This window comes from Micromys minutus (assembly GCF_963924665.1).
Source record: "Micromys minutus genome assembly, chromosome: 30".
NCBI classification, from domain to species: Eukaryota; Metazoa; Chordata; class Mammalia; order Rodentia; family Muridae; genus Micromys; species Micromys minutus.
The window spans coordinates 1,061,959-1,561,052 of record NC_137965.1 but is presented as its reverse complement, the minus strand read 5'-3'; the positions used below and the strand labels follow the sequence as shown (position 1 = coordinate 1,561,052).

General features: G+C 41.0%; 3 protein-coding genes and 2 pseudogenes across 5 annotated transcripts; 4 read left to right on the top strand and 1 right to left on the bottom strand.

The window, feature by feature from the left end:
* Positions 1 to 8,058: 8,058 nt before the first annotated feature.
* Positions 8,059 to 8,466, top strand: LOC308439739 (prefoldin subunit 4-like; the record flags this gene model as incomplete). Its single annotated transcript, XM_080941683.1, has 1 exon — positions 8,059 to 8,466. One exon carries the CDS (start codon positions 8,059 to 8,061, stop codon positions 8,464 to 8,466), a length of 408 nt encoding a protein of 135 aa, XP_080797809.1.
* Positions 8,467 to 12,152: 3,686 nt separating this feature from the next.
* On the bottom strand, positions 12,153 to 306,970 carry PDE7B (phosphodiesterase 7B). Its single transcript, XM_080941986.1, has 13 exons — positions 306,807 to 306,970; positions 218,381 to 218,441; positions 90,127 to 90,210; positions 56,111 to 56,262; positions 53,377 to 53,440; positions 51,336 to 51,431; positions 49,413 to 49,513; positions 47,481 to 47,612; positions 34,286 to 34,377; positions 28,183 to 28,327; positions 25,466 to 25,562; positions 22,142 to 22,222; positions 12,153 to 15,175 (listed from the first exon to the last, which is right to left on the bottom strand). The coding sequence occupies exons 1-13, from the start codon at positions 306,825 to 306,827 to the stop codon at positions 14,964 to 14,966; spliced, it is 1,338 nt and encodes a 445-aa protein (XP_080798112.1). The 5' UTR covers positions 306,828 to 306,970; the 3' UTR covers positions 12,153 to 14,963.
* Positions 42,127 to 42,918, top strand: LOC308439887 (zinc finger CCHC domain-containing protein 9-like; annotated as a pseudogene). The gene has a single exon. The product of its transcript is annotated as a zinc finger CCHC domain-containing protein 9-like (transcript).
* On the top strand, positions 60,900 to 61,994 carry LOC308439758 (calponin-3-like). The gene has a single exon (XM_080941716.1). The coding sequence runs from the start codon at positions 60,978 to 60,980 to the stop codon at positions 61,968 to 61,970; it is 993 nt and encodes a 330-aa protein (XP_080797842.1). The 5' UTR covers positions 60,900 to 60,977; the 3' UTR covers positions 61,971 to 61,994.
* A 160,027-nt stretch (positions 306,971 to 466,997) lies between the features above and the next one.
* Positions 466,998 to 468,186, top strand: LOC308439780 (60 kDa heat shock protein, mitochondrial-like; annotated as a pseudogene). Its single transcript has one exon. The product of its transcript is annotated as a 60 kDa heat shock protein, mitochondrial-like (transcript).
* Positions 468,187 to 499,094: the final 30,908 nt, after the last annotated feature.

Below are 499,094 nucleotides of genomic sequence, written 5' to 3'. Positions count from 1 at the left end.
AGTTATAATCAAAATAATGACATTTACTGCATTTATCTGCTTCTATTGGAACAGATTTATAAAGTTAATTTAGAAATGTGCCAGTGTGGGTATACAATCTCAAATGTGCATGGAGACCAAAGAGAGACACTGGGTGTCCTTCTTTGTCATTTTCCACATTTTCCCTGGGGATAGAATCTCACTGAATTCATCAGTGAGCTCCTGGGACCTGCATCTCTGCACCTCCAGCACTGGGGTTATAGTCACACACAGCCTGGCTCTAGGATTCGAATTTGGATTCTCATGCTTATACAGCAGGTAGCATTACCTACTGAGCCATCTCCCCATCCCAAGGAGTACGCTCAGTTATAAAGAGCAAACCAGATGTCAGGAGCTCCAGACTTGTCCATCTTGCTGTTGAATTGTTTGGCAGATATCAGAGTGGACATTAATTTTGGGCAGGGTAAAATAATACTCGGGAAAACAAAAGTTAAAACTTGATGGTTTTTTCCTGAGGTCTCAAAAATCCTTCAAAACAAGGATTTTTTGCCTAGCGAGGCATCGCTCAGCTCCATGACCACACTGAGATGAACAATGAAGGGTAATTTATGACAGCAAAAACAATAGTGATGTGCTACCTAGAGTTCTGAGCTTTGCACCGTCCATGAGTCCTATAGGTACTTTCGTCTGCTCCTCAATTGCACCGTAAGTAACACTAGTTACAATCACAATAACCACATGGGCTATTTTGATCATACAGTTCAACTAAATAAGAAAGGCTGGCATTAGCTTCCCTAGTCCTGTAGTACAGCTCAGAGATCATGTGATCACAACCATTTAGAGATCCAAAACATCTTCTGGTGCCACAGCTTGTTTCCAAGGGAGAGGGAGCCACCATCTGCCACCACAGCCGGTCTGAAACAGGAGGCTCCAGGACACGGGAGTCCATTTTAAACTTGACAGACTAAAGTGAGTTGGGTGTCCCTCAAGTGTGTCTGGTGACAGGTTGCCTGTCTTCTTCCAGGGCTGGCTCCTGTTGATGTGTCTCTCTCCTGTTTTTACAGGGTTAAGTTTTAATAACCAGGTGCCGGTATGCACACCTTTAATCCCAGCACTTGAGAGTCAGAGGATCTCCATGAACTTGAGGCCAGCCTGGCTGACAGAGTGAATTCCAGGGTAGCTAGGGTATACACAGCGAAGCCCCGTCTCAAACAAAAACAAAACTAAACCAAAACAAGTAAAAGCAAAGGAAGAAAAATGCTTTAAAAGCCTAAATCTGAGGGGTCTTTTGTTCCAGGGGAAGGGGAACTGACTGAACCAGGAAGCAGAACTCTGAACCCTGCTCCATGGTTTACATCGCAGGACCTGGGCTGAGTAACTTTCTACTGTCCCAACTTACTCTTTCCTTGCCCATCAAGTGGGAGGTTGGTTCCTATCCCATCTCTTTAGATGCCAGTGCGCTGATGCTTCATTCTTTGGGCATTGCTTATCCCCCAGTGGCTCATGTGCTGGAAGCTTAGCAGTCTGGACTTTGAGGCTGGCAGTGCTGAGGTGTGTGGGGACTTTATGGCAGTGTTGTGGAGGGGCACTTTAAGAGAGACCCTAGTTGGGCTGAAGAGATGGCTCAGGGGTTAAGAATACTGATTGCTCTCCCAGAGGTCCTGAGTTCAATTTCCAGCAACCACATGGTGGCTCACAATCATCTGTAATGCGATCTCATGTGTGTCTGAGAACAGCTATAGTGCACTTATAAATAAAATAGATAAATCTTAAAAAAATAAAGGTGGGCCTAGTGAGGAGCTGCCCTCAGAAGGGATTAATTTACCTCTTATGGCTCTCCAGAGAAAAAGAGGGAGGGAGGGAGGGATGGAGGAAGGGAGAGATCGATCCTACCTTCCTGCCTCTTGTGCTGTTTCCTTTCCACTTGTCTACCATGTTGTGCTGTACCCAGAATGAGGGCCCTGGTCAGAAGCCAGGCCAGTGAGCTGCCTGATCTTGAACTTTCAGACCCACAAACTGGGAGCTAAATAAACCCTTTTCCTTTACAAAGTACCTAACTTCTGGCATTTTGTTACAGCAACAGAAAACAGAGAACACATAAAAGTATAAGGCAAAAGTCCTGAAAAACACTGAACGGTATTAAAGAAATGGGGGTTGTCAGTTATTAGTCTGAAACAAACCTTCTGTATAATTAGTTAGATAATTAGTTAGACAGCTTTTTATACTTTCTAGTCTCATTTCTGCCTCTGGATCTGTCTGTTCACTTCTTAGGTCTGTCCTGTTTTCCAGATGTCCTGGTAGCTCATATGGCCCAGCACCTCAATGTTTGCTGCTTCTTGGCAGGCAGTGAGTGGCTACCAGCTGCCTATCATAGTGTGCCTTTTTACTGTTACCCAGCAGCACCGGTATTACTAACTAGATCTGCTTCTCTTGACTGCATGATAACTATTATTTTACAAGAGAGCGAAGTCTTGCGATTTAGCCCTGGCTCTTCAGCACTTGAGAGAGCAGTCTGGGCTGGAACTTGCAGTGTTCCTCCTGCACCAACCTCCCAGGTACTGGGGTTATAGGCCTGTACCACGAGGAGACCTTTGTTTTTTTTGAGACATAGTCTCACACTGGAGCTCAGGTTGGCATGAAATTTATGTTGTAGTCATGAACTAAGGATAATCTCTTGGTCTGGGCTTCCATATTAGGATGTCAGAGGTGAGATGCCAGGTCAGGCTTGCATACCTTCCTTCCTTATCCTTCCTTCCTTATCTTTCTCTTCTTCTTGTTCTTATTCCCTGTTGTTCTTCTTGTTGTTCTTGTTGCTGTTGTTCTTCTTCTCCTCCTTTTTCTCCTTTGCCTTCTCTTTCTCCTCCATTTCCTTCCATCCTCCTCTTTTTAACTTAAATATGTTCCATAAATATAGATTGCCTTGGAGAATTTGGCTTTGTTTGCTTGGATATTTCCTCTGTGATATCCTGCCTCTGCAATGCTGGGCCCTGTCATGGACAGTCAGATCCTACTGCTACCCTGTTAACTGTTGAGAGGGCTACCAGAAGAAGCAGCATTCATTCTCCCCTTTCAGTACTCCCGTTACTATGGCAACAAACATGTTACTCATTCAGTGTGTCTGAGGACCAGTCTAGCATTATTTCCCTCATACCCCCACCACTGCAGTGAGTCCTTGCCTTCAGCTTGGCGTTCAAGGTCCCGTATAGTCTCCTTTGCTGGCCCTGTAGCTCTGATTGTTCTTAGTTTTATTCTCTGGTGGTCAACAGCCTCACCCATGGGTAAACATGAACTGTCTTACTGGTGGTAAAGCTGTATCTGACATGGGGTATCTGCTTTTCCTTTCTCATTACCAGACTATTTAGTACAAAGCCTCCATCCTTTCTGATCAGAGCAAGGAGGGAAGTCTGTTCTCTAAAGTCTCATCAGATGTCATCTTTTGTGCTTTGCTTCCCAACCAGAGTGAGCTCTAGAAGGCAGTGAGGATGATGGTATTCTTTTTACTACAATGAACATTTCTTGGTGTATATTCACCTTTTAGCTGACATAGAGTCAAAGGCAGCCAAGCAATGATTGCTTTATTTAGTCAACAGACAGTTAAACAGTTAAACAATTCTTTTCATATCAAATATATGGAGCCATTGGTTGGGATTGAACCCATAGCCTTATGCTTGCTGGGCAAGTGTTCTACTTTACCCTGAGCCTGATGTTTTAGATACTTTTAAATGAAGTTCCTTCATAATACTTTTCTCATAAGTAACACCTGCATTTTAGTGCCCTGGGAAATGTCCTAGTTTCTAAAATATTTGGAGAATGTGACCATTTCAGCTTTGAGGAATAAAGCTGATAAAGCTTATGGGAGCAGCCAGACTGATTTCGAGTGATTAAATTATGTGCCATTAGTCATTCATTCGCTTGTCAAGTTGGCTTTTATCAAGCACTGCTGTTTCGGGTATTGTATTTATAGCAGTGAGTTACTTATGTGTATATTCTCAAATTGCTCAGTGTTTACTCAGAGACAGCCCCTCCCACCCACACACCACTGGGTACCGAGTGCTAGGCTATTGAGGGAGTGATGTGGTTATCATTACTTGAATTGGAGCTAATTGTTAAGTTTCTAAAAATCCCTAATCAAGGAAGTTCAATGACTTTCCCTTTAATTTCTCACTCAACCTCAATATCTTTAGAGGTTGCTTCTGAGTTGTCTTCTCCCTCCCATATCTTTAAGAAAGACTTAGGAGTCACTGATTGAGGCCAGTCTTTGAGGACCATGAGTGTTGGCATCCGACATGCTTAGGTCAAACACAGTTGGAGCAACAAAGATTCTATTGCACTCAAACTCTGCACCTAAGAGACCCAGTACATAGTTATAAAAAGGTCAGCTAGATTAGCACTCCAGAAGGCTGCTGGCTAGGCACAGTGGGCTGTAAGTCCTCAGGTGGCAAAGGGTGTTGGCTGAAGCAGTGCTTTAGTGGTAAGTGTGGCTGAGAGAAATGACTCCCTCCGGGCAGAATCAGCATGGAGAAAGTCATGCAAGTTTGAAGGACAAGGAATTCTAGGGGCATTTTGTGATGGAGATAAGCTTACGACCATTTCAAGATTTCATGAGAAAGTGGGGGCATATAGGATTATAGAAATATGATTAATAGCATGGCTGTGGATATTTTTCAGTCTTGATTAGTCTGTGTCTGTCTTAACATATATGTACGAAGAGAACATGGTTTCCTGGGCATAAGAAAGGGTTGTTTTATTTTCTTTCCCTGCTGTTGCTATACTTTGCTTAGCTATTATGAGCCCCCAAACGAATGCCCTTTAGTTACTTGACAAGAGTAGCTCATTGTGAAGCTGTGTGTGGTCATTCACCATTTCGTGATAAATCTTGGAACACTCTGGTGGTTTTGTTTCCTGCTGTTTGGATGACTGTGATGTGGTTAGCCACAGTCCTGGGATATGAGTGTTTTTGAGATTAGAAAAGGAATTGATTGTAATTGTCTTAGAGTTTCTATTGCTGCAACAAAACACCATGACTGAAAAGCAAGTTGGGCAGAAAAGGGTTTATTCAGCTTACACTTCCACATTGCTGTTCATCACCGAAAGAAGTCAGGACTGGAACCCAAGCAGGGCAGGAAGCAGGAGCTGATGCAGAGGCCATGGAGGGATGTTACTTACTGGCTTGCTTCCCCTGGCTTGCTCAGCCTGCTTTCTTATAGTATCCAGGACCACCAGTCCTCGATGACCCCACTTACAATGGCTGGACTCTCCCCCTTGATCACTAGTTGAGAAAATGCCTTACAGATGGATCTCATGGAGGCATTTCCTCAACTGAGACATTCTTCTCTGATGACTCTAGCTTATGTCAAGTTGACACAGTAAACCACCCGTAAGTATACTAGTACTAACAATAAGGTATTGTATATACTTAAATTTTAAGCATATAGACCTAATGTAAAGCGTTGTCAGCTACTTTCTTCCTCATGGCTTAAATATCTTGGGAAATGGAGGGGAAAGCAGAGATGAGTATTAGGTGGGACTCAGAAGATGAAGGGGCTGTGGTTGGATGTTTTTGAGTGAGCCACTGGATGCTGAGGACCTCATCACAATGGAGAGGGAAGTGTTTTTCCTCTGCATTTGTTGTCTGTCTCATTCAAAGTCTTCAAACCTATTGTTTTCCTGTCTTCTTACCCAGACAGCAGGCACTGGCTTTATTTATTCTTGACCTTTGTGGATTTGGTCTGAGGCTGCTTAGTTGTTGAGATACTATATGGGGGGGAGGGGAGTCGGGGTGGGGGGGGATACATTGTAGAATGTTGGCCTACTCTGTTTTGGCATTTTTGACATTTTCCTACTCTTTGCACTATGTCTTTTTGAAATCTCTCTCTGTCTCTCTCTGTTTCTGTTTCTCTCTGTCCTTTTCTGTCTGTCTCTCTTTCTCTCTTTTAGACAAGGTCTCACTTATGTAGACCAAGCTGGCCAAGTACTAGAGTTCAGTCTGCCTTTGCCTCTTGATTGCTGGCACTAAAAACACACCACCATGCCCAACTACTTTTTGAAATCTTTTACATAAAGATTCTAAGATCATTTTGTCTAAAGTTCAGTTAATCAAACTTACAACTTTTGTTTTTGGATTTAGGGTGTCTCTCTGTAACTCAGGTTGGCCTGGAGCTCATAGAAATTCTCCTGCCTCAGTTCTGTTATCTGGCAGACATTGTGATATATTCTGAGCTTGAGGAGTTGGATAAGGCATAGCCAGAAAAGGTTAATCTTAGAAATGTCAACCTAGGACTGGAGAGATGGCTCAGTGGTTAGGGCACTGACTGCTCTTCTAGAGGTCCTGAGTTCAATTCCCAACAACTACATGGTGACTCACCACAGCCATCTGTAATTGGATCTGGTGCCCTCTTTTGGTGTGTCAGAAGACAGCAACAGTGCACTCACATACATGTATACATGAAATAAATAAATCTTTAAAAAAAAAAAAGAAATGTCAACCTCAAAACTGTAAAAGTAACACTGGGAGCTATGATGGGCAATGGTGGCACACATCTTTCATCTCAGCACCCGAGAGACAGAGGCAGGGGGACCTTGGAGTTCAAGGCCAGCCTGGTCTACAGAGCAAGTTCTAGGACAACCAGGGCTACACAGACAAACCCTACCCTGAGAAAACAAAACAAAGCAAAACCAGCAAAAATCATGTTGGACTTGGACTATGTGATTGGAGGATGCATTCGGGAACATTCGGAACATACTGAAGTCGATGCACACAGCGACCTTCTTCCCTCCTGCTTTCTCTGACCAAGCACTGAGGTCAGCAAGAGCTTGGCTTTGTTTTTTAATGTTTTCTATGCATACACGGCATTTAAAACATCGAAAACCTAGCGTTGTTCTAAGTAATTTGCTCTTCGGGTAACCCTTGGGGGACAGAGCTTACCACACTGATTCAGCAGAGGTAAAAGATTAAGCAGCCAGTGGAAGGACAAACAGCCTGTAAGAGCTGAGGCAAGGTTCACGGTCAGGTTACCCGTGTAACTGTTATATGCTGATTCTTCACTGGTTCCTGCCAGAAGCCAGGCTCACTTGTAACTGCAATCTGTTTTAGAGGCGCAGGAAATGAGCAACACTCAGAACTGCTTCTTTCGGTGAAGACTTTGAGAAGTTTTAGTGTCTGCCACCTCACTCTCCTAAACATTTCTTGGATACTCATGGACATAGTCCTTGATTAACGTTTATGTCTCAATTTGGAAATTAAACTCTAGATGAACTAGGTGGTACTGCTGGTGGCAGAATGACCCTGTCCTTTTATTCGGAAGACAAGATCGTTATCTATGATGATTCTAGGAAGAGAAAGGCTCCTGCTTATAATGTTGGCAGAAGTGTGGTTCAAGTTGAAACATTTCATGAAAACTGTCTGGAATTCTAAACAGAGATTCCAGGAAGGCTCTAAGGCTTCTGGACAACAAGGTCAGTTTCAGGGAAAAAGAAATCTATGATTTCTAACAGGTTCTCAAATTCTAAGAATGTTTTCTTTCTTAAATCAAGTGTTAGAATCGTAAAATCGCAGAGCAGTAGATATACTCTCAAAGTGGTCTCTGTTGCTTCTTTGCTGTTTGGAAGCCAGTTCTTTTCTATCAGGGGGCTCAAGTGGGCCTTTTCTCACAGTTTTCTGGGCCCCTGTTTAAAATTCTGAACATATTGCCGCTGGGAAGTGGGTGTAGGACCCTAAGCTTAGACATAAATTGTGGTTTTGCTTGATTTATCCCCCCGTATTCCCAGCACATAAAAGGAGGTATTTATAGAAAAATAACAATTTATCATCTTCCTTCACAGCTGCATGATGCTCTCTGTTAGTTTTCTATTTTTATGAGTGTGTGCCTGCACGTGTATATGTGTGCTGTGTGCATGCCTATTGCCTACGGAAGCTAGCAGGGGTCAGGTCCCTGGAACCAGAGTTATTGATGCTTGTGCTGCCCTGTGGGTGCTGGGAATCAAACCCAGTTCTGCTGACAGGGCAGCAGCTGATCTTGACCACTGACAAATCTCCACTCCCAGTGTTCTTTATTAATTAAGAATAGCCAGGAGTCCAAGATGGCGGCCACCATGAAGAAGGCGGCTGCAGAAGATGTCAACGTTACTTTTGAAGATCAACAAAAAATAAACAAATTTGCTCGGAATACGAGTCGAATCACAGAGCTAAAGGAGGAGATAGACGTGAAGAAGAAGCACCTCCAGAATTTAGAGGACCCTTGTGATGACGTCATGCTGGCAGAGGACGACTGCTCAATGATTCCGTACCAGATTGGAGATGTTTTCATTAGCCACTCTCAAGAAGAAACACAGGAAATGTTAGAAGATGCAAAGAAAACTTTGCAAGAAGAGATCGATGCCTTAGAGTCCAGAGTGGCGTCCATCCAGCGGGTGTTAGCTGACCTGAAAGTTGTACAGTTGTACGCGAAATTTGGCAGCAACATAAACCTTGAGGCAGATGAAAGCTAAACATTTTATAATACTTTTTTTTACCTTGTTTTAATAAACTTGAATATTGTCTTAAATGAAAATAATAAAAAAAAAAGAATAGCTAGAATTTCTTTCCATTTCATTCCTCTCCATTTCACTTGGAGAAGTGACAGGTCTGAGAGTGAGCTCTTCGAATCTTCCAGGTCCTGTAACACAGGTCACACCTTTTAACCATTATTTTAAAGGTGAAGAAGCCCAGAACATGGTATTTAGAAATATTCATAATCCTGGCAAAGTCAGGCCATGGACTCATTTACATTAAGTACCATGTTACTACACCCTACGTGGAAGAACACTTACACATTTGTGCTTCTGCTAAGTCTGACACACCAGAGTTACCTCAGAGTAGGATGCCTCAATTGAAGAATTTCCTAGCTCAGATTGGCCTACAGGAATGTTTATGGGGCATTGTCCTGTTATCAGTTGAGGCAGGGGGATTCTGTACACTGTGGTGGCACCGGCTCAGTGTGGTGGAAGCCAAACAAACCCTTTCATCTCACAATTGCTGTTGACCAGGGCATTTTATCATTTTATCATTTTATCACACAATGGGAAGCAAAACAACATTAACTACGATGAAATGCACACATAGGCACTTACAGAAGACATACAAGCCAGCCACTAAGCTGGTTGGGCACTTCGAGGTCCAGGCTGGAAGATCATAAATTTAAAGCTGTATAGTGAGTTCCTTGCTTGAGAGAAAGTAAGAGGACAAATGGAGTGATTGTGGTGGGGGCAGGTAACCCTGAGGCATTATTTTTCCAACTCCCTTGATAGGGAAGCCATTCTTTTTCTAGAACGACACTATCACAGGTTATTTAGCACATGCATTGCTCTGTAATTTGGAGAACGTTAGTTTAGCAACACCATCTGTTTACTGTCTACCTTTAGACTTCTCTGAAGCCTTCTGTTGCTTTAATAGCCACAGAGGACCTGCTGAAGTTACACGCGGCAGGGCCATCAGAAACCGCCAAGAATAGGATTTAGAAGGTTTGTAGGATTCGAGTGGAATTCCCAAACACTTGACAGGATATCAAGTTTTGCTTATTTCATTAAACTTTCTGTGTAGCCAGAGCTGAATTTTCCTCGACTCTAGAAAACTATTAGACTAGCCAGACTATCTGTGGCTGGTCAAGAAATATTTACACTAAAACTAGAAGAGAAAGTCTTATTTTGCCCCGGTCTTATCAGTGTACTCTTGGTACCCAAAACATGAACTTTCCTTAGTTATTTTATAGTATTTTGTTTTTTTTTAAAGATTTATTTATTTTATATATTTTATATGAGTACACTGTTGCTGTCCTCAGACATAACAGACAGAAGAGGGCATCAGATCTCATCACAGATGGCTGTGAACCACCATGTGGTTGCTGGGAATTGAACTCAGGACCTCTGGAAGAGCAGCCAGTACTCTTAACCGCTGAACCATCTCTCCAGCCCTAGTGTTTTGTTCTTAATATAAGGATTATTTTATGACCAGCCTGCCTACCTGTAGATATTATCATGGTCAGTGCCTATTAATGGGGTTCGTGCTTTGAGTTGCACAAACACTGATGCAGCTCACAGGAAGGCGCACCTCAGCATCTAGTTCATAGCTTCCCCTCGAATAATATACGGATCTACGTTTGTTAAACATCCCTATATTTTTCGGCTTTCTGTCATTATGACAAAAACATCAAAAGATCTAATTATGGAGACAGATCACACTGCTCACGTGATCTTAAGAGACTTCAGTTGGTTTTCCTGATGCTTTAGGGTCATGGCAAGGCAGTGAGTGTGTCTCGGTGGAAGAACATGACAGAAGCTGATTTCATGGTGTCCAGGAAACAGGAGAGCATGTAGGCTGGGACCCACTGTATCCTCTGGTGGTACATCTCTCGTCACCCCACATCCTGCCTTTAAAGGTTCCACTCTGTCCAGTATCCCTTTAGGCCCATTTCCAGACCCAAACAATATTGAGCCCCTTTCTGTTGGAAACCATGTTCTATCTCATGTGGATAGTAATTAGTTTTGATCTTACAACCACCCCAGAATGTAGGTGTTATTATCATTTTATGCAGGAGGAGACAGAGGCTTAGAGAGATTAAACTCTCTGCGCAGGTTTAATTCCACAAGTGATGATGAAGCATCTGAATTCTAGTGTCTGGCTTTAAGTGCCACACCTTTAATACTCTACCACGTCACTTTCCTAAATGGGAGAACACTGAAGGTTAAACCAGCACCCACAATATTAGAACCTGAAGCACTTTAGTTAATTGAGTCAATAACACATCATTTGCTTTGATAAGGAAGACAGGATAATTTTCCCTCCAACTAGTTCTCTGGGTCAGCTGATAACAAAAAGCTCCATCATGGACTGTTTTATGGCTAAGAAGCTTCTTATTTGGTCATTACTCAAGTATGTGACTGCCCATTGCATTCTCCTGGGAGCAAGAATCTCTCTGCTGAGATGTTATGAGAACAAGTAGGTCTTTGAGACCAAACTGATCTACCTAATGAGGCCCTGTCTCAAAAGAAACCAAAGAAACAAGACAAAATTAAAAAGAAGCACCCCCTGGTAACACCACCCTTTGACACAAGTCAGAACCTACTGGACAGACCTCTTGATAGGCAGCACATCAGGTATGGGGCAGCTCCTCAGTCGGTAACTGCTCACATTTCACCTACTTGACAGCTCCGGTGAGGTCTCCATGCTTGCCCAGATCATGTCTGGTCTTCACTGTTCTGACTTGACCTTGACTTTAGACTGTAGTGGATCCACATCTGAAGAGGAGCTCTGCTTCCACATGGGAGGCCTTGAGGCATCAGTGGGATGCTGAACACCAGTCTTAAAATGGGTATGGAGGGTACAGAATAAAAACCTTTACCTCACCCTCATTCGTACGTGTGCCTGAGAACCATGGATCATAAAAGTAGAGGATTCTGGCAAAATGCAGAATCAGAGGGTAGCCTGCTTCCCTCAGTTGAGGATGAGGGACAAGTGGTGTCTCATCCAGAGAGACAGTTCTGCAGCCCCCCCCGGGGGGGGGGGAAGGAGCCGCTCAGAACATGCTTACAGCTCTGCTCTGTGAGTATTTTTCCTATCAGGAACATTCCCATTTGGTTGGCTGGTGATGTGTCATGTGGGGAGAATCAGGATATTTTTATACTGTGATATTTTAAAGAAATTATCTTTATTTTTAAATGTTCATCTGGATAGACATGCCAATGAATATGTAGGCCACATTTTGAGCAAAACTCACAAGTCCCCCCCCCCTAAACTTTACACGTGTACACAAGATGACGATTTTACAGTCTTAAAAGAACACAGCATGAGGAATACAAGCTCATAACCAAGTCAGCGCCAGTGAGCATATCTGATTTAACACAGAAGGCACGGAGCTCTGTGGTTTACTGGAAGGACTGTTTGAAGGACGGGTTGCAGATGAGCTCCAAGGCCCTTTGAGGGAAGACGTAAGCAGGGCAAGGAAAAACAACTAGTTTTTACTTAACCTAACCAGGAAGTTTGGGTTGGCAGGGTTTCACATATCAGGTCTGATGGCGTATTGGATGACTGCAAAGAAAAGTAGGCTTTGATCATTAGGCCCAATAGGGATGTATTCATGTTCATATTTCTCTCCCTCTCTTTCCCCCTCCCTCCCCTCACCCCTTTGTGAGATATTGCTGTCTCTCTAAGAAAGCAGTTCTTTGAATCCTTCCTTTCTGAGTCACCAGTTGATGATCCATGAGCTAGGCAGGCTAGCAGACTAAGACTTTCAAAGCTTTGAAACCATATAGACACATGGGTCAGGGGCCATGTCTCCACTACTTATTGGATAACTTGTATAAAATTATTCCAAGAGAGCCATTAGCAAGCAAAAAAGAAGAGTTTTCACAGTTATCTTTTTTTTTTCTCAACAAATGAGGAGCACGAGAAGCTTCCAGAAGTAGAGAAACGCAGGCACATCTACCTCATGTGTCAGGCTCCACTTCTGATTATTATACTAGTGTTGTAATCACTAGATGTTTGGTAGCTTTTATTTCCTGATGTCACTTTAAGACTCAATCACAATGTAAACCTTTCCCCTACAAACCTGGAACTACCAAGAATGCCCTATCCTATTCCAATCACAACATAATTATAATGTAAGCAAAATCTGCTTCCTAAACTCCAGGTAGACTCCATTAGCTAGAAGCAACGTTTTCTTTACTGTTTCTATTTTGTAATCCTGAGCAGTTGATCTCTTTGTTTTGATCTCATAGGCATAAAAACAGACGGCTACAACCCAAAATAAGAGAGGTTTTGAAGCAGGAATCTATCTGCTGTATTCTCATTGGAGGCCTTGCTTACACTCAGAGCTTCAGAATACCATAGCAACGAAGAAATACATGTCCGTCCACAGCTGTTTGAGAAGACAGACGTTAGTGCTCAGTGTCCACAACTTCCCTTCTCACCCATATCAGTGACGTCCCACCATCTACCACATCACAAATTCCTCAGACTTTCTTTAGTCCCATCTGACAATCGTACTTACACTAGTGAAAATATAATCAACTTTCCAATTCTCTCCACACCCTTAACTCTGTAAGCCCCACATCTCTCTGTAGGAAGATTCCAGGCCAGCCAAGTTTTTAACGTCTCACTTGTATTGTTAGGAGAAACACAGCCCCACATTAGTCGTCCTAAGGAAGTAAGAGCTAACTGTTGCTATCGGCTGGAGAAGCAGTTTGTTCACGGCAGAAATGTTCCCCCTCCCACTACATGTTAAGGTGAAGAGAGAAGAGCATTGGCAGTTTCCAAATAACATGAATTACACCAGAACTCATAAAGAAAAGGCTCAATGCACAGTTCGGCTGGGTAAGAATGCCATACGCGCTGGATTTTATAGCCAAGCATCTACAGACGAACGGTAACAATTCCAAGCTGAGTCTGCTGGCTGCAGCCATAAGGAACCACATTGGCCTACTGGAAAGCTAAAGTCTCTTATGAAACTGAAATAGTTTCTTTACTTAAATAATATTAAATTCAGCTAAACAGTTGGGCAGTTGTTCACATGAAACTATAGTGGAAAAAAAGGAAATAATCCAGTTACTATCAACACCAAAGAAACGCATACCAATCAACCACGGACCAAAGAGACTTTGGTATTGTAGCCACATCAGACAGATGCATGGCATGGGGGCAGGGAGTTCCCTGATGATTAGGTGACAGGGTCATACAAGGCTTTTGAGTCCTGCTATGTCTTCCATGAGGCTGATGTCCCCTGTGTTTCGTATCAGGAGTCACACAAACACAAGCTTATCAGCCAGCTTGTTAAAACTGCAACATTGCTGCACCCAAAAGTGATTTACATCTTGCTGGAAGGGCATCATTAATCTGAGGAAACCATACGTGGTGCCCTAGATTAAAAACTGTAGTCTCAATGCATGAGAGGTTTCCAAACAAAGGTTTCCTTATTTGGCTTGTGACCTTAGCAGGAAAGCAGAGATGGCCACTGGGGGCAGGCGGTACAGAAAGACATCTGTAAGGATTTAGGTTGGGCAGCTTTGGGAAGAGGAAAAATGTTTAAAGTTAAGGCCTTTATCTGCAAACAACAGTATATTAATAAACTCTATACCATATTTACAAATGCATTCTCTTGTATTAAAACTAACAGTATTCTGTTCACAGTGCCATTGTTTATACAGGTAGCAATCCCATAATACTCATGTATTTTGGCATGGGAATCAGTAGCGTTTGGTATTTACAGAAAATGTACACTTGTGAATATAAACAGGTCACTGAACCCATAAAAGACAGATTGGCTAACGGTGCAAAGAGATGAGCTGTACAGCACCTTCCACAGATGGGAGGGACGTGCGGTTTCATAAACTGCAAAGGTGCCACTTCTCCGACCCAATGTGGCAAAGAGTCAATAGCAAAACAGTGAACCCCTCTTAAGTTTGGGTACACTGAATATTCTTAGTCCAAAGTTTTAGACCCATTCTCTGGTACATGAAATATAAAAGTTAAAAAGATTTATTATTTTATAATAATAATAATATTAACTATTAAAATAGAAGGTACTTTCTCTCACACTCTCCTTTGTGCTCTGGCATGTAAGACCAATCTTGGAGTTCCAAGTATGCTGGTGTCATGCAGGTCAGCTGTCCAATGTCGAACTCTTAAAATTCTCTGGACTTAGGAGTCACTGCCAGTCAGCGTGACTAAGGGCCAGAGGCAGACACGGCAGAAGCACCCCTTTCTTACTTCCAGTCTTTGTGGTTGGGGCAGCCGCCCCAGAATCAGCTCCAAATGACAGGATAGAGCTGCCCATTTCGGCAGCTAATGCTGAGGTGACAATGGCTTTTGTACACTTGGATCAATGAAGGGAGGGGCTAAGTGGCAGGTGGGTGGCATCGAAACCCAGCGTGGTGGACTTGTTTGAGAGGGCAGTTGGATGGATGGCCGTGCTCCTGTGGACGGACAGATGGCCGTACTCCAGCGAACCGCTACCCTAGGGTGTGGCGCCTTCCGTCTGCTCCAGGGTCTCAGGTGCGGTGCCTGGGTCCTGGACGCTGCCCCTACGTCTGTGCTGATTGGACAGCAGGCTCTTCCACTGGGCTTTGTTGTGCGCAAGATGGCTTAGCATGTTCTCGGACAGGGTGCTGTTCCCAGTGAAGCGGGCCCACTCCCGGAACAGTGGCTCCACGATGTAAGTCATGAAACCTGCAATAGGCAAGGTCACAGGCCAGGTCACCACAAGGGGGGTCAGAGCCACCTCCTTCAGAAGCAAGGCTGACACCCACAGTGCACCCAGCCAGGCATGTGTGAACAACCAAGATCTGCTCACTACCCTTAATTTTGTGGCTCCCACTTAAAATCCGTACTTCCGCCTCTGCATTTGGGGAAAGGAGCTGAGCACCATCCCGATTCTCAGAGTTCTGTGGCAAATGGCTTAACACTAGTTATATGGTTAAGGCTCCCGACTGACGTAATGGACGTTAGCCATTATCATTTGCAGAGAAAGACTAGCAAAAAAGAAAAAAAAAATGTGTGGAACTAGGGAAGGCAGGTGGAGAGGGGACGAAATTAATGAGGACGCCACGGGTTCAGATCATAAAGAGCTCATTCCTGGCTGGGTACCTTTTCAAGATGATTACTTTGTAATGCTGTCTTACCATCAGCGACATCAGACAACCACGTTTAAAACGAAGTCATTTTATTTCGTGTGCGTGTGCGCGTGTGTGGTGTTTTTATTTTGCTTTTTTCTTTTTTTAAGACAAAGCTGTGTAGCCTAGGCTAGCTTCTTGCTATAGACATTGCACCACCAAGCCCAGCTCTAAACACTCAATGTCAACACAGGGCTTTAAAAGCAGTTCGAGTTAGGGCTTGAACTTGGCACATGATACTTAAATGTTCCACAGCTGACAACTCGCCTGGCCCCTTTGATAATAGATTTTTACCTGCAAGAAGAAAGCCTGCTTTAGGGACTGTTGATGACTGTTTGATGTCAGACTTCCTAGTTTCCTCCATCCCACGTCCTGACAGGGTCTCATCACGCAGCCCTGGCTGGTCTTGAACTCGTCTTGACCCTCCCGTCTCAGCCTCTAGAGTGCTGAGGTTACAGGACTCTGTTCTCTTAACCATCAAACACTCATTTCCACAGTGAACAAAGATAACTTTTTGCTTAGTTCAGAATTATTGGAAATATCTCAGATTTTTTTTGTTACATTTTCCCCAGTAACTAACCCTTCATATTTTGTACTGGCTGGTTTTGTGTCAACTTGACACAAGCTGGAGTTATCACAGAGAAAAGAGCCCCAGTTGAGGAAATGCCTCCATGAGATGCAGCTGTAAGACATTTTCTCAGCTAGTGATCAAGGGGGGAGGGCCCAGCCCATTGTGGGTGGTGCCATCCCTGGGCTGGTAGACCTGGGTTCTATAAGAAAGCAGGGTGAGCGAGCCAGGGGAGCAAGCCAGTAAGCAACATCCCTCCATGGCTTCTGCACCAGCTCCTGCTTTCTGACCTGCTTGAGTTCCAGTCCTGACTTCCTTTGATGATGAACAGCAATGTGGAAGTGTAAGCTGAGTAAACCCTTTCCTCCCCAACTTGGTCATGGTGTTTGTGCAGGAATAGGAACCTGAGACATATTTATAAACCTGTGAATTATAAGACTTGATCCTATGCTACCCTTGGACAAACAGCAGACATTTGGCCTTTGGGGATGCTAAGAAGAGAGAAGGAGGCAGCAATGTAAAAAGGCTATTGTACATTTCTGAGTATCTTGCGTGAAGTGTGACTTAAGTCTTGAGCCGAGTCTTTGAGATAACCCAGGCTCAGGAAAGGACAGCGGTCTTATGTCTGACTGGCCGTGCTAATAGATGCTAAGACTCAGGTCTGAGTATTTCCCTTTGTACCTGCTATCCTTAAAATTTCACCCCTTTACATCAGAAGAGATTAGCTATTTGACACTAAAAAAATACTGGAAGATGATAGCCTTCTGAAGTCCAAAGTGTGAATTTTAGAAAGTGCTGTTTCCTAAGTAGACCAGTCACAGGTTCAGCACTTATTCCCGGCTCGACCTTACCCTGGGATCATCTCTGTATTTGTGCTGTTTTTATTGAAGACTTTATTTTTTGCTCTGGATAAGAAAATGATTTTAAAGTCTGAATAAGCATCAGAAGGGCTTGGGAAACCATTGACCAGTGTGCTGCCAGACATTCCAAGGATGAGCTCACTGTGGCCTGGTGCCACCCTTCCTGCATCGTGGGACAGGAGGGGAGGAATGGTGGTTTTATAGGAGATGCAGGTTGTCTTTCTATAGATTTTTACCAACCAGAGATTCATTTGATTTCCTGTCTTTTAAAAATGCTGGAGAGAGGGGAGGGAGCATGAAAGAAGAAGGGAGTGCAACTTCCTTTTGGGGAAATGTCAATTACTTCTACAGAAAGTCAAACCTAACTAAGACTCGCACTCAGGAATATCTCATTTTGGATTGGGATAAGAAACAGAGACAGGGGGCTGGAGAGATGGTTCAGTGGTTAAGAGTATTGATTGCTCTTCCAGAGGTCATGAGTTCAAATTTCAACAACTACATGGTGGCTCACAACTATCTGTAATAAGATCCGATGCCCTCTTCTGGTGTGTCTGAAGACAGTTACAGTGTACTTATATATAATAAATAAATAAATTAAAAAAAAAAAACCAAAAAAGAACAGAGAGGCAGAGCAAAGTTTAACCATTGAGCCATATGACCAGAACTAAGGGTATATGAAAAACTCTCGAGGGAACCCATTCATTAGCAATCTAATTTCACAATACAACTTGAACAAAAAAGTAGGATGGAATGGTCCTGCATAGGCGGGCATTGCCTCTCTCAGAAGACATGGATTGTTAGATGAAATTGTAGCGCACGGTCTGGAATTCTGTCCTCTGAATTCTTGGTTCAGGAAGCCCCAGGGGTCTCCAAAAACAATGTAAACTACTGCTGTTGCCCATGGTTACCCATCACAACCACACTGTGAGACCCTTTTGCTGGAGATACCACATAATTCAGACGGAAGATATGAGAAGCCAATCTCAAACTGACTGGGGCGCGTCCTCCTTGATGACTTGTTTTCATTGTGCCAGAAGGTGTCATGGATACTCTTGCAAGATCTATACAACTAAGCTAAACCAGCTAAAATTCCTTCAGGGATGGGGTAGACTATATTTAGGCCCTGTTCATATGGCGTTGCTTTTGGCAGTGAATAGTTTCTAGGACAGGAATAATACTTTTTTTTTTTTAAATTGATATCACCACCAGAAGGTTTCTCATCCTCAAGTGAATGGCTCCACATCACAAGAGGCAGTGCTAACTGGACTTTGGTCCAAAGTAATAAAAGACACGAAGTTGGTGTGCGTGTGTGTGTGTGTGTGTATGTGTGTGTGTGTGTGTGTTGGAGAGGGAGATGGGGTAGATATGATTGTATTTTATTCCATACATGGAATTATCAAAACTAAAGAAAAATAAGAGGTTACACAGGCGTCTCTGTCAGTCAATACAATAGACACAGAGGACAACAAGATGAGAGGAGATGCTTGAGTCAGGGAGATTCAGAAGAGAGAAAATAGCTACACTGTGTAGCTACTCCCAGTGGAGAAATGTGGGGGTGGGATGGGGTGGTGTGGTGGGCGTGGCTAGAGCTTGCAGGTTATTAGAATGATCTGTTCAGGGTTTTCTAATCTGGTCGGTTCTGCCTTGCTACACAGCCCAGCCTGAACCTGTAAGGGCTAGCAGCTGTGTGACAGGAACGGCGTTGTTTCACAATCATCTTTTCTTTCTAGTTGTTACTCCGATGTAGTAGCCAGGGGAGTTCCCTTTCTACCACACATCACTAAGCTGGAAACCCGGACATACAACGAGACAGGATATGTGTGTTCTCATGGCAACAGGACAGAGCTCTGAAATCAGCCCTGTGCCGGTCTAGGCTGAGTGCTTAATAGGGTAAAGGTTTTTCAATTTGAGGAACATATGATTCAAAGTGTTATAAAACAGCAACCTGGCATGATTCTCTCTATGTAGAGTTTAACAAAGGGAGACTCAGAATTAGGAACCCCACTATAACACTTCATAACTGAAAGCAGGGTGGACTCCAGGATGTTGAGGCAGCATGTCTGCCATTGCCTCTTCTCTCCCAGTAACTCTGAGGTGCCCTTTGCCTTGGCCTCTGTTCCTTTTTCTTTTCTTTCTCTCCTTTTTTTTTTTTTTTTTTTAAAGTAGTGTCATGGTTTGTATATGGTTGGTCCAGGGAGTGGCACTATTAGGAGGCATGGCCTTGGAGTAGGTGTGTCACTATGGGTGTGGGCTTTAAGATCCTCACTCTAGCTGCCTAGAAGTCAGTCTTCCACTAGCAGCTTCAGATGAAGATGCTGAACTCTCAGCTCTGCCTGCACCATGCCTGCCTGAATGCTGCCATGTTCCTGCTTTGATAATGGACCGAACTTCTGAACCTTTAATCCAGCCCCAATGAAATGTTGTCCTTTATAAGACTTGCCTTGGTCATGGTGTCTGCTCACAGCAGTAAAACCCTAACTAAGACAGGTAGGATTTCACTAGTAACTCTGGCTGTCCTGGAAGTTGCTATCTAGACCAGGCTGGTCTTAAACTTACAGAGATCTGCCTACCTCTGCCTACCTAGTGCTGAGATTAAAGCCATGTGCCATTATGCCTGCCAAGGGTTCTATTTTTTAAACCCCTTTTCTAATTTCACCCCCTAAAGATTTGGGGGTGAATCAGCTTAGTTATGAAGACAGTGTAAGAATATTGAAGGGCGATTTGGATTTGGAAAAAAGATGGATTCTTCTTAACCTACCCATTCCAACATATCTATCTGATGATTTTTGTAGCTGCAGCTGAATGATTGCTGCTTCCTGACCTTGAGGCTGTCTCTGTGGGACTGTGGATTAGACGCCGCCCTCCATGACTGTCAGCAGAACTGGTCTAACATGTTCTCACTTTCTTCATTTTCAGTCCATATTCGCAGATACCCCATTCCTCCCCAGAACCCAGGCATTAAGCTTGGAGACCTGCCACCCTCTGAATGCAATGGCCTGTGTTGGGTTTGTGCAAAGCCATGAGTTTGTTGAGGAAAAGAGGTTAAGTTGTGTTTGGTTTTAATGGAGGCACTTCCGGGAAAAGAAAGGCTAGATGTATGTATATGTAGACAGAATCAGTGTCTCCAGCAAAGGGCTGGAGAGATGGCTCAGCAGTTAAGGGCACTGACTGACCTCTTCCAGAGGTTCAGAGTTCAAATCCCAGAAAACACATGGTGGCTCACAACCATCTGTAATGGGATCTGATGCCCTCTTCTGGTGTGTCTGAAGACAGTTATAGTGTACTTATATAATAAATAAATCTTAAAAAAAAAAACCCTAAATTAAAAAAAAAATAGAGCAAAAAGATTTCCTTCACTAGAGTGGAGCAAGTAAAAGTTTACCCATTTGATTTACATAATGATCTTATATGTAATGTGATTAGATAAAGCAGGACTCATTCTGGATGCACTGAAACTGTACTTGAGCAGCTTACCACAGTGGACACTAGGAAGGGAGTGTGGTTTTATGACCTCAGGACTGAAATGCGGTTTGAAGCAGAGAGTGGAGAAACACTGTCATCCGGCCACAAGGGGGCAGCAGGGCTCTAGGATTTCAGGCCCAGGGACTAGGCCACGGATGTAACTGTTGTGGATGAAAGTTAAGGACACACACTGAAAAGGTGCTTGCTAAAGCACTTAGCTCACATGGGAAGGGTCTTAAAACCGGATTCATTTGGGTTTCCACTCTCTGAGTTCTGAAGAGACTGAGTGGCTAATTCAGTTTGACTTACGAGTTTGTGTGTGTGTGTGTGTGTGTGTGTGTGTGTGTGTGTGTGTGATGCTTCTGTGTGTGCATGTGGCTGCATATGTGTATATGGGTATGCACCTATGTATGAATGCAGCGGGAACCCAGAAGCCAATAATGGGTATCTTTTTCAATTGCTTCTCCCTTTATTACTATTATTTATTTTTTGGTGTGTGTGTATGCTTGTGCATGAATATGTGTGTGCATGCATGTGTACATGTGTTTTGCATATATGCACATGCATATGCATATATTCCTGTGTGTGTGCACATGTGTGTGCATACCTGGACGTGGAAGCCAGAGGTACATTGCATGATTTTCCAATATTACCCTCTACCTTTATTTTTAAAATTACTTTAAAAATATTTTATTTTAATTTACATATATGTATGTGTGTCTGTGTGTAGGTATGGGCATGTGAGTGCGTGTGCCCACAGAGGCAGTTGTGAGCCACTGAACATGAGTGCTAACAACCAAACTCTAGTCCTTTGCAGGAGCAGTTACATGCTCTTTACTGCTAAGTCATTTATCCAGCCACCATTGTTTTGAGACGGGGTCTCATTAATTCAGGTAGGACAGCGGGTCAGAGAGCTTCATGGATCTGCTTATCCTTGGAACCCCAGTGCTGGCTTCTGTGCCTGACTTCTTAGATACATAGATCTTCATGCTTGTGTCCCTGTGAGGCAGGCACATTGCTAACATCCCCTCACCCAGCCCTCCTTATACTTCAAGACAAGGTCTCTCACTGAACCTGCAGTTTGCCTGGCGAACACTCTACTGACCGAGTCACCGCTCCAGCGAAGAGCTGTGGTGGATCTAGGGCCTTGCACACAGCATACAAGTGCTATACTTCTAAACCACCTTCTGAGCTCCTGGCTTTTAATACTGGGTCTTACTATGCAGGTTAGTCCGGCTTTGAGTTTTCTACATAAGTGTATGCTGGCTTTGAATTTATCATCGTAACGGCTCATCACCCCAAGTGCTTGGATTATAGGGATGTTCTACCCAGTCTGTGATTCTATTCTAAAATCACAGGGTTGATACAGTAGCTTAGTATTAAGTTAGTTAAAAGTCTATAACAAACCCCACTCCTTAATTGTTCTGATTTTTCAAATGATAATTCTCTAAAAGGTTGGTCATGATTAAAGAGTTTGTTTGTCCCCAGCCATTTAGATCTCTGTGTGTTGTTGTTGTTATTGTTGTTGTTAATACCACTATTACTGTTGTCATCGTCATCATCATCATCATTTTGTGACTCCTGGCTGAGGTGCCCAGCTGTCCATTTTAAATAAACCCAGATTTCAACTCACCAATTTGTATGCTAGGGATGGAATCTTTCTGTTGATTACAAAGAGGACTGATTTCCAGCTCAAACTTCTGTTCAAGGTCACCTAAGAAGAAAGAGGAGGAAACATAGCAATTCAAGAGTTCAGAGAATGTGCATCAACTTCAATGACCCAGTTGGAGGAAACTGTTTGAGGGTCACTGTTCCTTCCCTTGGAATCATAAACGCTTTAGGACCATTGGCTCTCAGAGATGCCTGAGACATAAACCCCAGGGCATCAGTGATGGCTAGCAGTGGCTTCTTTGAGTAGGTGTCTCAACAGTAGGACATACTTAAAATTGCTTCAGTTTATTCTCCCCCCCCATGCATGTGTATGTGTGTATGTGTGTGTGCATGTGCATGTGTAGGTAGGTAGGGGACAATCAGTAGGAGGAGACTCTTACCACGTTAAATCTGGAAATAGCTTTCTGCATAGTATATTCTGGGAACTCTCTGATGCATGTCCAACACAATAGGAACTCATTTTAATTTCTTTTTACATGATAGTGAATTAAAATTTAGCTATCCACATGAGCCTCAGAGATACCACATTAGAAATTGGAGAGCAGCAAGCCTTCCATTACAGGTCTCTCCCATTACCTGTCTTCCTGTGAGGTTCTTTGTTCTTTCTTTTACTTATCAGACAAGTATGAAACACTTGTTGTCTTCAGGAATTCTACTAACTAATGTAGAACGTTCAAAGAGAAAAATCAGTCTCCCCCCACGGATGCTGCGACTAGCATTTGGGGTATTACAATGGAGTCAGCCATATTTCTTGATGGCAATTGTAACATCCCATGTGGAATTATTCATACAGAAATATGTTTTACTGAAGATTAGATAGAGTTGGATGTTTAGTAAAAAACTTCTTGAGAAACTAGGTTAATTGTGGAGATACCAACCCATATTTACAAAGAACTTAAAGTGCTGAGGGTTGGAGAGGAGGGGAACCCTAATTTCCTGATCCTGAGAATGTGGCCGTTTTCCTAATTCATAAACTGTCGTTTTCCTTCCCGAACCATGTATCTGAAACCTCTACTTAAAGGAATTTTTTGTCTGTTTAATGTAATGCATCATATTCATCATGCTTGTCCTAATGACATAGTGGCCACCGAATTCTAGAGTCTGAGGCAGGAGTGTGGGTTTGAGACTGGCCTCTCCTAAATATCAAGACCCCGTCTCACAGCAGCAGCAGGAGGAGAAAAGGAGACAATTAAGAACTGTCGATGGAAGCCTGGCTGTTGAAATGAGTTGGCATTTGAGTCTGAATCCATAACCGAAAGCCAGATGGGGCTCATCAAGATTTTAGGAGTCATTCCTACAGAGTTAAAAGACATTCAGTATGACAGAAAGATAGTTTGGATGAGCAGCCTAGTCTTCTCAAAGCAGACAGGACGTCTGGACTGCAGGACCCTTAACTGAAAAGTAACGGGTCTGTTCCTCGGTTCCTCTGTCTGCTGGGAGATCGGCAGTGTGGGAGAAAGCTCCTCCCTAGTGACTGTGGCGGCAAACATTCTAGGTTTTTCCATGTTACTATGCTGTGTACACGCGTCTTTCTAGGGCAGTGTTTTGCAAAGTCACATTATAGTAACTTTACTGCTTGATGCCATTAATTGCTCGTAGTTAACAACTTTGATTCCTGAACTCCATGTCTGCCCAAGTGGTATTACTGCTGCCCCAAGTCTCTTAGAGTCTGAATAAAGTGTCAGACGAGCAGATTAAAAGCTTTAAACCACAGTGGGCAGCAACCGTAGTCCACGGTTGACTCAAAAGCAGGTGGGACAGAGAAGAATCTTGATTTTCAATACTGTACTCCAAGTCTCCTCTCCCGTGGCTTCAATGGCTCATGTATCAACACTCACCCTAACTGTAAACCCTTCCTGCTCCGACTTTATCACGCTTACTTCTGTTCTGGTCTCCGTGGAGACGTTATGTCTTGGCCAACTAGAACCAAGATTCCAACTTCTAATGACTCATATTGGATGCACGTGACATGCCAGAGTCACATGAACACTTTTGCTCCTGGACTGTGACAGTGAGCAGAGCCTCTGCCCCTGTGTGAACCCAGCCCTACTTTGTCATCTGTCATTGGACCCACTGACATGTCATTGACACATCTTGCAGTGGGCGTTTTTCCAAAAGGCTCGCTGTGGCTGTCTGATCTCCCCACAGAGCTGGTATGTGGGACACTTCAAGCTTTATTTGTTCCCAGCCTCTTAAACCTGACCCTGTCACTAGCAGGAGGGTTCTGCTGGTGCCTGAGCAAACATCCTGAATGTTGAAACCCAGCCTAAAGAATCAAGCCTGTGTTTGAAGGCCTACTTCCCACCCTGCTTCAAGATTCTGCTCACTGATTTACTGCCTTCCTTCTGAAGGAAGGTAATCTTTGAAAAATTACGGTCTACATTAGGACCATTCAGCATTTCACAGAAAAACCCATTTGTGTTATTGTTAAAACTGCATTCATATGGTGTAAATTCTAGTTAGTTCTTGGCTAACTTTGACCTATATCATTGTAGGTTTTAGGAACCCAAGAAAAAGGCCCACAAAAGGCTCTGAATTATTCTCTCAGAATGGAAGACATTGACTTCCAAACAATGCTTAGCCTTCAGGCTGTGCTCAGCTCATTAAAATGAAGGTCAGAGCAAAAATCAAACTGTCTACCGCACTGTTATAGCCACAGGGGAGATATATATATATATAATATGTGAACATACGCATATATATGTATATATGTGTTTGTATGTGCATGTGTAAATATGTGAACGCACACACAGGCACATGGCTGTCTGTGTCAGTATGTGCATGTGCATTTTGCTTTCATCTATTGTCCTGTGTTATTATTACCTGTTTCCACAGTAAATCTATGATATTATATCTATTTAAGTCTTTTTTTGCCACGAAAGAGTTGGATGATTCACAAGAGAGTTAAAGAAGGCTAGGATAATTAGAGCTGATGTAAGAGAGATGTCATGACAGATTAGCCGCTCCCGTTTTATGAGGAGAACTGCCCAAAAGGAGAAGGGGAAAGATACCCTCGGCCTCGGGGTCTACCAACCTTGCCTGTAGAATTACACCCTCGGCCTCGGGGTCTACCAACCTTGCCTGTAGAATTACACCCTCGGCTACGGGGTCTACCAACCTTGCCTGTAGAATTACACCCTCGGCCTCGGGGTCTACCAACCTTGCCTGTAGAATTACACCCTCGGCCTCGGGGTCTACCAACCTTGCCTGTAGAATTATACCCTCAGCTACGGGGTCTACCAACCTTGCCTGTAGAATTACACCCTCGGCCTCGGGGTCTACCAACCTTGCCTGTAGAATTCTTCGCAGACCCTCTCACTCCACTGCTTGCTCATCTCCCAGATTCGACAGGGATTGCAAATGTCAGCACACTTCAGGGCGATCTGAGAATGCACAGAGCACAGAGAGGCTGTCAGAGAGGACGTTCTCAAGCCACAGGTGCTGCAAGGTCCGTCTGTCTGTCTCGGGGTACCTGGCCCATGTTTGCAGAGGGCCTCCCTGACATGCTTCTTCAGGAAACAACTTTTATTCACAACTGCACGAAGCCATTCAGAGCCCCCACATTAAAAGAGTAGAAGAGCCACCGTTCAAGGAAAGAGCTTCCTGGAAAAGACTCAGTGAAAGCCCTCAGTGGCGCCTTGTGTTGTTCCATCCCTCTGAGGCAGGTTGCTGCAGGGATCTGACCCAACACACATATGATCACTGAAAGTCACTATTTTCATTTTTTCCACTGAATTAAAAACTTATTCTATTTATTAAATTATATTAATTTTATGTAATTATAATTAAATAAAATAATAATTTATTAAATTATTCGTACATTAAATCCCAGTGGTAGTTTCTCCTCCCTCCTTTTAACACCCCCACTACCTCCATCTTTCCCACCTCTTCCCTCCCTATCCATTCCCCCTTGATTTCCTTTTAGAAGAAGGCAGGCCAGACAGAGACAGCCCCCCACTTCCTCTGTTAGGAGTTTCATAAAGACACCAAGCCACACAACTATAACGTATATCCAGAGGACCTAGGCTAAATCCACATAGCCTCCCTGGTTGTCAGTTCAGTCTCAGATGGAGGATCCTCTTATTTTGACACTCTCTGTGTATGTCTCCAATTGTGTCTGCATTTACATGTCTATGGAGGTGTAAATATGCTTAGATTGCCAGCCAAGATACTAAGTTATATTAAACCCAGGAGTCTTGTACTTGACCAGCTAAGTGAGACCGTCTTGGGTTGCTATACATGGCTCTGGATCTAGGGTGTCTATTTGTTTTGCTAGTAGTGATGACTCCAGGAGAGTTATCTTGAATTCCCAGATAAGAAGGTTCTCCTTTTTGACCAACGACTAAGAGACTGCAGCCTGGAGACCTGTTCACTAGCAATGTTTATTGCTTTGACACACTTCTTCAGATCAAAGAGTGGCCAGGAGTGTTGGGCTTCAGGATGTCTTAGGTGGCCCTAGCATATAAATCTAGTTATTTGTTCTTTGGTTAGAAGGGACACCAGCATGCATGTTGGCTAGTTAAGGGGACAGAAGTTGTTTTGGGGATTTTAAAGATTCCTTTGAGTTAGCAAGAGTTTCTTTTGAAAAGCAGGGTTAAAATTTTTTCGTTACAAGTTGCCCTGCATCATTAAAGTCAACATCTGGCTCATCTTTGAGCATTTGGGTACTAAGCTTTAAGCATTTAGAATCTTGGTTTAGAAAGAAAGGTTGAGTATAGTTCTACACCTGCAAGTAGAGTATTTCCTGCATTGATTGAGCTCTTTGGGTAGCTACAATGTATAGGCCTGGTACAAAATGACTGGCTCAGACTCTGGTTAAGGCCAGTCTGTCTAGATAAGCTCAGGGTCCATGCCTGAGCATGCAGTCATTTGTACCAAAGGGACCAGGATGATGAGAGACACATGAAGAAGGCTCTCACTTGGACACCGGACCAAACTTGTAGCTCTGAGGTTGACTACGTCCCTCTATTTGCATCATAAATGGCTTCTTGCCATGGACTAAAACAGAAAGGGCTTGACTAGGTCTGATTCAACAATTCGATTAGGAGAATCTGTAAACCTCATCTGAGCAAGAGCTCAGGCGGGGAAAGAAGGGGAAGGTGATCTGGACAGGTACTAGGCGAAGGAAAGCTATGGGCTTTTCAAGGGTTGGTGGCACTGCAATGAACAGGATCCTCTCAAGTTGCACCTGTCACACTGATTAACTTCCTATCACAGCATAAAACATGGTGCTTGTGATTCAGGTGGCTAGGGGGCAGGACCCTTGCTGTGATATTTCTGGTAAAGGCCATCCCTCCAAGGGTGTGGTTTCCAGCACTGTTTTTTGCATACAAGGGTGTTGAATGACTCTCATGTGCTCATATATCTGACTGCTTGGTTTCTAGTGGTGGAGCTGTTTGGGAAGGATTAGGAGGTGTGGCCTTGTTGGAGAAGGTATGAAAATGGGAATTGTCTTTGAGTTTCAGAAGCCCACATCATTCACAGTTCTCTATCTTTTTCTCCGTCCCTCCTCCTCCCTCTTCCTCTTCTCTCTCTCTCTCTCTCTCTCTCTCTCTCTCTCTCTCTCTCTCTGTTTCATTATTGTCTCAACATGTAAGCTCTCAGCTGCTGCTCCAGTACCATGCTTATGCATGTTGCTACAACTGTTATGACCTCACCCTCTGAAACAGTAAGCAAGCCTCCAATTAAATGTTTTCTTTGCAGTGATAGAAAAGTAAGACAAAGGGTTATATGCTTGTTGATACACACAACCTTCCATGGAGGTTACTCTGTGATGAGGTAGTTACCAAACAAGGAAAAACAAGAGAGTTTCTACTTTCTGAAATTTTGTTTTTGCTTGTTTGGAAAGCACTTAACAGCTGCATGTCTTTCTGAGCTTTTAACAAAGTAGGTCATGGCTCTTACTTTTCCATGGCTTGTAGCTCCTTCTCAAACGTGCTAAAATCATTGATTGCATCCCTAAGTGTTTTCCCTTGACCAGGCTAGGTGGCCTTTGTTGCTTACCTGAAGCATAAAGTGTCTGTCCTGTACATTCTCCAGTCTCAAATCTTTATTGTGGAGGTGAGCTTTTAAGCGGGTCAGAAATTCATTCTGTCTGTTGATGTCTGTGGCCAAGATCAGGGAGCCCAGCTGCTGTTCGATATCCTGTCTGCATCCCCAAGAACAAAAGAGAGAGTCACACTCACACAGCAAACCCCACTCAGGATGATCGATTCTCTTACCACCCCGTGGCTTGTCTCTTTAGCCTTTGTTTATCACACAGCATCCCAGGCCCTCACAGCCTGAGAGGGGGTCTTCTGTCAGGGCTACGTGGAGGGACTGAAACCTCATGTGGATGAGGATGTGTTCATTACACATTTCCACGGTTGCCATTGGGGAAATTTGAGAGAATGATAAAGAAAAGCTTGCCCTAAGGGGGACACAAAAAGACTTGGGGAAAAAAAATCATAGGAGTTTGGGTTGTACCTTCTGAGAGTTCAGAGTAACTTGAAATTAAGATGTTCATAGAGAAAGAAAAGGTGGTAGCAATTGTCTTAATGTTTACAAATATTTATATTTTATACTTTTATGTGTATGTATGTATGTGTTTGTGTGTGTCTATGTGTCATGTCACATGTAGAACAATTCCCACAGTGGCCAGAAGAGGGTATTGGATTCTCTGCAGCTGAAATTACAGGTGGTTGTGAGCTCTGGTGGGTGCTGTGCCCTGAACTCCAGTCCTCTGGAAGAGCAGTCAGTGCTGATAACCAGTAAGCTGTCTTTCCACACTAATGGTCATGATTTGGAAGATGGCACCATGGGATGGAGCGAGTCGGTAACAATAAATCGACTGGCAGAAAGAGACGCTAGAACTTAAAATCAGAACAGGTGATTAAGACACCACTGTCAACTGGCAGGAAAGAGTCATCAGTATACAAATGGCACAGGAGAAATCAGTCAGGGGCAGGAAAGAGTCATCAGTATACAAATGGCACAGGAGAAATCAGTCCGGGGGCAGGAAAGAGTCATCAGTATACAAATGGCACAGGAGAAATCAGTCAGGGGCAGGAAAGAGTCATCAGTATACAAATGGCACAGGAGAAATCAGTCAGGGGCAGGAAAGAGTCATCAGTATACAAATGGCACAGGAGAAATCAGTCCGGGGGAAGGAAGGACTGATCAGTAACCGTGTTTAAAGTTCACATTTAGAAATGGAATGAATCGAAGCCATGTGCATAAGTCACGGCTGTGCCATTTAATGAGTCAAGATACCCGTGTAGGGACATTGTCTGCAAGGGGATCCCCCGCCTCTTCCATCCCTGCGTCTCCAGCCTCCTGTGACTACACTTCATTCCTTTTCTACTTACAGTAACTGCCACTGTGCATGTTTAGCAAAATGCTTTAACTTCAGCTACCTTCAAACTTTAAGTTATATAGTATATGATATGGCATAACATAGTACACAATATGGTATATTTTAATATGTCTTGCCATCCCATTTTGTAGTTGGGCTTTGTATTATTTATTTTTAAACATAATTTTATTCTTTGAGAATTTCATACATGTGTACAAATGTATTTTCACTGGAACACCCCCCCACACACATCCCTTCCTTTCAGCTCTTCTCAACCCCCTTACCATGATCTACATTTCTCCCAATTTTATATTTCTCCCTCTTTTGGTTAACTTGAGTGTAGTTGGTGCTACCAGTATATACATACATACCACATACATACATACTACATACATACATATAGTGCACATACATGGCTAGAGCATGTTGCCTCTTTTCTTGTTTATATAGTTCAGCCTGGGCCTTTTAAGGTACTTTGTAGTGAGGCTGACCTTGACCTCTGGCTCTCCTGCCTTCACCTCCCGAATGCTGGAATTTTACTAGTATGCCACCATGCCTGGTTCATGTCTCACCTTTTTGGCTTGATACTATGCTTCCAAATTCATCTGTGCTGTTATGTAGGTTCTAATACACAATTCCCATCAGTGTCTCGTTCCCCATGTACTATAATGTGAATCCATGCTCAAGAGCCACTTCAGCCGCTCCTAGGTTCTGACTGCTACAAAAACTGCTTTTGTACTTCCAGGCACAACAGTGTATCTTGGGTGTGTAAGCAGGAGTGGGGCTGGAGAGATGGCTCAGGGTTAAGGGCACTGGTTGCTCTTCTGGAGGATCCAGGTTCAATTTCCCAGCTCCCACATGGCAGTTCACAACTGTCTGTGGTTCCAAGATCTGACACCCTCACACAGACAGACATGTAGAAAAACACCGATGCACATAAAATAAAAATTAACAAAGCTCCTCTACAAACTGATATTAATGTGTTAGCAAGATGTACCTAGAAAGATCTATGATGTAAAGACACTTATCCTACTGTTGCATATGGTAACAAAACATCAGATCCCATCACAGATGGTTGTGAGCCACCATGTGGTTGCTGGGAATTGAACTCAGGACCTCTGGAAGAGCAGTCAGTGCTCTTAACCACTGAGCTATCTCTCCAGCATCCCCATCTCTCCAGCTCCCCCCTCATCTTTACCCCTCTTTTTCTCAGAGAAGGGAGGTCTCCCATGGATATCACCCCACCTTGGCATCTTAAGTTGCTGCAGTGGGACTAGGTTGACCTTCTCCTATTGACTAGACAAGGCAGCCCAGTTAGGGGAAAGGGGTCCAAAGGCAGGAACAGAGGCAGACACAACTCCTGTTCCTGCTGTTAGGAGTCCCACCTGAAGACTGAGCTGCACATCTGCTACATATGTGCAGATTGATCATGTTTTATAAATCCTGCACCTCAAAATCAAGTCATCCATGCGACAGTTCAAGGACAAAAATCCCTTACTTCAAAATAATGCCTTATTCTGTTATGGCGTTGTGGCGGCATGAGCATATGTGAGCGAGCATTTTAAATCATGAACCAAACTATTGTAGTAAGTAATATTAATAGTCCTGGCACGGGGTTTTTACCTGCCTTTGACCATTTGTGCTCCTGCATGAAAAGTACACACAGCCTTTATATTTTTAAGTACGCATTAGGCAGCACAATAGCTGGGCAGCTGCCTACTCTCCATGTTGTTATTGGAATAAAAGCGGGACTGGAATTGTTGAGGTTTATCTTTTATTATTTATTGTAATGATAAGTGTCGGCCCCCAAAACCTAGAGTCAACATTCAGCCCCTGGGGCCCCACCTCCAAGTTAATTCTGATAGGTGAATAAAGATGCCGTCAGCCAAAAGAGAAGAGACATAGACGGGGTTGAGGTTTTCTCAGGCCTCAGGAGAATGCCATGAAGGAAAAATAGAAGTCACTATAGACTAAAAGAAGAACTTAGAGGAGAAGAGACAGGAGAGCTGCCATGTGTTAGCTGAGCCATAAAATCGTGTCTGTGTGGGCTGACCAGTTAGAACTAAGAGCAGCTCAGATGAAACATAGTAATAACTTGGGTTATAGATAGGAAGGTAGATTCTAATAACCTGGAGGGTAGGCAGCTGCCCAGCCTTTGTGCTGCCTAAGACGTGTTTAAAAATATAAACATTGTGTGTGTGTTTCATCCAAAAAACAGTCTGAGGCAACTAGAAACTCCGCACTGGGATTTCTGATATTTTTCCTACAAACTACAGATAAAATTAGAATCCAAATATCTGATGGGCACTTTGTAAACTTACTGAGAACTAGTGTAAAGTGTTCATCAGATAGATATCGATGGATTACTGTCTCAAGCACAATATAGCATTAGTTTAATTTCCTTTTATTTTACTTTTATTATAAAATAAAAAATGTTATTTATAATGAAATAATTTGGAAACCACCTAATTTCCAAACAATAGTGAATAATTATATCTATTTGTATACAATATTGAAAATTATAGTATACAATTTGTACACAACAGTCAACACAATAGCTTTCAGTAACTCATTGGATGGTGTAGAAAAAAGCTTTTTTAGTAAAGGTACTACTAGGCTAGAAAGTATAATGTAAGCCAGGTGTGGTGACCATTTCCCTTAATCTCATCACTTGAGAGACTGAGGTGAGAGAATTGTTGGGAGTTTGAGATCAGCCTGGGTTCCAACGTGAGATCCTGTCTCAAACCAATCTAAACAGAAGGGATGGAGAAGAAATGTTCAGTGGTTGAGCGCCCTTGGTGTTCTTCCCGAGAACTTGAGTTTGCTTCCCAGCACCCACATGGAGGGCTCACAAGTGGCAGTAACTAACTCTAGCTCCAGTGACAACACCCTCTTCTGGCCTCTGAGTTTACCTGAGTGCACGCAGCATTCATACATAAGCAGAGCAAAAACAAAAACCGGAAAAGAAAACCAAACAAAACCTGCACACATGTCCTGCATTGTGCCAAAACATGGCTGCACTAGACATACTGAAAGGAAATACAGCTGCTGCGCCAACGCTGCCTGTTCCTCACTGACAGGGTGGCCAGTACTTGTGTTTTCTTCTTTGGACTATGCGGACCTATCAGTTCTGTCTACTGTTTTGTGCTTTAAAAGCGACAACTCATTATTGTTCAAGTGAGTGCCTTTTTTTTTTAACTTTCTGTAGTTTCTGCATTTAATGTTTCTGGCTTTTAAAGGTCAGAAAAATAACCTTAAATGACTTCCTTGAAGGTAGAAAAGCTAATAATGATGAATATAGGTTTTGTTCTAAAGTCTGTTCAGGATCATTACTGTGTAACATCTAGTCGACAGCAATTTGTAACACAGTATCTCAGAAAGACACTGTGGCTCAGTGGTAAGTGGTATTTGAGTGCAGTCTGTGGGAGTGAGTGTGAGGGGTGTGAGTGTGAGGCTCCTGACTGGACAGCAAGGGTTAGAGGGACGGTTTGGGGAAGGTTGGTCATATTAGCTCCGTTGCTGCTGCTTTCCCAGTTATTCATTATATTCTCTTTCTGTCCACCCTCCTTTTCCTGTCTGTCTGTTTTTTTTTTTTTTTTTTTTTTTTTTTAATAAGCGCTCAGTTCTTCTCACAAGCTGAACATTCCTTTCAGAGCTGGGGATACATGTGAAATGCATACATGTCCCAGAAAACACTATGAGTGCAGAAAATACTGCCTATCCTACCGTAGAACATCACTCCGACCAGGACATTAAGTTCCCACCCGTTCGTAAGACAATGGCTGACTTTGTCACTCACCTAACTCCCTTGGGTCCTACACATTTCCATAAAGGAGATCAGAATTAGTAGTGGTATTGTAAAGCAGTTTTGGCTAAGTTGGGGCCATGAGAAAAATGCCAGACACAGAGTAGACTGTGAAAAGTCTTGTTTTCTGTTTACAAGGCAAAAGGTAGCTGGGCATGGTGGTGCACACTTAATTCCAGCACCTGGGAGACAGAGGCAGGAGGATCTCTGAGTTCAAGGCCAGCCTGGTCTACAGAGCAAGTTCCTGGAAAGTCAGGGCAGCACAGAGAAACCCTGTCTTGGAAAAAATAAACAAATAAAAAGACAAACAGTCAACAACAACAACAAAAACATTAAGCAGATCAGTAACAAAATTTGTCTGATCAAATCAGTTGACAAATCCATTTAATTTACTATGTCTTATTTATTTTTTGAAGAGAAAGTTTTTTTTTCTCTGTAGCCCAGGTTACCCTCAGTCCCACAGTGATCCTCCTGCCTCAGCTTTCACATTGCTAGAAATATAGTAACAGGCTACACACAGCTTCACAAAACATTTCTGACTCCTACTTTGCCCAGAGACAGGCAGGCATAAAGCGCACTTAACTGGACTAGTCCTTAATCTAGTTTGCAAATTTCTATGTTCTTTCCTGACAAATATTTATTCTTTGTATCTAAACGGGAGGACAGTTTTGCTAACATAAGGGACAGGAATTTGGCAGAGCGGAGCCGTGTTGCCGAGGAGTGTGAACACAGAGGGCTGCTTATTACCCTTTCCTCTGACCTCAGGCCATCGAGGCCTTTTCAAAGTGCACAGAGATTCCAGTTTCTAGGTTTCGGTACCTGACACCACATCTCCGGCTGGACAATCAAGTAAGGGCAGGAAACCCAGCAGCTGGCTCCCTGCTCCTGATGTGGGTCCCCAGCACGCCCTGGAGAACGTGACTTATCTTTACCGTGTGCACATCCATCTGCTTCTCTAGAGCACTTACGTCATTTCCTTTGGCAAGTGAGCAAGGAGCCGTGATTCCCGAAGCATGCCGATTGTAGATCGCCAGTGGTGATTCTCCAGTACAGACATATTCTAGGAGGAAAGAAAACACAGGCTATACAAGAGGACAAGAGTTAGATGACAATCTTTCACAGTTGAGCACACCTTGGGGACAGCCAATAATTTCTTTCCAGACAAAGGCCCAGAAAAGAAGACCGAGGTGAGAAGCCCTCAGCCTCGCTCTCAGGCTGCAGTGATGTTTGGGACTGCAGGGTAACTTGGAGTTTAGGTTGACCAATTCTGTTTCAAATAACATGTCCTCTGTTCCTGCTTTCTACAGCTTACCCGAGTGACCCTACATGTGGAAGACCAGAGTGAAGCAGGTTGTAATAGGTGTCAGCACGCTATAGTTCTGACTTCATCCGAGATCACGTGATCAAGCAGAGCAGAGGCAGTTGTCACAACTTCCGGTCTAATCTGCTGACTGTAGCTGATAAGGTCCTCCCATAGCCACACTCTCACGGCCCCTGGCAACACATTCAGACGTCTGAGTCCCACTCAGCGTTGTTTTGGTTATTTGTTAGGTGGTGTTTCTTTTACTAAAAGATTCTGGGAAAAAAAGGGTGGTGGGAGGCTGGAGAGACGACTCAGCAATTAAGAGCACTGACTGCTATTCCAGACGACCTGAGTTCAAATCCCAGCAACCACATGGTGGCTCACAACCATCTGTAATGGGATCTGATGCCCTCTTCTGGTGTGTCTGAAGGCAATGGCAGAGTACTCGTATACATAAAATAAAAAAATAAATCTTTCAAAAAGATTTTTATTTTGTATATATACATATCTATGTGTGTGTATACATATATACATATATACACATATACATATATACATATACACATATATACATATACACACATATACATACATACATACATACATATATACATATATATATATGCGCACATGAAACATGAATTTGGGTAACTTCGGAAGTCATAGAAGACATTAGGTCTCCTGGAGCTGGAATACTAGTAGCTGTAATACTACTCTACTGTTAGGACTCTTGTGTCCTCTGAGGAGTGGCATGAGCTCTTACCTGCTGAGCCATCTCTGCAGCCACCAGGATGAACTTTTATGTGCACTTAGGTTTAAGAACCACTATTAAGGGGATAGCTTTGTCTACTTCCATGAGAACCATGGCATTTAGCTTTCGAAGTCTGTGGAAGGAGATCTACAGTTGACGCCCTGTCCAGTTATTTTGATAAATCTCACTTCTGGGAACATCAATTATGTTTAGCTTCTACTCTAAGCTTACTGTTAGTGCTTTTTCTTTTTCTTTCTGTTTTTGGTTTTCCTAAAATAGAGTTACAGAGCTTATAGGCTGTCCTCAAAGTTAGCATTTAGCCCAGGCTAGCCTTTAGCTTTCAATCCTTCCTGCCTCGGGCTGCGGAGTTCTGGGATTATCAGTGTGTATACCACCAAGCCTGGCCTCTGTACTATTTTAGAGCAATTTTAACTTCATAAAAAATATAAAAGATGACATTATTTAAATGTGAAAGAAAACTGTTTTTCTTTTTGCATTTACAAGAGGTGCCTTATGTAGTGACAGTTGTAGAGACAGAGTGAGGGACAGAGGGCGGGAGCTCTTGCTGGATGGATATAGAATTTTATAAGATGTTCTAGAGACACAGGGCCATGGTGACTACGTATCATTATAGCTGCACTTGGTCAGTGATTGGTGTGGCAGGGCCTAGCTCACAGTGCCACTCCTGGGCACGTGTTCCTAGGTGAGCTAAGAAAGTCAGCTAAGCAAGCCGGGGACATAGCTGCACGCAATACCACTGAGTCACATTCCTCCAGAGTGGTTGAGATGGTATGTTTTACCACTGTTCAAAAGATAGGAAGGCACAGAAGCAAGGGAAACCATTGTTCTAATTTGCTTCCTCTTACTGTGGCAAAGGCCATGACCAAAAGCAACTGGGAGGGATGGGAGTGTCTTACCTTACAATTTACAGTCTTCACTGAGGGAAGGCAGAGCAACAACCTGGAGGCGGGAGCTGAACAGGGACCATAGGATGCTGCTTGCTAACTTACTTCCTGAGGCTTGCTTGGCCAACTTTCGTAGCTCACCAAGGACCACTTGTCCAGGAGTCGCACTGCCCCCAAGTGAGCTGGGTTCTACACACCAATGTTAATCAGCAAATGCCCCAAAGGCTCGCCTACAGGCCAATCTGAGGGAGGCATTTCCTCAGTTGAGATTTCATTTCCCAGATAACTAGCTTAAAAAAACCAAACCAAACCAAACCAAACCAAAAACCTAACCAGATCAAAACAAATCATACACTTCCCCAACGTGTTCTTAGCAAATGGAAAGAGAGCCCCCGTGAGTGACACAATCCAGGGTCCCCTAAAACACACACACACACACACACACACACAGTTTAGGGAAAATATAAAACACACATATTCTTGCTTCTTAAATCTCTCCAGGATTCTGCTGTGACGAACTTTGTGAGGCTCTGCTTTGAGCCCGTCTGGAGAGACTGTATTGCAACTGCCTCTCTCTTCCCAAGCGGTTGTTATTTTTATTTACCACTTGACTGTGTTTGAATCAGTGATGGAAATTTTATTACTTTCATCCACTGGTCTATTATTTCCTTCTGGGCATGAGCCAGACTCAACAAAAGGGAATGTTTGTTAGGAGTAACGTGCTAGACGAATTTGTTTGGAGTGTAAAGATTTCTGAGCAGAGAGAGCGATAGGTTAGCGTGATGTAACAGATGTTCAGTCCTGCAGTGACATTTAATTCAGTTGCTCATGAGTTCACTTGCCAGACTTAGTCAAGCAGATAGAGGCATGAGCTACCTCACATGAATTCAAGGGGCCAAGAAAAAAAAAATTGTAACAAGACCTAATGACAAATGACACCACATCTCTGTTGAATGAGATATGAGCATTAGGAGGCTGGCCTTAGGTAGTGTTCTGTACGGCAGCCTATGCCACCCTGACTTAGCATCTTCATTAACCATCTTCTGCAGATGGACTACAAGGAAACCGGAAATTTGCTGGTGAAGTGTATTTGGAGTACCAAGGGAATGAGAGTAGGGTGGAGCTGGGAGGCTGGCACCCGTGAAGAGAGAGCGTGTGATTGCAAACGGACCCATGTGGGAAGCGTCTTATACAAACAACAGCCTGGTCAGGACAATGTAGTGACCAGGGCCACTCCTCTACCTTCAAGATAGCAAGAAATGAAGATCAGTGAAGAGAAGGGGTACACCATGCAGCACCTTTGGGCCAAGAGCTTCATTTAACCACACTTAACCCTCACGGGGCACTTGGGTGTTTTTACCTCAGGTAGAATGACCTGTGAGGAGCATCTTCAACTCATGCCTGCAGTATTAAAACCTGGGATTATGCCCATGATTCTTGTTGCCTTCTAAGTGTTTTCTCTGTGCTGCAGTATCTAAGCACCCAGAAGCCAGAGCTTTATAAGCTAACAAATACCTATAATCAGATTTAATTTTGCCCTTGCTTTTCAGAATTGATATCTAAAAATGAAAGTGGTCCAGTCACGCCCACTTATTTGTAAACATTAGCATTTCATCACCATAGTTGTGCATATTAAATATATTCAGAGAATCAAAATACCATTTACTTTTAATGCCTGTTCATTTCTCCTTGGGGAAAAAAAACCCCACATGAATAATGTATTATTTAAGTCAGAAATTTTAAATCAAAATTTACTGCTGTTACTGCTGTTTTCTCTCCTTTCTTGATTATGAGACCTGATCTCAAGACCTCCCCTCCCCTGTGCCAAGCTAGGCATATGCTTTCCTTCTGAGCTAAATCACCAGCCTGGACCTTTCATTTTCAGTCTGTTCCTCAAAGAGTTTTATTATTTACTTACCTATTGTTATGTGTGTGGGTGGCATGTACCTGTGTATGTGTGTGTGTGTATATATGTGCCTATGTGCATATGCATGTGTGTGTATGCCTGTGTGTGTATTCATGTACCTGTGTATGTGTGTGCCTGTGTATGTATGTGTGTATGTGTGCCTGTGTATGTATGCATGTGTCTGTGTGTGTATATATATGTGTGTATGTGTGTATGCTTGTGCATGTTTATGTGTACCTGTGCTTATATCCATGTGGAGGCCAGAGAAGGACACTGAATATTCTTCTTTATTATTGTCTCTCTTATTTCAAAAAGCCTGTCCCTCTGAGCCTGGAGCTAGGCTGATGGTCAGCAAGCCCCAGAGAGCCTTCTGCCTCTGCCTCCTCCCTACCCCAGTGCTAGGGTTATATTGGTGTATTGCCACACCCAGCTTTTCACACAGTGCTAGGTCTTCAAACTCTCAGGTCCTTAAGCTCACATAGCAAATGCACTTACTCACTGGTCCATCTCCTCAAGTCCCGGGATCTTAGTTTAATGATACATATTTAGATCTGTGAAATCTTCTATTAGAATATCACCATAATCCTCTGCAACAAAAACAGGGCTAGAGAGCAGAAATTCCAATTTAAAAGATTTTCCTAATTTGGGCTTATAAGAATTAAATGATTTTTTTGAGATTGAGTTTATAATGTAATTGTTATTAGTAACTAACGGGCTTTTAAAAGCACAGGAGTATTGCAAATTTGGGAAGAAATTATGCTAAACAATCAAAGTTATTGGTAGCCGTTTTAGGGGACCAACGTGGGTGGGATTCTGGAACCTCAAGCAAAGGAAAGATTTTTATATTTCTAATGGTTCAGCCTCAGAATAGGTAAGAGGCATGCCCGTCTTCTGTAAGATGGAGGAGGGTGATTGGTAAACTGGCTGAGGGAGTAGAACTTTGACTTATAGCCTCTCTGGCCCATTCCAGGCAGGCTAATGGGAGGCCTAAGCATGGGTTCTGCACTGTTGAAGCCTCAGCACTGCTTAGAAAGCTTCCTGCATTCCCAAGGGCATGCATGTGACTTTGGAAATTTTTCCTAGCCATGATTACTATGGAGGACAAGGAACATTTCTTATTCATCTCTGTAGGCCTAGGCCACAGTGTCACATAAAGAAGTAAATGTTTGTTGAGTGCAGACTGAGCACCCTAATGTTGAAAGGCTTAAAGAAAAGGAACAAGATTTAAATTTTGGGTCAGTCTCTAGCAGAAGCCAGACTCTGAATGTTCTGCTGTGAAATCTCAAGACTTTTGTTCAAGGCAAAGATATTTTTAAATTATCATAGCATTTGGCTCTTCTACATTATGTGTTCACAGACAACCAATTAAGTGACTCCAGGAGTAAAACATGAGGTAGCATTTGCTAACTGCAGAGCATACGTCAGATCACTATGAACAATTTCAAAACCATCCCATCTTGCATAGTTTACCCAGCTTACACCGAGTAACATCAATGCAAACATCAGGAAAAAGGATGGAACATTCACTAACGCTGGCTGTGTGCCAGACACTGGCAACAAAGAGTGAAGACAAGCCAGAGACGTGCTGTCCATCTGAGACGTGAGCGTCTGGCCTGGCAATGGCAGTCTTGACGGTACACATGAGAACCAGGGAAGAGAACACTGAGCTCGTGCAGGAGACACAGGGAAGATGGATCTTTAGAGGCAGGAGATGTCAAGGAGAAAAAGATGTCCAAGATGAGATCAGAGGCTGAGTGAGCCAAAGTGGAACCAGAGATTACAGACACTATATTTGAGCAGACTATACCACATGATAGTGCCTTTGGTTACAAAAGTGCAGGAGGAGTAATTGTGTGGAGACCTGAAGCAAGATATACTTTGTATCTCTCTTCTTTGGTTGTATACTTTGTTTCAGAAATTGTGGTGTTTATAAAAGACTACATACTTTGCTTAGTTATTTTTTATTTTGCCTGGGAGAAAGTAGAGATTTTTGTTTGCTTCGGTCATCTTCTGCATTCGGGCACCTGGCAAATATTAAGCTTTCCATGAATATTTGTTGGATGAATAGAGGAACGAGAGAAATGAAAAAATATTTCTGATTTGTGACTTACTGGGGCAGGAAGGGGAAGTGGTGGGAAAGAAGGCTTGGTGGAAGGCAAGGCTGTGGTGAGAATCCCAAGGTTGGTGCCTATACACAAGGTTTAGCTATTTACAGAATCTTGGAGATCATCTTTAACAGAAGTCTGTGTGGCCAGAATTGGGTTTGAGGAAACCTCTTTTGGTTGTACAGTGGGGAAAGTATTGTAACCAGGCAACACCCAGTAATGTGGATACAGGAAGGCAGGAAGATGGCTATGTCCTGGGCCAGGGAAAAGCAAGGGTGAGCATCAGGCCAGTCACTGGTATCCCTAGAGAATGATCAGAGGTGACAATGGCTTGTCCCTGGAACTGGAACAGCCCTGCTGTGATAAGTGTATCTGATGTTCACAGCGGCCCAGCCCGTAGTCCCAGAAAAGCAGATGGAGAGTAAGAAGACAAAGTTCAGACATGACCAGTGGGCTGAGAATATATGATAGGATGGTCCCACCCTCATGTCCCCTGATACCCTAGCCAGTTTGGGAAAATATATCAGGCAGCAAACTGTCTGCCCTGGAGAAGGATCAGGTCAGTAATTTCACATTGTCCAGTGGTAATATGTCCTTATAGCTCAGATTCCACACATCTGCAGTTTTAGAATAAGCTTTTAAAAATCATTCATTATTTAGTGTGTGTGTGTGTGTGTGTGTGTGTGTGTGTGTAGTAGTCTTCTGCACATATGCATCTAGAGCTTACTGACTGACCTTAGGTATCTTCCTCTATTGCTCTACACCTTGTTGTTGAGACAGGACCTCTCCCTGAACCCAGAACTGGAAGTTTCTATGAGAGTGGCAGAGAGTCTCAGGGATCCTGTTTCCTGCTGTGCTGTGTTTAGAACTGACTCTCACGTGGGTGCTGGGGATTCAAACTCTGGTTCCCCTGCTTGCATGGCAACCAAATAAACAATCTCTTGAGCCCAAGAATAATCTTCATCTTAATGTTGAAGGAATAAAAACCCTGCATTTGTGGCCACAAGAACTATTAGAATTTTGATCTGGACAAAACAAAACCCTTACCACAATAAAACAACTATGGCATGTCCCAGAGACAACACAAGCTCTTTGATTGCTGGCATTGAGTAAACCACCAACACAGGCTTTCAAGAGGCTTCCAGTTTTCCTTGTCCTTAATATTTTGAGACGAAGTCTCTCTAAATTGCCCAGGCTGACCTTGAATCTGCAACCCTGCTGCCCCCATATCCTAGGGTAGCTGGGATTGCAGGCCTGTGCTGCTATGGCTGGCTGTCCCAGTCTATTTACTGGATGCTTTCTTTGATGAAAATACTTAGAGTGATGTTGATAAACTGAGAGTCTGGTATCCAAAGAAATCAGATGTTTCCCCACTTTTAAAACTAGAGGATACAGGAAGAAAAACAACAGCGTGAATGTGGTTTGTGTTTTCATTCTTAATTGCTCACAAAATGACTCTGGAAATAACAGTTTCTCTGCCTGGCTCTCGCCTAACAAACCAAATGGTCTCCTTGGAGACACCCCAAGGGCCTCATCTGGGTGTCTCTGAGGAAGAGGAACATCTTGACCTCAAAATAAGATCTTGGTGTTGACAAACCTCTAACCCTGCTTTACGGCTGCTTGATGGTCCTTCCTTCATTCATGCCCAAAGCTGACAGAGTTTAATTCTCTACCTAGAATACCTTTCATCCTGCGGAAATGATAAGGGCATGAATAATCTTTCTTTTTAATTAGAGATTTGAGGAGCTGCCATAGAGACTGTTCCTCCTGGACTGTCATTTAAAATAAAAAGGAGGGGGAGGATTCACACGGGATCGATTAAGTACCTCTGATCCAACCATGACTGGGTGGGCTAGAGTCAGTACTTCAAATAGTAAGAGACCCTTGTCTGCAACATCATGGGAGGATATGAAGAAGGGATCTGCGGAGAGAGCAACCCAAACCCTCCAAGTCATAAGCAATGTCAAATCAGTGAGAAAACGATGTACCTCAAGCAAAACGCATAAAGAACAAGAAGAAAAGAGTATCCGAATGAAGATGTGAACGGGTTCATGGAATACCTGAAGCAGAGCTCACAGGTGCTTCACAGTGGACAGCTGATAGCAGCTGACAGCCGGGAAGTAAGGGAAGAACTTGCAGTGGCCTTAAAGAAGAACAGTCGCCAGGAAGAAAGGCGGCTAAAGAGACAGGCAGCAAAGAAGAATGCAATGGTATGTTTTCACTCTCGACAACCTGGCCATGGAATTGCCGACTGCCCAGCTGTACTAGAGAGTCAGGACATGGGCGCCGGCATTTGTTACCGCTGCGGGTCCCCGGAGCACGAGATGACGAAGTGCAGAGATAACGTGGACCCTGCGCTTGGTGAATTTCCTTTTGCAAAATGTTTTGTCTGTGGAGAAATGGGACACCTATCCAGATCCTGCCCCGATAATACTAAAGGAGTCTATGCTGACGGTGGCGGCTGTAAACTCTGTGGAACATTTCAAGAAAGATTACCCTGAAAATCAGAACTCAGATCGAATCGTCACAGTTGGTCGCTGGGCCAAGGGGATGGGTGCAGACTACGAAGACCCGGATGTGCCCGAACCACAGAGACCTAAGACGAAAGTACCCAGAGTCGTTAACTTTTGATAAGACTCGGTACACATGACTCTGACCTTGACGGGGGCCAGGTCGCCAACACTCCATCAGAAAGTACAGAGTGATTAATTATACCCTTTATATCTGTGTGTGTGTGTGTGTGTGTGTGTGTGTGTGTCTGTCTGTCTGTATTGTTTGTATGTATGTATGTATGTATGTATGTATGTATGTATGTATGTATGTATGTATGTATGTATGTCTCTCTATGCCTGTGTGTTTGTCTGTATTTGAAACAAATTCTTTGTAGCCCAGGTTGGCTTCAGACTAATAACCCTGTTTCAGCGTCCAGAGTACTGAAATTACAGGTGCCTAAGAGCAGATCTTAACAGATGGAACTTAGAAATAATGAAGTGCCTTGATCCCTGATGGTGGCAGTCATCGCTACAAATGTAAATTATGAATCAAAATTGACCCCTAAACTAACCATATGCCTTTCAGCTTGTGAATAAATATTTTGTTATATGCTCTTAGTTCAGAGTATCAATTTATTGTAATAAAAATTTATTTGTATGTTGTCACAAAATCTGTAATTTTGAGTACTGAATAAAATTTTATCAGGCTTTTGTCAAAATAAATCAATAAAAAAAATAAAAAGGAGGCCAGGCAATGGAGGTACATGCCTTTAATCAGAACTCAGGCAGGAAAGGATCTCTGTGAGTTTGAGGCCAGTGTGGCCTAAGTTTCTACAAAGTGAGTTCAAGGACAGCTAGGACTGCACAGAGAAACAATGTCTCCAAAAACCAAACTAACTAAGTAACTGGAGTTTGAATTGTTAATCCACACCCCAATTGCCTGTAGGCGATGGCTTGGTAAACCACCTACACTTCTGCTAAATATCATAGAATGGGATAATCGTAAAGTTTTATGGAAGATTTAAACATTATATTATCTGTCTGTAGTTAATACACAGTTGGAACCTATCAAGAGGAAGTGCATTTTAAATTAAAATGGAGTCAACTCTCTTTGTGGTAGCCACTAACTGTGGTAACCACTCTTAAATCTGATGTGTATATTTTGCACGTCACTGAACCTGTCTGTGACTCTGTGTGTAGGATGATGATAATGTTGGCGTGTGGAGGCATAGACAACAACTTCCGGGGATTTTCTCTCACGAGCTTCTGTCCCTCTTGTCCACCTTCCTTGACATACCACTGCTTTCACACTGAGTGAGTGCCTACAGTGTCTTCACATTGACCCTGGGTGGCACTCGGGCTTGTGGGTCTGGTCCAGACTGCGGGCGATGGGGGGTGCCCTCTGCCGACCCTGCTTTCACTGCAGCTGCCCTGGCTCTCACCTTATCTCAGGGCAAAGGCATGCACCTTATGCCAAGATCTTTATCAGACCTGAAGGAGAAGCCTTTAGAGGGAGGAGAGGAGGCGGTCTCACAGTCTACTTACGGTTAGTCTGGACTGCAGTGAAGTCACACAGGGTGTTCTTACAGCCGCACAAATCATGGCTCCTCTCCTCTGTGGTTCTTTGGTTGATTAGATGTGTAAGCGACTGTATCGTTTTGAGCTTATTTGTATATGTATTTCTGAGCCCTCTTACAAATGGTCCCTTTCTAGTCTCCTTCTTTTTCCTGTCATGGCTCAGACCACACAGTCTAGACTGTTCTGTCTTCTGAAGAGAGTAGTAGCTCACTTCACTGCACCAAGTAAAATCTTAAAAAAAACAAAAACAAAAACAAAACCCTACACCTATATATGGTCTTTAGTTAACTCTTCAAACCCCCTTTAAACTACAATTAAGTTTGTTAGGATAAGTCATATTTTGAGCATTTGAATTTGAATTAAAGTTTAGGGTAGAGAGTATGTCTTATTCATTTTTGGATTCCTAGATTCCCCACTAATCTATGCAATAAAAAGTCACTAGTTAAGAATATATGTGATTATATATTGCATTGAAAATTCTGGAAATTTTGTTGTATTAGAATATCTGCTTTTAATAAAGAGATCAAAATAAAAATTATTAAACATGACCTGTATTTCTAAAACTTTGAGTAAACAATTTATTATAGTTGGGTGGTGGTGGCACATGCCCTTAATCCCAGCACTCAAGAGGCAGAGGCAGGCAGAGCTCTGAGTCTGAGGCCAGCCTGTTCTACAGAGCAAGTTCCAGGACAGCCAGGGCAACATATAGAAACCTTGTCCTGGGGGGGAAAAAAACCCAAACCAAAAGAATTGACTATTTTGAGAAAGTCTTCAGTACCTGAATCAGATTGGAATATCTGTTTTGAGATTCTGTTTTTATTACTGGTGGGAACTTAACTCTTTGTTATTAATATTTGACATTTTTTTAGTTTTATGGCTTTAGCATCTGGAATACCTCCTTCTGATTTGTCTGAATGAGAAAACAGTTTATATCTCTTGAAATATTTGTGTGTGTGTGTGTGTGTATGTGTGTGTGTGTGTGAGTGAGTGAGTGTATGGGTATATGAGTGTGTGAGTGTGTATGTGTGTTTGTGTGTGTGTGTAAGTGAGTGTATGGGTATATGAGTATATGTGTGAGTGTGTGTGTGTTTGTGTGTGTGAGTGTATGGGTATATGAGTGTATGCATGTGTGTGTGTGTGTTTGTGTGTGTAAGTGAGTGTATGGGTATATGAGTGTATGTGTGAGGGTGTGTGTGTGTGTGTGTGTGTGAGTGAGTGTATGGGTATATGAGTGTATGTGTGTGTGCGTGTGTGTGTGTGTGTGTTTGTGTGTGTAAGTGAGTGTATGGGTATGTGAGTGTGTGTGTGTGTGTGAGTGAATGAGTGTATGGGTATATGAGTGCATGTGTGAGTGTGTGTGTGTTTGTGTGTATGTGTGCAGGCATGTCTATATGTGTAGGTCAGAGGATAACTCTTCAGAATCATTTTTCTTGTGCCCCCTTGTGCTATGTGGGATTGAACTGAGGATAACTCAGAGGTGAGCAACTCTACTCACTGAACCATCTGACTGGTCCATATTGTATCTTTATTTACTACACGTTAAAAAGTACTTTTATAACCTTTTTTTTAAGGCACAGTTCAGACAGTACCAGTAGAAACTGGTTGTGTGATTTTGTAGGATAATGAGAAGTTAGAATGATGTAGGTTTGCACACTAGTTGGGATGGATCAAACAGCCATAGTTGACAGATTTCCTTTGTTGAGTGCGTGCATTTGTGTTGGCAGGAACAGAAAGTTTGTTGGGTTTTGGGGGTTGGGGTAACTCAGGACCGTCATTTATTTCTCCCCCTGTTCAAATGTCTATGTCTCCATCAGCCAACAGAGTTAGCTCCTGAGATGGTTTTGGGAAATTAGTTTCATTTTGTTTTTGTTTTGTTTTACATAGGGTCTCTCTCTCTCTATTGTCCTGGTTGTCCAGACACTTGTTTGAAACCAAGCTGGCCTTGAACTCACAGCGATCCTCCCACCTCTGCCCAGCTTTCTTGGTTTATTTTTAAGCTCACCATAAAACAAAAACAACAATTGTATCTGTATGTGCCATCGGATTGCCTAGGATATCCAACAATAAGCATGACGGAGCCTAGACCTCAGAATGGTAGTTCCTATCTGTGCACGTGGAGGGAGAAGGGCTTTTCTCCACGCCCCGTTGGTACCTTACTGGAGATAGATAAACCCCTGAGCTGAAAACTCTTGCTTAATGGAACTGCTGTTATATCACCATCTATTAAGAGTTTTTTAAAATCATACAATTAAAACAAAATCTAAAGTTGGCATAGATGACTCCTTCTATGAATTACACTAGAAACTCATATGTCAGCGTATGGATGAAAAATCCTAGCACTTGAGAAGCTGAGGCACCAGGACTGAGAATTTGAGACCAGCATGAGTCATGTAGAAAGTCTGAGAGTAGTCCGGCTCATGTGAACCCTTACCTCAAAAAACAAACAAACAAACAAACAAACAAAAAACCCCAACAATAGCAATAACAAAACAAAAACCTCCAAACAACAACAACAACAACAACAAAAAACCCAAACCAACAACAAACCAGAAAGTTAAGACTATATTGAGAGTAGTAATATAGGACTTAATATCTTAAATAATATAACTAGTAAGAATTTTTTTTAGGCCTGCCAATCATATTAGGGAGCTATTTTAGAACAACAAAATACATCTCTTTTCTTTTAACATATCTTTTGCTCCAAGGCCAACAAAGTTTAGACATAGGTCCAGAGACTCAAATCTGAATTAGAACCACACACGGGACATAAGTATTTAAGATCTGTAAGATCCAGCTTCAGCTGACCACTAGGGATATGACAGTCTCCATAGAGATACATACTTTAAGCCACCAGAGGGTAGATTCCTGGATCCCGTTGACTTAGGGAAGTTTCAAAGCTGCTTTGGAACAAACTGAGGTTTTTGGATATCTTTGTACATCAGTTTATCTTTCTTCAGGGGGATAGCCTGGCTCTAATTCAAACCATGATCCTTAGATGTGGTTCTCTTCACTGAAGTTGACCTTCAGTGAGGGCCATTGTTTAGAGCAAGAAGGTTCAAGCCGTGTACTTGAAGCGACTGACTCCTCATTCAGCATTTAAATTTTTAATTTTTTCTCCTTTACCTGATAAAGGTTGGCAAGGTGGTGGTTAGTTTTGATCAAAAATGGCTGGTTCACCCCTGGGTGGTCCACGTCATGAGCTGCTGCAGCCAGTAGTCCAAGCATGATGTCCAGAGGTGTGAGGAAGCTCGCCAACTGTTAAAAAATAAAATCCTGCTGATAGAAGGGCATTTGGTGTGTATAAAGCAAACAGAAGGAAATACTGTTCAGGTCTGTTAGCCAGACCTCTGCCCTCTGAGTCAGCCAGTGAGGCGGCAGGCACTCAGGGCTGCAGGAGTAAGAGGGGTGTGGAAGGTGACTGGGCAAATGTGAGGTGTGTTCTCTCTTGTGCTAACAAGTCTTGCTGTTGCAGTGGCATAGCTAGTGAGCAATACTGATGACTAGTGGGCAGGAGAAGCAGAGAAACCAGCCTTACTCAGAGAAAGTAAGTTGCAAGTAGAGAAACAAGTTAGAATCATACATATATGTTTCTTTGTTTAAAATATTCATGTAAAAAACATTATTATTCTCTCTCTCCAAACACCCCCACATGTGTGCATGTATATATATGTTTTTATGTGCATGTGCAGTCCATGGAACGTGTGTGGCCTTCCAGTTTGGGATCTGGGGACAGAACTTAGATTGTCAGGCTTTTGTGACAAGAGTTTTTACCTACCAAGTATCTAATCTGCCTGCCCTTAATCCTTTGATTAAAGCTTGTATTAGGGATTGGACCTAGGGCCTCTCATGTGATTGTCAAGTACACTACCACTGTTAGCCCCCAGCTCTGGTGCATTTTAACTAATATATATCTATATCTATACCTATACCTATATCTATATCTATATCTTTGCTACTTCTTTGAAAGAAGTAGATTGAATTGCAAAATTTGCATACTTCCTCAATATGGAATAAAGGATGGGGGAATTGTATGAGAATCTTTAAATTTTGGCCACCAGGAAAACGAACAGGAAAATTCCAAGTCTGGTTTAAAAGGCAGAAGTATATGATGTGATTTGTAGACTATTTGGAGAGTGAAAAGACCTTTGGCTGACAGGTGTGCAGCGTCCTTCTAGCTTCATCCCTGGATGCCTTTGTCTTTAGGAGCTTATGTTAAAACATCTCTGTATTAAATGAATCACTAAAATTGATGGAACTAAGCAGATTCTTGGAGTTGAATATTATTTAAAAAAAAAAAAAACTTCAAGAAAATTGCTACTGTGTATTATACCAAAACCCTAATTTCTTTAATAGTGAGCAGCTGCCTCTAATGTGACAACCATTGCCTCAATTGTAACAACCATTACCCCAATTGTAACAACCATTACCCCAATTGTAACAACTATTACCCCAGTTGTAACAACCATTGCCTCCATTGTAACAACCATTGTCCCCATTGTAACAACAATTACCCCAATTGTAACAACCATTGTATTACACCTTCATTATAAATTTATTCTCTGACTTTAGGTTGTCCATTGCATCAGAGCCTGCTTGCTAAGAAGTGTTGGACAGTCACAAATTTTCATGGATTCCAAAACAAAACTTCCCATTGGCCAAGTAGAAATTGGACTTGAAACTGGAGCTTTTGGTGCGATTTGTTGATCAAAAACCACAAGTTGGGAAGCCTTTTCCAGTTAAGCTCAGTGCTGGCAGTATTTGTGGTAAAAGCCGATCACAAAAGTGCTGGTCTTTGGGACCACTGAGAATAGATTTAGGATTTTCTTTCTGGCCTCATGTAACCTTGAAAAGTCAATAAACTATGGAAGGGAATCTTGGAAAATCCACATCTTTTCATGGATGTGGTGAGATTTTCAGAGCTGACACTGAAAATGTTAGTATAAATAATTTATACTCATATTGTGAAGGATTCCTAATGTTGGGTACTGTGGTGCTTAGCAATATGCTGACTTGGCATCTCCAGATGGCTGAGGAGGCCACTAGGTCTTGCTTTACCTTTGGCTCCTTCAGGTAACAGTGCATGGCCTGGGTGACGTCAGCTGCGTGGACAGCATTGTGGTATGGGTTGTGACCATGGTAATCTTCCTGAACCATAACTAGGAGGAAATAGAAAGCTTAGTTAGCTAAGATCAAAGTTAGAATGACATAGCAGGTAAGACTTATTTGAGGTCCTTTTTACTTAAAGGATCAGAGCTTCTAAAGTGTTTAGCCTGAGGAATCCTTTATAAAAGAAGGTGGTTTACAAATCTCACACTGAATTGTGGCTGTAATGGGGAGGAAGGGGCGTGAAAGGCCAGACATGTGGCTGGTTACACGTGTCTCTGCTGTGCTGCATGCACTTTTTTATTCAATAGGTTTGCTTCACGTCTCATTTGACCCCAGCTCTGACATTCGTCTGAGATGTACAAATCACTTAACCTCAGTCTTCAACTTTCTTATATCAATGCCCGGAGTCCAAGTGCCGCTGCCTTTGAATGATCCATGTATTAATACGTGCAGTCCTTGAAAGAGGATGCAGGAGATGTAAGTGCCTCATAACCCTGTTGACAGATGCTGCATCTATCTGTTTCCTGATGGCACTGAGTCAGCTTTAGAATTCATGGTACTGTCACACAAGTGTGGCTTGAACCAGACATGTGCTAAGCAGCAGAAGCAAGGAATCAAGTAACTAGAAATCTATCGTGGAGAATTTATATGGGGAGATAAATAAGAGCATTTATAGAACCAAAGAGGAACTAGACTATTTTTAGAGAAAGATCGGTGGCGGCAGCGGCAGTGATGGCAACGGTGTGTGTAAAGATGGTGGGCTTCGACCTGTATGTTACCTGAGGTCTGTCACTTACTAGCCTTGGGTAAGCAGTGAAACCTCGTGGTTGGTCTGTAACTTGTGGAACAAGTGGTGATGATAATGTCCCAACAATTAGAGGCGATTTACCTGAAGTGTTCCACCCGTAGTGGTGGAATATAAATCGTGGTTATAAATCATGTTAAAGGTTTTTAGCAAATTGTGTTGGGATCATCAGTATCTCCTTGGAATTCTATTAGTATAAAGACTTATCAGAACTGTTGTGACACTTGTATATCCTTGATGGTTTTCTTTATAGATCCTTAATGTATTATACGCACAACACATTAAGCTAACAATTCATCAATGACTTAGGACAGGTAGGTTATATTTAAAAACTAAGACAAAATCTTTTCAGACTAATTTGAGGACTTTTTCTATCATGTTGGTGGTTAACACTTCATTTATCTGGTTTTTTTTTTTTTTTTTTGAGATTATAACATATTTACATCATATTCTACTTCCCTTTCTCCCTCCAAACCTCTGTACTTTGCCTTGCTCTCTTTCAAATTCACATAAACACACACACATATACATTACACACACCACAACACACATACACATACACACATACACTACACATATACACACACACTATACACACACCACACTACACACATACACAAACACACCATATACATACCCCACACTACACACCTACATATACCACTCACATACACTTACACATACACCACACTGTACACCTACACACACCACACACACTCCTATACTCTCTCTCTCACACACACTCACACACATACACATGTATATACAACTGCATAAATGCACAAATACAGCCTGTTGTTGTATTTGTTACTTGTGTGTATCTTTTCGGGGCTATTTGATATTGAATAACCAGTTAGTGTCCTTTTCCCTGGGGAAGACTATCTCTCCCCCTCCCAGCATTCCTTGGTTGTCTGTTGCTGTCTGTGTAGGTCTGTGTAGGCCTTTCCCCCATGTCATGTCCGTTGACTCCTTTGTTCAGCTCATGTTTCTTGATACTTGCAACAAACGAGTTATGCATTGCCCTTACTCCTGGGGTTGTACAGGTATATGCAAGAAAAAAGTCGCACCCAAAAACCTGTGCAAGGTCACCATATCAAGCTTGAAATGGTGGATGAGTCCATGGGAGTTGAAGAGGTGACATAACAGAGTTACCAGACTGTTCCCTGCAGAGGAAAAGACACTTCATTTGTATTAACCAACCAACCAACCAACCAACCAACCAACTACAATAACAACAAAACACTAGCAAATAAGATTTATATTCCCCAAAATAAGGGTTCTTTGATAGAATAATTCCTCACTTCTCATTTGAAATTATATATATATATATATATATATATTACAATCTTTTTCTAGGTTTCTCATTATCTTGTATAAATAGAATTAGCTCCCATTTTCTTATACCCGAGGGGAAATATTATTAAATGAAGGAATTTCCTATTGAGTATGTATATGTAACTTTAGAAACACATGGACCTTCAAAATATGCTTTAAGTCACTCCCAATTTACTTTCCACTGTAGAGATATTTAAGTCACTAAATTATTCAACAGTAGTATTCCATTTATCCTATGACACTTATCCAGGAAAAGACTGACTGAGATACTTCAAAATTCAGGCAAGAAGAGGGGTAAAATTATAGCTGTATTAACAATATTTAAGGGATATTATTTATCTAAGAATAATTATTTTGAATTATAATCTAGCTAATTCATTATTAAAATAAAGTCTCATTATACCATAGTCCAGGCTTAACCTCAAATTCATGTCCCGCATCCTCAGCTTCCTGGGTGTCACCATGCCTCGGTGACAGGTATTTTTAATACTTTAAAAAAGTATTACAGAGATTATTTAAGACTTTGCAATGGATCAAGAGGCTGCCCAAGCATCTTCAGTGGAATCTGAGTTTTGCCAAGGAACATTGCTTTCAGGTACCCAGTTCAATGGATCTCCATAAATTTTATTGTCTTGGAGCTATTTGAGAACTCTTCAAATAAAGGTAACAGTTAGCACTGTAAATCACCTTTGTCCACAGACTTATAACTGAAGCTAGTCTGGTGGCATTTCACAGCTGTTTATAAATGAATTTTAGTGTCTTATTGTGTGTGCGTGCGTCCGTTTTGTGTGTTTCTCTGAGGTTTACTTTTGAACTGTTGTGGTAGGTTAGTGGCAGGCTAATGAACTGAGATAAACAAAACCTTTGATGGCTTCAGTTGACATTTCTGTCACCATCATGATTATATCCAAACACCACTAAAGGTTCTTTGTTTCACACTTAATTTATCAGTACCCATTTCAGGCTGATCTGAACAAGATCAATGAAACATTATGGACTCCACCCCATGTCCTATATATGTCAGTTAGCTTTCCACAGTGTAAACATCCAAGCCGCCATTTTATACCAAATATCTCTTACCGCACACTTCTCATCAACTCAAATGAGCGTTGATGGAGTGCACAAATTAGACAGATGATGGATCAGACCAACATCAACATTAAATGAGGTCTTTCATGGCCTAACGTTATCTACGTTTTTTAATAGATGGAGGAAAATGTATTTGACTATTTGGTTAGGTAAAGCTTTTCTTAGACATAAAACATGAAAGGAAGACTTAATGGGATTAGATTTCAGCTATAGCCTTAGCTTTTACATCCTCCTTCTCTCAATTGCTTCCTTCTGATGATGCCAAACTTATCCAAGCAATACCTGCAATGGGCTATCCCAAAGCATTAAGTACTTTGCCTGTAAGAGTCGGGACTGGTCATGTGCGCTTCTGTGTGCTCATTTCTCAGTGACTAACAATACGCTCCCTACATTTGGACGTGACCAGAATATTCTGCATGGTGAGTGCAATCTGTGGTTTCTCAATTCTTTTGGAATCACAGTTCAGAAGGAAACAATCCTAACACGCTAAGGTTGAGTTTAGTTCTCATTCTTCATCTGAATTAATTTTCCCCTCCCTGGCTTGTCCCAACTGACTATAGATTTATAAGAGTGGGAAAAGAAGGGCCAAAAGCAATTTGTCTAAGAATACAAATTGTTTTTCATGAAACAAATCCACTTTATCATGTGTATTTTAGTGAGAATTCTTTGGGGGAAGGAACTTACCATTTGTCAAGCGATCAAACAGGAAAATGTCGAAGTCCCACATTCCAACTTTGGAGAGCATATGCTGAGAAGGCAAATAAAAATAATACTCAAGTGAAGCACGAGGAGACTCCAACATTTACCTCTAGACACAACGATTTATTAAAATCTGGAAAACTGTAGCATTCTACTCTATGTATAACGGATTTGGGGTAAACTAGATTCTACTTCATTCACTAATGGCTCAGAGTTTAAACTACCTGGTCTAATATGAGGCACTGTTCTCCCTGTCTGTTAGACCTTGGCTGCATCTTTAACTTCTCTAACCCTCATCTGAAAACTGTGGCTGATACCATCCTCATCAGAGGGTTGTTTGTAGGGGTAGAGTGAGGTAGTGCTATGTGCCTCATATGCCTGTTGAGGTATTCTTCTCAGGGGACACAGGGATAGGTATCTGTTAAACCAGGGTGTGTACTATACGGTGAAGCTTTGCAACATTTCCTCCCCATTTGTGTTTGGAATTAATCCCAGGATCTTCATGTCAGACAAGAATTTTATCACTGAGCTATGGTTCCTGTTCCTATAATAAAACCTAAAACCAAAGTGAAAACCATTACTGAGCACACTATGTTGCTCAGTGTGGACTGCATGTAAAATTAACGGTATAGGCAACCAGACAGTAACTGACCATACCAGATGATTTGGAGACCTACTGAGTATAATGAAGCCTTTTTTTGTTTTTATTAAGAAGTAAGCTGTATTTAGAATTAAATGTGACATAAAGGTTGAGGTGGTCAATTCTTTCTGTACTGTAGTTCTCACAGTTCCGCCCATCTCTCTTTGAAGACAGTTAATAAAGCAAGGAATAACTCACGATTTTCTCAGCCCCCGAGTGGTTCTCTGTCCTGTAAAAAATCAGTGCCTTATATGGCATGCTCAGCCCTTACGATGTATTCAAGAAACAAAGGATGACTGTCTGTTTTGGGTGAACCTTTACACAAATCCTACAGTGTGAAAGGCAGAGTCGGGCCCAGTTTTCTGACAGGCAGACTTCTGGTCTACTCTTTTTTCTATATTTCAATATCACCTTTAAATTTGTAGCTGCCTACAGAAGAGAACTCACTCTGTCACTGACAATGCAGTGTTAGAAGTTATTATTTATCTCCTTTCAACAAATCAGCCAACTATCCACTATCACCTACTAACCAATCATCTACCAACCAAACACCAATCACACATGAAACACTAATCAACTAACTGACCAAGTAACCAACCACCAAGCAGCCACCAACTACCAAACAACTACCAACTACCAACTACCAATCAATAACTATAAACTAACTGATCAACCAACCACCAACTTACAACCAACTACCAACCAATCATCCAATCACCAACTACCAACAAACCAGTGATCATTTAATTTCACCCTTAGGTTGTTCTAAAGTCTAATTAACTTTTATCCTTTTATAGGACATTGGAATTTGGCTCGTCTGGCATTTTTTTATTATTCATTGTTTAGTGACGTATATGTAGTAATATATCATATGGAGATACTACATATCATATAAGCTACAAATGATTACTTTTGACCTCTGTTTAAATGGTGGCAAGTTTATCCTTGGAATTTAAATTCCTTTGGTAACTTAGGCTAGAATTAACTTGAAAATTGTTTCTAGACAATCACACATTGAGTTCTACCTTATTAAACCAATGTAGAGTGAAAGATAATTTATTATTAAAAGCTTTTTGACTGGCTTAAAAACAGTAGGCTAATGTGCTGTATCAAGAGTCTAATATAGTCACAAAAGAACAGACATAATATGCAGTCACTGATAGTGGGATGCTAACCCCAGAGGCTTGGATTGCCCCAGAAACAACTCACAGACTGTGTGAAGTTCAAGAAAAAAACAAAACAAAACAAAACAAAAAACAAAAAAAAAAAAAAAAACAAAAAAAACCCGTCATGCTCAATCCTTACACACCAAGAAAACGTTGACTAATTCTGTGTTACATCCTGTTTTACATGTACTTTTTGCTCATTGTAACTAGTAAGACCTTAATGCAGAATATCAAACCTTAAAAAAAAAAAAAAGAAAAAAAAAAGCCAAGCACTGACACAATTGTATTTGTATACATTTATGCAAAAATGTTTAAATTTTTTTCCTTTTATCTTTGTTTTTTAAAATAAAGTTTAAAAAAAAGAGTCTAATGTAGAGTTAAACATTGATAATTACTGGAGGTATTTTCTGTTGCCATTACACAAGACAATTTGGTAGATTTAAAGGTTTAGTCACACCCTAAGTAGTAGTCTTTCAGTCTAACACTTTACTTTGTTTGGCATTGTATAAATGTGCTCTACACATTTATAAAAGTGAAAATAGCTAACATGTATTTGGTGTGAGTATATTAAACATGGGGCCGTGCTTTACCTCAAGATTGGTGTGCAGCTTGGTGACATACTTATTTAGCTTGCAAAAATCCTGGGTTTAATCCCCAGCACCCTCTACCCCATAACTACAAAGACTGCAGGTTAGACTGTATGCAGAAAGTCTCTAATCACCTCTAGGAGGTACATTGTTCTATAAGCTTTGTTTTGTGCTTGAGAAAGTAAGCATAGATGTGCTAAATAACAGACCCAAAGTCACAAAAACCCCTGAGAGGCAGAGTAAAGTTCAGACTCAGGCACTGTCAGCTGGGGCGAAGGCTCTTAGCCACTGCCTGCTGCAGGGAGACCTAGAGGTTACTGGCTTACCCTTGCTTGTCCAAGGTAGTCTTCATCCAGAAGATGGAGGGGGGCCTGCGGTATAATCCCTCGGAGAAGCCTAGATGCATGGAAGTATCTTTGGAAACTTAACAGTCTTTTCACCTTTTTCTTGGTGCCAATTTCCCCTGAGTGTGTTGTATCTGTGGAAAGGAATCAGAAGCAGAGATCATGTGTTTTAAAGAGGGAGAATTTTCTCTGTGTAAAAAATAATATAGTAAAAGGGGAGAGATTTCAAAGACACTTGAAGAGCTAAATCGAGTTGAATATGGTCTATTAAGTTGATATTTGAAATTCTTCTAATAAATGAAACAAATAACGGATCTTCCTGCCCTTTCTCTCCTCTGTCCCTCCGGCTCTCTCTTCCTTCGACAGGCTAACCTCAAAATCACGATCTTTCTGCCGAGGCTCTCGAGTCCTGGGGTGACCGCACAGAGCTTAGTGTTTGTTACATATTCTGCATAGACGTTTCTTATATAATGTCGGGTGGCTTGAACTGTATGAATTACAAACTTTGTTTTTTGGTTTGTTTATTTCTTATATTTTCAGATGTTTGATGGTGGCAAGAGACGTGTTTCCTGTTTTCTGAGGGATGTCATCGACTAGCAATGACACAAATGTCAAAGAGGCTGCTCGCCTTGTGACTGTGTGCCATCTTGCAGTGGGAGTTGTAAGCGCTTCAGCTGGGTGGCATAAGCTCATTGATATTCAGGACTTGTGGACTTGATGTTGTCATGGTAACTGAACAGAAATGTGTAGGTACCGTATCTGGACATTGGTTAAGGAACATCTCATCTTACATGAAACTTTCCGGTGATGTCTTCAGCAAATGCTAGTTGTAGGAGTCTAGTAGGAAAATGTATAGCTGATGTATAGAGTAATTAGTTTTTCTCCATGTCTTCTCCCATCTCCCCATTTCCCCTATAGCACTCAAAATTACCACTAATGAGAAAAAGAAAGCCAGGGGAACTCGGAACAGTGAGTGACCATCTGTAACTTATTACTTGGCTGTATGGAGTACGAAAAAGCATAATTCAGGGCCACAAGACCAGCTCTTCTCTGAAAATACTGCCTGATTAAAATTAAAATTTTAGTTAAAAAAATTAGTATTTAAAGCCAATCTAGATTTCACCCATGGTAAGAGGCAAATGTGTGTGTGGAGACAGTGAAGAAGAGAGAGGCTGAGGCTGTGTTTGGGCTACATCAATATTAAAATTTTTATTTGTCAGCCTCATTCTGCAGATTGCTTCTCCTTTCTGTGAGTTTGTTACAGTAAAACATCAAGTGAAGGTGCTCATTCATTTACTAAACATAAAAAACAGAGCCGGGTGGTGGTGGCACATGCTTTTCATCTTAGCACTTAGAAGGCAGAGGCAGGTGAATCTTTGTAGACCACGTGGTCTACAAAGGCAGTTCCAGAACAGCCAGGGTCATTACACAGACAAGCCCTGTCTTGAAAAACCAACCAACCGACCAACCAACCAAGCAACCAGCCAGCCAACCAGCCAACCAACCCAAACCAACCAAACAAAACCAAGAAAGAAACCTGAGTACCTTGTAGGGAATTTCACTGTCCTGGACATGTCAGTGAGCAAAAACAAGATCTCTGTCCTCTGAGAAGGGACATGGCAGAGAGAGACTGACAATGTGTGACATAAAAGGAAAGGAGTAATAAAAAGTGAAGGTAGATGTAATGAGAATGGCAGGCACGTGTGCCTCTGCACGTGTGTACATATGTGTGTGTGCACGCGCAGAGAACAGGGGGTCAGAAACTCTGTCTCCGTAGCAGTCAGCACCGACTTAATGAGAAGACAGAATTTGACCTAAATTAGAGCCAATGGGGGAATTAGCTGAGTAAACACCTTGGGATGTGCCTTCCAGGTCTAGAAACTGAATCGACTGTCAGGAGTGGAAGCGTGCCTAGGACTCTGGACTGAGTACAGAAGGAAGGGCCAGTCCCTGTGAGGAGGACAGAAAGGGTGGACTGAAGGATGAACTCTTAGAGCAGAGGCTCGCCTGGAAGGCAGATGTCTCAGGAAGTTACTGAAATAGTCCAGTCGGCAGTGATGGCTGCTGAGATGCAGTGGTGACAGGGGAGGCTAGTGACAATTCTGGCTCGTTGGTGTGCGGTACCAGCTGCTTCACATTGTCCACAGTGTCTGACTATGATTTACCTCATGCAGGAGCATGATTCTGCCAGTGGCAGATAGTTTTTCGGATCCTGTGACGTTTGGAATTGAGGGGACTTTCAGAGAGTATATAAATGCTAGGGCCTCCAAGAGGCAGGGTGCATTGTTGATTGGTTGACTGTTGTTTGGTTGCTGTTGGTTGTGGTTTGTTAAGTAGTTGTGTGCAAAGAAGAAATTAGATTTCCTGATGGTGAAGTTCAAACTCTTCCCGAGGAACTTGACATCCCAGTCTGCAGAAATAACAATAACGTTGCCTCATTTTTCTCTCTCCTGTCTAGACTAGGAGGTCAGAAGGGTGGGAAAAGGGTGGAAGACAGAACCCACAAAGTAAGTAGTGGAAACCAGGCTACAGGGAAGCACAGAAGTGGTGGTGGACCTTCAAAGATATTTTAGTTCTATCCAAGTGTTTTTGCAGAGTAGGTGGGAGAACGAGAAGGCCGCAGTGGAGCAGTGTTCAGGTAGTGAATTTGGATGTCAAGTCCAGAGCTGGAGAGAAGACAGGGCTAGAGGCACCTGGTAAGACACGGATGAGACTAGCCAAGGTGAATGTGAACATCCATGAGAAATGAGCCAAGCCCGAAGTGTGGAGTGACTCCATTTCATCTTCAGAACGGTACAGAGAAGAACAGAATTATGGGAGGTGAGGAGGGAGAGGATGGCAAGCAGGATAAGGTCACTTTGTGGAAGCCTTCTGAACAAACACAACAGTGTGAGACACTAACGCCGCTAATGGTGCCGGCAGGAGCACTGACTGCACTTAGAAAGCACACATTTTATTGTGTGCGCACACGAAACAAAAACTCATTTTAGTGGTGAATACACCTCACGCTCAGGGAAAGGAACAGTTACTGGACCAGGACAGATGTCCATGTGAACTGTGACACACTGCACCAGAATACGAGAATTTTAAATACGATGGGATCGTCTAAAGGATGCCTAAGTGGAGCTTACGCCCAGTGTGATGACCTGAACAGGAGCTCCAGGACTCGCACAGTGGAAGGAGAGAACCGACTCCACAAGATGTCTCCTGACCAAGGCACATACGCATACGCACAGGCACGCATGCAGAGAACCAACTCCACAAGCTGTAGCTGTCTGCTGACCAACACATACCCCCCCCCATACACACACGCACACACACACATAAACACAATATATGTCAGGAGGCTTTAAGAGATCCCTTTAAGCAAAAGGGAAACTTCAAAATAAATGATGGAGGAATAAACTTCAAACCTCCAAACAAAATAAGAAGGAAAAAAATCAATGAATTTACAGTGTAGAAGGCGAGTGCTTGAGATAAGAGAAAGCTCTTTGCAGAGAGTGCCAACCAATCAATGCAGTAGGAATAATAGGATGGGAAAATTGTCAGTTTGCAGTTATCAAGGTAATAACGGAATTGGGTCAGAATCCTTAATGGATATTATGGTGATTAAGGAAAATTTAAAATGCATCAGGTAATTGCATAATGCCACAGCATCTTTCTGCTTATTAATTGGACAGAGAAAATGGTCAGGTTTTTTTTTTTGTGGCTGAAATACGAAAATGATACCTTCTTTATTAAATATTATTCAGGGGAGAAACTGGCACTTGCTTACATGTTGCACCGAGATACGGCAGCAGGGATGTAAGGCTGTTGCTTAAAATGGGCAAGTGACATCCTCAACAGAGAAGTCCAGCGTGGGGGATGGGGATGAGGAGGGGGACAGCATCCGGTGTGGGAAGAGAAAGGAGAGAGGCCTAGGAGAATGAATAAAAAACTGCCACTACTGGGGGTAGGGGAATCTCTACGAAGTACCAGAGACCTGAGATGGGGGAGGCTCCCAGGAGTCAATGTGAGTACCTTAGCCAAGATGCCTAACCGTGGGGACTTGAGACCTGAGGTGGCCACTTTCTGTAGCCAGGAAGGACCCCCCAGTGGAAGGACAGGGATATCAACCCACGCCTAAAACTTTTCCACCCCAAATTTGTCCCATCTAAAAACAATGTAGTACAAAGGTGTAGGAGAGACGGAAGGAATGGCCAACCAATAACCTACCTAACATGAGACCCATCCCATGGGCAAGCACCAATCCCCGACACTATTAATGATACTCTGTTATGCTTGCAGACAGGAGCCTAACATAACTGTCCTCTGAGAGGCTCCACCCAGCAGCTGACTGAAACACACTGGATAGAGGTGGAGACTCCTTATGGAGGAAGAGCTGGGGAAGGACTGAAGGAACTGAAGGAGATAAAAACCCCACAGGAAGACCAACAGAGTCAACTAACCTGGACCCCTGGGAGCTCTCAGAGACCAAGCCACCAACCAAAGAGAGTGCACATGCTGGACTGAGGACCCTGGCAAATATGTAGCAGATGTGCAGCTCAGTGGGAACTTCCCTAACACTGTGTCCTGACTGGAATTCATAGAGCCGCGGAGCGAGCAGCGAGCAGGGCAGCGGGTCCCCCTCCAGAGCGATCTGGAGCCTCCGCGGGACTCGCTGAGCGAACCTCGAAGCATCATCAGCATCATCGACGTCCGTCTGCTGCGTTCTGGCTTCTCCAGCGCCGCGCAGAGGAGCGAGCTCGTGCACCACCCGCGTGCCCGTCGCTGGGGCTAAGAGCAGGGACACCGAGGGTGACTGATCCCCAGAGTCCGAGCGCAGCCCCCTCCCGTCGTCCGAACAGCCATGACCCACTTCAACAAGGGCCCTTCCTACGGGCTCTTGGCCGAGGTCAAGAACAAGATCGCATCCAAGTATGACCAGCAGGCTGAGGAAGATCTGCGCAACTGGATAGAAGAGGTGACAGGCATGGGCATTGGGACCAACTTCCAGCTAGGGCTAAAGGACGGCATCATCCTGTGCGAACTCATAAACAAGCTACAGCCAGGCTCTGTGAAGAAAGTCAACGAATCCTCACTAAACTGGCCGCAGTTGGAGAACATCAGCAACTTTATTAAAGCTATCCAGGCTTACGGTATGAAGCCCCATGATATATTTGAAGCAAACGACCTTTTTGAGAATGGCAACATGAGCCAGGTTCAGACTAAGCTGGTGGCTCTAGCAGGTCTGGCGAAAACAAAAGGATTCCACACAACCATTGACATTGGTGTTAAGTATGCAGAGAAACAAACAAGACGTTTCGATGAAGGCAAATTAAAGGCTGGCCAAGGTGTAATTGGTTTACAGATGGGAACCAACAAATGTGCCAGCCAGGCGGGTATGACGGCCTATGGCACTCGGAGGCATCTTTATGATCCCAAAATGCAGACTGACAAACCCTTTGACCAGACCACCATTAGCCTGCAGATGGGCACCAACAAAGGAGCCAGCCAGGCAGGGATGCTAGCACCAGGTACCAGAAGAGACATCTATGACCAGAAGCTAACATTACAGCCAGTGGACAACTCGACCATATCTCTACAGATGGGCACCAACAAAGTTGCTTCCCAGAAAGGAATGAGCGTGTATGGGCTTGGGCGGCAAGTGTATGACCCCAAGTACTGTGCCGCACCCACAGAACCTGTCATTCACAACGGGAGCCAGGGCACGGGAACAAATGGGTCTGAAATCAGTGATAGCGATTATCAGGCAGAATACCCCGATGAATATCATGGCGAGTACCCAGACGACTACCCTCGGGAGTACCAGTATGGTGATGACCAGGGCATTGATTATTAGAGTCACACACGGGAGTACAGTATTTAGTCCATTGTTTTATCCAGTGAGACCCAAGCTAGCCTTGAATAATTCTTGTCTTCCTAAAACACTATTATACTTATTGTACCTGTAAAGAATGCCTTATGCACATTCCTTTCCCCTTTTCTGCCTCCTCTCTAAATAGCTGCCTTCTACTGCTGTAGCAAGTACGGCATAACCGGTAACTCCGTACGAGGTGACGAGGAAGCTGCGCCAGGACAGCCAGCTCTTTGGTTGAAGATCTATGCATTTTTTTACACTTACACGTAAACTGGTATTTTCAAACAATAGGAAACTATTTTTTCTTTTTTACAGTCTAGTATGTATCTGGCTTGTATGCGGAAGACTAAAAAGTTGATTTGCTAAATGTGGTCTTTGCCAACTAAATCTAAGATGCAGCTTTAGAACCTGACTCATGGATGTTTTTCTGCAGTATTGTCTGCTGAGTTCTAAATAAAGTCATGATCAGTGTGCAAAAAAAAAAAAAAAAAAAAAAAAAAGAATTCATTCCCCAGCAGGACTGTCTTATTTTGCCTCAGTGGGAGAGGATGCAGCTAGTCCTGTAGAGACTTAATGCGCCAAGATGGGGGAATACCTAGGAGAGGGGCACCATCTCACAGGAGAAGGGAGGGATGGATGAGGGAGGGACTCTGTGTTGGGGCTGGCAGGGGGCAGTGCTTGGGATGTAAATAAATAAATAAATGTCCAGGATGAAGGTCACTCTCCCAAGCACCTGGCCTGTAGTCTTAAAAGAATATCACAAAATGTAACCACAGCTTTAGGTACTGTTGCACAGTAATGGACCCCAGGAGTATTGGACCAAGTACAGTGCATGGTTCTGATCTGGTGCCTGGAGAAGAAACAAAAAGTCTGTAGACAACATTATTAAGGTCACTTGTCAGATTTGAATATGGGATTGCCTGTGTGTGGATAACACGCCATATTTGTGAATTTCTTAAGCTGTGACAGAGGAAGTCTGTAAGAGGCTCTCCTAGTTCCTTGAGAGATACAGGTTGTAGTCTTTAGGCAAAAGGATATGGTGTGTGCAATTCCTCAATAAAAAATGAAGCAAATATTGCAAAATATGATGGTTGGTGCTGATGTCGAGTGTCTGGTTTGTTCTATTCTTGAATACTTTAGACACATTTGAAATTATTTTACAATCAGAAGTTTAAAATATGGTATACAGAAGCTGGAAAGAACCCAGATGTCCTTCAGTAGATGAATGGATACAGAAATTGTGGTATATTTACACAATGGAGTACTACTCAGCTATCAGAAACAATGACTTTATGAAATTCTTAAGAAAATGGATGCATCTAGAGAATATCATCCTGAGTGAGATAACCTAGTCACAAAAGAACAGACATAATATGCAGTCACTGATAATTGGATACTAACCCCAGAAAGCTCTGAACACCCCAGAAACAACTCACAGACTATATGAAGCTCAAGAAAAACAAAGGCCAAAAAAAAAAAAAAAAAAAAAAAAAAAAAAAAAAAAAAAAAAAGCCTCAGTCCTTCTTAGAGGGAAAAAATGCATAGCACCCTCTCCAGAGTGTGGTACACCTGGACCTCAAATCATTAATAATCCAAGAGCTAAGATAATAGCCCTGTGGCAATTTTCAGTATTCACAGATCATTATGCTTAATCTATACCCAACAAGAAATCTGTTTCCATGTTATATTCTGTCCTACATGTACTTCATGCTTATGGTAACTAGTGGGATTTCTAAGCATGCTATCAAACCTCTAAAAGAATTAAGTACTGACAAAATTATTCATATAATGTTATACCAAAATGCCTTTAAAAATCCATATATGTATCCCTCTTTTTGTAAAATAAAGTGGTAAGAAAAAAATATGGTATGCATGCATGAAGCATACATTCATACACGCTATGCATTGGATTGCATCATTTGTAGAAAAAAATGGGTGAAACAAGATCATCATGTTAGTCAGATAAATCAGAAAAAGTGTTGCATGTTTTCTCCCATATTTGAATCTATATGAAAAACATATGACACACACGTAGCCGGGCCTCTGTGGAGGGCACAGGAGAAAGGGAACAGCATACGGTCTTGGAATAAATTCACAGACACTTGTTCAATCTAAAAAAAAAAAAAAACAGACCTGAGAGGTTTAAAACATGTTTCTGAAAAACTATGACTATAAATTTTTTACAGGCTTTTTTTTTTTTTGGCAATACAAAATAGAAAATAAAAGCCACTAGAGAAATGAAGGGCAGGAGGTATTTATGTGCTAATGATGAGAAAGTTTGTTTGTTTGTTTTTTTTATAAGCACTATATACTTTTACAAAGTAGAGGCTTCTCTGCACCTTCAACCTCTCTCCTCATACAGCTTCTCCATCCACCATGAAAAATGCTTAATAATTCTTCTTCTTTTTTTCTTTTTTTTTTTTTTTTAGGAAAAATTCTGCTGTTTAAAGGGATTGAGTCTCAGTTATACAAGACGATAACGTCCTAGAGGCTGCTGTGTAACAAACTGAATGGATGTTGTAGTCAGCCCTAACTGTATTAAAAAATGGTTAGTACTGTGAATATATACATATTGTGTGTTATATACATATTAACTTAATTAAAAAACTCAAAAATTTTGAAGAAAGAAAATTTGGATGATTACAAAGGATGGTATAACATAAACTGAAGATAATAATTACATTCTAATTATAAAATCCAATTTAACTTTTTAAAAAATGTAATGAGATAAAGTTTAAAGGCTGGAAATGTATAGCACACACAAGATGCCAGGTTTGACCTCCAGATTGACACACATATGCACACACAAGTATGTACACATGCACACACATACACAAAAGTACTTACACATACACACATGCACACACAAGTATGCACACATGTACACACATACACATAAGTACATACACATACACACATGCACACAGGCACATACCCCTTTAAGAGGATAGAAAGGTATCTGAGACATTTTCAGGGCAGACAACTCTTTAAAGAGTTTTGCTGCACAAGACTGAGGGATATGATTATGTTTCCATAGAGAATCAAGTCAGGTCTTTCAGTAAGTGTACTGGCTGTTTTTGTGTCAACTTGACACAAGCTGGAGTTATCACAGAGAAGGAGCCTCAGTTGAGGAAAGGCCTCCATGAGATCCAGCTGTAAGGCATTTTCTCAACTAGTGATCAAGGGGGAGGGCACAGCCCATTGTGGGTGGAGCCATCCCTGGCCCAGCTCATTGTGGGTGGTGCCATCCCTGGGTTGGTAGACCTGGGTTCTATAAGAAAGCAGGCTGAGCAAGCCAGGGGAAGCAAGCCAGTAAGTGACATCCCTCCATGGCCTCTGCATCAGCTCCTGCTTCCTGACCTGCTTGAGTTCCAGTTCTGACTTCCTTTAGTGATGAACAGCAATGAGGAAGTGTAAGCTGAATAAACCCTTTTCTCCCCAAGTTGCTTCTTGGTCATGATGTTTTGTGCAGGAATAGAAACCCTGACTAAGACAATAAGTAAAAGACATCAATTTTTCCCCCATCTTATTTAAGTCAAATTTAAAATGAAACAGCCACACAGCAACCTATCCCCTTTTCGTATTCTGCAAACATTCTTCTACTCTAAAACACTATAGGAAAATTGTCACCTCCAATATGCATGCATCTATACACTGGAATCAGAAATAGACAAGACAGCCCTGATTGGTGGACATATTTCATCTGATATCACAGGTGAACCCACTTAGTGCACACAGCCTGGCAGGCAGATTATAGTTAAGACAATGGCTACTAAATTGGACTGCATATGATGAACATAGATGATTAAAAGTAATTATTATTTATTAAAATCACCATTTTTTCGAGACAGGGTTTCTCTGTATAACCCTTCTGTTCTAGAACTAGGCTGGTCTAAAACTCCGAAATCTGCATGCCCCTGCCTCACAGGTGCTGGGATTAAAGGTGTGCACCACCGTAATGAAAAATTACTAGACTAATGGTTTGATGAATTATCAAATGTTAGATCTATCTTCACTCTTAAACCACAGAAGGAAAGGGACAGACGTTCCTCCCAGCTGTCTATGTCTTTTCCATGTAGACAGAATGTTGGTCCACTTTGATATTTTTTTATTCAACAAAAAAATCTTAAAGTTAATTTTAACTTTTACATTAGAATTATTTACACACACACATAGTCACTAAAGGCTTATGAGTAAATAAAAACATTCTGTCCTTTACTGTCTTTTACAGAGAATTTAGTATTTCTACTCAGTAATCCTGGCTGGCTTGGAACTCATGCTGAGAATGAAGTTGTGATCAACTACCTCTGCTTTAAGTTTCTGTGGAGAGCACACAAGATCCTGAGTGAAAGAAAATAATCCTCAAAGTATTTCTCTACAGAGGGGAAAAATCAATAATCGCAGGAAAGAAATTGATTTATATCTACCTCGGTTTGAGAACATCAATTCTGTGTTATGTGAGACAATGAAGAGCTGAGAACATAGTTGGGAGGGAATAAAATCCATTTAGAAAACTGCTTGCAAACTTCACACCATAGCTGCTTCTGGAAGTACTGAGATGTGCTATTCAATTATTGAATAATGTCAATAAACAATTATTGACACCGTTGTTTCCAAAACGGCCCAGAGTAAACTGCTAGTATTTCTTTTGGTAACTAGGAGTGAGGTTATATGTACCATGGACAGAAATTTAAATGTAGCTAAGTCTTACATAGCTCTGCTCAACTCGGCCCAGAAAAATCTAGGGATCCTAACAGTGTTCCTAGCAACAGAATTCTGGGCCGGCTTACAGTGGCTGTTGAATGGCGTGTGCGCAGTTGTCCCTGTGCATCTCCGTTTGACTTCTCTTGTGCAACGGTCCTCATCTCAGTGAGGATAGTCATTCTAAGCTGTTCCAGAATATTCCGTTGCCTAATCTATGTAAGCATTGCTCCTAACTGTGGAATTTATCTTCACTTGTTCCTTTATGAATACTACCAGGATGAATGTATTAGCACATTTTTGCATGACTTTAGTGCTAATTTTAGGGTTATGGAATTTGTGTTGGCTCCACCAGTATGGTAATTAGACAATTTCACAAGTTGGGGTTGGCTTGATTGCAAACATCTTAGAATTTGTTCTTCATTTCTGAGTATCTCTCTGTAGCAGCTCTGGGTAGGGACTGGTCAGTGTGGTAGGAAGAAAGAACTTAAGTGTATATGACCACCAATGGGTGTGTGTGAATTTACATTGTGGGTGTCTGCTGTATGTCTTGCTCTCCGGACGAGTTCTCCGTCTACTGTTCTTAGACGATGGCTAGTTAACAGCTGGTGCAGAAGATACTGAGGGCGAAGAAAATGGCTGTTAAATAAGCAGAGCCGGACACAGGCAGCTATGAACATACAACCACCTGTATCCAGTACCAGACCGAATCACCTGAATAATGTGCTCAAGTTCCCTTTTCTAATGATGGCGATAATTATCATTAAACTTGCTGAACCAGTTCCCAGTCACTCACTCTTCTAGGGTTTTTACCGTGTCCTGTGCCATGTGCAGTTATGGATGTAGATGGCTGATTAGATGCAGGGTCAGCAATCAGTCGATAAAACTCTGTACCTTATGGTATCGGGTACAGAAGCTCACATATGTGGAAGTAGTCAAAAATGTGTTAGCATTTTTCTCTCCTTGTCATTTCCTGATGTTGGGATCCTTTGAGCTTCTCTTTTCCAGACCATTGTAAATAGATAACAGGCAAATGTAAACTAAATCCATTCCACTGTGTGTGTTTTAGAATATCACAGTATGTGCCATTAATATTCACAAAATTACAAATTAGTAAAAATAATACTAACCGTTGATTAAATTTGGAAACATTTGATTAGTTTAGAAAACATCATTGATGCCTTCCTTTCTTGAATAATAAGTTAGTTTATTATATTTATTCATTTTACACACAGACACAGACACAGACACACAGAGACACACAGAGACACACACACAGAGACACACACAGAGAGACACACAGAGACACACACAGAGACATAGACACACACAGAGACACACACAGAGACACATACAGAGACACAGACACACACAGAGACACACACACAGAAACAAGACACACAGACACACACACAGAGACACAGACACACACAGAGACACACACAGAGACACAGACACAGACACACACACACACACACACACACACACACACACACACACACACACAGTTAAATGACTGGATTTTCTCTGTCTACCTTATTGGTTCAAGGGATAGAACTCAGGTTCTCAGGGTTGGTAATAAGTGCCTTTACCCACTGAGCCACCCACCCTTCCAATAAACCAATTAAAAAAAATAAGGTAGTAAAAATTGTGTTTAGTTTTGAAATAATTTTCCCAATGGTCTTCAAAACAGGGAAGAAAGCCAGTCCCCCTGCTTCCTGCCCCTGCTCTTTGCCTTAGCTGACCCTGCTCCATGCTTACTTGAGCTCATCTGGTGCAAAACGCACTTTTATTCATAAGTCTGTTTTTCTGATTCAGTTTAAGGTCTGGAGAGCAGATTCTTGTTAGTTTTCTCTAACTCTTCACCCTGCAAGTTGCAGGTATGAACACAAAATGATGGGACCCAGTCATCTCCTTACTGTATCTAATGTATCTAAGTCCAGGAACCCTGAACCTTGAGGAAACTAGGATCAAATTCCAGTTTTCAATGTGCAACTTTAACGAGGCTGCGCTGGGCTGGTTTCTCTGACAGTCCGTGTCCTGAGGCACAAGGAGCAGGTTTCCAGCCAAGCTCTCATCACATGGGCTGCATCTTCAGGCTCAGCATCTTTGCAGAGCTGGGGAGGGCAAATGGAGCTGCCCAGGACTGCAGTTTTCTTGAAAGCAGGCTCAGGGCATAGAGATGGAAACTATAGGTTACCCACAGTTGCCCTGCAGAGGTAATGCTTTAAATAGGCCATGTTTTTAGAAAAGGGGTGGGGAGTGTAAAGAGATTGTGCACAGAGGACAGCATTGGTGGATTTCCCTTTGATGAGCTGTCGTCTCAGAATGAGGCCCTTCCTCATTGCACTGTGACTGCATCGGGTCATTTCCACGGGCTTTAGCTAAATCTCACGAATGCAACAATTGCTACATTAAAGTCTCGGCTTCAAAAGTTCAGCATCTCTAGACATTGGTCTTCAGTCATTCATAAAAAGAAGTTGCCAAATAAACCTTGAAAAATAAAATACGGCACGTTTATCCCCCCATTTTCTCAGAAGTCACAGATGGCTATATCTGGTATTTTTTTCCTGTGTATTTTTTTGAGAGTTGGAAAAATGGTAGATAAAGACACAGACAAGCGGATATATAAGACCAAATGGAGAGCTTTCTCCTCACATGGTTGGACATACTCTTGGGGCAAAGTTGTTACCAGTGGCTTTTGAGATCTTCAGCAATTTTATGGAGATAAAATACAAACTAAATTCATTTGCATGAAGAGCATTTGAAGAGTTCAGTTTTAATAAAACTGTAAGGAGACCAGTTTTGGATATTAAAGAGCAAAGAGGTAAAGGGACATGAAACAAAATGTCGTCATCATCATCACCACCATCATCATCATCACCACCATCATCATCATCACCACCATCATCACCATCACCATCATCATCACCACCACCACCACCACTATCATCATCACCACCATCACCACCACCACCACCATCATCATCATCACCACCATCACCACCACCACCATCATCATCATCACCACCATCACCGCCACCATCATCATCATCACCACCACCACCGCCAACACCAGCAGCAGCAACAGTGAAAAGACACATACACACACACACACTGGGAAAAAGGGAGGACCAAAAATAAAAAAGATAAAAATACTAAATCAAAGTAAGACACCATCACTTTAAAATTTGAAGTTAAGGAAGAGAGCCAAGTTTAAATAATCTAAGACGTTATTTTTAAGCTCCCCCAACTCAGGTCTTGAATAGAATGTATTCAAGCCCCGTGACATTATTTCTTCTGTGTACAAAATCCACGCACGACGTCCTGATGGCTGTCACTAAGAGAAGGGCTTTGTTTCACAGCCATAGCGTGGGAGGCAAAGGAGGAGGAGGACGGAGCAGAGTCTTTCAGAAGACAGGGTAAAATGTTTCTCTGGATCTAACATTTTATGTTCTTGACAGTGACGGCTGGGTTGAGTCACGGGGTTGTGGACTTGCTCTCTGCTTGACAGCATCCACACCTGAAGGGTCAGACGCTCCATCCCCCTCAGCCTCACAGGACACTACTGTGTTTAGGCTGTTATTTTGGCCAACCATAAAAATCCATCATAACCCATGAAGTATGAATCTCCAACTTCCGGGATCAGGAATGGCTGGAAAATTATTGGATTCTTTTGTAAGGAGGAGAATTGTCAGAAGTGAGCTCCTTAGAATTGCTTTGGACAATTGGGAGTTTTTTTTTCCCCTCAAAAAAAATTCTCAGTTTGAATGAAACTTAAGTGAGTTTGTAGGAAGAAGATCAAATTTTCTTTCATCCCAAGGAAGAAATCTACACCAGGCACAGTGCGGTTTCCCCAAACCCTGTGCTTCTGAGTTTGAAATGTTTAGCAAATCCAGAGAGTTTTGAGGGTTACCGTTTGTGGTGGGTAAATTGAAGTGACTAAACTTTCAGTCAGTTCTGCATCTCCTGAGGCTAAACGCTGAAGTATTAACTCTCCTGGTCTCTGGTCTTTTTAATAAGTGTGGTGTCTTATCTGGGGATGTGCATCTGAACTGCAAGTTTCACTTCAAAAATTCCAAACATGAGACCTAAGGCCCCTCTGCCTTCACTTGGACTGTAACCTTATCCCCCAATCCCATAATACTCAGCCAAGTGCCTACCTCACTTACCACTGACAGATTTATTTCTTAAGCACAGCTCCTACCAGGTCAGCCCTCTTCACCAAACCCTTCAATGGTTCCTTCATGTCTACGTCATCCAGTTGTTCTTACTAACTTTGGCCCTCATGGCTATCCATACTCCTGTAGACAAGCAGGTCTCCTGCTTTTGGTTCCGTTGATGTTGTTCACCATATTTTTCTGCTTCAACACTGTCTCCATACCTTTGACCAGGCCACTTCAAGTCTTGTCCTCTGGTCGGGTGCATTCTGCATTCTCTGTGAGCTCTCGTATTTCCCAGTTAGCACTGCAGTAGCTTAGCTTAGTTCAGCAGGCAAATTTTCAGCCCCTTTGAGAGACCCTATAGACAGCACTATGTCTTGCCTATTGTGGAGCCTGGTTTTAAGTCTTTCTTTCATGTACACACACACACACACACACACACACATACACATACACATACACACACACATACACACACATACACACACACATACACACACATACATACACATACACACACACATACACACACATACACACACACATACACACACACACATACACACACACATACACACACACACATACACAAAAGAAATTAGAAAGTCTATTTAAAAGGACTGACTATAGATCAGTACTGCAATATCTTTTCCCATGAATACTCCTGGATAGAAACTTTATCTCTAAAAACTGTCAGAAAAGAACATCTTCATTTCCTCTTTGGAAAGGAAGGGCATTTGTGAACTAGTTCCTTTTCCTCTGTAGGTTTCAAAGGTTGCTTCAATTCTAGTTCACTTGAGCGAATCTTCAGAGTTAGATGTGCATGTAGTTGAGTTTAAGTTACTTACACCTAAATACCTATTCCTTTGCCAGCAGAGAACTCCAGGTGGCTACTCAGGCTTTGAGATTGGCTCTCAATGCCCCATGGTTCTATATGTGTAATAGTGACATGGTTGTGACCACAACTACAGCTCTTTATGCTATACATGGGTAAGGGACATTAGCAGTGGGCAAAGCGGTATACTGTCACATTTGAACTGGATCAGAGAGAAGAAAGACTCACTTTTCTGTGGCTGCTTCTGAGTCCACCTGCATGAGAAACAGACCCAGCACCAAAGACCCAGCAGGCATACTTGACTTAGAGCAGCACAGTTGGCTTCCTGACGTGTAAGTCCTAGCACCACAGGAATAGTGAGGACTTGGGGGATGAAGAAAGTCAGAGACACTGAGCACCCAGAAGGTGGGTCATCACATGTTCGTCAGAGCAGATAGTGAAGCTCGCATTAAGAATTGTGTTTGCAGAGGGGTTTGGAGAGGATGAGTCATGTATTCCAGACTTCACAGAGGTAGCAGAGCAGAGATTCGAACCTGGGTCTGCCTGATCCCGAGGGTGAGGCTGTGTTCATTGTATCCCACACTTAACAGGAGATGGGCAAAGACTTCGTTAAGTGTGGAAGTGTAGCCTGGGATCTTGGCTTTTTTTTTTTTCTTCTAGGACACAATGATAGATCAGGATTTAAAAGATTTCAAATTTATTCCTTTTTAAAGCATGTGGATATACGAGGGTGGGTGGAGTGGTGGCGAGACAGTGGAAATGGGAGATGAACGGGCAGTGGTTTAGAGTTCTGCTACACAAAGTGAAGAAGTTTTAGAGGCCCGCTGTACTTGTATATTGAACTTATAGTGAAACTCTATTCTGTACACTTCAAAAAAGTAAGAGGGTAAATCCCTTATGTTGCTATACAAAAGCATTGTAAAACAAAAATAAAAAAAACTCCAACATAAGTCAAGAATGAGTGTCTAAAACTCAACAAAGACTCAAAGGTCGAAGATGAAATTGGTATTATTGAACAGGATGTCAGAGTGAGGAACAAGGTAATGCTGATTGTAAGAGGCTACCACCCAAACAGCTAAAAAACAGCCAGAGGAAAAACCTCACGGCACAAATTGGAAGTGATTCCATGTATGCAACTTTCCTATGGCACTAAAGGCACAAATGTAATATTGGGAAGTAAATAATAAATCACTTATGGGTTTTAAAATGGAAAGCACATGTCTTATGGACACTGAGTTAATGTGACTTGATGATTATGTTGTTACTCAAAGAGAGTCACAGACATTGGTTAGTGCCAGCAGCTTTGGACAAGACCAACATTTCCTGTGTGTAGAGAGCAGATCAGCTGCTGGGGTGAGGGGGACGTGCTTGGGGAAACAGGCTGCTCAGGATAAAACCCTGACAGGATGTACATAGACCTCTGCTTTAACCATGCTGAAGGTCCCAAATCTAAAATTATAGTCAGAGGGACACTGCCTGATGCTCCACATGATCCATGGCCATGTGCATTTTTCTTCTGTCCTTTCTAGGACATATATTTCTAAATATTTCTGATGTTATTTGTAAGTTTTAAATACTAGTCTAATCAGGGATGGGTACCATTAATCTCCAGTAGTCTTTGGTAGGTCTCAAGGAGTGCAGTGGAAACTTTTGAGGTGTGAATGTACTGTTTTCAGCTGTGTGGAAAGGGTCCACCTACACATGCCCATTGAGCACGTCCTTAACTGGAGAACTGAAACCTTGAATACACAGTGTACAGAGTGTTTTAGGCTTGGTCTCCCTTAGGGGAACATGATAGAATGCACGGCCCCCACCCTCCCAACATTCATTGCAATGAATAAGGAAGGTTTTAGCACTAAATATCCAGGAACGTGCATGAGTCTAATGAGTGTTCCACTCTCCAGAACATAATGATTTCCTGGACCCTCCTTCGATAGAGTCAGGAGTCCACAGAAACAGGGGTAAGAGAATGTCTGAGATGGAAATGTATGGGGTAGGACAGAGACCATGAGATGACACAGCTTAGAAAGGAATGGGAAAGAAAGATTGGGAGAGAAGAACATTCAAATATTCAGAAGTGGGTTTAGGGAAAGTCAGTCGAAGAAGACGTGAGGATTTTTTTTTTTTTTTTTTTTTTTTTTTTGTGGGTGTGCCATGTGGGTTGGAAGTTACTTCTACGGCTCTCGTAATCGGTTCTGCTGGGATTAAAGACATGCGTCATCATCACTGTTTATATATAGTGTTTAGTCAGCCAAGAACGTACTGTCTAGACCAGGCTGGCCTTGAACTCAGATCCATCTGCATCTCCCCCACAAGTACATGCTGAAATTAAGGTATGAGACGACATTGCAGACCCTGTCATCTATGCCAGCGATCAGTTTTCTGATGCCATTGAGAGGTGGAAGTAAAAACCATCACTTGGGTGAGCTGCCCGTGGCTCAGTTTGATTCACACGTACACGCTAAGCAGAATCCCAGATGAGTTGAAACTAGTCTAAGTTCAGGCCTTAAAAGCAAGACACACCCAGCTTTTCAGCACCCCAGAGTACATCCTCTCAGTAGTGACAAGAGGCAGTTTGCCCTCATGGTGACCTCATGTGGTTGACAGGCTTCAGACTGCTGGAGAATGAAGACTCATGTGTTACTTGGAGAAGATCCAGATCTTCTCTTCAAAGTGTCAGAGATATTGTGATGGGGAGCAAAGGTCAGAAGTACAGTTAAGTTCAAGGTCCTTCACCTTGGGGAGTTTCCATGATTTCTTTCTCTTTCTTGTGCGTGGCAATGGCATTTCTCAGTGTGACTTAGCCAAAAACCACTTAACATTACTTCAGGAGCCTGACTTTCAAGGCTGTGCTATCAAAAAAATGTATAGCCCCAAGAAGCTTAGGTCACTTAAAGTTGTGTGATTGCCTGTTGCCTGATGTCTAGTTATAGTGCAAGTCGGATTTAGTCAAAGTGTCTGCTTTAAGGATTGAAGGCCCTGAAGGGGACGGGAACCTCACAGGAAGACCAACAGAGTCAACTAATCTGGACCCCTGGGAACTCTCAGTGACCGAGCCACCAATCAAATACCATACATGGACTGATCTGAGGTCCCTGGCACATATGTAGCAGATGTACAGCTCAGTCTCCATGTGGGTCCCCCAACAACTGGAGCAGGGGTTGTCCCTAAAGCTGCAGCCTGACTGGAATCCTATTCCCAACAGGGTTGCCTTGTCTGGCCTCAGTGGGAGAGGACCTGCCTAATCCTGCAGAGACTATCTCACCAGGATGGGAGGGTGAGGGGGAAGCAGGGTACCCCATGAAGAGGATTGGGTAAGGGACTCTATGAGGGGGATCAGGAGGAGGGCAGCGTTTGGAATGTAAATAAAAGTACTCTTCACTAACTTTAAGTCCAAAGAGAAGCTGAATGATGTCATAGAATAGCACTGGTATAATAACAATGATGCAGTGTCAAAATAACTTTAGAAGCTGCTCAAAGTTACTTTTAAAAACTATCAACAATAAACATAAATGGCAAAGTGGCTCCTTCACACGTTAGATAGTAACGAATACTTTAGGATACAAATAAACCCAAGTGCTGTTGGGATTTATGAGTTGTAGGCAGCATGACTCCTTGGGAGGCATTTGAGGAGTGTTGGGGAGCATTTTTGTTTGTCATGATGGAAAGGATTGGAACTGAATTTAGTGGAAGGGTGCCTGACTCCGAGGCTCTGCGTTATATATAAGCTGGGGGAGGGTTTCTGTTTTCCACAGCACAGCTCCTCCCCTGTTCAGGAAAGTAACCTGCAAATGAAGGCAGGGTAGTTTGAGCAGTGGGTCATTGGGTAGAGAGCAGGAGAAGGGAGTGTGGGATAGAACTTTTCCAGGCATCTTTACCTGGGTTTCCATCATGAAACACATACTGGTGTGTTTGAGGGCTTCCACATTCCCGGGGATGCTGCATGTGGGCGTACATGTGTGCAGATAAACACTCACTCCTATCAAGAGTTTCAGCCTAACTCATATAGCATAGCAGCTTCTGACATGGCTTCCCTTATATTTGTTTATACCACTATTTTTTTCCAGTATCATTCCTTAAGTCCAATAAATTATAATATATGCATTGATTATTATTTATATGACCTTTTAAAATTTAGCATCAATAAAACAGACCTTTTCAATATACAGTAAGGTAAGCACCCACTGATTAGAGAAAATTTAGAAAAGGTTATTTTTGTAACAAAATATCTTTTTTTAACCCTTTTTAATGTTGTTATAAAGATTTAAAGGGTTGGGAGAAACAAAAACAAAAACAAAACAAAACAAAAAAAATCCAAAACAAACAAAAACAGGATGATCTCATCTTTGGAGAACTTTGTAACAGTGCAAACTCTTGGACCACTACTGAAGCCATGTATGTACCATTTCAGTAACAATAGATAAATAACAACAAATCCTTTGAATTCGCACTTTAGACAATTTATTTATTCAAGTCAAAACACTGTCAAGTATTGCACAGGAATACAATGCTCTGTGCACTGTAATTCTTTTGTTGGAAGTGATCCTTAATTAGCATAATATAAACATGAAAGCAAGACTGATATGCACGCATTAAGAAGGACAAAGATGGGGAGTTGGCATCACCAATTAGATGGCTGCAGCAGTATAGCATTATGGGATATGCTCAGTGGATCCTCCCACTTGACAAATGTATGTTCTGTATTGAAACAATGTTGCTGTTCTTTGGTGTGTATACTTTTCTGTAGTGAAACAATGTTACTGTTCTTTGGTGTGTATACTTTTCTAACATGTATTATCATGCTGATATTTTAGCTATTCTGTTCAGTCCTGTTGAAAACTTCATCCCCAATGTATATAGTAAAGTTGAAGATTTTCCTTTTAACTTCTCATCCCAAGATCTCATTTCTCTTATATAACTTACATTGTCCTGAAATCACCTTTAAGTTATTCTTTCCTTTTGTCTGTGCCATTAATGCAGTTGGTAAATGGTTGCTGGAGCCCTTAATCATTTTTTAAAGATGTACAGGTACTCATTTATTAATAGTCTCCATTAAGGCATTTTAAATTATCTTAAAAGGTAATTTAAGGTGGTGAGAGACACTCAATAGAGACTTCAAAACTGTTCTAAAAGAATCACTGTCACAAGACTATGGTGACACATCTTATTATTAATCCCATGTTGTGGGTGTTTCTTACAGATCCAGCTATTGGTGTTAGATGAGATTCACCCATTGTGTTCTTTACTTAGCCATTCCCAAAGATCTGAAATAAGAATTTACTGCCATAGATTATTCTCAAAATCTTGGGTGGCTACACAGTCTTTGTTGGCTCAGTAAACAGAAAATTAATAACAAGAAGGCTCAACTCTTCACAGGTTTGTTTTGAGGTTCCAGTTAACAACTGCTATTTAAAAGAATTCACTCATAACTATTCAAAGATTGGGAAAAATCGTGAGTCACCCAAGAGAAAGTAAATTATGCCCCCATTAACTCTTTTCTTTGGTTAGGAGTTTTGAGTTATGCTACAATTCTTTCAAGACAAGTTATCCATGTTTGGCAATTCTCAACCAAAAGAACATTCAACTGATTAGTATTTCCTCATGTCTCAATATAGTAAGTAACCCCCATTTAAAAAAATTTTCCTGCTCAGGCGTTTTAATCTATTCAATTATATAAATGGTTTTTTGCATGAATATTAAATTAATGGCTTAGCAGTTAAGGATAATTGCTGGAAAATCATGACTTTAGATCCCAGCACCCATGGAACAAGCTTCTGTTCTGAAAATGGTCATAATTCCAGTTTTTGAGGGTTCAACACTCTCTTCTGGAGTACACACACACACACACATTCAACACACACACATGTACTCAACACATGCACATGTACTCAATACATGTGTACAAATAAACAATCAAAAATCCAGCCAACCAGCCAACCATATAAATAAGTGATACTTTTCAAAGGACAAAGACTAGAGCTGACACTGAGGAGACCTGACATTGGCTCTTAGTGATTTCAAGAGGAATAAACACGTTGGACAAGACTTTTCTATGAAGTCATTCAAAACTGTTATTCCCTCTGCTGCTGGAGTTAAGCACTAACAGCCATTTCTGACACATAGAAGATACTGAGCAAAAATTAACTGAGGAGATGACTCAGTCCCTAACATGCTTATTGGGCAACATGGGGACCTCAGTCTCGTCCTAAACATCCACGCAAAAAATGAGCAATGGCATTGAACCTATAATTCCAGGGTGGGAAGTAGGGATAGAAAGATGCCCCGGGGCTTGTCCAGCTGAATTACTAAATTCCAGGTTCAGTGAGAAACCCTGACATAAAAAACAAGGTAAGGACTGAAGGAGGGAGCTATCCAGTGTCGACCTTTGTCCTCTGCACAGACATATACATGCCAACATACAACACACACACACACACACACACACACACACACACAAACACACACACACACACAAACACACACACACACACACACACACGCCCTTGAGCACTGGGTGAATAAAAGAATGAAGAATAACATGTCTCAACAATAGGGAAGGTGGAAAGATGCTACCATATGGGCTATGGAGGAGTCTGCTATGAGGTTTTCCCCAACCTGCTGTGACCCACAAACTACGGTGGTCTTCAGCACTTCGGACTTCATTGCCTCTGGTTTCAATTGAGGACTATAATAATCAACAGGGTCTACCACATTGCCAAGAGAATAAGTAAGGCTTTACATATTAAAGTATTTAACCCACAGAACACTATCCATAAATAAATACCAGCTAGCAGAGTTACAATTTATAATTATCACTGTATAATTACCCAATTATAACTGTGCTAATGATGAATTTCGGTCCTAGATTTTCCTTTAAGGATATTTTAAGTTATCATTTTGTGTGTGTGTGTGTGTGTGTGTGTGTGTGTGTGTGTGTTTGGTGTACATGAGGAGGTGAGAGAACAACTTTCTGGAGTCATTTCTTTTACCATGTGTTGGGATCACATATGGCTGCTCTGGCTTGAACATCTACGTGCTGAGTCTTCCTGTCAGAGATTCTAGACTCTCCATAAAATCACTGAGGTCAAGTATTTACAACCTGTCTGTAGGTTTTATATAGGACCTTTCTAAAGCTGCCTTGATGTTAGGATGGAAAGTTGGGGTGGGGTGTTGAAGTTTTTTTCTGACCCAGAAAGACAAAAGTGGTATGAGTTTGCTTATGTGTGAATATCAGCCATTAAGTGGATAGTAAACAAGTTACAGCCCATAGATCCACAGAGTTTAAAGAGTGAGGGACTAGACCAGGGACAGATAGAACTCCCTAAGAAAGGCAATAGAAGATACAGTTATGGATGACCTAGGGGATGATTAGAACGGAATTATCAAGCAGGGAGGGAGAGGGAAGAGGGGGCTCAGGTAATATGGGAAGGAGGTAAATTAAGAGCCATTTGCAATTTGAGGGTAGGATGAAAACCTAGTAAAATAGAAGCTTCACTAACACACACACACACACACACACACACACACACACACACACATACACATACACACACATATGAAGGTGAACCAATTGAAATAGCCAAGTAATGGGAAGACAGAACTTAAGCTAAATATCTCTTCTCACCTAATAAAGCTTCCAGTACTGGGATTGGGTTACATCTTATTGAGTTCATGTCTAAAGGGATCTCATGGGAACCCCAAAAGCAATCTAGGCTGTTGCCCATACTAAGTTGCTTTCCCCACACTGATGGTGAGGCCCCATGGCTGAAGACAACATTTACACAACTCACTGAACATAGAGAAGTAGGTGCCTACCTAGAGCCTTTATCCCTCTGTGTAGGCGTCTGTGGTACAGGAAGCTGCCCTGCACGCTACCAGAGGAGAAACATGAACAACAATCCAGGCACAAGCTCCTTGATATACAGTGACATCTTGCTTGTGAGATCCGTAGGGTAATGGTAGCACAAAGCTGGTGGGAGTAAGTAACTAACCAAGGTCTGATCTGACCGAACGCCCAATCTATGAGATGGAACCCATACCTGATACTGTTTGGGTGACTAAGAACCTGAGACCACATAGCCCAGAGATCTAGGGTAAAACCAAACACTGCTGCATTCTCCTATGGTCATAGCTCAGCACCCTATTCAGCCATCAAAGCTTCTTCCAGCAACAGATGGGAACGAAACCAGAGACCCATGTCAGACACAGACTGATGAGCCTTGGAACAGCCCTAAAGGGACGTCTCCAGCAAGCTCCCCGTCTCAGGATTCAGGGAACTCTGCCGAAGTCACATAGAAAGAATGTAAGAGTCAGCGGGGGTGGCAGAGGACATCACGCCAACAGGGCCCTCTAGAACAACGGAATCCGCAGGTGAACTTACAGTCTGTGGCAGTTGGGGTTCAGGATCTGAAAGAAGCGAACAAGTGTTCTAACCCAGCAGCTATCTCCCTCTGATAACTACCTGCAGATGAAGATTTAGTTCCCTCCCAGGGAGTCTCACTGGGGAAAGAACTACTTACTCTTAGGGGTAGGCTGCACACCCATCGGTAGATGCCAACAGAATGTGAACTCAATGGCATTTTTGGAGGTTCCTTGTCTCATAATATTGTGTCAGGGCTTTTTCTTTTTTAAAAAAAATGTTATAGTCTTCCCCCCCCTCACACACACCCACACACACACTCGCTCTCTCTCACACACACAAACACATACACACACAAACACAAACACATACACACACACACTCTCTCTCACACACACTCTCACACACACTCTCACACACACACTCTCTCACACTTTCTCTCTCTCTCTCTCTCTCACACACACACACACTCTCTCTCTCTCTCACACACACTCTCTCTCACACACACAAACACAATACACTTTCTCTCTCTCTCACACACACACTCTCTCTCACACACACACACTCTCTCACACTTTCTCTCTCTCTCTCTCTCTCTCTCACACACACACACACACTCTCTCTCTCTCACACACACTCTCTCTCACACACACAAACACAACACACTTTCTCTCTCTCTCACACACACACTCTCTCTCACACACACACACACTCTCACACACACAAACACACACACACACAAACACACACATTCTCTCTCACACACACACACTCTCTCTCACACACACACTCACACACACACTCTCTCTCACACACACACACTCTCTCTCACACACACACACTCTCTCATACTCTCTCACACACACACTCACACACACACTCACACACACACACACTCTCTCTCTCTCTCTCTCTCACATACACTCCCTCTCTCTCCCCCCTCCAGTTCCTATATAACTTCCATTTTAGTGTTTTTATGAGTGTTTCTCTGCATCTGCTTCTTATACCTTTTCTTCTGCCTCTTTCCTCCTGTTTGATTTTTTTTGTCCTGTTCTGATGTGTCAGTTTTGTTTTTATCTCTTTAAAATCTTATTTTATTTATTTATTTCATTTTATTATTATTCCTTAGAAGCCTGTCTGTCTTCCAATGAGATACAGAAAGGGAGGTGGGAATAAACTGAAAGGAGAAATGGTAACCAGATACATTATGTGAGAAAAGGGCTGTTTTTCAATAAGAAGAAAAAATTAGGGATATTTAAGAAATTTTATTAAACATATGGATTGTTAAGGTATACTCTGCCATTTAAGACAAATTAAAATTTTTTGAAATTTTTCATGATTTTATTACCGTGAAATGAAGATATCTTTAAGAGGTTATTTTTAAAGATAAAAACCACAGAAAAGCAAGTCCACTGTTTTACATGTGAATAAGCTAATAAAAATAATTTTAGCTCTGCCAACTCTGCTGAGAATTCAGGCCCCAGCCCAAGTCCTGAAAATGATCTGGAAAACCATTTAGTTAAATAAGATTCATTATATATTCCCCTAAATTAGAGCCATCCTTGATAATGTGTGGGCATAAGAGGTTATGGACTTACTCAAATTCAAAACCGAGATTGTCTTATGAATTTCATTATTAGCCAAGGTTTTTTAAAAATCACACTTCTTCTTTACCTTCATCTCTATTTCTTAAATCTTAAACTTTATGTGTGATCCCATTATAGTGTTTGATGACAAAGCTTCTCATTTTAAATAAATATAAAAGAGAAGCTTTAAGATGCAACGTCATTTTTCTCTTCTTACGAGAGGAATACACATTCTGGCAGGGAAAATGGAAAGAAGAAATAGAAAGTCACCAAGCAGTGAGCCGTGTGCAAACCTTGGCATATTTTTTATAAACATATGTGAGATCTTTTCAAATATGTAATTTTGTATTCACCCTCTTTTTGTTTAATAGACTATAAGCATTTGTGAACCTGCCTCTGTCAGCCCTCCTCACAGGAAATAACCAGCTCCCTCCAGAGAGAATGAAAGCAACTGCTGGGAGACGCAGCTCTGATTCTAATTTGTCACAGTAGTGATTCTATTTCCTCCTTGGGGAACCGGCTTTTGGGTGTCCTTAGTCCTCACCATCTCACCTTCCCCTCCTTATCAAAGGACTCAAGGTCAGAGATGTCAGGAGGCTGCCTCCTGCCAGGGCAGCAGACAATTGAGAAACACTATAAGTTAAATACTTTCAATGTTTATTAAATGTTTTCATATCAAGTTAGCAGCTTTGGTTCAAAGGTATTGAAGTAATTTAATACACAAAAATGAAACAACCTAAATGTATTATAAAAATAATTATAATATCCGAAAACGATTCAAAAGGAGTGATTTTTGTGTAGATGCAAGGGAAATAGTTTTTATATGCACTTGGCCTTTGAGCATTAAAATCCACAAATAAATTTATGTTCTGTGGTGTTCTGAATGAAAATGGCACTATTAGAAGGTGTGACCTTGCTGGGGTGGGTGTGGCCTTGCTGGAGTGTGTGTGTCTTTCTTGGAGGAAGTGTGTCACTGGGGGCTGGTTTTGAGGTCTCAGAAGTTCAAATTAGGCCTAGTGGCTCACAGTCTCATCCAACTGTCTGTAGATCCAGAGGTAAAACTTCACCATGTCTGCTTGGGCACCACCATACTTCCCATCATAATGGACTAAAACTCTGATCTGGAAGCCAGCTTCAATTTAAATGTTTTTCCTTATAAGAGTTGGCATGATCATGGTATCTCTTTACAGCAATAGAAACCGTAAGTAAGACATGTTCCGTTATGACTAAGACCTCACATTCTAGCATTCTGCCTTAGGGGTTTGAATTCTGACTTCCGAGCTGGAGACCACGAGTGAATTATTTGTTCTTTGTGGGTCTCAATTTCTTCATGTTAAACAACATTGACCACTTCATAGGGATTCTGGGGGGGTTAAATGATCCAGTCTTCACAAAACCCATGAGGCAGTAAGTATACAGCACCCATGGATGTCAAGCTTGCTAGCTATGATTATTATTATCAAAGCAATTTGATTCGCTGGTTAGGATGAGAACAAGATTTTGTTGGTTGTACTAACCTTGACACCCTAGTTTGGCAACACAAAACACTGCTTATGACAGGATCCATGTACACAGGAGAATCAGAGCCATGTGCCTTTTTAAATGTGCTCAAAAGCTCCAGTTAAACAAACCAGGGAAGACTATGGAAGAAATTAATCCCTATGAGAGGGAAACAAAGCTGGGAGCTTGTCACAGTAGTACGTCTCTCAGATCTCCCAAAACATTTAGAGTAGGGAAGCAGTAAGAAGAAATAACCCCTCACTTTGTTTATTAATGAAATCACAAGAGATAATGTTCTTTGTGGGTAGGAGGCTGAACTTCATTGAATAAGCCGCTTTAGTTCAATGACTCATGAAACAGCTCCAGTCAAAACAAACCCAACTTACTCCTCTGTCCATTTACGTACCGCTGTTTCCAGAAATCCAGAGAGGCCATTTTGTCAGAAATACTACTTGTGGGTTTGAGTTTTGCTCAAGACGTGGCACAGTGAGAATTGCCATCTCTTTGTGCTGTGAACAGGCAAGGTAGGTGTGATGTAAAGTAGCCACTTTTGCATTAAGTGGAGGCCCTGGCACTGCAGGGGGTGAAGTCTATCTAACTAGGAGTGTCTAGGTAGCTTCTGTCTAGGGGACAATTGATTGCTGGTGAAACCCCCTTTGTGGGTTTATAATCAGTGGTTTTCTAGCGCCCCCAGTGGAAGCTCTTAAAGATGCCTCTCACCTGCGGCATGGCTCCTGTGTCCAAGACTCTTCCAAAGACTCTCTCTAGCCCAGTGGGTCCCACCTGAGCTCATCGCCTCTCCCAGCTGCAGTTTTCATAGAGGGATCACCCCATCTTGGCCTGGCACACCCACTGTTCACTGTTCTCAGGTTGCAGTGTTGCTTGCACACATCCCACCTCCCATTTGTACTCTGATTTCATCTGCATCATATACCCTGCCACCTGAGTCTGTTCCTCCTCACTCACTGTCTCTCCTACACACAGATGTCAGAGACTCTGTTGCGATCCTGCTCAGCCCTTTTCTTGAGATTCTCTGGTGATCCTTGGCTTGATGAATCAAGTTCAAACTCCAAGGCACCCACTTTTTCTCTGGTCAAACTGTTTTCTCGGTTCATTTTTAGCCTCTGCTCTTACTTAGTGACCTTGGTGTTTTTGTGTCAGATCAAACTTTATTTTATATGACTACACTGTAGCTGTCTTCAGACACACCAGAAGAGGGCATCAGATCCCATTACAGATGGTTGTGAGCCACCATGTGGTTCCTGGGATTTGAACTCAGGACCTCCAGAAGAGCAGTGAGTGCTCCTAACCGCTGAGCCATCTCTCCAGCCCCCACGTCAGATCAGTGTTACTTGGGGTCATTTCTTAACCAGTTAACCCTCGACTGTATGTTCCAGAGCTCAGCCTGAGTCCACAGTTTCCCTCTCTTGCTTAGGACACTTTATGCCAATTATTTTAGAATAAGGTTGTTAGGTTACCTATTTATTTGTATGTCCCTTCATATAACGTGTATGTGCCCTGGTGACAAGGTGGTTAGCTCTTTGAGCATTAAAGTTATGGCTCAGGTTCCTCTCCAAACTTCTGAAGAACCTCTTATATAAAGGTTACCTCAGGCCTATGGTGCCATGAACGTCCCCTTCTCAGCATAAAGCGGGTGCTCTGTATGTTAAATGAATGGATGATGACTATGAGGAAATATTTGGGCTCCCAGATCCAAATTTTTTCTTTTCTTTCACTCAGATAAAAAATTGAACTTGTTTAATGATGTTGGCCGGGCTAACAAGAGGCAATAGTGTTTCCAGTCCTAGCTTAAGAAAGTGAAAGCCATTTGGTTTTGAACATGGCTTTTCCCTGGCAACTAGGTATCTGGAATGACGTTTCCTTATGTCTCTGCTCCGATTTTACTTGGAAAAAGGACTCCCGATAACACTTTGATTTGGTCAAGTTCAGCTGTGGCAGCTCTTTCCCGTCATTATGTTTTAAGGTGTATTTTATAATAGCACTAAAAGTTGGCCCTCAGCATGCAGCTCCTCTTCTCCATCACTTCAGGTCCTGCTCTCTGATTAGTTCTCAGCCCGTCTTGGTGTCCCAAGACAAAGAGTTCTTCACTTTAGTCCGTGACACTTTGGAATCACATATGATACGTATGTGCCTTATACTATATCTACTTATTACATGCACATGTATTACACGGTATCGTACATGCCAACGTCTGTTTGTTTACGTCTCTGCAAATGGCTCAAGGACAATGCTCATGCCTCCTTTGTCCCTGCATTCTGGCTGCCTACCATAGGAGGTGTCCCAATGACATCCACTCATGGAACCGTGATGGGGAAGGAATGAGACATTTAGGGCCCTGTCGGCTCTGGCTGCCACCACGAAGTGGCACTTTGGTGGCTAACCATTCTCCTGGTCTGGCACTTCCGCAGCTGAAGAGCTGGAGAGTGTGTGGCCAGAAGCCCCGAGTGCCCATCCTGGAGCACCAGCCAGCTGAGCCAGGAAGTACCACAGCCACAACCAGAACCCTGCCTTTCTTCTGGAGGAAGGTCAATATTGACCTTTGAAATTGTGGGGTGTTAACTTGGCACTGGCGAGAGTGAGAAGCCTCAAGGAGCCTTAGCTCAGGCGGCCTTTCTCTGTTGGGGGAGCAGCAAGCTGGAATGTGGTGAGACTTCAGAGTGACATTTTTGTTTGGGGGACTTTACATGTGTGTGGCTCTCATAGGTGACATTAAAGGGTACAAGGTTACTGCAACCCTGTTAACATCTTCAGGTATTTTTTTCTTAGAGAGCGGGCTTTGTACAAACTGCCTTTCTGTCTTTACAAGGGGTGGTGGGGATGCCACTTAAGACCAGATGACTCTAACTGGTTGGTGGCCTTTGCCTTTCAGTAGGCAAATGAAAGAGCAGTTAAGGGTGTTAATCAGCAGGCCTTTTTTAAAAAAGCATTTGAATATCTGGGTAATTTTTAAATAAAATAGTTAATATATAAATATGTGTATTTTTGACTCTCCTTTGGAAATAATAAAGCATCTTTTGTAACTCTGCTTAAATGACCTCATGGTTGTCCAGCTACAGTGAACCAGGCCTGGAGAAGCAAATCCAGAGGAAGAGAATTTAAGATCAAGATTAGCAAATTAACGGGGCGGGGAAAAGCCAAACAACCAATTAACCTACTGCTGCTGAGCCCGGCTGGTTAGGAGCACCAGGCTGTCTGGTGTGCTCCGAAGCTCCCAGGGAAGCAAAAGCACCCAGTTCCCTAATGTTTCCCAGTTCCTGGGGATGCTTTGTTTGCTACTTTCTCTGCTGAGCGGGTATGGAAATCACATTGTGTTGTTCTGAGACGGTTGCCACGGTTGCCACGGGAACATCTCAACCTAGTCATTATCTGCTCAGGGTACGGATTCTATTAAATCAGGAGACTGAGCTGTGGAAGGGCTGCTTCAGGAGCCAGGAGCTGCCCCCTCTTCCAAGATTGTGATTCCTCGCCACTGTCCCCTCTCTGTTGGTGTCTTTGAACACACTTTTTTTTTTCTCCTCAACACCATCTCTCTTGTTTTTCCTTCTACGGAGCTAGTAAATGAAATCTATCCACAGGAAGTGGGCTTTGGATAATAGAGCTGTTACATTTCCTCCGCTCCTGCCTTCCTACTGGTCTCTGTTTTAGCTCTTCCCTGGGCATAAAAATAATTGCCACTCTTCTCTCCCTCTCTGCTCTCTCCTACATGCTTAGGTGCAAAGAGAGCTCTTCTCTAAGGATCCATGTTCCCCTTGTTCCACACAAAGGTGCTAGAGACCCCATTTCCTGCTACTTTCAAAGAGAAACCTCCAGAAACTCATACAGATGTTTCTTTTCTGCTTGTGGATACGGAAACAAGAAACAAAGCTGGCTTCCAACAAATACTTTTGTCCCAAGTATTTCTACTGATCTGGATGATCTCTCATGAGGAAGAGTTTGAGATCCTTATTCCAGGAATACTATACTCTATTGTTGCTATTATCATCATCATCATCATCATCATCATCATCATCATCATCATCATCATCATCATCATTGGTGATGGTGGTGGGCAAGGTGTATGTTTATGTGATACAGATGAGGGTTGGAATTGAATATAGAATGTGGAGCAGTTGCATCAGGCTAGTTTATATTTGCACCCCACACTGATCTGTCTGTCAGGAACACTTTAGATATACCCTCTCAGCAGTTTTCAAGGACATACTACATTTGATTTTGAAAAATTTGTTTTGTTTTTAATGACACGGATGTGTGTGGATGTATGTGCGTAAGGGTATGTGCTCACAAGGGCAGGTGCTTGTGGAACCCAGAAAGCGATGTTGAGTCCCCTGGGTTGGAAGTTAAACGTGGCTGCAGCTGTCTAATATGGGCATCTGGTCCTCTGTAAGAGCAGCATGTACTAACCACTGAGCAATCTCTTCAGCCCATGAACCTATTCCTACATGTCATGTCTGAGTGGCATTGTATCGAGTACTCTTTTGTGGGCAAATGCTTACAATTGACTGGTATGTGATTTATTGTTCAGACCAGGACAAACTGGAAAGGAAGATACTGTAGTCACTATGGATGTCCAGACCAAATAAAATCAAATTAGGACCATGAAAGTCTAATCAGGTACCTAATCACCTTATTATATAGACAACAGGACTGTGGGCAAAAGAAGGCTCTGCTTTCCCACCTATGCATGGAAAGGGATCCCTGCCCCCCACAAGAATGTGTGCATAAGATCTACAAGGAAGATTTACTTTTTAAGGCTTATATCAGATTCTATCTGGGGAGAGAAAGCAAAACCGCAATAATATGAGTAAAATGGTTCTGGGTCTGTGTCTACCCTTGAACAAGATGGACACAGAATAAGGGGCAGAGGAGATGGTAAGTTAACTATAAAGTTACTGAGTAGCTAGTTACTAGTTACAAAGAGTTACTGAGTTTAGGACTTTTGCAGTTTACTTAGGGACATACCTTATGCGTCTAAGAAAACCGAGCCCGCTTACAAGACCAAATACAGGGAAGGGAAGTCAGTATGTGACATAAAAAGCGAAGGATGAAAGAATTATCTAGGAGAGTCCTGCAGAGAATGAAAAGGGAATCTCAGGCCAATATTTTTTCTGGATGAGTGGGTAGCTCTGAGTAACAGGTAGAGAGTAGAGGTGGAGATCAGACAGAGCCCAAAGAGACCCGAGGAGACCAGGCGGGGCCCAGGGAAGGTAGAAGCCACTTGTAGGTGAGTTTTTAATAGATATGACCAGTGTATATAAATGATGGCTACATGCAATCTATAGACATATTTGCAGATCTTTTCAGATTAAAGAGAAAAGCAAATGATACTTAAAAGAAAATCCAGCGATTACTCATATGAAGATACCTACGACATAGACAATTAATTAGCCCATATTCCATTCCAAAGACCGTCACAATTAGCAGTGATGTTTATGAGCATTGGGTTCGATCAGGAATCACTCAGAACCTTGGCCATATAAACACCTACCTCCTAGCTTCCTCAGCTGTTCATGGATTATACTAGAAATCATGAAATAACATCTGTTGTTGAGTAGAGGCTTTTGGGTAATTTTCTCCCCGTAACTCCATTGGAGAGCTCTGGCGTAGATGAATAATACCCTGCTTTGTGGCATCTTGTGCTAGTGACCCAGACATTTATACTGTCGGGAGACTGGCAGTGGTGTAACTCCCATGGGGAACGACAACAGCATGTGTGTGGTGGTAAGGAGAGGTTAGAGGTCTCACTGGACCTCCCATCAGCGATACGTTGGTCTAGAGCTGGCACAGTGCTGAGTTTTAACAAGTGGTCAGTGGGTAATTTGTTTCTAGTATTTAAAAGTGATCCCATGTCTGCAGCCTTGGAGGAGCTGAAAATGAGACACTGAACAATGGAGAAACACAAACATGTCCGATAGTCTACTGGACTTTCAAGGATCTAAGGATCAAGAAAGAGCAAAGTCTAAATTTTCCTAGTCACTCCCAGGGGTCGAGGCAAATGAAATGACCTCCCATGCGGTGTTTGCTGATGTCAAAGGAAAGTGATACTTGGTGGGTGGCCACCATCCAGCACTTTGAAATTTATAGACCAGAAGTGATATGAGAACCAAACAGCAGAAACCTTGGGGCGAATTGTGAAACTTATTATTGGCACTTTCTTCCATCCACCGCAAGTCCAAGGTGAAGGGTCACCATGATAGAAAATAGGAAATCTGGAGAAACGCCTGGTCACTGGCTTGCATCTCCTCAGGAATGTAAGATCCAGAGGCAACAGAGGGAGAGATAGGGGGTGTGCTACCAGCCTCAGCACAGAGGAGCAAGCAGAAGGTGAATAGACAGAAAGATCACCAGGAATGGAAGGATAGACCCAGGATTTGATGGAGACCGAGAAAAGAGTTAGTAACGGGGCTATCTAAGGGTAGCTGTCCATGCATTTACTTGTTAAGTTTTAAAAATTAAATAGCCCAGCCCTGGCTGCAGCTGGAGAAATTGTGCTAGAAAATAAAAATGACCACTTTGTTTAAAGGTTACAGTTGTGAAAGGCTGCGTTGTCTTCTCTTTTCTTTTCCTTTCCCTTCCTTCCTCCCCCCCCTCCCCCTTTTTGAGACAGGATCTCTCCACAAAGTTCTTGCTGTCCTGAAACTCATAGAAATCAGGCTGGCCTCGAATTAACAGATTCCCCCTGCCTCTGCCTACCTAGCCCTGGGTTCTGTCTCACCGTTCCCACCAGGCTTCCAGCTTGTTTTCAGAATTGATATGAGAGACCAGAGTTACTTCCTGCATGAGGAGCCTGGGAGACCATGTTTTAAGTTCCAGTTGTGGGGACAGAGGTAGAGGAAGGAAGGCCGACCTTGCAAGGTTTTGAAGTTCATAGGGAAATGAGTCTCCCCCCCCCAAAGAAAACATTTGTTCCTAGGGAAATGAGTCCCCCCCCCCAAAGAAAACATTTGTTCCTTCCCAGGTACACATGGTTACTCACTATTAAGTAGCCGGAAGTCAATGAATGGGTAGGAGCCGCGGCGTTCGGCAGGAACCCCCGTCTGACCCCTTAGTCGTACATCTCCTACAAAACAGAAATTCCAAACAAATGTTTGATTGAAGATAGTGCCAAGGATATTCACTTTTTTTCTTTTTCCCAGCAAATCCTCTTAACCAGTATGTCTGTGGAACCAACAGAGGATGTTAGGAGAAAACCTGGAGAGTGCTGGGGGGAAATAGGCGCTTAATTAATGCCTATATGTGTAAATGAGTCTGCCAAGACTAAACAGAACCCCTCTAGTGTTTACCCGCAGAAAATGTGGTTGATTTACATGATGGGATACTACTGAGCTATTAAAAACATGGATATCATGAATTTTGCAGGCAAATGGATGGAACTAGAAAATATCATCTAAGTAAGGTAACCCAGACCCAAAAGGAGATTAGCCATAAAGTACAGAACACCCAAGATACGCCCCACAGAACCTAAGAAGTTAAACGAGAGGAGAAGCCCAAGCAAGGATGCTTGAGTCTCACTTAGAAGGGGAAACAAAATAGTTGGGGAGGCAGAGGGGAGGAAGGAACTGGGTGGGAGAGGAGAGGGGGGATGGGGAGGTAGGATCAAGTGTGGGGAGAGACGGGAGAGTCCCAGATGTCCAGGAGAATAGATGGAAGTCTGCAGTTGCTGGGGATGAGTACGTGAGGAGATGGTGGGTGAGGGGATCTCTAGGAAGTCCCAGATACCTGGGATGGGAGAGGTTCACACTATTTTTTTTAACTGATCTTATTAAATATATTTTATTTACATTTCAAATGTTATCCCCTTTCCCAGAATTCCCTCCATATCCCCTATTCCATCACCTCCCCCTTCCCTGCCCTGACATTTCCCTACACTTGGGCTTCTCTTCCCATTGATGCCCAACAAGTTCATCCTCTGCTACATGTGCAGCTGGAGTCATGGGTGAGTCCATGTACTCTTTGGATGGTGGTTTAATCCCTGGGAGCTCTGGTTGTTGGTATTGTTGTTCTTATGGGATTGCAAACCCCTTCAACTCCTTTAATTCTTTCTCTAACTCCTCCATTTAAGACCCCATTCTCACTTCAATGGTTGGCTTCAAGCATTTGCCTCTGTGTTTATTATGATCTGGAAGAGCCTCCACAGTGATTGTACCAGCTTGTAATCCCACCAACAGTGAAGAAGTGTTCTTCTTTCCCCACATCCTCGCCAGCATCTGCTGTCACCTGAGTTTTGATCTTAGCCTTTCTGACTGGTATGAGGTGGAATCTCAGGGTTGTTTTAATTTGCATTTTTCTGATAACTAGGGATGTTGAGCATTTCTTTAGGTGCTTCTCAGCCATTCGATATTCCTCAGTTGAGAATTCTTTGTTTAGCTCTGTACCTCATTTTCAAATAGGGTTATTTGATTCTCTGGAGTCTAACTTTTTTAGTTCTTTGTATATATTGGATATTAGTCCTCTATCAGATGTAGGATTGGTAAAGATATTTTTCCAATCTGTTGGTTGCTATTTTGTCCTATTGATAATGTCCTTTGCCTCACAGAAGCTTTGCAATTTTATGAGGTTCCATTTGTCTATTCTTAGAGCATAAGCCAATGGTGTTCTGTTCAGGAATTTTTCCCCAGTGCTGATGTGTTCAAGGCTCTTCCCCACTTTCTCTTCTATTAGTTTGAGTGCACCTGGTTTTATGTGGAGGTTCTTGATCCATCTGAACTTGAGCTTTGCACAGGAGATAAGAATGAATTGATTTGCATTCTTTTACATGTTGACTGCCAGTTGGACCAGCATCATTTGTTGAAATGCTATTTTTTTTTTCAACTGGATGGTTTTAGTTCCTTTTTCAAAGATCAAGTGACCATAGGTGTGGGTTCATTTCTGGATCTTCAAATTCTATTCCTTTTATCTACCTTCCTGTCTTGCTAAAACCATACAGTTTTTGTGACTGTTGCTTTGTAATATAGCTTGAGGTCAGGGATGGTGATTCCTCCAGAAGTTCTTTTATATTGTTGAGAATAGTTTTCACTGTCCTAATCCCTAACAGTGTTAATGATACTCTTTATGCCTGCAGACAGGAGCCCAGTGTAACTTTCCTCTGAGAGGCTTTACCCAGCAGCTGACTGAAACAGATACAGAAACCCACTGCCAAACATTGCACAGAGGCTGAGGATTCTTATGGGAGAGTTTGGGGTGGGGGAGGATTGAAGACCCTGAAGTAGATGAAAACCCTATAGGAAGACCAACAGAGTTAACTAACCTGGACCCCTGGGAGCTCTCAGAGACTAAGTCACCAACCCAAGAGCATACACAGACTGGAAAGAGGTCCCAAGTACATTTGCAGCAGCCTTACAGCTCAGACTCTATGGCTGCTTTGTCTGGTTTCAGTGGGGAGAGGATGTGCCTAATATGGCAGAGACTTGATGCCCCAGGATGAGTGGGGTACTTAGGGGTCTCACCCTCTCAGAGGAGAAGGGGGAGGTGAAGGACGGAGAGACCGTGAGGGGTGTGAGAGCGAGAGCAGAGTTTGGGACGTATATAAATAAATAATAGCAAATAATTAAAAATTTCAACAGATTATGAAGTTTCCACCCTCATTTTATACTCCCCGGGGTTGTGGAGATGGAGTAGCTGACCCTGGAATGATGGGTGGTGTTCTGGGGGTTGTAGCTCCTCCCTATGCAGAGGTAACAGCCCAGAGTGTTGTTTTCTGATGATGTCCACTCTCCCTGCCCCTGGGTTGTGCTCTTGGTGAACATTAGACCCTATCGTCCGAGTCCCACGTATTTCAGGCTCCTAGCTACTCTCATTCTCACGGTAGTTAGTCATGCTTCCAATACTTAGTTCCTCATGGCTTCTTCCAAGGGCTGTCCCATTCCCTCATGCCTCTCTTCGGTGTGTGTGTCTTGCCTTCCCAACCCAGGGAGGACAGCCGTAGACTTGAGAGAAGAGCAGACCTTGGAGACCTAGTTTGAACATTTGCTTCCTGTGTTATCTTGGGAAGCAGATCTCTCTCTCCTTCGCATGTCTCATCAAATAAAAAGGACTTGTTTTAAAACGCCCTGGGTCTGAATATTGAAAGTAATGCTGGCCCCTTGGCAGTGGCTGTTGGCCTGTCTTCTAGTTCCAGCAAAGCAGGGGCACACACTTCTTGTGTTCTGCATCTTTCTCTTGCACTTGCGGTACCGTCTGGAAATTGGTAGACTCTAAGAGATTGCTTCATCAAGTATTACATATCATGTTGACTCCAGGGAGATGTAGGAATCTATGAGCTTGCATGTGCTTCTGGAAGGACTGTGTCAGGGAAAGTTGTCAAAGCATCAACTCCAGGAACAATGGGACATCTCCTGTCAGCCATTTTCCCCAGACCGACTAGCCAGGGCTTCAGCCTGGGGGCAGAGGGGAGAGGTAGTCCCCTTTACTCTCTAATCTTTGGGGTTCCATCCACTGCTAACCCTGCCACCAACCAAGTGAAGGTTCTCTTACAGGCCAGGCCTGGGCTTGTAAGTGTGAGCAGGAACCCTTAGACCAGTCTCCGTACTTTACATTAGAGCCCTAGGTATAATCTGATATTCATTGTGTTTCTGACATGGGAGACGTTTGCAACCTAGGGACTAAAGTCTAAAATGAGATACGTTAATTTTTAAACCGGGAAAAGGAAAGTCAGAGGACAAAGGAAGAGATGAACAGTTAACTTAAAAATGTGAGCGTTATCCCGGTATGCAGGAGGCTGGAGCAAGGAAGATCATGACTTATAGATAGCCTGGGCTATGTAGCAATGCTCCTGTGATAAAACACACAAATGCATGTGCACGCACACGCACACGCACACGCACACAGAAAGAGAGAGAGAGAGAAAGAGAGAGAAAATAGCTGAACAAAAGCCACTCGGCCACTCAGAAGTAAAAGATTTCTTCCTCTTTGTATTATCTTGAACACCTACATATGTCATACTCTGGTTTCACAAAGCTTTTTCAAAAACCACTCTAGTGGATTCATTGGCATGTAACCTTCACTAGATGTTTGCCATAGCCTGGTGAGGAGAAATGCTATCACACTGTTTTCTAACTGAAAATGCAGTGCCTCTGGGAAGAAAGGCCAAGAGACCACTCCATACTTTTCACACTGGATCCTCAGCAAAGGGCTCAGGCCCCTAACAAGCTCCCAGGAAGAACATGCTGGCCTTCTTCAGGTACATGGTGCTTTTCTCTTGCAGTGGACAGAGCTGGTGTCAGGTCTAGGTTTTTAGATTTCACATGTATGGCTTTCTCCTTAACGCCACATCTAACAGTTTATAGACTTGGTTTTTAAAGTGAAATAAAATCTTAGACACCCCTCCACACACACACTGTGGAATTTGGACTTGTAGTAGCCACTGGGGAAAATATAACACACGAATCACTAACTCATTCAGTGCCAATGTAAATGAATTTATTATAGCTTATAATTCTGCATGACTGACATGTACTTTAAAAAATCTAAATCACAACCAATCAAAATGCAGAGAACAAATGACCATGTGATGACCAATCCAACTGATATGTCTACAACACAACTCCTGCACCTCGAAGGGCTTAGGGATCATAGAAGAAGAGGAGAAAGATTATAAAAGCTAGATAAACAAAGGGCTTGCCTTTAGATTTCATCTCTTAGAAATGTCTGAGAAGCCACACCCAGGAAGTCTCACTAACAAGGCTGCCTAAACAATCTCTGTACAAAGGTGAAACCAAGAGACATGCCAACATGGAAGAGAGAAATCTTACTAGGCCTCAACACTAGACAAACAATACTTGCATCTAAGGAATGCTGAGAGCCAAAGAAATAACGTTTCCTGGGGAGGAGCCCTGGGATGGTTTCCTAATACGAAGAAATAAGCCCTGAGATTATACATACAAGGAACATTATGTGGACCAAGAAGTTTGCATTTCTATATTTAGGATTGTGTGTGTGTGTTGTAATTATTAAAAAGTGACAACCTTTTATCCCTTGCTGGTGCCAGTATCTGTGGGACCACATGGCACTGTGGGGAATCTTTATCTTAGCGGCTCCACGCTGCCTCTAAATACTCACGGACCCGGGGCTTCTTTTGACCCAGGTGCAGTCCACTCTGCCTGCCCTAGCTGCTTCTGTCCCGGGTGGTCCACGGCCACCCCAGCGTGCTGTTTTCACTCACTTCCCTTGGCTTTGCACACACACATCCCAACTCCATGGTGGGCTTCATGTGTCCCGCCACTACACCCTCTTTGAACTCAATTAAGTCGCCACATCAAAGAACACAACAAAACACTCTGATCCAATTGGCAAAATATAATTTGTCCACCAAGATAAATCAAATGATCCTGTACAGTTCCATCCTTTATAAAATATTCATAACAACTTTATACATACAGAGATGCACTGAGAGAAACATTCACGTCTGCTTCCATGTTGCCTCCTCCTGAATCTCCCGTTTTCTCCTCCTCTCTCCTTCCTAGGCTTTTCCCCACCTACCTTTCCTTCTCATCCAATGATAGGCTGGACCCACCTTGTTGTATAAAGACCTCATCCTACATGTGTGTATATCTGTGTATATGTGTGTTTGCATGTGTATGTGTGTATATGCATGTGTGTGTATGTAAAATAATACTTGACCATGAGCCAAGGCCATGGACATGAGATAGTGCAGGGCAAGTTATATAAGCATGCTGGCTAGTCTTATGTCAACTGGACACACAAAGTATTGTCTTCTCTGTAAGGAGTGAACCTCAGTTGAGAACATGCTTCCAGAAGTTCCAGCTATAAGACATTTTCTTAATTGGTGATTGTGGGGGGAAAGGCTCAGTCCAATTGGGGTGATACCATCCCTAAGCTCCTGGTCCTGGGTTCTATAAGAAAGCAGGCTGAGCAAGCCACAGGGAGCAAGCCAGTGAGCAGCACCCCTCCATGGCCTCTGCATCATCCCCCCACCCCCAGGTTTCTGCCCTGTTTGAGTTTCTGTCCTGACTTTCTTTAGTGATGAGCAGCAATGTGTAAGTGTAAGTCATATTAACCCTTTCCTCCCCAACTTGTTTGGTCATGGTGTTGCATCACAGCAGTAGTAATCCCAACTAAGACAGTAGGTGAGAATGTAGGTGGTCCTACAAAGCTGTCTGTGTCTGTGGCTTTTTTGACCTGCTGTTCTGACTTGGGCTCTTCTCAGAGACTTGCCATTTGAATTGACTTCTCTCTCAGTATTTTCTTTCTGTAGTTGAGGGACCGCTTCTGAGTTTGTAGGTATGAGGGGTACCCACCATTCTCTCAGACAATATCTGAGTGATATTGACATTGGTTTTAAAACCTTGCACAGGGTTAATTTCTGTTGCCCATCTAAGAATGAGGAGTACAGGGGTTCCTTGCATGGAAGACTTTAGATTTAAGGAAACCGGAGAAAGCAGAGCATCGCAGAATGGGCAGAAAGAGCCAGCATGCCAGTAAGGGTTTCCTTACTGATGGGACCAGTCTTTTGTCATAGTGAAAGCCATTAGAGAAGTCTGATGGCTCTGAAGTCCATATTTATAACCATTAGGTCACACAATTGCAACAGTGTTGCTCCTTTACAAGATTTATTGTGAGGACATTGCGATATGTGAAAATAACGTTTTCACTATATTATTTGCTATTATTATATCTATTTGCTAACTGTATTATTAATAATTTATTATTACTATTTACTGACATTTATTGGCTACTTAGACTGTTGAGAATGTATATGCATTTGTCATCATCAATTTAACAACCTGAAGTAGGTATCCTTCATTACTATCGTCAATGGAACATTTTGTGGCAGAGGAAATGAAAGCCAGTGGAAAATGTGTCCAAACTTATCCAGGTTGCTAAGAACTTGTGTTTAAACTCAGGGCTTCTCCAAGTCTATGTTCTTGATACCTTTCTCATATTGTCTGCACTGAGAACTGTGCAAACTGTGGAGGACTGGTTTTTCCTTGCCCGATGTATGCTCTGATTCCTAGATGACAATAAATCAGACACATGGCAGACTGAATTTTTGCAGACTGAATACTGGCGAATCTATCAACCTGACAAATCCAGGATTCAGTCAAATAGATGTTTATGTCAAAGAGCACTTCAGTAACAATGTCTATAGGAGAAAGATACTGACACCTGGTCCGTAGCAACAGGGTATCTGTTCCCTCCAAGTCTGGAATGCAAAGCTATTACTAGAAATACTATTCACCAGGGTTTATGGGGTTTGTAACTAACTTATTTGACCACATACCCAGCAGATTCAGCTTCAGGGCTCATGTCAATGAAGCTACAGCTACAGTCTGAGAAGCAGACGGCTCTCAAACTTCTTGATAGCCCTCAGGGGTAGTAAACGTTAAAAAAAAACATTTTAATGTTTTTAAATATTTAAAAAATATTTTTAGAGAGGATAAAGCCATGTTAAAAGCACTCGCATAGCAAGGGGAAGCATGCATCTCAGGAAGTTTTCAACATGAATATGAATGAAAACAAACCAGACCTCTGCCCCATCATGGGCTTTCTTTTTGTTGGAGGAGAACGGGCATTTTTATATATCTATATATGGGAAGTCATCTGTCATTATTCCTGGTCCCACGAGCCCCTCTAACGACTGATACACTGGTGAGAAGAGAAACAGCTGCGTAAGGCTGTCCTCAGGAGAGCTGAGGCCACAGGGCTTCTGCCCTGAGGACAGAATAAGTGTTGCTCTTGTAGAGCTGTTCTCACCAGCCCCTGGTCTGGGCAACCATCTGCTTACCCAGGGCTTTATGTCCAAGCTAAACAATTATTTTGACTATTCATTAAACCCTTGTTTAACATCAGCAGCTTTTTTTTTTCCTGGCAAAGGAAAGGTGAAGCGGGAGCTGGGAGGAAGTGTTGACAGCTGAGCTGTGTCCTCGGTCTGTCCTTATTGTGTTCCAAAAGGAAGCAAACAGCAAGGGAATTCTTATTTTTGAAAGGACTGCTGCTCTTTTGCTCCTTCAGAGCTGAAACCATAACATGTCGTCCTTGGTCCTGAAGGCTGCAGACACAGGCAGAGGCCTAGCTGAGTCATTTGTTCCGGGAGCCAAGACCCAGAGACAGTCCCTAGCCCCCTAAGGGACATAGCTCCGGATGGACCTCTTGCCCACTTGGCCTCTTGTGTGGTGTCTGTTTAATAAGCCTGTGCTAGGGAGCAGACGTTGATGTGGCCTCTTATGTAACTGGCAGAGAGGGTGGAGACTCTGACAGTGGTGACAGCCTACAGTGGCTGAAACATAGGCCATATGACAAGAACCAGACTCCTGCCCCCTCAAGTGGTTCCAAGGTCGTGTGGGGGTGAGCAGAGGGCCTGAAGAAGGGAATGGGCAATAGCTGCTGTGTTCCTGTGGCATCTGAGGAGAAGGAAGATGTTTGGTGATGATCTTGCTATATACAGGCTTCAGGGACCAGGGGGTGGGATCTCATGGCAGAGGTATCAATAATAATCTGAAGAAAATAGCAATGGCATCAAAAAATAAAACTCTGGAGCAACCAAAACATGGTGGACAAAATTATACTCTGGTAGACAGCCATTCCCTTGAGCTCTCTGTGCTGGTTACCAAGTCATGTCACTGTTGTTTCATGTAAAAGGAAGACAGAGAACCCACACCTCAGACATGAGCTCTCATCACAACACACTGGGCTCCAATGCAGGGTTGTTTACTAAAGGTCTCAGTTATAGGGGGTTTGCCCATGCTCTGATAAATACATGGGCAACACAAACTACACCTGGTATACTTTAAAAGATTTTGGTGGGGAGGAGGGCACATGGGTGGGTGTGTGGACCAGGGAGTAATGGGAACTGAGAATCATTGGGGTGCATTATATGAAATTCCCAACTAATCAATAAACTATGTTGGGGGGAGAAGAGTGAGTTCTCCTTGGATACTTTACTAGCTTAATAGTTGTGCAATTCAGTTGTCTGTAGACTTACGAGATGTGCAAACAGCCTGTGAACTTAGAGTTATTTTCTGAGTAGCACTGTCTTACAAGTGAGAACCAGTGCAGCTGACTACACCCAACTCTTCGTCAGAGAGCTTCAGTTTCCCACTCTTCTGTGGATAGGGTCTCATTATGGTGCTCAGGGTGGTTTAGAACTCACTATATTGTGCATGAGGACCTCAAACTCAGGATGTTCCTGCCTTATCATTCCAACTAATGTGGTCACCGGCATGAGCAATTGTACTCAGCTTCAAGTTTCTTGACGGAGGCAGGCTCTGTCTGACAAGCTAATTAGAACAATCTAGTTTTCTTTTTTTAAAATTGTTTTAGTAACTATGCATTTTTGGGTCGTTGTTGAAAATCATTTACATAGCAAAAAGAAACTGACAGTGGTCCAGAAAGCAGACTTTTGACAGAAGCAAAATAATTTCTTTGCAAATGAAAGAACAATATTACTAAGTAATATACCCGGCAACCTTAGTTTAGGGTTATTAAATGACTGGTGACAAATGTATATTTGGGGACTTGAATGATAGTCTCCAGAGCAGGTAAAGTAGGTCCTCACCCAGACTACTAGCAAGGGGACCCTTCCTCATTTTTCGGCTTGATAGTGTTTCAGAGAAAAATACGAGAAAACAAAGCAAAAAAATTCCAGTCCCTTAGAATATAATTTTAAAAATCGATTGGAAAAGAAGCAGCAGGATTACCTTAGGAGGTTCTAAGGAGCTGGCAAAGAGCTCAAAAGCACACAGAACAGTTCTGCTTACAAGGTCTGAGAATAGCCTGAGGTCGCATCTCAGGGACCAAGCACCCGGATCTGCCCTAAGTATGAAACTCGGCAGTGTTAGAAGCTGCATGTTGTCTCCAGAAAGACGCTTCTACCTCCAGCATCTCTCCAAAGCCAAGCCTGCTACTTCGTGTAGACATCTATATACAAAGTGCTCAGCACAGTGCCTTGTATGTGATAAGCACCCAGAAAGTTAGTTTTGCGGGGGAGGGGTTACTATTCTGATATTTCGAGGTCCCTCCTCCTGCCACCCTGTGATTTAGGATTCCCTAAACATCAATAGCTGTCTGGACTTGACACGGTTTGGGGTTCCCATAAACAACCTCCCCAGGAGCTGGTAAGTCGTATTATACCGGGCAGACCTAAGAGTCTGGTGTGTCGATACTCTGGATGAGGATTACCCAGAATGCTTTGCAGAGTAACACTCTGGGCTTGATCTGCTTGGTCTGTATTGCTTCCCTCTCTGCTGGGCATACCTGGTAAGGAGAAGTGACCATGAAAATTGTGTCCTGAGGAATACAGAAAGTGGGCCCTCCTCACGAATTTTCACGGGCAGTGGCGGATGTCCATGGCATGTGTGCTGTGGCCCTTGGCCCAGGAGCCCTGATCTCTATCTAGCGTGAGTTACATTACCTTGGAATCTGCAGCTAAGAACTGCTTTTAAGGTTTGAGCCTCAGACAGCCAGTTCTAAACCAGGCTCGGAGGGTATTCTAATCTAATTTGATTCATTTCAACAAATGATCATTCAATATTAAACCGGATGTTAGAAAGTAGGAGGGCAAGTGGGGACACAGAGCTATTTGGCTGTCAGAATATTGACAGTCCAGAACAGAATCAGGCCAAGGAGAAGATACAGCATCAATCAGACAGAGTCTCACAATTATCCCCAGACTGCTTGGGCTCAGGTTCCTCAGTGGCATGGTGAAACTTGATGAAATTATATAGAAATACACCTCACAAACACTCCAGTTTAAAACAGTTCCCACCATTTTCCCATCCGGATTAAAAGAGAAGAGTCACATGACGTTGTTGATACTCACTGTTTCAGTTAAACAGAAACTCTGCGTTTAAAAGGGAAACAATGGTTGGAAGTATAATTCAAATCTTACACCAGGTTTCTAGAGAGCAAGATTTCTGTGGATACAGATAAACAATTTTAAATCAGAAATGTCACTTTCAGAAATCACTAGAAGGACGCCTTTATATCTGATGATCATGGTAGCTTTCTGGGGGGGGGGGGTAAAGTATGGCCGGAGAAGACATAGGGGAGGAGGAGACAAAAGAAACCAAGAAAGAGGACGCTGAGAGTCAGTGAGGAAATTAGGGAGAGCGGGCTCCAGGGTAATGCCTCCCCCCTATACACACATATATATATGATATGTCTGTAATGCATAATTAAATGATTGTGCCAATCACAGAAAAAGAGAATTGTCAAAAAGCAGTTCATTTTTGCCCGTCCCTTTGTAAATCTCACTTGGTGTGAGGGCTGTTGGTGCAGGCTGATAGTTAGGCTAAATGGCGCAGTGGTAAGTAGCCCTCCAAGCAGTCTTAGGCTACAGAGCTGAGCCTCTTAGCCTCCTTAAGAGGACTGTGCAGATGGTCCTATTCAGAAATCCAGTGCTGCATCTTTGACTAGTGGGACAAAAGCAATTCATTTCATGTTAAGACATGGAGAAGGACTTCCCCTTACTGGAGGAGATGACCTGCTAGGGGATTGCTGCAGTATTGCCAGATGGGAGATGGTAATGGAGAAGGGTTATGGTGTTGTTAGAGAACCTAAGGCCAGTTTAGAGATGTCAGTCCATAAACAGACACAGTGCCCTGAGGAACTGTATGGGAGGTCGAAGGGAGAGGAAAATATTGAAGATAATTCTCAAGTTTTGGCTCGCACAGCAGATGACTGTCTTATCACAGAATCAGACGGATTCAAGAGGGACCTAGCTTCACTCACTTGGCTTGGGCTGCTCCAGATACACTGCCGTGATTTCAGAGGAAAGCGTGTGTGGGTTTCGGTAGTGTGGGTTCAGAGAGACTGTTTCAGATGGAGATATAACTTTATAAATCAAAGAGAGCTGTGGAATAACTCAAGGAAGATATTTGGGGAAAACCCACGGAGTCAACAGCATAATTAAAAATCACAAAATAATTTTAAGTAAATGCAAAAGGAGAAAAGTTACAGGCCTACATGATGTTGCTCACAGAGGGAATAAGGATGGGGAGGTATAGGAGGAAGAGGAGGAGGAGGGAGGAGAGCCAAGTACTCATCTTTAGGTAACTCAGTAGCAATCACTGTCTTATATAGCACAAGGGGTGAGTAAGAGGGGGGGAGCCACTGCTAGGGGGCAGAGAACAGATTTCCATTGCAGGAAGTGGGGGTGGGGGAGAACAGACTTCAGGCATAGGAGACAATGTAGCAAGATGAAAGGAGCTGGACTGGGAATGGTTTGGTGGGAGGTGGGGGAGGACCTGGGTTTAGATTTTGGAAACCTAAGCAGAATCGGACTGTATAGCGTGTATGTCTAGTCCCAGTGTGTTTACTGTGAGAAGCTAGGCACTGATGGAATTCCCAGGAGCTCCTAGGGTAGCTAGCCTGGAACACACAGAGAACGAGAGACTGTCTCAGACAAGGTCGAGGCAAGGACTGACTGCCGAGGTTGTCCTCTAAGTGTGTACAGACACACATGCACACACACACAGGATCTTAAAATAGGTAGAGATGTCTCATGAAGATGCCATAATGAAACATGTTACTTTGTTTCCTTGTTTTAAAATACATATATTTAAATTAAAAGAGCAGGTAGGATCATGTTTGGACAAAGTCCATTTGCTTTTGTGGCGGTCATGTCCAAGTGGAGAACTGGGAGGTCCAAGACAGTCATCTACTGTGCAAGCCAAACTTAAGAATTATCTTCATGTTTTCTTCTCCCTTCGACCTCCCATACGGTTCCTCAGGGGGTGATATGCAGATCTCCAGTGATAAGTGGGTTACTATTTAAAAGTTTTAAAACTTATGGAGAATTACCAATAAAATAATAAAAATTAATTTTTAAAAAATACTTAAAATTTAATGACATAATTTTCCTCTTTTCTATCCCTCCCAAGTAACCCTTCTTCACTCCTTTTCAAATTCATGGCCTCTTTTTTTTCTTGGATTTTTATTGTTTGCATTTTACATTAAGAATTTTTATTTCTATGTTTATGCATGTGTATCCATGTGTGTGTATGTGGTATGTATGTACATGTGTGTTTATATGTATGTGTGTATGATGTGTGTGCATGTGCATGTATGTATGTGTATGTGTATAGTGTGTGTATGCTTACACCTGTGTGGTGTGTGTTTGTGTACATGTGTGTAAGCATGTATACGTGTGTGGTGTGTGTGTGTGTGTGTGTGTGTGTGACAGCATGTCTGGGAAGGTCAGACAACAACTTTGGGGCTTTGTTTTTCTCCTACTGTGTGAGTCTGTGGGACCAAGTACAGACTTCCGGTGCCTTTATCTGATGAACCATCACTGGTCCTCAGAAGCTACATGACATAATTTTTAACAAGCAGTGATTCATCTCTGTATAGCATTAGCTTGTAATCTGCCCAGCCGAGACAGCGGAAATGGCGAGCATACCGTGAGAACGGTGGTAATCTCTATGAATAATAAAATGTAACTTCAAAATTGCTCTGAAAAGTCCAGGTCATAATTATGTCTGTGAAATTTTGTAAAATAGAGTAACATCCTGTCTAATCATTTCCAAAACTTAGATATACATCAAGAAAAAAAAATAGCCTAATGGAAATCTCTGCAGAGAAAAGTGCTTGTTGGGAGGTAAGGATTAATATTGTTAGTAAAATATAACCCAAACCAATATCACAAACTGGATGTGTTAAAGAAAATCATTTCATGCATTGTTTGTTTTTGTGTGCTTCTGGACTTCCTGCATTCTGGCCGGGAACAAGGTCAAACTTGCCAAAATACTACGAGAAAAGATGTTGATGGTCATGAGTAGGAAATACTCTTGGTCCCATGAGATGGCCCCTTCTTAGGAGACTACCACACGGAGTGTACCATCATGAGAAGGAACATCGGGCCACCACATTCACACTTGGCGCCCACTCAGCACCAGGGAGCATCTGAGGCTCAGCATTCCAGACCTCTGTGGCACTTGGGGTTCTTTGAAGCTCCAAGTGTTGTTCATTTGTTTTGTTTGTTTTTCAGAAAGGAAACAGATGGGAAAAGCCGGACTTGGTAGGGAAGCGGTGGACTCCGTCCTATTATATCCACGTTACAGAACATCATGTTGATGTTAAACACAGCAACTGCTATTCCCATAGTAACAGCTATCTCTTAGTGAGCCTTCAGTTGTGAGCTGGGCAGTGTTTGAAGTGTTTTCCACGAATGAGCTCATTTAATTCCGTAATGACTCCCTTAGATAAGCACTAATATCAGGGCCATGCCGTGAGAGACAGGGATGGGAAGTTTCTTTGCTCATGGGTAGGAAGCATAAAGCCAGATGTGAGGCCTTGCGGTCTGTGAGTCTAGTTAAAGTGAACACTCCCTGTTTAGAGACGCCTTGACCTGAAGTGGGAGCTGAGATTCACCGTTACAGAAGGTTGAGATAATATAACATGCAAAACTTTGTCTCAAAGGAAATAGCTAACCTGGCCTGAAAATTCTGCTCATTAGCTCTGGACCTTATGCATTTTGGGTTTCATTAAGTCTCATGTTTTGTTCAGTAGGAAGAATAAGATTTGCTTTATACCTCATAGGAGGCCGAAGTCAAATGAACTCACATGGATTAAGTGCCTTTTCCAAGGATTTTGCAATAAAGTGTTATTATTAAGAACATTCTTATTAATATTGCTATGTAAAAGTCAAATATACATAACATAAATTCCACTGAATCTTGTACTTTGTGTATGAAGTAAATAATATTATTGATATTATCATAAGAGCCTAGGAGGATCATGGAAACTCTGGGATGAGCATATTGCGTTCCGAGATTGGAGGAAAAACTACAGGGAGCACACCTAGTATGCTCTAAAACTAGCAATCTGGTCAGCATGCTAGAGCACAGAGGGTCGGGGCAGGTAGACAGGAGGCCATAGCGGCCGAGAAAGTGAGGCGTAAGAAGGTGCCGGGTCTAACAGATACTCACTCATTCATTCATGGCCCACTTTGCTTCTCAGTTCCCAAAAAACGACTCGAGGGAGGAAAGGGTTTGTTTGGCCTACAGGCTCTAGTTTGTGCTAGGGAGAAGCTAAGGAACTGGGAAACCTCCAGAACTCCACGTTGAAACCTAATGTGCATTGTGGCATGGTGCTTTTGAGAGGGACTCATCACTGAAGGCGGTGTTATAGAAACCTTGTAAAAGAGGTGGAAAGCAGCTCGCTGGCTCCTATCATCTACGTGAGACTAGTGCAGGAGACGCCATCTGAGATTGTGGACCTTCAGCCTCGAGAACTTGGGGCAATCCATTTCCAGTGTTTCCGCTGTTGCTCAGTCTAATGGTTCGAAGAGGAAAATGTCCCCCTGGGGTCATGTGTTGAACATTTGGTCCCCTGCTGTTGGTACTCTTTGGGGAGGTTGTAGAACCTTTAAGAGGTGGAGCCTTTGCTAGAGGAAGTAGATTATTGAGGGTTTGTAGCACCACCCCCTTTCTTTCCTGACCGCAGCCAGGCCTACTGTTCCTCTGGCCGAGCCTTCCCTTCTATGACATAATGTTTCTCCTGGGACTGCAAACCAGAATAACCCTTTCCATCATCCAATTACTTCTTCCTAGGTACTTTGTCACACGATGGGAAAGTGACAGTTACAGTCTGAACGGCCAAAGCATGATGGGTAAGGAGAGGCAAGAGTAGCGGGTAGTTGAGGATTCTGAGTGGTGAGGTGGGAAGACGTGGAAGAATTTCGAGAAAGTGTGACATGAACGGATTAAAGCTTTTAGGGAATCCAGCTTAAGGGCTGTCGGGGATCTCCAGAGGACATGCTATTCTTCCTCTTATTCAGACATGACTCTGAATTTCTAATGCCACTGATGACAGGTTCAGAGGGTTAGCCTGGCTGGACACCGTGCCCTTTCTCTCTCTCCTCCCTGCTGTCCTAGTCGCTTTCCCCATTGAATAGTTACACTCTCCTGAGAACTGTGTGAACGCAGAGACTCCTGGGAAAGCGTCTCTTTCCTGGCTGCTCATGGATCATGAGATTACTTGGTCTTTCATAAGCAAGCAAAAGACAAATGCAAACTGCATAAGCAATACTCGAATTAAAGGAATGATTGATTACCCACGGTAACACATTTGCCTTTTAGGGTTTTATGTCCTTTTCAGCAAGCTGTATATTCTTTTAGAATCCATTTTGATGAATCTATACATGGATTATCTTGCTTTTTAAACAAAACCCAACAAAGCTGAACATTCCTTTTTGGGTGAACTACCCCGTACTATTCCACCCCGTGTGACCGATAAACTCAGAAATTCTTCAAGTTTAAATCCAATTATGTCATGGGTTTTTTTTTTTTTTTTTCTTTTATTGGATATCCTCTGTATTTCCATTTCAGATGTTATCCCCATGTCAAGGTTTTAAACTGTTTGCATTTGAGAGCTGAACTTGTCTGAATTTGAGAAAAGAGATTACAAGTATATCAAAATGTTTATTTTTCAGATGAGAAATAAACATACTGTTTATTCTCTGTTGTGTATTGAGTAGTATTATGAGTCTATTATACCCGTGCCTTTTGTTATTAAAGATGAATAGCAATATGAGAAATATAATATATTGATGAGCTTTATGCTACCAGAGGATATCCTGGAGAAAATTTTCTTAGTGTTGTTTTCATGTCTGATACAGTTTTACTGCTGTTTACAACATTGTAACTTTATGTTCAGTTTATAACCTTTATAATATTTGGTGTGTATGATCAATTTTTTTTAAGCAAGATACTCTGATTTAATTGGTTGGGAGTGAGTTTCTGTAGCTTTCCCAATGACTTCAATGGGAAGATACTGCTGAAAACTACTGAAGTATAACCCACTTTGCCACTGAGCCCATGTTTTAAAGACACACCTCAAAGGACAACCATTTCACCCGATAGAAATGTAGGGGCCAAGGCAGATGTGTGTGCCATGTGCTGTCTTCATCTGAGAATTCTGCCGTGGAATCAGAGTGCTTTGGGGGAATTAATTCTAACTCTTCGGCTGAGTTAGAAGTTTTATGGAACAAATTGAGTTGCAGAGTATTTTTAGGAGGAGGAGGTGATGAAAATGCTAAGTACTGACTTCTTATAGATACACAAAAAGAGGGGCCAGAGGAACGGAGAAGTAGTGGAAAGTGGTTTGTTTGGTGAGAGCAACTTTGGGAACAGAGAGGAGTGGGAGACAGAGACAGGAAGGGTAAGTCATTTGCAGTAAAAGACAAACTCTTGGCCTTCCAAGGAGAAGCCAAACTGTGTAGCAAAACTCAAGGCCCTCCACGTGTGGCCTGTTTGGATGGATTGTGGCTGGCACAAGTTTTCTCAAATTGGCCAAACCTGAGTTGAGGGAGGACCTAAGTACACCGCTCCATCCTCACACTCAAAGCAAAGCTGTAACAACAAAGAAGTAGGGTGTATTTCTGCCCAGAAACATCAACTGACAAGATTAAAGTCACAATTCAAATCCCAAGGGAATTCAGGTACTGTTTGAAAGCCTAACGCTAGCACAGGGTTTCTGAAAACATTTCACGAGGATGCCATCCTTACAAATAAAAGTATGAATTCTCCGAATTCGGGAGAAGAAATTGGCCTGTATCGCACCTTTACCATGGATTCCTGACTCAGTTGGATTCTTTCTGGGTATTTTTTGAAGCTCTTAGCATAGCATTCCTCCCCAAACTCTGAAGTTCTGCACAAGTCCACCTTTCCTCAGGGCCCTGCAGAAATAGCTTGGCCTAATAGAAGACACACAACATCTCTGATGGTAACGCTGATGATATAAAATCAATAGTACCTCCTGGGTCATTGAAGGTTAATACTCACATATGCTGTATTTTCTTGATTAAAAATGTAATAAAAGTGTCTCTTAGTATCTCGGGGGGCTTCTATGATAACTAACTCTCATTATCTCTGTCACTACGATGGACAGTTTGGAAAACCAGGGTCTGGGTGGTAGGTATATGCCTAAGGCTGGGCAGAATATTTGTAGTTAATTCCAAACAGCTCAAGGCTTCTTTTATTAGCAATAGAGATAGAAAAATTGGATGAGGAATGAAAACACACACACACACACACACTTCAAAATGTGAATCTTTGAGGGTAAGGGCTCTAAGTGTATTAAATATATCCCATAAATTTGAAAAGCTCAATAAATATTTTGCTATTCTGATTTATTCAAGCACCTTCTTCACTTGGGGAGATGCCCTATGTAAAGAAGCAAAAAATGCTCCCCTTGGCAAACTTGTTTGCACTCATTTCTTGTTTTTCAGCATCAGAAAATCTACAACAGTGTCAATATAACTTTCTCATTATGTTCTTCAACCCCACCCCCACTCATTTACTTGGCTTTATGCAAAAATAATATTCAAAGGATGGCCCCAAAGAAAACACCTCGGGTACCAGGGTCATCTAGTGAACAATTGAATCTTTGAGAACGGAGCGGGGGAAACGGACCAAATTGTAGGAGGTAGTACACTTGTTTGTAGTCTTCCCTGTTCTCCAGTTTTTAATAGCATGGAACCATTTATTTATTGGCTGCCTGAAATAAATTCAAACAGAACAACCTTATAAATGTGCTAGTCTCCGGTAAGGCCTGCCTGGTGCCAGTCCTTTTTTTTTTTTTTTTTTTTTTTTTTTGTTATTTATGAGAGAACTTGAGCAAGTTTGAATGTCTACTCTTTTTTATCCCATATATATTGTTACAAGCAGAGGCCCCTTTGTCTGGAAAACAAGGTAGAGTAGAAGTGAAGGCAAGCGAGTTTCCCAAGCTCTACTCCCCTAGATGGAAGTCCAACATCTCAAGTAAGCAGACTTTGGGTGCAGTGAAGAGCTCCTGTTTTGCTAAGAAGGCAGCTTGTTCACTGTTTCTAGCTGAGCAGTGATCTTTCATAGTTCTCCGTGAGTCGGAGGGGAAGGAGCACGAACTGGCCTGGGATCTGGAGGAGGAAGATCTACTCCCTAAGTATTTATTTCTTCTTCCATTTTCCTGGCTCTGTCTCTACCACATTTTATGACCTCACATTTTCCCAATGACAGCTTTATGGAGATTTCATTTACATACTCACACAACCCACCCATTTGAAATGTACAATTGAATGGCTTTAGTATGTTCACCGACATGTGCAACCTCCACCAGTCAATTTAGAACATTTTCATCACTTTGAAAAGAAATTCTCAGTGCCGTAACTGTTACCTTCCTATCTCCCCATACTGGAATCCAAGGTACCAAACAGTCCCAACTCAGTCTATCTGTAGAGTCTATCCTGGGCACACACAGTGCATTACTTAAATTCCAGTTTACCTTTTGTCATTTGTGCTGACGTGCATTGCACTTTGGGACTGTTAATGTGTTCCTATCGTTTTTCCTCACGTGGCCTGTCCTCTCTCTGGGTTGGGGCATCTCACATAGCACAAACATGGAAGATACCCACGGTTAGTATTGGCAAAGTTTTGAACTAATCACTATTGTGCTAGACGTTTTCCTGCTGTATTCTCCTTGAGAAGGCCACAGGGTTTCCCTCCAAGCATTGCAGGGGAGCCTCTCATCTCCTTCCTCTTAATGGAAGTAACAAGCTTCACCTGCAACCCGAGACGACTCTTTTTTATTTCCTTCACGGAGCCCGATCACACCAGTCTGTCTCCAGTCCGTTCAGTTTTCAGGACTAAGTCTTAGGAGCCGCCTGGCTCGGTGTGAAACTGTCCTTGGCAAACGAAGAACTCCCAATCACATTTATCTTTAGGTCTGAGGGACACTGGTGTATTGGCAGTAGGGTAGATGCCCTCACAGAATCGCCTGTGACCGCCTGTCATATACCTATGCTGTTGCTTGTGTGACTCAGGGGAAAGCCATTCTCCCACTGGTATGGACTTATTGAAAACATGGAAAATAGTCATTTTGCTTATAGTGAGCCATTTGGATTCTTAGGATAGCTCTAAAAGCTAAAGACTCTCCAACTTCAATCACCACAAAATCGTTACTTCTGTCCATTAAATCACAACCCCTGCAGGAGTGAACAACAAAGTTGCCCTCAAAATAGGCAAATGAGGAGTGTAGATAGAGGGTTTCTTTGTTGTTGCTGGTAACCTTCTGGAGAAGATCAGGTAACATTTCAAATTAGTATTTGAAATTAGACTTACTCAACTGAAACTATTGTGTTCTTTGTGTGTGTGTGTGTTTTGTGTGCATGTATTTATGCATAGGTGTACATGTGTGTGTACTTGTGCGCATTATGCATGTATAGGCTAGAGATGTCTTCTTCCTCAGCCTTTCTTTATCTTTTGTTTTCTTTTGTGAGACAAGCTCTCTGTGGAGTTGGAGCCCACCAGCTGAGCAAGGAGAGCTGGCCACCGAGAGGTCACTCCTTCTCACCATCACCCAGTTTTTAACAAGGGCGCTTGAGATCTGAACTCAGCTCCTGCACTATTCTGACTGAGCCATCTCCTTAGCTCTCTGAAGCTTATTGCTTTATAATAGTCTAGGTCAATGCTTTTGGATTTAAAAATAAGCAAATAGTTACAATAAAAATGAAAGTTAGCTAGGACTCTTTTCTGGAACTGAATTTATGTCAGAATAGTTTTGATGTAAAATGTCTCCCATTCTTTCTCCTTTGAGGTTAAACAAAATAGGGCATGAATGTTCTATCCTTTCTCCCTGCTTGGAAGTAACAATGTTTCTATGGGATATTTTGAAACAGTATTTTTCTCAGTCAGTAACACGCCCAGTTCTCAGAGAGCTTTGTGAAACTCATCCACCTCAGATGATGAATTAGTTTTCCTCATCTGTCTGTATGCCTGCACCATTAATCAATGTAATGTGCCGTGCTGTGCCACAGTTATTGCTTATAGCAATGTAAAATGAAAGAAGCAACCCCTACCCCAGAATCTTTTCTCATTCCAACCTCTGATGAGAGAGAAGGGGAGGGGCGTGGCTCAAAAGGAAAGGGCACGTAACTAATTGTAGACAGAATTGTAGACAGAATTTTGACACAGGAGAACAAGGAGGCCCTTTTCTAGCTGACTTGTGAAGGGGCCAGTTCCCCAGACGCTGGCATTTGCTTCCCACAGCTTGGGTGGTGATTGGCACCTTCTTGTGCCAATGAGAGCAACAGCTGGCTTAACAATCTTCTTTCGAGACAGCTGCTCCATCTACCTTGGCCACAAGTGTACATGGCTTTACTTGCTGACATTTTCAAGCTGCCGCTGCGTCCCCACGGACACTGCTTTCCACTTCACTTTTTTAGAATTCCGAGCGAATTATCTGTATCTTCAACATGAAGGCAAGGCAAAGTAAATGGCACACCAGGGTGAAATGCACACCCATAGTCTGATAGGCTCTATGGCTCTCACTAATGATTGTGGCTGTGTTAGTAGAGAAAAGAGAGACTGGCTTCCAACATATACCCAAACTGGGTCACATGCCCTTCTGTAACGTTCCAACGTGAGACCAAAGTGACATCAAAGTTGGAAAGTGTAGGAAAAAGGGCAAAGATCATAAGGGGGATATTTTTAAACCATTAAAGAAAGAATTAGAATATTGAACACACATGTGTTCTGCTGGAACTGGGAAGGAATACTAATCTAGAGAAGATTATTCAGACTATGAAGGACTCAAACTTTCACTACGTACTCAAGTTTTATCTCCAGATACCCAAAGATTCCAAGTATAGAAAACAAAGGGCAGAATAAGCCCACCTTCATCAAAAAGGCATTGTGGGTGGCCCAGACAACACTGCAGAGCAATTGTCTGTTGGGTAAACATTAGAAGTGCCCAGGCAGGAAGGAAAGTCACAGACTCACATGATCAGGGCTGTCTGTCATGAGAGTTTCACCAAGCCTTAATGATCTCTGCTGAGTTTTAAACAGCTCCTGCCATAGTGCCGGCCTGCTTCTGGAACTTGGTGGCTCCTGCTTTCCAGTGTGCTCTAGTGGGTTAAAATACCACAAAGCTGGACACTTAAAAGGGCTTGGGGGGCACTCAGTAAATGCAATTCCCGACTTCCCAGGATCAGAAGTGGAGCTGTTCTGAGAACCATCAAGTTCCCTCCCCTTCAAGATGGTTGACTTCGATTCTCTGCTTCTTCTTTTCCCTTCAGCCCTGCACTCCCCAGATGGCCAGTATCTCACTGATGGGAGCCAACTTTCCTCTATTTGCTTGGCTTATCCCATCAGCCTAGCATCAGTCAGAAATACTGAGTATTTCTCTACCCAGTTGCCCTGTGAGTTTTCCAAAAGCAAAACAACCAGGATTAGAAGGTGGAGAAGGTTGTATCTTTGTTTTGCACACTTGTCAATGTCATGGTATGGGCACAGAAGAACATTTTATGAAAATATAGCCAACAAAACAAAACACCACAACCAACGAACCCCAAAACAACAACAACCCCAAACCAAACCAAAACAAAAAAACCTACCCTGGTATCAGCAATGGCAACAGTAGAACCTTTAGAAGATGTTTGATATAGTACTTCAGTTTTGAAAGATTTTTGTTGGGATCAATTGAGTTTGAGAACAATCTGAAAATGAATATTCAAGTCCAGGAGGTTCCTAGCTCAGCCCAGCCCTGCAAGTTTCCAGCCCAGCTCATCCCTGCATGCCAGAGCAAAACCACAGGGGGCCCACAGTCCCTGGGAATGGAGACCCAGAAGGAAAGGGGTATAGAGAGGAAGGGGGATAGCCATGAATCTTTTGGCAACAAAATGAGGCTACAGCAGAATTTCTAGATTGTTCTCTTACAAATGAAATTTACTCCACCCCTAAACTGGTTGGAACTAATTTCACCCCAAGACTGAGGGACTGGAGCACAAGGAAGTCACGTCTCTGTAGATGCTCCTTTATGCACTGGTCCACAGATGTCCACTGCTGGGTCTGACAATTTGCTTTTCACACCTAGCACTCACCGAAGGCTACAGTCGTACATCTTCCCGGCCCACATTTCAGCTAAGCTACCTTCAGCCTTCTGATTCAGACAACACATGTCAATCTTAAGTGACAGAAACAGGCCTCCCTCCATGATGTGGAGTACTAACCACCAACTCCATAATACTGCCTGTGTATCATAACCAGACGGTTTGGGGTTTCTCGGTCCTGGCTTTACTTTCATCTCCTTTGTATTCCCTTCTACGATAGAATCTCTCAGAACTCAGGCTGAGAGCACATTCTTCATGGCAGGTCTCAGTTCACGAAATCATTTCAGGGGAGCAGGGACTTAAAAATCCACATTAACTAGAACTTTCCAAGGCTTGCTCATTTTGAGGTGATATAGATTTGTCCACTACAAATTTCTGCATTCAGTCCTACAGAGGCTCATTTAACTTTTAATAAATTGGAGTATTTGGATTTGCACCCCCCCCCCTCCAAGGGCTGGGATGCTTCGTATAAGTAGGTAACTTGGAGACAAAAGAGACGAAAGGCTCTGAGACTATTCCGCAGAGACGTTCAGACAGCCCTATAACACTGGAGTACAAATAGCTATAGTTTAATTTTCTAAATCAAATAAAATTGTTACATAGGAAAATCTGTCAGAGTGGACTGAAGGTGCGGTTACACTAGGTCTTTAGTAGGCAAATTTTAGCAACACAAATTCACAACCACATTTTCAGAAGCCATTTGTTGATATTGGAAAGACATGTCTGCTCTGTATGGTGAGCTTATAGATTTGTAAGAAAGGGAAACGATATGAGTCGGAGAAGAGGGAGCCTTAGAGAGAAAGGCAAGGAGGGAGGACGGGGAGGTAACCAAAGAAAAGGTTAGTGAAGGAGAGCCAATCACAACCTGGCTGCTCCAAGCCGAAGCATCATTAATTTAGTACACTTCATTCTGAAAGCCCAGCTTGTTTACACTGTATATTTTGAGTTATTTCAAAGGTCTCTTCCAAACCATTGGGTTTCCAACTTCAGGGGAGGCTTTCGCATGCGGCTGGAAAGTATTCCCCACACGGTATCACATGGCACTGAAGATCCAGAAAGAAGGAGACAACTACAGGACCCCCATGCCAGCCAGTGTGCCCCCCCCCAGACTGCAAGCTGTTCTTCTGGAAGGGATATTAGATTCCTTAACTTAACCCTCTGACTGTCCATGGATACTGTCTTAGTGAGATCGCCACTGATAAGGTCTCACTTATCAATTCTTACTAATAATTAGAACAGAACTACTCACCAAATGCCAGTCATGGCTTTGCAAATATTTCAAAAAAACTTTCATTGTTTTGAAATAAAACAATAAAACAGGCTGACCCACTGTCACTAGGACATGCAAAATATAACTCAGCTTTTTTTTACACGAATGAAATCTTTCTATAATCTCCAAATGTCGGGATGTTATTGGTCTCTTAATTAAAGCAAACAAGCAAGCGAGCAAACAAACCCAATGGTATCAAACTAGTTTCCCCCACAGTCTCTTCTTGTCTTATAAGCCCCCTGCTGGAGAAACCCAGTCTTTTATTATTTGTTTGGCAATAGTCTTTACATTTGTCCCTTCTTTCCACGACTGCTACTCTTTCTTTATTGGATACTTGAATCACTCAAGAATTTCAAGCTTGAATTTCTCATATGTAAATCTAAAATAGTATATACCCAAAGACAAAAGCAAGGAAAACCTGAGCATTATTAAAAAAAAAAAAAAAAAAAAAAGACTGTGCCTACACAAGAACCATGATTTGAACCCATTGACAGAAGATACTGAATTTACAAGCATAACAGTTTCTGAACCATTAGATTCCCAATGCCACTACAAGGCAATTTCTTACCCATTTATCTTTATTGTGGTCCAGACTAAGTGCATGACTGGCCCTAAGCTGACCACCACAGCCTCTTCGGAGTCATTAATACTCAGCAGTACTGGCTTCCCTTTCCAGATGGTTAGGAGACCCGTTTATTCATCCTTTAAGCGCAGGGAGAAGAGCAGAGGCTCAGATAGAGGAACGTGTGCTCCCAGCTGACAAGGCTCTCCAGCGGGACCCTTTGACCTCATCAGGAGCCGTAACTGCAGCAACTGAAGAGGAAACAGCAACAGCAGTACCCATTGGGGAATGCAACTGAAAAACAGGAGGCAGGCTCTGTGCGGGGAGGGGCGGGCATACATAAACACTTAGGGCCTCCGCAGGACACCTTCGAGGGCTGCGTAATTCCCACTGACGTCAATTCCATGTTGTGGATACTGTAAGGCCACAGGAAAGAGCCTGACATTGCTTCACAGTCTTAATCTCTCAATCTGGTAAAAGGATGGATGGTTTAGAGAGGCAGTGTAAGAGGTTGCTAGAGATGCGAATTCAGGATAGACCTCATGAATCAAGGCCCTCTAAACAATTCCAATTTACTCTACAGTTTGGGAACTGCTGTGACCCAAGGGAGATAATGGCTATCAGCACAGCAATGAATGCTAAAAAGTATAAGTTCATAAAAATTCACAAATGGGCAGTCTGTAGTCTATCTTTCCTCCCCTTCTTCTTCCTGACATTATCTCAGTAGTTAAGACCAAGTCTCATTATGTGTCCTGGGCAGGCCTTGAACTCAGAACTGCCTCACTTTCTGTCTGTTCTACCTCTGAGGATCAGCAGAACAAACCCCAGTAAACTCTGGTGTTTAAGTGGATGGAAGTGTCTTGTATGGCAAAAATAAAAGATATCCAGACGTAGCAAACAAAGCTGTGACATCTTAGGTCCCTTTGCTTTGTTGGTTCTTTTGTCAGGATCTTTGAAGTCCAGAGAACAGAAGGCTGATCCGAGAGGCAACTTTTTGTAATGAGGATTAACTGTGCCACACATAGAAAAGCCACTATTTTCCTTTCTTCCTTCTTCCCCTCACAATGGACTTTATTTATTTTTTAAAAAATTTTAACAGATAATATTTTCAGTCATGATTCTTTGCACTTCTTTACATCTTTTAAAAATTTTCTTACAACTTTATTTAAAAAAACCAGGTACATATACAGATTATTGAAAGCATTTTAGCATAAATATATATAAATATATTTTTCACAGTACTTGAGTTTTTAAAAGGTTTGATAATATGCATTGAAATCTTACTATTTACAAAGATCATAAATACATGTAAAACAAAATGTAATATGGAAATAGTCAAAGTTTTTGGTGTGTAAAGATTAAACATAATGATTTTTAACTACCAAAAATTGCCACAAGGCTATCTTCTTAGCTCTTGAGTTATTAATGGTTTAAGGTCTAGGTGTACCCCACTCTGAGAGGGTGCTATACACTTATTATTATTATTTCTAAGAAGAACTGAGGCTTCCACTTTTTTTTTTTTTTGAGCTTCATATAGTCTCTGAAACTGCGATCAGCTGGATGAAAGATGTTACATAACCTAGTTGGCACAGCAAGGAGTGGTCAGTTCTGTCATACCGTGGGATGATTAGAATCCAGCAATCTGAACGTCTGTCCTTGAAGGACTAATAGAGAGTATGTTCTGCTCCTCACGTGAGGACTCTCCTCTAACTGCCATTGCTGTGTGATGACTGTTATATGCTGCAGTCCCCTATTAAAGAGACCGGAGAATGCATCCCCAAAATCGTGAGCTTAAAATACAAGACTTCATGCTCTCTGTTGTCCTCAGTCCCAGCGAAGGCTGTCACAAGAAGCTATGATGCCCTTGTCCTTCTATCTACATACAGTTTGCTCAGGAAACTTGACTCTTTAGAGGTATATTTAGTTAGTTGGACCAGCTTTGAAAACTATGCCACATTTAAAATGAAGGGTATGTTTTCCTATACTGTGGTTTGTCCCTTTATAAATCAGATACAGGGAAGAGGATAAACTTTGCATATTAGTTCCAGTTGTCCAATCCATTTGCTTTTCTTTATAAAACCCAAACTCATTCATTAATCATGTTTAATCTGCTTAGTTTAAGGGACAATTTGGCAATTTTGTGGGTTTTCTTGAGATTATCATTCTCCTAAACTGTCAGTATTTTAAAACAGCGTTGTGAGGGAGGGCCGGGATATCATTTTGGCTTGGGCTCTTTGCATTTTCGTTTGTTGTGTAAGTGGAGGAGGAACATTGAGCTTGAGTTCTGTATGATGCTAACACTAACAATTACAGAGTTTTAAAAGAATACTGATGCATACTTTTTGTGGGGGCAGACAGTCTACTAATAAGTATTCCCTCTCAAAATGAATCTGACATGAGTACTTCATGTTTTAATTACCCAGTTGTCTTTCAAACCCTCCTAATCATTAGTCGTCACGTTCAGGATTCTACCTCCCAATGGCCTTGACTCAGTGTTCGAACCGTCAGCGCTTCCGTAGCTGAGACTTTAGTGTATGCTCCGAGGCACCCGTTCTCTTCTCTTCCTTCATATTCTTCCCATTGCCCATTCCATGCATCTAAGCCACGGGAGCACCACAGAAAGTGACCTCCTCTTATTACTCCATGTTTGAAACTCATGAAGAGTTTTGTGTCGCAGTCAGCATGGACCAGAGGGCTCACCCCCCCTCCCAGCCTTATTGACTGTCACTCATTCTACTGGGCAAACTTTACTCATTTCCCCCTCTCTGTCCCTATGCTGAGAGGTTCCTACCTGACTTCACAATGAGATGAACTTAGAGCTACTCTTTTAACTCAGACCCAATGCCTTCTCCTGGAGGGAGCCTTCTTCCACCACAATGGATGCTCTGCCTCTGCGCAGGGGTCCATCTTGGCATTTACCACATGTTACTTGTCTTTCCCATTCCTTGCTTTTCCTGAGACAGGCTCTCGCTATGTATCCATCCGGCTCTGTGCTCCTGCTTCAGCCAAGTGCTGAGTGCCCAGGTCTGCACCACTGCACCTGGCTAACAGGAGCCATTTCTTACTATCGTTTGGAAGCATGGTGCTGAGCTCTTCCCCTAGCACATACCAACTGCTCAACAAATGTTTATTAAGCAAAGACATGAACACATTGAAAATAAAGGCCCTTGCCCTTCCAAAGGCTTGTAGAGAGAAGTGAGAGGGGAGTTCACGTCTCCCTGCAGACTTCAAACTGAACCAAATTGTTTGGAAAACCCACAGAAACAGAAAATCTCTCTTCATCCTGATAATTCTCTGCTTTCTCTGGGACTGGAGGAAGGCGTGTGGAAGCGAAAGCCAGGAAGGCCATTTTTTTGGGGGGCAGCATGCAAACTTAAGTGGAAGAAGGAAGGATAAGAAATCATCTCTGGGAATGTTTGTTCCCATTGCCAAACTTTTAACCTCCAGAGATTTGGGGGAGGGGAGGCTTGTGTGAGATTGGAGAGCCTGTTACTTTAGGGGCTCATTCAGACTGAACATAACTTCCAAAAAATTGAAAGTTTATCTTCTCAAATTAATGGGAAAAGTCTGGAAATTGATTTTGTGTTGTGTTCTCCAGGGACACAGGGACCCAAGAAAAGGGAGGGTTATTTGCTCAGCTTGAGAGCATCATGCTAAACACATGGAGATTTATTTCTTCATTGTGCCCCACCCCCACCATTATAGTGTTAAAATCCAGGGAACTGCAGGTGGGTGGCTGGTTAGATCTGGTTCCCAGACCCTGCTGTTCTCTAATTGGCCTTGTTTTATTTATATTCTGACATTTGGAGCGATTTTCCCATGCTTATGTGTGATGCATCTCAGTCTAGTGGGAGCAGGGAGCCTCCCCTTAAATCCTCAAACTCATTCCCAGTGAGAAAGGGCTGATATCTCAAGGGAATATGGCGTTAAGGAGAGAGTTTTTCTGGTCACCAGGGGCAGCTGGAAGTCGAGCTCCCTGAGAGACCCCTGCAACACTGAAGGACATCTTTCTTTTTGCCTCTTCATCCAAGTGCCAAAGTTGAGATTTAACCCTATGTAATGTTGGCAAGACTCAAGTTTTGAAATACTTGGGAAACTCTGGTGGGTAAATAAAACCTCGGCCTTTCAGTGGTCCGTGTCTGAGGAACATCTGTTTCTAATACATCCCTGTCCAGTAGATCTCTACTGCGCTGCAATGACTCCATATTGCTCAGCCCCATGCCTGTAAGCTACTGAGATGTGACTAGTGCCATCCAGGAACCGAAAACTTGATACTGTTCGATTTCCATTCGTTTAAATAAACACACGGACAATGACTACTGTATCAAGTAGTGCAGTCTGAAGAGATCATCTTAATGTGCAAAACAGATATATGGAGTGTACAGAGTAACATTTTAAAAGCCAGGAGGAAAAGCCAGAGTATTTCCAGGCCTGATCAAAGCTTGTCTAATGATTTAAGAGTTTTCCAATATCCATGTTAGACAGCAGCTTGACCCGTATGGATCCCATCCATGTAAAACTTAATGTGTGTCCATCCGGACACATCTGAAAAAGAGGCAAGCAAAATAATTTTTTTCTGGGTTCTAGGATTTTATGCTTTATGTTTTCACTTAAAATAAATCGAATAAATGCTCACAAACTTAAAACTTTGATACAATTGCTTACAATGTATATTGAACTTCTAAGCATAAACTCTGCTACCCTTACTGTATTCTCTACACTGCCCAAAGAAGTGCATTTGAAATCAGGGCAGGTTTTTGGCACACACATGTGTGTAGATATCACTAATTAAAAACAAATCAAGTGAAGCACCAGGACCTTTTTCTTTCATTTGTATTCCTTATGCACCAGCTCTTTTTTTTTTTTCTTTTTCTTTTAAGATCATTATAATTTTTTTATGGCCATTCAGACTCTAAGACAGTCTGGTGGCATCCCCATATGTCTGGAGCTGACAGCCTTAGATACCAAAGTTTTCTTTGATACTGAACTGTGTCATGGAGTTAATGAGGTGAGGAGAGGGGTAAGAATGGGTCACAAAATTGTTAGCCAAGCACTCCTGTCCACTTTCTTTAAGTCAGATGGGCTGTGATTGACACCTGGTCTTAGGTATTGAAAAGACACTGTGAGGATACAGTTATCCACCAAACATCTTCCAAAAGAGGAGTAGAGCTCATATTCAGCCTTCCCCGTCATCGGACTCTTTCCCTGGTGAGCTCTCCTTGGAAATACTGTGAAAAGTTATATCTTCTCGGTAGCAGGTTGACAACTCTTAGCTGAGTATTTTTGCAGGAGAGGATCACTAGGCCACTGCTAAGATGTACGTCAGCTTCATGTGATCTCTCTCTCTCTCTCTCTCTCTCTCTCTCTCTCTCTCTCTCTCACTCTTTCTCTTCAGTTCATCACCTGACACCCTGGAGCATGCAGCTCACACGAAGCTTGGAATCAGCTCACATTCAACTGAACTGAACATTCTACCCAGTGGCTAACCTCACTTCACCCTGGGATGGGATTAGAATCCGGAAGCCTGGCCAGGCTTGAATTAGCAATGGACAGCTTCATTGGGTTTAAATGATCATGGAAATCTATGTGCCAGACTGAAGTCCCAGACACACTCATATTCATTTCAGATAACAATAAGATGAAATATCCTATACTTTTAAGTCATAAAAAAATCCAGATTGGTAGAACCTCCTCAGCAAAGACATGGGGCTGTCATACAATTTCACAATTATTTTCCAGATCCCCTCACAAAGTCTTGAACTTTGGAAAAAGACCTAATGCTTAGGTAAGAATTAAAATACTATTTCATGCTGGTGCTAGGAATTGAACCAAGGTCCTCTGGAAGAATGGCTGGTGCTCTTAACTACTGAGCCATCTCTCTGGCCCTTGTAATTTTAATTTTTAGCTAACTGACTGAGTTAGACGCACCCACCACTGGGAATTACTTGATTTCATCTGCTACAAATGATTTCTTGTTTGTGAGTATCACATTCAGATTGCCATTTTCCCCATGATACCTAAAGACTAGGCATTTACACTCTGCAGAACCTTCCTGCATACCTTTCCCTAATCCCACCGTTTTAAACACCTGATCATTATAATTTTGAGTTAAGTCATAAATTCTCGATAGTCTTACCATCTTACAGCTGAGCCACATTCCTATGTTTGTATTTTGATTCCTCATTCTACGTGGTTTCGATTTTGCTTGCTTGTTTTACTGTGTGTCTGAAATAACATTCATGACGTGGATGCCGAGGAACATAACAGGCTTGAATTCTCCCTACTCATGTTCTTCCTGCGTTTAGACCTAAATCTGTTTGTCATGGCTATTCTGGTCACCCCTTCTTCTTCCTTTCAATGTGAAAATCTGTTTTTTTGTTTTTTGTTTTTGTTTTTTGTTTTTTTTTTAACCTTCTACCCATTTTACAAAGAAATTCTGTTTTCTTCTATCCTGTGTTTGGGAGAACAGAGCTTCTAGATGATCCTGACAGTAGGCACTCGGGAACAGGGCACACTCGTGTGCGTGGGAGCAGGAAACACTCGTGTGCGTGGTTTATTCCACACTCACTCCTGTTGGGGGGATGTGGAGTGGTTTAAGCACTTCATCTGGGGTTCACCAGTGGAAAGACCTTGATGTCATTTTCCTGTGTGGCCGTAGAGAAGAACTCAGGTACTCTCATTTAACACATCTCTATGACATCAGGATGGAGTCAGGATGTGCATCTGAGTTTGTCTTGGTCCCCATATTCATTTGTCCAGAGGGTCTGTAGTTTACTCTCCTTCAAAAACAAACATATCTGCGGAGAAACCAGAGTAGTTCTGCGTGGAGGTGTGAGGTATCTGGATGGAGTGGTACTGTGGTGTGAGGTATCTGATGGAGTGGTACTGTGGTGTGAGGTATCTGGATGGAGTGGTACTGTGGTGTGAGGTATCTGATGGAGTGGTACTGTGGTGTGAGGTATCTGGATGGAGTGGTACTGTGGTATGAGGTATCTGATGGAGTGGTACTGTGGTGTGAGGTATCTGGATGGAGTGGTACTGTGGTATGAGGTATCTGGATGGAGTGGTACTGTGGTGTGAGGTATCTGATGGAGTGGTACTGTGGTGTGAGGTATCTGATGGAGTGGTACTGTGGTGTGAGGTATCTGATGGAGTGGTACTGTGGTGTGAGGTATCTGGATGGAGTGGTACTGTGGTGTGAGGTATCTGATGGAGTGGTACTGTGGTGTGAGGTATCTGGATGGAGTGGTACTGTGGTGTGAGGTATCTGATGGAGTGGTACTGTGGTGTGAGGTATCTGGATGGAGTGGTACTGTGGTGTGAGGTATCTGGATGGAGTGGTACTGTCTTTTCCCACTTCTAGGGAGAATCTTCTTTGCTGCCCTTATTGCCTTCCGTTTCTGTGAATTTCTAAGGATTGGAGCCTTGGTTCAGGCTTCTCCTGTGTTCTCAGAAGTAAACCTAACTCACTTGCTTCCTCCTGCTGCCTCACATCCCTCCACATATGCCTCTTGATTGATAATGCCTCCATTTTATCCTTTGAGCTTGAAGGTTCATTCAGCTTTTACTGCTCCTTGTCCTGGGCTTGGAGAACAACCAGATACTTTCAACTTCCCACATTTACCACCCTCTTAACAATAATGGCCAATGTGTCACCACTGCATAGATACAGGAATTAAAATGCAAAAAAAGGTACAAGATCAGAATGCTAGACAGAGAACCAAGGTGGTTGGTGTCACAATTAGTTTTCCTTGCTTCTGAGCAGCTACACCCCCTCTAAGGTAGCATCCCACCAGGATCTGTCATCTCCTAGGTAATGCTTCCTGAAGAAAGACTCATGTTCAGAAGTCATTCTAATGAGAGGTGCAGCTCACAACGGAAAGGACAATTAGAGAGAAGACATGTAGCTGAGCCATGGAGATTGGCAGCAAGCTGTAGGCACAACAGGAGCCTTGAATGGCCATCGATAGTCACACCTTGCCCAGTATCAGTGTGCTTGTTAGTTTGTTTGTAACAAGGAACTCAATTGGAAGCTCCTTAACTGACTAGCTTGGCTGGTCTCGAGTCCCGTAAGATTCCCGTCTCTGCCTCCCCATTTCAGATGATAAGCATGTGCTACTATATCCGGGTGTTTATGTAGCTGCTGAAGACCTGGGCTCACGTCCTTACACAGATACAGTACTTGCTACTTCCCAGCCACACGAGGAGGTTTTTAAATGACGAAACATCAGTATTGCAAATCTGAACACCCAGACCCCAGACAGATCTATTAAATATAGCACAGCGATGACCCCGGTAAGTCTGAGAGAGAGATAAAGGAACGTCATTGCCTTTGGGTGTGTCACAGCCACAGTGCCATCTCTAAACCATCTCAGTGAGTATGCGCAAAGAGAGGTCATATTAATTTATCACACTTTGCCTTTGGTTGAGAGAAGCTGCAGAAAACCGAGGCCTGGTCTAACACTTTTAAATGTTAAAAAATTAATGAGAACTTATGTCATCTTCTAGATGTCAGAGATGATCTATTTTGTGGTTCCCATGGTCCTTTGATACTCTCTCGACAATTCAAGCCTAACAGTGTCTGAACCACACTCCCATAATAGTTACAGAAAAGCTGTCGGGAGAGAGAAAGGCCAGAGTGAGGCTGTGGTGTGAAGGGATCAGAGTCATCGGATCAGGAAATGCACTGCTGGAATGTCAAGGTTGTTTCTAGAACTTTTTCCCCATTGGAGTTAACAAAGAAATAATTTTACACAGAGGAAAAAATCTGGCTTTGTCAAATTCTTTGTCCCAGCAACAACAGGGGAATGAATTCTCCACTTAGGAGCTAAGACCTTGAGATGTTTTCATTTGCCTTACATGCAGGTTTTCTGGTCAAGTTTCATCCTTCTCCCATTCACATCTTATTTTCACAAGTTTTTATGAGGTGTGCTGATGCAATAAAAATGTATGCTCTATGTGTCTTTGGTCTGAACCATTATTGCCTCAGAAAGTGGCTTATTTGTGGATGAGGCCTTTGATCTGATAAAGAAGATGAAGATCTGGAGGCCAACAAGAGAAGCCACAGGAAGTACTTACTGCATTTTGGATACCTTGAGCTGAACCTCAAGAGACAAATGCTAAGCTGACTGTGGTGTTTGGTTAAAGTATCTTCAGAATACTGATATAGACGCCTTTGATCTTGTGCACAAGGAGATCAAATGTCACTTTTGATGAATTAACCTAATTACATTCTTTAAACACAAAAGACAGCCTTTAATACCTGTAACCTCAGGTCCTATCATTTGCATGGCACTCGGAGGCTCTCAGACATATACTTACACACTACGTTACCGTCTCTTACATTATTCACATGCAAGACCCTGGTTGTGGCTCTAGCTGTGGTGTGATTAGAAGCACCTGAACTGTGAAATAGTACCACATTCAATAGAGCTCGCCATAAATAAGGAAGAGCCAGCCACGTTCTTAGAGCACACTGACCACAGTAAGAATGAGGACTCGTAGAGTGGCTCTCAGCTGTTCCTCTCAGTATGTCCAGGTGAGCCAGTAAGAGCCACATGACCAACTCCAGCAAGAGCCACTGCCAAGGCTGAGAGATCAAAACCTGACACCTGACCCATGTCTGTTGTCAGGACACCATCTACCATAGCAACCAGGCTGACTTCCCTCTGGAAGGTTGGCCTCCAGCTCAACTGAAGCCAGGCAAGGAAGTCAGGATCCTAAATATCAGCGGCATCACTCTGTCAAAAACTCTCCTGTGACCTTTCTCAAAAAAGAAACGCAATGACAATTTGAAAGCTGGCCAGGCCTCCCACACCCAGGACAGCCAGTGGTCGGGCCAGTGCCTTTCTGAAACGCTTGCCTGGAATTGTGGGCAGTCTTTTCAAAGGGTAATGTAGCATCCCAAATCTCATGTAAAACTGATTAAGGTCAAGTACAATAATTCTAAGACTTTAAGAGCAGTAGGAAAACAGATGGCAAAATTAAAAAGTCAGCTAATCTCTGAGCTGACCTCCCCTGAGCTGTTTCCTTAACACTAGTCCTGTTTGGTTCTGTCTTATCACCAGTGGTAACTTTGACCTCTTTTTTTCTTTCTTGTTCCTTCCCCCCCTCCCTGATTGATTTTCTATTTCACCATCAAGAATAGAGGCTTTCTGGAGGCAGGAACTGCATTCCTTGTATTCTTTGACATGTATTCCAAAACCAGTTATACGGCCTGCTTCATAGAGCATTTTATCTTTTCTGTCTTTCTCTGTCTCCTCCCTCGCTCCGTGTGTGTGTGTGTGTGTGTGTTGTGATGTGTGACTGAAAAAGAAAAGCCAGAGACATGGGACAAAAGTGAGAAGAAATCCAGCTTCTATTGTGCTATGCACACACATCTCGTTTACTCTTGAACTTACGTGTGTGTTCGGTGGGTGCTCTTCCGTGTGTGCATATGCATGTGGGTGTCAGGAGTTAATCTTTGGTGCCATTTCTTAGGAGCTCCCTGCCCACTTTGATTTTTGGGGGCACGGGTCTCTCACCAGGGCTTGTGGACTAGGCAGGCTGTTTGGACAGTAAGCACCAGAGACCTTCCTGTCCCCAAATCTCCCAGAGTCCACTCTGACAATGTAGTTGGTTTCTTACCACATTTTTGACTGAAAGTGTTTTGATGATGTGTCTGAATCGGTGGTACCCACACTGAAGGCAGCCTGGTGTTTCATAGTCCTGTCAGACACACTGAAGACTTTTACAGGAATAATGTAAAAGAGACAGTAGTTCACCCAGTACACACGTCTAGGAGACTTTTACAAATAGGTATGTACTACCATGCACTTTTTTTTGTTTTTTGTTTTTAACATGGGTTAAGGTCTTTAAGCTTCTGTGGCAAGCTTTGTACTGACTGAGCCATCTTTCCAACCTTCCTCAAATGGTATCATCTAGGTAGTATCATTTTACCAATCAGACTCAGAGTAGTCTAATTTTTAGGGGTTTATGAAGTTATTACAGAAAGAACTATCTCTCTTCCCTTAATAAGACTTTAAAATGAAAATCACTAATACTACAGAATTAAGCCTAATTGTGTTTTTAAATCTACTTAACCCTGTGCATTTGTGGTGCCAGGGTTCAAACTCAAGGCCTTGGGAATGCCAAGCAGGCATTTTACCACTGAACTACACTTTCTTGCCCAACCTTTCTGTTGCTTTAGTGGTTCTGAACTTTGTGTAACGCTGAGGTGAGGGCTGAGGTTCGCTGAAGAAACTACGCAGCCAAGCTACAAGGCAGTCTCTGTAATTTTGCTTTCATTGCTCATTCCAATGTATTTATTAGGTTGTTAAACTGAACCATCTTAGCTGGTCCCAGCCAAGTTTCTAATGCTGTCCATGGCACATTAACTTTGCAGTATAGTAAACCACGTCGGTCTTAGGTGAGTGCTTGAAGCCATCATAGAGACAAGCAAGAGGCGGGTTGAAGGTTCACAGAGGCCTTTTCCAAACCTCTATGGTTTGGAAATGGAACTAGAAACCTCCTGGGGTCAAGGCTCTGATGAGATTCTTGGAGTGTCCTGGTTCAGGCGTGGGTTTGGAATACTTGGGAAATGGCCGACCACAGGGATCTCAGGGCTCCTCATTCTGGCTTGGTTTGGAAGTGCTGAGTTGTGTAAAACGTAGAACACTTGAGGGGGTGGTGGAGACTTCTTAAAAACCTCAACAGGAATTCCAATTGTTCATTTTGGGCAAGAATTTGGGGTTTGATTCCTATGTAAGTCCAAATAGTTTTGATTCTCCTGACTTTAGATTTTTCTTTAATTTCAATCTTTAGGACTCAAAAGTTACCATCATGCAGAAAAGTCAAGCCATGTGTTAATTTGGGTTGGTGATGTAATACAGGGAATCAGATCATAAGTCTCAATTATCAGTGCTCATTTTACTAATGTAAAGTATATAGAAAAGCTCTTTTCAGAAAAGCTAAGCAACCTCAGGAATAAATTCGTGTCTGAAATATGGTCCTACAACAGTCAAGTATTGATATTTTTTAAAGGTAACATTCAAGTTCACTTCATTATCTTTTTCTTCTCTCAAAAACTGCCACCCAGGCGTCAGATTTGAGTATTGATTACTGGACATTAACTTCATCATATAAGCTATGAAAAAATGAAACACCCTAGCTCATTCCCCATCCCCCTGCTTCTATGAGGGTGCCCCTGTACCCACCCACCTCCCTGCCCTGATATTCCCTTACACTGGGGCATTGAGCCTTGACAGGACCAAGAGCTTTTCTTCCTATTGATGCCCAACTAGGCCATCCTCTGCTACATATGCAGCTGGAGCCCTGGGTCCATCCATGTGTACTTTTGGATAGTGGTTTAGTCTCTGGGCGCTCTGGTTGGTTGATATTGTTTGTTCTTAGGGGGTTGCAAACCCCTTCAGCTCCTTTAATTTTTTTCTCTAACTCCTCCATTGGGGACACTGATCTCAGTTCAGTGGTTGGCTGTGAGCATCCATCTCTATTTGTCATGCTCTAGCAGAGCCTCTCAAGAGACAGCTATATCAGGCTCCTATCAGCATGTACTTCTTGGCCTCAGCAATATTGTCTGTGTTTGGTGGCTGTATATGGGCTGGATTCCCAGGTGGGGTAAGTCTCTGGATGGCCTTTGCTTCAGTCTCTGCTTCAAACTTTGTCTTCACATTTCTTCCTGTTCTGTGAATTGTATCTTGGGGATTCTGAGCTTTTGGGCTAATATTCACTTATCAGTGAGTGCATACCAAGCGGTGGGTTATTTTTTAATTTTTTTATTTTTTGTGTGTGTGTGAATGGGTTACCTCACTCAGGATATTTTCTAGTTCCATCCATTTGCCTAAGAATTTCATGAAGTCATTGTTTTTAATAGCTGAGTAGTACTCCATTGTGTAAATGTACCACAATTTCTGTATTCATTCCTCTGTTGAAAGACATCAGGGTACTTTCTAGCTCCTGGCTATTATAAATAAGGCTGCTATGAACATGGTGGAACATATGTTCTTGTTAGATGTTGGTGCATCTTTTGGGTATATGCCCAGGAGTAGTATAGCTGGGTCCTTAGGTAGTAGTATTGGTTGCAATTTTCTGAGGAACCAGCTTGCAATCCTACCAGCATTTGCTATAACCTGAGTTTTTGATCTCAGCCATTCTGACTGGTGTGAAGTGGAAGCTCAGAGTTGTTTTGATTTGCATTTCCCTGATGACTAAGGATGGTGAACATTTCTTTAGGTGCTTCTCAGCATCTAATGAGATGATCATATTTTTTTTTTCCTTTGAGTTTGTTTATATAGTGGATTACGTTGATGAATTTCCATATATTGAACCATCCCTGCATCCCTGGGATGAAGCCTACTTGATTGTGATAGATGATCATTTTGATGTGTTCTTGGGTTCAATTTGCAAGAATTTTATTAAGTATTTTTGCATCGATACTCATAAGGGAAGTCGGTCTGAAGATTTCTTTCTTTGTTGGGTGTTTGTGTGGTTTAGGTATAAGTGTAATTGTGGCTTCATAGAAGGAATTTTGTAGTGTTTCTTCTGTTTTTATTTTGTGGAAGAGTTTGGAAAGTATAAAGTATTAGGTCTTCTACGAAGGTGTGATAGAATTCTGCACTAAATCCATCTGATCCTTGGCTTTTTTTTGGGGGTGTTGGGAGACTTTTGATGACTGCTTCTATTTCTTTAGGGGTTATGGGACTGTTTAGATGGTTTATCTGATCCTGACTTAACTTTGGTACCTGGTGTTGGTCTAGAAAATTGTCCATTTCATCCAGATATTTTAGTTTTGTTGAGTATAGGCTTTTATAGTAAGATCTGATGAATGTTTTAAATTTCTTCAGTTTCTGTTATGTCTCCCTTTCATTTCTGATTTTGTTAATTTGAATACTGTCTCTGTGCCGTCTGGTTAGTCTGGCTAAGAATTTATCTATCTTGTTGATTTTCTCAAAAAATGAGCTCCTGGTTTTGTTGATTTTTTGTATAGTTCTTTTTGTTTCTACTTGGTTGATTTCATCCCTGAGTTTGGTTATTTCCTGCCATCGACTCCTCTTGGGTACATTTTCTTCTTTTTGTTCTATGCTGTCAAGCTGCTAGTGTATTTTCTCTTCAGTTTCTTTTTGGAGGTACTCAGAGCTATGAGTTTTCCTCTTAGTACTGCTTTCATTGTGTCCCAGAAGTTTGGGTATGTAGTGCCTTCATTTTCATTAAATTCTAAAAAGTCTTTAATTTCTTTGTTTCTTCCTTGACCAAGTTATCTCAGGTGTATGAGCACTTCTGTGAGACCAGCTCTCCCCCAGTGGGGTCTAGGTACAGAATGCTCTGGCACTGGGTCAGCTCTGGGTGCCTCTAATCCACTTTTAATTATACACTCCTGATACCACATCAAACTTGTATTTATTAGATTTAGCTTTTTTCTTAAATTCATTTTAAACCTTTCTTTAGGTCTTTTAGGCTTTCATTTTTTAAAATGTAAGGTGCCAGGGTGGTAGGATGGCTCAATGGGTTAAGGTACTTTCTACCAATCTAGGCAACTTCAGTTCAACTTCTGGGACTTATAGGGTGGAATGAGAAAACAGACTTCTATAACATATTCTTTGACCTACTTATACCATCTACCTTCCCCCTCAAATAAATAAATTAATTAATTAAAAAGTACATAAGATTCAACATGTGTCTCAGTTACTTTCCATTGCTGTGATAAAGCACCATGAACAAGGTAACTTACAGAAGAAAACATTTGAATCCCAAAGCCTACCTCCAGTGACACATCTTCTCCAGCAAGGCCACAACTCCTAATCCTTCCTAAACAGTTCCACCAGTTAGGGGCCAAGCATTATTTAAACTGCTACAGTGTGCATATTAGATTGGTAGCTTTTTGTCTGGCACCTTATGTCTGTATGCTGGGGAAGAATAGACCTATTTGTACTTTGTAAGTTTAATATCCTTTGAATTTAAAGATGTTTCTTTCTTACTTGTTTTTGAGTCATACTTTTTTTTTAAGTTAGATCAGATTAGAGATAAGGTAGATGGGTAGAGAGGATAGATGGGAAAAGACTTACACTATCTCTTTAGCTGATCTTTTAACGCTAATTAACCAATTTTGAGATACAATCTCGCTACACAGCCCAGATTGGCCTGGATTCTCTATATAGACAGGCTAGTTTTGAATTCAGAGATCTGCTTGCCTCTGCCTCTTGAATACTGGATTAAAGAAGTTTGTCATGGTACCCTACTATGTATATTTTATTTACTTATATGCATGTACCCTTTTGTTTGTATGTATACTACATACGCGAAGGTGCCCTCAGAAACCAGAGGAGGGGCTTGGATCCCCTAGGAAGGAAGTTACAGATGGTTGTGAGCCACCTGATGTGGGTGCGGGGGATGGGACCTGGCTCCTCTGTGAGAACAGCCAATGTTCTCAACAGTGCGGCCAATTCCGCTTCTGTAGTAGTCATGTAGGTGTTATTTACCATCCAGCTGTTAAAAATTTATTTCTGGAATATTTTTATCAAGACTACTAATCTCAGAGTTGATTCTTGATGTGATTTTTAACACAAGAGTTAAACACGGAGTTATGAAGTGGTAGATCCCTGACCTGTAATTTGCGGGTGGGGAAGGTGGGGGTGGGGTGAACCCTGGCTCAATCCTCAATATGTGGTATGGAGCAGGGAGAACAAGAGATCGAATACACAAAATAACGCATATATCTATCTATCTATATATATATCATCTCTATCTATATCTATCTATCTATATCTATCCATCTATCTATCTATCTATCTATTTATCTGACTTTGTTTTAGAACTAAGTCTTCCAAAATGATTAAATAATTCTTTGACAACAAAGAGTTTATTGTAATTAGCTATTAATTTTAAGCATTTGTGACAGACAACACACTTCTAGTTGTTGAATGAATGCTTATAAAATCACACATTTCTATTAAAAAATTAAAACTATATCAGACTTGCATTTCTGAGATAGTTTTGAACTACAGCTTCCTTTAGGGATTGAGGTCAAAGGGAGACCTCAGGTTCTCTGTCTGGGGACACACTCAGCACTGCTTTTTAAATCCTTCCTCAGATCTCATGCTGTAATCTCACAGGTATGTCTTTCCACACACATGAGGCCACACCTCTCTTTGAAGCAGAGTAGGCTGAACCACTGCACAGAGAGAGTATTCACTCTCTGGCTCCTGCCCATGGTCCCTGCTCCTGCTTCTGCACTTACAGGCCTCAGCTCACACACAGATTTCCAGCCCCAACACAAATGATTTGCCTTGGTTGTGAAGCTTCGTGGGGGTAAAAACACATGGCTTTTAGGGTTAAAGTCCCAAGCAAACATTTGAACTCACAGCTTTTAGGGTTAAAATCCCAAACAAACATTCCCATCAGAATCCATCTCAACATTTCCCTCTGGAGAAAAAAAGAACTAGAAATGAGTTCCTGCTCTATTCCTTGGATCATGGAATGATCATAATGCCCTGCCCCCTCCCAACTGGACCTTTTCTTTCATTGACTCTGAAGGGAAGTGTGAGCTCCACTCACTTCAAAGGAAAGCCTGCTATTGGGCAATTGAAGATGAAACTCCAATTAGTGGTCCACAAGGTGCCGAGAACAAAACACAAAACACAAAACACAACAGAACCTTGTGTGGGGGGAAATATTTGGCAGCTGCCTTCTAGCAACTTGAAAAATACCTTCCTTGCTTAGACATGAAGCCACATCCCAGCCAATGTGACCAGTAGGTCAAAAAAAATCACACCTATAAGAAGTGAAATAGACCCCAAAGCCAAGCAAAGGGTTTAAGAAAATGCAGATGTAGGGAGATGACTCCACTGGAAAAATGCTGTCCAAGCAGGAGGGCCTGAGTCTGCATCTACACACAAAGCTGAGCGTGTCAGAAGGCACACGTCTGTAATCCCACCCTGGGGAGGCTCGGACAAGAGGATGCTGGGGGTTTGCAGGAAAGTCAATCTGGTCAAAGTATCCAGCCTGTCTCAAAGCATGGAGAGAGGATAAGACACCTGGGTTGTCCTCTGGTCTCTACAAGTACAGGACCTGCACACATGCATGTGCATGTCCCCCTCCCCAACACACACACACACACACACACACACACACACACACATACTCACTATAAAGATAGATAAGCAAGTCATACACTCCAACTTTAAGTGTGTTTTGTGTATGGTGTCCCTTGCATGCTGCTGTTTGAGTTTTAAATTACAGCGTGCTCTACAGTTTGAGGTTTCATCACTGAAACATTTCCCGCTTTTCATTCACGTACTTCCAGAATCTGGGCTTCAGTCAGGTATTCACAAGGTCTACTAACACGATATTGAGACTGGCGAGAAACAGCCAAACAGTGAAATAAGCTCAGTCAGGTCTGTTTTAGAACTGCGGACGCTTACTTTGGGGGGGAAATGTATAAAATTCTAAGGTAAAGAGGACACTGAAAAGTTTTATCCACATTCCTCTTTGTTACCTAGAACGCTTCTATAAAGGAAGAAAGACGTACTCCCTGTTCTGAAGGAATTCTGACAGATTCAAAAGTAGTGCCCAGGAGGATATATCTTGGAGGCCTTGGCAGAGATGTGACCAGAATTTCCATTTTTTTTTTTTCTTCAAATTTCAGACATGGGTTCAGTGTCTCACCTTCTGCTTTGATGGCTAAGTAATGTTGTACATTTTTTTTTTTTTTTAAGGATCTTTGTCTGGAGCTGTGTGGTGGTGGCACTTGCCTTTAATCCCAGCACTTGGGAGGTGGTGGCAGGTGGATGTCACTGAGGTCAAGGTCAGCCTGGTCTACAAGAGTGACTTCTGAGACAGCCAAGGTTACACAGATAAATCCTTTCTTGAAAACAAAACTAACAAACAAACAAAAAAAACCCAACCAACCAACCAAACAAACCAAACCAAGACAAAACCAAACTAAAACAAAAAGAGAATCTTTGTCACAATATTTTGCATTTGCATAACAGAATATATGGCAACTTGATGAATTAAAAACATTCCTTTTTACTTTAGGTATATGCCTCCAGAGCCAGTTTGCGTCTGCATAGTGGACATTTTGCTTATGTCATACTCGGTTCACTAATTTGCCTCATGATTTATGAAAACATGTTCAGGACTTCGGAGTAGGAGCTCCCCACCTCTCCTGCTTGCTCTGTGGCCTAAACAGACTGAGCAAAGCTGTGTAATGGAAGAACCTATGCTGAGGGGCAGACAGTCATCCCGGGGAACCAAACTTCCCTGCGTTAAAAAGTGGGCTGAGCCTCGTGCTGCTCTGAGTGGTAAGAGGGATGGCCGGGCTGCTTATGGCTGGGCTGCTTGTAAAATCAGAGAGAGCAAGCCATGGGAAGGAAGCCAGTAACATCCCTCTATGTGCTCTGCATCAGCTCCTGCCTCCAGGTTCCAGCCCTGTATGAGTTTCTATTCTGACTTCCTCCTATGACAGTTTATGGAAATGTAAGCCAAATAAACCCATTCCTCTCCAACTTGGTTTTTGGTTATGGTGTTTTGTTGCAGCAATAGAAACCCTGACTAAGACAAGTTGGTACCATCATAGTAGGGTATTGCTTGACAGACCTGGCCAAGTTTTGGGAAGAATTGTGGAAGGACTTTGGAACACTGGGCTAGAAGAGCCATTGAGTTTGGGAGCTTGGAAGGTCAGAATGTTGAGAGCTGTGTAGAAGATGGAGGCCTGGCTTGTGAAATTTCAGAGGGAAGATAAAAGACTCTATCAAGGCCATTTGCTGTTCTGATTTAAGATTCTGTGGTTTTGGTTAGCTGGGGCTGAAGAATCAGCTGTGATTAACAAGATACCAGAACTACCAGACTGAAAACTTGGTGTTACTGGGACAGTTAGTGCTGGTCAGCTGGAGCTGAGAGATTAGCAGCAGTTAAGAGGAGGCAGCCGGCGTCACTGAGGAGAAGTCTTCTGAGACATGTTCTACTCTGAGAGCACAAAGAGGCTATGGTGGCCAAAGTTATAGCTTGTGCTGCATCTGGACTTGGTAATGTGTAAGACTCACTAGGGGGTACTGATTCTGAAGGCAAGAAGGGGCCATGGAGATCAGCTAAGGTTTGGCACTGTGAGAAGCCAGGAGAGGACATTGGTGAAGGTACAGACTCTGTACTGTTGACAGCCCAGGACTGAAGGGGTCAGGCAAAGAAGTTGAGCCTTGGCGCCATGAAGAGAGCCTGTGAGAGGCCATTGGTGAAAGTGCAGTCCAGTTTTTGCAGAAGATCCCAAAAGTTTGAAGATGCCAGTACCATGGGATGACCAACAAGAGCAGCAGCAGCAGCAGTGGAGTGGAGCCAGCCAGAGCCTAGAAGACAAGCTATGTGTGCTGTAGAGAGTGGAGCTGGAGAAGTGACCCAAGCTCCTTGGAGGAGTCTAGGAGATTGTGAATGATTCCCAGATGAATGGACATTGAGTTATTTATACTGTTGTTTAGTTTTGTTTTGTTCAGATTGTGACTGTGCCCTGATTCTTCCCTCTTGAAGAAGGTATTTAATTTAACTTTGATTTTTATGGGCAACCCACAGCTGAAAGAAAGCATTAGAAAGATTGGATATTTTAAAGAGATTGAACTTTTACTCTGTTTGAATTTATAAAGATCATGGGACTTTTCAAGTTATGTTTTTAATGTGAGATCTTGGGGATGAAAAAGAAAGGAAGGGTTGTAGCTTAGTAGTGATGTGTTTCTGCGTCAACTTGACACAAGTTAAAGTCACCAGAGAGGAAGAAGTCTTAGTTGAAAAATTGTGTCCATGAGATCCAGCTGTAAGGCATTTTCTCAACTAGTGATCAATGGTGAGGGCCTAGTCCAAGGTGGGTGGTGCCATCCATCCCAGGGATGGTAGTCCTGACTAGATTCTACAAGCATGGCAGGGAAAGGGAGCCAGTAAGCAGCGCTTCTCCATGGGCTCTGTCTGAGCTCCTGCCTCCAGGTTCCTGCCCTGCTTGAGTTCCTGTTCTGACTTCCTTCTAAGATGGACTATGATCTGAAAGTGTGAGCCAAATAAACTCTTTCCTCTTCAACTTGCTTTTTGGTCATGATGCTTTATTGCAGTAATAGAAACCCTGACTAGGACAGAGAGACAGACAGAGACAGACAGAGAGACAAAGACAGAGACAAATAGAGAGACAGAGACAGAGAGAGGGAGGGAGGAAGAACAGAGATAGAATTGAATGTGAGATTGAGTCAGCCCTTGGCAGTGTTATGAAAAATTGATGATCAGCTTGTGAACTCCCAGATAGAACTCAGAAATCAGACCAGGAAAAATATTATTTTATATTGTCACCAGGGAATGATGAAAAGATAGAGTAGCAGCTGAAAATCCCAAACGTTCATCTTTGGATGATAGCTGCTGTTCTGGAGATCAGTGCTGCTGAGATTTATGTCTCTTCAGACCACTTTCAGGATCGGGGACAGATTAGGTGAAAACGTCACCGGACCAGCCTCCAACCACATCTGATACACTTAATTACACAACCTAAATGCACTCAGTGTACAGTTATGAACTCCCCATTGCTTATCTGATGTTTGGGTTTAGATCGGTTCTTTCGGAAGGTTGTGTGTGTGTGTGTGGGGGGGGGGTGTGTCTCAGAAGGATTAGGGTAATTCAGAATAGAACTTGGAGATGCTTCTGAAATTAAAACCCAGGAAGCAATGTTCTCGGTACCCAGGATAGGAGCAATGCTTGTTGAACCTAAGATCAGAACACTATGGACTTAGCAGGGCAGTAGACTTGACAGGCAGTCAGATCAAACATGGCACTCAACAGGCCTTAGCATGAGTTTTCACAGGCAGAGAAAGTGTGACAGATTCATCTTGCTCATATCTTTTCGTGCTGCAGTTTTTCCATCTGTCTATCATCGTGGAGTAGGAGTGGCTTATGACTCATTTGTATGGCATCCAGAATAGTGAACAAGCCTGGGTCTCAGTACTGATCCCAGGTGGCTGCTGGGAAGTGCTCCCAAAGCCATGCAGGCTCAAGTAGGTACCCCTTCCACAGACTTAGGTGTTGATGCTCTGTGGTACTTTGACTATAGCTTGTGTTGAGGCACACATGACCATGTGCCATTCTGGCAAGTCACATAACCCTGGGCTCTGTTACCCAAATCTCCTGATTTGCTAACAAGTATTGGTAACCTACTATGAGTCAGGCATAAGATAGCCATGCTTAGAGTCCTTTGGAGGAAGAAAAACAGCAATTAAAATGTATTTACAAACACAAAGAGAATGAAAGAGTGACAAAGGGCTGAAGAGATGGCTCAGCAGTTAAGAACACTGACTGCTCTTCCAGAGGTCCTGAGTTCAATTCCCAGCAACCACATGGTGGCTCACAACCATCGATAATGAGAGCTGATGCCCTCTTCTTGTGTGTTCAAAGACAGTGACCATGTATGCATATAAATAAAATAAATAATCCTTAAAAAAAAGATGACAAGTTAGAGAAAGACACTGGAGACGATGCTTTAACGAGCTTCAGGGAGGAAGAAAGGAATGCAGGGTAATGTTGCCTTGAATATTGCCAGAACTGATGGCCAAGGTGCCAACTGCAAAGGTGGAGAGGACATTTGAGGAAGGGGTAAGGATGGACCAAGGAGATCAAACAAGGTCAGCCTCGAACTCAAAAGTGGTTGCTATGACGATCTCCATGTGAGAGTACCTGGGGACTCTCCGAGTACCTAGTTGCTGACTCCTTGGCTTCAGAGTGAGCTGGATCTAACCTGGCCCTCTGCATGTAGAGAGCTAGGCAGGTAGCTTTTGGATTTATGAACAGAAAACCAAAGAGCTTCTGTTTTCACTCTTCCCACATAGAAAGCAATTATAATCAATGTTTTTTCCATCTAGATATTGTTTGTCCTCTCTATGCTGTTTCTTTTTTTACAGGCATGGGTGAACCCAGCTATACCCTCAGAGAAGACTTTGTACTCCAAGGATGAGAAGCTCCTCGGTGTTAGAGCCTGTGAGTGCTAGATGGTCTATGTTACCATAACCCAGAATCGATGATTACACACAGGGGGTTGCAAAGGGATTGCTATTGATATTGTCATGCACTTTGTTTCTGAGACAGAACCTTACCGTCACTCAGGCTGGCCTGGAAGTGACGATATAGTCCAGGCTGCACTTTTAACTTGGGAGAATTGTCCTGTCTCAGTCTCTGAAGGACTGGGATCATGAATGTTAGCCACCAAGCCCGGCTTTTATATGACATCATTAACTAAACAAACTCTTAAATAGTGGAGGGTCGTTTGTTACACTGCTGAGAGACATCAGAAACTATAAAGAGAAGTCATAATACAGGTGAAAAGGAAGATGCTGTGGATGTGTGTGGGGTCTGCCTATCCCTGGGGTATTAAGGAAGCTTTTAGGAGGGGTAATGATGGGTTCCATCCTTGAAATATGAGGAAATTTGGAAATGAGAACATTGAGCACAGAAGGAGGAGAGGTGAGAGGACAAATGTTTAGAGGCTGAAGTGAGAGAGCTTCTGTTAAGCCGTTTTCTTTGCCTGGCAGGAAAGTGGGGCAGGGGTGTGGGAAGGGGAGAGGCTCATGTCTGGCGTGGGTGCCCTGTGAGTGGGGGAGCTACTAAAAGGCTCAAGAGGGAACAAGGGGCAGAGCTAAGCCTGGGAGAGTGAGCCATGTTCAGAGGGATGCTTCCTTGTGCAACTGAACAAGAGGATATTTGGAGGAAATACGTTGAGTATGTGGTATAATATATTATATAATATATAATATAACAGTTGCAGTTAATTTTGACATGGGAAATAGGCAGTGGCACTTTTAGAGTAGTGCACAGCCATGGGCTTATGGCCCCCAGCCAAATTCCCTATGAGTCAGGCTCACGTGCTGTTCTCCAGGTCAGCTCTGCTCCCTCCTGCAGGTTACTGATGTATTTCTGTAAGTCCTTGCATCAGGACTTTTCCTGTCTGAACTGGAGATATCCTTCTTGCCGGTCATCCTCTTAGAGCAGTGGATTTCAACCTTCTTAATGCTGGGACCCTTTAATACAGTTCCTCATGTTGTGGCGATTCCCACTCATAAATTGTTTTCATTGTTCCAAAATTGCATAGATGTAATTTTGCTGCTGTTATGAATTGTAATATAAACGTCTTTTGTTTTGTTTTCTCTGATGGCCTCAGATGAGCTCTATGAAAAGATTGAGAACCAGGGGTCTTAGAGTCTTGCTTTGGCTTGGAGGCACAGTAGCTTACATGTCTCACTTAACAGAAAACTCACTCAAGACCTAGACAGGTGTCCCTTCTATGTTCACTTCTGAGCATCAGCCTGCCTCGGTTCGGGGGTGCCAACAGACCCTGAGCATCTAAAGCGGTCACCAGAGACCTAAACTATCTCACTCCTCTCTTCCTCTCTCATCCAGCCTCACAAGCTCTCATACAGGATGGCTTGGCATCGGTGTGTGTGGGAGGGATGGGGGGGGGGGTCAGTCAGTGGACTCTGGGCCGTGGAAACTACTTTGGGATGAGAACAGTTTGGAGTTTGGGGCTGGGCCTTCACCAGCCATGGGAGAGAAAACAATGAGCTGGGGTGAGTAAGGTGAGCGTGACCCACTTATTTCAGCGATGAGGGGGTGAAACTGTGAGCAAAACCCCGCGACATCATTCTGGGGGGATGTGGAGGGAGGGTGGGGGTAGGGAGTGGGAGAATAATCATGTGACTGCCATGTCAGCATCCAAGTGGCTCCGGTATTCTTGGAGTTCAGGTAATTAAAACTTAATTTATGCCTAAAAGCTAGGCTTTTCCTAATCAAATGTGGCAAAGCCCCGCCCCTTTGCCAACTTCATTCTGAGCTGAAATCAAGCACTGCTGCTGCCTTGCAGGGTTCCGCCCTGGCTCTGGTCTCCACAGCCCCCAGTTTGGCTGGCTTTCGTGAGGGAGAGGGGGAAAGTTTACATCTGCATAGCAAGTAGGGTGGTGCCTTTAGCTTCACTGTCTGGGATTTGAGTCTGTGTAATGGAGGAACCACCAAGAGACTAGAAGCCGGGCGTGGAGTGCACATTCATTCTGTTCTTTCCCTCTCTGCCTCTGAACCAAGTTACTTTGAACTCCTACCCTGTAAAGTTACCATTGACCACGCTGGTCCGAACTACGGGTCAGTGTGACATGTCGACTCTGCTCATGCTGAACGCCTGCTCGGAACGGCTCATTCATAATTCATGCGTCTAAAAATGAATCATGTGTATTTAGTTGGCTGGCTTGCCAGTCTTACTTCAGATATTTCCATAAAAGACCCACAAACCTCACTTTTGATTAAACTCTTCCCCGTAAAAATCAAAGATTGGTTCTTTCTGATTAGTTCAGATTAGTCCTCAGTGGAACTCCTTTGGTCTAGTGGTCATTCGAAGCAAATGGTCAGAGCAGAGTGTTTTCTTCCTGATTCTGTAAAGTACCACCTGCTAAAATCTCCCGTTCTTTACCTCTCTCTCCGGGTTTCTCTAGTCCATACATTTTACAGCACAAGATACTATAAACACTCATAATAAGAATAAGATATGATAAGAAATGAGAGATACCAGCCTTCTGAATCCACCTTTGCATAAGACCGTGGGGTGTCATACATAAGCCTGGATCACCGAAGTGTGTTAACTGTCCCGGAATACTATTCTAGCCCTATTCTCTTAAAAGCAATTAACCAGATATTTTGCTAGTGTTTTTACCTTGCTGGTCTTACGGGAAATGGACCCTGGAAGCAGGAAATTATGCTGGCCGTCCTGAATACTTCGCCCTTGTTTAGGTATATTTTTGGGGAAGCAGATGTGACATGTTCTCACAGTGTTCACAATTTAGATTCATCTAAACTCTGAAATCTCCTGAGGAAATTCAATGGTCTTTCTTAAGAATGCCTAGAAAGCATTGTTCCACTGCCAGGCCCAGAGGACACTCGATACTGTGTTGATCTTACAAACCCCTGGTTTCTGAGAAGCTTCCCTCTATATGGGGCTTTGTCCAGTCTACAGTGATCAATCTTAATTCCTATAAAGCTACGCCTGGAAAGCTCATGGCAGCATGCTGTGATCTGAGCTTTGTATTAATAAGTCTTAAGTGGCTATTGTCTCAACAAAGTCGTAATCTGGAGACTAAAGAAAATTCCCTTCTGTGACTATCAAATGGGATTTTGACTTCAAGTGGTCATTACTAATATGAATAGGTATAAAACTCCAACACAAACAGGAGAGCACAAACCTTTCTAATTTAATTTACTTTAACAACGGATGTAGTTAGCTACAAAATAGTGGCCGATTCCACCTGGCTTTTAAAAGATACCCTTACTTGTAATTTGATCCAACAAACATTCAGCTTTGTTGCTCCACCCAAACCCCTTCAGAACATTTCCACAGTTGTGAGATTGTAGGTATGAAATTTGCTCTGCACACTTTGATTTATGGTAGGTGGAAATGTAATGAAAAATTAGAAGTAATGGTCACTTTCAATATTTACCACTGGAATTGCAAATATAATTGAAGCGGAATTCGATTCTGCGATGTTTCTTCTCTCTATGATAAGGATATAAAAACTGGGTGATTTTGCCGTAGGCTAACACAGCAATTCAATACGTCCGGATAATTATGAGAAATAAAGATCATTATGTGGAATAATGATCGTTAGCCTCATGGAGTGTTTCTCATGCACCAGTACCGTGTCCATGGTGTTGATTGTCTGACTAACTCTTGTAAGAAGCATTGCTTGATTTTAACCTTTTTATTTTTCTGGCAGTATTGGAGACTGGACCTAGGACCTCATTTACGCTAGAGAAAGGCTCTACTGCTGAGCCACAGAACCCGTTCTCTGCCCATCTTAAAACAATGTGCGTGTGTGTTTGTGTGCACGCGCATGTGCTTAAGTGTGCATGTGGTATGGATGTAAAAGGTCAGAGGACCACCTCAGATGTTGATCCTTGCCTTCCTGTCTTTTCATTGCTCACTGTTGAACAGCCGGGGCAGTTGGTCTGAGAGCTTCTGAGTGTTCGTTCTGTCTTTATATCCCACCTCACTGTAGGACTGCCAACACAGACTCATGCTACCACATGGGTGCTGGTCTTCATGTTTATGCAGTAAGCTCTTTACCCACCGAGGAATCGCCTACACACACTCTTATTTGCCTCTTATAAAATTGAAAACCGAAGTCCAAAAGAGTTTCATGGAGATGTGAAGCAGTTAAACTCCAGAGTCCACCCTCAATCATAACAATGAATGAAACAGGACTCTCCTCGATACAACCAACAGCCATAGCCAGCCAAGTAAGAGGCCACTAATTTCTCATAAAGAGAACAGCATGGGGCCACAAAGATGAGTCTGCTTTCAAGGGGTTCAGGATTGAGGGCTTCCTGAAAAGTGAGCACCTTCATTCACTCTGACTTCTGCTTTGCAGGGTGACCTCAAACAACTCCATCCCAGAAAGACCCCATGGTCCCCAATGTGGCCAGATGGGCCTTAAGACACTTTAACTCCATTAAGAGTTTCTACATAGCAGTGAATATGTGTCATGTTAGCACCTGCACATGTCTGAGCTGCAGGCTGCAGGAAAGGGCAAATTTAATTTGACAGTTGATAGCTAGGGCTCACTTTTACTTTGGGGAGCTGTTAGGGACACTGCTTTAAGAAGTTAGGGTGTACCACATATGCAGCCACCAAACCCAAGCACTATTGCTAATGCCAAGAAGTGTTTACTGGCAGGAGTCAGACACGGATGTCTCCTCAGAGGCTCTCCCAGAGTCATACAGATACAGATGAGGATGCTTGCTGCTAAACATCAGACTGAACACGGGGACCCCAATGAAAAAGAGAAAGGACTGAAATAGTTTAAAAAAAGATTTGCAGCCTCATGGGAAGAACAAAATCATTATCAGCCAGGGCACTGAGGTGGAGAGGTTGATTGGGAGAGGGAGCACCTTCATGGAAACAAATTGAGGGGGAGGAGGGAAGGGAGTGCGGGGGAGGGTATAACATTGAAATGTAAATGCAGAGAATATCCAATAAAATTAAAAAAGAACTAAGGGTGCATAATGTGTAGCAAACTTTGCTTGCACCTTCCAGACTCTTCCTCCTTTCCACCCTCTTGCTCTCTGGACACCTTTGACTTTATCTAGTCTTTTTCTTTTCTGTTCTCTACTGTTCACATCAGAAATTGGTTATTTTCCCCAATTAGATTTTTTTTTGTATGTTTTTAGCCTTGCAGGATTTCCCTTGGGGAATATTACACTATTAGCCTTGTTTTCTGCCTGTGTCTAACCCAGTCCCTCCAGCCCCACTGTTGACTCCACTATGGAAGCTGACTCGTCAGTGAAGAAGTTAAAGATAACTGACTATGGTTCCCCATGTACTCAATACTCAGTTGCTGGACATTTTTGTACTGCACAAGATCAAATCCTGTTGTTTCCATACTTTCTGTGTTTCCTCAGTGTATTGTCTCCTAATCTCTCTCTCACACACACACCATAAGATTTTTAATCATTGGGTTGATTAATTATTAATGTCTTTTAATTGAGTGGAATATTAGACAAAGGTTGGGAAATGGGTGTAAGTAAAACAGGCTGACCTGTGAACTGCTTAGAACAACTTGCCAGCATTGTATACTTACAGTCATGACCTCAGGTATGCCCTGTGTGAGGTTCACAGAACTCCCTGAGTTGGCCATTCTGGGGGACTGTGCTCTGACCTTACAGATGAACAAGGTTACAAACTTTTTGCCTCTTCCAAGTCATGAGCATGGGCTTGCTCCCCGTGATCACTTTTCCCTCAGCATCCACACTGAGTGGTCTCTTTGGCGCCATCTTGCACTGGGAGGTCCACACGGCCCTTCTCAGGTTGGAAGCGGCACACCTAAACAGCTGCTTACATTCTTCAGAAGGGCATCCCCCATTACCACGGAAACATCCCTCCTCAAAAATCGTTCCACGTACTCCAACATACTCCATCAAAGCCAGGAAAAATGTTTTTCTTCCTGAAGATAATGGATGCTGTCATCGTTTCTGTCTCCCCTTCGCCTTGCCTACTAAGATGTCAGCTTTCCCTAATTCTTTCTCGTAACTGTTTGCTTTCCCTCCTGCTTTATGTAGGTCTTTTGTTACACCATGACTTTATGACTTTGTGTAAGCTTTTATAAGCTTAGAACTGTTTTTAGAAGTAGGTAGGTATAGTATGACTAAGTTCTTATTCTCAACCTTGTTGTTGTTTGAAAATTGCATGTGGTATTATTTTGCTTTCAGTGCTAGATATTGAATGCAGAGTGTTTGTTACACATACTAGGAAAATGCTTTTCCCTCCAGCAGCCTTCCCAGCCCATTATTAACTCATGATTTAAACTCTTACCTTATCACCTGAATATCCCATGCATGAATTTCTCCCTTCTGGAGATTATAGAATGACTGAGTTCTACAGTTCTGCTTCTGAAGTTAAAAGAACTCAGAGGGGAGAGTACCCATCTAATTTATATTTAATCAGTCCATCAATTTGTTGTGCTAAGGAGTTAAGGTGGCCAAAAAAAGGTGAAAATAAAAAAGATGTTATTAACTAGCTTGGGTCTGGTAATATATCTTGTTAGCATTTTAACAGGGGATACAACATAGCCACACATTTGTTGCAAAGAAAGCTGAAGTTTAGGAAACAAACTCTTTTTGAGATGAACCAGACTTTTCTTACGTCTTATAAACAGTTAGTTGGATCCAGGGTTTATAATACACCAAGCAAGACAAATTGGCCGCAGGGCTAATTTAGAAGCTCTGTGTAATGTCTTTGAATACCTTAATGTTGACACTAACTCCATAACTCACAATTTCAGGATATGCTTCTTGGGGAGAAAGGAGAGTGGAGGCTAAATAACAGCCCGAGAGTTCAAAGGGGTTGAAGATGCACTTGGTGTATTTGGGTTGGCACTCCGGAGCCGCGGATGCTTGTGATTGCTTATCTGACTTATCTAAACTGCTGACGTCAAAAGAATTAGGCTAGGAATCTTATGATTACAGCCTTCCTTGTGATCTTTTCTGGTATTTCCTGTTTCCTGTCAGGCCAAATATACTTCGAGAGTGGGTTATTTTATGGCATTTCACTGTTTCTGCCTTGGCCAGAGCCAGGGGCACAGAGAGCAATGGGTAAAAGTAATTTAGAACAACACCTGAAAGCGCCGACCACCCTGTGCCCCTCACTGGCATTTCAGCGTGGCTTAGAGCAGGATTTCATTTTTAGTGAACAAAGTCCATTGTGCGTGACGCTGGAGAAGCCACCTCGATTGTGTTTGTCAGTTTATTTAGGTGGCAGGCAGGTTGTGCACACTGTGATACAGACAGCTAAGCAAACTTCTGCACGGAGCGAGGAGTTCAGAAGGAGGGAAAAAAGCGTCCCTTTCAAAGGCTGCACTTTTTCCTTGCAGGGGCGGGAGCTACAAGCAACTTAGAGAAACGAAGAAAAGCAAGTGGTCAGGGATGGGCTTTTCCAGTTCGAAAAATTCTTTCATTGCTAAAGTACTGACCACGGGCCATGGAGGACACTAAGTGCTGTTTGCACACAGAGAAGCTAATCCACACGGGTTTATGGGGGTGTTACTTCCACATTTTTGGGGGTGTGTGAGTATGTTTGCACTTCACAGAGACCAGAGGACAAGCTTAGGTGTCCAGGTGCTGTGCTCTTATTTTCTGAAGCAGGATCTCTCATTGTTGCAGAGCTCATCAAATGGGGCCATCTGGGTGGCCAATGGGCCTGGGAATCCACTTCACTCACCTCCCCAATGCTGGGCTTACCAGTTTGCCCCATGACTCCCACCTGTCTTGTGTGCCAGAGTTTAAGGAGCCAGTAGTTTAATCCAGCCCCAGAACCACACTTCTCCATCCATCACAAACTGGCTCAGACTGGACCATCCTTGATGGAAGCGATCCCTGCAATTTGAATGTTCTGGAAGTTCTTGCATTCATTCCTGCAGTCTTTCTCCATTCTCTTCTATCCAAGAGATCTTCCATCTCCTCCTCATTTGCAGATATATAACCTACCTTAGGGAATACTCAAAAGATTGACTGTCGTTCTGATCCTGATTGCCCACTGTACAGACGGGATTAATCACTCCCTTGTGTGTTGACAGTTGTTAGAGATTTTGCTTCTTTAAATCCAGGATATCATATATTACACCCATTTTATCCATTTTCTCTGTTTCTATTTATTCATCTACTTTAATACCTTTTGTTTATGGGTTTTAATTTTCTAAGAATCCAAAGATAATATCTGGTACATGATAGCCACTGGAATTTAAGTGAAAGATGCTCCTGACCCTTCACCTTGTTTCTGCAGACTTTTGTTTTATGAATTGTAAAATATAGTCCATTCTACTTTTATATCACAAGCTTCCTGTGTGTGTGTGTGTATGTGTGTGTGTGTGTGTATAAAACTAATAATCCATAACTCCATCTCTTCTTCCTGAACTCAGCATTATATCACCATGTTATGCACTCAAAAGATTCAATCCAATCCAATCCAATTCAATCAAATGGCTTTATAAGAGAAATTTGATGATTCTTTTCTGAATATCTGGAATAACTAACTGGTAAATTTAGACCTCAGTTTTTCCTAAGTTGGAAATACATCATTGATCCTTGGTCATTGTATAGTACAAGAAACTAAATACTTGCATATGATATTAAAACACTATTTTGCATTCTGTAGCCTCAGAGGATAACTGTATATTTCTGGAGGATTTGAAAATATTGAAAATTTTCTTTCAGTTTTTAAAATTTAAGGGTGTTTATTCATGTTTTCCATGCCTGTGCCACTAAACCAAGCAATTGGGCCTTCCTGTTTTAAAGAGGGCACAAAGAATTTGCTTTCTAATTTACATATCTGGAGAACTCATCATTTCCTGATTGTACATCATCAGTTCGGCTTATATGTGTCTAGGAAACTAGACATAGATCCATGAAAAGAAGGGTGAGTGGATCACCATTCAAAAGAAGTAGGTGTTCTCACATCCAGTGAGAGAAAGAGGCAGCGGCCATCTCTCACGTCAGCCATCTTGAAAGAGGCAACTATGATTCCTATTCTAAAGTCAGGAGAGCAGAAGGGTCCCTGCTGTGGGTCTGACAGCTTCTCCTGGCGTTTCCCATTGCCTAGAGGCTAGGAGTCAGAAAGGAGGGGAAGAGGGCAGAGACATTTCCAATGAACACATCCAAACATTGAAAACGTAACAGACCTGGGCAGAGTACAAGACACTTCATGCATGGCTGCAGCACAATTCCAATTAGCAACAAATAGAAAACCAGAACTTTAACGTGGAAACTAAGCAGAAAGGCATGATTTAAACAGATTGTGCTTTGCCAGGTGGTGGTAGTGCAAGTCTCTAATTCCAGCACTTGGGAGGCAGAGACAAGTGGATCTCTATGAGTTTGAGGTTATCCTGGTCTACAGAGTGAGTGCTGGGATAGCCAGGACTTCACAGAGAACCCCCTGCCTTATCCCCCCACCAAAGAAAGACAATAAATCAATAAAAAGCATCTTGTTTCATGCTTTCTGTGAATTCAGCTGAACTTTCTGATGTCAAAATCTTGAGATGATTGTCGTGTGTGTGTGTGTGTGTGTGTGTGTGTTGGAAACATTCAGATGCAGACCTATGTGGTAGACAAGTATTCACAAGCCATAATCAGAAGGGACTGAACACCATGTTGTGAATTAGAAAGTTGAACATTTCTTTTTCCCCATGCCGGCTTGCTTCAGGATTTGTGTGAGAAGTGATAAACTAACTCAGATTTGGTTGGCTAAAGAAGAGAAACAGGCTTTCTCTAATATGTATCTCATTATACAGTGGAGTATGGAGATATGCTTGACGTCTGAGACAGCTACGGCCTCATCTTGGTTTCTGTCTGTGGTACAGAGTGTACCTCTTGTGTTTGAATCCTGTCCTTTGCAGTGATCCAGCCTCACTTTCTTCCTAGGGATCTATTGCACTTGCTGCTCCGCCTTATTCACTTTTTTATTTTAGATCATCTTCAGCAAATTCTGTGATTTTTTTTTTAAATAAATTACTCATAGATCCTCTAAGTGTTGTTGGGTTTTTGGAGGAACCTGTCAGTGATGTACAGAGGTTCTATGAGATACTTTGCACCATCTTGAAAGACTCAGGGAAGGAAACACAAAAGAGGATCTTGTGTGTTGGCTGTGATTACTGCCTTGTATGATCGGCTGAAAAGAGAAATAGCTATCCCATTACTCTACCCAAGGTCATTTAATTTTATTCTGGTTAATACCTTATTTGAACAGTCATACTTATCCCTCAGGGACAATCTCATCTTCATCTTGTTTTATTTTGGCTCTCACATCTTTGTTTCTGTGACTACGTTCAAGCAATTGCCAACCAGTCTCTCTTGAACTTTATTCTTTATCTCCTGTTCTAGCAATTTCTTTCTTTTTTTCCTTCTGCATTAAGCTGTGTGCCTTTTACTCAGGGCCATCTGCAACTAGGGTTTGCTTCATCTTTGTCTAACGTTTTTCTAATTGCATACGAGCTGGTTTTAAGTTTTATCTTGCTACTAGTGATAAGATGGGATTTGCTGGTTCTAGAGCTCTCCCAGACCTCAAGTGTCACTGGTAAAATAGCAAAATGAATATTCAAGACATTCGGGACAGGTTTTGGAGGAGACACACTTGGAAGGGAGGGTTTGGAAATTTGTAGTTTGAGGAAATTTAGGGCAACTGTAAAGACAAAGCTTATCTCTTAGAGCAGTTTCTTAGCATCGTAGAGACAGGTGTCAGTTCCAGAGAGAAATGTATGGAAATGCCAAGGCAGACTAACAGGAAAGGAACACCGTTGTTTATAAACTATGATGTATGGAGTCCCAGGTAAGGTGGGTGACTTTGCGTATTGTTTTCACTGGGGTGAGGTGACATCTGCTTACTGTGAAGTGTACTGACAGCCACAGCCAGGGAGAGTAGCACACCAGGACAGAGCACACACTTTCAGTTGCTTCTGTGAATTAAAAAATACTGAGGAGCTTTTGGTGCTTTTGTATCCATGCTGCTGAGGTTTTCCTTTTAGAGATTAGCTTGGTGTGAAAGCAGGTGCTCCCAGGCTGGTAAATGGGGGCTTGTTTAAAGCAGGTATGAAGAAAGGAGAGGAAATGAGACTGTTTCCAGGCAAAGAGCAGAAGGTATGGGAGGAATAGCCTTCAGCAGCATCGAAGCTCATTGGTAGGGCCAGGTAAACATCAGACTGCACAGTCTGTCTCTGAAGCCATGCTGGCGAATGTGCTGAGCATTACTTATAAAACAAAAACAAAACAAAGCGATAATCAAACAAAACAACAACGATGACCAACCAACCAACAAAAATCAACGCCAAAACCAAAGCAGCTTGGGAAATTTTATGTCTATCATACAAGATAGCTAGATATAGTACTTACTTGAGAATTATAAAAGTACACCCAGAACTTACATGCATTTGAACTCAATTACAACTTCTCTTGAAGAACAAAGTACTGTCGTACATTAGTTTTGAATTTGGAAATTCACTCCCATGTATTCTTTTATTTTAAAAGCTATAATGACTAATCCCAATCCGCCATAAGAATAGAAGGTTAAAAAACGACTCCACTAAAAGGAAGAACACTGATTCCTGTTTCTTGAATTATCTGTTCTTGGAGAAGAGGTACTCATTTATGCTCTTAATGATGGCCTGTAAACGACTGTATTCCTTCCGATAATATCTCTCAGCTATCAAAGCGCATTGAGTGGCTGACAAGAAAAACATGTTAGGAAGAATAAAGGAAAATAGGATGTTCTCTAGACTTTCAAAGAACAGGGACTTGAGAGAGGAGGAAGCAGACACACACCGACTGTAACAAAATGAAGTGTTTTGCCTGTGAAGTGTGAGCAAAGTCCCGTGAGTGTCTGGGATGACACACAGTCATCGTGGGCTATTTATTCTGGCTCCTGGACTTCGTGTGGTAACAAACCCCATGTCTATCCCAGTGTCCGGTAAAATGGCTGTGCTGGCACATGGCTTATGCGTGCACACCACCCTGCATTTTTCAAGCCGTTTCCATCTCTCATATAATCAACACTGGAACAAAGTGTAAATGGCTGTTGCATAGCCATTTGAGGAGTGACAAGTGAAAGCCTATATGTGTTCTGTACAGATGTGGTTTTGTTATTTGTATTTTCAATCCACAGTTGATCGAGTCCCCTCATGCAAACTCCACAAATCTAGAGTGCCAACCATATTTTAGTTCAGTAATCTTAGGGAGGCTCTGTGAAGGGCCTAGAAAGTGGAGATTGTCTTAGTGGATGGGGAACTGGGGCCCTGGAAGAAATTCATTTTAAGGCTTGGTGACATTGAGTGGGGAGCTGAGAGGCAATGGTGGGATTCCTGAGGAGGAGGAGGAAAGTTTAGTCCATCAATGGCAGCCAACCCTGGGAAGATGGGGCTGTCTCAGAGAATAAAGAGATCTATGCAGGGTGAAAGATCTGGATTTTCCCTTGCAGACACTGGAAAAAAATCACTGAAGGATTCTGAGGAAGGGTGAGGTGAAGAAATTGTGGCTGATCTAAATCCCAGAGTTGAAGGAAGAGATACTGGGAATGGATTGTTGTTGGAGGCAAGAGCAAGATTCCAGCTAGACCAACTAGAGGCCCAGCCAGGGCCCCTTTAGTGAGTGGAGGAAGGAGGGTGTGAGAAAGCATCAGGGGTAGAACTTCAGCACACACACACACACACACACACACACACACACACACACATTAAATTTCCCATTTACCAAGAATGGAGTAGTGTGTAAGGTCTTTCCAGATTGATTTAGCAGTATTAGCTTATTTAACCCTCTTAATAACCTTCCACAAAGGGCCCTCCTTTTATAGAAGAGAGACTGAGCTACCATGGGTTAGCACGCCCAAGGTCTACAGCCCGTCGGTGTGCCTGCAGGATTTAAACAGCCTTACATCTCAGTGCTGTGCTTATAGTCTGTCTGTCTCTTAAGCCTCCCTCAAGGACTTGGAGCCAACTATAATTAGGGAGCAGGAGAAGACTGTCTTACATTTGGACGTCTGTCATTCAGAAAAACGAGTTTATGGAAAGCACATGTTTGGTTCAAAGTTTTGTTCCCCCCTTCCTCCTCCTCCATTTTTATTTACTTTTAACTTTTTTTGTGAAGTAGGGTCTCATTCTGTAGTTGAGGTTGATCTGAGACTTATCATGGTCCAGGACGGCCTCAAACTCACGGTGGGTGATTCTCCCGTCTCAGCCTTGAAATGCTGGAGTTACAGCATGATCCAGCATGCCTGGCTTCTCTTTTGGGTTTGATTTGCTCTTGTGCTCCATTTAAAGGAGAGATGACATCATCAATGACATCACTCACCAGGGCTATCAACCGAATGTAGGTTAATAGGCTAATGTCCACAGGCAGTAAGCAGCCTGAGAAAAGTGCTATGAATTAATATCAGTATATCCCCTGTTGAGGCCAATTGATTCTTTCCTTAAAGCAATTTGTCGTGTCCTGAATGAAATCATTGAGCCCCGATGAGCATTTGAGAGCACATGTGAATTTTTATGAGTGTTTTGTTTCACCAGCGTTCCTGTCTATATTTTGAGTGGATAGAGAACTTTAAACCAGCAAGTGCTTGTTTCACACCAAAGCTACAGACAGAGCTTGGATTCATAAATGTGTTGCCATCCTTCTCTCGTTAAACCCTCGTCACTCAGCTAATGTTGTCTAGCACAATCCATGGTATACACTAAGCATCTGATAAAATGTTCCCTGAATCGTGATAATTAGAGTGCTCACTCTTCAACAGAATTTATGTCATGCCTGTTACTTAAGGCACTTTTAAATGCTAGGTTAAGTGTCGATTTAAATTGTAGAATCTTGGAATTGGAACCCTTTGGGAGATTTTCTTGCCTGTCTGTCATTTGCTGTTCAGAGTTAGGTATCAAGAACATTTGTGATATTTGTGTTCTCCTTGAAGTACATGACAAGCAAGAGCTAAAAAGGAAACGGGCTGTGTTTTTTCTTTCAAACGAGCCCTGTGTTTTCTTATTTTTTTCTTCAACCAACGCCTATTAAAATGAGAACAGATTTAATAAGATATAATACGAAATTTAGGTTGGAGACGCCAAAAGGGAGGGAGAGTAGACATAGAGTTTGCAGTTCTTTGGTCAAATCTTGAAGTCAAATTATCAAATTATTTATTCAAGGAAGAACAGGCTCTCTGCTGGAGGCATCTGAACTTCCCCTTGCTGCTGACCAGAATCATAACTGTAGCAGTGTTTGTACCAGTGGCCTTTAGGAAACCAGTATTCCTTTGCCTACTCCCATCTTTGGTGCCTGCTCTCTAAGCTCTGCTGTAGGCTTTGAGGCCCAATCAGGGCCGTTCCCCTCCTCTCCCCAGAGCCTGAGGCTTCTACCTAAAGCCAAGCTCTGCCTCCATGGAGAAGATGCAGTCCTGACATTTTAAATGATACCATTATGTTTTGGTTTGACTGAGGTGTTTGTTTAATTGTATTTAAACATTTTGGAAACTGAAATGCTTGTGCTGTTTCAGATGCAGAGGATTCTTAAAGTCAACAGTCATAAAACCACCTATGCTAACTAGCTTCTCTCTAATAGTCTTTGGGCTGGTCTTTACAGGTAAATATTATTTTTGGTAAATGTACACACTCAGACACAGAAACAGAAATAATACATACCTGTAAAGAACTTTTAGCCTAAACTAAATACAAAAATGAGTTTTTTGAATGAGTTTTGCGCTAACAGCAGGTAGATGCAGAAACCACACCCCACCTTAAGTGTAAATCTAAACACCTAGCATATGTTCTGATCATGTTAAAGTTACGTGACTCGGACTATTGAGCTCCTTCCTGCTCAGGGGGAATCATGGGACAAATATTGAGTGTTTCTGAACTATTCACCTCATTTCTAAAATACAGGGTCTAGCTAATTAGAAGATCTTTTGCTTCAAGAAAGGAAAAAAAAAAAAAAGGAAGACAAGAGTCATAAGAGGGTTTCACTGATTAAACTACAAGATGAAACTCAGTAACTGCAGAGGCATTCTGACTCCAATTATTCAATTATTACTCTGGACACACCTTTCAGGAGTGAGCTGTATCTTAGGCAATGCCCAGTTTAGGGTCACTCTCCACATAGCCATGTATCCCCATACATCATGAAAGTTCCCTCCAGCCACCCAGGGCACGCTGACCTGTCACCTCCCCAGCCCTTCCTTGCCCTCTTCTGTCTTCCCATGGCTTGTGATTTACTGCAGCTCACCTTGAATTTCTCATGGATGAATATTTCTATTTATTCTCCCAGCTTCCCTCTTGGTCTTTCTTTTATTACCTAACAAAACACCTCAACCGTTTCACCATAAAGTTCTAGTATTGTCTAAGGAAGTTTGAGTACAAACATCAGTGCTCTCACAGGGGAGAAGGAGCCCTGGGGCTTCTGAAGGTTACATACAGCACACTAGGAGCTAGTTAGCTTTAGTCTCTGGAGGCCTGGTACTGCTCAGAATTTCTGCAATTTCATGGTTTTTAAACACTTACGCCTAATCATCTGTTATCACAGGCCGCCAAAGTATACACGGAATTCATAATATCGAACTTCCCTGTTTTCAGTAACAGCACAGAAAAATGTTGTGTGTGACCTATCAGTTGCTTTCTGGGAAGATGGGGGTGGGGTGGGGTGGTGGGCAGGGATGCCTAAACTTGATGTTGTGGCTTGGTTAGAACATTCTCAGTTGGGTGAACCAAAGAAAGGCGTTCTAAGCACAGGGCAAGACTTGGAGGCAGGCACCATTTGATGCACAGTTTCTTGATGGGGTTGTCAAGTTCCCAGTCACCGAGGATTCTGAGGCAAGTGAGGCAGGGACTCATACAGTTCATGTTTACTTTCTACTACATCCCCCAACCCCGTCCATACACAACTGAAAACGACCCAGGCTATTACTTGCTGAGGTCTAATGGTGGGAATGTTGTCTTTGAGGAGTACCTGTGGCTTGCAAGAAGACACGGGCAGTGGCCAGGGACAGGGTGAGGACAAGAAGACAGGAGACAACTCAGAAGGTCCTGGACTCACACCAGAAATTGTAAGACTTTTCTTTTCCCCAGAAATGCCTGGGGGGCGGGGTGTGAGGCAGACAGACATCCCGGAGGAGGAGGAGGCTTTTAAACAGCCAGCCTCATTGTGGGCCAGGTGAAGCAGATGTGGTGGGTGCTACTTTTTCTCCAGTTAGCTGTGCCTTGGGAGATGGCAAGGGGGAGAGAGGAGCTAGTGGGCAGGTGTGAGGGGCTCAGGGTGGTAGCGTTTCCAGGACATGTAAAGAATGCGGTACATTTCTCCCCTACAGACTCATCAGCAAGCGATGAGTTTAGAAGTTTCACGAAAGGGAGTCGTTTGAAATGTGAACTTTAATCATCTCAGTCAGTGACACACAGCAAGGGTCATTTAGCCTAGTGGTGGTACTTGCTTGCATCATCTGCCAAGGTGGCTTCTGTCTCCCTTGCCCTGCGTTATGACATATGATCAGCTTCCCCATGACCTCATTTCTTCTGACCAAGACCCATTTCCATTGGCTTCCAGCTTGCAGATGCCACACACACAGGCTGACTGCCTCACCTCTCCTTCCTAACTTCTCAAGATACTTGTTTATTAAAGAACATTAGTGTTTTTTTTCCTTTTCAGACTCCCCCACCCCTACCCCAGCATTACTTTTTAAATAATATTCTTTATCAACTATTTGGCAACTTAATGTAAAACAAACAACAGACCTCTCTGCAATAAGCTACTTAAAACAAAAAACGGGGCAGTTTTGAATTTCAGTCCATTTCCGAGAGAAAAAGGTAGACAGATTTTGATCTGCTATTCTATCTGTCCCACTGCCGACTGCCGATGGTATGTCAGGATTCCACTGCACAGGGATGGCCAGGACTTAAAAGGCACAAACACACTTCTGTCCAAACACTGGCCAACAGATTCCCCGGAGGGAGTACCAGGTCACCAGTTGCAGCATTTGCAGTTTAAGACTCCCAACGGCATCTTTGCTCCCCTCCCCATTAGACAGGCAGGAAAGGTCCAACTGACTGTCTCATCTCCCAACAGCACATTCTTAGGACATGAAAAAGCCCTCGTGACTCATCATCTCCACACTTGTGGATGACCCGAGCTTCCTTCACCTCTGTAGAGGTACTATTCATCACTTGCCAAAGAGGAAACTGAGGCAGAGTGGCTGATTAACGACAAGGATTGAGAAGGCACGCAGACCACACTCAGTTCCGGAAACATGGTACACGCACTACGATACGTTGCCTGGTTAAAAACTGAAGGGTGCAAATGCCAACCCAAGGGAAGTAAGCTGTTGGGAGACTCTGCTAACTATGGATAGGAAATGTTAGTGGGTAGGACGGATGTTAAAGAGATTCGATTGCACTCTCTGCCCTTGGGGTCTGAATCTCAGGTTTGACCCGGTTAAGCCCGCAGGACAAGCCTGTAGCTAAATGACTCCTATTCTAGGTTTGCTGATTTCTATTCTAATATTCCTTCTGCACCCATCACACTTAACTTAAAGCTGCTTTTATCACAGAGCAGACATTTGTAAGTCAGCCCTTGAACCCTGTCCGTACAACTTGCCTCCCTTCCTTGACCCTGGCACTGGACCCAGAGTGATGGTTCTGTCCGGGTTACCTTGTGCACCCCACAGACAGTTTACCTGGGAAGCTGTGGAAAGCATCTTCATTTTCCAGAATGCCTCTCGGTTTGGTTGCTTGTAGCTCACTTTTGGACTTCCAAACCAGCTTTACCATTCTGATCATCTCTGGCAAGTCCCAGGGTAGCGGCCCCTGCTGGCACCCCGGCCTGCTGCCGAGGGAAGAGGGCAGCACAGTTTCTGGGGCCGTCCACCTCCTGCCTAGTTCTGCAGAGTGGAAGTACCGCTCTAGCATAGGCATTCTGCCCTGTTCCCCAGAAGAGGAGGTAGGGCTGCCGCCGTCGCTGCTGCTGCTGCTGCTGCTGCTGTTGCTGCTGCTGCCACCAGAGGGGAATTTCTTCCCCGGGCAGCTGCAGGCAAACCCGAGTGAAATCCTCTCCAGCCTTGGAAAGACAAGCCTCTTCCAGCCTGGCACAGCCTCTCTGGCTTTCCCAGCCCCTGCACAAAACACCGGCGACGAGACGAGACCGCTGCACCGCTTAAGGTTCCTCACTGCTGAGAAACCGTCTCTGGACTCCTTCCTTCCTTAGAGATACAGTGCATTTTCCTCTGCTCTCTCAGGCACTGAATTCACAGCACTTAATTAATCCCAGGCTACAGCTGGAACGACAGTGGAGCGGGAAAGCCATCGAGGAGGTTTTAGCCTTCGCCTTCCCTCCTCTTCCTCTTGTTTTGTTTTCTATGAGCTTTTTTTTTTTTTTTTTTGGTCTTTTTCTTCCTTTCTTTTTTTCTGCTTGTCAACTCTGTCAAGTGGCTTAGCCGCAGGACTTCAGGCAAAGACTCGGTTCTGCTTTGCGTGACTCTCTGCGTGGGGGGGGGGGGTCCTCACAGGCTAATTATCTATCTGGAAGTGTCAGGTGAGGGGTCAACCTATGTACAGGAAGCCTAGAAGCTTCCCAGATTCTGGTCCTGCAAATCCCAAAAGGGGCTTTCAGCAAAAAAAAAAAAAAAAAAAAAAAAAACAGGGAAGCTGAGTTTTAGAGTTCATCTGCAGCTGCTGCTTCTGGAGGGCCCGGTGGGGGGCCTGCCTTATCTGTTCACAGTATCATACAGGATGGGGGTGGCTTGATTCTAAGGACCACAGTTCAAACACTCTCCTTCCTCCTTCCAGACACCACCCACTTTACTGTCAAAGTTCTCTGCAAACTAACCGGGTTTTGGTCCATTAGTCAAATCCCTTTGTAACCTCAGCTGCCCTTCAAGTTGGAAGGAAATAACAGTGAATCACATTCCAAAGCTGACTGGAAAGAAGTGGATTAGGAAGTGTCAAAGTCCTTATGCATATGCACAGGGTGTCTGCTTCGCTTGGACACGTGGCTCTGGATGGTTAAAAAACCCATTTTCAAAGGGTTGTCATTATTTTAAAGGGTGTTGGTAGGGGGTCATAAGTGGCCTGGAAAAAGAAAGCGTGGATGATTCTTTTCAAAGAGACCACACCGTGGGCTTAATATCTGGGCCACTGACTACTGTGTCCCCACCCCGGAGTGGGGAATTGAGGACAACTGGGCCAGGCCTCTTGTTTCTTGAGGTTCAGAGATGAAGGCACTGACCCTGGAAGTCAGAGCCAGCCCAGCAACTGAGATGCCCCCTGTCGCTTATGTGAAAGGGTCTGGACATAAACGAAAGTGGGGTGGTATTATGCTTGGCGTTTTTGCCAGCAAATTGGGTTTGTAGGAACAATTTGAACTTGCACATTCACTTAGAAAGGCCCTGTTTTCTTGAAAGACATTGTAACAATCCTGTCTTCCTCTCAGAGCTCAGTGTCTCTGTGTTGCAAAGGCCTTTGTTTTGCTTGGCTCTTTATTTTTGCTGATGTACAAGCTGTTGTTCCTGCTCTACATTCCTACGGCTGGTTGATCATACGATCCTTTGATGTTTCTTTAGGAGAGCATGGAGGAGATTTGGGGGCGAGGAGAAAGACCACTACAGGCTGTTTCATCCTCACAGTGTTACCCTCCTCGCTTTATTCTGGTTTTGAAGTTGAAGGCAGTAAAGCTCACTGCTACTTTGTTGTTCTTCTAAAACTATGGTTATAAGTCTGGTTTTCCATATGAATTAAGTAATTTTTTCCTCTTTTCTTATGGATGAAAAAGTATACTTGCTTTCTTTCCTAGTAGATGAAAAAAGGCTCTCTCTCTCTCTCTCTCTCTCTCTCTCTCTCTCTTTCTCTCTCTCTCTCCTCCCCCTATATATATGAATGACTACATTTCTGAGAATTTTATTATTAAAATATTGCAGCCTTTTAAGTAACAACTACATATTCCCAATAGGCAAAAATCCGTGATCTACTTTATCTGAAAGATGTCTGTCTTTAACTCCCTCTGTTGAGAGAAAAAAAATTATAAAGCAATTGGATGTGTCTGCAGTTTGACAGCCCTTCCATTAGACTCAGGGTGTCAAGCATCTTAGGAATCAGAGGCTTCTAGTTAACAAGCATATCTAGATGGCTGTCACACTCCACACCATACTTCCTGAATAATGTCTTAAACTCACTCCACAGTCGGTTTCCTAAGTGTTTGACTATTTTTATTTTTGCTCAGTTATTTTTCAAGAGTACTTAGCATCAGGATATCCTGACCCTTGAAACAAAGGGGTTAAGAACAAAGAAAACAAATATATGATATGATATATCTCAGATGCTAATGGATTAAGAACACAGATCTTCCTTGTAGGTTTCTTCAAGATGACTTCTTTTTTAAAAGCCAAGAATATACATTTCTACCTCATCTCCTATACTGTTCCACACATTTCCTTGTAAAAATATTCCAGAGAAGTTACAGAATGTTGGGTTCTTGAATATGAATGAATGAGATGAGTTAAAGCCAAACAACTATCATTTCCAATTTTCATCCCTAAAGGGGACCTACTTCATTTGATGGTCTATGTGTTGAAGATGTTTTCTTAATTAAAAAAAATTCCCCAATATGGGATTATGTTCATCCCAGAGCAGAAGTGCAAGAATACCACAAGAAAGGTCGTTCTCAGGGTATTTCTGGCTCACACAGAGACAGGAAGTACAGGAAATCTTGCGAGAAAGCTTGGCTCAGGAGACTTTTGGCTCAAGAGCAGCCCGGGAGACCAGTAGGAACTGATGAGGCGCTTGCTCTTGCAGACTAAAAGCTTGTAGCCACAGTGTTTCTCTGAAAGGTGGCTTTGTCACATTTTGTAACTAATCTCAGGCTGAGATGTCTCTAGTTTTTCAAATTGTTACCTTAGGAGAGTGCACCTATGAGGCTGTGATTTCTTTCACTTAGTGAACATCATTCACCTTGAGATGTAATGGAAGCCAGAAGTCTGGGTCACCTGGCTTGGGAAAACACAGGAGGTGTCTTGCACTTATGAGACTCCTGAAGCAAAGCCTCATCTGTTGGAGAATTCTGACAAAGGTTGCTACTAGAATTAATGTGCTACAGACAGGAGGTTTCAACATAGACTAGCTCTGAGCCAATCTTCATTCCAGTAAAAAACAAAAGCCAACACAAAACAGGATTCTCTCTGTGTGTGAATGAAGTGTGATGTGAATTCTCAAGGCCAGCCAGATCCACTACTGGGAGACTGGATCAGTGGCTAAAAGTCCTTGCAAGGTAAGGATGAGGATGCATGGATCTCCTCTGCCCATGAAAAAGCAGGCTGTGGAAGCCTGCATTTGTAACCTGAGCTGGAGCAGAGGCAGACAGACCTGGGGTGCCAACCAGTCTAGCCAATAAGGTGAGCTCCAGGCTCAGTGAGAAAGCCCATCTCTAATAAACAAAAACAAAAACAAGGTAGAAAAAGGATAAAGGATAGGGAAGACATGGACCTCTGACCTTCACACTCATATGTACAGACACACACATCTATACGAATGCATGCGTACATTTACACACATGTGCTTACACATCTACACACAAATACACACATGTATGCACACATCTATGCACATGGAATACATACAGTTAAACACATGCAAGCACATATCTACACACATGTGTGCACACATACACACATACAGGCAAAGAAAAAAACACAGAAGGAAGGAGGAAGGCAGAAGCAAAAGAGAGAGCTCATTCCAAAGGGAATTGAATTTGATTTTAAAAACTCGTATTATTGTAGCTTATGTAAAGGAAAGAAACAATCAATATAGTAAATATATTGATTTGATCCTTGAATTGAAGAACTGTTCAGGTTCTAAGGGTTGTGAAAGTATAGTGTAGACTGTGTGCTCTCTTATAGAGTATATGTAGTTTTAAAAAATAGAAATCGGCCATTTGAACTTATCTAGTATTCTAGAGAATATGTTTTTACTATGCAGACTTAAAACATATATGCTACCATTTTTCTTTTCTATGGGGTTTATTAGCAGATTTGTCATTTTAGTGATGATCTCACTGAGATGATGCAAAAGAGATTTATGCTCTTGCTGTTCTGTTCTATTTCACAGATTTTTCTTCATCAGTTTGGCTCAGATATGAATGTGTATGCTTCCTCTGACCCCTGTCCCAAGCCTTTGGGACACTTTTTTCACAATTGCAATTCAGATGCTATCCAGAATGAGCAAGGAAGGAAACATGGGTCTTTTAACTTTGTTTAATATAGCCTAAGTAGAAGAAGCTCAAACAATTTACAGTGTCCTTCAAGAGAAATAGAAATGTAATAACTTCAGCCTTAGCTAATCTCAAGGAACTATGCCAGTGAGTGAGGAGCTGGGCTGGAGACCAACCATACAAGGCAGCATGTGTTCCGAGAGCGGGTGGGGTAGGAGAAGGACCAGGAAGTAGAAGGGGTTCAGCTGACAGATTTGGAGTTTGATTTCATAACAGGTGTCTAAGTTCTACTCATGTATCCGGTCTGCTGTCGGGGGAAGCTATATGGTTGCTGGGTCACGTCTCAGAAATGGGGAGCTGCTAGGCTCTGCTGCTTAGATCCTGGTAGACGCAGGGAGCAGGGTTCTAGCAGATATATGACAGCCCTCTCTTGACTTTTAGGTATCTTAGGTAATGCTAAGTTTACTGTCTAGGACACATTTTCAACAGCAGATGAGCCCACACTAGAGCAAGGGCAGAAGCCAAAGCAGCAAGAAGATTTGCGTGTCTTCCCTCTTTCCTGCTGCAGCTACAGTGACCCTCCATTCCAGCCAGGACCAGTTCTTAGGCCTCAAACCCAGGCCTTCTATGACTGTAGCCTTGTCAGAATTTTCGATTCTGAAAACCCATGAACGGTGGGAGAAGATACTTGTTGTAATTTTATATTTGAGTCTCTATTAGAAAAAAAAAAAAAACAAAAAACAAAAACAACCAAGAAGTACAACAACGAAGGCCGTAAAGTGCTTCCAGGGCCACTTATCTAAGGGTTACAAAAACTGGGTTTCAGACTGTGCTCACCATTAAGGCTGACCTCAGATTTAATGTCTTATCTGCAAGTGGGCGAGAAAGCAGTGAACACCTTAGCCATCACAAAGTGACCTTTGAAAAATTTAAACAGCTTAAAAACAAAAATGTGCTGTAAAATTTAATATTGTTATTTTAAAAGTTTAAGATGCTATCCTTGGCTGGGTGTGGGGTTCACATCTGTAATCTTGGCATTCGGGAAGCTGAGGCAGGGGAATCACTTTTGAGGTCACTGAGACCCTGTGACAACAAAAATAACAAAAGAAATAATGTTGACAATTTTGGTTCAAATTTTGACTATATTTTTAAAGTGATCTATTAGAAAGCTAAAAAGCCCAACCTATTTATCCTTAAAATTGGTCCCTTTGGAAGTTCATCCTTTTCATGAGGATATAGAAGTCCAAAAAATTTAAAGACAGAGCAATGGACAGATATTATTGGGGTGTGGCCCATAGAGTAAGGGACTGAAATGTAGTAGCCTGGATCAAGTGAAAAATGACCACTGTGCTTATTGGATAGGCAAGAACAGTGTGTGTAGATGGAGGTGGGTCAATATATTAAACATTCTTCATATGTGCAACACTCATGAGCCAAGCCTAGACTTTCAGCCTCTGAGATATTTGTGTGTTATTTACTGCCGTGTTTTCTGTGTAGATCCTCCCCAATGGGGACTTGCTTTTCATCTGCAGTGACTAACAGGTGTGTTTGGTGTTCATGAATTGTGCAGCTTTCTGTTCTAAGCCCTTACTGAGCATGTGTCTCCCGGCTGCCAATGGACCATCTCCCCAGAAAAACTTATGAGGACCCCAGGTTACATTTCTCTGGGGTCTTTCTTCCTTAAGCCATTTTAGAGCCTTAATTACTTCTAATAGCTTTACATTTAATCTGTGTTTTTCATGGAAGCATACTGTGCAAAGCCAAGTGTAATGTTTTAAAACTTTGACATCGGTTTCTACCTTCTTGTGTTTGGATAAGTAAAGAAACATGGATCCTGAATGCTGTGAAGAATTGGGTTGGGTTTAGAAGATCTCAAGGAGAGTGGAGGGAAATATCATCCTCAAAGTACTTGTGAAAAATGACAAGGCAAAGGCTTTTCCTTCTTAAATGATAAAAACAAACAGGGCTACTAGGAAGATGTAGAAAAATTTGTGATACAAACAACAGAACAAAATAAAAAGAAAAAAAAGTGATGACAAAAATATCTAACAGGACCCATCTCCGCTGTTGTGTGTGTAGAGTTCAAAGTCAGCTTGGAAGAAGAAAATTTCTACCAGTTCATGTCTGGGGAATGCAGTCATCCTGTTTCCCAGGATTCTTTGATTTCTCTTCTTGCTTTTATCTATTAGCTTCTAGTTACTATCTACAAGTGATTTCTATACCAAAAGAGGGTCTCTAGTGACATTCTGGAGCAATGCTTCTCAAATATTAATTTGTGTATAGATAACCAAAACATCCTTCAACATGCAGATTCTTTTTGTTTACATATATATATGAGTGTGCACCCCTGTGTGTATGCATGTATATGTGTATGGAAGTGTCTGTATGTGTGTAGGAGTGTGTGTGTGTGTGTGTGTGTGTGTGTGTGTATGCATGTATATGTGTCTGGGAATGTGTGTGTGATAAATATGTGCATGTGTATGTATGTGTGTGCACATATGTGGGAGTGTGTGTGTTTGGGGATGTTATGTTGTATGTGTGTGTACGTGTGTATGTGGTCATATATGGAGGTTAGATGAGGACTCCCAGTGTCTTGCTCCTCTGCTTACTCCTTTGAGATAGAGGCTCTTACTGAATCTACACCAAGGCTGGCTGGCTAGCAAGCGCTGGGCATCATATTTCTACCTCCCTTCATACTGAGATTGCATGACTGAACATGGCCACACATAGCTCTATGTGTGGGTGCTGGAGACCAAATCTGGGTCCTCACACTAGTGTGGCAAATCTTACCCATCATCTTTCTCCAGTCCCCACACGCACATTCTCACTTGGCAGGTCCACGTAAGCACATGAAACTCTATATCTTCAAGGATGGTGGTCTGTTCCCACATTCTGAGTAAAAGGCTAGGGGGTTACCACGTGACAGCATTTTCTGTCTTTTTGACTAGAATTTTTTCAAGTGATGCTGACTTGGTGAACACAAGAACCAGGGCCATATTCAGAGACATCACATCAAACCACAGCTTGGCCTCTCAGTTTTGTTCCACTCTTTTGTGGTGGTGGTGCTTGTTACGGCATAGCTTTAAGGAGAAGGTTGGCTGTTAAATATAAACCACCGCCATGAACATCCATGATGGTTTTCAACTTTATCACCAAACTCTGTTTTCTTTCTTTCTTAAAAAGCCTGTTCTCTCAAATGTATGGCAAAACTTAGGTTGTTTTTCCAATTCCTCTTTTGTTTAAGGTTTTCTTCCACACGACCACAATTGCCAGAGTGGTTAGAGAGCCCACCTTACTTTGGAGATGGTCAGCCTGCAGCAGGTTCTGAGCTTTTGAACCCCATCATCGGCCATCCTCTCCCCAAAACCAGTCCTTTCATGTGAGATATTGAAGATTTACACAAAGTGGTCTTCTGATGAAGCCTTATGATCTTTCCTACTGTAATATCCTGATCATGAATGGATGGTGACCATATGATCCCGCAAAGGAACAGAGACGGAAAAAGCAATGAGGGAGGAAAATGACTGAGGAGATGACGCATCTATGGCCCATGGTGCTGCTGACCCAGGGAAATGCTCTGACTGCTGGTTCTCATTCAGCCTTGGGAAAACGGGACATGAGGCACAACAGATAAATAAAATAAATCCAACTGTAGGCTGCCCTTTCTAACAGGTATGGGCTGGAATTCCTGCAGCCCCCGCTATAGTATTTATGAGCCTGGAGTGCCAGGAGCCAGAGGCCTGTGAAATCAGCTGAGAGACAAGCATAATCAAGAACAGGAGGCTAGAATACTACCACATTTATATAATTAAAAATTTGTATAGTTAACTAAACAAGAACGCTCAGGATAAATGAAAACATCTGTCAGAAATCACAAACACAGCTTTGCTGTATGATTTCCCGTTGTCTTCCTTCCCCACCCCCACACCCCCAGGCCTGAGTGCTTTGCTCTGGTAACAAACACCTATATTTCCTGTCACCCAAGGAGAGAGACTAACAGGCAAGGAAGAGAAAGCTGAGAGATATTAGATTGCCAGTCAATGCATGTCGTGCTTGTGGTTTTACATGGTTCTGGATGTTGCTGCAGGTTGAAAACAGGTGAAAATACAGGGGCTGAACGGATAGCCCCGAGCAATCCAGTGTGTGAGATAAAGAGAAAGGATCTTACCAGGTCACAGCACCATACTTGCTGAGAGCCCCACACTCCATGACAAAGTATTGTCTAAGTCATTCTTGCTGACTCCCATTCCCGCCTTCCCCCTCAAACTCTAGTGATATTTATTCCTTGATGTGAAATGATTGGGGTCTTTTGGTCTCTAGTATATGGTGCTAACTGCTCCTGGCTATGTTATTATTTCGGTTTCTAGACCTAAGTGCTCTTTGTTCCGTGTTATCCTTTGAGCATCCTACCTACGTCCTCTCAAACTTCACATTCCTAGTTTTCTGACCTTTGACATTGCCATTAGCATGGCCTTTGATGTGCATATGTTCATAGACCCGTTGTTCTTGCATTTTCTTGTCTTGGCTAGAGTACCAGGGCTCAACTTCAGGACCACAAACCTAAGCTTTCATTTGATTTCACTCACTTTTTGTTTATTTTAAGACAGAATGTTGCTATGTTGTCCTGGTGACCTCCTGTGCTTGTGCCTCAGTCTGCAAAAGGAGTGGGGGTTTCAGGTACAGTAGTAATCCACACATGTAAGCCTGTCTCTCAATGTCCTTGCTCTATTGCTCCTCTGCTCCAGTCTTCGCACTTTCCAACTCCGAGGAGGCAGTCGACTTAACTGCTGCTGCACTGTGGTGGTTGACGCTTGCGACCGCCATTAAAAAATTTCTGTTAAAAGTCTTGTTTATCTTTACAAGTGGATGTATTGTGGACTGGAAACACCTTATAAATATGTCATCTTCAAGCTGTGACATAAATGAGATGGCATCTATTCATATTATTTTGGTATGAAGAGAATCATTCCTTATGAAACTGAGTTCTTTCAGTGGTTTTAAAAAATAGCCTGCCATTCATCTGGTCTTACAGACTCACTCAAACTTAACTCATTCAAACTTAATGGCAAATGCATAAAGTTTCTATGGAAACTGTATTGTTGTCTCAACATGCCAGAGGCGTTCTGGTATTGGTTGTGAAAGATGAAAAGACAGATTCTCAGGATGCCTAACTCCTAATTTCCAGACCTTGTAGATATGTTGGCTGCACGGTAGAGGGAGGTCAAGGTGGAAGCCTGCATTGTAACAGAGACCCAGGCCATTCTGAACTCTGGACGGGCCCAGTATGGTGACGGGAGGTTCCACATGAATGGTAATGGTGGGAAGAATCAGGGAGATGTACTGTAAGAAATATTCCCCAGTCAGTGTGGGCTCGAAGGTAGAAAGCACCTATGGCCAAGGCTGCAGGCTGCTGGTAAAAGATGGGAAAGACTGGGAAATAGATTCACCCTCAGAGTCCCCAGAATGGTATTCAGACTTACAGAGAACTTGGGTTTTAGATCTTAGATCAGTAGAGCAATGAGAAAATAAACCTGAAGTCTTTTAAGTCAATAAATTGTGATTTGTTACAATGTCGATATGAGATTAATATGTTGTTACTCCCACTGTGTTCATTGTTAGATTAACAGTAAGCATAACTTCATCTGCCTTTGGGGCCCTGTCCTGAATTTCGCATTAGTACAGAGGAACTGCTTATTGGCTTACACTGTGCACTGTGAGAACCTCACCTCAGTCGGTTCCCCAACATGCATGCGTAATTATTGCATCTGCTTCATGCTTCCGTGTTCATCATACGAAGATGCTGTTCCTGACCTTCTCTTTTAGGACAGGGTCTCATGTAGTCTATGGTAGACTTATATGGTTGAGGATGACTTAGAACTTGTGGTTTTCCTGCCATTGTGGGATGAAATGCAAGGACTAAAGGTGTATGCCATCAGGTCTGAATTTTGTGGCACAGAGGATTAAGCAAAGGGCCTTTTTGCATAATAGCCATGCATTCTACTAATGAACTTCCATCCCTAAGCTTATTTTAAAAAATGAATTTAGCAGGGAGAAGAAACTATATAGTACCACCATACAAATGTATCATAATTAGTTTTATTGATAATGATTATAACCAACCTTTTCATTATAACTTTATCCTAAGCTCCACAACTAAGAAAAATAACCTTTGAAATTTTTGTCAAAATTAAAAAATGATTACATACACAGGGATGCAGATTTAGACCACTTTATGTTTTTATTTAGTAGGTGTTTTAAAGCTGAACTCCAGTGATTTTAAAACTTCGAAATCATTCCAATTCCATTTAAGTGAGTTGATACTGTTTCCTAGCCAACTAGTAGTGAAGGAGGAGCTCTCATTCAAAGAGGAAGGAGTCACAGGATGCCATAGTTTTAAGGGAATTTAGAAATACAGAATTATTCCCATGTGATCATGCAATGGGCAGTCTTGAGTTGCTACAACAAAATACCCCAGGCTGGATGAAGAACAGAAATTTATTTTTCACATTTTAGCAACTTCAAAGTTCAACATCAGTTGCCAGAAGGGCCTGGCTCTGGCAGGGGCATACTCTGGCTTGCAGAAGGATGCCTTCCTTACGTGACAGAGAAAGAGACACACCAAGCATTATGATTCCTTGAAGAAACCATCTCATTGTGGAATGGAGATCAGGTAGTCAGCTAGTTTTTTAAAAATGTCTGAGTGAATCATGGACACCATGTTTCTCTCTGGTTATGTTGAGGAGGAAAACTTTCATTTTTTAAAAATTTATTATTGTCTTTCTTATTTTGAGACAGTATCTGGCTATGTACTTCTTGATCCCAGAATCCTCCTGTCTTAACTCCCCACCGACACATTAGCACTTTTGTTTCTTGGAACAGGGTCTCATCTTGCCATTTAGCCAAGAAAGAGGGTTCTGTATATGGTCTTCTCCCCTCTAGGCACCAGAATTACGGGCATGGGGCCCCTTATCTAGCTTCATACTTCAGCACTTTAAAGTGTGTGTGTGTGTGTGTGTGTGTGTGTGTGTGTGTGTGTGTCTGTGTGTGTGTACACATGGAAAGGGAGGTCAGAGAACAACGCGCTGGAGTTTGCTCTCTTCTTCATTCTCATGGGACCTGGGCATCAAACTGAAGCTGTCAGGCTCAGTGGTGAGTGCCTTTGACCACCGAGTCATCTCCAGTACTTCCTTGAAGGTAACGGCAAAGTTGACCTGATTCTTAGGACAGCGCATGCCATGGCTGTGTCCTGGAACTGTGAGGCTGCTTTCAGATCTCCAGGGCAGCTCTTTTTTTTTTTTTTTTTTTTTTTTTTTATAGCAGGTAAATTTGGTCTGAAGAATTAGGGAATGGCGATATGGATTGAACTGAGCTTATAGATTTGTAGAGATACGGAACAGATATTTTTCTTGGAGCCGGTAACTAAAGCTGCAAACCATTCCCTGGTGCCAGCTGTGTCTGTTTGCTAACCAGCTTGACCAGAAATGGAAGGAAAAGAGCCTTAAGTGTTTCCAAGTGTTAAGGAAATGCCTTGGGTCATTCTCTGCACAGACCGCAGCCCATGGCCATTCAGCTCTGGCTGCCAGCTGATGCTGGTCCTGTAGAAGCATGTGCATAAAAGCATCTGGGGAACGTGGGTCAGGTATCTGCTTCCTGACTCTTAGTCTTTGGCTTTGCTTTTATATGGTTAGGCTAGTCACTTCTTTACACATATGAACTTGTCAAAGATAAACCTATAAATTCCCCATCACTTCTCTCTGGCACCTCCTTTCCAAAGGTGTTTCAGAATATTCAAGAACATTTCAGTGTGTTGCTCTTACATTTGAGGAGAGCAGGTATCTGAGTCCCTGAGATGGGTCATGGAGCACCCCCAAAGCGGTCTAGATTACAATGTACTCTGAATTAGTGCTGTTGTGTTTGTTGTAGCAGTATGGAGAGAGTTCTGTGTGGAACAGCCACAGCATTTTTGAGAAACCTCAGAAGGGATACGTGGTGTTGCAAAATCAAGTACTCCCTTTGACCTCAGCCATAGTTTGGTTTTCTTGAAATTATTGAAGGGTTAGAACTTTCCCCCCATTAACATGGTTGGTAAAGTCACGTTTCCCCTGAAGAGTTCAAACGTGCAAAACAAGATCTTGCTGACAGAATCAGCTCCAGGCTCCCTTTGAAATCCTGTTGTGGCATCACATGTCTAACCTGTTGGTCAAATACCCACTTCTGTGTCCTTTTTCAATTTGGTGTTTCTTGGGGTCTTTTTCTATCCACCCTTTGAAGACCGTTTTCAGCAACGAAGCCAAACATAAAGCAGTAATATTAAAGCAGTGGGTAAGCTTGGTTCTTAGGGTAATTAAGAATATTAAATGAAGGCACAGATGGAAAGTATACGGATAGAAAGCCAAGCACAGAGCAGGCCTTCAAAAGTTTCCATCTTATCTCTTCCAGATCCGCGCTCTCTCCTCCATTAGGGAGCACCAACACTTCAGCCCTGGCACCAGCAGGTGTGAGACTATCATGGTGTAAAGGGGGGGGGGGACAAATGCAAAGGGAAACTGAGGAAGGAGGTGGATCTGCTGTAGTATGGGCTAGAAGTTTGAATAAAAAGATAGAGGAAAGAGACAAAAGTTGTGCAGGGCTGGGAATGTAGTTTGTTGGTAGAGCCCTTGCCTAACATTCATGAGGTCCTGGGTTTGAGCCTCAGTACCACCTAAACCAGGATGATTTGTGCATACCCATACTCCTTGAACTTGGCATATAGAAGGATTAGGAACTCAATGTCATTCTTGGCTACAAAGCAAGCCCAAGACCATCCTGGTTTCTAAAATATATATTTATTAGGGAAGTTTCACTAGTCTCAACCCCACGCCCCTGCATGCGTTATGTGGTGTGTGTGAGTGCGTGCAATAAATGTGTGTCTGGTCATGTGGAAGTCAGAAGACAACACCGGGTATCTCCTTCAGGCATTTCTCACCTTTTTATTCTTGAGACGTCTCTCCCTCGCCTGGAACTCTCTAAATAGGCTAAGCTAGTTGACCAGAGAGTTCCAGGGATTTGCCTGCCTGTACTGCTCAGATCTCAGATTACAGGTGAGTACAATCATATCCATTAAAAACAAAAACCAAAACAACAGCTTCTGGGGTTGGAGTTCAGGCTTGGAGCGTTCCAGGGAAAACACATTGCTGACTGAGTCCCCCAGTTCCACCTTCTGACTGGCCATGAACTGAAAGGTTCTCCAAGACCTTGGAAACTGCCGGTTCTCTCCCTCATGACTGGTCAACTGTCTACTCTCCCCACAGTCTAACTTTTAACACATGGTTCTGATCACATGGACCTTTCCCCAGGTCTAATTCTATAAATCAAGAGCTTAAATGTTATTTTAAAAAATTTGCTGTGTTCTAAATAGCAGTGGACAGTGAAAGCCTGGCTAACTTCTCCCTAAATCCGTCAGACCACAGTTTACTTCAGGAGGACAATTGTTTAAAAGTATACTGTTTGCCAGCTCTCTACAAAGTCTGCATCACTAAATTGTCTGGGGTTGTTATGAGAAAGACTTGGCTGCTCCTGAAGCACTCTGGGAAATTCCTTTTTCAGGACTAATATCAGTGAGGGAATTAAAGTAGCAATTTCATAAATGAGTTTTTTGTAACTTGAAAAAAAAGTAAAATTTAAAAGTCTCTCTCTCTGTCTGTCTCTCCCTTTTTCCTCCCCTGTCTTCTTTTCCCCTTTTGCTTTGGGACAGTTCCTATCATGAAAGAATTCAGAAATATCTTATGTTTTTGGCTGATTTGGATACTAAAAAAATATTGGAGAAACTTACAGTACTGAGAGAGACCAAGGAGAAAATAGCCTTTCCTCCCTCTTGTCAGAGAGCAAGATGGACGAGAGTGCTGCTAAGAAACAGGGGACAGCCACACTGTGGCACCACTCCAAACTGTCTGTCTTCAGCTGCTCCGTTCAAGAGTAGGGACAAACATTGCTGGTGTGTGTAGTTAGTTGACTGGTGACATATTTGGGGGTGAGGTCACAGTTACATCAAAGACTTAAAGAGAATGGTCTTAAGCCATTGACTTCTCTTTAGGCTTCTTCTCAGATCAGAGGGACAAGATTCAAGTCTGAGGTCATGGGATGTCTATGAACTTGTTGGGACTGGCAGAACACGACTTTCCAGATAGTGCCCTGGGTCTTGCCTTGAGAGAGAAATCTGACTTAAGTCCTGATGCTCTCTGACGGCCATCAGCCAGGTATAGTCTGGGTGTGGTGGACACCTGTTTGATTAATGATCAGTGGCCTCAATGGGCCTCTAAAACACAACTCCTAATTTGGGAAGCAGGCAGGGTCTCATGGTGGCCTGACAGAAGCTTAGCAAGATCGAGTACTAATAAACAGCTAATTAGAAACAAACCCAACCAAGCAAACTGTTTCAGAGTCCTTGGGAGAGGAGCAAAATCGAGAAGGGAAAGATCCTACCATTAGAGCTATGTCTTTTTGAAAACTGAAGTCAGGCAGAAACAGGGGCTCAGAGACGGTGGCACGAGATGAAGTCCCAGCAGACAATGCTGGACTCTGTGGATCGTAGACTGACTTCTGGTGTCATTCCAAGTATGACTGTGATGGTGGCCTGTTAGATTTCCTGAGTGGTTTCAGAAGAGTGGAGAGATCTATAGATTGCATAGACCACCCTGGTTGTTCTGGGGAGACCGGATAATACAGGAATCAGAGAAGAAGCAGAAAAAAAAAAAAAAAAAAAAAAAAAAAAGAAGAGGGCTTAGCTCTCAGGCAGTAGTGGCATGACTGGTGGGAAAACAAACAGTTTTGGAAAATATTATGGAGGTAGGTTTCCTATCATCCCAATGGATGGGCCTGTGAAAGCAAAGGAATGTATTTAGACCTAATTATGCATTCTGGCTGCATGGTTTAAGTGTGGGATGACTTTCAGACATCTAAGTGTATGTCAAGTAGGCAGTCTGAGTAAGGAATACAAAACAAAAGCGAGTGCTTAGATTCTTTAGGGAATACTTGTACTATACGGTACTGGAAAAAGAAACTAAACACTTTGCACCTAAGTCAGTCCAATCACCTAGCCCAAGTGAAGACTTGAAGTGTGCACTGTAAAGGCCAAGGATAAAGAGATGGGGAAGACAGAGCCTGTGTTGGTTGTTATTGTTGGTAGTGGTGTTTTTTCCATCAACATGACACAATTAGGATCATTGGGAAGAAAGACCCTCAGCTGAGAAAATGTCTCCAGCAGATTGACCAGTAGGCAAAAGTCTGAGGGGCATTTTCTTGTCCAATGATTGATGTGGGAGGACCCGGCACGCTATGAACAGCAACCCCCTGGGGAAGACAGTCCTGAAGGGAATACCAAAGCTAGCCGGACACGAGCTAGAGAGCACACCACTAAATAACTTTCTTCTGAGGTCTCTGTTTCAATTCCTGCCCTGGCTTTCCTGAATGATCGCCCGCTGTGAGGAACTGTGAGCCAAATAAAACCTTCCCTTACTCTTGTTGCTTTGGTTATGACGTTCATCACAGCAACAGAGAAGCAAATAAAGACAAACCTTTTCTACTCAGAGAAATATTCACAGAGAGACAGACCGTAATGCCATTGCTAGAGTGCATTGATAGACAGATTGAGAAGTATAAAAAAATTATCCCATGAGCTGTCAGGGGCAGCACAGATGAGTGACCTCAATGACAGTCGTTGGCTAGGCCTGATTCTCTTGCCATCTGAAGATGTGGGTGGTGAAAGATTATTATATGGACAAAAACCATACATGGAATGGCTCCTTGATCTTCAACAAGGCAACAGCTATTGCAAGGACTTGACTTTCTCCTCTGTGAAGAGAGAGGCTCGAATCTGATCATCAGTCCTTCTCTTCTGAGAGACAGTATGGCAAGAGGTCAAGGCCCATGAGGATAGTTTTCAATACATTTAAGGGTTACTTAGTATTGAGTTCTTCAATATATGAAGTGGCTTAAACACTATATAAACACCTAAAATCACAAACATATACATACTCAATGACCTAGTGGAAATAAGAATTTAAAAACTCTAGGTTCAAATATAAGACCTTTGATAAGATTGTATCACTAAAAATTTTAATTTACCTTTATTTCAATTCTGCCAGCTCAGCTGAAAAGCAGAACAGAATGTAAGTAGGATTCTCTAGAGAAGAGGTTCTCAATCTTTCTAATGCAATGACCCTTCAGTACAGCTCCTCCTGCTGTAGTGACCCCCTACCATAAAATTATTTTGTTGCCACTCCATAACTGTAATTTCACTACTGTTATGAATCCTTAATTGCAACTGAGGCTGCACCTTCCATGGCCTCTCATAGTGCCAAGCCTTAGCTGCTCTCCATGACCCCTTCATTCCTTCAGTACCACCTGGGTGACTCTTATACATTACCAAGTCCAGCCACAGAACGAGGTACAACCTTGGCTATCTCTGGAACACAGCCTCTTTGTGCTCTCAGAAAACACTTCCCAGAAGATTTCACTTTAAAAATGCTGGTCTCTTCTTAATCACCACTAATTTCTTAGCTCCAGCTGACCAGCATCAATAGTCCCAGTAAAGCAAAGGATTTGCTTTAGTAGTTCTGGTATCTTGTTACTCACAGCCGATTCTTCAGCCCCAGCTAACCAAAAACCACAGAATCTTCACAATCAAAATAGCAACAGCCCTGATAAGAGTCTTTAGTCTTCCCTCTGAAATTTCACAAACCAGGCCTCTATATTCTGCACCGTTCTCAACATTATCTTCCAAACTCGTACAGAACATCCCCCAGAGCTTTTGATATCCCAATGGCTCTTCTAGCTCAAAGTTCCAAAGTCCTCCCCAAAACATGGTTAGTTTGTCATAGAAGTACCATACTATGCTGGTACCAATTTGTCTTAGACAGGGTTTCTATTCCTTCATAAAATATCATAACCAAGAAGCAAGTTGGGGAGGAAAGGGTTTTTTTCAGCTTACACTCTGCATCACTGTTTATCACCAAAGAAGTCAGGACTGAATCTCAAGCAGATCAGGAAGCAGGAGCTGATGCAGAGGCCATGGAGGGATGTCATTTACTGGCTTGCTTCCCCTGGCTTGCTCAGCTTGCTTTATTATAGAACCCAGGTCTACCAGCCCAGGGATGGCACCACCCACAATGGGCTGGTCCATCCCCCCTTGATCACTAGTTGAGAAAATGCCTTACAGCTGGATCTCATGGAGGTCTTTCCTCAACGGAGGTTCCTTTCTCTGTGATAAGTCCAGCTTGTGTCAAATTGGCACAAAACCAGCCAGTACACGTAGCGAGTGCATTCGTGATATCTATGTCAGGTCTTCTGGCTTAAGGGTGGAAGGGAAACCCAGGCATGGGAATGAAACAGGACTGAATGCCACAAATGATAGTTCATAGACCAACTTCATATCTAGATGATCAATAAAGAGCAGCTACCAAAATATCTAAAAATAGGGATTTACACAAATACACACACATACCCCATACACCACACACACCCCCAGATATGTTAAGAAACATTAGAACTTTGTTGTTGTTCTGCAGATTCATATTTCCCCCTCCTTCCTTCTTTTCTAGAAGGCTCTTTTGTTTTGCTTTTGGCAGGGCCTCATGCAGCCTGGGATTTCCTTAAACTGGGTATGTAGACACAGATGACCTTGAGATTCTTATTCTCCTGTCTCCACCATGCACTGAGTTTGCCCGATATTTTCATACCTACTCGAGAGTACTTAGGAGAAGGAAACACAAGGCTGAATCTAAAAGGAAGACCATTCATCTATGAGACATAGTTTTGTGTGAGCTTTCCAGGTGCTGAACAGGCATCTGGGCATGGGGTCGGGGCACGAGGATGTTTCTCCTTGATATACACGGGGGCTAGATGTGCTGATTCATCATTTCCCTACCAATCATGCTATCATAAGATTTCTGTGGGATTCAAATGATTTGTCCTAAGATGCATGGAAGGCCAGAGCCATAGGTCAGAAGACACCTGGGACCTATTAAATCCTCAATTTCTCTTTAATACCGCTAAAATTTGTTCTGGCTGCTCTAGTCACTGCTACCATAGTCTGTAATTTCCCAGGGCTGTGAAATTAATGTCCAAAAAGGCATGTTGGAATAGCACATATTCAAGCCAATGATGCCTATATTTTTTTGAAATAGGACTTTGAGGTAGAAGAATGTATATATTTTTGTTCTCAGAAAATACATTAACTTCCTTCTTGGCCTTTTTTATTTACATTTATAATGTAAATAAATGTAAACCCCTCTTCTAATTTTCCCTCCAGAAACCCCCTATCCCATCCTCCCCCTCCTGCTTTTTTGAGAGTACGCCCCCCCCATCTACCCCATCAAGCCTCCCTGTCCTGACATTTTCTTACACTGGGGCACCGAGCCTTGACAGGACCAAGGGCTTCTCCTCCCACTGATGCCCAACAAGGCCATCCTCTGCTACATGTGTGGCTGGAGCCATGGGTCCCTCCATGTGTACTCTTTGGATGGTGGTTTAGTCCCTGGGAGCTGTGGTTGATATTGTTGTTCTTAAGTTGAAACTTTTAATGGTAAGGTGAACCGTTTCCAACTCTTAAACCTGCTCAAGCAAGTTTCCCTGGCTTGTCAGAAGGCTTTACACGCTAACCTGTATGCTTAAGGACACTCCCTCTTGTCTTTAGTATAACCTTGGTCAACAAATTCAAGTAGTTACACAGAAAAGGTCTGGCAAGGCAGAGATTAAGGATGACATTACCCTTCAGGAGAACATTGAGGAAGTCAGTTGTACCGTACGTAGCCTGTTAGCAGTGGGAGCCGGGGAAACGTCCTGAGTGGTTGTTTCTTTTTTCACTTATTCTTTCTGAACTTGAGAAAAAAATCTCGAGGTGAAATTAACTTTGTATTTAAAAAATGTAATTTTAAAAACAATTTTAATTACAAATTATTTTACTTTCTGGGCTACTTCGGTGTTTTAGACAAGTTGTTCTTACGTTAAATGGCTCTAGGATCCTTTGGGTGTTACTAAGTTTTCTACTGAAAACCTTGGCAGATTTCCAGGTCACATGTCCTGTTTTCAAGGTGATTGGCTATAGCAACCTGACACGTCCTCCAGTCGTTCCTGCTTCAGTGGGGCATGTACTGAGAGGCAAGCTATATCTGTGAGCTGCAGTGCTCATAAACAAGTGAACTAGTGGCATACTGGAGTGGCAAACCCAGGTGCTCTGGAGCAGAACTCAGGTGAAATTCTATCTCTGATTTGTTGTGTGACAGTGGACAATAATTTTACCCTCTCAGGTCTTATTTCCTCAACTCAAAAATGAGAATGAAGAAAAATAATCTTCCAAGTTATCATGAGAGAAGGGGAGGTGTGTGACATCACATGCTGTATTTATTGAGAAGGTGAGGTGTGTGATGTCATCACATGTCTTGTTTATTGAGCATCTATTATGTGCTAAGTATACAGTTCCCACTCATAAATGAATGGTAGGTCCTACAGATATAGATGCTTCTTGTCCTTATCAGTTGAACTTCATACAGCTGTCCTGCTGGGCTCCTAATGTGTTACTCCAGTGGCTTAGAAAGCAAAGAGAAGGTAGAATGGAACCAATCAGAGAATCTTTGAGGTCCAGATACTGAGTTAGACACTTTATACAGATTGCGTCATCTAATCATAACAATCTTTTGAAACAGGACCTCTTCCCCTTATTGCATAGATTAAAAAAAAAAAAAAGCTCAGACACACAGTCGTATACTTTGCAACATACCAGAGAAAGGGGCGAGACAAATGGAACAAATTTAGTGTAACGGAGACTTAACTCTGAGAGGAAGTTGTATCCCTGATGTTAATAATTGAACTTATTTCCTTTTTGTTTATAAGTAGGTCATTTATCAGGGTTTTCTTTAATAGAGTTAAAACAGTCACATGCAAATCATCATTTCTATACATTCAAAAGATGTATATCAAATGAATTTTATGCTACATAACACATTTCTCTAGACCCTCTTATGAGTTAAAACCAAATTGCTTTGCTTGGGCCACATACACACTGAGGCTATCTTTGCCGTAGGGACCATTGTTTGGTTTAGAAATTTTCCCTTTGGCATTTTCATAGTTCAAAATTACCTAAGACCTTGTTGACAACTTTGTTTTCAAGACTTATACTAGGAATTAAAAATCCGTGTTTATCTGAATGTAAGAGATGTAGCCTCTGTCGCTCTTTGTCCGTTTTGCCTGGTTGGCCATTTCTTCTTCCTCTTTCTAAGTTCCTTTGTGCTACATGGGCAATGTTACCACCGTCTGTTATTTTCAATTTGACTACTTATTCTTCATGGGAAGAGGTACCTGAAAAAGTTCCTTTTTAGGCTCTACCATTTCAAAGGAAGGTGCAAATGAGATGTATTGAATTCATAATTCTATTTCCATCTTTAAAAAACAATCACTCATGTATCAGTTTTCTCTGTCACCTTGAATCCGAAAAATGGCTCCATCTGCTTTATCTAGTTTTTGATAACCCACACTTCAAAAAAAAGCAAGGGTTACATCCGCAGACAATTGTGTGCGCAAGCAAAAATAAAACTCTCCCCGACCCCTGCAGGGATCCGAATATATATCTTGAAGCTAGAGAGATCTGCTGACGTCTGTGGTGGTTTGCTGACTCCCAGCAGGGTTGACTCAGAAAAAAAGAGTTCACCAGCAGCTAGCTAAGCAGAAACATACCCAAGGAAAGATTGCCACACGGACATCCACTTTGGTGTTACTTTTGGTCTTAAATTTTTTGGTTCTGTGTTTGTAACATGCACACATATGATTGTTTTAATGCCAACATCCATGTGCAACACCATCTTCTTGGAGTTTCTTGTACCTCTAATTCTGGGTTTAAGTGTTCAGGAGGGATTCTGGCAGCTACCCCTCACATGGCAACTGCTTTAACTTTCCATGGATCTCCACGTGGGCTCCTCAAGGTCAGCCTTAGTTCTTAATTCATGGAAAAATATCAGAGAGCCAATGTGTTTTCAACATTATTACTTCAGAGAGCCAAGGCTGCATGCAAATTCAAATCACCGAAGCTTATTCTTTGCCCAGACCTTTTATTCTACCTACTTTCCAAACAGCTTTTGCTCTCGCCACGCCTCCCATATGCGACCACTGTTTGTTTCCTGTGCTCCATCTGCAAGGAGAGGATAACAATCCCTGCCACCTCTGTCATGTCAGATTGGTGTTAAAAACTAATGAGAAGAGGAATGTGTGAGCTCTGAGCTCATGGATGCATAACAGGCACATCATTTTCAAGGGGGCTAGAAGTTACACACTCGGTATAATTCTATAAAAAAATATGGGAAGCACCCTAACATTGCACTCATATATTATGCAATTAAGACCCATCTGAACACGAATTTCATATGTATTCTATGTATAAATGTATACACCAGAACAAGAGATGCTCTGACATGGATTAAATATTTGTTAGGAAATAGTCCCACTGAAAAAGCTTAAAATATAATCATACTTTGTGCAAGTTAATATTTGCAATAATTATTGTAAGTAACTTTTTGTCTATGCAGTTCAAAGTTTTCTAAAAAAAAAAACAAGCACAGTCCTTCTAAAATCAGAAAAAATTGATTTAATAAATGTCTTAAAAAAACTAACTGGATAAGGGGCAGGGAAGATACACAGATAGATTGTACATTTCTAAGCCGTGAGCAACAAATTCCTCTGAATCCTAAAAGAATGAGTTTGGGCAAGACATGAATGAAATGAATGAGTTTGTACAATTTGATGTCAAACATAGAGGCCTCGGGCTTGCCAGTTGGAGCAAGAGGAAGACCTCAGAGAAAACCTGTCATTTCAGAAGAATTTTCAAAGTCTCTGCCCGTAGCTGAAGTCTTTATTTGCTCACAGCTTGCAAGGTACAGCAGTAGCCGGAGCTGGTCACATCTATTCAGCCTAGCCTACTGAGTTCTAATAAATTCAGTGTGCTCACACGGGCTCTTAAGGAAGATTCTGGAAAGTTGGTTACCCTTATTTTACCTTAAGCCCATCCCAGAGGATTTGTGTCCTAACTCAATGTAGCTTCAGCAGCACCAAAGATTCTTTGTGGAATAATTTTTTTTTTTTCTAATCAGATTTCTACTTGTGTTCTAATTTTCTGGGATGGCATTGACTCATCCTGGTTTCTAGGATCGAGTGTGATGGCTTCCCACTTAATATGGTGGCCATCTGTGTCACTTACAACAGGACACGTTCGGGGTGAGGGCCACTTGAGGGCTTGGCAGGTAGGACTCACTGGGTGAGAACTATTGTGACACCTCTCAGTTGAAAACAAAACAAACTAACAAAAAAACCCAGCTCTCTGGTCACCAGAATTTGGGATGAAAGAGAAAAACCTTTGTCTTGCTCTAATTACCAGGTTTTCCTCTCATAAAAGAACCGATGAAAAGAGGAAGAAACCATTAAGATTTATTACAAGGAAATTTTAATTTACCATATTGCATAATTTATAGTCAAATTTGTTGTTTATAAAAAAAATACCTTGGCTCGTCTTAGAGGAGTGACTACATACACTCTGGAATTTTAAAATAAAAAGATGAAAAGAGTTTTTTTTTTTTTTTCCACTCTGACTATTGTAATTCTCAAAGGCAAACATTTGTGTTCGGTCTGCACATGTTACATCAAAGATAACATGATTTGTGCTGCTGCTTTGAAAAACAGCCTGCGTCTGCAAGCCATTAGCTTTTGTCTTCCTCTTTGACTATATTGGAAGAAGTCCTTGAATTCTTCATGTCTCCATTTTTCTAACTGTAGAATGGGGCTAATTCTGCCTTCTACAATGAAAAAAAATCATTACAGAAAAAGTACATGATAGAATGTGGGTGCCAACTCGCTATTGATGTCTGTGAGGTAACTACTTATACGTAGTTTTCTAGAGAGCTCTTTTTAAGCAAAAGGACATCTATCATATCTTAAATCTAACTCTTTCTACACAGACCTTAACATTTCCCCAGTAAAATGCTAAAGACCAAGGTATCACTCAAAGGTGGCTCTACAAGAACTCCCAAGAGATAAGAGATATTCTACACACATTTCTTATTCTCTTCTACATATCATGGCTTTGAAACTCTAATTGGCTCTCTGTATTTGCTGGCTTCATATCTGTGGATCTCTACCAACTGCAGATTGAAAGCATTAAAGCATTAAAAAAAAATCTCTGACCTGAACATGTGCAGACCTTTCCTGGTCTTTATTCCCCGAATGGTGCAAAAATAACAACGATCCCCATAGTTCTTCCATATATTTAGTTCTATATGCAATTTAGCAAACACTACACCATTTGTGTAATGAACTTGGGCATATGTTATTCTGGTATTTGTCCTAGATAGTTTTCTATGGCTATAATAAAACACTACAACCAAAATCAGCTGAAAGTAATACTGTAGAACATCAGGAGGGGAAGTCCAGGCAGGGACTTTAGGAAAGACCATGGAGGTGGGAAGTTAGGCAGACAGCAGGGAGGGGTGTTGCTTGCTATCTTACGCACTTTAGGGCCACAGGGGTAGCACCACCTGCATTAAGCTAGGTCCTCCCCCTTCAACCACCAATCCAGATGATGCCCCACAGACTTGCCCACAGGTCTCAACTGAGGTTCCCTCTTCCCTGGTGACTCCAGTTGTATCAATCTGACAGAAACATAGAGAAACGCAACAAACAAGCCTAACATCCTGCAGACTACATTTGTGAGCAGACATATTGATTAAATGGATAAGTACTTACTTCCTCTGCTCTGCTTCCATCACTACACATCGTCAGCATGTCAATCTCTGAGAGATCTTCATTCCCTCTCCCCTGCTATCTAGACACTGTTAAGAAGCAAGAGCTAAACTTCATTGTGGGGGCTATTCTAGATAAAGGGGCAACACAAAGTGCCCATCTCCAGGAAGGGTGATCTTAAAAATGAACCCAAAGTCTCATTTTTCTGATTGTGGAGGCCAGATGGTGAGAATGATATGGAGCTAGATGGATAGGGAACTGGGGAGGGGCAGCTGTCACTGGGGAGGGGCACTGTCAGTGGGGGAACTGTTACTAGGGATGAAGGACTGTCACTGGGGAGGGGAAAGTTGAGGAAGGGGAAATAGAATAAGAAGTCAGAGCACTTGCTCAAGGGCGTATTGGGATATCTTTTTCTTTATACTTGTTATAAATGCATTCTCAAGTTGGAATTGCATATTCATGAAGTAGGCACACCTAAAACAAGACCCCACATTTTCATCCAAGCAAGAGTTCAATTACAGTCTTAATCAGTGTCATTTCTCCCAAAGTTCATTCGACCTATGCTCTGAAACTGTGTTTCTATGTGAAAATCTGACAACAGATGCTCACAGGTACTCTGGTTCTGGTCCAGCCACTGTGGATGCCAAAGGAACCATAGCTGAGTGCACCCGTTAGATGGTAGTTATTCACAGCAAGGCGACTACCCCACTCTTGTCCTTCCTAATACTGACCAGTCAGTCACCTCTGCTTGCTCAGACAGGTAAGTTAAGATCAAGTACTGGAATGTTACTAAAAAGGCCAACACCTGTATTTGGACACAGAAAGGATGAGATGCGGCAGAAGATTCTCAAGTCAGGTTGCCCAAGCAACATCCATGATAAAACATCTGTTCTGAAATGAAAGTTATAATTTTTATAAGTTTGGTTGCATGAGTCAATAGATCCCATAATGTTTCAAGTGAAAAATGACAGATGGGACCGTTCATGGCGACCTCAAGTCAGTGTTTGTCCGAGAAGATAGACGCTCCATGTCTCAGACTCACTTGAGGAGGTGAGCAGAGTCGTGGGCGCCACAGAAAGCTGAGTTTCCCAGGAGTCTGAGGGTAGCTTGATGCTGCAGGTCAAGTTTACTTTGAGTTCTGCTGTGAAGAACCAAAGTATGACTACGAAAATGAACCTCTAGCAACCATCTGAAAAAGTAAGGAAACTTACCAGTGATGAAATCTGGGTACGAGTCAAATGGGAACTACAAGCTAAGGGGCTTGGTCATGTAATCCTGGGAACAAACCACAGGTCTGCATTTCTAGGTTAAGGAACGGCGGTGAGAACAGAATTACCAATATGCAGACTCTGTAGCCGGAGCAGGGTTCCTTTCATGTGTCTGCTTCTCCACCCTGACCTTGTCCCTGCAGATGCTGTGGTCATTTCTTAGCTCCATGCCACAGCTTTATTTTCCATTCATAGACTCTAAGTTTTAGTACCTTCTTCAAAGCCTCTGCCAGACCTAGACTGTTTCTTCCAGAAGATACGAGGGTGGGGGGTGGGGGAGGAGGCTAGAATGTGAACTGGAAGGTCAGGACCCAGGAACCACACTGGGTTCAAGGCCAAGCCTGCCCTGTGGGCTGGAAGTTCCAACCCCAATGTAGATGGCTTAAGTCTTTACTTAGAGGATAAAGCAAGATTTTATAGTTTAGGAGCTGTGTTCTGAACGTTTTCAGAAATCTCTCGAGATAGATGATATCGATGTTCAAGCTGACCAAGTCTCTGATCCTTCCAGATCCGAGATTTCACTTTTTCTCTATCCAGGGATCTGTGCAGTGAGAAGGTGACCATCACCAGTCTGTTTGCTATATACCTCAACATAGAGGAAAATATAATTTCCTCATCCCCCTAGAGGTGATTTCACTCTCTCCCTTCCTTTCCCCATTTCAGCAAGGGAACAAGGAGTCAGAATGATACTATTCAGATATCACTGTAGACTTGTAAAATTATGGTAGTTAATTTGAAGCCAGGGTGGAAAAATAACTCATGATCCTTAAGTGAATGGAAACCCAGTTTATAAAATTAACGATTTGCTTTTATCTCTTTTTTTTTGTTTAGTATTTAGGAACAGAGAGGCATGGTGTTACACCAGTCTACCCAGTTTCTTCCATGGTAGTCATGGCTCTAACTGGTAGCAGAAAACATGGCACACCCCCCCTCTCCTGACACTTTGCTGTGTAGGTGGGTGCAGGCTGACTGGGGAATGCCGTGGAGTTTCCTCTTTACGCCTCTGAATAATTAAGCTATATAATTGTACAGAGATCAGTTAATTCTAGAATTCTTATGGGGTAAATTTATCACATTTAGATAATTATCCAATATGATAACATTGATAGCATAATATGTAGAAGAGCTTTGAGTATAAGGTTTTAAAAACAACTAGTATCCCCCACTGCCAGGAGTGTGTGTGATAAAATATAATAACTGTTTCTCTGCCAAATGGTCAATGAGAGGACAAGATTGAGAAGAAAATTATCACATATACTCCCCCCCTGCCCACCTGCTGACAACCATGAAAGTCTCCTTATCCACTAAGTATTGCCTGGGAGCATATGTTACATAGTTGATACTATGATGATCTCATTATTCACTAAGTATTGTCTGTGAGCATATGTTACATAGTTGATACTGTATCACAACCATGAACATCTCCTTATCCACTAAGTATTGCTGGTGATCATATGTTACATAGTTGATATTGTATTGGTTATACCATTTCTGTTATGTTTGCACTCTGCACAGTAAGGAAAGTCAATCTCTTTTCCCATTAAAGATTTTTGCAAACAAAGTGTTTAATGACTTTGTGATGCTTCGACATATGCTTTCATGGAAATTTAACTTACCTTGTCACTATTCTTAGGCATATAGATGGCTCTTTAAACATTTCAGTCTTACAGATAGATGCTGCCAGCGCATCTCTGTACAGAGAGCTTTCTTGTCTTTAGATTACTTTCTTGGGGTACTTTTCTAATGGTGGAATTCCAGAAAGAGAAAAACTTAAATGACACAAATGAGCTACATGCTGCTTGAGATGTTTACATGATAGTTAAAACACCAAATGATAAATAAATGAAAACCCAACCCACCTACACACTAAACTGTTTCTGACATCCATGTTGGAAGTGAGTGGCAGCGGGTGCTATTTCTGATGCAAGTCTTCAGCTACTGTACCACACTGAAGAGTTAAACCTCATACCATATTTCCAATGGAATATAATTTGATTTTAATGTCACCAGTTTTAACAGCATACTTGTACTCTAAGCAGAGATAGCTGGCTCTTAGCGGTGGAAACCTGAAACAGGTATTTACTGTAATCTGCTCTGGATCCCCACATTGATTCACTTGGGGGTCTGGAAAAGAATTAGGGTAGCTAAGTAGATTTTAAAATAGGCCAATAGATATGCCAAAATGTAAACCCATGGAATAAGAAAATTCTATGCTGTGATTATCAGTGTATTTCATTTAGTCAGTTTGACAGGACAGGCCTTTACTCTTTTTATGAGACTCCTGTATCTAAGCAGATAGAACATCAAGTAGAGATTTCACCTCAGCCATGAGTAATTAAATAAGGTTTGGTCTATCTTCGGGGAGGAATATATTAAAACAAAATATTTCTCTTTATGTGTTTGTGTTTTTCTGTATTTGAAGAAAACTGAGACACTAAGGATGTTAACAATGAATTAAAGACCAGTTTTGTAGCCAGTCTAAGCTACTTTGTGGGTCCTTCTTTTTTCTACCCTTCATAGCCTCCTCCCCATTTCGCTCCCTATCACTAGATAGGAGAGAAAAAAGTATAGATGGGAGAGAGAAATAAAGATCCTTGAATCTATTTTTTCTTCTTGTTTTTCCTCCTCCTCCTCCTCTTCCTCCTCCTCCTCTTCCTCCTCCTCTTCCTCCTCCTCCTCCTCCTCCTCCTCCTCCTCTTCCTCCTCCTCCTCCTCCTCCTCCTCTTCCTCCTCCTCCTCCTCCTCCTCCTTATAACTGTTAAGCCACAACCAATCCTCCAGAGTAACCTCCAACCACCAACCCCACCTCTTCGGGCCCTAGCATTTATCTACCCCATGAAAAGTTCCCAGAATTTCAAATATCACACAATTGCAGAGATTATCTGCATCTGGCAAAGCCACACCTTTGTACAGCATGAGGCAAATCATAGTCAGCTGCTGAGAGACAGCCCCATACCCCGACATCTGGGATTAAAATTATATTATAGATTTTGTTTTAGACAGGGTTTCACTATGTAGCCCTGGCTGGCCTCTCTGTGCTCTTGAATGCTGGTATTAAATGTATATGTTATCATGCCTGAAAATTATAGATTCTTAAAGAAATCGAACTTTTGGAGTTAGTGAGATGTTTCACTGGATAAGAGCAGTGTCACAGATTTGATTCCCAGAACCCACACAGAACCTCACAACCAGCTGGTAACTGACAACCTTTTCTCACCAATGTGGGCACTGCACACACACGGTACACAGATATACATCCAAGTAAACCTAGTATGGACTGTCAGTATATGCTGGTTGAATACAATCAATTACATAATGTCGTCCAACTCTTCTGTGTGATAAAGGCAAGCTCTTGAGTCTGACAATTCTCTTCCAGGCAGAATTTTGGGTACATTATGGGTCCAGCTGCACTCTTGACTTCCTAACTCACAGAGACAATTCACTTGGCTTTGTATGCTTTGAAAGGTTTTCTGAGTGTGGATTCATTTGTTCAAATGTCTCACTGTGAAAGATTAGTTAATTATTAGACATTTCCTTACTCCTAATAGAAGGAGATCAAGCGGATCTTTGTTGCAATGGAAACTTCTGATTAAATTTGTGCAACTCAAACCTTGTTAAGGAATTCCATCTACTTTTCCACTCTAGAAATATGACTTCAATGCATCCCTGCTCCTGTTTTTATGTAAGTTTCAATAACTTACACACTTTAATGGAGTTATGGTTAGGTGCTTCCTTAACAGGTCTAACAGGAAACTCAGTAGAACTGCACTCAATGTTCTCTTTGTCCACAGCCCCCTCCAAAGGGCCAATACAAGAAGGGGCAACTTTAGATGTTGATGTAATTTCAAGGGTATCCTGTGTAAAAGATTATTCAGGGAAGGGGTAGTTTAAGGACAGAACCTGGTCCTCCTTCGATTTCTAGAAGCTGTTTTTCAGCTTGGTGTTTATGCTTTTGCTCACCCTGGATAATTATACCCCTCCTATGTCTCTCTGGACTGATCAAAGTTTTGACAGGGGCCGGTCCATTCACTCCTAACCAGTAAAGGAAGAAAGCGTCTCGTTTATTTCTACAAGTCCTTGTCTTTTGAGAGATAGGAAGCTTGAAGTGAACTCAAGGTTTGTACCCCCACATTGGACACTTTGTTAATGTGCCCAGCTTCTGAGGTTGAGTCTGCCTTAATATTCACTATTAATTCAGCCCATCAGTTAACCAAAACCCCTTTAATAACATCCCACGGGAACACTCCTGCTAGATGCAATTGCTCTCTGGCTTGCTTTGAAATTATACAAGGCCTTCACATAGAAATAGCTAAGGCTTTCAACAGATATACTCTTAAAAAAACTTGTTTGCAGAGGAAAAAAATAATATTTCTGGGCCAAATTCTATAAGTCTTGACCTTGCTTCTCTTTCAGCATGGTCAATGGAGTTTAGCTATGGACCTTTCAAAACTAGCAATTCATGAGCCCCAGACAAGATTTCTTTGGGGTAGGGCAAGAGAAAGGAATACTTAAATTCTTGGAACTTCCCCTAGGTGACCTTGTGTGTTAGCTAGGATTAAAAAAACACTATATTTAGGAAAAAGAAAACAATTTCTCCTGTAAGATGACAGAGCCCTCACCTTTGTCTGCTGTGATACACTATGCTGACTAAGGCTAGACTTTTCAGACCTCCTACCAAAACCAGCACAATTAACACTACTCCAACTGAGTGATTCACCCACCAAAGGGTTCTCTCCTCTTTTTTGTTACCCATTGAGGGTAATCTGGCTTGATCAAGCTTACAGTTAAGATGGAAGAGCCAACTTAACACAGTGACAGGAATATTTGGCTTGATAATTAGTTTCACAGCCCAAGTCACTAAATTTTCCTGGAATAATTTTTCTCTAGACCAGTGAATAAAGCAATGGCTCCATGTCTACTTCACCCTAGAGGGTATCATGAGGGTATATACTTGATGGCACCTTGAAAACTAATGATTACACCTCCTAGAAATTGCTACTTAACATGTGTACAACACATTTGTATGTAATTTGTATTTTAAAGTTTAAGAGTGTTCCTTCCATGAGCTAGTACTGGAAAATAATATTTTAATATCTACGGATGAAACATGAGCAGACACAGAGCCTGTACTTTTGAGTCATGTTTTCCTTCATTTGTTTTCATTTATGCTGATTATAACCTAACCACAAACTCTAGCTATGGGGGAAAATTAAGCAAAAAGAAAGCTGATCTACAGACTCCAGTTATTTTGCAGCCTGGACAAAGCCTCACAGTTATCATGTGAGTTATTACATGCTTGTTGCCTGTGACCATGCCTCTGGCCCTTCAGACATGATTTGGCTTTAAGATTATATACTAAGAATAATCTATACATGCAAATCAATAACATACATTTGTTTGTTATCCCAAGTAGAATATATGTTTATTGACTCTATGGTGAAAATATTGTTAATAACATTGTGGGAAGAAACAGAAACATAATGATGAAGGTGATCTGATCGTAGTGAAAGCCTTGGCTAACATATTCTTTGGGAAGGAAGGTTTATTGCTGATTAAGTAACAACTAACAAGGACCACGTGCAACAGAGCAGTTCGGCTGTGTAGCCACAGGGGAGTATCTATCATTAAAACTGTTTCCTAAGCTGGTGTCTATGTGGAAGGGAGACCTGAAGCATGGCTATAGTCTTGAGAGTTCACAGCCTCTTATCTCTTGTACCCTAAGTACCCTAGTCTGGAACCACACACCACCAACCCTGCCTCTGTAATCATAAGTAACAAAGTAACTCTTTCTGCAGGGCCACAGAGCACCCACAGAAAGTGTTTCCTCATTGTATTGTTAGTATGCTGCTAACTTGTTACTAGCAAACTGATTTTGGTCTAATTGTGAAAAGGCTAAGCAGGAAGTAGTCACTTGAGAATAGTTTGGCTGCATTGTAGATATAAGTACAAGGAGTAGAGAGCAGAGAAAGACTACCCCCTCCCATCATCCATGCTATGTTCTATACTGTATCACCAGTGTCTGCCTTTAAATATTTTAAATAACAATTTTCATATATTTTGATCATATTCCACTCCACCTACCCACTGAATTTTATATTCTTTCTTTTTCACTAAAAAGTCCATAAAACTAAAAGCAATGGTCAAAGCAAACAAACCCAATAAAAAATGCCAGCTTCATATACAACAGGGCAGATATACATACGAACTCAGACTATTAAAGTATGCGCAAGACCTGCACAAGTTCAAACCAACTAAAATTCCAGATTGGAGAAGGGGACGTGCACACAGAGACCCACACCTAACCAAGAATGATACCCACTGGGAAAGAAAAACTCAGTTTTCTACAATGAAGTATTAGTGTTTCTAGGTATATCAACCACATTCCAGTAGTTGGACAACACTAAATAAACTCTCTCTCTCTCTCTCTCTCTGTGTGTGTGAGCATAAGCACATACCTTTTATGCATTTCTGGTTTTTAATATTTTCTTTTATTCTGAGAGGTTAAAATTCATTTATGGCATAAACCATGAAGCTTCAAATACATATATATTATGGAATGTTAAATCAAGCTAATTGGCATATATGTCATCTCATGTACTTATTTGTGATATGAACAATTAAAATCTGCTTTGATCAGGTTTCAAGCATAATATTATGAACTACGGTCAGTGTCCAATGGCTTTCTTGAAATAACTTCTTTTTCTTCATGTCTTACTTTACCTTGTGGCCAGCGAGAGGCTACTTCCATGATGTAGAAGGCCCTGTGTCATTAGCTGTTGGGAACAAAGTGGTAATATTAAAATCCTCGTCACTGGTGTGTGAAGAGAACCCGAAGTCCCTGGTCTCCACAACCTTCCTTTTTGTTTCTCTAACCTACACCTTGGCGAGCCATTTACATCCTATCACTGCAGACGAGTTCTCAAAGCATGAAAGGAGCAGAAACCACGGAGAGATCCATCTCAAGTTCTGTCTCATCCAAATATTCCTGAAAGATGGCTGTTATGAAGCCAGTCTGCAGGCAGCTTTTCTCTCAGGGTTTTTTGTTTGTTTGTTTGTTTGTTTGTTTTTTTTTTTTTGTAGTATTCTGAAATCTATTCCCTTTTGCCTTATGCTGGAACTGAACAGAAGCCTCCCCCCCTTTTCTGTGTGCAAGCCCCAAGTTTCAGGGAGGAAGGCTTGTGGGTGATCTTCCTTCACATGATAAAGCAATCTGAGGGTAAGGATCCTTCAGCTTTTGTTCTTCCAATGTTCAGTGTGTAGAATTTTGCCCAGACAGATTCTTTCCTCTGGATACAGCTGTTACTCTTGGGCTGGACACAATGTTACGAGGTCAGCATTGCCTGAGGTCTTCTGTGCTTCACAAATGTGATACATTTAAGTTACGGAGTGCAGGTTTACGTTCTTCAAAAGGACACAGGGATCCCTGACTCACAATGTGATGTTAGTTGGAGACACAGCTTTGGAGTTAGGCGGGTTGGGAAAGTAGAGTCCTTATGTTGCAATTAATGTCTTTATGAGAAGAGAAATCAGATATACACCCTTCTTTACACACAGCGAAAAGTTAGCTACCTGCAAGCAGAAGGGTCTCTTCATCAGAACCCCATCTTCCTGGCATCCGGATCTCAAATGTCCACCAGCCTTTAGAGCTGGGTGGGGAAATTCTGTGACATCCTCCAGTCTGTGGTATTTTATGACAGAAGTCCAGAGAGACAAAAATGATACACATTTACACGAACCTTGAAACTTCATGGGAAAAACAATGGAGCAAGATGTGAAGTAAGGCAACTTTGACATGTGGAGCTTTCATTTCCTCTCGCTGTTTTTTGACATTCGTGGTATATACATATTCCTCCTACTCTCTAGGTGACGAGTGACCATGTGCCCAGGTTGCCGACCTGATATTTTGGGTTTTGGTACCAGGAGGTGCCGCAGAGTTTTGGGAGGTGGGACTTAGTGGGAGACTCTTGGGTCATGAGGGAATGTCACAGAAAGAGACTGAGATGCTGACCCATTCCCTGGGTTGCTTTCCTGACTTGTGAGAGAGCTGTTCTGCTAGGTACACTGCACTATTGCTGTGAAATGCCCTCATCAGAGGCCAGAACACTAGGCCAAATAAGTTTATTTATAAATTAGTTACCTAAGCTGTTTCATTGTAGTAACTCAAATATATATGTGTCATGTATATACATTATAAATGCACATAGATACACATATATGATAACTATTACATGATAGACATATTTGTGAAAATATGCATATGTATCATGTACATTTATGGTTACTACATACACATACTGACATTTATAGCAGGTGTTTTCCTTGTTTTCTGCTCAGCAAATGTTTGTCCCCGAGTACTTATTAGGGAATCAAGGCAAGAAGCTGGCTGCACTGGAGAAAGGTGACTGTCTTCTGTGTTCTCAGAAGAAAATGGTGTAAGTAGTAGTATACTTTTGGAAGAAACATCTTTTGTGCACATTAACTCCCACTATCTAGGGAGCACCAAAGGAGGGAAGACAGGTCATGTGGCCTTCATTTGATACAGCAATCACCAGTGGAACACACATGTTGGCATCACTGAATCTAATATTAACCCTGCAGGAAATCCCCTGGTCACCAAAGCCAGGAGACTTGTCACTTCTCTCTCAAGCCAGAGGCTTGGGGGCAGGGGAACACTACCAATCAGCACACTCTAGAGGGGTCCTAAATTCCAGCAGTTGGGCACTACCTTAAAGGTATGGCCATTGCCCAAAGGCATTCCTTGAAATTCTGCCTTTCATACATCTGAGCCTGAAAATTTCAAATGGAATCATCTAGAAAGGGCTAAATTCTGTTCTTTGGGGTCAGTTCTCAGACTGTGTCATCAAGTGTAGCAAGATCTGTCATAGTTGGGGACCACCTTTTTGTCAGGATATGTCTGTTTGTTGTAAATATAATTTATTCTAGATTAAGATATAATTTGAGATATGCTTCCATGCCATCCTCCAGAGATGGAGACTTAGAAAGACCATGACAGCTTTTTCCTAGGACAGGTTTTATGCATCTTGTCTTTCCTTATTGTGCCTAGTACAGAGCTAGCCACACAATGGAAATTTTAGTCTCTTCCCTAATGTGTGACCAACATCATGAGATTCTTGGTCTGGAGTAGGTTGGAAGGAAACATATAAACGAATCCCTCACAACTAATTTTCTTTATAATAGCCCTCTCTGAAAGAAAACTATATATGTGCATATATGCATGTATATATTTTCCTTGGCACACAGAGATCATATGGAATACAGGGCTCTATGTGATAATTCTGATACACATCTATCTCTCAAGTGTTTGTTATACAGACATGAGGATGGCACTAAGACACATTTGTAGCATGAAGGTAATTCAGAAAAACTAAGTTACTAAAGAACCAGATTCTTCCTCTTTACATCTGCATTTCTCAGACCTGGCAGATGGTACTGTCTGGTCCAGACTTAGTGTCAACACATGAACCGAGTCAGGGCACCGCATGGAAACATAAGTATAATTTAACTCCCTAGTTATGATTCTATCCCAGTTCCGCAAGCAAAGCCAGAGCGAGTTTCCTTACTGTCCATTTTCTATAAAGCTGGCTTAATTCAGCTCTGGCTGTTGCATTAGGAGTTCCCCTGAACAAATAATAAAATATTAATAAGTTCTACTAACAGATCCACTTTGCTGTATTCAGGAGGAACAGTTTTGTTTGTTCAGACATCTTCACACAAATGCACTGGGAAGAGAGGACTGAGAGGAAAGTGTCACCACCCCAGTTATTGGAATCTCGAAGATGTTTTGGTGAACAAGATTGTTCAGACCTGTCACCAATGTGCTGCTCCCAAATATACTTTAAACAACAACAAAGCGGGTTTGTGCTCTCTACAGAGTCAGGGGTGTGAACGCAACCTTGGCTGCAATAGCTTTTACAGCAGGAGTGCCCTTCTGTAAAATCCAGGCTTGGAATGACTCTGCCATAGTGACTGTAATTGGATCTCAGGAGCTTTATTAGCAGTGGGATGGGAAGGAGAGGAGAAAAGCGCTGGGTGTCCCAGCAACGGGTGTCATAAACACCTTGCAAGAAGAAATCTAGAGACAAAAAAACCCACGTCCTTAAGGGCTCAGAGGCTCCTGCGTGCTGCCACTGTGGGCTATCAGAGCTTGTATTTCTCAGAGTTGCACACTTGCTCATGCTCCAAGGAAGGTTCAGGTGTTCTTAAGAAAAGATATCTGGAATTCATGGGCATGTGAGCCAGACAAAGGATAGTTCCTCTACCTTTCCATAGTCAAGTTCCTCCCAAGACAGGGAAGTACTCTCGAATATTCTCAACTATGAGTGTCTGTCACCTTTGAGTGTATTCCAGATGTGTATCCACAGGGATTAGAGATTGTGGGTTTTCCCCCCAAACAACCCAGGCCATTGCCAAGGCTGTTAGTTTCTCTCTACAAACTGATGGTACGGCCCGATTATTGACTATAACGCCCACACAACTCACTGAGCATGGAGAAGTCCAAGCTTGTGCCTACCTAGGGTCTTCATCTATACTGACAAGGAAGTATTCATGGTACTAAAAGGGGCTTTTGCATGCCACCAAAGGAGAAAGATAAACACCAACCCAGCCTACAAACCCTGCAATGTACAGCAGTGACCTACCTGTTAGATTCATGAGTGCTACCGTGGCACAAAGCACATGGGAACAACCGACCACTCTCTGATCAGATTTAAGACCCACCCCATGAGATGGAATCCATGCCTATCACTGCTTAGGTCATCAAGAATTTGTGACTAGGTAGGCCACAGACCTAGGGGAAAACCAAGTACTACTGTTCTGCCAAAGGAACTTGGTAATAGAATGACTCCTAATGACATCATAGGTCTGTGCCTTGCTCAGTCATCATCTGAGAAGCTTCTTCCTGCAGCAGATGGGAACAGATACAGAAACCCACAGCCAGACAATATGCAGAGAGCGGGAGACTTTGGAATATTCAAGTCTAAATGAGATGTCTCCATAATTCTCTCCCTGCAGGGCTCAGGGAATCCTGCAGAGGAGAAAGAGATTGTAAGAGCCAGTGTAGAACCCCTAAGAAGGCCTTCTAGACACTGAGACATGAGAACACACAGAGACTGTGGCAGTATACATGGGCCATCACGGACCTAAGTCAGATGGAGTCCTAGCACTAATAGAAGAAATGTGGATACAAGACCCCATCCTCAACCAGGAAGCTACTGTAACTGAGAACCACTTATAAATGAAAAAATAGTTTTTTCCAATGGAGTCTCACGGTATTCAAACCACACTTAAGGGCCAACGCAGATGACCAACACAAAATCAACTCAATGGTATTTTGTAGCCTCATCCCAATATTGTTTTGTTTGCACATTAAAAAAATGCTTATCTTTTGCTTTATATGCTATGGTTTCCAATTTTGTGTTTTTATAGGATTTTCTGTCTTTGTGCTTCTTGGGCTTTTTCTTGTTTGCTTCTTTGCTTTGCTGTATTTTACCTCATTTTAACTGTTTCTACCACTACTATCATATTAGATGCATGTTTGTTTTCTAATGAGAGCAAAAAGAAAGGGCATCGATTTGGGTCATTGGGGAGATGGCAAGGATCTGAGAAGAGCTGGGGAAAGAGAAGCCATAATAAAACACTGTGTGAAAAACATCTATTTTCAATAAGAATTAAAAATAGGAATATTTTAAAAATATTGTGGTGTTCCAATGATACAATTTGCTTTTAAGATTTTATATATGTATATTATATATTAAAATACATTATCTAATATATCTATCTACCTATCTAATCTACATCTAGTTTTCTGGTCTTTTAAAGTTCCTGCCCATTGACTTTTAGATTTATGTAGAAAAACTGGTAGGAAACTTTGAACACCTGGAGAAGCCACAGCTCTGGACAGTTCAGAAAACTCCATTCATCTACTTCATCTAGCCTCAGAAAGTTTCCTTTGGACTCTCCAGCCTAAGCAAAGGGGCAGATGGTACCAAGGGACAGTTAGGCTGTGGGAGAAATGGCTACTTGGAAGACTTTGCTTATTATCTATCGGGATTTTCCTCTGGATTTGTGAAAAATACAGTAGCCTGACATCCCCTTTCCTTTGAGAACAGTCACAATGAGAAACGCACATATTGTCAGAGTACAAAGTCTGAGGCTTTAAAAGGCCTAACCAAGCAGCAAAAGGGCAGGTTAAAGGGAGGATTGAATTCCATTCCATCACACCTGAGAGCTTGGTGAAGTCTAGAAAGTTCCCCAAAGAAAGTCCATTTTAAAAGCAGTTACTAACAGTGGAACAAAGTTCCTTCTGTTCTCCTTCCTTTGTTTGAGTTCTCCTTGCTTCTGTTTTTTCTATTTCCATGTCTCTGTGTTTCTGTCTCTATCTCTGACTCTCTCTGCGTGTGAATATATTAAGTTGAAGACAAGCAGGTAGTGTCATAGAAAGGTGAGACTCGGTGTACCCTCACAGGGGCCATTTTCAACCAGCAACCACAGTGTGAAACGCTCTCCTCTTTTCGCTTGTAAATCACTATCTGGCTTTCTATACGAATACTATACTTTTATGTAATACATACAGGAAACTCTATAGTCAATTTGTATAAGACCTACCATGTGCTCAAATGGGGGCATTGCTGGTTCTCAGGTTGATCTTTTAGTTAGAAAATTAGTACCAGCATTTTCAGTCAATTTCAGCAACTAGGTATGATTAACCACTGAAAGTGCAAATGTCAATATCTCTTAGATTAGATGAAAATCCTTTGAAAGATTAATAGAGACCTGAGCTGTGAGCTAGGAAGTTCAAAGTCAGTCCGAGTGTGTGCTGCTTTCTGAATGACGTCAGTGTAGAGGTTTTTTTGTTTTTTGTTTTTTCTTTTTTAAATTAGGAGACTCCAATTTACTTCCAGGTCCTGTAATAAATAGCTTTGATGTCTTAGTCAGGGACCTGATATGAGCCATTCTTAACCCAAGCTGGGTGTGTTAGCAACAACCCTGGATGATGAAAACAATCTTCCTGTAATTGTATTCTTATTCAAAGCATTCCTCCTTCCCCAGTTCGGGCTTACCTTAGGTGGATGAAAGAATTACCCAAAACACACTAGTAGGAGAATCTGGTTCAAAGGAAGATGGACCAAGCTGATTTGCTTCGTCTTGGTTTCTGCAGGTTTGCAGTGCACAGAGGAAGTATGTTTTGTAAGAGGTTACTGTTGGTGGGACTAAGTGCTCCTGGCTTGGTCAGTAAGCACACACACATGGGAAATGAAGAAACCCGAGTAAACATTAAATCTCCCCTGGCAGCAACAACCACTTTCCAAGATTTTCACGCCACTGGCTACATAAGGCAAAGTCCCGTAACATTTGGAAATGAAAGATCAATACCTTTTTATCTTTAGTAGTCAGTGAAGCTCTGCAAGTCTGCAGAGAATCACTAGTTTGAGGAGGGCTAGAGAATATTTGCCTAAAGAATATTCGGAAACATTTTTTGCTGAGCTGCTCACGTTAGAGAGAGTTTCCCACTTAGGAAACTTCAATGCCATGGCCAGAGTATTTAAATTGGACTTAAGACAACATTTGCAGACTTTAAAATAAATCGAATAACAAGGGTATTGTGTCAGTCTTACATCACTGTTCACAGAATTCAGTGGCAACTGGTATCACATCCATCAAAATATGATTGTAAGTGCAAAGGCTTAATACAGCATTAACACCTAAATAATTTTACATAGGATATAGACAGGTCTCTTTGATCATCCTCTGTGATGGTTTACCTTGCCAATGAGTCAGGATTGAGAATCACCATAAAAGCAGATTCCTGGCACATCTGTGAGGAAGTACACTAGGCTACTTGAGGTGAGAAGACCCATTGTGACTGTAGATAGCACGGTTCTTGGCATGGGCATCCTGGACTAGCTACAGAGAAGAAGGTGGGCTGAGCAGCTGAACAGCCACACTCATTGCTCTTGCTTCCTGACTTCAGAGGCCACAGAAGCAGCTGCCTCACATTCCCAGAGTCATGAACCTAGGCCATGATGGACAGGTTCCTCAAACCGAGACCCCAAACAAACCCTTTTCCCCTTAAGTTGTTCATGTGAGGTATTTGTCACAGCAGTGCCACAGTGGCTAACAAACTCCACTCCATTCTGAGTTCATCCAGTCCATGGTAGGAACAGCCATGGCCCAGCATTGCAATCTGAACCCATAGCTCCCTCACACTTCAATATTGCAGCACAGTGGGTATAATGTCATCTGTTCTGTCATAAACATACTTTTTTTTAACTTACTAGAATAACCAAAATCCTCCCATTCAATATTTATTTCTTTAAGTATACAACTTGCCTTCTTCAAGAAAAAAAATCTACAAATATTTCATAGTTTTGATTAAAAGAGGTGACATGTATCCAGGAGGCAGAAGAAGGTACAAATGGCATCTGTTACATTTGGCATGGGTGTGGGGGACTGATCAGGTCTGGGAATTGTGCCAGCTCATCTCCTGTGACTTTGCTACAAGTGAGTTATAGAGCAACAGCAGGGGTGCCAACTGGATGCTTATTAAAATGTATTCTTTCTGGATCCGTCCTAGATGTAATCGGATTTTGCATCGAAACAAGATAATCGGGTGATTTGTATGCATGTTACACTTAGAAAAACGCACATCTCTAATACTGAACTCCTCCAAGCCATGGCCATGTAAGGCAGGAACTGCCTCCTGGCTGTTTCTTACCAGACAGGTGATGCTCGCTAACGGTTGGGCCGACTGGATTCTTCTCTTCCTGTACTTGCCTTTTGGATGGGTTAGGGAGTAAGGGGAAAATAAGGGGAAAGAGATAGACACAGATGGAACCCTGTTCCGAGAGAGACAAACAAAAGAAGCAGGTGTTTACAGATACAGAGGTAAGCTCTCTGTTTTTTTTAGCTCCTCCCTAAGTCTGGGCAAGAGATTTACTAAACCTGAATTGCATAAAAAATTCCAAGTTCTTTAGTTAATTCCTCCTTTGTGCTTATGTCAGCTTGGCAGCCTGCTTCAGACCCAGGGCAGACATTTCTATCAAACACAGGTGGTCTGAAACCAGAGGTCTAGAAACCAGAGGTAAGGCAGCACCACAATAATTTTGCCTGGTTTAGTTCAAGTAGCTTCCCATGTACTCTTGACACTGTAGTCCACAAAGCCCTGTTCCCAGTCTCTCAGAGAGAGTACACTACCATGCTCTACTCCTGAAATGTTCCTTTAGTGCACATTGGAGGTAGTCTAAACCACTCAGCTTTTCTTACTGGGCATTTCCTTGCTTCCTCTCTTCATTTCCTACCATTCCAAGTTTCTAGAAACTGATCGGTTTCCAGAAAGAATGAATTTACATCTATCCTTACCTGATCCCTATCTGTGCAAACTCTGTAGGGTTAGAAGGCCCATTTCAGCCTTCCACTAAGTTTTAGAAGTTACTGCTATCTCATTGGGGGAAACAACAGCTTTGATATTTATGTGATGGCAAGGTGAGAGCCCTTAAATGCTAAAAGAAGCCAGCCTTTTGTCTGGGGTGGGTCCCTGAAGTCTCTTTGAGCTTCTCTGGAGAAGCTGGAGCCTATTACAGATCCTAAAGGATGTCAAAAGGATCCAGGACCCACATCATCTTCCTTTCCTCCTATTTCTCTGGTGTGTATTATATGTGCACTCATTCTCACACATACAGAATGGGATCCCTAGGTCTGTGATCTTGTGGATAACTAATGCTCTCAGTCTCCTGGAAGTTCCCCTCCATCCAACCATCACATCTGCTCCAGTGGTTGGCTATAGCCCTTGTCTCAACCAGAAACGTGTGAATACAACCACCTCATCCCAGATAAAGTACATTGGTGGCTTCTTGCTGCAAGGGGCCAGTTTTTCTGCCACAGGTAGACCTCAGCTCACTTCAGTTCCCCTATTGACACAATAGTAGTGATGAATGGCCTCCAAGTTTCCCCAGAATACACAGAATTCAGAAGATAGATCATTCTTCCCTTATATCCGAACATCCTTATAGGGGAAAGTGATGAGTAAAGCTGTCACTGCCGTTTTCTGTTGTGCACAGGTGGGTCTCGGGCAGAAGAATGGGCCGAAAGTATCTGACATAGCACCTAAAACTGTCGGGACAAACCAGCAAGAAGTCCGTATCGGGAATGTCTAGACTGATGTACATAAAGGCATTTCCTTACTATCTGAGATCTCAGCCTGATTGACTGATTTGAGTGACAAGGGGAAGAAAAAAACACAAAAAAAAAAAATTAGGAGAATTGGCCCTAGGTAAAGGCATCACAGAGGCTCCAAAAGATTCCTTGGCATTTGTTACTCTTTAAAAGATAGGTTCCAGGGCTGCAGGTATGACTCTGTGAGGAAAAAATCTCTTGCTGTGTCAGCGTGAGGGTACGAGGTCAGTCCTTAGTACCCACATAAACCAACACAACTGGATATGGTATGTGGTGGCCACTCCTATAACCCCAGTGCTGGGGGCGGCGAAGGATTCCTGGTGCCTGCTGGCCTAGCACCAAGCACTTGATCTAGTTAACTCAGTGCTTTTTGGGTTCAGTGAGAGACTCTGTCTCAAATAAGGTGGAGAGCAGATGAGGCAGAAGCCAGATGATGTTGTTCTCTGGCCTCTGAGAACCCCCCCCCCCCACATATTTACACCCATGCACGCACATGTACACACACACTGCAAACAAACCCACTCCCCAATATGTTCAGTGATCTTCCCATTTTATTTCTACTGTTCAAGCTTTATAAATGCCTTTTGGTAGAATGTTCTAGAATCTAGACAAAGGTACCACATGGATGGCAAGCTGTCTATCCTTTGTTTTCTTTAAGGTGGCTTCCCCTCCACTTTGCTAACAGCATCCCATGGCTTCAGTATTTCCCTAGGGAGTGGTATGCTTCTGAGCTCCCACAGTGCTCACTGAGGAAAGGTAAAATTGGTCCCTCAGGGCCGTCATGTGGGCTGAGGGCCTCCTATGACGACTAGAGGGTGCTCACACCTCTCTCCTTCCTCTTCCCCAAGTGACCTAGGAAGCAAATCTCAAGTTGCAGAGGAAGCTGCTTCTGGGATAAAGAAGTCCAGAAGGAGTTTGTTTTTGGAGTCTGAGGAGACTTGATAAACGTCTTCCTACCTGCCTTCAAACTCACTTTTAGTAGTTTGATTATCTAGGATCCAGTAAATGGGTTTTGATGCGATAGATGTCGGTAACATCTGCTGCCGGTTTGGTAAGGGGAGCCGTTGTTTCTGGGTTCCTAGAGTCCCCTTTGTCTTTCTGTAGGCAGTCTTCATTTAGAGGTTCCCAAGGTTACCAAAACGTTTACTGTGGTTTCCATTCCTTTGCTAGGTTGAAGATAGCCCCTCTGGTTCACAATAGCGTTTCACTACTGGGGTAGGTCCAGGTAATGCTCATTTCTCAACACCCCAGCCCTGCTCAGAGCACCACATAAAGCCTCTAACCATCTCCACTGTGGTGCTACAACAGAAAGTACTGCTGTTCCTTTCAGCTCTCTTTATTCTTTTTCTACTTTCTTATCCAAGTTTGGGGTCCCCAGTGCCCTCCCTGTAAGGAAAGACTGCCAGACTCCTGTCTCTGTCTCTGTTTCTCTCCCCCAAAGCTCAACCCTTGCTGGTAGAAGGAGGTCCTGCTTTGTCAACATATTTATGAATGTGAAAGGGCAGGAGGGTGATCCAGGGAAGTGAGGAAGGAAGTTTTGACACTTCTGATCTCTATACTGATGGCCACCAAAGCAGAGGTTGTGCAACAGGACCCTGGCAACCTTGACTGCACTATATTTAAAAGAAAGACTAATCAGATCAGTAGTCAACATTTGCACACCAGCAGGTTTTTGTACATACATTGGAATTTCCAGATCTCCTTGCAGAGATTAGTGGAGCTGGCCACATGGGGCCTGTATTCTCTCATGCATCTGCTACAGCAGTTGAGAGGCAGCCGTCTGGGGTAGACCAGGCACACGCTTTCCAGGTGGTGCCCATACAAGCATTAATTCAATCCAATTCCCTCTTGTACACTGCTTTTCTGGCCTCTGGAGCCATTTGAGTATCTCATCTCAAGAAGAAGCTGGGAGAGGAGATTTGGAAATGTACAAACCCATTCACAGAGTCCCTGGTACTTGACACATATTTATTGAGCTGATGCAATTTTGAATCTCAAAAAGGTCAGAGTCTTGACAAGTTTGACTCAGTGAGGTTCTAGACTTTCAAGATAAAGGTGATTGTATTGCTGTGAAGATGATTGCAATCCTTGATTTAGTAGATAAAATACAGGGGCCCCCTGTTATATATTCCTGACATGGAGAATATACTTTCTGTGAGTTAAGCACCTGTTCATTTTATCGGACATTTTGCTGAGAAACAAAGCACATGTGTGCTGTGATCATTCAAGTGGGAGAAAGAGAAAAAAACGGCATGTGTCACATTCAATATTTCCAAGTTTGTTCTGTTCGAATCACTTTTGCCTGTCGTTTTAATTTTAGAATGTAACTCTGTAAAAGTTCCTGGGGCAATTGGTTTATTAATTCTTAGGATTATTATTATAGGTCATATATAGTATATCCATAAAAAGAAAATAAGGAGTCTGATTTTTTAAACAAAAATAGAATAAAATAAAAAATATGTACATTTATATAAGGGGAATGTGAGGAAATTCATAGTATTTAAAATATACTATTTGCCAGGTGTGGCAGTACACACATGTGTAGTATGCACACATTTGAGAAGCTGAGAGTTCAAGGCTAGCCTGAATCATACAGGGAGTCACAGGCTAGTCAGGGTTACCAAATAAGACCCTGTTCAAAAAACAAGAAGTATGACAAAACAATGTATTAAAATATTATACATTAGGGTTAATAAAGTGGATGCACAGCACACAATATTTTTGTGCAGTCAGTCATGTGCAGTAAGCACTGTCTGTTGTTATAGATGATCAGGACTACTTAGTCCTTGGATATGACATTTACCAAGATGTAAGTAACAATCTAATTTTACTCATTGATCAATGCCATTCATCAATTATATAAAGTATATAACTTGTAAGACTCAGCAGAAGGGTCAGTCACAGTCCTCCTTGGACATGGAGAATAAATTCTTTTCTTGGCCCTATTAGTGGGCATGCAAGCAGCCCAGGCACCATGTAGAGCTGTGTATCTCCATTAGCCAATTACAGGGGATTATTGGGTCACTCTGAGTATTTATTCAAATAAATTAAAATCAGGATCTTGTAGACACAGTAACACCCTTTTGTTTATGAAAAGACTATATATAATACTGAAATGTAGGAAGAACCCAACTATAAAGAAAAGATACGCCAGAATAGACTGATAGCCTTCAGAAAGGTGTGCTGGAATAGACTATAACGTAGCTGAGTAATGAGGACAGCATACTAAACAAATAAAACAGTCAAGTGGCACACAAGTTAATTTACATTAGATATTTAAAACAGTCAAATTATAGAATCAGAAACTGAAATGGGAGGTGGGAAGGCCTGGCAAAGGAGGGGTATGTGGATTTTTCACCAATAGAAATGAGATTTCAGTCAGATAAAAAAATTAGCTTTAGAGATATGCTGCCATGCATAGCATTATGCCTAGATATACTAAACATTTGTTTAAAAAGATAGGATGACTCTTAAGTGTTCTTACCACAATGAAATAAATATAAATAATTAAAATATGTTACAAAATACTATACTTCTATATACTATTTCTATCATCTATCTACCTATTATCTATTTATCTACCATCTATCATCTATACATCTACCATCTATTTATCATATATCTACCAATCTATCATCAATTGATTATTATTTATTCATCTATTTATCTATTATCTGTTTCTATCTCTATCAATCAATCTACTATCTATCTATTACCTATCATCTGTCTTCTTCATCATCATTGTCATCTATACATTTCTCATTTATCACCACACGTTTGGCAGGCAGAGAATATTGTGTATTTTATTTTGTTTGTAGGTATTTGCCCATGAATGTGCCTACAGAGGGCAGAATAGAGTGTTGGATTCTCTGGAACTGAATACAAATGCCATGTGGATGCCGAGGCTCAAATCCTGGTCCCCTGGAGAACAGCCAGTACTCTTAACTGTTGAGCCATCTCTCCAGCTCTGGACAGACTACTGTTTGAAAGACAACTTTGGTGCCCCCTCCATATCTAGCACAACACTACTTTAGCTGTGTCAAGAACATGATAAACATCACTTTTTCCCCCTAATCTGTCCATTACCAATGGCGAGAAAAAACAAAAGTAAAAACAGAATCCCTTTTTGGTTATTTCAATGAACTACATAATTTGAAGCAGTCTTGGTAGCCAGGATGCTTTGGTTCTGAACAACTGTATCCTGATTTATAGCATGAACACTGAACTTATTATTTCTTAAATAAAAATTCCTGGAAAAAAATTTGGTAGTTCCTGTCCAAACAGTTCTAAGAAACATAAAGCGATGTGTGTGTAGGGGGAGAATTAGTGAACAAACTCACTAACTTCAAAGGTCTCCATCTTGTTTTCATATGACCTAAATAAGATTAGATGACTTGTGATTTATGCTACCGCAGGCTTCCATTGCTCCCCACTTTAAATGAAAGTATGGTTATAATTAAGATCATATGAACTTAAGATGTTCCAGCTTCTGAAACATAAGAGGAGTGATCTGATGATTGCCTCACGGATCCTTATAACATTACGGCCCGCGAACCTCCGGTTGAATGCCTTTTCCAAGGTGTTGCTCTCAGTGCCTTCCCTGTGAGGGATGGAATGGTGGTGGTAGCAGGGGTGGCGGCAAAGAGGTACCCAAGCTAATGATTCCATGAGATTGCATCCTTTGAAAAAAAATTTCACTTTTGTTGGACTCCAAGCACCCTGCCTCGTGGATGATGTGCCAAGAGGGACTGTATTTCTATTCACGATGAGCACACTAAGACCTCACATTGGAATTCTCGTCCAACAGTGGTGCTGGTTTTCTTTTCTTGGCCTAAACTCCTGGTCCTTCTGCTTCCAGGGCATTAGAATTATAGTTGTGTTTGGCCCTACCCCACTCGCTCTCCAATGAGACCTCACCTTTCCATTTCGGAATGATCTTTGGGCCTCACTCATGCTGGGCCATCACAGAGCTGCAGCCTCGGCGGTGGTTTTTGGTTTGTTTTTTAATTTTATTTTAGATTCTGAGATAGGCTCACCCTCAGTTGTTAGGGCTAACTTTAACATGTTCAGTAGTTCAGTCAGGCTTTGAACTTGCCCACCTAACTCTGCAGAGTATCAAGGACCTGCAGCACCACCTGACCTGCATGTCACAAGCTTTTCTTTCACCCCAGGAAATTCTTTCCCCTGATCAATGAGTCTCTTATCCTTGAAAAGCCTCTCCAGAGGGCTGGAGAGATGGCTCAGTGGTTACTGCTCTTCCAGAGGTCCTGAGTTCAATTCCTAGCAACCTTGTGGTGACTCACAACTATGGCATCTATAATGGCAACACACACACACACATACACACACACACACACTTGAATATAAAATCTCTACAAAAAGAAAGATAAACTCTAATTGCTGTGCAGGGCTAATCTATATGCTCAGATCAAGGTATTAGGAAAAAAATTGAATCTATACCAAGCATGCATTTACTTTTCTTTTTGACATTCGTAGCTAAACAATGTGTAGAGAGACTATTCTCATAATATTTACATTGCATTACGTGTTAGAAACAAAAGGAAGTTATATAAATTAGAAAGGAGAGTGCTGTCCAAATGCTATGTGGATTTTAACATCGTTGGGATCATAGAACCAAAGCCCCAAGAATACTTAGGGAAGATTGTGTGTTTCAGTGTGTCCACACTAGCCCAGGTCTACACCCAACTTTAACCTAATTATCCATGACAGACATTATTTTCTGATAAGATCATATTGTGAGATACTAGGGTTAGGACCCGATTCAACCCATAATACCCACCTCCTCTGTTACCATGGCATCTGTCATTAATGACACTACCCTCTATTCATTTGCTTAGGCCAAAAATTCATTGCTTTCTCTTTTCTTCTGTTTATTATACCTTGTTCAATGTGGAGAATTAATCATCAATGCCTTCAAAATGCTGCCCCAATCCAAGCTTCTCACCACCCCACTAGCATCTCCCAAGGCCAAGCCACTAATTTCCTGCTGAGACTAATATCACTGTTCCTTTCCAGTGCCCACATGGAATCTGTTTTCCACATAGGAGCAAGTGTGGTCACTTTAAGAGATAAGCCCTGCTGTTTTCTCTTAAGAAAACTGCATTTAGAACAGAGTTCTAGCGCTTTCACAGCCGTAGGGACTTGCAAATCAAGATATGCTATGGGGAACTGTAGTATCAGGCCACAAGGATCTTTTGGAGCTACGTGATCTTGGGCTCTGCTTCAAAGGTAGTGAACCAGAGCCAGCACTTAGGCAACTTCCGCACTCGATTCATGTACAGGTTAAAGTTTGAGAAGGAGCAGCTTCGAGGACTCTTCAGGAGCCTGCCCTTGTGGATCTCTGGAGCCCTCTCTTACTGTTCCTTCTGCGATTCCCCTGTGTGTCTGGCTCCCTGAGAGTTCCATGCTTGCTGTGCGTTCTACCTGGAGAGGCTTCTTAGAGACACCTCCCTTGTTTTTCTGCAAAAGTCACATTCCCCACACCATCCTCTGTCCCTTCCCTGTCTCTCTATGTAGTCTTTATTATGAACTCACGTCGAGCTTGTATTTGTCTAGTTTTTAAAGTCCACGGTGCAGTGTAAATATCATAAAATCCAGGAGATCTTGTTTACTTCTTGTGCGGATATCCCGTCAATACACAACAAATATTTGAACTTTTCATACGAGATAACCTTTCCCCCACTTGTAAGCTCAATTTTTATTTTCTAGAAAAACATTCCTAGACCATTACTGACTATAATAGGAATTTTTACTAAATACTGTCTTCATAATTTCCCCATTAGGGTTATTTTCCTCTTCGAAATCTACCTAATATTTTTAGTCCTGGAACAGCTATGGGTTGGTTCTTTGTCGCAGCATAGTGCATTAAAAGAGGCCGACAGTGAGCCAAGAAGCAGCACCAACGTCATTTTCTAAAGGATCCTAAATACCACGTGACTTTGTTCCAGGCAAGGGCTCTTTCTTTTTGCCCAAGAACTCATTTTTGTTGTTGTTGTGTGGCAGGTGCCTGTTGGAGCTTCTAGATTTGAAGTTCTTCATATGAAAGAAAAACTTTCAGCTTTAATATTGCTTATAAGAGCGTGGCAGTAAACTCCAGCCAGATGGTGGCAACATTTCAGGCCTGAGAAATCAGCAACCTTATCTCAGATCTGTGAGGCTTTTCGCTCTCTAATGAGCCACAAAAGATTTTGAATGTGATTGCCTGCCAAAGAGTCTGGGTAGTTCCTCTCACAGAGACACAACTGTTCAGAGCTTTTCTCTGAAAAACACAGACACACACACATACACACCACACACACACACAGACACCACAAACATATACACCCCAACTACCACTACACCACACATACACACACAGACACTACACACTCTCTTTCTCACACACAGACACCACACACACACACACACACACATATACACAACACATCCCCCTGCAACATACCACACACACCTAAACCACCACTATACCACATATTCACACACACACAGACACTACACACATACTCTCTCTCACACCCAGACACCATACACACATATACACAGTATACACCACATTATATACACACATAGCACACACCACAGCACACACATAGACTAGACACCACACATGCACACATACACAGACACCACATATACACACACAGAACCATATATATATACCACATATCATACAACATACTATACATCACACACACATACACACACACACACAATTTTAAATTAAGATGTTTAGTTATCAGTTTCCTTATGAACCTATTTCACTTCAGTGTTGCTAAAGCACAGGGCTTGTCTTCATCAGTCACTGTGTTCCTGAAGAATTCAGAAGAGCACTTCTCCAGATCCCATTGCTTTTCTCTCTTCCCGGTCTCCCAGCCTGGGAATTTAGTCTCTTCTTTGTCATTTCTACCATAACCTTGTTAGCCTCTTTGTCCCAGTTTTCATCCTACCAAGAGCTCATAACAGTATCAGATTCTGTGAGGGATTTTGAGGGGGGGGTTGTTTTTCTTTTAGGGAAATTAGATAAACCAAATCATTCAGGCTCATATAAAATGAAGAATTATTACATATCAAGGAGGTAAATTCTGGACAGTCACCACAAAACATCCAATAGGAAACATTTGCTGCCTGCAACTGCTCTTTTCTTACACCTGTTTGCAGAGAGGGTGCTACACCTGACCCAGATCACAGACTGCAGGGCCACCTCCTTCAGGGGACAATCTTAGGGGTTCCAACCTGACATTATTGTCCTTGCAGTTTGCTCAGTCTTGATCCATTTTATTAGTTATTGCTAGTGTCTGAGAATGCCTCCTGTACGAGTTAAGTCTGTCGTGGCATACGTAGGAAAGAATGTAGTGTGTATATAAGGTTCGACATTTCCTTAACTTTCTGGCACCTATTAAGATGTCTTGACTGTATCCTTCACAGATAAGCTGGACTATTGGGCCATCCCACCTCCTAAATGGCATAGTCTAATTTGATGGCTTTGATTGCTTCATGTCTATTCACCTATCTCCATCTCCTGTTGGAATCTAAAGTTTCATCCTGGCTTGTATCTGTCGGACACATCAATCCTCGGGATGGATTACTCAACTACAGAATCTAAGCTCTGGAATAACTGGGCACAGAACAACATAGATACCAAGAAAAATGTAAGGAAAAATCCCCTGCGTTTATTCTTAATTTATAATTATATAAAATAAGTCTTAACAGATTGCCACTGCTCACAAGGATAATCACACCGAGCTAGACACATTACTTTTGAGAAGCACTGGACTCATCGCCAGTGTTCTGGTTTACTTTAGAAATGGAAATGGAGAATCCTTTTTACTTATAAACAGGTGGCCCAGTGGAAGGGGCCACAACACATTTTACTTTGCTGTAAGTAAACAATGAATGAATGAGATGATAAAGTCTTAAAGTCTGAACAAAGAATTATTTGTGTGTGTGTGTGTGTGTGTGTTTTAAGAGTGAAGTTCTACACAAGGGTCCTGTCCCTGAGCAACCTTTCAGGGCTCTTCTGAACTCAGCAGACCTCAGCTGCCCAGGCCTCTCAGATTTTTCCGGCTTCAATATCCCTATTATCCTTTTCTGTTTTAAAATTACCAGTAGGACTTCACTATCTTTGCTTCTTTCATTATAATATATCCCAAAGGTACAGAAGCTGTAAACGGAAGAGCATATCAGTTTAATCAAAGAGTGAAAATTTCCTACCACTCAGAATTGTCCATGCATACATATGCACAACCTCAGGCACCTGGGAAATTTGGCTGTAGTTGTTGTTTCTAATATTGCTTTATCTCAGCAGGGTCTTACTCTGTGATAGAGCTTAGGACAAGTAAACCCATGAAATACTTTCTTCTGGATACTGACAGCACCCAAACAACCGCACACAAGTCCACAACCTCACATAGGTCAACCACCACACACACAACTGTACACATGCCATTTTTCCCTCAGATGACAAAAAAAATTGTTCAGATTTCAGTTAAGATCAAAGGAACAAAACAGAGATCTCGAACTTGGAAATGTGTATTTGGTTTTAGTTTGAAAGCCTAATGAAAGCTCCAGCTTTTCCTGGTGTATCTTAAATGTCTTGATAACACACCTTAAAGAAGAGCCTGAGTCAAGTACAAGATGTGTATGTGTGTGTGTGTGTGTGTGTGTGTGTGTGTGTACACCCATGTGTATTGTGTATGCATGGGGCATGTGTTGTATCATATATTACAACTTTGAGAATCTAAGAAAGTCCCTCAGCTCACACTGTGTTTGTGAGTTCCTACCTGACCAACATTGTGTTTTCTCTGAGGCTTCCATCTGTCCTGAAACCATACCCCCTGAGTTACCTGGACTTCATACCATTTGGCAACTGTTATGATATATAAATGACCAGATGCCAGTGAGTGGCACTTTGAATTACATCACAAGACATGGATGGGATCATATGTTTTGTGTGATGGGACAGTTAGGTCAGAAATGAATAACAAATAGCTCAGACTCAGTTTGAAAATGTGGCTACCCAGTGGCTACCCCAAGCCATGTTTGTAGACACAACCCCCCATTACAGGTTTTATCCGAGACGTGACACCCGTCAAGTATTTTAAATGACACAAGCAGACAGTGTAAAATTATCTTTGTACCTTTAGAGATCAGAGAAATAACAGAAAACCTCTCATTAAAAAATAACCTTCCCTCACTGAACTTTGAGAAATTATGACAAGGTCGAAGCAATGAGAAAGACAGCAGCCATGCTGATTTCACTATGTGGGAAGCCAAAGACATTCCTTGAAATTATTTTCTATTGGAAAAACCATAACTTTCTCCTTCAGTTCACTGTCCATATTGGCTAGAAGTGGCCATCTTGTCCCCATCGGTCCATGTGAACACTAAAAGAAACTGACAAACAGACCAAGAGGATACACTTCACTGCCCCATCCCCAGGGTAAGTATATGTAAAAGTCACAACAATATGTAAAGATTTCATCTAAAAGAACTGACACATGTAATGTCATAGTAAGGTACATGACTACTGATATTTCAGAACTAGATGTAGTTCATTCTGAAGTCTTTAAAATAGTCTTTGTGTTTTCATAGGCAAATGTTGGGAAGAAAGACAGGTTTCTCTTAAGATCCACATTCCACCCACACATATGTCTCTCATGAGAGCTAGTATATTTGTCACAGCTGATGAGCCTACACTGACATATTAACATTATTGGAGGTTATGGTCTGCGGAAGGTCTCTCTCTTGGCATCTGATATATCTGTAGGTCTTCTGGGTTTAGACAAATGTGTAATGACATATATCCATTATTGTAGCAACCTACAGGGTATGTCCTCTGCCCTAAAACATTCTTCATTGCTATGTCTGATCCCATTTGTACTATAATTTTCATATTATGATCTTAAATTTGTAAGAGTTTAATTATATAGTTTGTAGTAAGTAAAAATGGAAATCTATAAGCTTAACAGAAAAGAGCTTTTACTTAGGAGCTAGGGCTTTGTTTGTAGTTCCATCAGAGTTAGTGAACACTTACTGTGACCATTTATGGGACACTTATTTCTAAGCATTCAACAAAAAGAGATGATTGGTTTGGTTTGGGCAATAAACTCTACCAATTCTTTAATGTTCATTGATTACAAACAAAGAAAACATACCTGCTCTATGAGTACCATCATCAGCCAGATAATTTGTTTACATAAATGATAATCATAGTCCTCACCTCATTACAGTCCATGTACATAAAACGTTCATACTGCTTTACAAATGATGAATTATACATTCTAACTTTTATTCTAGGATAATTACCAACTTCCAAATTATTTATGAAGCTTCCTATACAGCTAGTGGGGGTATAGACTGGTATAGCCACTTTAGGAAATACTTGGAGAGTTCATTTAAAACAGAACATATATGTTTCCCATGAGTCAACAGCTGCAGTTCTGAGTGAATACTCCAGAAAGTAGGTAATTTATTGATACACACACAAATGCATAGGCTGGAGAAATGGCTTGCCACAGAAGTGTGAGAACCTTAATTCTAACTCCCAGAACTTCTATAAAATCTGGCACAGGAGTATGTGTCTGAGGTGGAAAATGGAGACAGAAGAATCCCTGGGAGCCCACAGGCCAGCTAGCTTGGTATACACAGTAACAAGGAAGAGTTTGTCTTACACAAGGTGGAAGATGAGGCCCCGTACCCAAGTTTGACCTCTGACTACCACATGTGTGCTGAGGCATGTGTGCCTACAATCAAATAGATATCATACATACACATCACATACACATACAGGCACAGGGAAGATTTTTAAAATGTTTAAAAATCTTTATAGTAGTACTTTTTTTGGGTAGCAGTCCAAAGCTATAACTAAATATTCATCAAGAGTAGAATTAATGAAGAAGTAAACATAAACATATACAGGCAGATGCATGTACACACATAAGAAGAGGAACATTTTATAGCAGCGAGCAGTCATCTTTTTTTTCTATACAGGACTGCATAATAAAATTAATAAAAATGAAAGTAGTTATTTATAACAGTATAAATATCACAGTCAACAGTGCACGTCAGGATATAATCCTTAGCTCTTCTTGTGTGAATTCCAAACTAAGAAATGGTGATAAAGTTAAGTGTGTCAAAACAGAGACTTTGGGAGAAGATGTCTAGAAGGAAGTATTAAGAAAACCAACCTGTGCAGTTTCTCAATGATGAGCCAACTTCAAAGGCCTCATTTGTCCATAGCTTAAAAAATTGCCCATTTTTCAGAATCATGCCACATTTAAATTAAAAGGAGAAAGTATTGTAAATGAAAACAAATCATCAAGACAATGTGAAGTGTCAATACGTTCTAAACTGAAACACCAATCATTGAGTGGCTTGAAGCTATCAATAAGTGTAACATCATTAGTTAGTGTTTACTATTCAAAAGACTTCTCTCCCTCTCCCTCCTTCTCCTCTCTTTCAACCTTCAAACAAGATTTCACTGTGCAGCCTTGGCTGGCCTAGAACTTGCTACCCGTAGAACAAGTTGGCCTGGAACTCACAGAGATCTACAAATCTCTAATTTCACCTCTAGAATGCTGGTACTTAAAGACATGCATCACACCATATCTGGCTTAAATTTTTCCTCTTAAAGAATATAACATTTGGGACTAATATTCTGAGAAGCTTTTGTATTAGAAAACAAAATTAACACATACAATCTCATGTTTTTTTTCCCCTCTCCCAAATCAGAGACTTCTCCATTTTCAACAGTTCAACCACTACAGGGAAAAATCAATGTATTGTAATGGGCTAGAAATTTACAGTGTTCTGTGGTCACAAGCTTGAGATCTGTCCCCTGAACTTCTAGACATCCGGTAAATGAATATGCTGAGCAAAGTTGTCATCTATTTGGGGACAGGTGGGATGTAAGGAGAACACACAGAAGCTGTAAGTTCTGATGTTTTGGGTGAATTTCAGTGGTGGCAATTTGTAATTCCTAGTATGTGCTTTATAGACGGGAGCTCGAAGGTTCCAGACATAAGGCAATGATAAGAGAGAGCAATGAGGCTGGATAGATGGCTCAGTTGTTAGAGGGCCAACTGCTCTTGCAGAGGACCTGGGTTCCTTTCTTAGCATTCCGTGTAAACTCCAGCTCTAGTGCATACAACACCCTCTTCTGGCCTCTGTGTACTCATGTGCACACATGGTGCACATAAATTCATGCAGGCAAACACACACACACACACACACACACTAAAGTATTAGATACACAAATAAACTTTAAAAATGCAGGAAAGGCTAACGATCTGACCTTACAATGAATACACAGTGGAGACAAGTGTTGAACAATCACACCTGCTCTATTACCATGCACAATTTACAGGCTAATATTTAAAAAAAGAACTAAACCCTTTTTAAACATTCAGAGATTTGCTTAAGCCTCTGCAATAACCAGTTCCAAATACCTGTGAAATCATCCAAAATATAATCATATCCATTCATGTTCTGTCACCCAGAGTCATCTTGGCTTTTCACGAGTCATTTATCTTGTAAACAAGATTCATAAAGGAAGGCTTTGCTTGATATAAAAAGGGAAGCAGAATAGGCACCTTTCACAGACTGCCTGGTAGAATTAATGCCTAACAACTCTATTCAATAAATAGTGCAGGATTTGAGGACTAAGACGCAATTTCTCCTCTAAGAAACACAAAAACTGTATGTTTGAATTCAATACTTACTTCAAAGGGATAGAATACCATTTTCCCCCCTCCCCTAAGTATTTGTTTTTTTTTTAAAAAGGTAAAATTGTACAATTTTTGACACCGTAGTATAATTTGCAGAGAGCAGTAGGATGTGGTATCTCTTTTTCTGGGTTTAGTAGACATGCTCCAAGAAGTGACAGATTGGTAGCAATGTCACGGAACAACAGAGACATTGCTCTTCACCAGCCTCTTGGAATTCTACCCTCTGTTAGCATTTTGACATTGATTCACAGTCATTTGCGACAATAAGTCAGTTAATGAAGGAATGCAAGGGCCCACACTATCACCATGAGGCTGAGTGTTCTTATGGTCTCACGTTCTTCCTACATCTATCACAGCTGATGGATGTCTGGGTACACAAATTCCTCCTTGCTATACGTACATGCTTGCTTGCAGCACTCTAGACAGTATCATGCTACATGTTTGTAGCCTAGGAGACCAACAGTCTAGGAGGCTGTACCATTTAGCTCAGGCATGGAGTAGGCTATACCTCTAAGGATTAGGCTATGCCTCTAGGTTTGTGTAACTATGTCCCCCGATGTCGGAATAATGATGGAATCACCTAATTATGAATTTCTCAGACTTGCATTGACAAATGATACATGGTTGTATTTCAGAATAGTGTCTCTTTCAGGATTAAATTGGCAATTTTCTCTTGTGCCACCTGGAACTAGAACCCTTGAAATCCAGGATCAGAGTAAAAACAAAAATAACCATTTGTTAGATTTGATAACATCGACGATTTTGTTAGATGACAAGTCACAAACATTTTAAAGATATTGACCAAAAATCAAATGTATCAAACTCATATGTAGTTGTGCGCCTTAAAGTTGGCCCAGACAACAAAATCAATGCATTATCATCATTTTGGGAATTTTTTCCTTCACGACCTTTTGGTGAGAAGCAATTAGTAATTTTTGTAGTGCTCATGCTAGACTCACAAATGTTGAAAACGTGGATTAATGCATCAGTTGTGAAAGTTTTGGGCTTATAAGAACTTTGTGAATGCATGCATTAACCTCTTTGTTAAGTTAATAACACATGTATTGAAATTATGAATCTGACAAAGAAATATTTGGGTATCTTTTATAAGAAATGTGACATCTTCATAAACATTTATATAATGTTCTGACATTTAAATAAGATAAAGTCATCAATTGGTATATCAGGAACAAGTAAGCATTATTTTTTAATAACAGGGATAACTTTGTTTCATTCTGAAAATGTCTATGGATTATCAATGTTTATAGTCTCGATCTTTTTAAAACTTTGTCTATTTATAGCTATGGGGCAGTGGGTTAGATATTGACAGCATGAGACCTCATAAGGTACTTTTGTGAACATTTGTCCACGTAAATGATAAAATTTGCAGTGAAATATATTTATAAAAAAATGCCCTCCATTCAGCAAAAGGCTCTAATAGTGTTTTGGGGTCAAGACAGGAAAGGATGCTGTCTGTGGAATATCTTGTAGGAAGAATCTTCCTGGGAGGCTGGCTAGGAGAAGGCGGAGCTAGAGCTGGCCAAAGAAGAGCCAATAGCTTCTGGTTCTGGAGAGAACATTCATTCTGAGAGGGTAAGAGGCTCTATACCACCTGGGCGGAGTTTGTAGCGAGGCCTCTCACTAAGAGGCCAAGACAGGCCATCCCAAAGCCTCGAGGGACCATTGAACAGTGGAGGTTTATGAGTGAATATATAATCTTAGGGATTTCTGTATCTTCATGGGCTTATCGTGTGTTTCTTTGGAGTTGTAGGATGGTGGTGAGTGCGTGGGTCAGGACAATGGTTCAGAGTAGAAACTCCATGGGAATGTGCAGGCGCAGTAGAGAACAGAGGGCAAATGCAATGTTTTTGTTACGAAGGGGAGAAGTTGTGAGTTAGAAACTAGGCATCCCCATGCAGGTTACCTTGGCCGGCCATTGGAAGAGGAGGAGGAGACGAGGCAGCTAAGGGGAAAAGAGAAGGGGAGGGTCTTCATGAGCAGAGAGTATTTACTTCTCTGAAGTGTGCGCTTGGAAAGTGCTTCAAGTTTGGATCTATGTGTTTTAATCTCAAGGAAAGGATCTTGATGTATTAGTTCATAGTTGCTAACTTCAACCAGGTTCTTAGAACTGTCTGTGCATGTGGCAACTGATGTAATAGAAACAATATTTTCCAATGCTTTTAACTTTTATTTTTTGTATTTTCTATAACGTCCATGGTTAAAGCTGTCAGAACATAGAGATATAATATATATGCTTACATATATTGGATATACAGTTCCATTTTATATGTATATAAATATACATAACACATTTATTGTCTCCTAATCTCTCTTTCATTTGGTATCCTATTAATTTCAAATAATAGGAGGGTCTGACCTGGGTATTTGGCAGTGTTAGATCCGAGCAGCAGAGTTTTTTGTTTTGGTTTGGCTTTTTTGTTTGTTTTTGTTTTTTATGCTGTAACAACCTGGCCCTGGCACATCTGAATGACGACCTGCAGGTAACTTCACGCGGCTCCCACAAATGACCAGCATGTATCCACTCAGTAAATAATGGCTTCCTGTTAGGCAATGGGCAGCAAGATCTTCCAGGAGCTGCATGCTCAGCAGGGAATAAAAAACAAGGTCCCGTTTCTGTAATGTTTATGTTCAGTGTATAATGTGCTGTGGCATGGGGCTGAGGGACAGAATTGAGTATTCGGACAAATATACAGCATGCCATCTGGTGCAAGTGCCATGCTAAGACAAAACAGGGTCCTGGGGAGTGGTGGGAATTATCCTCTGCTGTTCTCTCTTCGGAATGTCCAAGCTCCATTTTGTTTTCTGTTGCAGTTAGAAAATGTTGCCCAGAGCGTTCATTACTTAAACAAGCAGATAGAAAGAGAAAATGGTATACTAGGCATATGGACGATATACTTTATATGTGTAAGTTAAAAGTCAAACCCATGGGACACTCTAGTCTTGACAAGTCAAAATTCAACCCTGAACTTTTTTTACTTTAAGTGTAGACCTTAATTTTAATGTCAGGTAAACATAAAATAGTTTTTATAGCAGCCTTTCTTTTGTAACTGATAAATAAGATTTATAAATATTTCTGATTATTATTTCCAATATTACTTATTTCTAAAGAGCAAACATGTACATGAAAATTACTACTTTCTTGGACAACTTGAAGTGGTTTGATATTCAAAAATATGCCAAAGCTTTTCATTACGCATTAAAAAAAGATTCCATCAGAAACGGCTTACAACTGTGGCTCACTTTGCTAGTCTCCGAAACCAGAGGCAGGAGAATCACTGAAAATTTGAGGCTAGCCTGGGCTACATAAGTCCCAGGGCAGTTAGAGCTATACCATAAGAGGCTATATGAAAAAAATAAAAGACCAGGGCTGAAGCCATTGCTCAGAAGTTACAAGTACTGGCTGCTCTTGCACAGGACCTGGGTGTGGGTGGTTCCCAGCACCTACATGGTGGCTTATGAGTATAAATAACCTCAATTCTCACGTATTTGACGCCCTCTCCTGGCCTCTGTAGGTACTGCATTCGTGTGGTGCACAGACCACACATAAAATTAAAAAAAAATAGGGTTCATTTTTTAAGTAACTGACCTATATAGTTTTGTTTAATACTATGTAGCAGAAATGAGTTTCCAGAGTATTTCACGATCCTTTATAGTTACACAAAACTGTCCTTGAATTGCACAAACACAGAAGGCCATAGCTGTTGGCCATCTAAGACCTCTGTCTCTTTTAGAGAGGATGTCAGTAGTCTGTTATGGTTTTCATTCCTTTACACTGTACGCCTTTACCCTGTTGGTGGCCTAAATGTGTCCTGTTGGTGGCCTGAATGTGTCCTTCCCATCCACTTCCTTGTACTGAGGCCTTTGGGTGTGGCCTTTTACATCACCCTGGTTCTGCCACTGTTTGGCCTTGATTTTTAACGATACAGAGTGTCTTCATTGAAGTTGTAACAATTTTTTTTTGCCTTAAAGAAACTACTTGTTCTTGTTACAGTCGTGGTTCACATTTGAGTTTCAGTAGTTGAATCTCATTGGATTGGAAGCCTTTTGAAAGAAGAGACAGCTCCCATTGGTCTCTGATTGCCAGTGTCTCTCACAGTTCCTTGCACATGGAAAGTGCCTAAAGAAATCTAGCTCAAGACAGAGTATGAAAACTTTGCTCTGTCCCAAAGGCACTATGAAACATGAAAAACATGTTGATATTTAAAAAGCTATCTTCATATTTGTATAATGTCTCCATTTTTTTGATTCTCCTTCTAAGCACCATCAATCAATAATTGATTTTATCATCAATTTAAAAATGTTACTGTTTATTATTTATCAACTTATGGCTGGATCACTGACACTTAGGGTTGGCTCCGTCATAGGCATTGCTTCATAAAATATCTCATTCCATCATAGAAAAAAACCTATGTGTATAAGAGTTTTTACTTCTGCCTTGTAAAAAGAACCTGAAGACATGAAGCATCCTGTATGAGTAGAGGGCACATTCGGTGTTTCAGAGCTGAGACTGGAACACAGAGAGTCTGTGCTTGTGTTGAGTGTTAATACAATATTGGCTTTGGTGTATCCTACTCCTCTGAAAAGGATTCATCCAGCTCAACCTTTATAGAGCACATTTCAAATGTCTAAAGCAAGCATCTCATGTAAGCCAGACAGGCAATCAAGTTCTTTCAGAACATTCAAACAGCCACGCTACTTAGGAGCATAAATGAAGTCAGGTAAATCAGCAGCAAAGTCACAGACTATTCCAAATTAGAGAATTAAAAAAACAAAACAAAACCCTTAATAAAAACAGGGAAAGTAAGCCAAAACATCATAAATTACAAATTAAGGATTTTTATAGAATCCTGCTCTAAAAGTAAGAGACATGAGAATAGAAAAAAAAAAAAGAGCCACATCTGATGCTTGGCTTTTATATATATATATTTTTTTTATCGAAGATGTTTATAGCTTTATGGAGTATGGCTAACATGAACTAAGAACCTAACCAACAAGTATCCTTTAAGTATTCTCCAGTCTTTTTGGTCAACAGTTTTAAATCGTTGGAAAAAAACGTTAGTAATTTGGCATATTCCATGACTTATTTATATAATAGGAGATAATTCCCTGTCCAATATAGGATAACTTCCTTAAGTTGACTAAGGAGTGACTTTTGCCATATGTCTTCTGATATATGTATGTCCTCTGATATGAATATTTAAGTTCTAAGGTTAATGGAATGGAAGAGAGAGCCATACATAAGCGTTTAAGACATGGGGTTTGCAGTGAAGGAAGCTTGGAGGTCACTGATCTAAGTGTGAGGCAGAGAGTCAGTTGCTGACTTGGTGGCCACAGCTGGCCACCGTGAACAATTTTAAGGACTGAGCAGCTAATACTTAGCACAGGCAGCTTTGCAGCACATGATTTACCTTCTAACCCGAACTGTTATTCCTATATAACCTATTCCTGGCTAATGACCCTCATGCATACTCCTTATCAAACCTGTTTAAACCGGACCACAGCCAGAATCTATGCAGGGGCACCCAAAACTGAAGTGGGGGACAGGGAGGGAGGAGGAATGGAAGAAGAAAGGTCCAGGAGCTTGAGAATATAAAAATGTTGGCTCCCATCAGAGATCAATACTGGGGTAGCATAAAAATCCAAGGCAAAGTTTTAAAACTTTGGGCTATGTATATACATATATTTTTTTTCTCTTAGTTGGAGATTATGATTAACTTGAAGCAGTGTTACAAAAAAAAATCACCGGAGAAATTATGAAAAAATATCAAACACCTTATCTTTTGCTTTCGGAGATAGACTTGTTTTCTCAAGAAGCATTTCGGGAATATACCTTCACAGGCTCCAATTAAAGGAATAATAACCCACTAATGCCTCACACAAGGCAAAGGAGACACTTCCATAGACATCCCTTCTTAACGAAATACAGAAATGGTCTCAGTTTTAGTGACCTAGTAATGATAATTCGAATTTCTCTTGATAATGTTAAGGAACTGAATCCTTCAAACTTTTCCCCCCATCATCTTTTACTGCAGAGTCCTCGTGAGGGTGCAGGCTAATGGCAGACTGGGCCATCTATATTGATACCAGGAAGCTTTATTTTGTTATTTTATCTGTGATTTCAAAGGACTTTATCAACGTTTGAAGCAAGACTTCCATCAATTTCCTTAAAGATAAATAGAAAAAAAAAGTCTAAATCCTCTTCAGTGCAAGGTCCTTAAAGGCATGGACATTTCTGCTGTGTGAGAAACTCCAAGTATCTGGCATGACCTTTGTCACACGCCTCTGTGCATTTTAGTTTGTAAATAGATAGGAAGTTCTTCCTATGTGTCCTCAATCAAAACTTTTATCCTCACCTTTCCCTTGTACTATTTAATTCTGTATAACCAAAACAAGCTAAAGCAATCAACATGGCTAATGACCAACACACTGATCTTGCCAAAGACATCTGTAATTTGAAAGGACAGCCCTCAGCTGACTTACAATAAATGACCCATGTAAGATGCTCAGGATAGATCTTATTTGTTACCTTAGGTGCTCAATTAGCTGACATAGTTATGATAGTAGTTAGAAAAAGCACAACTGATTTATATTCATATATTCTAAATCAATGGGTATATGTTTGACTGTCAGAAATGCCTATGGCAGCCACATAAAACACACTATTTAACTAGTAAAGGTAATTCATCTTTAAGTGAGGTCCCATACATGAGCAGTACTAGACAGTCTTTCATTATCTTTCTCTTGGCTTAATTAGTTAACCATTTATAAGAGAAGCAGCACACAGAAGAATTCATTCACAATTGAAGATGTCCATGTCTTCGAAAGCATCATGAGTTAAAAACTTACTCAAGTTACTGTATCAGACTGAAGTAAGCAATGTAAACTCTCATGGTACTAAATGATCAGTGGTCTTTAGGATTAAGGCCTTTGCTTCCATTTTTTTTTTATTTGTGAAAGGGCTGTAACAATAGTTCAGCTATAATTTTGTTTGTGTGGAAATTGAATGAACTAAAGGATGAACAGATAAAACGTGGTCATTATGGCCACATTTGGGACTCAGAGCTGGAGAAACATTTTTTTTCTGCTTTCATATCATCTATCTATAATCTATTATCTATCTCGACCCATATATGTATTATCTCTCTTTTATCTATACCAATCATCTTGAGATAGTGCTTTTGAGGCATTTATAAAGTTTAAACATTAATATTGGATAGCAGAAATTATTGTGCAGAGGTATGCCATAATCATTGCTTACATGCCCTGCTTCCAGTACACTTATAAGCTTCCATCTTAATTCAAAACTTATGAGAACATCAATAGAGAAGCCCTCGACTGAATACCAGCACAGAAAACAGGAAAGATTAGGAGGGTAGACAGATGTGATATCTTTTTCATGTTTGTGTTATGAGTCATGAGTAACCTTTGGTTGTTTATTTGCTTATTATCATGAATTATGACTGACTGAGGTATTCTAATGTCTGTTTACCTTGCTGTGTCTGTTTTGAGGTCATCTTAAAAGCAATCTAGGCTGTTATTGAGAGGAAATGAATGATGCTAACGTGAATTGCTTAAGGTCAGAACGGACAAGTGTGAGCGGTTATTTATGTAAATAAAACTGGTGAGATTATCTTGTTGCCCTTGCAGCTGTAAATTTTACATTACAATTAATATAAAACTCATGGGCATACTTTACTGGCTTGCAGTAGCCTTAAGATTCCATAGTTTAGCACCTTGCCTTACTGTAGTTTGAACTGTCCCTGACTTAGTGGTTAAGAACGTCACTTATAGTCACTGTATTTGTTTCTAATCTATAGTGTGTGGAACACTCATGAGTGAATTTTTTAACAAGCTAATGAGTCTGCAAAAGGCATCAATGCTATATTCTCTCACAAGGCAGAATGATTATTGACCACATGACTGAGGATACATTGTGGATAATTGTGTTGACTCCAGATTAGTTCAAATACTTACTCCTCCCAGTTTTTGTAAATGAAGGTGATTTGTGCTATTGTAATAGCTAATAGTTTTATCATTTATCTTATAATCACAGGCCTAGAGATGACAGTATGATTCTTCTTGCATTTAGACCACAGATTTTTTTTTTTAATACAAAGCACTCAATCACAATTCCATTCTGATGATACAACTGTCACTGAGATGGAAAAGAATGGGCTTATAGAGAATTACTAAAATAAAATCATTTTCTATCATGTAGTGCTCTACAAAAATATAGCTGGTTATAAACTCACAAGCATACTGACAAGTCTCTTTATAGTGGAACAAGAGGCAGTCAGTGAGACACCAAGACAACAGCGACTCCACACGATATCAACATTCATAATACATTGGAAACAAGAGGCCTTCTTACCTAGCATGCAAACACATTTGACATTCTGTTCAGGATTCTCAAACAAGACTTCGCCACACCTCTGTAATAGAAAGACAGCTTTAGTTACTTCAAGATTTCAAACCAGAATTCTCAACCAATACAGCCACACAGCTGACCTCACCGTGATACTGTTGTACTCTTGTTTCTTTAGTTACTTGGGCCTAGGGGCTTCTGTCCTAAACAGAGATTTTCCTGGAGAAAGGTCTTTGAGAGGCCAGTCTAGGATTGGCTGTTACAGCACTCTTCATGTCCCTGCCAACAACTGGCTCTGTATTTCCATGAGAAGCCATGGCTTGGGTTGGACCTCATTTCTGACTGTTTCCATCTTGGTGAAACATTCACTTACCAGGCCCAATAATCAGTTTCAGAGCTGGTCCTTATTTAGCATTGATATTACAGATATTACCAATGCTGAGTGGCCAGTGTGGAACTTTCTTAGAACAGGGAAGGGACAAATAAGAAAGTGAAAGGCAGCAGAGCTTTTCTGAGCTCACAGACTTGGGGAATACCAACTTCCTTCTCTACAGCTTAGTTTTAATTTGAACTTTGAAACATTCTTGTGAGGCAAAGCTTGGCCATCCAATGTGTTATTTAAAAACAGGCCACCAGGATTAGTATTTGTGTTTATACGCGAACTACCAAAACTAATATGAACATAAATAATATGATAGAAAATGGATAAAAGACACAGAAAGTAATTCACAAAGGGGAAATCTGAATGACCAATAAGTCCAGAAAATATACTGAACCACACCAATAATTGTGAATAAATTATATCAAGATGAAGTGAACTATTCCAATAACTGTGATTAAATTGTATTGAAATTCAAGGATTTAGAAACTGACAGATTTGACAAAATCTAGATATCTGGAAATACTAAATATTTTTAAAAACATGGAGAAATATGAAGCTTTTCTTTCATACTTTTGGGGCTAGGGTATAAAATAATCACCACAGGTTGGTAAATGTTAATAAAATCTAGCCAAGTTAAAAAGACATACATTGTGAAAGAGCAGATGATTTTGTAGAATTTTAACTAAAATTATTTTTATATACAGTGTCAGTGAAATATCTATCATCCATGAGTTGAATTCTATAATTAAAAATGAATTAGGACTTTATATGTTGTATATGCTTCTAGAGTTTATAAAGGGCTTGTATAAAATACATAATACTCACATTATGGAATGTCAAACATATAAATTTCAAATTACACAAAACACATACTTAAGTCATGAAAACATAATAGAGTTGGGGAGAGAGTTCAGTAGCAGTTGTGCTATAGAAATGAATATATGAGCCGGAGACCCTAGAATCCCCGTGAAGCCAGGAACAGTAGAAAACATCTATAATCTTAACACTCTTACTTTGGGGTGGGAAGCAAAGACAGGAATACTGAAGCCTGAGGCTTCAGGTAGCCAAGCATGTGCAGTAGTGAACCACAATCAGACCCTGTCTCAAAATGTGGTGGAAAATTAGGGCCAACACCTAAAGTTGTCCACATACTTACACACACACACACACACACACACACACACACACACACACACACACACACACGGTAAAGTATAATATCATGCTAAAGAGAACCCCACGTTTTATGAAGATAAGAACATCCTAAACAGCATACATTTCTTATGAATACATTAATTTACTAAAAAAGAAAAACATGAACCCAATAACAAATGAGGCACCAAACGTAGGGTATAGAGAAGAGATTGCAGAAATTGTCTGCAGGAGAGCATACGAGGTTTCCAACTTGTTCTGTAAGTATCCATGCCTTGGATGATTCTTTAAGCTCACTTATACATGCAACATAACAAGAATGAATTGGTGTTAACACAACATCCAATGCTTTGACTATCAAAGTGACCCTCTGTCCAGTGCAAGCTGACATCAGTGTGTCCTTGGGCTCATGGAAGCCATTAGTCAATAACTTGTTCATATCACTTACTAAATTATTTCCTTTGCATTTATTTTTTAATAAGCTTCGCTGTTTAGCTCTGTGCCTGCCTGGTCTGGAACCTTGTGTATATCAGGTTGGCCGTCAACATACAGAGATCCACCTGCCTCTACCTCCTCCTGGGTTCTAGGGTTAGAGGATGAACCACCAAGTGCAGCTCTTTCCCTTGCCCTGACAAAGACTGGCAGTCTATGCCTCACCTGGAGAACCACCCCATATGCAGCCACCAAACCCAAGCACTATTGCTGATGCCAAGAAGTGTTTACTGGCAGGAACCAGACATGGATGCCTCCTCAGAGGCTCGGCCAGAGTCATATAGATACAGATGAGGATGCTTGCAGTTAAACACCAGACTGAACATGGGGACCCCAATAAAAGAGCTAGAGAAAGAACTGAAGGGTTTGCATGCACCCTCATGGGAAGAACATCATCATCAACCAGCCAAGGCACTGAGGTGGAGAGGGTGGTTGGGAGAGGGAGCACCTTCATGGAAGCAAGTTGAGGGGGAGGAGGGAGGTGAGTTGGGGGGGGGGAGGTTATAATGATTGAAATGTAAATACAGAGAACATTCAATAAAATTTTAAAAAATACCTACCCCCCAAAAAAGAGTGTCAGTCTGATAGTGTAATCCTATTTCCCCCTTCTTTCAAAGTTCACAGCTTGGTGAACTCCATTCCCTGAAGGAAAACAAACAAAAAACCAAATACAGCATTCCTCACAGCTAACTAAAATTGTCAGTGGGGGAATTCTCCCACCTGAGCATCAGTTTCTAGGGTGACCTGCTCCACGCAGGAGATAGACAGTGGGTCCAGAGATGAGGAAGAAAGCAAGCTATGATGGGTGGTCAAGAGGTAGAACCATAGGAGAGGAAGGCCGCGGGGGGTTTGGGTGGTGAGGGTGCTGAATTCAGATCACGGGTGTCTGCTGACCCAGTGTGCTGTGTGTCACACCATTTAATCTTGTCCTGCTTCATCTCCTTGGATGTAGCATGGGGGCATTGATAAGAGCCACCAAGGTAGGCAAGGGAGCAAATGTGTGGATTAACGACCCATGCAGTCTGATCATGCTGGTTGTTCCTGCTTTGTTTGTGTTTCGACAGAGGTTAAGCCCTTTAGAATAGCCAAGCTCTATTTTCTGCATCACCTGCCTTTTAAAGTGGTATGTTTACAACCCCAACGAGTTAATCATTATTTCTAGATGAAAGGTCAGAGATTTTTAAAATGCTTTCAGCTTCTTAGCAGAAGAACTCTCTATCCGTGTCTTCTCTGGGTTAATGATAAAGCCCGTATGCACACTGCCGTGGGATCGGTGCTCTTCTCTCAATGAGGGACTTCCCATGCATTGTGGGTAAAGGTTGCATGACTTCTCATGGCTATAATATGTGAAGGGAAACTTGAGGTGTGTCTCTCAACAGGCATGTGTGTTTGGGCTGTCAGGATCAAGCTGGGAGAAATGTCTGAAACACTTCCTAACGGTAATGGCCAGCTTGGGTTTATTTACATGACAAGCTCATTACCTAGTAGCAAAGGGGGGTGTTGTGGCCCTTTCTATTATGATGAGACCCTCTGCTTCTCTGTCTTTATTTCTATGACAATCTAGATGCTGGCTGAGGCACCTTTAACTAGCTCCTTAATCACTTTGTTGTTGTTTTTTTTTTTTTTTTTTTTTTTAAGTTACCCAATGATACCAACAGTTTTTACATCAGGACCCAGAAGGGAATCAGATCATTCATAGGACATGTCTCAGACCACATTCTCTCTAGTGCCCTTTCTCATTAATGCATATTAGTGTTTACCAGGCCTTCACTGCCAGGCTCCTGCTCACTGTACAGCTCAGGGTAATGACCTAGTTTAGAAGATTAATTAGGTTAAGCTACACTGTCCTCGCTCTATACAAACTTCAACACAGTCAAAGATCATGTATGTTGCTGGGTTGTGAGGTCTGCAATTCACCTTCCTTTGATGATCTGGTCATGTTTGTTGGGATGCCCCATTTGGGCAACTTGATTCTGGATGACTTTTGGTTTTGATCATCAGGATTCTATTTCTTACATAGTCCATCTTAGTTTCCCTTTCTGTGTCTGAAATAGCCAGATCATCTTGTTCCTGCCCAAAGATTCCAGAGAAAAGTAATCATAACCCCCAAGGCATAGTTATTGCAGTACCAATCCACGATGTTAGAACGCTATGCTAGCAATGAGGAGATCCCCCTGGCACATGTTCTTTCTTTCTGAGACACATAGACTACGCTTCATGAGACTTTTATGTGTGTGAGTCCATTACCTGCACAGGCCATAAAGAACCAACTTCATCGGCAGTGTCCCTGACACTTTGTAGCCTCTGTGTTTTGATATGCCAGGTCCTCGAAACTCTTAGAGGTTAAATGGCTTTGCTAGCATTGAGGGCTACAAACTGTTCTAAGTGTTGTCTAGCTACCATTTAATACTCTCATTATAGTCCTAGATAACTGAGGAGAGGCAGGAGTACTCACTGTAGAACTCTCTCTCCAGTGAGCAGGAATCTGTTGTTAACTGTTGCATAACCAAGATTTATGGATTTCCAGATATTGGCTACTTTGTTGTTCCTTGTTGCACTGGCTACCTAGACTATATCTGGAGATGTTCCCTTTACTCACACATTAGCATCTGGCTTTGTGCCAGAGAGCTCAGACTGTAGGTCATAGGGACCCATTGCTACCTCATTTCATCTGTTTAGTCATCTGGGGTCAAACCCGCTCTCCTAGCTATAAAATAGGGTGATGTTACCTACATCACAGAATCTTTTCTCATTTAGTTTTAATTCACCATAAGCAAGGAAGAACTGTATTAAAACATTATAGGGTCTGCAATATAAATTTAAGGATAAACATTAAACTCATTCATTAATATCCTGTGTTAATTCCCAAAGTGTTTATCAGGCTTAAACATAAATACTTTGTATTCTAAATCAATATTTAGTAAGCTGTCTTTCAGTTAGTGTTAGTTACGTGTTTTGCATATTAAATTTAGTGTTTGACTCTTGTTCAGCGAAGTTTTAAAATATTGCATCGGTTATTCCCAATAGTCACAATCTGACATGAGCATCAACGGCTGGATGCATAAAGACAGTGAAGCGTTTCACAAAATAGAATATTCGTTAGCCGGCGAAGTGAGGAAGGTAATTTTATCGTTTGCCACAGTGTGGATGACTAAGAGTGCTGTGCAAAGTGAAATAAGGTGGGGACAGAGCAATAAAGCTCACATATTCCCACTGATGTGTGTGTAATCTGAAAAAGTTAAAGTCACGGGAGCAGAGATGGCCAGAGGGAGGGAAGGCATCACTGGCTACAAGGTCTCACCTGACAGGGAGAATATCTCAGGAGACCTATATATACCATGCAATGATAATCACCACAATACATTCTACACTAGAAAGTTGCTAAGAGTATATATTTTGTATTTACACAAAAATGGTATGCGACGTAATGGGTCTGCTAATTAGCTTCATTTAGTCTTTCACGGCTGTACATGTTTCAAATCCTTATTTTTATACCGTGACTATGTATAATGTTTATTTTCACGACTAAAATGTCATAATAAAAAAATCTTATATTTAAAGCATCAATTTAAAGCTAATACTTTTAATTTCTACTAACTAAAACTGTATATTCTGGTAAAGTATACAATAAAACATATTTCTCTTAAATTATATTCTTTCATAGTTATAAATGTTGACATTAGCAATAATTTTAGGAAACATTTCAATTTTCAACAAGTGTATTTTTCTTAAAAACTGTATCTGGTTTGATACTATTCAAATTGCTAGTACTATGCTCACTAAGAATTGTATCCACAGCGACATGCTGTGTGTTCTCATTGTTTAACCTGATTTTCTTAAGGGAAATCATATTTTGTTGTTGTTGTTTCAAGTAAGTCTTAACACACATCTTTTTTATTTTCTGAAATTTGCTGTCATTGGTATGTAGAAACCTCTTAGCAGGCCTTCAGTAACTAATCTGTCTAGAAAAAGTACCTTCCTACATGAGGAGGGAGGGGCAGCTGCCCACAACCGCAGATGGAGAGGCTCTCACTGTTGTGAGTTTTCTCTGTGTTAGCAGAGACAAGAATAGTGCATTGTAAGTAACGACGTTAAATACTAGCAGAAAATAAACGCTGCAACCCTCTGATTTTTTATTCCCCCACATTTATAGTTTTCTTGTTTTTAGAATGATCCAATTAAGGGAGCTGAGTGTAAAATCACTGGAGGCTCAGGCCGCCGTCTGGGCCTCCACAAATGACTGCCAACAGACTCAGCTGGCCATGAGCTCAGTAGGCTGGTGGACCACAATTGGAAAAGCGGAGAATGGGCAGGCACCAGTGAATTGTTGACTTTAAGAACACAGCATGTGGCAGCAATCCAGGGATCACAAAACTTTTGGCACAACGGCCTCTTGAAATCCGTAAAGCCAGTGACTGGATATTGAATGTTACTGTAGAAAACCCAGCATCTCTCTGACTGTGTTTGAAACACTCACAAACAAAAATAAAACAAACCCTCTACATAGATCAGGCTTCTTTTGGAAAAACAAACAAACAAACAAACATCAAAGCTGAGTTCTCTGAGTTAAAAATGCTAACCATGGTCAGACTGTTGGCAAGTTGCTGTACTTTGGTGGAAAGAGAAATATGTCTCATCTATCCCAAAGGAGCAACAAAGACGATTTGCAGGAGCTAAAGTAGCCTTTACCCCGATTCTCAGTCCATCTCTAAGCACATCCATCCTGTAAGTCTGCCCTATGGAACAGGAATATAAACAAGACAAATGCCTATATGGATATTTGGACTGGCATCTGTTTTATTAGCTCACCACCCCCCAGGTTCCTAATTGTCTAGGATGGTGACTGATACATAATACATACTCACAATATTTATGTAATGAATGGACAACACATTTGTTAATGTGTTTTTTTTTTTGGGGGGGGTATATAATGGCATTATCTGGGTGGACCTGAGAGGGGATATACTGCCTGGCCATTTATGCTTATGGGTTAGTAAGTGCTGCCGTAGAGAGACACATTCTATGCAGCCGCAATGGGGTGATAAGGGCTCAAACCTGACCTGAGAAGATATTTTAAAATTGGCTTTCTAACTGATTGTGGCAGTATATCTCTGTGATCTCAACAACTGAGAGGAGGAGGATCATAGTTTATAGACAAACCTGGACTATTATATAAATATAGAATATTTAGGGTTAGTTGTAACAATAATGCTAAGACCCAATCTCAAAACCCTGAAACGCATTGCAGTAGCTTGATTGGTGGAACCCTCGCCTAACAACATAGGGCTCTGTTCAATTCTCAGCACCACAAACAAACAAATACTAAGCCCTAGACATTTCTCATCTGCTTCCTGCCTTACAGTTTCCCAAAGCCGACAACAGAATGGTACTTATTAATATTTGGTCCACAGATGGCAGGTCTAGGGTAAAAACATCTTAGGTCTGAATATAATCATGAAGCATGACTTCTATTGAGACTGAACTCCTAAAATGGGGAAAGGGTGGGGAGTTTGGAACCCATTAATGTCGCCCAAATAACTGAATGACTAAATGAATACTCTCGACGTTGGTGGAGTGTCAAGTCTGAACATGTGCCATGCTGTGAATGTTCTACCCTCTTATAGGGCAGCATGAAGTCAGAATATACAGACTAAAGGACCCCTTCAATTATGTTACCCAGCCCCAATGGGCTGTCACAGAAAAGGAGGTGACCCTGTGGTTGAGCCTGGAAGGTAATGAAGCCTTAGCTATCAACATTATGTGCTAACCCTATCATAGGGGAAGATGCCTGAGCAAAGCTTGTAGGATCAGATACATTGTCTGCAAAGACTGGGGCAAAACCATGGCTGGTTGCAGAGGATCAGATACATTGTCTCCAAAGACTGGGGCAAAACCATGGCTGGTTGCAGAGGATCAGACACATTGTCTCCAAAAACTGGGGCAAAACTGTGGGGGGTCACAGCAGAGAGCTTAATGAAATTAGTAGCCGTGAGACTGAAGGAGTAGAGACCTACAGTGAATTGAAAGTTGTTCTGAGCTGGGAAGGAAGGTTTCTTTTAGAAAGTGGGAATTTAATGAATTTTTTTGGTGTTATAACAAACAATTGTAATTTAATGGCATCAGATATCTCTTACCAATGGCACTGCCTGCATTCTTTCTGTTCATTTTAGAAGGTACTGGAGCCTACGATGTTCCTTGTTCTGTTTTTTTGAATTATTCCATAAAATAATTATGATCCAAAGGGTTCTCCAGCCTTCCAGTGCAAAGCTCATGCACGGCTGACTGCCACTACTGTGGAAGCCATTAGCACCTTGTGTGGAGGTATGGCAGTGTCTCTCTGCTCTGGGAGGATACGCTTTCAGGGTCTCCTTCTTTACAGTGGCTGCCATCCACACTATTTTTTCTTAGTCCTGCCTACTGCGTGGGTGGCACAGTTAGGCCTTCATCTCTGAGCACTGTGGCAGCCCTCAGCACTTTGGTACCAGAGGCCAACAGATTTGGAACTAGGGCAGATCTTTGCTCAGGCTTATGTTTTTCTTCCTAAGCTTTTCCAGTGAAGGAGCAGAATTCCATCCTATTGCAGGCTGTTAAAACGTCAGACTAATAAGTTTTCAACAATCTGTCAGTGCAGATCTCCAGCAACAAGCTGGCATTGCCTTTGGATCCTGGCCTCGTGGTCCAATCCAACCTCAGCCAGTCAAAATAAGAGACACAACAGCAAAAGAGAGGGAAGAAAAAAAAATCAGATAATCACCTCAAGCCAAGCAGAAATTCTTAACAAATCCATTGTTGCCAATTGCCAACAGCAACTCTGTGGTTTAACTAACCTGGTGTGACCCTCAGGAAGAGCCATCTCTCCAAAAGCTCTAATTAGCTATGGTCAGGAGTGGCTTGAACGATATTAATGCCATTGCTATTGGGAAATGAGCCTACCTGCTTTTAACAGCTTTGTTTTTTCCTTCAGTCAAAGAACAAAATGTTAGCTCAATGGCGTATGCTTTCTATTAGAGAACAGGCAGAAGAAGCCGTCTCCAGAGAGTTGCTCAGCATTTTATTACAGACCCCTATTTTTAAGTATTTAAAAACTACTTATTACGAACCAAAACTTGGAAACCTGGTTTCAGCGAGGGAGAGGGAGAGGGAGTGGAAGAGGGAGAGGGAGAGGGAGAGGGAAAGGGGGAGAGAGAGAGGGAGGGAGGGAGGGAGGGAGGGAGGGAGGGAGGGAGGGAGAGAGAGAGAGAGAGAGAGAGAGAGAGAGAGAGAGAGAGAGATTACTAAGCAAATGTCCAGAATGAACCATTTTTTGTCATTCTGACCCCAGGCAATAGCAGACAGGCAGACACTAGAATGGCTGTGTCCTTCTGATTGACCTCTTTTGGAAAGCTGCTGAGGTCAGATGGCACACAGGGTCGGAAGTTGGCATGCATTGAAAGCCACAGTGAAAACTGCCATTCTCACGACGTCAGTGACATGACTCTAGCCTCCAGGCAAGCGTACCTCTAGCAAAACTGCACGGGAGGATCAGTGGCCTGGAGCATAGCTGAGACCTCTCTCTCAAGTGCATCGAGCTATTGTAACTGGGTAGACATCTGGGTCTGAGAATTTTGGGAACAATCCTGGTTATGCGCTCTGGAAAACACTGTATAGCAGATTCAAATACATAAGCCCCAAGTCTGAACAGTGGAAAACTTGAATGAGAATTTTGCAATGCAATCTAATCTTTTATTTATCATCTCAGAGTCTCAAGGGTTGATTACCAGCCATAGTCATAAATGTTTAATGTATACATCGTGAGTTATTAAAGGTGAAGTCAAGAAACAGGAAGAGGACTAAGAGAACAGATAAGTAAACCTAATAAAAAACACTTAGCACGTTGAGGTTCAAATCCCCAAACCGGACCTTATTAGTTGTATGATCTGTAGCCCATTTGGGTTATATTTTTGACTCTCATTGTGGGGGTGAGGGAGGAATAATGCTTACTCATGATAATGATCATAATATATATGTGTATAGCAATTAGAATAAAAATGGTTTCACAGGCCCATGTATTGGAATCATTGGTCCCCAGCTGGTGAAACTGGTATGGAATGAGAGGTGTGAACTTGTTGGAGGAGGTGTGTCATTGGGGTCTGGGTGGGCTTTGAGGTTTGAAAAACTTATATCTTTTCTAGCTCTCTCTCTCTCTCTCTCTCTCTCTCTCTCTGTGTGTGTGTGTGTGTGTGTGTGTGTGTGTATGTCTCTGTCTGTCTTTCTCTCCGTTTCTGTCTATCTCTTTCTTTGTTTCTATCTGTGTCTCTGTCCATCTGTCTGTTCTTTCTCTGCCCCTCTCTTTCTGCCTTGTGTATGCAGATCAGCTGGAAGCCCTTGGCCACTGCTGCAGTGTCATGCCTGTCTGGTGCCGTGCTCCCCACCATGATGACCATGTACTCTAACCCTCTAGAACCCTGAGCTGCCACACATTTAATGCTTTCTTGTATAGTTTATGGTATTTTTGCCACCACAGTTTACAGAAAAGTAAGTCAGTGAATTAAACACCTCACCTCCTCTAGTACCCATCATATGGCCTTTACGAATGTGGCTTTGTGGAAAAGGACAGAGAGGTGTAGTAGACACCTTCTTGGTGCTGCTGTGTATGAGTTGCAGAGCACAGTTGCTTCATCAGTCATAGGACCTGGTGAAGAAATATATCTTATTTTTCCCACGATGGAGACCACTAGTCTAAAGGAGGGAAACCTGAAAAGTTAAAGGTTTAGAGAGCAGAGGTGGGAGGGGAATGAATACAGATGGTTAGCTTCCTCCTGTATCTTTATCCTTGCTGTTGAGAAAGGGTGAAGGACCCAAATGAGTTTAGAAAAGTACCTTCACAGGGGCCTAAGTTGGCCACACCCCAGTGGGCATGGAAAAGCTTCAGAAAGATTGTATAAGGATAAAGGAGAGAACAGACAATACTATACATTTCAGTTGAGACTGAAGCTCAAGACAAACTGAGAAAGTATTTTTTCTAGTGTTTTAGTCAGGGTTTCTATTCCTGCACAACACATCATGGCCAAGAAGCATATTGGGGAGGAAAGGATTTGTTCAGCTTACACTTCCATATTGCTGTTCATCACCAAAGGAAGTCAGGACTGGAACTCAAGCAGGTCAGGAAGCAGCAGCTGATGCAGAGGTCATGGAGGGATGTTACTTACTGACTTGCTTCCCCTGGCTTGCTCAGCCTGCTTTCTTGTAGAACCCAGGTCTACCAGCCCAGGGATGGCTCCACCCACAATGGGCTGGGCCCTCCCCCCTTGATCACTAGTTGAGAAAATGCCTTACAGCTGGATCTCATGGAGGCATTTCCTCAATGGAGGCTCCTTTCTCTGTGACAACTCCAGCTTGTGTGAAGTTGACACAAAACCAACCAGTACATCTAGGCTACATAATTATAGATGCAAAAATCTAAAGGTGATTAAGGAAATGAAGGGAGACAAAAATGGGCACAAAGCTATGGGGACAAGCTAATCAAAAGGATCCTGGGTCTGAGAAACATGAAGCTTGGCAAAGGTTGCAGGGCTGTCAAGACCATGCAGGATTTCTCTTAATGAAGTCACTGCATGTCATAGACCCTTTGCTCCAGAGAGTAGAGTGTTCCCAATAGTGTTCCTTCAGATTGTATAATGGGAGTACAGTTTACCAACTGTGCACACTGGGACAGCTGTTTTCATGTTATTGCCATGCTTTTAGGTTGGAATATGTCCTGTTAAGTGTGGCATCATCTTATTATTGAATTTCATGACATCATCCCTACAACCTTAATGCGCACAGTTGTGACAAGCATCAATGCTTGGAAATACTTCCAGAGCAGCTCACTGCTCACCCCTTCTGACTTCCTACTTCCCCAAGGGTCCTCATATAGATTTTTTTTAAGGTTTAGTAAATCTACATTTTTTTTTCAGGAAGAGGGGATTATAGAAGTGAGAATGTCAGTTAGTTTCAAATCTATCATGGATGCGTTATGAAACCATGGCCTTCAAAATCATGCACAGGGTAATAGGGCTTGCTACCTGTTCTGTTGGGGATGGGGAAAACACATGACCAGGGTTGAGTATGTACTGAAAAGAGAGATCAAAGTCAAAACATAGACCCCAGAAGTCAGGACAGCTAGGGCCTGAGCCCAGACATGCTTCCCCATTCCTTAGGCATTTCCTCCTTAGGAACCTGTGGAAGATCATGTTATATTTCAGGAAAACCATTTATTTTATCATGTATTACCTTCAGAGAGAGGTGGGGGATGGATCTGAACCAGAATGAGACTCCGTGTAGCAAGTCCTCAGCATGTATCAATGCCATCCCTGGAACCACAACATAGTGAGCACTCGGAATACCTGCCTTTCTGTCTTCCCTGTGTTGCCAACAAGTAAATACTGAGACAGTTGCTCCACAACAAATCCGCCTTCATAATTGCTATGTTCCAGCCATCTGGCCAGAGCGTCTGTGCTTCAAACCTCGCCTTTCTTTATTTACCCTGCAATCTTCAAGCTACTTTATGAGGCTTTGCAGATGCAGAAGCTTAATAGATAATATCAGCAATACCCCCAAATCTTTGCAGAGGCGTCGTCATGATTCAGAGACTCATGGTACCCCATCCAGACTGCAACTGAAGGGTTATTTACTCAGGACAAAGGAGTAGTTATAACGGGCTCCTTGCATCCCCAGTGCCACAAGGTTTCTGTACATAAACCAACAATTAAATGTAATCCTATATACTTACAGTTTTAAAAGAAATTCAAACCAGTTCTTGGAACTAAAGAAGCCAGCACTAGAGAAAATGACTTCCAGAACATGAAGCCCAACATGTGAACACAGGACCTCTGAGCCACAAAGGAACACATGCTTTTCCATGGGGAAAAGGGCTTATTGTATAACTAACTGTCCCTGAGAATATCTGAGTCTTTGGCCTCATGCAATCAAAAAAATGATTACTGGTCAAATCCTATTTGCCATTTCCATAAACACAGTTCTGAGACACACATTTGGTTTTAAGCAGTCTGTAAATTCTACTTGCAATCAACCCCCAGCTAGAGCTGAAAAAAAAAAAGTCCAGTATCTCAGGAAAAAAAAAAAAAGACTGACTGATTTAGTGAGCTTCAGGTGAACATGAAACTCTGGGTATTTTGTAGATAATTTTACTCTGCTCTGACATTACATATTTAACCCCACCACATACTCTGACATAGCAACATTTGAAAGACATCCATCTCATCTTGACTCTCCCTCTTCTCACTAAGATAGGGATTTTTCCCTCTAATTTCCTGCCATTCTCCAATACCTAGATGAAATTTTATAATATCTTAAACTCTCAATGAATATTGCTCAATAGAGTGAGCTGACATAAGAGTACATGGACACATTCATTTCTACATGGTGGCCAAGTTAAAGGCTGCAAGATGCTGGGAATCTTAAGAGAAAAGCATGAGTGTGTGTGTGTGTGTGTGTGTGTGTGTGTGTGTGTGTGTGAGAGAGAGAGAGAGAGAGAGAGAGAGAGTTCATAGGTGTGTGCATATGAGTGTATGTTTGTGTGCCTGTGTGCATATATGTGTATGAGTGCCTGTACATGTATGCCTGTGTGCATGTGTGTGTACATGTGTGCCTGTGTGTACCTTCATGTGCCTGCTTGTGTGCATGTGCGTGCATGTGAGCATATGTGTGTGGGGGGTCATGTGTGCTGAAGACTGAACCAGGCAATATCTGCACTCATAGAAGAGTTATACTTTAAAATAAATTCACATCACCAGTTTGATGCAGTTATTCTTCTAAGATCTTGATGTGCCTGGGATTTACTGTGAGTGCCATAGGTGGAGCCCCACTTGAGGGCAATGATTTCTCAAAGTATTATAGTTTTGAGATATAATTCTCTCTGGAAAACCAGCAAATGCTGTGTGTGTGTGTGTGTGTGTGTCTACTCCCAGGTCCCTGCAGACTATATATAGTGACTTCAACCATGCACTGAAGAGCATTTATGAAGTACCCACTGTATGCCAAACATTTTCAGACACCACCATTCAAAGCTGCCACTCAGATCCTGTATCCACATTGCCTAGCCTTATAATTTGAAGATGAATGAATTAATGAAGTGAGATTAATGTGCATTATTTTAGCACCCTAATACAGGTTTCTAATTCTCGTGGCAATTTTTTAAAATGGCAAATAAAAAAAAAAAAAAAAGAAAGAAAAGAAAGCAACAGAATTAGTTCTCATTGGTCAAGATTCATTCTAGGCAAGTAGTGGCAATGTATCCTTAGCCCATCAGATATTTCAAGCATTTGAGTGGAAGGTTGTATTACGCCCTTTGGGGTTGGCTTGAAGGCCCTGTTTTGTTATGAGTTCTCTCTCATTTTTCTGCTTCAAGATGCTGTGCACCCTCTTCATAAGCAGAGGTGGCTATTGATTCTAATGTGAATATTTATTAGCATGTATGTTCTCGTGGGAGAACTTAGCAATAAGAATGCAATCACCAAAGAGGCAGAGCCGTGGCAAAGATGAACAAGATGGCTGTTATTGATTTATCTGTAAATTGTTGAGACCTGGCTATGGGTGAGTTTAGTCCATGAGTCAGAATGTTATAGGATCCAAGAGAGGGATCTTTAAGAAAAGGGGTAAACCAGGCAGGCACAAAAGTAACGGTGTCTTGGAAAGTATCAATGAACTTGCTGGAAGAATTTAGGAATTCGTATGATTATATTTTGTCAGCTTGACCAGCTCTGGGATTAATTAAGAGACAAACTTTTGGGTGAATTGGAGACAGTATTTCTGGAAGAATCAACTAAGGGGAAAGAGACTCTACTAGAGGAATCAGCACCTTTCAACAGTGGCCAAGACACAAGGAAGTTTGAGGGAAAGGTGTAGCTGTGTTTTCCTGTCCACCTTCACTCCCTGCTGGTGAATGCATCTACTTTCTTGAAGCTGTTGCTGTAGCCACCTCTCAATGACACTGGACCTTGCTGTTTCAGCCTTCTAGGGTAGACTTGAGACTAGCAATTCTCAATTCAGGTTTTCAGTGTCACCCTGGGACTGTTATGCATAGCAGACTTAGGAGCTTTGAGGTCTTCAGCTTCTCTAGTTTACTGTTAGACCACTCTCTCTCTCTCTATACACACACACACACACACACACACACACACACACACACACATATATATGCATGTGTATATTCATTTAATCAGCTGTTTCTCTAGAGAACCCTAATACATTTCCCTATGTTATTGCAATTTATGTTTATGTATAGTACATGTCCATATTATGTTTAACATAGTCCTCTCCACATTTCCTAATCACCTCTTTATACTTTCTACTCTAATTAAATTTTTTTCTCAGATTTTTCTGCATGTGGGTCTAACTTATTTTTATATCCCATTCTGACTCTGGAACCGAGTATATACTAGTGTGTACATCTTTGTTTACATCCAAGCTAATAAAGTGTTTAGTAAGCACCTATTTAACATCTTATTACTACAGTGCTTTTTTCCTGTGGGGGTTTTATGCTTGACACTCATGTTTTATTGTGATATACATTTTAATTGTCCATACACATATACCTCCATATGTTTATACTGTAAAGAGCATGAACCTAGCAAAAAGCTTCCAGTAAAACCCTTGAAATATTATTTCAATAGCATGCACTCCATAGTACTAAAGCAGTGTTGAGTTGAAATTGATAAGTAAAGGTTTAGAACTATGGAACCTGGTTCAAAATAAAGTTCAAAAATCACAATCTGGTTGTGTTTTTCAGATAACTTTATTGGGTACATACTTTTATTTGAAATGATTATTGACCTTTAGTTTAGTCTCTCCTGTCCTTTAGCAGAATGCACAGCATTTAATGTTAAGAAGGTCAGGAATTCAGCCAATGGAAAATGGGAGTTTCAACCATGTGGTTAGTTGAGCTGGTAATAAAACTTTCTCACAAGGAAACTTTTGATGGTCCCTAGAGTCATTGTTGAAGGGCTCCAATAAGGGGTGCCCTTGAAAAATGATATATGGCATGCTCTCAATTACATGTACAATGCTAACAATCTCCAAAGTAGTGAGTGAATTATGAATGGAAGTATCTTGTAGTCTTGGTGATGCATGGTCCCCTAAGATATCTCCTGAAGCTAAATATCCTGGCAATAAATTCTATGGTATGTTTAGTTTTGGCAGACAGTCTCATGTGTCTCCAGTAGGTCTCACTACACACACAAGGGTGACCTTGAACTGCTGGTCATTCTGTCTCCACCTCACCAGTGCTGGAATTACTGTACTTACTATACCCCATTCTTGTAGGGCTCAGGATTGAGCCCAGAGCCTTGTGAACACTAGCCAAGCACAACCACCTGAATCACATCCCTGGTCCTTGCCTGTTTGACCCCACCTCAGTTGTGTAAACCTGAATCTAAAGCATCTCACTTGATCCCACCACTACCTCACCTTTTAAAATACCACTGCCGCCTTCCCTATCTCAGAATAATTTAATGCATGTTCAAGATCTGTTTATGGTACCCTGCCAGCTCCTCAGTTCTTGCAGTACCCCCATCTTACATTTAGGATTCTTCATAACAAACAACCTTTTATTTGTTAGTGTGTCTCCCTTCTTCTGATTGCCACACATGTAACCAGAGTGGTATACTACTCTCTCAGTTGTTTGTTTGCCTGCTCAAAAGCCTTAAGTGGCTATGTTTCACCTTTGGAATAACTCAGATTCTTGGCTAGGCCCACAGTGTCTAATGGTGTTGGCTCTTGCTTTTCAATCACATGCTACTTTGGGTTTATTGAGCTATTTTTTGAGGTCCTTTCTTCCACTTCATTTCTGAACTCCCATGTGCCTACTGAGCTGCTCTTCTTCATCCATCTTTCCAGCTGCCATGGTAGCTGGTATTCCTGGGGCCTCTTTTGAGCTAAAAAGCTCTGTTCAGAGCCTCTTTTGAGAATCTCATTGCATTCTAGGTAACGGCTGATCACAGTATCAATAATACTATAGGACTTTCTAATAAAGTCATCTCATCATTTGCTTACATTTGTTCTTGAACCATTGTGGGTTCTAGACCCAAAGATATTCAAGTCCTTTATCTGAAATATTTTCACACAGATTTACATACAACCTCCTATATTCTTTGCATAATATCTAGGTTACACATAATAATACTATGTACACAGTAGTGATATAAAATTCGGTATGTGTTCAATGAAGATATATATATATATATATATATATTTTTTTTTCCATCAAGAAACTATCTTCTGCAGTTGGCTGTGTAATGGTAGATACAAAGGCCTTGATCTTATGAAGATGGGGGAAGACTAATTTACTGTCAATTATCTTCCTGATGTCTTACAAATATGGATGAGCAAAGGAGGAAGCTGATGAGAAGATGTGTTAACCACAAGATGCCCTTAGCAACGTAAGGGTAATTAGAAATAGTGTTGAGTATCCACAACAGGAGAACATCTAGATGCAAAACAGCACATCTTATTGATACTCATTTCATATTAGCTTTTGTATTGCTGGAAAAGAGACCTTGGAACCAAGAGCTATGTCAGCTAGAAGCATGGTACACCTGCTAATTCTGATTTGCACCACAGAGTATCATTGGGACAGAGCAACATCTCACATATAAGGGATTGTAGAGCAGCATCTCTCATATAAGGGATCATCTAAATTTTCCTTAAAATGAGTCATGCACCTACTGCTCAGGGAACTCTGTGGAAGACTTGGCAGAAAGAATGTAAAAGTCAGAGGATCAGGGAGTCTGTGTTTTCTAATAGTGTTAGAAGCTACACCCTGGAAGTCACACCAAAGTAGCTGCCTGAACATAAGCTGAACAAGGACACCACCAATATATGTTCTAAAGTGGACGGGGAAAGCCCAAAGGCCTCAACCCTACACAAAGAACTACAGGCAACTAAGGAGTGTTGAGAATGCACACTATTCAATACCAAATGATCAGCCCTGACAGCATATATACAAGTAACATAATACATGCGAATTAGGTTATATTTATTCATATAAATATATATATATATATGTATAAACATGTAATAACAATTAATGAAAAAGAAGCAATGAATTAGAAAAAAAAGAATGGGTACATAGGATGGTTAAAGGAAAGAAAAAGGGAAGGAATTTAAGTATAATCTCAAAAACAAAGTAAATAATTTTAAAAGTATAATGTAAAGTGCATTGAATATCTAACTCTGATGGACATAAAAGTTGTTTTGTGTTTGTTAAAATGAGTGTCTCTGGGCCGAGAGAGGAGAAGATAAGGAAAGACTCAGACTTTAAATATCTGGGAGATACTTTGGGAGATGCTTGCTACTGTTGGTGTTCTTTGCTGTCACATAAAGTCTGGTGAGGGGCACTGTGTGCTAAAAGAGGTGTGGCCTGGGCTGGTACTCCACTCAGTTCTGACCTTGGAAAAATCCCTTAGCCTCTGTGAGATTCCATCTCTTCAGTGTAGTTTTTTCTTAACTTCTTGAGGTTCTAAAGTGTCTGGTTTTCACTCACAGATTTGATGAATATAGACTAGTGTACAGAGTGGACCCTCATACTGGTCCAGTCCCAGAAACTTGTCTCTGCAACAGACATAGACATTTCACTCTGCACGGTCCTTCAATTTATTCTAGGATTTTTTTTTTAGCAACATTTTTTTCTTTTTCCTTTGGGAATTGTAGCTTGAACCGAGGGTCTTATATATAGCAGGTAAATACTCTAGCATTGAGATGCATCCCCAGATATCTAGTGGAGTATGTTTGATCATTTCCATCCCTGTTATCTTCCCTCCAATTCTTCCCTTACACACTTCTATCGCTTTCCCCTTCCCGTTTATCTCTCTCTCTCTCTGTTTTTAAAACCCATGGAATCCACGTTGCGATGCCAGTGTATGCTGATATGATGTAGAGTCATCTACTGGAGTCATGGCAGCTTCTCAGAAGCTACATTGCCGAGGAAAACTGACTCTCCCTCACCCAGAAGTCCTCAGTAGCTTTTTATCTAAAGGTGGGATTTGCCAACCCCTTCCCCTAACCACATTAGGATTTTGTTTGGCTTGATCTCACCTGGGTCTTAGGCCACAGTCATGACTGCTATGATGAGTTCATGTGAGCAATTGTCTTGGTGTGTCCGGGAGAAGAATGTTTACTGGCAGCCATCCACTACCCCCTCTTCTCAGTCTTTCTGTGATCCCCAAGCCTTGGGTGGGGGAGTATGGCACAGGTGTCCTGTTCCGGGCTTAGCACGCCACTGCGAGCTTTGATTTGCTTCATTTTGTAGACTTGCTTGTAAGCAGAGTGAGTCAATTGTACAGAAGGCAAATGAGGATGCTTAGAAGTAAGGTCTTACATGAACACACAGCTAGTTCTTTTTAAAAGGATAATTCTATATTAAAGAAAAATAACTCAAATTAGTAACGAAAAGGAGTTTGAGCATCCACTGTGGGGACTAGGTGGCTAGCTTGAAGAAATCCTTTATCTGTAACACAAAGGAACAGTTTCAACAATTTTGTGAAACCATTCTTGATCTGACCAGCTCTTATAGTTTAAAAAACTCATACTAAGGTGCTATCCACTAAATTTCTTCACCCCAGAGGAGTAAAATCAAAGTCAACCAGTCTCACAGGCCACAAGCCGATTGCCCATTTATAAATATGTTGAAGAGAGCTGCTTAGAGACACAACATGACTCCTAACCACATTCTATTATAGGTTGTAGGCATTGGAGATGTGGTTGAGAGTGAAACCCCATTCCACCTTAGAAAGATAGAGACTTCTCAAAAATACACTCTGCCTAAAATTGATGGACACACACAAACCACCAAAGACAAAAAAAGCCCGAGTCCAGCCAGCCTCCATCTGGATATAATATAATCCAGTGGAATGATAACAAAATATTATTTTTGGATTATAATTTTGTGTGTTTTATGTGGCATTTCATGGCCATATGAGGACTCCTCTGTTAGTTTGTCAAAAAATACTCAATGTTGATATTAATTCGCTCTTCAAAAAAACATCTTATTAATAGCTTGCTTTTCTTTTTTTCTTGGAGATGGTGGTGCTAGGAGATACACTTAAGACCTCACACATACTGGGAAAGCTCTTTACCACTGAGCTCTGTTCCCAGCCCCACTTGCTTGCTTCATGAAAACAGACTTTTACTTCTTTTGGAATTTTGTTTTCTACTCCTTGACAGAAATTAAATCTCTTCCCCCCACTCTCCTCTCTCTCTCTCTCTCTCTCTCTCTCTCTCTCTCTCTCTCTCTGCACTCTGTCTCTCTCTGTCTCTCTGTCTCTCTCTCTCTGTCTCTCTCTCTGCTCTCTGTCTCTCTCTCTGTCTCTGTCTCTCTGTCTCTCTCTGTCTCTCTGTCTCTCTCTCTCTGTCTCTCTCTCTGCTCTCTGTCTCTCTCTCTGTCTCTGTCTCTCTGTCTCTCTCTGTCTCTCTGTCTTTCTCTGTCTCTCTGTCTTTCTCTGTCTCTCTCTGCTCTCTGTCTCTGTCTCTCTGTCTCTCTGTCTCTCTGTCTCTCTGTCTCTCTCTCTGCTCTCTGTCTCTCTCTCTCTCTGCTCTCTGTCTCTCTCTGCTCTCTGTCTCTCTCTGCTCTCTGTCTCTCTCTGCTCTCTGTCTCTCTGTCTCTCTGTCTCTCTGTCTCTCTCTCTCTCTCTCTCTCTCTCTCTCTCTGTATGTATGTATGTCCACACACATATAAAACGAGAAAAGGCAGTACTTTCTTCTTGGCAGGTACAGCCTGTGTACTTTTAATGTGTTACTGGGATTATTTATAGCTAAGTGCTACTCAAATTCAAAATCTACAAGTAAATTTAAGCTACTTCCTATGAACAACAACAAACAGGATGTCTATTGTCCCCTACCCCACTTAGTGTTTTAGTAAGCACTCTGAATTGAACCCTGTATCACTCGTGGGAGACAAGTCATCTACCACTGAGCCACACGGCCCCTCTCCCCATCACTGTTTTTGAAAGAATTATTGAGGTTTTACTGTCTATCGTAATGCTAAGTGCGATCCCCCCCCAAGACTGGAGTCTGCCTGTGGGACTCTGCCCCCAAATTAATTCTGATTGGTGAATAGAGATGCTGACAGCCAATAGTTGGGGAGAAGAGACAGGTAGGATTGAGTTTTTTTGCCAGCTTAGAGGGAGGGAGAAGACCACGGGAAAGAGGCAGAAGCTGCCAGAAGAAGAAAGTGAAGGAGAGCTGCCATAGCTAAGGGCCAAGAGAACATGGTCCCAAGGGGCTGCCTAATTGGAGCTTAGAACAGCCCAGATGAAACATTGTAAGTAATAACAGCACAGAGGGTAGGCATCTGCCCAGCTTAAAGCTTATTTAAAAATGTAAAGGCCTTTCATCCAGGAACATAACCAGGATCATTTACTATTATTTACGACACACATTGCCCTAGATGGGCATACCAGTGGTGGTGGTTGGAGCCCAGGTACTTCATAAGACTTGGATTGCATCAGGCAGGATGCAGGCTCCGGTGGTACAATAGTGAATCGCATCTGTAACAGATGGGATAAGAGGCACCACAGAACTCTTTGCAGTTGCTCGGCTCTGAGAGCCAAGTGCAGCAACATGCAGAAGAATCTACCAGGCGACTTGGCCAGTGCAGTGAATATCATTAGCTATAGGGATGACCGTTTACAGCTATACAAACTACCAAACTCCTCACGGTGTTACAGGCTGTGAGATTTTTACACAGTAGTTCTATACTTTCTACCAAGAAGATATTTGACTACTTTAAAACAAATATTTTTACCCAGGAAGCTCAGGTTGATATAAAACATGAGCTACAGGGAAAACAAGCTGAAGCAGTGAAAAAAAAAAAAGTATTATTTGTGAAGGAGAAACACATTTCTCCCTAGGAAAAAAGAATCTCATTAAGCTGTATACTAACAAGCACTTCACAGGAGTAGTGCTGTTATTGGAAAAACGATTAGCGCCACAGTGTTACGGCCCAGAGAAAAGTAAGAGCAAAATGTAGACATGATAAATTCACTGGAAGACTAAAATAATACAGTTTTCAAAAAGTCAGTTGTTTGAGAGAGTAAGGGCAAGTTTCCTTCTCCCCTTCTGAAGGTATTTGAAGGAAACTAGGAGGAAAAACAGAGCACACACTCCTGTACAGTGTGAATGGTGCTTACGTTTTGGTTTGGTTTAGGATAGGCCACTCTAATAATATGAGTCCTGAGCATCTGAGACAAGACATTAGCAGAAGTCCTTGCCAACCTTCCAATGCTCACTTGCTCTGATGGTCATAACAGGGGAAAGGGGGTTACACTTTACATTTTTTTTTGTGAAGCACATGGTGGTACACTCATTTGCAAGATGTCTCCCTCTACCTGAAAGACAGGAGCCAAAGACACAGAGACAGGGGAAGAACCTGAACTCACAAGATCGCTTTGTTTCCTCAACCTATTTCAGCAAGCGCACATTCTGCCCTCCAGACACACCCTACAGCTGAGCGCTCTGCCTCAAACCACGTTTAGAGAATGCAAGAGTCAACCCAGTGCAACCTGAATGTCACGAGAGAAAATGGTAAGGCCGGATCCTTGTGTTTAATAAATGTTACTTCTGAGAAGCTGCTGGAAAATGTGGTGTGTGTGTGTGTGTGTGTGTGTGTGTGTGTGTGTCTGTGTGTACATGTGTGTATACTTTAGGGCATGCTTTCTGGTTATTGTAAAAGAGAATATTAAGTTATTATCTTTACAATTACAGAGGTTTTGTTACTGTTTTCTCATTTTTAATAATTTTAAAAACACGTGAGCTGTTACTTTTCAAAATACAGTAGTGGTGGTAAAAAAAATAGCACTGTGGTGGTAAAAAATCTTTTTTTGTTGAATTTCCTCTAGGAAGATGACTTAAAACCTGCTTCCCTGGTTTTCATGATGCTGTTGTTTTACAGTAAACCTAACTACAGTGTGGCCATGGGAGAAGGAAGACAGGTATTTCCTTACTGCATAATGCGAGTGGCTTGAGATAACATCTGAGTACCTCACTTGTATCTTTATTGTCACCAAAGAGCCCATTGTCACTCTAAGCTGAATTGTTGGCAATTAGGACATGGAATATTTGTGACATTCTCCTTTGATGCTGAAGTCTTTCAGTGCTTGGATGTGGTGTGACTTAGGACAAGGGGTCCTGCCTGTGCAGTCAAGTTCCTCAGCTCCCAGCCATGTGTCTTTGTGTCCTGCCCAGGGCTGTGAAAGTGAACTCATCTTGTGTCCCCACACCTTTACATTGTCTTTCTGAGTTCGACCACCTGTTTGGTGGCCTCTTCTCCAGAGACTTCCCATATCCTGTCACTCCATCTGGAATTCCCTCTTCCATTGGTGCTTACCCTCCTTAAAGTGTGACCCCAATGGAAGCCCCTGAAACAAGCATTCTTTCAACCCTCATACCAAGGAGCACTGCTTGATTGGCTATTATTACTGTGAAACGTTTGCATTTGGGAGGTGTGTGGTCAACCTCTGTGCTAGACCATAAATTGTATATGACTAGATGTCATGTTTGTTTACTAGTGACTGGACATTAGGAGATACTTGTTAAGGAAGTTCCTCAGCTTTGCTTCCCTATACACCAGACGAGGACAGAAAGGACATCCATCCCACAGGTGTTCTATGATAGTAAATGGGATCACGTGCAGCTAACGTACCAAAACAATGTCAGTGACATGCAGTAAGCTTAATCTCTGTTTGTCAGTGAACATGTACTTTTAAAAATTATTCTGGTTTGCCCGTGGCTTTGCATTTGCTAATATATCAAGAGAGTTCACTCGTGTCACCAAATTATTTCCAAAAAAAATTCTATTTTCACTCATTTCTTATTTTCCAACCCTCCGAGTTTAGCCACGGTTGCCCTTGTGACCATGGGATTGTAACTACTCAGTGGAAACACCACCACATATCACAATTCCTCTCTTCCAGCATTTGTCACTAGCCAATAGTTACCCAGGCAGGGGTAGAACCCTATAAGCCTGCCTCTCATCCATGACTGACAGGTAAACTGCAGTGCTTCGGATTTGTGATGGTTGTGCTGTATCATGACCAGAGGACAGTGCATCTTACATCATTTCCTTCTCTTCTTTTCCAGTGGTTTCCGAGCTTTAGGAGGGGAGTGTCAATGTCCCAGGGTTGTAACTGTTATGTGGATAAGCAACTTTTATTTTTGAGGCTCATTCCTCAGGAGGGAACTCATGCTTCGTTTTATAAAACTGGTCACACACACATGGCTGGGCAGGTCCTAGGGGCAACTATCTTTATACCTTTAGGTCAAGGGGCTCAGCCTTGATCAGAGATGCTTCCCTTTGAGTGGAGGGTGAGGAAGTCAGAGATTCAAGGCTGCTTCACGTGCTAAGAATACATGAAATTTTTTTACGTAGCTTTGGAAAAAGCCTTCTGTACTTCCCTGAACTGGAATTACTGGATGCAACCCTTTTCTTAAAGCTTGCTGGTCAAATGTGTGTGCAGAAAATGGCTCAGTTTTTACCACAGCCGCATGAGATTGCTTGGATACCGTTTTGTTGCTAATTGTTAATTAATCGAAAATGTTTGAATTTGGGTAAGCCGGTTTCTTAGGTTTCGAGTGTAATTTAATACATGCTCCTGTCTATTACTTCCTGTGTACTTTGATTATCCCATTGTTATGTGTCTGCTGTGGGGTTAGTAAAAGTAGATGATTCATAAACAGCTTTGATTATTATGGCTATTAATTTATTGTCCTATTGTGCTAATATTTTACTGAGTTCCATTTATACTTTAATTTTTACAATATTTTTATGAACTGTGTATAGCCTTCTGTTGATTTGGACATTCGTTATTTCATTCATTACTTTTATGCTTACAAATTCATCTTTTAATTGGCAACTGGAACATTTTGTTCTATTTTCTATGGTTCTTAGTATAAAATTGCTTTTAATCTACTTTCTTGCCCTGAGGTCAGAATAACTTGTAATTACAGTAATCCATTTTCTCTACCATATATTCTTGATCCATTTTTCCCCTGGATTTGAGGGAGCCTTCCTAATCACATATTAAACTCACATATTAAATCATTTCATATACAGTAAAATTACCAAACATTTATTTAATATGCTGTCAAATTACCCACAAAGGTGACCTTTATACAAAGATTTCCAGACAACTCACTGCTAATTTTTATTCTTTAATTTGATTTTTATAAATTCCTACATGTCTTCTTGGTGTGGCACATGCATGTTCTTGGGCTCCCCTGGACTAACTGCAGATTTAGGCTGTGGTGGACTTTCTAATATGAGAAATATTCCACTTAACGTATCACAAAAGAAGGATAAAAAGCAGGTACATATATAATGTTTACTATTCAATTTTTCTTCTTGTTAATAAAAGAGGGTTGGTATTTCTTGAATGTTGTAAAGCAGGGATGTTTCTAGAAGGTGGTTACCCCTTTATTAAAAGCATCTGTGTCTGGCTAGTGGCAAAGAGCCAAAAATCCTCAAGCGGTTGGCTCTGGGAAATCACAGGGAGATAGAACACAGCCAAATTCTAAGATGGAACAAATTGTAAAATCATACTGCATCTTAATTTGATGACCAACGGGGAAGGTTTTTCTGCCTCATCAAATTTTATAAAGAAAAGTATTTATGATTTTCCTGTAAGTTTACCAGGTAAGAAGAGAAACATCGAGTCATGATGCTGGCCTACATAGGCTGTTTCTCAAGACAGTCTGTACTTAATGTTATTGCTTTCATTTCTCTGTATAGGATCACTTCTGTGTGCTAGAATATATGTCTGTGTTAGAATAGAATAGATACCCATTTTCAGTGAACTACTCCTGAGGCAGATAACAAAATCTCGAAAGGGAATAATCCCCTCGGGGCTTAGTCCTTTGAGTGAGGTTACATAACTTGAAAGGTGTCAGGAGTGTCAGGGAGACATCTGAGTAACTTCATAAGCTTTGGAGCTGTGCACACTTCATAAGAACGGACCCAAGTCTGAACCCCAAGAATCCCTGTGAAAATCTAGGCAAGGTGCCTGTGAGAATTATAGTTGGGAGGAGAGACCACTGCTCTTGGGAGCTTGTGGACCACCAGCTTTGCTTCAGGTTCCAAGAGAGACTTGGGGACACATGCACATGTGCGCATTGTCACTTACATGAATACACATACATGTGAACACAGGGGCGGGGAGAGAGATTCGGAGGCAGAGAGCTCCCTTATACTTTTTATCCATCTGGAAATAATCTATCTGTGCTAATGGGTGATAAGGGCAATAAAGATCACACATGAAGTCCACCTGGTTGTTGTTTAGAGGCGTTTTTGTACTTACAAATGACTCAGAGAATGATTCATCTGCTTGGGAATTTGAAGGACACCAAACCAAATTAGGAAGCCAGGCAGCTGTGACCTGGCTTTGTAAGGGGCAAGAAAGCTGTAAAGTTTCATTTCTGAACCTCGAATCTAAAATCATTCTCTATCCCTCTGTCATTTGGGATCCGTGTACCCCCTCAGGGACTTCTGTGAAAGAACACGCTGGCTTGAGTTTGCTCCTGTATTACCCAGAGTCCTCTATGAGGCAATAGATTTGTGAAAGAGGCAGGCAGCCTGAGAGGAAAAGGCAGCTGGAGTGATGAGGGCTAGTCAGGAAAGACTCGCTTGCAGGACTCACAAAGAAAGGAAGAGTTGCAGAGAAGAGAAAACACCCTTTGTATGATTTCAATTATCATTTAAGGTGTGTGCTACTCTGTCTCAGTAGAAAATAAAATCCACAATTTAAAAAGTTGTGGAGTTTTTTTTTTGTTGTTGTTGTTGTTTTTGTAGGAAGAACTAGAGCCTGAGAGGAAAGGAGCTGGTTGTTGGGAGCCTGGCACTAATTGATTGTGAAACACTCACAAGCTACCCCACTGGTATAACTTTTTATTTTGAAACCTGATTTAGCTTTCTTTGAGGAATTAGAATGGTATTGTGAGATAATTTTTATTAATCTGTTTATATTCATTACCAAATTAGTTTTGTTTTTTGAAAAAAAAAATCTGATTTATAGACAGCTTTGTAGTGTTCCCCGAAGTGCTACACACACACACACACACACACACACACACACACACACACACACACACACTATGAACATTCTAATTTGAGGAAACATACCATGGAGACGTATGGGGATTTTCCGTGCACTTATTCTATAAGAGCTCGAGCATTTCTGTTTCTAGTTTGGTGATAAGCAATGTTCTCTCTTTTTTCTTTTAGGGTGAAGCTTGCATAACTATCTGCCGGATTCTTTCATTTCAGCCAGGGTGGCTGTTGCTTTCGCGATTATAGCTACAGCCTTCAGAATGTGTTACTGATCTAAGAAAATGATTTAAGTCAAACTAACCTACGTTCCCTGTAATATGAAATTGTTTACACATGAATACTGAAACGGGAGACTAGGCCAAGTAAGAGCCTATTTTCCCAAATAGCTTATTTCCCTAAGAACTCCATTTTTTTATTTTTATTTTATTTTTGCCCAGCATCCTGCTCAAAGGGAACAGCTAACCCAGAATGCGGCCCTCCACACACAGCGACTTTAAGCATCTTCCTAGGCACCTGCCACAGGGCTCTCCCAGCCTCACACCACTCTACCCTTCAAATGAGGCCTGCGCATGCGTAAACTTTGCTGGCTGGCGCGTCCCAGGGGAAAGGAATCCACCAGTGGTAACTGCACCGCCACTGTTTACTAGAACATAAAGTTCGGTTGAAATCCCACAGTGACGTCATCTCCCAGCACTTGCTGATGAAGCCGGAGCGGGTTCCAAGCTACGTTCTGCTGGGTTGGATGCTCCACGCCAGAAATGGTCAACCAGCTCACACTTCAAAGACCTCTTTCTACTAGGTTGTGTTTAGCTCTTAAAAGAAGTGGAAAGTAACCCAAATCACAGACTCGGGCTAAATTGGTATTTAAAAGGAGTCGAGGACTTTGTATGTTGTGGTTATTTTCCTTTGGGTTGATAAGTTAACTCTGATTAGTGACATTAAGGTAACTTTCCTCTGAAACACCCTTAGACCAGCAAGACCTCTCTGGAGGTGGGGTAGAAACGTATGAAGAGCCCATGACAGGAAGGTAGAGCTAGCCCGGCCTTTCAGGAGGTGAGGATGCAGAGGATTTGGGAAGTAAATTGTCTGCGCGAGTGTGGGGGTGATCAGGTGAGCCATGGAGCTGAAAACTGGGATCAAAGAAATAAACTGTTAGAAGTCTAAGTGAATTAAAAAAACAAAACAAAACAAAACAGGATGAATCAGAGAAATCCCGGAATTCAACAGGCTTGTCGAAAAAACAAAAGAAGGTCATGTATTTAGATGGAAGAAGGAAAAAAGCATGCAAGAAAATAAATGTCATCTGTATCAGTCAAGATGGCACATGTTTAAGCATTTTCCTCTTACAGTAGATGAGTTTTGTGTTCTAACAGGAAAGATACACTCTCTAGTAGTTGGTATTTATTACAATTGTGTGGGGGGGAACAAGCAAGCACTGGTTCACTCACTTATATATTATATGATGATTATGTATTATATGGTAGATTCTGAGGTCAGAGGCTAACATCAGATGTCTTTTCTTACTCTTAACATTGCTGTTTTGAGGTGTGTGTGTGTCTGAACCTACAGCTAGAGTTCAGCTAGAGTTGCTGTCAGTGAACCTGGGCTCCTCCTGGCTTCACCCCTAGCCTGAAATCAGGACTCTGTTCCCACGCTAGTGACACAGGCACTCCACTAGCTGAGTGTGCCCACTAGTCCCTTGTTTTACATTTCTGAGTTCTCATTCATAAATAAAAAATTTGAATGACTCAAAAAATAATCCTCATGGAATTATTATTGATTATAGAAGATCAGGGTAAGGCTAACACAAGCACACCTTCATGTGGGGAGCCCAAGCTTTCCCATGTCACCTGGGGAAATAGAGAGTGGCAGGCATAATATATTAGAGATAAAAGGCCCAGAAATGAGTTTGTTTCTTTATCTGTCAGAGGAGGGGTACAATGTTTGCCTCAAAGCTCTAGTTTCAGGCACTGTATGAACTGAAGCTGTTGTAATAAACAAGAGAGCGGTAAGGATTTTGTGTTATAATATCTTGTTCCTGTTAGCTTCAATTTGAACAGTTCCTTCATGAAGCAGGTACAGCTTAATGACCATTTCTCATATAAAGTGATTCACAAGAAGGTGAATGAATGAGCTCAGGGTTATTCAGCTAGTAAATGTCATAGGCAGGATTCAAGCTTCTCCTTCTGGGGCTGTTTTTGCCTACAAAGTATGAATTTAAATGGGTATTTAGCCTAAAGACTTCTTTTGTATTAAACACAGCACAACCCAATGGGGCTTCCGTGATCATAGCAAAGATGAGGAAGAGTCTACCATTGTGTTGAATAACACGTTTACATATCTGTTGCTAGAGGTTCAGAGCAAGTACATAATTGTCTGTATAAATGACATAATTTTTAATTGGCATCTGTGTGATCTCTCTATATAAACTTACTAATATATGTGTCATATTTTATATGTCATAATTTTATATTCATATAAACTAATATTTACATAAAGTATTACATTATATAAATTATATGATCTATTTATATATGTATGTTATAAATGACACATCACATATTATACTGTATATTACATATTACATGTTATATAGCTTAATAAGTTTCAGGGTGTAAACAAAACAAGACAAAAATCTCCATGGAGCTACAGCTGTAATATCTGGCTAATGGGATCCCTAGGTGAGCCTCCCCAAAAGCTTCTTGTGTTCCTTGTTAGGTCAAACTGAACAAAGCTGCCATTATCTGCTGGCCTTATTTCTCAATTGAAACTGAAAACTTAAAAGTCAGTGGGAAGACTGGCTCAGCTTGCTCTGTTCTCACCAAGGAGGCCTCTCATTTCAAGCATACATGTGTGGCTCTCTCTACAAGCCAAACACAGAAAGCCCTGGGGAATGACTTCCAGACTCGGTGGGACCTGAAACCAGACAAGACATCTCAGTCCTACCCTACTTCCCTCTACTAGGAACAGTAATCTTGGGTAGAGTTTTAAGCAGTTACCTTCTTCAGATGACTACAGAGGATATAAGCAACAGAAAACAACCCTCCTAGGAACCACAGGGCCAACCTGATGTGACACATTTTTACCCATTATACCAAAGACTGTACTGCAGACAGGATGTGACTCTACATATTCCTTGCCAACCATAAACAGAATATCTTAAAAATCCCTAAGATACTATATTTTGACCTTCAACATCTCTGTGGCATACCCAAAAGTCACACTGGAGAATGTCTGTTCATGCTTAAAAGAAGAGCACTCTTTAAACAAAATTCTAAATACTTCTAAAGCTCCCTTAGAAACTGTGTTCTAGCATGGATTTTGTAGGAATACTACCCTACTTTTGCCAACCCTTTGACTCTGCTTTGGAGCCACTGGGAGTCTATAGTAGTGGGAAAAGAATAAGTTGTTACTTTTGGATTCAGAGATCAGGCCTGGAGAACATGGCTCTAGCAGGCCTTGCCCTTCTCCCTATTTCCTCTGACTTACTAAAAACTGTTAGATTACATATCCAACAGAGATAAAACAAAGAATTCTCAACTGAGGAATACCAAATGGCTGAGAAGCACCTAAAGAAATGTTCAACATCGTTAGTTACCAGGGAAATGCAAATCAAAACAACCTTGAGATTCCACCCCACACCAGTCAGAATGTCTAAGATCAAAAACTCAGTTGACAGCAGATGCTGGCAAGGATGTGGAGAAAGAGGAACACTCCTCCATTGTTGGTGGGATTGTACGCTGGTACAACCACTGTGGAAATCAGTCTGGTGGTTCCTCAGAGAATTGGACCTAGTACTACTACTTGAGGATCCAGCTATACAACTCCTGCGCATATATCCAAAAGATGCTCCAACATGTAACAAGGACACATGCTCCACTATGTTCATAGCAGCCTTATTTATAATAGGCAGAAGCTGGAAAGAACTCAGATGTCCTTCAACAGAGGAATGGATACAGAAAATGTGCATTTACACAATGGAGTACCACTCAGCTGTTAAAAACAATGACTTCATGAAATTCTTAGGCAAAAAGAAGGAACTAGAAACTATCATTCTGAATGATGTAACCTAGTCACAGACCTTATGAAGGTCAAAAAGAAGGAATGCCAGAATGTGGATGCCTCAGTCCTTCTTAGAAGGGAGAAGAAAATACTCATGAGAGGAAATACAGGGACAAATAGAGGAGCAGGGACTGAAGAAAAGATCATCCAGAGACTGCCTCACCTGGGGAGCCCATATGCAGCCACCAAACTCAAGCACTATTACTGATGCCAAGAAGTGCTTACTGGCAGGAGCCTGATATAGATGCCTCCTCGGAGGCTCTGCTAGAGCCACACTGATACAGATAAAGATGCTTACAGCTAACCATCAGATTTAGCACATGGACCCCAATGGAGAAGCTAGAGGAAGGACTGAAAGAGCTGAAAGGGTTTGCAACCCCATGGGAAGAACAACAATATCAACCAAGCAAACCCTCCAGAACTCCCAGGAACTGAGACACCAACCAATGAGTACACATGGAGAGACCCATGGCTCTAGTTGCATATGTAGCAGAGGATAGCATTCTCTGGCATCAATGGGAGGAGAGACCTTTGGTCCAGTGAATGCTCTATTTCACAGTGTAAGGAAATGACAAGGTGCTGAGGTGAAAGAGGGTGGTTGGGAGTAGAAGCACCTTCATGGAAGTAAGTGGAAAGGGAGGGAGGATGGGAGTGGTAGGGGGAAGGGGATAGCATTTGAAATGTAAATACAGAGAATATACAAATGCCCAACATTCCCAAAGCTAGCCACCAAGGCCTGTTCCCTTGTTTGGCCACTTCCTCCTCCAGAGGCTGACAACCAAAGCACAGCTATGAAAGAACTGAAGTCTAGGATCACCCCTCTCCCTTTGGCTCACCTAATTAACATGCCCAATTAAAACATACCACTCCATCCTAGCCAATTCTAACACAGGCCTCCTCTTTCTCTCTTAAAAATTCTATCTGCAAGGTCATTTGCTGCTGTTTCTCTGCCTGAGTCAGAGAGCAGCCACTTTTACTTTTCTTTCCCTGTTAATAAAGGTTGTCTCTGTGAAAACAGGTGTGTGGGTGTGGTTTTCGCCTAATATGGGGTCCAGGAGAGAGGGAGCCCCCACTGTGTGGTGGAGTTGCCTTCAGAGATGACACAAAATTCGAGAGATCAAGAACGTGTTTGAGGGTTGATACGCCCCCACCAGACTCATGAAGTTCATATGAGTAGATCTTAGTCTCGGCTACAGTGAAGTACTTGGCAATAAAGGGTTCATCCAGCCATAAATGACTGGAAGCGTTAACAAACTATTCCAGCCACTGCTTCATAGAACTGTGGTCCCCAAGGGAAAAGGGCTCATGCATTAAGAGCTTGTAGGTGACACAGCTAGAGAGCTCAAAGGGATAATGAACAGAGGAGGCAGGCTGGGTGTTTGCACTGTGGCTAGATGCTGAAGCCAAAATTTCAGAAAAGAGACACAGTATGTTTCAACAAGTTTCATTAAAGATTGTTGCACTGACTGGTTTTGTGTCAACTTGACACAAGCTGGAGTTGACACAAAGAAAGGAGTCTCAGTTGAGGAAATGCCTCCATGAGATCCAGCTGTAAGGCATTTTCTCAACTAGTGATCAAGGGGGGAGGGCCCAGCCCATTGTGGGTGGAGCCATCCCTGGGATGGTAGACCTGGGTTCTATAAGAAAGCAGGCTGAGCAAGCCAGGGGAAGCAAGCCAGTAAGTGACATCCCTTCATGGCCTCTGCATCAGCTCCTGCTTCCTGACCTGCTTGGGTTCCAGTGCTGACTTCCTTTGGTGATGAACAGCAATGAGGAAGTGTAAGCTGAATAAACCCTTTTCTCCCCAACTTGCTTCTTGGTCATGATGTTTAGTGCAGGAATAGAAACCCTGACTAAGACAATTGTAATTGAACAGTAATCTACACATGTCCATAACAAATCTGTTTGTCACCTGGTAGAAAGATGGTGACAACGGGCAGGATGTTGAGTTGTAAGTGTTCTGATGTATTTACAGCATCCTCAGAACTAAATAATCTACTGGAGGGCAAAGGAAGCACAAGTTTAATCTTCAACAAAAGCAAAACAAAGTAAAATATTGATGGAGGCCAATCTGAAACAGTTTGGAAACTCTCAGGCAAAGTTTTTAACTATTAGCACCGAGTTTATAATTTAAAAAAAAATCAGTGTAATAAGTAAACAGATGATGATTCTCTATAAAAGACAATCGAAACCTTCAGAATGGAAAATAGTATAATCTCTATTGAAAACTTATTAGGCAGGATATTTCATCAGATGGAACACTGAGGGAAGTTTTTTGTTTTTTAAAGTGATATTGAAAATGGGAAACTAAAAAACTGTAGAAACTGAATCACAACCACAGGAAGAAGACTGAAAACAAATTCCTTCAGATGTTTGCAAAATGTGTAAGTTTAATTCTAAGGATGTGTATGGAAATGCAAAGATCCCTAAAATGCCACACCTAGGAAAAGAACAATGCCAGAGGACTGCTTGATTTTCAAAGTTACTGTAATGCTATAATGTTAGATAAGTATCAGTGTACATGCTCAAGGAATAATGAGTGTGTGTGTGTAATGCATGCACTGGAGTGCTGTGTGTGTGTGTGTGTGTGTGTGTGTGTGTGTGTTATGTGTACACATAAAGACAAGAGGAAGATGTTGGGATCTTCCTTTGTTACTCTCTGCCTACTGCTTTGACACAGGAGAATTACCCGAGCAAGAATGTATCCATCTAGACTAGGCTGATTGCACAGGAGTCTAAGATCTGCTTCTCTCCATTCTCCAGTGCTGGGGTTACTGGTATGTGTGGTCATATCTGGCTTTTATGTGGCACAGAGGATTCAAACTTAGTCTCTTAAGGTTGCATACATAGCAGGCAGAGTAACACACTGATAATTTGTAATACTATACATAATAACATATTTTATAAGCATGAAAATGAAAACTAGAAAGAAGCAAACATAGAGAAATGTCTAATTTTTGTATACAGAGGACAAAAAATAAAAGTTCTTTAAAGATGCATTTGGATCTTATAAAATATAAATTACATTAAGATGCATTATAAATTGCACTAAACATACAAATTTACCATGAAGTTAGAATAATTTGTATTTTAGGTATATGCAAAAGGTCTAAATAATCTTAATAATATACCAACAACAGTGCAGTAGTAAAGAGATTATTCAGTAAAAGTAGGTAGAGGGCTCGAGTGGATGCTCTTCACAAGGAAGATACAGAGATGGTGATAGGTGTGTGGTTAGGCATGAAGTAAATGCCAATTTAATCCAACATGATTTGTACACACACTAGGAAAGCTAGATGTAAAAGCGACTGGACAGACTTTGGATAGGCTGTGGGGCAGCTGAAGTTGAAATGCTGTGGATAGAAATGCAAAGTGAGACCTAGCTTGGTGATTTCTTATACATCCTCCCAATTCCACCCATAGCTTTTTACTCAAGAGAAGTACCATGTTTCTTTACAAAAACACGAGGACAGAAGTTGTTTGTAGAGTCTTTATCCATGACAGACAAAATTGAACACCGTCCAAAATGTGTACCAACTAGAGAATCGGTAACTTTGTTTTTTAATCCGTAGGAAGGTACAGAGGGGAATCTAAGGAGAGTGAAAGAGAAAGACACTATAGTTCCAATGACCCTCAGAGAACACCAGACTAGGGTAATGGGGCCGGCCACAAAAGAGTTTATTCTGTGTACTTTCATACTATTTTATAACAAGCAAAACTAATCTGTAGTGGGAAAAACTGCACCAGGATCATTTGCACTGAAGGGAGATTGGACAGGGCCTAAAGAAACTTCTGGAGGCCAGACTCAGTCTATTCTTTATGTAGAGTACATTATGAAGAACGTATGAACTTGTCAAAATCCTTCATTTGTAGCACATGAGATCACTGTACTGTATTCAAATTATAATTTTAATTGTCCCAAGAAATATAGTTAATGATATTTCCAGACAAATGCAAATTAAAATTACAATGAGATACTTTGAGACACATCTCCAAGCACAACTAAATTAAAAAGATTTGTGATACCAAGTATTGTCAGTGATATGGGAAATCTGGAAGTATCCCATACTGGTCTGGAAGCTTCCTGAATTTCTGGTAGGAACTGAAGTGCTTTATCCATTTCTTCTAGAGGTAAATACACTCTATGACCCAATAATCCCACACCTGGATATTTATTACAGAGAAATGAAAAATACACATCCACATCAATGCCATGAAGCAACATTGCACATCTTCTCTCAACACATTAGATGGTGCCAGGGAGTTCTGATACCTGTCATGAAAACAAATTCCTTCAAGGAACACTTAAAAAGGGAACCCAAAGGACACTGAAGATGCTGACAAAAACTAGGGCTTTATTAAAGCAAATTAATCACTCATAATTTTGAAGATCAACGGAGAAAGGGAAATTATTCTGCTCTTTTATACTCCAACAATGTCTTGAATTGGGACACCAGTCAAGGGGGAAAATTCTGGTAAAGGTAGAAATTCGAGATAAGGTGAATTCATTCTATGTAGAAGACTGGAAGCTCAGAAGCCGGAGGGATGTGTCTTGTTGAGTGAACAGTGCCTCCACAGAGACTGGGGAATCAAGCCTTAGGATTCTGGGCAGATTATATTTCTATGGGGAATGACAGATAAGGAAATAAGTGTGGCCAAAGGACAAATATGAGAGGTGACATCCGGACTTGGGTAACTTGCAGTGGTCTTGAACTGGGACGACCTGAGTTCCAGTACTAGGTACTTTTTGCTGTATGGCTTGGGGCCCAGGATCTAGAGTCTTATTGTGATTTATTTGTTTGTTTATTAGCTTAGACAGTCTGTTGTGGTAAGAGGAGGGTAAGAAAAAAATAATTTATAGGATGTTCTACAGATTAAAAATTACAGGGTTCTTATATAGCTATTAACACATGAATGTGCTCAATAAATGCCTGGCATCACATTCATGCAACATGACTGGGAGTTAGAGATGGAAGGCAGCTCAAAGTATTGACTGACCAGTTGCTTCAGACTGCCTCATCGATTCCCACCCAGAGCCAGTGTTCAGGTAACATTTAGGCCCAGGTAAAATGATGGCTGCCTTATCACCTATGATCTGGCTCTGACACTGAATGAATGATCTCAGGCAAGTTTCTTCAGTTCGGTCTGCAGTTCTTTGTAAATGGGAAAGTTCATTTTTACAATATTGAAATGAAAGTGTGCCTAAAAGTCATCATATGCCGAAAGCCGTTCTTGATGCTACTATTCTCAACAGCTCAACTGTCACTGTCTCAGAGACTTACACTGGATTCTATTCTTGGCTTGATCATTTTCTGCTCCCTTTCTGGGATGTCCTTTCTCCCTGTTGATGATCTGTCCTGCCTGACCTCTGAGTTCTGTCTGTCTGTTATTTTCTTCTCTCACCTCTGGCTTGCTTTAAAACATTTAAAATTCAAAAGGAGAATATTTTTAACTGGTATTGGACTTAAGGATAAACCATTGCCTGTATTTAATCAAAACAAGGAAATGGGTCTACACTGGTCTTATAAGTACTTTCCCACATCTGCTTTCATATCTCTTCTGTGATAGGAATTCAATGGCTTTAGAACCCTCTAACTGCCTTTCAGAAATCTTATTGTGTGAGCTTGGAGCTCCCACATCCTAAGGGACCCTTGTACCTGAGTTACCTGCCATGAATATTATGCAAACTGAAAATACAAGGAATGCTGTTTGATGATCAAAATATCTTTCCAATGTATAACCTGTGTAAAATTATTCTTCTCTTTTAGCAAGCTCTTAAAATGTGTTCAATACCTTTCTCATTTCAGGGCCCCACAGCAAAAACATCAAACTCACAAAAGACTTGTGGCTATCACAGTGAACAGAGAAAATTTGGATTTTTGTGGTTTTCTACATATATCTAAAGTGTCTGGCCCCATGAGAAACTATCTATCCTCATATGCACCAAACACAGAAGCATAAAAACAGAGATAATATGGTTAAGAGTCATATTCAAATATAAATATTGAAATGGGCATCATAAAAATGGGCATCTATACCTGAACCAACCTGTCAAAGCATCTTATCTAAAGACTATCTTAAATTGTATAGGTTGCCCATTTTATATTGGTTTGAGAGTAAGCTCAAAGGTAGAGGAGCTATTTGCTGAAGGCTAGACCTACATTTGTTGAAGGTTAGACCTATTTTTGTTTATGACAAAACTCCACATTGCATGGGAAAAAGAAACACATACCCAGGGTAGGCAAAGTTACTTATTTGGTTGCTGGATAAAGTCTACCACTCATCTGAAATCAGGGCAATTGGGTTTTGCTTATATTTTCCCCTGAACAGCTGTGGGTGTGAAAAATTTAATGGGCCATTAGAATTTTCTTGCCAGAGCTAATTATTTATAGGGACAACTTATGACTTAATTAGAGTTTTCCCAGCCTTCTTGAAAGTAAAGACTATTTTTAATGAGATACTTACTGTAATTAGTGATTCCTTTCTCATAGCCAAACATTTTTACTTAAAAAAAATCTTACATTGCAAACATTTTTCTCCAGAGATCTGTGCATATAGGGTACAGAGTTGCACCACCAACTACCTAATTACTGCCCCAAACCCAGTTCTTAAAAAACATCCTCTTAATCACACATCTGACACCAGAAGACAGTTTAATTATAAAGAACAATGATCAGGAATATTACAAGTGTACGGAGCCACGTTTAGGAAATTTTCTTCATGTTATGAAACCATGTTATTGGCTACCATGTGACCAAGACACTCTTGAACAGACACATTATTGAACACTATTTGCTCCCGCTAACAGCTCAAAAGCAACACACCCGCCCAGGTCCCAAGTGATGAAAACCTGCTCTCTCATGTAGTAGCAGTGGAGGGTACTGCTAATAAGAATAGCTGGTTTTTGGCATGCACCCTAAAACTGCTGGAGGCTTTGACTTCAGCCTTTCAACTTAGACCCCTTCCTGAGATCAAGGATACACATTGGTTGAGGAGCTTAACGATGTGGCTGCTAATGTTGACTTTGAGATGCTCTGGCTTGCATTTTTCTTTTGTCTTCCCTATCTATAAAAGCTGATGGTAGAAATTTAATAGCTCCAGGTTCTGTGGTGATATATTCCTATTCTTGTTTATCTGCAGTTACATCTCTGACCAGTGATTTTTTTTTTCACCAGCTGGAAAGAGCAGGTAGGTAGGTGGCCAATTAGGAATCAATTTTGTTACCATAACAACTCTATATGGAGGTTAAAATTTCACATGGATTCGAGAGAAATCTCATTAACCATATATCTACTGTGGCATCCTGGGAGAAGTGGTGTGGAAGGTTTATTTTAAAAGGAGGTGGGTGGAATCTCATTAAATTGAGAGAAGTCAGAAATGGAAATGTGATTTGAAAACAATAGAGAGACACGGGGTTTCTTCTTACTCAGTTTTACCCATTGAGTGCATTTCAGGGCAAAAGACTGACTGGGCAACAGCCATAGGCTTTGGTGTGAGAGGACCCGGTATAAAATGTGAGCATTCATGATTGGAGTGTCAGAACACAGACCCTGGTGGCCAAGCAGATCCAGCTTAGAGCACCTGGTTTATCTGACTTTAGCCAGCAACATAAGGGTAAAGATTTTTGTTTTTGTTTATAAAATTTGAAAATCACTCGATTAAACTTTAAATATTGTCAAGCATCATTCTGTCATTTCCTCCTGAGTATAGATTTATTCAGTTCTGTACAGTGCTGATTGCTTCTGGTGCTGGGAATGAAGTTCTCAGACATCCCAGGCTGCACCCAACCTTTAAGAACTATCTACTGCAAGTTCCTTGCTCTTCTGGGCCTGGCACTGCCTGTGGCTTCTGGCTAACATATTCCCTAAGTCTACCATGGAACTGTTGTGCTAGGTGCTTCAGCTCATGTTATTCTGAGCAGCAGACTTCCAGGCAGCCAGGAAAGGAAGCGTATACCTTCAAAACAACAGTTTCCAATTGAGAAAACAGGGCTAAAGCTTTCTGAATGCATGAGTATTGTTCTTTATTATTTTAACAACGACGGATAATTGGAGGGCACAGAGCAGGCAAATTCTCATTCTTCAACCTTTCCTCGAGCAAACCAGTAGGACGATGCCTGCTAACGCCACTCCAAAACTGACCTGCGTACATTCCAGCTGCTAGCCACACAATCGATCCTTTCTGTTGGCTAAAAGGCCTGGGATTCATGCCGGCTTTTGCGTAGTGCGTTCAGCGTCACGTTGGCCCACTCCCTCTGCCCTTGCACCCACACAGAGAAAGAAAGAGAAGCAGGCAAGACCAGTTGTGCTCAGATTGTACAAAAGAATCCAGCCCCCGGGCTTGGGGCTGCCTTCCGACTATGATCAGCTCTGCACTTGTACAGCATTTTTACAGACCATAAGAACAGAATAATAAAGATGAATTTTTTTGAAAGAGAAGAATGATATAATGATTATAGTGGAAAGAAATCAACTGAATGTTTTTAAGTTTTTAGCTATAACTAAGGGCAAAGGTTGTACACACTGATAAACTTCTCTTTGTCATTTATTTTCCATATGATTACTTATCTATTTAAACATTCACTATTTAAGCTCCATATATAGGTACATGTATAACCATGACTATGTATCATATGACTCATTAGAAAATTAGATCATTCTAAAGCATTGGAGTATTTTTACAAAAAAAAAAAAAATCAAATTCTAGTATATTTACTAGGTAGAATATCTTCCTTGGAAATACAAAATGCTCAAATGTTAGTGGTACTTTGACTAGTTTTTAATTTTATATTTTAAGTTACATTTTTGTCTTTGCTACATTCTAGTTTTTAATTTTATATTTTAAGTTACGTTTTTGTCTTTGCTACATTCTAGTTTTTAATTTTATATTTTAAGTTACATTTTTGTCTTTGCTACATTCTAGTTTTTAATTTTATATTTTAAGTTACGTTTTTGTCTTTGCTACATTAACATGCCAATGTAACTGAAGCTGGCTACATAATTTTCAGCTCTTAGTATAAAAATAAAATGTAAGGCCTCTTGTCCAAAAAAATTATTGCATTCAAGATGGGGACAGCAGAGCAGGAAATGATTCTTAACACTCTGGTGTGGGAGTGTACTGTGTGTGTGTGTGTGTGTGTGTGTGTGTGTGTGTGTGTGTGTGTGTGTGTGACCTGTGTACCACCCCCCAGCTTATTTGCCCATGAACCAGTCCTAAATATGACTTCTAGAAATTCTAAATGTGTTGACCCTCAGCTTTACAAAGAACCTTACTAAGCAAGGCAAATATTTTGCATGGAGAATGTTTCCCTAAAGGCTCACATAAGAAAGGATTGCTTCCTGTAGATGGCGCTATTCATATGTACTTTGTGCTTTTAGGAGGTGGGGTCTTCTGGGAGGTCCTTCAGTTGTTGGGAATCTGCTTCTGAAGGGGCCCCTGGCAACCCATCCCTCCTTTATTTGCCTTGCCTCCTGCAGATGAGGTAAGCAGTTTCCTTTGCTATGAGCTCTTCATTTGTCACTTTCCCTATCCCCTCTGGAAGACAAACCACAGTGGATCTCCTGAACTGTGGACTGGAAACTAAAAACCCACAGGCCAACCTTTTCTCTGTATAAACTGTTTGTCTCTGGTGTTTTGTTATAGTGATAGAAAACAAGCAAAACTATCATACACAAGGGGTAAATTATCTCTTTGTGGTTAACATGTAGCAGTAAGCTGTATATTTTTATTCACACAGAAGGATAGGAACATGGTCTTTGATCTTAAATCTGCATAGATTCTTTGGAGCTCTCTATATGTGCCGCAAAACACAGAGAAATAAAGATATGCATTACCATCTTGTTGACACCATGATGGAAAAATAATACCATGCCCATATACACTTCAAGGTGACTTTATATATAGTATTCAATAACGTTTTAATAGAACCAATCTGCTATTAGAAGATCTTGGGGTTAAAAAGATCTTGAGGTGGTTTAGGGTCTTTGGCAAGGAAGTTGGCTAGGAATGTTATTTCATTGTTTCTCAATCTGTGGGTCAAGACCCCTTTGGGGGGGTCAAATAACACTTTCACGGGATCACATATTAGATATCCTGCATATCAAATGTTAACATTATAATTCATAATAGAAAAATTAAGCATCAATGAAAATAATTTTATGAGTGGGGCCACCACAGCATGAGGAACTGTATTAAAGGGTTGCAGTATCAGGAAGGCTGAGGACCACTGTTCTATTTCTTGACAGACACTTTCTTTGCACACCAAAAAAGTGAATCAAAGCTATCTATTGTTTATAAAATGTCTAGTTTTTAGAAACACAATTTTTGAGAGCAAGTACATAAGCAATGTGACCTTTGTGCTCTAGAGGTAGAATTTCTAGGTGATTCCTACTTTGAATTTATTTAATTCTGTGTCTGCCAGGAGGCAGTATAATCAGACTCAGTCACCAATGTGCCAGGGGAGGGTCCTAGTGGCATCTATTTTATTTCCAGGTGGATATATTCCCTTATTCCGACTTACCACAAGGCCAGGTGCTTGCTCTACTTTGCAATAATTTAATTTTTGGCAAAGCAAATAGTCTGGCCTTAACAGCCTTAAAAAAGTCCAGTTTAAACAGAGAATTTCCTGCCTATTCCATGTGGTATTTAAGTATAAATAAGACATTTGGTGTGATATGAACAAACTAAGGAGCAGAACAGTTTAATCCCGAGGAGGACCTCTTATTTAGTTGGTAATACTTTTCAGAAAAAAATATTTTATTGAAATAAAAAAGGGAATCATAATTATTTATACTTTGCATTATGTTTTGCTTTGGGAAATTATAAGTTGTTTTCTGACGTACTTCCTTTTAATGTTTGTACAATAATCCTTCTAAGGACACTTTTCAGTATACTAGTTTTAATTTCCATGGCCACCCATGAAAAGTTCAGTGATGTCATTAAACTCTGTTCCCCAATTCTTCTTGTTATAGTACAGAATAGAGTTTCAGGTCATGGGGGAGTTCAAAGGGTATTAGAGACACAGAGAGAGAATAGAAGAGGAGTAGAGAAGCAGAGGCGGCCATGAGCACATGGAGAGATAGGGAGGGAAGGGAATGGGGAGAGGGGGGTGGGGGAGGAGCAAGAGAGTAAGCCTCCCCCCCAATTCTTCTAAGCATATCAGCCTTTACATACAAAATACTAAATTTCCCTACAGCCACTTTTAAAGGGAACCCGGTATTTTGATGCTATTTTAATTAAAATAGATGCTGTTAATTTCAGGCTTTCTAGATCAATTTGGGTCATGCAGATGACAGTGGAAATTCCGAAGACTCGAAATTCCCTTGGGCTGACATCATCCCTAAAATGTACTGGGAGATCCCCAAATATCACAGGCATTTTCCATGCCCCTGTCCTCAGGCCTATACTGTGTTTCTTTGCGTTGTGTCCTTAGAGGAAGTGTGCTTCAGAGGAAAAAGCACAGAGCAGGAACTATATGCCATAAAAGTTCAAGTGTTTCCTAGTCATGTGATCTTAGGTGAGTGAAAACCACTTGCTTTGTTCTCAGTGACATTGTACGGATAGAGACCTCGCCCAGACAGCTTTTGCAATGCATTGGGAGGTTTCTAGTTCCATGTCTGTCAGGAGGAGCAGGTGGAGCCGAACATTGCTTCCTATGTCATTGCTTTGGATCACCACGTAACCTGCTTTACTTAAAACCTACAGCAACCAGGCACTGTTAAGTGCATCTCTTTAAAAAGAAGATATACAAAATTAGGTGACCATGCGCTGGCTTGTGTGTAGGTTTTGTGTACATGGGTGTAGGTTCCCATGGATGTCAGAAGAGGGCATTGGCTCCCCTGGGGTTGTGAACCTCCTGATATGGGGTACTGGGAATCAAAGTTGGGTCCTCAACAAGAGAGGTTCATACACCTGCTGGGTCATCTTTCTAGCCCTAGTTAAATTAGGTTTGAACACAAAAACAAGCTACCTGGGTATAACTAGAGATATTGAAGCCAGGGAACCTGGTTTGAAGTCCAAGCTCTGCTTGATGAACAAATTTAGCTTCCGATTCTCACTTTCCTAGTCAGCAAAGTTATAACACCACCACCTCAGAGAGGTGCTATGTGGACTGAGCCAGTGCACACCTTCCCCATGTTAAGAGCCATGTGCCTGAGCTACTCTCCTTATAAACTTTATCGTAAAAGAAGAGCTGGGGACCAAACAAACTATATTTTCTTATCAGAGAACTCCTCTAAAACACACTTAATACATGCTCTGCCCAAGATACATACTCTTAATTACAGATGTGATAAAAATCCGGGGTTCAAGTAGCAATTATATTATCTGGGTATCTGTCTGGATTGAAGCACTTAGGAGGCAATGGCAGGCAGATCTTGGTGAGTTCAAGGCCAGCCTGGTACAAAGTGAGTCCAGGACAGCCAGGGCTATTACACAGAGAAACCGTGTCTCAAAAAGCCAAACCAAACCACCACCACCACCAAATACATTGCTTAAAGATCCCTTTAAGAATCTCAAATATTCTATACTTCATAGAACTGTCTAGTTTTACTTGATGTACAGGGAAGGGAGCTCGCCTTATTTTCCTCATAATGCCTGTTGCTGACTCAGGGTACAAAAAAGAACAAATTGTGTAATTTGAGTTGAGAGCAATCATTTTTGCAGTTGTTCTTTTAAAAAAGAAAGAAAAAAAATCCTCACATAAAGAGCCAAAACTTGCTTAGAGACCTGCGAGCTTTGCTCCCATTGACGTCACTTGGAAGTTGTGTGGGCAGAAATTGGCTGACTTCCTCCAATGTGTCTTTTGAAAACTGAACATACTGGGGGGGAAAAAAAAGGCAGCCTTTTAATCTCAAACAACAGTAGGGAGAAAAGTCCCACAAACAGCTCTCCTGTTTATAGCCAAACACCTATCTGAGCACCATGCTTGTACAATGCATTTTCTCAGCGCTCAGAGAGGGGAAGGGTGGCCTCCTTATCTGCAACTCTGAACGTACAGTGTCAAAATGGAAATTCCTGATCAGATACGGAAACTGAAACTTAGAGGGTTCCAGAACCATTCATAAGGTCACCAGAGGCCCAAGGCCGGAGTGAACCCCAGACATTCTGTTTTCTAGTTCCTTGTACAGCTCAGGATGTGACAATTGGCATCGCTGTACACTTCTCTTCATTAATACAGACCCCAGGATCCAAAGAGCATATTCATGAAAGCCAGGGGCTTGTCTGCTGCAGATGTTACCAGTAGCCACGGAAACAGGCTAAGCAGAGTCTGTTGACATTGAAGAAAGCCTGGAGACAGTTGGGGAATCACAAAATCGGTGCCCCTGGGTAGAGCCAGGGATTACCAACTTGGTACTTGTACTGGGAACTTTCTCAGTCTCGATTCTGATCTTCAAGGTCAGTGCTTGGGGATAAAAAGAAGGCAGTGCCACAACAGTGCTTCTGCATTCTAGATTTATTCTTATAAAAATCTGGTCCCTACTCATGAACTCGATCATTGAAAAAGTCTATATTAGAAGTCTATTTTGGGGGCCTGGGAGTTAGCTCATTTGCTAAAGTGATTACCTTTTAAGTGTGAGAGCCTGACTTCAAGTCCTAAGACCCATGTTTAAAAAGTGAACACTTGGAATTCCAGTGCTCAGAGAGGCATAGGTAGGCAGATCCCTAGAGCCTGCTGGCCAGACTTGCTTGCCTCCTTGGCTGGTTTCAGTCCTACAAGCAACCCTGTTTCAATTTTTTTTTAAAATAAAAAGGCATATAGTACCCAAGGAACAGCCCCTGAAATTGTCCTCTGACTTCTGTGTTAACATACACATGTACACAAGGATTTACATTCCAAGCAACAGATGACAACACAGCCCACATAGACTTTGAATTGGGTTGTACGAAATCAGCTACAGAGAACACTGTCAAATTCAAATTCTGAAGGTCCATTTAATAAAGATGTTTACAACTGCTATTTATTCTACCAAAAATAAATAAAGAAAGAAAGAAAGAAAGAAAGAAAGCATGTATCATATATCCCAGGTTGTCAACCCCAACGTGGCAAAGTGTGTAGACATATTTTTCACCTCGTTATGAATTCATGCATATTCTTTAACCAGCTGCATACAGTGGAAGCCATGGAAAAAGCTATGCACTGAAGGGTTTTGCTTTTCTGCCTGGCTCCTGTTGCTTCTTAAAGAAAAGAAGCCATCATTGGAAAATGTCACCCCTTGGAGGCCTGCCAATAGAAAAAGCCTAGGAGTGGCTGCTCCTTCAGTTCCTCTCATAAATATCTGTGATGGTCAAATTCCTGGCACTCCTGTAAATAGGAGTCTGAGGCGTCTCTTTCCTGGCTCCGGCCATCAAAGCTGTATAATCTGTCATCACACGACCTCAGAAGTAAAAGGCTGTTTAGAAAGGCAAGTGGCATTTAGACATAGTGTCAAAGATCTAGATACCAAGAAGAAAAGAGGTTTCACCAATCAAGCCTCACTATTAATGTGGGCAGGGAAAAACTCTAAGCCATGAATCCTAAAATAGCCAAGAAGGTCTGAGGTCAGTCAATTGGAAATGGGTGTATGGCAAGCTAGCCCATGTGTGAGGCTTTAAAAAAGTGTTGCAGAATAAGGGTTCAACCCTAGTTGTGTGTGAGTGTGTATGAAAATACTTCTCTATACACATAGGCTGGGCATGTGGCACACGACTTTCATTTCAGTACTTGTGAGACAGAGGCAGGCAGAGCTCTGTGAGTTTGAGGTCAGTTTGATATATATAGAGAGTTCTTGGCCAGCCAGAGCTATAGAGAGATCCTGTCTAGATCAAAATGTTCATATATACTTCAACTGAACATGCTGACTATACCCAAGAAATTAATTTGTAAGAATTAAAAGAGTGTTTGTGCTAGCAAAATATTCTGGTGTAGACTTTTTCATATTACAGATTAAGAAGAAAATACATACATACATTTATGCATACACACATATACATACACACATATATATGCATACACACAGATATATACATATATATACACAAACACACACATGCACATAGATATATACACATACACACAGGCATACATGTATGATAAAAAGTAGAGGAGGGTAAAATACACATTAGACTTGAATCATAGAAGATATTTGTATGGATTGTGGCAAATATATGCTGAAATACTTAACACATTTCTGAGACGCATAGCAAACCCCCAACAAGCAGTGGTGTAGATTAATATTGGGCACTTTACATCTGAAGCTTGACCTGGTCAGACATGAACAGGTGTTCCGTAATTGGTAACAGTTTAGGTCAGTGGTTCTCAATCTTCCTTAACATTGCTTTGTAATTTTGCTACTGTTATGAATTGTAATGGATATTTCTGGGATGATGGACATCCGATATGTGGCCTCCAAAGGGTTAGTAACCCACAGGTCAAGAACTGCTAGCTTCAGGTGACATAAGCCAGAAAGTTCTAGTAACCAATGACTTAGAACTTTCTATTTAGTGTCCAAGGAGACTTTTTCTTTTCTGTCAGAAACCCACTGACTGGGTCAATCAATAGCTTTGTGTTCGCTAGCTCAAGTCACCCTTCCTCTCTCACCTTTCTAGCATTCCCAATTCACCTACAAAATGGGGATCCTCTCTCCACCCCTTTGTCAATTGTTGGTTCTGGTCCAAGCCTAACCTCTCTAGAAACGGCTATGCATTTGTTTAACAGTCAAGCTTCCTTATAAATAGCATTGCGTTTAAAGCTAGTCACATGGAAAGTACACCAGATGGAGAAAAGGAGGCTTGGAAAGGGTGAGACGGCTCAAGATGTGGCTCAGAAAATAAGCTAAGCCTGGAGGAAAAGCACAAGATGGTAGTTGGCTTGGGGCTGAGTCAGGAGACACTAAGACCATGAAGGTAATGGAGTGAGTGAAGGCTGCTTAGAAACAAGCTTGATAGCACATCTTTTTGGCCCAAATCATCTGTATGTTCTTTCCTTTCCTACCTTTTTCCTCAGGCCCCTCCAAGAACACTGAAGCTAATGGCTCAGAAAGCCCTTTCAGTGTGCAACAGAAGCCTTTATTTACAAGTATAGAAGGTACTGCTTGCTCTTACTGTTCTAAGTGTTTACACGAAGCCTGATTTCCATTCACAGGTTACTGTGAGTCTAATGGGTAGTGAATCTTTCCCCAATGTTCCTGCCCATAATGCTTCTGGCCCAGCTTACAATCATATTTAATTCTGATCTTTGTGGATACTTTTATGGGCAGACCAGCACTGAGCTAACATTGGATAAAGAACTTCCCCCTTTTTTGAGAGGGGTATAGTATTGAGAAGGAACACAGCAATTTTTAAATTACTCATAGTCTCAGCAATGTAGACATCTATCAGAGTTATGCCTGGGCACTAAGACTCTTGAATGTACAAATAGATTTCTGCTCTAAGTTATTATCAGCAGTTCATCCGGGGTACCAATAACACGTGTGAGCTCATCTCCTCCGGCTTGATTAAATGATGACTTTGAGTATGGAATCATTAATTTTCACTGTCCACAGTCTTTGTAAACGGGTTTTTAGTATTTTGGTTTTTTTTTTTTTTTCTTCTGAATGATATGAAGTTCTTTCAAGCCTGGCTCCTGAGGGTGGAGGGCAACATTGTATCAAAGTCAAAAATCAAAGAATGCTTGCCTGGTTGTTTTTCTTCATCACATAAGTGTCTTAGACAAGCAGGATTTATCTGCTTAGACATAACTTTAATGGGAATTCATTAATAAATTTGTATTGTAACCACCTCACAATTTCTCCCCCCACATTCACTATATAGCTATCAAAGTAGCCAGAGTGAACTGATTCTTTTGCAAATTTTTTCTTAGCAAAAAGAAAATCTCACTAAAACTAATTTTTAGCTTTAAGCAAGCTAGATTGAAATTTTATTTCACAGAGTAGATACTGTGATTGAAGCCACCTAGGTAAATATGGACCCATATTTGGCAGAACCCATCTTGTTACAATGTTTCCAAATATTTCATTTCAATTTAAATTACATGTCCAAGAAATACTGTCCATTTCAACATAGCTTGGAGGAAAGCCAAACTGCCACACGACATCTTTGGATGGGTTAATTGGGCAGAACTCGCTGGGGCAGCGTGATCTGCTGTGTGTGCTTCAGATGAAGGAAAGGGCCCCTCTCTCTTCTTTCTTTCTTAGAACAAAACCCTCAAGTTTCTTTTGAGTTATCAGTCCAAATAACCTTTCCAGGTAATCAGGAACAGGTTGTAATTATTGTGATGTTTGTTAAAGTTTGGGGATAGAGCTACAAATTTGTAATTTTGGTATTTTTTATATTTAAGTTTATTTGAAACTGGGAACTATTTTTATCTAAGTTTTAAAATATATTTGAACTAATTCTATGACTATTGTTATTTAAAACAGTGGCATAAATTGGTTTCATAAAATTAAAGAAAAAATATTATGTGATAAACTTTTAACTAGTTTTAAAAAATATAAACCTTCTAAGTTCGATTTAGTGTGGACACAATTAATGTTGATGTGGTCATTGTTTTAAGCCATAAACATTTCAAAATACTGGCAAGAAGGAAGAATAAGACTTCTTGTAGTTGGTTCCATATTTTCCACAATTGCCATTACTTTAATGACTCCTTCAATTAAGTTTTGGAAGTAGGTGGAGTATAAATTATGTATGAACATATAAATGGATTAGGTTTTTAACTAGAAAAAATGCCTTTGGTGACAGCTAAAAGATCTACTTTTAATCAGCTTATAATAGCTATTTTTTAAAAGCTTCAAAATTTGAAATGAATTGTTCTCCTTGTACTTCAGTGACAATGGCAAAATTATTAGAGGGATTAAGAAGAGATCGTCATTTTTTAATTTCTAGATAATGGATTATGAATTCAAAGAGCCTGTGGTTGAGTGCCTGTTCTCTGCTCATCTCGGCGGGAGACACAGGATGAATAAGATGCCTCCCATCCCTACAGGTGTTTACAGATAGAAATCTAAGAAAGACAGAATGAGAGCTGCTCCTAAGTAAGCAACAAAACCAATGCCATGCTGGCTCAGAAAGAAAGTCATAAGCAAAGGGGACACACTCTAAAACAAAAGGCCAGCAGTAAGCATGGATAAACCACACAACCTATTTTTTTCAGCTTAATCCATGGTCAACATACTATACCTAAGTGACAGCTTCTATAACAGAGATATCTGGAAACAACTCATTATAATTCATAAGGGGATAGTTAGATAAACACCTCCAACCCCTGTGCATATGTGTGTGGTGAATGCACTTGTAGTATAGATATATACATATGAGCATGTGTGTGTGTATGTGTGTGTGTGTGTGTGTGTGTGTGTGTGTGTGTGTGTATGTGTGTGGTGTATGCACTTGTAGTGTAGATATATGCACATGAGCCTGTATATGTGTGTGGTATATGTACTTGTAGTGTATATATATATGCACATGTGCATATGTGTGTGGTTATGTGTTTGTGGACATATTTCCATGAGCATATATGTGTGGTGTATGTGTTTGTTGTGTAGATATATGCACATGTGCATATGTGTGTGGAAGCCTGAGGTTGACATCAGGTTCACATCTCGATAACTCCCTGCTTTTACTTTTTTGAGACATGGCCTTTTACTGAACTTCAGGTGCATAGATTCTAGCTAGATTGTTCTCTTAGGGTTGTGCTGAGAAAAATCCATTGTATCTGTTAGCACATCACCCATGGGACTGTGTACCATTAAAGTTCAGGTACATGGCTTTTCATGAAGGCGTGGAACCAAAGCCAATTTGAAAATAGAAACATTTTCACTTCAAGGCTCACATCAAACTTAAGCCCTGTGGCCATATGGCTTATGAAGAAAGGAAAGGAAACATACCTTTCTTTTATGCTACAAATAAGAGAATAGAATGCAAACAATCATGCTAATTAGTTTTCCATTTGCTTGTTGTTGAGACTTGTCACACATGTCTGAAGGCTGGCCTGGAGCTAACCATATAGCTCACAAGTAACCTGGAACTTGTGACATTCCTGCTTTTGTTTCCTGAGGTAAGTGCTGGGATTATAGGCTTATGCCACCATGCCAGGCTTATGGGGTACTGGGGATGAAATCCCCAAGCTCCATGCATGCCAGGTGAGGACTAATCAACCGACTTACATTCTTAGACCTTACTAACTTCTTGAAGGACTAGCACATGGGTGAAGCAACTTGCTGTAGAGAATGCCCACTCTCAGTACTACAGTACAAATAGTGGTTATGCCCATTTCCTAGTTATGGTTTTTACTTTCTTCTATGGGCCTTAAGAATCAACGTTCCTTGAATTATTGCTACTCAACCCCAGTAATACAAAGAGATGACCTTGGAGTTGATTCCTGATTTGACATGTTGTCATGTCCTGCTCTGTCCAAGCATTTGTGTAGCTGCCTCATGATTTCAGGGGAGGCAGTGCTGACTCCTTTAGGGGTTCATGGTGCCTAGGTAAAGAGGCCAGTCATACCAACTGCTAAGCCATACGTTTGAAGCTGTGCCTACATCTCTTGTGTACATCTCTGGGAGGAAAACTGCTGCTGAACACCAGTCATTTTCTATTCACCAGAGAGAGAAATCAATAGCAGCACTCTGGCCTGTGATTTTGACCCATCTGCGTGAACGGAAGAGCTATTGATCTGTTCACCACTAAGAATCCCTATGGCCTGTCTGATAAGTTTACTATGTCAAAAACAGAAGGTTGAAAGTAGAAACTAGAGAGATGGCTCAGTGGTGAACAGTTCATACAGGTCTCGAAGAAGACCCACATCTGGCATCTGTGTGGGATGCTCATGGCCACCTGTAACTTCAGTCCCAAAGGGATCTGATGTGAATGGCCTGTAAGAGTATCTGCACTCACGTGGACATATGTGCACACTAACACTTAAAGACACATGATTAAATGATTTAAATAAGTTATAAAATATTTAAATAAAAAATGAAATAGTTTTTAAAACTCCGGAGTAATAAAGCAATATTCTGAAGAAAGTTTTGACTTGTCCATCACACCCCTTGTTCCATTTTTCAGAAGTCTCCAATGATGCAGCTTTACCTTTGATAATATTGTTTTATCAGAATGAGTCTGTAAAATTTGATCATAATGAGGTACGATACAAAAAACAGCATTTTGTATGTCAACTAATTTATAACTTGTAGCCCTGTCTCATGTATACACCATGACTAGGAGAAAAACTATGTCACCGTCACGAAGTCAGCTGTGCAAAAATACAAATCACTTCCTTTTCAGGTGACAGTGGGTCAGACAAAACACAAACTTGGTTGGTCCTGTGCTCTCACAGAGACCAGGGGCCAGTAGTGGGGTTGACTTTTTTTTATATAGAACAGAAGACATCTTGGAGGATCTACAAGCCTACAAGTCTGGTGTGGCCAGGAAAGGCAAACAGAAACAGTTAAGTGGACAGGAGATATCAAGGAGGAAGGCTGGATTTGATGCTACCAAAAAGGAGCATTCATGTCTGATGGCCACGGTTTGCGGTCGATTTGTTCACCAGATAAGCTTTCACGGATGGAGATCACCGAGAAGGTGTGGATGAGCACAGGCACCTAAGCTCTCCACCACAACAAAAAACCCTCATTAAATTGCTCTCTATAAATACTGTATACATCTTAAATATAAAGTGCTCACCCAATGACCATGTAAGTAGAGTACAGCATGCAACATTGAAATCAACTGCAGGAATTAAGTGTATCGTAAGTCCCGGGTCATAGCAACATTGTGCTGCTCATATTATATAACCCGACTTCTCTGCTATGAGCATTCCTTCACATTTTATTACATTTCCTGTTGCAGTTCTACATAAGAAAGAATAACCCACAGAAGAATTATTAAATTATTTAAGGTGGTACTTATTGCTACACCTCCAAGTCCTAGCGCAGTGCCCTGAACAATATAAATAATAAATATTTAGCAATTATTTTCAACAGGAAAAAATGTAAAAATAAAGAGAGAGAGAGAAAAAAAAAAGAAATGGAGCATTGTTTTAAAAGGTTACTACCAGTTTGCAACCATCCCTGGGTTCTTGCTCATCTGTAGGATAAAGGTGTGACTGAATCAAAATTCTTCACTCAGGAGCGGGTTCACGACAACACAAGGCTGTCACACAACGTCCCTTGGAAGCATTCACTATCTGCTGCCTTCCCTAATAGACATGAAGCCCCCGAGTTCTCCATAAACCATGGCAGATACTGTCATATCAGGTTCAGAAGCACATTAGCATGACCTTCAGTGAGGTAACTTGTGTGGTCACCAAGAGCCCACAGAACTCTCTCTGATAACAGGTATTTCCACTATAGATTAAGTCTTAAGTTATCAATCAAAACTGAGTTGCAAACCTGCAAATGAATAGAGGCTACCAAAGTGCTGTGTCTTGACAGTTATGCGTGGCCATTCATTGGATTTGGCTTTGTTTTGTTTTGTTTCATTTTCCAAATTATCTCCCAGACCATCTTTGTTGGCACAATGTGAAGAGAATGCAGGCTCTTCATTCCCTTCCTTAGGATGATAGGAATTCTGTCTTGTTCTCTTTTTGGCAGCTAGTTAGCTGTCTTCTTTTGATAATGTGCCTCTTTTAAACTCCCTTTCAAAGACAAATTTCTTAGAGTGTTTTTCATGTGGCTGTTCAGCTTTATCCATAATAGCCAAAATATGGAAACTATTCATTCATCAACTGATGAATGAATAAAACAAATGTGGTCTAAGAATAATGGAATATTAGGCAGTCATAAAATGTTATAAACATAGAAACTTATTATAGAGCCTGTTTTGAGCAAAAGTTAATTGGTCTGGAATAAGTTTCTTTATTCCTAGTAACATATCTGTATTTTTCTTTTGTCACAGACACCATTCCTCCTAAAGGCTATCTTTTCTTTTGAACATTTACATGTAGCTGAAGAGATGCTCACAGCACTGGGCAGTGTTAAGAAGATTAGCTTGTCACTACGGTCCCTTAGCTCTTAGGCAGAGAGATGCTGAGGAGTAAAAGGCCAGATTGGTGGTGAATTCAGAGGTTAGGGGTCATGCAAAGAACACAGAAGGAGACAGTAACAAAGAGTCACATTATGGATCTGGTGGTCACTAAATATCCATCGACTAATCAACAACATTTGAAGTGTAGTGTTTCCCCAAGGCTAAGAAAAGAGAGTGGAACAGAAATGATGGCTGTCAATGGTGTTAAATAACAACAACCTTTGGGCTGACAGTGACCTTGAAAAAGTTCCAGGAGCAGGGGTGCAGATGTTGAGGACATTAAAGCCAAGAGCCCTGGTTAAAAAAAGACACAAGAAGATCCAACTTGAGAGGGCCTGGTGTGTGTGGTGTGTGTGTGTGTGTGTGTGTGTATGTGTGTGTGTGTGTGTGTGTGTGTGTGTGTAGCCCAGAGAGTATGTGTGTATGTGAATGTATGTATGTTTGTATTTCCATGCTAAGAATCAAGAAAGAACTAGAAATCGTAAAACATTATTAGATACTAGTTATTTCCTAGGGTCTGATTTCTCTAGTGACTTTGGAATAGGCAAATTTATTTTTTAAGTAAACTTTTATTATTTAAGTAAACTCTGAGAATACTGTGAACCCATAACATGTTTGGGGGTTTATTCTACATCAACAGTAGTGATAGCAGTATTATAAGATTATGTGGCATTTGGATGGCTAATATTAAATATTAAAATAACACAAGGATTCATTCACCCATACTAAGGTTTAGAGGACTACTTCACACAAAATACTCAAAAATAAAATATTTATATGTTGGATGAGTTCCTCCTAAAACCAAAAACCCAGATGGCTTTGACAATAGAGAAAGCAACCACACAGATTTTTGTCCCAACCATCCACCAAGTAAGACTCGGCAGATCCATTTTGAGAAATTCCCCCTTTTCGGTGGTGAGATAAGTGTATTTGAATTTCCAAAGAGGGAGCTTCAGCACTGTGAAGAGCACTATGAGGCAGAGACTCTGGGTTTCGGTGGAGCATGTCTGAGACTTGGACTACAAGGCTTGTCTGTGTTTGATCCACATTGAAAGCTCAAGAAGAGTCTGGAATTAGGCCACAGGACTCAGCCCAGCTCACTGCCCAGCCCTTGGTAGCACTTCAACAATTGGAAGATCCAAGTCTTTGAATAAAAGATGTTTCTAGTCGCCTGTTATAGAATTACATTTCAGAGAACAAAACAGCTGTTACAGGCTTGATTAGAAATCTCCATTCTGAGAAATGTACTGTATTTCCCTAGCACTTGATGACCCAGGATAATTAATGTAGGCTATGAACAAATACTAGACACTGAATCTTACTCTTAGTTAGCTTTGCTGAATTATTGTTATCCAAGGAGTACAAAACATCAGCAAATGGGAGGGGGGCAGGCTTTCCGGCTTCCTCATGAGGGCCGAGGTCACTGTTCAGTGCACATTCTACTATACAGTTGCCTTTGTAGCCTTATTGCCTCTTGCTCTTAGGCCATAGAGTTAACACGTCTTTTTGGTTGGGCATTTTCCAGCATGTTAGACATGCATTAATATTTCAGTGGTATATTGTGTATTTTCGAGCCATTTCAAGATATCAAAGACGAAGTTTAAAGAGGAAACGAGAGATTGAAGTGTGGTACTGAAAGGAACATGAGGGCACGCAGGACCTAGACATGCAGGCATGTGAGGAATGCTGGGAGTAACTGAGAACAGAAAGCTTAATCTGAAGAAGGGCCTTGTCTTTCAGCGTTACGATGTCTGCCAAGCGAAACTGAGAGTAGGTTTGTTCTCTGTGCTATGAATGATGAAAGTTACACATGGGTTTCACTTCCAAGTGACGGAAGGCACTAGACTGACGGGAAGTGTCAAGCTCCTCTTTAGGGGAGCACTGGCCATCAGAAGTATTCTGATAGGACAGGACGAGTGGTGGTGGTGAAGCTGGTGGTGGTGATCATGGAAGTGGTGATGGTGGCAGCGGTTGCGGTGGGGGTGGAAGTGGTGGTGTAGGTAGAGAGGTGGTGGTATGACCTTAAATATGGCATAGGGGGCTGAAAATGTAGCTCTGGTTAAAATGCTAGCCTCCCATAGGCAAGGTCCTAGGTTCAATTCCTAGGGACAGAAAAACAAAACCAAAAACGCTAAACTGTACTATAATGTTTCGTCAGGGAAATGCAATTCAAAATACTACTGAGAGTCCATCTTCCCCCAGTCAGATGGCTATCATCAAGGAAAAAAAAAAAAAAAAAACAAAGACAACAACAACAGAAACAGATATTTGCAATTATGGGGGCTGGGAAAAGTCTTTATACTCTGCTGGTGGGAATGTAAGTTGGTCCAGTCACTGTGTAAATCAGCATAGAGATTCCTAAAAAGCTTAAAATAGAACTATAAGCCCTATCGTTTTCTGGGATGTGCTAGAAGAATCTAAGCCAGCTTGCTATGGAGCTTGTGTCTGCCGCTATACCGTTTACAATAGCCAGGATACTGTAAACAGCATCCACGCAGGTGCTCCTCGGTGGATGAATGCATACAGAAAATGAGCTAATGTACAAAATGGAGGTCATGTTGTTTGGAAATTTAAAAATTATGTCATTTGCAAGAATGGGGCCAGAGAACAGCATATTCCCTGAAATAAGCCAGACTCCAGAGGAGAAGAGTCAGTTTTCTCTCTCAATGTGAATGAACATGGCAGCAGTGAAGAAAAAAATCTTTTAGGGATACAGAAAGGGATGGCAAGGAGGACATGAGAGGACAAGAAGGGTGACAGAGAACTAGATCAGAGCACATCATATGTGTAGCATATAATAAATATCATAAGAAACTCATCTGCACACTCTAAAAATTAAAAAAAATAGAATTATCCAAGGTGGCAGATGGTATGTAATAAGAGCTGAAGTATTTCTTTAAAAATCTGGACAGTTGTCTCACAAGGACCGAATGCTTTCAGCATTACCATCATCCCCATGGTTGCTTGGTTTAGGAAGTGGAAGTCTTGGGACCTAGCTGCTCAGTTTGTGAAGTGTATTTATTAACTGAATAAGGCTTAAGTTGAGGAGACACTCAAAGAGACAGGAGGGTTGGTGAATGAGAAGGGAGAGATTGAGAATCTTCAAGATGACAGAAACAATCTGGGACATGATTTGATATTGAGGAGAAAGAGGTGGGCAGCCAGTAGGTGTAAGCCAGAAGGGAAGCAAAAATAGCCTTTTCTTTTTTTTCAGTTAGAGCTTAAAAAATCTTTTGACATGAAATGCATAGATAATTCAGTAAGGAGACCACTTAACCAAGCGATTTCCCTCCCAACGGGACCACTGTGGCTGGGAAGCAAGGACTAGATGCGCAATGGACATCCCAGGGGGATTAGCACACATTTTACACTGAAACCCGTGGAGAAATTTTCTGAGACACTTCAAGCCAGCTGCTCTCCCCGGCTTTAGTTTTCACCCCAAATCTAATCACTACCAGCAAAATTAAGTTGGACTTGAGGAATGGTTCCAAGGTATATTATGAAATAAAATACAGCAAAAACAATTTTACCTCAATAAGACAAAGGCAGCACACATTCTAACCCTGGCCCACAGATGACAGGCAGGTGGGGGATGGGAGAGTTTGAGGGAGACAAACTTTCTCAAGTTTATGCTCAACTAACGTTCTAACTTAGGTTCGGCAGATTGGAATTGTATCGTGAGTTCAGTTACACAGCGCCATTATTTCAACCGTCTGCTTTTAGAACATTTGAGTTTCTCTAAAGTAAAACCTCATATGAAGTGCAGTAACAGAAGGGAAAATGTAAAGGTTATGGTACCAGCTTGAAAATAGATTCAATGCCATTGTCTGTACAGACTTCCTTTATTTACAGAAACATGGGCTGGCTTTATGAATTTATGTCTCTTCGAGTTTTTAGACTCATGGATACCCTAGATTTGCATATCACTGTGGTAGATTCCAGTTACCTGAGCCTTCCTGTTAGTGTACAGACTCAGATGATGGCTTTGTTACTTCTTTCATCCGATGTTGTGATTCCAGCCCAGACTCTCAGTGATACACCCCAGCTAGCCTGACGCAATAGCATGGAGCGAAAGCTTCCAGATCATAGCAGCAAGTGGTTCATACCACGTCTGGGTGTCTCTGCTCTTCCCAGGCTCTGAAACACCCCAATAGAGGTGAGCATGGAACGTCAGCTCTGTTCTGAGATTTACCCCAAAATGACTCTGCATCACAACCTCATGCTGCCCTGCTTCTCCAGGGGTCAGACTACAAGCCAGGCCACCCCTTCCTTCATTCTCTGAACTCTAGTAGGCATAGGGGTGGCTTCTGTCCTTGTCCTGTGAGTGTAAGCGCCTCTCCACCACAGCTCAGCTTTTGAAACCCCTCTTTGCTGAAGGCTTTCTTTCTGTGGGAATCTTGGTGTCAACTTCTGCCTCTATGAACTTTAAGGCTCAATGGAAGATCATTACAAATCCTAGGATGGGTATAAGGATCAGCCCTGCTAGTCACACTTGATGAGCTCTTGCACGGGATTGCATTGCTTCTCTGATTTTTGAAAAAGACCTTTTAATTTCACCAGTGACATGTGTGTATGGTGTGTGTGTGTGTGTGTGTGTGTGTGTGTGTTGTGTATGATGTTTGTGTGAGTGCCTGTGTGTGTGTACATGTGTATATGTTGATACAGTGTGTGTGTATTTGTGTGAGTGCAATATGTGTGTGCACTATGTGTATGTACAGAGTATGTATGTCTGTGCATAGTTTGTGTCCATACAGTGTGTGTATGTGTGTGCATTATTGTCTGTGTGTGTATTTGTGAGTGGTATGTTATATGTTGTGCGAGTGTGTGTGTGCAGTATGCGTGTATGATATATGTGTGTGGTATATGTGTATGTGTTTGTGAATATGTGCATGTTTATGTCTGTTCAGTGTGTGTGTTGTTTGTGTGTGCGCGCAAGTGTGTGTATGGTTGTATGTGCATGTGTGTGGGGGGGGCAAAGCTTTGGTCTATGATTGAAAATAGTGATTTCTTAGACTCTAGGGAATCTGTGCTATAGTTTGCTCAGTTCATGCCATTTCATTAGTGTGAAAAATATCAAGATTTGAAGTTGTCATTTCACTTTTTTTGTAGATATTTATATTTTACCCCAATTTATTTAAAATTTGATTCATACTTACTTAAGAGTTCCTTATGAAACACATGCCAATATGACCCACAATTGTGTCATTGAGGCCTTTCTACACGGAGTTAGAAGGACTCCCTGCTCACTCTTACAGGGACAGAGCCCTCTTCCTCATGTCCCGATACCAAGCACACAGTCCCACCATGTCCTGCCTCCAGACTTTGTTTCTTTCATGCACATTTTGCCTTTCCCATCGTATGTCCCGAAGGCCAGAGGCCATCTGTTTCAACACTATTGCTCTTGCACCAACATTTTGCAAAATCAAGTAATTACAGTTGCTGTTTAAAAACACTACTGAGACTAAGATTGGCAGCGTTTTTTTAAGGTTCCTCTTTGCAGCAACTTCAGAAATGGCTGTAGATAATGGAGACAGAGCTCAGCTCCACAAGCTCAGAGTATCGGTGTGTGAACAGACCTTGAATTCTAGGCCTGCCTTTCCTGCTGCCTTTCCAAGTTGTGGTATTTACTATGCTTGTTGATGTTTTGACTGGTCTACGTCTTTCTTTTAAAATAACAAGTTTGGAGAATTGTTATCTGTGCTCTCGATTACTTGTGAAGGGAAAGTTTATTCACTTCATTCCTTCCACAGAACAAGATATTCCATAACTGATATGAAATGCTAGAGCAATGGAGTCATTTATTTCTGCCCCATTCCCCCCACACCACCATATACCCAGTTCACAGCAGGCATCCAATCACTGCCTGAATTTTTTATAATTAATAATTATACATGGGTCTTTAAACATGCGACTTGAAAAATGAGAAACCACAAGGCCAAATATAGACGGAATTGGTTACACAGCATTTTACACAGCTAATACAATGCAGTAAACAAACCCAAAAGATGAAATGTAGTCTTCTAAAAGTATACTCTAGATGTGTGACAAAAAGCTAGTATTCAGAGCAGAAAAAGTTTGTATGATTTCACTAAAAAAAAGCAGAGTAATAAAAATATGAGCAAAGCCATACAAGTGAATATTCAATAATTTATCTTCCCCAATAACTAAACTAAGTGGGGAAAAAAGCCTCTTGCATGTGGTGGGTGAAAATAAAGAAACAGCAAAAATAATTTAGGTAGAACTGAAGGAACCTTTTAAAATTCAGGTTTACCTAAAAGCTTTGTCCCATATAGTCTAGTGCTGGGAATTTAAACCTAGATACGGAAGCTTAAGTATGAAAGAATAGAGATCAATAATGCTTATTGCTTTCTTTATTATAGCTATACTCTATAAATAAGTATTACATCATCTTCGGGACATGAGTTAAATGAATAAAGTTCACTTACGCACACGACTATGGAAGACACATTAAGTTTGTCTTGAGGACAAAGTCAACCATGAGGCACATTTAGTTTCATCTTGTATTATACCATTAAAACATCTTAGAGTTTTGTTTCTAAGCAATGAGGCCATTGGTCTTAGCAGACCTTTTTCCAACCACAAACATTCTATTTAAAAAAAAATACTAATAGAATGCATGATAGAAGATTTAATCAAGTTATTTAAACAAACGAAGAACTACTAAAGAAAATCCGTAGCAATCTGAGAAAACAGGGACAAAGAGGGAGCCTGAATACAGGTGTCGGGGATCATGACTGCAGCATCCAGCAGGAAGCTCTGGCACATGCACAGGCTTCCCTTGTGCCTAGGGTGTTTGGAATTTTCCTGTTGACTTTTCACCACCAGGATCCACTTCTCTTTTTGGACTTTTCTTCCCCATAAATCCAGAGACCCACTCTGGTGGCACAGGACAAGTTAGGATCGTCAGATAATAGTCACCTCCTCTTTCTGTCCCAGTGACTCCCAGATAAGGAATAGAAATGAGCACCCCCCCTTCAGGTGGGAAGTTAATTCCCCCAAAGGTTTTATAGGATATCTTGAGTTTCCTAATTTCTTCAACTCATAGATGTCCATGAATGAAAATCGTCCCTAGTGGATCTCTTTTTTCCCTGTTCCTCTGTCCCTCTAGGTATCCTTGAGTTTATTTTTCAGTATCTGTTTCGAACAGAACCAAAGCTGATAGTGGGGATTTAATGTCTGCTCTCAAGCCAAGGTGAAGAAAACAGGGACACAGAGCCTTTGGCTGATGTGATCCTGGGCTGCCCTTCAGGGAGGAGGGAGATAAAAGGCTTTTATTCATTATTCTAAAGAAGTGACAAACCAGTTTCTCCTTCTGGGGTAAAAGCAAGCAAGAAAACAAAACGTTACTCAAGAAACTAGAAATCAAGAAGACAGGCATCTGGAAAAATCGTAATCCCCGGGCTGAAAACCTTCCATGTAAACTGGTGTAAACTGGTTCTGTGATTTATGTGAGGGTGAACACAAAACATCTAGGATATGTAAAAACAGATCCTCCCTTGGCCATTATTAACAAGTGGAGATTTTGTGAAGAGGGTAGCAAGTAGGAGAGTTACCTACCAAGCTAACAGCGACAGGAAGGAATCTGCAGAACCAGAAGGTTATCCATGGTTGCAGATGAACACAGAGATAAACCTTATAATGGAAGAATGAACATCTTGACTAGGAATGGATAGATTAAAAACCCAAACATCACCAAGAAATGAGCTCTACGGTAACCGAGGACAAAAAAAGAAAAGCCCAATGTCGGTTAAACATTTTAGACAGGTCACAACCTTGCTGTGTGGGAAAATTCACTGAATGAATCGCAGTGCATGACAAAGGAGGAACTAATGGACCAGGCCATCAAGTCTAAGAGAGAGGAGGAGAGCTGTGCATGTTTCATAGGGTGTGGCGGAAATCTGACTGGGCCTTGGAGGAGAGAAGACAACAGGAGAGGATTGATGGAGAATACACAACGATGAAGCTGGAGAACAAGAGTGTGGATCCCCTAGCTCTCCACTCAGGACGGTGCTGGCAAGACGCAGCGGCAAGCCAATAGTCTCTGGCCTGGAATCCAACATGGCACCCATTTCCAGGGCCCCGAGGATGCTGTGTGCTGCCCTTCCTGCTCAAAGCCAAACTCATCAGACACTCCTCCCGAACCCCCTCTGGAACCTCCGAGTTGGGTGTGGCTTTGGGCTGAGTTGTTCTTTTCCCACTGAGCTCTTTCTCTTCCTCACCTTTGGAAGACACACCTGCACTGTGGTCACAGGTTCTCCATTTTCATTCCCTTTCTCCTTCACAGAGGCCTCCTCCATGAGACGTCTGGCATGTTTTTGTCTTCATGTGCCTTTGCAGGAGGTCTGACCAAGGTAGAGAAAGTCAGAAACGACGACGCAGCCCCACCTAAGGACTGTATCCCAAACAATAGAGGCCAACGGGAGCGGATATCTATCTCCCTGGAAGGATTGAACCATAACAAACAGTAGGACCTAGATAACTCTTTGTCCTATTAAACTATTATTAAGATTAAGGGTTAAATAAAGATATTTTTAGGTCTAAACCTTGAAAGTATTTACTATTTAGAAGCTCTCAAGCATGAACGTGAACTAAAAAAAGGACAAACGGAACGTAGGAGGCAAGGCCGAGCGGCGGGGAAAACACGGGCGCTGGGTTAAAACACTTAAAGATAAAACTTCGGGCTTGTAAACAATGCGGGGGCTGAGATATAAGCCCTGATGTCATCGTATGAGCCGTGGACATTGCAGTTAAAAATGGCGTCAGGGTTGTGGAGATGGCTCAGCGACTGAAGTGCCTGCCATGCAAGTGGGGGCACCTGAGTTTGGAACTCTAGGACACATAAAAGCCAGGTATGGTCCACATTCTTCAATCCCTGCTCCAGGTGGATGCCAGGGGCTCATGGACCAGCTGCTATAGCTGAAATGGCACCGGATTCAGAGAGAAAGATGGTACATCCACATATGAATGAATGGTGGGGTACTAATCGGAAACAGATGAAAAACAAACCCAAGGATGTAGGAGAAGGAGGGAGAGATGGGGGACAGGAAAAGGAGAGGGAGAGGGAATGGAAGGGAAATAGAGAGGCAGAGAAAGAGAAGGAGAAAAAACGGAACGAGGGAGAAGCCTTATGATTTAAACCAAGGCCTTTTCCCCACTGAACTTATATATTTAACAGATTTATATGTAATATTTACATATAAAAACTTTAAGTGCTTTTCTTCAATTAAAAATATCTAAAGAATTTAAAAACAAGGCCTTCAATGTTTGAAAAAGTACAGGTTACATTATACAGGAGTCTGATAATGATATCAAATACATAAAAATAAACTTTTCATATATTTCAAATTTGAGTGTAAAATGTTGAAAATGTAAGGCCAGAGAATTTAAATGTCTAATCTCTAAGTCAATAAAATAAAACCCTCATTCCATCCAGTATAAAACAGAAAAAGCACCAAAACCAAACCAAACCAAACAAACAAAAAACCAGAAGCATAGAAAAGCAAAGTTAAAATGAATAAAGAAGTTTAATGAAAGCTCAGAGTTAGTCGGACTCATCATTTCATAGTCTCTTCCTCTCATCCTTCACGTCTCTGGATGACTTGGGACTTTAGACGTGTTTTTGGTTTGGGAGGATCTTGAAAAGTAGCCCAGGTTGGCTTTAAACTCACTACCCTCCTGCCATAGCCTCCTGGGTGTGTTAGAAACACAGGTGTACAGCACCATACCTAGGGCAGGTGTGTTTGTAATCGGGAAACTTAGACGCCTGCAGTGAAGCAGGAAGGAAGGGGATGGGACTGACAAAGTCTTATAACAGTTTCTCTCATCTCCAGTCTGCCAGTCTTGTTGAAAGCATAGAAGTTGGAGCTTTCATTGTGTGTGTGTGTAGCGGATATTGTGCATTTGGACTGAAATCTTATGCTTATAAAATAAATCTACCAATGAAAGAATAGCTATAGAAAATTAATTAAAATCTGAAGATCAAAACGTTAGTATGCTAGCTAACACACCAAGACAGAAAAATTGTTATGTCAAGCCTTTCTATTGAGAGAACAAAATTTAAACTGGAAAACCTTTATGAAGCACACAATAATGTCAGTCTGTTGATTGTGGCACTTTCAAAAGCATAAAATAGAAGATTTGGATGTGGACAAAGGAAATAAAGCACATTCCCTGAATAGCATTGTGTAAATGTGTATAGCACTGAATTGAGTATAGTTTACACACATGTGCCCACACACACATAGATGCACACAAACATGCACACACACATACACCCACATACACCCACACACACACACACACACACACACACACACACACACAGAGGAATGTGATTTTTATGGGTCATCCATTTGTGGAGTTGCTTAAGGCTGAACCTGCAGGTGAAATTACTGAAGCTGTTTCCACTCAATGTTCCTTCACAGTTCTTGATTGTCTTTAAATCTCAAAATTGTGCACTGGCCTAATGGCAGGTAGCAAGAAATCATAAAGTGGAGCTTCCCTCTATGTGGGACTTGGTTAGATGGAATAAAAAGTGTGCATGCATGTAGAGTCAGAGTACATCCTCCTGTGTTGATCAACTTGTTTGAAACAGGGTCTCTGGTTGTTTGCAGCTGAGCATGCCCAGATGGCCCCCAAGCTTGTAATTCTCCTGTTTCTACCTCCCATACCACAGTAGGAGAACTGAGAATACAGATTCGAGCTGGGGGAAGTCCTCATACTTGCACAGCAGTGTATTAATCCCCTGCGTCATCTCTGAGTCCTCTGCAGTCTCTTTCTTGATTTATACCCCGTGTTCCAAATCTACGGACTCCTTTATGGGTCAGTACTTTGCCAAGGAGCCCTTCCGTTGCCTGTCTCTTAGGCACAGTAGGAAACTGCTCATCTTTACTCTGCTGGGTCTGAAAGAGAACGGAAAATACACTCCTCATATTGTAAGAAACCCAGGCAAATATTACCGCAAGTCCTTCACTCTGTGGTTCGGGGTCTTAACTCCCTGCGCTTCATTTTCATATCCCTGTGGGTTAGCGGGACCTTTGAGGCTGACCGGGCATCAGCCCTCAGGAACAGCACGGTGTTTTGTGGAACTGGTGCTTTTCAGTTCTAGTCTCTGAGTCAAAAGTATGTCTTGTGAATTGGAGCTTGCCATCCTGCCAGTACAGAGAAGGATGGGACACGATTTAAAGCAATCAGTGTAGTATTTGGGGCCACATAGAACTTCGATTGCACTAAAGCCACCTCATGGTAAACAGAGGGAGGCTGATTAATACCACGGGGGGCTCTGGTCTACTCTGAGCATTGGCGGGGAAACTCCTGTCATCGGGGTTGAGGCCGGAAGCCACAGACCCTCACCACTACTGGTGTATAGAGCAGCTTTCATGTCTGCAGGCCTTCTGAAGTTTGCACTCTGGCTGCTTTCCAGTGATAGAGGCAGTACAATGTCAAAACCAGATGTGCGCTGGAGCCATTTCCTGGCCCTACCTTCTCTCCCGCCCCGCCCTTGCTGGTGGGGTCTTACCCTCCACCCTCCTCCTCTTCACGCTGTCATCCTGTGTGTGCTTACCCCACAGTCCCCTTGGAACTTCAGATTTCCTCACCTCTGTTCCCCTACTAGACATAGCAAACTTAGTGTATCACACACACACACATCTCTTTGCCCATCCGATCCCCCTTCAGTCTATCCCGCACTCTGGTAAATGTGAGCCTAAAATTCCAGGATTATTGGCTATTGTTTGTTTACCTTAGCTGACAATACACAGTGTGGTACTTGTCTTGTTACCAAACCTGAACCTGTAAACAAGTGTTTACACAGACAGACACACACAGAGAGACATACACACAAAGACACACACATGCACACACACATATACATATACACATAGACATGGAAATACACACATACACACACACATATGCATTCATGTGTATCTTTTACAGAAACTTTGTAAGTTTGGCACCACTGGGGTCTCCAGTTTTACAAATGAAAAAAACCAACGGCACATTCTATCCTGAGGAACAAACCTAGTAGAGATGGAGCCAGACATGAATGAATGAGCCCAGCTTCAAAATCTGGGCTCATGAATAGGCATGGTGGTATAGCCATGTAATTCTAGAATTTAGTGATAGAAGCTAAGGGATTAGGAGTTCAGGGCCAACCTCAGCAACTTAGTGAGTTCAAGGCCAGCCTGAGCTACATAAGATCCTATTTAAAAAACAAAATAAAACACAATAAAAGGATAGAAAGGAAGGAGAGGATGAGGGAGGGAAAGAGGGAGGGAAAGAGGGAGGGAGGGAGGGAAGGAGGAAGGAAGGAAAAAGCCATTGCAGAAACTGCTGTTCTTCACATCTGATCTATTCTTCTTGGCTCTACCATTGATTCCTGCAGGTAACTATTACCCACTGAGTCATGGCACAGTCTGAGTCCTAAACCAAGCCATTCTTATCTCATCTGTTCCGAAGTAAACATCATCTTCGAACAGCAGACATCCCAGTCTTCTGCCGAATAAGCCATTCATCCCATGTGTGACAGAGCCTTCATTTTAAAATCTGCCCCATACAGCAAGCAATTTACTGGTTTCTTTCACTGATTTTTTTTCCCATACATTTACCAAAACAAGAAACCAGCTGGTGCATCTGCTGGCTCGTGTGCTGCCATTTTTCTCCAACTGTAATGGAAACTCTGCAAAGACAGAGGTATTGTCTGTTCCCTTCCTATGTCTTGAGTTCCTAGACTATATTAAGACTCCAAACATGTGTTAAAGGAACGAATGAAAGCATGAATGACTGTAAGCTCTGTTACTAAAAATCAGTCACTGATGTGAATTAATCAATAGAATCTAAGTTTGCTTATAAAAATGGGAACAATCACACTTTTGTTGGAGAGTTTGAGACTACTAGAGTAATTAAAGCAGGAATCATATTTCTCATAACTATGTAAAAACAATTCATAATTAATATATTATTATTTGTTCATGTCTGTGTTTACCTTGTTTGTCTACCTCTTTTTTTTTACAAGTTGAATAAAACCATGCCTGCCCCCAAATGATATGTATGTTGATGTTCTAGTCACTCGTTGGGAGTTTTATTGAATGTGACTGGTCATGGATTGAATAATCTATTGATAGATCCTTAGCCGAATGGGGTATGAGAAGGGAAAACTCACTTGAAGAAAAGAACCAGTGAGGTTACACATTTGAAGGGAAATTATTATCCCCGAGTACTCTTCCCTTCTTCTTCTTCTTCATGCTGTTGCTGCTGCTGCTGCTGTTGTTCTCCTCCTCCTCCTTCTCCATCTTCTTCCTACTCTATCCCACCTCTCACCCTCTTTTCTTCCTTCCCTCCCCTTCCTTCAATGAGGGGAGAAGATTTGTTCCACCACACACATACTCTCTGCCATGAGTAGAATCCTATTGTGACCTTAAACTGAAACTTAAAAATACTACATTATTCTTCCTTTGAGCTACTTTTCTTTAGTGTCTTGTCATAGTGATTAAAAACTATTACAGTGGTTAATGTGACACATCTAGCCTAGGCTTATTAGTAGCTTAATATGTGTGACATATATTTCCACATCAACCCAAAGAAGTCTATATTGCCTCAATTCTAAGATCTAACATATCTACTTATAATTTCAGATTATAGACCAATATTATATACCTGTCATAAATATTTAATATAGCCACATATTTATTAGTATTCCTCTATTTGGGTCTAAAGTTTATCATGTCAATGGCCTGACCACTGAAATGCCCAATTAGCAAGATTCTGACAAGCTGGCCCAGCAAGAAACAGAGATATGATTATTTACTTGAGATTCCTACAGTAAAATCATTACCACCACCACCACCACCACCATCATCATCATTATCACCACCACCACACCATCAAGCTAGTATAACTGAGGAATATTGGAAAAATTAAATAAGACAATATTAAATACTGAACCCCAGATTTGATTTCACCTAAGCATGTCTTGATAATCTACTTGGGGTTTCTACTGAACACAGTTCTGATGCTGCCTGAATACTACAGGGAAGGCAAAATAGCCCACTGATTCTAATTTTGGAGTCCTCAGCATCCCTACATCTATAGTTTTAAAGTATCATTTTCATATATTGGCTTACTAGTTTTTGATAAAATATAGGCACTAGAGGAATGTTAGTCAAAATAGTGAATCACTATATTGACTAGAAATGAATGATTAAGCTGTTTATCTAAGAAACTGCCACTGACCCAGGACAAGTGGAAAGATCCCAAGAATCCTTGGCTACATCAAGAACAAAACAAAACAAAACAAACAAACAAAAGCTCTTCTATCCTGAAAACCTAACTGGAAGATGTCAAACCTCTTTGTAGCACTCTTAAAAACTCATTTCGAAGAAAACAAAGTCATCCTCACTCCTTGAGACTGTGTTAATAACCTAAGCACAGGTCGGAGTGACCAAGTCTGTGAACTGTAACTTATACATTTTAAATTAAGTGCTTGAAGTAGGCTTTGGAAATTCAATTATAGATTACTTAACATCACCTTTCTGTGTTTGTTTAAAAACAAAACACTAAATATTTGTTGTACTGAGAAGAACTTATAGCATAAGGACTGTTTTATAAGGATTTCAGGAGTAGTCAATTAAACTGCACGGCAGCACTGCTTCTGTTTGATCTACCCAGAGTTTGCAGTGACTCTCTGTTGCTTCTTTACTGATTTTCTAAAGTTTGAAGAAAATGTCTTCTCAGTTTAAAAGTTTATGGCATAACATAAAATTCAGTCCTTTGGTTGAAATATTAAGATCATTTTCCTCCATACCCATGAAATAGGTAACATTTTGCAAATCTTGCTTTCAGAGTTTTCACATTGAATGGTATTTTTAAATTGCTGAATGCTGAATTTTGAAGTTTCTAATTTTATAGTTTATATATTGAAAATAATGAAATGTATGAAAAGTCTGTTAGTAAGACAAGTTCTCTGAAATGGTATAGATATCGAACATTTTTCAATTGTTTTACTGTCCCTCCTCTCATACCTGCATCTATTTTAAGCTACATATGAATCATCTGCAAATAATCAGATATTGAACGCTAGGCTCATCCATTTTTAAATGCAAATTTACCTGCACTTTAAAAATTCCCTAGCCCTGAAAGAAGGATGAGGAAAATATCCTGGAAAAGACAAGAATCCACTGCGGCAACCAATAAATATGGAATCACTGAAGGCCCATGGCATGTAACCAGGCCAGAACTTGGTAACTGCCAAACTTACTGCAAGGTTATCTTATTTGTAATAAGGGTTTGCTAATTCTACAGGATACAGTTAAAAGGCAATGCTTTCTGTGTGTCTGTGACACAGATTCAGAAATACTAGATTGGTTTACATAGGACTGTGAACTTGGAAATACTTTGGATAATTGAGAAGGTCACCAAGAAGTCATTGTCCCTAATTCACATCAGAGATTGTACAAGGAAACATTAATGGTGTGTGAAAGCCAAGAACCAGGGACAAGATGGTATGGTTTTGTAGACAATCACTGCACTGGAATGTGACCTACACATGAATGATGAGTTAAACTCTAAGATCTTCAGTGTATTAGCAATATAAAAAAGGATGGGGGTCCAAGCACTGCAAGAAACTATTATAAGACAGTAGGCACTCCGATGAGATTGGGATTCTATTCATTTAACCTGTTGTATAACAATACAATGGCCACATTGAAAAACAGAATATCAGCAGGCAACTAAGCTGCTACTTAGATCACAGATGATCGAATACTATTTTTAAATTTATTTCAGACACTAATGTAAAACCTCCCAACTAACCAAGACAGATACAAGGTTTGAGAATATGGTCTTGGTTCATATGGAGTCTTCTAATGCTACATACCATTCTTTATAGGTTTTTCTCTAGCAGCACGGAAGGGAAAGGAATATAGTGTATAATCAATGAATCATCAATAAGTCAGTCACTGTCTCATAGTTTTGTTCAGTGTGGATTAAGACAATGTAGACAGTTAATGTCACTGGTAATTTTAAAGAAGCAAATGTACTAACTGCAAAACTATATCATACACAGGCTCAAATCTTTCTTATATATTTCTTTTTCATATATATGAATTCATATATATATATATATATATATATATATATATATATATATAAAGTGAGATGATTATACCCATAAAGTAAAATTGATTAGACACTAAACAAATTTAATTAACATGTTTTTTAGAACCTTGAAAATCACATAAAGAAAATATTCATGATATGAGAATATCTCATATGATATGAGAATGTGTTAGACAAGACTAAGAATTAAATTATGAACTGATACAACTACTCTGGAAATAAATATGGAAGTTCCTCAGAAAATTAGAAAATAGCTCTACCTGAAAAGCCAGCTATCACATTCTTGGGCATACACTCAAATGCTGCTCTGCCATGCTACAAGGACCTGTGCTCCACCACATTCATAGCAGCCTATTTATAATAGCCAGAAGCTGGAAACCACCCAGATGCCCCTCAACCGAAGAATGGATACAGAAAACGTGGTTCATTTACACAATGGAATTATATTCAGCTATTAAAAACAAAAGCATCATGAATTTTGAAGGAAAATGGACGGAACTAGAAACTATCATCCTGTGTGAGGTAACTCAGACCCACATGGTATGTACTCACTGATAAATGGATATTGGCCAAAAGTTCAGAATACCCAAAATACAACTCACAGACCATATGAAGCTTAACAAGAAGGATGACCAAAGTATGGATGCTTCAGTCCCACTTAGAAGGGGGACAAAATAATCATGGAAGGTAGAGGGAGGGAGAGACTTGGTGAGAGAGAGGAGGGGGAGGGAAAAGAGAGGGGTAGGATCAAGTATGGGAAGAGACAGGAGGGATGCCCAGAGGGCCAGGAGAATTAGTCAAGATATGTAGCAGTGGGGTTAGGGGACAGGGAAACCTCTAGAAAGTCCCAGATACCTGGAATATGAGAGACCACCAGGACTCAGTGGGGTTGACCTTGGCCAAAATGACCAATAGTGGGGAGATGGAAGCTGAAATGAGCCCCACCAGAAGGTAGACATGGCCCCCAGTTGAGGCAGGGGGCTGCCAACCTATTTTCAAATTTTCTAACCCAGAATTGTTCCTGCTTAAAGAAAATGCAGGGACAAAAATGGAGCAGAGACTGAAAGAAAGGCCACTTAGTGACCAGCCCAACTTGCGATCCATTCCATGTGTACACACCAAATCCTGATACTATTACTAAGGCTGTTGTATGTGCACACACAGGAGTCTGGCATGACGGTCCTCTGAGAGGCTCAACAGTATCAACTAACATGGACTCTTCAGATCCCCCAGAGACTAAGCCACCAAGCAAGGAGCATCCATTGGCTGGTCTGTGGCCCTGCATACATGTGTAGCACAGGACTGCCTTGTCTGGCCTCAGTGGGAGAGGATGTGCTTAATCCTGTGGGGATTTGTTGGCCCAGAAAAAGGGGATGCTAGTAAGGGTGAGGTAGGGGTGGGAGGGGGCACCCTCTTAGAGGTGGGGGGAGAAGGGATGGGCGAAGAACTCTGGGAGGGGGGAATGAGAAGGGGACAACTTTTGGAATGTAGAAATATTTTTTTTAAGTCTGTGGCTGAAAAAGAATAACAGTTAAAAATCATTTAATGGACTTAGGGCAGACTACACAGACCTGAAGAAATAAATAGTGAGATATCGATCCAAAAGAAATATCAAGCAGCAGTTGTGAAGCCTGAAGGAGTCTGTGGCTAGTCCCCTGCGTGTATGCTATGTTTGCTGGCTTGGTGTTCTTGTGGGGCTTTTGACAGTGGAAGTTTGTGTGTCTCTGACTCTCTTGCCTGCTCTGAGGACCTCTTTTCTCCTCCTTGGTTGCCTCGTTCATCTTTGATGTGAGGGTTTGTGTCTGGTCTTGTATCTTGTTGCTCTGTGTTGTCTTGGTGCCCTTGAGAGGAATGTTCTTTTCTGTGAGGAGAGAGAAGAGTGGATCTGGGGGGAGAGGGGCAGTAGAGGGAGCTGGGAGGAGGGAGGGTGCTATTGGGATGTATTGTATGAGAAAAACATATAATTAAAAAGTGAAAGCATAAAAAATAAAGAACAAGGGAATCAAATGTAAGCAATGGGGTTGATTCAAATCCACCTCACACACAGGGGTAGGTGGACTCAAATCTACAACATGCATACAGCTGAGCTCTTAAGAAAGCAAGGCCAAATGAGGTATCCTTAGTATTAAAAATTGGTTAGAAGAAATACTTTAAATTGCTGGATGATAAGCAGGGCAATGTAAAGAACAGACCGTATAAGAATATCTCCAAGTTTATTTGTGAAATTACCAATGGAAAAGTTCATTCCAGGGGGGGAAGATGGTTCAGAAATGACTGTGAAATAAAGCTATTGCAGACAAAGACAAGAGTTGAATGAAGGCATTGCTACGCTGCATGCAGGGAGTGATGTATATGACTGCATAATGCTGTGATGACCATTATCACTGAGGAATCTAAATCATGTGAAGTTAGATATCCGCCCACAGCATGTAATCCGTGGGTATGCAAAGGCAGTTGAGGTATGCCCAGGTTCTCACAGTCCCCTTGAAAAGACAGAGCACTAATTCACATCATACTCTGGTTAGGTCATAGCTGCGTCCTGTATCCTCCATTAGTATAAAAGGATGAAAGAATAAAAAAATAAGGTAATGAGGGAAGAGACAGCACAATAATCATGGTGCTGAATTCAAAAGAATAAAGTTAAAATGAAAGTGGAAGATGGACAGAGACTATTTTTACTATGCAGACTACATGATTACACTAAACACAAAACAACCCAACCATCATCGAAATGACAAAAACAAACCTTGCAAAGAGGCAATTCTAAATTATAAACGTAAAGGAAATTCAAAGACAAAAGAGTGGGGAATAAGATGACATGCAGGCCTTCACTAACCACTATTGATTTCCAGATTTTAGTAATGGTCTAAGTAGAACCAAAGGCAACAATCAACAAATGAGGATAAAACCATGCAAGGGACATAACCTACCAACTGAGTTTCTGTTGAGTAGAGTGCTAATTCGAAGTTTATGATCATACGAAGTAATTCTCAGATATTTTCACTGTTATCCTGCTTTTTCAGACTATTTTTCTTTATATAGATCCATGGAAATTTTAAGACCCTGTGTAGTGTGTATCTGTGTCTGTACTGAAGTTGTTAAATGGTCGTAAACCATTATGAGATCTTGTTCTATAAGGATCTGTTATTTCCTCCAAACTATAAAGTTAGGACTTAAAGGCATAACATTACAATATTAGCATAATTATTATACTAATTGTTTATTAATCAATACTAATTACAAATATGAAATTTTGAGATGTAACCTTGATCTATAAAAATGAAATTCCAAACTGTTTTATACAATTTATAAATGAGAAAATCTAAAAGAGAATTGGATGCATTATCAGCCATGGGGCAGTTTTTAATATGCCTATTTGAATATCTGATATACATGGGCACACCAGCTCAAATACAGAATACTTACATGAAATTGTTAGTACGTTTCTAATTGATATATTACTATACTTAGTAACTGCATAATTGCTCATTTCATATGTTCAATTTATATTATCAAAGTTTTAAAAAATTTTAAGCCTCAAAATCTTGTGTAGTAAGTTGACAAGCACATTAGAATACCTTTATTCTTAATGACAAACTGAACAATTGTAACATGTTTGTCAATCAATAGCTGGACTTGTAAACAATAAACTGGTAAAAACCTAAACTTGACAATACTTTCAACTAACTGATAAAGAAAAACCAGCTTTCAAGATATATGTGATGAAAGGATTCAGTTTCTCACCAGGTTTGGGTAAGAAATAGGAAGATGAGGGAAACAATGAATGAAATAGAGACCAAAAAAAAAAAAAAAAACAAAAAACAAAAAACAAAAAACAAAAAAACAAATTCAGAATCAGCTGAAGAAAGAATTGGTTAACCAAGTTGATAGATCTCTAGATCAACAATCCAAAAGGAAAGAGGGGGAGGGGAGGGGGAAGAGGAGGAGGAGGGAGACGGAGAGGAGAAGAAAGAGGAGGAGAGAGGGAAAGGAGGAGGGGGAGAGGAGAGGGAGAGGGAGAGAGCACAGAAGACCCTAGGATATTTAGACCACTAGAGGATGCTGGGAAAACTCACATTCCAAGAAACTGGAGAACCTGTACATTGATACTGATGCATTTCTAAATGTGTACAACCTATTTAAATCTTGAATTATTTATAAACAAGCCCATGAGGAACAATGAAATTGAAGTTGTTGAATTGAACAAGATCTCCACAGAGAAAGTGCTGGAAGAATACTGACTTCTAACACACTTTTACAGATCTTTTAACACTAACACTTCTCAAACTTCTGTGATGTAGGAAAGGAAGGAACTCCATCACATTCATTTGATGATGCCAGTATTATCCTGATATAAAAGTCAGGTCAAGACACAGCAACAGCAAAAGAAAAAGAACAGCTTAGTAAACCTGATGAACAGAGAGGTACAAAAATTCTCAACAGAATTCTTGGAAACCAAAGTCAAGAACACACCAAGATGATTATGCATCACAAGAGAGTAGGTTTCTTCTTAGCACTGCAAGGTTGGTTTAAAAAAAAACAAATAAATTATTCACCATGTAAATAATCTCAGAGGCAGACATTATCTGATCATGTCCACGGAGCAGTAAAAGTATTTTGCTAAAGCTCACCATGACTTCATGATGAAGTATTGCAGAAATTAGGAAAAGATATAGCATACCTCAAAACAATAAAACTATATCTGAAAACCTGCTGTCAATGTTAGACAAAGTTGCGGGTGGGGATGGAAACATTTCTAAAATCTGGAAGATAAGGGTGATAACTATTTCATTTTTATTCACTGTTGTGTTCAAAGTTTTAGTCAGACCATTAAGACAAGATGAGATATAAAAGGGATAAAAACAGGAAAAAGAGAAATTACCCCTATTTGCAAATGACACTATTCAATACTTAAAAGACTCAATAAACTCTACCAGAAAACCTAGATTTAATAAACCAGAAAACTTAGATTTAATAAACATTTTTAGTAAAGTTGCAGGGCCCAGAATTGGCGGAAATGCAAAGAACATCTGACTGTGGGCCGCCCAGCCCGACTCATAAATCTACAACACAACCCTGCACATAACGCTCAGGGAATGTTCTAGAAGAGACTAAAAGCCATACTGTGTGCTGCATGGTAGTGTCTTTGATACATGACAGGAACGCTACACTCTAATGCTACCTCAACAACGTGGTTGTTTAAACAGGACCTGAAGAATGACATCACTAAAAACAGGACCTGAAGAATGATATCACGGATTGACACATGGACGTGAATGAGGGGACTCTCATGAGACCCCATTCCTAGATGAAGAGCTATAGACAACATAATTTTTCTCAAGCAGCAACTCCCCCAAGACGTTATCCAGTCCTAAGCCATCAGTTATAAAATCATATACATATGACCAACAATAATGGAGTAAGAAAGCTATGTCTACAACTTTATAAATAGTATATAATGTACTATAATTAAATTATAACAATAGTGAAAGAATAAGAGGCCATGCTTTGAGAAGGAGCAGGGAGATGCAGGAATAATTTTAAAGAAGGGTAGACGTTAGGGGGAACTTACATAAATACAGCACCTGTGTACAAAAGTCTAGACAAATAAATGCAATCTAAAAACTCAGAGGCTTTATTTACAGCAATAAGGAACTCCCCAGGGAAAGAAAATAGGAAGAATACCTCATTCACAACCACACTCAAAAATACACTACTAAGAAAGACCTCAGGTGTGAGAAACCTATACAAGAAAAACTTTAGGCCACTGAAAAGTGAAAGATGATGGAGAAAACTATTCATGTTTCTAGGTCATCTGAACTGATGGTGTGAAAATGGCTGAAGTAATCTACAGACTCGATGCCATTCCCATTAAACACTCCAGGGACGGGGCTAGAGCGATGGCTCAGCAGTGTTCTTATCCAGAAGACCCAGGTTCTATTCCCAGCACCCATATGACACCTCACACCCATCTACAATCCCAGTTCGAAGGGATCCAGTGCTTTTTTCTGGCCTGAAGGTATGGGGCATCCATGTACTTAGAGCATACATGTACTTAACAGGTATGGATGCAGTTAAATGTCCATCGATACACAGAATTATTAAAATAAAAGAAATAATTCCAATGACATTCTTCAAAGAATTGAAAAGAAAAATACAAATGTTCATATGGAGACACAAAATGCAACATACAGCCCAAGCAACCTTAAGTAGAAAAAAACTCTACTGCTGAAATCATAAAACTTGACCTCAAATTATACTCCAGAGCGATCATGATAAAAATATTGAGTTACATGCACAAAACCAACATGCAGAATGATGAGAAAGGACAGAGAACCCAGAAATAAGTTCATCCAGCTATAGACACCTAATGCTTAATGCAAGCATCAAGAACATACACTGGAGATATTGTATTTTAACTAAAAAAATATAATATTTGTACATTATAAGACATTGTATAAATTATATAAATCAACATTTTGAAGAAATATCTAAAACTCAGTTGAGACTCTTAGTGGGGAGGAGGACATACCAGTGCCTTTAACCTGAATCTCTAATCTTATATAAAGTGGGTGCAGCATTCCTTTGGATAAAAGCTTCCACTTGGTAATTTTTTTTTCTCACTTTAAGTATTTCCCAAAGCACCACCAACTTTCTCTTCCTTCTTGGTCAGTCAGTATATTGTAAGATTATTTTCCATTAATGAAATAATTACAGGTTGTCTCTAAAGTACAACCAACAGAATGTTTAACTGTGGGCACCAAAAGGGAGAGACTCTGAGCGCTACAAGAGTATGTGTGTGTGTGTGTGTGTGTGTGTGTGTGTGTGTGTGTGTGTGTGTGTGTGTCTGTGTGTGTGTCTGTGTGTGATAAAATGTTTATAAGAACATACACTGGATAAAAGGTGGTCTATAACCAAGTAGTGCCAGCAAAACTAGACATCTCCATGCAGATGAGTAGACTTAGATTCTCATTTATCACTGTGGAAAAATCCACTCCAAATGGATCAAAGAACTTACCACCTGGAAAGCTGAAACCGCTAGATCAGCGCTTCTCAACATGACCCTTTTATAGGGGCCACATAGCAGTTATCCTGTATATCTGCAATTTACACCACAATTCATAAAAGCAAAATTGCAGCTATGAAGAAAACAATTTTATGGTTGGGGGTCACACAACATGAGGAACTGTATTAAAGAGTTGCAGCATTAAGAAGGATGGAACCCAACTGAGGAATATTGAATGGCTGAGAAGCACCTAAAGAAATGTTCAACATCTCTAGTCATCAGGGAAATGCAAATCAAAACAACTCTGAGATTCTACCTCACACCAGTCAGAATGGCTAAGATCAAAAACTCATGTGACAGCAGATGCTGGTGAGGTTGTGGAGAAACAAGAACACACTTTCACTGTTGGTGGGGTTGTAAACTGGTACAACCACTGTGGAAATCAGTCTGGCAGTTCCTCAGAAAATTGGACATAGAACTATCTGAAGACCCAGTTATTCCACTTCTGGGCACATACCCCAGAGATGCTCCAACATATAATAAGGACACATGTTCCAACATGTTCATAGCAGCCTTATTTATAATAGCCAGAAGCTGGAAAGATGTCCTTCAGTAGATGAATGGACACAGAAATTGTGGTACATTTATACAATGGAGTACTACTCAGCTCTTAGAAACAATGACTTTACAAAATTCTTAGGCAAATAGATGGAACTAGAGACCATCATCCTGAGTGAGGTAACCCAATCACAAAAGAACAGACATAATATGTAGTCACTGATAATTGGATACTAGTCCCAGAAAGCTTTGAATACCCAAGAAATAACTCACAGACCATATGAATCTCAAAAAGAAAGCCCAAAAAGTGGAAGCCTCACTCCTTCTTAGAAAGAAACATAAGTGTATAGCACCCTCTCAGAGTGTGGTACACCTAGACCTTAAATCAGTAATTAAAGAGCTAAGAATGCAGTCTTGTGACAACTCTTGGTATTTAAAAATCATTATGTTTAATTTTTACACACCAAGAAAACTTTGACTATTTCCATGTTCCGTTTTGTTTTACATGTACTTTATACTCATTGTAACTAGTAAGATTTCAATGCATACTATCAAACTTTTAAAAAATCAAGTCCTGACAAAATATATTCATATATTTTTATGCAAAATGCTTTTAAAATCTGTAAATTTATCTCTGTTTTTTAAAAATAAAGTTGTTTAATTAAAAAAAGAAGGTTGAGAACCATTGTATTAGAGTTCTCACAAGAAGACACGTGAAGTTATAGATACAGGCAAGAATTCCAACGAGACTCTACTCACACAGGGAATAATTTCTGAAACCAAAAGATGGGACTATATGAAATTAAAAAAATCTACACAGAAACAGTCAGTAGAAAGAATGGAAGACAGATATATAAGATTTGTAGTGAGAGAGACAGACAGACAGATGAGTGAGCATGACATATTCCAACCAAATTAGGTTTATTCTAAGATTTCAATTTGATTTGACATTCAAAGCCAACAACCACTATAAGAAAGTAAAAATTAAAAAATCATACATTTGATATCAGAAAGAGTACTTAATAAGTTAAATGTTTAGCACACAAGGGATAAAAGACTTTTGTCTGTGTTATGAAGAATATTGTACTTAATGGCAGATGGCTGAAGGTTTTCCTGTTAGGAAAGAGATAAAGAAAGTGGGGGGGTATGCTCCATTGGAGGTGCAGTGAGGCCTGGGAGCAAGAGGGATGCCTCTGGGGAACCCATGTTAGGAATCTCTTACCCTTGAGAAACCAGCCACATGATGGTATAGTACAGAATAGAGTTTATTCAGGTCATGGGGAGGGGAATTGAGAGGGTGGTGGAGGCAGAGAGAGAGAGGAGTAGAGAAGCAGAGGCCAGCCATGAGCATGTGGGGGGATGGAGAAATGAGGGACAAGGTGGGGGGAGAGCAAGGGGAGTAAGAGGGCAAGAGAGAGGAGGGAGCAAGCACCCCTCTTTATAGTGTCAGGTAACTTGGGTGGAACATACCTGACTGTTACCAGGTAACTGTGGGGTGGGATTTACAGAATCCCAACATTTCCTTCTATGACAGGGACAGGGATAATATTGTCTACTATTGGTCTCTTAGTGATTTACTAAATTATTAGCCAGTAAATAAATAACATGTATCAGTATTAAAAACAAAGACAGATAGCCACCAGTATTTTTGGATAATATAAATATTTTGTTAGAAAATAAAAATATATAAAGTACTTAAACTCATGAGTTTAAGGTTGTGGCTAGTAAACTGTACACACATATACATACATAATTTTCATGGATATTGGAAACAAAGTTGAAACAGAAGAGGTACTATTTAGATCAGATCAAAATACTAAAGCACCTACTTTAAAATCAAAATAAATCAAAAGCATCTACTAATAGGTAGAGCCAGGGATGTCACAAAGCCAGATAGAAGGTAAGATTGAGAGCAGGTGACAAGACCTTTGAAATGGAAGCAGGTGCAGCATGCTTATAAACCAAGGCCCAGGAAAGAAGTCAGATTAACTTGTATGCCAACTGTCCCTTTGCCCCATTGGTCAGTTCATTTTGTGGTGAATAATCTTACTTCTAAAATTCATATAGAAATGTAGAGAACCCAAGATAATAGTGAAGAATAAAACATTTTTTGTTGCCAATAGAAGAAATGTTTATACCACTTAGAGTAAGCAAAAATAAAAACAACCCCCTAAAAAAAAACAACAACAAAACAAAACAAAAAACCACCATCACTACCACCAAAAATAAAAGGTATGAAGGATTTTTATAGTTGAAATATAGAATGACTGGACCTGATAACAAAGATATTTGTGTGCTTGTGATTCATTAAATCAGAACAAACTTTACCCTATACCTAACAGAAATGCTGATGTGGAAGGTAAGGGAGAAATGGACTCTTAGTGAGAGTGTCAAGTCTTAGACAACTTTGAGATTCAATACTTTTCACTGATGTTCAGCATGATTTCCTAAGGCCAGGTAGCTTTATTTCTAGTCACATTCTCAGCAGAAATAGAGGAACTATGCTCCTAAAGACTTGGGCCAACATTATCCATAATGTAAGAAACTGGACACAGTCTAATGCTTTCTTCAGTTCAGCAGACACATTGTATACAGATGACTAAATCACATGCATTAATTCAAATAAACAAAATACAAGTATATGAAGAAACTTACAAGTCTTAAGATGCAACATCACATAAAGAAATGGTAATGGGTTCTGGCATTCTGATGATATAAAAAGTCCTTGTCTCTACTTGAGTAAGAGGAATTTGTTTTAAGGAAAGGTCTCACTGTGGCGCTCAGATTGACCTTGAACTAATTATACATCTCATGCTTACCTCGAACCTCCTACATCAGGATCCCAAATGCTGGCATGAACCAACACTGGCAACTTGAATAACACAGAGATTTTCTTACAATAAGTGAATGATCAATACATGTATAATTTAGGTTATATGTGCAATAGTTTAATACAGAAGAGAAAAGGCCAAGAAAGCAAGCCAGGCCATTTTCTGTAGCCACCACATAACATTTGAGACTGGGTAGTTTATAAAGAAACATGTCCTTACAGTTTTGTAGACTGGGAAGCTCACCAGCAGAGTGCCAGCATCTGGAGCACTACCTCACAACCTTATAACAGAAGGTGGGATGGTAAGAACAAGCCACTGAGAAAGGATGAAGGCGAGACCTGGGCATGTTCATGGCAACCTACTCTCAGGGTAAGAAAGCCGCTCCAGTGGTCACACCAAACCCGTCATGAAAACTGCCCCATGAACTTAATGCTTTCTACAAAGTTCTACACTCCATATAGCTATACTGGGAGTCAAGCTTCCAGCACACGAATTCTGAGGAGAAACTTCAAACTGTAAACAAAAATACAGTCATCGAAAATCTGATAAGCCCTCAACAGAACACTATTCTCATCATAATCCAAACATTCATATAAGCAGACAGAGCCAGCTTATACACTTATTACTTTGTCCTCTATACACTTAACAAATAAAAGATCCCCCCATCTCTTTTACACTTCATGAGACATACCATAAATACCATCATCTTAGAGAATATGAGACATACCATAAACACCATCATCTCAGGCACCATAGTAGAGAGAGGTGATTTGTATATGGCCACAGACCAAGAGTGACTACCATTGAATGGAGTAAACCAGCCTCCTGATGTTTGAAACCCCAACTTCTGAGGCATTAAAAATTGAAGGAACATTATTTCTCTTTACTTTGGAACCTCATGTGTAGAAATACAGTTAGAAGAATGCTTTAATGTGTTTCTTTTTATACAAATGTTCTTATGCCTTGCATAAATATTTTAAAATCCTTTCCCAAGTCACACTTAGAATGAGTGGAGATGAATTGAGAACGCGTTAGAACAGTTAAGACTTGCCAGCTAAGCAAAGAAGAATCCTGGCTCCATGAGTTAGGATTCTTCTCGGCCTCTCAGCCTCAAGTTCCTTGCTTTTGAAATGGGCTAGTTAAATCTTGCTTAACAAGAATGATGTGTTGCAAGTTAAATTCTAGAGACACGAAAACCAAAAATGCTCATTACCTTGCCAAGAGTATCATTGTTGCATCAAGAACCCAAAACGCGGGAGTTTTCAGTTACAAATTCAGGGCTCTCTAAAAAATGAGTGGATCTTCTTTAACTCGCCCTGCTTTTTCCTTTCTCCCACCACACAAACGCACAAACCAATTTTGTTTTGAATTACATTTTACCATGTGATTTAATAATTATCTGATGCATTTAGTTTTTTTTTTAAGCTTTATGTTAGAAGGGACAAGATATGTGAATTCACCATGACTTCTGAGTCACCTGTTAGTTTTGACAGGAATGTAGACATTAAAATTTTTCTCCAGTGATGCTGGAGATTAGACCCATGCATGACCTTACAGATACTAGACCGGTGCTGACCCCTGACTTTTGCCTCTATTTCAATCTTGAGAAGGCCTGTGCCCATCCCTCTCTCCTGAAACTGCACTTGAACACTGAGGCATCGGAATGAGTTAGAAACAGAAGACAGGGCAACATTCGTCAGTTGTAGTCATGAGCTCTTGAAGCACCTTTCCTAACACAGTGATCTTTAATAGAAGAAAGTGTAGAAGAACATGTTAGGATGTTCTTTACACAGATACCCGTTCTTTTCTGTTCTATCTAAAGCTAAAGATTATTTTTCTCTCCAAATAAAGACCTCAGAAAACAGGAAACAGACTACTAGATATGCTCCGTGATGAACAAGAGTTTCTCCATGGAACTAAAAGCCAAAGTGAAATCATGTTTTTGTTTCTTTGAAAGTATGAGAGCAGTGGTGTGGAGAACACAGAAAGAGGCACATTTCCCTCACACCGGAAACAACTCTCTCTACAGTTAGTGACCTTTTCTAAATTGGTGCATTCTTTAGACCTCCATCTTGTTGGGGCATCCTCTCTCATGAGAATGTTGTCTACACTTGCGAATGACTGAATTCTTTCTTCTCACTGGACACAGCTGGAGACTGGCATAATGGGAAAGGGAAATGAAAGTATTTTTTTCTCATGGAAAACCAAGACATGCATAAATCATATTTAAACAGAACCAGCACTAGTTGTTTGCATGTCTATAACATGAACATATTAATATAAATAATGTTTTCTAAATGACTGAAATTATGGTCTAAATTTTAAAAGTTTCCCTAAAATATATAGTTTCCTTTGATACAATTTTGGAAAATTATAAGCTTTTTGTGCTTAATTAACCTAAAAATTAAGTGAAACTGAATAAATTTTAAAACAGGTAATTTAGCTCATTGCTCAAACCAGCAAAATACATAACATACATTGTATAGCCCAGAAGTTTTCATGAACAGCATGCCAAGCCGGAAGGAACTTTGTTCTTGACAAAGCTCCTCATTCTATACTGAGGAAAAGCAAAGCTAGGGGGATGGTGATGACCTAGAGTTACTCAAGCTGCCCTGTCAAGTTCTCCATGTTTTCTGTCCATGACTCTTCCAGAACATTCTGCAATGTTAAGTTCTCCATGATCTCCTGTCCATGAGTCTTACTTCCAGAACATTCTACACTGTTAAGGTTCCATATTTCCTATTCATGACTCTTACTTGCAGAGCATTCTACATTGTCAAGGTCTCCATGTTTCCTGTCCACGACTCTTACTTCCAGAACATTCTATAATGTCGAGGTCTTCATGTTTCCTGTTTATAACCCTTACTTTCCAGAGCATTCTGCACTGTTGGGTTCTCAGTAATTTCCTGTGCACAACTCTTACTTGCAGTGCATTCTCTCTTTCTGGTGTTTTCAAAAATGCATGATATAAATTCAAAGCCAAATAGAGTAAAACCCCTTTCCCTTCATTCTTTAATGTTGTTTCCATGCCAAACACAAGGCACAAACATATCAGCAAAATGGATTCTGCTGTAAATGCAGGAAGTGTGTAGGAAACATTAACAGCTCTCTAGAATCCACAAAACTAAGTTTTTCTCCTCTGCATTTCAGATTCTTTTTTTTAGAAGCATTTATTTATTTATTTTTGCACTTTTCAATCTAGATTTCCAGATATTTTTTTCTGAGACTATACTAATATTCTACATATTTAGACAAATATCAATACAGATATTTTCCTTTTTTTAAATATTTGGAAAATTGCTACAGATCTTTTGTGTACAGGTATACTTTATTCTCTTAAGTAACAATGTTATTTAATTACTTGGATATAAAATAATAATTCATTTATTGTGTTCAGTTAATTTCTGATTTTATATGGCAATGTAAAAATCATTTTATTTTTATACTAAGATTGATAGAGTTGAAAGATATGACAACTATTGATATCTCTGAATATCAAGACTTGACCAACTAAAGCTTATGATCACCTCCCATATCTACATCTTGGTTCATGGAAACATATTCCTCATCTCTAACCAGCTGTAGCCTTCCATCTTGCAATAGATAGAGGGAGGACCCAGAGTCCTAACTCTTAGATGCCCCTTAAATGGGCACACCAGTTACTAGAAGAGGGGAGAAGGAGAGGGGAGAGGAGGGGAGGGGAGAGGAGGGGAGGGGAGAGGAGGGAAGGGGAGAGGAGGGAAGGGGAGAGGAGGGAAGGGGAGAGGAGGGGAGATGAGGGCAGGAGGAAGGGGAGAGGAGGGGAGGGGAAACAATGTAAAGAGGAAAGAAGGAGCAAAGGGAAGGAGGAAGATGTTTCTCATGATGGACAAAAGTACCAGGTTATCAGCTTCAGTTATCATTTTTACATTCTGTTCTGTTCACAAATCTCACTGCTGTCCAGATAGTGTTGTTGATAGGATTTATATTTTTTTTATATATTGAGATATTTACAGGATATTATTAAGAACTACCTGTGCCTAACAGACTTCGGTGTGCTACCAAGCTGTTTCTAGGTATATCTGAAATGACTAATCTGCTCTTCATCCTCCACGATTCAGCTGCTAATTGTAAACCTTTTCTTGGCAGAGAGGCCAGCTGCCCTGACCACACAGCATGGAGCAGTGTCTGGTTTAGGATCCTTGAACTACAGTAAAGCCAAACAGCAGGGTGAGGTAGCGTGCCTGCACCAGGGCTCCTGTCTCACAGTAGGCACAAAATGTTTTCAGTTATTCTCTGAAGAAACCAGAACTGGAGGATGAACAATGCTAAGGAAAGTAATATAGACACTTAAGAATGACAGCCATTTATGAAAACGGTGTCTGCCTTACAACATCAACGTCCCATCTTAAGCAAACACAGACCATGTTCTTTTGATGTCTAAAGAAATTCTCCAGCCTAAAGAGGTACCCACTTTACCTGAGATTAATTAATAAGGCAAAGAGAGAAAACGTTCCTGGGGGAGCTACAGTCTTTCTGGGAGAAATTCCCCAAACCCAGGGCTTGTGATTGCTTTGGCTTTTCATTGGTAATGTGATTATCTTGGAGGAAGAATTATATAAACTTAAATAAGTATTCAATGCCAAGGAACAAAGGAGTGGAGAGGAGAAGGGATGGAGAGGTGGAAATACTCTATCCTAGATGATGGTTCAGTATAAACTTTGTAAGTGTGAAGAACAGGCTGGAACAGAAAAGGCACCAACTAACCTTAGAAACAAGGGAACTGCAGCTGTTAGGACTTAAGTTTACCCACACAGTCTCACACAACTGACCCAGGAAGTTCTAGAGCCACTGTCAGAAGCTCCCAGACCCGAGGATGCTTCCCAAAGCATAGCCATCACATTACATCATGGCTGGCAATCCTCCCCATTCCTATCAAATGGTTGTTGGGATCGGGGGCTGCTGTCAGCATCTCAAAAGGATTCTTTCAGTACCTCAAGACATGGTGAAAAACACCCCATGCTTGAGTTTTATTCTCCATCTCAGACTGGCGAATAAAGCAAGTCAATTTATCGAAAAGTCCAGGCAATCCTCAACATGCTAGTTTTTTAAAATTACCACCACAAAAGAATAACACTCTTTGCCTGACCATGGTAGTTGCCAATATGGACACAAACTCAATTCTTGAAGTCTAACTTGCATTCAGCTGCCTCTTCTGCATAGTTTTTTGTTTTACTATCTCCGTTCCAAACAGTGTGTATATGCACAAGTGTGTGTGTGTACAAATGTACATGTGTGGGTGGATATGCTTGTGCATGACCAGAGTTTGATGTCCTCTGTCTTTCCTACTGCTCTCTTCATTTTTGTTTGTTTCTTTTTGTGTTTTGATTTAATGAGACAGAGTCCTTTCCTGAACCCAGAACTTGCCTTCTGGTCTATGCTGGGTAGCTAGTGAGCCCCTATCGGCCTCTGTTCCTGTCCCTTGGGTGCTGTGGTTAAAGACATGTGCTGTCATGCGCAGGTTTGACATGTGTGTCGAGGATCTGAACTCAGGACCTCATGCTTGCTCAGCAAGTACTTTACCCACTGAGCCATCTTTCCAACTCCAACCTGCCTTTGTGTTTACTTTGGGTTAAAAGGTGGAAACACAAACAGCAGTGGTGGTTCATCTGTGACATTTTTTGAATAAAAGTTTGACCCTTTTCACATTTATGAATCAATAGATTTTAAAAACAACAAACCTCTGATTGAAAGTAAAAACACTATAAAAAGTTTACTCTAAAGGAATGTTAGGAATAATCAAATCCAACAGTTTGTAATACAGTTTGAAGACACTAAGGTCAAGAGTGACCCAGTGGCTTAGTGTCGACCAGCTGGATGCTGCCTAAATGAGGGGTGTGTGTCCTGGATCAGAGGGTCCTAGCCACTACTCCCTTTGGTTCCCTCTATTAAAAGTTAACCTGTTTTCAAATGGTTAAATAATCCTTGGGGATGGGAATTCAAATGCTTCGATTTAACACTAGAACATTGACACATTTCCTCCTTGCTAGTCAAGCTTCTAAAGTCTGGTATATAAGACATTAGTCACGTTGGTTCCCTACAGTTCCTTCCTTTTCCTCACTCATCAGTATCAAGCAGTAGGTTCCATGTGGTAAGTGAAAGCAGGAAGGCTGGAGCACCTAATGCTGAGCACCCAGGACACGCTATTGGGGAGAAAGCTGTGCTCCTGGGGTGCAAATGTTTCAGAAATAAGGGTGTCACCATCATGAAGTAGTTATGGAAATAGCTTCACTAGAGTGTGAGGGACCAGGTAAACCATCCAATGCCAAAATGCTGCTTCCCCAGGGAGTGGCACCTGATAAGAAGCATTCCTGACTCAAGACCCTGCTGAGCTATGTGAAATGAATCCTCAGGATGGTGAATTCTTTGGAAGGTTCATATACATGGAGTGTCCCTTGCTAGGTTATACACCGCCTCTGAATTGTGAGATAAACTACATAAAACAGCTCTCAACTAGATGTTCATGAGTCCTCTCTGATGCTTAAATGTGACAGTTGTTTTTAATATAATGAAGTACTTTTAGACATGAGCTGGATTGGCTTCTTGCTTAATAAATTCCTTCCAACACTATGCTATGTGAGTCAACAAGCCACTTCCCTTGTGATAGGAGCCTGGCAAACAAGTTAGACCTCGGAGGAATGGCTACTGGACAGAGGCATTTCCAGGTGGTACATTCTTATGGAGGAAGTTTAGCCATTTTAGTTTTTTGCGTATACCCCCCCTCTGGCCGAGAATAATACCGTCTGACGTCTTGATTAAAAAAGAAAAAAGTTAAAATTTTCAGGTTTAAAGTTATTTTAGGTAACTAACAAGGTATGCCCGGGTAAATTCTCTGCAAACACTTCAAGGTAGGGTTTTTATTTCTGCCTCAACAAGGAGCGGCTTTGTGCCAAACACAGGGACAGTGTTAAAAGGTGCCCTGGTGCCATTGTTTTCTTTAAACTGATGCCTGTCTCTGACACATCTTGGATTTTTCCATCCTTGCCCTAAGTAGGTTCATTCAAAAAAAAAAAAAAAAAGTTTCTCCAAACCACTTTGCTGAAATACACTGTCCACTGACACCCGTGAGGACCCTCTGAAATCAGGAAGCTCAGAGTCAGGTAGAAAGCCTTGTGGAGAGAATTTGGATTTGGGAGTTGTTGCTAGTTGACTTTGAGCTCCTACTTGCAATAAGAAGGGACTTCATTTTACTGAAGCCAATGCCAGTTGGGACGGTACCACTGGTACCTCCGTTTCACCAGCCAGTAACAAAAGATAAAGCAGAGGAAATGGAGGAGCTGCAGTTGTACATTCACAACACATAAAGTCCTTGTTCCTCCAGCAGGCGCTGCGGAAAAAGCAATTGTCCATTCACTGCACAGCCTCTGCAACCCAGGAGCTAAGATTTTCGCTGTTCTTAACTGGGTGCCTCAGGCAGTTAACTGTTAACCCTTGAGAACACGGCGCTTGTGTGCCTGTGTTCTCAGGGCTAACGATACTGACCCAGTTTCACAGATTCCCTAGTTCTCGGTGTTGAGAATAGAAACTTGAAGGAGAACAAGTTAGAAATTGTGGAGCGGGGGAATGGTTTCGAATAACTCTGCTGCGTCTTATTGCGTAGCTCTCTGATAAGGAAGCTTATGGTAACCGTGTACTGTTTGAATTGCTTTTATAAAAACTGACCGCCAGACAGGGAAGATTCCCCTCAGACACAGAATAATGTGTGGCTGCGAACGTTAGCTCTGGGTTCAGCTATGCCTTCTGCAGCAGCTAGTGAGTTTACTGTGCACGATGTACGTGCCTGGCTTGTTTCCTCTCTTGCAATGGTCTCTCTGGCCGGAGCACATGAAGGGCTGAATTTTTGGATGATTAATTAGTCCCCAGGCTCCATCACTTAAGTCCCTAATTAAATATCTGACTCTGCTCTCAAACCCTTCAGGGAGATAATTACCAAACCTTGCAGTGACAATAAAGTTTTATTTTTCTTCGTAAATAGTAAGACTTAAATCATTGCCCACGTAACTCAAACCTACATCTCCTCTGTTAACTTTGAGACTGAAAATAGGCTTTTTTATAAAATGCTGCAAGATAATAAAGTAGATTATTTTCTCAACACCTCCCCACCCCTCTACCCATTTGCCTCTGCTCTCTCACTACCAGCTGTTCCCTTGTGTAGTAAGTACCTCTTTCTTCATTTTGAGGTCTGCTCCCGACTAACCGACAAACCCCAAGAGAAAGCAAATCCACAAATCAACCTGATTTTCTTCTCCAGTGGTTCACAATCCTTCAACAACATTTCCCTGCCCCGTCCTACCAAAATTGAAAAATGACCCAGTTCTAAAATTTACAGTGGAGAAGAAACACGGCACTCATTTAAAAACGTGTGTGGAGGGGGAGGGCTCAAAGTTCAGAGAACTCTGAATCTCCTGCTAAATCCCGTTGCCCTCAAAGAGTTAAATCCGGGGCAAGTGATAACATTTAGTCAGTTCGCTTAGAAAAAGGAAGGAAATTTAAAAGCTGGTTGCTGTAGGAACAATCACGGACAAAAATACATACATATATATATATACACACATATATATATACACACACACATACACAAGTATATATAGGTACTAGTCCATTTTCAATAAAAACAAAACAAAAAAACCCTGGCGACTGTCTCTCTGTCACTATGTACTCTCAAGGAAAACGAACTTGCCGCTTAAATTTATTGTACATACCTCAACCATTAAACAAGACATTTAACCATAGTGGCAGTTCTGTGACCTTTGAAAGCCGTGAAATCTCTGAGCGGTGCGGCTTGTTCATGAAGACTTGTGCTGCAGAATCCAGCAACCTCATCCAGGATTAGCAGAATAATTGTGTAAATTTTATAAAAAGAAAAAAAAATATTAAAAAGGGGGGGGGGGGGAGAAAGAAACGCCAAAGGACTCAGAGAGCTCCAGAAAGAAGGAAGGGGGAGAGAGGCTCTCTCCGGACGAGGACACCACTTTGCTCCCGGCCGAGCTGGGACAGAGCCGAGCCTGCTGCAGTGCCCAGAGCAAACTGGCTGGGTGAGCAGGCAGCCAGCCTGGGAGGCTGGCTGAGCCTGTCAGTCGCCACAGGCAAGGAAAACCGGAGACCAATCGGCTTCTGCGCCGGCAGCTTACTGGAGTGGAGCCTTTTCTGTTTATGTTTCCTCTTTTCCGAGAGTGACGTCAAAGGGTTTAGTTTTTCCTCTGCATGTGCTATTAATTTTAAAGTACTGTACTATGGGAAGGATGTGTGTGCGCGCCTGTGTTTAGCTGAGGTGCCCCACTCTCAGGAGAACCCGAGAAACGCTGTCGACACTCAGAAGCAGATTTTAAGAGTTTGAATTCTATGGAGTTAGGTATTTAAAAATGATAAAAACCAAAGCAAAAACAAGGCAAGACAGACTGAGCCAAGCCAGGGCAGCAAGCTTCCTACAGTGCTGTGTATGACTTGATGTGCACATGCCTTTATGACAGCTTGTTGCTTATTTCTGACTGATTCATTTTTATCTAACTAGAAAAGTAATTGTTAATCCCTAGAGCAACCCATACAGAACTGTGTGAATGAGCTAGAGAACCTTAGTAGCAAAGAAAGGAATCCTTGTGACTCTGGGTGCTGGTGCTGGGTACTGGGTGCTGGGTGATAATGGTCCCTGCTTCTCCCTCCTTCCCTAATCTTCTCAATCAAAGTCTCAGGATTATTAAAACAGGGCAACCCCAGCTCATTCCCCACAAAAGTCACTGAAGAGGCAGGACACTGTGAGTCCATAGAGGTGTGCCTGGGGTAACTGATTCCTCTTCCAGGGTGTATGGAGGTGCAGCTATTTAGGGACAGTTCCTCCACCAGGGGCCCCAGCTAGTCCCTGAATTTTCCTTCCCACTCTTGAAAATCTCTGCGGATACCATCTGTTGTTTTTGTTTCCCCCGAGTCTTCCCCACTCCATTCCCACCCTGGATTCCACGAGGAAAACCTATTTTTCTTTTCCTCCCCTCTCATTTGGGTTTCATGTCCTCTCCTGTTAATCCCACACCAATGGCAGGCCTAGAAATGGAGTGCTTGACTCAGACTATGGAGTTAAGTGTCTCTTTAGATCTGGGCAAAGAAAATGTTTTAGGGGTAGACACAACACTGGAAAGTTCCAAGTCCTTTTCATATATATATATATATATGAAATTATATATATATATAATTATATATATAATTTATATATTATATATAAATATATAATATATATTTCTCATATATATGATATATATATCATACATATATATGAGAAATAAGGTATTTATTTGTATGATCTTAGGAAACCCTGGGAATTAATGACTCTAATCCTAGGAATGAGGACACAATATTGAACAAAGTGGTCTTTTTCCTCACAGTTTACATTTTGAGAGTGAAGAGATGTGGTTAAAAATAAATTTAAAATCCTGTATGATAGTACCCGCTTGTCATCCTAGGACTTGGGAGGCTGAGGCAGGATCAAGGTCACCCTGGGCTACTAAGTGAGATTCTAAATTAAAAGAAATAAACTCAAACTAAAAACAAGTTAACATGATTTCAGGGTGCAAGAAAAATTTTAGAAAAAAACAGAAGCTAGAGCAGTGTGCAGTTCGTGTGTGGTTGTTCGTGGAGACGCTTGCTGTTTCAGGTGTGATGGTCCGGAAAGGACTCTGATGAAGCAACTCAGAGCAGAGGCTTGAATATAGGCAAGAAGCCGGTCACCGTGCGGTCACGTGTGCATTTTTTGCGCATGCCTGCCAGGCTGAGAGACTGGGTAAGGGAAATGCATGGTTTATGAGAGTGAGCAAAGACTGTGGGAATGGCTCCATGGAGGTATGCCGGGGACCTTAACTAGGGAGAGTAGAACTTACTTCCTGAAAGGGCTGTCAGTCCTCTCAGACGGTTTCAGTGGAAGACAGACTTCTGTGGCGTGAGCAAAAGTCTAGGACCAGTATGAGTCCCGCTGCACCAATGGGAGATGGTCTTAGCCTGAACTTGGGTAAGAGCCATGCAGAGGTGAAAGGTCCAGGCTCTAGAAAGCAGTGTGTGTGTGTGTGTGTGTGTGTGTGTGTGTGTCTGTGTGTGTGTCTGTGTGTGTCTGTGTGTGTCTGTGTGTGTGTGTATGTGTGTGTCTGTGTGTGGGGGTGTAGGGGTGTTTAGGGGTATGTGTATGTGTCTGTGTGTATATGGGGTGTAGGGGTGTGTAGGGGTGTGTGTATGTGTCTGTGTGTATATGTGGGTGTGTAGGGGTGTGTGTGTCTGTGTGTGTATGTGGGGGTGTAAGGATGTGTAAGGGTATGTAGGGGTGTGTAGGGGTGTGTGTATGTGTCTGTGTATGTCTGTGTGTATATGTGGGTGTGTAGGGGTGTGTAGGGGTGTATGTGTGTCTGTGTGTATGTAGGGGTGTAGGGGGGTATAGTGGGGTGTGTGTGTTTGTGTGTGTATGTGGGGGTGTAAGGATGTGTAAGGGTGTGTAGGGGTGTGTAGGAGTGTGTGTGTCTGTGTATGTCTGTATGTATATGTGGGTGTGTAGGGGTGCGTAGGGGTGTATGTGTGTCTGTGTGTATGTAGGGGTGTAGGGGGTATAGTGGGGTGTGTGTTTCTGTGTGTGTATGTGGGGGTATAGGGGATGTAGATGTGTGTGTATATGTAGAGGTGTAGGTGTGTGTGTGTAGGTAGGGGTGTAGGGGTGTACAGGGGTGTGTGTATAAATAATGGCACAGCTTGAAGACCTAACATACAGAAAAGGAATCATAAGCAGCCCCCAGTGATTGGCTTAAACGGAGTCGGCATTCACTGATACAGGGAAGATTGCATGAGGAGTCTTGTCCTCATGAAACCTGAATTCTTCTGAGGAAAAAAAAGTCCTCTTAATGAATATGAGGATATATAGGACATGAGATGGTAATATGTTGTCAGATAAGGGCTTGTGGTCTATCAAGTCTCCTAGCAAGAACTCAGAGTGAGGAGTATTAGAGTTCAGACTTGATAAAGGATTAGAAGTCGGTTGGCATCCAGACAAGAGGAAGACACCAAATGCAAAGGCTTTAAGGGGATAATCGGCTGGTCCAGTGTGGGTGAAAGCAACAGCTCTAGCAGATCTTGGAGGGCTTTTTAAGTTGCTGTAAGAACTTCCTCATTTACTGTAACTGACCTGGAGCTTTAAATGGGATATGCTTTAATTTTAACATTTTCAGCAGCTGCATAAATGTCAATATGGAGCAAAAGAGTGCAGCAAAGAAACTGTTGCAATTTATGAGTCAAAGATGGTGGTGGTAATTAACCAGGATGCTTTTGGTGGGGTTAATTAGAAGTGGTTGCCTTAGGGTTAGATTAGAGACAGTAAGTTGGTAAGAAAACCCATTGGTAAATGGTTTAGACATCTAAGGAGTTTACCAAGAGGAGGTAATGGTTTCTCTAAAGTTTTCAAGTGGAAGAATAGAGATAATATTGATTAAGAGACAGTGGGAGGTACAGATTTTGAGGTGAGGATAAGGATTTAATATTATACCTTTCCCTGAGTGGTATCTACATGGAAATATCAGATAGGTAGTTGACTAGATAAGCCTGGAGTTCAGAGTGCATTGTGGGATGTCCTGTTGCATGTAAAAATTAAAAAAACAACCCACAGGATTGCCAGCTAAGCTCTAGTAATGCGGTCTCCCCGCCCCCATGGTTGCCATAAGGCCGCCCGATTTGCAGTTCCCTTTTGCTTGCCTCCAAACCGGCTCACATTCCCAGTCATTCACCCCGTGTGGTTAGCTGTCACAAATCCCCGTAACCCAGTAAATCAAAACTCTAGAGGCTTGCAAATTATCAGTCAGATTTATATCAATAAATTCTCAAACCACAAAATGCCCACACAATGAACTCAGAGCCAGTTGATAGTGATACAAGCTGCTCACTTAGACTGGACAAACTGTCCTATATTATTCTCTGCCCTTCTATGACATCCATAGCTACCTGTGGCTATTTAAAGCCGCTTGGACTGGGATCATCCTCTACTTCCTCCATCTTCTCTGACCTTCTGTCCTTTCTGTCCCTCTTTGTCCCATCTCCAAAACTCTCAGCCCGCCTTCTTTTTTTACTGCCCAGTCTCAGACTCCAGTCACCTGCCCTCACCTGAGTATCGGCAGCAATCTACAGTATCCACATGGGTTTGTACATCATTGTTTATCCATAAAACCCTGGCAGTTGATGAGAATGCTGATGGAATAATTTCATAACACAAAGATGTAGGCAGTCTGCTGTTAAGTCATTAGGAAAAAAGAGGCAAAAGAGAATGAGAAGAAACTACTGAGAAATCCCAGAAAAAGCCAGGAGAGGGTGGTGCCTTGGAAGACCAATGAAGTATTTCAGCAATCAACTTAGTAAAGTGAAAGCTGGATAAAAAAATGGAGAATTAGCCCTGGAAATTAGATTCATTTATATCTTTGATAAAAGTGGATCAGGCATAGTAGGAAATAGGGAAAATGGAGACAGGGTGCAAGAAGTGGGAATAGATTGCATGTTACTGAAAACAAGCGAGAGAATGTGTGGCTAATCCTAAAATCTGAACAGGTTCAAAGGAGAAGTACCCAGGATTTAGTTACTGGGGACTTGAGATCAGTCAAGGGTATCAAGAAGGTATGGAGGTGTTTGAACATCCAAGTTCCATGTCAGTACATTGGGTGGCGTCTCCTTTCTCATCTAAACTGGTCTGTTGAAGATTTTGCTCAGTTTTGCTTGTCCTTGGAAATACAGTTTTACAAAGGCCATCAAAGCTAAGTGTGCTTTAACAGTTGAATCCGAATCTGATAGGGTTGTTGGTACCTTATGAGGAGAAGGAAGAGTTAGTTCCTCCATCTTGCTCCTTCTTTGTCATGAAGGTAGAGCGGCTGCTGTCTGCCAGTTTGGAAGAGTCTCCTCCAGACATCAATACCAGGCACCTTCCACTGAAGCCCAGTCTTCAGATCTGGGAGGTTATAGGCTTATGTTGTATAAACCAGTCAGTACATGGTGTCTCCTTATGGCAACCTAGGCAAGATAACACGGTCACTTATGGTGGTCCGTCAGCTCTCTCCTTTTGTCTAAGGTCATCAACGCTGACTATCTACGTTGTCTTTCTGCTACATTTTAATTGGAAAAGCTCAATGATTTCAGCACACCTGAAGAAGGTACCTAAAATTGGCTGTTCATTCTCTCTCCCTGACACTGACAACTGGGAGAAAATCTGCATCAATACGAATGACTATTGGTTTCTATCTGACTCCAAAAGCCATAGTCATGTAGAGGTTAAGGATACTGAAGTTGAGCTTTGAAACTATTGCTCTGCAAGAGCTGCTATGTAATACATACTTTCGAATGATTTTTGGAGTATGCCATTTGAAATGGCTACATCTTTTGCAATTTATAATTTGTGAAAATAACCTAAAAGGAGTGACCTTATTTTTAGCTTTTTCATTTCCTTTCTTAATTCCATTCTTAAATAGCCCATAGCCCAATGACTCAGAGAAATGGCCGCTCTTGTTTTCCTTCTGTTATAGCTCAGCTGTGTACTTTCTCTACTGAGAAATTTACAAACACCATTCTCCTCTTGCTGTACTCCAAGATGATCCATTTCTCAGAGTACACAGATGTTAAATTCATTCATGAAACCTTTTCTGAATGGACTTGTGAGCTCAGCACGCCATTGGGAGTCCAGAGACTGATGGGATCTGATTGACTCTGAAAGTCCTTTACTTGGCATCAAGTTTAATGGACATGTCTTGTTAATAGCAATAAGAAGAGGCCACAAGTTCCCTAAGGGAACAGAAGGAAACAGAAATTCAGGAGAAGGAAAGAGAATGGCCCCTGGGGAGGACTGTGCAGCCTGCAAGAGAGTCCCTTTGTCCTTAAGCAGGAAGACACATGTTATGTGCAGGGACTGACTGGTACATTCAGAATTCCATAAATGCAAGGTGTAGAAAGGAAATGTGGTGTGCCTCTATTGCAGTTCAGTGAGATGATACAAAGATAAAAGTGGAATCCGAATAATAACTGCCAGGAAATATGATTTCCAGGTAGGGGTTTGAAATTGCTGTATTCTTATTAGCAAACTAATCCCATGATGAATGAAGAGTTGTAATCACACTGCAAAGGAGTGGACAATGCTATGGGGGAGCCCCAGGATCAAAGTTTAGTGAAGAGAAATCAGCACCACACTCTGGTCTTAACAGTACTCTCTCTTCTCCTCTCCTGTCTCTCCTGTCTCTCCTCTCCTGTCTCTCTCTCTCTCTCTACTCCTCTCCTGTCTCTGTCTCTCCTCCTCTCCTGTCTCTCCTGTCTCTCCTCCTCTCCTCTCCCCCTCTCCTCTCCCTCTCCTCCCCTCTCTTCCTCTCCCTCTCCTCCCCTCTCTCCCTCTCTCTCTCCTCTCCTCCCTCTCTCTCTCCTCCCCTCCCTCTCTCTTTCCTCCCCTCCCTCCCTCTCCTCTCTGTCCCCCTCTTTCTCTCCCCTCCCTCCCTCCCTCCCTCTCTCTCTCTCCTCTCCCTCCCCCTCTCTCTCCTCTCCCTCCCCCTCTCTCTCCTCTCCCCCCCCTCTCTCCTCTCCCTCCCCCTCTCTCTCCTCCCCTCCCCCCCTCTCTCCTCCCTCTCTCTCTCCTCCCCTCCCTCTTTCCTCCCCTCCCTCCCTCTCTCCTCTCTGTCCCCCTCTTTCTCTCCCCTCCCTCCCTCCCTCCCTCTCTCTCTCCTCTCCCTACCTCCCTCTCTCCTCCCCTCCCTACCTCCCTCTCTCCTCCCCTCCCTACCTCCCTCTCTCCTCCCCTCCCTCCCTCCCTCTCTCCTCCCCTCCCTCCCTCCCTCTCTCCTCCCCTCCCTCCCTCCCTCTCTCCTCCCCTCCCTCTCTCCTCCCCTCCCTCCCTCCCTCTCTCCTCCCCTCCCTCCCTCCCTCTCTCCTCCCCTCCCTCTCTCCTCTCCCCTCCCTCCCTCTCTCCTCTCCCCTCCCTCCCTCTCTCCTCTCTCCTCCCTCCCTCTCTCCTCTCCCCTCCCTCCCTCTCTCCTCTCCCCTCCTCTCTCACTCTCTCTCTCTCTCTCTCTCTCTCTCTCCCCTCTCTCCCCTCTCTCCTCTCCCTCCCCTCTCTCCTCTCCCTCCCCTCTCTCCCCTCTCTCTCTCTCCTCGCCCCCCCCCCAGTAGAGTCACATTTGATGGAAAGCCTGAAGGAACCCTGAAGTGAACAGATGTTTTAGTCGAAGCAAGGGGTGCTAGAGATGCAGAAAGAACCCCTGCTGACATGCCAGCACTTACAAAGTAGGGCACTTAGGGAAGGATGACTCTTGCTTCTTCTGGAGGCCAACACAACAGCATTTGGGTGGAAGGGTAGAAAATGAAGACAGGATTGGATAGTTACAATGAAATAGGGACATGTGTGGGATTCAGTCCAAAGGTGAGTGTCATAAGGCTAGATAAGGACTTAAGACACATTGAAGAATAAGGACACAGATACTCATAGTAGGATAAGGACACAGGTGCACATAGTAGGATAAGGACACAGACACACAGTAGGAAGACCATGTGAAGATACATAGAGAAAAGTGGTGTCTGTGATTAAATCTTGTTTTTCAGAACTGTTAAGAAATAAATTTCTGTTGTTCAAGACACATAGTCTTGGGAATTTTGCTACAAAAGCCCCTAGCATCCTAACACACCACGGAACACAGATACCAAGGCAAGGACTTTGGTGAAACCCATTTCTTCAGGAATCTGGAGGTGTGGTGAAGCATACCTCTAGCACTAGCTTCCTGTAGGCATCTCTTTATGGGTTCCAGTCCAGCCTGGGCTACATGACAAGACCATGTCTTTAAAGTTTTGTGCTGTACAGGTCGGCTAGTATATTTCTTGTCATTATAACAGTGCGTTTCTCCAAGATTTATATTTTGATTCACTCATTGATTAGACTTCTATATTGAGAAGAGATTTACTTCAACATAGACATAATTATTAAATAATCTAGTGGTTAAATATATCATTCCCACTGTTATATAAAAGTTCCTGTGATGGAGATTGGCTTTTACACTTAAAATTGGGAATTCATCTGTAGTCTTTTTCAAGACAGGCATTTAAAAAATAACTGGCTTTTTTGAGCCATGATAAAATTGGAAAATACTAAAGAACTAACCGTGCAAAAGGTAAGATACTTACCAGAGCATATTTGTTAACTGTGCACGACACCTTAAAACCACCAGCTCCCTGAGAGCATTGAAAACTAAATTTCACTGACCAAAAGAGAACCCACACATTTTCTTTAGGAATCCTCTCCTGACTAAAAACAAGCCATCATTTTCAGGCTTTTTTTTTTATGTATTCAATTACAAATTATCATTTTGGAGCTAAGCGTCTTAAGACAACTGGTTAGATCCCCATGGTTTTCTCTGCGGTGTGTTCCCAGTGTCTGACACAGCACTTTGTATGATGTAGACGACCCCTATGCAGCTGTGTAATGACTGAGCTGGTGAATAAATGATGGTGGTGGTGAATGGCTGTGATAATCAAATACTTTAGCTCAGAGACTGAAAGAAGATTCTACAAACACATAAAACGCCGCTCCAGCGGTTCAGCTGCACTAGGAGTCTAGATTACATGAACCCAGAGGGAAGGAAAAACTCACACACTTTATTGAGCTGCCCAGACAAGGATGAGGCAGGCAGGGCATGGTTCAGGTAGTAAAGTGCTCATCTTGAAAGCACAAGTTCCTATCACCCATAAAAAAGAGCTGGTCATAATGCTGCACACACTTGTAATCCCAGCTCTAGGGAGGCAGAAAACCATCAGCAAACCTATCTGCTTCTCCTCTTTCAGTGGCCCTAGAGTTTAGAAGCACAGTATGCGCTATCATCCAAGGGTTTGCCTCCATGGAGTCTCCTCGAACTCACAGGGAGCTTCTGACTCACTACATCATCTCCCTTGAGTGGTTTCTTGTGTGCAGTGTTCCTAACTCTCCGTTCCTCCGAATGCATGCCCTCTTTGCTCTTTTCAACAGCAGCTCTTTGGCCCCTGATGAAGTCAACATACTGCAGAGTTTCTTTCTTGCTTGCTCACAGTTATTTCTCCTCCTTTCCTGATTTGCTCATCTTTTGGTCGTTAGTCTGCAAGGCTGCTATGTTCTTCTTAATCATTTTCTGGGCATCCTTTTTTATCATCTTTTATGATAAAGGCCACAGGAAAATTTCATCTCCTACTTAACAATGTTTTCTTTAACTCAAGGTGTGGTTAACATTTAAATCCACAGTGGAAACCTTTACACAGGTGATAATTGAAGAGCTAGAATACTAAAGGTTGTTGAGACTCTTAATTGAGATAAATGACCATTTACTCTATGGTTTTGATCTTACCCTTCCTTGCACATCTTGAGTTCCCTACACAAGACATGCACTCAATTAATTGTTCAGTAATTTTTCAAACCTGTTCTCACATTTTTAACATAGCATCAGATGGGATAGATAGCCTTTTCTGTCTGCTGATAATATGTAACCTCAGCATGTACTGCAACCGTCTCCATGGATACCACATTTCAGTGAATGATGCTTAGAGTTTAAAAACAAAAACCTCTATAGGGGAAACCACATTATGCTCATTCTTTTGACTCATGTTCTTGTCTTTCTGCACCTCCCCCATTCATTTTCCATCCAGGGCTATAGCCTGCAAACATCTAGCATTCTATAGAAAGGTGAAACAGAAAACCCTTTTAGGATCACAAGTTTTGTTTTCTTTTTGTTGACTGAGTGGTGAACATCAGGCACAGACACAGAGACTGCAGCAGGAAATGAGAAGGTAAAATTCTAAACCTATTTTTTGACAAATCCTAACTTGAGATCTCATCAGCAAGGGGCTTTAAACCTGGGACCAGCAAGAGCCGTAATGGAAGGTTTTTTTTCTAGAACAAATTTGTCTTAATGATCAGGCTTCCCAGATGTTTTAGTCAGGGTTTCTATTTCTGCACAAAACATCATGATCAAGAACCAAGCTAGGGAGGAAAGGGTTTATTCAGCTTACACTTCCACACTGCTGTTCATCACCAAAGGAAGTCAGGACTGGAACCCAGGCAGGTCAGGAAGCAGGAGCTGATGCAGAGCCCGTGGAGGGATGTCACTTACTGGTTTGCTTCCCCTGGCTTGCTCAGCCTGCTTATAGAAGGAACCCAGGTCTACCAGCCCAGGGATAGCACCACCCACAATGGGCTGGGCCCTTCCCCCTTGATCACTAGTTGAGATCTTTACAGCTGGATCTCATGGAGGTATTTTCTCAACTGAGGTTCCTTTCTCTGTGATAACTCCAGCTTGTGTCAAGTTGACAAAAAAACAGCCAGTACAATTGACCCCTTGTCAACTTGACACACAAACACATCACTATTAAGCCTCAACTCTTACTTTTTTATTCATCCCCAAGTTCTAAATAACCTTAAGAGTCCCACTGTCTTTACAAATTCTTACATATTAAAATTGCAATACCTTTAAAATATCTAGTCTCTTTTAAAATTCAGTCTTTTTACAATTCAAAGTCTTAACTGTGGGCTCCACTTTTTCCTTCAAGAGGGAAAAATATCAGGGCACAGTCACAATCAAAAACAAAATCAATCTCTAACCATGCAATGTCTGGGAATCCACTTACAAACTTCTGGGCTCCCCCAAGGGCTTAGGTCACTTTTCCAGCTCTGCCCTTTGTAGCACACACCTTGTCTTCTAGGCCCCTGCTTCCTGTTCTCCACTGTTGCTGCTGTTCTTGGTGGTCATCTCGTGCTACTGGCATCTCCAAAACACTACTTCAGTCCTGGGGCACTAATTGCAACTGAGGCTGCACCTTCTCCAATGGCCTTCCATGGCCTCTCACAGTGCCAAGCCTCAGCTGCTCTCCACGACCCCTTCATTCCTTCAAAACCAGTACGGCCTGGGTGACTCTCACACATTACCAATTCTAGCCACAGCATGAGGAACAACCTTGGCTATCTCTGGAACACAGCCTCTTTGTGCTCTCAGAAAACAGTTTCACTTCACAGATGCTGGTCTCTTCTCAATCACCACTAATTTCTTAGCTCTAGCTGACCAACATCAGTAGTCCTAGTAACTCAAAGGTTTGCTTTAGTAGTTCTGGTATCTTATTAATCACAGCTGATTCTCTAGCCCCAGCTAACCAAAATCACAGAATCTTCACAATAAAAACAGCAACAGCCCTGATAAGAGTCTTTAATCTTCCCTCTGAAAACTCATAGGCCAGGCCTCCATCTTCTGCACTGTTCTCAACATTATCTTTCAAGCTCCTACAGAACATACCACAGAGCTCTCAATATCCCAGTGGCTCTTCTATCTCAAAGTTCCAAAGTCCTTCCACAGTCCTCCCCAAAACATAGTCAGTTTATCACAGGAATACCCCACTATGCTGGTACCAAATTGTCTTAGTCAGGGTTTCTATTCCTGCACAAAATATCATGACCAAGAAGCAAGTTGGGGAGGAAAGGGTTTATTCAGCTTACACTTCCATATTGCTGTTCATCACCAAAGGAAGTCAGGACTGGAACCCAAGCCAGCCAGTAAGTAACATCCCGCCATGGCCTCTGCATCAGCTCCTGCTTCCTGACCTGTCATGATGTTTTGTGTAGGAATAGAAACCCTGACTGAGACACCAGAGTTTCAAACGATCAGAGCTTCTCATCTTGGGTCGGAACATGACTAGCTTGGCAAATCCCTGTTTACCACATTGTGCTGGTTAAAACGCCTGTGGATGTTCACTCTTGTTGTTAAATAAGAAAATGGCAAACAAAGCTTATCATTCCAGAAAAGAGGCATGATGTGGAGGGGTGTCTAAACAGTATGACAACCAGTTTAGGATGAATGTTGTGTTTCAGACAAAATCTCTCAAAGCTTAATCCATTAAGGAAAAGCAAAGGGAAGTATTCTCAATGGTTTTATAAAAATCAAGAGCCACCTTCCTGCTTAATGCTTTACGTTTGTTGATTTGTATCCTCTGTTCTGATGTCTAACTTTGCTCTAAGCACTCTAAATAAATGACTTATACACTCTTTTCTTGGCTATTTGCTTCTTCTGAACCTAAGCAGGGAAGGCTAGACACAGGGAGAGGAATCAAGTGGGAAGACCTCCCAGGAGATGGAGAAGCAGGAAGAGGGCACCCAAGAGACTAAAGTGAAAGGTGGCTAGCAGGGGAGCTACCATGGCATCACTGGGTCACTTGTAGTTGTGACCTTGAACATGATGCAGTGTGTACCATGGCTGCTCTGGGCAGAATGAAGGTATACAAGACGTCCTGGCTGGACTCTAAAATGCTTCCAGAAGGATCAGGCAGCCTATTGGAGAGTTGGTGTTACTTAGTGATGAGAAATTGTGTTAGGGCCTGAAACAGAGCCCGGTATTACTACCTATAGTTTCCACAACCTGGCTTTCTTCTTTTCTCTCACTAAAATGCTGTTTTAGATGTAAAGAATTTTTCCCACTAAAAAAAAGAAAGAAAAGAAACCATTTCCATGTTCGAAATCCTGCTAGTCCCCGTGACAGATAACTGTAGGTAAGGATGGCTAAAAATTGCTCTCCCCAGACAGCTGTCAGAGTCAGGCTCCCTCCCACATGGCAGGGGTGTGAGCCAGCAGACAAGAGTTTCAGAGAATATTCAGGCTCATGAACATTTCCTTTGACATTCTTAAGCAAATCTAATGAGTTACTCTTTCCTCCCCTTTGTCTTCCAAGTTAGGCAAAAAACGTAAGTTCAAGTGAGTATCAGGCCTGTGTGACAGAGATAAAAGCTTCCTTCTGATCCTCAGTTTAAAGTTAGGAAAATGCTTTCCTGAGAAGCAGGGTTAGGGTTACCAAGCAAATGGAAGAAGCCATCACTGCGGGCATATTCTGACTTTCGTATCAGCTTACCTGCTAAGGTAAAGGACTGGGCCGCTGCTCACTACAATAATGAGAGCATTTGTTGGAAAAGAAGGAATTCTGAATTGGATAATATCAACTAATTACAACCTGGAAAAAAAATATCTGTCAACCCAGACTAGAACAACTCAAAGATACACCCAAGAGAATCAGATGGAGGCAAACGGCAAAGTACGGTTGATGTCACTGAGAACTTCAGACTGTACTCTTCAAACTGAGCAACAGCTTCGTGCCACTGAACTCCAGGGGAGGGTGATGTCACAGTTTTACCTGGCGTTCTATGAATAGCATCATTTCTTCTATTACCTTTTCCTCTCCAAAGCATCACTTTCAAACGTATCAGCTTTCAATACAAGGAAAATCCTGTCTGTTTTCACCTGTTGCCCTTAGCTTGCTGGTCTACCCTGCAGTCCTCTCTGCAGGTGGAAGGCAGATGAATGACAAGGAGGTGAATGAATGAGTCTCTGCTCTGAGGAATGCCATGTCTTCCATTGCTCAGTAAGCTTTATTGTTCTGTATTACATTTAACAGATTTAGGTAATTAGACAGTATTTACATATACGTGTGTAGATACTATACACCCTGTATTTGTTTAGGTTACTTAGACAATATAAATATGTATATATATATGCATATGTGTATGTGTTTATAAATTATATGTGTATCACATGTGTGTGTCTGTGTGTTTTGTTTCCAACAAACGGAAAATTAGTTTATTGCTTGACGTATATTTGTTATTGACTTAAAAATGTTTCGTGTTCCTATTTCTCTAGAGTCACTAAAACAATGTTGTCACATAGCAGCAGCATCACTTCCCTTTACAGATGAGCAGATAAGTCAGGACAGACTCCTAAGTTCTCTGAAACTGCCCAGGTGAGAGTTCAGATTTCAGCAAGCCTGCTGCCTCTTCCGCACATGATAGCCCCTTTCCTCAATACACCAGCTCTAACAGTAGTTAAAACTCTTGATGCCTGAAAAGAACTCTTCCTGATTTATTATTTATCAAGCACTCACTATACCCACCATGCACTTGGGATACCAACAGAGCATAAGAAAAATTTCTACCACCTCCTGCCAGCAACCTGGGCCAAGACATCAGTGCTGTAGTTTGATGTGTCCGCTTTTGAAATGCAGACACCAACAGTGTGATTGGTGGGTCTTTAAAAACAGGCAGACCATGAGGGCTTCGCCATGTAGAGCTCATGTAAAAGAAACTTGCACTGGTGTTTTGGGAGCCTACCTTTCTACTGTCTGTGATGTGGGGTGGCAACGTTTGGAAGCAGAGAGGAGTGCTGACTAGAAGAGCAAAAACCAGTGTCTTCATCTAGCCCTCCTAGGAATTACAGAACAAGAAAATGTCTCTATGAATTAACCCATTTTGGGCATTTTCCTACAGTAGGACAAATGGACTAATATAATATAACATTCTATTATAATGTAAGAAATAAAATAAGATCTGAGTGTATGAGAGAGTGCAAAGATAAAGCAATTCAATTATTGTCTGAAGTAGTCAAAAATCATGTCCTGCAACTAAGGATGACTTTCTCACATCAACACTAATTAACATTAGTATTAAAGTAAGACCTTCAGGAGCAGTCATTACTAAGATTTATTTCCTGTAGCTAAAAATATTTTAAATTAATAAATAGCGTTTTGAGAAACTTTGAAAACAAAGCTTGGTAGGCATGCAGAGTCTCTGATCAGAACCAGCAGTACATGAAGGTTAATGCTTCTCAGCTTCTTTCTCACTTAGAATTGAGGGCTAATCAGGATTACTGAATTGGGAAGAATGACGCCCTCTTGGTCACCTGCTCGGTTCTACATGTGGAACATGAATGATGAGTGCACACTGTAAGCGTGTTTTGATGGTCCATCGGGGAGGATGCTGTCAGAGACCTTAGTCTTCCAATAGTCATTTCTTATTGTAAGAGAGAAACAATCAGCTAAATCAACATAGCTTCTGGGGGTGTTTCTACCTTGGTTCTTTCTCTGCACCCCTCCCAGGGCCAGTTCAGAAAGCTGAAGAGATGACATGGCTTCATTCCTTCGAGGCAGGCTGCGCAGCTCCTGCTGGTGAGGTGACTCTTCTCAAACGCTTATCACAAAGTTAGCACACAGTCTACAACTGTTATCCTCTGGGTTCTAGGTCACCGGTCACTCAGATAATGGGGGCAGGGAAGGCCTCCCAAAAGAAACAGTTCTCAGTCCGTGCCTGGGAACCAAACAGAGTAGAAAGAAAATTAGTTCCAGACCTTTAGAGGGCCACCAGTTCAGAAGGCAATGTGCCAAGTTTCTAGTTGTCCGGGTCCTGCCGACCTTTAAGGGTGCGCACAAGGAAGACATTGTTCTAAATCAGACCTAGCACCAGAAAAGAGCGTTCACGGCAGAACCGGGGCCTGTGGGCAGACTTTCGCCACTGTGTAAATTGCTGTTTCTTCCTCGGTTTGGGAAGTCTTCTGTCAAGCAGAAGTCCTCACCCTTATGAGATGTGTAATTCCCAGTGACATCCTTCCGCTTTTTTCCTAACAATGGGAAACATTTCAGGAACACTATTTAAGGGAGGGCTAGGAAGATAACTCAGCAGATAAAGTGGCTTGCTTTCTAAGCACAGGGACCTGAGTTTAATCCCTCCAATCAAGTTAAAAAACAAAACAAAAAAAAAAAAAAAAAAAAAGAAAGAAAGAAAGAAACAAAACCCCTGCTGAGTGCACTGGCCCACAAGTCTTTAATCCTAGTGAGTGAGGGAGGTTGGGAGGATGGGAGTATAGGGGTGGAGTTAGGTGGGTCCCTGGGGCTCTCTGCTAGCCTAAGTAACTTACTTGGTGAGGCCATTGAGAGATGTGGGTCTCAAAAAAGTGGATGGCACCAGGCGTGTATACTCGCAGAAGGATACAAACATTCACAAATCCAGCGGGGATGGGGAGATTTCCATACTGGCTGCATCAGTTTGTAACTGGGGAGATTTTTTAAACGTTCATGATCTATTCTTCTCAACTTCAATTTCTCTCAAGAAGCTTGCATTCTGCAATCACTGGGGCGGAGGGGGGGTGGTTAGGTTAGAAGAGTCTAGAAGGAATGAGTTAACTCTGCCATGTCACATAAAACCATTATTATGAGTCTAAGAATATTAAATATAATGCTCGTGGTTTGTTGAGCGCTGAGGGCAGTGATACAGCTTAATTGAGGATTTCCTGTGCTGTCTGGGCTGAGAATAAGGGCTTGTATTGTAGCCTCCCTTCCTTTGGCTCCCTCCCCCCAAAGCCCAGTATATTACTCAAAGAAAATTAGCATAATTAGGAAGTGACTAGAGGCAGAGGGGTCTTCCTCTCTGTTTTTTCTTCTAAGGAGACCCATGCCTTACCACAGAGCAAGCAAGTTTATCTGCTCTCTGGAACCCAGTATTTTCATTGTAGTTTTAAGGAGCTTAGGTAATTTGAGACTCAAAAAATGCCCCCAAATGCAAATGGTTTCTCCCAGAAGGAGCACATGCTTTACTTAAAAATGATCAGTTTTTTCCTCCCAAGTATGGAAGCTAGGTGAGTCCCAAGAATGCCATTTGTTTCTCTCCTGACATGTGTTCTAACTGTATTTCTCAACACCACCCCACCCAACCCAGTTTCCTACTTCAGTGGGCAAGAGCTGGCCACTGGTGCTCCTTGGCAGAGCTGAAAGTAATGACCCCTTAATGGCAGCTTGCTGGGCCCTAGGAAGCTTCCCTCCCCTAAGTTTGGGGCAGCCTCAAATGAGTAGCCTTTAGGGGAATGTCAGAATCACCAACCAACCCCAGAGCCATAGTGTCAAACTCTGTCAGTCCAGAGTGATAAGCACACCTAACAACCTAGCTTATGTGTTTGAATTCAGTTTAAAAGCACTTTTTAAATTGTTTTAGAAACAATAATGCATGTTTCCTTGCGGGTCTCCTCTTTTGGATTCAGTTCACATAAAGTACCTTATGCAGCTTTTTGGAAAATGGCTGTCATTATTATTATTATTTTTTTAAAAAACACTACTCAGACAGTGTTCTTTTCTCAAGTCAGCAGTATTAAACTTCTCAAAACTTAAAACCCTTCCTCTTGTTTCTCTCTCTCTCTTTCATCTCCTCTCCCTTTTCCTCTCTTACCCTTAATAGATTTACTTCCTTGAAATACAGAGACATAGAAACAGTGGCGTGTATCTTCCAAACTTTGGGTGCACTAACATTGAAAGAATGTGTAAGGCAAGCTAGCCAGTTAAAGAATATTTCCAATCTGTAGAGTCCCCCCCCCCCCCAGCTCATTTTCATTCACAAGAAATGGCTTTGAGGTCTTTGGGAGACAGATTAACAAGTAGGATTTGCACTCTTTGCAGGGCTCTGAACCAAGTGCTCAGTCTAAGCTCATCATACCAGTGAAAGATCGCTCTTGGCCAATGTAGCAAGGAGGGGGCTTGGACAGTTGTGAAGCTTTCACAGAATCACCCCAAATGCAGGCATGGGTGGACACAGAGCTTTAAGAGTGGCCTCTTGCTGTGGCTCTTGTCTCATGCAGGAAGGAAGAGAGAGAAAATAGCCATGGCCATCCTGTATGGGCTTGCTACAGAAGGTCCCCTCTGGCCTCCCAGAACTAAATTAAATGCTGTGCTTGGTTACCAGAGCATTCTGGCCCAGTCCCCGCTGGGACATCTTAGATCTGCCATAACCTACTCTCATGTAACCTGGGTGCTGAAATCCTTCCTGTTTTCTCTGTCCTTCAAAGTCTCACCCAGCCAACATCCAGATAGACCCAACTGAGAAGGATGCAGTGTGTGTTCTTGCTTGCATCTGGTTGTTTCAGATTACTGCTCCACAATCTTTATAATCATCACTAAGTCTTACATCATAACGTAAATGGCTAATCTTAGGCTACTTCACTGATAACCTAGCATGCATCCTGCTGGGTCTTTCAAAGAAGTAGGTCAGCCCTATTATGCTTCTGACCCAATATTGCTTAATAGAGATTGAAATCTGCTTTTTTTCTTTCTTTTTTTCTTTTTCCTTTTTTTCTTTCTTTCCTCCTCCTCCTCCTCCTCCTCCTCCTCCTCCTCCTCCTTCTTCTTTGTGTTGAATATGGCTCTCTTTTTTAGCTCTGTATATACAACAAGAGTTCAGTTCATTGCTGCTCAATGAGAAATCCTCAAAGACTTGTTGCAGAAGGAATGAGAGTACGGCAGGTAAGCTATTGGTACAACATCGTGTTCTAGAAACTGGACCAGAGAATATTATGAGTAGATACGTGTGTATGGTGCAACATTCCTTTTCCCCTCAGAAGATGGAGAATTGTCAACTGCATCAAACCATTTTAATTTTCTAAGACAGATAAGGACAAGAACAGTTTTTATACTTGGATAGAGCTGTATAAATGCAAGCTAGCCTTTGCAATTGGGATAGATATTTTTGTTTGTTTTTTAATATAATCCCTTTTTCATGGTGTCAGTCGTGGGACATTTTCACAAAAACAAAACATATTCCAAGGTGCATTCACAGAAATTCTAGAGGGCTCTCAAGAGGCATCCTGAACTCCTGGTGTGTGGATGACTTCAAAGCTCTTACTCAGCTTCCAAGTACCTCCAGCCCTAATTTGTTCTGGTCACTTTCTGTTTGTTTTCCTGTAGAAGGTTTTCATAACCGGGTCCTGTAACTCATGTCAGAAAGGAGTCAAAATTATCCTCCTGTGTTGTGTGTCAAGAAGGTGGCAACCACACAAAGACAAAATAGAGGCCTTCTCTTGACCTTTAACAAGGTAGAGTCAAGGTATATCATCTGTCATGTGGCTGAAGATTTTGCAAGACAATACCATGTCACCTAGGAAAAGTCTGAGCTCAGTTTTCTGAAACCTTGCATATGATCGTAAAGAGAGAATAAATAGGACCCAGAACTTGGGCTTTGCTCCTGGTCATTTACGTGCTGTGAAAACAACACTGGCAAAAATGGAGCCACAAATGTGTTTTGGGAAAGAAGCTATAAAGTGTGTGCACATCATGGCACGTAATTGCTGTGTGGGAAAGGCAAGTTCTACAGGGAAGGTTTTACATTTGTAATGTCGACGTCAATGTTCAGCCTATGCCTCTCCTTCCTACCGCCCAGCCACACTGACACCCCAGTTGCCTCCGTATGTTAGCAATGTTTTTATAGCATTTTATACACATCACTCAGGCCAGTAAAAAAAATATATTAGTCAAACTACTCATTCACTTACTAATTCAACAATTTGTGTATGCCCATGCCTGTTGTATGTACTATGCATGTTAGTATGGATAAATGCTCCCATACATGTACATGTGAAAGCTAGAGTGAGAAATCAGGTATCTTCCTCCATCACTCTTAGAGATACTGCCCTGATGCAAGGCCATTTGGGCTAGACTAGCTGGCCAGCAATCTCTTAGAATTTGTCTATTTCCACTCCCTAATCTGGGGCTCCAGACTTATACAGCCATGCTTGGTTTCATCTACCTATCTACCTACCTACCTACCGACCAATCTATCTATCTTCTATCTATCTATCTATCTATCTATCTATCTATCTATCTATCTATCTATCTATCATCTATTTATCTATCTATCTATCTATCTATCTGAGTGCTGAAGATTCTAAGTCAGGCCCTCAGGTTTGCAGACTAAGTCTTCTGAACCACTTCCATAGCCCAATTCAGTAGTTGAGTTAGTTATTTATGGAACTATTAGTATGTGTGGATACTGCCTACTGTTCTGTCCGTAAGAGTATAATGTTGTATCAGGGCACTTGAGGACTGCAGAAGCCCACATAGGAAAAAAATAAGAGCCTGACTCGATTCAGTGGCCAATGAGAGGTCCAGGGAAGGGCAAGAAGTTCCTTGTCAAACACAAGAACAGCACCCAGGCTGAATGTGAACACTGTGAATTCCCTAGGTCTTGTCAGTTCACTGCCTGTGCTGTCTCCCTCCTCTCTTTGGCCATGAACATTAAAAAGAATTATAAAGTTGGAAGCAGGATTGCAGGCTTGCCTTTTATGTAACTAGACAGGCAGATGGCTTAGCTATGTTCTTTGCAACCTGAAGTGAAGGTCAGATCACCCTCAGACAGTTGGGACAGGGGGCTGGGGGGCCTGGAAGGAAGGTGGTTACAGGTAGCTATTATCCTAGACATGAAGAGGAAACATCCCCTTATTTCTTTGACAATTACATCTTTGAGGAGTCAGAAAACAACCTCCAGACGAGCTGTTTTTATTTCTAGATAGCTTCTGGGTTGATTATTACAAAAATGCGACACTTATGGGGAGCTTCCCTGTCACTGTTTTAGGTCAGTTAATAGCTCTGCTCTTTCCAGACACAGTCTTGGATACAGCGGGCACAAAGTTTCAGATTCTGTCTCAGTGGATGCTGAAGAGAGGAGCACAAATGCCACACATGAGTGACACAACTCCAATTTATTTATGTGGGAAAATTTCTCTCTCTGAATTAAGTTTGAGTTCTGAAAACAATCTATTCATGTCATGAGTCAAAGTAGGGGAAAGGGGTTGTTTGAATGGTTTTTATTTCTTCTTATGATAGAATTGACAGAGCAATCTCTTTTCCCCTTCTCCTGTGTGTGTGTGTGTGTGTGTGTGTGTGTATGTGTGTGCACACATGTGCATGTGTGTGTGTGTGATTTCGTGTGTGGTATGTGTGTATGTATGTGTCTGTGCAAGTCAGTGACAGAGGGCAACATCTTTTGTCTTTTCTTGATTGCTTTCTACCTTAATGTCTTGAGACACTATCTCACCAAATGTGAACCAGAGCACACCAGGGATTCTCTTACCTCTGCCTGCCTCTGTACAGGGGTTACAGATATGTGTGCCACCCTTGGTTTAATACATGTGTCCTGGAGATCTAATCTGAGGTACTCACACTTGCTCAGTGGACAGTTTACCAACAACCATCTACAATGGATGTAGCCTGAATTACTGAATTTTTTAGAAATTCTTGATCAAATGCTTGAATCTTTTTGATGTGGGGATGGTTGAAGGAGGTCATTCACATTGGAAATGCCATTTAATAAAATATTGAGAAAATAAGATTGAGAAACTTTTTACTGGCATACCAGCTCTTGTTTTTTTTTTCTTTTCTTTTCTTTTCTTTTTTTCTTTTTAAAGAAGAAATTATCTAGGATAGGTTAATTTTCTGAGAAAAGACAGCTTGACATGGAAGTGTGTGTGTGTGTGTGTGTGTGTGTGTGTGTAGTGGGGTGGGATGTAGATTTGAGCAACCTGAGGCAAAACAGGATCAAGAAAAAGAGCAGAGGAGGAGAGTGTGGCTGTGTAGATTTATTTTTGTGAAATTGGGAGTTTGGTGCTCTCTGTGAAATATTATTCATGCTTTGGAGCTGGGCTCTCATGGTGTTTGTCACAGTTACTTCAGCCTGTATTTGAGGCAAACTAAGCACTCTGCTGAGTGAGACATCCCCACAGCCTGAATATAACATGTTCATACTTGATGGAGCTCTGAAGAGAATGTGAGGGCTCTTCTGGTAACTTCCATTATGTATTTTTATGAGTCTGAAATGATTTCAAATTAAGACCTTCAAGAAATATGGGCAGTGAGGGAAAGGAAAATAATACGATCAAAAGATAGTGTATTATCTTTATGAAAAAAAATTAAAACCCAATAGAAAAGAGGCAGTTAATAAGTTCCAACAGCAACTAGGGGAGCCAAGATGTCCATCTGTGTTTGCTTGACTACAAACTGGGCCCTTTGGCTCTGTCTACCTGTGAGAACACCAGGTGCCTCTCTCATACTCGGACTTTAGTACCAGTTCCATTTGGAACCCAAGATCCAGAGGTTCCAGCTTTCAAATCAAGATCTTCAGTCATTTCCAGGACTGTTTCTTACTATGGGATACCCAGTGCCACTCACCGGGGACCTCTTCAGAGTGTTTCCTCTTAATCTCTGCTATTAGTTATCTATTAGTTATTGCAGCAGGTTTCCCATCGACAGGTACAATGACTTAAAACAACCACAAATTGTTTATTATTTCTGTGGATTACAAACTCAGGGTGGCTTGACAGGTGGTTCTGGCTCAGCACCTACCACCCCTTAATAGTTTAGTCAAGATAGTTAGTTCCCAGAGCTGGGGTCATCAGGAGATCTGCAGGACTTACGTTCATGGACACAGATGCCAATATGATGTGGGTTGTTGGTCCTTCCACCCTATGTGCTCTCCCTGGTATGTCACCCTCAGTCCTTCATACATGTGACAACTATGGCTACTAACTCAGTCTCAAGTTTATGTCCTACGGCTTCTGGTACGTCTCCCTCAGACTCCATTTTCATCCAAGTCAAGTTCAAAATACTGAAAGAGGTTGAGTAGCTGCTTTGAGGCCAAGGAAGGTCAAAGTCCTTTGACGTGGGGGCTCCTGGGATCAACACTGGGTGCCATTCAAAAGAAATGAGTGCCTTGCAGAAGAAAGTGATGGACCAGGTAAACAGCAATCCTCTAAAGAACCTCTTGAAAAGAGTAAGGACGCTGAATCTTAGAGGTAGAATCAGCTTCTGTGTTCACACACATTGCTGCCTCTCCACTTACAACTGAGACGGGGGAGGGGGTAACGATGTTATATGGAAAATACCCTTCTTTTCTTTTGGCTACTCACACATTTGTGTGTGTGTGTGTGTGTGTGTGTGTATGTGTGTGTGTGTGTGTGTGTGTGTGTGAATACTCACAGTCATAATTAGCATTAACACATTCTAATTAGAATGAGGTGGTTAATGGACCTAAAGAAACATTTAGGAACCGCTTCTAACCTTTGGTGGGTTACAAAACATACTTTCCCCCTTGAGTCTTCTAACAAGGCACAGGCATTATTATCATTTCAACAGGTAGACATATTTCCCAGAAGAGCAGTAAACAAACTGGTAACAGTCTACTTCCAAGAAGCAAGAACCATCAGACTTCGGGAAAGAAGCTTGTTAGAAGTCCTGTAGTGGGGGGATGAGTGGGCAGACAGAGGCAGAGACAAAAATACTTGGAGAAGACTCCAGAAAATGGCAGACAGACAAATATACTTATTTCTCTTCAAGATTTACAGGACCAGGTATGACCAGGGTATAGGAAGTTAAAACGTCTCTTGTTGCTTACAAGCCTTCAAATTAAATGTCTTCAAAGAATCCCATGCTCGACATACTATGTTTATAGAACATGCCCTGTGAAGTGCACACACACTGTGCACATTCCTTATAGAATTGTGTAACTTTAGGGTTAGGGATGGTGCATAGTTGGCTTTCTTAACGTGGAGGAGGCCCTGGGTTCAGTCCCTAACAGCACACAAAACAGGAAGTGGTGGCACATGCCTGTAATTCCAGCCTGTGAGCAGCGGAGTCAGAAAGATTAGGTGTTGAAGGCTATTCTTGGTAACAGAAAGTTGAAGACCGTTCTGAGCCACATGGGTCCCTGTCTCAAAAAAATGTATTATTTCCGAGTTTTGGGTTTTGACAGGCACTTCTTCAGCTCCTGTTATGGCCTGGTTCACAAACACTGCCTCTCTAGGGTCACTGTTGGGTGCTCCCAGAAACTATAGAGCTTTTCCTTTTAAGAATCTGTGCTACCACAGAAAAGGACTCTGTTCTTTGCTCTTACACACTGCTTCCAGCTCACCTTTCTTTGTCTTGACATCTCCACAGTCTCTGTGATGACCCCATTTGCACACACACCCTACTCTGGGACATTCCACTTGGCACTGATATTTCATCTTCTAGGCTCTTCTTGGTTCCAGCTACTCCCGGTCCATCATCCCAGTGCCTACTTCTTGGCTTCCTCCCAAAAGGCAACTGCTGTGAACAAGACAGAGCTCTTTGTTTAGTAATTCTTTCTGACTTCTGTGGGCTAGCTCCTGCTATCTGCTCTACACGATAGGTGTTGGTGGCCCTCCCTCCCTCTTTCCTTCTCCTACCCTCTTTGACTTCTCACACTGCTTCAGTCTCACCTTCTCTACCCTTATAGAATCTTAATGGTAATATTATCCATTAATGTGGAAGCCTGGACACCACGGATGATGAGAACAGAACATTACTACATAAGCACATCCAGGAAAGAAAGCTTAGCCACTGCCTGTGCTTTGTCCACAGTTCAGTTCTTACCATAGGAGGAGAAATTGCATATTAGAATAAAGAGGGGCCAGGGGTCTATGTCTTCAATTTCTTTTGCCCCTTTTCCCAACAAAAATTGCCTCCAGGACCTATAGGACCTTGCAGGACCTAGCCTCTTCTGTACTGCTGAGGCTACTTCTTCCTTAGAAAGAAGTCAGGTATGCAACAGTAGTGTAGTCTTGGAATACCAATCCATTTGCCAGAAGGGATTCTCCCAGCCTGCAGTTGTGGGCTGTTCATCTCCCCACGAGAAAAGTTCACCCAGGCCCAGGACAAGTCCTTCAAACAGCATTCTGGACTCAGTTGTTTCTTGGGTCCATGCTTAAGAGCAAGGCATGCTAAACTCCACATTCACTTGCACCAAGGTCTGCAGCTGCAGGTCCTCCCACTGCCTGTTTCATATTGTGGACTGTCAATCATACATATCACAAACTGGCCATAAAGTAACCAATGTAAAGGAAGGAACTTTGCTGGTGACTTATTTTTTTTAGGTCAAAATAAAAATATATGTATTTTGTGGCTTCATAAAACATCATTTACTAAATCTTTAAAGAAAGCAGAAGTAACAGCAATATATGTAAAAGTAATGATTTAATGGCTATAATCAAGACAAAGCAATAGAATGGTGCTTCTTTTGCAGACTGGAGACAATGAAATGCTTAGCTACAGTTTCCCATACAAGCATGAAATAATATTCATATGGAATAAACATCCTCACAAATAACTGTATGTGCTGGTGACTTTTTATTATTGTTGGTCAGACTTGAGGAAGTGTTTCAATTTTTTGAATGTTAAATTCAGGGCCTCTTCTCCAGGTAATTCTCAAGAATGAGCCATATGTTCTGGTCAATGACATATGAAATAAATATTAATGAAAGTTCTCACTCATTTTTTTTGCTTATAGTATACACACACACACTTACATATACTCACTTACTCAAAGACATACACACACCTACACATACACACACTCACATATTCAAACACACACACACACACACACAGAGAGAGAGACAGAGAGAGAGAAAGAGAGAGAGACAGAGAGAGAGACAGACAGAAGAGAGATACAGAGAGAGAGAGAGAGAGAGAGAGAGAGAGAGAGAGAGAGAGAGAGAGAGAGAGAGAATAAGTGTTCTGTGCTTCTAGAGCAGTTTTAGGCCTTGGCTGTTGTACTTAGATCAGTCTTCCTGGGCATAAGCTACAGTCTTACAACTCTGAATTCTTCAAACCATTTCTTCAGATGTAAGACTCATGCTATTCTGTCAACTCTTCTTTCTGGTACTCTTCTTAGGGTCTTGGGACCTCCTCACTGGTAGCTTACCTTTGATGTCAACAAAGTATAGCTATTAAAAGCAATTTGGGCAAAAAGGAAGAAATAATATTTCATAGAGAAGTTGCTTTCAAAAGGAAATTTCTTTCTCTCTAGGTACAAAATAGGCTCTCCTGATTAGTTCAATAACAAAGTGTCTCTTCTCTGTACCTAACCAACAAGACTGAGGTACAGATATATTTGTGGGAACTAGAAATGTTAGTGACAATATATACATGTAAGCCCAAGCCCTTCCAAAAGCTACTCCTAACTCATGATAACCCCTTTGTGGCATTATCAAATAGGAGACCGTTCACAATCTGAGACCTTCTCACATGACAACATTGTCTCAGTAAGGTCATTTCCAGTCAGTCTCAGCAGCTCAACCTTCAGCTCTTAACACCCACTGCTAGTATGCAAAAGCTTCTCTTTCTAAAACCACTAGATACTTACCAGGGAGATAGTTTAAAAGAAAACATGTGCATTGCTATTATCAACAATCCCATTTATGGAGCTACCCAAGACATGTAGATAAAAGAAATCAAAGAAAAAATGTGTTTTCATGGTTTCAGAGAGGTTAGAATGCTGGCATGAAAACACTCACAAGGACGAACAGTGTTTGGTTCTCTGTCTTAAGGGGCCCTCAGGGTTTGCATTGAGAGGCCAGAGAAAGGTCAGGGATCCTCTTGAAACTATGAAGAGTGGTGGCTGAGTCTGAGCCAGCATCTCTTGAGAGTTCCAGAAGAGGGGACCAGAAATTAACTCATAAGTTCATGGGGAAAAGAAACAAAACAAAAAACATGCTTAAGACAAAGTATTGTTACCAGAGGACAGAAACTGAGGAGAACAAAGAAGGGAGAGCCACTTTAGTAATGGTTCTAGCTGCTAGAAATGGTGTTCGGATCTCCATGGTCTGCTTTGCACTAGTTTACGGATGGATCTCACAGACAGTGCACCATTTAGCTCCAAGAGGAAACCATGCAGAATTACAGTTTACCATGGGAAACAGACAAGTGGGCTGATGGCCTACAGTAGAAGCACAGCAATGGGAGGGTAAGAGAGCAGGGTGATGGGAGACTTTGCTCCAACATACCCAGGTTGTAGGGATCACTATGGACTAACTATGGGTCAGATTAGATCAAAGTCATGGTGAGGGTAGACACAAATTGCCCAGAACCAAAAGAGGCGGTTAATAGTAAGATGTAAGATGTACATTTTGATTGCCCCCACATGCTAAACGCCAGTTACCAAACAACCAGACTAAGAATTATACTATCTTTAACAATCTGATTACTCACTAAACTAAGACAGAGTCTCCTAAGTGTCAGAGAACAAGACTACTGTGTCAACAACAGTTTTAATTATTTTAAATGGATACTTAACAACCACGGCACACACTTTAATGTGAAGTAAACCCTGAGGTCTTCTCAGTATCTGACAGTGTGATGTTAAGTCAATAGGTCTCTGGGGGCTCTCTGTAATATGCTCTGTGACCAAGATGTCCCATCAGCATACTTTCAGGAAGATCAATAAGTACAATTAAATGTAGAGATCAATAACTACAATTAAATGTAGAGACTACAATTCTCAAGGACATAGGACTGTCCTAAGCACATGACAAGAAGGAGAGTTGTGTGAGCAGAAGTGAGTTCTGCCTATGACCTATGACCACTGTGGTAAGGATGCAAAGACACAAGGACACTACAGCCTGGGGGTAGGGGTAGGTGCTTGGGACTCTTACAGAGGAGCCAGACAACAGAGGCAGGGCACTAACAAGCCCTGGGACTCAAAAATAAAGTAACTCAGCAGGAAGGGGACCGTCTTCCTCTGGTATTTCAGAAAAGCTCCAGTTTATCTCACAACAAAGGGCAGGGAACAACCTGTGGGATGGCCATGATACTCAGCCTGTGCTGCATAGTTTTATGTTAACTTGATCCAAGCTAAAGTCATCTAGGGAGAGAGAACCTCGGATGAGAAAATGTTTCCATCAGGTTGGGCTGTATACAAGCCTACGGTGCATTTTCTTGACTGATGATTAATGGCGGTGGGGGTGGTGGTGCTCATCTCACCATGAACGATGGCAGCAGTTCTGGGTTCTAGGGGTGGGACCAGCCATGAAGACCCAGTCAGGAAGCAGTGTTGCTTCATTTCGTCTGCTTAAGTTCCTGCCTTTTCTTCCTGCCCCGGTGATGGAGTATGGCCAAGAGCCATGAGCTGACATAGATCCTGTTCCCCATAGTTACTTTCAGTCATGGTCTGTATTATAGCAACAAGAGGCCAAAGACACAGCTCTTCTCCAAGATTATGTTGAATGATTGAGGAAAGTTAGTAGGATTTGTGGCTATCAAAATATGTCTGTATCTTTCCATTAAATACTGCTTGATATTGGTAATGTCTATGAGTGGTGTAGGTCTGATGGACTAATCCTAGTGATATTGGTTCACAATAGTTTACAAATATTGCTGTAGCCTCTCCAACCCAAATATGCCCATGCAAAGAAAACACAACTCAATTAATATGAATACAAGCTGCATGCCTAGGTTGGGCAGATCTACCACTACACTACCCTGTTCCCCAGCTATGAGATCCCTTATAACTTGCAGTTTTTCCAGGCCACGTGCTTCAGCTCTGTCTTCCTTCTTCCTCCTCCTCCTCCAGCCACCCCTTTGTGTTTCCCTCTCTCTCCAACTCTTCCCTTTCTGTTGCTTATTTTGACCTATGAGATCGTGAACCTCCAGTTCTAGTGTTCCCTCTAGGCTGTGTTACCAAACTATAAAATCCTGCGTCTTCAGTTCTGTTACTTGTAATTTCTTCTCTAAGGCAAGGATTTTTTTTAATCTAGGGCCCCATCATTTGAGAAGATATAATAAATCAAGAGAATAATATTGCAACACCAGTAAATGATAAAGTATCTATTTCCTTTAAATCCACCCCGTCAGACTATTCAAAATATCATCCCATAAAGCCCCAAAGATATTTATTGCATTTCTCATCTTTAAGTATCAAAGGTTACATATCTCTCTTTATATCAAAGTGACATCTGATCTGGAGCCCTTTGCACTTTCCCCCTGCCTCTGCTATTCATTTGCTGCAGTCCTCTCAGACTCTTTATTCCCAGGGAGCGGCCTCTTTGGGTTGCCACTGGCAGCAGTTGGTTGTGTGCTGGTCTCAGGCAACAGAGTTCAGAGATTAAGTCCGACAGTCTGTTTCCTGTGTAGACTTGGGGGATACAGAAAGCGAACAAAAGAAGGCTCTCCAGGGTGTAGATGCCCAGACCTGTTCAAAGCGTCTGCTGAGAAACTACCTCACAGGTAGCTGTGCTCCAGGTCCCCCTGTCCCTCCCTGTGACTCTTGGTGCTGCCCCTGGCTGTAGCTCTCGGCCTGGGGATTGGGAGAGGGAGCCTCTCTGCAATCCTCTGTAGACCCCTCAGACCCAGTCAGCTTTCAATCCATCACTCTCTAGCCTAGATCTCTGCCAGAGACCTCTTCTGGGGTCGGGGTAAACTTTTATTTCAGGTTAGTTGAGTTCTAATGGATAAGTTGGGTGCCAATTTGTTGCTGTAGCCGCTCCAACCCAAATATGCCTGTGCAAAAAAACCACAATTCAATTAACATGAATACAAGCAGCGTGCCTAGTTGGGCAGATCTACCGCTACACTACCTTTGCAGTAGAGTAAAGGCTGGAGACAGAAGCTAGAAGAGATGCTAGAACAGAAATTTCTGAAGTTCATAGATGAGACTGAGCAGGAAGGAGGGAGAAGCAACATGGAGGCAGATGTAGATGGTCCTCTCTGCACATCTGTATATGGATACAGCTGTTATGAATATCTTATAAGGGATAGAATTGTACAGGACTTATCTAGGTGGGCAAATTATATCATAACAATTGGATCAGAGTATTTCTTTGATGTGGTGACATAATTAAGTTCAAAAGAGGGTGTAGTGGCAGGGTGCACAAAGCCTGCTGTGGAATTGGGATGTGTGTGTGTGCCAGGTGTGGCAACCACACACCAAAGGAAAGTAAGTGAAAATAGCACGCTGGGGTGGACATGGACCACCCGATGTAAAGCAGCCAGGGTGGGCAGAGTGGATGTCATGGTAGAGAAAGAGCCCCAGCGCATGGCTCCACACTGGAGCGGCTCTGGAGGAGTGCCATTTTTAATATTTACCACAACACACAAATCCTTTGAAAATACAAGAATTGGAATAAAAAGTCAGAAAACAAAGACAAGGACCTAGTTAGAAGAAGGATTGTATTGCAGGTGATACTGAACACTGCCTCTAGATTTACATGTATGAGTCACTGAGGGAAAACGGGCCTTCCTGAATGTTCTTACTTCCAGACAATCTGATTCGGCTGGCACAAGCTGGAGAGTGAAGATGAGAAACATTTGAACAAATACACAAGAGATCAAGATGCACAAAGCTTGGTAAAGACCATTTCTTGAGAAACATTGAAAATCTTGGGGGAAAATGATAGAATCAGAGAAAATTAATAGAACCCTAAAAAAGTATCACAACATCATCACACTACTGGTGCACTACAGTGGGTACCTGCTATGTCTGTCTACTTGCTGTTTGTCTCTGCTGAATCCCCTTAACATGACTGATATGTTTGTGTGTGTGAGTGTGTGTACATGTATGTACATGTATGTGCATGTATGTGCATGTGTGCTCTGTTGACCATTTTGGATGCCACATGCCTGACTAGATGCCATAGTCCACTTTAGTTGTTTACTTCTAAGTTCACATTCCTGAGTGATTTTTTTTTTTTCCTGCCAAAAGCCAGGCAGGGTTCATCTCAGGTGTGCATGCTGACTGAATCATGCCTGGTAGGGTGAGAAACATACAAGGAAGTGAATCTCTACTGATAAAACATCTGAGAAGAAAGGCAATAAAGAATTAACTTTAAGGGATTAAAAATGAGAGAATGTTTTAAAGATTTCTTTTTAACTACTGGAAATATTATGTCCAATGCTTTTAGTACTATGTAAAATATTAGCCACATTTAAGTGATCAAGTAGTTATAAAAACAATGAGCAGGATTCTTTAATCATCATTAACTTTTAAAGGTATGGGAAACGTTAGAGGCACTGAACAAAATGCAGGAAGAGAGTCACCACCTGATGGGACGTAAAATAAATAAATATCCAATTCATATGAGCATATCTTAGCCTCATATACTTTTAGTTCAGCAGAATATGCCGTTCTTTATGTTTACACGTGTATATTTACATATGTATTTGTGCGTGAAGGTCAGAGGACACATTTGCAAGCTGGTCTTCAGCTGTTGTTCACCTTCTTCTGTACTCTTGGGACATGGTCTCTCTTTGGCCTGGAACTTGTCACGTAGGCTACCCTTGTTGGCCAGTGAGCCACAGTCCTCTGTGCAAGGATTACAAGTGTGCCAGCAAACTCATCCCTGTTTTATACAGGTTATGGCATTGAACTCGGGTCCATGTGAATGCCAGACAAGCACTTTATTGCCTGAACTATCTCTCTTGCCTTCTCCCATATTTTGAACATTCTAAACATTCAGTCTTTCACATATGTGTGAAGAAACATACATACTATTTTTCCAGTTGCATTTCTTGGATTATTTCACCAAAGTGCATTACCCAACTGAATAAATTTCCTCAAGAGGTGGGACCAGACATATCTGATTGAAATGAAGAGCAAACTGTTTGAAAATATCTTACAGTGAGGGAAAAAATAGACACCAGTGAAGTGTTGCCATTTTTAAAAAAAACACCATTTCCCCTGTAATTCAAAGTTCCTTTTCTGCTTTCTGCCCTATGGTCCCATGGGCCACAGCACTGCCAGCAAGAGCCATAATCATGGGCAACACAAGCCAGACATGGGGTCAGGGCAAGCTGGAGGCTGGCACTGGCTAACAGCGGGCTGCCCTCCCTTCCTCCCTCCCTGATGGAAAGACTAGGAATGATTTAATATGAAAACCAGTTACTGTGACAAAGAAGCAGATCTGAGGGCTTGTGTTCAAATAGTAAATGCACAGAAATTAAAACAAACAAACACCACAGCTTGCCCCTAACACAGGGCAAGCCGCTAACCAAGGTATACCTGTGAATGAGTTTGCCACCAGCCATAGGCCTCCAACTAAGAAGTCTAGGATGATCCTCATCTTGGGCCAAACTAGTCTTTTAAGCATTGTTTTCATAGCTAAAACAATATTGAAATACAAACACGTAGACTGATGGTGTAAAATCCATGTACTTTCTGAAAAAGCCAAGTTGTGTGGGAGTTAGATGGATGCATCACATTTGCCTAGCATTGGGGGTTAAGTATGGTTTAGGGGTGCAGAGAATAAGACTCCAGGGTCCACTTACCCCCAACACATTTTCCAAACCTATTATTAGTGGTAAGTGTGGGACAAGGGGTGAGCTGGAGAAACATGGGACCTCTCTTCTTCACGGCATGCTGGTGGGGACGATATATAATTTCCTTTCACTGACCATGGAGCTGCTAGCCATTACAGCCCGCTTTCAATCCTGCACACTGTTGTTCTTATACATTGCCTTGCACAATAGAGTTGACCACAAATATGACTGTTGAACTCTAAACAGTGAAATCCCAGGGTTTGTTGAACAGTCGTTGAATAGGAAGGGGATTCGTTCGTGACTTTTTGTGGGAGTTTATGTGTAGTTACAAATGTTTGCAATGTGCCTTTTAGTAGGAAAAAATGAAAATAAGGGATAACAAGTTAAAGAACCATACATTATCACTGTATGCAAATATACATACTTTCAATGGTCTATTTATTTCATCCTTACCATCCCATGTACACATCTTAGTTATATGAAGGTTTAATTTCATATTCCCCGTCTTCCCTTCTGTCTTCAATACTTAAATATCCAGGCTACAAACACTGGCTCCTAGTCTCTTCAATTTATGCACACTAAATATTCCCCATCTTAGTTAGGGTTTTTATTGCTGTGAAGAGACATCATGACCAAAGCAACTCTTATAAGGAAACCATTTAATTGGACCTGGCTTACAGGTTCAGAGGTTTAGTGCACTATCATCATGGTGGGAAGTATGGTGGTATCCAGGCAGACATGGTGCAGGAAGAACCCCAAGAGTTCTACATTTTGATCCAAAGACAAAGAGAAGATGGTCTTCCACAAGCAGCCAGCTTTCTTCCGCTCTGGGTGGAACCTGAGAACCTGGGAGATTTCAAAGTCCACCCCCCACAGTGACACACTTCCTCCAACAAGTCCAAACCTTCTAATAGGGCTACTTCCCATGGGCCAAGTACATTCAAACCACCACAGCCTCTAAGAGGAGGTTCACAGAACAGCCATGCTGAGACACTGGCTATGATCCTGTTGTTCCATCTGCTTCCAAACATGGACAATTTCAGGTTTGGAAGTCTAACTTCAAACACTGACTTTAAGATGCTATTAAAACAGGAACTCCTGAGTTGTTTTCCTTAATTTTCAGACAGTCTTGGTTGGCTTCTGCTTGCCTTGAGGAGGTTTGGTTTAGTATAGCAGAGCCTCTCATTTTTCCTTATTAAAATTCCAATACACCACAGAAGGAACATACATTATACCTCATTAGCCAATAATATACTTGTTAAATTTTCTATGGTACAGAGTCTTCTCTGAAAACTAATAAAAATCTGGTTTTTATGGGAAGCAAGACAGTGAGATCCTCTCCATAAGGAAGGGCAGAATGATTAACAATGTTATTGTATGTAAAGCACATGCCATGCGTATGCAGTGTTGTGCTACACGTATTACCTTGCTTAATCCTTGGTTAACTGGCATGACATAGGCAAGTTAATGAAGGAGATCATTGAGGTACAGAGAGGTAAGTCTAATTGTTTAACTCATAAACACAGAATAGCCACATGGAAAGATGCATGGACACAAAGTCCTGTTTTTTTTTTTTTTTTTTTTTTTTTGCCATCCGGAAGGCTGTAGGCATACAGGTCCCACTGTGGAGTCCAGTAAAGCTTGCCTTGCTGTCACGTCTCAAGACTGAGCAGAAGCAGATATCTGGGTACATCCCCCCACCCCCAATAGACCACACAGAATGCTCTGCTGCAATAAGAATAGTGTTATCTGGATCTTTCGCTGACCAGCCTACACTAATCTTGAGTGAAGGCAGACCTTGCATTCTGGTCATAACCAACCAGAGCTACCAATGTCTCTTGTGGAAGTGGTGAGGGAAATGGACCTGTGGGTATTTGCTTCCCTCTTCAAACTCTTTCTAAAGAGTAACCATCAAGCCAATTGCTCTTGTTTTTAAAAAGTTATTATTTTTTAATTATGTATATGTTTGTGAGTCTCTTTGTGAGTATGTGCACCTGATGCCAAGAGACCAGAGGTGTTGGATTCCCCTGGATCTAGAGTTACAGATGGTTGGGAGCTGACTGATGTGGGTGCTGGAAACAGACTGTGGTCCTTTGCAAAAACAAAGCGCTTAATGTCTGGCTGAGCCATCTCTCCAGTCCCAAGGAAATTGCTCTGATACATGAATGTGAGGTAGACTCATGAGACATATAAAGTTATCTGACTTCCTGGGGAGATATGAACAGACATCTCTTTACCTTTTATGGGGTCACTAATGACAGACAGCAAAACAGCTCTATCTAAGTCTAGCTTCGTGAGCCTATGGGTTTAGGGATACTTATACAAGCACAGAAAAGGAGTTACATAACAGGAAAAAGAAGCTACTCGCTTTACCAGAAATCTCACCACAGCATAAGTGACGACTCATAATGGTGTCTCTGGAGGGCCCATCTCCCCAGAGATTGCCAGTGTCTTTATTACCTCTGAGACCCATGTGAACCTTATAAGTTTTTGTGTTTCTTGAGACTTATAACTTTTGTCATCTTCTTGGGTCCTTTGAGTCCCAATCCCTGGCATGGTTAGTTTCACCCCCTGGCTTGGTCAGCCCTACCCTGTGGTTGGTCAGTCCCACCCCTGACTTTGCTACTTTCAGCCCATGCATGTTTTTTTTCCCTTTAGCTGGTTCCATTTATCACCTACAGCTTTCTTCAGTAGATGTTCTGCATTTCTGGCATTTTCAAGCTCTTATGGTCTCTACTGCAACTTTGCCTTTGACCTACATGTTGCCCTTTCAGGGACTCCTGGTAAGTAATGCCATCTTCCCATATGCCGCCTTACCTTCCACTTGCAATCTGCATACCTGTAAAAACTATTACCACCTAGAGGTTCCCAAGACCTGACACCAGCTCAAACAATAGCTGGCATGGTCTCTGGGCACCTGGTACAGGAGCTCTGCTGTCTCTTCTTAAGGAAAAAAAAAAAAACACTTTACTTTTTCTTCTTCTTCTCCTTCTCTCCTCCTCCTCTCTTGTGTGTTTGTAAGTGTGCACGTATGTTGATTCTGAGAACCACTCTTGCATCACACATGCCAGGCAGGTACTCTCCTACTTACTGACTGTATACCTTACCTGAAGTCTTTAATGTGTGGGGTCTGGACAACTTGCTACTGTCCTGGTTGAAAGTGCTTGGCTTCTCTTTAATGTCACTGGTATCTTCAGTCTACCCCTTTCTTTTCTACTCTTTCAATTTTCTCATTTTCTAGCCAGAATGATACTTTTTTTTTTTTTTTTGAGAAAAATAAGTAAGAACTTGACTTCTCTTTCTCTGAATTTTCACTACTAACCTAGCTAAAAGCAGCAGGCACTGACCATGCCGGACCCTAAATGCTATATACTGTCCTTGGAGTTTCCTTTGAGATATTAGCCTGCCACTTCGATGCTCACAAATTCTTTGCTAAATGTAGTACAAATAATCTCTGGTCCAGTTCTCATTAGAGTTCCCTATGCCCCATCTATTCTCCTCTGAGCATAACTTCCATTGTTCATTTTTATGTAAGCATTCTGGTCTCTGAGTTCTCATTTATCACCTATTAGGTTCTCCTTACAGTATCACAGGGATTTTCCAGCTCATATAGCCAGAGGCTTCCAAATTCCTACTGCAAATCCAGTGCAAAGGCCTACATACCACATGGTCAAGTTCACTCATCGTGATGGCCCCACTTTTGCTACATTTTTCAATATTATTCACTGCTGTCATTATTGCTACTAAATTACTTGACAGCCACAACTTAAATGAAGGAAACAGTTTTTAACAGTTTTTTTTTTTTTGCAGATTAGCATAATAGATATTAAATATGGTATTCTTTTATTATGACTTGACACTTTCTATGGAGATAAAAGTATTTTTGAGCAAATTTTCTCTGCGAAATTCTCAAATAGCTAATACTAAGGAACTTTGTGCTTCTGCTGATTGTCAGTTTAACAGCATCTAGAATCACCCAGGGTGGGGAAATCCCTGGGCCTTCTTGTAAATGAAAATCCACACTAAGTTAATTAGGATGGGAGGAGCCCCCTCCACAGTGTGAACTGAATGTAGGCAGGGCCATTCCCCATCTACTGAGCTGGTGTCCTGCACTGATTTGTTTCCTTGTGCTTCTCGGCTGTGAACTCCCTGTGACCAGCTTCCTTGTGGTGTGCACATCTCAGCTGTGAGGTAAAATACATCCCCCTTTAAGTTGTCCCTGCATCAGGGAAGTAATTTGCATATCTGCATATCTGCAGTGTTTCAGCAGCTCTCTGTGTGTGCACACAGTGTTGGGAGGTAATGGGCTCCATTTGTTTTTGAATGGGGCTAAGATATTTATTTTTCAAGTTCAATTTTTTAATACAGTAAATACATAATTTGTTGTAATTTACATAACAGTGGTTCAATCTTTGGAGGTCTCAAAGACTTGTGACCTTTAAAGACTATTGACAAGAATGCTGGCTTTAGAGGCATTGTAAAACTCAGGATATTTCCATGAAATTAATCCTGTGGATCAGTGTAGTGTATGTGTATGTATGTATACAAATATATTTATAGTTTATTCTTTCCATACACAAATCTGGGTAAGAAGGAAATTAAACCTGCAAGCCTACCCTCTAACACCGTGAATGTTACTTTCAGCTAGCAGTGTTTTTCTAGGCTGTCATTGGAATAAGTTTAGGCTCTGGGCTCCCAAGTACAGTCATTCTTGTTTTACCAGATTTATCCCATATCTATTATATAAATGTTATCTTCTTACAATGGTGAAGAAAAGACTGACAAAATGCTTGTCTAACTGCCTCAGGTGTCAGTTATTAGACTGGAGAGATAATCCAGCAGACAGTGAGATCGGCTTGCTGGTACTTGGGTACACAGTGATTCTGCATTCTCTGGTCCAGCTTCCTGTGGGCTGCCTGGGGGCGGTCTACATCCTCTGGGCATTCTCCCAAGGGTGGGGCAAAAGCCACAATGACATAACACCAGTTTCTTGAGCATTTAGAAGTGCAGCAGCTAAGCTGAAACCAACAAGAGAAAGCCTGAGCAAGAAGTACAGACAAGCAGCCTCTCCTGGTGTGGTGGTCAGCAGTTCTCCATGGAGACTCAACCTGGCTCAGATTCAGGGCTGAGAAGACCACGCACAGAAAACTCAGCTTCCTCCCCAGGCTTGGTAAATGAGTGTGTTTCCAGCCCATGAAGAAATATGGTCCATAAAGTCCCTGTCAGTTCCTGTCTTGATGTCCTGTTCAATAATGGTATAGCCAATGAAACACAATCCTGAGTCAATTCTGCCATGTTTACCCATTCCAAATTTTGTTCTATGAAAATGTATGGCTCTCATCCCTTATGTCTTTATAGAATATAAAATATAATATAAAATTGCAGCTCACAAAAACAAATCCACTCCAGGGGCCCCTCAAAAACACTATAAAATGTCTTACTGTCTTCATTTTACAGGTCAGAAAAGGGAAAATGCAGAGAGCAGAGATTTATTGCAGGTCACAAGGAATAGCATGTGGGACAGCTGCACATAGCCCATCTAATGATAGTCACACATCAAGTGCCCTGAGGAGGCAGATGGCACCTAGGACAGCCCCTCACTCTACCTGAAAGGATCTAGTCCCAGGGTGCTCTCTGAACATGTGTATTTCAAAGCAAATTCTAGAGACAAAAAGAAGAAAGTAGTGATTGGAAAAGAAGAGAAAAGAAGCTATGCATGGTGCTGTCTGTGATCCCAGCCACTTAAGAGGCTGAGGCAGGAGGTTATATATTCGAGATTTGGCTGAACTACAATTTAAGCCTGACTAATTTATTGAGATCTTGTCCCCAAAACAAAAACACATAGAAAAACATCATTGAAATCTGTGATCTGTGATATCTCTCTCTCTCTCTCTCTCTCTCTCTCTCTCTCTCTCTCTCTCTCTCTCTCTCCTCCCTCCCTCCCTCCCTCCCTCCCTCCCTCCCTCCCTCTGATTTACTAGGTATACACGGACAGGCTTAGGTCATCTTCTGTTAGCCTTTAAGGGTTTAACAGAGTCTGAGGTGTGTGCTAAAATCATTAGAAATAGTGCAAACACCTGGTGATCTGTCACAGTAACCAAAACACATCCAGGTACTGGAGAGGAGCCCTTTGGTGCACATTCACCAGATGTTCTCCCTTGGTCCACCAGCATGGGTGCCACTGGACTGATGAATGGACAGTGTCATTGTGTGGGCTGTGCTGGGGCTTCATTAGTGATTAATTACTTTCTCAGTTGCTGCTCTAAACACAAAGGGGACAAAACTTGCTTTTGTTCCATTGAACATGCAAGGAGGACTAAAAACACCCCTAGGCTTTGCCTGGCCCGGCAGTCATTTTTTTCCTTAACATATTGTTGGTTATTTGAAACATGATTGAACATTGTAACAAAATGGAGCTTTACCACGAAACCATGAATGAGATGAAGCCAAGTGGGAAGTTGACAGTGATCCTACTGCCCTATAGGATGTGGGCATCTAAACTGACCCAGGTACCTAGCCATGCTTCTGTTTTGGTAGAATAAAAGTTTATAACAAAAATTATAAGATTTATGAAAAAATGTATCTTACTTTTATTTTACTTTGAACTGTATATTCCAAATTCTAATCTGTCTGCTTAACACTGTCACATGATTGCAGTTAATAGCCTTTGATTTTTACATATATTTAATATATATACACACATATATACATATATATACATACATACATACACACACATATATGTAGACTCTATATATATATATAGAGAGAGAGTCTATATATATAGACTCTAGCTCTTGGCCACATGAGTAGGTATTCTCTAGTCACCAGAAACATTTTGTGGCTGTGGTATCTGAGTACTCCCCTCTGGAGGATATTTGCATGCATAACCGTCACAGCTACTCACTGAGGCCAAGATGGTGACATCAGGATTGTCACCATCCTGCTGTTGCTCTTTTTCCAAGTGGCAGCAAACCCTGAGTGGCAGATTTGGAAAACATATTTGAAATTATAGAACTATTTTTTAAAGCATTTTAGAAGAATTTAAATGGGATAGCCCCTCTCCCAACCGTCCTTTGTAGAGGTCTTTTGGATGGAGAGTTGACTGGTGAGAATAAGGCAGTCATCCAGTTCATGTCAATCAATCAAGCACATAGGTGTCCATGTCTTTTAATGACTGACGTTTCTTATTGCCACCACTTTATTTTTTCAAAGAAACCAGAACCTCTATTTTATAAAGTAACATAATTGTTTAACCTAGACATAAATTTTCATGGGATGTATTTCATTGACAGTCTGTCCAAGAGTTTATACCCTGAAGCTATGTTTATGCCTATACCAAAACTTATTGGCTGGAGTTCAAGATTCTTAAATTATTGTGTTCTCCTTGATAGAAAGTATGTTAAAACCAAAGATTATCTCTGAATCACCCAACAAATACCCAGGAAAATCAGCGATACTTCTATTTGACAGGTAAATTACACCAACAGAAAAGCTTTTACATGAGAGAGAAGGTAAAAAATATCCTTACCTCAGTTTCCAATTAGAGATTGTCTTAGTCAGGGTTTCTATTCCTGCACAAAACATCATGACCAAAAACCAAGTTGGGGAGGAAAGGGTTTATTCAGCTTACACTTCCACATTGCTGTTCATCATCAAAGGAAGTCAGGAATCCAAGCAGGTCAGGAAGCAAGAGCTGATGCAGAGGCCATGGAGGGATGTCACTTACTGGCTTGCTTCCCCTGGCTTGCTCACCCTGCTTTCTTATAGAACCCAGGTCTACCAGCCCAGGGATGGCACCACCCACAATGTGCTGGGCCCTCTCCCCTTGATCACTAGTTGAGAAAATGCCTTACAGCTGGATCTCATGGAGACATTTCCTCAACTGAGGGTCCTTTCTCTGTGATAACTCCAGCTTGTGTCAAGTTGACACACAGAACCAGCCAGTACAGAAGTTTACAATGGTTCTGATAATTCATCACTGTATTACTAATAATGACTAGGAGTGTGGACTCTAGAGGATACAGGCAGAGGATATAATACTGGCTTTGCCACTTGTGGCTTATATATAAGAAAAAAACATTTCCTATACCCTCTTGTAATCTGTGTGTAAAGTGTTCATTTTATATGAAAAAGAAGAAGGAGGAGGAGGAGAAGAACAACAACAAAAGGCATAGTCAGAATAACAGCATAAACATGTATTTGATATTAGCATTTTTATCTGTGCAGGGATTTATAGAAAAGAGAAAAGATAACTAAAGAAGTATAAACTTGGGCCTATGTAGTATTTCATGAAGAGATAATGAAGTATGAGGAAAAAACTAGACAAATAAAAGGAGCTTGGGCTTCTAAGGGCAGGGCGTTCTGAAACTAAATATAAAAGGAAAACCAAATGGTAGGTAGGCACTATTGATTCAGATTCGCTTATGTAGAATCTTACATGTATTGACTCCATAATACATAAGAACTCTGTGTGTTGCCATAAGGGCAGGTCTCTTCCTTAGCAGGGGAGATTGAGGCCCCATCACAAAGGCACTCTAAATACAGGATGGTAGGGGCTGGAGGGATGGCTCAGTGGTTAAGAGCACTGACTGCTCTTCTGAAGGTACTGAGTTCAGATCCCAGCAACCACATCCTCTTCTGGTTCTGGTGTGTCTGAAGACAGTGTGCTCATATACAATAAATAAATAAACATTAAAAAAACGAACACAGGGTGACAACAGAGAACCCCCTTCCTGCTTTGTTTCAATTGCCTCCAACTCAGAGTAATTCCTATGCCAAAGTGGCACATTGGAAGACTCACACATTTTGATCCCTTTAAGGCTCTGTGACTTTCAACAAGTTTCTATACTCTTAAAAGAACAACCGTAGCACCTGCTCAGAAGGATGTTGTCATTCACTTGACAATTCAGTTAAGAAACTTGGCATAGAATTTGGCTCATAAAATACAATAAAGGATATATATTATTCTTATTTTGTCTCCAATAGCCCTTTTGTGCTTTCACTTTCAGAAGTATGGCAGGGAGTTTCTACCCAATAGTAGGTATGAAAGTATCTACCCAGTCGTAGGTGTATATGAAATTACCCAGTCGTAGGTGTATATGAAATTACCCAGTAGTAGGTATATATGAAATTACCCAGTAGTAGGTATGTAAGTATCTACCCAGTAGTAGTATATATGAATTACTATGTGCGCATATGCATAAACATAGGTCATTACACTTGTGAACTAGGTAAATTGCTTTGACCCTTTTATATGAGTCATCAGGTCATCCACAAATTGCTAACTTGCACCATTGCTTTCCTAATGGTTCCTGGGGCCATCTGGTAATGTTGATGTAATGCTCCCTAGACCGTCTTTTATTATTTGTATCTTCCAATAAGTCCTATATTCTACCAACTAATGATTATTATCTTTCAAAACCCATCTTAATTATTAAACCTATTTCCCCACTGGATAGTTATAATCCCTTGAATTAGCTCTGAAGAGACAACATAACCCAGCTTTAACTTGCCTTAACAGCTGGGTTTCTCCTGTAATTCAGAGGCTGCGGTGTGGATAAACATAGGTCTTTGGAAACTGAGGTTTGGAGAACAAGCGCCCAGAATCAGGCTCCCTACAGGGACTCCAGCTTCATCACCAACCAGTGTTAGACCAAAGTTCAGATATCTGAAATACGACACAGTGCTCTGTGTACTTCCTTGTGATGGATATCAAGGCTATGAGATATGAGACATGAACCACCATGTTTGCTGGATAAGCAACTAACATAACTTCCTCATAATCACATGGATTTAAAGTGTTTCAGTAGGGAGTGGTTTGCAGAGCAGGAGGAAGCAAGGGCAGCTGCGATGAGTTTTTGTTGACGCCTTGTCTAAGCTCACAGATGGTTCATGGAGGAAGGGCACAGGGATGTAACAAGCTAGAAACTGTGAGGCCTGTAAAGCAAGGGCATTCTGGGGCTGGGAATCGGTCTCTCTGAGTTTCATTCTTCTGTCCAGACATTCTCTCTTCCAATGAGGACACACAGAATATTACTGTCTGGTGCCTGAATCAGAGTTGAAGACGGACCATGTCACTGGTGTGAGAGCTCCCCATTCTGGATCCAGGCCTCTTGTTCAGTCGATAACTATGACAACACAAATCTAGAAGGGTGGTGGGTTAGCCTGTAGGAGAGGTACTCCATAACTCCTGTAAACTCCCAGCTTTTTTTTTTCTTTTTTAAACAGCAATGAAAAATTTGAGAATAATGTTTAGCTAGTCACCTTTGTATGCATTACCTGGGTGATACTTGCCAACTTGGTTTTGTCAACAAACATTCTCTGGAATAATAATAGTAATATTTTTGGGCTCCTATAATGTTCATGAATCTTCTAAAGTCATCCTACTTACCACAATCCTCATCTTTTGAAGAGGCTGAAGGATAGTTTGATTCTGACATAAAGCCACTAACCTGCAGAGACCGGCAGATTTCTTTTCAGGGATCTGTGTTTCTCTTATCCAACTCAGTTTTTCCTGTAGCCATGGCCTTCCATCTCCAGCAAAATGGTGTCCTGGGCCCTGCCTCCAAGCAGATGGCTTATGACTCCATGTTCCTCTTTGTTCTCCGTTCTCTTTTAGGATAGGATGAAGTCAGAATCAGCCTTGGATGTTAAAGATACAGCCCTTGTGTTATTCCTTGTAAAGGTTCAAGAGCAAACGTGGGGAGAGAAGGAAAGCTGAGCTAATAACTCAGTGTGCGGATGCTCATTACAATGCAGTAGAGGGCCGGTTTCAGAACATAGCCAAGAGTTACATTTAGAAGATAAAGGAAGATATTCAGAAAGTGCCTCATAAGAAATTCATGCTGCACTGTGACGCCTTTGAAGCTGAGCAGCTGATATATCAACAACCCTTTATAGGGGAACTATTATGTGACAGGCTTCGTCCAGGTGGCTGCAATATGTCTCTCTTTATGAGTTTCAATGGAGTTTCTTATAAACTTTGCAACATCTCTGTGCTCAGGCTACCCTACCATGACATTGTAAATGAGTTATGGTAAGTGGCAGCTTAACAATATCAGAGTTTTTTCCCTAAGACTGCATTTTATTGGATTCATTCATTTTTATGACTCTTGTCTGGGAAGATGAAATCCCAAGGCATTCTTGTAACATACTTTGGCTCATAATTGCAATCTAGAACTTTTCTGTTCCTCTTTCTCTTTCTTTCTTTCTTTCTTTCTTTCTTTCTTTCTTTCTTTCTTTCTCTTTTCTTTTTCTTCCTTCCTTCCTGTCTGTCTTTTCTTTTTTCTTTTACTTTTAGACCCACTAATGTCTTCTCCACAACTTTCATTCCTCCAGATCTATTGGCTAAACTGTTAAAAAAAATAAAGCAAAGGGAAACAAACAAACAAAAAAGCACCTAAGGAAATAGGGAGATGGTTCAATGCATAAGTGTTTAACATACAAGTATGAGGACCTGAGTCTGAATACCCAGGACACACTGGATGGGACATAAGGCATCTGTAGTCCTAGTGTTTCCTCAGCAGGGTAGGAAGCAGAGACAGGGGAATTGCTGGAAGTTCCTGGGTTGGTTCCCTGTTGCTCAAATAAGAAAGAAGGCAATGACTAGCAGAGGCTGCCCTCTGATTTCCACGTGCAAGCCTCAGCACACCTGTACACACACAAACACACACTAACACACACACACACACACACACACACACACACACACACCAAACCTAAGCTCTTGTTACTCAAGTGTAATCAGTTCTGACTGACAATCCAGGATATCACTCTTTCTAACAGGTTTCAGTAATAAAAATTTAAAAATTAACCCATCTAGCCTGCAAGAAAATACTCTGCAATATTGAAGAATGTCCATTTGTAATTCAGCTTTGGACTCTTTTTTTTTTCTCATTATGTGTTTCCTGGTGATGCTGATGCTATTCACACTGCTGACCTGGTCCTTGCCCAGGCCCACCGTTACTGCTTCCAGGCCTCCTCTTTCCCAGGAAGCTGGGGCTCTGAACAAGCAGTTACAGGACTGTTTGTTCACAGAAGGTGCTTGTAGACAAACAGCTGAGGCGTCTATCAGAACTCAGAAGACCTACTTTCTCTATAAAACTAATGACAGCTGGGCTCAGTCTGAAAACACCCCAGTCCTTTCGTATTAGGAACCAAGCCCCAGTTCAGCTGAGTCTAGTTGCTATGTTTTTGGTATCCACTCTAAGATGTTATCACTTGCAGGAGAATGAAGTTCTTATCCCGCCACAGACATTTTAGCTTTGGAAAACAACTCTGTAATTCTAACTTCTTCAAGGGTGGTGGTTTCTGGGCTCATTTTTGTACCCTGTGCCTGTAAACCCAAGGTCACTTCAGTTTTCCTTCTAGTCCTCACCACCCCTGATAGCCAGGTGAGGACTTGGTAGCTAAAGTGTAAGCTGAAGAGTGAATTGAATCCCTCATTCAATGCAGGAAGAAGCCAGTTTACACTACACCTCTCATTCAGTGTAGGATGAAGCCAGTTCACACTACACCTCTCATTCAGTGTAGGATGAAGCCAGTTCACACTACACCTCTCATTCAGTGTAGGATGAAGCCAGTTCACACTACACCTCTCATTCAGTGTAGGATGAAGCCAGTTCACACTACACCTCTCATTCAGTGTAGGATGAAGCCAGTTCACACTACACCTCTCATTCAGTGTAGGATGAAGCCAGTTCACACTACACCTCTCATTCAGTGTAGGATGAAGCCAGTTCACACTGCATCCCTCATTCAGTGTAGGATGAAGCCAGTTCACACTGCATCCCTCATTCAGTGTAGGATGAAGCCAGTTCACACTGCATCCCTCATTCAATGGGCTGTTTTTATTCAATTACAAAATGTCTCCACACAATACTTGACTTTTGGTAATACTAGATTCTTTATAGAACCCCCCCCTCTCTCTTTCCCTCCCTCCCTCCCCCCTCTCTTTTTCTCTCTCATATGCTACAGTCATATTCTGGTTGCTGCTGCATCATAACACCTCTTCTATTTAATGGTCTCTACACAGTGTTCCTCAACCTATGGGTGGTGACCCCTTGGGAGGTCAAAAAGCCTTTCTGCAGGGGTCACCTAAGATCATGAGAAAACACAGATATTTACATAAGATTCATAACAGTAGCAAAATTACAGTTATGAAGCAGCAACTGAAATAGCTTTATAGTTGGGGTCTCTACTTGAGGAACTATATTAAAGGGTCACAGCATCAGGAAGGCTGAGAACCACTGTTACAACACACAATGTTTTGCATAAAATATATGAAATTATCTTCTTAAAATGCTGTTAAGAATTCTCTGAAAATAACATTCTTGGGTAATAAATTTGTATAATTTATTCATCTTGAATTTACAACCCTTCATTTCTTCCATTTTCTCTCCATCCCTTCTATTCTCCCTCCCTCTCTCCTTCCCTCTCTTTTGCTTCCTTCCTTCCTTCCTTCCTTCCTTCCTTCCTTCCTTCCTTCCTTCCAGGGTCAAACCCAGGCCCTGTGCATACTAAGCAGGATCTCTACCACTAAGCAATATCCTTGACCTACTTTAATTATTTCTGTTAGACCCAGTGACTTACTTTGCTGATAATTATTCAAACTTTGAGAGTCAAAATTTGTAAAATAATTATAATCTCATTGATTTTAAAATTTAACTAAATTATTCTTGCATGGAATATTGAGTAAAGTTTGATTTATTTTCAGATAAGAATTCTTGCGAGAGTTTTCTCTAGCTCTCGCTAAAAGTCACTTTAAACATTGGTCTTCATGTATTATACCAAATACTTTCAAGTTTATGGAATTTGAAACTTCCAAAAGAATTTCAAAGACATTTCATTGTTTTATTTAGACCTATAGAAAATCTAAGAATAAGGAAGCATTCCTGAGCTCCTGGTAGTTTATAACAATAAAATTATTGTATATTTAATTGCTTATTAACCATGTAGGTCTATAAATTTGAAAAACAGTTATATTGTTAGGCCAATAAAATTTAGCAAATTAAGAAATAATTGTATTACAATGTTTTTGTACCATAGCTCTAGATATCTTCCAAATTGTGCAAGTATAATGATTCATTTGTTGAGGAAATATGAATTACTGAGGATTATATAACTCAGAGCAACATCAATGTCTGGCATCTCACACACAAAAATTCCTTTTTTCACTATTTTACCCACAAATAATAAATAAGTACATTTTATGAAACCACAAGATCCTATCTTCTAAGAATAGAATTTTAAGTAGGATAAACTTTGAAGTTAACTTGTAAATGTTTAGGCCCAAGAGATGGCACAATGGGTTAGGGTACTTGCTGCCAAGCTTGATGACCCAAATTCAAACCCCTGGATCTACACAGCAAAAGGAGAGTCAAGTTCTCCAAGCTGCCCTTGAACCTCCACATGTGCGTGGCATATGTACCCTGCCATAATTAGTAAGTAAATGTAACAGTTTTGAGGTTGTAAGGACTTATAATCCATACTGGAATATTGACATGTTAGGCAAAGCATTGTACCCACATAGGGTGTATTTGCTTAACAGTGACAGGGTGGTCTAGACTCAACAGGTTTAAAACATGACAGACCTCAGCCACGTACCCCACAACACCCAAACTGAGATGAGAATAAGCCTTGATTAACAAGTCACATTTCTACCTCTCAACAGGAGTAATGTGCATCACTATATATCACTACATATTCTTTTTCTTTTCTTGTTTGTATGAGTTTGTGTGTGTGTGTTTACCCAAGCACATATGTGTAAGCACATGAGAAGTTCCAAGGTCAACTTCAAGTCTCATTCTTTAGAAGCCATACATGTTGCTATAGAGGCAGGGTCTCACCCTGGAGCACACCAGCTAGACAAAGCTGGCCAGTCAGCAATCCCAGGTATTCTCCTGTCTCTGCCTTCCCAATGTTAGGATAACAAGCAAATAACACTCTGTCTGGCTTTCTTTCCCCTTGGATTCTGGAAATGATTCCATGTCCCTATGCCTGCATGGCCAAGAATTGAACAACTGGGCTGTCTCCCGCCTTCTTTTGTCTTTTCTTCAAGGCATTCACCATTCCTAATTAGGTAATTATTCATATAACTGTCCATGTAACAAGAGACTTTAAGTTTTATTACAAAGGGGCTATATCTGTCTTGCTCACAACTGTATGTCAAATATCTACAAAGACAATCAATTAATGATTATTTGTTAGATTAATGAGTAAATGAAAGAGAACCAAGTGCAGATTTTCAGCTCAGTGGGGCTATAATGAAGGGTTATATTGTAGGAGTGGCCTTCAGAATAAAAAAGTTCTCCAGAGCGGTAAAAACAAACAAACAAACAACACAAAACAAAGATACACCTGGAGATCTTTGGGATATGGCTCAATCAGTTTTCTAGTTAAACATTCTCAACTAGTAAATTCAAAATAAAAATGTCAAATAGTTTTCACAGACAAATAAAGACATGATTCAAAGCAGCATTTGGCCAGGGGGCATCAGTGAAAGCATCTGCCAGTTCCTATCAGGACTAGCTTCAGGGATACAAACATTCTAGACAAATTTGAACACACAAATGGAAAAATTTTAAAACCTCAATTTAAAAAGGAAGAAAAGAGGGAGAAATGAGAACACGTACATACATTCTGACATCATAAAGTTACAACTTACTAAAGAGATGATACCATAATTTAAGCTTAAATCAGTTTAGTCTAAATTATTAGTAAACTTGTGATCGATATCACTGAGGGAGTTTTCTGAATGAAATGAATATAATCATGCAGGCCTCTCAGTGTGTCTGTCTGTCCTGAACATCAGCGCAGCCCTGCAGTCATTTCAAAGAGATGGAGTAGTGGCTGTTTTGTCGCTTTCATAACGCCTTATTATACGTTTTATTTATTTTCATTTTTAAATGTTCTTAATTTCTGAAGAAACGTTTCTGTTTTATTCTTCTCTGTTGTTGTTTGCCTAAAGTGCCACCATCTCTAATTCTTGCCCCAGGAATGATTTAATTCACTGGTTTTATAAGAATGGCAGACATTAGGCACACATTATGAGCCCTGTTAGAGGTTCTGAGCGTTGACAACATGCACAGCCCCTTGGAGACCAGTGAACATTGATTATAGCCTAAGGAAATAACACAGGAGAATGAATTCTGGCCTGCTTCTTCGTGTCAAACATGAAACCAATCAAGAAGGAATTTAGCATACATAAGCTGCCCAACTGGTGGGAACTGGTGCTGGCTAGTTCCTCAGCATTATTCAGAGGTCATTTCCTTCCCTCTTCCTCCTTTTTCCCCTCCTCCCCTTCCTCCTTTTTCTATCTTTCCTCCTCCTTCAACTGGTGGGAACTGGTTCTAGCTAGTTCCTCAGAATTTGAGGTGGTTTCCTTCCTTCCCCCCTCCTTCCCCTTTCTCCTCTACTTTCTCCTCCTCCTCTTCTTCCTCATCCTCCTCTTTTCTGTAGTACTTGGCACTGAAACTAGAGGATATTACTGTATTTTAGGCAAGTGTTCTATCACTGAAGTGGAAGTTTCTGGTTTCTCTTAGAGACTCAGTTGTGCCATGCGATTCTTTTCTGGAGGCTGTCTTATGAGAGGATGTTTTGTTGAGGCAGACCAGTGAGAGGACATGCAATGTTTGGAAAGAGTATGACACCAACTTAAAAGACATCGAATGACTTTCTTGCATTGGTTTGCCCTGTAAGGCTTTGCTGATCTCCGATGATCCTCACTGGTGGCTTTGGTTGAGCCTTATGGTTTCTTCTGGATCAAGCTGCTGCTACTGATTCATATTCAGAGTCACCTCCAAAGTAGCTGGGATGGCAGGCTTGAACTACCAGGCCCTCGCCTAGGATGGCCTGTTTGGCTACATTAGGAAATCTGGCTGAGAGGACGCAGCCGAATGGGGCATGCTTCGAGTAAACTGGGAGTAGTAACTTTGTGAAGGCGTACTAGCCGCCCTATTGACCTTAGAATTTTACAAAAGGTTTATTTGTTTTATGTGCCTCATGTATGTCTGTATGAGAATGTTGAATCCACTATAGTCCCTGGATCTTCTGGACAGTTGTGAGCCTTCAGGTGGGTTCTGGGAATTGAACCTGGGTTCTCTGGAAGAGCAACCAATGCTCTTAACCACTGAGCCATCTCTGTAGCCTGTTACTTTTTTTTTTTTTTCTTTTTGGTTTGGTGACAAACATGGAAGCCCCACGTTGTAAAGGAGGAGACCCTGGTACCTGTTCTGGACCATTTTAGTTAAACTGTAATGCTTCTCAGAATCACTTAACCGTGTGGCCTCAGCTTAAGAATGGCTTCAACAGAAACCTGTGAGGGACTGAGAAAGCAGAAACGAACTTATAACCATACTTTACAGCGAGCGGTTAGTACCAGGCACTCCTGTAGAACATGCGTCGTTACTGATCTGCTGGTAACCTAGTTGATATTGTGGAGAAACAGCTGGGCTTGCAGAAATACTCTTTTAGATCTTTCAGATCCCAGGCTGAGTCATGAGTAGCTTCAGGGGCCAGATAACAACTCAGTTTGCAATTCTTTTCTATTGTAAAAGGCAGAAAGTAAGGCAAACAGGTGTTAGTGTTTGTGCAGGTGAGCTCTGGTTCTTCCTCATGAATTTTAATTTTCTTCATAGGCTCTCTCAATATTATAACTTTGAATTTTTATTTCCTTTGTAACTTTGCATCTAATTCACAAAGTACCTTTTATAGACTGCTTAACTCTTCTCAAAATCAAACCCTTTAAAATAAATTTTCCATTATATACCCTCAGCAATCCTGCATGTCTGCTCCGACCTATCTGGTGTGGTCTTTGTCTTTACCCATTTTGGATTTTATTGAGTTTCTTAAATATGCTTAGAAATGCATGATTTGTTGCTAACATCCTAGTATTATTTTTCAGCTTTATTTTCTCTATATACTTTAGTTTGTATAATTTTGATGGTTTTCTCTTCAAGTTTGCTGATGATTTATTTGTTCAGTTTCTAATCTGCTGATGAGCCCATTTTTGTTTTGGTTCTAAACTTTGTTGTTGCATTCATTGTCTCTCACATTTCCTTTTTATAGTTTCAGTTTCTTGGTTGAGATTTCTTAATTTTTCTTCTCTGTTTCTTTGAAATTGAAACTCACAAATACAATAGACCCTTTGAAGTTATGACCAAATTATCCCATAATCTGTGTCATTTCTGAGTACATTCATATTGAATGAACTGCTGTTCAGGTTGTGGATCACAACGTTCTACCTCTTGGGGTCAAAGGGAACGTGTTCTCCAAAGTCTTAGCAGAATGGAAAATGGGCATATTACAAGAGCACCGAAGACCGCAGAAAGGCATGTTCAGATGCTGTGATGCACATCCTCACAGGGGAAGGAGAGATATGTGGAATATAGGGTTCTTTTGAGAGGTACACATCATTGTTAGGGAAATGAATGTCAAGAGGACAGAAATGGTCACTGTCTTTAGAAGAATGAACAGTAATAAGGACATACAATAGCATGTGACAAAGTCTTTCCTGACATGGTGACATTCCTCAACCTACTTAAAAATTGATGTATCTGTATATTCTTATTTTTAGTTCTGTGTTTTCATTTATTGTTCTTGTTTATGCATGCATTTCCACACATGTGCTTTGTGTATCATGGTATATGTGTGGAAGTCAGAAAATAACTTTCAAGAGTCTATTCTCTCCTTTCATGCAGACTTGGAGAATCTAGCTCGAGCCATCAGCCATTACCCACTGAGCCACCTTACCTGCTCTTGATTCCTCCTGTGATAGGAATGTAGTAAGGGAAACTCCACAGAACAATCAGAGACAATTTGTTTCCTCTTTGGTAGGTCCAGGCTTGCACCAGAGGAGAAACTACCAAAGCACCTTCCAATGTCCATGCATTTACAAGCCTTTGATTTAAAATAATAGATCAAAATGTTATAACTGGAGATGAAATTCTTCAGTCTCCCTCATTTGCAAATCTAGGAGGATTTTTTTTTAAGCTAAATTCAGGACATTAAGGAAGCTTCCTTGCTAAGTGAACTTTATCAGTGTCTTTACAAGAGTATTATGTGTTATTCTCATAGTCAAGTACTTAACTTGCTGACAGCCTTGATTCTTTCAAGACTTAGAGTAAACTTTATGGCTTTTCTGGATCTTCTACTGATTCTGCAGCGTTTAATACAGTCTTTTACTTTTGCAGATTGACAATCCAGGCAAAAGCTGACTTCAAAATAGTCAGGGGGCTATTGAGGCAACAGAACTTAGACACAGCTCGGGCTGCTGCTGGAACATGAACTTTTGATGACATCACTCTTAGATTGGGAGTAGATAATTACACTGTTTTCAGAGACTCCAGATGTATACACAGAACTCAACTAACTCTGTTTTATGGATATATTTATATATTACATATGATTTCATTTTTCTACTTCCATAGCTTCTGGCCTTGAATCACCCAACATAGGTAACTACAGCAATAATTTCTTGCTTTTAAGCTCTGAAACTTCAACTCACGGGTCTTCCATTCTTGTTCTCTTCCCACCAAATTCTTTAACTTTAATTTTTCAAAACCTATTTTTAGTGATGGTTCTTAAATGCTTCAACCTCCCTTATAGTCCACCATCTACCAGAGGTAGTGGAAAGGAAAGGATACAAGGGAAGTGGACCTGTTTAGAAAGGGTTCTTTGGAGCAACTCCTATCTGTGTTTTTAGGAAACCAGAAGTTCAGTTCATAGGAGTCAGCAGCAGCAGCTCAATCCACTTGCAAACACTCCACAGATACACTAGTGGTCTAGTTTGGAAGAGTTGAGATAGCAAATAGCAGTGGTAGTACCTAGCAGGCCTTAGCCTCAGCATGAGTCAGCAGAAGGGACCAGCAGGAAGGTTAGGAGAAGTTCTCATCTGTTCCTCTCTCAGTGAAATGAAAATCAGCAAAGATAGAAGACCAACAAGCACTGCACAGCCAGCTCTATAAGCAAGCCAAGCTCAGCCTCAGTCACTGTCTGAAACTAGCACACCACCAGAAGTTTTTTGGTGTGTTTTTCTCTATGGATGTCTGACAAATGCAACTCAACTACACAATGTAGGTGGACCGATACACGCACTGTTAGTGATGTATGAATCCTTCATCATGTGTCCTTTCCCGTGCTTGCTTTAGCAGAACATCCTTTCACTTGTGTCTGCTTTAGCTAAGCATTCCTTCATGAGTCTGCCTTAACCTTTCACCTGTGTTCACTTCAGCTAAAGGTTCCTTCACATGTTTGCCCCAGCAAAATTCCAACCAACTTTCCAAAGAATGCTTAAGTCTCTACTTCAAAGTTTTGCTTCACAAAATTTCAGCCTGCCTATGCGCAGCTTACTGGTCAACCAGGAAAATGCATCTCTGTACAGAGTTCAGAAGCTCCTGTTTTCCGCACCTCACTCAACGCTGTCAAATTCCCACATCTCAGTGGCTCTGAATGCAAAGGAGGAATGCTGTGTTGTGTTGGGGCTTCTTCCTAAACCATAGCCTAAGAAGTGGTGCCAGGTAAGAGGTGGTACAGTTACAGAGCCCATCTCCCGTTTCTGTCCTTCCAGGGATTAAAATCCTGCCCTGCTTTTTCTTTGCTGTCCAAACATAATAGTCCACATATTTTGTCCAGGTTTATAGCTGCTTACGGCAGGAGGCCTCCTGTGACAGAGTTCCCTTATTGTAGCTAGGAACAGAAGTTATTTGCTCCATTCTTATTCAATCCCCAGCAACAAACAAATATATTTACATATATTATGCTTTTGTAGCTTGATGGTAAGCCAAAGGAGTAAAGTCCACAGCAAGTAGAGTCTCTTAAAACTCTCTCATCTCTGTCATAGCTCCCCACCTCCACCACACCACATATGGCTTAGAAGTTGATGGTTATCTTAAAGTAAAATAATTTGAATGTTCGGGTATTTGCATGCAAATTTTCTTTTTGTTCTTCTATTCAGTTCTCAGAATATCAGAATTTCCTGTGCGTGAGTATTAGTATCTAAATCAATAATCCCCTGCTTAATGAGATATTTAAAGGTTGCTGTAAGTCATTTTTGATTACACACTAATTCATCCTGATGTGCTAAAGTTCACTCCTAGTTCCTGACTTAAAGTGTGAATTTATTATTAAATTTCTTTTGTGTGCATTGAAAATTTATTATCTTGCATTTTGATTTGTTTATCCTGTGTAGCTATTCAAGGGCAAATCGGTCCTATTGAGAAGAGATGGAATGACCTTGAAAGGAGAAAAAAAAACCACACACACACACAGAGAAAAATCTAGGACTAAGTTTTAGTCTTCATAGAAAGAAGAACATATACTCTTCCTTTCCAGACCTCGAGTACAGAGCGTTTGAAAGAAATGCCCCAAGAAGTATTATTAGTCAATCCTCCACATACAGAGAAAAGTGAATGAGGTTTATCTCAGGCATGCCAACCTGAACATGTTCACACCTTTATTCTTTTGTTGATGTTTCCCAGTAATGATTGTTTGGACATCCAATTCACTTTCTATTGGGGATTGGTTCTAATGCTTTGAATTAACCCAGCCTTGCCTCCCCAAATCAGGAATCTGCATGGCCAAATGCTGAAAGTCCTTGTCTCCAACTGATTTTTGATCAATCAGTAAAGAGCCAGTGGCCAATGGTGGGGCAAGTAGACTTCAGCAGGACCTTTAGATTTGCATGGGCTAGGAACTGGAAGAAAGAAAGAGAGAGAGTAGCCTTGATTCTCAGGAGAAGGATGGGATGGATATAAGAGCTGCAGGACAGAAAGTCAAGCAGCCATGCAAGAATTTGAGTAAGTTGTCACTTCCTCATTAGGCCTGGGGTTGGAGGGGAAGGTTTAGGAGCCTCAGGAATACCAGAAGGGAGATTTTGCTAGCAGGGATTGGATTTAGGAGTACCCAACCCTTGAGCTAGGCATGGCATGTCAAAACTTAACTGACGTGTGTGTGTGTGTGTGTGTGTGTGTGTGTGTGTGTGTGTGTGTATTCCATTCACGATTCCAGATGGTTCCTGGACAGGTGCGCAGTGCAACCCACCAAGATCCAGAGCAGTTAGCTAACTACTGCTATGACATTTGTATGTGCTAAAGAAACTCTTAGACTGCACCTGACTGCCCCTCATCTTCTTCGCCACACACCCTGGCCCACAACTCCAGTGGAAACTCCTACTCTGCCACAGGCCAAGCCAACCCCAATAACGCCAGGTAAGCCCCTCCCCCACTCCTCATCACCATAGCCTGTCCCATGCCTCTGGTGGAAGAGCCATGCTTCATCCATCAAAGACCATGCTTCCTCCCAGAACCCTAGATCGGCTGCTCATGGGTAGGCTGCTCTCAGTCTCATTGTCTCCACAGCCTGACTCCAACAAGCTCTCCTCCTTCTCACCAACTCCCAGCCTCCAACTCCTGTGGAGGACCTTGGCTATACCAGAGATCACACCAGCTGACAGAACTACAGCTTCCAACTTGAATGGAACCCCCCTGCCCAACCATCAGAAGTCCGGTCCCCAACTCCCACAGAGACTGGCCAGAAAACCAGAAACCAAGGGCCCAAGACACCCATGTTTAAAAAAACAAATTACAAATTAGAGATTAGAGCAACTGCAGTCAGTATGTAATGTATGGAAAGAATAAAAATTAAGATAAAGAGAAACTAATAGGATTTAATGATCTTCCTTAGTACATTATTAATACTTAAAAAGAGAAAGAAAGAAATTCTTAGGAGCTGGGGGTTGGGGAGGGGAGGCTCAATCAGTAAGGTGTTTGCCACACATGCACCACCTAAAAATTAAGTGGTCCCAGAGCTGAGACAAAAGAAATAAAAGGATGCTCTGGGGTTGCTTGGCAGCCAGTGCATACCAATTGAAGAGCTCCGGATTCAATGAGAGAGTGTCTGAAAAACAAGGTAGAGAGTGACTGGGGACATGTGATATTGACCTACTAGCCTGCACATGTATGTGCACACATGTACAAGAGCACATACTCGCAAAGTCTTTATTAGTTTAACAATAGAAGCTATCGCCGCTGCTCTTGGTCACCCACACAAACTAGATAATAAAGTCTTATTGCTAAAGACTGTAGGGGAGGAGTTCAAACTAAAAATCTGGTTCTCTAATTGTTTCTTGATCCAGGTCCCAGGAAGAAGAGGAGGGTGTGCAGGGAGGGTTGGGATTCAGACCCAGCTGTGGAGCAGATAGCAAGTGGCAGACATGTAGGTCTCTAGGGGCACCTATAGTGTGTAGCCTCCGCCACTGGCAGAGGACAAGGACAATGGAAAAGGCTACAACTGTTAGAATAGGAAATTCTTCACCCAGCCATTGAGCTATCTGGTCAGTTATAAAATAATAAAAGTCTCTAGTGTTTTCCTTTCTTGGGACTAAAGGAGGCGGGAGAAGAGAGCAGGCAGCCGAGGCCCTTACCTTAGCTGGAAGTGCGCTAACAGCAGTTCCCAGCGTTCTAGGCGTTTTCGGGAAAGGGTTGTTGGCAGCCTGGCTAAGCCGGCTGGAGGAGCAGCATGTTCTCTGGAAACGCCAGCTGACAACTGGCAGGGCTGAGCGAGATATTCTAGGAGCATAGCCCGGAGCTTGGGGAGAGCTCCCAAGAAAGAGCAAGCCTGTTTTTACAATTACAAGCAGCAAAAGACACCGCACACAGGATATGGAAAGCATTCTGGAAATGAACTGGGAACTTTCTCCCTGCTGGCTAGTATCTCTAGTGTCACAAGGTCTTCGAAAGCTGTGGCCCATGCGTGCTCTAATAAAACCTTGAAGACAAGATGTGCTTATTAGGGCAATAATGGCATGAATGTTTTAAGGGTAACCAACTGATTACTGATTGGATTTGAGGTCCACTCAAAAGGGAGGAAATTAATGGCTGGTGCTATAAATCTGGTAATGCATGTCCAATGAATTGGACATGCAGTTTAAGTGCCTTCTAAATATTTATGTTAATACCCTTATATTAGTTCTAGTCCCAGCCTTGGTCAGAGAAGCTTATTTTAGTGGTGGTCGGTGGAGAGTCATAACTGGTCAAAGTACTGAGAACAGGTGATTATTGAATACTCAGCCCTAAGTGAGAGAGTATCATCCCCCTTTGCAGGGACCAATGAACAGTATGGAAGAGGGGGTAGAAAGGTTTTATGAGAAGTAGTAGTTGAAGCAGAATGCTATAAAATGGTGTCTTCTGGATTTGACACTGCACTGGTGACCACCTGCACAATACTACACCAAGAAAGAAAAAGAAAGAAAGAAAGAAAGAAAGAAAGAAAGAAAGAAAGAAGGAAGGAAGGAAGGAAGGAAGGAAGGAAGGAAAGAAGAAAGGAAAGAAAAAAGAAAGGGAAAGAAAGAAGGAAGGGAGGGAAACAAAGTATAAAGACTTAAATGTAGGAGGGAAGTGGGTGGGAAAAATGAGTCAGCAGGCAGGGGAGGGGATAAAGAGATTGATGAGCAAATACCATTACAGTGTATTGTGTGCAAAACTGATATGGTATTAACTTAAAAGTTAATATGGCTGTGCAAAGAAATCTCTTAGGCTTTCCTGACATACCACCAAATAATATTTTATCAGATATGTTTTCTGTGATATGAGTGCATGCATGTGTGTGTGTGTGTGTGTGTGTGTGTGTGTGTGTGTGTGTGTGTATGAGAGGGGGGAGGGAAAGAGAGAAAGGGAGGGAGGAAATGGGGAGTGGGAGAGAAGAAGAGAGAGAAGGGGAGTGGGAGAGGGCAGAGAAGGAGAAAGGCAGAGCACAGTGATTAAAAATATGGGCTCATACCTGAATAAACAATGTGATAACTGCTGTGTCACTTTTAAAAGACATACTTCCTTCTTCACAAGCTTAAAGGAGCTCAACTCTGCGACTTACCCAGATCACACAGAACAAGCAATAAAAACTGTTAACTTTGCTTATGTTGGTGTTGCATGCTTGCAATCCCAGCATCCAAGAGGCCGAGACCAGGTTTGTGAATTCAAGGTTACCATGAGCAATGTACAAGGTTCCAAGCCAGAATGGGATACAGAAGAAGCCCTATCTCACATCAATGGCCCCTTCTCCTCCACCATCCATAAACTTCCCACAATCCCTCAGCAAGGAGCAAGTCTCCTGGATCCCTGCATGAGGAGGCTTGTGGAGAAGAGGTTTCAGTAAAAGACTAAGGGGAACGAACGTGGAAGGGGAAGGGAAGAGAGAATGACCAAAATTCATTATATACATGAACACAATTATCAAGAAATGAAATGAGAAGTTCTACATAGTACAAACACACAGAGTGGGGAAAGGAAGAGAGAGAGAGAGAAAAGAGAGGAGAGAGAGAAAACGGAGGGGGAAGTAAGGGAGTTTTAGCTGCCATAATTGTCTTGGATGTGAGTATATGTGAGTTTATATGTGTGCAGGCAGTCTCTGGTTCTTAATGGTACCACACCATTAGGAGATGCCTTTGACTCTCAGCTTCATTATCCTAGACTAATAGTTTTGCATCAATACCTACTTCGCCTCTCTCAAATGTGCTCATTTGGAGATTCACAATCCCTCAGCACAGAAGGTCTGTGTTTAAGTGTTTTGTTTTGGACACAGTAGAGGCATCTGACTGGAAATATGCCAAGTTTCCTGTGACAGGGTTACAGTCAGCACTAGCGTGTGCACGGCTAAATATTTGTGGTGATGCTAATTCAAAGTCTTTTACAATTCAATACATTTCAAAATGTTATGAATAACTTATGGAAGTGAATTCGTCTAAGTAATAAAAATCACTGATTTGAATATTGCTTTCCGAAGTCAACATTAAGCCCTAGTTGAAACATCATGTGTTCTGCCTTGTGGAACACAGCTTCATTTCATTCTCTGCTGGAAAGTACATGTAGCTATGCTTCTTCTGATTTGCCTTCATTTCCTCCATGATTAGAATTCTCACAGCCAGTAACTGTAATCACATCTATTTTTATTTGCTTATTTATTCTGAGAAAGATGGCCATGCTATTTTTTAATGTGTTCAGGAGAAGCACTTTGTGTGTACACAACATTCTTAAGTTTCTTTTATAAAAGCTGCAAAACATTTACAATTCCAAAGCAATTTCTACGAAATACTGGATATTTGGTGGTATGGCCCCCATAGGCTCAAATGTTTGAATGCTTTGTGGAACTGTCAGGGAGCATTGAGGAGGTGTGACCTTATTGGAGGAGTTGTATCACTGGGGGTGGACTTTGAGGTTTGAAAAGACCTTACTCCATTCCCAGTCTTCCTCTCCCCCTCCCCCTTCTTCCTCCATTTTCCCCCTCCATTTCTCCTTCTTCCTCCCCCTCCATCTTCCCCTCTCCCCCTCTTTCTGCCTTATGATTCTGGATCAAGGTACAACCCCTGTCATTGCTCTATCACCATACCTTCCTGCCTGCCACCACAGTCTCCACCATGATGATCATGGACTCTTCCTCTGAACATGTAAGCCCCAAATAAACTCTTTCTTCTATAAGTTAGTTTGGTCACGGTGTCTTATCACAGTGATAGAAAAGTCATAAAGACAGACACGGGAAGAGATTTTTCCACATATTTGCTATTTTATACTACTTTAAAGAGAAATTGTCCCATGTGGTTCTGAAGCATTAAAATAGAGTAACCAGTAATGGGAAAGTGTTTGTCTTGTTACCACACTGTGATAACTAATCTTGATATCAACTTGATAGGATTTAGAAACACTATAGAAAAACAGGCCTTAGGCAAGTCTCTGAGGGATTATCACAATTGAGGTAGGAGACTCACTCCAAATACGGGAGCCACTGTTCCATGGACTAGTGCCCCAGGATCGGGTTAAAAAGAGAAAAGATCCTGACTGGAGGAACCATGTGACCAACGCCTTCCTGTGTCCACCACATGCCTCCCCTGCCACAATAGATTATCTATTTCTTAAAACTGTAAGTCAAAATAAACTTTCCTTCCTTGAAATGCTTGTGTCGGCATATTTTTTATCACAACAGTAAATGTAACCACTACACGTACTTGTGGTTCTGATTGTGCGCAGATTTTTGCTGAACATATTTTTCTCATCTCTCTGCTTGCAGAAACTTATAGCTCAATTGTTTCTAAACGCCTAGTGAGTATTACAGTATGAGGGATAATGTAAAAATTCAGCATTTTTGTTATTTCTAAAAGTTGAGTTGGGCTAATGAGACTATTTAGTGGTGTTTCATATTCTGAGTTATGGCATAAAATAAAATTTTACTGTCTTAAAATGTGAATAATAAAATTTGGGTTATGCGGAATTTTTCATTAATAAATAATTGAGCATGAGCTGGCAAGTTTATTCAAGTATTTCTGAAAGACTAAGTAAGCATACTAAAGACATGATAATATTTTGTTTTAAATCAATTTGTTATAATTGAATATAGGTAAGCATAACTAATCAGAACCCAACTTTCTGGCTGGAAACATGCTATTTAATAAAGTACATGACCAAGTCTTGGGATAAGGCTGAACTTGGTGGCACATACCTTTAATCTCATAGAGCTGCCGGTAGAAATTTCCAACAAAACATATACTAATCATGAATTAATCACTCTGTGATGGCCATGCATTGTAGGGACACATATTGAAACAGACGGTGCTTCTGGGCCTGTAGTGCACAGTCCCCTAATACTTCATTAATTAGTGAGTATCATTATTTTAACTCTAGACTTCATTGCTTCATGGTTTAGGTTTGGTTTCTTTGTATAAGTTCTGCTTCTCACTAGATTCAAAGTAGGTGTGGCTGAACAGCTCACCTGAGTTGTAGTACAAGGGGTGGGAGGTTACATAGGAAGATGATCCAAAGAAGCAAATGGAATAGATCAGCACTGTTTTCCCTACTGTGTTAGAACAAACAGGTTAGTTAAATGCATTCATGGTTTGAGACTCATTTTTCTTGATGAAATTGATGAAATACAGTTATAATAGGTATCTAGTTTGCATTAAGTATTTTATAGTTTTAAAGAGTTTAATAATATGTAATTGTATTTGATTTTACCACAGCCAACAAATAAGCCAGTACATACAGTGAGTGAGACATAGAGCTAGGGTGGATGGACACAGAGAGGAGAGTGGGTAAAGATTTTGCTTGGCATGAACCTTAGCTCTGTTGAGCAAGGGACAGACGTGTCTTCTAGTGTCTGGGCCTGAACTTGTGCTCTGTTAACTGCAGCTCCTGAGCATCAGAGGTGGGTAAAAGGCTGCAGCTCTGTGCACAAAGGAATAGTTAGTCCTCTTCAAGTCAATATCACATCTTTTCAATGCAGATAATGTGTGAGGGACAGAATCAACCACACACAGAATTGTTGCCTATTCTAGTTAGGGCTTGAGTCTTTCCAACAACATGTTGTCACCTTAAGTCTCTTTAAATTGTGCATTTAGACTTACAAAGACCAAAAGGTTGTCCACATGAATCAAAGTCTATCTAGAGATTCCTTTATATAGGGTATTAGCTAGAAACCATTTCAAGAGATCTGTTCCCCTCCAAAATTCTGGTCTTGGAGTTAATGAAGTCCTTCTAGACTTTTGTTTCAGAAGTACGATTGAGAAAAGTTGAGTGTCTGTTTAAGCATCAGAGTGTTGTGTACTCTGTTACCTTAAGTGCCTAATGACTATGCCTCCCTGGCATAGGCTGGGCATTAGCATCTATAATAAATGAGCAATGTGTAATATTTAGTTTGGGCATTTGAATGGCTAGTTGTATGTGCCAACTTAGCCAGGCCATAGAACCATAAATCACAGCTCAATTCAGATACTCCGTGAAGTTTTATTTCTGTCATGTAGGTGGGCTTTGTGTAGTCAGTTGAGCAGTGTGTGTGTGTGTGTGTGTGTGTGTGTGTGTGTGTACAATAGATGCATATGTACAATGGGGTGTTGAGATTAAAGGTATGTGCCACCAAGTCTAGACTTTACCCCAAGACTTGTAGTTTGGAGTTGAGGAGGGGCCTAGGAAAGGCTGTGTTTTTCTCTGGAAGATGAACTGATTCATTATTATATGGAGTTTTCTTAAAAATGGTTCAAAAGGGCATTCTGTCTTTTTGGGTTTTTTTTTTTTTTTTTTTTTTTTTACTCCACTGTGTTTTTAAAGGAAAGTAAGATGATCACTAGGGTGAGGAAGGGCACAGGGCATCTGAGGTTCCATCATAAAGCCTGCAATAGGCACTTGGAGCCTAATGAAGACTTCACTGTGCTCCATTGCACAGTGCTCAAGCTCAAGGTGACAGAGTTCCCACTGCTGACTATCTGGGAACCTTATTCTTTGAAAACAAATGATAGTTTTTGTTTGGCTGGTGTGTGTATGTGTGTTTCCATGTGTGAGTGTGTGTGTTTGTACATTTGCACATATGTGTGGAGACATGAGGTTGCAATTCAGTGTGTTTCTCAACCACTCTGCATTTGATTTATTGAATTGGGGCCTCTCGAGGCTTGCTGATTCAGGCTAGTCTAATTATCCAACTTGCTGTGCAGACGCCATGTCTCTGCTTCCTGGGTGCTGGTATCATAGTCGGGCTGCCGCACCTTCCCAAGGTTTGTGAGGGTGCTGGAATCAATCTTAAGAGTTAAAATCCTGGACACATTGGACAAAATACACATTTGTTTCAAACACATGAGCTATAAATGCTCACACCTTGTAAAAATTAATGATAAATAGAAAATAAAAATATTTTTTAAAGGATGGGGAAATTCTGATTTGGGAATCTAGAACCATGAATGTTTCTAAAATGTGAAAACTAAGTCTTCAGTTGTCACTGAATTCAAAAATAATTTTGGCAGATGTAAAAGGAGGGCTCATTTTTTAAAAAGCAAGTAAACAGGCTAGAAAAGGGTACATTTTTCTTTTGGTAATTTCTCTTTGCCTGCCACTGACATGCAGGAGGAAAGGCACATATGATATCAGAATTCACCAGAACTTCATACAATCATACTAAAGAGCAAGATGAAAGCTCACAAATGATGCCACACTATCAACAAATTTAAGCCAAATGGAGTCTCAGGTCTCCTGGTGCTTAATCCTTTCCTTTCCATTTATTCTCAGCTGGGATCTTGTGATTTGATTGTGGCCCTTGGGCTTTGGTTAGTCTCCCTTTAGTTCTTCCAACTATCATCCTTTTAGGTTTCATGCTGCAGGCATATAGGCTCCTTTATAGACCTAAAGAAATCCAGAAAGAGTCTTCCAATACGTCCACCATATAACTCGGGTGCGTATGAACTAAGTCTATTTAGCAGGCCGCTGTACTAGAACAGTATCACAAAATAACTTAACCACAGCTAGAATTTGGGCAAGACTTACAAGAAGGATAAGACAGTTTTCAAGTGGCTATGGATACGGTAAAAGGAAAAAAAAATCTGTCCAATGTATTATTTTCTCCTAAGCACACGTGTATATCCAATTCACAAATATTTTACTATTGTAAAAATAACCACAATTATCCAAAGAGCAATCATGCATTGTCCAAATTCTACCAACACTTAAAAAATAATTTTACCATATAAGTAGTTATGTGTAGCTGAAATTAAAAAAAAAAGACTCATCAAAATCTCAGTGTTTGTGGAAATAAAGGAACCTTTAGAATATCTAGGAAGAATTTATTTATCAGATATATTTTGAGAAGCATCTAGGAACTCAGCAGGATTCTAGGCCCCAGGAATACAGCAGGAACAGAACAGACAGAGTGCCCAGCAGTGGTGAAATCTCTCTCTCTCTCTCTCTCTTGTCAAAGTTAGCCAGGCAATCTTCTAGGAAGTTTGCCTTTGTAGTTGAATATCAAGTAAGAAAGACATAAACCTATTTTCATCCATCTAAGCAGACTGACTATTAGGCAAGAATCAAAGTGAACTGTATTTTAGGGAAGTCACATCTAAGCATGAATCTGAACGCTGTAAATGGAGTGAAGAAATGGCCGTTCTATAAACTTATGAAATATGGAGTCTGTGCATGTGCCTTATTGTCCAGAAATACCATATGAACTAAGTCCAGAAATACCAGAATTTTAAAAGTATGAACTAAGTCTGTTTTCAGACAAAGGTTAGGTCAACTCCTGTCTAACTAATCAATAAGATCACAGACATGCCTAGTCTGCTACTGGATACAGACAGGGAGAAAGGAAAGATTGGGGTGTTTTTAGTTGATGGTCATTTGGGTGAGTGGTGGAGGATTATCCCTAAAGCATGTTCCGAGAAGATTCAATACATAAGTAAAAAAAATGGCTTAAAACTTTTAATGAAGAGTTGTGGAAGCTACATATGGTCTGCTTAGTGACTGGGAATTATAGACCAAAGGTGAAAGATGACATCGCTCATCTTGAGTGTTTGTTATTCAGTCTGCTTATGAGGGTTTAATCTTTATGATTTGTGTTCACAATGGTTCTCTCTACTCCCTTCTGCTATATCATTACTATTTTCCAACTATACCCAGAAGACCAGAAGTTAACGGGGAGGAGATGTTGTTCCAGTTAAGCCAGGGCCACCCATGCTTAAGAAAGATAAGGATCTGGCCCTGTCGTCAACATATTCAGAAAGAGACCCGTACATATTCTTTGTAACCTACGGTAATATTTAAAATCTCATTAAACTGGAGAAATGAACCGTGTGTTTAACCCAAATTTCTAACTCTATTTATGAAGGCAAAAAACAGACAGTTCTTATTCCTAAGACAAAAACTAAGTCACTTTTCTAGCTTTAAGCTGAATAGTCTCGGTTTCTCTAAACTTCTTATTATGGGATGTCTTAGAAATGCACAAACCTAGCCGCACTGTAACAAACAGCCCAGAGTCTAGCACTTGATGCAAAAATGTAAATATCACAAACATAATAAAATATTTTCATATTTTTTCCTCTGAATAGTTTTCTCTATTTCCAATATAAATAACTTTCCTAATTTTGTGTTGACCATGTGTGGCTTTATCCTTTACATGAGTATGTGCTGAGCAATAGTTATGCAATAGTTTCAAGTGTTCTCAGCCATTAAAAAAATGGTATCACAGGGGCTACAGTGATGGCTCAGTGGCTAAGAGTTATCACTGCTCTCACACAAAAAATTTCAGGTTTCATCTCTAGAATCCACATACCAACTCCTAGCCTTCTGCAACTCCAGGTTTAAGGAATGAGGTCCTCTTCTGGTCTTTTCAGTTGCAACACACACACACACACACACACACACACACACACACACACACACACGGGGCAGGTACCTACCCACATGCAGACAAAAATACTCATATGCATAAAACACGAATAAATAAATCCTCTTCAAATTACAACACACGTATATTTCTCTGAAGCTTATTTTTTCTGCCCTTAGTAAAGTCGCTTTGGAGATACTGATTTTGAGTCAAATTGCTCTCTAAACAAGTGGAAGCAATTCATGTGACCCCATCTTTTATATATTTTCTCCAGTTACTTGATTTTGCTCACATCAAAGGAGAAGGGCTAGGAAATCAGGACTGGAAAGAGATCAACATTTATTTTATAATGTTTATAAACATTTATTTTTTATTTAGTTTGTCTGGAAATGACAGAGAAGAGCGATGGCTGTAGCCGTGACACCCCTTACCCAGCGGCCTCTCCACCTAGAATGTACATCTCTAAGTATTTGTGAACATTAAAGAATGCTCAACCATCTTAGACTATGGAAATCAGCATTGTGACATCTCCTCAGTTGTTATTCTGCGGCTTAGGAGCCGAGGTTAGCCCAGTGGCAGAACATTTTCCTAGCATGAATGAAACTCTGGGTCTGATCTATTACTGGGGAAAGACATACATCTTAAGACAATACATAATATGGCTCTTTTCTCAGATTTTGGGTCCCTATGCAGTAGTGATGTGGCTGTCAGAGAGGCTAAGGAAGAGCTGTTCAATGTGGCATTTATGATAATCACTTGAGTCATGGGTTGATCACAGGAGATACATGGAGGCTGAAAAACTTTTTTTTTAATTAACAAGATAACCTGAAAGTGATAGAGAAAAATCTAGCAAAGAGTAAAGGGACTGAGGTGGGTAAGAAAGGTTGTCTGGCCTCCCTGCCCCCTTTCTCTCTCTGTCTCTCTCTCTGTCTCTCTCTGTGTCTCTGTCTCTCTCTCTTCCTCTCTTTCTCTGACTCTACTTCCTTCTCAACTCCCATTCCCATGCCCCCAAATAAACTATTCTGCACTCTAAAAATATTGACTGGGAACAAAGTCCAGTTTGTGCATGAGTGTGCATGTGTGTTCATGTATGTGTATCTGTGCATGTGTGTTTATGTATGTGCATGTATGCACTCGTGCACATTGTGGAAGTATCACAGTGAAACATAAAGATGTGTAATTCATATGTGCTAGGGAATCAGGATACTATGCACAAATGTCAGAAATGATTATTTGCTATTCAAGCACAAATCAGTTCCTCTTAATTTTTGACATACACCTAATTCTCTTGCTCCAAGTTTCTTTTTATTATTTCCCAATAGACTTTTTATGATGTAGTCATGGTTGTAAAGAAAGTGAAGTGTATTTTCTCTTTTTGGAACATTATTCATTGTTTGCTTACTTGTCCACTAGGTTTGTCCTTATATGTTCATGTTCCTTAAACACACATGTATTTTAAGTATTTTTGACCTGATATTTACAACAATGATGTGCAACTTTTATAAGAAATTATTACCTTGCTTTTGGAAATATTTGTTCTGAGTTACAGGGATAGAATAAAGCCAAAGTATCTTTTAGTACATTTGGATGTTAAACTTGATTGAGGACTTGTGCCTGACTTTGGGCCTCTTTAGAAAAGCATCACTCATGAACAATGACTCCACCCCACCAGTAGCCATGAGAAGAATCATGTTCCAGTGTTTATATTGCATTTGGGTTGTGAGCTACTCATATAAACCTTAATTTTGTGGATATAATATCAACTTCATAGAAATATTAAAAACAGATGTATGAACTAATAAAAGGCAAAATATGTAAATGCATCCATTAAATAAACATATACCTAGTGAGTTACTTTTCCCCTTTATATCACAAAAAACAAAGTCATTACAAAAGTAATGTGTGTGTGTATTAAAATCTTACAAAATTTAAAGGTATCAATAGAAAATACTATAGCTGAACTAAATGGACACTTGGACCCCAAATGTAACCAGTATATCTTTATTTTTCATTAACTCCAGAACGAAAATGGAAATGCTTCTGGTGTCATGAGTCACATTTCAATGTTAGTTACACACACACACACACACACACACACACGTGTGTGTGTGTGTGTGTGTGTGTGTGTGTGTGTGTGTGTGTGTAGAAATAATTTGTATCACTATGCAATACACTTCCTAAGTGAATTAGCATCAAATGTGAAGTTAGAAAATGTTTGTGTTCTCCACGGTGATGCATTCATTTGTTTGTATGTAAAACAACAAACTGCGTTTCACTGTGTCATCCTCATATATTATCTTTGTTGATATTTTTTTCTGACTGTTTTTCTTCTAGTTTTGCTCACAAATGTCTGTAGTCATTCATATAGTCAAAGGAGCATGGGAAGGAAAGCGTCCTTTAAGATTCACTGTCCACTGATTAAATTTTCTCTTTAGTAGCCATAATTTGGATAGCTTGGGTCACAGGTCTAACTGCTTATTTATCTGGTAGTAAATGATTCAGATTCTCTCCTCCATCTTTCGTCTCTGCTAGTGAGTCTGGCCTCTGAGGTTGCCACTTCTATTCCTAAAATTTTCACTCAGTCTGGGTTTTCTTTGGTGATGTTATTTCTACTTTCATGTCTTAAAGTGCTTTCTTCATTTCTTTGCATTATTTGTTTGTATATTCATACATAGATTTCCTTAATGAATATATTCATATCATCTTTAAGGTCCTTAAGTACATTCATGACAGATATTTTGAGGTCCTTGTCTTGTGTTTTAACTGTGCTGCATTTCTTGTGGCTTGCTGTAATATTCTGGAGACATATTGTCTTGGCTGTTTTAATTGTGTTTTTACCCTAGCATCTAGGTATCTGGGTTTGGGGTGATTATAATTCTAGTTGTTGATGTCTTGTCTTTGTTGGGTGGTTTTTCTGTTTCTTGGTTTCTGTTGTCCTCTCTGGAATTTAGGAGACCATATGGGTTGCCTGGTAGGGAGAGCTTCTGAGTCTCTGCTGGGTGTGGCCAGTGTGTGGCCAGGGCAGGCAGTGCTTTTAGGTTAGGTATTGGGAGCTAACAGGAAGGAATTGAGATGGTCTGGAAGAACCGGGTGCTGAGAGGGCATAGGGAACGCAGGAAAGCTGGATCAGCCACAAGGATCTGTGGAGTCCTCAGGCAAGGAAGAAAGAGAGTGAAGACAGTTGCCTATAGTAGGCTGCTACAGGGCTGGGGGGCAGGCTGGGAAGTTGGAAATGGTGGACAGGAAGGAGAGTGAAGATTGTCTGATTCCCAGGCAGAAAGGCCAATGGCTATCCAGGGAGTGTGACTCTGGGTGTTGGAGGCAGAGATACAAAGGGGCAGAGTGAGGGAGAAGGGCTATAGATCTGAACAGTTCCCTGGGAACTGAGGTATAGAGGAAGCAGATGCCTCAGCAGTGGTCTACTATAAAGCTAAGGATAAGACTAGGAAATTCTAATTGGAGGGCAGAAAGGAGAGTACAGACCTCCTACCCAACTCTCCAGCCAGCAGAGCCAATTTGTTTCCAGAGTTTGTTCTCTTTTTGTTTTAAAGATAAATCTTCATCACCTGCTGGTTTAAAACAAGTATATGAGAAAATGTGTTTTGAGACATCCCATTCCAAACTCCCCCTTTGTGTTTTCTAACTCTAGAAATCTCATGGTATTTTACATTGATGTCTTTGGTTTCTCTTATACATGAATGAAACTTCCCCCACTTTGATTTTTGTGTTACCACCTGGCCAAAGTAATCACCACTTGATGAACGAATCGTAGAGAACGTGCTTATGACTCTATATGATTGTTGTGTTTGTCCACATGAACTCCCATCTGTCTCTGGCAACTAGAAACCACACTTTGGATTTGGTTATTATTATTTATTTGATCAAAGAACATTCAGCTTAGTCTTTGTGAAGCAAACTACAGTACTTGGGGAAATGATTTATGTGAATAAAAAAAGTGTGTGCATGGCCTAAACAGATGCAAGATAGTTACTTTTTTTTAATTAGACCAGTAAAAATTAACATCTCATAGAACTTTTCTTAAATCCCTCTAAGCTTGCTCGCTAGTTTTCCAAACATAAGACCCTGCCCAAACAGAAATACTTGTATTTCATAATTTCCACGAGAGCAAACAATAATACTAAAGGGACTAAAAACTGGTTTCAAACATAAGGCTCCTCCTTTGGCCCAGTTTGAATCTGTCTCTACTTAACCTGAACCTTGTGAGGAATGAATGGTGTAAGAGGATTCTCTGCTTCCCCAGAAATGAGAGACGCTCCTGAGGCCTCATGTCACTGAGCAACTAGTGAAGTATTCCAGTCTAAAAATAGGGATGGCGTAAACGGTTCCCATCCACTCTGCTGTTCTGAGATGCCGGTTCAACTTGCGGACACACTGCAGGATATTTACCAGCTTATATTCGGAACTCAGGTTCTTTCCACAGACCCCTTTCATTGTTGTTGAGCTAAGTGCTCTTAGGGTTGTGTTGTAGACTCAATTGTGTATGAATTGTATCAGAATTATTGGTTGAGGCCCTTAACAGTGGGACAGTATTTAAAGATGGGGACCTTTAAATTGTTAAGTTAAAATAAAAGTCAAGACTCTGCCTTCTTGATATCCTTATAAAAGGAAAAAGTTAAGTCAGAAAAAATATACACATCAGGCACCCCTTTGAACACTGGAAGAGACCACGTGTAGACAAAGGCAGTAACAGCCGTGTATACAGCAAGAGGAGAAGCTTTAGGAGAAATCACTTCTGCAGACACTTTTATCTTGATTTCCAGCTTCCAAGTGTGAGAGAGTAAAACTGCATCATGTCTGGTCTTCAGTGTCCTCGTCTTAAAAAGGAGGGAGCCTTTCACAACCCTCGGCTCTGCCTTTTCGAAAAAATGGCCGGTGGGATTGGAAGAGAAATGTGGGCAGTTCTATCTTGATTGTTGAGACTTAGTAGTTGCCCTTTAGGGTGGGATGGAGTTTACTCTCCTCAAGCAACACCAGGACTGAATGAATGGATCTGGGGCAGGGTGGGGGGTGGGGGGAACCAATGTTCTCGGAGATAGAAGAATAGAGGTGAATGTTCTCTTATTCTAATGCTCTGGGGAATGCCAGCACAGATGTGTGTCTTACTTGTTAAACAGACCAGCAGTGCCTGGCTTCACAGCATGCTTATTCCTCCTCTGCCTTTCAAAATTCTCAAAGCTCGACCTTTATCGCTATCTTCAATAGTATTAAGCCCAATACAGATTCCCCTAGAAGACAGCACAAGCACAGTGATGCTTATCTCTAAAGAAGCAGGTATGGAGACAACAGTTTGCCTTCCCACCCTTTGTGGAACAGAGATCTCTCAAAAAATGTAATAGCAAATATTTAAGTGGAAACACATTATTTTCAGTGTTGGGTATCAAATTCAGTGCCTTATACATGAGGAACAGGTCGTCTACCATTCAACTATGCCCCAAGCCAAATACTGACACATCATATGTGCACTTGAGATTTGGGTAATCACTGTGATCAATCCTAGATTAGGAGATTGCTTATTTTTCAGATGGATAATATTAGCACAGCCAATACTAGTTTCCACCATAGTTTATGCTTGAGACACTTTTTAAAAATGTTCCAGGTAGCCAGATTTTTCAGTACCTTCAAAAGAAAAGAAATATTTATTCTTTCTTTTAAAAAAGATTTATCCCCCAAAAAAAGATGTTTAGTTGCAAGCTTTGAAGAAATCTGAAGTACATTCTTATTATTATAGGACTCTGAAGAAAATGAGGCACATAAAAGGTTTAGAAAGACCTCTAACAAAGCATGTGCTAGGAAAACTGCATTTCCTCTGCTTCCATTCCAAAGATAGTTATATGTCATTTAGTTACAATATTTAATATATATGCTTATTAACTTCAAAAACTAGATAACTCAAATTGTATTTAATATTTACCCAAGAATTTCAGACCATCAAAGCATTTAGAATTTAATCTTACTGTCTGATGTACACTTAAAACAAGTATTAGGATAAAACTATATTACAATAGTTGTTTTGAAAAAACACCACCTGGTGTTTCAGTCATTCACTGAAAAGAAATCAGAGCACAAACAAACAAGATTATAAAACCATAAATCCAAACTCAGAGTCACAAATTCCCTTACTTTGTCATTACGTCCTGAGCCTCACACATGTAATACACAACCCACTTTGTTGGCATATACACTGGTAACAAACAGCTTCTGAAAAGATAAGAGAGAGACAGGCTATGTTTTGTGATTCAGTTCTTTTTTTTCTCCCTCAGTCTTTCCACCATTTGTCTCACTAAAGTTGAACAATGCTTGTGAGCATGCACACACGCACACACACACACACACACACACACACACACACACACACACACACACCTTTTAACCTAAATTTCTTTATCTATAAAATAGGTTTTTGGAAATATTCATTCTCCAACACATGCTCCATCACATTAGGTAAGAACCATTCCAGGTACTCTTTTGTGTGTTGGAGATGTGCTAGTGAACAAAACCAGGCTAATATCTGTATCTGTTGTGTGTACACTTTGGCAGGATGGTGGAGAGAGGCAGAAAACAATCCACTGATGGTCAATAAATTAATTATCCCATATCAATGAAGAATATATGTGTCACATGGTGACAACTAAACACAAGAGAGGCCAAGAAGCTCTACCTGTAGCTCTGGATGAAAGAAGCAGTGTTGGATTTGCCCTACTAAGAGCACACATCTCAAAAGTCAGCCACCATCTGTGGGTTGACTGAGGGGCAGTGAGGACTGCAGCTCCTAAAGAAAGATGGCTCACAAGGTCTGTTGCTTCTGCGTCTCTACTTATGAAAAAGCACAGTGGGTCAAATGTGTGCTTCGGACACTTTGCGCTGACCTGGAGCCAGGGAAGGTATCCCCTTGACAGGCACTGACGGAGAAGCAGGAAGTACAGCAGTGCTTACCAAGGATGGGACCGAGCCAGCTGTCAGACTTACGTTTTCCAATTATCTGGCAGCATTGCAAAAACACTGGCTTGCATGAGAGAGTACCTTACCTATGAACAGAAACTTGCCTGTCACAGGAGAAAAATCTGAACAATCAGTTATTTAGTAAGGATTTTAAAAATTATATAGCTTGATTCCCCCCCCCCCTTTATAAAAAGTTGGATTCCAGCTTTTAATTTTAAACTTAAAATAAAAACCAAAACTTCCTGAGGCTGAAGCTAGAGTTCTTTTCTTGAATTTACATATGTATATGTATATGTATATGTATATGTGTATGTGTATGTGTATGTGTATGTGTATGTGTATGATGTGTATGTGTATGTGTATGTGTATGCTGTGTGTGATATATACTGTGTGTGTATCTGTGGGTGTATCTCTCTGTGTGTATGTGTGTGTATTTGTGTCTATATGTGTGTGTGTGTGTCTGTGTGTATTTGTGTCTATGTGTGTGTGTGTGTGTGTGTGTGTGTATTTGTGTCTATATGTGTATGTGTGTGTGTGTCTGGTCAGCACATGCATGTGAGTTCAGGTGCACATGCAAGCCCACAGCTGGCATAGATACCTTCCTGATCTCTCTCCATTTACTTATTGAGACAGAACCTCTCACTGAACCTAAATCATGCCAGCTCCAGAGGATCCAGGTTGACTGCATGCCCTGGGTTTCCCTGCTCTGCTGCCTCAGCACTGAGATTCCAACCAAGCAGCTCAAGTCCTCACTCTTGTACAGCAAGAGCTTATCCACTGAGCCATCTCCCAAGCCCTCGTGGGCACACTTTTACGCCACGACACTCACCGATTTCAAAGACAAACAAAAACCTTTTAAAATCATTTCATTTTAGTTTTTGCAGATTATGTACTATAGTAAACAGTATACACATATTTATGCATTTCAAGTGTTTCTTTAGGCTCTTAACATTGAATTACTAGATCAGGAGATAAACATATTTTCATATTTAACATCACCAACAAATTGCCTTCTGGAAATGTCAATCTAAGAGAATTAGGGGAGTTGCAAAGATGGTTCAGATGTTCCCAAACCCACACTGGGTAGCTCATTGCTGCCTGTAGATTCAGCTCCTTGCAGATCCAAAGTCTCTAACCCTCCCAGGCACATGCCTACACACTAACACATAATTTAGAAATAATAAATCTTCAAAATAAACAGTTGCCATAGAATCTGTTAGGAAGTTGGGGATTTGGGGGTGCCTGGGGTTTTTCCATTAGGCTAATACATAGGCATAGAAACACACACACACACAAACACACACACATACACACACACACACACACACACACAGAGAGAGAGAAACAACAGTGCATTTACTCACACGCTCAAATGGACATTGCATAACAGTGTGAGCTGTGGGAAGAAGCTCAGCCTGCAGAGATTAGGACTATAATACTGTGAAGAGATGGGAATTGTGCAGGTCCAGAGGCTGTTGACTTTATCTTAGGCCAGGTATGGGACCCCAGAACAGCCATTTGTTGCTCACCCCTGCCTCTAAACTAATATCCTGTGACTAATAAATAAAGACCTTTAGACCGTATTAACTCCACAGACCACTGCCTTCCACTGGCCCAAAAGCTTGAGCTAGCATCATAGGTTGTAGAAAGCTTCCCCCACCTTCCTGCCACTCCATACCATGTAGCTGTCAGTGTATTTTAAGCTTGCCTCGACTGATGACGTTTTTATTCTATAAAGCTGTAAAACTTCATGAAACTTCTTCCACCCTGGATTGTGGACTTTGGGTATTTCTGGGCCATAGTTACTGGTAATGACTCCATAATAAACTACTGCTTGTTCCTTTTACGATGGGAACTGTGGTTTTTGCATTGACTACAATGTGTGTGTGTGTGTGTGTGTGTGTGTGTGTGTGTGTGTGAATGTGTACAGGTATGTATGTGTTTATGAAACACAATGTGTATGATCACATATTTAGAAGACATTAGAAAGATTGGCAAGTACCAAGATTAATAGTCTTAAATGTGTTAGGTATGAAAATTTACATCACCTGATTATTGATCCTGCTTACCAGTAGCTTTAAATTTTATATCAACATTTTAATATTTGAGACTGCTGAGATTTGCCACCTGCATTCTTAAATACAGCATAAATGGTACAGGGGACTTGGGGTATGGGGTAGGTGAGTAAGAGCAAGGTGTAAATGCCGTATGTGTTGGAAAATGTCACAAGGAGACATTGTGTGCTAACCTAAAATAAATGACAATAACAGTTGCATATCCAGGGAACAGTAAAGAAAATCGAGACAACCAGAGATCTCTAAAACTGTGATGACAGAAAACAAAGAATGTCAACGCATACAAACGTTAATAAATACTGCTGAATGCAAGGTGGACATGCGTGGCGTTACCCGGGAAACACACATACACTCCACACACACCCCCGCAATACAGGCAGCAAGCCGAACTGCCAACCTGATTCTTAAAATTCGCAAACAGAAAAGATTCTGACAGACTTGCTCATAAAACCTTCATATTGCTTCCTTATAATCCCCCCCCCCACGGCCTCTCGCTAAGGGACACCTTTTCTTGGTTCGGGCTGTGAAATGTGAAGCTGTCCCCTGTCTCACTCAGTTTTTGTTTTCATAAGATGCCATGCGTCACGTCCTGTTTCTGAGCTAGCTGATCTTCAGTAACAGATTCCCACTCGCTTCCTCACTTGCTCAGCTCCCCACTCACTGTTATCTTTCCTGCCTGGACAATTCCGTCTATTTCCTAACGGGTATCCCCTCCCCCGGCAGCCCGTCCTCACTGACAGCGACGAGGTTCTAAGGTTTATGTACCCGATTATATAAGTCATCTCCTTTACGAGCTCCATTTGCACCCATTACAGAATGAATCCAAATCTTCCCGGGTTTGTTTGCAGGGCTCTCCATCCGTGTTGCTCGAGGCTGGTATTCTAAATTTACCTCTTCCTAAATCCTACCTTCCACCTACGCTGGGCCAGCTCACCTGTCTCTCAGAGGTTTTCATCTACTGATACTACCTGACAAAGGCACTGGGAGTGCCCGCCACCATTTCTGTTCTTGCCTGGGAACTGAAAACTGTTTCCAATCTTAGGTTTTTAAAGTGTCTTCCAAAAGATGACCAGAATTTCTTTTCTTTTCCTTTCTTTTTATTTACTTATTTTTTAATTTCTTGGTCAACTAATAATCAGCCAGGGGGGAAAAGTTTAAAGTTTTTCTAATATTTGAACACGAGACTTATTTGTATTAGATATCCTTGTTTATTTCTTCATACATGGTTTTACCTATCATGATGTTTAATGTGCATGGTATTAAACAAATTCTCAGTGAATATTTACCAGGGTTTATATGTGTGTGTGTGTGTGTACATGTATACATGCTAATTACTAGTAAAATCATAGAAACTGTCTCAGTAAGATGGATGGGCAGGCATCATTTATTTACTTTCTCTGCTAAAACTTTAGTTTCTTTTTATAAGCAGAGGTCACCAAAATCTGCTGTATTCATTCTGCAGGGCTTGGGGAAGATTATTATAAGTGAAAGTAGGCTTTGTGAGCTGAATTACAAGTACAGATTTTCATTGATTCTCCTAAACTAAATAGAAAACAAAATTTTTTTTGGCTAAGAAGAAACAGAAATCTTCATTGAAATCATGATCTAAGTAAGTAGAGTACTTCAATCCCACAGGTGTCCTTTTAGATGGTCATAAAATAGTAAAGTTAATTGAGTTGAAAATTAAGTCAGACATTTCTAAGTAGACATTTAACGAAAATGGTATCAGGCCTTTTATTGTAACAAATGGTGTTTCTTTCCAGAGATGGAGTCTACCCTGTGTAGGCCAGACTGGCCTTAGAGTACAGGTGAAATACAGGTTTTCCTCAAGTTCTCTACCTTCCTGCCTTAATCTCCCCAGGTTGGGATTATAGGTTATGCCCCCACCCCCAACAAATGAGTTTTTCGTAAGGCAGATATACTTTGAGTCTCACTCAATCTAAAAGAAAGTTATATGAACTTTACACAAACTCTCAGCAGATTTAAAAATAAGATTATAGTAATCATTCCAGTGAGTCAAAAATCATCCACCCACCTAGTAATTGTCACCCCAAAGAGACATAAATAAGAAAGTCAAAATTGTTAGGATTTTATGCAGTGCCAGGGTTATATCTGAATTAGATCACTTAAATCTCCATCAGTACAAGTAGGACCAGAAACACATGCATGCATACTACTGTGTGATAGTTATCTGACCTCACTAAAGGCATTATAAGTCATGTTAAAGTTTAGTGGTTTTAAAACAAACAAAAGCACAAACATCAAACAACAAACAAATAAACAAACAATCCTCTGTGTTGCTTGATACTGCAGTTGAAAGACTAATTCCATCCGTTGAAGAACATAAAAAGAAGCCATTTGTTCTTAAAAAAAATCACAATATTTTTGGTTGTAAGCCTAGCCTTTAATGGCTGAGCTATCTCTCCAGCCCTGAATCTATGAGAATAGGAAGTGGGAAAGAGCCTTCGAACACATCAGCACAGGGGAAATTTTTCTGAACAGAACACCATTGGCTCAAGTTCTAAGATCAGCAATAGACACATGGGATCTCATAAAATTGCAAAGCTTCTGTAAGGCAATGAACACTGTCAACATGACAAAATGGCAACCTACAGAATAGGAAAAGATCTTTACCCACCCTATATCCAATAGAGGGCTAATATCCAAAATATACAAAGAACTCCAGAGAATCAAATAACTCTATTTTTAAAATGGGATACAGGGCTAAACAAAGAATTCTCGACTGAGGAAACTTGATTGGCTGAGAAGCACCTAAAGAAATGTCCAACATCCTTAGTCATCAGGAAATGCAAATCAAAAGGATCCTGAAATTCCACTTCACAGCAGTCAGAATGGCTAAGATTAAAAAAAAAAAAAAAAAAAAAAAAAACCTCAGGTGACAGCAGATGCTGGCGAGGATGTGGAGAAAAAGAAACCCTCCTCCACTGTTGGTGGGATTGCAAGCTAGCACAACCACTGTGGAAATCAGTCTGTCAGTTCCTCAGAAAATTGGGCATAGTACTACTACCTGAGGATCCAGCTATACCACTCCTGGGTATTCACCCAAAAGATGCTCCAATATCTAACAAGGAAATATGCTCCACCATGTTCATAGCAGCCTTATTTATAATTTCCAGAAGCTGGAAAGAACCCAGATGTCCCTCAACAGAGGAATGGATACAGAGAAATTGTGGTACGTTTACACAATGGAGTACTACTCAGCTATTAGAAACAATGACTTTAAAACACTCAGACAAATGGATGGAACTGGAAAATATTATTAAAAAAGTGTCACAATAATGCCCTCAGCATGCCTGGTGTAGGTATTAAGGGACTTCACAACTCACTCATGAGAACAAACCCAGTGCCCTGTAAGAATTATATGCTCAGATGAATGCAGTAGGAAATAGGAATCTCTCCTGCTGTAAGCAGGCATATCCAAGGACACAGAGGAAGCAGAGCCAGTGGTGTTTGTTCCTTTTCTGTCACTTCACAAGGAGATTGGCCTTAGAACTGCAGGAGGTGCAGCAAATTCAGTCTGAAAGGGGCTGAAGCCCATGAGCATCAGAGATGCAGAAAAGGGAAGTCTGCTTGCCCTTGGGTAGATTTCTATTAATGGGAGGTAAATTCCCTGCGACTGGAACCGTGCGGATGTGAAATGGGACTCGTGACTAGGAGGGAAGGTCGTAGATGGAATGCAGCCAATCTTGTTTTCTTGTTACTTGTTTCTCCATGAGCTAGAACAATGTTAGCTGCAAACCATGCCCAGGCTGCCACACACACCAGTGGAGTGTCTGTCACCCAGCCATGTTCCCAATGAGCTGAGAAAAGTGGCATACAACTACAGTCAAGATCTGGGCTTACCCAACTCTGGTGCATGCTTCAAGTTTGAAAGTCTCCCAAACAATGATACGTTCATAAGCAGAGACAACCATGAGTATCTAATGTCCCCGTCCTGGGCAGTCAGTTTCCTGGGACCATCAAACAGAAATCATACAACTAGAATAGGTGTCCTAATCGTGAGGCTATTATACATAATAATAATAATGATTATTATTAATCATTCCTGATCCTCAGCAGGCTTTGGCAGCAATTATGTGCGCTTTATTGTGAGTGAGATATGCAAACGAGGCTCTTCTGTCCGCTGAGGAACAAGGGGGTGGGGATTATAAGAAAGGAACATGCAGATGCTACACTCTGCATTAGCCTTGGATTTGCTGGAAAAGTTGGGGAACGTGAGGAGGATGTGGAAGTTTGTCCTTCCGTCTCTTATGGCAGAGTATGAAGCAGAGAACAAATCAAATCTGTGCTGAGTAGCTCTTTCTGTGATATAAAATTTATGTGAACACTATTAGATAGCAAGAAGGGAGAGGATGAGGATAAAGCAGAAACAGAAAATCCATGATCAGCAAGGAAAGGAAGGCCTCAGTGATGGCCTGATACAGGAAGCTATGCTAATCAATGAATATCTGCACTGGACTGCTGGCATTGGGAAATCCATGATCTGCAAGGAAATGAAGGCCTCAGTGATGGCCTGATACAGGAAGCTATGCTAATCAATGAATATCTGCACTGGACTGCTTGCACTGGGAAAGCCATGAACAGGGGAGAAGAGGACTGCTCTTAGTCTGACTTGTGAGGCTGTAGGAACCAGGATGAACGGGATCAGTCTCAGTTCTGTGGAAGCAGAGAAACTGAGTAAAATATAAGTTTTTATACCTTCTTGAAATGATTGTCACGTAATTTGAGGGAATGAGAACCTGGCTTGCTTGGAGGCAAAGGTTACACCATCTGAGGCAATGTGTGGGAAACCAGTCCCCAATGGTCTGGGGTACAGGAGCAATTGAGATGTGGGGGACATTTGTCCTTGTCAGCTGATGTCGAGGACGGGAACACAATGGAGAAATGAGAGGCACTGCTAAGAGAACTGTGTGTATGGAAGGTAGAATTTGCTGCCTAGGTCACTAGGCCTGACAGAGCATTCAGGATAAGTTAGGAAAGGAGTTAGTTCAGAGGAACCAGGTACTTCAGTGATTGGACCAATCCCTGTGGTAGGGCATAATTTTAATGATGTAGGAAAAGTTCTGGTGACTCTGAATGATTTAGAACAATAGAGAAATGACAGTCTAAGGTTCTACATGTTCAGAAGGGAATGGAAAGAAGGAAAAGCAGCTAATTGTACAAGGTTTTGTTTCATCTGATTTCTCAAGGCGGGGGATTAATGAGAAGCCAAATGCTGGGATTGTGTGTGTTTGGGAGATATATAACAGAGCCCAACAGAGATCAGAGCCCACGTAGAAGTTCATAGCACATTTACTCCTTCCATAAGTCAGGAAGCAGCCCAATATCAGCCCTCTGCCTCAGGTCTAGTAGAGGCTTGTCCACTTCAATCATACAGAGTCTGGTCACAGGGAAGCTAAAATAGCCTGGAACATGGCTAAACCTCCCACATTTCTATAAAACATTCTGATATTCTGGGTGCTATTCAAACACAGGAGGCCTAATCCTGATTATGGCCTCGATAGATTGTTATTAAGGGGGAAGTACATAAGTCTACCTGTTCCATATGGGATTGGAAGAGATATTATAGAACCCAGGCCTGTCAGCCAGGTATGTAAATATACTACAGGCCCCTCAAAAGGATCTCCATGCACACAAACAATGCGAAAAGTCACCATCAAGTATATATCCAACCTATGTGTGCCCAGAGATAGCTAATGCTTAGAGGCACAAGTCACAGTCCCTGAAGAGAAGAACTAGCTTAATGACAATGAATTCCAATGGCACCTCCACTGCCTTACCACTTTACAGGAGATTAAAGGCTGTTCTGGCAGCAGCTAAAGGGATCTAAATGTAGAAATAAACCTGCGCTTGTAGAAAAAGACACTCTTAGAAAGCCACAGGTTTGATTCATAAAACAAACAGAAAACCAAGACCAGGGTAGACTGCCCTGCCTCTCTTTGAGATATTAGCCAAAGAGGTTCTTGAGCATCCCCACCGATAAAAGATGTTGGTTATACATCAAAACTAGAATTAAGTCCCTATTGCTGAAATCACAGAATATTCTACAGGCAAGATATGCTGGAACATAGAGCTCTCTGACAGCTTCTCTGGCTTTGTTAGTAAAAGAAGGTGCTAGGATAAACCTCATCTAATGAGGGGTAATTGTTGTTGATGGTTCCATTTGGTTATGGCATTCATATGCTATACTAGCTCTATATATGACATACTATATATGTCAGAAAACTCTCTGGAGCGGTAATGGCTAGCTGTCAAGAATTCTACCAACTTAATGGATGTAAGACAATTATGAAGGAGACCCATGTTGGATCCTGGAACCAGCACAAGGCCCAGGGCTCAGAAGCTGACAAGCTCCAATGGTGAAGTTACTGCTACTGTTTGGTCAAGTGGCTGTTACATTATTGCCAGTTTGCCTTCATGAAGAGAATCTTTTCTGTGGTGCGCTGTGGTCAGACTGCTGAGAAGTTATTAGTGCTGTGGTACAGTGGCCTAGTACCCAATCATAGGCAGAAAAAATAGTCCTCTGGACAATCTGTGGGAACATCACGGAAGAATAAGAAAAACACAGAAGCCAGAGAAGGGTTTGGAATACCGTGTATGTGTTTTCTATTTTGAAACATTCTCTCTTGAAAGAAAAGGAAGAAGGTTGCTCATGAAATAGGACAACCAACTTTAAGAACTCGGAAGAAAGTGTTAAGACTCACAGAGACCCTCCCCATGGCTAAATAAAGAAAAACCAAGTAAAACGATATCTTGAGTAGAGATCCTTTGGTTGACCTCCCTGGAAGTTGCATGAAAATCTGTCATTTGTGACTCATCGTCTATTATGGGATGGGATTTTTGGTTATGCAGTTGACTGGGAGTCACTAAGGCTCCCATAAGTAAGTAAATCCTCGTCCATGGCTCTTAAGCAATTTCTATAAACTCATCGATTCGGTGAGTTAGACTTGGGTAAAGTAATTCCTTTGGTCTGTCACAGGTTCACTATCTGAAGTGAATGCACATTTCTCCACAAGAAGAATAATGCAGTGATAATTACAAGTAGATATAAACCATGTCTCATAGCCTCCAATGTTTATACATACATCTCTCTTATTTTTGGGCTCTCAACCTAGACAATTTTTATGATAGTGAATAAAATTCTATTTTGCCCACTGATTTCTTTTTATAAAAAGCCTACTGCTAAGTGTTAAATAACATCAAAGTTAATGTGTTTAGTTATTTAAAATGTATTAAATACATTTCAAAGATAATGTGTTTCTTAAAATTGACACCAAACTGAATACCTACTTTATTTTAGTATTTGTCTTAAGGGAGTTTTACTAACTGTAGGCTGAGCTTACATTAAAATGCAATATAAAATATATGACGTTTCTATAGAAAAATATTTATCTTGTGGCTTCCCTGGCATCTTCAATACAGTGTTCATTATTTAAATATGTCCATATTGCAATTAATTGAAAGTTAAGAGAATATAGAAGTAGGTTTTACGAACCATGCATAGAAGTGACACAGTTCCTCCACTTATATCCCACTGTCTACAAATTAGTCACACTGTTGATCTAATTGCAAAGAAGTCTGGGAAGTACAGTGTACTCTCATAAAGGAAAGACAGTCGTTTCCCATGAATAGCTAGTGTTCTTCCTGTGATCTTAAACATGTCCCATTTGGAAGATTTCTGATGTAATTCATTTAGAGGGCTTCATGCTGAATTCATGAACTAACACTTTATGCATGGATTTCTCATTTTAATGAAATCATGATGAAAAGATCTATGCTTGTGTAACCAGGGGCAGCTATGGAAAGAGCTAATACTAGAAGATGTTTTCTGTCTGCGTCACATGCTTTTGTTGTATGGAAGTGGGTGTCTGTAACCAATTCACATGAAGAATCCATTAATGAAAATCCAATTTCACCCAAGATAATCATTAAATGATCATTCTTATTTTATGTATTAAATTATAGAAATTTTCCAACATATTGTGATAGTTTTCTTTTAAGAATTTTACCTCAAAAAGTTTCTAAACCCCAAAACCATTGGTAAAATTCAAAGATTATTTCCTTTACTATAAAGTATTATGTGAATTTAGTGGTAATAGTATTTTATCTTATAATTTTACTTCTATCCATTATATGACAATAAACAAATCTTTTTTTCCAGTAGTACATACATTTTATGCTTTATTATGTAAACTATGGCTCTAGGTAAATTATTTCATTGTACAAACATTTTTGCAATAAAGAGAAAGCAAAAAATGATTGCTTAAGTAAAAACGTTTAAAATATATATACTAGCATTATTGGGTCCCTTCTTGTCTTATAGTTTTAACATGAATTCATATCCTACACTATAATTTCATTTAGAAATAAATTACTGCTAATTTATTTAGGATCTAAAGGTTTTACATTTTCCTTTCCTTGTATTTTCCTATGTATTTTTATATTTACTCAGGAAATCTGTTTTTGCACTTGTCTTGTTGTGGTGAAGGTATGTGTTACATACATTCCCAAAAGCACTAAGATGGAAGTTAAAATAATCATTCTTCCAAATGATTCCCAAATTAAGCACTATTGAAAACTTCCCACCAAGAAAACACTGTCTTCAGGATCCTGGTCAATTCTTTGATCAAAGAAGACTCAATCTCCTCCAGAAAGTGAATTCTCAAATTGGAGGATGAACTTCGTAGAAAGACTTTCAACCTTTTTATTTTTAAATTTAGTATGAAGTATAAAATTATAGAGGCAACAAGACCAGTAAAAAGCTGAGAGCCGGGGGTGAAGAGAGCCTAGGAAAGAACAGGACTCCGGGCTTCCTTCGGTCATCTTCAATTCTTTTGTGAAGCCACATTTGTGTGATCCTGTTTCTGTCTTCTCTTGTCTTACGTTCCTTGACCCCACTTCTAGCATAGTGTTTCCTTTCAGATGTTCGGGTCCCATGTGCCCAGAAGGTACCGGAGGATGCTAGCCATCTCTGTACCAACCATAAACTTTGTCTCAGAACGTGTTTTGCCACAAAGGTAAGGCCAATGGCTCCATCCAGTGCACTGCTAATAAAGTTAACATGATCCATCCTTCTTACGCACAAACATCCTGGAGAGACACAGGCATGAGCAAAGACTGCTGAGCTATCACGGGAGCGAGCCTTTGAGCGGGGCAAGGAAGGGGCTCTCGTGAGGGGAGCCAAGAAGCAGCCAGTGACTCGAGGAAGGCGCCACATGCTCAATAGCTCAAAGAATATTCTCAACATGCTATTCTTGAGTTTATTGAACAGTATTTTCATTTTATCATCCAGCTGTGTGTCTTATGCTTTTAATCCTCAAATACATTTGCATAAATAAAATCTCTATAAAGAATACTTACAAATAGTTAGTAGCCCATGTGCCTCTCTTTAGGGGGCCCATTGTGCCACATGGGATGCTCTGCCTGACAAATAGATGAACTTACCACTTTCTCCTGTTTTCTCAGTAGAAACAGGTATTCAAAGCCATCGGTCAGGCAGCTGACCTCTTTGGTAGGGTGGACACGGAGCTGTGTATTTTATTAAAAGAATCATTTTGTTGTGGCATAGCTCTAACATGGTTACTGTTTAGGCTTGCAAAAGTGTCTTTTCTCAAACGTGAACACCATAAATGCCAAGCTAGCCTGCAAGAATCAATTAAGCCATGATGCAGGTCGAGAAAAGCTATCCCAGTTTAACCCATCTGTTGGTAGGGGAAAATAGGAAAGGGGGAAAAATAAAGTAGAGAGCAAAAATGCTCCCTTTTATCCTAACTGAAACCCACAATCTGATACTTCCCTTGTCTTTATATTGTGGTGCCAGTTTGAAACAATATTACTTGCTTTAGTCTATTTCCTGTTGCTGAAGAGAGACTATCCTGGGCCCTCGGGTTTTTTTTTTTGGGGGGGGGTGGTCTTTTGTTTGTTTGTTTTTGTTACTGTGACTTAGATGAAAAGTGACTTAGAGGAGGAAAGGGATGGACAATTTTCCCAGGTCCTCAGTCACCCTTGAGGAAAGCCAACTCCCGAAAGAACCAAAGTAGAATCACAAAATGGAGCCACAAAGAATCTTCAGGGGTAGTTGCTCTTCCTGACCTCTGATTACTAGCTTACACAGTCCAGGACTCTTTGCTAAGGGATGGCACCACCAACAGTGGGCTGGGCCTTCTGATGACAATCAGCAATCAAGAAAGGGCTCCACAAAAATGCTCACTGACCAGTTTGATTGAGGTTATCCCCTCAGTCGAGGGTCCCTCAGATAACACAGGCTTGGGTCAAGTTGAGATTTGAGGGAGGCTCGGGTGTGTGAATTACAAAGGGAAATATGAGTTATGAAATGATGTTTTAGTAAATGTCCACAAGGTATAATGATCTGATCAAGGCATATTTTCTTCTTCAAACATATTACTTCTCCACATTGGGAATATTCAAAATAATTTCTCCTAGCTATTTAAAAATATGCACTTAATTGTCGTCAATCATCAGCATCCTGCTATGATATTGTTTCTTTCATCCAAGGCACCGCCTTACCCATAAATCAACCTTTTCCTTTCTTAGCCTTCTCTTACTCTCCCTGACTGAGGGGAAGGAACAAAGGGTTACAGGCTTTTTTTCAGTGGTATAATATTCTAGTTTAAAAAATGCAGAACTGGGAGTAGGAATGGGATCAAGTAGCTGATTTTGGGGTCTGAAAGATGCTCGCTTATGTTTTACAGAAGCATAGTAAGAGAACGTCTAGAACAAGACTGAACATAAAGATATGGCAGAGGCAGGGGCGGGGCAGGAGCAGGGTGGGGTGGGGCAGGGGTGGGGGATGAAGTCAGTACAAAAGGGGAGAAGGGTCAAACCTCAGCAAGGATGTTTGAATAAACTATAAGGAATTATATTGTTTTATATTTACCTAAATCACACGATTTACATATTATATATAATTATATATACAATTTTAAATAGATTATGCCACTTGGGATGATGACAACTTCTTGATGATGACTAAGAGCAATAACACTAGCCTATATGGTTTTGGAATCACATTGGACTCCCCTGACTGACCTATAACTGGAAAAGAGGTTTCTCGTGCCTGGTACTGGGTTTTGTTTGGATAGTCTATGGCTGAACCAGTATAATTTCTAACTCCGTCCTTATACCTGCATATACTGTAGCCCTCACTCCTATCAAACAGGCTTTTTTTCCCACAGCAGAAGGAGACCATCACAGAAAGCTGTAGCTAAACAAAACTCAGAGAACACCTGTCTGTGGGGTGTTCAGCCCAAGCGACACATCCATAACACAAAGGGTTGGAAGAAGAAAAGGATAGGGAAAGTAATATAACTATAACCTAACTGAATAAAAATAAATTTAAAAGAATAATACAATGAGATAGCTCAGTATAAGTTAATTTTATAACTCAGGTTCAAGGTTCAGCATTGAACATATTCATTTATAGCTATGGTCTCATTCTAAAACTATTTTTTTTATTCCAAGACTGTATTTGTGTGTTTTTTTTCCAATTACTGGCATGTGTACAGGAAGGAACTAATGAGTGTTGATTTCTTAGGGGTACATTTGTTTTTTAAGAGCTGAAACAGTAAACAAGATATGGAATACATATATTTACTACTGAGTATATATAAAATGGGTGGTAGTGGCTAGAAGAATCAAAGAGTATTGAAAAGAAAACAAAGAACAGCAGAAAATCAAGGATAATGGCAATATTTTAGGACAGAGAGAGAGAGAGAGAGAGAGAGAGAGAGAGAGAGAGAGAGAGAGAGAGAGAGAGAGAGAGAATGGTCCTTAGTACTGGGCAGAATGTCATCAAGTTAGAAACAGAAAGGATCCCTGACATAGAAGCAATAGGAATAGATGTGGTGGTGGAGTACAGTAAAATTCTTCTTTGGCTGGAGTTGTAGGAGAAAGGTAAAACCCAAAGTAGTGTGGGGCTGATGTGTCCCATAAAAGTGGCAGGGTGCAGATGTGAACAACACACAACAGCCACTTGACTCTTGTGTGTTTAAGAATGTGGAAGCCATGATTAGAATTCTTCATTTTTGTTTTCAAAAAGCTTTTATTTGCTTCCTGACTTATGTCAAGTTCGTGTGTCACTGACGGAAACACAGAAATCTCTAACATTCTCCACTCTACGTGATGAAAAGTGTATATTCATGACTTCAGAGTTAAGAAGGCCTCGGTAAGTAGGATATAAAAGTCAAAAATTAGACTTGGCTGTGAGGAGAAAGGGAGACAGGGAGAGAGAGCAAGAGAACAGGCATGGGAAGGCCATGAAGTTAAGAGGTTGAGAAGGGCAGGGGGTAGAATCCAGGAGGAACTGGCAGGGTAAATAGATCAAAACATACCACATGCATGTATAAAATTCTCAAAGCATAAATAAAATATATTTAAAATGAATGGAGACCCGAGGCTACACCAGTGAACGACTACCCTCAGCCCAGGACATCAATAATCCTGCTGTCTGATCATCCAAAGAGAGACTCAGAGTGTGTGAAACCACCTGTTGCAGATGGCCGCCCAGGGCTGGGGAAGGAACCTGAGAAAATCTGGTGGAGAGCCAAGGATCAGACCAATTAGTGCTACCCTCAGCCTGCAGCAAGAAGCTTCCTAATGTATTGGTGGCTGTCAATGAAGAGATCCTAACAGTCATGCAGCTCAGAACAAGTGAGTTGAGTGCTCAGCCCTAAATGAGACATCTATGGCACTCCTTAGGAGGCTCAGGGGAACATCTTGGAGGAAGGAACAGAAAGAATGTAAGAGCCAAAGGCTGGGAAGAAGTACTGTGAAAGGCTGTTTTCTGAATATGATGTAGGCATTGCTACAGACCTAACAAAGACTGAGCCTATCAGCATTCCACTATTACTGGAAGGGGAGCCCCCCAGTATGGTCCCACTACCACCAAAGGAGCTATAGATGGTTAATGGTTGCTGGGGGGAAGATAATAGGATTTCTCAATGGTGTTGCCATTGGTAAGTTTCCTCTGCTTAAGTAGTAATGCAAGCAACACTATTAAATGTACTAGGTCACCACACATACACACACACACACACACACACACACACACACACAATAATAGGAGAGATCTTATTGCAAGAAGGAGTTTGGAGAGAGGGGTCTAAGAAAGAATGATGCAGAGAGGACTGTGATCAAAGTACGTTATGAATGAAACTGTGAGAAAAGAGATCTAAACGTCAATATTCAATATAATCAAGGCTCTATTCCCACGTCCCAGCTAAAAGAAAAGACAGAGGAGCGTGTTAAGAGTCAGAAGTGAGTGGACCCAGAGCAGAAAATGGAGACAATGTTATGTGACTGAGCGCTTGTTTCATAAAACAACAAAAGGAAACAAACACTCACAAGGGAGAGAAGAAACCAGATACTCCCACAAATCTCAAGAGAAGCAGTAGCACACACACATAACCCCAGTACTTCAGCAGGCTAAGGCAGAAGGACCATGAATTAAAGGCAGCTTGGAATCCACAGAAGGAACATGTCGCACACTTAGATCCCACTTTGCTTCTCTGTTGCTGCGATAAAACACTAACCAAAGTGACAAGACAGAGGAGGAAAGTTTGTTGTAGTTTATGGTTTCATGTTATAGTCTATCACTGAGGAAGCCCAAGGCAGAACCTGGAGGTGGGAACTGAAGCAAAGGCCACCAGAGGGATGCTTCTTACTGGCTTGCTCCCCATGGTTTGCCCAGTTTCTTTCTTTAAACAACCTGCTCCAAATGAGTTACTACTGACTGTGGGCAGAAGAAAATGCTCCCATGGGCATACTCACTGGCCAGTCTTACAAAGGCAAGTCTTCAGTCAAGGTTCTTTCTTCCCACGTGACTGTAGTTTGTGTTGAGTTGACCAAAAGCTAACCAGGAAGATATATACACATATAGTTTTTTCAGATAATACTTGTTCAAAGAATCAGTTAAAGGTCCTCATGGTGCTGATAGGTCTACTACTTTGGGTCACACATACTACATACAATCTATTGTATGTTCTTCTCTAGCACTTCAAAATTTTTGAACTGGGATGTCTTTTATCACCAATGCCAGCTTACAATCAGCTAGGTTGCAGTCAGAACATACTCAGTCATTGTGGCGGGAAGGGTGCACAAATTTGTCACAGATATCAGGACTGTTGTCAAATCTATATACAATGCAGGTATTCTATTAAGTAAGAACAAAAATTAAATTCAAAGTGCAAAGAAAGAAACTATATTACAGTTTGAGATTTTTCTCTTAATAATAAAATAAATGGCAATTCAATTGAAAAAAAATATATAACCTTGCTTTTATTGAAATGTGTGGAAAAGGTATTATAAATTCAGGTAAAGCAAGGGTACATAGTTAATTAAATAAACTTGTAATATGTAAAAAAAACAAGTGAAACAATGTATAGAATATATAAAATTCTCATAAACTACTGAGAACAAAACAAATAAAATGAGACTGATAGTCAACTTATACAAATGAGAAACTCATAAGTATTTTTTAAATTCGGTCATACTAGTACTGCTAGGATAAAAGTTATGCATCAATCAAAGACAGTAAGATACTATTTTTAACTCAACAATTTACTCCAAAATTTAAAAAAAAATTATTAAAAGGATATATACTTTGAAACTAGGTTTTGTAAAAGTTGGTATTGATTGTCAACTTGACAGTCTAGAACCCTCTAGACACCGACCTCTGGGTACGTTTATGGGTTAGTGCTTGACCGTTTGCTTAGTGGAAATATCTATCCACTGTGAGCAGCACCATTCCCTATGTGGGATCATGAGCTGTGTAAGTGGAGAAATAGAGTGTGAACGCATCTCCCTCTGCTCCCTGACTGGGAGCTGTAATATGATCAGCTGCCTCCTCAATCTCTCCTGCCTCCAGGATTTCCTCACCATGATGGTGCTGGTGTGTGAGCCAAAGCATACTTTTCTTTCAAGTTGATTTTGCCATGATTTTTTATCACAGCAGCAGGAAACTTACCAAGACAGTCTCTAGTTCCAAAGTCCTTATTCTTCAGTATATATTTGTCTCATGGAATAAGTAATCATCTTATAGAATAAGGTCACTGGTCCACAAAGAGTGGTTTCTCATCTATCAGCATTAGGATTTCCTGGAATGTTTTAGAAATATAAATTCATAGGCTCTGCCTCAGACAGTCTCACTGGAGATTTGGAGGGTAGGGTTCACAACCCGTGTTTTAACAAATGATCCTGATTAATGCCTTAGTTTGAGATTTGCCAGGGTAGAAGACTAGAGGTCTATTACTTAATGGAATAAAGGTTCCTTAAAGGACCCAAAACAATAGAAACAACAAATTAATGATTAAAGTGAAGAGAATGAGTCAGACAGGAAGAGAATTTGTTGAGAGAAATAAAGAGGATGTTAGATATTTTTTTGAAGATTGTAACTGTGGTGGCTAAACTGAAATGAAGATGGAAAAAACAGTGCTTTGTAAAGATAATTGGGTAAGGTTAGGGAACTGAAAGACAAACTAAGAGCAATGATAAAGTCACTGTGTTGGCAAGTAGACAGGAGCATTGGGTGTGCTTCATTCCTGAATCGATGATGCAATGGTGGGTGTTCCCTAAATATTAGCATATGGTGACAAGGAAGGACGCATATTCTCTTGTAAGGTGGAGCTCATTTGGAGAATCTGGAATGTTCCGTGGTGTTATGTTGATGAGCCTATAGGAAAGAGACGAGAGCCTTAACCTGAAGGGTTTGGAGAAGTTCTGTGGTGTTTATTGTTTATTGATTACTAATTTTATATTTGTTAAGCATCAGTGTTAAGGAGCAGATTTAATACATAATACGAAATACTAAGCAAGCACATGCCTCCTCCCTCTCCCATGCATTGTACCTAACATATGTGTTATAAGTTATAAGGTTGAGTCATTTATAGTCCTAAGTCATATCTTACTTTCAACAAACCTTCACCTTTATGCCGTAAGCTCCGTGGTTTCTGCCTTTCTATTCCTGTGTAAGTGGCGTCATCAGCATCTTGCGCTCAGGATCCTTATTATAGACCTGGAGGAGGCTAACATTGCTCCTATTCTTCCTACTCCTGAAAAGACGTCACTTAGAACAGTGTTTCTATTCTTAAGCATTAAAAGATTTATGATGAAAATGTCAACAGCGTGTGTACAGGGCCAGCTCCTGTCAATCACTGAGCAGAAACGAAAGAAGGACCATCCCCTCGAGTACCTGAATGAGTAACTGGATCAAAACCCACCAACTGCTGGGCAAAGCTTTCCAAAATCTAAGCTAGCTGCTGTAGACTGTAAAGATCTTTTTCAAAGTGAGAACCACTTCTTGTCATCCTCCCCTAAAGACTATGGAGGCAAGCTGCCAGTGCGCACCACCAACTGCCAGGGTGTGCGAAGACCAAGATCAACCCTGGAATTAAAAGGCAAATAAATAAAATGCTTTATAGGGTCAGGCTCAAAAGAATGTACTGTTCTCTGGAGAAAAATGAGGTTACAGGCTGGTATTTCAAATGAGCCACAAATTCTGTATCTGTCCCAAATGGGGGATAATATTTTATTGAATAATAAATTTAAAATGAATCCACTTCTTTCTGCTGATGACTTAGTAAGTACTCATGATGTCGTCCCTGGAGCCGGGATGTAATTCTCCCACTGACGAATGAAAGAAGTCAATGTGCTTGTGTGTAGGATCATCCAAGTAGAAAGATGAAGATGAAGCGAAATAAAGTTTCATGAGAGTTAATTTTTGAATAAAAAAAAAACAAACCAACATCCTCCGGGGTTTTCAAACACCCTGAAGGTTTTGGTGTTGCCCCGAAAAGATTACAGACCTGGTGAACAGGGAAGCAAGGACAGCACTGAGTACCCCTTTATCTTTACCCACAGGAGGAAACTACGAATACATTTATAATGGTAGGTTTAGGATTTTATTGCTGTTGGCAAAAGTCCATCTGAAAGCAAACAAAACAGTCAACGTTATCCAATTATATAAACAAGGATTCAAAGGGAGTAAATTTGAATTCTTCCTCAACAGGCAATATTTCTAACATATTTCAAAGCAAGAATTTATAATGGAAATAAGCAAGAAAGGCATTTAGGTTAGACATGAAAGGTGAATATTATTTTTGAGTTAGTACACATTTGTTAGTAAGATACCACTCTATTAAAGCAGCAAGGTACTTTTTCCATGAATATTTTAATTTTATTTCAAATGTACACAAGAGACAAAAATCTGGATAGCCAGGCAGAAGTGCAAAGAGGAATAATTTTTAAAACTGAATGTGGGCACATATATTGAGTTGTTTTGATTCAGGGGTGAAGCAGGTTTCTAGATGAGCTTTCTCTGTTGGAAGATGTGTGGAAAGATGCAGATCTTCCAACAAATTAAAGCAAACTCATGATGCTGTGAGTTCTTTGGGGCAGCTCTGTCTGCAGCCCTTCATCCTGACACCTGGCACCATGTGGTGTAGCTTCAGACTAATGGTGGGAGGAGTGTAGTTCCTGGAAGTGGACCATTGGCCAGCATCTAGCCAAGTTCCTGAAGTGGACCACTGGCCAGCATCTAGCCGGTCTCTCTCATGAACTTCTAGCTCCTATTCTTCAGGTGAGTCCATTCAGGTCTTTTATCTCTTGTGAAGTCTGAGACATCACTTTCTAGGAAAATTTGCCCGATTTTAAAAATGTAGTTCTAGACAGTCACATTTATTATTAGCTTGCTAAAGGATAAATTTGTGTTATATTACATGGTAAAGGGGAAAATAAATATTTATAGTGCACTTTTAATGTTATTTATTTTTGTCCTTTTTTTCTTTCTTCTTTCTTTCTTTTTTCATTCAAATTATAGCTTCACCCATTTTATCTCCATTCTCTATAAAATTGGCATGGACTTTCTTTATCACAGATTAAATTGGTTTCCTATTGGAGGCCCTTCAACTTCCCTCAAGTTACTTCCTGTAATTTTAAGAAAACCTTTATTGGTATGTTTGTCTCCTCGCCATTCACAACTTTCTCTTCCCTAACTTGAGACATTATCCCTCCAACACCATTTATCACACAATATTGATATGCTTAAAACTCAAGTCATGAGAGCATGCTAAATATTTCTCAAGTTTCGCTAACATGGCTTAACTCAGTCATTACAAATTTTAAATTTATTTTCTTATTATTGATTACCAATTTGAATAAATCACATAATCAAGTCTACATGCTTTCACTATTTATTGTGATATATTTAGGATGTAAATGATGACACTTTACAAGTTTTTAGTATGTCACTGAGAACTTATGAATTCTTCTGTTTGGGGTTCTTGGCTATATATATATATTCTGTAGCAAGTTTCATAAGTATGCTGCTCAAATTACTTATCATTAAAATGAGCTGAAACCTCCCACTTCAGCATCGACCTGGTGAGTTCTCCTTGGACGTGTGTCAGAAAGTGTGTGGAGAGTTTTTGGAACGTTATTAGATGCAAGATAGTCTAAAATGGTCATGTATGTCTTAGGTGAGTGGTTCTCAGCCTTCCTAATACTACGACCCTTTAATATAGGTCTTCAGGTTGTGGTGACCCCAAACCATACATTGATTTTGTTGCAACTTCATAACTGTAATTTTGCTACTGTTGTGAATTGTAATATAAATATCTGACATGTAGGATATCTGATATCTGAACCCCCAAAGGGGTCATGACCCACAGATTGTACTGGTTGTTGCCATGCCGTTATTGCTTTGAAAGTAATGACGCTTCAAGAGCTTGATTGAATTTTAACATAGCTCTACTTGCCACACGATTTATTATTAATTTCCAAGGTGAATTGTTCTCTAATTTCCAACTTTTCTATGCTCTTTGACTTTAAGGCTGTCATAAGTAGCAATGGATAGGCTTAAATTCTGATTCTATTTGACAGTCTCCACCCCTTAACTTACAAGTTTAATATATTCATAGCATATTATACATTGCAAATATAAATATGGACTTGTCTCTACCATCTTGCATAATTTTTGGTCTCATTTTTGTTGTCATTTGTTATCTTCATCTTTCTGTTTCCTAAAGTGCTTAGAACGTTTGTTTTGTTTTTTAGGGTTTTTTTTTCTTTAGTATTTTGGGAACCCGGCATCTGCTCCTTCAGTTTTTGCTCATGCATTTCCACCTGGGTGCTTATTTAAGAAGGGAAGTATCTCGGTGTGATTCCTTTCCTTCCAAAATGATCGGGATTTAGATCACTGTGTCTTTCTCCTTTTACATTCTTGGTGTCTGCATTACTGTTTTATTGCTGTTTTAACAAATTATAATAAACAAATCAGTTTAGTCAACTAAAGTCTATTGTCTATGTAGAATTCACTGCAGTAAAATTAAGGTATATAAAGAAGTGAATTCCATTCATAGGCTCTGAGTAGATTTCTCATTTGCCTTTTTCAGCTTCCAGAGACCATAAGCAACCTGTTAGCCTCTTACCTCTATCTTCAAAGCCAGGAGGATAATAAAAATCCTTCTCAAAATGTACTTGCTCTGACTTTAAGTTGCTCAGGTTGACTGACTTCACCAATATAAACAATGTTCTTGCCTCAGGTTCCTGAGTAGCAGACAATGCATGAACCATATATTTAAATTTACATTATATTATATTATAATTTATTAACTTGCTTCTTCTAATCTCTTCATTCTACCCAAAGAAAATTCATTTCAATAATTTTAAAAACCATATAAGTTCTAATATACACTATATTATTTGACTCATATGTGTTGACATACTTTCAAAGAATAAATATGCACAAATAGACATTTCTTTTTTGTAGTATTTTCCTTGAAGATGAGAATAAATTCCTGTATTATTTACTTAAATATTTTAAACATTTATATTTTGGATATAGTAAGTCCAGTGTCTGAGGCCTTTATATCCAACTTTGCTTTGTTGAACAAACCCTTTTTTATACTTCTCTGCGAAAGCTTGGCTTTGTATTGCTAGGCCACAGCTTTCTGGAATTTTATCCCATGAGTCTAACAAGCCCCAAGCAAGGTCCATGCCTCTAAGAATGAGTTAGACTCACTTCTATTTCTACTAAACATTCTGGGACATTTCTTGGCACTCCAAACTCAGCACAACCTCAGGTCATCTTTTTATCTGGAGTTTCAAAACTGTACTATTTAGAGGATAGTTTTACCTTCCACAGTATGTTTCATGCTTTTTTATCTTTGTTAGTTATTGTTGTTGCTGTTACTGCTGCTTTCCTTCCTTCGTTCTTTTTTTCCTTCCCCTCTTCTTCCTCTTCCTCTTTCTCTTCTTCTTTGTTCATGATCTTGGTAATCTTCCATTTCCCTGGCTGGTAATACAGCATCTGGAGAGGTCAAGCTTTATTCAGGCACACATTTTCCAACTCCTCACAGGATCAACACCTTCAGTCCTGTCATGTGCACACAGAAACATCAGACCATTTTTCTGGTTTCAAGATCCTCCTTTTATTTCCTACTTTCTCACAGTTATGATGTACTAAACAAGAGGGTTGCCATAATGTACCCAGCTGTTAAAATGTATCTTGTGGAAAATTTTTAAGCTATCTTATCTTCCCTGTTGCAGGAAATTGGTGCTCAGTAAGATTAGATAATTATCTTCTCTGACCACCCATTAAGTGACCTAGTAATGCTATCAGAGAATTTATGTTCTAATATTTTCAATTATCTATCTTCTTCTGGCTCACATTATACTATGACCATATATCCTCATATCACTACGTGGTCATTAAGGAAGAAAATAAAAACAGTGGTTTTTACCTATTGTGCTAATTTCAGCAGTGAACACACAAGCATTTGCATGTGCTGCCAAGAAGTTCACATTTCCACACTTTATTATTCTATAGTTGGGCATTTTGATCAAACTGTTTTGCTTTGTAATTGAAATGATAACAGATCTTTCAAGAGGAAATGTGCCCATGGATAGGTCAAGACACAAAGAAAGGCTGTGGAAGAGGGAGTCCTCTGTTCTTTCAATATATCGAGGCTATATATATATATATATATATATATATATATATATATATATATATATATATATAAAACAAAAGAATTTGATTGACAAGAATGACATTGTACTGCTACCCTTTGTTCATTCCTGTCATAGAGTGGTTACCACTACTCCACAGATATTTGATCATATTTGTCTATTCAATGTAGATACATTACATATATAAAAATAAACACACACACACACATGATATGAATGAAGTTGCATGCTCAGTCATGAGCTTTAAACTCTGTAACCCCCAGTACTCCTACTAGAGGTTCTGAGATACTGTTTGTATGATAAAGGCTGCCTCTTTCTAGACTAGTGGTTCTTAACTTTTCTAATACTGTGACACTTTAATACAGTTCCTCATGTGGTGACCCCCACCCACCAAATTATTTTCATTGCAACTTCATAACTACTTCATAATTCAGAAGTAATTCTGCTACTGTTATGAATCACAATATAAATAGCCGATGTACAGGATGTATAACATGTGGCCTCTGTGAAAGGGTTGTAAGACCTCCAAAGAGGTCACAACACACAGGTTGAGAGCCGCTGATCTAAACAGTTACATACTGTAGGGAACACCAGAATAATGAATCTCATTTTTAAAAAGTTAAAAATTTAGTTTCTAGTAAGAATTTCAGAAAAGAATTTCTGAAGTTACACGTAAGGGTTCAGCTTTGATCAATTCCTTGAGAAAGGTTATTCTGTTCATCAAAATGACTTAACTCCTCTCAACAGGCACATCTCCAGTTAAGCCCATTGATTGGCATAAAGGTGATCAGCTGAGCTGGGCTCACACAGCGGAGTTGCTCGTCCATAGCCTTGATATTTCTAGGAAAGCTTGCACCTGACGTCCATCGCTGGCTCAACACTATTAGCTGATTTTAGGCACAGTTTATGAACAGCGATTCTATGAATTTTATTTCTTATCTATTCGGGGGAAGGTTTAGATAGAGTCTCACTGTGTGCCTTGGTCTGTAGCTCACTATGCAGACCGAGGTGTCCTCAAACAGAAATCCTCTTGCTTCCGCCTCCACAGGATTGGGGTCAATGGTGTATGTCACCACACTCTGACAAGAATATGAGTGTTGAAATGTTTAAAGATATCCACTGCTGTTAGAAGTCCTGGGATCAGGACAGAACCAAATCTCTTTGAATATGCTCTTTTCTCTCTACCCACAAGCCTCCTCTTCCCTTCTTCATTAAGATGCCTCTCCTAATTCTCTCTTATGGATTTTCTGATTGCCACTTTAATTTTTCTCTCCAGTCATTATGTCTGGAGTTAAGGACCCTCTTCTACGCTGCATACGATGTCCGGACAGCCGTGTGCATGCACTCTCTAAGGGCATCACACAGGGAAGAGTAGATGATCAGGCTCTTAGGAACAGCATCAAGCTTCATCCCCAAGACACAGGCTTCAAAACTGGGTATATGAGCCAAGCAGGCCATCTTCATAGTGACTATAAAATCTACTACATGTATATCTCACAAATTGCTAAGTGATTCAAAATGACAAATTTGTTAAGTATATTGGAAAACAGAACTCTATTTTAAACATCTGGATTTATAAAATTATTAAACTTTGGAAGAACATTCTTATATTCAATGTTTTACATTTCTGGTCCTTGGTCTTTTTCCACTAAAGACTTGTTTTGGAAAAATTGAGTAAGATCTGCCTAACAGCTTTCAAATATGCAATGAGCCAAAACAAAATGCAGAATAAAGGGTGCCATAGGGTGACTTAAAAGAAAAAAATTTCAAGTAAGATTTTGAGTGGAGATGCTTTCCTGCATGTGTTTCTGAAGACCAGCCAATCTCTTTGTGTGAAACTGTAAAGGGGAAAACTCATATCTGAAAGCACATCCCATGAAAAACTCATTTCTAGTCATTAAAAACACACAAGTGAACAAAACAGAGAAGAATACAATATACCCCTCTGGCTTTAATAGAAAAACACAGACAATGGGTGGATGAATAGGCAGGTAAGTACATAATACATACACAGCTTGTTGGTGTAGATAGATGATAAACAGATTGTATACAACAGCTTCACACACGTGCACATGCATACTTGTGCTTTTTTTTGTCAACTTGACACAGACTAGACTTTTGTGGGGAGACGAACTCTCATTTGAGAAACTGCCTTCAGGAAATTGGTCTGTAGTCAAGTTTGTGGTACTGTCTTGATTCGTGATGGATGGGGGAAGACCCAGCTCACCGTGGGTGGTGCCATCCCTAGGCTGATGGTCTTGGGTGCTATAAGAAAGCATGCCAAGCAAGTCAGTAGAAACAAGCAAGTGAAAAACATTCTTCTATTGACGTTTCATCAGCTCCTGACTCAGGTTCCTGCCCTGACATCTCTGGATGACAGACTGTGGGATTAAGTATAAGAGAAATAAACCTTTTCCTCCCCAAGTTGCTTTCAGTCCATGTTTTATCACAGCACTAGAAGCCACAACTAAAACAATAACTGTGCATTAAATAGCGCTTTGCAATTTCCAACAGGGCAGTCGGGGAAATCCTCACTTTGAAAGTGGGAAAGAATGTGATGACCCACTAAGAGAAAGCCATATCAGGAGATTGATCGATATTGTATCGGGACAAAGAGGACTATCTGGTTACTTTTAGTTCTTTACTGTGATCACTATGGCTGATCTTTCAAACAGAGTAAGTGGCTATTTCAACATTTAGTCATGGGACAATGGTGGCTGAACCAGGCTGGAAATGATAGATGTGGTTAAAAATAGATGTCAGGAGAATGGAGAAACCATCCATTAAGAGCATTTTGTGTTTCTACAGTGGACCCCGGTTTGGTTCCCAATACCCACATGGCAGCTTGTAAATGTCTATACTCTAGTTCCAGGGGACTCAAAATCCTCTTCTGAATTTCTTTGGCACTGCAGACAGAAGGTATGTTTATATACATGCGAACAAAACACTCAAAATAAATATTTTTTAAAATAATTTCAAGTACTATGAAGACTTAAACACAATATTTACTGATAAACTGAAATGTATCTGTGATAAAAAAGAGAGGTTAAGTATAATGTTTCTGATCTTAGCAACTGAATATACTTTTTTCCTGCATTATAAATTGGGAAACATCCCAATAGGAGTAAGTTTGGTAATTGAAGTCAGGGAATTTTCTGAAATGTTACTTTTTAACAATAAATTATCTTAGGTAAAAAGCTAGGTACATGAGTTGAGAGTTCCAACTGTAGAGAAAATAAGTATAAATCTATCATAATTGTGTACTGATAGCATTTAAATGTAATGCAAATTGATATAGACAAATTCTTCAATCACTGGGTCTTTGGATATGTCAGCATTTAGGTTTTAGAGAGATGTGGGGATAAAGTAGCTGAGCAGAGAGGCTAGTCAGAGGCAAAAGACAAAAGACAGTGGTGTCCTGGAATCCAACTAGAAAAGTTTTAAAAACAGGAAGTTATGAGCCTTGTAAATCATTAGGAACAGGTCAAACAAGAGCCTCCCAGACTGAGTCATTAGATTTCATAACCTGATAATCACTGTGACCTTGACCAAAACAACTTTGGTAAAGGGATGGGGTTAAAAGACTGCCAGAGAAGGTCTAGAGAGGTTGGGAGGGGTGGAATCGTAATAGGGAGAAAGAATGTACAAAATTGGTTTTAGGATGTTTGCCCATAAACAGGAAAATGAGGAGACTGGAAAGGAGACAGAGGCATTTCCTTGTTGACTGACTATGAATTGTCTTTGAATTCACCATAGTTAGGGATGGGCTCCACTGACTTGAGACAGGAATAGAGCAGGGGGCTATGAGCTTAAGGGAAATGGTAAGGAATAAGGAGCAGTAATCATAGCTACATTTAGAGTCAGTGAAGTCAGGAAGACCTAAGGCCAATGCAAAACAGCAGCTCTCAGCCTCTGAGGGAATTGTTTACTCAAATTGTATAGCCAAATTTAAGTGACTATGGGTCAAGAAACACGTGTCTTGGTTCTGTTTTCCTATATGAAGGCAGTTTGATGAAGTTTTTATAGTAGCTAAAAATAGTAAATCAGTACAATTTCAAATTACACTAATAAGATACACCAGAGGCTGTTACAGCAAGATGGAAGACTCTTTCCTATAGATTTTAGATGCTATCTGATAATGGCTTCTATCAGTCATAGGATGTTATTTCTGATACAGTGGTGGAAAAGAAGTGGGTATCTGAGGGGCTGGGGTGGGGCTAAAGCCAGCACAAGATGGCGATATAGTAATTAGCTATGGATCTGCAACATCCCATTAGTGCATCTCTAGTAAATCAGTCTTTAAAGATAAAGCCTCTTTGCAGAAATTGTCATTTGCCAGAGCTATCCTCCAGTTATGTACACATTAGTATATGTATGTCCTGTATAGTCAGAAAAAAATGGATTCTCCAGGCCAAAATTTTACCAAGTGTTTGATCCAATGGGAAAATAGGTAAGGGTGTTAGAGTCCAAGTGTAAGGTACACAGAGAGCAGGACACTGCAGAGTCAGTTGAGATATTAGCTGTGGTTGTTTGAGAATAAGATATTTATGGGTAGAATTATGCATAGAAAGCTCTGGGTAATGCTACGGTGAGAGTGGACACAAGATTGGAGACTGAAGAGGCACACAAGACAGAAGATCCTCAGAGGACCAAGATGAACGAAGGACAGGAAATGCCAAGGTATGGAATGGATTTTCCAGGTGTTTTCTGAGAGTCATCCCAGTGTATCTCACGAAGTCGGGGTGACAGGAGAACGTGTGGATGACTTTTAAAATATAAAATCGTGGGTAACATAAGCTGATGGTGGAACCCAGAACTGGGGTTAGGATGGACAGGAAACTGAGAGAACAAACTTATGGGACTGAGCATCGATGAGCACTAAATGTCTTCCTCTGGATGTGGGTGTTTTTAGGTGCACAGATGTGAAGTTTTAGTAATGCAATTTTTAGTATCATTTAATCATAATGACTACAAATTCAAGTTTTAGTGATTACCCGTGGCTGGCAGTAAACATCTTGAGCAAAGGATCAAGGAGAACATCTACCTTCATGTGACCCTCCGTCCACAGGAGCATGAGATTAAACTCCAGGAAGGTTTAACCTGAGGAGAAGGCGGTGCCAGGCAGGAACCAGGGCTCAGCTACAGGCGGTATGAAGAATACAGGAAATGGCTTCTTAGTGGTGACTGAACTCTAGAGCATGGTGTGTGAAAGCATCAGGAACGGGAGCGAGGGAATGGCTAACAAGAGGAACAGGGTGAGGCCATCCTTCTTCCCACGTACATTCTATGGCTTTAGGAATTTAAGCACAAGGTTAATAGTTTATTGATTCGGCGGCCCTAAGAAAAATAAATACAGTCCTTTGCATGATCTTGGTATTAACAGATACCCGTCAAAGAACAACTTTTAAAAATTGCCTGGTAAATAAACCTGTTTGTGTTGACAGGCTCTGATATACAGTCTGAACGATGTTTATACTACTCCTTACACTGATTGCCTTGGACAAATGAAGTGGGGTTTTACATGTCCATTTAAGCTCTTCTGTGTCAACAGAAGCAGCACTTGGCTGTTGGAAATCAAACAACCCTGTTTAGAAAGCGGTGTTTAAAGAGACTTCAAAGGGCAGTTAGTGCTTACTGAACACTTTCGTCAGATGAGCTTTGTGGCCATCTTTCATTTATCTTATAAAAATCCAGTAGTGAGTTTGCTACCTACATGTGAAAGATTACACTGTAGCTGAGGAGAAGGGTCATCCTGGCAAAGGTCATGCAGACAGGAAGTATAAAAATATAAAAAAATTAAAGCCACATTTTCTGCATTTGAGATGCCTAATATTTTTATTTAGTTTTTTAATTTTTGAGATTATAATACAGTTACAAAATTTCTCCCTTCCCTCCTTCCAAAACACAACATATGCCTTCAAATTCATGGCTTCTTTTTAAATTAATTGTTATTGCATGCATACATGTTTATGTGTATGCACATTTATATACACATACATACATACATACATACATACATACATACATACACATGTGTGTATATATCCTGCTATACATCTATATACAACTTAAATATAATTTGTTCAGCCCCTATATTGCTATGAGCATAATCACTAAAACAATCTAAACATTTGTCCTCTGCTCACAGGTAAGTGTGGTTCTCACTCCTCATCATGGAAGTGTCTTTTAGCAACAGATGGAGACCACTACAAAAAACTACAAACAATAAAAATTCAGCATTGTGCAGCCCAGTATCAGTAGACCCATCTTCAAAACAATCCGATACCTAAGGCTCAGGGGACTTTGTAGAAGATGGGGCAGAAAGATAACAAGAGGCCAAGGATCAGGGAGTTTGCTGTCGGACTGTCTCCTACTGATATCAGAAGCTACACCCATAAAGTCTCAGCAACGTGATTGTCCAAATAGAAGCAGAACAAGGAAAACACCAATGGGCATACCACAGTAGTCAAGGAAGAGCCTGAAGGCTTCAACCCTAAACAAAAGAACCATAGGCAACCGAGGAAATCTGGGAGAGGGTCTTCCCCATGGAAGGGCATACCAGTCATCTGTCCAGTGCCAAACGCTCAGCCCTGAAAATGCATACGGTTTCCATTTTTGTATGATTGGGATCATGGGCAAAAGAATGAAGACAGGAGGAAATAAATGAAGAAGGATTTTTTTTTTCTCTGCCTTTTAATAGAGTGAAATAACATGTATTGGTCTTTAGTTTTGAGAGGAAAGTTAAAAGGAGTTCAAGGATTCAGATAGTGTTTCATACCATAAAATCTATCTCTAGACAGAAAATTCGTTGTAGATTAACTCAAATAACCAAGTGACAGCATTTGTAAGATTTTCAATGTCAAACTAATACTTGCATTCAGTAAAATAAAATTCAAGTCATCAATAGACCAGATCTGGGAAGTCTACTTTTTAAAGTTTTTAAAGTGTGTGCATCTGTGTGTCTCTCTGTGTGTGTGTGTGTGTGTGTGTCTGACTGTGTGTATGCCTCTCTGTGTGTATGTGTGTGTGTCTATAAAACCATTAAAGAATCCATGAATTCAAGACGCACCAAAAAGGAGTGGTTGACAGTAAGAAAGGGAAGGGAGATAAATTATGTAGTTGCATTTTAATTTAAAATAATTATTTTTTGTGTGATTAGAATTACTTTTTATAATTTTATTTTAAAAATAGCATTGAATTTGTTCTTGGACATATATATATATATATATATATATGTATATATATATATATATATATATATATGAAATGTATACTGCACATATAAGTCATACATGTAGCACATATGTATGTAATATATGTACTACATAAAAAACATATTTTTATTATATTATTGTATATATTATTATATATTACATTATGATTAATTTTCCCTTTCACCACTATTAGCCCCACCCCTCCCTACCAGCTACTTGTTCCCCATTCCTGTTTCTTTGTTTGTTCTGTAACCCATTGAGTTTAAACAGTGCTATTTGTGTGGCTTGAATACATACAATGGAATAGTGTTAAATCATAAAAGATAAAATTCTATAACATAACACATTATATGAAAATAATATATAAGTAAAATATAAATTAGATAAATATGTATAATATATTATGCATATGATAATGTATATATTTTATAAAATATAATATTTATGTTACTAGGTAAAGTTATAACATGAGTGGACCAGGACAGCATAATGTTAAGTGAAGTAAGCTAGGCCTAGGAGTCAAAGATGCCCGCTCACTAATGGTGAAAGTCATGACTCAGAAGTAAAGCAGATGTCACTGGAAGAGCAGGTAGGAGGGCTGAATCCACAGTGCTAACCACAATCCAGCTGCAGGGATGTAACTGGAAGGTTCTACAGCAGAACCATCTGAGTGCAGCCCCAGTGGATGACTATACACTCCCAAATCACCAGAGGGGGAAAATATTTGGTTCCCAATACACAGTAATGGTGACTGAGCAGACAGAAGTGCTTGTTGGCCGGCTTGGTCATCATGCATTGTATATGTGTACTGAGTTACAATTAGGCACCCAGAAATAGTTATGCATTTTAAACTGTGAAGTTCTATCAGGGGTGAGTGGGATGAGTGACAAGTGGGACAAGGGAACTATGAAGACCACGCCCAGCAGTGGGTTCCAGAATGCATATGGTAACGTGTGCAATCTATTTTCAAAAATCCATTCAGCTGGGCATGGTGGCGCACACCTTAGATCCCAGCACTAGGGAGGCAGAGGTAGATGAATTTCTGAGTTCAAGGTCAGCCTGGTCTACAAAGTTCCAGGACAAGAAAGAATACATGGAGAAACCCTATCTCAAAAGAATTATTTAAAAAAAATCTCATCAGCCATTAATGGATAGCATATATAAATATACATTTATATATAACATAAATATAATATAGCGGCTGTTGTGACCACTGCTGCTAGAATCATAGATTTTCAGTTAGCTCTCTGACAAAAAAATTCTGTTTTCTTTGGAAACTCAGTGTAGTTGCTGTGTATATGGTTCTTTCATTTCCGTTTTCTGAGGAACTCCATACAGACTTTCACACTGGCTGTATCCATTTGCACTCCCACCAGCAGCATGGGAGTCCTCCACTTTCTCCATCTTCACCAATATTGTCTTGTCCTTTTGACAGGAGCCACTCTCAGTGGGGGAAGCGAAAATCCAGTGTGGTTTTTATTTGTATTTTCTTGATCATCTGTGATGTTGAGCGCTTTCTTATGCATTCATTGGCCACTTGGATTTCCTCATTTAAGAAATGTGTATGGAAGTTATTTGCCCTTTATTTAAAACCAGGCTTCTGGCTATTGTTGGGATTCATTATAAGCAGTGTGTCCGTTTTTCTATCTATTTCCAGTTCGTGGTTGGTTATCTTCTTCATGGTACAGAGGCATCTTGGTTTTATAGATCTCCATTGTTTAATTTGCCTTTATTCTTCGTGCTTTTAGTATCTTTAAAAAATCTTTGCCTATCTCAACTTCTTCAAAGTATCCCTTTACCTTTTTTTCAGTAGGTTTTTTTGTCTTGGGTCTTACAGTTCCTTGATCTATTTTGAGGGGGGTTTTGTATCTCATGAGAGGGAGGAGGCTAATTTTATTCAGATAGATGGATGGATGATAGATAGATAGATAGATAGATAGATAGATAGATAGATATACATATAGATACATATATACACACACATACACATATACATTTCCATATTCGTTTACATATACACACACATATACATATACACACATACCAACATCTCGATGTGCTGTTTTAAGAAGACCTTGTCTTCTTTCTAGCATTCTCAATTCTTTTGTTAAAAATCAGCTGGCTATGCATACTGGGATTAATGTCTAAATATTTATTCTGTTCAGAAATTGGTCAGTGTATCTGTTTTGTGACAATGCCATGTTGTTTGATTACTATAGGTCCACAGTGTGTTTCAATATTATATTGTAATAGTCTCAGTTTTGCTGCTTTTATTCAAGAGTACATTTGGTATTCAAGGACTTTCTTGAGTATGTATTTGAATTTTGTAACACTTTTTAGCTCTCTAGGGAGTATTGTATTATTTTGAGATAAATTACTCTTAATCTACTGATAATTTAAATAGTGTGTATATTTTATTATTATCAATTCTATCAAGCCACAAACATGCAACATCTTTTCCCTTTTGATGGGTCCTCTTTATTTCCTTGGCTAAAGGTTTCATGTTCACCCCCACTGATGTCAGAATAAGCTGGGACATTCCCTCATCACTATCACTAATGTGTCTTGTTTATTGTGCCTTTAGAGACATTTAGACAATAGACATAGAGACATTTAGACAGTAGACATAGAGACATTTAGACTTAGACATAGAGACATTTAGACATTAGACATAGAGACATTTAGAGTGGATATTTCTTAAGTTCAAACCTCACTCTTCACTGCCTCCCAGTTTGTTGACCATGTGGTTATTACATAAAATGTATTCAAGGAGTAAAATACATTACATTATTTATAACAGTACAGTACGTGTGTGTGTGTGTGTGTGTGTGTGTGTGTGTGTGCAGTAGTATAGTAACGTGTTGGAGTTCATGTGGTTGTAAGTGGCAGAGCTAGAATAATTGTGATTGGAGCCCACAGAACTGAAAAGAATATGGTTTTCCATAGTATTCCATCATCTTATTCTGTTGAATAAAACCATGTTAAAATAATATGATTAACAGTACTGTTGAACAGAAATGTCCCCTAGAGTAACAGCATAAGGAGTTCCGATACTTTAAAGGACATTGTTAGCACTTAAATACCTTTGCTTCGAGATCTTTCATGCCAGTAATCTACTGAACTACTATGTGCCTCCTGAAGGAGTTGTCTGTTAAGGTGCCATATCTGAAAAGGTACATCTTAGAGTGATCCTCATAGCTACTGTGCACACCATCAATGTGTGTGCCTACGTGTGCAGAATCATGTGTACACATGCAGGTGCAGAGGACCACCTTAGGTGTCCCTCCTTTTCAGCACCCAGCTCTTTTCTTTCTGTACTTTTTAGACAGAATCTCTTCCTGGCTTAAAACTCTAGTAGGCAAGACTGGCCAATGAGCGTCAGGATCTACCTCTCTCCATCTCCCCAGTGCCAGGATTACAGGCAAATGCCTTCACACTCGGCTTTTCTGCATGGGTTCTGGGGTGAAAGGCAAGAGTTCTGCTCACTGAGCCATCTCCTTAGTTTCCAGGACATGGCTTCTGTTAGGTTTGTTTTAACAGAAATTGACCACTTAAGGCATGAACATGAGCTGTGGACAGGACAAGGCTGGAAAACAGAGAGTTATCTAGTCTCTGAGCCTGGAGAACAAGGGTCTATGCTCTGGATTCATAGTCTAACAAGAAAACCAGGAGGCGCCTTTCTCGTTTAGATGCAAGAACTTTTGAGAGCAACAAGTCAGATGACTATGAAGTCGTGGTCAGCTGCACTGCAATTTGTTGCCAAGATGACAAAGGACAGAGAGTACAAACAGGACAATGTAGGAGGCCTGGTAAAAAACACACTGGGCGATCCCAGTGTTGCGTGGTGCCGAACTGGGTCACGTAACTCCTCTGCTAGGAAGCCCTCAATCAAGCAGGACTTCTATAGCCCACAACTGTAATTTCAAACCACAAGAGGAAACAGAACTCCCTCAAATTTTTATTTTGCTGAGGAAGTGGACGATTTAAATAAGTCTGTTTGACACATGCCTATCTGGCTTTCCAGTTCTTTTAGATTTCTTGCACATCAGCCATACAGCTTTTCCCTGCCTGTTCTAACTGGATTTATGCATTCTGCATCTGGTATTCAGCAAGCATATTTTTCTTCCTTTTTCATTGAACTTCTGCCCATACACACACTCAGGGTCTCATTTAATAGCGGGATTATTCCCTGTGTATTTAAGTACACAGGAAACAGGAAATCATCTGAAAGAACGTGGTGAGATCATGGTATATCACTTTTCCCCACAAGCCCTTTTGGAATTAGAGACAAAGACAAGATTTTTGGAACTTATAGCTGAGAGTTACTCAACCTGAGAGGATGGTTGACCTTAAGTTCCCTCTCCTGGTTCTTAACATAGTAAAAATGAAGAACGTGATTCCAACAAACAGGGGAAATAATTTCTTTTCAAAATAAAGCTCTGTGTAACTCTCAGAAGTGAGAGGGGTCTCTGTGAAGTCTGTACCAAAGGAAGGGTGGCGAAGGAGCCCACAAACAGGGCATCGGGGGTGGTTTCTGGACATTCAAACATTGTACAAAGTCATCTCAGGCTCTCTTAAAGAGAAGCCCATAGTGTAGGACCCTGTCAGCAACCCTGGCATTTATTAACCATGGTTACACAATCACTACCAGGCCACATGTGTTAGATTCTGTGAGCCTTGGTTTACAGATAAAAGGCATTTGTCTCTTAAAGACTAAATTTGCTTCTAGGAATAGCTTCACCTCCATTTGGGGTTCACCTCTCCATGGGATAAGATTTCCTAGGATAAGATTATATGGAGAAAACAATCACACTATGAACTGAAACCTGCAGGCTCTGTTTCTGAACTTGACTAAGAGGGAGTCCAAGGATGCTTAGCGTTGAGAGTGATGTTTATATAAGTACTTAAAGAAGAATTTAGGATCAAGAATAAAGAAGAAATTAGAATCTGAATATTCCTGTGCATAAGTATTGGTATCTCTTTCTCATCAGCTCTCCCAGTTAACTTCAGGGCTTAATCTGCATATTTAATTTTCCAGTCATGCAGGAGAATAAAGCACCTGTGAAAATGGGGTGACTGCCTTTCACTCTGAACCAACAACTCAACTCTCAACTCTCAGGAGCCTTCCAAGGCTCCCTATTCTGGCTCAGAATTAGTTTTGCTGGTTCTTGTCCTACCCAATTCCTAGTGGCTGAACTCCTTTGCACTTAGCCAAAGCCACATCTGTCACACCATGGTTCACTCACATCTTTCCCATCAGCATACCACATGTATCCTTCATCTCCTCAAACCTGTCTTCCCTTTAGTCTATTGTGTAGACTACCAACATTTGCATATTTTTTAGAGTCTTCCTTACAGCCTTGGCTAGCATGGACTTTTCTATGTTGATCAGGTTAGCTTCAAACTCAGATCCATCTGCTTCTGTCTCCTGAGTGCCTGGGCTACCACACCCAGCTTTCTGAAATTTTGTTTGAATTATTTCTTTTCTTTTATCTTTTTGTGGTTATAATAGTTTCATCATTTCCCCCCTTCCCTTTGCTCTCTTCAAACTTTCCTATATATCTCTTCTTTCTCTTTCAAATTCATGACCTCTTTTTTCATTATTTTTACACATACAATGTACACACACAGAAATATACACACAGAGACTCCTAAATATGTAAGTGCAACTCCCTAAGTATGTATGATGTTACTTATATGTATGTTTTCAGGGATGACCATTTGGTATTGGATAATTTGCATTCAACTACTTCTCTGTTCCTTTAGTTGTCTGTAGTTCTTTGTGTAGGGTTGAGGCTTCCTAGGCTTCCCCCAGTACACATTAGCACGTATTTTCAAACTGTTGTTTTCCTTGTTTTTCCTCTAGCATCCATCCTTTCCCTCTTTACCTATTCTGAATTCTTTACATAGCTAAGCTAGTCTACCCACTGAATCTTGAAATTATATGTACATATAGTCATGCAGATCCTGTGTAGGACTGGAGCTGGTTTGCATCTATTCAGAAGAATGGATCGTATTCACTGGCCAATCACCTTTTCAACTCAGTTCTTAAGGGCATCCTATTGGTAGGAGTATCCTTTGGAAATTAGCAAACTCTACTCCTCAAAGCTTAGTTTTTCTCCCTTGTGGAATATTTTGCTAACACTAAGTCCTTCTCCTAAGAGTGTGCTCCTCGGACCTCAGCACAGACTGTTGTGTGGGTCTGAGAGGAGCAAAGCAGTATTCCACTTCAAATCTGCCAAGAAAGGGTTTCACGTTTGAACAAAAGCCCGGGGTAATTTTTTGCTCATTGAACTACATGGAGCAAGGAACTGTTCATCTCACCTCTCCCAGTTTAGAACTGAGTTTTACAAAGCCTGTGTTCAATAATTGTTCTGCTGATTGAGATGTACAATGGAAACTATTTCAATCCTCCAGGCTGCTTGTCTGCTTACACAGCTATTACTCTGACATTCTGATGAGCTTGTTTTAAAAGGTTGAAGCAGAACTATGTCCAACAGCTTGAGAAGATCTAGATTTGAATATTACGTAAGTGCCTACCAACCCAACAAAGGAAATTAAAAGCATTTTCAGGAATGGAGAGCTTTTCTTCTTCCAACATGAGATCTTGACAGACTTATGGTATCTAAGGCCAACACCAAGGAAACAGCTAGAGCATATTTTTATTAATGGCTTCTTCAAGGAAATTATAGATTAGAAATTTTTTTAAAAATCCTTTTGAGGTCCAGAATAAAATATTAAGAGTAGGTTAAGATGCATGTGTGAGGCTTGCCCAATTCTTGCAGTTTCTGAAAGCTGTGTTTTGGGAGTTGGGGAGGCAGGATTATGCCTGACAGAGCATAAACTATGGGGATAAGTTCAATGCACTGTGTGATCCTAGGAAGCTCTGAGTCACAGGTTCCTGTGAAATGAAAGTTTAAGATTATCAACTTCCTCATCACAGTTGGTGGGTCTAATAACCATTTCTGGTGATCGCCTGTTCTTAAAGCTTACTGACTCTGGAGACAGGGTCTTAGCAACTGAACATTGGTCCTAATACCCTGTGCATTACTTGGGCAAGACACTCATATGTAAGGTAAGTAAATAAATTAGTTTCCAGACAAGAGAGAAATACTTTCTCACAGTGAAGGCTCTGTAAGGTATTCTCAAGGAGTTCTGTTAAACAAGGCTCTTTAGGGTTTTATACTGTTTACCATCAAACAAGTGAGTCTGGGGCCAGCATAATTACAAAGCTATATGTTACCACATTTCTATGTATAATGCCAACTAAAAATTCAGACTAGAGGCAGGAGTGTAGCTCTGTGGTTGATCTCTTGCCTAGTATGCAAGAGATGCAGAGTTGGACCCCTGGTGCTGTAAGGAACAAGAGAAGATGCAGATTTAGGGATGTTTTAGATGAATGTGTGAGGTCATTACAGCCTTGTAAGTGTGTCAGCTTGTCCTCTGCCTCCAGAGAGCTTTGACTGGACCCAGAGATGGTTGGGTATAGTTCACACATGCATTAGCATTCCAGAAGCTTCCAAATGATTCTGATATGCAGCCAGGATTAACAGCAGCTAACCCCAGGGCATGACTAAACAGAAGCATAAACCAATTAAGAAGCAAGCTGAGCAGTAGTTTGAGGGAAACAGATTTAGAGACTGGACTGACCTGGAGCAGCTGTTGCCTTTTTTGTTTCTAGGGTTGACTTGTCAGCTCTGTAGGTCCAGAATTGTGATGGTGGCTCTCCAAGGCTGGGAAACTAGGATGGAAAGTGGGGTTTTTTTCCATGACTTTCCTGGGAAGGTATCATAAATCACATGTTTATATACCCGATAGGAAAGGAGCCCACAGACCAGAGATTCTGTCAGGAGCAGCCTGGTGAATTAACAAACGTATCTGGGTTACTGACTCACAGCAGCTGCACTCCCAGACACTTTCTCATTTGAAATCTCTTAGATATTTTGCATTAGATCACCTATAGTTGAGGCAGGAGGGGTTGTAATTTGAATTTCAGGTAGGGTCAGTGAAGGGACTTGCAGCCCTCTCTCTCCATGAAGGAATGTTGACAAAGTCATTATTACAGACTTAGAACTTCTGTATAGTTCTGTTAATTTTAGCCATGACTGCCAGCTCCATGATAGTCATGGCTGTCAAGCTCAGAGGAAACAACTATACCACAACAGGACAACTTCTTCCAGCCACTTAATCTGACCGAAAGTCTGTTACTCACACTCTTGCCCTTTTCTGGAAGAAATGCCAGATATTGGGAACAAATTAACATCATAAAATTGCTTTAAAAATCAATAAGTTCAGGAAGAGACCTGGGAGCTACAGGAGGATGAATAACTTAGATTGATGCTGTTGTGTTTTATAAAAAAGGAGAGCCAGGAAGAGAATAAGAGAGTGAGGAAAGAGCAAATGGCCCCTATTATAGCAAGCAAGGCCTAACTGGCTGTTGCCAGGTGATTATGGGGCAGAGCTTAGAAGGAATGTCAACAGAAGAAATATGAACTGTGTTCTAAATACTGGATATTTCCCAGACTGCACTGCAGACCATCATGTAGATTGGGCTACATAGCAGATGAGTTAAAACAGTAGCTCTGGGTCTTGTTTTCCCTAGTGGATCCAAAGAACAACTGAGTTGATGACCTAATGAGATCACCATGGCTCTCCCAAGTTCTTGTGTTCAAACTGTCAGGTCATTTGAGCCTGAGATATATATTTAAATTATTTAGTTGAGGTAGGAACTACATTAACATGGTTTAATCACCCAGTGCATATTGTTTTATAGATAGATGATAGATAGGTAGATGACAGGTAAGCAGAAAGAAAGAAAGAAAGAAAGAAAGAAAGAAAGAAAGAAAGAAAGAAAGAAAGAAAGAAAAAAAGAAAGAAAGAAAGAAAGAAAGAAAGAAAGGTGGACAGATAGATGATAAATATATATAGATGATAGATGATAGACAGCTGATAGATAGATGATAAATAGATATAAATAGATGATAGATTACATAGATAGATAAATAGGTAGATATATAAATGATATATAGATATAAATAGATGGTAGATTAGATAGATAGATAAATAGGTAGATATATAGATGATATATAAACATAAATAGATGATAAATTAGATAGGTAGATAAATAGGTAGATAGATGGATGATATGATATGATAGATGGATGGATGGATGGTTTGATGGATGGATAGATAGATACATACATACATACATACATACATACATACATAGAAAGATGATAGATGATTCATCTAGATTTTGAAGACGTCATTTATGTTTGAATTCACATCATCTATTAAACATAATGTAATTACTTCTAATATCAGAATGATGGGAGGTAATACATCAGGCATTCTTTCAAGGAACAAGAGTCAGTTACTCAAAGTTAGTTTGCACTAGTACTATATAGATTATAAAACGTTAAAGAAAACTAAGTCACTAGGTTATTAAGGCTTGTCTATGACATTACATTCAACCACTAATTGGCACAAGCAGCTAGCAGTGTAGCTCATTAGCTGATGATCACAGGAATGGGAGAAACAAGAAGCAGGTTTTTGCATTCCTCTGATGTCCATTACTAAGTGCAGTGAGTTGCAGAGGGCACTTAAGTACTCAGTGCTGTTGCTTGGATTAAGTGATCTGCAGACCTCTTCTTTAAGCCAAAAACAAGTGGCACTGTCTCTTGAACATACTGTAAATGTCACAAGTGCTCATTATCAGAGTGACAACAAGAAAGCACTTTCAATCAGGTTTGGGGGCATTCTGTGTTGTTTCAATGTCTCTTACATGGTCAGTTAGGCTACTCTGGAACATTGGAAAGGCAGCTTTGTGAAAGTTGTCACCTCCAATGCCTGACTCACTCTTTTCCTGCCTTAAGTCTGCGCATTCTTGATTCCTTAGATCCAGAGATCTTCGGCTTTCTTTGAAGTCTCTGTGGCCAGAGTCAAAGGCCTCCTCCCATGCCCTCTGAAAAAGAAAGTTTAAAACAGTTACACCTATTAACCTTGCTTGCTTTTCCTTTTCTTATGGAAATTTCCTCAAATTTAAAAGATTTGGGTTAAGCAACTATAAAATCCAATATTTGGGCAGGCCCATGTTGAAAACAGGAGGGAAGCATAGGTAAGACCTTGTCTTTAAATCAGATCTCAAGACAAAAACAAGAGTTTTATGAGTGTCAGTGCTAAGCTTTATGCCTTCTCAAATAAAGACTTAACCAGAAGTTGGGGGGACAGGGTGTTAATAGAGGGCTGGGGCGGGGGGGGGGGGGAGAATCATTTGCTGTGTGAACGTGAGAACTAGAGTTCAGATCCTGAAAACTCATGTAAATTCAGGGCAGGCATGACAACTGACCTATCATCCCAGTGTGCAAGGGGCAGACATAGGGGATCCGAGAACAAGCTGGCCAGTGAGACTACCGGAATGAGCAAGCTCAAGGGTCAAGTAAGAGACCCTACCTTGACTATGCTAGAGTCACATAGATACAGCTAACCATCAGTCTGAACTTGGGTTTCCCATTGAGGTTGGTAAAGAAAGGACCTAAGGAGCTGAAAGCAGTTGCAACCTCATGGGAAGATAACATTATTAACCAACCAAACTCTCCAAAACTCCCATGGAGTAAAACACCAACCTTTGTGCTCACTTTGAGAGACCTATTGATCCAGTTGCATATGTAGCTGAAGATAGCTGTGTCTGGCATCAATGTAAGAAGAGACTTTGGTTCTAGAGAGGGCATGTTTTCCCAATATAGGGGAACACCAAGGCAATGGGGTGGAGAGGGGGATCAGAAGGGAGTGCACCTTTGTGAAGGCAAATGAAGAAGGAGGGCGGATGGGAGTGGGGCAGGGTAAAGGAATAACGTCTCAAATGTAAATACAGAGTATCTAATAAAAAAAAGAGAGAGAGAGACCCTACCTTAATATAAAAAGTGTAGATTGAGGAAGATTCTATACATGAGCCTCCATGTAAACATGTACACACTTGTATATCAATCCACACATAAATACACACACACACACACACACACACACACACACACACACAAACACCTGTGACTTGGGTGAAGCAGCTGAATTATAAAAAGACAAAGAGAACCCCAGGGGTGCCAGTGCATCCTGATTGAGCACTGTAAAGTAGAACAGAGCAGCACACAAGGCAATCTTACAAAGGCTAGCTCCTACTGCCTCTGATGACATCCATCCAGTGACGCAAATATGCCTGGAGCTGAACAGGTGCACCCTGTGCTTTGTTGACAGGTTCAGAGGTGTGTGGAGGCAGGCAGGGATATGTCTGAGGTACTCGATCGTAGGACACAGATTATTTATATACACATGCCTAGAAAGGACAGGGCCCTACCTGAAATTTTTTTTTTCAGACTCTGTTACTATAAAAAGATACCCCCTAAAATTCTACCAAATTATACATCTAGGACTCCTTAGAACAGTGTGTTTATTTTTAATTTGAAGGTGCCCTTGGGTGTTCCCATGTTCACTGTCAAAGCCAAAGACCTCAAAAGGGCCCATGGCTTGATTGGTCAGCTTAGTGCTGGAATGCAATTTGCATCCTGTACCTTCCAAAGCTCCCATGAACTGGAACTCAGAAACATATTCCTGTGAAAGCAACTCCCAGAAGCTTTTTATTCATTTACTGGGGGACCAGGTTGTATGCAGAAGTCCATAAAAGCAACTGATTTTTCCCAGTGGTTTAGGGATCATCTTTTATTACCAGGGGCATATTTGCTGGGGTCATATGAGTAATGTTAATTCTCTACAGTTGAACATACAAACCTTCAGTTCTCTTGCACTAACTTAGGACCTTGCATGAAATCTCTCTGGCTTTTAAAATTCACAAATCCAGAATAAAACCATAAGCAGGAAACAAAGAAACCAAAATGAAGCAAATCTTGTTTCCCTAAGGGCTTGAATCCTTCCAAATTAAGTCAGAAACACTGTGAATTTCTTGTTTCCAATCGTGCCTAGTACTTCACTCAACCCTCTGGGGAGAATTTATTGTAAGGCCATTTCTGAGTAACTCAGTGTGGAGAGATTCAAGAAGTTAACAGACAGGGCAAATTTCAAAGACCTTATAATCTCATAAAGTGACAAATAGTAAACACTAAGCAATTGTCACAATGTAACCAAATATCAGATGGATACTGAAAGAATTGGACAAAGGGTGTGATTATCATCCTGATTGATTTGGTGCCTGTAGGAAGAAAAGCATCGGGGAGCTTATTTCTATTATATCCCTGGGTCTGGAAAGACTGAATAAATTTGAAGAGTTACCCAAAATGGGCATAAAGAGAGCAAAACAAAAATGGACTACCTATTTAGATAGTCAAGAAATAATGAGAACCTGCCCCTAGGTGTTGGAGAATTCAATTCCACATCCCAAAACACACAAAAATGAAGCTAAAAAAAAATTTCACTTGTGAAAGACATGTCAGAACTCAGAAATAAGAGAAAAAAGTTCAGGAGAGTTCATGGGTCTCAAATCTCAGGGCTGTACAATTCAAGGACAGAATTTAGTCCAGGATCATGTGTTCACAGCAAGAATAAAAACTGGGCTTCCTAGGCAAAGTCGGCATGGCATAAGGCATCACAGAGATGCTGAAGGGTCTGAGACACCTCTGCCTATATGTTAGCATCTGGAAGGAGCCAACATCCCTACCCTACAGGTAAAATGTTCTTGCTGAGGAGCAGGAGAAACAGTGCATGGGAGTGGGGCCTGAATTCTCTTGGTTAAAGCACTCTGAGAATTCTAAGCTGAAAAAGACGGCACTCAAATAATTCAGAAATAGTGCATCCTGAAGGTATACAGTGTGTCTTGAAGGCATAGCACAGGTAGAAACCATCTCAGGGTGACTCTGGGAGCTCCAGAAAAGATTATCCCCTATGGAACAAATTCATAAGTAAACTGAGGCAGCATAATGAAAGGCAGTTTGTAAGGCATGAGGAAGTAGTGGTGTGAGACTCATACAGAGAGGACTTTGTGAGAAGCACGCTTATCTGGTCTAAAACAGAAAGGAAGAAATTCTCTGTACAATAAAAACAGGAAGTTATAAAACAAGCTCCATGAAACCAAGTGAAGTACAATCATTAAGTTTTTCTTTTTTTAGTTTATGCAGTGTGATTATTGAAAAGACAAGTTATTGTTGAGCAGGGTCTGCACAGCGTGGTGGGGGAAGACAAAATGGTATGGCGTGTTAGGGAAGCTGATGGTTCTAGAAACCTTAGCCAGCGCTTTGTGGGAATCCCAAAGCTGTGAGGAAGAGGATGTAACAATATCCTAAGCCATAACCATGGAGAAGTTTTAGAAATCACTGGATAGAAACCCCCAAGTTGAAAACAGTCACCAAGGGTCAGGTAGAACACGAAAAGGAGAAACCTTTACTCGGGGCACAAGGGAGAGTGTCCAACACCACAGAATCCCGTGTCTGAAAGTCACCTTAGGTCAGATGAGAGAGCCTCCGGAGAGCAGCTGAGTTTCGGGGTCATTTGGTAGGTAGGGTAGATTGGTCCTGTTTTCCTGATTCTTCCATTTGCTCAATTCTTACCAGGATATTATCTCCACTACGGGAGGCATTTTACCAAATTCTTCTTCTATGTCACATTTTATTTAAGTTTTAAACAACGTATTTCCTCTTCTCGGCTGTTCTGAACTATTACTTTAATACCATCTTTTAAAAGGTGACAGAACAGAATATCAGAATTATAAAAACAATTTTAAGAAAGTAGTCTATATCTACTACCCAAACTTTTACAAATGAGCCAAACAGATTGGAAACATAGATTGATTTAAACAGCTCCAAAAAGAGGAACATTCATTCATGGTCTCACCGCACTATTTGAGGGCCAAATACCATGTCATGGTCTGAGGAAAAAGTAGCAATGAGATAGTATGTTTCCTCAAAGTATTCATTTATCTTCAGTCTGGGAAAAACAGAACCATCAACCAATATCATCTCGTGGGCTCCATATTAACAGGTATACATGTGCCACTATGGAGGGCTTATGGGCAGACAGTAGAGTTCAGGAAGTTGTGCCAAAACTGCCACTGAGAAACAGAATTAGCCAAGCAGAAGGAAATCTCCCCTCCATCACACCAGCTGGTTCGTTGTCTGTCCTAGCCCAGCCTTACAGAACAAATGAATCCTGAAAAACCAGCTTCAAGAAAGGAGCGCTCATGGTAGATTGGGAAGTGCCTTCTGTCCTTCTTTAACTTTCTACAAACCATGGAAGTCCATAAAGGCCCCACAGCTTACTCCTTCCTAAGGATACTGTGTGTTGGTTTCCATAATGGCTACTGGAGTTTGAAGTCTCCTCAGCAGTGCGCAAGGGTTCTTTTTCTCCTGCATTCTCCTCTGTATTCTCACTCCTTGTTTTCTTAGTGACAGTCATTCTGGAAGGGATGGGATGGAATGTCAATGCTATTTTAATCTGCATTTCCTAGTGGCTAAGAATGACAAGCGTTTTTCATACAATGTGCCAACTGTTTGCATGTCCTCTTTCGTTTTTTAATTATGTTTATCTGTGTGAATGTGCGGTTCGGGATGGGGTCAGGTGTAAGTGTTGGGGGAGGAGATTGGGCAACTTAGTTTGTCGATCAATTTCTGCCATATTCTCTTTAGACAGGGCCTCTCACAGCCACCAAGCCCCGGAGATCCTCTGCACCACAGGTATGAACACATGCACAGCATTCACATGGGCATGGGTGTTTGGTTTGTTTGCTTGTTTTATGTGGGTGCTGCGAGCTGATCCAGGTCCTCATGACTGCAGAAGTGCATTTCCACACTAAATCATCTCTCCAGTCCCTTGTGTGTCCTCTTTTAATAACTTTCTATCCAATTCATTTGCCTATATGTTGCATATGGGTAATTAGAGAATTTGGTGTTTAATTTTTTTAAATTAATAATAGATTATTAACTCCCTTTCATACATGCAGTTGGAAAAGTTTTTCTCCCATCTTATCAGTTCCTTTGCACTGTAAATTATTTACTTTGCTGTATAGAATGTTTAGATTTTATGCAATCACATTTTCAAAGCTTGCTTTATTTTCTGAGTGATGGGACTCCTTTACAGGACTTGCTTGTGCATATAATGTGAAGATTTCCCTAAGTTCACTTTCTAGTTATTAGTTCAAGGTCTTTGGTCCATTCTGAACTCATTTGTATATCAGATGAGATATAATGCTCTATTTTCTCTCTTCTACTTATAATTATCATTTTCCTAGTACCACTGATTGAAAGTGTTGTATCCAGGGCATATCTTTGGCACTGCTGTAAAAAAAATCTCCCTGTAATAGGTGAGTTTGTGTCAGGTCTCATATTGATGTCTGTTTTTGTGTCAATACCATTTTCCTACCGTGTCTCTGAAATCAGGTACAGGGAGGAAGTCTTCAACCTCATCATCCCCGAGCATACCTCCTTTGTTTAACTTCCTCACCATTTGGTTCTGACCAAGAACTGAAGCAATTGCTTTGGATTGGCAGAATGCATGCCTTGGTCTTTTTCTGGATGTCTAATGTGTTTTTACATGACTTTTACAGCTAGTGAAGGACAGGAAGCTGGTTCTGCCTGTCTGCACCGTTTGCTCAATCTCCCAATTCTCAAGCACTGCTTCTTGAAAACACTGTCTGCGTCCCAGTGTGTTTTCTTAATCAAAGATTCTGTTTCATTTCTAGGCTCTCTGGTCCATCTCCTCTTTGATCCCATATCTGTTCCCAGGTCATGTTGCTTTAATATACAGCAATATATATACAATGTATATATTCAAGCATAATGCCTTGAGCTTTGTACTTTTTTCTTGAATGTTTTCAGTCTGTCTGTCTCTGTCTCTCTCTCTCCCTCCTCCCCCCCCCCGTGTGTGTGTGTGTGTGTGTGTGTGTGTGTGTGTGTGTGTGTGTGTGTGTTTGTACATGTGTGTGTGGTTTCATTAAAATACTAGGATACTTTTTTTCAGACCTGGGTCTTACTTTTCTATTGCTAGACTAAGAAACCATGACCAAAGCATTTTATAGAACAAAGAATTTATTTGGAGTTTACAGTCCAGAGAGTGAGTTCATGGTCACCGTGATGGGAGCAAACAGCAGGCATGCAGACTTGCAGGCATGTAGGCTTGCAGGCATGTAGGCTTGCAGGCATGGCATGAGAACAATAAGTAAAAATTTGCATTCAAGCCACCATTACTTGTGAAAAACATCATTGGTGATTTGATCAGGATTACAGTGTAGATAGCTTTGGAAAGTGAACATGTACATATTTATTCTTCTAACCTCTGAACATCTTCAAATTAGTTCATTAATATTTTAAAGGTCCTCTTGTAGAGATCCTTTTCCTCTTTGGCTGATTTTATTTATTGGTATATTACTATTTTCCATAACTGCTTAATGTGACACTGATTTCTGCTTTGTCTTGTTTATTACTGTTCAGTGTGTGTGTGTGTGTGTGTGTGTGTGTGTGTGAGAGAGAGAGAGAGAGAGAGAGAGAGAGAGAGAGAGAGAGAGAGAGAGAGCTTATGTGGAGCTCAGAGGACAATATTTGAATGTCAGTTTTCTCTTTTCACTTGTTTCTGGGCTCTGGGGCTCAAACTCTGTTCCTCAGGAATGTGTAGCAGGTGCTTTTATACACCGAGCCCTTTGAACAGCCTAGGTTTGTTGCTTTTTTTATTTCCTTTCCATATAAATTTAATTGGTATGCAGCAATACTATTGATTTTTCATATACATTTTCTATTGTGTAACTTCATTGAATTTACTTAATTCTAGTAGTTTCTTTGATGCATATTAGAGAAACATATATGAATATAAATATTCAGAAGCTAGATTGGTGTTATGTCAATTTGGCTAAACAGCAAAACTAAGTTCTTTCCTAGGATAAAGACCTTCTCAACCATGGATTTTTGACCAGGTTTACATTGCCAGGCATGAAAATCTGCATATGCAGCAAGTCAAAAATCTAATCAGAGAGGGGGATTTGCCTCCAGAACATTTGATGCCACTATAGTGCTAGCCCTTGGTAACAACTCCCAGCACTGTAAAAGCAGCTAACAACTAACAGGGAGGCTTCCAGTTAAGCTCACCTCCAGCATCATTTTCCTATAGTTTGCAACCAAGGCTGGGGTGTTTTCACCAATAGTGTCTTAGCAATTAGCTCTGGTGAGCAAGCAAGAGGAATAGCAAGGGCCTCCATGGATCAGGGTCCCTGAATCCTCTCTGACAATGACCCCTGAAAAGGCATCCCACACTTACATGCTTCTCATTTGTTTCAACTCAATTTACTGACAACAAAGAATGTGTTCATTTAGATACTACTTAGTAGCTCTCTCTATATTTACATACTAAGCTCCTTTCTTTTTAACATTACACATAATAACACAGAAGAAAGATTCAGAAAGAAAAGGGGAATTAAAATAAAGCTGAAATTAAATTTTGTCCCTCTGCTTAGACTTTGATGCTCATGTACAATTTAAAGTCAAAGGAATTTCCAATTTCACATCTACAGTTAATATAGCTGTAACTCCCAGGAAAATACTTTTGATTTAGTAATATATTATGAGTTGAATTTCAATTTTTTGTCATTGTAGTTGTCTTTATTAAAAATTACTTTAATAAAACACTAATATCAATTTTGATCTGTAAGAAAAGATATAATTTTAATGAATATACATAAAAAATAAGTCTAGCGAAATTATGCTAAAACTGTTTTTTGTCTTATTTCTAAGCCACCACACTGTGGAGATTTGATAAGGATATTAATTCTTCTCCTATTTTCTGACCAGGTATGTCTAATAAATTATTACCTAGAGGTCCTTTAAGAATTATATTTTAGTTACAAAATAGGAAAGTTTCTAAACTAAGTGACTTTCTGCCCTGAAGGAAAGTTCAAAGACTCAACAGTTGAGTTTTAAAACCTCTTATGTTCTGACAAGACTTTAATGCAATGCATACAAAGCTTAGCTTCTGAAACAGTGATTCTCAACCTTCCCAGGGCTGCCACAGCTAAATACCATGCCTCATGTTGTGGTGACCTCCCCACAGAATTACTTTTCACTGCTACTTTCTAACTTATTACTGCTGCAAGTAATAATGTAACCATCTGTGTTTTCCAGTGTTCTTGGGACTCCTGTGAAAGGGTCTTTTGACTATCAAAGGTGTCATGACTAACAGGCTGAGAACCACTTTTAGGAATTGACCTATGTGATGCCCATTAACTGAGTGGGTCACCACAAGCCTGACATAGTGATGTGACCAGAATTGAATCACATCAGAACGCATAGGATTTTCTAGCCTTGATCATCTCTGCTCTAGGGTGAGAACTAGGTGAAGGTATCAGTGACCCCTTTACTGTTCATATCTGAAATCTGGTGTTTACCAGCGTATTGTAAATCATGTATCAAGCAGCAATTTATTGATCATTCATATTGCACAAAGAACTGCCCAGCTTCTGTTAGTTTAAACCAGTCGAGTACCAGCTTGAAATGAATAAGAATTCATAAGAAAATTGCTATCAAAATTTTTACAGATTCAATATCCTATTTTTTTTAATACAAGTGAAAAGTCTACTGATTGCAGTTGGCAGCCCCCACGGGATTCTTGTCCTCCACATCTCATCGATTTAGATTTACAATCCTTCTCATCAGCTTGTATGGTTTTGGCAAGGGATTGACTTGGCAGCTTAACAAACAGCCTTTTCCTGCCCTTGAAAGGCAACATGGCACTCCAGAACTGTGCCATGCAACCAGCTCTGACAACCTGCACAGACAGGGTGAGGAGGAACGTAAACAAGTCTGGAGGAGAAGGAAGGGAAAAGAGTGGGTGCCCTAAAGAGCATCTGCCCAGGTTTCCTCTCTTGTTCTGAGGGCCTTGGGCAGGGAGGATGCCAGCGCAGCCCTGCATTCCCTCTGATCTTTATGCAGCCGGCTCACTCAGCCTTCCTCATTTCAGCACAGAAGAAACCAACGCGAGAAGTGTTCTCTGCAAATTGCATGGCCTTATTTCATCCTGATGTGCACCGAGGAGAACGAAATGCGGTTTGCTTTTCGAATTGGTTTCCGCTAATGCCGAGTCTCTGTCAGGTTAACCCCAGGAAGGGTCACTATGGGTGTTATTTTGTACCTTGTCACCTTTGCTTCCCTTTTGAGTCACATTTTCTTGGTCCCATTTCAAATTTAAAACATTGCTGCCCAGAATGTATGACTGGGAGTGTTGGTAATGTCCACGACATGGAAATTAAATGTGTTTAAACTCTTCTGAAACACAAGATGAATGCTCTACATACAAGCTCGAATTTGGGTAAAACAATTCATTAAAAAACTTGTAGCAATAGGCCAGTGAATGGCAAGCTTTGCTCTAGGGCTTGGAAAACCATCTTTGGGGGAAAGTGATGTTGTCAACTTATCACCTCACCCCTAGCACCCAATAACCCCCACCTCCACCCTTGCAGCATCCCCTCCCTGTCTGATTTTCTCACACCTACTCTTGAGGCACAGATTTTCCTTTCTCATAGCTCTAAAAGCTACTCTGACTCAATGTAATGTGACTACCTAATAACATTGGATAAAGAAAAAGAAAATAACTTGGGTTTGTACATTTGAGCAATCATTTGTAGATGGCACAAATGATCTCTCTCTCTCTCTCACACACACACACACACACACACACACACACACAACCTTTCACATACTCAAGGTAAACACTACAGAATAAAAACTTCTGTTTGAGTGTACTTCAGAAATCAGTAACATACAACAGAATACTTGGCATTTCCTTTATTTTCCTGAATAAATGAGTTGTTTATGTCCACCTCTGCTGCCCCAATTCACACCGCAAAATAATTTTCACTTCTGTAGCCTCCCTACTGTTTCCTGGAAATCTGATACAATCAATTATATTTCAGGGTCTTTGTTCTTCTCTCCTGGGTACTCTCCTCATTAATATGGCCCCTGGCTTGTTCCTCCATTCTCTGAGATCCCTCAAAGATGGCATGCCTAATCACTGTGTGTGTCAAAAGCTAACAGTTTGGGAATGGTGTCAGTAAAATAACTTCTGTAATATATAAAGCCTTGGAATTAGATCTCCACCTCCAGTGTCAGACTATGGGTATTGTATACATTTATATTTCTAGTGGTGATGGCCAGCAAACACAGGTTCGTGGGGATTCAGCCTGTCAGGCAATGCACATCAGTGAACTACAGGTTCACCAAGAGACCCTCATCTTCAAAAACTATAGAGAATCATCAAGGAAGACAGACAACATTGTCTTTTGGCCCTCAGTCACACTTATGTGGCCATGCACAAACATGTACAACTAACACATGTCCACTCAGTTTCACTGTCTTTTCTCTTCATCCGTGTGCTGCCACATGATATCACACATGGTTATTTGTCTCCAGCACTAGGATCCTAACTGGATGAGGACTAGAACTTCATTCTCGGTGCACTCTCACTACTAGATCAGAAGTTGTCAGCCTTCCTAACGTTGCTTTAATAAGGCTCCTCATGTTGTGGTAAACCCAGCCATGAAATTATTTCATTGCTACTGCCTAACCTTGATCTTGATGCTGTTATGAGTTGTAGTGTAAATATCAGATATACAGATTATGACAGGCCACTCCTGTGAAAGGGTTGTTCAACCCCTAAAGGGTCTTAACCCACAGGTTGAGAACCATTGATCTACAACAGTGGTAATCGATAAATATTTGGAGGATAAATTAATGTATTTAGGGCTTGTTTGGTTATCAAGATATTTGACAGTATGTATAGTTTACAAAAGAAAATTAGGCTGAGAAAGATTCTTCCCCACTGTTTACTGATTGTTGCCTCAGAGGAGAAAGCAAAAGAGAAGGTCAGATTCCAAAGGGTGGAGACAAAGAGAGAAAGTGTAATTGAGTAGCAGACAGGTTGATGTGCAGAATGAGGTTTGGAATCTATTTATTAGTTCCCTTCAAAACAATTAACTATTATATAGCAAATTGACTCCCAGTAATAATTGAATGTTGAAAGTAGGATGTACATGGTGATCCATGTCTTTAATCCAAGCACTCAGGAGGCAGAAGCTGGCAGATCTTTGTGAGTTCAAGGCCAGTCTGGACTACATAGTGAATTCCTGACCAGCCAAAGAGACAGAGGTAGACCTTGTCTGAAAATTATGAGGACTCCTAACTAACTTGGTCTTCATCTCCTATTACCTAGAATTAAGAAATACAGGGCAACTCTTTTCCTTTACAGTCTTCCTTGAATCCCTTCAACCAACTCCATATCTATCCTATATAATTCTAGACATGTTTCAACCAAAGACTACCCTTATCTGCTAAAGGGTGAACTTGTGACCCTGGATAACCAGTGAATGTTCTTTAACACTTGATGGATTACAGCCATGAAAATGTAGATATATTTTCATTTTACAAAGTCTCTGAAGGCCAGTTGCTACACTTCACCACTGAAGAAGGGTTAGTTTACGTGGGAATTACACCGAAACCAAATGCCAAGTCGAAAGACAAAGACCTGACCATGCCAAGGCCATGTCTGCCCAGATTATATGAGCCAATGAAGTATGTTTCTCTAAGTAAGCTAGTTTGAGTTTTAAGAGACAGAACAAATATAGGATATGCAGAAACCATAAAATTTAATCCAGGACTATATCAGCACAGAGCAAGAGGATAATGTATTGAACAGTTTGCTGCATTCATAAATGAAAAGTCCCTTTGTCACCAACCCCAATCCCAAGATAGAATCACAGGCTCTGAGCACAGCACTAGCTCAGAAATCCCAAATACCACTCCAGTGTTAGGTGAGGAAGTTCCCACACAGTTATCAATCAACAAGAAGACATTGCACCCTGCTGTGCTGGCTCGACATAGAATCCTCAACCTTCCAAAGCATGGGTGCTGAAATACTATTAGTACAGAACAGTTGAATTAAGAAATAATCTTGCAGCTTGCATGCAAAATTTTGAAACCTTTTTTTAATTTATTGAAAACTATTAAGTTTTACCATTCAAATGCTGAAGGTATGGGAGTGTATGTGTGTGCGTGTGTGTGTGTGTGTGATGCAGTATTGGATTAATCATATGTTCTCAGTAATAAAAGAGCAGTTTTCAATGTATGAAACAGTAAACTCTGTGGGGGTCTTAATACCCTTTTAAGAGATTTTCCCAGAAACTGAAACAATGTCATTCGGAAAATACAGCTATTCATCACAAGACACACATTATTCATATTAATATGAAAGGTATCTTTATTTTTAAGGTCTTAATCATTTCATATCTTTAGAAGTTCTCTATTTCTATTATTAACCAAAATATTGATGCATATAAACCACATAAATAGGAGTTCTTTGGGTGTTGAACAATTTTTCAGAGTATAATAGCCTCTTGAGATCAAAAGTATTAAGAAATGGCATTATTGATTAACCAGCTGAAATTTACACTTAGCAAAACTACAGTAGCAGGATATTGCATAAATTTGTTATCAACCATAAATTTCATAACTTTTGAACTCTAAAACTCAATGTAATTATCCTCAGAAGAAACATTTCATTGCATTTTGTTAACACTATCATTGCATGATTTTATATGGCCCTTAAAGCATCTATAAGAACAAATAAATTGATTTACTATAGAATGTTATTATTGCTCATGTACCTGCATGAACATAAAAATAGCAATGCTGATGCCAGTTTTCTACATAAAAATCAAGGCCATATCTGCAGCATGGTCTCAGTGGGTATGTATTATGTTTTTTGTCAGATAATAAATACTTTTGTCTTAGAAAGACATGTAACTACCATCTCAACTGCTCGACTCTGCTCTCAGAATATGATCAGATACTGTCTCCTACAACTGGAGGTGATACAGTGGGGGTGTGCCACCAAAATGCCATGTAGACATTATACAGGCACATGTACAGAACATGGAAAGAGATTTTTACCAATGGAGCTTGATAATACCAGCCTTGTGTTCTGAATAAAGGTGCTCTAATTTATGATGCTGCTGTCCAGCTCTGTTTTGCCTTTTGAAGACAGCATCAAAAGCCTCAGAAGCACTATGTATTTCCATTTATATTGATTTGTTGCGGGGGGAGAAGGGTTGGCTGAGGAGTTCAGAAAGATGTCCTCTTTGCAATACAGTCAGACAAATCAGGAAGAGATGTTTGGGTGCAAGGTAAAGTTGTTGGTGGGGATCAAGAAAACACAGGCGTGTTTTTGTTCAGACAGCACTGAAAGTTCAAGAGTGGAAGTAGGAAAACTGAGCTTTCAAGAGGAGGCACCCACTCAAGTGGGAGAGAGCAGTGTGCGTCCATTTGGCACTGCGCCAGGCCTGGCTGTGTGGAGCTTTCAAGGGCTCTTGAACCTGGAGAGCACTTGCTGGCCCTGCATGAGGGAAGAGATTGGTCCATACCCTTTGTTCACAGCCTGGCTTCCTAAGCTTCCCAACATGGTCATGCCCATTTGTTTCCTCTTACGTCTCTTAGCTCCATCTCTCAGCCCTACACAATTACATTCCTAACCTTCATCTTTAAAGTACATTCTTCTGGTTCTGTCCCTGGTTGCTCATCACTTTAATATGCTTCTCCAGTGAACCCATTATCTTTGAGTAATGCCTCGCTTCATATTAACAGCTCCAGAATTACTTACTTGGTACTTAGCATTGGGTCTGTATTTAAAGCAAAGAAAACTTTGGGTTTCCTTGGACAGGTATGTTGTATAGTGTGGCCCTCATCCTGCAGGTGACTTCAGTCATGTTTCCACTGCTCCTGACACTTGATCACAGCTGTCTTTGGGTCTTTTGCTTTCTTCACACGTATAGAAAGTCCAAGTCCTAAGTTCAATGACTGTTTACCAAGTCTTGATGGCAGCTGCACGAAGCATAGGCACTGGCTGGTGTGTGGTCTAGAAGGAATAGAAATTACCCACTCTTCATGAAATAGCATGTATTCACAAATGGCTGATATAGTCTGACCTTGAGTGTTTTCCCTGACATTATAAAAGGATTTTTTCATGGAAGTGGAATGGATTTAAGATATGAGGCCTCATTTACATGAACTTACTTTGCCAGAAACTTTTATTCTTGTGTTAAAGAGAACTAAAAGATATTTGAGATCTCAAAACCCAACCCTTAAATCATCTGCCATACTCATTTTATCTTATCGACAGCATCCAGTGCTGTGGGCAGGGCTTGATTTCTGAATAAATTAATAAACAGAGCCTCAAAAGTTCACCAGCTGTATCCAAAACCATACATCTAGAAAGAGAAAATGCACGTGCTCATGCGGGTGCACCCAGCAACTAATCTGTGATAAGGTTCCTTGTTCTCTACCAGAAGACATCTTGCTAATGGGATTTGTTTTGAAATTTATGATTAACCTCTGTGTGTCTTAGTAGATATGATGACCTCTCGACAGATTGCTGATGGAATGGCTGAGTGTTTTGGTTTTGGTTTTGGTTTTAATCTACTCTGGTACAAATCTTCTAATTAATGCATTTAGGCTTATAAGGGCAAGGTGATTGTCAGTGTGTCTCAATTCAGACTCTCTTGGCTATTGATACCTTCCAGTCATGAACCTTGTTCTTTGTTCTTTGTCTGCTATTCTTTTTCTCCTTGTTGAGACTTAAATTGAGCATTTTATTTTATGTCATTTTCTCTCTTGGTGTAACAGTTAAACTTTTTATACTTTGTAGAGTGTCCACTGTGTACTTATAAGCAACCCAGTCTGTTTTCAAATAGTGTCCAACTGTCAAAGCACAGATACATTATAATGATGTATTCCTAATTCTTCCTCCCATCCTTTCTATCATTGATACCTGTGGATTGATGTTAAGGTGATATATGATTGGACAGTAGAGAGGTATGCGGTAGGTGGAAAAAGGTAGGAAAACAGAAGAGGAGCAGAGATAGCAGGAAAAATCAAGATGGAGCTGTAGAAAGCGGACCTAGATCCTGGTGGCCATCATTGGCAATAGGTAGATATGAATATTCTTAAGGGATTCTATAGGTCTTTTTTATCTTTGTCCATTTGATTTAATCTTATTGTGTAGAGGGTTTGTGGATTGAGAATTTAATATATATACCTACCATGAAAAATTAACAGGTTTTGGAGTAATGTTTGTGCTGGGCAGTAGTGAACAGGAACACAACCCCAGGACGGAAGCAGTGGGGTGAGCAGAGTGAACCACCTGGGAAGAGAATCTCATGGAGAGTATAGCTTGTGGACCTAGTGTCCGAGTCCACGCTTGGCTCCACACTAGAACAGCATCCATGTAGTGAGACCATGGGGTCCATTAAAGGGCTAATCCATCTAATTTAATATTTACCAGAACAAATACCACTCTGCTTATTAATAAGCTCCTATGGCACTATAACTATAATATGTATGCATGTAAGCATATATAATCATGTACATAGTTATTAATTTTAACAGGCAATTATATGTTAGACATCATTAATACTGAAAGACATAAAGCCTTTGTTTTGCCCCCACTTTTCCCCGCTTGATACAACTCCTTCATTTCTTCTGGTTGGAGTTTCCTACATGAATCATTTCCCATCCCTCTGAAGATCTTGCTTCAAGTTCCTAGCTGTGTATCTACTGATAACTTTTGGCAAATCTTGCTCAATTTTCGGTTTCATTAAAGAGTCATTATTTCTCCTTGAGTTCTGAGGTTTACTCCCAGTGTCCAAAATCATTGCATCCCCACCCCCACCATCAAATTGTCCCTCTAGTCTTCTCACAATTATGAGAGTTCCCAAAATTTGGCCACAACACTTTCCCCTGTCTCTGTGTTGGTAAAGTGTTTTCTGCCCTTGTGAACTCATGAACTGTTTTGTCAAAGATATTTCTTTATCTTTGACTTTGGCAATTGTAACACGGTACAAGTGGGTGCATTGATGGGGGGGTTGCTTGGTTGATTTTTATATTTGGCTTGGGGATTAATTTGTTGCTCGCTTTTGTATTTATTCTGCTTAGTGACGTCTAAGCTTACTGTTCCATAGTTTAGTCTCTGGTATTAATTTTGGAAAAGCTCCTAGTAATTATTAATTGAATTGCTGTTTGTTTTTCTTACTTTCCCTTCTGATATTAATGCTGTACGTAGATTACTCTTTATATTGTAGTTTGTGGGCAGTTTGTTCCCTCTTTTTTTTTTTATCCTGTTCCCTTTGTTCTTGGGTTCTAGAAGTTTCTGTGGACATACCCAAGAGCGTGGAGATTCTTTCCTCAGCTGTCTTGAGTCTAATTATTATCCAGCCCAGGATACTCTTTATTTCAGTCAGGGTAACTTTATCTCTAATGTCTCCTTTTGACTCTTTTTACAGTTTCCATCCCTGCCAACATCATTCATCTGTTTCTGAACATTCTTCACCTTGTCCCCTCCATGTGACAGAATGCCTGAAGACAAACACCACAGGAAGGACAGACTTGCGCTCAGAGGCTCCTGGTTTGAAAGGATACAGTGTGTTATTGTGGTGAGATCACAGTGAGGACACTGTGTATGTTCTCAAGAAGCTGAGAGGCATGGGTGCTGTGCCCACATCTCAATGATCTTAGTCAGGGTTCTCAGGAATGACAGGACAACCTATGTGAGGAAAGATCTATTTCTAAGAAAGCAGCTCACATGATTATGTAGGTTAGTCTGAAATCCACAGGACTGGCTGGTAGGCGACAAGAGTTTAAGTCTTGCATCTGAAAAAGTTGCAGGGCAAGGAGGCAAAAGCTGTTACCTTGGTGTTGAGAGAGAAAATAAAGTCTTCATGTCCAGAAAATCTGATTTTGCTTTTGAGTCTTCAGCTAATAGATGGGTATCCATTTTTGTTAGTTAAAATACTGTGGCCAGTGAAATCTTTCAGTGGATAGAAACAGTTGCCATCAGTAAACATGGTTTGTGTTTGATTCCTGGACCCACCTGGTAGAAGGAAAAAACCAATCTCTGTAAGCTTTCTTCTGATTTCTACAACCATCTTTCCCCCCCAACACACACTAAATAAATGTAATAAAGAAAAATTAAGAATAATATTATGACCCAGTCTGAGGTGCCCATTTATTGGAAAATAAAGCAATTATCCATATGTATGTACCATAGGTATAAGGTATGGACAAATACCCTCAAAGTGATAGCTAGATTAGAGTTATATAGTTATATAGCTGGGACTAGAACACATAAAACTAACCACCAAGCTAACTGCAAATGAGAAGTTATTTATTTTCCCTTTTAAATATTAATTTTAGCTTCATGGTATCATATGCACAATTGAGATTGTGTTGTGTTTTTTGACATATATATATGACATATATATATATATATATATATATATATATATATATATATATCAGAAAGTAATATGAAAGACACTAAAATTCAGGTATATTTTATAAGGGGTAAAGGGATTCTATGTTAAATAAACCAAGTGAGAATTTGGGGCTGTTACCATTTAAAGTCACAGTGTCTAATAACTTTTGACAAATTACTACTTTAGGAAACCTAAGGGGTCAGATATGTGGGGTCAGATAATCAATGTAAAATAATTTGCACAGGTGATATAGTTGTTGTAATTGTATTTGTTTGGACCTAGCAAGAAAGCCGCATTAGATTTTCCGAGACTATGTCAGGTGCCCTGGCCACAGTAGTCCACCTGAGTCCAGTCACACCTGAGCACTCGGCATGTGGTTGACCACCACGTGCTGCAGCTTGTGTGACGTGTGGAGAGAAGAAAGTAGGTGGTGGTAGAGAAGACCTGACAATCCACAACATTCCCCATGTTTAATTTTAGATCCCCTCCTGAAAAACACATTATGCTTTCCTAAAATGTGCCTTGCATTCCTGAGGGCACTCTGAAGAAGCAAACTAGTCTCATGAATATACACTGAAGAAAGAACCTATTAGATTGGCTTGCATAGGATGTTTAAAGTTGCCTGGCGATACCTGGTTCAGATGGAAGAGGCTGAGATTCTGGTAGTTGCTCAGAATATAAGCTGGCTGCCTCAGCAATCACAATAGGGACTCCTGGCGAGCCATTAGCTCTTAGACTATGGTGGAGGCCTGAAGAAGTTGTTTCCGACTAAAGTGAAGGAATCAGCAGCAGCAGCAGCAGCAGCAGCAATAAACTCACAGTGAGAATGAAACCTCGGGGAAGCAAAATGGTCCTTCATCTGGGCCACCACTAGAAGGTGTCACCCGCACTTAGGTGTTCCTTCCCACACAGGTTAAAGTAATCAAGATGATTCCCCACAGACACACAAGTCAACCTGAGGTAGGTGATCCTTCATTGAGGCTCGCTCCCTAAATGATTCTAGACTGTGTCAAGTTGGTGATTAAAACGCATCATCACAAAGGGATGCTTTAGGATGCCCAGGGTTGATATCTCAAATTTCTCCCCTTGCTCTCTGCCCTGTTTATTGAGACAGGGTCTCTCAATTGCACACAGTGACCACTGCCTAGGCTAGGCTACCTACCCAGCCTTCTCAAGACATTCCTCTGAGAAATAGAGTCACAGGCAGCCTGGCACACCTTCCTGGCATTTAAGTAGAAACTTGTGGGGAGGGGTGGGTTGAATTTCATTTCTTGTACCTGACACCATCTCCCTGGCCTAGAAACTAATTTTTAACTTTCATACTTAAAATTGTTGCTGATCAAATCTTAAAATTTTGAGCTGACTGGTCAGTCTGAGGGATTTCAAACAAGAATAGCACTATTCCTTAGATTTTACCAGAACTAATTATTAACAGCAACACTACTAAAGAAATCTTGATATGTGTCCAGTCTAGACGGACTGAAGCCAAAATGAACATTCATGTCCTCCATGTGAACAGTCCATTTACATATGGATACGCTGGCTCAATTTGAATAGTGTGTTCTTGAATCCCAGGAGAAAAGAGCTAAGTTCATATCCCTGCTGGTTTATGTCCAAACCAAAAAAGAAAATAAACAGTAAAATTGGGCAGATAAATTTATTTAAATTAGACATCTAGACATTTTTATAGAAAATACTGACTTCAAAATATTTTCTAATGATGTGAAGGACTAAAGCACAAAGTAAGCTTTGTATTATCTTTGTAATTTCAAAACTATGCCCATTTAGATGTAGCAGGCACTAAATATTCAACAGTTATGGCACTATCTCAAATTAGTATTTTGTTTATACAAATATTTTCACACTAATAAATTCAAGTTACAGTTAATAATTTTAATTGCATCTTGTTTGTTATTTATTGTTGCCATTTTAAAACTTCACTTTAACTATATAAAGTGTATGCATGAGATGGTAAAATATGCATGGCTACAAACTATTTCAAATATCACACAATTTGCTTGTAATAAAATATCCAATTTACAGAAATAACTAAAATTGAAATTCATTATTTCTTTTATGTAATAATTATGATGTTTTTATTTTATTTCTAAACTTGAGAAGCACATGATGAATGGTGCAAAATGCTGTTATTCATTATTTAAACATTCTTCATATCAACTATTTCTGACATGTGTTCATACCATGTTCATGGCATGTTGGTTGGTAAATAAATCCCCAGATTTCCAGGAGCAATCAGGGGTCTTTAAAGATGGATGATGTCCAACAATGGTGAGGGTGCCAGCAGCTTTATAATTGGAGTTACCATGAATGAAATTAGGCAGAAGAACAGTATACCGAGGAACTCCCATGTTTTCTGGAAATGAAGGAGGGTGTCAGTGGGGTGAAGGAGTGGAAAGTATCCAGGCAGAGAAACAGTGATTCATTGGGAGACTACAGAGTGCTTCTTAGAATAGTTCTAGATGAAACAGTGTTTCAGTGGGGAGACCACAGGGAGCTTCTTACAACCTTTCTATATAGGAGGAATACAACTAGGCAAGGGGAGAGGCCAGAACCAACCCAGGCCTACAAGGTCAGCAGAGGCAAGATCTGGGACAGCCACTGTAGTTCTAATTAGAGATCTTAAAAGGTACAAACAGGAAACCAAGGCAAGGCAGACATGGTGAGAATTTGCATTTTAGCCCAAAGTGAAGAGTGGAACTGACTTTGTGGTAGGTGAGGAAAAATCCACTCAGAACAAATGAAGAACAAACATTTGATCAGGAATAGGTGGACTAGTGAAATCAAGGCAGGTAAGGAAACAGAAGAAATGAGAAGGAAAAGCTGAATAAAGACTAGAGGCTGGGAGAGCCAAAGAGGGTGAGGCATCCAGTGTAGGAGCAAAGACAGACACCAAGGAAGCAGAGCTGAGCAGCATGTAGGGTTTAGTGTAAACAATTTGCAGACATTGTTATCATCTGTGGAGACTGGTAACCATGGAAGCAGCTCATCCCTGCTGCTTGGTTGATTTATTTTGTTTTGATTTTTTGTTTCTGTTTTGAGATAGCATCCCACAGGGTAACTCTCGCTGGATTGGAATTCACTATGAAGACTAGACTGGCCTCGAACTCCAAAGATCCACCTACTCTGGGCCTGAATGAAAGGTATGTGTCATCATGCCCGGTCTTGCTGGTGTGTGTGTGTGTGTGTGTGTGTGTGTGTGTGTGTGTGTGTGTTTTGATTGGTTGGTTGATTTTTTTGGCAAATAATAAAAAATGTGACCCACATAGGTTAAAAATAAATTATGTCTCTAAATTAGGCATTTTTAAAAGATTTCTTTGGTATATGATTCCTTTCTATGGAATTTTGTGTTTCATAAATATGTCTGACTGCACAATGTGCTAATCTCAAAACACTAGATGTAAGATTTAGAAGAAGGACTCTTCGAAGCATAGACCCCAGGACAGGTTTGATAGAGTTTCAATGCTGAGTCAATCCACTGCAGTGAGTGGGTCATCTTTACAATAGAAGCTACTTAGCTGCCTGGAGTAGTCCATCCCACAGTCTGTTCCTTGTGCACACTCAGTGGAAAACATCAGGTAAACTGAGACATACTGAAGAAATGCTCAACTCCAAATCAGCCATTTCACAAGATGCTAAATAAGGCTTCAGTCTATATGCATTCATGTATGTATAATGTGCGTATGCATGCATGTATATACATATGTGTGCACATGTATATGCATGTGTTTGTGTGTATGTATTTTGATTCAGGCTGCTCTTAAACTTACTATGAAGCCAAGTCTTTCCTTCAACTCCTTCTCCTCCTGCTTCCATTTTCCAAATACTAACAGCCACCATGAGCCACCACATTTGGTACAAAAAAAAAAAAAAAGAAAGAAAGGAAGAAAGAAAGAAAGAAAGAAAGAAAGAAAGAAAGAAAGAAAGAAAAAGAAAAAGAAAAAAAGAAAAAACATACATCCAGAGCCTGGAGATGGGAAGTTCTCAACGGGGTGCTTGGCTCTTTGGCGGAAACATTTTCAAGAAATGAACAGGTCAGGGTGTGTTAACGTTTGCTGTGAATAGAGGCAGCAACACATATCTGCTTAGGTAGTTTTTAAAGTGACATTATTCAGTTGATTGTGTCTTGTATGAGTCAAGGGGAATTTAATTTGAGTGATAGATCTTTAAATTATAAATTAAGAAAAATAACTGTTGCAATATCCTCTTCAACCCAAATCGCCAATTTGTTACAATATCCTCTTCAACCCAAATAAACCCATTCAATGAAAGCACAACTCAGTAATTAGGAACACAAGCTGTGCGTCTATATTGGGCAGATTTACCACCACACACCCTATTTCCCTCTAGGAGATCCCTTCTCACTTGCCAGGCCTCCTGTTCCCACTCCTTCCTCTCCTTCTCCTCCTCTGACTCCTCCTCTTCCGTTTTTTCCTCCCTGACTCCCCCTCTTCTGTTTCCTCTCCTTTTTCCCACCTCTCCCTGTCCAATCATGTACTGACTTAACCTAAATCTACAAAGAACAAACAAATCACATAGAAATTTTGGGACGTCTCAACTGATCCTTGACCTGGAAAGGGAGGGAGGACCTGCCCACACTGGAAGCCAACCCCAAGATTGGAAGAGAGAACACAGCACCAAAGCCTACTGAGACTAGCACGAGAACTCGATGGCGGATAAGAACTCTCAGCAGAAACCGGCTTCTAGCTCCAGAGGAGAATCTGAGCACTTGGGCAGTTCCGAGTCTCCATGACAGCAGAGTACCTTCTCTTGTAGAGAAGTAACAAGCATCTTCACATTGTTATCTCATGCCTATATGAACACACACACACACACACAGACACACACACACACACACGCACACACACACACGCACTTACAAAACATATCTATGTTGGTATAGTGTTAATTTGTATAGTGTTAATTTGTATTCATTTGGTATTGTATACCCAGCTGGTGTGCTCTTCCCTGGGTAACCATTTCTCCTGTTCTCAGCACTCCTTAGTTGCCTGTAGTTCCTTGTGTGGAGTTGGGGCCTCTTGAACTTCCCCATCCATTTTGGCATGTCCATTGATGTCATCTTTCTCTGAGTTATAGTCAGGCAGCCATTTGGTGAGATGCTGTGGGTGTGCCCTGTGACATTACTGTGAGGAACGGTCTCACAGCACACTTCCTGATGCTCTGGCATTACGATCTTTCTGCCCCATCTTCTGCAATGTTCCCCAAGCCTTAAGTGTGGAAGTGTTTAGTAGATGGGTCCAGTGGGACTGAGCTCCACAGCTCTGCATTTTGATTAGTTGTGGTTTTCTGTGATGGTTTCCATCTGTTGCAAAGAGTTTTTTCTAGAATATTTGAGCCAGTATTGAAAATTACTGTAGCAAAAACTGAGCCACAGGTTTCATGTTAACTATGTAAATTTCACTCTTTTGATTAAAATAATTCTTTTATCCATATTAGGCCTCTAAAGGGGATCAAAGAATTAACACATTTGCCTAATAATTTTGTAATTGTCAAGCCTAAATTTCAGTTTAATCATGTCACCTAGTAAGAAATATTGTGCTAAAGTTTTACAATACATGTGCACATATAAAACTATATATTTATATAACACATATAACGAATGGTATTTTTAGTTTTAGTTCTTTGTCTTATTAACATTAGTGATCTTTTATAAAGCATTCATGATGTCTTTTTGTTCTTAATAGCATTAACTAAATCAATTTTAAAACTTAAATCTACCAACTACAGTTATTTAACAAATGATATTGTTAATTTGTGACTTTTAAATTTTTTATTTAAAAATCAGCCCATAGTTTTGTAATTAAATCAGCCCATAGTTTTGTAGTTAAAAACTTTAAAAATAATGGTAAATTGTATCTTTTGAACAATGTAACAGGCTGTGCCATGTTAGGACTACTCTGAGGAGCTCAGCCTTGACTCCTATCTTGGGGCATTGCTCCCATTCAAGAGGGGCAATCTTATGAGGTGGTCACCTCTTAAGGCTTACTATTGCTTCCGGTAATTTGGATCCCTTTCATAAAAAGCCTTATTCATTAGAAGACCTCCATGAGTGCAAAGCTAGTCTGGACTGTAAAGTGAGTTCTAGGCCACTCTGGGACACAGAGATCCTGCCTTAAAAACTTCACATACACCCGTGCATTCAAACACACAAGTGCACACACACTCACAAGCACACACATTCACCCACACATGCACACATGTATGCACACAAATGCACAAACACACACACACACACACACACACACACACACACACACACACACGAATACTCATAGCCAAAGAAGCTGAGATTGGAGGATTGTTAGGAGTTAAAGGACAACTTAACCTACACAGTGAGCACTAGATCATTCTGAGCCACATATCAAGACTCTGTCTTTTAAAAGAACAAAGTAAAAATGCACAATTGTAACAGATCAAAGAAAAATAATTCGCTGGTGAAGGAATAATAAGAAAAACAATGTCATATGGAATAGAAAAGCGAGAGGAGGCCAGTCAGTAGAGGTCTACTCCATGGTCAGACCAGTTCCATGATTTCTCTGGTGTCTTAAGGCTGTGCTCAGCCTATTCAAGGGGATCTTCAACAATGAGAACTGAAGAGAGCAAGTCTGAATGAAGCTCAACTGTTTGTAATCTGTGTGTTGCTATGTACAAGTCAGTCAGTGAGAGTCAGGAGTGTAGCTGTGGAGTAAATGGGACTTGGGTATGTGTGTGATAACCCAGTAGAAGGAAAACATCAAAGGCACAGAGGAAAAGGCAGGCAATGGACTGGGTGCAAAGGCAGTGGGAACTTCAGAGATTTCATGCACATTTCATTTGGCCCCGCTCCTCTCCTGGCACTCCACCCATTTCCCCACTGACCCTCACATCCTCGGTGCTGCCTCTCTCCACTTTGCTCTTTACCCAGTCCATGGACCACTTCTAGTGTCTTGGCCTTTACTTGTGATCACCTCCACCAGGTTATGCATATGTAAAGGAGACTAGGACATACACCCACATGCACATACACACACACATACAGAAACACATATCCACACATACACACAGAGATACATACACATACACACATACACACATACACACATAAACCCACATACATACAGACACATACACACTCACACACATACACAAACACACATATACATACACACATACACACTCACACATATACACATACACACCCATACACAAACACATATACATAGATACACAAATGCACATATAATACACACACAAGCACATACACAAACATACACACTCACATATATACACACATATACACCACAAACACATACACACATACACACATATACACAGATACACACTCATACACACACATACACAAATGTACATATGCACACACACATACACACACAAACACATATACACTCACCTACACAAACACATATACATACATACACACAGACACAAATAGGGTACTGCCTTTGAGCCTGAGTTATCTTGTTTGATTTTTAAAAAGGTAGTGTAAAACTGTGTGTTCACATGTGTCATGTGTGTGTTGTGGTCTGTGTGTTGGGGAGGGCATCACTAACATTGGTATCATCCCTAGCTGACAATGGTCTTTACTGGACTTCACTCTTGACAAATTCTCTCTGTGAAGCAAGCAAGAAGTCATGAGAAAATTAGTGTCCTGAGATCCTTATTTATAATTTAAGGAATATATATAAGTGTGTGTGTGTGTGTGTGTGTGTGTGTGTGAGAGAGAGAGAGAGAGAGGGAGAGAGAGAGAGAGAGAGAGAGAGAGAGAGAGAGAGAGAGAGAGAGAGAGAGAGAGAGAATTAGAGAAATTTTGTCAGTTAAGCACCAAAATAATGAGTGGTTTCTTAATCCCTCAGGGATTAAGAAGAAGGTGAAGAATGAGGAGGAGGATGGAGAGGAGGAGAAAAAAAGAGGGGGAAGAAGAGGAGAAAGATGGAGAGGAGGAGGAAGAGGTAGTGATGAAGTTCTCAGGTAGGTGGGAGGTGGTCCAATGATACTGAAAGTCAATCGATGGGAAGCAGCAGCCACAGGACAGAAGGTAGCAATGTTGGCTGTGGAGACATGTTGGTTTTTCCACAGATTGGAACCCCAGGCTTCGTTTTTAGCTCTTAATTCTGTCCTTTCTTTGTTACATTATGGCACTCAGTTGTAAGCAAACCCGAATTTTCATGTTGGAAATAATCATGTGACAATTTTTATGTCTCTCCTCTTTCCCTCTGTACCCTCCCCTCTACCTTATCTGCAACTCTTTGGCAGAGGACAAGGGCTATGGTTCACTGAACGCTGTGAAGTAGGGCCAGTAGTCAAAGACCTTTATGGACTGCTATGTGGTGCCTGTGCTTGCCAGGAATCATCACTCTGTTTGGACACTTAATAAGAAGACCACATATGCTGCTACTCAAAGCGGATATTAAATCAAAAAGAGCAGAAACAAAAAGGAAGCTGTGAATGTGAGCATATAAAATATGTCACCCCTTTCTGGAATCGAGTCAATTTCCTGCATCTTGTCAGTGTATATTGTGAATTTTATGAGATTTAGGAGGTTTCTGGCAGGAAAACTATTTGTGCTTTTGAAAGAATGTAGGTGGAGAAGCTGGAAGTAAAAGATTAATTACTTCTCCCGAGCTAGAGCAAAGCTGGCCTTCTACTCAGTGATTTTTTTCATTAATTCTGATGTTAAATTAGCTTTAAAAAAATCAAACAAAACAGAAAACTGAGTAATTATGCTATGCACAGGGATTAAGAAGTTACTCATTATTTTGGTGCTTAACAGAAAAAAATTCTTCTAACTGAAATGCTGTAACAGAAAAATAGGTTACATATACATACACATGCAAACACACATGTAATTCCTTTAAATAAGACTCCTAAGGCATTCATCTGTTTGAGCATGTGTGTACATTTTGAGTGTAATGTGTGTATGGTGCATACCCACATGTATGTACAGGTATAAGCAAATATAGTTGCACAAAAAGTCCAAATGAGATTGTCAGGATTCTGCCCTCTTATCCTTTCTGTACTTCTTGGAGATAGGCTCTCTTCCTGAACCTTGGGGTAGCCTGGTAACCAGTAAGCCCTATCTTTCAACTTCATTCTTTTCTGTAGGTCCTAGGATCTGAACTTGGGTCTTGTGTTTGAATAGCAAGCAGTATTCCCAGATGAGCTGTCTCTCCAGCCTCTATAAATATTTTTTACCTATAGAACTTTAGATTAGCATAAGCACAAAATTCCCAATTTAATATACAGTAAAACTTGAGGAATTCATGTGCTCATGTGCCTAAAGCTGTATGTTTGAATAAAAGTATATTCTGAATACGTTCTTGAATAAGTTTATCTACATCAGATTTCTGGCTTGCTGGTTTTAAAAAATGGTGGCTCAGAGCAGTGTGACCAGCACACAGTACATAACATATATTTCATAAATTCTTCTGGGCAATGCCTACAAACTCAGGCATGTGTGTGAGTTCTTTATAGAAAAAGACTTCAGAAGGAAACTAACTTCAAATGTTTGGTGTTTTAAGTTAGCCACATGAAGGCTCGCATCAAATGAGTTCTTGATGTTATTTGTCAAAGTCATCTCTTGTGAGTTTAGAATAATCGTATTCTAAAATACCAATCTTGTAGAGGTGAATGAAGTGTTAGACAAAGATGCTTGCTTAAAGGTTTGCCTTCAGTCACAAGAGAGTAGCTTTGCTTTGGGGTTTTGCTCTCCCAGTTTTATTTTCAAATATTAGGGAAATAGAACACCAGAAACAAAAAGTCCATGAACTCTAAAATGAACACAGATAACATTGACTTTAAATGTGAATACTGTTATACACTACTTAAAAAAATACAGGCTTAATTAACTTTATTTTCAGTGTATAAATATCCTTCTGTGGTAGCCACAGCTGGAACCTGGGTCCTTTGAACAAGCTGGTGTGGTTTTTCACAGGATGATCAGTGAATTCCTGGTGAGGAAACTTGGTGACCTCAACAAAGGTGCCCAGTCATCAAGTCCCAGGTGACTGTCATTAGTCATTTCTTGGACACAAGATGAGAGGCAATGCCAATTTCTCTCAGGGCAGGGATAAGATGTACCAACACAGAGGCACACACCAAAACAGCAGCCTGTCACCTTGCATGGAATGGTATAGGGCTTCCCAATCTTGTCCCCCACACCATCCCCACAGCCTCTTCGCACAGTAACAATGGAGAGCTTGGCCAAGATGATGGCCCCTGGGATGGTACTGGCTATGTCCTTGGGGCATTTAACACCAAGACTAATTGTAACCATTGTAGTCCCCAGTAGCAATGGAAGCCTTGAACCTGCTCTGATGGCCAGTCGGAGTTGGGTTCTACATGGCACCATCTTTGAACCTCATCCTTTAGGAATGTGCCCAGGAAAAAGTCAATAATCTCAGATTCCTGAATGAGCAGGGAAAACAGGCAGATCTTAAAGGACTTGGTGACAGGGATCTGTTCCTTGTGCTCTTGTCTTAGGCTTTATATCCATGGGCCCTGTGGCCTCCTAGTCCTGCCTATCACCATATACCCTCCCCCAGGTCCTCTGGTGTTCCTGCTGCATAATCCACCATTTGATATTTTCCTGTAGAAGAAGAAACTACTTGTTCATTTTTAAAATGGTTGTATTCCTATGAGTTTTAATTTTCTAGTAATACTGCAATTTAGACGTTAGGTTTAGCTCACAGTCTAAATCACAGAAAACTCACTCCAACACACACTATCACATCTCCTACTTCTTTTATATCCCTTTCCATTATTTAAAAATGAATATTTGTTGACAAAATAGAAAAACCTGTTTACTTTAAAATCATTCCTTCTCTATCATATAGAAACACGTACCTAAGTTTCTCAGTCATAAAACATTTGCAGCAGATCATGTCTCTGATTCAGAATACAAGGGATAAGCTTGTCTTTTCTTATTCCCTTGACTGCATTCTGTCACCATTACACCAATCACGAATTTGCTGTCATGAGTTGCTAATTTAATGAAGAACTTTAAATAATCATAGTCAACCCATTTGTGAACAACTTAATGATAATCACAGTGCTATAGTGAGATTTCTCGCTAAGTCCTCTAATGTAGTCTTTTGTAACATGTGCCAACATTATATATTCCTAACACTACACACAGGCCACACCCCACTGGATTCTGACAGAAGCCCTTCAGGATAGGCATTGATAGCCATCCCCTTAGCAGATGAGGAAACCAGAACTTGGACTGATCGACTAACTTAGCCCACATGCCCTGACTATCAGAGAGCAAAGTTACAAGACACATTTCATCCCAACCAGTCTTCAATATTTACTGTGTATGGTCTGACCCTTGGAAACAAAACTTCCTGTTTCAAAATCTTAATGCTGCCCCCCATCCTCACAAGAGTCATCCGGCAGGGAGAGGAGGAAGACAGCTGTCCTGGGGACGCTACAGAAATCAAAGCTTTCCACTCAAAGTCTATGAGAAATCTGCATTAAAGTAATTAAAATGTCTTTCCTGATAGTCATGCCTTATAAAATATGTGATTTTATGTATTATATAAGGGCTTCCTTAATTTTAAATGACCTCCCTCTTCTCTCCATCAAAAATTGTGAGCTTTGTGGGTTTTCCACAATTATCCTCAACCCTTTTCCTCTGTGAAGTGACCCCAAATGGCTTCATCTGACCTTACTACAAAAGAATGTTTGCATGTCCCTGTCTCCATTGTTACTAAACAGGGTGTACCCTTCCCTTCCGTGAATAAATCTACAGTTATCCTTTCTGACTTACTAAATTGGATACCAGAAGAGACACTGCAGTCTGCTCCCTGGAGTTGATAATTGAGTGGAGACAGAAGTCTGACATGTTACTGGGCCATCCTGCTGAAAAGCACAGCTTCATCGACCAGGTCAGCAAGTCTCAGGCAGTATTAGGTGTTTGCTTTTACTGACTGCCCCGTGGTCATGTGCCACCACCCATGCCAGGAAGCACATGGTGTTTCCTGTCCCCTGCTACCTGGCAGGAAATGCTTAGCTTGAGGTGACTGAGGATGTACTGTCTGGAAAAGCTAACAGAGAACAGAAGAGGGGCTTAGACTAAAACGAGAGAGTAGACAGAGCTGATTGACCAAGTGCTTGTGTTTACTTTGTGGGTGCTTCTCCTCTCCCCTCACTGAGCCCCATCTATACATAAATAGTGATGATACTCATAGTGCAGATCTACAGAGTGATATTAAATATTTCACTTTATTCCTAGAACAATTATAAATTTTTAATTTATTGAATTAAATAGACACTTCAGTGTCTATAGTATAGGAAGTGTTTCCACTCTGTCATCAAAAAGGGAGAGAAATGGCACAACTTGCACTTTAGTTCAGTTAAATACCCTCAGACAGTAAGAACCTGTCCACAGAGAGAACACAGACCACCGCAGAGCTGCAGAGGAAAGAGTGGGGTCAAATCAGTATGTTTCCTGCATCTTTACTACTGTATTGGTTCTGATTCTTACAGAGCCAAGGAAGAAAGATGTGAAGGGGGCGTAAGGAGAGAATTGTGTGAATGACAGGAGACCAGAGGCAGGAAAATTTATGAAGACCTCTACAGCAACAGTGCAGGCTACTGTACTTTACCCAGAACTAAACAAAACTGTGTGCATTTACAAGAGTGTATGTCTGATTAATTAAAAACCATTTGTCATATTAGTAATTGATAATATCTGACAACAGGACACAAGTTTCCTTTTAAAACTAACATTAATGCTTGGGGAAAGCATTAGACAGAAGCAACTTTGAGTCCCTGGAACCTTTCACCCAATGGTGGCCTTAACATTTTTTTGAACAGTTTCATCTCACAAATCAGTTTATTACGAGAAATTAAACTCATAATAAAATTCTTCCCACTCCCACCCCAACCTCCCCACACACACACTCCAGACAGGAGCTCTATTTTGTAGCACAGGCTGTCCTGGAATTCATTAAATAGTTCATGCTGCCCTGCCTCGGCCTCTTAGGGTTGATTAAAAAGTTTGTTTTTTCTTATTTTCATATAGGATTTAGGAAGGTATTGCTGCATACACACACACACACACACACACACACACACACACACAAAACCACCACCACCACAGCAAGGAGAGTAATCTGTCAATAGAACTAAGTTAGGCACCCAAAAATTTTTGAGTGAAGTTAGGAAATTGTGTTAGCCACTAGTATTATTTAACCTCAGCCTTCTAATGATGAAAAGGGTGATATAAACATTCTCTATTATTTTTAAAATCCTTTGGCATGGGAATCCTAAGAAATAGTACAAAAATGCTGTTTACCTGGCTTTGGTTCACAATTCCATGACCTATGTCATCCTAAAAAAGACTCAATGACAAACCAAATGTTTTTGTTGTTACCATAAAAACATAGTCTTACTAGGTAGCCGAGGCTGGACTCTAATTCAGAGACCCACCTTTCTCTGCTTCCTGAATACTAGAAATAAAGACTTATACCACCAAATCTGACTTTTATCTGTTGGTGCCAAAACTATCATTTCATAACCACAGCAGCTGATTTCTGTAAATCAGTAAAAATATGGATGTGTGTGTGTGTGTGTGTGTGTGTGTGTGTGTGTGTAGTATGTACATGTACAGAGAGCAGAGCAGCTGCTGACATCCTTTCTTGGACATCTTCCAGCTTTGTTTCAGACAGGCCTAGGACCTCTCCAAGCCTGGCTAGCTGGCCAATGAGCTGCAGGAGTCCCTCTGCCTGCTTCCATCTCACACATCTGGAACTACAAGCCTGGAACCCTATCTCTAGTTTCTTTCCACAGGTTCTGGGAATGAAATAGAGAACTTTCTGCTTGTGAGGAAGGATCTTGATTAGATAAAACATCCCCCTGACCCCCAATGTCTTTTCTAAAGTACCGAGTCACTAACTTCATTACAAAATTAAGAACCAAAAAGTCATTCAGGGCTGGCTGAACAACAAAGGAAGGAGAACTTAATTTGAACTAACCTATTAATGGTTTCATTATTTTTACTTAGTGGAGCATGGACACCATTCTCAGTTGGGGTTTCTATTCCTGCACAAGCATCATGACCAAGAAGCAAGTTGGGGAAGAAAGGATTTATTCAACTTACACTTCTATATTGCTGTTCATCACTAAAAAAAGAAGTCAGGACTGGAACTCAAGCAGGTCAGGAAGCAGGAGTTGATGCAGAGGCCATGGAGGGATGTTGCTTACTGGCTTGCTTCCCCTGGCTTGCTCAGCCTGCTTTCTTATAGAACCCAGGTCTACCAGCCCAGGGATGGTACCACCCACAATGGGCTGGGCCAGGGATGGCTCCACCCACAATGGGCTGGATCCTCCCCCCTTGATCACTAGTTGAGAAAATGACTTACAGCTGGATCTCATGGAGGTCTTTCCTCAACTGAGGCTCCTTTCTCTGTGATAACTCCAGCTTGTGTCAAGTTGACACAAAACCAGCCAGTACAACTGACCCCTTGTCAACTTGACACACAAACACATCACTATTAAGCCTCAACCCGACCTTTCTTGTTTATCCCCAAGTTCTAAATAACCTTAAGAGGCCCATAGTCTTTACAAATTCTTACATATTAAAATTGCAATACTTTAAGATAGTCTCTTTTAAAAATCAAAGTTTTTTTTTTTTTTTTTTTTTTTTTTTTTTACAATTCAAAGTCTTAACTGTGGGCTCCATTCACTTCTTCCTTAAAGAGGGAAAAATACCAGGGTACAGTCACAATCAAAAACAAAATCAATCTCTAACCATCCAATGTCTAGGATCCACTTACCAACTTCTGGGCTCCTCCAAGGGCTTGGGTCACTTTTCCAGCTCTGCCCTTTGTAGCACACACCTTGTCTTGTAGGCTCCAGCTTCCTGTTCTCCACTGCTGCTGCTGCTCTTGGTGGTCATCTCATGGCACTGGCATCTCCAAAACACTACTTCAGTCCTGGGGCACTAATTGCAACTGAGGCTGCACCTTCACCAACGGCCTTCCATGGCCTCTCACAGTGCCGAGCCTCAGCTGCTCTCCACGACCCCTTCATTCCTTCAAAATCAGTACCACCTGGGTGACTCTTACACATTACCAAGTCCAGCCCCAGCACAAGTTACAACCTTGGCTATCTCTGGAACACAGCCTCTTTGTGCTCTCAGAAAACACTTCCTAGAAGATTTCACCTCAATGATACTGGTCTCTTCTTAATCGCCAATAACTTCTTAGCTCCAGCTGACCAGCATCAATAGTTCCAGTAATGCAAAGGTTTTGCTTTAGTCGTTCTGGTATCTTATTAATCACAGCTGATTCTTCAGCCCCAGCTAACCAAAACTACAGAATCTTCACAATAAAAACAGCAACAGCACTGACAAGAGTTTTTAATCTTCCCTCTGAAATCTCACAAGCCAGGCCTCCATTTTCTGCACTGTTATCAACATTATCTTCCAAGTACCTACAGAACATCCCACAGAACTCTTACTATCTCAATGGCTCTTTTAGCTCAAAGTTCCAAAGTCTTTCCACAGTCCTCCCCAAAACATGGTCAGGTTGTCACAGAAATACCCCACTCCTGGTACCAATTTGTCTTAGTCAGGGTTTCTATTCCTGCACAAGCATCATGACCAAGAAGCAACTTGGGAAGGAAAGGGTTTATTCAGCTTACACTTCCATATTGCTGTTCATCACCAAAGGAAGTCAGGACTGGAACTCAAGCAGGTCAGGAAGCAGGAGCTGATGCAGAGGCCATGGAGGGATGTTATTTACTGGCTTGCTTCCCCTGGCTTGCTCAGCCTGCTTTCTTATAGAACCCAGGTCTACCAGCCCAGGGATGGCACCACCCACAATGGGCTGGGCCTTCCCCTCTTGATCACTAGTTGAGAAAATGCCTTACAGCTGGATCTCATGGAGGCCTTTCCTCAACTGAGGCTCCTTTCTCTGTGATAACTCCAGCTTGTGTCAAGTTGACACAAAGCTAGCCAGTATACATTCTTAACCAGCTTAAGGAAGCATTCAATTTTTCATAACGGCAGCAGAGAAAGCATCCTATACACAGTATAATAAGCTAAAGATTAAATAAATAAATAAATAAATAAATAAGTAACTGGCAAGCAGATTCTGGCCATGACTGTGAACCTGAAGAAATAATTTCATCTCTCGGGGAAAGCAGAGAGCAGAGAGCTCACGAAAATCGCAGTAGGGGAAAAAAAAGAAGAAGAAGAAGAAAAGAAAAAGCTAGATAGCAGCTGTATCTCAATGCCGAAAGCCAGAGCTCAAGAAAATGAAGAATAACACATTGCTTAGATCCTACCAGTCAGCCCTATTTCTCTGCCCTACTTCCTGGTTAACCAGGAAGGTTTTTATGTTTTATTCCTTTCCCATTTGGACTGGATCCTGCTTCTCTAAACTAAAGATGGAGAAGAGACACGAATTTCAGTCATGTTATCAGCTTCCTAATTCAAATTTAAAATTCACAGTCATTCAAAGTAAACATGCACAGCATGTCACAAAAGGATGTTATTCAAAGACACCAAAAGATAGTATGTTAACAATATCAACCAACCAGACCCCCCAGAGCTCCCAGGGACTAAACCACCAACCGAGGAGTACACATGGGAGGACCCATGACTCCAGCCACATATGTAACATATATGTTGCACATCAATGGGAGGAGAGGCCCTTGGTCCAGTCAAGGCTCGATGTCCCAGTATAGGCTATGGAGTAAGGCTGGCACAGGTCAAAAGGAAGCCTTTTGAAGAATGATGAAACTCTGACTCCTTCATATCAAGTTCAGCTTCCAGAATGTCTCCGAAGGAACTAAGAGACATGGGTAAGGTTAATAAGAAGAGAACTCAAGTCTCCCTAAGGGGAAATGATTATGAGAGAAAAGTCTTCTGACCCTCTGATATGAGTGTGAGACTGGGACCTTAGATCCTATTCAGGGGACATGTGCCTTGGACAATGCTTTACTCATAAGTGAAGTTGTCACAGGAATTGGGCAACTTTGTCCTGCAGGATGAATCTAAAAAAAAAGAAAGAAAAGAAAATATGTATATGTTAACTAGGACTGTTGAACACAGCCCCTACCGAGGAGAAGCTGAAAGTAAACGCAGGTGTGGAAACTGCTAAACCCACCAGCCAAACAGGAAAGCCAGGGAGATTTTTTTCTCTATCCCATGTCATCTGTGGAAGGTGGAACTTCCTTTCTTGTTAAAATGCAGACTTCATCAGAAAAGCAAAGCTAAAAGACCTTGGAGCTGGTGACTTTTGAGCCAATATAATGTTTTGACGGAAAGTGTGAATCAGCCTGCCAGAAAATGCCCTTTATGGTGTTACATAATTGTGGATTCTTATTAATAAAACAACTTTAGCTCTCTCCATAAACCTCAGCATATAGTATTATAACCAACCTTAAGCAGTTGTAGCCCTGTAGGCACTTACACAACATAATAAAACATACCTGTGATAGGTATGTTCAGGTGTATTTGTAGCTTTAAGTAAGAGTTCTCATTGGATAGAGGCAGAGAAGAGAAATGGAAAGGACTCTTCTCCTTTCCAATAAGTAAGGCAAGACAATAAGAAACCGGGGCATATACAGAGAGTGCTGGGTGCTAATGTGTCTGAAGATGGTTTAGGGCTAGACACTTTGGACAGGGGATATAGCATTAGCCTAAAAGTGAGCCTGTGGTTCCAAGCTCTGCTGTTTCCAAGTCCTGTAGCCCTGAGTACATTATACAAATTCTTCAAAGTCAGTGTTCTCCTCAGGAAAAAGCGGCTTACCATTAGTCAATGGCTTGTGTGATTTTTGTGAAGATTGAGATAAAGCCCTAGGACAATCACAAAATCACGCTATACATAGGAAGGGCGCGATTATGACTGAGAACTTTGGTGGAAGGTTACCAAGGAAGATGTGGCACAAGAAGACCTTGTTTAGGAACCCAACCCTCAGACGCAGTAGTTTTAGGGAGCTGTGCTATTAGGAGGTGTGGCCTTGTTGGAGAAGGTGTGGCCTTGTTGGAGGAAGTGTTGGAAATCAAGTGGTTTTAATTACACCTATATCTAACCATGTACCCAACTTCTCATTCTCTCGGTGGTCTGATTTTTTTTTCTGATGAAATTTACATTTAAGTGAAGCCCTATCTTATATGAATGTTTCTTTGTTTGAGTTTTCCTGCTGTGAACAGACACCATGACCAAGGCAACTCTTGTAGAGGACAACATTTAATTAGGGCTGGCTTACAGGTTCAGAGGTTTAGTTCATTATCAAGGTGGGAGCATGGCAGTGTCCTGGCAGGGATGGTGCAGAAGATGCTGAGAGTTCTACATCTTCATCTGAAGGCTGCTAGGAGGTTGGCTCCACGTGGTTAGGAGGAGGGTCTCATTGCCTACACCCACAGTGACACACTTCCTCCAACAAGGCCACACCAACTCCTCCTACAAAGCCATACTTCCTCCAATAAAACCACACCTCCTCCAACAAGGCCACACCTCCTCCAACAAGGCCACACCTCCTAATAGCACTGCTCCCTATAGCAAGAATTTTCAAACCCCCACAATGTGGTATGGAAAAATGATCTTCCATGATTTCCAGCTCATTTTATCTTTCCACATGTGAGTTTGCATGTGAGGTTTGAGGTGATCGCAGCGTTGAATTTCGCTGGAAACTAGTAAGTGGTCACGAGACGGGAGTTAGGACTGCGACCCAGAGAAGAAAGCTCTGAAATCTGTCAGGTGGCTAATGAGCTTGTGAGAGGAGAGAAGGCCGCAGCTATTTCTCATAGGACTCTGAGGCACAAACCCTAAGAAAATGATTTTATCCATCCTCACAGAAACAAACTAAGTGCTAAAGTAAAAAAATGATTTCGGCACAAAATTATACTAACCTCCGCCATAACTAAGCAACTCTAGGACCTGAAGACCCTCAAGATAGACATTCCAGACTAGTTAGATATTGCCTGGCAAGGATTTAAACTTCATCTTAACCAAGAAAAAGTCTATTTCCTAGATCTAAATCTCAGTCTTGAGGGAGACGTTTATTAAATTAAATATTTAAAATTGTTGCCTGTAGGGCCAAACTGCCAGAGTTCAGCGTCAGCCCAATTACTCTCTGTATGTGAAGCAAGTTACTAAACCACTCTGCCTCTTGGCTTGACACTTGGTATTTAATCAATACTGATCTCTGCTGGGAAAGATATTTGTGAAGATTAATGATGTTACATGTCTTAAACACTTAGAACTGTGCCTAGCCCGTAACTAACTGTTGGTTAGTAATTCTTACATTGCTTCCCAGACTGTTCCTTTGTCATCTGAGCTGAGGGTCAATCTCAAATGCTGCACACTTTTAAATACACTGTGATCAACAATTGGTACTAATAAGTGATCACAGTTTATTTATTATAACCCCTCACAATGTGCTAAGGATCTAAGATGGGCAAACTCTGCATACAGCTTACAATATTTCTCCTCTTGTATCTGCTACACACATTCTGTTGTAAGATAGAATCAGCTCTCTGGTAGGAAGGCTTCAGAATGCTAACAAGTGCTCGAACAAGCCTGTGGTTTAGGTTTAAAGACTTCAGACACTTTATACCTCTATGACTTTAAGGAAAGTGGTATTTTCAAACACAAGCTGCCAAAACAAAATCTATATTCAAGTTGCGCCTGATATAAGGACTTTTAAAAAATTAATCATCTTTGTGTTATCGTCATAGATAATGAATGTAGAAATATTTTTAAAGTGATATATTATTTATGGTTACTTTGGGTAATCATCATATGTGAATTGTATGAAACGTAAACCACATCCATAAGACTAAAACAGTCATACTACTTTTCAAAACATTGTTAGTATATACAAAGCTTAAACTACATGAACCCCAGTATTATAACATTGTAATACATTGTAACACTCCCAGTCCCTCATTTTGGACCTTTCAGTCCCTTGCTGATTAATTCCTACTTAATGATGGACTAACTATTCCACATCAGTTCACCAGCTTGAAAGTTCCTGATGTCAAACCAGCATCTGCGATTTAAGGTACCCTGAAATACACATTTAGTGTGATAATGGCTATGTTAAATAGACTAATTATTTCATCCACTACTGAGCATAAGCTAAATATATATATATATATATATATATATATATATATATATATATATATATATATATATATATATTGAATCCTCTATTTCTTAACATCTGGAAGAAATGAGAAGGGGAGGATAAGCTAACTTTTTTATAAAGTGTTCAAAAGACCTAAGAGTGAATTATGGCAAGTAACTAAATAATTTCTAGACAACTCTGTTTTTCCTTAAATATTTTCCTCGAAAGGAAAACAAGTTGAAATATGTTTCAACCTGTACCTCGCTGATCGGAAAACCATGATCATGAACAGTGTAAAGAGGTCATCTAGAGGTCAAGATGACCTTTCCAGAAAGCACACTGCAATCTGGTGCACAATTATTCTGCAAGTCTAACAAAAGAGAGTATTCATGATTATTTTATAAAACTCCATCTGCCTAGATAAAGAGAACCATGTTTTCATGTCACTTCGTAAGATTAAGCAATGTGATTAAGTCTTCACATCTGTTGCCCTTCTATTTTGTTTCCTTTATCAGCAAATAAAGGAGAAATGAAAGAAGCAACTGATCATGGACCAAAGGCAACAGGAAAATGCTTCACCTTTGCATGTCAGCCTGTGAGCACACCGCGAAGCCCTACTCTCAGGTCCTGAGGTAAGTAGTGGAAACACTTCATTCAGTCTTTCCCAACAGAGTGTCCCAGATGCATAAATGTCCTGGAGACAAGACTTGTGTGTGGGTTGTGTTTGCAGTGTTGAACAAGGAACTATTCTTCTCTGTTCTTCATCTGGCCAACAAGTGGAGTCCTCATGTCTAGGAACTCAGTTGCAGTTGGAACTTAACCACAGAACATGCAAACACTGGATAAGCTATGTCTACAAAGCTCATCTCCTTCATCAATAATGAACATGCACAGAAGAGCTGAGTGTCCTTTCCTAGTGGCTCAGTTGGTGTAAGCCAGATCCCAGCAGCAGGGTTGTTTCTGCTTCTTCCAGGCATCTTGTTTGGCCTTAGAGTCTTCTTTGCAAGAAGTCGGTTTGTCTGAGAGTGACCCTTAACTGTCTGCACTAAAGGCCCAGAGACTCTAGTCAGATTCAGGAACTTCCTGAAGCTGTTTTGAGTCTACCTTCTGGTTTATGGAGCTTTCCTGTAGGACTGAATGTTTAAGTGTTGGAAAAACTGCTACACTGCAGATGTTTATCTGTTATTATGACCTATTTCCCTAATTTACTTCTTGTAAATTGTTTTTGGTGTGTATATTTGTGAAAAAAATAAAGCATACTCAGAGTTCAGTGGTTTCCAGTTTCAGGTATTGACCGAGGTTCTTGACATTTTGAGGTATGAGTGTAAAGAACAAGATAATGACTTTAGTTTTATATATCCTGTCAAATAGAGAATGTTGCTATCATTTTATCGTATGGATAAAATTAGCTACCTTATGGAGAGCACCCATGTCTGACCCACCTTAAATTCTTTTAGATGGTAATAATAATGGTAGTGGCATTTTGAGTGTTTTTTATTTGCAGCTTTTCTTGTAATAAGGTAAAAATTTTTTTAAAAAGAAAATCAGATAAATAACACCTACTCAAATATAGTTCTCTAAATATTTTACTTGGAGAGGACTCAGAAAGTTGCGAACTCTGGAGCCCCTTTCCCAGGCTCCACTCCTTGTTTCGTCCGGCCCTAGCTTTCACATCCCAGCAGCTGTTCCCGGCCCTCCAGCAGATGAACTAATGCTTTATTTACAGTCTTCTGCACTTATTTCCCGACACTGAATCCCTGGCTACTTGGGGTAAGACACACAGAGAAAAATAACAATGAGCATCTGCCTCAGCTTTGGGAGACCATTCTAACCAGAGAAGAACATTCTCTTCTCTCGGAACTTGAAGTACCCACCAACCTTGGCCATGGTCTCTGTCACTCCCAGGAAACTGCTGTCCTGGCCTGAGTCCATACTAGAGGGCTTCTCCTGAAAGAGTGCTGTGGACTCTTGAGTCTAGGGCAGGTAGAAGTCTAAGTCAAGGATACAAGAAGCAGAAATGGCAAACTATCCATATACTCCAAAGGTATTCTAAATCTTATTCTTTTTGCCCAACCTGTGTATCGGGATATGTTCATTATTTAAAGTTGGTGAATGTGAGCTGTCTTTATCCTGGCCAGGATTTACAGGTGCATGTCATGGGCACAGTAACAACACTGGGAATGACTGTCACTGTGTGTACACCTGTCTCTGTACCTCCTAAGGAAACTAGGCAAACATTAGGTCCTGCTAAGCATTTTAGTAACCTGTGGTGTTGCTATGTGTCCCCCTCAGAGAGCTGTGAAAGAAAAGGGAACTGGTTCACATGCCCAGCATGCATGTAAATGCCAGGCATAACTTTGGGAGTAGAAAGGGGCAGACCCTGGGTTTGCTGTCAGGTCAGCCTAGCTAAAGTTGTGAGCTTTAAGTGCAGTTAAAGAGCCTGTCTCTTACTGAGATTCTCCTCAGTCCTGGACATGTGAATACATGGGTTCATGCACCTGAGAGCTCATGTGACATTCAAACAGGCACACACACACACACACACACACACACACACACATGCACTAATGCATGCTCACACACACATACACTCAAGTGCATGCACCCATACACACATACATGCATGTACATGCACACACCTATGCACACACATACAAGCATGCACATATACATGCACACACAGGCACACATAGGAAAGAATGTTAGGAATATGTGAAGAATGCAGACAGGAATTCTTTGTGTGAGGATGCTCCATGTAACTGTATAAGTGAATATAAGTAAACATTCATTTAAAGATTGTTTATAGAGATATAGAGACTGAAATAAGACAGACCCTCAATATCAAGTTCCATCTTTTCCTTTTTAAGTAAAATTATGTTCTGCATTGCAAAAAAAAATCTTTAAAGATGCAGACATGCAAGGATAAGTATATTTAAGATGGCAAAATATATTGAAAGCCAGATCATATACAGGGCTCACAATGGTGACAACCACATAATGCATATACGTTACAAGACAGTATATGATGATATGAAGCAAGAAAAGGCTAAAGTTGTAAGGTGTTCTTCATAACAACAAAACTGAATTTTGCTTAAGTTTCAACAAACAAAAAGTGAAGAATAACTCATTTATATCGTTAAAAAATGCAATAATACCTTGCATTCAAATATTTGTACTGTTTTGATTGAGGAAATAAATTGTCATCCCTAAATTGGAAGTGGGTATTGCACAGCATCAGGAAGGGAGATAAGATAATCATTGGAAAAGGGATTGGTTCTTGTTTAGCCAGCTGCAGAGGCCAGAACAGAATCAGCAAGGTTACTAATTCTACTGATGACCCTGACTAAGTTCTCTCCAGCAGAAGAGAAAGGATCAGTGTCTTAATTAATTAGAGTTTTCCTACTATTAACAGACACCATGACCAAGGCAAGTCTTATAAAGAACATTTAATTGGGGCTGGCTTACAGGTTCAGAGGTTCAGTCCATTATCAACAAGGTAGGAACATGGCAGCATCCAGGCAGACATGGTGCATCAGGAGCAGGGTGTTCTACATCTTTATCTGAAGGCTGCTAGTGAGACTGGCTTCCAGGCAGCTAGGATGAGGGTCTTAAATCTCACACCCAAGGTGACACACCTACTATAACAGGGGCATACCTTCTAATAGTGCCACTCTCTGGGCCAAGCATATAAAACCATCACAATGAAGTAGACTCTTTGTGACTTGAAAAGATGGATTGTTGGGGTTTTTTGTTTGTTTGTTTGTTTTTTGTTTTGTTTTTTTCTTCTGATTAGTAGCCAGGGAGAAAACTAGGTACCTTACAGGATTCATCTTAGAAGTAAGAAGTAGAATGAATGCGATGTTTTGAATGATTTTCCCCAAATTTCATTTACTAAAATTTTAGTCTCCAAAGTTTATGTTAATGTCATTTGTAGGTGGGGCCTTTGGAGGGTAAATAGGGTTAAGTGATTCCACCAAGGCTTTGTAAGAACATGAAACAGGAAGTGGGCGTGCCCGGCTCCTCCCACCATGCACTGCTTTTCAACATGGCATCACTCCGCAGGCAAACCCTGATCTGGGGCTATTCAGATGCTGCGTGGTGCTCTAGGGCTTTCAGAGACATGGGCTAAAACATCTCTCCTATCAAGACTGTAGGATTCAGCTATACCAACAAAAATGGACTAAGACAGAAAAGAAGTATATTTTCAACCTTGGAAAATGGGATTTTACTGCATTTCAGGTCGATGCCAATGGATTTGGATTTCTAACATCTTTTAGATTGTCTTAGCTAAAAGAGTTTGGCTCAGGTTAAAAAGTAATGTATAAAATGGGCAAAGGATTATGTCCCCTCTAGTTTCAATAAAAGTAATTTTATTGGACAGCTCAGAGCATCCGCGGGTTAAAGCCACTTTTGCATAGCCGATGTCTTTGAGAAATTAATAAACTCAGATAAATAACAAAAACGATTTTCATTACTGAAAATATTCCTTTGGCTGATGACTTATAAGCTGTCAAGCCCCTTGATTTGCATTCTATATTTTTATAAAGTTTGCAAACATAATATTTGCCATTATAAGACACAGGGAAAAAGTGTATAAAATGTCAACATTCACCCAGCAGCAGATGGGAGCAGATGCAGAGATCCATGGACAAACATTAGGCAGAGCTCGAGGCATCCCACGCAAGACAGGGAGGAAGGATTGTAGGAGCCAGAGGAGTCAATAACACCCAAGAAAACAGCCCATGGAATCAACTAAGCAGGGCTCATAGGGGCTCACAGAGACCAAACTGACAATCAGGAAGCCTGCGTAGGTGTGACCTAGGTCCTGTAAGCAGGAGCCATCTCTGACTGTTTAGCCTGCTGCTGGGACCTTTTCCTCCTACCGTGTTTACCTTGTCCAGCTTTGATCTGAGAGTTTGCTCCTAGTCTTATTTTAACTTGTTACGCCATGTTTGGTTGATATCCTGGGAGACCTGCTCTTTTCTGAAAGGAAACAGAGAAGGAGCAGATCTGGGGGAGAGGGGAAGTGGGGGAAAGAGACTAGAAAGAGAGGAGGGAGGAAACACTACAGTTGAGATGTAATAGAAAAGAGAAGAATAAATAAATAACTTTTAAAAGTAAATAAAAATAGACTGTCAACATTCAAAATATCTACTATGTGTATATGATATCCACATACTAAGAAAGTATTTTCTTAGACACAGTAGATATGGCAGTGAGCAAGAGGGTTTATGCCTCAAGGAATTTACATTCTGATGACATTGACAGTTAATGAACAGATAGGGAGATGAAATGTATAACCAATAGTTATGATTGCTTTTTTTTAAATAAAGGAATAACCAAGAGTATACAATGGGGGGAACCTGCAATATGGAAGACAGGAACGTTATGTGAGTGTATATTGAGATCCCAGATCCGGGATTGCTCTAGAACCTTAATCTGTGTTAAAACTTAGGTCTCTAGGAAAACTGTCTTGCAAAAGCTTATCTTATGATATCTTCATAAAAATTTGAATTATTCATGTTCAGTGTATTTCGCTCATAGTTTCTACTAATTTCCACTTACCGGAAGCTAAATCCTTCAAAAAAAAAAAAAAAAGCTTCACTCAGAGTCTGGAGCATTGGCTTGAGGACAACCTCTGACTTAGGATAACTTGACCCTATCATTAGAAATGGCGTCAGCTGTTCCTCTGTGTGACAGACTACATTGCACAGTGATCCGAAAATAGGACCGAGAAGCAGAGGAACAGATGAACCCATTGGCAGCCAATCTGTCACCACCTGGAGACTCATGTGTACCAGGTGTGTGAGCCTAAGACTCATCTCAAGGTAATTTTTGGCATAGATAGCACTTTGAAGTTTGTGTATGATATTACGGTTTTTAAGATTCCATAAGAGAGTCCGAAACCATATTGAGCTGAGGTTTTTAAGAACATATTGCCAATATATTGAAAAACAATAATTGCATGAATAGTTTTTTTTGTTTGCTTTTTAATTCTCTGTGCTGTCCATACAAGTAGTCATTAGAGGTGCGTTTGCACTTACAGCAGAGTCACAAGTCCTGTCATTGATGGGTTTCCCTCTACTGTTTAATGAAGGATTTTAGGGAGGGAAAAGACTTCTAGATGTCAGAGGGTAAGAGCCGCCACTTCGATATATAAGACATAGGAACACATAATTACAGGTCATTTCCTCACAGACACTCCCAGAATGCTTTATTCTCTAAGCATCTCCCTGAGCAGCTAAGTTGGCACTCGAGATGAGCCACCACATATACTAAGAGAGCTGAGACCCGCAAATTAATTTTGCTGGTATTTTCTGCTGGGACTGGTATTTTCTAGAAGATTAAAAAAATATAACTTTATTAGTTACTTTTTATCTCCACAGTAAAATACAAGGACCAAAGCAATTATAAAAGAAAGAATTTGTTTTAGCTTACAGTTCCAAAGAGCGAGAGTGCATATTGGCAGGAAAGACCGTGGTATCTGGTGGGTCACATTTTCATTCACGTGAAGGGAACAGTGAGGGTGAGCAGAAAACAGCATGAAACATTAAACCCTCAAAACCTTCCCCCAGTGACACATCTCCTTTATCAGGGCCCCACTTAAAGGTCTCACAGTCTCCACAAATAACGCCAACAACTGGGGTCCACGTGAGCTTGGGGGGAAATTTTTTATTCACATCATCACAATAGCTAAACTGGAAACTGGACCTGTAATGAACCGGAATAACTATTTATTATTAAATCCTACTGATTTTATCACCATCGTCGCTGGTGTCTTCGGTGACAGCATCAGCATCACCATCTCATTTGAAACACGGTCTCATTACGTTGCTCTGGCTGCCCTGGAACTCACTAGGTAGACTGGGCTGACTTTAAAACAAGGCATGTGCCAACCACAGCCAGCTAAAGCGGTATTGAGACAGTGATTCTCTCCACAATATTTTATTCCACTACTCTGTGCCCAGCTGTATCCCAGTAACGTCCCTAGAATTTACAATCCTCATCCAGAGTCCCATCTTTCCTCACAATTCCATTGTTCTCTGTCTGGAAAGCGTGAAAGCAGAAGGTCCATCCTTTCCTTGGGCATGTGAAGATTCCGGTATACAGGGAATAAAAGCAAATTCAGTAAAGTATTTATGCCTTCCTCTTGTCTTTCCACTCTCGTATTATTGAGTTCCTGACAAGTATCCAGTATGGGAACCAGGGAGTGCTAAAACCTATATCTCTTTTCCTTACAGAATAAAAAAATAACAATTTCTAAACCTTCCCCTCCATCTAAATGTGTGGTGATTGTTTAATTTTGTAGATATTTTTGTTAACTCTGTATCAAGGAGGCCTTTGCTGTGTAGTACTGCAAATATTTTAAAATGATTTATTAAGTGACACAAATTTTTAATCTTTTGTCATATTATCTCAACTAATTCATTATAATCGATTTCTATTTCCTTTCAAGAGAACAGAGGACTGACTTTTACAAAGCCATGCAAGAAGCAAATGTTGAAACTTGGACCATGACTCTGGGGCGGTGTCATTTTTAACTTCATATTCAAATTACTCTTCTGGTGTTATGGCAGCCGGCTCCTCATAACTAACACAACCAATGCTCCTTTGTTTCGTTTTGCTTTGTTCTCAGAACTGAAAATGCAACCAAGAACTACATGTGTGTTAGGTAAGTACTCTAACACTGGTCAGCATGTCGGTGAAATCTGGCGTTGCAAGGATTTGTTTTAAACCATAACACTGTAGATTACTGTAACAGCAGAATTAACAGGAATGTTTCCAATGAAAATTATTATAGATACAAGAAATGAACCATGTTCTGAGTATGAACTTCAATTTAATAAAATATCTCAAAAATATAGGGTAGATGTCTAACGGCAAACAAATGATTAAATAATGTCTGAGTGTATGTGGATACAGTACAGTCACAATCTATTATTTCTTATGATGCAATATGATCCTTACAGAACAAACTTGGGCTACAACTCTTAAGTATGTTCACAGAATCCCTGGTACCTGAACTAGTCAACTTTTGAGTGTTCAAAGGAGGTTTTTAAACATGTCACAATTCACAGGAAAGAAAACCAGCTTAAACAAGCTTCAGGAATGAATTCCCCACTCTGATGGTTATAAAAGAATTGAGTGAGTGTTTTCATCAAACATGCAAAACATATAGAGATCCAGTGCCTTGACTGAAATAAAATACCCTGCGCAAAGTCCAGCTCGAGCTCAAGAATATTGTGGAGAAAATAAGTAACACTGATGTTTATAATACCACAGTATTAATGTGTATATAAGTTTTGATTACGTCTCAAAGTTGCAAGCACATCATTTATTAAAACTTGCTATAGAAGAAAATCACATAAAACAATTTATTCCCACACACCTGCAAACACACATACACACACATGCACATGCACACACACAGCACAGCAATCATGCAAATTATTAAATAAGACATTCACGCTATTCTGAGCTCTACTGGTTAGACTTTGTTTTTACCAGCTATATCTATACAGAATACTGCTGTGTAGAGACCAGTTGGTTCTAATAACAGCAGTTCTGAGGAATTTCTTTTAAAATACTGTCAGTTATATGCCACAGTTTTTCTGATTTGAAGTATGCACACATAAAGAACCTGGTCAGGTAGAAAATGCTTCAGGGAAGGAATATGGAAGCAAGCCTATGAGGAGAGACACCCACATACTCCATTTTGGACAGGCTATAAAACCCTCTAAGTGGGGATAAAAATATGACTCAGCATTAAGAGTAGTTACTGCTTTTTCACAAGACCTGTGTTCGTGGTACACATGCCAAGTAGCTCCCAACCACTTACAATGTTATCTCCACAGGATCTGATACCCTTTTCTGGATGCTACAGGCACCTAAACACACATGAACACATAATTATACACAGGCACACACACATAATTTTAATTAATTCATTTATTTGTTGTATTATGATTCTGCCTGTATGATTTTTCCGTGCACCTTATGAGTGCCTGGTATCCACAGAGGCCAGAAGAGGGCATCAGTCCCCTGGGACTGGAGTTACAGATGGTTGTGAGCCACCATTTGAGCACTGGGACCCAAACCCAGGGCCTCTGGAAGAGCAGTCTGTGTTCCTAACCTCTAAGCCACTTCTCTGGCCCTCCTGAGACATATTTGAAATAATAAAAACATAAATATTAAAACAACCATATTTGGGTGTCTGTTCCCTCATCTGAGAACAGGCACTGCACTGTGTTATGCTAAGCAAAATACTTTGTAAAATCTATAACACATCAGGTATTAATAGTGGGAAAGTTAGATGGCTCAGAGGTTAAGAGCACTGGCTGCTCTTCCAAAGGACCCAAGTTCAATTCTCAGCATCCATATGGCAGCTTATAACAGTATATAACTCTAGTTCCCAGGTGATCTGACACCCTCACACAGACATGCATGCAGGCCAAACACCAATGCACATAAAATAAGAATAAGTAAATCATTAAAAAATTGTTTAAACAAATAAGGAGAAAGCTAGAGTGTAAGTTGCTACTGCTTGAATTGTAACTGCCACGCCCCTCTGTGCTGTAACTGTTATCCTCAGGTAGTGAAGTTATTCAGTGTGGCAGAAGCTTTAAGAAACAGACCCTGTCAGAGGGAGTAGGGTGTCCTTGAAATGTACACTGAGACTTATCCCTTCTTTATCCCCATTCACTTCTTAGACAGCATGCAGTGTTGAGACTCGTGAATGATGCTGTCCTTCGCAAAAGCCTAGAAAATTTAAGACAGTTGACTATCTACTGAAACACCCGAATTATAACCCAAATCGGTTTCCATCCCTTCAGTTGGTCACATTGTTGTAGCAACAGCAAGCTGACTACTACGGACACGTAGTCTCAATCTCGATTTCTTCATTTATGTCCCCTGGGAACAGAATGAATTTCAGTCTTTCCATCTTGTTTTGTAATGTCATGTATTGCCAAGTCCGATTCTATATAAAGTTTAAAAATACAAAATGTGTGAAATCACAACTCAGAGATGAAAGTGGTCTCTTTCTCTTCCCTTCCAATTACATTCCAGCCCCGGTGGCCCCAGCATAACAGTATAAAGTTGAGGTTATATAGACCATGCTTTACAAAGAAATGACCTCAGGCCTACAAAATCTGTCAATTAAATTATGAAACTTTTGATTAAAAACATTTTTTAAGCTTTTTATTGCTTCTCGGTCACCCACCCCCCACCTCAATAGTCTTTTGTTACTTTGAAAAATAACTTTCTGCCACGTTGGGGCTTTATTCAAATATGAATGATGATGGAAATCTAAAACAATGTTTTAACTTTGTCTTCAGCAACAGAAAACTCAATAGGCCTTCCAGTATACAATGAGGAAAATGGTTCTTAGAGCAGTTTTTAAGGTAGCACTCACTCACGTATAGCTTGTGCATTAAACGGGAAATGTTCTCCTTACATTTAGTTAATTAATGACCCTCATGCAAGAAGAGGCATCTTTATCAAAGCTATGTGGCAAAGGAAAAGTATAAGTTTAAAAATGATATTTCTTTTACTTCTAACAATGACTCGTTAGACTGTCTCCCTCCAACCGCTGCCATGTCTCTCCCGTGCTCTTCATAGCCTACTATTGTTGATCTGTAAAGGCTTCTCAGTCCGAATACTGTTACACGTGTGCATTTGCTTCCAGAGCTGACCACTTGGTCTTGTGTAACCTATCCCTGTGCTCTTCCCTGGGGAAGGCTATTTCTCTTGCTCTCGGTGTTCCTCAGGGCTTGGGAGCTTTCCTCTGTCCATGTTAACATGACTGGTGATATCAACCTTGTCCATGTCATGTGTGGGGAGATGGTATGGTGAACATGACTCTTCTCCACGCCATTCTTCTGCTTCCCCAGATAACATGTACAAACCCTAACATGTTTTCCTCTCATACAGAACCAAGTACCACATGTTTTGAAAGCCATGATGAGATGTGCATTTGTACCTAACCAGCATACTTTATCCATGCCCTCCAAAGCCAGGGTCCATTTCCTATGCATTCCAGATTCCTTTACCAGTCTCACAAGGAATAATGCTCTTAACACATCTATGATATGCAACTTGTGTGTTATTTATGTTGTCTATGTATGTTACATATCATCTATAATGTGTAGCTTATGTGTCATATGTGACAGTACTGGGTAAGTCTTTAAGAGCTGGGGATATTTTCCAAGAGAATGTTCTGCCTTTGCAAAATATTATTAGCCATATAATTTCACAAAGCTAATTGTAATGAAGTCAGGGTAACTTTTTAAATGTGAATTCAATTTAACTCAATGTAAATTTAATGTAAATTCAACCTTTCCATGGTTATTTAAAACATACTCAAATGTATAAAGCTTTAGGAAAGTATCTTTTTAAGCAAATGTGTAAGAAAACAAATGTGCCCTCAACCATGGACTGCCTGCCCTACCTCATGCTCTCCCACCACAGCCCCACAGAAATGCTTCGACTACCCACAGTCTTTGCCAGAGGAGACCAGTGTCCTGGGCACTGGCTCCTCATCTCACTTGGGTCTATGCCAAAGATGTAAAATTTGGTGCAGATGCCCAAGTCTTAATGCTTCAAGGTGTAGACCTTTTAGCTGATGCTGTAGCTGTTACAATGGAACCAAAGGGAAGAACAGTGATTATTGAGCAGAGCTGGGGAAGTCCCAAAGTAACAAAAGATGGGTCATTGTCACAAAGTCAATTGATTTAAAGGATAAATACAAAAATATTGAGCTAAACTTGTTCAGGATGTTGCCAGTAACACAAACAAAGAAGCTAGGGATGGTACCACCACTGCCACTGTTCTGGCACGGTCTATTGCCAAAGAAGGCTTCAAGAAGATAAGCAAAGGAGCTAATCCAGTGGAAATCCAAAGAGGTGTGATGTTGGCTGTTGATGCTGTAATTGCTGAACTTAAGAAACAATCTAAACCTCTGGTAGCCCCTGAAGAAAATTCTCAGGTGGCTATAGTTTTTGCAAATGAAGACAAAGACATTAGGAGTATCATTTCTGATGCAATGAAAAAGGTTTGAAGAAAGGATGTCATCACAATGAAGAAGGGAAAGCCCTGAATGATGAGCTAGAAATTATTGAAGACATGAAGTTCAGTGGAGGATATAGTTCCCCTTATTTTATTAACATATCAAAAGGTCAAAAATGTGAATTCCAAGATGCCTATGTTTTGTTGAGTGGAAAGAAAATTTATAGTGTTCAGTTCATTGTATCTGCTCTTAAAATTGGCAATGCTCATCAGAAGCCCTTGGTCATAATCCCTAAAGATGTTGACAGAGAAGTTCTAAGCACACAGGTTTTAAACAGGTTAAAAGTTGGTCTTTGGGTTGTAGCAGTCAAAGCTCCAGGGTTTGGGTCAATAGGAAGAACCAGCTTAAAGACATGGCTATTGATACTGATGGTGTGGTGTTTGGAGATGAGGGGTTGAATCTAAATCTTGAATCTGTTCAAGCTCATGACTTAGGTAAAGTTGGAGAGGTCGTTGTCACCAAAGATGATGCCATGCTTTTGAGAGGAAAAGGTGACAAAGCTCACATTGAAAAATTTATTCAAGAGATGACTGAGCAGCTAGACATCACAACTAGTGAACATGAAAAGGGAAAGCTGGATCTACACCAGGGCCGGCGTTAGTACCCTTCACTTGTGCCTTTTAGTATCTCTTACCAGAAGCCCAGGATCCAGTTCTCTGTTGATTAGATCTGAATTGGGTCATGCCTTTTGCTTTGACCAATGAGATGTCAGCAGAAATGGTATAAACGGCATATAAAGTCCTTAGCCACCGAGCTTTGGTAATTGCCACAAGACGTTCGTCTTTAGTATCCCATTTGTCCAAGGAAAAAGAGGAGAAACACATGGAGACTTAGTGTACTGTGGGACACAAAGGCATAAATGTTCTCACCCCAAGATTTTCTAGCTTAGCCAGAGAGAGACCTGGACACCAACGTACACATTAAAGAGAGAGCCAGCCCAGTTCAAACCATGCTCCTGCAGGCAACCCCCAGACAGCCAAAAGATACATCAGTTACTGTTCTAGTCCCTGAGTTTGTGGAAGTTTTGTTACACAGGAATAGCAACTTGTATATGATTTCTATTAATTTCAACTCACATCTTTGATGTAGCTTTGTATATATTTCTTCTGTGGCCTGTCTGTTTAAGCCAATCATCATTTATGAAGGGAAGTTATAATAGTGCCCACTAACAGTGTACCTCATTTATTATATAATTGGCTTATGTATGATTCTCCAAAATATTCTGCAATATTTTCTTAGCTCATAAGTCATTTTAACTGTATGTGTTGATTTTAGCATAAACCAATATATATATATATATATATATGTATATATATATATATATATATATATATATATATATATATAGCAGAATAATTAACTTTTATTGTACTGATGTAAAATTATGTGGTTATCACATACAGAACTCATTTTCAGTGCTCGCACTTTTCCCTGGAAGGCAGCTGCCATTGATTGGCTAAGTCTTCATGTGTGTGTGTGTGTGTGTGTGTGTGTGTGTGTGTGTGTGTACGTGTGTGTCACAGTATTTGTGGATGTCAGAAAACAACTGTGGGAGTCAGTTCTCGTGGATAAACTATGGTCATCAGGCTTAGCACCCAGTGCCATAATCCTCTGAGCCAGCTCAACAACCCCCAAAATATATACCCAGAAGCAAAAAGTCTTCTAAATTATCAAAATATTATTATACTTTATACTAAAATGTTAATGATACTCATTATTAACATTTTAGACATTTTAACCATACAGAGTATTTATAACTTACATTTATTATACTAAGAAGACTCATATTTTTAATAAATGTGGTAGAAGTCTTATATTAGTCCATTTTTTTTGTCTATGACAGAACATCTGGGGAAATCTTCTCAAAAAAATTTTGGCTCATAGTTTCAGAAGTCTCAGACCACATATGGGCCATGGATTAATTTCAGGTGGTGGCCAGCAAAGAACAGCAGGGTAAAAAGGCATGGTGAGGAAAGCTATCCACCCTTGGCCCTGTGTCAATCAGAAGGGAGGGAGAAAGAACGGGAGGAGGATCATGACAAGATACAATCTGCAAGGGCATGTTCCTAATAACCTACTTCTTCTAGCTAGGCCTCCTAGGCCCCACCTCCTTATAGTATGAACTTATCAATAAATGAGTTTATTGATGAAGTTAACTCCTTCATGGTCCAATCATCTATCAATAGCACCAATAACTGGAGACCAAGCTTTCTACACATAAGCTCCGGGGGAAGCACACCATTATCATAACAAATGTTGATTTCATAAGTAGCAATTTTATTTAAGTGTCAACTTTCAATTAATTTTATTCAGTAAGTAATAACATAATCATTGAAAAATTTTTGCCCAATAATAATGTTAGATATGAAGAGAGAAGATATAGAAATTGTTATTTTTAATTTTATATAATCTAAAATATTTTTACACAGACACCAAAATCATAAATTCATAAAAGAATTTTTTCAGAATCTTTTTAATACATTCTAAGCTATTCTTCATAATAAGTTATCAACCAAATGACAGAATTCTCTACTTACAAAGTACATGAAACTTTTAGAGATTTTTTTATAAATATTATAATCTTATTCCAGACAGTAAAACGTAATTTAATAATTCTTTCATCTAAGTCAAGAGCTTACAGGCTATGTTTAGATCCTCCAAGTTCCTAATGCATAACTTTAAAATATTCAGATCCACCTACTTGGATTTTTGATATTATAGAGAAATCAGTTTGACAAAACCCAACATCGGTTCACAATAAAGACTCTGGAATAGAAAAAACATACCTCAGTATAACACAGCCCATTTATGATAAACCTACAGCCAACATGGACTCCTAAATGGAGTGAATGTCTAAATGTTTCCTCTTAAATCAGGAATGATGAAAGAGTGTCCACTTTCTCCACTCCTAGTACTGTTCTTAGCGTAGTAACTAGAACAATTAGACAAGAGAAACCAAAGGGATGCAAACAGGAAAACATTCAGCTCTTCCCCTAATGAATAAAGATTTCAGGAGACCAATCACTGAGCGAAGAGTAGGCAGGACTTCCAAGTCGGAGTGGGGAAGGGGGAAAGAGAGGTCTCTGGAATGGGAGAGAGCTTGGGGTAGAAGATGTAACGAACTAGAGCCCCAGCCCTAAGATGGCAGATCTGCCAAGATCCGCCATAGGAGGATTAATTTAGTATGGCTTTCTAATTAGGATGCTAGTTGTTGCACCTAGCAATTGAGTTACCTGCTGACTTTAAACTAAGATTGTGTGGTGTTTTCCTTCATGAGGCGACTCAACTGGGTTCCAGAGAAAGTTACCACTTTTTTATATTTTTTAAATATTTACTGCTACAACTTTTACTAAATTCATGCAATGATGGTTCTTTTTTATTGTATTGTGGGTAGATGTCACATACCGTGGCACATGTGAAGATCAGAGGACAACTTTGTGGAGTTGGTCCTCTTCCTCCTCCACCTTCGTAAGGGTACCAGGGATCAATCACAAGCTGTCAGACTTATGCATCAAATCCCTTTGCCCAACAGTCCTCCCGCTGACCCATGATGGTGGCTTGTTATAAACCCACAGAATGGATTTGAAACAAGGTATAGAAAGATTGTAAGGGTGTATAGGTGCCCAGCAATTGTACCTATGATGGTTTGATGAGGTTCCAGTGCACAATTAGAACATCCTTGTCAAACCAAACTCTGGTCTGTAAGATCCTGTTGCAGTAAATATTAAAATGAATGGCTTATCTCTTTATCGGCCCCTGAGGTCTCACTCAGAGGGTGCCACTTCAGTATGGAGATGAACACACGGACTCTGTCACTTGGCCCAAGCCACCCTCTACATACCCTTCCCAAGCGTTTCACTCCGCCCACCCTGCTGCTGCTGCCCTGGGTGGGTACTGCTGCCTCGACATATTTTTTTCCACTCTGCCCAGCATAAACATAAATCCAAAGCCAGATTGCTTTTTATTGTAGGTTTATATACTAGATTCACAATCCACAAACCCTCTACACAATAAGATTAAATACAATAGACAAAGATACACACTGCCCTTCTATATGAGATAAAAGACCTATAAAATCCCTTAAAATATTTGTATCTACCTAGCTCCAATTAAGTTCACCTGGATCCAGATCACCCTTCTCAAGCTCCATCTTCATTTTCCCAAATCTCCTCCTCTTCCATTTTTCTAGTCTTTGCTCTGCCTAACTTTCCACAGTCTAGTCATATATCAACTTAACATAAATCTACAGAATCCTCACGGGAATCAAACTGAGTCTGTTAACAGATTCCTGTGTTAGATACAGTGACTCCCAAATCTCATCCAAGCATCCATGGGTGGTGGCACATGCCTTTAATCCTAGCTCTACAAAGACAGAGTCAGGTGGATCTCTGTGAGCTTGGTCAGTCTAGCCTACAAACAAGTTCAAGACCATCTTGACTTCTGTGATTAAAAAGAGAGAGAGAGAAATGGGGTACAGAACTAAACAAAAAGTTCTCAATTGAGGAATATCGAATGGCTGAGAAACATCTAAGGAAGTGCTCAACATCCTTAGTCATTAGGGAAATACAAATCAAAACAACCCTGAGATTCCACCTCACACCAGTCAGAAAGGCTACGATCAAAAATTCAGATGACAGCAGATGCTGGCAAGGATGCGGAGAAAGAGGAACATTCCTTCACTGTTGGTGGGGTTGTCAACTGGTACAACCACTTTGGAAATCAGTCTGGCGATTCCTCAGAAAATTGGACATAGTACTACCTGAAGACCCAATTATTCCACTTCTGAGCATATACCCCAGAGAAGCTCCAACATACAACAAAGACACATGCACCACAATGTTCATAGCAGCCCTATTTATAATAGCCAGAAGCTGGAAAGAATCCAGATGCCCCTCAGTAGATGAATGGATACAAAAATTGTGGTATATTTACACAATGGAGTACTACTCAGCTATCAGAAACAATCACTTTATGAAATTCTTAAGAAAATGGATGCATCTAGAGAATATCATCTTGAGTGAGGTAACCCAGTTACAAAAGAACAGACATAATATGCAGTCACTGATAATTGGATGCTAACCCCAGAAAGCTCCGAACACTCCAGAAACAACTCACAGACTATATGAAGTTCAAGAAAAACAAAGGCCAAAAAAAGAAAAAGAAAAACCACTATGCTTAATCTTTACACACCAAGAAAACTTTGACTATTTCCAGGTTACATCTTGTTTTACATGTACTTTATGCTCATTGTAACTAGTAAGATTTTAATGCATACTATCAAACCTTTAAAAAAATCAAGTACTGACAAAAATGCACTCATATACTTTTATGCAAAAATGCTTTTAAAATCTGTACACTTATATTTGTTTTTAAAATAGTTGTTCAATTAAAAAATAAATAAATAAAAATAAAATAAAATTGAGCATAAATAATGTTTGGGGGGGACAGACAGACGGAAAATAAAGCTATACTGGGCCTCACTAAATCTTTATTGTTATTTGGGTCTATGGACTGGTAAATTTTAAAGCGTCTCTCCTCAACATCTGTGGTATTTGGGGAATAAATATCCTCAATATCATCAGCATCTGAACACTTGGTCCTAGCTGCTGACACTGTTTGGGGATGCTTGGGTAGTGTTACTTATTGGAGTAAGTGTGACAGGGGGTGCTGAGAGTTTAAAGAGCCATGATTTTGCACTCTCTGCTTTGTGCTTGCAGTTGAAGATACTGTGCTATCACATCGTGAACTCTAACCTCTGGAACTGTAACACGCAAACTTGTATTAAACTCTTCTAAATAAAAGTCACCTTGGTCAAGGTGTTTTATCACAGCAATAAAAAACTAGCTGATAAAATCCTCAAATGGTGGTTCACAGATAAAAGCAGTCCCTGCGAGCTCATCCTCAGTGGAGAGTCTCGAACGCCAGTTCGGATCCCCTACACCAAGATGCTCACTGCAGTAAGATCACTGGATTTGTCTATACACTGAGGTTCCGGGGACCTCAGGATCTGAGAGTGTTTACTGTATGGCCAGGAGAGGGGTTGCTGCACAGAAGCAGCATATTCTCCATTTTACAGCTTAGCAACTAAACATTGCCTCTAAGTATGTCTTTTAAATCGATGTTTGGAGGGCTGAAAGACTGGTTCAGTGATAAAGAGTATTTGCTCCTGTTCCTGAGAACCCAGGTTTGGTTCTCAGAAATCACATTAGGCAGTTCCAAACTTCCTGTAACTCCAGCTCTAGGGACCTGAGCACATATACGCACACTACACACACACACACACACACACACACGTACACAAATATACACATGTACACCACACACACACACATGTACACCTACATACATACCCATGCACACAACACACACATAAAAACTTTTTTCCAAAACACATATTTTCCAGTTTAAAAAAATAAAGCAAAAAAAAGAAAAAAAGATTTGCTTTGCTCCTTAAGACAGAATTTCACCAAAAGGGAGAAAGGGAGGAATAGAAAGTCCCAAGGGGAACAGCTCCTCCTAAAAATGCACTTTCTTATAGAATACTAAAAAGATATTTCAAGACTGAAAACAACTAATTTGCTATACCCATCACTGTAACAATGATACAGCATTTTTAAATATTCTTAAGCTATTAACAAATCTTCTATTACTACTATTATAAATTTCAATTCTCTTTCTTTTTCCACCAATTGTTATGAATTAAAGATTCATATTGTTTTACATTTAGCCTTTTCTCACATCAAAAATACTGCAAAATATCCTTGGACTTTATCTCAGGAAATCATAGCTAAAAAATACCAGAGACAGAGAACAGTAAGAGACATAGACTCAATTAAGGTGTGTGTGTGTGTATGGTTTTGTATGTATGTGTAGGTATGTGTGTGTATGCATGTGTGTGCATATGTGCTCATGTGTGCATGTGTGTGCATGTGTGTGCATGTGTGTGCATGTGTGTATGTGTGTGCATGTGTGCTCATGCGTGCATGTGTGTGCATATATGTGTATAATGTGTATGCATGTGTATGCATGTGTGTTCATGTGTGTTCATATATGCATGTGTGCTCATGTGTACATGTGTGTGCATGTGTGCTCATGTGTGCATGTGTGTGTGCATGTGTGTTCATGTGTGTATGTGTGTGCATGTGTGTGTGTGTATAATGTGTGTGCATGTGGGACACACTTATTTTGCAAAGCTCTATGTTTAAGTTTGTTGTGTTGATTTTATTGCAATAGTGAGATGAAGGAACAGTGACAGGAATCATATTTGAGAACCATGAAAGGGTAATGTATTGAGAAGCAAGAGAGCATGATATACTACATACACCACCTCTGCAAACATCCTAGTATCAAAGCCAGGAATGGCAGTGTTGACCTTTGAGCAAATGCAGTGACAGAATCAAGACAGACAGCAAATAATCACCAAGACTGGAGCAAGGAGACGAGTTATACTGATCAAATACTGATGACTTTATGACTCTCTTTGGGAACATGTAAGCACTTAAGTCTTTAGGGTCTAAACTTGGGTAATTCAGAAGTGTGATATTGCCAGTTGGCTAAGAGAGGCAGAAATTATGCAATGCTTTTAGAAGGCAATTTCAAGAGAAGCCCACTGGAAAGCAGACAGGGAATCACACCATTATGATAATGACTTTTATTTTATTACGGTAGAGCTGGTAATTGATTCGTTGGTGCTGGAACAAAATCATATTTCCAGAAATCCCCTTATCCTTCTAGGAAGAGCCAGAGGAGGCAGGATTTCTTACGTTTAGTCTTGTTGACTTAATTACACTTCATTTAGAAAGTATTTTCCCTAATAAGTATGTAGAAAATATCATGTGACTTAAGACAAAAAACAAAACTATGGAATCTCTAATTTCCTTAAACAACTAAAAATGAGTCTAAACACAGCCATTCCTGGCTTTGATGCTAGGATGTCTACAGAGGTGGTGTATGTAGTATATCATCATCACACAGTGCTGTAAGGCGTGTCAGGACAGTAGCCACTACTAGACAGCACTTAGCTCAACTGGTCTTTGAGCTGCTGGCTTTTGGCCCTCAATAGTTTATAACATTTTATTTTCTCCAGTAAAGCCTCACAGACACAGGAAGTGTCCAATAGGCTCACACATTTCCAAAGGCAACCAATATAGATATAAACACAAACAAAATTGGAAATGGATTCTAATAGGCTGTATAAGTAAACAGTATACATGCTTCCATAAATTGCTAGGGTCATTAACAAAGAAACATACTATGATGCACAACATAGCTTGTTTTATGTGCCAAATTAAAACCAGATGCAACTATTCCTCACACCCATATCAGTTCTTTTAACTCTGGATATATTATTTACTGTAGCAAATTATTTCTTCAAAGTCAGTGCCACTATCATTTGTAGCCTCAAAGAGATGCTCTATAAGCTATATCAGCAGTAATTTCTCTGTAAGAGTTTTAAAATTCCTATGTTAATGGAAAGTACATTATACTTATGTGGTATATTGAGCTCACAGCCATTATGAACATGCTTTTACAGGAACCAGATATGGATGTCTCCTCAGAGGCTCTTCCAGAGTCATACAGATACAGATGAGGATGCTTGCAGCTAACCATCAGACTGAACACAGGGACTCCAATGAAAGAGCTAGAGAAAAGACTGAAGGAGCTGAAAGGGTTTGTAACCTTATGGAAAGAACAATATTATCAAAAATCAAACCCTCCAGAATTCCCAGAGACCAAGACCAACAAATGAGCACACATAGAGAGACCCATAGCTCTAACCGTATATGCAGCAGAGGATAGTACTGTCTGGCATCAATGGGAGAAGAGGCCTTTGGTCCAGTGAAGGCATGCTTTCCAAGTGTAGGGGAATGCTAAGGCACTGAGGTGGAGAGGGCAGTTGGGAGAGGGAGCACCTTCATGGAAACAAGTGGAGGGAGAGGGAGGATGGGAGCAGGGGAAAGGGGATAACATTTAAAATGTAAATGCAGAGAATATCCAATAAAATAAATTTTAAAAAAGAACATGTCTTTAGTTTTACTTCACACGTCATGACAGTGTATGAAACTAAACTACCATCTACTGTGTCATTAAAAGATGATAAGAGTTTGAAGATGTAGGGGAAAGAAATCTGATCCAAGCCCTGCCCTATGGATGCACATTCCTTTCCTCTCTTTTCATCAAACCCACCACTGTGAGTCCTTAGCCCTAGTTATCAGCCAGGTGACCAAGAGAGGGCTAGAAGCATTCCTAAGGTAACAAGCCCCCAGTGGAGGAAGGATCTATCCCTGTAGGGTCCAAGGCCGTAGGAAATCCATAATGCCAACACATGCCAAGGACATTTTCCTGGACATCTTGATCCCCTGTTTCAGGATCCCAGGATTTGCCTTAATTATTAAAATGTCTCAAGTGCTTTGTAACTTTAACCCTAAAATATTATATCTGTTTCTCAATTGTACCCTTCCTTGTAAGATACCAAAAGTGACTCTGGCCCTCAAATTGAGTTCTTAACCATTTTTTCACCCCCACCACCTCCATCACCACCACCACCTCTACCTCCACCACCACCCCTCTCTGCTTATCTTCTCAGATACGTTTGGACCCACCTCTGTCTTCTGGGAAATAGATCTCAAGATGAGACTGGCTCTGCAAGTGTTTCATTAGCAGAAATTAGTGAAAGATCAAGAGGATGGTCTGGGATTAGGCATAAAGACCCTTCATATTGAAGTAGATGAGATGTTCCTCCCATCAAAGGAGTGAGCAGGAATCCTCTAGCCTACAAGACAGTTAAGAGAAAATTTTGTCCCAGGCTAATAGAAACTTTCATAACACACACTGCTTGTTGCTACTGTGGCAAGAATGGATCCTAACACCCCTATGAAACCAGTCCTGGGCTGGAAGCAGCTCCAGCTACATACACTTGGAACATGTGTTAAGAGCAGCAACTGGTAATGATCACTGCTTCCTGCAGCAGCCCCCTCAAAGGAAACCCAAGCAGTGCTCCCCCTATGTAAGCACATTAGAATGAAAGGCTACCCTAAGTCTGTCCTATGGGGTAACTCATAATAAATTAATAATGGGCATACAGAAAAAATAAAAAGCTATACAAGAAAAAAAGGATGATCCTAATTCACAGTGCTGGATTATATTTGAATAATCATAACATATGTGGAATTTAGCCAAGAAAAGGTACCAAAACAATTTAATAAGGAGAAAGGAAAATGTGGATAGAGAAATATGAAGTAATGAGAGTTTCTAAGTATGGAAAAATGAAGAAACAATGGTATAAGCAGACTAGTTTAAAACAGCATAAAGAGCACACGTAACATAATGACTGAAGTGCTTTTTAAAGCAGGAATCTAGGGAAGGAGGCGGTGCTGCTATGAAACCTTGTGGTGGTATTTGTTTTTCTAATTCTACCAGTGTTTACCTTTAAATAAGATGTTAATTAAAAACTAAACAGGCTGTTTAATAGTTAATCATAAAGACAAATGAGTGATTCTAATTTCATATAATTCTGTTACTGTGCTAATGGGGAGTGCGTTCTACCCATAAAGAACATGCCTTTAGTCTTTAGTCTCACTTCACAGGTCACTACAAGTGTTCCAGTGTGCGAAATTAAATCTACCATCTACTGTGTTATTAAAAGATTATAAAAGGAGTGTTTTCAGGTCAGACAGTGGGGAGTTTTATGGGGCTTTTGGGTTGTTTTCTGATAATACACACTTGGCTTAAGTTCACATGTGTCAGCTGCTATCAGCTGCCCATGTGCGTCACTGAGTGAGCTTTGTGGTATTATCTGCAGCCAAAGGAAACACGGGGGAAATCATCGCAGCAGCTCCACACAATTCTAATCAGTTGGAGAGAAAGCCGCCCTCCCACTGGTATTTTCACACAGACCCTTTAACAGCAAGTCCACTGCACCATCACAATAAAAAATGTGCAAAACAAAAAATTGATATGGGTTCTGATAGTTTCAGAGACAGCTTTAAAAAAACAGAATTTGTATTAAGTCAATAATTCTTGGAAACCACCCAGTTCTAAAGCATACATTGACCTTTGTCACAAGGTACACAAGACACACTCTCATCATCTTACCCTATTTCTCAAACATTTTGTTCAGGGAAACACTCACCTTTCTATGAATATTATTAAAACACACACACACCACATGACATATACACACATATACACAGCACACACACACCATGACATATACACACATATATACACACACTATACACACATACACAGCACACACATAGAACACACATGTACACACAACACACATGCACAGCACACACACATATGTTGTCAAGTGGTAAAACGTAACATAATGAATTATTCTATAGTACAAGATGCTAAATGTTGATGCTTTTAGAGATGATAGAGCTTTCCTTCTATCTCTGGTTCCCTCCACAGGACAGGTATCATTTCAACTACAAGAACCCAGAAGCTGATCCACAGGCCTCAGCTTCTACAGTGTTACTTCATCATCCTGGTTTTCTCCTTACTTCTTTTTTGCCTTTCCGTGTGTGTGTGTGTGTGTGTGTGTGTGTGTGTGTGTGTCCGCACGGAACACTTCCGGATTTTTTTGTCCACATTCCAAACACTGCCCCCACTTTGCAACCTCACACAGTTCTCTCCCCCTCCCCCTGCTGTTCTCCTGTGTCTCCCACCCTCATGCATCCAGTGTCTTCAGGATTAGGCACATCCTCTCTGCACTGAGGCTAAGAAGGTTTCACTAGGAAACAGAGGGGTCAGATGTGGATGAACTGCTCCCAGAAAGCATCGGTACTTCGCCCCCTTGCCACAGTTACATAAACGCTTTCGGTTACTTGTCCAACTTTCTTAAGGTAAGGAAGAGTGCATGTATAATACTAATGCTCATGACTAAAATACGGTAATTCTTCATTTGCCACAGGGAACTGTGCCCTTGAGTCCTGGCATTGACAGAATACTTGGTTGGCAGAACAATTTCACGGAGAATAAAAGGTTTTCAGGAAGTGAAATGCAGAGGCCAAACAAGAAACTCAAGCACAAAGTAAATAAATCAATCGAGGCAAAGCAAGCCTGTCTCTGAAAACCTATTCTGATAGGAGATCCCTTCTGAGAATACATACTCCTGCTGGTGTATGATCTGTTGAGGCAAACTCGTTCACAAGCTTGTTGAACTGGCTTTGTAGACTAAGAACCACTTTCCTCTCTACTATCTGGAAATCGAATGCCCTGCTTCTGCAGGTCTCCTTGTCCTATGAAAGGCTCTTCCGGAATAACTACCAGTATCATGGCGCGTCTGTCTGTATAATAATTATGGTAACAAGTCATTGTAAGCAGTCGTGCTGAGGCTTTAAAGTGGGGCAGCATCCTATTATCTAAAACTTATTAATAATGGATGTGTTAGCTGCCCCATAGTTTAGAAAAATCAGAAATGTCCTCATTTTTTTGAACCAAATGTCAAGGATGGCAACAACCTCGTGTGTATTATTATTATTATTATTATTATTATTATTATTATTATTATTAGTGTCTCTTCACCCCCTTTTACACAACACTGTATCTTTTTATTTATGTGAGAAAACACTGGCTGCAGAGATGGCTCAATAGTTGAGTGTATACTGTTCTTGCAGAGGACCTAAGTTGGTTCACAAAAACCACATCAAGCTTCTCACAACCACGTGTAACTCTAACTCCAAGGGGTCTGTTAGCCTTTTCTGAACTTTGATGATACTTACAATCACATGTACATATGCTCAAACACAGATATACATATACACATATAATTAAAAATAGAATAAATCCTTTGAAACAAAGTATTGTGCTCCCTAAGGCTAGTTTTTGCAGCCTTCTTTGTCAAAAGAATAAAATTTAAATTAACTTTTTCCCCTGTGACAGGTGGTTAAATTGAAAAGTGGCTGGATTGAGAAATACCCAAGAGATTAGAAAAACCCACATACACATGGAAGCTGAACAATGCTTTACTCAAATAAAGAAATTAAAGACTTTTTATAATTTAAATGAAAATGAAGGCACAGCATACCCAAACTTATGGGATGCAATGAAAGCCGTGCTAAGAGGAAAACTCATACCTCTTAGTGTCTCCAAAAAGAAACTAGAAAGAGCATACACTAGCATCTTGACAGTACACCTAAAAGCTCTAGAACAAAAAGAAGCAAATGTACCCAAGAGGAGTTGATGGAAGGAAATAATCAAAATCAAATAATCAAAATCAACCAAGTAGAAAGAAAAAGAACTATACAAAGAATCAGCAAAACCAAAAGTTGGTTTTTTTTTTTCAGAAAGTCAACAAGAGAGATAAACCCTTAGCCAGTCTAATCAGAGAGCACAGAGACAGTATTCGAATTAACAAAATCAGAAATGAAAAGGGAGACATAGCAACAGAAACTGAATAAATAAAAAAAATCATCATATCCTACTACAAAATCCTATACTGAACAAAACTGGCAAATCTGAATAAAATAAACAATTTTCTAGACAGATACCAGGTACCAAAGTTAAATCAGGATCAGATAAACCATCTAAACAGTCCCAAAACCCCTAAAGAAATAGAAGCAGTCATCAAAAGCTTCCCCCCCCCGCCGAAAAAAAGCCCAGGACAAGATGAGTTTAGTGCAGAATTCTATCAGACCTTCATAGAAGACCTAATATCAATACTCTCCAAACTATCCCATAATATAGAAACAGAAGGAACACTACCCAATTTCTTCTATGAAGCCACAAATACTCTTATACCTAAACCACACAAAGACCCAACAAAGAAAGAGAACTTCAGACAAATTTCCCTCATGAACATTGATGCAAAAATTCTCAATAAAATTCTTGCAAATCAAATCCAAGAACACTTCAAAACGATCATCCATCATGATCAAGTAGCTTCGTCCTTGGGATGCAGGGATGGTTCAATATACAGAAATCCATCAAAGTAATCCACTATATAAACAAAGGGAAAAAAAACACATGATCACCTCATTAGATGCTGAGAAAGCATTTGACAAAATTTAATTTACTCCTTCGTGTTAAAAAAATCTTAGAAAGATCAGGAACTCAAGGCCCATACCTAAACATAGTAAAAGCAAAATATACCAAACCAATAGCCAACACCAAACTAAATGAAGAAAACCTTGAAGCAATCCCACTAAAATCAGGGACTAGACAAGGCTGCCCACTCTCCCCCACCTATTCAATATAGTAATGGAAGCCCTAGCCAGAGCAATTAGACAACAAAAGATAAAAGGTATACAAATTGGAAAGGAAGAAGTCTAACTGTCACTATTTGCAGATAATATGATAGTGTAATTTAGTGATTCCAAAAATTCCACCAGAGAACTTCTACATAGTCAAGGACAGAGACAATACACCGGCCCATTCCCATGTGCTCATTTTTTGCTTATGTATTTTTCTCATCCCTAAGCAGTCTGGGTCTCAAGACCAGGGAATAATGTTAGCCAGTCACAGTAGGCTGACTATTCCCACATCTGTTAAATCTATCAATAAATCCATCATGAAGACTTTTATTTCTCAGATTACCTCCACTTGGCAATGATAATAATCAGGAGTTTTGAGTGATTTCTAATCTCTTGAAGAAGAATATATATATAAAACATACCTTGGTTCAAACGATATGACCAGAGAAACACTTGTGAGTTAAGAGCACGATCAACTATTTGCAAAGGGTAATCAAGTATTGCTTGTAAAAATGTTGCTTCGTTTCAAATTCTGGGTATAATCTGGGTGTGAATGACACAGATTTCTTCATTCATACACCAGCTTCAACTACTCGTATTGCGATATTTAACTCACGGCACCACCCCTAAGTCCAACACATTTCTGACATGCAACCTTTACTCTCCAACATGTCACCTTGCACTGATGGAAGCGCTTCACTTATATCTGATTTTTTCACTAGAAACGCCACCATTGAATAACCCCCAACTCTTCATGTATCTGCGATGATTCACATGTCCTCTACAGTCCTTCAGCCACGCTCACCACTTACGAGTTACGTTGAATTGAGTAGAAAGTATCAAAGAGGAAGTAGATGACCCGAGGCTGGTACCGTGTTAGTCACTATCAGAAACTCCAGGTTCTTGTTGCTCACCAACCAGTGAATCTCGGTGCCAGCAGGACACAGGACAGCATCTACCATTTCCATAACCGGGATGAAGGAAGACATGGGGAGGTTCACATTTCATAAACCCTGCCCTGTAAAGGACATTTCTCAGCAACCGCGTGCGGCATTTCTACGTCGATTCTTCTGGCCGCAATGTCTATACCTAACAGCGAGGGATATTGGAGGGTGCAGGAAATACTTGGATTTTACGGCTTACTAGCTGGGCTTGACAGGCGTGGCTCTAGACCCTGTGATTCATTCTAACAGTTCATTTCTTTACCTCTTCCTCGTAGGTGTGTTTACAGCATCTGCGTCACAGACAACTTCTCCCTGCAAGTGCTACTGAATACTAGCGGCTGCTGCTGAGTGAGCGTGTGTGCGCGTGTGCACGTGGGTGCGTGCGTGAGTGAGTAGGTGGGTACGTGCGTGGACGCGTGCATGGGTGCATGGGTACGTGCGTGGGTACATGCGTGGGTGTATGGGAACATGCATGGTTACGTGCGTGGGTGAGCGGGTACATGCGTGGGTGCGTGGGTACATGCGTGGGTGCCTGGGTGCCTGGGTGGATACATGCGTGGGTGGGTTTGTGCTATCTTTCTCCTTGTCTCTCCTCTCTGTACATTTTCTTTATCATTACTCTCTCTTTACACTTTCTTTTACATTTTTCTGTAGATATTTCTTGGTTTGCTCCATCATGAAGATGACAGCCTTACATTATTTAACAGACTTTGAATTGTGTGGGTGTGTGGATATTTGCGTGTGTGCGTGCGTGCGTGGGTGGTTGCATGCGTGCGTACGTGGGAACAACGTGGATGTGTGGGTGCGTGGGTGCATGGGTGCGTGCTCTCTCCTCTCTTTACCTTTTCTTTATCATTACTCTCTCTTTAACACTTTCTTTTGCATTTTTCTGTAGATATTTCTTGATTTGCTCTATCATGAAGATGAGAGCCTTACATTTTTTTACAGACTTTGAATTATGTGGGTGCGTGGGTGGGTGCATGGGTACGTGCGTAGGTGTGTGGGTATGTGCGTGGGTGTGTGAGTGCGTGCTTACCTGCAAGGGATATTGGAGGGTGCAGGAAATATTTGGGGTTTACCGCTTACTAGCTGGGCTGGCAGGCGTGGCTCTAGACCCTGTGATTCATTCTAATAGTTCATTTCTTTACCTCTTCCTCATAGATCTGTTTACAGCGTCTGCGTCACAGACAACTTCTCCCTGCAAGTGGTACTGAACACTAGCGGCTGCTGCCAAGTGAGTGTGTGTGCGCGTGTGCGCATGGGTGTGTACGTGACTGAGTAGGTGGGTACGTGCGTGGGTACATGTGTGAGTGCCTTTATGTGTGCGTGGGTTTTTTTAAACTGTCCTTTATTTTCCTTAGTTATATTTTTGTTGTTGTTGATGATGATGTTGTTCTTTGGCTGTTCCCTTTTTTATTCTTTTACATCTCTCTCTCTCTCCTTCTCTCTCCTCTCTATACCTTTTCTTTATCATTACTCTCTCTTTAACACTTTTTTTCCCATTTTTCTATAGATATTTCTTGATTTGCTCTATCATGAAGATGACATCCTTACATTTTTAACAGACTTTGAATTGCATGGGTGTGTGGGTATGTGAGTGGGTGTGTGGGTCCGTGGATGGGTGCGTGGGTACATGTGTAGGTGTGTGGGTACGTGGGTACGTGCGTAGGTACGTGTGTGGGTGCATATATACATATATATGTATATGATATTTAGTATCATTTGTATATGGTAGTGATATTTTAATGGAATATTTTAAAAATAAAAGAAACCATCAAAGTTTAAACAAGTTGATGCTAAGAAGTACTTACTGGCAGGAACCATATATGGATGCCTCCTCAGGGACTCTGCCAGAGTCATATGGATACAGCTGAGTATGCTTGCAGCTAACCATGGGATTAAACACAGGGACCCCAATAAGGGTGTTAAAAAGGACTGAGGGAGCTAAAAAGGGTTGCAATCTCATGGGACGAACAACATTATCAACCGACCAAACCCTTTACAAATTCCACCAGAGAACTTCTGCAGCTGATAAACAACTTCAGCAAAGTGGATATAAAATTAACTCAAACTAATCAGTAGCCTTTCTCTATTCACAGGATAAATAGACTGAGAACAAAATTAGGGAAACGACACCCTTCACAATAGTCACAAACAATATAAAATACCTTGATATGACCCTAGCCAAGCAAGTGAAAGATCTGTATGACAAGGACTTCAAGTCTCTGAAGAAAGAAATTGAAGATCTCAGAAGATGGAAGAATCTTCCATGTTTATGGGTTGGCAGGATTAATATAGTAAAATGGCTATCTTGCCGAATCAACAGATTCAATGCGATCCCCATCAAAATTCTGACTCAATTCTTCATAGAGTTGGAAGAGCAATTTAAAAATTAATTTTGAAAAACAAAAACAAAAACAAAAAAAAACAAGGATAGCAAAAACTATTCTCAATTTATAAGAACTTCTGGAGAAATCACCATCCCTGACCTCAAGATGTATTACAGAGCAATAGTGATACAAACTGTATGGTACTGTACAAAGAGACAGGCAGGTAGATCAATGGAATAGAATTGGAGACCCAGAAATGAATGCACACACCTATGGTCACTTGATCTTTGACAAAGAAGCTAAAACCATCCACTGGGAAAAAAGATATTTTCAACAAATGGTGCTGGTCCAACTGGTGGTCAGCATGTAAAAGAATGAAAGTTGATCCATTTTTGTGGCCCTGTACAAAGCTCAAGTCCAAGTGGATCAAAACCCTCCACTTAAAACCAGATACACTCAAACTAATAGAAGAGAAAGTGGGAAAGAGCCTCAAACACATGGTCACTGGGGAAAATTTCCTGAACAGAACACCATTGGCTTATGCTCTAAGATCAACAATCAGCAATGGAACCTCATAAAATTCCAAAGCTCCTGTAAGGCAAAGGACACTGTTGTTAGTACAAAATGGCAGCCAATAGAATGGAAAAAGATCTTTGCCAATCCTACATCTGATAGAGGGCTCATATCCAGTATATACAAAGAACTCAAGAAGTTAGACTCCAGAGAGTCAAATAACCCTACTAAAAATGGGGAGCAGAGCTAAACAAAGAATTCTCAACTGAGGAATATCAAATGGCTGAGAAGCACCTAAAAAAATGTTCAACATCCCTAGTTATCAGGGAAATGCAAATCAAAACAACCCTGAGATTCCACCTCATACCAGTCAGAATGGCTAAGATAAAAAACTCAGGTGACAGCAGATGCTGGCAAGGATGTGGAGAAAGAGAAATACTCCTCCATTTTTTGGTGGGATTGCAAGCTGGTACAACTGCTCTGGAAATCAGTCAGGAAGTTCCTTAGAAAATAATAGTACCTGAGGATCCAGCTATACCACTCATGGGCATATACCCAAAAGATGCTCCAACATGTAACAAGGACACATGCTACACTATGTTCATAGCAGCCTTATTTATAATAGCCAGAAGCTGGAAAGTACCCAGATGTCCTTCAACAGAGGAATGGATACAGAAAATGTAGTACATTTACACAATGGACTACTACTCAGCTATTCAAAACAATGACTTCCTGAAATTCTTAGGCAGATGGATGGATCTAGAAAATATCATCCTGAGTGAGGTAAACTAATCATAAAAATACACCATGGCATGCACACACTGATAAGTGGATATTAGCCCAAAAGCTCTGATTACCCAAGATACAATTCACACATGAAGCTCCAGAAGGAAGACCAAAGCACAGATGCTTCAGTCCTTCTTAGAAGAGGGAACAAAAATATTCACAGAAGGAAATACATAGTCAAAGTTTTAAGCAGAGACTGGAGCAAAGGCCATCCAGAAACTGCCCCATTTGGAGATCTAGCCCATATACAGCCACTAAAACCAGCAATATTGGTGATGCCAAGAAGTACATGCTGACAGGAGCCTGATATAGTTGTCTTGAGAGGCTCTGCCAGAGACTGACAAATACAGAGGCAGATGCTCACAGCCAACCATTGAACTGAGAACAGGGTCCCCAATGGAGGAGTTAGAGAAAGGATTGAAGGAGCTGAAGGGGTTTACAACCCCATAGAACAATAATACCAACCAACCAGCGTTCCCAGGGACTAAACCACTATCCAAAGAGTATAAATGGACAGACCCACATATATGTAGCAGAGGATGGCCTTGTTGGGCATCAATTGGAAGAGAAGTTCTTGGTCCTGCCAAGGCTAAACACCCCTGTGTAGGGGAATGCTGGAGCGGGAAGGCAGATGGAGGGGAATTCTCATAGAATACGTGGTGGGGGGTGGGAGAAGGAAATTATGGAGGGGAAAACAGAAATGTAAATAAAATATATCCAATTTAAAAATAAAGAAAAAAAGAGAAATATAGTTCTGGAATATCTATGAAGGCATGTGCACACCCTGGCTGTGTCTATGAGGGCATTTGCACACCTCTGGGTACATCTGCGAGGGTGTTTGCACACCTGTAGGTGTGTCTGAGGGCATTTGCACACCACCGAGTGTGTCTACAAGGGCATCTATAGAGGCAACTACATCATAAAGACTTTGATCTAATGCTTCAATCTCTTTATAGATTCAAGGTATGATACCCTTATTGAAAGATAGTGAAAAGTAGGAGGTAGGGCCTCGCTGAAGGACACGGGTCACTGGGCAGGAAGATGCTTACATGCTATCTCCGGCATGGCACCTGCCCATACCCATTTGTTCTCTACTTTTTAGCAGTCATGGCATGAACTTCTCTGCTCTCCACAATCCACCATAGAAGATTAAATCCCACAAACCACACACCCTTTTGTCTTCTCATTCCTTTATGTCCAGAATCACCATGCCACAGCAATGAGAAAGGTAACTAACAGTAGGAAGAGAGAGAAATTTAAGGAGTGAATGTCCTTTTGCTGCCTCGGGCTCATCGGAGCACCTGTTAAAATACTAAATTCTGGCTACCATTCCTGGAGATTATGCTTTGGTGGTTCTGGGGCAGAGCCCAGAAATTTGTATTTTGAATATTTATAGAGCTTAATAAGTAACGTCGATGGCCAAACAGGAATAAAAATAAGAAATGAAACTAAATCTTGCAAATAGGAAAGGTCTTACATTTTTAAATTTTGCTATAAAATGTACACCATAAAAATGGATAAAGTTCCAAAGATTGGTTTGTCAAGAGATGTCTGTAATGTTCTGAAATATGCCATTTATTTCAAGCTCTGTAGTTTGTGACTGTGGTAGAATCCACATAGCATGAGATTTATCTTCTGAACCACTGTAAAATGAGAAGTTTCGTATACTAAGTGCATTCATACATGTAGTCATTTGAGAGAGAAATGTCCCCCATGAATCCTGGATCTGTCTTCTCCAGTCTCTATTGCCTAATCAGCCACAGTTCAGGGATGAGTGAGCTAGCCTGATCAGCCATAGTTCAGGGGTGAATGAGATATCTCACAGGAGTAGTTCTGTCAGTCATTCCTTCCCTTTCTGGTATCCATTTTCATTTTAAAAACTATGTTTATGGAAGTATGTGCATATGAATGTGGGACCTGCAGAGGCCAGAGTCATTGGATCCTCCTGGAATTAGAATCAAAGGTGGTTGTGAACAGCCTAACTTGGATGCTGGGAGTCAAACCCAGCTCCTTTGCAAGAGCGGTATATGTCAGCTCTCCAGCTCCTTTCCTGGGTATTCTAGTTTATCTGTAAGCCATAATTCTTCGATCTTTAAAAGCAGAAACACTCAGACCTGCATGCCATTTGCTGTGCCACCAGACTTATTTTAACCCCTGAACACAGACGTCGGTGTACACATGCTTACATGGAAACCACTTTTTTCTTTTAATTAGTATTCATCTTATGCTTTGCTGTAAGTAGCAGAGCCAATAACCATACACACCATCCACAGTCCCAGGTAAAGAAAAGTACAGGCCTTCCAGGCTGTGCTAGTAAGCTTTCTGAAGTTACTCCAGTTACTTGAAATAAGCATAAAGAGAAATGAATGACTTTTGCCTCATAGTTTTGGGACTTTCTGGGTTCGATCAATCAGCTCATTATTGCTCTGAGACCTGTGGCAAAGCAGTAAGTACATCATGGTGGGGAGCAGGGAGCAGCCACCAGCTTGTGGCCAGGAAGCAGAACAGAGAAAGAGGAAGAGACTGAAGTCTCACAGCCCTACCAAAAATACATCCTCAGTGACTTAGAGTCCTGCTAAGCTCCCACCTTTTAAAGGTTTCAACACTCCCTTCCCAACAGTATCATGCAATAGACCAGATCTCTAACCCATGGCCTTCGGGGATATTCTAGTTCCAAAGCATAGCAAAGGTGACAGTAACAAAACACATGGAGCCATGGTGTCTTCCTTGCTCCTGCATCATTTAGATGATAATGTATCTCATTATCATCTCATAATGCTTTTTGCCCACATATACTTAGGCACATGCACACAAGCACCCCCAGTACATACCTCAAACACGCACGGCAGACACACACACACACACACACACACACACACACACACACATACACACATGCACCCATGCATGCACGCACGCACCATTCAGAATAAGTCTATGGCAGACTTTCCCTCATGTGTGAGCTACACTGAGCTCCTGGCTATGTTTTTTCCATCTGTCTATTGCTGTTTACAAAGTAGTACATTCCAGGTTCTAATTCACCAATAGCCAAGTGACTCTCAGGACTCCTGAGCATCAGAAATTATGTGACCTACAAAAAAAAAGTCAAACAACAACAACAACACGGCTGTAATCTCCAAAGCTGAGGAGGGAATAAAACCCTTCTCCTCAGTAGGCTCTCCCCTGAAAATGGCCACTGACTTCCGGTGATCCGGAGCTCTGTGGTAACAACACTGGTAGACTAAATGTCACAGGAGCTCTTACCTGACTCACAGAAGTGAGTGTACCCTGGGACAAAACTAGTAAACATTTTATTGAACTAGCAGGTGATAAGAATTGTTTTTCCAGACAAAGTCATAGTACAGGAATAAAAGCCAACCAAGTTGTTAAAACCAGAATCCAAAATGTAGGAAAAATATTCTTTTTAAAAATTGTTTTTCTTAACCCATCCCACACCCAATAAAATTATCCTCTCCCTTCCCTGTTAAATTCCACCAAAAAAAAAAAAAACTTGTATATTTTACTACATTTTGTCTGTCTATAAGAATATTTTAATTGGATTTATTCTACCAAAACTGTCAGCTTAAAACAAAACAAAATAAAAATAATGTATTATTAAAAAAATAGTTTCTTAAAATTCTACTAGAGTGGTGATCTGTTTTCTATTGCTGATCAACCTAAATGTATATAATTTAATATGTATATAAATATATACATTATATATTTTATTATACACATATTGTACATCTGAATCATATATGAGATATTTATTATAAGCATTATATGCATTGTATATATTACATATAGCCTAGAACAGTTATTATATATTATATACATTCTATGTTATATACAATATAAATAAACATATAATAAAATATAAATTATATAAATAGTATATAAAATATACAATTTTTCTATCTATATCAAGAACTATAAAAAATATTTCAAATTTTAATTAGTTAATTATGCTTCTTAATAAAATCATCTAAATAGGGCTTAAAAGCATATATACATATATATGTATATATTTAGTATCATTTGTATATGGTAGTGATATTTTAATGGAATATTTTAAAAATAAAAGAAACCATCAAAGATTAAGCAAGTTGATGCCAAGAAGTACTTACTGGCAGGAACCATATATGGATGCCTCCTCAGGGACTCTGCCAGAGTCATACAGATACAGCTGAGTATGCTTGCAGCTAACCATGGGACTGAACACAGGGACCCCAATGAGGGTGTTAAAGAAAGAACTGAAGGAACTAAAAAGCAACCTTATCAACCAACCAAACCCTCCACAACTTCCATGGACTAAAACACCAATCATTGAGCACACATTTAGAGACCTATGGCTCCAGGTGCATATGTAGCAGAAGATGGCAGTGTCTGGCGTCCATGTGAGAAGAGGCCTTTGGTCCAGGGAGGGCATGTTTTCCCAATGGGGGGGAACCAAGGCACTGAGGTGGAGAAGGTGATTAGGAGCAAGTGCACATTTGTGAAGACAAGTGGAGGGGAGGGGGGATGGGAGCAGGGTGGGGAAAGGAGAAACATTTCAAATGTAAATACAGAATATCTAATAAAAAGAAAAAAGACATTTAAGCAAGTTGCCGTATACCTTTAAGCTTCTCTGATTATGTTTACTACTGTAAATATATGTATGACACACTGAATAAGGTACTGAATACAGACAATACAACTAAACAAAACCTTTCCCATGGAGCTCAGGGGCACCTGCTGCTCTTGCAGAGGACCCAGATTTCGATCCCAGCACCCACATAGGGGTTCACAACTGTTTATAACTCCAGTTCCAGGACATAAAACACGTTCAGCTGGCTTCCGTGGAATTCTGCATGCACAGAGAATACATTAATTTATATAGTAGCACATACATACACATAGTTTATACGTAAACATTTTCAAAACCTAAAAGACCAAGATTTTAAGGACAATAGCAAACTAAAAGCAATGGTTTATTAGAGTCATGGTATTGCATTCTTTTCTGTATTCCAATATTTCATAATGTGTCCACACTATTTTATAATTGAAAACATGTCTGGCTTTCTTTAATGCTTATTATCATTCAGTCATATAAAATCATTATTAAAATAACTGCAGTGTGAATGTTTCATCTAATAAGAGTATTTCTAATACAATTCCGTCTCTTTTAAATTCTGTTTAATCTACAAAACAGCTCTTTTATAGTCTATTTCCCAAATAAATGTTTCAATCACAATGTGTGTTCAAATACAATGTACTTTCAAATTTATTCAACTGCTAACCATTTGCTTTGACAGAGTTTGGAAGTTTATATTATTTTCTCTCTGATGCTAATGAGGTGTTTCGGACTATGTAATTTTCAACAAGGCCAGATGAAATCACAAATTATTCAACTGTGAGGACCTTATCACATCCACGTGATGCAAAGAATGCACTGGAGAACAGCTTTGGAGAACTGGTTCGTTTATTGGGAGGGGAGAAAAGAGTTTTTATGTCCCTGGGGAGGTGGCCAGAGTGTGGCTGTGTAACATTGACCAGGGCAGGATAATGTTGGATGATACCTCATTTGCATAAGGTCTGGGAGGCAAAGACCTTATAAGGCCAAACAAAAAGTGAAGCCCAATAACTATCAGGGCAATAAATTCGTGCTAGGGTTGATGGTAGAGGAGCCAGCTTTATGGTGGCAGATTGGGAGGGGGAGGAGCCAAATCCCGCCATCCTTATATTTGAGGTATCAGAGGTTGAAGTTTCCTCAACCCTTCCTCCATAACTCTGGGTCCCTGTGATCTCACACATGTCAATCGGGTATTTTTGTTTCATTGAAAATAAGGAAAGATTACGTTTAATGTTTAATGTCTGTCTTACTTAGGGTTACTATTTCGGTATCGAAACACCATAATCAAAGAAAAGGGTTTATTCAGCTACATTTCCATATCACAGTTCACCAACAATGGAAGTCAGGACAGGAACTTAATCGGGGGAGGAGTCTGGAGGAGCTGATGCAGAGGCCATGGAAGAGTGCTGCTTACTGGCTTGCTCCTTGCTTTCCCCCCGCCCCTAGGACCACCAATTCACAGATGATACCACCCACAATGGGCTGGGCCCTTCCACATCAATCACTAATTATAAAAAGGCTCCACATGCTTGCCTACACTACAGTCTTATGAAGGCATTTTCCCAGTTGAAGCTCCCTCTTCTCTGATGATCATCCTAGCCTTTGTCAAGATGGCATAAAACCAACCAGTACAATGTCCTATCCAAACAAACTCATTTCTGTTTCCTAGTGAAAGCCGTATTCAGATCACAGCGTCATAAAAGGGCCACAGAGATAGAACTGGGTGAAAGTTGGAGTGGTAATTTAGGGAGTCCTATGATCATGAAAATGTGAAATCCCTTGCGGCCACCTGGTGGCGCTAGTGAGAGTGAGGACGGAGTGCCCTGAAAATCTGTCCCGTGGTGGGTTTCATCGCGCCCCAGTCACATGTCTCCATTGCAAATGAGTCTTCCTCTGGGAACAAACCAAGAAGCCTATGTTTGTGTGGAACGTGCACAGACGAAGTCAACAACCCCACCCCCACCCCCCACCCCCGCCCTTTCCTCTTTGCCTGTTGACATCTCTAAGCACTTGGAGGCCTTGCTTCTATCAACACAGTTGTGGAATAAGCAAACCACAGGTGTATCTTTTTTCTCGATGATATACCCTGAGCAGCAGTCACTTGAAAATTTTGTGCTATTTCAATTTTTATTTTTCTTTGTTTTAAGATAGCTGCTCCTGTCTTATGTCTTGATCTGAGAAAAAAAAATTATTACCAATGGTTTCTAACAATTTTTTCAAAGGTCAGTTTGAAATTTTTGCCAAAGTCTCCGGTTACATAAAGTCAAAATAGATCAACATCCACGGTTAGGGGAGAATTGGCAAATATCTAGTAAGTCTTCATTATTAAAGAAATCAAGCAGCTAGCTCAGTTTCCGTAACTCAAAATATGACTGTGGGTGCAACCTGAATTATATATAGAACTGTCACCAGCATTATATACAGGACCATGGCATGTATTATACATAGGACTGTGGCCTGCATTATATACAGGACCGTGGCCTGCATTATATATAAGACCGTGGCATGTATTATATATAGGACCGTGGCATGTATTATACATAGGACTGTGGCCTGCATTATATACAGGACCGTGGCCTGCATTATATATAGGACCATGGCATGTATTATATATAGGACCATGGCATGTATTATACATAGGACTGTGGCCTGCATTATATATAGGACTGTGGCCTGCAATCCTACATCTCCCCTTAGCGTCCTCTCATTCCCACTTAGTAGAATCATAGATCCTAAAACTAAGAATTATCCTTGGGTTGGTGAAATGAAATGGATAAAAATTTTACACTGCTCTCTGATTAAAGCAAGACATTGCCAAATCAAAAGGCAAAACAGCTAGAGGATAATTTGCAACTGCACAAATAAATAAAGGGTTTCACACTTAATAAAGAGCTTGAGCCATTAAGGAAGAGACTAACTTCTCAATGTGGAAATGGGCAATGGACTTAACTTAGCAACTGACAGCCATACTGGGAATTCCCTGGGGTCACTTCTGATATAGCCCCTTTGACCCTGGGGTCACTTCTGATATAGCCCCTTTGCCCCTGGGGTCACTTCTGATATAGCCCCGTTGCCCCTGGGATCACTTCTGATATAGCCCCGTTGCCTGTTCCCCATGTTCTTGACTTTTCCGTCACCTTTATCTTCTCTATTTTCTCTGATTTTTGAAAAAGCAGGCAACACAGGCAAATACATTAAGATCTTACAGGTCTGAGATTATTATACATTTAAATGATTGTTTTGCTTTGCATAGATTTTCTTATGTTCAAAACAGTCATATACACAGGGTCAAGGAGATGGAACAATGGTCAAAAGTGCTTGCACCCCACCCACCTGAGTTTGATCTGCAGGACCCATATAATGAAGGGAGAGACTGAGCCTCTGCAAGTTGTCCTCTGATCTGCACATGCGTGGGACTGACCTGTAGCACTCGAACATCTATCTACACACATACAAAATGCATAATTTAAAAAAAAAGAACTGAATTAAGATGGTTTGTTTCATTCTTACTAATTATTGAGCTGTGTTTAATGTTGGGCACTGTACAACTTCTCAAACAGGGAATTCACAGTGGCAGAATCTCTAACTGGGCTGCCTAACATGGCCCAGCATGTGAGTGTTGCTGTTTATCCCACACTATCTATACATCACACCTACTTGTCACCTAGTACCTGCCTACCACTGTTAGCAGGTCAACTGTGATGGTGTCATAGGCGTAGGTGCATAGGCAGTGAGACCCTTTTACTTAATTGTCCCAAGGTGTGAAAGTGCTGGCTCTTCTATAGTAATATATTGTTAAGCATTTCTGTCTTGTGGTTATGGTTGTTCATCTTTCACTATGCCTGACTTACAAACTTCAGGAGGGAATCTCAGAGGGAGAGGGTCTGTGTAGGGTGTACAAAGTCCTAGGATTGATGCTCCAAGGACCACAAAAAAGAAAAAGAAAAAAGATTGTGCCATGTAATAATAGTCAGCACTGTCTGGTGTGGTCAGCAGCCACCGGCCTTCCAGGAACATCTGCACCTTGAACCAAAGGAGATAGGGGGCTGTTTCCTGGTGAAGCTGGTCAGAACTGAATGCCCCTCCTGGAATTACAGAATTCAGTGAAACAGAGTTCTCTCTAAATGCTAGAACAGGTAGGAAGTGAGAGGAAGTCATAGAAACATCCCAAATGAAAATCTCATTTGAAAGCAACCGAGAGAGACTGGATAAAGCCAGGACCATGGGAGCCAGACTTAAGGCAGACAGTTCAGCAAAACCAAAAACATGCACACGCTAGGGCAGGGCAAGAAACAAACGCTCTAGAAGACAAAGAGAACAGGATTACCTTCTTTTATTTAGGATTCCCAGAGTAAGGAGCAAAACACAGAATTCAAACATAATTTTTAGTAAATATTGAAATCTACCGATTCAAGGTCACATGGTGGTTCACTAGAAATGAATGGTCACTATCAGAGATATAAAGTCACTGTCCTAGTGAAGACCAGCTCCACTACCATATCCCTCAAAATCATGACTAAGTCCCAGGACTCTTGGCTTCCGAAAACAAAACAATGGGCAGGAGTCGGCACCTGACCTGAGATGTATATGCCAGGAAACCTCGAAGACACCAAGGGGAAAAAGTTCTGTGTGTTTCTGAACCCTGTACTCTGGAAGTTAAGAGGCTACGGTTTTTTAGCCTTTTAAATAGTAATTATAATTTCAACATGCATTTTAAATTCATTTTGGGGGTGCTAAAAGTGAAAGAGTGAGGCATAACGGGTGTAATTTTGGTGGCAAACATTCAAAGATGCATAGTTTGGTATCTTGGTAGTGATGCAATCAGCATTGCAACATGCAAACAGCATCTGGGAGGGTATTTGGGTTACTGAGATCTCTTTTTTTTTTCAATTTTATTGGATATTCTCTATATTTACATTTCAAATGTTATACACACCCCCACTCACCTCCTTTCTCCCCCTCAACTTGCTTCCATGAAGGTGCTCCCTCTCCCAACCACCCTCTCCACTTCAGTGCCTTGGCTGGTTGATGTTGTTCTTCCCATGGGGTTGCAAACCTTTCAGCTCTTTCAGTCCTTTCTCTAGCTCTTTCATTGGGGTCCCCATGTTCAGTTTGATATTTAGCTGCAAGCATCCTCATCTGTATCTATATGACTCTGGGAGAGCCTCTGAGGAGACATCCATATCTGGTTCCCGACAGTAAACATTTCTTGGCATCAGCAATAATGCTTGGGTTTGGTGGCTGCATATGGGGTGGTTCTCCAGGTGAGGCAGTCTCTGTAGATATTTTCTTCAATCCCTGCTCCTCTATTTCACCTTGTATTTCCTCCCCTGTTTTGTTCTCCCTTCTAAGAAGGACTGAGGCATCCACATCCTGCTCTTTCTTCTTTTAGAGCTTCATAAGTTCTGTTGATGGTTTATTGGGTATTCCAAGCTTTTGGGGGGTGGGGCTAGTGTCCACTTATAAGTGAGTATGTACAATGAGTGCTCTTTTGTGACTGGGTTACATCACTCAGGATGATAGCTTCAAGTTCCATCCATTTGCCTAGGAATTTCATGAACTTGTTGTTTTTAATAGCTGAGCAGTACTCCATTGTGTATATGTACCACAATTTCTGTATCCATTCCTCCCTAGCCATCAGGGAAATGCAAATCAAAACAACCCTAAGATTCCACCTCACACCAGTCAAAATGGCTAAGATAAAAAACACAGGTGACAGCAGATGCTGGCAAGGATGCAGAGAAAGAGGAACACTCCTCCACTGTTGGTGGGATTGTAAACTGGTACAACCACTCTGGAAATCAGTCTGGCAGTTCCTCAGAAAATTGGACAAAGTACTACCTGAAGGCCCAGCTACACCACGCCTGGGCATATAACCAAAAGTAGCTCCAACATCTAACAAAGACACATGCACCACAATGTTCATAGCAGCCTTATTTATAATAGCCAGCAGCTGGAAAGAATGCAGATGTCCTTCAGCAGAGGAGTGGACACCGAGATCTCTTTACAGGAGCTCTATGCAGGATAGATGTACTAATGGAGAAACGGTAACTGTTATTAATATGGTTTTCTTGGGCTCACTACTTGTATTTCCAGAATTTTTTCTGAAAAAGAAAATACACAGCTAAATGATGATTGCTCAATGGCATTTGCTTTCTCAAACTAGAAAGCCAAAAATAAACCAAACAGCCTTCAAAGGGAGGTTAAAGGCATTTTAAAATTTACTTTCTGAATTTTCTATGGCTTGATGCTCATCTGCCCAAATTCAGGCTGGAAGCTTTGTCCCCAAAGTCATAAGTTAATAGAATTTGAATATGAAATTATGTAATTTTGATTAGAGGATGCTTTTATTACTAAATTTAATCCTGACAAGCAATATAACAACAATTATGCATTAATATATGCACATCTTTCTTCATATAAAATAAATTGTGTTCAAAAGTACTTTAAGATTCTGTCTCATTTGCCTTTAACTTTTTCTTATAATGGATGCACTTGAGAAAATGGAAAATGTTTAATGCTGTCCATTCAGAACAATTGAGAAATGTCACATACTTACTCAAAGTCCTTGTTGCCTCCAGATTCATATACTGAGGTCATTGTTTCCAAAAGATCAGAATAGAAATAGGGTCTGGGAGCTGAAACATTGAGGTTTTTAGATTGGCTGGAGTTCACAGGAAAGGGGAAAGTTTGTTCCCAGACATGCACATGGGAAAATGTTGTGAGATGAAGACAAGGATAGGAGTGATATTTATTTCGTAGTTTGATTCTCTCCTTTAGACATTTGTAACAGGACTAGAGAGATAGTTCAGAAGTTAAGAGCACTGTCTGCTCTTCCAGAGGTCCTGAGTTCAATTCCCAGTAACCAAATGATGGCTCCTAACCATATATAACAAGATCTAGTGCCCTCTTCTGGCCTGCAGACATACAAGCAGGTAGAACACTGTATACATAATAAATAAATCTTAAAAAAAATAAATAAAGAAAAATGTTTCTTTTTTAAAAAGTCTGTAACAACATGCCTCATTAATACAGTCTTCCTTTAAAATATGCCACAAATATAAATAATGATCCACTCCTTCAGGTAACTATGACTTTGTTCCTCTTTTTAAACAAATGTCCATGTGCCTCCCCTGGGTTCATAAAAGCTATGGTTATCTTCCTTGGTTGCTCACATCCCCCCTGCTGTCTTTAGGGGAATCTCTCAATCTGGACATTATTGACATTTTGAACCAGAAAATTTTTTGTTAGATGTGAGGCTGTTCTCTGTATAGTAAGACTGTTAATATCATCCTAAGCCTTCCCCCTGCAAATGCCAGAAACACGCCTTTCACTCCCTCCTTCACAAGCACAACCAAAAAAGAAGTCCCCCACCAACCACTTCCTCCTCCACAAATGCAATCAAACAAACTGTCCCCATAAACTGCCAACTAACCTTCGGTCTGCAAAATAGTTCCAGGTCAAGAATCTTGTCTATGCAGTTTTCACCCTTCCTTGGGCCAAAGTAGCATCAAGCTCCCATTCTGTGTAGCAGGTGAAAAGTGTTCACTGTGTCTGTTTTCTCGCCTTGCATTCCCCCTGGTGACTGATGGGAAAAAACTGCAGCAGGAAATTGAGATTTTTCGAAATAATAGATTACTTGTACTGTTCTTTGGTTGAAGAAAAGCTATTCAGTGCAGCTGCTATATTAACATGGCCACAAAATCTGTTATGTATTAAAGGAGGGAAATAATTATAAAAGATAAATGGATTTTCGTTTCATTGTTCCACTGGTTATATGTTAAAGAAAATAAACTGAGTATAAAAATCATAAGAACTCCTCAGTGAGAGCCAAAAACTCATCCTTCTTGGGAAAATAGGAGCAATTCTTCAAAATGAATGCTGTTGTGGTGCTGTAAGATCTAGGGGCGTAGAGCAAGTGGCCCCTTCTGATACTTGCATGCCTTTGCTGCCGTCCACTAGAGTGAGCTCAGCCTGCATTAGTGGAGACAGCTGGTTATAGATGTCCTAAAACATCACAGGATCTATCCATAAGCCTGTGTGTGTGAGAAACGTTTGTGCTTGGCCCAATTTAATTTCTGTGTCAAACTCTGATGCTGGGGAAGGGATGTGTGAAAATTCTA

Excerpts from the sequence above, each read along its gene's own strand:
- LOC308439758 (XM_080941716.1), top strand. The coding sequence starts at position 60,978 with ATGACCCACTTCAACAAGGGCCCTTCCTACGGGCTCTTGGCCGAGGTC.
- PDE7B (XM_080941986.1), bottom strand. The coding sequence starts at position 306,827 with ATGTCTTGTTTAATGGTTGAG. Across the intron at positions 25,563-28,182 it reads ACAGACACTTTATGCTTCAG|ATCGCCCTGAAGTGTGCTGA; the intron begins GTAAGCAACAAA and ends GTGCATTCTCAG. Across the intron at positions 15,176-22,141 it reads CATCCCTAGCATACAAATTG|GTTTCATGACTTACATCGTG; the intron begins GTGAGTTGAAAT and ends TGCCTATTGCAG.